Source organism: Streptopelia decaocto, assembly GCF_964273445.1.
Source record: "Streptopelia decaocto genome assembly, chromosome: 2".
NCBI lineage: Eukaryota > Metazoa > Chordata > Aves > Columbiformes > Columbidae > Streptopelia > Streptopelia decaocto.
Window position 1 is genome coordinate 41,005,626 of NC_138655.1, and position 576,716 is coordinate 41,582,341.

Here is a 576,716-nt window from a genome sequence, read left to right on the forward strand (position 1 = left end):
TGACTAGTAAGGTTTATTTGTACATATTTGGCGTGTGAAGGGTTACCTACTTTATTTCCTTGAAAAAGGAGTCAGATCTGGAGAGAGACTCTCACAAGTAAAGCTACAGACCCATCTTCCTTTCAGCTGATTTGGTTCACTTTGAGTGGGGCAGAAGTGTTTAAAGGAAACTTCAGCAAGTGTTAGACTAGACCGCTGATTGCATGGTCGGCCTTTGGATATGCTGAAGATGTTGCAGGTTCCTCCATGCAGACAGCACCAGGATATGCATTTTTGTTTATGTCATTTAGCAGTAGAAATAAACTGACAGCAGTCCTGCCAGGTATTTGCCATTATCTCTCAGCAAGACCCAAATCTCCTGCTGGCCAATTTCCTGTCCTGTTGTGTAATAGCAGAGCTCAGTTGGAACATCTATTATTAGGGAGCTTTCATATGAAATTAATCACTGTAAATGCAAGGTAGAGCAGTTAATCAGCATTGTCGACACAATTGTGTTGTTCATCCGGTATTGGGTTTGCTGTACAAATAGACCATTATGTTGCTTCATCCTATTACTCTGCAGATAAAGATACAGCTCTGGTGACAATGTGTTGTTAGCTCCCCGGTGCTTAATCCCTGTTAAGCCTGTCATAGATGCTAGACTGCTTTATTTGTGTGTGTGTTATTTTTGCACCAAAAAACTATGGTACCAAAGGTAAATGTGGAAGTGCATGGAATTGTTACATGAGTGTAGTAGCACAGAAAATACATGTGAAGTAAAATACTCCTTTCAAACATGTCTACTGAAACTTCATGAGACGGTCTGATGTCACTTTCTTAGTTCTATGAAGGTCCTTGCCAGCAACAAAGATTTCTGCAATACAGATCAATGATACTAATGTTTTTTTGTAATATTTTTAAAAATTCAGGACTAGCCAAAATGAATGGTAGTCTCAAAGCAAATTAATTTTCTCATCATGGATTATTTGAAGTATTTGTTTGTCTGCTTTTTTAAAATAATTTTGTGTAGACCTTTGCAAATTCACCAGTCACTACCTTCTATTTTGTCACAGCGTACAATGAGTGCATATTGTATGTTGCTTTCTGAAACATATTTAAGTTGTTATAATGATCTCTTCATGTCAGAAAATTGGTCAGAAAAATGTAATAAACTTTTGAACTGTAGGGATATTTTTTTTAAAAACAGAAGTGTTTGCTCACTCTTCTTGCTTGTGTGTGTCTGAAACATTACAAGAAGGTAAGATGCCATTTGGAATCAACATCAGGCTGTGTGTATAAGGCAGACCCAGTATTTTTTTCCCCACTGTGGAGCTGGGTTGGTGGCTGCAGAGCAGATCCTGTTCTACCAGGCCTCGTGCTGTGGCCATCGCATGAGGACAAGTCCCGCACTCCCTGCTGTCCATGCCGGTTAACGTAACGAGAGCACAGCATGATCCTTCAAACCATCTTTTGCTCCTGTTTTCTAGCTAAAGCCACTGCATACTCTGAAAACATGAGATGTCCAAATTGTAATAAAACACAGAGAAGAGTGTTGTATTATTCAGAGAAGAACTTGAAGTTAAAAGACAAGAAATAGAACCATTGTTACCTAATTCCTTTTGATGGGAAACAAAGTATGCCAAATATCAGGGAAGGCAGGAGTTGCAATTTTGTGTCATCTTTACAGGGAATTTGTGGCAGATGAATTGAGGTGAATTGCAGATGGTCCTGAGCTTCATGTATTCCAGACTGGGTTATGTTTTTCCTTTTGTTGCAACGCTGTTGTATTCTCCTCACTCAGAGCAGCTCCAGTCTTCCTTCAGTCACTTCTTAAGTGAGAACAGACATGTAGACCCCAATGAGCATTTGTTAGTTCTCTTTTTGATCTCTTTGAAGTCTGCCAAGGGTACCTAGAAACAATTCTGGGCTATTTCAGCTACTGTGATGAAGCTGCCAGCTCTCCAGACACTTCTTTAATGATCAGATTTCTCCTTACACTATAAAAACAACTCTCCTGATAGATCCACCAAAGCTTTTAAAGTGTCCTGTCCTTTCTGAAGTGGATTAGTTTTATTTTGCCCATCATGCAGTGGATTAATTTTCTTAACTAGCTGGTACTGCGGTTGAAGGCTTGGTTCTTTTTTTTGGTTTGGTTTGTTTTTTGTTTGTTTGTTAGTTTGCTTGTTTGCTTTTTGTTTTGTTTTGGTTTTGGCCTTAGATTTCCACATTGCATACAGACTTTTTGGTAACTTGATGTTACTCTGTGAGAATAAGTTTGAGGGATAAGGCTCAGTGCCTGAAGGTATTAATGAAAATGTAAACCAAGCCCCACAACTGAAACAAGCCCACCCAAAAGGCAAACTAGTTTTGTAATCCTAGTTCTGGACAGTCTTGGCTCACATTTATAGAAACAAAACTTTCTGGCTCCTTTTTCTCCTTGCAAAGAACTGGCACCGCTGCAGAGGAATAGAAGCTCTTCCAGGACCAAAGCTGCCATCTGAATTGAGCAGTGTCAGGGGCACTTGTTCAGGAGCAGCTGCCTCAGGAGAAGGCCTCAGCAGCCTTTGAGGCCTGTCAGAAGCAAACGATAAGCCAGTAGACCTTAACTGAGGGGACCTAGTAGTCAACTCTGTGTTAGATTTGCTCACCAGATAATAGCACCTGGAGGGTTGATGTTTCCCCTTGAAAGAAAGCTGGCAGCCATGCTTGCTACCCAATTCCTCTCTGCATCACTAGTCTAGGTCTTTATTTCCTGCAGACTGCCCTGTTGCCCATGGTGACAGCCAGGATTACTCAGGACAAGGCCTGACTCACGCTGAAGCTTGGCCTTTGCAGGGGATGAGGTGGCTGCAGAGGCAGTGCCAGGTTGTCCGTGCAGCAGGGATGGTACCCAGGGCTGCCTTTGCAGAGCAGCCAGAGGAAGGGGCAGCCTCAGGCTGGCCCAGCCATCCTGTTGTCAGCGCCTCAAGTGCCCCAAAATGTCTTGTTTGGCCTAGGACTGGCTCAGGTGTAGCCACATACAAGAAGTTACAGATGAGGAGCTAAAGTGGTTAAGTTCTGGTCTTTGTGGACATCCTACCACTGCTTTTAAGATCCCCATAGAGAGTGAATGTTGTAAGGGAGGACTGCTGTTCTAACAGGTGAGAAAGGTTTGTATAAAGACCCTCTGGTATTTTTCTGTCGTACGTGCAGTACCCCCATGTACCACTTTTGGGAGGCAATAAACTTGCTGCATAGCAGCTGTAACAAATGAACCACCAGACACTCCTATACTATGCAATTCATTCCATCCTTCTGGTGCAGCAACCAGGTCCTACACAGCATTTGAAGTTGTGCCGAACGCACCACTTTCAAATTGCTTTGGTTACTCCATGCCTGGTGCCGCATTTGTAAAGCTCTCCTCATGAGGCAGCGGATGTACAATTTGTCAAGCATTTAAAATTGGAGGATGGCTTTTGTCGCTATCTGCAACAGGGTGAGTCAGGAGAACTCAGCATGTGGGTGGCTGAGCACCCATGAGTGCCCAAAAACACCCTTCAAGGAGCAATGGGAATTGAGAGCTGACCTAAAAAGGCAGCCAGAAAATCTCAGCTGTTGGAATGCATTAATCTGTCTTTCTTTAGCTTCTTAACTCTTAACATCTTCTGAACACTAATGGCTATGGGACCAGATACTGTGTCACGTTCTTATTTACACAGCAGCATAGATATGTATACGTGTGTGTATGCATGATGCCCTGTTTTTTCAGTCTAAACAGGAGCATGGAACCTCCTTTAGCTGCTGTTGCAAGGCAAATGGCAGACCATTATTATTCAATCCACCTGTAGCTTTACAAGTATAAAGATGCTATCTTTCATGCTTGCTTTGTTATTATTGCAATAATTTTTTATTAGCTGGTGAACCAAGTAGTTTCTGTAGATGTGCTGATTTCTAACAGATAGTCCCTTCAAATGATGCAGCAAAACATGTCTAATATACAAATTATTATTTCAGGAGCTTAGGCTTCTGATTTTAATGCAGTTTTCTGTAAGTGTAGGAACAAAGACTATAGAAACATTTTCATCCACGAGGAATTTGCCCACCTCTGAGGAACTGGCCCCCATTTCCCGTGTCTAAAATAAGAGACAGTGTCCACGTTAGCAGCATCATCACATCGGGGCAAATACCAGAAACATTCAGGTTCCAGAATAGCATTGCCAGCTCGACAAATATTTGCAATACAGTCATCACTGAGCTTCCGAGTAAAACACAGGAGAGTAGCAGGTTTGGCAACGGGGAAATCAATACACTCAAATACAAAGGCGCAATTTCACCTGTAGAGAAGGACCTCCTGAAAAAGACTGAAAGTTTTATATGGGGGGCTGCACTTCAGAAGGAGCTTCATTCCTTTGCCAAGCTGTCCTGTTTCGACAGTCCCTTCACCTTTCCAGGCAATGTGCCACGCAAGAGAGGGCAGTGGAGACAGGCAGTCAAAGGAAAACACGTGAGCCTGTAGTATCAGCTCTTTTGGGACAGAATGAGGACCTACTTCCATCAAATTTAATCAGATTTAATACTCAGCTGCCGAGAACAGCTACTATTTTGCAAATGGGGAGAGGAAAATATGTTTGGCTGAACACAGGCAGGCTGCACAGGGAGAACGTGGTGGTGATTCAACCCAACATAAATGTGCCACTGCTGGGGTGGGGCAAAGGCAATTTTAAGAGGTGCAGCAAGTGTTGGCAGCTGCATGAAATAAATGAAGGAAACGTGACTGGCTCCAGGTAATTCATACGCACATGATCCATGCTTCCTGTCTTGGGATCCCATACTGTTCTGTGCATGTGCTGGGTTTACCCTATATTTCAGTAGAAAAATCAGAAAGTTTATTTCTCCCAAAAGCCCATCTGGAACGGAAACTTGTGATCCTGCTGTTTTCTTTTTCTTTTTTTTTTTTTTTTTTTTCCCCTTTCTATTGCATACATTTTTCCCCTTTGCTAAGTGAGCAGTGCTGTCCCATTACGATCATCCTAATAAAAAGTTACCGATTTCAACTGCTGCCAGCACAGAGGTAGGTTAAAATTTATCAAAGCAGGTTATCTTAAGTTAGAAACGCTGTCAAAACGCAAGATGACTCATTGTGGCTCAGGTGGTAGTTATGTCCCTTTTTAAATTGAAAGGAAAACTTTCTTTAAATGCCTCATCCCTAAAGATGTTTGTCTGGGACAGCCTAAAAGCAGCCCTGTTCGCTTACCTCGTGGAGTTAGGTCTGCTCCTTTCACACTTACAGATGCCATAACTCATAGGATGGAAAAACCCAAACATTGCATCACCTCCACAGGCACCTAAGGGCAAGTGAAGGAAGGATCTTTGCACAGGGAAGTTTACAGCATGAAAAGGGGTGGTTCACTAACATGTTGGCCCATGTTTTTTCGTGTTTTTCCACCAGCCATATTGGCTAGAAGTTTGTAGCCAGTGTTTTGGATGTCAGAAATAATAAGGGCATGGGGAATTTAAAAGCAGTGCTGCCTTGGCACAAGTGGAAATCCACGTTGCTGAAGTAGAGGCGATTCCTCTGAACGCTTCAGCTGAGCATCTCTGAGGACTCAAACCAAATCCTGCCTCCGTGTCCTGACATCTTGCAGCAGGAGCTCAGCTTGGTGCTGTGCACCGTCCGAGACAGCAGCAATGCAAGCTGGCACATAGGGAGACAGTTATTCATGCAGCCTGATGTGGTCTGAAAAAGCCAGCATGAAAAATCCTCTTTGCAGCCTCTGCTTAAAAAACCAGACGTGTGGGACCTGGAACGTGCCAGGACATGGAGCACTGCCCTGCCACGGATAACAGCTCAGCTCTGGCAAGGCAGCAGGCGACAGTGCCCAGCTCCATTCCTCACCCTCCCGACCATGTCTGACTGGCTGTATCTCCTCACTGGCTCTGCCTGCTCCTGCTACACTACATGATCTGTACACTTACACCTTGATAGCCAGGCACAGTGTCTGCATATTTGTCCCAGGCAGTTGCAAGATAAACAACAGATTGATCCTGAGCCTAGAAACCTCTCTACTTTCTTTCCCTTACTCCAGCTGCCTTCATAAGAGGCAGAGCATCTCCCTTGAGATCTGGCTTCCTGTATGAATTTGAATGGCACCTCTTTAGTATTTCTTTGGAATCGAGGCAGTAGATAATGCAGAGCAAATTACTGCTTCTGATAACTCAGGTTTCAGAGAAATGTCAGATAAAGTCTTCAAGGCAAACTGTAATGAACACAAGACTTTTATGTTCTTCCAAGATTTTTTGTTTTTCTCTAAGGCTGCTCTGTTTTTTCTTCCTCTTCCTTTAGGAAATGTGAGCGCTATGATCTCAAAAAATGTTGCACATATACACACAATAAAAAGTACTCCAGATTATAAAAATGCAGCCAAATGCTTCCCTTCCTATTTTAATTCTGCTTCAGGCAGAAATTGAAAGAGAGTATATCATTTTATGCACAGTCAGAAGCATCTTGTGGCATAGGCTGCTGGTGAAAATGAATTATCTATGCAAGAAAAGTTTAATTAAAGAAAAGGTTTTAAGAGATCTGTGTTCAAAACAATATTGAAACAAGTTAAATTTAAAATTGAGGTTTCTCATGTCCTACTTGCATGTATTGCCAGGGGAATGGCATACCTGATTGGAAGTACAGCACAGTGACTGCTCAGGGAGGGGATGTGCCATACTGGATGGGACCATCAGCCTGTATCGCCAGCTAAACCAAGGCATGCACTGCTGAGAACTGCAAATTCCCACCGGACAACTTGCCCTTGTGCAATTCCACAGGGCTGCATGCAGGAGCAGAAATGGTCTTTTTGGTTTTCTGATTCCCAGCCCACATTTTAAAGCCTTACCATGATGAGGAAAAACAAACAGTGTGCCAGAAATCCAGCTGAGCACTGAGAATGAATCCCAAGGACTGCAGTCTTTGGATCCCCAAATTTCGAAGAACATTCCTCATTCAATTGCTTATTTTCTGAAGATGTCTGATTCTAGCAATCCATACAGGGAAATGAAAACGAGGAGTTTCACTCTCTTAATTCTTTCTGCAATGAAGCCTCACAGAGGTGCTCTACAGGCAAAGTAAATTAATTTTATACGCCAGATAATACACCACTTTAATGAAATCCTATCCTGCTAGGATGTTGAAGAAGCTGTGGTTACTGAAATCTCATGTCTTGCCAGCACAGAGTAGCAGTTTGGGATAAAGTGATGTACCCAAATGCAAAAAAACCTGCTAACTGCATAAATAGAATAGAGTTGGATAATTTTAACTTTAAAAATGAGATGGATCAGATATAGAAGCAAAGGCTAAACTTGATTAATTATTAGTTACCAGTCATATGTAGGAGTTCATGTCATTTTTTAAAGAAAGATATGGCCATGAGACATTTTTATTCTAAATTGCCAGTGATGTCCTGACTGCTCCTGGTTGGGGCAGAGAGGGGAGAGCTGCAACTCCTGCCTGAGCACCAGTGCTTCTCACAGCAGGCAAACCAGACCATTTCTGGCTTTTTTACCATAGCATAGAACTTAAGCTTCAACCTCATTTTTCCTATACAAATACAGAATACAGTGAACTGTGTATGCTGCTCACATGGGTATGATATTTGGAGATGTACATTAAAGGATATCATTAAGTCATGCTGTATGCTTTATTCTATAGCAGATTTAAACACATGGCAAGTATTTGCATTCCTTGGAAGTGGTGAGTGCTCTAGGACATCATGGCCCAGCTAAGGCAGGGTGTCCTTATTTGGGGTTTGTTTTTTCTTTAGAATTTAAAATATGGACACAAAAGTCAAAGAAATTCCAAGTCAGCACAACAGATCCTGAGGTGAAACTCTGGGCAAAAGATGGCACAGGATACCTAACAAAACAGAGATCAGTCAGAGAAGTTGAGAGATGAGTTAATTTTCCTGCTTTTATCAGGATATTGTTAGGACATTCCTCAGGACATCAGACCTGTGAAGAAATGCCACACATCTGTAACATAACTACACAGCTTCCCTCCCACTGCTGCACCAACACAGTCGGCTGGAATCAAAACCAACAGGGAAAGGTGGCAGCATTTGAATTGTAGACTCAAATGTAACAGATGGCAAGCACAGCCCAAAGCAAAAACAAATTCCCAAAGGAGAAAGCAAAAACAAATATCAGAGGCAAACAGGAATTTGAAATACATGAACAAACAAACACAAAAAGAAAATACCTTCAAGGGAGAATCTCGGAAGACTTACAAAATTATCAAACAAGAGAAAAAAAAGATCAGTAGGGATAAACACGCAATAAGGAAGACCTGAGTTGCATCATGCTGCTCACTCAGCCTCAAGGAGCCTCCAGATGTTCTCTCTTACTGTCATGTAACTACCAGTTGTGAAATAGCTGGTTTGCAGAGGGTGGCTATGCTGAGGCTGGTGATGGTGCCTCTTGTCTCACACCGGCCCAGGGAAGAGAAAGTACCTTTGTTTTACTCTAATGGTGCATCCACTGGTATGGCAGAAGGGTGCCCTAGGCTAACAGATGAAATAAAGTAGGGTCAATGCTAGTAGAGATGTAGAGGAACTACTAATAGGGGCTATTGCTAGAGCCCCACTAGTCACAGATTTTAAAATTGAGTTTAGGTCAGTATCTAAATGACCTTTTGAATTTAATAAATTAATCATATTCAAAACTTGAACTGCTATAGTCTTTACAGACAGGAAATTTAAAATTAATATAAGATTAACTTGCTCAAAACTATGAGATAGTTTGGAGATGAACTGCAGGAGCCCAAAATATCAGTAATAGTCCATTAACTCGGTTCCAGTATTTATGATGGTAATGTACTTAAGCTTATCCTTCCATGTTTTGGGACATTATCAGTGACCTTGCCCTCTATAAACTATTCTATTTGGTTAATAAAGTAACAATGTAAGTCCTATGAGAGCACATAGCAGTCACACAGCAGCGGAAAATGCTTCACGTATTTATTGGGTGAGACCGTGGGAGTACAGTTTATATTCACAGCGCTTAACAAGAACACGATTAAAAATAAATGAGGGGAAGACCCTTTAAGTATGAGTATCCCTTTGTTCTCAGCTTTGTGTGTAGCCTCCAGTGAATGAGAAATCTTTCCATCTTGGGAAAACCTACAACTTCAGAACAGATGTGAAGCCTGGCCTGGTGTGATAGATGGCAGCAAAGGCAGCTGAAGCTACCCCGCCAGGCAGTTTGGTATGGCATCCTCTGGAGAGAGGTGGGCTCTTGTCAGAAAATTGAGCTGTCTCCCCCCTTCCCAGTGAAAAGAAGTGCAGATGAGCACATGAGAATAACATTAATGTAAAATGTTTAAAATATGCATCACTCAGCCCAAAACCTTGCCAGAGAGTCGGTTTCCAACCCATCTTCACATCAAATTCATCTGTGATTCTGTGCTTAACCAGGGCTCTGAAATTCTCCCGCAGCAAAAATATCATATCAGTATTTACTTTCCTACTTTCCAGCTTCATTTCTGAAGTCACTGAACAAATGCATTTTATACCTGTGCAACATTCAGGAGAAGGAGGACTTCTCATCTCTAATCTCCCTTTCCAAGTTTCCCATTGCTGTGGTAGGAAGTTTCCCGTGCACACATGTCTCTGGGTGCATTTTTAGCACTATTAAGCCAAGCCTCTTACTATCTTCCAGACAGTAATATAGGAGAAAAATCTTGCTTGGATATTTTTACCAAGACACTTGGGGCTCTTATTACCAAGAACCTATATTCAGTTTTTCAGCCTTTTTTTTTTTTTTTTTTTAATATAGGTATTTCTGTCTTGTTTTAAGGCAGAAGACAACAACTGGTCTGAACAAGGACTTTTAAAGCCCCTTGCAAAAATTTTCTCTGTTTCTTTCTTATGTTAAGAATCTAATTAAACTGTCTGATATCCTTGTTCAACCTAAAAAGAAACTTCTTTGTTTCTTTCATGCAGGTTTACATCAAAATCCCCCTGAAGAAATCTTTTGCCTTAAAACATGCAAAGTAAATCCCCTGTATGCTAAACTAGCTAGTCCCACACTGTGGCAGCTACCCAGCCAGCTAATGTGTCCCATGCAGTCTCGCATTGGGGGAGAGGAGTAGGAAGCCTTGTTAGAGTTCTCCAGCTCTTTTCAGAGATGCCTCAATGCAAGGACAAGATATTTAGATAGAGACTTCTGGCTTCCCACTTGCTCAAGGCAAATGTCCCTCTGAGGAGCAGGGGACAGTCAACCTAAGCAGAGAAGACCTGAAGTGCTCCTTGTGCTACGTTTCTGGGGGACGCTATTTCACCTCACTGATTACCTGCTTATGAGGTGCCATCAAATAACTCCCCAGTGCTCAATATTGTGGCTTTGATGTCTTCTGCCCTCTGGTTCACATGAATAGTTAAGAAAATTATTCAGAGTTGCTTGTTGGTTTCTGAGCCTTTGGTGGAGAGCCACAGGGTTACAGGGACTGAGGATTTAGGAGTGATTTGGAATAGGACAGCAGGCAGCTACCAGTAGTGTTGCTGGGCTGCTGCTCCCACCATTACACTTTGCCAAGCTACAATAACAATCTACTCCCTCCATGTGCTTAGCCAAACAACAAGATACATGTGAAAAATAAAACCTTCAAGAATGTATCAGCCACATATAATCTCTACTTGCAGTCAAGTTCACTTATGCAAGACATATACATATATATTGTTTCCCTGTTTTGAATTCATGCTAATTATTTAGTTGTTTGGTGGGTTGTTTTCTGTTCATCTCCCTTTCTTGGTCACCTGAGGGAGGTCAAGAAGCAGCATCCAAGGAGTGGGAACATGGCTTTGGGACAGAAAGGCCTGGATGCTGGCCTTCATTGCACAAACTGTGGGTGCTGCTTGGGGTGACATTGCACACAAAAATGTGGCAATGAAGTCCAAGAGGGCTATTAAGGCCATTGGAGATGCTGCCAAAGATAGCAACAACTTGTGTAATAGTTTAGTGATTAAAGCACTTGTCCATGAGGCAGAAGTAGAAGAAACTAAACCCTTCTCAACCCTAGCAGGTTTGAATACAGTAAGACTGAGGATGCAGCTGCATCATTCCCTGGTATTTTTCCTCATTACTGGGCTCAGAACAAGACTGGGGTGAGGTCGAGCTCTACCTGCCCTTCTACTTGATGGTGCTCACTACACTGCAAATAGCAATGCTTTCAGGGCCCTGGAGGGGGAATAAAAACAACAGAGTACCTTCTTCTGTCCCCTGTGAGCAAGCGCCTTCTCAAATGATGGAGGAGTACTGGGTTTCTGCACCCCCTTGACAGTACTGAGAGCAGAGCCCAGAAATACCCTTTCTGGAGGTAGGGTCAGGCTCCTCTTGCTTCTCCACTCTGACAGCTGGGGAGACTGTCCCCATGCCCCTCTGAGGGGTAAAAGAGGGGATATGTTCCCTAGGCAAGGACAGCTTTTTTGGAGATCTTCCTTCAAGACAGCACTCAGGGCCCCGACTGTGGTGGCCAGAACACCCTGTTGTACTACTCTGGACAAGATGCCTGTTGGGGTATCTGGTGGTTTTCTGGATGTTCCTGCTGGGACAACATCAGTAAGGTTGTCCAAGTTCCAGGCCAAATCTTTCCCCAGTCCCAGAGGTAACCTGGGAGCCACTCACACCACTCCTGAGCTCAGGGAAGAGAGCTCCTGTTATAATACTGACTAGAATAATAGAATAATTAATGTTGGAAAAGGGGCTTCTGGAGATCATCTGGCCCAGTGCCTTGTCCAAGCTGGGCCAACTTTTATCTTGTTTGGTAATAATTTCAGAAGCTCAAAAGTTAGCATGCTTCTACTGATCCACCAGGGTAAAAGAGTTTTAAGAAAGACTCTAGAACCATGGTAAAATGACCACAGTGTACTTTATTTAATGATTTTGGTACCTTGTGTTGCAATAAAATAAAAAAAATCTACAAAATCCAAATATATAAAATTTTCAAGTTTTCCTTTTAAGTTTTACAAGAAAAATCAAGTTGTAACCAAGGAAATTTGTTAGTATGAAGCACTACTTTCAACTTCATTTCATCACAAATTGCAACTTACTTAACAGACCAAAAGAACTATGGTACTGCAGTACATCAAATACTTCACACACTGTGTTCTTTACTATAGCACATGTAACCTCTGCCACGGGAGACAGCGGTCTCTAGCCAATAAAGACACTCTTCACAATCTGAACTCTAAAGGAATGTTTGTATACATGGATTCAGAATATATATATTTACAGGAAGATTTCTTCTTCTTCTTCTTTTTTTTTTTTCTTTTTTTAATAACTATTTTGATTCTTCATTTCAAATAAAATACCAAATACATTTTTACAATGTTTACAAGTCAAAGCACAAGTTCTGCAATGATTATCATTCACCTCAAGTCACTGTGCCTGTACTGGGGGGATATCTACACTGTTTCATAAGCACAAATGTGATCTTCCATCACTTTATTTCCACAACAGTGACTAAGGAGTATAAGCACAGTAACAATTATTTTAGCACAATCAGTGTATAATGCAACAGTTTACAACAGAGAACTGAGAAACTATTGGTCCATTCTGTTCAATTTGCTGTTTATCTGCCAACTGTTAGTCTTTGTCAAATAAATTGTGTACAAGAGAAGAGTTAAATAACACAACTTGAATAGGAAAGAGCGCACATTTTTAAGGCAAATTAATAAGCAGCTTATGGTGTTTTTTGTTAAACTATACCCCAACAGAACCTAAAAATAAAATGTATGATCTGCAATTGTCAATAATTATGTCTTGTTAAATTGATCTGCTCTATAAATTGATCAACATGGCTTTGAACCTGGTTATTCAAAATGGAAAAAACAACTCCTCCCAATCCCCAAATATAGAAAGTGCATGACTTCATATGCGCCAAAACAAAACACAAAGTAGCTGAGGTAGTTAGATGTAAAATGCATTTACGAAAAATAACTGAAAAACTAAACTCAAGACATATATAGTAAAAATCCACTCATTTTGAATTAGTTTTATATCATGCAACGACTTAAAGCGGGAAACTTTATGATTTCTGGAAAAAAAAAGAAAATATTATTTTAGTAATAGTAACATAGGAATGAACACAGAATATACTACTGGGATTTGAATTTCAAGTATTTGAGTCTATTTGCATGTGCATTTTTTTTACAGGCTATTTATAGTATTAGGAAGTAATTTACTTTTTATTAGGCATCACATGAGATCTGATCTACCTCTGGGACTGCAGCTCCTGGAAGGCAGAAATACACTGCGAGTGCCTGAAGATACACCACCACATATGCCTAGAGGCACCACCATCTCTCAGCTTGGGTGAAATTCTACACACCCATCCTCCACCAAGGCCACCTGAGTGTCATAGGGCCAGGGGTCCCCATGCTTACACGTCCCAGGGACTGATCGGATAGATGCCCTGTGAGCCTGCCTGGGATGTACCCACATGTCTGGATCCATGCAGGATGTGCCCATCTGGTGGGAATGATCCATGTGAATGTTCCTGCAACGTGTGAACACCCAGCCCAGACAGAGGCCCTGAACACTGAGTAGTCCCCAAAGAGAGGATCAGCCTCCACCTTGGACCGCAGAGTCACAGCTCTTCTTGGGACCTTCCTGCCCACACCCAGCACCACTGCATTTCAGCCCCCATGGTGACCTTTTCTCATACAGACAGAGGGATGGTGTCCCCCCTCCTGCAGACAAGACAGTCACCAAGAAAGTGTTGGCTTGAGTCCACTCAGGATGAGCAAGGATTTAGCTTGCATCATGCTCGCAGAGCCCCATCTTTCCCTTCCATTCTTGCCTAGGAGGAGGAGTGGGCAGATTTCTCTACCAAAATGCGCAATTTGAGTGTGCAGGTGCGAGAAGAGACTTCAGGCTCTGGGAATTAATTTCACAAAAAATAGGCTACTCTAGGAGACAGACAAATTTGGAGATGTGTTCCTGTCTTCGCTAACGATCACCTAATACACCGCATTACTGAACGTCCGATGTGCTGGCTCTTCTAAGTTTTACTGTTAATCCCCCTGTTGATGGTTACAACATGGGTACATGCAATTTGTTACCATGAACTCTGCACTAGACATCTGACATGAAGAAATCACAACAGGGAGCATCACAAAATGAAATGGTTTTGGGGTTGTCTTTTTTTTTTATTTGTCCGTGAAATCGTAGGGTTTGTACTGTTGAAGTGTGTGCATATAGTTTACATACAACTCACAAAAGAGAAAATATGTATTTGTGCCATCTTTTTGTTTCCTATTAAACGATGAAATCCTGAAACTCCATGGTTTTTGCTTAATTTTACCTTTCTAAACTCCCTGCATTTTGATTATGATTTTCAAAAGTGATGTGTGATTTCAGCCAGCTTCGTCTCTGGCAGCCCAAAATGAGGAGTCACTGATGTCCACAGTGTGCTGAACCTATGTAGTATGGTGGCAGAGCCACTGGGAATTGCCAATTACACTTGCATATCCTGCACGTCACAGCCTTTCATTTTTCCTCTTCTTGCCACAGGTCTAAGCAGAATACTAGAAAACTATAGTAATGACATTTCTTGGAGTGGTGTGGTATTGCATCTTCCCCCAAAATTTTTGTCAGGAGTTCCTGATCAATTGCTCAGATTTTTTTCAGGGGGAGGCAGTAGGGCTGTGAGAATCTCATGTTCTCAGAGAAGTCAAGGCTTTATAGTTTTATGTAAACCTAAGGAGAAAGAGATAATCTGATTTTGAAGGGGAGATAAGTATTTTTCAGGCCTTGTTTCACAAAATACGAAGATGCTAAAAGGCACACCTTTGAAACAGATGTAAAAATCTTTTTCTACACGTGAAACCACAGTAAAGACAATCTTCTTATTTTTTTTTCCCTTTGCATATGCAGTTTGCAAAGGACAGAAAACTACAAACTGCATTTTTGAGGACTGCATTGCACCAGCTAATAAATTTATTTGTGTTCTTGGCACTAATCCCTAAAATCTTGGCATCCAGCTTGATGTTTCAGTGTTTTGGCATTGTGGGTATTTGATGTACATAGGCATGCTCTTCACTGCATCACACTATTATTTGCCACCTTTCCTTTCCACAAGGATGTGCTACAAGTAACATCCACAAGTCTCAGTGCTCACAGGCAACACCTGCCCCAAGAAGCAGCAGTTTCCCTCTCTCCACATCACCAGTGCAGCTGTGTCATTGACAACTGCTGGAGGAACTGGAACAAAAGAGGATCTGCCTGCACCTGCCTGATCCTACCCTCATGCCACTGAGGTGCCTCTGTCCCTTCTTTGTGTGACCTGGCACTAAAGACTGTGATAAGGATTGTCAGGATTTAAACTCTAGATCCATTTTCAGAGGTTTCAGTGGTGAAAGCACGACAGGCAAGTGCCGTGGAGGGCTGGGGTGGCAGGATGGTGGGAGAAACAGGGGGACCCTTGTCTGAGCTTAGGGTAAAATTTTGCCACTGCAACTTCTCCACTTTTTGCCCTGCTGTCCTAATGCCCAGTGGCTTAGGCTTTACAGAAAGAATTTTATTGAAATTAAAATATACTGCTTAAAGGATACTTTTAAAAATAGAAAATATAAAAATATTATTAATATACTAATAAGCCATTTGAAAATTTAAACAATTATTTAAAATTATCCTGGAATCCAGATGACTATCTTGGACTTATCCAGTGACTAGCAGAATTGGAGGACCTGTAACAGAAATGCTTTAGTATTATTTCCAGTGGGCTGTTTTTTTTTTAATACAAAGCCTGATATTCCTTCCTCAGACATTTTCATTGACTTAGCCTAATCAGTATTGGGTACAAAATGACTGACAGTTTAACTTGATAGTAAAGTTCAAGTGAGCTGTAAAATAGTTATAAAAAGAGATTCCTTAAAAATAAATTTCACTTAGAGAGGCATTGTGAAATTTAAAAGCAAAATGCCCACGTGCTTACTCCTGGGTCTTATTGGACTGCATTGAAGTCAAAAGAAAGTAATCCATTTCCTACAGCAAACCTTCAGGGAAGCTCTTTATGATTTTAAACTACCTGTAATCAAAGCATATCCCAGTATAATAAATGCTCTTGTCCAGTGCTGGTGGAAGAATGACTTATTGACATGTTCACCAGGCAGAATTTCTCTGTCGGTTCTTTAAAAGCATCTTTTGGTTTGTTTTTCATTTTTGCTTAGCTGTAGATCATTCAGGAAGCTTTTATAAGCACAACTGTTACCAAATCTGTCTTTTAGGATCATTTGCCTCACATGAAATTGCTTTGGAAGGCTAACCTGTTTTACTAACAGCCTAGAAACACTTTTGCACACATTTCCCCAAAACCAAATAAAATTCACCAGTCAGTCTGAAAATAAACTTTGAGTTCTGTATCCTAAGAGATGAAAGGTGGAAACATACACAAATTAGTTAGACTTATCTGAGTATACATTTTGCTGTAAAGAATGAAGGGTACTATCTTTTTAAATACTACTGGATTTATTAAGAGGTTTTGTAGGAATCCATTTGGAATGTCCAATATGAATTAACTGACATGCTCCTCGCACATCACAAATTTTGAGAGAATGCTATATACTGCGGAAGAACAATTAAAATTAGTTTTATTTTTTTGTTTGTTTTATTTTTTTTTCCCCTAAATAAAATAGGATTGCAGAGAGCTGTACAAAGTTTTAAAGCACAGCTATACTCTGGAAAATTACTATCAAATCAGCATGGTAAGGAACTGTTTATTGTATCGCAGTGGGTACCATTTCCATAACACTGGGCTTACAGAGAGAAGATGACTTTTCTATTTGCTAATGCTACGGGTCAAATCCAGAAGTCAAACAGGGTTTTGCATGGCTCTGCAGCGTGATAAATAGCAATCATTAAGTTATGGTTTGATTAAAAATGCAGGTAAGCAAGCACGGGAAGAAGAACAGAGCCAACTTCCACTGTAGAGACAGCTTTATACAAGGAACAGCACCTGCAGGAAAATACAGTGATGCTCATTTGTTAGGATAAACATTAGCTTGTTAATAATACACAACTCACAGAATAGACAGCAAAATATCTGTCCCCTGAAGTAGAACACAGTACACAGGGGACAGTTTCTGCCCTTGTGAATCAATGGGAATTGATTTAAAGGAACTGCAGTCCTGTTAAAGAAGAACTACAGTGGTACAGCAGATCTGTGCTTGCTAATCCAACATGATCCCCAGTTAGTGGCTGTTCTATGAGTCAGAAATAATCTCTGAAACAAAAGATATTTACTTCTTGGTTGCTATAAGAATATACCAAGGCTTTTTGGAATGATGAAGTAAGATCAGTTGAGCAGCAAAATGTGACAGCCATCATTAAAAATGTTCCTGCTTTGCACTAGATAAAATTACTTCAGTATTTGCATCTTTAACTTGCTTTTTCTTCTCTAACTATAGAGGTTATCTCAACAGCCAGGTGTTAATGCAGAAGAAATTTTTGGGTTTTGTACTATTCCATGAAGAAAAAAAAAAATCTGTTAGATAACCTGAGTGTTGTCTTCTCTCATCAGTGGGGTTTGCATATGAGACTCGTAAGCATAGGAGGAAAATGAGAGCAAGGAAAAAAATCAGAACAGTTTCTAGTAAATTTTGCAGACTTGTTTGAGCAAATCTTTGAAGAAAACAGGTCAGTCATGACATACTGCACTTACAGATCATGCACAAGGCTATGGATGCCTCCATAGTGATTTCTGCTGAAATCAGGGTGATACTGATCCTGCTTCTAAACAAGCAAAAATTGATAACTGATAATATGGTTCTAAGTTGTTCAGTCGTGATTTTCATGATGAGCTGAGTGACAGAATACTTGAGCATGAATAAATACTATGAGGGCCCAACTGCTTTAAAGATTCACACCTGTTCCCTAATTATAAGGCGACTTCTACCACATCATCTACTTCTCTACTTTTGTCTTGCTCTACAGCTTTACAAATGTACCCATCTCCCCCTGCCATGTATGTGCTCCTCAGCTATGCAGGAACAAGCTGATGTGAGGACTATTAGCATTGAAGGAACACGTGCTTACAAATCCACTATTTGCTTATGGACGTACTGCATGAGAAACCAAGAGCATGAGAAAATGCACAAGCACTTGAACAACACCAAGCCTATAATATTTCAGATAAAGAAAAGCCTGTCTTCTGAGCTTATTTTAAACCTTTTGTTTTGTTTTGTTTTTCTGTGGAAGCCATCTGAGATTTATCCTCTGTAAAGAAAATAATTTAAAAAAACTTCCTTGACCTATAATCTATGTTTTCTAAATTTAACAATCACTGGCATAACTGCCATATAAAATCCTTGTCTCCTAGGCTTTAGTTTGAGACACCTTTATATCTTATTGCTAATAAACAACTCTTGTCAGTAGGAACAAAGTTATATCTAAGAAGTATCTTTCACTGTGTCCATGTATTCCAGTTGGTTTGTAATACATCTAGAAATTTTCAGTCAACGTCTTCCCCAGAGGAGAGAGTAATTGCACCATAAATAGTATTTTGGCATTAAGTAAGCTTTTTTTTTTCTTTTTTTTTTCCTTTTTTTTTTTTTTTCTTTTTCCTTTTTCTATTTAAAGACTCTGCTCCTCCTTTTATCTACAGAAACAGCAGGGGCAGCTTTTCCACGGTGTTTCACAAACATCTCTTAATCCTGACTGAAGGAATAATTTCTTTGCCTTCATGTCTTTTTGATGTCTGGCCTCCCTGCTAAGCTTACCAGTGGAGATTCTTCCACAATATGAGATATGTACAGATTAGTTATTGACGTACATACATATGCATCCTGGGCAGATGGACTGGAGGAGGCTGAGACATCCCCCTGCTTGAAAGCTTGGTACTAGGAGGAGTGGGAAGAGTGGCTGGAAAGGTGGCCGTTGGAAAAGGATCTGGGGGTGTTGGTCGACATGTGGCTGAACATGAGCCAGCAGTGTGCCTAGGTGGCCAAGAAGTCCAACAGCATCCTGGCTTGTATCAGGAATAGTGTGGCCAGCAGGACTAGAGAAGTGATTGTGCCACTGTACTCGGTGCTGGTGAGGCCCCACCTTGAATCCTGTGTTCAGTTTTGGGCCCCTCATCATAAGAAGGACATTAAGGTGCTGGAGAGAGTTCAGAGAAGGGCAACAAAGATGATGAGGGGTCTGGAGAACAGGTCTGATGAGGAGCGGCTGAGTCATCTGGGACTGTTTAGCCTGGAGAAAAGGAGGCTGAGGGTTGCTGTCTACAGCTACCTGAAAGGAGGTTGTAGTGAGGTGGGTGATGGTCTCTTCTCCTAAGTAATGAGTGATAGGACAAGAGGAAATGGCCTCAAGTTGCACCAGGAAATGTTCAAATTGGCTTTTAGGAAACAGTTTTTCACAAAAATTGTTTTCAGTCATTGGAACAGGCTGCCCAGAGAAGTGATTGAGTCACCAACCCTGGAGATGTTCAAAAGACATGTAGATGAGGTGCTTAGGGACATGGTTGCACCTGATGATCTTAAAGATCTTTTCCAACCTAAACTATTCTATGATTCTATGATCCTAGCAGTCAGGCTGTGAGCTTCTGTCAAGTTCTGTGTTGCTGCAACTATGTTCATTCCAGTACCAGAGAGGGGTAAATATTAATTTACCCACTGTTCCTAGTAATTTTTGTAAACTGCAGGTTTGCTGACCTACATTCTTCCTGCTTATGAAAGGACTTAAATGCTTTGCTGATCATTATTCAGAGATCAGGTTTGGTGTAGGCAACATTAGATTTTTTTTTGCCTTCTGTTTCACCTCAAAGTAGGTAAAATCTACCCCTGTGCTGCTACCAGTGAAATAGACTCTCCACTCATTCATTCAGTTCTTTGTGCTATTGCAAAATGGAGTATGTGTTTTGTTACTGTAATTTCTCCAGGACAAACTGTTCCACGACCAGCAAAGTTATCACAAAAATGAAATTGTACTGCTCCTGGGTAGAATGACTTTTTGGTTGATGAGGAAGTAGATGACTGGCAAGAAATTTGGCCAGTTCCCCTTGACAGTAACTAGAGCTGTCTCAATCCCAGCAATCCTCTTTTAAATACAACGCCTTGCATGTACAAAACAAATCAAAGGGATGAATGATTCATAAGATGAATGATGAAAGCTTTGCTCGGATGAATTTACTAATGTTCCATTTTTTCTGGATCTCTCTTTCCATGGTGAGCACCACAATGAATACAGTTAACAATGAATTTCTTTCCCCCCTCCTTAATGTTTGCTCACGGGAGCTTGATTACTGTATTACAAGTCACAAATTTGCACGATTTAAAATGTCTGTTGAATTAATTAGCTGCAAATCAACCTTAGCAAAGCTTGACAAGTTCCAGGCTGTTCCAATACAATAAAAAAGGAGGAATCGATAATAGCAGCAAATACACGACAATATGCTGGCACTTTGCAACTATAAATAGTGGCAGCTGCCCTCTCTGCTGACAAAGGAAGATTTTTCATTGTCTGTACAGTGCTGTCTGAAGGCTGAATCCTGCCCAGGTCGGTGTGGCAATCTCACCGATGCCTAAAGTGTTCTCAGTGAAATATCTCCTGTGGGCCAGCCCAAAAACACAGCAGGAACTGGAGCTGGAAATGAGCAGCCAACTTTGTCTTCCCTTCCAGCAAGAGCAAATGCCCATGGTGCTGGTGCTGAGATTGGTCCCAGCACATGTGGACACTGGCTGACAGGAAGGCTATGTGTGTCTCAAAATGGGAATGCAGAGAAAGATGCTGGGAGTCATTAGTAACTGCTCCTGAACTTTCCCTCTGTAGCCACTACCATTGTCTGACCAGTCACTGCAACAATTACAAATTTATCTGTCCATAAATCGGATCCTGTTGGAAAGCTAGTGTATTTTTCAAATGCTGCCCTTAATGCTGAATGGTGGTGCAGATCAGGAACTCAAGACATAAACTTGAACTTCAGTGCGGCAAGTGCATTCACTCGCTAGTAATCTTTCCTTCAGCTTCATAAAATCTAAAATGAGTTCTTATCAAATATTGTCTAAGAAAAAATCTGGGATATGCAGATAATAATGCTGAACACATACTGAAAAAAGCATAAGTAATTAAAATTACAGAAATAGGTCCTGTGTATGCACCGTTCATTTAAATTGACATGGGTGTTGTTTTCAAATACCTGCATTTGAAATTTATCTTCGGTACATAATCCATGAACTAGCAAATCTTTCCTTCTGACAGCATGTATCAGGCAACTGCATGTGTTGGATAACAAACCCTCTTTAGTGTTCTTCAGTAAAAATTCAAGTAAACCACTCTAATTATTGCAGGCAATTTCCTTCATAAACTACTGACATTGATAACTGATAGTCAGTGAAACAAATGCAACCAACATTAAATGAAACAAAGGTTTAATTGATGGCTTTGTCATTTGCCTGTTTTCCCCCTTGATTAACAAAATGTGATAAATGCTTATTTATTTTGTACAAATATTTTTTCCCCACTCTGTTCTTTTACCCAAACATTTAACATCATGAAATCTAGCATTAGACATATTTTCTCAACAAGTTTTCATTAAAGTACTGGCATAATACATTGCAAAGCTGTCTCCAATAATGACTAGAATGTGTTTTCCAATAATGTTATTTTCTTTTTTCCGTTATCTCTTGATTACCCTGATGACAATGCTCCTGATGCTTTTTTTTTTTCAGACTTAGAATTTAAATTAACTCTGAGATTGAATCCTAATGAAATCTCAGGACTCATTGTCATGTGTATACACACATACACATGTATGTATATATACATAAATGCATTTGATACTGCAAATTTGCTCACAAGTATGAGACATGATCCTACTATTTTTATTATGAGAAAACAAACAAACAAACAAATGAAAACAAACTCTCTCACAAAGAATATGTTTTCTAGCATGCTCTGAACTGTGGGCACTAAACTTAGTTTGTACATTTACCATAACCTGGGCAATTTGCACCCAGCTGTGGTTCAAATGTATGATCCTGAGAAACCATGTCTGCTCCACATGCTTCACAAGACAGCATACAGCCTGTTTGCCCTTTGCTTTGCCCAAACTGATCTTTGTTCAGCAAAAGACCTGGAATCGCAAAGGGAGTGCATCAAGGGCTCAGGAAACTATGGAGAAGCCACAAGGTGTAGCTCTGGTGCACACACAAAGTCTTCCTGAGCTCCAACAAGAAACCAGGTGAACGTGGCCAGAGTAGCACAGAGTGTATTAATAGACCTGATTCAAGGCAACATGTAGAGACTCAGGTTTTGTCACAGTGCTAACCATGTTCATACAGCTTTCGGTCAGGTTGGAAGGTGAGCAGAGTGATGTTACATCTGCCCCAAATTTTATTGTATTATTGATGTTACGCTGGCTGGACGCAAGTAATGGCACTGGACATGTGCAACAACTTCAGAGTCCTCAACACTAAGGGAATCGAATACATCAAAATACTAGAAACATGTCTATGTTGCACAGAATAACCTCTACATTCTCCACAAAGAAGAAGAATGGCCTCAAAATCAGAGGAAAGGATGATGCCCTCCTCCTCAGTAGTGTGCAGCCCTATAGCCTTCCCCTGAGAGATAGTAGTTAGAGATATGAATCATTGCTAGCTCAAGAGATAACTGATAACTGGCTTGCCCTTGGTCTTTGCTTACCACAAATCTACTGCTGGAAAAGCAGTTATGAGTATTTCTGTTCAAAGCTCCATCTGATAGCACCCCAGAGGACCTGAGTCCTTCAGGTAAGATAGGCAGAAGAATACCTGCTCAGGGGATCCTGGCAGGCTTAGGTAGAAAATAGGAGCTGAGCTACTCGGTAGTGTGAAGACCAAGGTGTTTCTGACCAAGTTCAGGAGCAAACTTTAGGTGTTTGAATGTCTAGCATAAAAAGTTCAGGAGCTCCTGGTTAGTGCAGTTTAGAGGATCACATTATTAGCCTGAGGCCCCTGATATGCCTGTGCTGACTTCTGTGCATGTGCCGCAGCATGCCAGATATCTGGTCTCCATGTGTTGTGGCTTTTGTCCAGTCCATGCACTCCGTTGTCCTCTCTGTGGGCTCTTTGGCGCATGAGGTGGGGGAGAGAGTGCTGGACTATGATCAGGCCTTGCCCTGAGCAGAGTCATAGCACCCAAACACAGCCTACAGCTTGCCTTAGCGCTACCTTACATCTCCAAAGGCTCCTCTAGACATTCAACTAGCAGCTTTTTTTTACCTTAAGGAAATCATTTATCAGTGAAATTCTGTCTTGCAGTACCTTTTACACACTAGGTGGCTGAATGGACACACCTGTTTCATACTAAAAATGCTTTTGTGAGGTTTAGTTCCGTGCAAAAAACAAAACCAAAACCAACCCCAAACCAACCCAAACTCAATGCTTTGTTAAAAGGACGTGGACTTTCCTGCAACAGAACAGATCTTGTGTAGAAAAGTTGGTAGCATGCCTAGGGCTACAGCATCCCCATAAGATGCAGAAACAATTGCTTTCAAAGACAGCTGAAATAAGAGGCTGAAATCTACAGATAACATTTGTACCTATAGCAGTCATGTCTTTCTTTCTATGGATGTAGCATCTAGTTACATTGACAAATCCCCCACATTTTGAATTTATCCAAACCAGTCCTGGAAACCAGGTTTTTGGTTACACTTTAATGTTTCTTTACTGTTTTTATTTTTACAGTGCCTTGCATGTAGAAGTTTAGGTTTGGTCCGTTACTTGGCCACTTATCTCATATTTTCTTGTAAATCTCTATCAACGGATACAGCTCTGTTGTAATTATACACAAAATTCTTTCTTACCTCTCTAGCTCATGCAAATCATCCCATATATGTGCGGAAGAGGACTTTTTCCCCTGTGTTTTACATATCTGTCCTCTTTGCTTCAGGTTTCAGAGCAGGCACATGGGTTATTAATGAGTATATAAGATCCTCTGCATAAGAATTGGATGCTAAGCATTCAGAACAAAACCTAAGCACAGGAGCCAAGCTTATGTGTTTAGAAAAAGTTCCTTTTAATGAATGCACTGGGCAGCAATTGGGTTTTGTAAGAATCACTGGAAATGACTGGTTTCATAGACATTTTTCCGCCTTCTTAGAAGGACCACAATATGGCAACTTGGTCAATATGGTTATATGTTTGAACTAAAAAGGAAAGAAGGAAAAATGTTTTGATTCATGCTGAGTTGGCACTAAGTTTAGAGTATGCACTTCTGATTGAACCAAGTGACATCCAGACTTTTTGGTATGAAACAGATCTCCAGCTCACTTCAGTTAGGAACTAGGAAGTGAAGAATTTCACTGTGGTGGTCTGAATTCATGCAAGTATTCTCTCAAAGTCCAGTGCCCGATTTTCTCATATTCATACCAGTGTAAGCGAAGAAATCCCACCAAACACCTGCACTGAGTTCACTATGATAAAACAAATGCTCCCAGGGGACCCCTCAGATGTTGAAAAACCTTTGCAAGCCATCTGCAGACCAGTGACACTTTTCCCCTAACCTACATGAGCAAAGTTTTACAAGGTCATCCATGTCTCTTCTGTATATGAAATCTGCTTGTACCAGATGTGAGAAATCATCTCAGAAGCAGATCACTCAGCAATTTGCAGCCAAGTGAAAATGACGATGGAATTTATTTCAAAAAAACACTATCTGTGAGTTCCAGTTTTGTTTGGTTTTCTTTTTTTTTTTTTTTAATTCCCAGATTTTAAAGAATCTGTTCTCATTTTGCACTTCATCTGTTTTGTCAGAATAAAGAGGAATGAATTCAATGCCGTAATGAAAAGACATAGTTCTATAAAGAATCAAGGGACGGTTTCATAATGTAATGTCTCTGGTATATAAATGGCTGTTTGCCACTTACTCCATTTGGCTTTCTGCTGAGAGCACGGGCTTCATGCAAGCTAGTTTAATTGCTACAATTAGCAAAATTAAATGGCTTATTGTGTATTTAGACAATTATTCCTACATTCTGCATTGTTATACTACAGAATTAGTAATTACAGTGTTGGGTTTGTAAATTCATGGACACGTGTTGAGATTATTTTAATCACACACCCCTTGCAGGGACACAACCTAAAGAAGCTTGTTTAGATGAATGCACAAATGCAATTTACTCTGCTTCCCACCCTGCACAGGAGCAAGAGAGGCAGCAGTAGGACCCCAGCAATCTGCTGAAGTCTTTTCCTTGGCGTTGTGCAGGCAGTGAAGGGCGTGCAGAGTAAATCACAATCTCAGTCACTTCGGACTGCACAACTTCAGGGACAGAGCAGAGAAAGGGCAGTGGCTTTGGGAGCAGAATCACTGGCAGAGACAACTAAAACTCCATACAGCGCCACTTTTAAGGCTCTCAAGGAGTTGTACGATCAAATAACAAACACTTCAAAATTGTTTAATTTCGGTTCTAAAAAAAACCACAGGCTAGTTGTGAATATTTGCTGGCCAATAAAGAGTAAATGAATTTATTGTGTGATTAGGAGTCTTTTTCCAAATAAAGCAGCACTTGTATTTTTAGCACCACTCATGAGTTGCCCTTTTGGGGAGACAATGATATATTGGCCAGACTGTCATATGTTTTAAACAAATTTGGGTTTAATAGCTATTCACCACATGTTAAAAATTGCAGATCCAATTAAAACATTAATTTACTTCCTCTGCTTAAAAGTTTACAAAATCAGGCAGCTGAGGCCTAGCATTTAGTTTTGTAAGGAAAATCTTCTCCAGTGTTACAGAAATGAATTAATAGGAAATTCCTTGATTTGCCAATGCAAATAGTGTTTATATGCCATCAAACCCATATAACCCAAGCACAGACACATTGTTCTAGCACAAGAAGCATATTTAAACAAAAGTGGAAATGAGTTTTTTCATCATTAAACCTGCAGGGAAAAAAAAAAAAGTATTGCACATATTTCCAAATAATTCAGGTTGTTTTTTTTTTTTTTTTTAAAAAAAGCTTATCCTGTTATAGAACAAATAACTTTTCTTCTAAAATAAGACAGAAGTTTATCTTACATTTTCTTATATGTTTTCTGAATGAACATGGGTATGCGTTATCTCTTCTTTATCTAATTAAAGTAGTGAATACTATTTAAATTGTCTTTTCTGTAACATACAAATCCGCAAGTCTCAAAATTTTAGGACCAAATCTTTAACCAGATAAAGTACCGCTAAATCTGCCGGCAAGTTTGTTTTGTTCATTAGAACAATGCCAACATAGTTCTTGCTCCTAACAAAGAGATGTGATTGTTTTTCTTTACCAGAATGTAATGATGAACTTTTTTATTTTCCTGTATTCTGAAAAGGAATTTAAAAGACCTGAATTTTTCATTATTTCAAAAATGGAAGTGAATTTTTTTTACAATTCTTTTTTTTTTTTTTTTTTTTTTTTTTTTTTTTTTTGCTATTGCTGCTGTCTTAATTGAACTTTATTGACTTTAAAACTGTTTGTGGTAAAAAGAACAGTGCATTTTTATTATTAACTGTTAATAAGGCCATCGTGGAATTTTGTTTAATCTTGACAATTTCTAGAAAAAATTCTTACACCTTTTAATGTGACGGTTGACAGCAAAGCAAACTAAGAAACTGTCCATGTAGTCATCTGAGTGTTAAGATTTCAATGGCCATCCAGTTCTCAATACAAGCATCACTGTATGTAATGTAACAGAGCAAGATTTTGGAGAGCAAATTTTGACTCAGTATGACTTCTCCCCCTCCCTCAAACAGCTGGATTGGATTCTGAAGACAAGCTGTGTGTATGTACTGCCACTACTGCAGTAGTTTGCTTAAGAGAAATTTAGAAACATTATTAAAAAAAATGCTGGGAGGGTAAAGAGAGTAAAGAAAGTAAATGCTGTATATTAAAAATCACAGGGATAAGTAATGCCTCTGTGTCCTTCCTTCCAAAACCAAACAAGAGCAAAAAAAGAATCTCACCCCAAACCTTGTTTGGAAACCTTTCAATGCAAGCACAGGTGCAGACTGTAGCCCTTTACATTCCATATGAAGCAAGGTTTCTTCAGTTCCGTAAGGCCTGACCAAAGGGCTTGAGAGAGCTGCCTGCTGTGCCTCCCTCATGCTCAGATTTCTGAGTTGTTAAAGCAGCAGCAAACACATCGAACGGCTTCTAAAAGAAACCCTCACATCTTGGATTACAAAGCTTACTGTTTGCCTTATTTGTAAAGAAAATCAGCAATTCCCTTGTGTAGTAAAGCGTTTGATTCTGGAGTGAAGGCTTTACTGAATTTGACAGGACAAAGGACTTGCTCCCAAAATCTTTTTTTAGCAGTTCTTGCAGTGGTATATCTTCTGATAAAATATGAGTAAAACTGAGTAAAACTCTGAGTAATCAGCTATATCTCCATGGAGGAAAGGGCAATCACTTTGTACAAAGCTTCAGGTTTGGACTATCAAAGAATTACTTTATTAAAAAAAAAAAGTAATAGAGGCAGTTGTCCACTGCTTAATTTGAAAATACCTAAGAAACCCTTGAAGCATGGGTGTTTTCTGATCTGTGTAAAGTTCCCTCTGACTTGCAGATTCCTGCACTTCCACAGATGTTTTCTTTTGAGGAACTTGCCCCAGCAAAGAACAACAGGTATCGAACATTTCACTAATAAAAAAAGTCAACATTAAAAATGGCTAATTGAATGCATACAAATAAGCATAGGCTGTGCAACCTTGGCCATTTCATAGTACAAATATTAATAACAGGAAAGACTGAAATTTATCCAGCAGCATATACAGCAGTTACTACACTGGGTATACTTGACAGTGAAAATTACAATACCAATCATCAGGTCTTCTCCATCCTGACAATGCCATTTATAACAGAAACTCTTCAGTTCTGCTTCGCTCTCCTAAAATGGATGGAAATAGTTATAGCAAATTGTTTTTTATGGAATTGCTTGGTGTCTTTACAAGCCACTTACATTCGAAGCAGCATCCACGGTTTATGGAGAATTCTAAAAGTACCCATGTAGGCTTTCATATGGCATTACACTGCAAAACAAATCCATAACGTGTGAAAACCAGGTTTATATCAACCTGCAAAAGCCAGCTGATAAAATTCATGGACCAATTCTTAAAATCTAAGCTATAAAGAGAATGAAATGTATTAAAAGATTTGAGGTTTATAAAAAGTAACCTTTTTATACCATATTTTTACTTTACAAAAATATTGAAATAATTCATGAGTTTTTCACTCTGCACCAGCTTTAAAAAAAATACTATCAAATTTTGACTTGCACCTTTAATGCATCTGAAAGCACCATCAGGGGATACTTTTAACATAAAGGAAGATACCGTTGACTAGATTTAGGGAGGTATTTAAAACCCAAAAGCTTGCAGCACAAGCACTCTATTACAAGAGATTCAACGTAATTTTTAGACATATCTGGGTATAAGTCTTGAACAGGCAGAAGGGAGTCTTCCATGAAACTTGCTTATATCATACTTCGGTGAATATACTTACTAAGAGGTGGCTGAAAGCCTTTAAAAGACATCACTTTCACCTTGAGTGGGAAAAATCAGAGCTGTCTCTGCATGTTGAGAACTTGATTGGTCTTTCCTGCTTCTTGTTCTGTTGGGCTCGTGCCACTCGTTATCTGTCCCTCAGGCAATATCAACCTTGCAGATATACAATGTTTGGCACTAGAAGGGTATGGCATGTCACAGTCTCTTGTCACCCCTGCATACATTCACACACTGAATCATGCATTCTCAGTCCCGAAACAGAGAAGTTATAGTGTGTTCATCTCCTCCTAGTTTCTTCTGAAGTATCTGAATGGGGTCCTCCAAAAAGTTTAGAATACAAAAACTATACTATACTTCCCTTTCTTTTACATTTGTATATATATATGCTATTTTTTTTTTTTTTTTGCAAATTGAACACTGAATCATGATTATCATTTAATTTACATCACTACGTGCTAGAGCTCTGTATTTCTTCTGAAAACCAGAAGTGAGCTGCATAGGATTTGTGTTGAAAGTAACATAAATAACTTAAATTGCATTTATAAAGACTTTTAAATTAAAAATCAATTTTGATAGTATTAATGTTTATGACCTAATTCAACAGAATTTAGTTTATTTTCCATTGACAGCCTTACAAACATGACAATGTATCTTTTTAATTAAGAACTATTTTGCAAACCTATTCTAACCTGGATGGTTGATTTATGGGAGTGTTGAAGACTACTATGCTCCTATATTTTCCCCAGAAAACAGTTTTCACAACAGCAACATTGAATGCTACAGTTTTGTTATTTTTGAAAAGGTTTCTTTTGTTTGTTTGTTTGTTTTTGCCCTTGGTTATGCAAATGTCAATCATTCATTTCTAAAATAAAATGTACTACTGGCTAAAGCTGAAAGCTCTGATCAGAGCCTTCCTACTAGTTTGATTTTAAGTACTGTGCAGTCAGAGTTTCATAGCAGCAAGGAGTCGTGGGTGAGTTTCCCCAGCTGAAGTAACTGATCTGTATGTGTGGTTCAGGGTTTGGGTTTTTTTGAGGCTTTCAGATGATGCTGCTGTATCAGTGTCCTGCAGACAGACTGCACACAGTGGATCAAATGATAATCATGATGATAACCAGACTAGGAACACTACAGCTTGCTGCTCTACTTGTAGTACGCTGTTCAGTTACTCCTATAGCCCCACTGTCAACCCTTAATTTGGACTGTAAAATCAGAGCTTCTTCAAGCTGTGTTTCTGTTTTGTTTACAATGTGGTTTCATATTCCAAGCGCTCCTGGATAAGAGCATCATCCTTATACTGTAGCCGTGGAGGAGCAGGGGAACATTCAAACGCTAAGATTGCCTTCCTCAGGCTCCTGTCCAACACATGTCTCTCCCATGCTGGGTACCTGTTCCTGAACAGATCGATTTTAATGACAGACTCCTCAATCCTTGGTGGCCGGGATGAAGGTGTGGATGGTGCGGTGGGTCTCACCTGAAACACAGGCACACACCCATCTCTCTCCGCAAATTTTTGATCCCGCTCACTCGTGACACTCCGGTTGTTGGAGATGGACCGTAGAGTGTTTGTGGCCCCTTCGGGGGGTAGGGTGAAGGCAGTGGCAGGGTCCTCACAAGCACAGCTTGGTGACTGCCCAAACCTTGGTCCATTGGGGTGAAAGAAGGCATAGTACATGAGCATAAAAACAATGCCTGTTAAAAAGCTGCTGAACACTACACACAGTGCTGGTATGGCAAATGCATCAGAGATCGGTGGGGCCTTGTACAGATACCAGAGAGCACTCAAGGCGGTGTTTTCTAAAAGGATCACAAAATAGTAAATGAAAAGCCTACAGCGTGTCCTTCCTTCCTTGACATTGAACCAGCTGAAGATATAGATTATGCCAACAACCATGTCGAAAACTATCTCCTCCCATTTAGTGATGCAAAACTCTGTCTCGCAGTGGACAATCCAGAAGGTCATGATGCACCAGTGCAGCACGATGAAGATCCCAAAGTACAGCTGGAAAACCGAGGCAAACAAAGCAAAAGTAATGACCCGTGCTGCAATTGTGAAGAAATGCCAGCAAAACTGGATTATAACAGCCATATAACTGATGGGTTTCTTGTCATCACGGGAGTCACGAAGGGCCTTTTGGTAGGAGGCCAAAGCCCAAGCCAGGGATACGAGAGATGCTGCAGCAGTAAGACCTGGAAGGAAACAGGAGATGCTGTTAAGGCATAATTAGTCTATCAGCCCTTGGTTGAAACTGGTGAGATCCTTGCTGCTTTAAATGAGCTCTTCACCACTCACATAATTAAACCTTCTCCTCCTCCTTTAGCTCAGCCAGCACTGAGAAATGGACTTCTACTTCTGAGATGTCATTGTCCTTACAAGGCTGGATGCACACAAACAAGAGAAGCCAGCAAACTACACTCCAAAACACTTCTATAGCAATTTAATATTTGAAAAAAAATTTATTGACTCACAACTTTGAGCAAGTCAGGAATAGGTGTCTCTGTGTGATTTAACAGTATCTACTGTGGTTATAGTTTTAAAGAAAGAATATGAGTTTTCTGATTTTAATAAGTCATTAAAGAAGCCTAATAAAAAGCAATCAAGTCTTCTGAATTAAAATGTCAGCATCAAATACATATAAACTAAATCAATAATAATTCGAGTATAAATCTACATTTAAAAAAAACTAATGTTATTCTTGTTACACCAAAGTTTAAACTCTTGCTGGGGGAAAAATGTTGCCTATTTTGATATTTCCACCACTTTTAAAAAGAATTTTAAGAAGTAGAAAATATAAAAACTGTATTTTCTTCCAGTTAGAAATCAAATTAATTTTAGAAATGTTGGAATTTTCTACTGAATTAAAATTCCGAGTACAGATGCTCCTAAAGCAGGGAGTCGTGACTTAATGTTCGTATAGCCATTCTGTCTCCCATATATCACAGAATTGCCTATTTATGAGGCCTTGAACTACAGTATTTCTGGAAAACCTGTAAAATATTTTTCACAAAAAGAGTTCAATATAAAATTACTTCCATGAGATTTTAAAAACATTAGTTTTTTAAAAATAATTAATATTCACATGAAAATACAAAATCAGTAAAAAAATCCCACAACAACAAACCCTTTCTATGCTTATTTTGAGTGTGTATTATTCTGTTTTCCCCAAGTTTGATTGTTCTTGGTAGGTAAACTTAAAAAAAGAAGTTGCTCGGCAACTGAATCTAATTTTTAAACTAATCTGTTATTTCCGTGCACTACCAGAAAAATACCTTACGTTCCCATTTAAGCTGTAATATAGTTCAGCATAGTTATTGAAATTCATAACAGTTACATAGCATTCTGCTAGAAATGAATGATAATTCTTCTTTACTAGATGATTAATTTTGATTTACTTATGACTTGTATCCAGCTGCTTTGGATGGAAATGGGAATTGAAATGAAATGCAAAACCCCATCATTTTAACTGTATTTATTATTTAAATAAAATTGCAATAAATATGTAGTATACAGAAGAAAAATGTATCAAAGATTTTATACTTAAAACTGGTTTCTTACCAGAGCAAATTTTATATACAGTTAATGAATGAATTCATAAGTCTCAGAATCCCAGACTGAGAATTCAGCTTACTCAATTTCTAAACAGCTCCTTAACTTTGAACTAGTTATTAAAGTAAATCAAACTGGAATGAAGAAAACATTTCTTTTGTCTGCTTCTATAAGCTGTTTAATCATTTCAACAAGCATTGGTTCTGGATGCATATACAGTATTTTTCTTCTCTGTTCAATATCTTTCACTAAACCTAGCCATCAAGAATGTATTATTTAAATATTACACATTTTATGCAAATTTTTAAAATTCAGAGTAGTGAGTTTAAGTCTAAATACATCTTGCTGTTCACTTCTGGGGAAAAAAAAAAAAAAAAGTTTATTTTAAAACAGAAAAATGTAGGCTATGGAAAAAATACCTGATTCTCAAGGAAAAAAAAAATCTATTTCAGCAATCCATCAGCTCAACATGGTTTTTTTTGCTCAGTACATAGTACAGAGAGATTCATTGCTCTTCAGGAGGGATTGTGTTTGCCAGTTTTTCTCCCTCAGTCACTGGCAGGGTGCTAATTACATGATGAGCTCCCATGAATCCATGATTTTAAACCCCCTTTGTTTTAAAAATAAAAATAGTAAACAACCAGCAGAAAGATACAACAAACTTAGGCTTCCAGGGAAATATTTTTTTAAAAAACTTCATCATTTTTCTTCCCCCACAGATGCTTGGATGCCAAAACATCAGCGTTACTTCTGGAATCACGGAGGGAAAAAACGATCAGCAATGAAGACAGGAAAGAGACATGGTATAAATTGTTATTTTAATTTCTGACATGTATATTTGCTTTTCACACTGGACTGTCTTTCAGGGGCCGTTATCTTTGGAGACAACTGTAACAGCTGAAAACATAAGTTCTCATTTTCCTGTAGGAATGTTTTAAGAAAAAACACAGTCATTTCCCTTATGAAATGAAAATTTTGGAAAGGTAGATGAGTAGGATAAAGGATAAGAGAATCTTTCAATACAAACGAGCCACTCTGAACAAGAGCTCAAGAACAGCATTATCAGCACAGGAAATAATAATGTGAGGGAGAAATCCATATATTTTCTTTGCAAATCAAAATTTGATGATCTCACGCACTCCCCCAGAGGTTTCTACAGATATCATCAGTTTTGCATTAGGAGGTGTAAAATCATGCAATAATGCACACAGAATGTTCCAAATTAAATGTTAAAATTCATAGAAATTTCTGATGTTATAATGATAATTAATTCAGCCATTGTCTGGGACAGAAAGAAGCAAGTACAATAGCAAGGTGATTCTGTTATTTAAATAGTCATTAGTAGGAAATTATCCTTTGCTTTTACAGAGCGAACTCAGGAATATTGGTATACAGGAGAGAAAAGTAGACAAGGGGTTGTACAAAGGGAAATAACTGCCAGTTAAAGTATTATGTATCTATTCTCATGCTATTGGCAATGGTGTTAGGGATGCAGAATTAAAATAAGCCTAAACGCTTCATAGGCATCATCCATTTTTCTTATTGATGAGATGAAGCAGTAAAGAATTATTAAAAGTATAATAAATAATGAGAACAATAATGTAAAAGTGATGCAAATGGCAGTTTTCTAATAAAGAAATGTCACTGTATAAATAATTTGCTGGGAACGGTTAGAGATAAAGTGAATTATTGTAGCCCTGCATGGATAACTCATTAATTAGAACATATCAATGCATTGGCTGAGTATGTGTTTGTATAAATCCCTTTATCCATATTCCAAAAGAAGAAGTGAAATGAATTTCTATTACTATCAAGACAAACTTTAAAGGCAATAACATACCACTGGCAAAAACGAATGTCCTATAGACCTAATGGAAACCAAGCAATTAGTAATGATGCAAGTGGTTTAACTTCTGCAGTGGGGAAGGCTTATTCGCCACCGAGAAATGAACAGAGAAGACCGGTCTGTGATCTGTGTAGCCACCATTCATGAAGAACAAGCACCTGCCTGCTCAGCTGCAGCCTCCGCACTGTCTTTGGGTGCTGCAGCAACTTTCTGGTGTATTTGACAGTCTTGTATATCATATTTGGGGTCTTGATCTTACAAATTAAGATTATCTAGCCATTCTCAGTGAATATATACTCAAGAAACTGTATATTCATTCATTACAGACTGTTAAAAGTCCAGGGAATCAGGAATTCTGTAAAATGCCCTCGGGAAACATGAAAGCATGTTCCTGTTTCTTCCTTTTCTAAGCTTCACATTTTTATTGCAGTATATGATTTGGTCTCTAACATTCTGTCCTGACGAGGAAAGAAATACGGCCTTTGCATGGGAAAAAGATCACTTCACATATTCCATCAGACAAATGATGCTTTTGCTTGTTTCTAAAATGGACACCCGAAAAACTCTGCATAGCAGATGGGGAGTGTACTTACCTACTTCCAGCCCATCGATAATAGTCTCAATAGTGAGACTGGCCAATAATGCATTGTGCCAGGACAACTTTCTGTCAGGAACTAATTAGAATCTGTTTTGAGTGAAAAAGACAATTTAACCTCTTCTGTTAACTGTTTGCATTTCTTGATTATAGTGTTTATACAAAGGAATGACAACTTCGTAATCATAGATGAATTTAAGACAATGCACTTCCTGTCTGAAAACAAAGAACAGAATTGCCTTGATTGAGTTGTAATTTTAACTTCTTTACCTGGAAATGATTAGTTTCTCCATGTATTGGAAACGTTCTTGCTTTTTATAGAGTGTGGCATAGCTGTACTGGTACTTCAAATCTGATACATAATAGACTGCTACGAGCTACAGCTCATTAAAGACAAGATAAAAACAACATGAACATGACTTTCACAAGTGAGAGTAAACATGTATGAGAGAAAAGAGAATGTATATAGAGATGGATACACTCACAAATGTAATACTGCTTCAGGAACACGAGCTCAAATAGTTACAGGAGAGCCAATGAAGTTCTCTTCAACAGTATTTGTGAGAAATCTGACTGAAATGTTTTATTTGTGAGTAATCCAAATAGAATTGCTCACAACAGCTAAAGGTTTTCCATGTTACATCTCTGCTTGGCAATTCACAACTTAATTGTATCCTGCTGACACCTCTGCCTTTGCATTATGGTTCTCCCAATTGATTTAACTCTGAGGAAAGCAATTCAATGTCTAAGTGGCATATTTGATTTACTAGTTTGTAATTTTCTCCCACTCCCATAATATAATCCTTGGCTGGGGTGTAACTGAAAAAAATATGAGTCTCATTCTCACACTAATTTTATCTTAGTCCTGTTTTGTACTCGAGAGAGTAAAAGGCACATTCAGGTCCATACACTACTTATTTTTTTTTTCTTTTTTCTAATCACATCAGTCCATAAATCCTACATAGAATGAGTACATCTCAGGTCAGCTGGAAAACCTACAAATGAAAGAACTGATCAGAAAAAGTGCTCTTTGACATTCGATCTGATTTCAGAAATCAAACTCCTGCCAAAGCTTCTGTCTCTGCTTCATCCTCCTTTCTAAACTTGTACTCATCTCATCATTTCCAGGAATAAATTAATGTAAAAGTACGAATATCAAATGTAGTTGGTCATCTGGGCATGACAACATTGCCTGGGATCTGAGACTACAAAACATTTTTAAGGAAACCTATTTTTATGAGTTTTCTACCCAGCTGGAGAAGTGACATTATATGCATCCAAGCTTCCATGAACATTATATGCATCCAAGCTTCTATGAACCAAAGCCAAGGATCTCTACCATTTATAGTCTCCCTCAAGGCCTTCATTCTATAGGAAACAGTATATCATGACTGCATCCCTCCAGCTTCAGAAAATGGCATGCTATATTTACACAGCTTTTGCCATGCTGCTCTACAAGTATAGCAAACAAGCTTGACATTCACATGGAGGCCTTGCAGCTTGGCAAGGCAGTCTAGGAGCTTCTGCACTACTTTTTTATTCACATACAGTAGTATGGCAATGTATGACATGGTATACCTACTGTACTTCTGCATGGAAAAACTAGGAAAAGGTTCTTCACCCAGAGGGTGGTGAACACTGAACAGGCTCCCCAGGGAGGTGTCACCACCCCAAGCCTGAAAGTGTTCAAGAAGCAATTGGACAACACCCTCAGACACATGGTGTGAACTGTGGAGTTGTCCTACGCAGGGACAGGAGTTGGACTCAATGATCCTTGAGGGTCCCTTCCAACTCCGGACATTCTAAGATTCATTCTGTGTGGTTTAGTACACAGGATGCTTTACAAGATTCAAGGCAGCTTTTGATCATACCAGGGACCGTGTCTAGGTTCTCACCATGTGTTTCATGCTCATGAGTCTCATTCCCTGATCAATAATGTGAGATAAAACCTAAAGATGAAGCATACTTTTTAATGCTTTCCTATTATCAAAAGAGGTAACAATATAAACTCTTGCCCTCACCCAGGTTATTTCCTTCCCTGATGACTGCAGATGTAGCACTGTACTAAAGCATCCATACTGGAATCCATCCTTACAGCCTTAAGAGTCTACCATCAGGTTTCTTAGTTAGGGACATTTATTGTATAAGGATTCCTGTTGACACAGTCTTGCTGGCATATTTTGTTTTTCAGAAGAAGAAAGCACCACTAACTTAATGTCTGCAGCCAGGTCCGACCCCCTAAAATGTGTTGCATGCTGATTTTAGCATATCTTTCTGTATTCCAGGGTTTGTGGCCTTGTTGTCCAGGGCCATTCTCTATAAGTATCTTGCCAAAATAATCCTATTGCTTCCTTACCTCAGTGAGTTTGTCTTATACTAGCTGTCTGTCGTGATTTAACCTGAGCTAGTAATATAACTGTGATAGCCACTTGATCACTCCCTACTCCCCACCCCTAAATAGGGGAAAGAATCAAAAGGGAAGGGAGAAACTTTTGATTTGAGATAAACACAGTTTAATAAAATAACAAAATAACATTAATATACCACTGTTACTAATAATATATATTTAATAGAAATAGAATATAAAATAAAAGATAGTCAATGCAATTCCTCACAAACTGTCCACACCAAGCAGCCAGTTCTGGGAAGCAGCACCTGATCCCAAACAGTCGATCCCAGAAAGAGAAAAAGGCAGAAAAGTCCAGAGGCCTCTGCAAAACGGCAAAAGGCCAAACTAAAGAAAGTCCCTAACAGAAGTCCCCTGAACAGGTCTCCGTCCTGGTTCCAACAAAGAGAAAACTGGAAGATCCCGACCCTCCTTAAATATGAAGCATGATGCTAATGGAATGGAATATTCTTACTGATAAGTCTGTGTGTCAGTCAAGGTCTGCCCCATCTATGCGCCCCTTCCCAGCTGCCTCATATCTGTGGGCAGAGCTCTCAGAAAGTCTTTGACTACAGCAATTAAAAACATTAACTCTGTCCTGGGCTTTTATCTTCTTGCTCGCAAACTAAATTCAAACTATGACTGTGCTAGCTACAAAAAAGAAAGGTGTATAATAGTGAAGGAAAATTAGCTCATTTTCAGTCAGTCCAGCACACTGTCCTAAACCCTAGTCAAAAGCTTTCTGTGTAATTGAAACAAGCTGCTTGAGGTCAGAAAAGGACTTTTTTCATCTTTCTTAGGTGTCACTAGATCTGATTGTGCTTAGATGGAAATGGCACTTTACTGAAATATTCCATTTCTGTAGTTTTAGACTTTTAGACTGTTTTAGGCTTAGACTGTTGGCTGCCCACAAACATGGGAGTGACAGTGTTTGAGGATGAGTCTCTAGTCATCCACATTTCCAGTGTTTGCCACAGCCTGCTTTCACAACTGGGGATATTCAAGGCAATATTGATGGCTTCATCAGCTTGTCTGCCAACTTTCAGCTTAACTTTCTCCCACTACATACTGGGGTGGGGTCATAGAGCATAAGGGATGACACAAACTCTTTCTTGTTGAAATGTAAGTCAGATTTATGCCTGATATTACTTCTCCTAAGTGTTACATAATGCTTAGAGAACATGCTAGCATATACAGGAATAATTTCTCCCATCATTCCTTTCAGCTGCTTTCTGTAGACACTTCTGGTGAGACAACTTACAGCTGTTTCTTGAATTTGGCTCTCCACAACAACTTACTATTGCCCTGGAAGTCTAGAAACATTACATATATAAAATGTTAGTTTCAACCTTACTCATTTTACCTCCCCCTAAATTTTTTCCAGTGGTGGTTTGGATTCTGACCAGTCAACTGACAAAATGCTGGGTATCTTTAGCAGATTCTTAGGGGCTGTACCAGACACCTGCCTAATGATTTATCTCTTGCTGCACTCAAGGTCATATCCACCTTACCAAATCTGTTCGACATACTGTTAAGTTGCTTCCGCTGAACAACTATCCTGGCCTTTGCTTTAATCAGATCTACAGCTGAATGATGGTCGTAATTTTATCTCAAGCTAACATCAAGAACAGTTGCCTCTCCCCCAAACCCAAACTAAGTATTTTACCCAAATTTTGTTGTTAGTATCCCAAGAGTCCTTTTGGAAACTAGGAATAAAATCTACTACAGATAAAGAAAGTCAACTTAGCATGCAAAGACCACAAGAAACATGAAAGCTGGACTTCTGTCTTTCAAGAGACCACAATCAGTAATTCAGACCTTCTCTTTCTTCACAGTCAGCTAATGATGAAACGGTTTTGTGGGACAACAACTAAAGGCTTTGCTTCTTTCTCATCAATCTGTAGAAGTAACTGACTGTTTAAGATGCTTGAACTGAAGTCATACTGCCAGAATATTCTGGCTAAGGCCAGTTACTAGCTGACTGAGCATCCTGGGTGATCTCCTCCCTCACATTTTCCTAATATTATAACTTACAATTCGGGAGTCTTTATTAGCCACTAATCAAGTCCAGTCCTTCACAGGCAGTGAGAACCACCAGGTACTCACGTATGTCATGCAATCTGTGCGCTGCCAGGCTTGGCAAGACAGCATGAGATCATTTTGCCTGCTAGGAAGCTAAACTTAGATTTCTGTACTTTCACAGCTAGACTCCTTGTCTGTTAGGCAATTTGGTATCTTTATATTCTGGTGAAGTAAGTGCAGCATAAACATACCCACTGACTCCGGGCTCATTTCCATGATTTGTACATTTCTTCTTAGGCTAAAAGTGCTTTGGATGTCTTGAGGCTGCTGCAAGTAGCTTATAGAAATCAAGGGATTATTTGGAGACTGCAGCAATTCCAAGCAGAACAAAAGCCCTTCCATTAGCTCTTGAGGAGAATCAACATCATGATACCATAATGTTAAGCTAAAGAAAGGGCACCATCTACAGGAGAAGGCTCCACCTGCACTGCGCCATCCAATGCACTGCACATATGGACACCTTCCATAAAGTCAACGGCAGAAGCAGTAGCACTTCTCCCTGCTACCCAACAGGAGAAAAAGATATAAGCTGCTAGAGACATTAAAAATCCTGTAAAAACTTTGTGTCAGTCCACATTTCTGTGTTTTTACCTTTATGTTTCTGTTGAGCTTTCATTTTTGAGCTGCTGAGCTTTTTATTTTTTTTACTCATGCATCTTCTGAACAAAGCTTCTCTTGGTATATTCCACTTGTTCAGAGGAAGCAGTAACACGGTTTTTCATTCCATGGCGGCTGACAAGATCAACTGGAATTCTTTTATTGGTAACACTTTGGAAAAATATTCGTCAATTGAAAAAAAAAGTACACAGTACATTCACTGAGTGAATCCTATACTTGTGATAAAACAGGCACCTGAGTATTAAAAAGTTTTAGACAAGGGAGAAAACATTCTTCCAAGGGAGATTTACCTTCACTTTAAAAATGCACTTTTTTTTTTTTTTTTCCTATCTGACTTTATCTACCTTTGCTTTTCAGGCACCATTTTGGCTCAAGTTCTATAGAATTCAAACAACTTCAGCATAACATTTAATGTACATTCAGAATCTTAAAAGCCAAGGTTTCCAATTTTACACTTAGAAGCCCTTGGTACCTTTGAAATAGCATAATGTCAGGGCATCCTTAGAGATAATGCTTTTCTTTCTTTCTTTCTTGGGGGACAATATCTCCTTCCCTTCTCAATATGCAATGGTACTACAGAGGTCAGGGTATAATCTACAAAGAAGACTTGATGGTTACATGTGTTTCCAAGTAATTGTTTTTAAATTAATAGAACCTTAATGTTTCCAGTTATGTAAAAACTAAATGCTGGAAGAGAGGGAGATGTGGACTGTGAAAGCCCCATCATATATGGTCTTCAGAATGCGGGCTTAAAGCATTATTCCCGATAGCTCTAGGGCTCTTAATCTTCTGTATGGCTAAAAGAAGATCCATAGAAATGCCAAGAGCATGGACAAAACAACTTAAAACAAATTTTAAATATTTGAAGATGGTTTTTCTAAGCCTGAGATGAGCTGGTGAAAGATATGTTATCACTATTAAACAGGATTTCTGATGTGTTTTTCACCAGCACCTCACAAGCAAAACAGCTTGAAATGACCTTACTGGCTGCAATATGGTGGAACATAGCAGAAATAGCATCTGGTGGATCCAAACTCTCTCTCCTAATTATTTTTCTCAAGAGAAACTGAATATCATAGAATACACATAGCAGTATCACACTGGCTCTTGAAATGTCTGTTGAGGATTTTGAAAAGGAAGGGCTAAATCAATATTCCAAATACACCAGGTTTTACTACTACTACTACTACTATTATTATTATTATTATTATTATTGAAATTGCACTAGCAGTGGCCAGGATCCAACACAGAGAAGACTAGAAGTCAAGGCATGTTTTGACATGAAAAATATCCCAAATACCTTACACTGAGTCTTACTACAAATCAATAGCAGGGGACCAGGTCACTGACAACAAAACACTGACTCCATGCAGAAAGATAGCATGGGGCCATCACTCCCCTTAAATCTCCTTAAGCCATAAGTTTATGATTGGCTTTCAGTGGTTCATAGGCTCATATTGGATTTCTGAAAGGGGATAAATTTCAGCCTCATTAACCAACTTATATTTCTCCCACTTGCACACTAAAGTCAGTCTAAAGTTAGTACCTTATTTGACACAGTTGTTCTAAGAAATATTTTATATATATAGCATTTTTCTGTGTTTGCCTTTTAAGATTCACTATGCTCTTCATCTCTGAAATGATGCTGAGGATAATGCCTGATACGGTGCTCTGGGACAAAAGGCAATTAGTATCACTCCAAAAAGGAAATCGATTCAGCATTTGTGCAATCCCTCTTAGCAGAAGGAAAACTGGAGATGTCACCTTTTTCTGGTACATGATGCTATTTAAGTTTCCTTTGGATCAAGCTGAAATATTGTAGTTCTCACTGTTTGTTATGTTTCTTTCACTTTGAAAAACTTCAAATACATTTTCACAATAATTCACTAAATAGACTTACTTTTCTGTTACTGGAAAAGCAATCACTAACCTCCTCTCCTCCCTCCCAAAATAAAATCCATATTTTCTCCTGTTGTGCAGATAATGTAAATTGAAGCAAAATATAACTAACTGATTGCAATAATATTCAGTGTATTCTGGGGGCTCTGGAGTTTAATTCTGGTTCTAGCTCATGCCCAGCTTTGGATTATTTTAGAGTAATATTTATAGCTTTGTCTTCAATATTAATTACAAAGGTATTAGTTATCGTTAAGAAAGTTCTACAGCTATATCTCTACCTATCTCTGATATAGCTAGAATATGTCTATGTGACATATATATATGTAGATATTATTTGTGTACATTTTGTATGTACAGAATATTTAGATCTATATACTACATACGAAGAGATAAACTGGCACAATTTGAAGACTCCAAGCAAAATAATGACTCAACATTTCCTCTGAAAAGCTTTTTCAATACTTATCTGTGGTTTGTGCCAGAAAGTTGCACCTTGTTGCAAGATTAAATTAATCTAATTTCAGTTTCTGGAGCTTGCCTAGAAGATTGGAAAAGCTTCCCTGGCTCCTGCATTGAACATTTTTTTCCTGTAAAAATACCCAGAGAGAGTGACTGAATCACTTTTTCAATCTTTTCCCAATATTCTGGGCTGATCAGTTCCTTTAAGATTTTTATCCCGATGGCTTATTGATGGCCTCTAGGATCATTTTGTTCCTCTCCTTTGATCTCTCAGTAGCTCCATCCTCCACGAGGTGTGAGTCACAGAACAGGGCATGGGCTTTTATCAATGGTATTACTGGTGGTGTTCACAGTGGCATGCTCACTTCAATGTGTCTACTTCATATCTTCCATCTCCTAGATCTATGGATCAAATAAGGCTCAAAGCCACAACTTGACACTGACATCTCACAAAAAAAGCTCTTCTCCCTGCTGACTGCTACACCATGTTCTGAATTACTGGTTTTTAAGACAGAGATTTTCCCATTTTACAGGTGTAGTCTGTGATTCTGATTGTCAAATACTCCTTTCTGTATTAAAACATAATTGGATGTGATAATTTTGTCCAAATGATTCAGATCAGCCTGTGATGGTACCTGTCCTATGTACTATTGACTACACTCACACCTCTGTGCAAAGCCTGGGAAAACAACCGGTCACTGGAAACTCAGCCAGCAAATATTACATATCATCATTCATAAAGCTATCAAACAAGATGAGAACAAGGGCAAGTATTTGGTAGGTGTTTCTGTGCATTTCCACACTCATTCTTTCCTAATTTTCACATCCATCTAGATGACAGATTTTTGTTAACTTAATGTGAGCTCTACTCAATCCTGCTTCAAGATCTCATATGAATTTAAGTCCCATGGACTTTAAAAAAAAGTGCATTATTCATTATAGTTGCTGTCATCATTCTAACTTGTAAGCTTGTCAATGAAAGATAAGAGGTCTGGGTAACAAAACCGGTGTTCAATAAAAAAGGGTTTGCAGAATTCTACTATCTATCTTCTAATTCTTTGTTACTTCAGTATGCAGTTGACCTTTCTATTACTTTATACTGAATTAATGTCAGGCTAATCTACATTTATTTTTAGCTCTGTGCACCTTTTCTTTTATAATTTTTAGATTTGTTTCTTTACGCATCTGCACATCAGTCTGTTCCATAGTAGCTTTTCAGAATGACCAACTGATTTCAACAGAATTTGACACAGAAACAGACATCTCAAAACCACTAAGTTTTGTGAAGTTCAGGGCAAACAGCAACTAGAGAAGGGCCCAAAGATGTGTTCCCACTGAAAGCAGAATTCAGGTATTTTTATGCCTGAATTTTAGGCATTTTTATTCCAAAAGCCAGGGACCAATTAGTAAGTTAATAAACATGTTCCTGGCAGCTGGCAAATCCACACAGATATAACTTTGAGCTAAGCCCAGCAGATATTGCCTCTTACACATCCAAACCCAAAGTATAAGAGAGAACTGGGAAGAAAGCAGTGAGTGAACAGTGCAGTGTCCAGGGGGATTTGAGGAAAAACTCGAGATATTTTGAGGGCTATGGTTAAGAGCAGGAGTAGGAGACACTGTGAGAAGCCTATGAGGATATTATATGTTTATTCCTACAATAGATATAGAAAGGAGTCAGTAGGAAATGTGGCTTCATTATTTTTTCTGCTTGAAGAACCCATGAAATTATATTAATAGGCACTCTGTGTATCTGGAATTCACCTACTTCTCCAATATTTTGTTAAAAGTGAATGCTTCAGTGTCTATAGACATTTGCAACAGGGTCTGCTAAGCTGGAGACAATACAGTTTAGGCTGGAAATAGAATACAAAGAGGGCACTGTAGCTGGAACTCAGAGACTCAGATTATGTTTTAGAGATTACTGAACATCTACCTCAAAAAGCAAGTCAATGGGTACTAGTTTTACTGCAGTGTGACTTTCAGTCAGGTTCTTTGCAGACACAAGGCGGGAAGTGGCAGTCAGCTGCATATCTACTATTTATTTGATGTATTGGTTTGTTGATATGGTGTGACAGCAGATTAACAAGGCATGTTTTCTGACTCTTAAGGTGATCAAGAAGTTAACAATTTCCATCACTGGCAAATTTTTACAAATAGGAAACTATAACAAAGCATTCAACCTGCACTAGTAACCTAATAACACTAAATATTTTGACACAAAAATCCAGTCTTCTGAAAAACAGCAGCAGGAACAACAACTGTTAAAAGCTCAGAAGCACTAGCTCTAAATCTACTAGTGAATACACCAGACCAACAAAATGCCCCCACTCTGGTCCACCTTAATCATTCTGATTTGGAGAGGAAACAGGGTAAACCATGTGCCCTTCATTAGGGGGTTGAGGATATGCTATTTCCCTTCAACTTTGGTAGTTGTTTCAATGTGCAACAGTGACTGACTCTTCATTCAGCCTGCAAGAAAAAGTTTATCCCTGCTACTACTACACTTAGATAACTTGTCCCTCTCAGTCAATTAAAAACATAGGTATTCCCTAGAAAACAGGGTTCATAGAAAGCCCTCTGAGCCATGCCACAAATACACTAACAAAGAATTAAAACCAGTACCATGACAAACACACATCACATGTCAAGGTTTGAAAGGTAACCTGTAAACACACATCAAAGAATTCACATTCCCACTATAGCAAAAAAAAAAGTGTCATGATTTGAGTAAGTGATCTTCCACAGAAAGATGAAGTAAATAAGCAAAAGCTTTTTTTACAATTGCAGTTCTTATTAGAGCAAATGCAAAATAACTTCCCTGAAACACTCAGGCACTGGTAGGAAAAAAATATTTCACATTAATCAGGAATCCATTCATTATGCAGGTAGATTGCATCTACCTGATTTAATGTTAGGATAGCAAAAAAAGCACTATATTTTGAGATATTAACACTGAATTTGAACTCTAAGCACTTTATGGCCTGGTTATATCCTAATGAATTTAACATTTTCCTGTTACTATTACTGACTATCTAGGAACAACATATTATGGACATTGATAATAGTTTAGGAATAAATGCAACACTTGCAATGACCTAGTATACTTAAATTATTAGTATTATTATTTACTTTCATTCTTAATCTAATTTGGAAGGCAGGGGACAGAGATTTTTTTTTTTGTTTAGAATTAGAATAATATATGAGTACAAAGATCTAGAACTTTTTCCTTATTCTGTTTCTGAAAAATGAGGTCTACTGATGTGCAAGAGTGTGAGTCAATTTATGCTTTCTCAGATACTCAATGCCTCCTTCTACTGCCACAAAATAACCATCATCAGCAATATCGCATCCATTTAGTTTCCACACCTTTTCCTTCAAGTGCTGCTGCCCCTAAAAGTCTTCAGCATCACCTGCCTTGCAAATGTTCTCCCCTCCCTCTTTGTCGCCTCACCTGCAAGGCTTTCAAACAAATATTTTCGCCAGGCTCTTGATATTTCTTGCTTTTCAACAGGTTCCCAGCCCCTATATTTGTTTTCTCTAGAGGTGCCCTGAACCCTCAGCCCTGTATCCTCCTTTCCCACATCTACTTCACCTGATGTCTCCACTGTTTCATGGCTGTCCCGGCACCGGGACAAGGCATTCAGGCTTCTGCTTGTAGGTACAGCACCTTGATAGCTGAGGCATTGAGGTCATCACTATCTGGTTCAGGAATGCATCACAGTCCACCATAAAACCTAGACAGCTACCACTTCAGGCATGCCTCTCAGCTCACTGCTCTGGTGTCCAGCCTGTACACAGTCACAGACATGTCGTTCCCATTTGTTATTCTTCAGCCTTTCCCCCACGTCAGCTCTTTTTCCCTTAAACATCCAGTTCTGTCAAAACCCTGTTAAACAACTGTGTTCTGTGGTTCCCCCCCGCATCAAGTTCTCCATACAACAATGAATTCCATAGGAAATTAATATTCTTGTTGTAAAGAAAGTGTAGTTTTATTGACTGCTTCTTGATGTCATATTGAGGACAAAGGCCTGCTTGTGGGGTTAACTACCAAGTGAGCAAGAGTATTCACTGCTTCTTACTTTTTCCTAAGCAGCCCTCATTATCTAGGGCAGGTGTGTCAAACTCATTTTCACCACGGGCCACATCAGCCTCGAGGTTGCCTTCAAAGTGCCAAATGTAATTTTAGGATTGTATAAATGTAGGAGTAGGATCTGGGGCATTTCAATTCACTTTCTTCTGTTCTGACTAACTCTCCTGCTTGCTAAATTATGTCATCTGAATGACCTCTGCACTGTGCCTCTATTCATTTTTATTACCTCTCTTTCTCATAATGAGGTGAGAAAAACCTGCATACAATAGTTAAATAATCAAGGTAAAGTGCCGTCAAATGCAGGAATACATTTGTAATTATTTGCTGCCACATTGTATTTCTGTCTGCATTAAAATAATTTATGCTATTCACAGAGTATCTGGGCCCATAAATTCATAATTTAATATTAAAATAGATAAAGTTTTAGGCACGATCTCAACACACCATCACAGTGCAATTGCAAGAGTTCATGAACTCTCTATCTCAAAGGCTTACAGGAAATGTGAGTGATGTTCATGCAAAAGATTTGCCTGTCAATATTCAGTTGATAACACACATTATTTCTATCCCTAGTAGAAAATTCCATCTCCTTTATCTGGCCTGAAAAGGGGACAAAATTTCCCCTTATGGCTCCATTGTATTCATCTAAACTATTCAAGCTAAGCAACATATTAGGTCCCAGAATGTGCGTATTCCTGTGAATGAGATATTTTAACAATGCTTTGCAGATCTAACACCTTTTTTTAAAATATTTTAGTATTCTCAATAGTCATTACATTATTCTTAAAATAGCTCACGAAGAATGTCAGTATGACATCCATTTTCCTGATGGATGAACCAGAGAAAGAGGAACTGAATAATTTGCCTGGAATATCAGCATACAAAACCTTTTCAAGAGGAGGAACACAGAGGTTTTAAAGCAGAGTCTGTTAGCCTCGCCACAAGGAACATGCCTTCAGTGGCACCTCAGTACCACTTTGCAGCAAACTCCTTGGTCAAACTTTCAGATGACAAATTAGCTGTTTGTGCTTGTCATTGGACTTGAGCATCATTACAATTGATGCCCACACTGGAAAAGCCAGCCTATCTGCATAGAGCTGCATCTTTGGAAAGTTGTTTCCTGAGTGATCAGGTTACCAAAAAGATAATCAATTTGTGTGTTTGGGAAGCCACTTGAGTTCCATTCAACCTAACAAGAACAACTGGGCTTTGAAAACAGGTCTCAGCAACAAGGAGACAATGTTTTCAAATTACCCTTTAACAGCACTGGGCAACCACAGGGATTTCATTCTTATAAGCACGTGGCTAGAACAATTGCAGTTCAGAGGAACCACGATTAACTTTTCTCAAGAGCTATATAAATTAAACCATCTTATCAACTTACCAGCTTTCTACATCCTAGATGAAGAAGTGCTTGGTTTAGCTTCTCTCAACTGCAGCTGAAGTTCTGTGCCTGTGCTCACCTGAAACAGTGTTTAACCCTGAACACTGGCACACCTTTGGGTGAGCCTGAGAGAAATTTTCTTGGAGCTTTTCCAGCCTTAGATGCCATTCACAAGATTATTGCAGCAGTGATAGATTTGTTCAAGTCTTCACATTTGTGCAAACAAACTTCTAATGGGGTTCATGCTAATTCACTGGCAATAACTGTTAAATAACCTAATTCTTCTTAGATTAGTTTTACAGAAGTGTAAAATTTCAGTAATTTTCCTCATCTGAAAGAGACTCAAGGACCTGGTATTTATGAGCATAAATGCTATGGATCATCGGCAGAATCTGATTTGCTAAATCCTTATGGGTCTTTTGAAAACATCTTCTCTGATATACTTAGTGCAGTTATTCAATCAAACACTGTGACTAGAATTTATTATTTCTGGCCAATGGCACATTCCAGCACAGTCACATCTGGTACTTCTGTAGTTGTTGCCATAGGGTATATACTCTGCTGTTCAAATAGCAATTTAATAGCAGCATTGGCTAAATAGGGATATTGGCTTAAATCCATATTTTCTGAAATATTCAAGATTAATGGAGGCAAAGATTTGCTACTTGTCTTTAAAAAAACACTTCGCATTTTTAGAACAGAAATCAAGCACCAATTTTATTGGCATATTTGTAAAGTAGAATATTAACAAATTTCCCTAACTCTAAAAAAGCTAATGTATACTAGGTATCACCAACCTGAACAGAATTATTACTGCATGGTAATAATGTCCTCAAAATAGAAGTCTATAATGTGAGCACTTAAGCTCACATAATGAATGCAAGGCTATCATACATTTATTACTCTGCACAGTGTATAATTACAGAAAATATTCTGGACTTGCAGTTTCTCTATTGTTGGACTGTTTGGTAAACTTGACTGGCAGCTTCTCTGTTAATTTTTTTTTAACCAGCAGGGAAACAAGTCGTGCAGTCACTTTGAGTGGCAGCTAAAGAAAACTGACTAATAAGTGAACATCCCACACTGCATTTTAAAAATGCAAACACCATCCAGAAAAAGGAATTGAAGTAGCCAATTTGTATAATAAATGACTTTGTAAGACATGCATGATAACAGACATGAGGAGAACTGGGATGCCAATCCTGGTGGCCTGCAGGCAACAGGCATTCACAGTGCAGCACAGGATGGCTTTGCATCCCAAAAGGCAGACTTCACATACCTTGGCTAAAATGCCGGTTAATTAAAGAAATTAAATAAATTGTTAATATAATTAGTTTGCTCATTTTTGGTTTCTTAAGATGAAATTAATTAAAGCACCCTTTGTGCTTTTGAAGACAAATGCTTAAATAATCACACATATTTGTCATACGAAATGTAAGTCCTCAGCCCTCAGAGCAGCTGGAGAGTGGAATGAGGGAGTTTGTCGATACGTTAACCTGGTGTAAATTAAAGCAGATTGGAGGTGGCTGTCATTTGACTTTGCTCCCAGTAGTTTTAAAGGACTATTGATTCAGTTGATGAGCTTTGGAGGAGTGTAGACACGTCACCTTTCCTGGGGCCATGTTCTTTGCACAAGAGGGAGCAGCTACTCACCTTCCAGAACATCAGGGGATCATTGCACACTGGAAAGCTCTCCTGTAGTCCCTAGCTGGGAATTAAGGGCTGCTCTGTGGTGGGAGTGATTGCCTGTGCTTGTGAAACAGGTCAGCGTTTCAAGCAATACAAGGATCTTCCCCCAGTTACAAAGCATCAAAGCCACAGAAAACCATCTAAGCTAAATGTTGGAGAGAGAAGAGGGTGAGGGAAGGAGGAAAGAAAGTGGAGCAAAGGTTTAACGGGTTGTAAGCAACTAGATAAGAGTTGTGATTCTTTCTGTAAAGAAAAATAGGCCTCTCCAGAACTGCTTTCAGTACAGGCACACAGACACAAGCGAGGAAAAGAGTACTGCAAAGGGACATAAAGAGCTGTTTCTTCATAAACTTCTCTTTCTTGTGCTGACTGTACTTGCCAATGTTTCACCTTACGTGTAAAACTCTTGTTTGCTGAATGGTGACCCATGGTACAACAAGGTGCAAAAGCAAAACATAACACAGTAGAGTTTGAGTTGTTAAGTGCAGCATAAGAAAGATTTTAGTTGAAATTCGTGAAAAGTTCTGGTTCCAGTTTCAAAAGTAACTCAAACTTGGCTCTTTGCCAGTATTTAGGCACTTAACCCCCCTGATGTCAGTGGGAATCAGACATCAGAGCCCTTCAGATGAAATCCTATGGGCCAAGATCTCCACATTTAAAAATAACATTGACACTGAGTTGCTATAAGACCCCTACTACAGCTCAAAATAAACCCTTATGTCGAATCCTCAGTGCCAGTTCCAGTTCAAGTTGGAAAGCTCTTTTGAACTTCGGAGTGTAACACTGACCATCACCAGTCACTCTTCCTCCTCTGGCAGCGTGGGTAGGGATTATGCAATTATGCAGATCTCAGGCTTAGGATGTCCAGAACCACCAACCTCACAGCTCTTTCTTCTTGTTGTCCAAGTCTTTATACTTTCTTTGTGGAAGAGCTCTGCACTGCAAACATGAAGCACTTGTGCAGCTCACTATATTAAGCGTGTGGAAAAGGCTATTGCGTGGTCTTATTAAGGGTGGGCTGATGTTTGCAGTTAATATCAGGGTTGATATTTTTTATAAAAGTCTAACTGGTGTATCCTAAATGCCTTATGTACCTAGGATTTAGGTGCTTCTAATTTTTTCATTGCTTTACAATGAATGTCATAACTAGGCCTTAAAATATAATTATTGTTCCAAGACTAGCGTGTAGCAACAATGTCCTAATGTAACACTAACTTCTATCCCTGCTTTATAGCACTTCACAATTCGCAATTGGCACCTTAGAAGTAGATGCTGCAGTGACTTGTGCAGAGGCAAAACCAGATTCAATGTCTCAAGTATTTCCTGCCAAAGATGCTTCTCTACAGTTTTTGAACTGTGAAGATGAAAGAGTTTTGGAAACGTAACCTGAGGGCACGCTGACCTGGTCCCTTGCTGAGGACATACTTACTGCCTGTCTGGGAAAATTACACGTACACAGGGTATAGAAAAGAACCCAACAAGTAGACATGGCCAACTTTTCTTTTTAATTAACAGAATACAGAGGAACAGAAGGGGCAGTAATATATCAAACTGTTCCACAGATGTACAGACAGCTAAAACATCAAATGGCAAACCTAGAACACATTTAAAAATCCTACCCATGATTGTGAGAGATGAAATTATTATTGCCTGCTTACTGCTTGTGATTATCCTGTGCAATCCAAAGAAACAGTGTCCCATAACTTTCTTTTTCTTTTTTTCTTTTTTTTTTTTAACTCAAAAAGATTTCATAACGTGTCCAACATACTTCAGGAATTTCCAAGTTTAACTGTCAAACTGTACATGACATCATGACTACTTCTCTGTGGTAAATATAGGCTTTTGATCAGCAGACTGTCAACTGTACTTATAAATAAGTCAATGTTCCTAGAAACACATCTAAAGGCCATACGTAGAGGTTGTGCCACAGTACTGCAGTGCTGCAAAAACTGGTCACATTTGGAGGTAAACAGTTTTGAAAGGTTAACCCTCCTCGGCTGTGATGTGTTGTGACATCCTTACTGGCTGCTGACAACACCAGAGAAGAAGAGCTGTGGGTATGTCAGGAGAGGAGACAGCTGCTTATTTGGATGAAAATTTACAACTTAAAGTGCTAGGATAGAAAATACACAGGATATTGTAGGAAGGTCAATGATGTGGATGTGAAGACTGGGAATAGGCTCACAACTGACTTAATCCTGAGTGAGTTGTATGCCTGAGATCATTAATATTTATTCAAAATAATGAATTATTTATACTAGACAGTATGTAAATATATTTATTGTAAATATATTTTTAATACAGTATTAGTTAAAAAATGTAAGACTTCAAACACAGTCACCCTAGACAAGCATGCAAAAATCCTCCAAAATACTCTCAAGGTCTAATTTAGTGCAGACTTAAAATAAACATGTCTCACACTCATCTGTCCTCTGACAATCTCCTAAGCAAATATGAGCTGCGTGTTAGTAAATCCAGTTTGTGATGCACTCCTATTCCAGCTAATAGAGCCTACACTTTCAAACAAACCTCTCAATTAGAATCTCCTCAATATTTATGGCAGAACCTCAAATACCCTTGTAAAGTATTATGATGTATCTATTCTTATTTTTATAAATTAAAAATGGAGACATATGTAGACTCTGTTAAGAAATATAGTTTATTTAAGCAGTTTCTTTGATACTTCAAGCATGGATGAACCATCAGTTCATCTCATTCCCTCCATGTAGCCAAGTTAGGTATTTTTAGAAATCAAATGCAATCTGATTCAAGTCTCTGTGCTTGGTGTAAGGTATCTAGGTAAAACTTAATGGATAGTGATATACACACAGTCAGACCTTAATTTCTATGAAACTGCAGCTGTCCAAACCAACAAATGACCTTTGGGAAAAGTTGCAAAATTAATCAATTTTCCCATGTCTCTGTTCCTTTGTTTCCTACAAGGCTTTATTTTCTCTTGCTAAGAAGAACAGATAATTCCACAGTTGCGAATATTTTATAGAAAGCATCATACTTTTTTCACTTAAGCCCATCAATACATCTTCAAGTGCATGCAGTGCCTTGATATTTCAGAAAGCATATTCCATGGACACAAAAATATAAGAACAAAATGAATGAAAAAAACCCACCCAGCAGATATAGTATAACTAATAATATCAGTCACATGTAGTCCAAGGTAAATATATAAGACTTTGTTAATCTCTAGTGAATGAAAGAGAAAAAGCTGCAGGGCAATGTTTATATAATCTTATTCATGCTAGATAGCATTGTCCTGTTCCCATAGTAGCAGCACTACTCAGGATCATTTTAAGGATACCAGAAGCTGTACTTACTGACACTTAATAAGCTTGAGAACACACAAAATCCATTTTCATGTAAATGTGTTGTGACGGTCACAAAAGCATAATTCAGAGAGGCAAATAACCTGTCCATGGCATGTTAACTCTGTGCAGAATCAGATGATTGTTCACCTTGCTTGTCATACAGGAATATAATAGCAATAGTATCTGGTCATTAAAGACATTGATAAAAAGGAAAAAGCATTCACCTATGTTCAAATTTACATATTTTATTTCCTTGTAAGGTGTTTTTGTAAACAGTCTAAAAATAAATCAGTCTTGTCAGAAAGAAGCCTTGAAAGAAAATGTTGCCCTTTAGGGTTGCTAAAAGAGAAAGTAAATTCAAAAGAAAGATGTTCTGCCTTGTGCAGGCCAAACCAGAAGAACCAGTTAATTTCATACAGGCAAATGCAGGATTACCATTGAAGCTAAGTCATCTCCAGGGTCTTCAGACCTGTCAGTATGGTGCGCGGTCCTGCGTTGCAGCATATGACTGAGACTGTGCAGCTCTGCAGCACCATGTCCCTGTGTATCCATGTCCCCATCACTTTTCACCTAATCCTTCTGGCAGGCTGTGCCAGCTCACACAGCTTTACCTGAGCGTGACTGACTCCATGGTGGCTTTAAGGCAGCATCCTCAAAGATAATGGTCCTGACAGGACCATAGTTGAGGTTAGGATAGGTTTAAGATGGCTGATGTAATTTCTGCAGGAGTCGATACCACCCTTTAGGCAGAGGAATTTGGGTGATGGAAACCTAGGTCTTGCTGCTAAGAAGTGATAAGCACTGAGGAGCCCTGCAGGAGTAAATGTTTGTTTATTTAGCTGATAGAAGTATTAGAAACCCTATAATATGTAGACTGCTGGTTCAACAGACACAGACACCATCTTGTAGATAATTTCCTACTTTGACAGAGTCTTTCTAAAGTACCCGATTACTTGTAAAGGACAGTGGTGGGTGACTCTTTTTTTTTTTTTTTTTTGTTAATAACAAAGCAAAAGAGAAACCTCTCTCGTACATAAATACCAATGAAGAAAGATTAAGAAGATAGGAGTTGCCACACTGGGTCAGGCAGAGGTCCATGAAGACTTGTATCTCTGGCAATGGCCCAGATCAGTTACCTAGGGGAAAGTACACAAACAGGACAGCCATACTCTCTTCTTTCCCAAAATGTGGATTAATGTTTTAGCTACTTTAAATTCTCTTGCTCTCCTATGACCACTCCCAGCTTCTCTTTGGACTTGTATAACATTTATTGCTCAGAACATCCTCTAGCAAGAAGCTCCACATCTTAAATACAGACTCTATGAAAATCCACATCTGTTTATTCATTCGGAACCTACCATCTGCTTAACTTCCCTTCTTAGTCATCAGACCTGGTACCCAAAGAAATCACAAACCACTGGTCACTCCTCATTGCACTCACAAGTTCACATTTGGTAGGCATAATTTTAGCTTTCAGTTTTCAGAAAAGGCTGAAAACATGGCTAGTATGTGTCCAATATCTTCCATATAAGAGCACATCTTCTTTTGTTCTCCTTAGTAGAAGAGCTGCCTCTAGGACAAAGAAGAAACTGCAGAGCTGAATCAAGCACCGTAGGATTGACTCATCCCTGGTATAGAGTGGACAAAAGCCAACGCTAGGTTTTTCCTGCTGCATAGTGGGCTGTTCCAGGCAGAAAGATGAGGGAGAAAATGACACAGCTTTTCAGTAAACTCCTTAACAATGAGACCAAACCAAAATATCTGCATGTATAATACTTTTCTTTCTATGTATTTATTAATCTTCATTTTTATTCACTGTAATCAGTGGTGAAATAGTTAACAGAATAGGCTCAGTTCAGTAACTGCCACTAAACACCTGAAAACCCATGGACACAAAGGAGGTTATTCACAGTGCTCAACATCATTTTTTCAGACTTTCTGCAAACACAGACACACATCACTTTCTTGATCTGGAGTTGTTTTAATTTACTTCATTACTATAGGGACTGGGAACTTCAGAAATAACTAAACTGAGATTCTAGTGGATAAAATGTCAGACTCAAACAAGAGCAAGTTACCTTCCAACTCATCTGAACAGAGCTTCTGGCAGGAGCAACAGAAGCTTTAATGTGAGACTTTTCTTACTTTATTCTCAGTTTCCAAGTCTGTACAATTCTCACAGCATACACTAAGACATCAGACACATCCTGTTGATGAAGGAAGATACTGGAAGAAAATCAGGTCTATTTAAGTCAATAGACACTCATGTATTCTTTATAGACACAAGAAATAAAATGGTAAAATGGAAGCCTGCAACACACCAGTTGCTCAGTGTTGCTCAGTATCTCTGTTTATGAGCCAATGAAGTCTGAGGTGTCAAGACTGCTGATGTCACCTACAGGAAGAATAAAAGAGTTAAGAAAGCAGTTGAAAAGAAACACATAATTTGAACATGTACCTTTTCAACAGGCTGGCATGGGAGGCAAAAAGAAGCTATTAAGCCTGTTTACCTGAACTTCTTTTATTACTAGGTTATCTTTTCCTGCTCCCTCCAAAAAATAAAAAGAACGGAGAACTGAACTCTGCTTGTAATAGGAGCAATTATGCTGAACTGGCTGAAGAAGATGGTGAAGTCAACAAAATGTGTACAGGACCTGCTGCCCTCAAAGTCCCTAAATGCTGCTTACTTGGACAATTGTCCTAGAAATAATTTTGGCAATTAAATAATTTTTTTAAAGTATTTTCCGTAGAGTTGTTAGGGTATTGTATCATGAACCAACAGTTCCAATTGGCTTTGGAAAGTATTGGTGACATACACTTTAGCATTAGAGCCCACGCAACCAACATCTTTTTCCCGTAGCAGTTCCATGCATGTATTTCTATCAGTTATATTGGAAATTTCCCCACTGGTTTGCAGAGGGGCTCTATGTGTTTATGTCATAGGGACTGAAACTGTCACTGTTTTCTTGGCAATGAATGTGAGCTTGGGCCTTTTTTGCATTGTTTCTCAGAACATGATCACAAGTGACGTTCTGGAGTAACAGCAATGTACACTGTGGTATATGCTACCAGCTGAAAATATGTACAGAGAATATATATCTATTCAGTGTATATATATTATATATATATATAATTTTGTAAAATATATATATTCAATACGTTGTACAGCACATACTAATGAATACTAAAAAAACTATCTTGGTAAGCCTTGTCTGTAACTTAGGACAGAAAAGAGCCCTCAACCTGGAATAATCTAAGTTATTAACTTCGGTTGAATGGAGTCTGAATGTTTTGCTATTTGAAGAGAACGCAATGCTCTCCTTAGTTATGGCAGCCACTTGCTCAACACATCAATTTTATTCTTATAAAGAAATACAGTTCTTCAGCAGAGGAAATGGTGTGTTGCTGATGTACTTGCACTGCCTAAATGATGTACTAGATGATGTAATGGAAGTTTTCTTTTATGGTGACTGAGTGTAGCAATCAAAGCCTTTGTACAAAGGCAGGTTTAGATTCTCTATCAGACAAGTACCGACACATTTCAATATAATTTCACTGAAGGTATCTTGTAGAAAGTTAGTTTTGTTCTGCTTCCTTGTTTGCCAATAGTTGCTGGCCAGACCAACTCTGATTCATGGGTCATAAACATATCTTTCAGTCAGTTGATAGGACATGTTTATATCAAAAACATATGTACAATTCATTGCTTTATTATGAAGAACTATTAATTATTACATTCTTTAGATTCATAACATAAATAAGTATCTGCCTCATGGTCTGAGTATAGTTTAATATAATATATTTAAATATATATAATATATAATATATATAATATATATAATATATATAATATATATAATATATATAATATATATAATATATAAAACATATTTTTATATATATAAATTATATATATAATAATTTTACAATACATCTAGTCTCACTCACTCAACAATAAATGCTCTGAAAAATAAGAAATTAAATAAAATCCTAGGCAGTATACCTAGCTCCCTTTATAAATACCTTATGCTAAAGTTGAGCTTTCCAGAGAGTTTGTAAGATAACTAACAAAGGTCTTAATGGATCATGTATGACACAGTTTAGAGCTCAGAAGTTCATCATGAAGAGTATTTGCCTGAATGCACCTACTCATGTCAATGGAGTTGCAGTGCTTCAGCAATACCAGCTGCAGCAGTAAGAAACAGTTTGCACCAAATTACTCAGCTTAGAAGTGATAACAGCTGTTGTTCTGGCATGTTACTTGAAGGAGAGAACATGGAAAAGTTATTCTGGTATCCATGCCAGCTGTGTGGTACATGAGAAGGTGAGAGACTGAACCCTGCAATGATAGCAAGAGATTGCACTTAAGTGGCCACCTAAAAGTGAAAGAAATTGCATTTGGTTATAGGTAACCAGAGCAGAAGGGGGCCAGTACATTCACCTATGGTACAAATCATATAATCCTTGTTAGCTAATATCAGTATGATCCCTTGCTTTCTCTGCCAGCTTCTCTCCACTTATCACCTTTCAGCCTGGATTGATTTGTACATACCTCCTACAGAACACCACAAAGCTGGGAGTACATTGCATACTCATAACCCATATTAAAGAGATCTCATGACAGGAGAGCAATTACCCACAGCTACTCATTAGGTCCTGCCAGAGGACAAAACCAGAACAACTTAAGGGCTGTACCACCCGCCCTGTTAGGGCTTGCAATGTCACTTTCATAATAACAGTTCCTATCTTCTCACAGATCTAGAAGAATCAGAGTTTGTAACTTGTTCTTTCTGCTGCCAGGAATAGGTGAACAGACCATTTGACTTCTTTTCCACATTCAGAGTCCAATCTGAGAAGCTGATGAAAACCAAAAGCCAAAATTACTCTGGCATCTCTTCCCAAAAAACCTCCACAACAAACAAACAAACAAACCAACCAACCAACCAACCAAACCAAACCAAACAAAAAAAAAAACACAACAAAAAAAACCACAAAAACCAAAACTGGAGAAAGAACAACTCAGAGAATAGTCAAGACTTTAACCATGAATTGTCAAGAGTTTTTGTGCAAAGCTGAACAGCGTAATCCATTTCTTTTCAGGAGAGCACTGCTACTCCAACAACCATGGGTACATGGCCTTCACAATCTGGTAGGTGAAAGACTTTCTAGAACATAAATTAATGTACTTAAAATTTGACTCAGTGACTGGTGTCTTTCCAGTACTGTTTTTAGGAGAGTATAAAACTGAGATATCTAATCTACAAAATAACTAAAGAAAACCCTGCTAATGACCACTTGAAGCAGTCTTCTAAGTCAGTTTGTCTGTGGAGAAAAGAAACCATTTTTGATGTTGTGAAGTGCCAATGTCCATGATTTTTCCTCTGACTATTCATCCAAAAGTCTGTGAACAAGCATAAAAGACAGTAATGAGTTGTAGAAGTGTTCAAGATAAGACCATACTACCTACTGCTGAAACAACAGTAATAGAAAAACTGTTCCCGTTTGCCATTGTAACCATTCACCAAGAATATGACTTTGGCAAACAGATAAACCTTGTAGTGTCGCTCCATGGCCAGTGAACTTGGGATTTTCTGAACTAACTACATCGCCAAAAAAAAAGCATCATCTCAGAGAAAACTCTGCCTCTGGTTGCCCAAAATACAACATTCAGGTTGGTAGAAGAAGCATTAGAGTGTATCTTGTTTGTGAACATTTTATTCATTGGGAATACTAAATGGAAATTGGAGTTGACATTCATCTCAGGGTTGTCCCATCTACAAGTGTCGAAGATATATTAGTGGAAAAAAAATACTATAGTGGCAGCTTGTATTATTGTTCTCTGTTCTAGATTAATATAGTCTTGCAGTCCTGGCAAATGGCTGTTAGATAAGAAGGGTTAAATGCAAAGAGTAATTAAACATGCAATAACTTTAAGATTCCTCATGAATGGCTGCTGAATTTCTAATTCCAATCTTTCTTTTATTCACAAACCCCCAAGTGTTCTTTGGCTACCAGGTAAGCATTTGACAGTAGTAATACAGCGTTTATTTTATGTGGATAATCTCTGGTACAGTTGCTTATTAAACAGTAAGGTTTACACAGGCACAGCCCAAGGCACAAAGCTCTGTTTGATCTAGATCCTGGCTATCAGACAACCATCAGGGTCTGCAAAAAGTATGCTTAAACTAACAGCTCCTTTTTACCAGTTGGCAGGCATATCAGTGGTAAGGTGTATTCAGTGAGAGACCCTGGAGTCTGAAAACTAATTTTTGCTTTTTTGATGAGGAGAATTAGAAGAATTCACCTAAGAGTTTGCTGCCATATTTGTGCATGGATCGTGTTTACATTTTTATATTGCGTATAGTTTCTGAAGTAAGTGTAAGTTGTGCATTTTATAATGCTGAAGTTCTACGTAATATCTACCACTGAAGCACTATGTAGCTGAAGTCTTTCGATACTGCCATAAGGATATCCACACTGGCCAAAAATTGAAAAATTAGACTGGGGACCTCTATAGCTAGAAAATATGAACATTCTACAGCCTGAGCTAAAAAATGCAGATTTTCTAGGTAGCACTGTAAGAAACTAGGCAATAGTACGAGAAGACTGGGTACATACTCTGTAATGGGATGTGCAACATATTATTGATCCAAGTCTTAACCAAAACCAGTTAATACCTTAGACTGATATATTTCTATTGCAAACACTTTCAGGACCTTTTGTTCTTATGTAAGAATACTTACATTTTTCAAGTAAATAAGAAATACAAATATTAATAATATTACTGACATAATAATTATGAAAAAAAATATTGGAAATTATTATTTCACAGCCTACTTGGAGATTATTTCTTTCTCTTACTTGCCTCTGAGGATTTTATAAGCTATGGTGGGCTAAAATAGGTCAGATCTAGAAGCATTTTAAAGGTGCTATGAAAAGTAAGATACTCTACTTGAATGCCTCAATGCTAAAGTGTTGGTTTCACTTATAATAAAATATTTCAATTAGGCTGAAATATGACTCTATAAAGAGACTTCAAAAGGTCTTATCCTGACTTATGAAAGTTTAGTAGAAAAAATATTTGAAATGTAAGTATGATATTTCTCCATATGTATTAAAAGATTCTGCTAACATTATGCAGTTATAATATTATTCAGTGTAACTTCACGTGTCTTCCTGCTCTTCTAGATAGTCCAACTACAACTATGATTGATTTATGGAAGTAGTCAGGGATACATGCTCTCTGGGAGGGAGAGACAGCGTGTGACATTATTTACTTCTCCAAGTACAGTGAAGCAGGTGACCTGCCGGGATGTAGAAGCTTATAGGGACCATGGTTTAAGTAGGGTCTATTCTCTCTCTGTTTGCTCTGTACCTGAAACTCTAAATAATATTTCGATCTGAAGATTGCCACTACCTGAGCTGGCAGACACAAAAAGACTGCAAAGCTCATGCTATTGCCTAAAACACTGGGGACTGCTGTGTAGATCTAAGAAGAAAAGCAGCTAGACTAGGGAAGACAACAACCTCTCAAAGAAGCAAATTAGGTCTGTTAGAAACTGGTTAGAAAGTATAGCTCACACTGCCAGCACTGACTCAGCCCCTCTGATGCTGCGTGTCCCAGTGCAATCCCCAGTGCTGAGCTGGGTGCCTTGCTCTTGGCTTAGGTGAGGCATGAAAAGAGGTGAGGTAGATGCTTCAGGAGTGATCCCTAACAGCTGGCACACTGGGTGAAACAGTTGCAAATGCTGAGGAAAGACATGAGTTACAAAACCTCGAAGAAACTGATATTGCAAACAGATCCTCGAGGCTGAGATGGGTCCCTGCAGTCAGGACAGCAAGCTCCAGGAGTTTGAAGAGCACCAAGGGCAACATGGCTGGTTTGGAGGTTTTTTCTTTTTGTTTTGGTGAACTGACCATTTGAAGCAAGATGCCTACACTGTGCCTTGCAACTTAATAAATCATTTTAATCTTCAAAGTGCTGTACAAAATAAGCTGAGCCTCTGTGATGTACATTCAGTTGCTCAGTCACTACTGACTTGAGTGCACTGTGCAGGTTTAGGTAAGGAAATTTACTGCCTTAATTTTATCTGAGGTGTAAACAAGGTAGGGAGGAGGTTAGGAAAGGAGCACAGGGTCTTGCAGTGACTCAGAGATTGTGACTACACTGAAAATTAGACACTTCTGTGCTATTATGCTTAATTCCCTGCATTATTCCCTAGCTGATTCAGGTCACTCAAAATGGGAGTAAAGTAAAAAGGGAACACAGTAAAATGTTTGGATTCAGATTTTAAGCATCTAAGCTCAGTGAAAATACATTATTACTCATTAAGACTAAAGACAGACTCCTGTTCAGACCAGACCTGGGGTTAGTCTTCAAACACCATAAAAATACATACTTTTAGCTCAATTGCTGATTGGCTTTACCAGTAAAAGCCTACTTTTTGTTAATGAATAGATCACACTCTGAATTACGTGTATGAATTTCCCATTGAAACAATTTTTTCTTGTGTGAAAAGAGTAGAGGAAAAAATGTAATACAAACAATGATTTGACTTGATCTCAGCATCTCCTCTTCCCAGTCTAGATATCAGAATCATTAAACAAGTTCCTGTCCTGATCTTGCAAAGAGGTGTTGCTGAAAATTGAGTGCCGCTTTTTTTTTTTTTTTCCCCCATAATGACAGTAAAGTTGGCAAAACTATATCTAAGACATAACCATTTGGTTTCATTCATTCAGACACATTCAAATATTCTCCCTGTACTTTCATGTTTGACCTTCTCTAAGTGAAGCTCCAGTTTGACTAAGAGCTTTCTGATTAAACAAAGCTTTTTGGGTGGAAAGTGGGAGTTTTTCCTCCAGCAAAACAGAAGAGAGGTCTTCCAGCCCACCTCTCCTCTTCTCCACAGGGCTCCCAGGCTCCTCCATCCTGTTCGCTCCTGCACATCCCTTGTGCCAGCAGCAGCACTTGTGCAGCTTGGCAGTTTGCAAGATGATCTGGTTGAAAACGAATACATTTTGTTTGTGCGTAGCATTAGTTTCAGCAGGAACTAAATGGCCCCCAAAGTCGTGCCACTAGACATTGGGAAGGTAGAAAAGTGTGACAAGATGGGATTAGGACTGACCATTTCACCAGTAGTGTGACTTTAAATTGGCATGAGTGTCTTGAGATACTGGCCATAGAAATGAATTTTAGGCAATGATTGTTTTGCTTTCCCACTTTAAGAAAATGCTAAATAGAACAATGCTTTGAAAAGAATTAATGTGTTGCTGTCTCTGGATCTCAGTGTGAATCATCTTCTGGGGCTTCAGCTATTTCATTTCAGCGATCAGAGGCCACCTTTAACTAAAAAATGTACACAGTCTGCTTTGGCAGGGCTAAAGCTTCTGAACAGCTATCCTGAAAAATGGAATTTGTACAAGAAAAAACAAGATCTTTTCTTCCATAAGATGTGTTCAAAGACAGTTATCGGCTATACAATCCTTAACAGGGACTTTATAACAATTAAGAGGGCCCAGATTCAGTTGAACACCAAGGTGCATGCTTAACTTCAAACAATCAAACAACTACACCCAAATTTAGGAAAATACTTAAGGTTGTGGTGAATTTTATTTATAATGAGCTTTGATAAAAAGCATTCAAATGCTTAACGCCAAGTACCTGTTTAAGGATTTTGCTGAACTAGAGTCTAAAGAAGAAATTTAGATTTGAAGGATCGATACAATCATCTACAAGGAACTGATCAATAATACATGGAGTGCCAGGGATGTTTTTTGTAATTAAAAAAAAAAAAAAATCAGTTTATATGTTTCAAACCTGTGTTTTTAATGGCTGAAGATCTGGTCCCACACACTTTTTCCTCAGAGGCACCACTGGCTTAAAAAGTTATTGTCCTCTTTCTCTCTCCACTCCCTCACATGCCTTAAACTTCACCTCATCTTTAGAAACATCTATATTATTAACGAAGCCTTTGAGGAAAACAGGAATTGAAAAACTTTGATTACTTAAGTTATCCAGTTTAGAAGGTAATGTCATGACCAGCTGCACTAACACAAGTGGTTAGCTTCAGGAGTGGGCAGGTATAAACAGGTTGCTCTGAAACTTAGCTTGTGGTTACAGGCTGAATTTGAATGATAAGACCAGTTTATGAGCCCAGAAGTTGTCAGCATCATTTAACAGACATAAAAAGTTGTGGGTGCTCTTCTACTGCTTAAGTGTGCAAATGATTAGTTTACATGAAAATTAAAGGCTGGCTGTGGGTTCCTTTAAAAATGGTGCCTTAAGTATGGTTCTTTGCTGAAAAGTTACTGGAAGAAAAATATTGCAAGAAAAGTCTGGGGTAGGGTTTGTTTCTTTCAAATCCAATCTACTCAATGTATAGCTTAAAGCTGTGCTGCTTTTGCTGCCAGTAACACAAATTCAGGATACTCTTAAAAGTGACTCTAGTGTCTATGGGAATTGTGCATCTGAAATTTAGGGCTAAATTCTGGTTCAAAGAAAGGTTTCTTGGTGCTCCTTTGACTAAGTAAGGAGCTAAAACTTCCCTGACTGGCAGAGAACTATGACCATCATACTCCAAAATGCATTGATTTTCATGGCCAAAACCAGATGTTCCTCCCAGCTGATCAGAGGGCAGAATAGGGAGAAGTAACCTTTCCTCCCCCAGCAGTGCTAGCTGTAGTTGACAAGTACTTGAATACTGAAAGGAGAATCATCAGCTGCTTAGATGATGCACAAGCTGAAACCACAGCATGCTTTGCAGGTTTGTTAGAGGCTCGAGGACCATTTGTGTAAAGGCTGGTATGGTGCTTAGGTATTGTGTTCAACTTTGCATGGCTTAAACCTGTTGGCCACAAATGACAGCTGCATGAACCTCAATAAAGGAAAACAAGACTAGTGGTTTATATTTAAACTGGACTGTGTCACCCTGGCTCCTCTGGGAGATTTTTTTTGCAGAGCAAATGGACTATGTAAGGAGTACAGTAAAGGAATAACAAGATAACTTAGAGTATCAAATTTTGTAAAAATTAGCATAAGTGGAAAATGTTAGTTGTTTATAAGCATACCCAGAAAACTTAATACAGTTAAAAATCAGAATATGTATGCTTGGTCACTTTACATTCCAAAATAACCATGTGAGCCTGAACTGACAAAAAACTGGGGGGAGAAAAGAAGCAATTTTTGCTACATGATGGCCAAAATGTATTAAGCTGGCTGTGTTTTTTTTAGGGGTTGCTATTTTCTTCCTTTAGAGGAAGGATTGAGATCAGCTGTGAGTCGTGTCATTATCTACAATTCTTTTAACAGCAGCATAGAGAAAAACTGCCAAAGCATTTAAAATTAATTCAATCAGGCTAAGAGAAGTATGTCAAACTGACTTCTTTGCCTGCAAATTACAAAATTATCTGTAGTTAAAATTAGTTTCTAACCATCTTGGAGAGGGAGGAGATGAGCTCCTAAAGCTACTGTACAGTGTGATGAGGCTGTGATGTAGGCTGAGCCCCTCCACAGTGCTTGCAAAGTCCATTGCTGCTGGTAGAGCTGCTGAGGTGTATATATGGTGCACATGTGATAACCACTGCAAGACGAAGGAGATGATAATAGTAACTGTAAACTACGAATAGCAGGCTATTATCATGAAAAAAAGAAAATAATCTAGACACTGAATTATGTTATCTTTTTTCCTCTTCAGAAATCAGCATAGCATAGCCTACTTAACTCTTGCATACAGTACAATTATTTTTTTAACTTATTACTGCTAGCTAGAAATGTCGATAAAATTTCCCTTAGTAAATTTGGTTCAGTCACATCTATCTTCTGCTTACTGTCCTTCAGCACAGGGACCATTACAGTCAATTACATTGTTATCTGACTCAAACATGTGGACAGCTCAGTCACTGACTTTAATTACTTTCTCATCAAAGCGATGTTGGACAGTCCCTGAAATTTCTTCTTTGCCTCTTAGGACATCGTAAAGGACAAATGATTTTTGCATCCTGTTCATCAAACATGACAGGAAATCTTTTAGTTTAGTCATCTCAAGTCAAGTTCTACAAAAAAACCTGTATGTATGCCTGGATTGGCAGAGGGCTTGTATCCCTTGAGAACTGACAGGCATTGTATCCACTTAACTCCATGGATTGTTTTCAGAAACAACAGACAAAAATGCACATCGTCACTCACTGAGTCTGAAATCAATATATTAACAGAATCCTTTTGTTAAATTAGTCCCTTCACAATACAAAAATGCTTTCAAGTCGTTTCCATTGGCATGGAGACTCACAAAATCCCACACTTACGTGCTAATGAGTCGTGTTCTACTTTGGCCTTGCCAGAACTACTGGGTAGGTGTCGTATGTTTTTTTCCAGATTAAGTAGTACTTTTGGTCCCAGCTATAACTGCCAAGGTACCAACCTACACAGTTAATTTCTAGTTTGTTCTAGAAATTAGAGGCATCAAACCAATATAAAAAGCTCAAACTCTTTGTAGATTATTTTGAATGTGCAATGAACTTAATAATACTTAGGTACTTCTTATTGTTACTGAAGTCCACAAGCATGTGGATAAAGAGATAAATGATGTTCTTATCATAAACAGAGGGATGTTGCATTATTATTCTGGAAAGCAGGGCAAATACCTATAGCAGATACATCATATAAAAAGCATCTCATACATGCTCAAAGTAACTGCCCCATGGGGCCATAATTAAAACTTTTTAAAATCAAGAACACTTATTTCCACAGAAGAAGGTATCCTGCAAATGTCACTGTTATCTTTTTGGTAGCTACAGCTGCCATTCCATGCATCTAAGGGGGGCATTTGAGCCAGTGTTTGAATAAAAATAATCATGGCCTCAGACAGAATAAAATTCTATGAAATAATACTCTAAATAATGTTGCCTTTAGAACAGGCAAAACGGCAGCTGCTCATTTCATGAAGAGCAGATTTAGACACATGCAATCAGGGTGAGAACTGCTCAGGGATGTGATAGCTCTCTGATTACAGAAGGGACAATTACTCCTATAGGGTTTCTAGAATCAATGAATCACTGAGGTTGGAGGGACCTGGGTCACCCAGTCAAACTAATGCTCAAAACAGGATCAACACTGAATGCAAGCCAGGCTTCTCAGGGCTTTTGAAAATCTCCAAGGAGGGAGGGTTCACAGCCTCTCAGAACAACTTGTTCCATGATTAATTCTCTTCTTGCTGAGTTTTTTTCCCCTCTTACATAAAGTCAGAACATCTCCTGTTTCAACTTATGATCACTGGTTCTCATACTCCTGTTGTGCAACACAGGAAAGAACCTGCCAAGAGGAGGGATCAATATTTCCTACACATTTTCCCCAAGTATCTCTCCTACTGAATACTGTTAGAAATCAGTTATTGGTCTAGCAGAACCTTTAGTTTCATCAAGGACAATGCCTCATTCTTATGACGGAACCACCACTACTTTTCCATATGACCACTGAATAGCAATTATTAGGTTATTTTTTAACACTTCTGCTCAGCAATGACTGATGTATAGAAGCATGTAACAAAACAGGATCTGATCTACAAAGAGAGAGACTACAAAAGTTATTTAAGGCATTAAATGCTTTATATGTTGTAATTTAGAAAACTGCATTTAATTATCTTGATAAAACATCACATGGGAAACATCATTTGACAGCAGAACCTATTGAATTACAGAGCAGGGATCAGGGATAGAAAATAGCATTGAGAATGAGCTTGCAAAAAGAGTGCAGGTGCCAAACGTGCATTTGTTAGCAAATGTGTCACTATTACTCTGAACTGGACAGCATTGTCTCCTACTGCTCTAACACTTTTGCACCTCTGCTTTTACATAAATGTGCAAGAAGAAGAAACTACAAGCAGTATGATGAGGGTGTGGGGATGCATGATTACAACCACCCCCACTCTGGGAAGTGCCCTGGCAGTGATGAAAGAAACAACAAGTTCAGACCTGTAGGAGTGCAGCTTGGAGGCGATGCCAAAGCTGTTGAAACCAGTGACTTGACTGGTTTCCTAACAGGTGAGCTGGAAGCATGTGAACCATAAAGGATTTGGGTAATGAAACAGGGTGCTATCACATAACAAGAAGACTGGTTCAATGGGACTTACTCAAACAGGATTGTTACAAGGGATTAGGGTGGGCTGGTATTGAGTTTATGTCTGAGGACACTCTCTTGATTTCTTCACACAGAGTTCACATAGTGTAGCAGAGTGAACTCAGGTGTACTATTTAAATTTATCAAATTAGTTTCGGAGTTTATGCTGCATATAGAGGTACATGGGATACTAGGGTTTCTCCACTAAAGTTTAAAGTGCCGTATTTCATCCACTATTCTTTTGTAACCTCTGCCTTCATCTCCTTTATGGTTAGGATTTTTAGCCTGTGCTGTAAAACCCTCTACTTCTTTTAAGAAAACAATTTACTTTACAATAAGTTGGTAGGGAGAAACAATAGCTTTTATTATAACAACTACACCTATGGCATCATGGTTACATTATTATTTGCAATTTACTTGGAAAAGAGCAAAGTGGATTGCATGCCATTCTTGGAACTGAGATCTTCATCGGCTCTGTCAACCCATACACTACCAGTATTCACTTAGGACTTTCAATAGAAAGAGATTTGAAGTAAATGTTGTGCAAAAAAAGTAAATACACTAAAAGCATAAAGTAAGTATGTCAGATATTTTTCTCTTTTTAAAATTTTAATTCTTTAACTTTTAAATTTTAATTTGTCTTATTTTTTTATATTTTATTTGGCTTATAAAGTAAATAGGGTTTTTTTTTGTTCACTTTGGCTTTTTTTGAAGCAGTGAATAGAACAACACACATTTTTGTAGTCATTAAAAAGTATAATCATTAAGGCACTGGAACTAAGATATGGGAAATTTGCACAGATTTGCAGCTGTGTTATGGGCTTCCTCTTTCACTCTGGACAAATATTTAAAAGGCCTAATACCTTTTCCTCCAAAATTTTTCTGTTTGCATACCATTTTCACTTGAGAATAGAGTGCATCTTACCAAACGAAGACAGAGTACAACATGGACCCAGAGAGTAAGAAAATGCAAATCCTGCTCTGTTTGCTCTAACTGCGTGCACTAAACAGGCAAGGAACAAATTATTTGTTACAAATATGTCATCTTCCCCTGGAGTATGCAACTATTTTGTCTAGGAAGCTTCAGAAAACTTTTACAAGGTCACAGACAAGCAAGATTCATATAAATTTGTGTGTGGTTTAAGGGATTTCAAGTTTTAATGTTCAGTGTATGTCACTATTGTATGCATTTAGTGGTGTCACTTAAACTGGTTTAAGCAGTCACCACCCCCCCTGCCCTGAACTGGTTCCCATCTTCTCACCTCCCCCACTGTTGTCATGGCATATGTGAAAGTGTGGCTCTGCAGGAAACTGGATAACAGCTGTCACCCAGCCAAAACCAAAACTATTTCTGTCCAGGTTATTGTTCAGCTGAATCAGTTCTGCACAAACAGAGAGTGAGTTTTTTTTCACACAAACTTGTGGAGTGGCTGCTCTTGGAGCATGTTCCTGGGCACATGAGGAAGAAAGTGACTTGGAACAGCCAGCATAGATTGGTAGGTAAATCATACCTGACCAACTTGATTGCCTCCTACTCTGAAATGACAAAGACACTGGGCAAGAGATCAATGGATGTCATTTCCTTTGACTCCACCAGGGCTTCCAGCTCTGTCTGCACCACTATTCTTGTATTCAAGTTGGGATATAGTCTGGAGGGGTGGAAAACTGGGTGGGTAAGGAAATTGGTTGGATGGTTGGGCTCAGAAGGTCATGGTTAACAGGTTGTACTCTACCAGGAGGCTAGTGAGAAGGAGAGCACCACAGGGGTGTCTTCTGAGACCTTTACATTTTTATGAATAACCTGGAGGATGTGACATTGCACACTCATCAGATGTGTAGATGATACCACCCTGGTGGGCTCAGTCAATGTGCTCAAAGGCAGTGCTGCCATCCAGAGGGATCTGGACAGACTGGAGGAAGGGATCAACAGGAAACTTATGAAATTCAGGAAGAACAGTGTAGTCCTGCCCCTGGAAAGGAGGAATGGCTGGCAGCAATGCAGGCTGCGGCAGACTGGTGGGAGAATAGCGCTAATTAAGAGGCCCTGGGGGCCATGGCAGACAGCAAGCAGCACATGAGCCCCATGTGCCTTGGTGGAATGGCATCCTGAGGGGTATCATTAGCAGCACAGCCTGGAGATTCAGGAAACTGATGACCCCATTTTATGCAGCACTTGTTAGGCCAAGTGCACATATTGCCTCCAGTTTTGGGCACCCAATACAAGAAATGCATCTATCAACTGGAGTGAGTTCAGCAGAAGGTCAATGAGATAGTCAGGGGCTGGAGCACTTGCCCTGTGATGTTGCAGGACCAGGGCTTGTTCAGCCTGGAGAATCTATAAGGAGGTCATCAATAAGACAGAGCCAGGCTCTTCACAGAGGTGCAAGGTGGGAGGATGAAGGCAATGGGTTTAAGTTGAAATAAGGGAGGTTCAACCTGAACATAATAAGTCCCTTTTTTTTCCCTTTTTCTGCCCAGAGCAGTTGTGCAGTCCCCATCTTTAGAAATTTTCAGGACCTGACAGGATAAAACCCTGCGAAGTGACCACACTGCTGCTCCTGCCTCAAGCACAGGTTTCTTCCAAACCCAGTGACTCTGTCATTTACACCAGCATCAGCAAATGCTTGAACTGCCTCTGCTATAAACCAAACATACATGAAAATGTGCTATTTATCCCTAGGATCAAGCAATTGGGACATACTATGTCAGTAAATGAGACACAATGGTTTCAGCCCTTAAAAACACATGAAAAAGGAATACTGTGGTATCACAGTCTTTACATTAAAAACTACTGGTTAAGCAACACAAAGAACTTCACTACAAGAGTTGGTGTTTATCCCTCTGTCTCTATATACTCTATATTTTTGTGTATTTGTGTCTGTGAGTATGCTATGATATGACTTCTTGAGAGGTTTACCCCAAGCAAAAAATACTCTGTACACAGTGTTTATTACTGTATTGCATACATTTCTTAGTTGTCTCAACAGTGCAGAGAGTTAAACCTTTAAGGAGCTCTTGGAGGGTCAGAACTGGTTACAAGGGTGTGGAGAGGTTCAGATTATGCAGCACTGATTATCAGAAATCCGACAGTCAATGAAGCTTATCTCTATGGGCACACTGGTGCTGAGTGATTGCTGTACAACACATACATAAAACTCTCTTGGATATATTAGGAAATGATTGGCGTCTTGTGCTTGTGTGCATTGTACTTCAAGAGATGGATAAAATGCTGGATTTAAGAGAAAAATATCAATACTTCAGAATTCTAATGGACCTCCCCATAACGCCAGAGACATGGATTGCCAGTGTTCCTTTCACAGTATTTTGTAAGGCAGGCACGTGTGATCCTCACCTTTTCAGATGAAGAAACAGAAGCACTGAGATTTAATGGTTTACCCAGGATCACATGTTAAATCTGTGATGCAATCACAAAGAAAACTTGCATGTTAAGGGCAGCATGTCCTGTGCCTTTCTAAGCTTACCTTTCATCATCTTTTACTGCTATGTTAGAAGGTTACGGGGTCAGAGAAGCTGTTTTCTTATCTGCCTATGAACCACCAACTACGATCTATCTTAGTACCAGAGTTATTCCTTAACACGGTATCTGTGTACAGATGTGGGTATCAGCATTCATCCTGCTGGGCAGTGTTTGCCACTGGAATGGACTCACAGTGAAAGATGATATCTACATGATATCTGATATCTATATTACTCCTCCCTCTCCTCTCCTCTCCTCTCCTCTCCTCTCCTCTCCTCTCCTCTCCTCTCCTCTCCTCTCCTCTCCTCTCCTCTCCTCTCCTCTCCTCTCCTCTCCTCTCCTCTCCTCTCCCTCTCCCTCTCCCTCTCCCTCTCCCTCTCCCTCTCCCTCTCCCTCTCCCTCTCCCTCTCCCTCTCCCTCTCCCTCTCCTCTTCCCATTTAGCCTCATATAAGAAGAAAATTAAAAACAGAAAAAGGGAAAGGGAGGGCAAAAGAGAAAGCAGGGAAAGAAAAGGAGCTCCATGGAGGATGCAGAAGGACAATGAAGAACAATGGAGATGGAAAGTAATATGGAAATAGAAAAAATATGAGGGCAGAAAGAGGAAGAAATACAGGAAGGGAGAGGTGGCACAGAGAAAGGAGCAGTACAAGATGGTAAAGAAAGAAGACAAGAAGGAAAGCAGAAAAAAATAAATTAAAAAATAAGCATAGCAAGAGGAGAGATGAGGGGAGAGATCACACAAGAGTGCTAGAACCTGGTATCTGGTTTTGTGTATTAGCTAAATAAATTTAACAGGACTAACTAAACTACCTTTATTTCAATGTCTAATTCAATGGATTAACATGGAATATAAAGGCAAAAGGGCTTTAAAGTTATGGTCATAATTTCTGAGTTGTATTAGAAAAATTAAAATATGAAAAGCAAAGATTAACAGTCACACCAAGCCCTACACAGTCCAGCCTGATCTATACAGTGTACTTTCTTGAGACAAACTTGTGTTTGGTGTAATAAAATGTGGAAAGTTTATTGCATGGTTCACTGCATCTCCTAAAGCAAATCCATAAAAAAGTGCACTCAAAATACTGTATTGCACAATAGAATGGAAAGTGCGTCATGGAGCAGATTTATGAAACTTTTTGTTAGGTTCTTGCAAAATGCTTTTGAACTTCCTTCCAGAATACATGCAGAAATTTTGACCTTTTCACCACCATAGGAACAGCTATTGCTATTTTTATGTACTTAATTTAAGCTGCCATAACCTCTTTTTAAGATGCGATAACTCATTGGGATTTTAAAACATGTTTAACTTGATTTTTTTCAACTTAGAAGAGCAATTGGAACATTAATAACAATAAAGAAACCTGAGATTTATTTTTTTACTTTCTCTTTAAGACTAAGTAAATGAATTTAGAGAATATATTTTCAAGTGAAACATAACATCATGTGTAGATACTTCTGTATCCAGCTGGAAGTAAAGCATTTGCATTAAAAGAAGATTCAAATCTACTTGGCAGGAATTTTTTAAATAGACATCTTGAGAGGAACTGATACCATTACACTGTGGTATTAAAAATATCAGCTCAAAATCTGGCAAATTGCAGAGATTAGTCAATCAAGAAAAAATGTGAAAGTTTAATTTAATGGAGAAAGATAATTTCATGTAATTATATCTTTCTTTGTTTTCCATTCTGCTATAGACATACTTTGCTCATTCTTTCTGTCATTTTTGAAGCGAGTTCAGCTTACCTTCCTGTGAAAGTCTCTTACATCCTTTCAATAAAGTAACAGGGATGAAATATGTCTTTATCCATGTTCAGACAGTGGGTGGGTGCGACATGCCTTTGCCTTAGGTTTAGTATTTCATAAATACATAGTCCATCTCTAACTTTTCCCATTTAGAAGTATCGACTGCTTTTATACTTCTGGGTGAAGTATTGCCTTTCTTCTTGCAAGGGCAAGGACGCTGACATTGATTCTCATCAAGCTTTAATTTAAAGAGGACAATATAATGAAAACATTATGTGCACACTTGTCTGCTCTCAGCTCCGCGATTCATCATAATCACTGAACGTTTAATATGTGTCTTCAACTGAGAATGCCCGTTCTGGGCAAATGACAAGTCGGTGGTGTTTTTGGTGGATTTTTTTTTTTTTTTTTTTTTTTTTTGAGATTTGCCCTTAGGACATAGTAGACAAGGAAACGGAGAAACTCCTAGAAACTTTTTTGTCACTACTTTTCAAAGGTGACCCACCATAAATCAGATTATGTATATTATTTTCAATTCTGGAAGTGTTTAAGCATTATTTCATAACTAGGGTGCACAGAAGTAAAGAAATGCAGTTTAAAAAGTACATATGTCCACAGCCTGAATGATTTTCACACTGTAAAGGTGTGAAAAGTGTAGATGGCATTTTGATTACAGCTGTGCATATCTGGTGAACCAAGAGATTGGATAAAAATAGATTTATTTAGTCACTAGTACAGTCAATCACGTGTCTATATATATATATATATATATAAACTATTTATAGATAGAAAATTTTAGTAGATATATATACACACAGTTTTGCATGCATGCACTCAAGCACAACTTACCTGATGTTCACAGAACAAAATGGTCAGAGTAATGAATGGCCGGAGTGTAAAACCTGCTCACTGCTGCTTGGCTGATTATACCACCAAAAACACCATTATCAAACGCTTCTGGTTTAAGGTGAGAGGCAGAAGCCGGTCACCCTGGCTGGTAGCCAAGGGTGCAAGGTCACACACAGGCAGGCTCTTTCCCTGTGCGAATGACCTCTGCTCTTCCCCCACCATCTGCCTCATCAATCCCACCACCAAGGCAGGAGGTGAGGAGGATTTTTCCCGGCTCCCTTTACTTCTCCTGGGCTCAGACTCCCTCTCCTGGCCTCAGGTACCACAGCAGCCTTGTCCCCCTCCCTCTATTTTATCCTGTCCAGGGGATTAAATGTCCCAATGTCCCTTCGGTGTCACTGTTCCTCACAGAAACTTGGGGTCGGTCAGCTTCCCGGGTCTCCATCACAGCAACTGCCTGTTCCTGTTTTCCCATATTTTTCCTCTAGCACACAGCTATCCAACACAGGTGTCAGCTGAGCAAGGGGACACCTCATGGCATGGGAGTCTGAAAGGATGTCACATCCCAGACTTCCGTCTTGTGAGAAACTTCTCTGGGTATCAGAGAGATGAGATGAGCTGCCTTCTTACCTATAGGTGCTTGCTGGCAAATGTCACTGGATTAGTAGTGTGGCCAGCTCCTCTGATTTTATCATTATAGCTATTTTAATTTTAGTGTCAAACAATTTCCCTATTTCAGTCTTGCAAAATTTCCAGTTTTCAGAATAGTCCCTGCTCAGAGAAGACAAGAAGTGGGCACTGCTGACTGTGCATGCTGCTGCCCTAGTAAAATGAGCATCAGTTCCCAGCGTTTCCAGGGAGATAAAAGGGCCTTAGAAAAGATTTATTTAGGGGTTATGCAAATAACTGTAGAGAACATGGGACTGGACATTGAAAAGGAGCAAGAAAATGGACAGCAAGAATGGTGGTGGATATAAGGCAATAAGAAGTAGAAGAAAAAAATCAACACAGTGCAGGAAAATGTCTAGACTGGTGAATAAAACAGGCCAGGAGCTGTTGTCTGGCCCTGAGGCCAACTTCACTTGCATCTTTATAGTTACAATCTTTCTTCTGCTCCACCTCCATCTCCCCAAAACCCCAAAACCAGACAAGCAGGGCCTTCTGGAAGCAGACCCTAGGTCTGTGCTAGTTTCCACAGTAGCCCAGCTGCTGCCTGGGAGAGTACTGGTGGCTTGCAGGTGCACTATGTACCAACATACACCACAACCTGGTCCTGTTTTGTGTACTTCACAGAATCACAGAAACACAGAGTGTTAGGGATTGGAAGGGACCTCAAAAGATCATCTAGTCTAATCCCCCTGCCAGAGCAGGAACACTTAGATGAGGCTACACAGGAATATGTCCAGGCAGGTTTTGAATGTCTCCAGAGTAGGAGACTCCACAACCCCCCTGGGCAGCCTGTCCCAGTGTTCTGTCACCCTCACTGAGAAGAAGTTTCTCCTCAAATTTAAGTGGAACCTCTTGTGTTCCAGTTTGAACCCATTACCCCTTGTCCTACCATTGGTTGTCACCGAGAAGAGCCTGGCTCCATCCTCGTGACACTCACCCTTTATATATTTGTAAACATTAATAAGGTCACCGCTCACTCTCCTCTTCTCCAGGCTAAAGAGCCCCAGCTCCCTCAGCCTTTCCTCATAAGGGAGATGCTCCACTACCTTAATCATCTTCATGGCTCTGCACTGGACTCTCTCCAGCGGTTCCCTGTCCTTCTGGAACTGAGGGGCCCAGAACTGGACACAATATTCCAGATGCGGTCTCACCAAGGCAGAGTAGAGGGGGAGGAGAACCTCTCTGGACCTACTAACCACCCCCCTTCTAATACACCCCAGGATGCCATTGGCCTTCCTGGCCACAAGGGCACAGTGCTGGCTCATGGTCATCCTGCTGTCCACTAGGACCCCCAGGTCCCTTTCCCCTACGCTGCTCTCTAATAAGTCATTCCCCAACCTATACTGGAACCTGGGGTTGTTCCTGCCCAGATGCAATACTCTACACTTTCCCTTGTTAAATTTCATTACATTTTTTCCCTGCTCAACTCTCCAGCCTGTCCAGGTCTCGCTGGATGGCAGCACAGCCTTCTGGCGTGTCAGCCACTCCTCCCAGCTTGGTGTCATCAGCAAACTTGCTGATAGTACACTCAATTCCCTCATCCAAATCGTTCATGAATATATTGAATAATACTGGCCCCAGTACTGACTCCTGAGGCACTCCACTGTATACAGGCCTCCAGCTAGACTCTGCCCCATTGACCATGACTCTCTGGCTTCTTTTCTTTAGCCAGTTCATAGTCCACTTCACTACCTGATTGTCCAGACCGCACTCCCTCAGTTTAGCTGTAAGGATGTTGTGGGAGACTGTGTCAAATGCTTTACTGAAGTTAAGGTAGACCTCATCCACCTCTCTGCCATCATCTATCCACCTCATTATGTCATCATAAAAGGTGATGAGATTGGTCAAGCACGACTTCCCCTTGGTAAAGCCATGTTGACTTCCCTTAATGACCCTCTTATCCTTGATATGCCTTGAGATGGCACAAAGGATAAGTTGTTCCATCACTTTCCCAGGGATGGAGGTGAGGCTGACCAGTCTATAGTTACCCAGGTCCTTCTTCTTGCCCTTTTTGAAGACTGGAGTGACATTTGCTTTCCTCCAGTCCTCAGGCACCTCTCCCGTTTCCCAAGACTTGGCAAAGATGTTGGAGAGTGGTCCAGCAATGACCTCAGCCAGCTCCCTCAGCACCCGCGGGTGCATCCCATCCAGACCCATGGATTTATGGGTGTCCAGATTGCCTAATTGCTTCCCAACCCAGTCCTCATCAACCAAGGCAGACTCCTCCATTGTCCTGACTTCCTCTGGGGCCCCAGGGGTACTGGGCTCCTCAGGACAGCCTCCAGCAGAGTAGACAAAGTAACTGTAACATTCAACTGTAAAATTCAACTGTAACAAAGTAACAAAGTAACATTCAGTAACTCTGCCTTCTCTGTATCTTCTGTCACCAGGGCACCCACCTTGTTCATCAGTGGGTCTACATTGCCTCTGGTGTTAGTTTTATCTGCAACATATTTGAAAAAGCTCTTTCTGTTGTCTTTGACCCCTCTTGTCAGGTTTAATTCTAAGAAGGCCTTAGCTTTCTAGTTGCCTCCCTACACCCTCTGACAACAGCCTTATATTCTTCCGAAGTGGCCAGCCCCTCCTTCCATGATCTGTAAACTCTCCTCTTCCACTTGAGCTTACCCAGCAGTTCCCTGTTTAACCACGCAGGTCTCCTGGCTCCCTTCCTTGACTTCCTACATGTCGGGATGCTCTGATCTTGAGCCTGGTAGAAGCAGTCCCTGAACACTAACCAACTATCTTGGGCCCCTTTACCTTCAAGCAACCTTGCCCATGGGATTTTCCCTAGCAATTGTTTGAAAAGGCCAAAGTTTGCCCTCCTGAAGTCCAGGGTTGCAATTCTGCTTGCTATTCTGTTCCTGCCACACAAGATCCTGAACTCCACCATTTCATGGGCACACATAGATAAGATATAGATGTAGACATAGACATATATATATATATACAGATATGGAGAATGTGACAACTGATAAAAGAAGGAAATATAGGCCACAAATGGATGTAGAGGACCACAGAAGCCAGGACTGGTGGAGACTCATGAAAAAGCATTATTTAGACAGCTTTGTGTACAGCCTAATTGCTGTGGGATGCAGTAAGATAGCAAGGCAGGTCCCCACCTAAGCAAAGTAAAACAGAGCAGCCATAAAGCAATGGAGAGGGAAGCTGCCTAAATGCCTAGTGGTTGACTTATTGAAGTATGAACCTGAGATGACCATTAACAAATTTGAAGTCAGCTTCACTCTAAAAGTCAAATTATGACAAGAGAAGCAAAATCAATGCCCTTGAAAAACCCTAATGATTTGTAAGCCAATTTCCTGATTTTTTTTTTTGGCACACACTCTTCCTTAACACCTCCTCTTTGGTGCAGGTGAAAGCAGCAAAAAGGATCAGATTGCTTATCTCAGTAGCCTGCTACTTACTATCAGTGAGCAGTGCGTGTGACTGTGGCATGGTCCAAAACCATCATTCATTGATGAGTGACATAGTTATCTGGTCACTAAAACAGAATTTACATACTACAAATCACTTAAAGTTCATTAAAAATCTCTTTGTGCATTCTGTGCATATGCCTGTGCTCCTGTCTACTATCACTAGTCTCCTTCTTTTAACTGAGGTTATGGACAAGATCAGAAGTGAAGGTTAACTAACTTTCCCATCCTAGATTTTAAGTCCAGAGTCCCAGTGTCAATTAGTGGCACAGGTGACAATGGAGTAGGAAGTAACAATCCTTTCCATTCTCACTAAGATGGAGAGTACTGGGTCTGGCTGGGGTGGAGTTAACTTTCTTCTTATCAGGCTGTATGGTGCTGTGTTTTGGATTTGTGGCTAAAACAGTGTGGATAACACACCAATGTTTTGGCTATTGCTGAGCAGCGCTGGCACAGCACCAAGGCTTTCTATTTTCCTGTTCTGCTCCCCCTCTCATGTCCCCCAGTGAGCGGCGTGGGGGTGAGCAAGAAGCTGAAAAGAGAAACAGCTGGGCCAGCTGAGCCATACTGGCTGATGGGATACTCCATAACATGATGCTCAGCAACAAAATTTGCAGTAGAGGAAGAAGGAAATCGGCGATTTTGTCTTTCAAGTTTTCCATTGCTCAGAGACTGGCTGGGCATTGATCTGCTTGTGGAAGCTGGTGAGTGATTGCCTTTGCATCACTTATATTTTTTTCTTTTCTCTTTCCTTCACGTATTAAGCTGTGTTTACCTCAACTGGCAGGAGTTTTCTTGCTTTTCCTCTTCCCGTTCTATCCCCTGTCCTTCTGGAAGTGGTAGGAGGCACGAGCAAACAGTTGTGTGGGTGCTTGGCTGCTAAACAGTGTTAATAAGCTACACTAGGATTTTATCCCAGCCTTGTAAAACTTTTACCAAAGTGGAAGGAATTTGTTATGCATATTTTTATGTCATGCATAGAAACATATAAAAATCTGTTTAAAATATTATTTTGTTAATGCAAAAATTATTTAGAGGTGAGTTAATGGCCAGTCTGATTGAAAATTTTAATTCTTTAAAATAACTTTAACAAAAGTGGTCTTGAATTGTATCCCAAAATTCAAAATACAGACGCACCACAGAAAAACTACATTTCCTAACCAACCTTTTACCCTTATGATAGCAACACTTATCAACATAGCCAACCTATTTCGATGACCAAGTAGAATAATCTTGCAGTGACCCATCTGAAATAATTTTTTTCAACAGAGATTAAAAACCTTGGATATCTAAATGCAGAGATAATTTTTGCTCCAGTTGCTACTTGCTAGAAAAACTCAGGCATAAAACAGAGAAAATCAATGTCCTTCCTTATCTGGAAATGTTACTTCTCAGAATGAGCATAGCTATTGGACTGAGCATAGTGTCTTTATCTTTTAATAATAGTTGTGAAATTAAGTTTGTACATACTATACTTTTTGCTCAATTTAAGTCTTTAATCTACAGCGATCCCACTAACATTATTTTCTGCTTCTAAAGTCCTGTTCTGGTAATGATTTCTGGAATCAGACTAGAGTTCTGCCCCAATCCAGGATGCTGTGTTGTCCGTGATGTGGTAGAATAAACAGGGATCGTCTGCAAACCATGTCCCAGACAGTGGATTAGGAAAGCTGAAAAACCTTTTGAAAATGAAACTAATTCTCTCTATTACTGCAATGCAAGATAGTTATGACCTGTGACTTTTTTTTCTTAAACAAGCTGTAGTGGCATAGGAATCCATCACCCATTTCTCAATTCAGGAAAAATTGTATGGAAAGAAATGAAAAGAAATGCCACATTGCACGGACTCTCATCCATTGTATGATAACCATTTTAACGATAAATGGTCTTATGAAGCTTCCTTTTTTAATGCCAAAACTATGAAATTAATTCATGATGGTCACCTGCCTAGTTTTGTGGTGTTTTTTTTTTTTTTTTTTTTTTTTTTAATGCAACACTTTTGTTTTTTATGTTCCCTTACAGGGAGAACTTTCTCTCCCTCACATGCAAGGTCCTGGTGGTGGCACCGGGCAGAGGCTCAGGGGAGATGCGCTGGCCCAGCAGTCCTGCTGCTCTCTGCCTGCAGTGTCAGTAAAACCAGCTCCTGTCTCTCAGGGGCCGCTGGGCTGGAGCATGAACATGCTGCTGTCACACAGAGCAGGAACTATCCCTGAAGCACAGTTTGCAAAGGCATGGATCCCACAGCTGGAGAAGTAAGCAGAGTTTTCTCTCTTGCAGAGGGAGACTCATGCCTCCTCCTGTCCTGCTTCATCCATTTGCTGCCCGGAGGTGTAGGAGCAAGGGCTGTCTTAGCAAAGATCTCATCTTCTCCCCTCTTCTAAACCAACACTCTTCCCTATCCCTGCTCTCTGGCTCTTTTATGAAGGGTTTATGAAGACTTATGGCAACCTCTTAGATTTTATACCTCATAAAACCTTTCTGCATAAAGGATTTTGATAAGTAGAAGGCTCACTGGGGATCTTATTAATGTATACAAATACCTGAAGGGAAGGTGTAAAGAAAATTGATCCAGACTCTCCTCAGTGTTGCCCAGCGACAGGACAAGAGTCAATGGGCACAAATGGAGAAAAAGGAGGTACCCTCTGCACACAACCCCCCCCACTTTTTCTTACTGTGAGGGTGTTGAACGTTGGAACCGGTTGCCCAGAGAGGCTGTAGAATCTCCATGCTTGGAGATATTCAAAACCTGACTGGACACGGTCCAGGGCAATAGGGTTGAGGTCATGGTTCTGCTTTGAGTAAAGGGCTTTGACTAGGTGGTCACCAGAGGTCTCTTCCACCCTCATCTAGTCCTTGCTTCTCCTAACCATTTTGGGAAGGAATTTTGGACCCCTGTTTTTTATACAGTTTTGCAGCCAGCTATCCGAGGCACACAAACCTACAAACAAAAATTTACAAAACCAGTAAGAGATTAATGCATGCTTATGTGTAGCTGGATTTGACATTCCTCTGCTCAGTTCTGGAACCTTTTCTCCACTCCTGGATGGTGCTCTGAAACCTAGTATTTCAATATATCACAGCAACAACCACCAGAAATGGCAAAATCACCCTTTTGGCCTGACTTGTGTTGCGTCATTTCTTTCCACTCCTCAGGAGGTGTTTTAACTTTATCTGCACGAGTACTAACAGTAGGGATCTTCTGCCACCTTGTAGATAGTAAATCCAGTGGTTAAGTGTAGCTGGCTTCTGCCTGGATACAAGCAATGAAATGAAACTCTTTGGACAGTCATGCTCCAGCCTCCTGTCAGTGTATTTTCTGTTGTCTCTTTAAGATGGTGTCTGGTCCCAACAGAGCTGGGCCAGATGTAGCTGAACAGCTGTACCACTTGATGCTGTACGAAACAGTTCTGTCTGTGTGCACAGCCTGTCTTCCTCTGATCAGTCTCCAGATTTTCAGACCTTTCAGCTTGGAAGGCTCACCACTATATTGTGCAAAGCCTTCAAAAGTCTCCTTAGGGTTTTCTTCCTCCTAAATCCTCTTCTGTCATTTGCTTCACTGTCACCATGACAGCTTAAAGCTAATCTTTAATGTTTCCGTCCCATTCATCTCCTACTTCCCAGGCATGAGTAAGTCTTCCTGTGGCTTTCTGTTGATAGCTACCTGCCAGGCCTTGGCTCTCAAAAACAAATCATTTGGTGATGCTTCAGACACTTCTGGATTTAGCAATGACATTTTCTGACTTTCTCCCCATGGATGAATTTCTGACCCTCCACAGGGACGATTTCAGTCCACACATGTTCCTGTTTCAGATTCATCCCTGAGTATGTCCTGCAGCTTCTCAGTGTTTTGCACATCACATTGAAATGTGGCCATCCTGCTGCTTTGGTCTTTTCTAAGCTTGCTCCAGTCATCTGGCATTTCACCCCACACACCATCAGCGATGCATCCCTGTTCTGCCCAAGTTCAGTGCACAGAAATAGCTCCCAGCTTGTCTTCTTCACACCACCAGCACTGTCCTGTACAATTTTAATAGGCAGCCCAGTGAAAGGTGACAAAGGGTACCAGGCTGTGTATTGGTTGTGGAGTGACGAGGGTGGCACATCCACACCCACTGTTTTCAGTAGATGACGTGTCATGGGCCATTTCCCAGCCCTTCTCCCCTCCTGTATTCAGGGCGATAGGGCTTCACACAAAGGAGGTGCATTGCAATGCCTCTTGTTAGGCTTACAGCTGCCTTGAACTATGATCCCTACACAAGCAACACAAAGGGAAAATGAGGAACACAAAGAGAAGGACGGATACTTGCTACAAAGCCATGCTGCCAGTTAAGTGAATGCTGCAGAAGTAGCTTCACCTTTGTGACCCAGCTGTAAGGCAACAACAAAGAGCTTGTGGTTCACAGGTGTCTGGGTGGGGATGATGTCTTAAGCTTTGCTTACAAAAGTAAAAGTGTTTGTGTTACCAAGGTATGATGAAAGGAAATCTAAAGCTGTTGAGGATGAATAAATAAATGTAAATCTGGGAAAGCTGCCCTCGTGCCAGTACTCATGGCACAGGGGGAGGCATTCCAGGGCACTTGATCTTGTGCAGAGCACTTCAGCTCTCACAGTGTTGAGTCTCTCAAGTGGCTCTTCACTTTTGTTCCTTTATCCAGATCCTGTTAAACTGTAGTCAAGATGTCTGCAGTGCTAGCCAGCTCCAGCCACCAGAAAAGAGAGCAAAGGTAATATGGCTTTGAGCCTTTCTCAGGAAAGCCAATGTAATTATTACTTACACTAACTGCAAACCCAAAATACCCTGCTCCTTACCCCAATGAACTTACCATCTCATTGAGGACAAGACTTGTAACATTTCTCCTCAGAACTGTCATCATGATTGTCTCATCTATTCTCCTCAGATCCTCTCTCTGCCTCTGCTTTCCCAAAAATACAGGTCTTCATTGTCCATCAGCCCACATCTTCTTGGCATACTTTTGTAGTCTCTCTGGTGTCTTCCACTCACAGCAAGAACATCAATAACATATCTGAATTCAGAACAAAACTATTCTCTTTTTCTTTCTTCCTCAAATCTCATCTCTCTGTGGTAGGTAAGGCAGGTGACAACCTATGAAACTGTTTATTTTATTCAGTGGTAGAAACCAGACTGTTTATCTGTCCTTTTGATTTTTTTATCTTTCTACTTTGCCTTCCATGTGTTTCAACTCACTATGTGTTACTGCTTTCTGTGTATGTAAGGATGGCACATAGCACAATTGGCAAGTTTGACAAGTACTTATAAATACTACCACAATGCACGATACTAATTACAGAGAAGTAAGGAAATTCTTACAATAATTTCTATATTTTCCTACGTGTGCCTTGACAGAACCCAGCTTGCTTAAAGGCTTTTCAGCTTTCTAGTACTTTCCTATAAAGACTCTGATTCCAGTTTCTCATCTTTGCGTTCTCAAAGTCACACTTTGAAATTCAGCTTCAAAAGACAAGTTATCATGAAAGAGACACTGTTGAAATTGTAGCTGTAGTAGACCATTTGTGAGAAGAAAACAAGAAACTTTCATGTATTAACTTATTTGACACAAATGCTCTGTTATATTCTGAAGTCATTGAGTTTGAATCAAACCAGGAAACTAGAATTTTGATTCAACAGCATAAACTACTCCAAGTGTCCCAGATAAGTCTGAACAATGGTGATCTTTTAGCTGAACAGTACTTGAGTCTGGAAAGCAATCAGGATTTGAGTTTGAGTTTGTTATGCAACCAGGAGCAAGAGCATTTCAGGCAACTTGAATTTTAAAGTGAACAATTTGCATTGTACTGTTAGCACTTTGTTGCTGAATAGTGTAGTGTCCCTGCATACCACTGCTCTCTTCAACACTGGGAGCTTGATTTCTCATTGCTTTACACCTCTTCAAGTGGTTCATGGCTGTGTGAAGTGGGTATTTAAAAGATACCATTTAATCATATTTCATGCCTACTTGGCACAGGACGTAGAGAACAGCCTTTATATGTCACTCCAGCTCCCCATTACCGTAGACATCATGATCTCTTAACTTACTAAATCTGTCATATTTGAAAACATAAAACCATCTGGTTTTCCCCACACCCGTTTCAGGAACTAGTGCCTTGATGGACTAAATGGGCATTTTTAAAGTATTTACTTGCTTGAGTCTTGCATCCCCATCCCCATCTTATTTTGCCCGTATTAACATCATAAAGAGATTTAAATAGGCCAGATGGCACCTCTGGGACTGAGGGGATACCCTGCCAGCACGCTCCTAGACCACTTACTCTCAGCTTGTTATATGGAAGCTGGAGGTTTCTGTATTCCAAAACGTGTAAACATCGCAGACACCAGCTGGTTCCTGAGGTAGTTATTAGGGAAGACAGAAAATACAGGAGATACTGAATCTCAGTCCACAAAATCATTAACTCAATGAATGCATTATCATTTTTGCAGTATCCAGACCATTAGATGACAGGGCAAGATTAAAAGAATAAAAAAAAAGACTACTTTAATCAGAGCTTTGTGAAGTGTGTTAATTATCTACAGGGGACAAGATGCTACAATGAAAAACTATGGTTTAAACTCCCTTTTCTGAGACTCTGGAGCTTGCATTTGTTCTGAGCGAGCAGTGCGTTGGGTAGGGACTCTGGGGTAAACCTAGAGTGGATGTGTTTTGTGATCAGCGGACTGTGTAATGAAATACTGATGCAATATATTTCCCTTTTTCTGCAGGGGAGACCCCCTGGGATTGGATGTAGATACATTTGATGTTATAAAGAACTTAAAACTGGTAATAAATGTCTGCATATCTTTTCCTAAAAAAACAGGTATGAATTTTGATGCACTGACTATTTAATAAGTGTGGAGTTGTTTTTTTTCCAAGCAATATGACAAATCTGCCTTGCTATGCTTTCTTCTTTGCAGTTTGGAACTGTATTATATGCACACCATGTATAAGCAGCCCATCAAGAAAGCTAAGGAAGCCAGTGGGGATGAGCAAAGCAGCCCAACCGCTGCAAACCTACATGAGTACTCCTTTGCTAGAGCCTCCTGCCCATTCTACTCTGTATCCACTTGCTTTCAGCTTCCCCTTCACACACCTGTACTATGGGTTTCTGGCAGTATATTTACATGATGTGGGTTTCTGGTAGCTTATTTATTATCAGAGATGTGAAAGACAAAGTCTGACCTGAATTCCCGTTTCTTTTTTTCAGTGTCATAAACTCTAGATTACATACCCAGTGGCATGTATTCAACCTCCAGCCATTCTGACAAAAGCCATCAGAATGCTTCAGAGTCTCTCCTGCAAGAACAGAATCACAGAATCACAGAATGTTAGGGATTGGAATGGACCTCAAAAGATCATCTAGTCTGATCCCCCCGCCAGAGCAGGAACATCTAGATGAGGCTACACAGGAATGTGTCTACGTGGGTTTTGAATGTCTCCAGAGTAGGAGACTCCACAACCTCCCTGGGCAGCCTGTTCCAGTGTTCTGTTACTCACAATGTGAAGAAGTTTCTTCTCATATTTAAGTGGAACCTCCTGTGTTCCAGTTCGTACCCATTGCCCCTTGTCCTATCATTCGTTGTCACCGAGAAGAGCCTGGCTCCATCCTTGTGACACTCACCCTTTCCATATTTATAAACATCAATGAGGTCAACCCTCAGTCTCCTCTTCTCCAAGCTAAAGAGCCCCAGCTCCCTCAGCCTTTCCTCATAAGGGAGATGCTTCACTACCTTAATCATCTTTGTTGCCTTGCGCTGGACTCTGTCCAGCAGTTCCCTGTCCTTCTGGAACTGAGGGGCCCAGAACTGGACACAATATTCCAGATGCGGTCTCACCAAGGCAGAGTAGAGGGGGAGAAGAACCTCTCTTGACCTAAGCCTAACTTTCCTTGGCACCTCTCTCAAGTAGGTGAAGTCTATGCTTTGAACTGCTAGAGCTGTCCTCTCCTCTCCTCTCCTCTCCTCTCCTCTCCTCTCCTCTCCTCTCCTCTCCTCTCCTCTCCTCTCCTCTCCTCTCCTCTCCTTCCTTCACACTCTCCAGAGCAAACAGCTACAGGTGCACTCAGCAATTGTAGTAACTGCAGCATCCAACTTCTCAGTGCCGTGGACACCAGCGAGGACCCAGGCCACCATCCCGCAGGAACTTCCGTCCAAGCACTCTTCCCTCCAAGGGGATCTCGCTAAAAAAACGCATTTACAGGATGCTCACAGCTGCCCAACCCGGAGCAGCGACTGTGCAAGTGAAGCGGGACCAGTTCGGGTGGAAAAATGATGAATTGCGATGGTTGAAGGCCCGAACTGTGACAGCATCACTAGGTGGCACTGCGACGCTGTGGCGGGGGCTGCCGCCCAGCACCCGGCACAGGGACCCTTCCCTGCCGGCTCCCTCGGCCAGTTTGTCTGGATGAAGCCAATGACGGATTTTTCTGTATGTTTTGACAGCGAGAGAAAAATGGGATCTGCCAGCTGAATAATCCTGTTCCCTCTCTGTACAGTGAATAAAGCACCGAGAAGGATTTTTTTTCTCGTCTGTTTCTTCCAGCAGGTGCATGGAGGCTGGTGGTTTCTCTCAGGTAAAAATCTGTGTGGTCTGCAGAAGTGGGAAATCAAGCTTCACCACAAGCTTACCTTAATTTTGAATTGTGCAGCAGAGTTATAACAAAGTATTTTAGGAGAACCTTGTACTCACACATGCTTTGCACCTTTCAAAATTCCTCAAAATAGAGCTGACCTGTCATGGAGACCTTGTTCTAGCCCCTGCAGAAATTTCCCACCCAGACTGGACACACGATGCAGCAGCTGACAAACAACAGCATCCCTGATGTAATGGGGGGAGGCTGGCATTTCTTGATTCTGCACATGTCTAAGCCAGAAGGACACAAACTGCTCACTGCAGATCATGTCAGAGAAGCTGCATGAAAGACAGGCTGGAAATAGATGGAATTCCATTTTAATTGCATTTGGCTAAAATAGGGCATGGGGATGCTAAGTAAATAACACTGCTAGAGGCAACAGCAGCATTTCCACATTCCACTTCTCAAAAGTGAAAAAATAAACATGCTATATTAGTGAGGCTTTGAGCCTGAATATCTGAAGGTAGCATTAAGCCTTTGGATGAATTACAAATTAAACCAGTGTTCAAGCATTAGAAAAATATATGGGATTAATTGCAAATATGACCTCGGATCCTTGGACTAGAAGCAGTCCTCAGCTTAATGAAACTCCTGGAAAAGCCTTTGTTTTGATAACTAAGAAGCACTCTCTGTGTAGGATGAGTAAACAGTTCATTACTAGAGGTGGATCATATTCCGACTGAATAAGATTTCATTTACATTGACCTATTTGGCAAAGACTATGAAAAGATATTTCTAAATCCGTAGTACACAGGAAATTTAAAGTGTTATTGTGGTAATTTCTGAGGATGTTCCACCTAATTATCGGTCTTTTGAAGGACTATAAAGCATCAGTCCCAAGAAAACCTCCAATATTATGATGATGGCAATATTTACAGACACACATGTGCAGATACATGTGTCTTTGTGAGCCTGTGTTGGTAGTATGTTTGTGATTTAAATCTGACTTTCAAAGTTTAGTCAGGGTAGAGACATATTTTGAGCTAACCTAAGAGAGAGAAAATATCTTTGGAAGGCATATGGTCATTTCTCACAAATGAGCTGGCATGGAGTTGCTGGACGAGGGAATTGAGTGTACTATCAGCAAGTTTGCTGATGACACCAAGCTGGGAGGAGTGGCTGACACGCCGGAGGGCTGTGCTGCCATCCAGTGAGACCTGGACAGGCGGGGAATAACCTAATGAAATTTAACAAGGGCAAGTGTAGAGTCCTGCACCTGGGCAGGAACAACCCCAGGTTCCAGTATAGGTTGGGAGATTACATATTAGAGAGCAGTGTAGGGGAAAGGGACCTGGGGGTCCTGGTGGACAACAGGATGACCATGAGCCAGCACTGTGCCCTTGTGGCCAGGAAGGCCAATGGCATCCTGGGGTGTATTAGAAGGGGGGTGGTTAGTAGATCGAGAGAGGTCCTCCTTCCCCTCTACTCCGCCCTGGTGAGACCACATCTGGAATATTGTGTCCAGTTCTGGGCCCCTCAGTTCAAGAAGGACAGGGAACTGCTGGAGAGGGTCCAGCGTAGGGCAACAAAGATGATTAAGGGAGTGGAGCACCTCCCTTATGAAGAAAGGCTGAGGGAGCTGGGTCTCTTTAGTTTGGAGAAGAGGAGACTAAGGGGGGACCTTATTAATGTTTATAAATATATAAAGGGTGACTGCCATGGGGATGGAGCCAGGCTCTTCTCGGTGGCAAACAATTATAGGACAAGGGGTAATGGGATCAAGCTGGAACACAAGAGGTTCCACTTAAATTTGAGAAGAAACTTCTTCTCAGTAAGGGTGACAGAGCACTGGAACAGGCTGCCCAGGGGGGTTGTGGAGTCTCCTTCTCTGGAGACATTCAAAACCCGCCTGGACATGTTCCTGTGCGACCTCACCTAGGTGTTTCTGCTCCAGCAGGGGGATTGGACTAGATGATCTTTTGAGGTCCCTTCCAATCCCAAACATACTGTGATACTGTGATACTGTGAAATAGCTGTTGCAGTTTTGATAGGGGAATAGTGTCGTGTTTCCTCACCACCAGACAGATTTTTGCAGATCCTAGAAAGGCCTTGCTGTTTACTGAACTCTGCTTATTTATCAGAGCTGTCACATCCATTAAGATGAGTTTTTAAATAAGCTCTCATTATGTAGTCACCTCAACAAACGGCTAAAGAAAGCAATCCTGGGCAACCTTTACAAATGTGTTCCTCTCTACAGCTTTTGTATAATTGTCATCCTAATCAATACCTGAGTAATTGAAATCCTCCAAGATCAAAGTTTTGACCCTCTGACTGCCCTCATTCCTGATCTGCTTTCTCTTACTCCTGTAGAGGAGGACAACAACATCCAGAGTCAGATGATTTGACTTGTCCAAAATGCTAACCAGTCTGCCTCTGCTGTGCCAAAATATATCCCCTCCTTACAAGCTCAATAGCCTCCTTTCATTTTCTGCTTCTGAAATCTAAGTATCACTTTATAAATTTAAAATAATAAATCTATCTGTGTTTCTACATGAAAGATAAATTTGCATCTTTTATCATAACTTGAACATACTTTTTAGGCTCAATAGCTATTTTTATAGTTTTGAGAAAAATAAAATCATGTTGCTACCCATCCAGTCTCATTTCTTATCTCATTTTGCTTGTCCTGGAGTGAAATCCTGGCCACAATGTAAGCAATTATAAACTTCAGGTGAACTGAATGACTCCAAGATTTTTCCCTGTAAGTTTTCTTATACTATTCCCAATGTATTTAGATGCAATTAGATTATTTTAAAATCCTGATACTAATAGTTACAGTAATTATTTTTTAATTTTTAATGTAGTACAACAGAAAGTTTCTAATTATGTAGTTCATTAACAAATCATCGAGAAACTTATAAAATCAAGGTTTTCTGTAAGTATATTTTTTTCAAATGTTCAAGACATCATAGTTTACAGACAAAAAAATATCCCAAGTCTCAGGAACTTGAGAGTTAAGTCTTCAGTATTTTAATGGGAGCCAGATTCCTGACTCTACTTGGATCCTTAATGAAATCAGCAGGTCTGCATGGTGTAGGACCCTGCACAAACCCCATTTCCAGACTCTGTATACACTCATGATGAAACAGTAAAAACGTGGTATTAGACACTGGCGGCTTGGATGGGCTGAAGGGATATAACACCAACAAACATTCTGGCATATATTTTAAGGTTCTGGGGTTTTGTTTGTTTGCTTGTTTTATAAACTTACATGGCTTTTATAATGTATTTCAGTGCATATGAAGTGGTAGCTTTGGGCATGATTTTCATACACTAGGAAGGAACTGAAAATAAAGCATATTACCACTAAAAAAATATGGTGCATCGCACCTAGTACTAGGGGATCATGTAGGACTGTGACAGGCTCTGTATATTAAACATTTTCAAGGATTTCCATTTTGCAGTAAGACAGCTCTAGAGGTATCTTAACACAGGACTGATTCATATTCAACAATCTGCTCTTTCAGATAAGAAACATCTAATTTAGATTTTTTGGAGACTTAAAATAATTAGTTTTGTACAAATTTTATCTTAGAATTTTGTGGTTTCTACTTGATCAGCTATTTCTTCTAAGCTACTCATAAGTCTCAAATGTTGAAAATTTTCCACTTGGTTTAAACAGATTGCTAGTCATCAGGACTTCTTTTTCTAAGACCAGTTTTAAGTGTGCTTTTCTCTTCCTTTGTCTTTAATTTATTCTTGGTTGTTGAAAAATCACATATATAAATTAATCATCTTGAAGTTGCTGAAGTAAGGGAAGTTAGCCCTCTCTGAAAGGAGAGAATTACTTAATGGAGGGTTTTTCCATTATTTGTGTCACTTGCATAATCTTTTGCAGTAACAACAATATCTACACAAAACAGAAAAGATTCAGTAAGTAAAACTAGCTAGACATAATCCAGGCTCCCTGGCACCATGTACCTTCAATTTACTGATTATTTCTATCCAATATACTTCAGATAGAACTTCACAGCTCAGGTCTCCTTGGCTCTAATAGCCTCCCTTTTATTTGATTTGAAATCACTCTAAAGGTAAGAAATCAGGCTAGCTGCTAGATACTATCTGCTAATTGCTCCTGCATATAATGAGCACCCTAAGGGGCAAAAAAAGGTTACAAGACCTATGGAGACACATCAGAAATGCATAATTTATGCTTCTTCCAGCAGTTAACATTGCAATGTTTCTGTGTGCACAGTCTATCTTATGCTGTTCAGCCTCCAGCTTTTCAGGCATTTCATTTTTGGATGGTTCACCATTAAACAAACTAGTGAAACCTCCAAAAATCTCCCTAGGGTTTTTTTGTCCCAAATCCTCTCTTGTCATATGCCTCAGTTATTTGATGGTGAAAGAATTTCTGTTTCCTTGCTCTTTGTTTCCCTCCTCACTTGCCCACTTGCAGTCCAAAATGAGTGCCAAGTGGTGAAAAGTGTTTAAAATAATTAACTTGGCATCTTGTGCAGCTTCATTGCAAAGCAGAAATTATTAGTACAAATGAGTAATGCCTGTAGGACCTGTGATATAACTGTTGTTTTGTTTATGCTGACAAAGTATAATGTTTGCATTTTGTTATTAAATTGTTATTAAGATCTTTTAGACAGTGAAGATACGTCTTCAGTATACAAGAGGCATTTATAATTACTAGAACTAGAACTGTAACACGTAGTGCAAGATCTGCACACTTCATGTCTGCCTGTAAGAGCCAGTTAAAGCAGGCCCTACAAAAATGCCAGATATTTCATATTCCATCCCTAGAAAACCAGTTTCCTTATGCATGTCTCTTTATCAAAGTGTTAGCAACACAGGCACTTGCAATCGACTGGTCTTAGCTGGCCTCTCTACTCTTCTCCTTTGCTCCAACAGTTCTCTGAAGCAGCTCACAGATGCTGGTGGTGCCTGTGTTGGTCTCTCCAAATGGTATCAGTGATGAAATCTCACGTATCTTCTGATTCACTGAATTCAGATTGTGTTTGCCACTATGAATTAGACAAACCCGTTGTATGGGGATACTCCCAAGGTATCATATGGGAGCATTTTCTGCACAAGGCTGCAAGGCTGATTCTGTGGCAGGTGGAACAAGCTGTTCCTTCCATGGAGAGCAGCACTCAGTCCTTTTTGAGGGCAGTCTAGATATTATAACTCACTATACAACCTGTAGCAGTATTACGACACAAACATTTGTAATGTCTCTCATTGCTGCAAGTTTGAGACACAACTGCTATGAGTTCGGCCATGAGTTCTTTAAATGCAGCATCCTATTTCCATTCTAAACTTTTAGCTTAGTCCTGGGTGATAATGCAGGAAAAGTTTTCATGGTGGAGGAATTAAAGATTTCCCAGATTCCAAAGCAATGTGAACTCCTGGCATGCACACGGAGCCACGTGAAAGTTCTCTCCACAATTTTTTCAGGAAGCTACTTCGCAGTGAAAGATGAAGAAAAAAATGAACATGTCCATCTCCCTTAATTTCAGTCATCTCAAAGTCAGCCATCAAAACTAAATTAATTACCTGGGCTCCATTTCTAGTCCATGCAGAGAACTGAACATGTCTAAAGGACAAGTCATCTCACCTATCTCAGATGCCCCTCAACAAAGAAAGAATGTCCTTCAGATGCTTCTCTCCCTTAATTGTGTATAAAAGTAGCTTAAACAGGACAGCTAACTTTTAAACAGAACTACAGTTCAGTGAGATTAATTCCACCCTTAACATACAGTTCCCTTAGTATCATCTTCACAATTCAGCAAGGTATTTTAAATACAAGCCCAGCTTTCCACAGTTGAATAACTCTAATCACATGGACCAGCTTAAGTGTCTTGTTATACCAGGACTTGATAGTTTCTTGAACTGAAAATTTAACCCTCTGCATGGCTGCCTCAGACTCCAGGCTGCTTGTTTATGACACTAATTATCTTTAGTTTTCTTGAGCAGTAGCATCAGTATTTCAGAGGGAAAATGGGAAAAAAAACCCCACCAAACTGTTCTAATTTCTTGGTACTTTTGAAAGAAGTACAGGGCATCATTTACTGCTGTGTGCTGCATGTCTGTCTAAGAGTTTGAATTATTTCTGTTTGCCTTTGCCTAAACCTTTTAAATTTATTTATTCTCTGTTGTTATTAACTGAGACTGTTTTATCTAACTCTGTTAAGTGTTCTGGGACACAGATGGTATGAAATGCTCGACACATAATAAAGACTCATTGTTCAGGCAGCTCCCATGGCAGTTGATGATAGAGATTACAGTACTGGGCCATAAATTGTATCAGTATTGTGTAAGCAGGATATAGTTGACACTTGATGTTCCCAATTAAAAAAAAAATACAAAAAACCATGTCACTTTTTTGAGCAGCTTCCAATGATTTCTTCACATGGGAACCTAGGGAGCATATAGAGACAGTTGGCATCTCTCAGTTTGGTGTGGTGCTGATATCAGGCAAGTTTTCCTCCACAACTGGCTGAGGAATATATAGCTTAGGACAAAGCTTTTCTCTTCTGTTGACCTAACTATACATGTTCTTGCATAAAACTCCCACTGATGACAAGAAGAGTTGGATATGCAGAGCAGTATCTATAAGAAGGTATGAATCAAAAGCCCACTGAAACCAATGGAATAAGACCAAGACCCCATCCAAACAGAGAACAGAAAGGAGAACATTGTTAAAGCAAGCTCACTGGAGATAGCTTGAATTCTGGCAGACAACAAAACAAGCTGGAATAAATGTCAAGGGATGATGCTGAGCAAGGGTGAAGGTGTGATGCAGGCTGAAGGCTGGTGTGATGGCTGGGTACCTGCTGCTCATGGTGCTGGTGTTGCAGTCATTACAGAAAGCTGTCTTGTCTGGAAGAAAAGATGTGGGCCATATGCTTTTCTTCAGCATAATGTTGCAGAAGGACTTAGTCCCACAATGTCTCACAAGGGCTCTGAGAGAAGCTTTCATAGGGACGAGAATTAAAATGTAAGTTAAGGTTTGGTGGGTCAGTTAAGTGCTTGTACTCTAGTGGCCAGTGCCTTTACCTGTTTGCCTCCTTCTTCCCCTCTCAGAACAGCATATTTCTGCTATTTTAGATCTGTCTTTTCAGAATTCTCAGGTTACAGCACTTCGTGCCAACCAAAAGGCATAATTTTAGCATATTTTAGTTTTTATGCCATGCTCTCTTGATCTGCCTCCTAACTTCCTTTTGTTCTTTATCTGTTAAGCAGAAAGGCAGCAGAAACCAGGCACTAAAGAAAATGTACACTGCTCCCTGACAACAAAATCTAGATCCAACTGTTGCAGTCAGTTTTAATTTGTATTCCCTGGTGAAAGCCTGAAGCTTACTGGGACATGGAAACACACTGGCTAGAGGAATTTATTATCATGCACTTAACTACTACTTTTTTAACTTTTTTTTTTTTCTTGCAATTGTTTAAAGGAAATGTTAGAAGAGATGCAGACTTCTGCCAAGCCTTTGTAGCTTTTAGGACATTCATGTGCAGGCTGAATTCACTGTCCTGATTAAGGAGAGGCGGGCACAAGAAACATGCTGGAGAACAATACAGATTTAGTGCCTGTTTTCCCAGAAATCTCTAATCTCAGTCCTGAGTCCGTCTACACACAAATGCAGGAACCACTCTGGGAAGTTTGCCTATTCTTCCCTTTCTTTAGACACAGATGACATTTTGCTAATTTTTGTTGATTTTTTTTTCTTTTTATTTTTGTTTGTTTGTTTTGTAGCTTAGTATTATTTTATTAGTTTCTTGGTGTTTTGTTGCAGGAGAGTGAGTTTGGTGACCCAACAAATTTATTCCTTCTCATATGACACCTGACATTCCTTTAACTATTGGTACAGGTCGTGATGAAAGCACACTGTGAGTTGTACCATTACAACCTTTGTAATGGCTTTAGAGGGTTGAACATATTTTAAAGATTGTACACAAAGACACTCAGCAGCTAAAGCATCTCATTTTGACAATAGAAATACTGTTCAAAAGTGTCACCTCCCTTTTCTTCAAAATTTATGACACTGTCTTTAAAACTAGCACATTCTGCAAATGACAGGGAAGGAAAGTGTGCTTGGGAGGGGGAATGGAGGGGAGGACTGGAAAGAGGAGGAAATAGTATTTATCACTGTGGATTAATAAGCCAGAGGAGGAATGTGTGGGCTGTAGTGCTTAAGTGGAACCAGCATCAAATGCAAAAAACTAATAAACATTTTAGGACTCACTGGTGAGGTGTTAATGAATTTGTATGCATGTTCTTGTGTCCATACAGGGGAAGCAATAAAAAATTAACTATTAGTTAATTAATATTATTCTTAAGGAAAGATTCTGTTCCTCTTGGCTGTCTCATCAGGCAGCAAAAACATAGACTTACTTATGTGTAAGTTTGCAGTCTGATGGACATGAAATACTTCAATAAAAAAGGAAAGATGAAAGAAAATCTAATTGTGCTTCAGACAACTCTGTATTTTAAAGAAATGTGTATATTCTAAATCAAATAATGATTTTTATGGTGCTTATTAATGGAATCAAGACAGCATTATAAGATGCAGAATACCTTGTGACTGAATTATTATCAGTCACAAGATTACAAAATCTTAGTGATTTCACAGGACATCATAAAGGCACTCATAAATATGTTTATGGCTTTTAACACTACATGATTTCACATTTTCAATGGAGCAAGCTGTCATCTGGGTCAACAGGTATATAGACAATTCCTCTGCAGCCATAACATACTTACAAATGCAGAACTGCAAACTGTTTGAAGTAACAAATGCTTATCCATTTGAAAAGCATATTACCTATTTCTGTGCTTAATTATGGATCCTTTTTCCAAACTTTAGATACCCAATTTTTATAGTGTTTGTCAAAGTAACGGGTTATTAGCGTGTTACAGGAAGAAACCAAAATAGTGTCTGAAAGACTTGACCTAAAGTCTGCTGTTCTCTTCACATTCCAGCTTTCCTCAGACTTCAGATCTTTGTCTTGTCACCTTCCAGACTTGGCTGTGGAGACATTTAGCAAAATTTTCTATACAGTTCTTGGGACCAGGAATTTGATGTCTGAGAACCATCTTTCCATAGTCTTGCCAGCAGGTCTATTTTATTTCATGGCAGATATGGCTCATATGTAGAAAAATGTGTGAAAGTCTTTCACTGGAATTCTCTCTGTGCTGGTTTTGGCTGGGACAGAGTTAATTTTCTTTACAGTAACTAGTATGGGGCTATGTTTTGGATCTGTGCTGGAAACAGTGTTGATAACACAGGGATGTTTTCACTACTGCTGAGCAGCCTTACACAGAGTCGAGGCCTTTTCTGCTTCTCATCCCACCCCACCAGTGAAGGGGCTGGGGGGGGTTCCACAAGAACCTGGGAAGACACACAGTTGGAACAGCTGACCCCAACTGACCAAAGGGATATTCCACACCATATGACACCATGTTCAGCATATAAAGCTGAGGGAAGAAGAAGGAAGGAAGGGGGTGACATTCAGAGTTAGAGTGTTTACCTTTCCAAGAAACCATTACATGTGATGGAGCCTGGCTTTCCTGGAGAGGTCTGGACACCTGCTTGCCCATGGGAAGTAGTGATTGAATCCCTTGTTTTGCTTTGCTTGTGTGTGTGGCTTTTGCTTCTACCTATTAAACTGTCTTTGTCTTAATGCCTGAGTTTTCTCACTTCTACTCTTCCGATTCTCTCTCCTGACCCACTGGGGTGCAGGATGAGTGAGTGGTTGTGTGGGGCTGAGCTGGCAGCTAGGGTTAAACCACAACACTCTTTTACTTGGGGACTTTGTTCTACAAATTAGTCGTGTTAAGATATTTGCCTAACCATCTTCTATGATACCTTGCAATCCTTTCAGCTTGTGTATATGTAGTGATCTGTCTCTTCTGTTCTAATGCTGCATAAAGAACTCTCTAGTTAGCATCAAATCTGGAAATCAGTTCACAGTATGTACAGATATAAAGACTGTCAAAACAGGAGATATTTTTGAAAGTCTGATCTGTTTGATTTGTTCTGCAGAGCCAGTTTAAATACTTCTGAATGCATAATCGGAAAAACTTGGTCTCAGTGACTGTTCCCTAATGATGAAACCTTGAGTAGAAGAAAAAGGGCCACGGTGCAGAATAGTTCCCCAAGTGTAGTCAGCTGCACTGGATTTGCAGGTCTGCTATTTTACTGGTGTTACTGATAACAACTAGTGCAAGACACTACACTGAAAGGTATAAGAAACTCTACAATCAACAGTTCAAGAATATCCTGCCATGAAGAAAAGGGCTTTTTCTACCTCAGGAAACTTAAAATTCTGAAAGATACAAGAATGTAAATACCTCCAGAATGGATGGATTGTAAGCATTCGCTGTTACAATTCTGATTATTATTATTATTTTTAAAAAGGTTCTTCAGTCCTTGGTCACTTTGACAGGTTGCTCGTCCTCAGTGATACTTTATGACAAAGGGATACCTTATACAGGCTAATGCTTTAAAGAGAGCACTTTCTCAATACACAATTTTGACTTTGCCACTGTTCAATTTACTAGTCCTTTAGCTTTCATGTTAGGTGAAGTACAGTGGTTGTGCTTTCCCAGAGATCACTTGCAGCTCTATACATTTAATCCAGCTGATTTTTTCAGAAGAGCTATTTCAAAACTCTGCTCATTCTCATTGCCTCACTTCCATCTCAGCTTCAGAAACAAACACAGGACCCTACCTGTGGGAAAGTAGATTTTGTTACCTTCTTACATTTAAGCTTTTACTTACTGGGAAGTAAGTAAAAGCACTACATACTGGGAAGCCTTGCATACAGAGATGAACTGGGATCGCTTTTTAGATTGCTCTGGGTCTTGGCCCACGTCCTTGCTCAAGCCTCAGCTAAAAGTGAATTTTTACAGCTGCTTGAAGTCATTGAGAATTGAAATTTAGAAGGGAAATGCTGACACCACCTTCCCCATTACAGCATTTAGCTACTTCTGTCATGCTGCAATCAGCCCAGTATTGTAAGCATCTGTGTTGTGAGCCTCTCTGATCTAAACATTTGTTAGCTTAAAATATCAATTCAATTTCAGCCCATTATGCTCTGCTCAGAAAACCCATCTGGCTCCAAAGGATGCTGCCACGCGATGTGCTGCCGCTGCAAAGCCAAAGGCCTGATTCCGCCCTTGCTTGCACCACTCTGCATCTCAAGGAAGGGCATTGAGGCAGCTGAAAGTAAACCACCCCAAAGCAGGTGTGGGGAATGAGTCAGTCAGGTCTATGGCTGCATCACGCACTCTTTCCAACTTGTTTTCCCAGTTCTTCTGCTACCCTCATTATCAAGGAAGTGAAATTGAAAGACTGAAAAAAAACCCATCAAAAGCAGAAAACACCTTTCATTTTTTTCTCGAGGACATGATTGTGAGCTCATTTCTTACCTGCTGAATCACTATTCAAGACACCTTCAGACTCTTCTGAGACAGCTCCTCAAACCAAAATGGACTACATCAGAGTGGAAAGTAAAATCAAGCTTCTTAAAGAAATGCCAAGAAAAAAATATTTTAAAAAGTCATCACCAGGAAGAATAATTTTTTACTGCAAATCATTTTAGTGTCTATTGTGCTTGTAGGTGAAAATATCTGATTAAAATCCTCTAGATGAGAGATGTGGTCTCACAGCGTGCCTATGAGATCTGCTGGGACTACAGTGGGTCTGAAGAAAAGACACAGGAAGGCATTTTCAGTTTGCCTTGGACTTACATTGCATGTTTGCCTCTTTCTGCTGAGCAAAACCAGCAATGAGATCATTTGCCAAGGAAAGCAGTTATGTTTTGTGATATATATATAGGTAATAGGGATGAGAAGATGCCATGAGCACCCAGAGAATAAATGCTGCCATGCCACTTAGGGTCAGGATCAAGAAGATGACCAGAGTTCATTTTTTTATGGCTTTGGGGCATTTTACTTATTAAGCTTCATTACCAAGAGTGCCTAACGTAGAAGTTCAAAATGAGCTCTGAACACCTCTCTGTGGCATGAGAGACCTGGGAAAGATCCAATTTAACTAGAGGGTGCACAAGCAGCTCTTTCCTATCTATCCACCTTTCCACTGATAATGAACCACTCAATACGTTTTTACACAGAGCAGGAAAGAGAATATATGAGAGCACCGAAGGCACTCATTAAAACCTGAAAACAGCCTGAAGTTGCATAAGCTTTCTGCGGACTTTGATGTGAGGGTGGCAGCAGATGGCTGGAGGAGGGGTACACCCCATCATTCGCTTGCCCCTGTGACGGGGACGACAGCACGGCTCACGAAGCAGCCCCTGAGCTGCTGCAGTTTTTAGCACAGTAAGCTGAGATGGGGGTTAGTTTATTTAATGTCACAGACTGAAAACTGGAGCGAATCAGGATGTTTTTTGTGAGTCATTCGGCTGTCCCCACCAGCAGGGACATGGCAGCAGCCTTGCTCAGAGCGATACAGCAGCTGGCAAAGAGGGTTTGCTGCAGCTGATCTCTACCACGTGTGAGTCCCAAAAACTGCGTGGCCCCAGTGCCCAGCACCTGGGGGCGCTCTCAGTTGGTCCCTCAGCCACTCTCTGACCCCACCACAGGGTTGCTGGGTTCTCCCGGGTGGGTGCTCCAGGAGGGTGCTGCTGCCAGAGCTCCTGCAAAACCCTGCCATAGTCCCAGGTGGCTGTTGGAGGGTGGCACAGGGGACTGTTGGTGGCTGTGCCAGGAAAGCCACACAGAGGGAGGATTCAGTTCATGTTTTTGAGTCAGTTAAGTGAGAATTGAATAATTCCTCTGCACCTTGAAAAGCCCACAGGGTGGGAAAGAGCGTGCAGACACAATGTCTATTAAATGTAATGGGCTGCCATCAATAGTGATTTGGTAGCCTCATATCATGAAGATTCTTCCTGCCCAGGCTGTTTAACTCACGAGGGCACACTGGCCACCCGTGCACAAACAATACACTAAATGTCTCACTCAAAACTAAAACTAGAAATTCTCGCTTCAACTGTAACACAAAAGCCATTAATGATTTGTTTTTCAATGATATTCATTATATAGAGAAAACAGAATATAGTTTACCGCTTTATTAACTGGCACTACAAGAAATAAAACCCACAGGACAAAGAAAAAAAGGATTTGAAATTTATTTTCATTATAATTTAGTTAAGAAAACCCAAAACTAATAAAACATACTTAATAGGTTTGTATCCCCATTAGGTTAGGTAGAATGTCAAGTCTAACATAAAACAGAGCTATTTAATACTTTTTTGTAGAACAATGTTCCTGTAAACCCCAGCCTGGTAAATAGTTTTTACTGGTGAAAGCAGTTCCAGTGACTCCAGTGAGAAGGCAACCACAGCGGTGACCCAACCTGCTCTGCCAGAATGGACTTTTCATTTGAGTCTCACTATAGCACTGGCTGTTCATTGATACTTGCAGAACTCTGTGCAGAAAATGAATTCAATGGGTTGTGTTGATATTTGCAGTTCAATATTCACCTAGTTTATGCTAATATCTATAAAATAATTTATTGATACTAATTCCGCCAGTAATTTCATCACCTGTGTTAAATCCTGTATACAACTAAACTTGAACCTCTTAGAAGACACATTTTAGAACATGCAGTCCCACTTTGACCTGCAACTTTCAGCTAAAATCACTCTCAACAGAAAGGATTACTCTTCTGGTAAACTTTGCAGATAGGCCAAAAGGTACAAGATAAATAAGGATGGGATATATCATGGACCAACACAGAAAATGCCCAAGAAAATTTCAGATCTATGTATTTGGGTTAAAGCTAGATGAGTAAATCTCTCAGACTGGAGCTTTAAAGGCCACTGCCTGATGAAGACTTCAAGTTAATTCTTATCTTTGCAGTATTGAGCAGTCTTTGGGTAAGACACATCACGACTGAAATTTCTCACTTCTATATTAGACACAAGATAGCTTTTTCTGTGCCAAGCATGCATCACTTTTATCCAACCACTGAACAAAAGTACCACTCATAGAAAACATAGTAACCCAAAATGAAACTACGAATTTGTTTGGCAAATGTACTTTGATCACAACAAAAAGAGAACAGAAGGATATGCCACTAACTTTCTGACATTCCCCAACAGAAAAAAATGCAGTGTGTAGGCAATATATCACGCTTGCAGAAACTAAATGTACTACTTTGTGTCTCAGGCTGTCCTTACCACTATGTAAATATTAGCAGGCTTGTGGAGCCACTATTAAATTTAAAAACCTGTAGATAACCTGGAAGTAATTTTGTGGTTTTTTTTTCTTTTTTTTTTCTTTCTTTTTTTTTTTTTTTTTTTTTGTATTTTTTAATTGCCCCTAACAGTAAGGAATTTCTCTTCACAATACCTCCAGGCTCATAATGATCTTAAAGCCTGGACCCATCAGAGGAGAGCAGCTGATGGGCTGGAGGGCAAGGCTGCCCTGCAGAGGGACCTCGGCAGGCTGAGAAGACCTGCAAAAAGACTTACAAAGGCAAACTGTTGCATATCTATATCATTTTAGGCCTCCACTACAGGAAAGACACTGACAAACTAGGGTGAGGCCAGTGGAGGGCCACTGAGGTGGTCAGGGGCTGGAGCACACAGCACATGAGCTGGGTTTGGGTAGCCCAGAGAGAGAGGTGTGAAGCAGAGAGATCTAATTGCCATTCTCTCCTACCTAAAGGGGAATTGTACAGAAAACTCGGATAAACTTTTCTTCAACGCGCACAGTGAAAGGGCAAGAGGCAATGGTCCCAAATCTCAGCAGGGGAAGTTTTGATTTGCTGTAAGAAAATAAATTTTCACAGGGTGGTGAGCCCTGGTACAGTTCACCCAGAAAGTCTGTGGGATCTCCATGCACAGAAGCCCACAAAACTCAAAGAGACATGCTCCGAGGAACTTGATCTGTCTTTGAACATGGACCTGCTTCAAGCAGGGTTTGGACTAGATGATCTTCTGATTACCCTCCAGTACAACTTATTGTTTGATTCTGTGACAAGTTAGGAAATGATATATCTCAATCTGTATGAGTTGGAAATGTCACTCACAGGTGAGACTATCAGCTTGGCGCCAAGCTGCATCAGAAGTTTTGTGAAACCAATCTCAAAAGAGTATTCATATGCAAACAGAAGTTTATATAAACAAAATTCTGTCCTTTCAGACTGGCATAATACTTTTAAGGTATTACAAAATCTGTTCCTAAAGTTGAGCTCACATATGTAAATATATGACAAGATTTTGCAAAATTTAGTGAAGGAGACACCCATCTAAAATGGCCAGATAAAAGAAGACAAAAAGAGTAGCAGTAAAATGTATACTAAATCTTCCTAATCCTGTTTTTAATGACCTTTTTCTATTAAAATGACATATGCAAACTTCATGCTGTCATGAAAGTAAGTCATGAAGCCTTACTGCCATTCATTCAGAATGACCTGTATAGCATATTAATTTTTCCTGTGATTTCATAAGTGGCAAAAAATGGGCAATGAGTGGCCAAGCTCCACAAATATTAATGACAGGTTAATGACACATTAATAGGAACTAAAGAAGGATAAAGATACAAACACAAACTGAGTTAAAAGGAGAGTCACCAGAACATATTATTTGTGAAAAAAATGTTGGAGGCAGTTCCACTCCTGTTCCTGATGTTGCTAGAGGAATTTGTTTTTTGTTTTTTGTTTTTTTTTTTTTTTTTTTTCTGCACGTTAACAGAGAGAAGAAAAAAGCTCACTAATACCTTTTCTGGTTGACTTTCAGAGGCTGAGGTCCTGTATACTGCGTTTGTTATAGATGTGCTAAGAAACAACATAATCGCTGTCAGCTCTTTATCTTCCTGACAATACCTGCCATGTTGCATACATTTCCTCTTTTGCATTTACAAGTTAGATTGATGTATCATTCCTATAGATGAATGAATGGACAGGGGACAGGATACCAGGAAAAGGAGGAAATAAAGCTATTGGTGCAGGACACAAAGCACTATAGGGTTATAAAGAGAACTATAGGGTTACAAAAACATCATGGACTTGTGATCACTCCCCAGAAACAGGTATTGAAGGGGAGCTGGTATTCAGAAAAGATGGAAATAACAGTAAAAGCAGTTCATGTGAATGGAATGACAGGCTGATGTTTCAGAAAGGGATCCCCAATAAAACAGATTCTGTTTGCATACAAAATTACTTTGGGGAAAGATAGTGGGTAGTTGTTGAGAGTCTGCTGTAGAATTCCAGAGTTAAATTTGGATATGGATAGAGATGTTCGAACGGTTATTACAGGGAGAAATTCTGCAGAGAATTGCCTCTTTATGGCAGACTCTGATTTCTAAGATATACACCAGAGAACACATGCTACTGAAGGCAGCCCAGATATTCTGGAGTGTGACAACTGACAGATTTTCTGACAGAAAGCAGAGAGGCTTCTTTCTAAACTTAGTTACAGAAGGTGTTGAGGTTATTATAGGACAGCTAATTGTAAAAAGCAGAATCAGATGACATGAATGTTGGTTTAATTTAGATAAAATGGAGGGATAAACAAAAATAAATCTGTTAGAATTTTATCAGAATTTTAAAGAAATGTGTGAAGGCAGTAGAAGTCAATTGTTCGAGGATTTCTCTGTGGAAGAGAATCAGATGTTCTTTAAGGCAAAACACAGAAGAACTTCTGGAGCTTCTAAACCCTACAAAGCAAAGAATTCTGGAAAAAGTCTCAAAAACTAGCTGTACACAAACCCACCTCAAAAATGGTGCCTAGGTGGAAATGGAAAATGGATGATTAGCAGTAAAGGCTGTGCCTTATAGGTCAGTTTTCAATAAGGGCTCTTGAAACAAAGGCTCAAAGACAGAGCCAGCTGATAAGAAATGAGATCAGAAAGGAAATCTGCATTACTATGTGGAAGCAAAACTCAAAGCTCCTTGTTTTCACCCAGTGCAACCAGAAAACCTCTGCTTCAGGATTCAAAAAAAGCTGATGCATGAAATCTTGCTTCTGGTGAGAAGCATCTTAAGTCTCTCCACTCAGAACTGGTGCCATGCGACTGGAAAAGAGGCAGTCTGGGGCATTTCACAATTACCTGGCTAAAACAGATCTACAGTACAGGCTTCAATACAATACAAAGATTTAGAGCAGCTTTTAAAGGAAAAAAACTAATTGCAAATTAAGGTAAACAGAGAAGAAGATGAAAAATAACAGATATCTACAAAAAAGCAGATCATCAGAGAGCCACAGAGGCTCAGCTAACTTGAAATCTTTCTTTTATAGCCCCTTTCTCAACAAATAAAATGTGGCAGATTTAATCCATCAAAACTTTGGCAGAATGGTGATTGCCATGCTAATGGGAAAGTACTGGTGAAGCTTGAGAAAATGAGGATTAGTAGAAGATAGGTAAGGCAGATAGAGGAACTAGGTAGAGAAAGACACTACGGAATCATGTTGAAATGCTATTGAGAAATTCTTGTGTTGAAATAGGATTACTATTTTTTTTTCAGTACTGATTACCCTTGGAACCGAACTTGTCTGAATATTTCTCTTAATGACCTTGGTTTTAAAAGGCAATATACAAATAAGGTTTTAGGAGACATTATCAATGTAGAAAAGGAGAGTGATATGTGGAAAAGCTAGAAGTACCTTGCAGGCTAGAAAAGTAGAAATGAGATGAAATTTAATTATGTGTATCTAGTTGCTAATATTTTTTTAATGTAATTGAAGCCTCATCAGAGTGACATGACACCAGGAGAGCCTGTGTGTTTTAAAGGATCTTGAAATAACCAGGATTCACCTCCACAATGACTGAGTCAACAGGGAATTACAATCCTAGATTGTACCTAGTGAGATATTGCTATGAGAAATATGAGAGCTCTGAAGAAATGTAATCTGGAGTACTCTTGTACAGCCTTGGTCATCCATATTCACCAAAGATGAATTCAGAATGGAACTGATGAGGGGAAAGTCTGTGAAGATAATCAAGGGAATGCAGAACCTCTCATGAGATGAGAGAATGTGCAGCAGGAGGAATGACTCTTATTTCCCCATCAAAGCGTCTCTTATTTCCTAATCCCATCCATCTGTCATAATAGTCCCACCGGGCACGGGAGAGCCGTTCAATGCCATGTCTGGAAGGATGCATATTTGGGCTGACTGGTGGCTGGTGCCTAACAAAAAGACTAACAGTTGAAGGCTGCCTTGCTTTCCCTTTAGTGGAAGCTCTCTTTTTTCTTTTTTTTTCCTTGGTTGCCTTTTTCGCAACATTTAAAGAAGCACAATTATCTTTGAGATGTTAGCTGTTCTTTTATATTGATTTAAATAGTGCAATGGATCAGAAGTTCTTAAAAGTCATGACTGAAGGACAGAAATGGACTATATAATCACATGAACCTAATTTCCTTAGGGAACGAGTGTAAAAACAGGGAAGGCACAAAAATGAATAGGGGCAGACTGCTGATGAAATTAAAAAGGCAGGACAGCAGCAGCAGGTCTCAATCAATCAGAGAATTAAACTTCCAACTGTTGTATTAGATACAAAGGGTATAACTAGTTATAAGATTCTAATCAGGTTATGAAATGGATTATACTATACGATCGCCTTCAGGAAGTCCTCTCCTGTCCTATCAGGAGCAAGGGTGTGCTAATGTGATGGCTCTGTCCTAATGAGTGAAAGATAACATTCTAAGATTTGCAAAGGAGCCTACAGACCAGTTTAAAAGTCACTTGCAGAAGACACATTTACTCCATAGTATATTGTATTTGTTCAGCTTTGTCACTGAAAATCTGTTTTTCCAAGTTGTAGGCAGAATCTATGACTATTGCTTCCTCTGCTTTTCTTTCTCTCTGGAAAGTCTGGGTGCTGGGCTGCAGTGGTGCAGAACCCTGACAGCGCACAGCAAAGCAGTGGCAGCTTGCCCAGAACTCAAGTGCCGCACCTTATTTCCATACAAATACATATTGAATTGTATAATATTTTACATCACAATTATTATTTTTTTTTTTTTAAATTTGAAGAGCACTGCAAATGTAGGCAGAACTTTACAGAGCAATCCGAAACTACTGTGAAGGTCACAAAAAAAAAGAAAAGCTATGTGAAAGCATAGTGTTGTCCTCACAAAAAAAATGTATAGATGTAAATGAATTTCAGTTTATTGCGCTTATATGAAAAAAATTTGAATTCCTGATGCGTGAGGATGAGCTTTGCCAGAGGATTTTTTTAATGAACCAGCTAACACATAATTTCCTTCTGCCAGATAAAGTTAGGACCTATCAGCCATGTCATAAACTGCCAGCAAGCCTCTGACCTTGTTCAGCTCAGGCAGGAACCGGAATTTATTTGGAGTAGAAGGACTGGAGAGCAATGTTTGGTGGCACTGTGAACTCCTGTACGCTGGCTGCGGTGTCAGCATATGAACAGTGTAGAAGTTTCCAACAGAGCTGGTAGAAAATGGGAAAATGGTTGGCCAGGGAGATTTCATGGAAACGCAGTTTCAGCAGAATCCAGGAGCTCTATGGGAGTGTGGTGACTTCAATGAAATTTAATGAATTTATAAACTGTTCTGAACTTCTCATCTTGTTTCCGCACTACTGTCAGTCTATATTAAGAACTGCAGCTTTGTATGATATAAACTTTGATTAGACTTTGATTAAAGTTTGATAGAGACTTTGATTAATAATACTGTATGGAGAAGCCAGAACAATCCCCCCCAGGGGCTGATAAAGAAAAAAAAAATGTCAAGTGCTGACTAGCTGGCATAATATGCAGTAAACAGGAATGAGAAGCTAATCTATAATTTAAGCAATCTGTTAATTAATATAGCATAAATAATGAAATCTGTGGTAAATCCAGGGAGTAATCTTGTCTATCTGCTCGTCTAGGAGCAGCTAGAACACCATGCCCTTGAGTCAGATGACAGTAACCACAAGCTAAGAGATAGGAGTCTCTTTCCAATCAGATGATCAGCAGGATTTTTTGCTTGCTGATTTTTACTAATTTTAACATGGGAAGTCTTTCTAAAATCAAACAGCATAGTGGGAAAATTGAAGGAAGCAAGAGGAGAGTGCCAAGGGATGACTGCCAGTCTGTGGGCATGATTCCAAAATGAGGTGCCAGAAGAAGGGACAGCCCTGACCTTACCTACCCACCCAGGTGTGTGACAACCTCTGCCCTGGGGAGTACAGCTGGATACCACTGAGCTTCAACCAGGTTAGTAACAGGGAAAATAATTGTGCAGCATGGGAATGCCAGTGATGTGATGGGAGCTTGGGTGAGGTGCTGGCAGGACTCCCCATGATTAAATAAAAGATTTTCAGGGGCAACCTGCAGGTTAAGTTGGCTTCAAGTGAATGGAGAGTAACCACATTGACCCATCTTGCCAGTCCAGATCTGTTGATGACTTTGTCTGTCCTAAAACCTGTTAAGTCAGCAGAGCAAATGTAGTGGGATGTGGTCATTACGCTGGATGTCTAGAGACCCAACCAAGAAAGGGTCTTGTAGCCTTTAGACTAATCTTGCTGTGTCAGCAAACCTGTCTCATCCTTGGTACAAGGCAGTTTATTGTGGAAGTATTTGTTTTTATAGCAAAGACTGTGAAACTACTGCTTATTTCCTAAATGGCTTGAAGAGCGGAGGCATTTTTGAGGGAGTCACTTACAGCCTTCTGAATTTATTTGGGTTATCCAATAAGCCAAACACTTTCAACTCCAGTATTTTGGCTCCCTGTGACTTCGAGGTAGATCCAGTGCAGGACCTGGTTGCCGAACGTCCCAGGTTCACAAGAAGTTTTAGGCAGCTGGTGTATGTAGGCTGCCACTGAAATCAGTTAGCCCACCCTGGCCTACAGGCTATTGCTGTTAGACTGTTTCTGGTAGCTGAATGAGCTCACCTGCAGATGGATGCAGGATGAGCATCAGTAGTTTCACTGGACTTTCTGCCACTGCTCCCCCCATGTGCAGAGCTGTCTCATTCCTCATACAGTTTCCACCTAGAACAGGACTGGTGAAGCTAGTGACTCCCATTATGAAGCTGCTTTGGAGATGACTTTCCTACAGAGTAACCATGAGAGAGGAGAAAGAAAAAAAGGAAAAAAAAAAAAAAAAAAGGGCATAAAACTCCCAAACAAACAACCAAACCAAACCAAATCAAAACACAAAGCAGTTTGGAGGTGCTGCTGGCTCAACATAAAAGTTGCTGTGGGACTTCTGCCCTTGTAGCACGTGAAGAGAAAGGAAGTGAAACAGACTCCCATGAGGAAAAGACTGAGAAATTACTTATTTTGAAGGCACATCTGTCTTCTGGAGAGTTGATATTTCTTCAAAATCAAAGGAACCACCAAGGTGGAAGACGTGGAGGTAATAGGGGAGTTAGCACAGCACCAGTTCAGTCCAACATCACACTGAAGTTGTTTGTCTTGAGGAATCAGCACTGAGAAATCATCAGCTTCCCCCACAAGCTGTTTCACTCCTTCCACTCTAGGAGGGACCTGGCTGCTGGTTGTAGGCAGAATAAGAAAGATCGTTGCCTCTATGCCAGTTTTGATGAAATGTTAAAGAAGAATCAGATTTTTAGATACTAATGTAGGTGTTGTTTTATCAATAGTCAGATTTCTCTAAGTGCCAAAGCAGATGAGAGATGTCACTCTAGAATGACTATCTATGGCCTCCTGCATCGGCAATGTTCTGCTGCAGCACCCACAGTACAGGGGAACACAATCCTTGCTGGAAGTTCACACTGCAGTTTTTCAGTTAATGCCTGGGGAGCCCAGGTAAGCGCTGAAGGTTCCTTGTGGTGAAGGATCCTTTTTGGCCTTGATAAGGTTGTATGTATAATACATGCCTGTATTCTTACCTTGATTAGTAGGGCTTAAGGACTGAAATAAGAAATAATATACACCTAGCCAATACCCACTACAAAACAGGGAATCTTCAGTCACACTGACAACATTCTCCTGTTGGGATTGATGCTATTTTGGTGCATTTGGAATGGAAAATATACAATTTCATAAATAATATATTTAACAGTTTTTCTTGTGGTTGTTAATGGCTTGATGTTAGAAATACCCTGCTTATAGACCAAGACATTTCCAGTATCACTCATTTCCCATGCCAAATTTGTGGTTAGTGATAGAAGTATACTTTTAAGAATGTGGAAAAGTGATGGCACTTATCAATTGTCATGATAACTTTGTCCTGTGGGACAGAAAACTAAAAGAACAATAATAAAAACTAAGCAGCATTCTCTAGACAAAGAAAATCAATCAAACACTCTGTGTATTGATCCATGTTAGAAATCTCTATAACAGGCTCAGTGAGTGGACAGCTAGCTGAAGCATATACCTTATGGCTAGACCTTTTAAAACTCCCAGTTGTAGCACGATATCACAGAGAGAAATTATGCTCTCCTTATGCAGCTGCACAGCAAATCTACCATCCTATAGCGCAATGCATTATCCTTAACATTTCTTTAGAAAGGGAGAGAGAACGCAAAAAGAATTTTCACAGCTGGCAACGTACTAAAACGTATTAGCTTTTATCAGGAGAATATAATGGTACTGCTGTTTAAGAAAATGCTACAACCTTGTTTAATTTTAGTTTTTTAAAAATGTAGCCTTTTCTCCTTGGAAGGTGGAAGAGAATGGGGGAAGAGAGGATCAGTAAATATTTTCAGCCTTCTCAGCTGAAATCCGTAATTATAGTTTTATTCATTTCTGGTTTCTGAGACATAGATTTCACAGAGCTGATTGCAGGCTTCAGGAACCAATTTTGCCTTTTAAATTGAAGCATTTCAGGTTTTCTCTAATTAACAACCACTTGCAGAGTACATCACAGGCTTAGTGCCTACTTGCCAGCCACATTTCTCATAGACAGACCTGTTATTGTACTAAAATGAGGGCGAGAGGCCTTCTGTATTAATAGTTTATGAAGACAGTTAAATTACAGCTGACCATACAGTATTCTGGCTATGTTCTTCTCCTAAACCTCTCTCTGGACTCTCTTTTTTCTGGGGGGACAAAGTTTCTTGAAGTGATTATACCTTCTCTTGAATTATAATAGTTTGGACTGGTTGGTATGGGGCAGCATAGTTTTGACAAATAGCTGTAGGAAGTGCTTAGGCAACCTTTCTTGTACAGAGCACCAACTAATTAAAATAGAAACTTTGGGTTTCTTTTCCCCTTAAGGTGACAGAGTTTTAGTTCTAAAGAAACAAAACCAGAAAACACAGGAAGCAGGACAGCTGTTATTGGATGTCAGTTCAAAGTGAAGGTAAAGGAAAAGCCTCTGATTTATCCACGGGAAACTTGCCAGGATCAAGGTCTTCACACTGTTACCCACTTTGTTCCTGGTTTCTTTTCACCCAATCAGTCTCACTGCATGTTACTCATAATAAGCTAACTAGACGCAGATCTTCTTGGAACAACGTTTTATCCTGTACAGTGGCAGGAACATGAGTAATTTTTTAAAAATAAATGGCAAAACCATTGCATTTCCTTCTTCCCTCTGTTCCTCTGCTCTTCCTCCTTTCGTCCCTTCACTCCTCACCACCTCATGATGTTTGTGTTACCTTCTGGATCCCAAGTTCTCATCTACCTCATTCCCTTGTCAATAATTGCTGCCCACATGCAGCCATAATGCAGAACTGTGGTGCAATACAAAAGGAAAGCTGTCAAGTAGCCAAAAGCAGCATTAAAAACGCAGGAGATAGTCTTATATATCACTGACTGACAATCCCTATGGCGGGACATACGAATACATGTACCATTTTAAAGAAGAAATGACACTTGCTGAAAGCATCCACCTTAGAAGGAAACCCAGAGCTTGAAGGAATTAGTATTGTTGTAATGCTCAGGAGATGACTTGTATTATTTCATATAAACGTGGCCAAGAACTGATGGACATGTATTTCATAGGAACTAGCATTTTCTCCACAGAATAGCTGTTTTCTGCTGTGCCATTTTCTGTTCAGCATAATACCATATGAACCTCATTACTGCAGTTTGGAGGGTTTTGAACATTCACAGAAAGAAGCATAGGGAGAAGAGCAACAGTTTGATTGATGCAATTTTCACATTGGCCCAGTGGATAATCAGAAGAGCTCTTCTATTACAAGGACATGCAGAAAGCAAAACATTGTAAATCCTACCCACAACCCAGGGCCAAGAAGAAAGGCTAAAAAAACTCTGGCAACACAGGCTTGCTTGACAGTCATTGTTAACAGCTTAATAGCAGCTAGCAGGCAAGATCTGCTCTTATGCCAGGAGTACAAGGCACACCGCAGTTTGAAAGAAAGATAAATATGTATGTATAGAAATTACATCTTCCTAAAATGATAAAAACCAAATAGATTAAATGAGCCCCTACCTTGGAGAGCCTGGAGTGTACGAGTCTGTACAACAATACAGAGCTGCAGGACCAGCTGTGGTGCGCTTTCCAGAAACGTGGCTAGCAAATGCAGCATACTCACATCTGCATACTCATACACCATTTTCCAATAAAACCGCCATCTGTCATTCTCTCCACTCTGTCGACTCCGGATACCCAAGTATATTGTGTGGAAATACCTGGAAATAAAAGAGAGAGGTTGTAGAGATGCAGAATGATATTTTACAGGTAGTGCTTCTGCTTGAAAATAACCAACATATTTTCAGTGTACTTCAAAATAATGAACATTTATATAAAAGGATTATTGTACTGCAATTTATAATAGTTGATGTGATAAGAGCAAACTAAACTGAAGACAAGACTTGCCTTCATAAAACCATTTTAAAAGCTTGGCATTGTCTTATTTTTAAATAACATTCTTTTCAAGTATGCAGTTTTCTGAACTGAAATATAAGGGGGGATGTGTTGATTATATGGCCTCCCTCACAGCTTTTTAAAATAATGGGGGTAAAAAAAGCTGAATCTGCAATGGTGTCTACTCAGAACCTGCAAAAAACTGATCTCCTTTCTGTGTAGCTCTACGTGACACAGAAGACCACCCGCACTGCAAACCTGGGCTGGTCTTAGCCCAGGGCCCTGCTACAGCTGAGCTCATTGTCTTGCTTTTCCACCCATCTAATGCATTGAATATCATATTTCAGATACTGCTAAATATATAGTATTTTTTGTCATAGTTTGACTATTTTAGGAGGAGAGGAGATGAAGCTGTGAGCTCCTATTTTAGGAGGAGAGGAGATCTGGCCGTGGGTTCCCTTGGTGACTGGAAGTGAGTCACCACGCTAGCTCCGGTGCAGCAGCAGCAGTAAGAAGCAGCAGGAGCCAGTAGCCCAACAGGCTGCTGCTGCTGGCAGTAGTAACCAGCAGATGAGAGAAGGAATGGTCAGAAAGCACGTGCCAGCACTGGTGGCCAGTACAAGCAGGGGAAAAATCACCTGGAGACCAGCTTCTTAAATAGATTTTGGTGGGTGCAGGAGCAATGAGTGGTTTTAGAAAACAAGGGATGTTTTCTGATGGCCAAGCCACCTGGCTGCTGTGATGCTTTTTGTGACCCTTGCAGAGCTTGCAGCAGTCTCCCATGACACACCAGTGTCACAGCACAGCGACTACTCTGCACAGTCTTCGATCTGCTCTGTTATTCTGATCTGCTCTCCGTTATCCTGCATCAGAAAGTCTAGGCTGCTAACCTGCTACTACAATTTCAGTTCAAAACTAATTAAGGCTGGCTGAAAAAAACAATCTCACTTAATGAAAAAATCTGAAGATTAAGATATTTTCTTGCATCAGGGTATTTTGCATCATACTGGAGTGTCCTGTTGAGCTACTAACTGATAGGGATCTCTGTTTCTCTTTTTCCCACCATATCTTTCACACCCTGGTCTTGAAAGCATTTCCTTATGATCTTTTTCATATGTTTTCATAGCACTTTTTTTTTTAAATAAATTTCTAATAAGAAAAATGTTAGTAAATTTTAACCACTTCCAATATGAATTGTTTAAATTGATTAAGATAGAACATTTCAGTATTTCTCCTCCTTTTCACAAGTCCATGTCTTAAAACTCATTTCATAGCTGGTGGAGCATAGTGAATTGTGGAACCTCTTTTTATATAGGCTGCATGCAACCTTTCATCCCTCTCCTGTTGAATTGTAACTCTGGCAGTATCCTTGCCAATGAGAAGATTTTTGGCCCCTGACTGGCAGAACAGCCCAAGACTCACTTGTCCCCATGAGGAATGACTGCTGTGCTTGTACCCAATGCACCCTTGTATCAAATGTACCCTTGTACCAAATGTACCCTTGTACCCAGCTCAGATACCACCACAGAGCCACAGCTTTACTCAGGAATATGTGTCAAACAAAAGCAGAGACTAGCACAGAGAAACAGCTGACAGTCCAGATCTGAGCCTGCAGCATTTCTCTTGACAATGCACATCATAGCAATACAAAAGAAAAACACATTAAATTCACATTTAAATTAAAATCACACCAGGTGGCTTTGAATGTTATCAAAGTCCCACGTGGGAGTGAAGCAGCAATGAACCACTCAGTGATTAAGACCATGGAGGTGCATTAAGCAAACACCAGCCCTACCTCTCACATAAAACACTGAGCAGGTCTAGATAGGTTAAAGTATGATGGGACAGCTGGGGGTCTCTGATGTCTTCAGGGTTAGGCAGAGCGAAATGGCCTGCTGCCCAGATCTGAAAGAAGCCACTGAGCTGGAAAGGCATCTTTGCTGTGCAGTTCTACTAATGACATTTGTTGGACCCCCAGGTTCTCAATCACAATCAGTTTAATTGTTCCTAGACCTCCCATTAGTGTCCTGCAGCGCAACAGGGACAGGTAAGACTTGCATTTCTTTCTGTAGTTTGGTTTTTGGGTGGGTTTTCTTTTGGCCTGCCTCACATGTCCTCCCAAAGGGCACACCTGGAAATATTGCACATAGTGGGCAGAGAAAATTTCAGCATCCTTCTTTTGAGTTATCACTAATCCTTGCTATAAAAAACGAAAGTAGCTTTGTCTGCCGAAGGTTGTGCCGGGAGGCTCTAGCTCTGCCAGTGGAGCCATCTGCAACTTCAGTTCTACAGCATTTGTGCAAAAAATACTTTTCCTATTATGAAAATGACATGCTGTGCCAGGCAACATTCCATAGGGTTCTTTACCTGCTCTGCAGAGTGGTTGTGCATGGCAAATATGTTGTGATTAATGAACCCTTATGGAAATATTTCCTCTCCCATTGCACTTTATTGTGGAACTCTGGCAGTGAGTTATTGGGGACTGGGGAATCATTGCTCTTTGTCTACTTAGCTCTCTGCAATTTAGACACAAGAGGCAGAGGAGGAAGATTCTTTCTCTTTTTACACACTGGGGACCAAATTTCAGCCTAGGGTGGTAATTTTTTCTGTCCTATCAATTTTGGCCAAATTAATTGCAGGCTGAAATGAGCATTTACACACATAATTACTGTCACTGATTTATAGGCACAATCAGGTGATTAGACAGCTAAACATTCTCATTTGCATCCACAATTAATTGCACTAGGATTGACATTAGGTGTGCAAATTAGCAGTTATTAAAATAAAAAGATGGTCTCATAAAATGCTCCATATATCAAAGACACTTTTTTTTCCCATAGTGAAATTAAAAAATAAAAAAGGGGACAAAGTGCTTTTCTTGTTATGGTTTCCAAATATAGATTACACTGCAGTAATGACACATCCGTTCTATATATATATATGCATTATGTAATTGCACCTTAGACACCCTCACTGGAGTCCTATTGTCAGCAAATGTTATACAGACACACTCAGGGGTAGTTCCTGCCCTGAAGAGTTTTTATATTTTGGTCTTCTGGTATTGTTTTGGTGGAAACTCACACTTTTCTGTGAGCCCATGTTGCGACTCTTATAGACAGTTATTCCAGAAAGGTACAGGAAGAAGTAATGACATCTTTGCATTGGAAAATATCTCAGGTTCATTGTTAAACTGATGCCAATGAACCTGAAAGAGCAGATGTAAATATTATTATTTTGGTTGTAGTTGCATCTAGAGGCATCAACTACAGTCTTGTGCAGGTACTGTACAAATATACACAAAAAACTCTCTATCCATTTCACCAAAGAGCCTTTAATTGACATGACAAGAAATGACAAGGACTAAAGAAATAAGAGTCAGAGCACCAGAAGAAGATGGTGAAAAAGGAGGAATAGGAAATATAGTAACAGTACTGCCATCTAATAAAGTAACTACTTCATCTAATAAATCAGGATAGTCCTTTAAAGTTTCTGATTTCATTAGAAAAGTAAAAAACCCAAACCAAACGAAAACCAGAAAAAACTCTAAGTCCTCCCCCATTAAAAAAACCAAACCAACAAAAACAAACCCAAACAACAACACACAACTTCATAGTTCTTAAGTTTATGGAGAAGTGGAGAAAAGTTTAGAAGTAACCGAATTTCCTAAAGATCTTACAGTTAAAAGACTAGAAAATGTACTATGTAGAAGTGATATAAAATCTTATTATTTTAAAAGTACTCTTTTTTTTTTTTTTTTTTTTTTTTTTATTAAGCCAGACCATGGCTAGGGTTGTCAACACTGATATAAACAAGCTTACTATTCAGAATGACGACAATGGAGTAGGAAGCAATACTTCCTATATTGTTGATAATCAGATGGCAGCATATATATTGTTATTTGAGGCTTAATGTCTTTTTTACCCTCTGGAGGAAATGAAGAATGCTTCAGCATTTAATTGTTTCAATTCATTTCAGTACATCACATAGTATGGTATACATATCATTGATATAGCATAAACCTGAAGGATATAAATCCAACACAAGATTACAAGTGACATTCTTTTTCCATTATATTAATGAGGGAAAGCAACAAAGTAAAAAAAGAAAAAGGAAAAAAAATGAAAAGCAGGTTAGTCCTTGTGCTGCCCATGAGAAGTGTTCAAGATGCAAGTCAAACAGAAGTAAAAAATTAGCTATATTTATAGTTGTGGAAAAAACTTTTGTTCTAGGGAAAGAGACATTCATTCTGATCACACAGTGTGTCTCCAGTGTTTCCAAAACCAAAAATCCTAATTTTGCTCCAGTTTTACATACCAGCCTTGAGGAGGGTTACCATCAACAGAGATACCTATGTTTTAAATACTTCTGGTGACACTTCAATTACACAATTAAAGCATGGCCAATTGTGCATTTAATTGAGATGTGGTAGTGTAATTACATGATAATACCAAATATTTATAGGAGTGCTTTCAAGTTTAAAGTGCTTTACAAACATTACTTGATTAACTGGAGTGAATATAAATAATCTCACAGGGTTCATTCCCCTGGAACTGGCAGCTGACTGACCTCATACCTTCCTGCAGGAGCAAGGTGTAGTTTTTACCCAGCATGAACCTAGGTGAGTTTTCAGGAGTCCATGATGGGGATGAGTTGCTCTTGTCTTGTGTGCAGAATAGTGTCACTCCTTCTTCTCCTTAATTCATAGGAATGTGATATCCTGTCCTGAATTTGTGAATAAAAACTCTTTTCATCTCTTGCTCCCATACACAAGGCAGGCAGCGGGGCCACCAAAATAGTTTCCAAACAGGATGCAATACCTCAGAGTCAGATATTCTGGAAGAGACAGTTGAGATGCCACTGGCATCTGGATTAGAGGTTTCCAACTTGACTACCGTTTATCTACTCTGTCATAAAACACCTTCAGTGAATATTCTGCTACCACTGAAACTGAAGAGCTTTTGGCAGTAATTTAACAGAGCTTGGGTTTTTACCCAGTTTACTTCGTAGTAGCTGGGTGTCACATATAACCATTACTTCTTTCTATGAAACAATTTTAGAAGTTGCTCCATTGTGCTTCACAGATAGTATTCTCTCTAGTACAGATGGCTGAGGCCGTCTGGAACAGAGAAACTGAATCCTGATTGCTGATGGACTTGTTGTTCCCGTGTGTGGGACCAAAATGTTCTTGCTGCACATAGTTTGGCTCAGTCAAACATCTTCCAGTCTTCTCAGCTCCTCTGGGCTTCCCATCCCAAAGTTTGACACTTTCCCTTACTTCATTTCTTTCAGTCCCACAATTTATTTGAATCATTAGCTACAAACTGAGATTCTGGAGATCAGGAAGAGTTTTGTTCAGTTGCTTTGCATTTAGACAGTGTGCACAAGTGTGTGTATACACAAGCACAGAGTCCAGTCGATAAAAGTCCAGTCTGACTATGGCTTGGAGCACTTCTTGCTACAGATTTCATCTTAATGAAACCATCCGTCTGATGGTAATATGTTCATCTCTAGAAAAATATCTTCCATTTAGAAGTGCCAAAGAATACATTGCTACTTTGTGCTTTCTCCTTTGGACGATACACATGAACGAGAGACTACTTGCACTCTTTGGAAATGAAAATGTTCTGATTTCATGCCTCATGTAGTCCATATTTATTACAATTGCCTAAGTCCGTAGAGGACATTTACTTATGTTACATAATCTACTGAAACATTTGTGAGAAGATCAAAAGTCATTAATGGCTAGTCATAGCAGTCCTAGACATTTATTCTGATGCCTAATTTTCCCCTGTATCAAAGAGTATATTAAACAATTTAGCCATTCCACAAACAGTTGTTCTTTCTGTGTTTGATGTATGGAGAATAAAAATCTCTACTGCTGAGCTAAAAACAGTAGAATAAACAGCAATTCAGATAAGTGGTATTTTCTTCTGTTGCTTAGTTACCAGAGAAAACTTAACTGTATTTGTATCTCAACAGTATTTGCAGTGTTAAATAACAACAGATTGTTCTATTTTGCTTCTTATGTGCCTTTTTATTAGGTGTGCCTGAATACTTAAAAGAAAAAAAAGTTTCTGTAGCAGAAATACTTCCTTCCTTATCAGTACATGCCAACTCTTACTCTTTCTGTTCTGAAGAAACAGACAAATCCCTTCAGTTTTAATTCCTTTTTCTAGGAAGGAACAAGCAGCCAATTTTTAATTTTCCAATCAAATTATTTTTTGATAGGAGCATTAAGGTTTAATGTTCAAAAGGAAACTGAAATGCATTCTGTAGCACAGCAGTGACCAAAGCTTGTCCAACCAAGCACGGTTCTGGCAATTTTCCAGCAGTCAAATGTCTGTGCTTAATTTACTTTAAATTATGAGTGCAGTATCCTCATCTGTGTCACTGAGATGGGATCCATGTGAGGACAGATCCCACTGGGGAATATTTAATCATAAGAGATGTTAAAAGACTTATTCCCGGAATATACCTCCATTACAAATATAAAAAAAACCCCTCAGCTTCTTGTATTTCATTTTCCCTTGCAGTATTTGAGATATTGGAAAAATATCTCCTTTAATTCCTTTAATACAAAGCAAGACACTTTATGCTCATAAACAAATTATTATATCTGTTTCATTATGACCTATAAAGCATTACCCGGCGTCTTCCATGACTGGGCGATCCTTCCCAAGTGGCCACAAGTCATATTACAGCAGCATTTTATGGTCATCTAAATTTTAATGATCATATGAATTAGCTACTATCTGAATGCTCCAAATGTTACCAGTCATGCCAGCACTTACTTTCCTTTCTTGACATGTCCATACTGCAGACCTCCAGTATGTGAACCATTGGTGTAGGGAGAAGGTGGGACCAGGCAGGACTAGGTGCAGGTTTAATGAGGAGACGGTGGGGTGGCCTAAAGAAACTGGTGGTGCCCCCTGCTCCCCAGCTAAACCCCTCACCTGTGGGGCATGGCTGCTCGGCCCCACTGCTCAGGCCACAGTTGGGTTCAACCCTGCATGAGACAAAGGCCCCTCTGGGAAACAATTCTCCCTGTACTGGAAGAGGGGTACAGCTCGCATGCTTGCATTGAATGGCATTACAGAATCACAGAATGGTTGGGCTTAGAAGGGACCTCTGGAGATCATCTAGTCCAACCCACCTGCTAAAGCAGGTTCACCTTGAGTAGATGGCACAAGAATGTGTCCAGGCAGGTCTTCAATGTCTCCAGAGAAAGAGACTCTACAACCTCTCTGGGCAGCCTGTTCCAGTGCTCTGGCACCCTCAAGGTAAAGAAGTTTCTCCTCATATTCAGATGGAACCTCCCATGCTTCAGTCTGTGCCCGCTGCCCCTCATCCTATTGTTTGGCACCACTGAAAGGAGTCTGGTCCCGTCCTCTTGACACCCACCCTTGAGATATTTATAAACATTGATGAGATTCCCTCTCAGCCTTCTCCAATGGTGCCGGGCTGTCCCCTGACAGCATCCCTCTGGCTTTACAGTGTTCTGCCACCCCTTCCTTTTCTCTGAACCCTTCAGGTTCTGGTAAGATGGGAAGCAACCCCTTTGCCTATGCATACAATGAGGTGATGCCCCCACACCATGACCATCACATGCTACCACATAGGACAGAAGTCCTCCTGCAAGTTTGCCATTCAGTTTAATAATTTCCATGTTCCTGTTTTCAAAACTGGGGTATTCCCAATATGTGCTTGCCTCCCAAGGCTCCCCATCAGCCTGGGAGCCCTGCAGCATCCCAGTCACATGTGACTCCCTATGCTGCCAGGCTGTCCCTGACATGTCTCTGGTGCTCATCCTCCTGTCAACTTTCCCCTCTGTAGCGCTGGGTCCTGGGTGTGGATGCAGCTCAGTGGCCACAGACCCATCAGGCAGGCAGATGATGGTGTCACTGTCAGTGACAGGGATGACTTAACCTTGTCATGGGGTGTGATACAGACATTGGCCACAGCTCCTCAAGGTGCTGCCCTGATACGTCTCAGGAGTAAACATTAGTGCATTTTTTGCACTATCAACTACAGGCTAGAATTAAAAAGGAGAATGAAGAAGTCAAATGAAAAAAAAAAATACATATCACGCTGCAGCCATCTATAACTTTGTATCTCAGAGTTTCCTCACCAGCATTGCCACTGGTGCTGCATAACAACTGCCTTTCCTGTTGCAACCAGGTGACAAGGCCATTTAGACATGTTCAGCAACACAACTAAAAAGTTTTACTGCACTGTCATTTCCTGTACTGCACTGCACACCTGCAGGCTCTTTAACCACAGACACTGCACCATCAAAAGCTGATGAAATTGCTTTGGGCTTCAGAGGCCCCTTGGGCTCCACCTGTGGGAAACACTGGAGTTTCTTATGTGTCGCTGAGGCTGCAGCTCTGGAAGTGATGCCGTGAGACAAGACCCCTGAGGGTGAGCAGATTCCCAAAAGAGCACCGGCCTGCTCTACTCTGTGTCCTCTGAGAAGCTGAGGTCTTTCCCATCATGTTGGAAGGGTCTGTCGGAACTTCTTGAAGCAACAATACTCAACTGAAACTGTTAGGAAAATATGGGTTTATGGATAAAGGCCAGGGCACTCCAAAGAGCTAACCTGATTCACAGCCTGCAGTGTGACTCTCTCCTTTTGGTTTTCTTCCCATAGCCTTACACCCTTTCAGAACTGCCCAGGTGAAGGCTGTCTCTGTCCTCTGAGCACACACTGAGATCCCCAACCAACAGTGGTTTACAATGAATTTCTTTCTCCTCTTCTCCTCCCTTCTTCTCCGTGTTTCATTTTCATGTGCTTCTAAGCCTGTCTGCCTGTTAGTCATCCCAAAGCACCCTGGAAACCAAATCCTAGTTTGCCTCTATCTCTCAGTCTGGAGATATCAAGAAGAATCAGGGAGCAGAAGAGTACAGAATCTCTCAGGGAGCTTCAGGCATTCCCTGGAAAGGCAATTAGTCATTGCTAAGGATGTGTACCATGCAGCTGTCACAGGAATATAATAATTATCATAGGCATCCTCACTTCACCAGCGCCTGGGGCTGCAGCAGGAGCTGAATTTTTTCCCTGTTCCTTCCCAGCTATGACAGATTTATGATGACAGCCCTTGGAAATGGACCCAAGACCTCCCTTGTGAGACTGTTGAGGAAGATGCGCCTGTCCCCGACCAATTATTTGACTACACTTGAAGAAAGGACCACTTGTAGAGTTAAGAAGTGGGCACAGCTGGAGAACTGTACCTCTGGCTTCTTCTCAGCTTGGGGTACCAGGTGTATCTCCCAGCTCTCTGGAGAAGGAGCTAGGAAGCAGCCGATCACTACATAAGGATAAGACCAGGATAAGGCATCAAGAACCCTTTGTCTTTCTTACCCCGTATTAGTTTCCACAGGAGCAAAGTGTATAACAGCATACTCTGAAAACCAGGGTCCCATGGCTGGAGACCTTGCACTCTGGAGACAGGCTCTTCTCCTGGGTACCAGTGTTTATTATTCATACTGCACACAGGAGACACTCAGGCCCCTCTGGGGGAGCTGAATCTCTCCCAGCATCCATCTCTCAGAGTGTTTCCAGAGGGACATGAGCTATTTATTGGTCTGAGCAGTCCACAAGGGAGAGTTCAACATGGAGGTGGAGCACCAGAGCATCTAGAAGGGTAAATACCCTTGGGCATTTCTGTTCCAGTTCATAGCTAGCATTGTTAAGGAACCCTTCAGTGGTGAGCTTTCCGTCTCATGGTCAAACTCACCATCTGGAAGAGGAAATAACTTCACACCATTATTCACAAGAACCCGTGTTGTTTGTTGCTTTCTCTGATATCTTTGATAAAATAAGTGGTTGAATCTGCCTTTGGAATAAGCAGCTTTCCTGTGTCAACTTCCACAGAACAAGGGCAGGCAGTTATGATTTCCTTGGTCTAGGAAAGGAAAAAATTGCATTTTTAATGCAGAGGAGATGCCTGCAGTATCTTTTGCAAAAGTCAAGAGAAGCAAGTGTAGTACAAATACTAGAGAATCGGAAGGGCTAAGGTAGAGGCTATATTTTATCCTCACAGACAAAATACAATGTGTTTCCTTCCATATACACATCTTTCATGACCACAGGTGTGTGCCAGGATGAATCTGGGTTGTGTCACTCTGGGGACCTAGCATGTAATCTCACACTGTGAAACAGCAGGAGTTGGCTGCCGTCACTAACCAGTAAAAATGAACTATTGCCAACCTCCCCCTTCCTTCCTCCAAAAAACCTTCCAAATTGCTTATAAGAGCTTTTATAGGATGTGCCTGCTCTTTCTGGCTCAGAGAAAACACACAACTGAGAATTCTGTTTGGAAATATCTACATTGTAAATAACTTTTTATTCATCCTATTTATATAACAGTCTATGCTTCAGCTTTTTCTTTTGAAGTACTCAGGAAAAGCTATTAGCTAATCCTTCAATACAAAACTCCTAATAAGTTGAATGCTCATTGTTTGGATGGGGCAATCTATAAACATTCAGGAAGCAATGTGGGATTAGTCACTCATTAAGATATGGACAGACAGAACTCCTGTGATCTTTATGTCATATTCAAATGGCTGTCAGTGTTATTTAACAGCAATTCAGGCTAACTTCTGTTAGTGCTTATAAGTGGTCCTGACTAATGGAGAATGTGCTTTAAATGTTGCCTGCCTGAAGAATTTTATATAAGATTTAATTCAAAAACAAATTTGCCAGCTAATAGTATTAGTAGTGCTGAACAGCATCTCACAAAGAAATGGTCCTGAATACCAAGATGAACACTTCGCCATGCACTGTATGTGCGTGCTTTGCAAATGTAGTATTCAGAAATCTTTGGAATAAAGTTTCTGGCTTGGGTTTTGCCAATGGGAAGACCTCTAGGGCAAATGACAGCATTTTCATTTCAGACTTTCATCAGTTCCCATAGGCCAAATCCAAAGGGCGTCAGTGAGAGAAAGACCCTGAGGAATCTAGTAAGAATTTTGCCAACTTACAGACTTCCCAGTTTGCCCCCTTATCAATATATTATGGAAGAAGATGAAGGAATGTAAGAGGTGACATCCTGGCAGCAACACACAAAACAAAGGAGAAAATGACATGAGCTGGCAAGACAGCATTTACATTCAGGACTTGGAAGCAAACTGTGGTCATCAGAAATCTACAGTTTTTAGTCTAACTGGGATTCTCAATTCCGACATTAATTCCATCTTAAAATATAGCTCAAAACCCAAGAAGCACTGACAGATAGTAAAATGCCTATGAGAACAGATGCTTCAAGGAATAGCTTCTATCAAAGGTCATGAATTTAGAACAAATGCTGAGACTGACTGTGAATTCAACAGTCATTTTGTTTGTAAAGTTATTCAAAAAAGAAGGCAGAGATAACACAGGCATGCAACAAGAATGAAGGAAGATTTTTTGCTGTGGCAGGAATTCCCTGAACAAACCAGAGAAAAGAGACCTGGCCACATCAATCTCTTTTATACTGTATTTTGAGAAGGACAACCTAAGGGGCAGATGAACACAATGGCCATTGAAAGAGGCAGCACAAAATAGTCAGGGTTGTCAGAGCCTTATACACATATTATGTGTTACCTTTTATCTCAGAAAAGATTCATTCATGTGCAGCCCGAGCAACTCCAATGAAAAGTCTATTTAAGAAAAAAAATACTTTAGAAGAATCTGTATGATCCATATGAGTTAGTCGACATAGGCAGTTGTCTCCCTTTATTGGAAAATATTAATTTAAAATGGTCGATTTAAGCAGTTAAACTCCTGACTTATAGGTGTTTTGCTTCGGTTTAGGATTGATTAAGAGTCAGTTTAAGGTAAACTGAAATAAACCAGTAGCACTGAATTAGTCTCCACCCAAAGGCTCAAAAAAGATTAGCTAAAGTTTGGCCTATGAACATTTTTAATACTATTTTTAATTGGGTGCAAGAGCATTAAAATTTTGCAACACAAACACAATCATATTTGCATACAGATGCGTATGTATAAGCTTGTCATTCCTCTGCAGTATAGGTATCTTATTGCAGTACAGAAAGATATAACAGCTGATAGAAGGCTTGTAAAACTTGGGACACCATACCGCTGGAAAGCTATAAACATAGCTAAACCACACAAAATCTGTGTGCAGGTAAGTCCCAAACTGCTGTATGTATATGAGTAAACAAAGAGGAACACTTTCAGCATCAAGTTTGAATTGTGCTCTCTGAAAACTAGTATAACCAAGAGCCTGATGTAACATAGGAGTGCCTTTGAGAGGGTAAAACTGGACAGGGGGGGTGCCAGGAGCTGTAGGGCCATCAGCTCCTCACCAGGCTGAGGGTGGAAATGCCAGAGCTGGAAGGCTCATCTGGGACTTGTGGAACGAACACTTAATCCCCACAGAGCAGCCAGCACCATCCCTTTGCATCTGGACAGGAGATATTCCCCAGCGTTGGTTCTCCTAAACACACTGTACATTAAAAGAGCTCTGAAGAGTATCTTCAAACCCCACTTTGGCCATGTTATGTCCCCTGAGACTGGCAAAGTTAGGGTGCTCTGCTTCACCCTTCCATTATGATCTTAATCACAGAATCAAATGGCTGACATTGGAAGTGGCCTCTGGAAGTCATCTGGTCCAACCCCCCTGTTCAACCAGAGCCATCACCTAGAGCCACATTTCATTCTGGAAGGTTAATACTAAAAAGAAGAGATCAATATAGCAGAACTTATGGTCAGGTTTATAGGTACAGCACTGATGAAAAAAAAAAAGCTTACAAGTAAATTAAATATATATAAAAATAATTTTAGCATCCATATAGCAAGCATATAGCTTTTTAACTATCTGTTCCTGTGACCAAAAATCCCTCAGGCATGCGGCAGATGCCAGAGCTGGAATTCCTTGTTCAGACTGACACCCCATTTCCAAAATGCCACCTGCTACAAGCCTGATCCTCAGCCTAGACTTCACAGATTATGACTTCTTCAAGGAATATACGATACATGTCTTCCTAGCTCTTTGTGCGGTGAATAAAATGTCTCTCAAAATCCTACATGCAACTGAAGTTATACATAATTCCAATAATACTAGTGTTAATAATAATAATTATAAGGCTGTTTGGTATTATTTGCTTAATTGAAAACCATTTATGTTAATCCAAACAGCAAATTGCTTGAACTTCTTTTAACCTTAGGAAACCATTAAAAAATTCAGTGTTTTTGGCTAATTATGGTTGCAATTCATGAGGCCCGCATGCCTTCCATGCTAGCTAGGTAAAATATCAGTGTCTCCATAACATTTCCTACCTCTGTGGATCTCAGTCACACAAGTGCAGAACTGGGTTTTCCACATACGTGGCAGCTCTGAATTCAAGATGTATTTGAGGTGAAGGTGGAATGCGGCATAAGTGTGCCCGATAAAAAGGGTAATAAAAACTACGAATGGCTCTGTTCAGCTTTTCGAGAGTACAATTAAGAACTTGCTCTCTCTGCTGGTATAGATGAGACCAGAAGCTAAAAGAGCTTGGGGAATCAGGCAAAAGTGGTTTGTTTTTTTGTGGTTTTGTTTTGTTTTGTTGTTGGTTTTGTTTTTGTTGTTGTTGGTTTGTTTGTGTGTGTGTGTGTGTGTTTTTTTTTTCCTGTGGAGAATGTTATAAAGAGAAGCTTTCCCTTTTTAGACTTATCAGTATCCTTTCTCACAACAACATGTCTGGTTGCTACCAGCTCCCAGGCCACACGTATGCCATCTGTTTCCAGAGAAAATTCAGAAACAGAGAAAATAACTGGGAAGACTGCTTCTGTACACAGAAATGTGCATATGTAGGAGGGGCAGAGCAAACATACAGGGATAAACTGAACAGGTCCTTCTGTCCACTCCAAAGAAAACAAGGGACTTGTGAAAAACTATGCTGAGGACTTTCCCACACCCACAGACATGGTTGGTCGCTATGTGGCCCTTGGCACTTGCACCATATTCCTGGAATTTTCAGCCTTCCGCGCTATTCTGGGAAATAAAATGTTTAGGTTTAGGAGGGATTACTAAAGCTAGCTCTACCAAAAACCTATGTATTAGTGTTCAAAGATGCATATCATTTCCTACATCTAGAGGCAGCCATTTAGATTTGGCAGATGTTATTTTATTTGTTCAGGCTGAAAGGTCACTATAATTCTGCCAGATTTATTTTCCGTATTTAAAATGTCACCCCAAACAGGTAGCTAAGGTAACGCATTTGCTTTCTACATATCTTCTACCATTTTCCATGTCAGAGAAGGTCTTTTATGTCTTAGGAATGCTAATTAAGTTAGAGAACTGGTCTTTGAAAAAAACACTCAAAGGAAGTGAAGCACCTTTTTAAGATGATTGTCTCAGTTCCAAGGGTGTTCAATTCTATTGTTTTTTCTAAGGGTTTTGACATGTTTGCTTCTGGCAGCATTTCTTTGCTCTCTCAAAGCATGTCTTCAAGCAAGAAGACAATTATAATGATCTGAAAGGTTTCCTGCTACTGTCCTCCATTTCTGTGCTCACATTTACTTGTGTCTGCAATTTGCACCTACAGAGATACATGACAAATTTGACCCTGTGTTTTGAAGGCCATTTCAAAAGCGCAATTAAAGCCATGGCTATATGGAAGCCTACTTCTCTCTATCTGTTGACACCCACCTTCCAGGAACCCTGGCTGTGCAAATCTATCCCCTCCTTCGTGCCAGGTCTAGCACATGGCTGAATCCGTGCTGAGTTGTGTTGACATGTCATGAAAGTCAAGAACTACCCCTGTTTTTCTCATTGAATTTTTGTTAATTTTTCACCATCTTAGCATGCTCATACATCTCCATGAGGATCACAGAGCACTGGAACCACCAGGAGAGGCAAGAGAATAGGAAGCCATGGGAAGAAAAAGGCAGAAAAAAGATGGGACCACATCACCCAGCACTTGGAGGGAGTCTCAGTGCCATGGCAAGGCAGCCTCATTTATTGGAAAGACTTGGGTGGCTCCAAGGATGCAGTTTTGCCTTTCTGTATTTCCCCAGGGAATACTTTGATTCTTTTCCTAATTAGAAACCCCCTACCTTTTACTGACATTTGAAATGCAGGTATCTAAATACATTTCAACTGGCATGCTGGTCAAATATGGCTAACTGTACTCCAGAGAATCCTATCTGCTTATTAACTAACTTCTACTAGGCACACAAAGGCAATAAAAATCTCACTGTGCATTTGCAATGCACTGCAAATTTTTATTTTATTTTCTTTTTTTTAAACTGAAGAGCTAAAGCTCTTGATTTGTGTTATAAATTACTTGAAAGGAAGAGAAAAACATTCTGGTGTTGAGGTATATCTCTGAATGGTTTTCTTCATACATTCTGTTTTTCCATCTTGTCCTTGTCAAGATGGACATGAAAGCAAAAAGACCAAAAAAGAATCTCTACAGAAGAATACTTATTTTCCTTGTAAAATACCTTAATGATTAACACTGTCTCTAAGGACCCGAGATTCTTCCTTTTTGTTGTGCAGGTTCTAAACCAAACTGCAGACTGGCATGATACACTTGTGAAGCACTGAAACCCCAGGTCAAGATAAAGACCATCATTCACTCTTTTAATTTGCTTTTGAAATTAAGTTTGAAAAAGTCTGCAGAAAACTTGTTCTTGTGCCAAGGCTTTCCTTTTGTACTGACTACTTAAGTATTTTCACAAATATGTTTTTATCTTTTTTTTTTTTTTTCCTTCCTGACCACATGGCTTGAACATACAGGTCAATATGACCTTACAACTTCCTAGGAGAAAATTAGTTGCAGAGAGATGGCACAGAAAGAAAGAAACACTGACAAAAAATCCGTGTTTTTTCTGTGAAATGCATTTACTGTTTCTTGTCAGTCTCTGCCCTCAACTCCCACCTTTGCTTTAGTAGCATCTGCTGTGATTTTCTTATCTTGCACTGAGTGGTCCAACCAGAATTTCATTATTTGGAAAGTGCATTCCATTCACTAATGTGTGTGTGATTAAACTTGGCTCCAGATTACCTTAAATTAGAAGCACATTATAGCTACATTTTCACAGAATGCTGAAAAGTACCACTTCCCAGAAAACATTGGCAGGGGCCCAATTCTTACTAAAATCACCAGGATCGAGACCTCTAGCTTCCTTTAAATATTGGGTCAGATCAATACTGTGGGACAGGCTGAGGATTTTATATACATGCGTATACATACATACATGCACACATGTCCCATATACATGACCTGACATGCTATACTGTATTTTTGTACATCTGCTGGATGCTCTACAGGAGTCTGAATGCCTGTGACCTACCTATTTTTCCCAGATGCAGACTGAGATTTAACAAAACCGTTCAAGGGAAATGAAGGCAAAGAACTGAGGCAACATCAATAGAAGCTCTTGCAGCTAAATCCCCTGGAAAGGTAAATCCAGTAAGCTCATCCAAAAGCTAAGAACAAGCGACAGGTTTCTTCTTGCACCAGTCCATCTTGTAGGATGCAGTTCCCCCTACAGTCCCCAGGCTCGTGAGCTACTTCCCTGGGCTGAATGGTGTTCATGGTACCTTCCCAGTGCCACAGTCCCCTGTCCAGCTGTACTTGCGTCTGCTACATATCATTCCCCCATAGGGGTGAATCTGCCAATTAGCATGAAATTGCCATAGCTAGGCTTAAACCACTTTGAAACCACTCTGAAAGAAGAGAAGATTAAATAGAAGTGAACCTGTTTTTTGCAATTCAAAATGAAAACTAAACAAATAAGCGAATAAAATTTTAAAAATCCCCTGAATAAGCCAGTACAAATCCCTTGATTAAGCTGGCTTTCAGCATTGTTTTTTTCACATTCATGAACTTCAATATATCAAGCAGGCCTGGAAGCCAACAAAACACATTTCAGTAGTCTGGGAATCTGGCCTATGGTTGCAACGGATGGATCTTAACTAAGCACAGGGAGTGCCAGAAGTTGTAAAGAAGACTGATCCTCTTGAGACCTCCAAATTAATTTTAATGAACTGAGAAATTTGACTAAGCTCCTGTTAAGCTTTTCACATTTGCAACTACTGTTTCAAAGCAAACCTGTGGGGTTTCATCCATCTCTATCTTCTTGGCTTGATTTGAACTGTACCCTGGTGATGAGGGGAAACACGTCAAGCAGGAGGGAGGAAATGCTCTAAATGAGTAGCACCAGGAGTGAGGAAAATTTGGTCTTAATTCTCATTCAGTACTTCTTACATAAGCTTGCAGAATCACGTAAGTGATAGGCTAACAACATCCACTGTACAAAATATAAGACACAGATTCACAAAACCAAGTGTTTAATGCAACTCAATTTAGGCACCCACAGCCAAGACTGTAATGAAAATCTTGACTACTCTGCTGAGGAGCAAACAACCAGTGGTATCTCCAGTTTTGTTCATGAGGAATACCAGAATTATGGCAATGCCCAGAGCTACTGTCATCTGAGCCCCACTGAATGGCTTGTAATCTCTTACTTGTTCTTGTCTATATGAGATGTACTAATATTTACATGCTTCTGCTCTGATACGGACCCAGTCATGGCTACAAGCCCAGTTGGTCCTGCACACAAAATGCCCCTTGGTTCCCTTTTGTTGATTGGGCCAATGGGGCCCAACCATCTTTTGGTGAACAAGAGTTTGTTCTTCTTGCAGATCTTCCCTGTGACCTTCTGTCTGAGTGACTCCCAAGAGATGTGAGACTGGGATTGACTACCGCAGGCAGGGGGGGATGTGCAAGGAAGCTCAGGCACTCCCTGCACAGACCTTTGCCCACCAGGCTGTAGTCTGGCCCTGTTACAACATCTATAGTTTTAAGAACTGACAGCTGATTTTCAGCATCCAGTAGGTAACCAAAAGCAGATGAGATTTCAGATACCTCCTCAGTATTTCCTCCTAAGTATTTGCTTGTGTCAAAGGCAACAGGAGACAGACCATTAATTCTAATGCAATATAGCAGCTTTATCTCCTTGCCCACCTCTCATCATCTCTAGATGGGAATGGTACTGTTCAGTAACATTTGGAGGCTAATTAAATTAAGATCTGCAAAATACTATCTCCCTGGGATGGCAGGTACTACATAAGTGAAAGAGATTACATTTAAAATGTCATGTTAAGGGATTTTTTTTTTTCTTCAGAAGATTATCTCACAGAAATCCTCAGAGTGTTTCAAAGTTGAAATTTCATTAACAAGTTGTCAACACCAGCCCCTCCTCCCCAAACCCTCTCTTTTAGCTCCCACTCCTTTCCCAAAACACCAGCCATCTTGAAGGATCTAGAATGGCAAAGGAAAACCTGGCATTTTTAGAAGAGGAAATATTTAAAGTAAACAACAGGAGAATATTATTTCTTTTTAGAGCTTAAAATACTTCTCTGTCTCACACATACAAGGTTACCTTATACACAAACACACATAAGAACACACAGAATGCATATGTACATGTTCAATAGCTAAATTTATGCACACAAATAAAATTAAATGTTATAAAGAAACTATATATTGAAGAAATGACTGGGGACTACCACCTCATTCCTCCATTTTAAACTCTTTTTAAGCCTCATTTTCTAGTCTGTTAAATTAATAAGTTAGCAAAGCACTGATTCCAGTTCTTCTAAAATAACTAGATGCAAGTAAGGACCCTACCAATTTGATTTTGACCAGAAAAATAATTGCTTCACAGTATATACTGGCTATAAATCAAAATTGCATTTCAGGAAGCAATAGCACTGTGTCCATTCCAACAAAGTCACGTCAGTCCCAGGTACTTCCTAACAATGACTGCTATCCTCCATCGGTTTCACATCAGGCACTATATTTTCCCTGGTTTTCTCTTCTGCATCACAGTTTCCAAATGGTTATTTTCCAGATGGTTATTAAATACATCCTTGGCCAGCCCTTCTTTTAAATTAGCATCCCTCATACAATGATAAGGGAGCTGGTGGAGGGCATCACAAAGCCACTTTCAGTTACTTATCAGCAGTCCTGCCTAACTGGGGAGGTCCCAAATGACTGGAAGTTGACAAATGTGATGCACATCTACAAGAAGGGCTGGAAAAAGGATCCAGAAAATTACAGGCTTGTTGTTCTGACCTCAGTGGCAGGGAAGGTCACAGATCATCCTGAGTGCCATTACTCAGCACATACAAGACAACCAAGAGATCAGGCCCAGTCAGCATGGGTTTATAAAAGGTAGGTCCTATTTGACCAACCTGATCTCCTTCTATGACAAGGTGACCCACTTAGCAGATGAGGGAAAGGCCATGGATGTTGTCTACCTAGACTTCAGTAAAGCCCTTGACACTGTTTCCCACAGCATTCTTCTGAAGAAACTGGCAGCTCATAGCTTGGACAGGCATCCTCTTTGCTGGATAAAGAACTGGCTGGATGGTTGGGCCCAAAGAGTTGTGATGAAAGGAGACAAATCCAGTTGGCAGCCAATCACGAGAAGTGTTCCTCGGGGCTCAGTATTGGGGCCAGTTCTGTTTAATCTATGTATCAATGATCTGGATGAGGGGATTGAGTGTACCCTTAGTAAGCTTGCAGATAACACCAAGTTGGGTGGGAGTGTTGATCTGCTGGAAGGTAGGAAGGCTCTACAGAGGGATCTGGACAGGCTGGATCATTGGGCTGAGGCCAACTGTATGAGATTCAACAAGGCCAAGTGCCGGGTCCTGTACTTGGGTCACAACAACCCCAGGCAGCACTACAGGCTTGGGGAAGAGTATCTGGAAAGTTGCCTGGTGGAAAAGGACCTAGGGGTGCTGGTTGACAGTCAGCTGAATATGAGCCAGCAGTGTGCCCAGGTGGCCAAGAAGGCCAACTGCACCCCGGCTTGTATCAGAAACAGTGCGGCCAGCAGGACTAGGGAAGCGATCGTCCCCCTGTACTCAGCACTGGTGAGGCCCCACCTCGAATCCTGTGTTCAGTTTTGGCTCCACACTGTAAGAAAGACATTGAGGTGCTGGAGAGAGTTCAGAGAACAGCAACAAAGCTGGTGAGGGGTCTGGAGCAAAAGTCTAGTGAGGAGCAACTGAGGGATCTGGGGCTGTTTAGCCTGGAGAAAAGGAGGCTGAGGAGAGACCTTCTCGCTCTCTACAACTATCTGCAAGGAGGTTGTAGCGTGGAGGGTGTTGGTCTCTTCTCCCAAGCAGCAAGTGATAGAACAAGAGGAAATGGCTTTAGACTGTGCCAGGGAAGGTTCAGATTGGATATTAAAAAAATTTCTTCACAGAAGAAATTTCTTCACAGAAGCAGCAATGGAACAGGTTGCCCAGGGAAGGGGCTGAGGCACCATTCCTGAAAGTGTTTAAAGGATGTATAGATGAGGTTCTTAGGACATGATTTAGTGCCAGAGTTAGGTTCTGGTTGGTCTCAATGATCCTGAGGATATCTTACAACCAAAATGATGCTATGATTCTATGCAATATCCTCCTGAATGCCCCCAAGAACCAATGCAGCTGTAATCTGCACTTATATTGAATTTGCACAGAGAAATTCATTATCTATGAATTATATAAGACTTCCTTTATGCATGCTTTCATTTCTTTCATCCAAAACCACCATAGTCCTTGGCTGCAGCAAACAAATTTGGCTTCTTTCCAATAAAACCAATTGTTAACACACATACTGAAAAAAAAAAAGTCCTGTGTATTCAAAAGGATTAGTTACAGCTTGGACCCAGAGACTGTATCCTGCTGAATATCTTTTCAGGCTTTGGCAATGGTTTACAGGTTGAAAAAACCTGTTAGTTATATACTTATGACAATATTCATTCGACTTATATTCTTAGCAAAATGTGGGAATATGACACAGAACTGATGTAATAGTTTTAGACAGGATTATAGGCTATAATTCTAAAATGAGAGTTATGTAGATATTGGACAGATTTCAACCATTTAAATATTCCTTCCTCCAACATTAATATGAATATTGAAATAGTGGTAGCAGACCACTATATATTTGGTTTATATATATGCAACACAACAAATAACACTCTTTCTACATATACATGTGCATACACATATGCATGCAAACACACAAAACTATTCTCTGTGTTTTATGAAATTTTGTGTTAATACTTGATGTTATGGCGTGGTTATCCAAAACAGGTAGTAAAACTAACATCATGCCCTTAAAAAGTCTTGTAAAATTGTAATCAATTAGACCCTTTTTGAGATCCCAGCAAATAGGAGAGTCTGAAAAATTAGTCTTGCAAAGCTTAAACTGAGAAGCAGACAAGGGTAGACTGACTTGAGCACTGCAGCATTCATGAACTAAGTCATTTGTCACTGCATGTCTTAAATGGAATGAAACCTTGAAAACTGACTTTTCCTTTTACAGCTTTTTCCCATAAGAAAGGCAGCTACAGACAGCATACTTATAGTAGCATAACTATACACAGAAATTTTCCAGCCCTCCATTTTAAAGGATACAAAAAATTGTGTAGCTCTATCCTTTTCAATGTGGATTAACAGAACTACTGATAGTAATTATCATGATAATTTAGGATTCTTGATAGTTAAAGAACAACATCTGACACAAATGCTTCAACACTTGGTACTGTGTATTTTGGCATGAACAGACGCAGAAAAGATATACTTTGTATATTGAAAAGGCTTATTAAAAATTGATTCATTAATTTGGATAACCAAATCTCCACACTTTACCCTGAATGCAGTACTTTTCTTGCTTTTTAATTGCTGTATTTTATTAAAATTTGTCTTAATATCACACACAATGAAGGTACAGAATGAAGGAGATCAAAGATTTTCTAAAATGCTATCACTCATGAAAATTAAGAGAATTGAACTGCATACATGTAATGTGGAGTAGATGTTTCAGAGGTCTGAAGGAGCTGTATCCTCCTAGTCTTTCCTTTTCCTCCTCAGCATGGGTTTCTCCAGGCCATATAAACCACACTCAAAGCGGGCTGTACCCTAAAGTACCCTAAAGTTACAATATATTAATGCAATGTATGGCTGCTGCCTTTAAGAAGTAATGTGGTCTTAAACTGAAATCATCAGGAGCAATAGAAGCTTGGTGTCTCCATTAAATCATTCTTGCTCAAGTGCTTTTATTCGAAAAATTGGGATACAGATATCTATATCCAAAGCAATAGGCCAAAAAGTTCTCAGGTACATCAGTAGCAGTTCCACCCGTATCAATGCAACTACATCAGTATTTGACCTACACTTGCATGGTAGAGAATGAAAGAATTATATCCCAGATCCAAAACTTTTCTCCTATTTTACACTCATTTTTATACTTCTGAATTATTTCTCATGAGTGCAAGCTCTCCTTCACTTCTTCTTCATACTTTCTGTATCACCAGGTCCTAAAATGACATTACTAAGTCCAAATTAAACAGAAGTTCTATTTTGGTGGTCATTAGCATACATCCAGGAACTTTATAACTCAATGGGGAATCAATCTGTGACCTCTTAATATATGTATTCTTAGTTAGTAACCACTATTAATATCCTAATTTTCATTCAAATACAATTACAATGATATGACTTCCTCATAATGCATCTGATTAGTTTCCAGTCCACATAAATGTCTGTTGCAGTCAATAGGTCAGATGGATATAAAGAATCTAAATGGATCATTCAAAAGACCAACCTCAGTTTTATATTTTTCAGTTTATAAATGAAATATTTCAGCTATAAAGGCAGTGGATTAAGGGTATTACTGGAACAGTGCTCCCTTGCACTCCTCAACCTCCTCCAAGCAATATACAATCAGACTGAAAATTCAGGTAGCAGTAATAAAAATATTGTTTGAACCAGTGTACCTCTATTTTGTTCTGTTATAACCCTGAAGCTTACACACTTCACCTGCAAGTAAAAAAACACAGTAAACGGATGTGTTTGACAGGTGCCTTCTCTATTTAAAATGTCAAGTTTATATTTTCAACTATTGCTATAACTTCTAAGGCAGTAGTTAAGCTATTCTAGCTTGTGGGGTGGATAAAAGACATCAGGGTCAATCTTCCATGTTTGATTTACAGGGAAAGCACAAGAAATCTTGCTGGTTTTTGTACTTGTTCATGTCATATAAGTTTTTTTTGTGTTCGGATCTTAGTGGCAACAGCAGTTAGCATTACAATTCAGATTCACCAATTTATTCACCAAGTTCTTCAGTTCTTTCTAGGCTATACTTTGGGTGTTTTTCCTCAGGAAAAAAAAAAAAAAAAAAGTATTTTTAAAGATCCTCAGATAATTTTATTAGCTTGTTGGTGTTCTATTTTTTTGTCAGAAGTTACATTTGCCCTGCATGTTCCAGATAGATAAAAAACTTGTTTAAGAATAATTACAGTTGAACCAAATTTTATTAAAATGTTGTTTGTTCTGGAATTATGAGCATGGGTATTTAATTTCACTGATGTACATTTTGGCTTCTTGTTTCATTTCTTTGTATGATACAAATATTTAAACTGCTAGAGTGCCCAGCTGTTGCACACAGAGCAAGGACTGTCACGTTGGTTAGACTGTCTAATCTGTCTGCCTTGACCAGAATCCAATGACAAACCCTTCCTACTTCACAGTAAAATCCACACATTCAGGCAGGTCAGTTTTCTTGACTGTGCCGAATCTTGAAGTCAAAATATTTTTCAAACAAACTTCAGAACCTTCTGTGCTGGCTAATGAGGAATCTCAGATTCACAGAATACCAGTTTGGAAAGAAGCTCAAGGATCACCTGGTCCAACCTTTCTTGGCAAAAACACAGTCAGGACAAGATGGCCCAGCACCCTACCCAGCTGAATCTTAAAAGTGTCCAAGGTTGAGGAATCCACCACTTCCCTGGGGAGATTATTCCAATGGCTGATTGTTCTCATGGTGAAAACTCTGTCCAATCAGATTCTCCCCACAAACAACTTGTCTGCATTACCTCTCCTTGTATTTTCCATGTGACTCCTTGTAAAAAAGGGATCTCCATCTTCTTTGTAGCCATCCTCTAAATACTGGAACATGGTGACAAGGTCTCCAATAAGCCTTCTTTTCTAAGGCTGAACAAGTCCAGTTCTCTCAGCCTTTCTTCCTATGGCAGCCTCCCAATCCTTTGGTCATCTTCACAGCCCTTCTCTGGACCCTCTCCAGCCTGTCCACATCTTTTTTTGGATAGTGGAGACCAAAACTGAACACAGTATTTCAGGTGTGGCCTGACAAATGCTGAATAGAGTGGGATAATAACTTCTTTGTCTCTGCTGGTGATGTCCTGATGTCCTTGTTGATGCAGCCCAGCATCTCACTGGCTTTCTTTGCCACAGCAGCACACTCTTCACTCATGTTGAGCTTGTTGTCCAGCAGGACCCTGAGGTCCCTTCCCACAGAGCTGGTTCCCAGCTGGGTAGATCGCAGCTTGTGCTGCAGTTCTGCATTATGGTTTCCAAGGTGCAAAACCTTATGCTTGCCCTTATTTAATTTCATAAGGTTCTTGTCAGACCACTCTTTCAGCCTATTCAGGTCTTCTTGCAGGGTTGGTTCTCCCTTCCAAAGTATCCACTTCCCCATTAATTTTGGTGTCGTTATCAAAGTTTGTCAGGGTACACTTGATCCCATCATCCAGATCACTTATAAAGGCATATAAGACCATCGAGCCCAATATCGATCCCTGGGGAACCCCCCTTGTGACAGGTTGCCAGTTTGAAAAGGAACCATTTATTACCACCCTCTCGGTACAGCCTGTCAGCCAGTTGCCCATCCACCACACAGACCATTTGTCTAGACTGTAACACATCAGTTTCCCTAGAGGAGGAGGCTGTGAGAAATGGTATCAAAAGCCTTGGAGAAATCCAGCTAGACAATGTCTACCACTCACCCCACATCGATGGAGCAGGTTAAATTCTCATAGAAGGTGATCAGGTTTGTCAAGCCTACATTGCCCCTGCTGAATCCATGTTGGCTATTCTCAATCATGTGCTTCATTTGACTCACGATAGCCCCCAGGAGGATTTGTTCCATTACTTTGCCAAAGACTGAAGTAAGACTGATGGGTATATAATTTCCTGGATCCTCTTTAAGCCCTTCTTGTAGATGAGGGTGACATTGGCCTTCTGCTCATCTTCTGGGACATTCCCCAATCTCCATGACTTCTCAAAGATTATGGAGAGTGGCCTGAGAATGATGTCAGCCAGCTTTCCTAACACCCTTGTGTGGATATCGTCAGGGACCATGAATTTGTAGGTGCCAAAATCTTGTAACAGTTCACATACCAACTCTTCCTTCACTGACAGTGGGTCTGTGTTTGTATCAACCTGGGTTTTTGTTCCCAAGGCCTGAGGCTCAGCAGTACCAGTAAAAATAGATGTGAAGAAAGCATTGAGAACCTCTGCCTTTTCAGTGTTCAGGATATCATTTGCTAAAAAAGTGAAGAACTCAAACTTGAGCGAGCTGGTACAATTTCCTCTTCCAAAACACATTATTTTCTACATGCCTGTGGTAAACTTCAGCTGCCACAAATCTTCTGATTTAAGTGCTGTATTTACCCAACCAAAACTCATTATTGTTCCCTGTCTCTGAGTTCACCTAGCCAGGGTTTTAGTCTTCACGTCATTGTGCCTTTACCCAACGTGAAAACACTCAGACCCAGGTAGCAGCCTTCGGTAGAGCATTTGTGATCATCTTGACATATATGTGAGTGCACTAGGCTCAAGACTTTTTTCTTCTTCTCCCTCTGGGATGGCAAGAGTAGGAGACAAAGACTGAAAATGATCCCTTCAATGAAGATATTCAGAAAACCTTTAGAAACAAGTTTTTCAGGAGAATATCAAAACCATATTGTGTGCATATATATTTTTTCACATTTCTGGAACAAAAAGGCCCAGTTCTGCCAGGCTTTCTATGCCAGTTTTTCTCCACAGACAGCTGCTCACACATGCCGACCTCTTACAGCTTTCCAGACTTCCTTTCAACTTAAAATCTCCACTGGTAAACCAAGATTTTCAGTATCTTGAAGATGAGAAGCGGCACTTTTAAGCTGACAGCTGCTTCCACTGTCTTTGCAATGTATAGCAAGATGATCTCATTTGAGAAGCCATTATGATATTTGGTATGGATTTAAGGTAGACTAATACATTCATGCTGGAAAAAATCCTAACACTACATATTAGCTTCATTTTTCTTATATTCGGTGTCGACCTTATTTAAGTTAAAAAAGAAGACAGAGTTACAATCTTTTTTGTTTGGGATTGATCTAATAATTGGTTACTCTCAGATTTTACCACATCTCATTTCACTCTTAGGTTATTAATGCACACATGGATCATCAGTCCTTGTACAATGCCCTGGAGAAAGCTGGTATTTAATCTGCTTCCATACTGACCATAAGCCATCTCTAGCTCCTCTGTGTTTTCCTCAGTTTATAGTCTATAATTTGGACCTGCCTACCTTGAATGCTTAATTTCCTTAAATGCCTCTGAGAAAGCCTTGTCAAATCACAGAGGCATAGTTGAATTTGTCCTCTTCCTTGGTACAGTAGCATTGTGACAGTAATGCTGGTTCCTAAGAAGCCTGAAAAGAGCCAGTGGGGTTTAGAAGGTCTATGAGGAAGAAGGAAATCAGGAAAGGGCTAATTCAAGTTACAGGACACATAGATGCTATGAAAGACCACCGAAGATATTATTTTGGCTCCTCCTCAGCATGCCATTTCCTAGTGCTCCATGTTGCTTATCCCCCCAGTAATATCCCCCCTATTCAGAGAAGCTGTCAACATCTTTCTGCTGACTCCAACCCGACATCAATGGAGTCCTGTAGCATTCTCTCATGCAGCAGTCCCCAGCCATTGCCTTGTGCCTCACACAGGGGCTGAGGAGAGAAGCAGAGTTGCAAAGGGAGGCACCTTTTCCAGGAACAGTTGACCTAGGCTGTCTTTTTGTCATTGGCAAAGTCATCTGCTGCTCCAAATGGCCTCCTGCCCTAGACAGCTTCCTGCTATGACAAATGCCAGACGCAGCATTCTGTTAGAGACTTTTGGCAAAATCTTTTCGAAAGTCTAGATAAGGAACTGGCTGACGAAATGCTTTCTGCTATTTTAATGACAGATTTAAATTCTGTGAGATTAGTAAGATTAGATTTTCTTCTTCATGGAAGCCTGACTGATTTGCATCTATTGCATCATGCTTAGTTTAATGTTTTATAGACTCTAGCTAGCTTTTTTCAAATAATGTTCCTGATCCTAATTTAAGGTCAATGCTTTATGTTCCTCATGTCACACCTCATAATATTTTTTAAGAGAAGTGTAGTATTTGTTGCAGTCCAGGGCTGTGGGTAAGTAACTGACTCTAGTGTAAAGCTAGATTTTTATCAGCAGCTCAGCCACCTTCTCAAACATCCCTGTATTTCCTCCATGAATGGTGGCTAGGCCCACCACCTAGTTTCAGTTTATTCTACTGCTCCATTTTTGAACATCTCATCTCTCATTATGCCTAGTTCTCATCTCTCATTATGCCTAGTTCTCGCTTGCAAAAACAAGTCTTACAGTAGGAGTATATGCATCATCTTCTATGACAAGCACTAATGCAAAGTCATTATCAAGCTGCTTTGAAATTACACTTCAGACCTGCCTTCCTCTGACTCAGGCCTTTGACTGTAGGAACTGTGGAAGAAAGAACTGCAGTCTCTTCCCCTCTTCACTGGATGCAGGCAATCATCCTGTGACGATGTGGCTTCAGCCAAGACAGGTTGCTGGGGTTTGGGGCAGAAGTGCAGGTTACCTGCAAGAGCTGAGAAAACTCTCTTCCTTTCCTGTTGGTTTTTGTTTTGTTTTGTTTTGTTTTCCTGACTCGTCTGTGTGTTTAGAGATAAAGCACTTGTGAGCATATTTGATGGAAGGAAGAAGCAAAGGTCAGCCTGTGGACCACTATCCCTTGAGAGGCAGTGAGGGTGGAAGTACCTGCCTCCCTCTGTACCATGGTCACAGCCTACTTCACAGGAATTGGCATAGCACTTTTGCTAAGTCCATAGAGTTGTGAGGATGCATGACATCTGTGTTACACTCTCTTTGCATGACATTCTGTAATTCCAGGAGATTGTTACAGGAATGATGGTAAGGAAAGCATTTTGTTGTGGCTGGTGTAGCAGACACAGGCTGGCTTTTCCTTTGGTCTCTTCTGCACTATTACATCTATTACATGGTTGGCTGTGTTTGCAGGAACCAGGCTCAATGATCCACGAACTGTCATCCCCTCCTGTGGGGAATAATTTGGGATAGCAGGTACAAAATCTCTGCTATTTTAGAAAATTTGGGATTCTTGTTCCCTGTTTCCCCCATGTGCTGTGAGCTGCTGTGAATTCTTTAGCTTATCCCAAGCTTTCCGAGGTGTTAAAAGGTTTGCTGGGCTTGCAGACCTGTCTGGAACTCAGAGATATTAAAAAATAGTAACAGAATGGCTAGATGGAAAACAAAGGGCTGCCAGCCAGAATCTGTCCTTTGCCAGATGGCCATCTTAATAATACTTTGCATAAATGTAGCATTAGGAATTTGTACTTTGGCCTCTGAAGTGGATACATATAATTAATACTGTTTTACAAATGGGGAAGCTGAAGATTTAAAAGGTACATTCAACACAACATCGTTAAACACATACATGAGTAATGCCAAGAATTTTTACACATAGGTTATGCAGAAATGGTCTTAGTGGCTACACTGCATTCGTGGAGATCCTTGGAGTAAACTGTGATGCTCAAAGAAAGCCCAGTATGTCTCCGCAGTCACACTATGTACCTGAGCTAAAGGATACTCCTGACTTTAGACCTATAGACCTCTACAGCTGCTGGTATTAGAGTTTTGTTTACAATAAAGGACACTGTAATTCAGTCTAGAGCTACAGCCAAGCAGTGTAGGAGAGTGCAGCACTGACACAGAAACCATGAGATGTATTTCACACAGCGAACCTCAACAGCTAGGCAGATTTTTGTGAACGTGTTCAGCTAGCACACGCTGCGGACACATAGAAGCTTGTTTCTGCTCAAACTGCAAGCAGACACTGCCTTATTTTGCCCATACTCCAAGGCAGAAAAAAAGAGACCATGACCATATAACCTTGGGCTTGGAATTAAGCTAACAAATTCATCTTTCCTTAAATCTCATCATGTAGGTCTAAGCAAAGGAGTGATACAGATGTATGATTTTCACCCTCTCTAGTTATGGGTTGACATCTGCGCTAAAACACAATGAGTAAGCATATCTTCAATCTCTTTCTCCTAGAGTAGACTTTGGAGCTTCATCCTTCCATTTGGAGGTTAATAGAATTTTGAAAGCACACAGGCTTATGCCTTTAAAACCTTACTCAGTAAGACATCTTGCCAAGAGCACTGCAAAATGCCTAAATCCAAACTGTTCTTCACTTTGGCTCCTTTACGTTCAATGTGATTTCTCCCTCGGTATTCAAGAGCAATTTGATACAAAGGATAGTTTAAATAAGGATTTAGGGTACTGTTTCTGAACTAAAGGGTCACAAACACAAAAATATAGTAAAAAGAAATCCAGGTGACATGAAATACTGTAAATTGTATTATATTATAAAACAGAGAGAATGCTGTTTTCCAATTTTATATACATACCCTTCCTATTTAAGATCATATAATCTGTTAACCTCTCCAAACAGGCACATGAACGTAAGCTTACATATCCTTGTTACTATGGATATATTCTTGATTCTTACATTTATAGTAAGTAGAAAGAAATCATTAAAAATTGATTAAGGCTTGGCCAATTTGAAAAGCTTAGGACCATTGTTCCAAATTATGTTTTAAGAAGAAAAAAAGACTGGAAATATTTAATCTGCAAAGAGCACCTGAAAACGGTGAGTTAATAGGAAAGACTTTTACTTTATTTGAAAAAAAAGAAAGACTTAAATAACAATAACTTTTATATTTTGGAAAAAAAGTAGCATAAAAATAGTAATGCTTTAAGTACTGTAGATGTAAAAGCCTCAGTAAGTACAGCTTAACTGTAATATACTGCTACATAACTTATATTTATGGTAATGGCTATCTCCTAAATATTTTTCTCACTACAGTGAGAAAACCTAAAATTACAATATGAAACAAAGAATGTAGCTATGACTCTCACGTCATATGTACATCCAGCTGACCCCACTTCAGCTCTGATGTGCCAATACATTTGGAAATGCTGCTTACAGAGAGACCTTCAGGGAGCCGGCTGAAGATAGGATACAAATAATGTTTGTGTACATCACCTGTACTTCCAATAAGCCAATTATAAACTAGCTAAGTGTCAGTGAAGTACTGGGACATATTTTTATAATCCAAACAAATGAGAAGCAGCGACAGGAGCTTACAGGGGAAGAGAAAGCACCTGCTGCAATATTAAAACCAGAAGTATTAAGAGCCAAGAGGTAAACTTCCCATCATATCACCCATACACGTAAATAATTTTGTTTTACTGCTGAATCACAGAGGAAATGGCCTGGGCGTGCGGCAGCAGAGTCACTTTGTTTAATTCAAACTACTTAAGGATTATACACAGAAAAATACGGTATCGTACAGAGTTTGGCATCTGTTTTTGCAGCTGTCACACTAGCCCTGCAAGGGAGCATTCAGAGCTGCAAAAGAGGCCAAAGGGGACTATACTCCACAAAATCATCACCAGTAAAACAAGGTGCCAAGTGGGTATTTGAATCAAATTTATAAACCAACTTGCTTTAGAACAGTACTTCTATTTTTAACACACAGGGATGAGCCAAGAAACACTGAAATAATGCATTACAGATTACAGAAAGATACAGTATTGCCCTAAGTTTCTCCCTAGTGCTCTTAGTATTTAAGCTTGGAGCTTATGTTCAGCTTTGGGGTAAGTAAGTGCAGCTTCATTTAGAGAAGGAATAAAATGGAAATTGCTTACAATAATTCAAAATAAGTACTTTTTAAAAAAGTGTCATTCCCTGGCAGAGACTGCTTAGTAATTTATAAATTATTTTGGCAGGCAGTAATGATTAAATGGGCTAGGTCTTCACTTAAATAAAATAAGCCACATCTTTTAGTTCAATGTTTCACATTTTGCATTATGCAAATGTCATAAGAGAATACTAAAATGGCGTTTCTCTCTGCCTAAGACAAGGCAACACCTGACTTGAGTTCTCCAGGCGTCTATTGGATAAATTGAAAAATTCTTGACTGCAGAAAACCAAGTGCTGTTTTTCTTAGAATTTCTTCATTTAGATATTTAATACTTTCTTAAATCTCAAATTTTTAGAAAAGCAGTGGAAGTCTCTAGATTTACACACAGATCACTTTTTTTTTTCCGATTTAGAAATTCTTAATAACATTCATACAGATATATACAGACCTGTTAGCATAACTGATTTGTATCAGACTTTATTTAATGAGTTTATCAATATTTTAAACCATTCACACAAATCTACACTATGGATTTGCATTGTGGTTTTCAATAAGAGCAAAATATATGTTTGTTAGAATAAATTAAAAAAAAACAACATAAAAACCTACCATATAACAGTGAATAAATATATGCTAATTTATCAAACATATGCAATTTTTTCACATGATTTGGCCCAACTTGCAAAATTCCCTTACCTCATTTATGACATTATCCAAAGTTCACTGAAATTTGTGTGTGGAAAGCTGCAGTATCAGCGGAAGACCTTCATATGAAAACCGTGCAGAAGTTAGCTAGCTTCCTGGTACCACCAGCCTATGTTACTGCTTGTTGCTTACCACAGCTTCTGGAACATCAGGTTCAGCAAATCTCTCCCATAATAGATAACATTTCAACAGTGCAACAAGACAGCTTTCAGCATGGGCACAAACACGGGTGATCTCCTCACAGTGATAATTCATGCTCAGAACAGCTATTTGGAATAGCTAAAGTCCTGCTTTTCTTACATACCATTTTGGCATCCACGCTGCACGTTACACCAGGTTAAAATCCAAGGTTTGAACCCTATTCTGGCCTCTGTTTAAGTCCCCAGTCCAGACCCTTGTCTCTTGACCCTTGTTTTTTAAGCATACTACTCTTCCAAGGTCATACTAAGGTCTCCCCAGCACATTAGCAAGGCAAAGGAGCTTGTTTTGGTCTTAATACTCTGAGAACAGGCTTGCCTGCAGCAATTCTATTTCAAGTATCCTCATTCCTAGGTCAGTACAGCCTATTTTTGTTGTGAATTTTCCCTGCCTCCCTGCCACACATATTTACCCTTGGAAAACACCTAGTTCTCAACCTCACCAGTATTCATCTTCTACTTCACAAGTTGTCAAATGACTACTCAGGCGTTAAAAAACCCAACCAAGTCTCTCTAGAGTCTTAATTTAAGTGTTAGCAGGGAGCTGAAAATTAGCAATAACGTTCCTGCCTGCAGCTACAAAAAAAAAAAAAAAAAAAAAGTGAGAACTGACACTTTAATGATTGCTAAGAAAGGCTGGATAGCAAGTTTCATAGTTGCTCTCCATTCCACCTTCACTGCCAACAATGGATGCATAACTGTGTCCAGTTCTGGGCCCCTTAGTTCAGGGACAGGGAACTGCTGGAGAGAATCCAGCATAGAGCCACAAAGATGATTAAGAGAGCGGAGCATCTCCCTTATGAGGAAAGGCTGAGGGAGCTGGGTCTCTTTAGCTTGGAGGAGACTGAGGGCTGGCCTCATTAATGTTTATAAATATGTAAAGGGTGAGTGTCATGAGGATGGAGCCAGGCTCTTCTCGGTGACAACCAATGATAAGACAAGGAACAATGGGTATAAACTGGAACACAGGAGGTTCCATTTAAATTTGAGAAGAAACTTCACAGTGAGGATGATGGAGCACTGTGGAGTCTCCTCCTCTGGAGATATTCAACACCCACCTGGATGCCTTTGTGTGTAACCTCATCTAGGTGTTCCTGCTCTGGCAGGGGGATTGGACTAGATGATCTTTCGAGGCCCCTTCCAATCCCTAACATTCTGTGATTCTGTAAGCACTGAACCTACATTCCTGCAATTTCTCTCTTGAATGTAGGAACCTGAGCTACGAATGCAACTTTGGACAGTAAATGCTCATGTGAAGGTAAGTTGGTGATGCCCAGCAAGCTGCTTGGGAAACTCTAGAATATTCCCCACATTGCTGACTGCACTGTGAAGGTTCTACATGCTGCTGTTTTCAAGTGCATTAGTCCACAAAGCTCATTCTTAGAAATTTCAACTCTGTCATCTTCTTCAGCACCTGCTGTTTGTAATTTTTACCCCCCTGATTCACCTGACACTCCTCTGCAGGTTTTTTTTTTTAAGCTGATGATCTCAGGCACTCATTTTTAGTTCCTTGTTCTCAGACTTTGAGAACTTATTGCTGCTTTGATGCAGACTTAGCAGCTATATGCCATACAACCTTAAACAGTGCTTGCTCTGCTGAATGCTTTTAAATTGGTTGTGTGTGCTTTTCATCCTCCCACTTGCATTTGGTGTGGACAACTGCTTCCCTGTCAGGCCAACAGCTGGTTCAGTCTACAGACAGTGCATCTCTGCAATCACCTTGATAAGGCTAACATTCTAGGACCAGCTGATAAAATTGGCTGCCAAAACCAAGAAATAATTGAAATGTCAAGCTTACTAATCTACTGAGCGATCTAACACTTGCACCCTTCTGATATCTGCCCTGTCTGCTATTTGCCACTGCACCAGCAGTCAAGGTCCACTCATGTTATGCTCAAGGTGCAGTTGTGTGCAACCATGCTGCTCAGAGACTGTGTGACCCAAATCCCAACTCCATGCTGTCTCCACGGAGCAACATCACTCTGCTGCACATTCACCATTAAGGTTTTTCAGCTTGAGGACCAACACCACCCCTACTTCCCATTGTTGCTTCTTTCCCTCCTCTCTCCTTCCACTTTGTCTCAAATCACAGGATCCTTGATGACCAGTGTAGCTATGTCATATCTTCTTAGTGGCACAGTAGCATCTTGCCAGCAGACAAAATGGGTCCCAATCTGTTTCTGTGTTGAAAACCTATCATTCAGATAACAGGTTTTGATAGACTGCATTACCTCTGGTCCCTTCTAAATTGGTGCTGGCCATGGCCAATGTGTAGCCAGCACCCACAGCTGGGCTTTTGCAACAATCTGTGTCGGCTACGTGGCCAAGTGCATGTTATGATTAACTGCATGGGGATGATCTGCTGGCCAGTGAGGCTCTAAACACACTGAACATTGCCAAGAATGTCATGGTTTGGTTTGGCCAGTGGTGCAGATGCTAAAAATAAATTGACAGCAGTAGACACTGGGAAAAGCACTTAACTCCAGACAGAAATCTGTAGTGACAAGTATTAAAATCTCACGTCAAAAAATTTAATCTAGGACATCATAGGTCCAGCTGAACTCTGATCCCAGGAGCACTTTCCATCTCCCGGCTCTGACTATGCACCTTGGCTGCGTGTCAGCCCAAGCCTGAGGACATGGGTGGGATGGGGAAAGTCACCCTGTGCCCTGACAGGTCTGTGTGACTAGGGGTTAAGGCTGCAGGGCACAGCACTGAACACATCCCTCCCATGGTTTAGGCACTGTGTGACATAAAACAGAGTCCAGGAAGTGATGAAATCTGGAGAATTCATGTATTTTGTATAAATAGCTTTCTCTACATGAACTTTGACATCTTTTAATTATGGTGCAGACTTTTCAATAACAAAGAAGATACTTGGGATACTAGAGGGATACTAGGTTTGGTGGAACATAAGCAACTTTAGAGGTAAAATGAGCAACAACCCTCAAAATATGAGGCATTTGAGAGGTGTTGGAGTAAGTGCCTATAGCAGTTCATGAACAGATTTGGAGATGATGGTTCACAGTTCACCTATAAAACTGTAAACAGTTTTGAGAGAAAGATTAATTTCACAGAACATCTTGGAAATGTACTGTTCAGCTGTGATATTCTCCTAAAAGTTAAATGTATTTGTACTATCTAATACAAATATATCAGGGGAAAAAATCTTTTTACTGGAATGAGTAATCACTACACAGTGTTTAGTAGTGCAGTTCTCCCTTTAATTTTCTATTCCGTATTGGTGACTGTTTCAGTGACTAAAGAATAAATATCAAAGAATAAATAAACTGGATACAAGAGAATTCTTAGTACACAATGACTAGGCTGCACTTTACAGATGAAATCTCAGACAATTCAGTCGTTACATAACCAAGAGTCTCATGGCAATTTAGGAACTGTTGTAGATGAAGGCTGATTTCTTTCTCCTCTGCCTAGCCTCACCATAGCTTAATCATGTTCTATTTCTAGCTTAAGTTACAGAACCTCACTGGCAACAAAATGGGCATTGATAGTATCTTGAAGACAAAGGAAAACTACTTCTCTGAAGCACTGCAGAACTGAGTTATGCATAGTAATGCCCATCTTTAAAATAATTGAAGTCACTCATAATTTACACATGCATTTCAAAGAACAAATCATTACAGTCTCTAAAGAAAACAAAACCTGCCATCATTCTCTTTGCACAGCTCCCAGGAAGGCAGTGGGATTCTGGGTACATGCACATCAGTCTGATGACTTCCCTCCACACATGATGTATTGTCCGACCCTACTGTGCACAAAGGGATGGCTATAGAGAGCAGGGAGCATCAGCAAGCTCACCTATTCTCACCATCCCTCTCGGCTTGCTTCTCTCCAGTTTTTCCCTCAGGAGCATTCAGAGGGTACCCTTGTTCTCCCTTCTGTCTCCAGACTTGACAGGGGCCTCTTTGCCTTTGTTGACAGTGACCAGAACCAGCCTCTCTTTTCCCTGATATACTGCACACCTGCGAACGAGTTGGAATTTGCACCTGTCTGCTAGAACTCGTACACACCAACTGGTGGTAGGAGGACTTCTACTTATGATGATATGCTTTCTACCATATCTATCTGCACCTTAATTCATCTACTTAATGTATCCTACTTCCATCACGCTTTAAACCTAGTGATATCATAATTTAAAAACAAAACGTATAATTTACCATTCCATAAAAGCCACGGATTACTCATTATCCTCGCTACAGACATATATTTTACAACCTGAAGACACAACTCTCCTCGTCTGGTTTGATCTCCTGAATATCAGAAGCTAAAAAGAATATCACCCAGCAATTAGCCCAGAGGCCTCCATTTTTTCCTCTGGGAAACTGTTTTCTCCTAGAATGCAAATACAGACACTGAACTCACTTTGAACTCATATAATTTTTTAAAACAGCAGCTGTCGCAGTGCCTCGTCATTAGCATGTGATTGACATGAGGAACAGAGCTTGTGCAATGTGAGGCAACACAACAGCAGTGCAAATGGTACAAGAACCTGATACACCTGTATCATCCTTTAAACAACATCCTGACACCACACATTGTGAAAAATGGTCTCAAGAGCCAGTTTAGCACAGCAATGCCATCAAAGGCAGCATACCCAGCACTGTGCAGATGTCACCTGAGAAGATACAGGCCATACAAAGGGAGCTTTAACAGGGCCCAGACTGTTGACATGAACAGAAGATGGACAACAAAAGCCTTACTTTGGTTTCTGAGGAACATGTACTTTGTTATCAGTGCTCTAATTACACTCTTAATTTGATTTAAGTCCAAATGAAATCCTGAGCCATGCTCTTATTAAAGACCACTTATACTCCTATACTCTTTAGGTAAGCACCTAATTTTAAAGGGCTGGAAGATAAATTAATTGCATTAATTTTAATAACATTTCATTTAGAAGACTAGGAAAAAACTAAATGAGACCAGCTAAACAGATAATGGTGTAAACATTTTCTTCATTCACCAATTTATTAGAGAGACTCATTGCAATTCTAGCAGCTCTCCTATTAGAAAGGCTGCATGGTGTGGACAGTGATTGTGTGTAGCCACAGAACAGGAGGCTTCCTCCCTGCAGGACCCAGCTGCAGAGCTCTGCCCCGGGCTCCGCAGGGCGAGGGCTCATCATTGCCAAGGCTGCTCTGAGGGGGCTGGCTCACACATACCCAACCGAGAACAATTAGACAAGAAGCTCATTGAGGCTACTTCCCTTTTTAATAATACTAATTTAAAAATTAAAATTATTGATTGGCTTTTGCTACTGCCTTTTAGAGCAGTAAATAAAACATAAGCAACTACCATTCACTCAAAACTGAATTTTTAAGGTGAAAAATACTGCTTTTGCAGAAAGGTGTTCTTAAATGTATCTTTAAAAAATTGTAAATATTTAATATGTTTAGTTCTGAAAGCTTTCAGAAGCTCAAGATTTAGTTTGCAATTTCAATCTTTTCAAAATTTGTTTTATTGAAGGTTTTATTTTCATTTTCTGAACCTTGATTCAGGATAGGAAATGGACTGACAACGTAAACAAGATCTGCTGTGATCTAAAATCAAAGGCTGAGATTTGCAGGTAGGGCAGTACATATTAATGATTTTTATGTTACACATTGAAAAAAAAAAAACAACAATGATCAGCTTGGAACAGCTTAAAAGTTTTTTCCTTGCCATATAGAAGATTCAAATAATTAGTTATATATCAAGTCAAGGATATAAATATTTCCTGGAGCAAAACCTCAAACACAGGTGTGCAGCACCCAGATGAATGCCCTACCCCTCAGTGTACTGAATCACAATCTGCATGTCCCTGGATATTTCGTTTGCCCATTATAAGAATTAATTTAGTTGTAATTTCAGTTATTATAGCATTTTCAAAGAGGGCAATCTACCAGAAAAGGGAAGATACAAGTTTTGGCCAGTCTTGCACCCTATCCCACAATGCTTCTCATGTTAAAACTAATTTCTCTGGCTCCTGCATAGCAGTATCAGTCTAAGTAGCATGCCAGATATGGTCTCAGTCGCCTCAATAAAACCTTCACATCCTAACTTGATTTTTCCTCTCATGGGTGTTGCACATTGACTACTGCAGTGATTCCCCTGCAGTTATTTAATTAGAGCCTAATCTTACCTTCCCACACAGAGCAAGACTTGTGGCCCTATTATTCATAAACTGCAACCACTTGGCAGCAGCATTGGTTTTGCTGCTAAAAGCAGTTTTTCCTCTTTAGCACCTCTCAAGGGTGGGATGTGGCACTCACTTCCCCACAGCGTCCCTGCTGCTGCTGTGGTCAGCAAAGGACATCGGGGTGCAGGTAACAAAGTCCACGGTCAAGGTCACCTCAGAGGCATCAGCTGCAGCAAGAACCAGGGGGCAGAGGCAGGCAGGGGAAAGGCAGGTGCTGGCGCTGCAGCACACTCCATGCTGGGGAAAAAGGTGCCCCTTTCTCAGGAACCAGGAAAGGAGAATATAGCCAGAAGCAATCAACTTGAGGATAGCTACCAGTTTGTGTGACACCAGGGCACTATGAGGCAGTTAAATGACAAGTCTTCACTACAGGTATTCAGCCAGTTAACTCATTATCATCAACCTGTTCAAGCTAAACACATTTCTTCTGCTTCTAAAGCGAGTAAGAAAAAAATATATCACAAGCCAAGTCCAGATACTTCCTCCAGGTGTGCTTTCATAACATTCAGTGGGACCCAAATCCATGCACAAAGCACAGAATAGACTATTGCTAGTAAATGAGGCTAGAATAACATCAATTTTGCTAAAATACTACCCTGTAAATTCTTCTACTTAGAGAGAAAAGCAAGTGTCATTAGGCAGATTCTCCTGTCTACAAGGCCCCTTCTAATGCACAGGGGAAAAATATATTTTTTTCTCACATGGCACTTGTGATTTCCAGTTTTCTTTCTTTTAATTACTCATTGTAAAAAGTAGATTTGCATTTTATTAACAGAGTCAACCTTTCGTAGCATATTTGGCAGACTTTTAGGTTTCATGTTCACATTCTGTAAACTCTACCAAGTATGCAGGTTACTTTAGTGTAACAAAAGCGTTCGTGTTTCCTTGGGACTGTGCCTACTTCTGGTTTGGATCATGAAGTGAGCAAACCAGGTGCAGCAGACAAAAGAGATCCAAACAAAAGTTCAGGATCATTCAGAAAGTTAATACAGACACAAAACATATATAACCTCCTTTCCACCATGAATGTGCTGAAGGCATTCTCCTGTAAGATGTTCATGAGAACATCTTCAAATATAAAACTGCATGCCAGGCCCATGTTAACAGGCATCTCTGGAAACAAGGTAGAGTTACTAGTCAACATTTTGTACTAACACAACATGGAAGTTATAGCAAAGTGAAACTATCTCCCATCACGCTACCACTGCCATCTGATTTCTGCAACTGTGTGGAGGTTTAAGTATCATTATGGGAAAAGAATTATTAACTGCATTGCTTATTTGAATCAAATGTGCTGTAGTCAGACTATGCACTCTCATGTCATACTGATGTGCGTTCTGTGCAGAAGGAGTTGGAGAAACCCACAGCCTGCCTGGCTTGATGTGTTGGGGATACTGTCCCATCTGCAGACGAACAAGTGGGGAAAAAATTACAAGAGTAAACTTGGGGCGTATCAGAGGAAAAAGGAGTGGCTGTCTCAATGAAAAAGAGAGTCTGTTGGGATCCATAAGCACAATACACAAATCAAGTTGAGGAACACGGGCAGGAACCAGGCCAAAACCTGCTCTTCACAGAACTTCAAATGGAAATGAAGATCCCAAAAAAGGAGTAGAGCCAGCATAAGGAAGGTTAGGCAGAAACGGGATATATCTTAAAGCCTGCAGAATGCAAGAGAAGGAGCCGAGGGGAGCAAGTAAAAGGCAATCAGCGATGTTCAGAAGAGGCAGGTCAGAGCAGGTTCCCAGGCAGTGCACAATTTTCCAGAGTGTCTCTTACTGCGACCACAGTGCTTTGGGCTCAACCTCTCTCCAGAGAGCTCAGAAGTCAATAGCCTGAAGAGTGAGTGCCCTCAGCAAACAATAGCTAATTACAGAGACCATTCAAGGCATTCATTGACATATGTACCAAATTTTTTTAAAATTTTTTTTTTGCTACATTGCACATAACAACTTTACAATATCCCCAGAGTCATCCTAAATCTATTGAAATTCCAAGAAGGAATGGACACAAAAGACCTCAAACCCCCCAAACTCCATTTCTCCGCAAAGATCAAAGGTACAATTTTGTATCAGTTCAATCTACTGTTTTGTTGTTTTTATACTATCTCATACTTTATTGCATAATCCATTTGTGAGTCAGTACAATTTCTGAATAGCCTCCACTAAGAAAGCGAGTAAATATCTGATTCATTGGTTTCTATAAAAAAATGCTATAAGCATCCTCCTGTACTATTTGTTATCCCTTACTGGGAATTGGGTTTATCACATCCTAGTATATAGTGAAAATTTTTTGTGCACGATATTTTAGTAAAATAGCCTAGACAGCAATAACGTAGTGTTGGACAAATTTCCTGGAGCTCTGAATTGGTGGCAAAGAACATTTACAAGCAATACTTAAAATTACAACATGCAAGGGAGAGACCAAAACAAAGCCCTTTGGAGAACGAAACCATTGATCTTCCCATGATTTTTCCTGACTTGGCTTTTTTTTTTTTTTTTATTTATTTTCCTGGAGCTCTTTTGTCAACTTGCATTCAAATGTTTTACCTGCATAAAGCTGGCCTCAAAGTGGTAACACCAGGCAGCCTCAGAGTTTAATGCTGGATTCCCATGCCTTTCAAACTGCTTTTTATTTTTTCCTCTTCAATTAGCTTGGAAAGAAGAAAAGAGGACATAAGTCTGTCTTAATTGGTGACACCCTTTTGTGTTCAAATATTGGCTATTTTCAAGGCATTTTTGATGCTGTGTACTTGTGCCCCAAACTGACCCAATTTTGTGTTATATCTCGACAGTTCTTGGTGTGTTGGGATTACTCAGAACACTGCACTTGCTGGAAGAAGCCAACAGGCGCTTCTGAGTGTGACTATTCACAAGCACACAAATGTACTGCACTACATAAAGCATGTGCTTTACTGACAGAAGACTTGCCTTAAACTCAGATTTTAAAAACCACATCATCTACGTGGGGACTTCCTGCCTTTCATTGTATAACTATTCTGAACTTCAATTTTCCACACTCCTATCCTGGTATTAAGTCATGGATAACACTGCTGTTTCAGCAACATTAGTTAACCCATATTTTTTTAATAGTTACAACCATCTATGGAAGGGAGGCAGGCTTGGGGTTGAGATTTGCATTTGCCATGTCACCGTGGGGAAGACAGCTCTCATGGCTCTGGCTTCTCATACAGAAAAATGTAAGGATGAATACTACACTTTTGTGAGGGCTGGAGGATAAAAAAAGGCTTCACTAATTGAAATAAATTAAGAACTGAAAAGTTGCCAAGTCCAACTGTGAATCCAAGAAATCCGTCCCATGCATGTTTCTGGAAGATACATTAAGTATTTTTGGTTGCTCACTTCTATCGGCCCTTGTGATACGTGGATGCATAAACTTAAAAATAATTTTTGAAAGTGTAGCATTAAAAGCTTCCATCTCCTTTTAAGATTTCATGACCACCTGGAGGCACCTGGAATGAAATATGCTGCGTTGCCTGAAAAGAAGAATCTGTAACTGTGCTTCCTACAGGTTCAAATCACTGAAGAGAGAAGTGTAACAAGTTCTATACTCCACAGCCAAAGTTAGACCCAAAATGTTCAAGGTCCATTGTAACACTTTGAAATAAAGTATTCCACAGCAGGAATGAGAAAAAAGAGAGATAAAAACGCTTCCTGTGTGTCCATCTTAAAGGCTATAATTTGCTTGTCACTTCATGGAGGAAACATGCCAATTCAGGACAAGAAATTCTCAAAGTTGATTGTATGTGATTTTCCAGGTACATTAGCACAACATCAATTATCCTCATTCTTTATATTTTGTTGGATATCATTTTCCTAATCTACAAACTTAGGAATTAATGAAACATAAATATTCATGTAAATATATATTCTACCTAAAATTAAACAACTCATTTCTGCTCTACAGTAAATATTTTCTGATCATGCTACTTCTACAGCTAGGAATGATTAATTTTGTTTTTTCCCTACATTCTTCTCGGAAACAGTGAGGGGGTTGGTTTTTTTGTTGTTGTTTTTAACCTGTGTTTTACAAATAAAATTTTCATTTGAACAGAAGTTAAATTCAGGAAAATCTCATCTCAAGACATTAGTTTGTCCAGACGGAGCCCTGTCTCTAGTCAGAGAACTATTGGCTTGTCTCAGACGGAAGGCAGATACACACATTTGTATAACATTGTAGGGAGATGCCTTTGGAAAAACAGTGCAACGCTAACACTAAATGAAAGAACTACTGCAGTCCTGAAACATTTTGCAGATGGGAGAATCAGCTTCCTGACAAGTCCTTTTATAAGTGATTCAATGGAAACATTTAGAGAACATTGTGCCACTTTAATAAAGGGGTTGCCATACACAATAGGTATCTATTAGTTGCAGTAATCTCTTTCAGTCTTGATCTAGTGTTGTAAGATAAATGTGACTAATAGGTGTGTTTGTTTAATTTTGTATTGTTTTAACATCCAGTGATGCTGACAGAAACTGGGATCCATTTAATCAAACCATAATGAGAAAGCCATGCTCCAAAAGAGCTTTTATATGGCAGACAAAAAGTGCAAAGAGAAAAAGATTCAAACAGCTTGGCATCAGATCAAATGGCCAGCAGAGCTGGAAATAGACCCCAGGCCTCTAACACCCCAGTCCAGGCTTGCATCATCTGATCTCTCCTACCTCATTTATTTACACCAGTTTTTATTGCCTGCTGCTTAACTGTATTACAGAATCCCCATCAGCAGCTGGGGCTCACAAACTGGATATCTATTTTTCATAAGAAATGTTTAAAATCTTTATTTCAATTGTCAGTGGTCACACATCTTGCACTGGCTTGCATCCTTTTCTGAACATGAACGTACACTTTGCTTTCATTTATTAAGTTACTGATCATTCATCTATGGCTAGGGAAGGCAATAATGGCACTCATGATAACAAAAATCAATAGAGCTGTAAATAAGCTTTGCTACAGCTCCTAACAATTTAAAGCCATTCATTAGCTAGAAACACATAATGCCAGCCAAGGAAATGTGCTGGCTTTCTACACTAGTTTCTACACTTTTCGTGCAGTTGTATCCATTGCCTTCTACTTATGGGTCAGCAAAGAGGATTCTGTGAACTCTGTAAAGGAAGTGAAAGTGCTGTCAACCCTATTACACATAATGAAGAGATTTTGCTGAATAGACAGAGGGCTAAAAATAATTGGAGTGTTTCTATACAGCCACAGAGATGTGTCTGTTTCCTTTACATTCTGACTTTCTGATCAAATCCCATTTCCAAACTCCTAGCCAGGTTTTCCAAAGGCCTCCAGGAAGAAAAGAGTAAGTAACTAATTAATTCCAATCACATTTTGGCCTATGGAAGGACAGTCAAATCATTCAGGCCATATATAGTTTGCATCTCTAATATCAGAAGGTGAAACACCAGAGTGTAAAAGGACAAGCCCCTCCACAAGGGAAAAAGCATTTGGAAACCAAAACTGCTGCTTAAAATGTGCTAAAATTGGGACCTTGAAGTTGAACCCTTTCAGAAGGGCAATGAGCAGAAGGGGAATTTGACAATCTCACTGAGGTATTCCTGGGTAGGAGGAGACTCAAGCACAGCAGAGCTAATAAGGTCAAATACATTGGCCACAGACTGCACTACTTTCCATTTTGCATTAAGAAAACACACTATGGGATAATGCAAGAGTGCATCAAGAGACAAGATAGGAGAGGAAAAGACACGACATTTTGAGGTTCTCTTCCAAATCTCTGAGCAAAGTAGCACTGTAAACCAAATCCTGTCCCATTTAATACATTCAGCTCTTTTGATCAAGAAGCATATCCTTGGAAAATTTCCACAGACATTTTAGCAGGGAATACTGCCTAATTGCCAAAATACATAAACTTTAGTTTAAATTTATTTGACTTTTTCTTACTTGTAACATGAGTTTCCAGCTCCTGTATTTTTTTCAGAACAAATTAGAATCCATGGGGTTCAATAAATACAGTGAAAAATGTGAGATAGTAGAAATCCTGATAAACTTGATATGTTTCTCAGAAGACTATGAAAGAAAGCTGGATTTGATCTCTTGCCAAAGAACAGAGGAAAAGGTCTTTAAGCTAAATCTCACTGGATCAAAGACAGCATCTGACCACTGAGAAACAAATCCTTTACAGTTTAGTAAGTAGCAAATCCTAAATAACTCCACCAGAGCACCATATATTAACACACATTTGACAACTTTGCCAACAGGAGCTCTTACTATTTAATCACAGAGGAATTTTGGGCTTAGCCTCCCAGGCAGACATATAAACATTTCCTGAGAAGAAAAAAAAACCCTAAAATTTCTATGCAGAGCGCACACACACTTTGTTTCCCCATACCTCTCTGCACATGGAGGAAAGAAATCTGAACAGTCAGGTATTTTCAGTTTGAGACTGAACACACAAACACAGCTTTCTCATGTGAGGCTCAGATCACCTACATTGATTTAATTTAAGCCTGATGTTAACAGTGGTTGAGCTTCCTCTGTTTCATCTAGAGTCAAAGAGTCCAGCACTCGTAAATTAATAAGCATCAGAGTCCCATGGCTGGTCAGTAAGATTTACTACGAGAAATCATAACAGATACTTTCCCAGTGTAGCTATCCATGGGAAGTAGCTTATCTCCTAATCTGGGACTCATTTAGGGAGTCATTAAAGGAGGAAGATTTAACTTGATGAATGCTCTTGTCCTAGTTACCTGCAAACACATTTATCTTGGAGCCCAGGTGCCCCTGTTAAATGGTGCTGACTTTATAAGAACCCATAAGAATATTCATAGAACATTTCTAAATGATTCATGTGCCAATCCTCAGTTATCCATTTGCAGCACCATTACCATATCAAATATGTGATGATATGTGCACTCTTCATTATGTTCAATGTCATCCTTTATTCTATTTATAGGCCAAAATGTGAATTTTAAACAGACTTATCGGTTCCTGGGAAGCTTTGTCATAATTTTAGTCACTGAAATCTTGACCAGAGTTTGGTTTGAAAAAAAACAAAAAACAAAACCCAAAACCAAACACTTTGTCTGACTGGAAAACCATCTGATAGGTAAGAAAATAGAAATACTGCTGTAAGTTTATAAAACAGATACAATTTTCTTTGAACTGCCAGCATGAAGCAGTATCTAGTATCCAAAACCTAGATTCAGGAGACCCTGTAGTATCAGAAATTCTCAGACAATATTTTGTCACAGGCACCACCCTAATACAACAAAATTCAATGTGTGCACCATTTCACAATTCCTCCCACACATGTTAGTGCACATGGCTTATGCAGTGTGTCTCACTTACTTCAGAATCACCAAGCTGAAACCACTGAGCAATATGTGGCTTGAAAATAGCTCCAGTGTGCTCCAGTTTGGGAGATACAGCCTGTGATAGATAAATGGTATGCGTGGCAGGATGGCTGCTGGGTAACATTTTATTGCTATGGCACAAGATTGCAGCCTAGTTGTTCCCTACAGGGAACGTTTGGAGACTGGTGTGACACTCTTGGGACGCTCTTGTGGGAAGCAGTGCAGGCTGCTGCTCAGCATCACTGCATCTGTCGTCTGGCCCAGCAGTTGGGCACGGTCGAGCACAAAAACCCCTGAAGAGCCAGGAAATCTTCTGCGGAAAATTAACCTCAGTATGAACAGTATAAACACTGTTCATGAAAAGGGGAGTGAGAATTAGAGAGGGTTGCATGGAAAGTCAAGTAACAACCAAAAGAAAATAAAGCAAATCCAGCTGAGAGACTGAAGTGATGATGGAGTATACCTATGCCTCCTGAGTTTGTGAATATTTTAGTGTATATGATACAAAAAATTCATATTGCTACGTGGTTGGGAGTTACTGTGTTGACATTTAAAGATCAACTGAGAACTAAGTGCAGCTTTTTTCTACAATCTGAAAGTTAATGTGTTCAGCTAGCCTGAATGGCTAATTCTCTGAAAACCAAGATGATGACTTCTCAGAACTTATTTTCAGTATCATGCAGCTAGATTGGTGGCATAAGTATTGTGCTTATTGAAAACCTGACAATTTTTTGGAAGGTACTCCTCAAATATAAGTCCAAAAAGCTGTGAAAAGGTCAGGCTCAAGGAGACCTTGAAAGGCCACAGAGGATCAAGATTAAGTCAAAGCTACTGTATGAGAAAAATGATAGATTTAGGCAAAAGAATAGATATTTAAACTTTGCCTTTTTGACCTGTTTCTTCCTGCTTGTCTAATGGGGAAAAATGCTTTCTTTTGAAAAAGCTGTTCTTCATGACTATATTTTCATGGAAATCATAGGTATGAGAAAAATCTATAACCAAATCCCTCTTCAATAATCCAGTTGCCAGACAGGGAAACCCATTATCTATTGAACCAGCTAAACAACAGCGACTTGTGATTCCACTCTGTTAGAAGCTTTGGTCCGCCAGACCAATAATCCAGAAAGAGGTATTCATAGGAGAAAATCAGGCTGGTCATCTTATTACAGTCAGCTCTGTATCATCGCCACTTAGTGTGACAGCATGGCCAAGTGATCAGGCTGAAGGATTGGGAGCTCAAGAAACATTTCCTTGTTTCATCTCAGAGAACCTGTAGCTACAGCTGTACTAGCAAATAATGTGGTCCCAGATGCCCTATGAGTTAACTGTTCGTTGAATATGTGCTAGTGACCAGTCACACCCGGCCTCTCTGATCTGCTATGTCTGACCCATGCCAAAGCTTTGCCAGGGATGAGGCTAGTGGTGAGGGCAATTGCACAGCAGTTCTTTGTCCTGGCTTCATTATGAGTATATACCTGGTATCTCAGTCCTGATGTCTGGCAAGGACATGCCACCGACATCTTCAGCTGTCACCTACCAGCTGTCCAGCTTCCAACACTCCTTGGCCTGGGTCCCTGGACACCTACGTTTCTATCATTGATCAGCTAAAAAGCCATTTAAACTTCAGCTCCCATAGCCCTCCCTTGTGTCCTAAGACATGCAGAACCAGGTAGACTTGGAAGGGGATCCTGGTGCAGTGAGGGAACACATATTTCAACATGTGGACATGCCCTGAGGGTACCAAATACACTGCGCATACTCCATGGGGTACGCCACACCTGGGAGGAGGGGCAGGAAGCTTCCCATCCAAAACAGAGCAGGGAGTACAGGTAAATAAGTGTAAAGAGCTAAGAGGGAACATGAAACTGAACCAGTTTTGACAACAGAGCATGGGCTACATGAATACTTGATCTGATTTAGATGCTCAGTTCCAACAGTTATTAATGCTTGAGGACAAGATGTGAAGACAAAGATGTGACATTCACCTTGTCCTCCCAGCCATCCTCACAACCTCACTTACTGAGATTCCCCTCTCTCTTGTACACATTTCTCCCATTTAACTTTTGACTAATTTACAGGGCTTCCCACTCAGCTAGTCATTTTCTGCAAACCTTTCCTTGAAATTCCTCCTGTGCATGCACAAGATTGAAAATCCTGCTGTATACAAGCCCATGAGAATAGGTTGTTGCAAGAAGGACTAGAAAAATGGTTGAGTACCACTAAATATGGACTTTGGGAACCTGCAAGGAGATATGCAATGTGTACATGTGTGTCCAAATGGATATGCTCAAGCAACTGAATGTGGCACATGCTAAGGCCTTATCTGCACTGTGAAAATATAAATGAGTGGTGCTCTGGCTGTCCCCATATCTAGTACAGATGCAAAAACCATCACAAAGTAAAACTGTAATCAGGGCAGCTTAATTTAGTAATGAACTCTGATTTACTCTGAGAGCTGCAGTCAGCAATTTCCAATTTGACAAAATATTCATGCATAGATATTCCCACCACTAACCCAGTTTTAGCATAAATGATATTTAATGAAAAAAGAGTGATGAGCAATAAATATTGATAACAGAAACTGGAAGGGAAGGAGGAATAAAAAATTGTCATAAAGGAAAACCAAACAACCTATTTTGACATTTTTTTCTCCTGTGTGGTGGCTGAAAAAAAATCAGTAAAAGATCATAAGAAATACCACAAGCCTTGCCACTTTGTATTTAGAAAGGCTTGAGGGCCACTGCCGTCCTCCCAGGCCTCTGCAGAATTTTGATAATTTGACGCAATCTGGAAGCACTTTGGTGCCAAAGAACAGTGGCTGCCTTCCATCACTCAAGTCTACTGATCTGGTTTGCAGGTTCAGAGATTTAGCCCTTCCTTAAGATTAATGTTACTGTTGCACTTCTTCTTCCTGAAGAAGGTCTTTTTCTTGACTGTGATTACAAGTGGGTGAATAATTTTAGGGAACATAATCTTATGGGGCTAAAGAGCCCCATGTTTACCTTGCACAATATCTGCAAGCAGATTGTAATTCCCTTCAATTCAGATTTCAAATGTATTTGATGCACTTTCTTCTTTTGTGGATTAATCATTACATTATTTGCTGTGTTTGATATCGGAACTGCACAGTTTCACTGCATTGGTCAAACAATTAACACAATTTTATTTCAGTCTGTATTGCAGTGGAAGGTCTTCACCTGTGCTGGTGTTAAACAAAAGCCCTTCATCTATTCAGGCATATGAACTTTGCAGCTATGCTTTTGAAGAGTTACATGGGTAAAACTTCATTCCTTGGAAGCTGAGAAAGGGACAAGGAAAGAAGGCAAGGCTGACATGCTTCCTTAAAAGCTAGAGCAAATATTCAGTCCTCACAAAGAGGACTTGAAAGAGAAGACTTAAAGGTGGCATTTAGAAACCTTAGTCCAAACTTTTGTGAAGAATCCAGTACAGCTGCCTTCTAACAAGGCAACACCAAGGCTCCCTGGGCATTTTCAGGTCAAAGACCTTCCCTGGAGGCAAGAGATCTGCACCTGGGCACACACGAGTCCCACATGGTTCTAGGTCTGGCTACGTGACTCAATACAGTCATCCACAGTATCACTCAAATTACCTCAAGCAAATCTATCCCGTGCTTTGTTGCTTTTGTTTTTTGGTTGGTTTTTTTGGGTTTTGTTGTTTTTTTTTTTGGTTGGTTGGGGGTTGGTTTTGGTTTTGTTTGTGGGGTTTTTTTGTTTGTTTGTTTTTGTTTCTTTTGTTGTTGTTGTTGTTGTTTTTTAGATTGGCAAGCTCCCAACAGGATGAATTTTCCCCCTCTGTTGCATCTCTAATATCTCCTCCTCTCTCCACTGCAGTCCTAGGGAGAAAGGCACAAGGGAGGAACAGCAACAAAAGATCTTTCCCTGCCACTGTGTCGTTTTGGTACTGCCCCAAGGATGATGAATCTGGCTGGGAGCAAGGGCTTCTTAGCTGGTGCATGTGTACTGCAACCATGCTGCCTGCAAAACCTGAGCAGGCATCTGCCTGGTGTTGTACAAGTTGATCAGAGACCTCACAGTAATGGATCTGAAGGTGGTTATGCACCATCTCGTGAAAACTTTTACATGGTGGGTGGGAACAGCAGAAAGGTCACAGCAACTCACAGCAGCGGAAGCCCAAAGCCAGGGAACAGTTACTATGTAGGGCTGAATTATCACTGTGCATTTTGCCTTCTTTTGAAGTTCAGCCCTGGACAAATCACAGATGTTTGCAACTTGGATGAAATTTTGTCAGACTAGCTGTTAGAAAGTTATGAGTACTTTAGAATAGTTGGTAATCATCTAAATAAATCAGGGATTGTGGTAAGTACATTCCCCTACATAATAATGAACTTTCCTCTGTCTGGTTGTGACAGAGCCCTTTGTATAAATGTGTATTTGGGACTTGTCTTAGAAAAGCTGAGTACTATTCAGCATTGTTCTATTTGGGCACTTCTGCCCCTGGAGCTGCAGAAAGAGAACTCACGCTGAGTAAGATAAAAGCCAGCACCAGGCACACAACTTATGCATTGATGGGCAGGGCACCATATTTGCCTAAGCACCAAAGAATTCCTAGAACACACTTCCATCATTATAGCTTTTATTTTTCATACTCTGACATATAGAAAAGGGTCATTTGCTTTGGCTGAGGAAGTGTTTTTATAGAGTTACTTAGGATCATACTATAGGATAAGCACTCAACGCTGTAGTAGACTGCTTTCTCATTTCAGGATATATACTGCCTTCCACTGTCTCTTATGCGTCCTCTCCAATTGCCGTCCTTTTGGTTATTTTCAGGAAGGAAATGTCCACACCCTATTGCCATGTCATCAAGAATTTCTTGTTTATTCCCTTCAGTTACTTTTCATTTGCACTTCCATGTGGTTCTCCACATCCTTCCTTCTCTCAGTTCTGTCATGTTTTTAAAAAGGAGTAGGAAGCCTTTACTCCTGAGGTTGTGCACTACTAGTTGTAGTCCAAATTTTTAAGCTTTCTTCTTTCTAGTGATTGTATTACTTTTTTTCCTGTGTATGTTTCCCACAAGCATAACCTACACATTTACGTAGGTGTCTCTGGTACACAAGTGCTTGTTAAAGCAGTATCAGGAAGATTCAAGGTGACAATGCAAACTGATGCACTTTCACAAGCATTATTCATGTCAAGGAGATATTATTTATTTGCTACCTGGTAGAAATGACAGGGCTTGTTGATACTCCTGCCAATATTCAGTTTCTTGATAATAATTACCCATGGACATGTTTATTTAGATTTTTAAAATCTTAATTAAATCAAACATTTGGCATATTAAACAGAAACCTTAGTCAAATACAAAACTAAACAACAAGTAACATAATTTTAGGAATAGAGGGCTTGGAAAGCTGGTTCTTAGCTGCCAGAAAGTTTTGTTATGATGAGGCAAACCAGCTTTCCTTTAAAAATGCAACTATCAAAAATTTATCTATTTTGTGGGATTATGTTGACTGACAAGGTGCTTATCAAAGGAAGAAAATCAAAAGTCAAATTTTGATAGTATTTGATTCATGTTTTTTAAGCTATTAAGCTATAATACTAATTAGGTGCCTACAGCTGATGTTATTTAAAAAATTTATATAGAATGTTACATTAATGAAAAACCAAAACCATCAGTGCTTATGTTGGAGGCAATCAATGAGAAAACAATGTCTGTTTCATAAGAAACTGAAATTTGGGTTTTCTTTCCATTTCACATTAGCACAAATCTGCCACCAACCTACACTCCAAATGTTGGAATTATGCACAGATTCGGTGCATAATCTGGTTTCTACCAACTCTGGTTGCTACTACTGTGTCAGTCAAAACCTTTCATTTGCTAGCCACTGCTCCCTGCACAAGAAAAAGCCTAAAAGAAATAAGCAAATATTTTGCAAGTAACAGGAGGGGGCACAGGTAGACCTCAAGGGCAATCCTAACACTGAGTCCAGCTTCTCTTCGGGAAATCCCTGCAGCCAAACCTCTGTACATCCAAAAAGTGTTGTCTGCAGCACATGAGATGCAGAGAGAGCTGGGTGACAAGTAGGACTCCCTGATGGCAGAAAAGTGATTTTTTTTCCTGTTGTTATTGAATCTCATTTTGGTAAAAAATGGTACTAAATGCAAATCTTTCAATATTACCAGAGAACCAGAATACCCTTGAGCCTTGCAGCTGCTTGGTGAAAGTAACTTTTCCATCAGACTCACTGCTGATGCCGTCAGGGAAATGGATGCTCCTCTTTTGAACTCCACTTTGGTTTTGTGGAAGATTTCATCAAACACAACACATTCTGAATCAGAGAATTCTGCCCCTAGGAATGAGCACTTCAGGATAAAACTTTGTTTTATCAGACATTTCCTGCACATGGTACTCAGAGACACACAACAACTGCTGTATCATGAGCAGGATGAAAGTTTATTCGGCAATCAGCACTGAAACTCAGTATTTGCACTCAAAGGGAAATTGAACTGAGGCATCTATTCTGTCTTGCCTTTATAATAATGGTATCATGCTGTTCCCTTCACTACAGATTTTTAATCTCATCTGGTCACTTTTTAATCAAGACTACTTTTCCAGCATAATTATGCACTATATTTGCCAGTTCATTTGATGCTGAAATACTACCTCTTCTGGAAAAATGCATGATGTTTCACATATAAAGCATAAGGAGATTGCAGTCATCTTGAACTGGGAGTTTGTAAAGATCAAGTAAGTATTTACTACAATTGGCTTTATCATGTGCTCTGACAAGTGAGGTATGCACGACAGTGCCTTTAAGAAGGAGGTTTTCATGAATAGCCTTTTGCTTATGGTCATTGTAAGTAGAAGTCTCTTGTACAGTAAGCTGCAATCACTTAGCAGAAGTGCCTACATTGTCATGGGATCCTTAAAAATACCACAGAAACTCTCAAACCCAGCAAGCTGTCATTGGCACCTAATCCAAACCTCAAATTTAACTCTTATACATAATCAGGGCTTCTCAATTAATGAAATACTATGTGCTCCTATGGTCTTAATGTAGCAATGTGGAAGTGCATATGATCAGGAAGAAGTGAAGTTGCACCGTATGAAGAACTTTGCCCTTCAGGGTGATTGCACTACCTGGACCTTCCCAGCAGTGGGCTGCATCTCAGCAGTGCCCTTATTTATAAGAAAGACTAGTATCATGCCAGGAAACATTTAATCACCCAAAGGCTGAGAGCTGGTACCTGGTTTATATTAAGTTTGTTAAATTAGGAGTTTTAGGAAAGTCTTATGAATGCAAGCAGAGACAAGAAGATCTGCAGAGAGGGGCAGTAAACAAACAAAGAGAAACGTTTCCCTTTGTATGGTTCCTATTTTGAAAGGCAAGATCAGGCTTGTCAAGGAGTCTGATAATTGAATTGTCCTAACACCATTCAGCACTTCTATTCAAGCCAGCAGCACATTAGCATGGGAAACATCTTCAGACGAAAATAAAACAAGAATGATACTTATCACTCATTTTATTTCTTTTTTATCTCCTTTGCTAATCTAGTACCATCAAACTTGACTTTGTGTCAAGATCAGAAAACACCTGTTCCTGGGCAGTTTATGATATAAAATATTCTCTGTGTGTGCATCTGTGAAATAAATATGCAACAGATCTTTGATTTATTTTTTTAATTTTCTATCATAAAAACAAATGAGATTAAGAGTATCTAGAGTGCAAAATGCGGATGATAGTATTGTGTGCACTCAAACTGGACCATGTGCGAAGAGCTCTTCTAATATTTGGAGGAAAAATCTTTTGACAAGTCCACTTCAGCAGTGTATTTTGCAGGGAATTGCTTACTGGGAGTTACAGTCTCCTCACTGAAAGCACTGGAGATTATTTTCATTGCAGAGATTTTGCATAAATACAGTGATTGACAGAAGCACAGCACAAGTTTTCCTCTTCCAGTGTGAAGGAGGTTTTAAAACTATTCACAAGAACATAGAAACATGGTCCCCTCTTAAGCATAATCAGCCTCTCATTATTTTATTCCTTTTATGATTTCAGGGTCTTAGGATTCTGCAGAGAGATATAGTTTTAAGGATAAGAATCCTGTCCATTCTGAGTGGTGATTTAGAATATGAAGTAAAATTAATGCTGCAAGTAATTTAGAGTATTTCTAAACCACTAAATTACACACGGGACTAGCAAGATGTTATTACCAGCTTTATCTTTAAAAAAAACCAACCCTGTAATCCTTTGTTTCTGAAAGGACAACAAAGAGAAAAAAAAAAAAAAAAAGACAAAAAAAAGAAGAAAAAAGAAGAGAGAAAGTGAACCTAGACTAATTGAAATAAGACAGCACCTAACAGGTCTGACTAAACTGAATTCACATTCTGCTCTCATTCTTTAGACATACATGATCACAACATACATGAACCACAATCTGTAACTGCAAATCACATTATTAATAACAGCAGCTATATTCTTTTTGAAGAGTCCTTTATTTTAGCAGCTATCCAACTCATTTTAATAGGGCCTTGACAGGAGTATCCTACTACTCTACATGTTTTTGCAAATATGGAGGTGAAAAGTGTAACAGTACTGTGTGCAAAAGGTGTGATTCCCTGAGAGAAGTTTATTGAGTCCTTAGGGTCACTTTTGAACTACAGATAGAAAACCGCAATTGCCACATTGCCATAATTTGCTCAGGTGTTTGTCTTTTTCATGAAAAATGCAAACACTTTTATCTCAGCCCTCAAACAGGATAAGATGAACTAAATGTGCCTTTCCTCATCTAGCTATAAAAATGAAAAACATATGCTTTCGCATCACAGAAGCAATATATTATGCTCCCTACACCATTTTGTTAACTCTGTGATAGTGTCTGGCTGATGTCTAGGTTATTTAGCATAAGCAATCACAATCTATCCATTATGCTAAATGAATAATAATATCTTCTGGTCTATGAAATGACAGAAATTCATAGTTTCATAGCCCAGAACAGGTTTTTGCTGATACAGCAATATGAAGTTCCATGGTTGAATACACATGTATCTTTAAGTGAACACTAAAACAGAAAAAATGTAGATATGTACCTCCTCCTTCTTTCCCTTCAGGAAAAAATTAAATTTAAAAAGCAGTCAAAATAATTTCCTGTCAAAATAAACATGTAAGTATGGCCATGCAAACCCTATTTCTTCATAACAATAACTAAAATGTTTTCCACCTGAGACTAGGAGAATACTGTTTGATCTAGGGCCAAACTCCTCCCCCTATAAAGGATGAGCTTGATTGCACCTTTTCATATGACTGGAGAAGCTTTTGTGAATATAAAATAACTTAAAAAATCAATTTAATTATATGATAAAAGATGTCATATTTTATTATCCCTGATTTTGCACACCTCTAATATTTTCCACAATGGCGGCAGGAGGTCTCTACTTCCCATCGACAATTAGAGATTGGACCCCTCTGTTTTATTAAAAAAATTTTCAAGTTCCAGGGACTATAAGAAGCTGAATGGGAACTCTCTGAACAGACCAGCTGTTGCTGATATGTAAAATGAAATCCAATAACCCCTACTAGGGTTCATTTATAGTAGTTGTTGATAACAGCTACTCTGTATTTAATGAGTACTGCCTTCTTTTAAAACATTAATCAAAATCTAGTGAGTCACCCTAGGTATGAAAATAACATCAAGTACCAGCTTTGTAGAGCTACAACTACCAAAAGCAGGTCTTTTGAGGTACTCACCTTATCTTACTGCCCACAAGCTACAGCATAAATAAGAATGTCTATGCATAAAACATTAACAAATGCTGGTCCTATATTTATAGATATTAAAAAAATAGTCACAGCTTGAGTTTGCAATATTACAAACTGAAGGGCATTTAAACCATTTATATGCAATGTTAATTCTGCTTACAGAAGCTGAGTAGCACAGCTGGAGCCATGTCTCTGTAATTCTACCACAGGATGACTATATTATATCAAATAAAGAAAAAAAAGCCACCCCAAATTTCTCAGAGATCACAGAACAGTAACTGCTCTTTCTTCCAAGAAGGTACTTAGTAATTTAAAACTGGTGACATGGCATCCCTACAATAAATTAATTCGATCATCATCAATAGAGATGTTCAGAGCTCACAATTATCGTACTGTTGATAAAGTCAATATTTAAGAAGCATTTCATTTCAAATTGGAAGGATAGATGTTTCTGAGTAGGGGTGCTTTCCCAGAATGCATATCAAGGAAGGAGAAAGAATTATACATGTTACTCAGATTTTTCCAAACTAAGATATAAATAGAGACCCCAGGTATGAAATGTTGTAAACAATCAATAAATCCTGCAAATATGACATTACAGCTCCTGATAATCCCAGATTTAAACCAAAATGAAGCACGTGAAGCATTCATCCTGGTCAAAAAATATATAGAAATCAACATTTTAGCAGGCTAACATCACCTGTCCTTCTGCAGTCAGCATGAAGCTGACCTAAGGCTACAAAGCTGGCCTAAATTGAATATTACATAGTTCTGGCTTATTCAACATATTTATACTGTCTCCTGATGCAGCACTGGGTGTGCAGGACCCATCCTAAGGGCTTCAACACAGCCCTAATTCCCAGACACATCAAGGTATTGGTGAGGTTGGCAAAACCCTCTCTCCCTCCAAGCAGTTCTCAGGCTCGGATTAGTCCTTGCTCACAGGCCACCTCTGAGCAGAAGCCCTGGGAAGTGGTGGAAAGGGTTTGAGCCAGGCAAAGCATGAGGAAGAAACCAGTCCTGGCTGGTCAGATGATCATCAAAACCAACTGACCCAGTGCTTCAAAACACTAGGTTTCAGCAAATTGCCTCCCCTGTCCCTCCTTCTGATCCTCGACAGCAGAAAGATTTTTTTTTTGGTTGGTAGGTTGGTTGGAAAAGCTCTTGAACAGATCTAAGGAGGCTGCGTAGAATAGTTGATGCGGCTATTCAATGAAATTTTAACATTATCCCTCCCTGACTGTCAATTTGCTTTATATCATAAATCAAAAGGTTAAGGATCAAATGAAATCATGCAGACAATTACTTCAAGGTTTATAGCAACATCATCAGTATGCTATACAAAAAGTCAAAAAAGCAGCAAAACATTCTTTTAAAATTAAGTGTCTAGACAAACTATTATTTTAACCAGTAATCAGGAGTGAATTCCACCACCATAAAAAGCTGTTCAGATCTTTGAGAGGCATAAAATTCAGTCTCGAGCTATATAACCTGCCAAATCTTACATTAATGAATGGTTGGGAGCAAACAAGGATGTCAAATAGTTTATACCAGAATCATTAAGTGCCTTGAAAATACAGTGGTAAAACCTTTGAGTTAATATCCACGATTAAAAGGAAAAAGTGTAAAAATAGGAGTGGTATGTCCTAAAATTTGAAGTTTTTATATGGTTTCTCCATAATGCCATGTCAAGGCCAAACCTCAAAGAACATGCAGGAACTCCCTGTTAAAGGTTAGAGTAATCACCCCTCAAAATGAAAGGATTACACAGATTAGTAGTAGTTCCTCAGTATAATGATTTATAAGTGTAAAAGGTTATTGTGCATTGTAAATTAAAATTAACTTGCATCTCCCTCTTAAAAATTAAAAAAAAAGAATATTTTTATATGGAGCTAAGATAAAAAGAGATTACAGAAATATGCTCACAGGCTGGAATCTCAGTGTTTGAAGAAATGAGATAAATTCAAAATTTGCGTATGTTGTTGCAGAAGAACAACTACTATTCAGATAACTGTGGACAAAAAAGGTAAATATTTTTAACAGCATGTAACAATTTATAGATAAAAGTCTATCACTTATCTCCAAGGGATCTGAGAACAGAAAGGACCAACCTTGTCCACAGCGCATGGAGGACCACCATATTTAATGATTTAAATATGATTTGAACACAAGTAAAGCAGCATCTGTGAGCTCAACTCAAGACAATGCATTCGGTGACCTTGGCAAATATCCAAGGACTCCAAAGGAATCTGAAAAGGCTCCGTTCAGTAGGTTATGACATGCTTTCAACAAACCCTCCTCTGTGAAAAAGCATTCTGTGAAGTCCACATGGGATTTTTCAAATAGGTCAAATGGAATAAGGTTTATACAATTCAATCTCATTTTCTCATCCAGTTCCTTAAAACAGGAAGCACAAATTTGATGCTTAATGGGGAAAAACAAACCACTCTCCCACCTCCCAGGCACACACAGCTATTCCTCCTTACTCAACCCCTCCTAAAAATTCAACCACCACTCCAAGTGTGAGCTGCTCATGCTTTTAAGCAAGCACTTCTCTATACCTTAGGTTAGCATTTATTTAGGAATAACACTCAAAACAAAACCATTGGCTTGTGGAGATGGTGTGGTATATCAAAATGTGTCAAATACAGATCTGTTGCTCTTTGTCCCTGAACATCATGATAAACTAGTGGCAATTAAATATAGAAAAGTATCTGGATCCATCAAAACAATTTGCTCTCAAGCTGTATCACTTAGAGAGAACAGTACATTAACAATAGGGCAGAAGGAATAAGTAGGCTGTTGCACCTTCTGGATGAAGGAGTTCATGTAGAGTCTGAGAAAAGGTTGTACGTGTGACTCCTCCCTCCAGCAATAAGGTTCATTATACAAAATTTCTCCTTGGCAAGGGTAACATGAAATTTTGCCATTCGCAATATTCATACCGCGGGAGACCCATGCCATTTTCATTCAACCATCTGGCCACAGAACATTGTTTTTCAGGGTATTATCCAGTCTGCTCAAATTTAGATATTGCATCACCTCAGTTATACGTGTTTGGCAAGGGAAGGCAGTTTAGTTTGCCCAGCTTCTCTACAAGTCAATGGAACGATTCAGGTACCTTTGAAAACTTGCAAAAGTATATCCAGTCTTCCTAGTTTACGTATGTCTCCTTTTTTCCTGACAATATATGGAATTCAGACATTTCTACACAATATCAATCCAGTCTGCTTAAATGGGGGGTTCATCTTTTTCACTGAGATCACAGGAAGCTAAAGGAACATTTTGGATGGCCCCATTTACTTAGTCCAGAGAGTGGTGGCACTTCACAGAACTGCCTGGGCAATAAAAATGTGTGAAAGAAGTGGAAGATCTGGATGCCAGGCTATCTTCAGCCTGAATGACCCCTTAGGTCATGGCTCAGGGGAGTGGCCTAGTGACTACTCTATCGAGAGCTCTTTAGACACCATGTCACTGTGTCCAGCACATTGAAGGGGAGAAAGTGCTGCAAGAGCTCAAGTCCATCTTTTTGGTCAAAACATACAGTTGTGAGCATACTTACTTATTTGCTCCTTTCCCATTAAACCATGTCCTTGTCATATTGCTTATTACAAGGGACAGAAACTTAAATCCCATCCCTTTCCACTGGTGGTAAGGTCCTCATATAAGGTTGAGCCAGGCACAGGCATCACACCGTCTAATATTTGGGGCTTTTTGGTTCAGGTACCTCTCTGCCTTATCTTAGATTGTGATATACCTTTTGGCACTCAAATCCCCAGGAAGAAAGGCTCTTTGGTGCATGCAGACTGATAAAATGTTAGTACGCATGGAACACTCAGACCACATGGGAGGCATCTAATGAATTTCAATCCCTGATGGATTTAATAGCCTAAGTAAGCAGGCTGGATCAGTTTCTAGGATTCAGCAGGTTTTAAAGCTTTCTAACCCCATTGTAGGCAGTATTTAGGCAGGCTGGATCATGGCCTCACTTTTCTGTGTCCTTAAAACAAGGAGTAGCAATGAATTCTCCAAATTGCAGTCCATAAAAGTATTGCAAGAGTTCACAGCAACTAACTTCAGCAGAAGCCAAGTTTCTGACTCTGTATGTCTATATATGTTTGCTTAAATTAACAGTAGTCAGCCAAGATCTGATGTAAACTCTAAATAAAATTAGTTGAAAAGTTTTTAAGGGTTAAGAGACTACAGACCTATGAAACACAAATAACTTGCTCCCACTCTTCCAGTAATGCTACAGAACATGTTTGCTATGGTTAGAAACTTGCATATCATAAGGATAAAAATGAATGAAAAATTCTCTCTATAAAGGCCAGGTACTGGTTATCCTACTGCCCGAGATAAAGCTCTTGAGCCGTTATGCTTTTATAGTGCAGAAAGACAAGGGAATACATCAAATCTATACATGAAGGTCTATCATCCTTGCAAAAATCTGTGATATTATGCCTCATTAAACCAAATGTTGCTTTTCTTTGCAAAGGCATATTGTATTTACTGTTGATCCCCCTTCCCAAACCAGAAGATTCACGAACACAAAATCAAGTGATCAAGTAATAAACCTGCTAATTTAAACATCTTTGCTACATAAGTCACTGAAGATCTGAGCTTGAATTCCTTTCAGTGTGTGAACTCACCCCAAGGAATTGAAAACAACAAGCTTCATACATAAGTGATACGCACTTTTGAGAGATCAGAAACACAGTTTGCCCTATAAGTCTGTCATTCTCACCTGTAATACTGTACGCAGAGCTTGTTACTCCTTTCAAAGAGAATATTGCTGAACTAATGGAGATGCTCAAGGAAAAAGAATGAGAAAGCTTTTCAGAAAAGGAAAAAACTTCATGAGTATAATTGGAAAATACTGGTGCTGTCAGCTCAGTAAAAGAAATAGGAATGATACTAGCACAGAATATGTAAGTAATTGATGTTTTGCTTTGCCTGCAGAACAAAAGGCTATATTCACAAGACTTGAGAAACAGGTAAGGACCTATAATCTCAGTTCATTCCTCAATTTCTGCTATTGATACAAACAGAAAAACTCAGATCTTTCGCCCTTCTGTCTCAGTGCATATCAGGTTGAGTTAGGCAACAATTCCCGAGAAGAGAGACTCAGATAAGTTCTTCCCAGCATGTTGTGCATGCTGGGGTTTAAGGCATTCTCTTCTAAAGGCAAAAGATTTGGGCTGAAATCCTCCCAGAAGAAGTGGGATTTAAACCCAGGCCTTGCACACTTTGGTAACTATTGCTCTCAGTTACTGTACAATAAAGAACCACTGTTTTGCAAAAGTTCATAAATTAAGCAAAATAGTTTCGGAATGACCCATTTTTCAGTTCTCTTCAAATCACATCCATAAAAGTAGAGTGGAATACAAATATACAAAATAATTCAGGTGGAATAAAAGGTAGTGAAAACAGGAGTTACCAACCATAAACATGAACTGAAAGGGTACCTAGTGAAATAGAAAAAATAATATCACTGAATATTCAAAATGATTATATGAAAATGCTTTTCTGACATGCTATTCAATGAAACTATAGAATTAATTTCTCCCACAAATTCTTGAGGCCAGGAATGTAAGAACCAAAGAGAAACATTTATATAGACAACAGAATCTGAACTATTATGGTGCAATTTTTGGCAGCAGCATTGATTCTCAAATTTCCAGATTTAAGTAAAAGTCCTATCAATCAGAAGGAAACCATAAATAGTCTTCACCTTGGTCTACACTGGATTCTCGCATCCTTTTTCTGAAAAAGAAATGCCCTAAATAGTGTCTGAGAAAAATTATACTTTCTTAACATGGGGTCTGATGTAAAATGGCCATGTCTATATGCCCTTAAAATTTTGTTGTCAGAGATACCATAAATACAACTGCTAGCTCATTTTAAAAGCCAGATTCTTTCAAGTCTAAATTTTGTGTCAATGACTTCTCTGTACAAGCAGTCAAACTACAATCACAGCCCTGCTTTATTTTGGAGCATTTTCTCTTTCATGACCATTAGGTGTTCGTGTTTTTTTGGTTTGTGGTGGGTTTGTTTTTTGTGTATGTGTTGTTTGTTTTTTTTTTTTTTAATGATTTTTTCTTGCTGTTTTTGTTTTTCAACAAAATCAACAAAATCAACAAAAAAGTGTGACCATTAGAAAGAATGCATAGCTTTCAGAAGAATCTCATGAGAAAGTGCTTTTTCAGTAGCATACTGTAACGATTACCCTGGGAAGACTGAAACATTTATTCATGATGGAAAGAGCCCTTCTCTTTATTCCAGCCATCAAATACCTGAAATAGATTTGTAGTCAGCACACCACGAAATAGACGAGACTGTAGTCGAATTTGCTTTTATCATTTAAGTATATGATCTTGTTTGGCAATGTTATACCACTAAAGTGAATTCAGATTTCAGTCACAACTTTGGCTTGCTACATACCTTAGCCTATTCTGCTTCTGTTTTCAAGCCTGATTGCCATCATGTCATTTTGCTTTTCATTGCTATCCCTAAGAGGAGACAAAATGCTTTCCTATCTTACAAAGAGTTACCATTAATAAATTTAAATGCTGAAATGCCATTTATCATAAGAATGCAAAGTATTTTTCTAAAATAGAAGATTCAGACAGCACTATTTTTAAACAGAATATTAAATGTTTCTTTCCATAAAAATATACTGAAACAAATATAAGTGTATGCAAGAGAAACCAGATTGTGGCAAGTCTAGACAAAGGCTGGATATGATGAAAAGCACAGCATGTTTGGTACTACAGAGCTACTTTCCATCCCTATCTTGAAATTTTTAAAAATTTAGCATCTTCTTCACAAGGCATTTCAAGGGTAGTCCATTAGATACACACTGTACCTCATGATCTTATAGGTCCTCAAAACGGCAAAAGACTGTATGAACATACTGTCCCTCCGTGGGATACAGAAGCAGTGATGTTTATACATGTATGTCACAAACCCCAGCTGGGTCTCTACTTTTCTGGCTGAATCTGTTCTTAACACAATCTTACAGAGGCTAGACTAAATCAAGGGAAATTATGATAAGACTACACAACAGTCAGACATTCTGGTAATTTGAGGCAAGTTTTTCTCATAATGGACAAATCTATGTTATAAATATGAGATAATGGGAAGACAGCCCTAGCACACCACTTTTTCTTCTGGTGAGAAAAAGCAAATAGTCCTCTGAACTGCAGTTGCTCTACAGTAACTCTATGACTGTGCTTGCTGGAGCTGCTCAGTGTGTATCTTGAAAAAGAAAAAAAAAAACAAAGCCTGAAATTTGAAGCTAAAAAAACCCCACTTAACCATAAGCTTGACTTTAAAACAAATACCTCAACTTGGACTTAAACAGCTTTTTAAAAACACAGCATTGATAAAATTTGAAAAATCTTTATAATTCATTCTAAATTGAGAGGGACAAAAGCTTCCTCTCCTAGAGGAATAACTCTGAAAAAGCAAAGTGGATTCACGAAATACTCTGGTGTTCTTCAGTCTTCATTTTCTTGCTAAATGTTTGGATTAAAATTCAAGTCTAGCTACAAAAGAATGGCATATTGTACCGAATTCAGAGGATCATCATAGTATGATGCAGCAAGAATACTGGGCAAGGCTGACACCGCTGCTATACAACATCCATACAGGGGTGAAAAGAAAACCAAAACCAAGCCCTACACCAATCTCTGTGTCAGGTCAGCAGGAGTTTTAAGTAACAGCTAGCACACTATGATAGTCATATAAATAAAACCCCAATTTTAGTCACCTGGATGTTCACAGTATTCAAGTGCCTTTCTTGCGGATCCTTCTGGACTGGCAGTACTCACTGAGAAAGAGCCATGGAGCATCTCAGTGCAGAGAGCCACGGACACAAGGAGGCCAGAAGAGAAATGGGCTCTGCTGTGGGAACCTCACACTCAGTCTCCCCTGATGAGATTACCCATTGCTCAACACAGTCACCTCACAGAACACCACAGCCTCAGAACAAAGAGAAATACAAACGCCTTCTCCCACCCTCAAGAAGCCTGGGTCTCTGAGCAAGCACTAGGAGTCATCTGAGAAAGGACTATGAAGAGTTATCTCATAGCATATTTGAATGTTAAACAAGCAATTTGATTCTGCCTGGCCCTGCCAAGAAAATTGTTGCATTACTCAGAGTTGTCCTACATATATTGTGTGCTAAATACCATGCAGCCATGCTCAATACGTATTTAACCTGAAGTTCAGGTTGCTGAAATAATTAATACAATCATACATTAACCAGAAATATTACAGTCTTAGTAAAACAAACAAACTCACCTAAAACTCCGGGATTGAAAATTATCAAGGATGTTATTGCATATAAAATACAATTAATGTTGCAGAGCTGTTACTGAGTGTTTTTTTTAAACACAGGACAACTACCAGAAGAACAGTCTCTCTGCTCCTGCTTACAGTCACTAATCATGCATTTCAGAGTTAGGCGATGTCGGAAGAAAGGTTGCCTATGCAAAATTAATCCAGTCCCTTTGGGTATACACATTATGATACAGTCTTGTAATTGCACATTCACACACTGTTATTCCCCTCAGGACCACTGCTGTATTCAGTTCAAAAGAAGGAAGAGTGCTCTGCTAAAAATCAGCTGGACAAGCTTCTGTTTCTCTTTTATTTCCTCTTCCGGGGTTCATATGTGGTCCTGTGCCACCGTATTTACTGCCTGCTGCACAACCTTGCTCCAGTAACAGAATTAGCATCCTCCTGGGTTTTTCAGCCGTGCTCATCACCGTGATACTCAAATGGTTCACATATATAAACTGATATATTTTCTGAACCCTTCTCTGTCTGAAATAATATTATCACTGCTTCTATTTGGCATGTAAGAGCTACATAATTTGGAAATTCAGATAAAAAGTTTCCGCTTGCTTTGAGCGGGCATAAACCAAGAGTTAATGAATTCAGCTGAGCACCCAGAAAAAGAAGAACCCATGCAATCAGTGCCCCTTTATGGAGGTCTGGTTTAAAATATTTACTTAATATTCTTAGATAAAATGTATGGCAGGTATAGAATCCAGGTTCAAAACGGAAAATTTAATTGCCTTGAACCTGAAACTCTCATTCTGAGCTGCCTTGTGCCATTCAGAAACTTTAAAATTTCACAGCAGATTAAAAGGCATTTTTCAGAAAAATTATTTCCTTTACTGCATAATCTGGATTTACTCCCTCTCAGAAATTTGGATTACATTGGTAATGTGCTCCTCCAGCATCACTGTTTGACTCCTTTTGCTCCACTGTTATCTTTCTTACTCTTGATTCTTCACTATCTCTTCAATTCACACTGCAGGCCAAGGCTTCAATCTTTCTCAGTCTCTCCTCCTCTAACAGTGGTAGGTTAATATCTGGACTTGATGATCTTAAAGGTCCTTTCCAACCTAAATGATTCTAGGATTCTAAACAGCTTATCCTGAATTTAGCTTTTTTTCCTCACGTTCTTTTCCTTCTTTTCCCTCAAATCTCTCTTTCCACCCAGGTCTCTGACTGTCACTATCAGGTCATCCTCTGTGCCTTTGTCCAGTTAGTCCTTCCCCCCGCTTGCCAGATCCATCTCTCTGAAGTTTTTCACAGCCAAGCTCTGCCCAAATCCTTTTCAACTTTCCTTACCCTCTCCTTGTCATCTCTTCCCCTACCACCAGTTTTGATGGGAGAATAATTTTATTCTAAACACACTCAAAGTCCCATTAAAATTTCAGAAAGACATGGTACCTGTTGACACTAAGTTCTACAAATATGCAACTCCTGCTGGTTGCTACAGAGTCTTGTACCTGCGCAAGTAAATAATACAATTTTAACAGAACTTTAATGTCATTTTAGTGAAAATTAATATTTTTACTAAATAGCATACATATGGGGAAGGAGTCTGCCTTTCAGCAACATCCTTTTAGTACATTGCTCCTTAGAAAGAATACTTACATCTGCAGGAGCTGGGGACAGTTTTATGCCTAAATGTCTTGTGGTATGATGAAAAATTCAGTCAAAAACATTTGGTAAATTTTCTTATATAAGTCATATCCGTTCATGATTTTCAAAGTGTGAATAGTAATGAAGTTGCATTTCTGATGCTTAATTTGATTTTTAATTTGGCAACCGCGGGTCAGTGCCTCAGAGAACTGCTGCTGCTGATAGGCATCATCATGTGAAGAAATCTGCATTCAGGCCAGCTGTGTTTATGTATCATTCACACTGGTATCACACAATGCAGAAAATCACAAATTTGACTCTAATTGTGGCAGCTGTGTTCAGTGAAGTGTCCAAATTAGAAGCGACCTATAAAAGACTGTATTACTTGTAAAAGGAATGTGCTCTGGGGAATTTTCTACACAATGGAATATTTTGGGAAAAAGCTTTCAAAACAAATAGGAGATTATATGTGAACAAAAACCATGAATGATGCATGTAACCATGAATGAACTTTCTGCATGTATTATTGTGCCCTTTGATAGAAAATATTTCTCAAAAGTCTCAAAACATTTGAGTTTCAAGTCCCAGTAAAACTGGCTGAAGCAGAATCTGACAAAGCAAAATATTAAAGTACAGTTTTAAAAGAAAAGAGTAAGAATATTCTGCAATCATTAAAGCTAAAGCTCTGCACACACTGAAAGTGAAAATGTAATTTCTGCAGTATAGTTTGTCAAATCAGAAAGCATTACCTCATCACAATATCTGAATCCAGGAATTCCAGCCAATTTCCTAGTCTACCTGGTGTTTTTGTCAGCTGAATGCTGGATTTATTTATAAATTACATCCAAACTCTTCTGTTGTGCCACACAGACCTCACTGACAGCAGGATTTACTGAAAATGCTATACTGGAATCAATGAAACTCGCCTCACATAAACCAAAACAACAAGAAAAATCATATATGATTGTAGGTATACTTAAATTTTTTCAGTTCATTTTTTATTCAAAATACTTGCTTCGAGAAATTTCACCATATTCTATATGTTCAAGAAAGTATATTTGTGGAGATTTCAGAATCCAGTATTTTTTTTATTATTATTTCAGTATAGACTGCACCACAATAATAACCTGGCACTTGCTTCAGTGAGTGCCTAAAATACTTATAGAAGAAAATATATAAATAAATTTAAAGTGACTGAAGCTTCTCTTGACCTCCAAAATCAAAAAAAAAAAAAGAAAAAAAAGAGTGAATCAGACTCTGACAAGGTTTGGAATATGAATGACGTGGGTCTGGGTTACAGGAGATTTGTCACAGAAAGATTTAAATAGAACATTCAGTTTGTGGCTTGGTGCTGTAGCACTCTGGGCATGTTTTGCTAACTCCCCAAAATACAAGTGAATTCTCTACCTCCTAAACATAAATTCCACCCTTAAGTAGGTCACTAAGGTTAGCTTTATATAAAGCAACCCATAATGTAAGAAGAGCTGTATGGTATTGCCATAGACTTAGAAAACATGGTCTAGATGAAATCCTCAAAAGAGGGCATCTTTCTACTTGAAAAAAGCTCAAAGACATGTTAAAAATGGCTTTTGGTCTAAATTAAAGGGTCATCTAGAAAGACCCATGTGTTTTCACCTAAGACCCATCTCAGTCTTTTCCAATGGATGCTGGAACAGAAAGGAAAAGAATTGTGGATATTGCAGAGGAAGGATCAGAATTCAGTGACACTGGGAATTTCAAGGAATAGCCTAAACTCAGTCCTTTGACATTCATGCATGCTTGAATTACAAGCATGCTTGGGCAAAAAAGAACAAGTATACCAATAAATGAGTAACAACACACTAGACAGCAATAGGAGCAGGAACAGCAGCAGATTATGAACACATAGGGACCAACAGCATGATGATGTTGCACATATGCATCCAGCAGTAAACCTTCTGGTGTGCTTACTCAGTAAGCTGACACAGCTGGAATACCATGTCTGTTGTTGCGCTAATCATAGTAAGACAGTGATAGGCAGATTAGAGACAATCCAAAAGACAGCAGCAGAAATGGTCAGATCAGGTACTTGGAAACAACAGCATTATGAAGATAAAGTGGAAGACTTAGAGTGGTTCAACATGAATTACGGACAAGAAAGGACATGTAAATAGTAATGCACATATGAAGATGGTTCTTATGAAGAAGACAGGAAGAGCATTTTACTAAATTATTTAAGTCTGATGCAATATTAATATATTAAACATATAAATAATAATTGAATTGTGGGTACACACCCACTATGATAGATAGGACTTCCTGTATGTTATTTTTTATCATAGACTAGTTGAAGACCCAACCACACAAATTTGGGACTTTCAAATACTATTATGTAGCACATGGGTAGAAACATAAGATAACATATCAGGTTATTAGAAGGTTTTATGAGGTTAGGACTAAACCTCAGAATTCACAGAAGGAAGATGTGTCTTCCTAAAAGATGTAGGTGCTGAGTCAGTATAGAGAAACCCATCAACATACACTATATTCAGACACAACTTGGGCTGTTGAAAGAGAAAAACACATTTCAGTTGATATCTCATACAGAGGGTTCAGCGTGTAGCGGAGCATCACCACCTCTGTTAGGAAAGGCCCTCTTTCTGGGGCAGGTCTCCATCATGTCATTATGTATATTCCTGCCAGCTCCACAACTCAAAACCTGCAGCAGAGGTGGTATGATTCAAGGAAAATTGGCTTCAGTGCATTTTCATAACCTTTCTTTTCAAGCCTGGACAGGACAGGCTTTGGTCATGTATCCTATACCATCTAGGCTAAGCTCTGCCTCATAGCAGAGGGCAAGAACATTTTGCAGCTTCTGGTAAAGATCTTGAGCTACATCCTCCAGCTGCATCTTCAGAGAACAGACCATGACTACAGTCCCTCTCATGAGGGAGGATGGCTGGGTCACGTTCCACTGTCAACTTCTAGCAATAAAGCCTCACATAAACAGGGCACCCTACAGAGAATAAAAGGATAATAGGATCTCCTGTGCTTGAATAAGACACTGAAGCTTTTATTCACATTTTAACTTGCTTCATTAAAAAATTCTGATTAATTCTGGAGTGCGGTCCTATCTCCCTCAGGACAAATACGCCATGAGAACAAAATTCATTTTCACTGTGACTCTCTCTTAGCAGCAAAGATGTCTTGCTTTTTTGTGTACCTTGTCTCAATGGGAAAACAGCTTGTGCAACAAGTGCTAAAATTCAAGCAGCTTAAATCTAAGAGAAGCTGCTTCTTTGAACTGAATAACGGTCAAAACAATGGATTTATGAGAAATATATCTTAAAGTTGACTTCTTTGGAACAGTTGCAATATATAGATATGTTCACATGCTTGAAGAAAGGTTGCATTTTGCTGAAATACTGAAGTGATTTCAGCTTCCTCATGCCTGAACAAAAGGCAGAGAATTTTTTTTCCATTTGCAGTGCTGTCATTAGAATATCAATTTTAGGAAAAATAAAAAAGAATAGGAAAAAATGCCTGGAATTTATAGAGAAACTCAGAAACTGATAGGTACACTTTTAACTTGCCACTTTCATATCTACAGTTACACATATTTTTGAACACAACTAGCTAGTCTGCTGGTTTCATTATGTATATAATTACAGAGCATTGTTGTGAATTTAGTCTACTACATTCACTGTGTTTAGTACACTGTAGTTGTTTTTCATGCTGCAAGGTTACTTCAGACCTCCCTGGACTGAAATGTAATCTTCTTGGATGCTTTTTCACTGCCATGTAATCACACACCATTCAATCATTTTAGACTGCTATGAACTTCTCACTCTCTTCAGCAACCCTAATGGACGACCCTTGTCCCAGGTTCATTAGTTCCAGCTTCACAACATATTGCACCCAATAATGCACGTTTCCATCTGCCTAGCAGTAAGTAATATGGAAGCAATACAGGCATTTGCATCGCATTCAGCTCACTCACAGCACTGCAGCTGATCCAACACAATTCTACCTGACATGGTGTTCATTTGTGTGAGTTCAATTTGCACTCTGTATTTGATGTTTCCTTACAAAATTTGTTGTGAAGCTTGCTGGCTTTTTACTAGATTGTTGGAAAATTACAGGTAAAAGACACCACAATGTAAATCTAAAATCCATATACATGTACACAAGGATAATAATTTTTTTACCGGTTTTGTTTTCTTTTAAGATGAACCAAAATTCAGAAGCAGAGGAAAAAGAATTGTCTTTGTATTCACATAAGAGTAAGTCAACATCTGCATGTTTCAATTCTAGTATGGCTACCGAGACTCCTGGAAAAACCTAAGGCCAGGATTTTCTCTCATGGTAAGTCCTGATAGACGAAATCCAGAGTTTTTCTTATATAGCTTAAATCTTTGGAACCATAAATTAACTCGAACATATGTAAAGTGCATGAGTTCCATCAAAACAGTTCAATGAATTGGAGATACAAGGATAAGAAAAATGCAGTCATCACTTAAATATTTACATTACACATGAAAAATGCATCATATGCACTTCAGTTTATGTGGTCTGTTTTAAAGCACAGGAGGCTGACATGGACCCTGGTATCAGGAAACTGAACAAAATCAGAAATAATGTCTTTTCATTCACAGTATCTAGAGCTATTAATTGGAGAATATTGGTACTTGACTACATCTACCCTAGCAAATACCTTTTTTTTTTTTTCCATTCCTCCCTTTTGGAAACAGGCAGAGAAAAAAGAAAGACTGGTGATAAAGATGAATGGGGCTATCAGCAGAAGCCTGAGAGAGCTCTGAAAATGAAAAATCACAATATCTGCAATTTCTGGTCTGTTTGTGAAAGTAGCTGAGCTGAACAGCATTTCCCAAAGCTTGGAAGAAAAGATTAAGATTTATGTAAGAGCAAAGATGTGTTTTGAAGCTTTCTTGCTTTTTACCGTATATGTTGCTAACCCTTAAGCAAGCAGCTAAATAATGTTCTCTTTTGAATGAATTACTTTTGACTCGCTTTAATTTACTCACAGGTGTGAAAAACAGGGCCAAGATGTTTGAGGTGGACCACTGAGGTGAAACAAGAATACGCCAGAAATGAAGTCCCTCAAAAGTCACATAAAAAATTATTTCATTGTTCTTTTATCCAAAGTGACTGGAGCACTTCTAAAGCACAGTTGAAATAGCCTTCTTAAAGGTGCAAGCAGCAACAGTAATAACAAAAAATAGTCTTCTCCCTGCATTTCTCATTGCCATTTAACACACACATACAGATAGATGGCTTCTATTAGCATCACAGGAGAAATCCATCTATAGTTGATAGTACCTAGTCCACTGTGCAAGGCCTCAATCACACATCATTGTTCAGTAGCCCCTATACTCAGTAGCCAATATAGAAATGTAGTATTCAGAAACGTGTATTAAGCATAAAGGTTTCACATGTGGTGCATAATACAAGGCAAAATATCAGAGCACAGTGATTCAAAGAACCAACACATTTAAACAAGTGCCTCGAGCTTTCTCTCCAGAAATGCTTAGCACAGAGATGTATCTGACATCCCATTTCTTTCCTAAGGTAAAGAAGCTGACTCTGCACTACAGACAAGCATCTCGGGCCACCAAGGACAGAGAACCTCATCCTCTGCCTAAGACAAACTGCTCAAAAAAAAACCCCATAGAAAACCACCTCTTCCTCCCAAAAAAAAAGAAAACAACCAACAAACAAACACCATCACCAATGACAAAAAAACAACCAACCAACCAAAAAACAACAAACAAAAAAATAACTCCAACTTTCTTTTTCAAATAAGGGAGTAAGATTTATCTTTGTGTTTTAAAACACAGCTGTGGTTTATCTCCAACTGAGGCCAGTCTGTGTAGTAACACCTACATTATTAGAATCATGTTCAGACATGGGAGACATCTAATTTTCTTCTTCCAGCGTGAGATTTTTCAAAGCTGAGTGTACTGCAACCTCCAAGTAAAAAGGGGTTGAAAATGACCCTTTTCTTATTGAGGCTGAAACTGCTGAATGAATCCTCAGAGGTTTCACAGAACTGACAGTAAAGACTCCAGAATAACCTCCTCCAAGCATGGTTCCTGCTCAAAACATATGGACATTACAGAAAAGACAATTACCACCGTTACTTTCTCTGATGGGTCCATTTAAAAGAGTGCCTACCCTGTCTCCTCCTGTGAAGGGTCTGAATCCATTATTAATTAATTCAACAGTTATCCTAGTGTATTAATAGCGTGTGGTAGAAATACTACAGATGCATTACCATGCTGCAACCTTCACCTACTCTTTAAAACCTTTTGAAAAATACTCTTGTCATAATCAGAGTCATTAAAATGCTCTTATTAGCAGAAGACCTGCTGATCATGTTCACCCTCTGCAACTGGAAAAGCATTAGAGGCTGGACTCTCTGAACACCACCATTTCGAATGGCGCCAGCGTTAAAACTGATCTTAAACTCTGTCAATGCTCAGTGTGAAAAGAAACAGCTTCGGAGCCAAATCTTGTAACTCCCATCAGTGCCTTGAAGTCATGTAGGCTATAATGGTTTCCTCAGTTGTCTTCTGTCTGTGGAGGGAAGGCAAGGACTGAGTGTAAAGCAGTGCAGATCTGGGCAGGGGTAAGCTCCTGGGAATTACTGCTGCAGTTCCTCCTCCCCATTCCCAATCATGCCCTCTGTGGGCTACCACTGAAGCCAAGCGCTGGAATCAAGTAAACTTGCCCAGCTGCTAAACTGAATTTGCAGGCATAGACTGAATATTCCTCCCTGTACCCATGGAAAGATGTTGAAAAAGAAAAAAAAAAGGAAAAAAAAAAAAAAAAGACAGCTTATTGTATACACTTCCAACACATAAAAAATTCAGTAATCAAATCCTATAGGAGACACTTGATTGTCTTTTACCACCCATGTAAATCACACTTCAACATTGAATAGCCAAACCCTCCCAAAAGGAAGAATATTTTCAGATTTCTCTCATTCAGATTTGTGTTTACTGACATCTACTGGCTGTTCTAACTCAACTCTTCTTTTGCCAGTGGAGTTAGAGGTGGGTCAGCTTTGCACTGCTATAAATCCATAGACTTTGACAGCATCAGTCACATTAGGTGCAACTAGTCCTTCCTGTCACTGTGTATAATATAGAAAATATAATTTACTACTTCTAAAAATTATCTTTCTAGAAGTAATAACCCGCCTATCAAAATACGTCAAGTAAAAGGACATGCAATATAATACAGCTGCTAAATTCAAAACTGACCCCCCTAAATACTTTTTTCTTTTGTGAAATCCAAGCAGAATCCAAGGAGAATCTCCCTTTAACCAGGGAACATGTGCTTTAGAAAGAAACACTGCTTGTAGAATACAGTTAGTAAAATGATCTATTGGACCACAAGAATTAGTCAGATGAGGTTATCACAGTGTAATTTGCAAACCTATGCAGAAACAGATCACTTCACTAAGTATAATGAGATGATTCACTAGTACTCATTAACTATTTAGAAAAAGAATACTTTCCTCCAGCTAGTACTTTACAAAAAATATTAGGCAAGCAGAAAATAACCAATATTGACTGAAAAAAACCAGATGATACATCTATTTGGTGTGATCAATGTCTCAGAAATTGTTCCAACTGAAATCTCAATGGTTTTGTCACCTCAACTCATAGACAGCAATTGTAGGGAAGTTGCACATCCTTCTAATCTGCCTCAGTTTTGCTTAAATATAGCCTAGGAAACACCACTGTCTCTTGACTCAAAATCATAAAACACTCTCAGAAATACTGTCTGAAGGGAGAAACCAGGGTTAGCCCTTCAGGTAAACACAGTAGATGAACATGAATGCCAAAATTCGATTAACTTTTAAAGAATTTCAGAACGAAAAGCTTTCTGTGTTACAAGAAATTCTGCTAGGACTTGCATTAATCTTCCAATAGAAACATTAATAAACTTACAATTTTCTTTAATACTAAATTAGCTAAAGCATTCACAAGAATGTTTCACAGGAATTCACAGGAAATAGTTTCTTTCTGAGATTGAGAAGAGCCAATTGATGACCCAGTCTATGACTTCGGGATGCTTTCCCATCAGAACTGACTTTTCTTCTAAAATCAGCCAATACTTTCTGACATCATCAAAAGCAGATCAAGTAGCAAGGCTCATAACAAAGTGGAATTCTCCCATTAGCAGTAAGGAATGAAATTGGGTTTTCTGAAATGTCAGTTTTTCCTTTCTGTCTTGCACATTGAACTCTTTCAATGACAGTATCATAAGTAATAAAATAATTTACCTCCCATTGCTGTTCTTACGTAGTTATCTTTCAAAATATAGACACAGAGTACTGGATAAGTGTCTGCTTTAAATGAATCATGCTGTCATTAGATTCATTCCTCAGAGGAGGGATTTTAGATACCTGGATTATTTAGGTTAAATTTCCAAAATTTTAGAGAGGAAGAGCTAGAAAGAGAGTTGGATAGTTCACTATCAAAAGCAGCTCAACTTCAGTTCATAGATCCATAGTCTAGAGATGAATCAGAAAAACTGAAATTAATATTCCAATAAACTAAGAAGTGTGTACATAGACTTATCTATATTCTGTACCACATGCTGAGAAGGGATTTCCAAAATTCTGTTATCACTCTTCTTTGATTATACACAAAAAAATAGTTTTACAGTTTCAGACAATACTGAATGCCAGAAAATTCTCATGGTGTTGCATTGCCAAATAATATTCCCTTTGTTCCATTCTGTTAGGTGCTATCCGAGACAGCAAGAGCAAATTAGGAAACTTAGTAATATCCCAGATGAATGCTCTCTTTAAATATGGAAATAAATTCTACAGTGCCCAAAATAAATTCTCAGATGAGCACACATCATCCTGTGAAGTTTAATTAACTGGTGTTTGGATTTTTTAAAACAGCAGCCTTTTTGGAACAGTATAGAGAAGCTTCTTTAGTTGGCTACTGAAATATTCAAGGTCTAATTTTCCTTCATTGACAAAGACACACCGGTTTCTGAAAACTTCACTGGTCAAATCATTTAGCATTAAACTATGAACAAACTATAATCCAATATATTGTAATTAATAAAATATCATTGGCACATAAACCTGCTAATAAAATTGAATAAGAGTTAACCCACTAATTTAACTGGAGCATCAAGTATCTTGTATTTTCCTCAGATTTTTGTTTATAAGTGATTTTAATTCTGTCATCTAATCCTTTAGCTATACTGCTAAGACTAAATTGCTGTCCAGTATATAATTAAAGTTTTATCTTTAAGGACAAAATGCTGAGATAAAAAGGCCATTGTCAGAACAACAAATATTAGCTGTTATTATTGTTAATTATTGGAAAGCAGTCATTCTTGGGGAGGATTTTAGGATTCCAGCACAAAACAGAACTGTAAAATATGGCACCTAAATTACAAGCAGCAAAGCATTCATATTTTAACATGCGAGAAACACAATTTTAGCACTATGAACAATGCATGATTATAAACATAAGAAAGGAGAGGACTACAAGGAAACCCTACTCATAATTTTCTACCAAGTAACTTGAAGCCTTCCTCAGAAACAAGATGATAAAGCAGAGAGGCTGCATACCTTGAAGATCAGCCACACCTTGAAGATCTATTAACTAAGAAGCAAAAGCATTCTAAAATCAAAGGGCATTGCTAGTATCTCAGTTGTCCAAATTCTCATCTGAAGAACATCAACACCCTCTGAAAACCCAGAGAACACAGCTCCTGAGTTTCAACCAGAAATTAGCAAATAGCTATGCAGATCAGGAGATATATAGATAATACATCATTTAAAGAAACATCAGCTAAGACCAAACTTCACAAGGTAAAATGAAAATGTAGTGCTGTAGATGGAAATATAAGCTCATTATAAATAAACTTAGTGGGATACCAGAAGTAGTGTAATGACATTAACACGGCATACTACATTGGCCAAAATGGCTGAGAGGAGAGCTACTGTGAGTGCCTAATACAGCTTTTTTTCTACAGGGTTACTGCATAAACAACTGCTTTCAAGATCCAGACTCTGTCTTTGCATGATTGTGTAAACTGCAGTTCATTTTCTGTAAACAGAGCGTATTTTTTAAGCAGGAGCATCTATTTCAGGAGCAATATTTATTTTAAGAGTTTATCAATGTAAATAAAGGTAGCAAGATTAACCAGTGGCTATTCTAGCCTTCTTCAAAGATGGAGATATGCAGAACACATCAGCTAATATTGAGAATAAAAAGGAATTATATGTTTGTCCATAATGGAAACAGGATACTCAGCTTCCCACCAGTGCCAGGATCTTTGCCCATCTGTGAATAAGACCAGCAATCCAAGCAGTAACAGGCTATCACAGATTTTTGGGTTAGGTTGCCTTTTAGAATTACCAGACCACTTACACAAAAAAATACAGTTTATTTTGCTTCTCCACCAATTACACCAACTTCCTTATTGTTCACTATTGTTATGAATAATATACATAACCTTGCTCTAGAGCTTTTTATTGGTAGATCTCAAAGCATTTTTCAGTATTGGTATCATTAACTCTTTGTTCTTGGAGAAAGTGAAGTACAGAAAAAAGTGATTTCTTTGGTTTCTCTGGCAAGATATAAAGGGGGGAATAAAGAAAGAACAGTGATTAAGAACACTCTTCAAAAATGACAGGGAGTGCAGTATTAAAGATACCATCCAAATAGCAAGGTCTTTGACTTCAATGTCCAAATCAAACTCTTTTCACTCATCCCTAGCTGAAATCTTAGACCTCCTGAATGAGCGATGAATGCCCTGTCAAATTTCTACCTAAAACCATCCAGTGTCTTTCAGAAGAGACCTGTTTTACTCAGACAATAATGAGAATGACAATATCTAAGCTTTTAGTAGTAAAAATATGAAATTAAAAATTGAACAACAATAATCTAAGAAGAATTTTTCTCCAAACTTTGTCATCAGTAAACTGTGGAGAACCAAGCTGGAAACCTACGGTATTCCATCACCTGAAGGAGTGACAGAATGAACTCATGTCTCATACTTAGAATCCTATAATATTTCAAAAGATATCTCTTGCCCGTGTTTACTCTTTCTCAGTGATCACAGATGAAGAATACCATTGTCATAGAGATAGCTTTTATTGTTAGTCCTGCAAATAAAGTCTGGAGTTTGAAAAGCAAGCTGTGTTCTTTGTGATCATTTATCAGCAAGATTTTGACATTCACAACTTCATTAAATAACTTTTCTAAGTGACACAAGACAGACCAATGTTCTCATTATCCTGCAAGTCATCATCACTATCAGCATCAGTGAAATGGTAAAAAGAGTCCAAAAGAATGACTCTTTTTATTAAAAGAAGGGATTGCAATTTAATTCTGAATGCACACACAGAACAGACTGATGAAGATAAGATCATTTGAAAAAGAAAAAAAAAAATTCACCATCACCAGTGTGAGCCCCATTTAAATAAAACAGACATTAAATCTTTTTTCCATTGTAAATAGTACCCCTAAGCTCCCCAGACCTAAATTAGAGGTTTTTTTCATCACCATCATCATAGAATGTCCTGAGTTGGAACAGACCCCCAAGGATCATTGTGTCCAGCTCCTGCCTCTGCATATGACAACCCCACAGTTCACACCACTGTCCAGTCTCTTCTTGAACACTGTCAGGCTTGGGGCCGTGACACCTCCCTGGGGAGCCTGTTCCAGTCTCCAGCACCCTCTGGGTGAAGAACCTTTTCCTAATGTCCAACCTAAACCTCCCCTGGCACATCTTCCTGACATTCCCTCGGGTTCTGTCATTGGTCAGTAAAAAGAAGAGATCAGCGCCTTCCCCTCCTCCTCCCCTTGTGAGGAAGCTGTAGCTGTCATGAGGTCTCCCCTCAGTCTCCTCCAGGCTGCACAAACCAAGTGACTTTAGCCACTCCTCATATGGCTTCCCCTCTAAACCCCTCACCACCTTTGTAGCCTTCCTCTGGACACTCTTCAGTACCTTTATATTTTCTATAGTGTGGTGCTGAGAACTGCACACAGTGCTCCAGGTGAGTCTGCATCAGTGCAGAGTAGAGACAGGATTTTTGTGACATTATTAAAGACAGTTCCCACCCCAAGGAGCTTACAATATAATAGAACACAGAATCCCATGAAAAAAAAGCTATTGTTTTAACTAAAAATAACAAAATACATGATTCTCAAATCTGTTTTAGATGTATAGTGAAATAATAGTGTGATAGCCAAATTAAAGCAAAATTTTCTTCAGAATATTTTAAGATGGCCAAAGTGTTTTGTTGGTTTTTTTTTAGTGCAAGGGTACTACAGTACATTATAGCAAAATATTTGCATTTGTTCTTTGATACTGACTGATTGGCATCAGCAGAATAGGTGACAAAAAAAAATGAGAAACCATATAATTTATAGGCAAGAAGCTAACAAAAACTTGTGCATGTTTTCAGATTATCTATACTCAGACATACAAGAGACTCCTAAAAATATAATAAAAGTATGATAATTAAAAAAACTTATTTACAGTTCTTAAAAGGTTGGTAACACAGTGCATTGCCTTCACAAAAAAGTAATTGTACATGGATTTGTAAAACTATAGCATTCTTTCTGTCAAATACATGTTAAATCCTTTTCAAAATTACTTATCTAATCTGAAGGCTATTATATTCTTTTTTCAGGTTCAGATATCACGTTGAATCATTGAACTTATTTCAAAACACAACACAGAAAATACAATGCAGTCACACAGCTAATATCTGAATTTAGTGCAAATACATTCTGAGATTAGATTGCCAGTATTTTCAACTTGGAAAAAAAAAACCAAGAGGACACTAAGAGGACACTGTTCTTGGTTGTGCAGTTGCTACTCTAAATGATCTCCAAAAGCATTAAAAAATGAATCAGTGAGAAATATGTCAGTAAAGAAATAAAGCATACCTCTGTGGAAACTCTCCATCTCCCAAGTTGCTGCTGAAATGTAAAAACATTCAGAAGTAACTTTTGAGAGAGAACTAGGTGAAGCTACAAAGAGAGGAGACTTCAGCAGGAAAGAAATCCATGATGGACACCAAACATAATATAAATTCTCCTGAAAAAAAATAGCCACTTTTGTGCCTAGGAGAAGCTGAACTTCTCTGCAAACTTTGCCTCTTCTATGTCTGCAGAGTTCTTCTAAATATCTTAACCAGGGTAACTGGAGGTACTTGCTCTGCAGCATGTCACTCTTTATTGAAAGAGACTGTGAAGCTCCTCCAGAGTGAACTCAAGGACTGAACTAAATATTTGGCATCAACTGGGAGTAACGTATTTCTGTGTGAAACACAGCCAGAGCAAATCTACCAAGTCTTACACAATCTGGATTCAGTATGAGATTCAGTTTTACTCCTCCAGTCTCATGTTACCCACTATGGTACCAGCCATCAAGGAGAGTGTCTGCCTCAGTCTGGCATGCTGAGTATGGTTCCCTTTAGCCTACCACCTAGTGCTAATACATAATTCTCTCCTGGCTCACCAAAGGACCTTATATGTCAAACACAACTCTTCAGTGAATTTTGTGCTCCATAACTCATTTTCCAAAGCTTTAGCCTATACTTACTCATGTGATTAATAACTCAAATTAGGACAAAGACACATGGCATTCAGCTTAGCATTTTTACATAAAAGCCTAAGTTGGACATTAACAGTCACAGACTTTATTTTGAAGAAAAGCAAATACCACACACACAAGGGAAAAGAAAGGCTCCAAGATTACACTGAAAGGCTGTGCAGATGAATCTTACTTTGCAGTTTTGTTCTCTCTAAATGGTCAGGGTTACAATCTGGCTTTTAGAATAGATTTTCAGACTTAACTCAGAATTTCCTAGTTTGGTCAAAGCAGTTTATTCAGAACACCCCAGTGACTAAAATGTAATCTGCAGCTTTCATTTTACAAGCTATTACAGAGATTGAACGCTATAATCATTTTTCTTTGTAGTATAGGCTGCTGGCAAGTGTATTTCTTTTTTTTAATTGTGCAGAACTTGAGAAGTGGGTGCTAAAAGACATTTTTAAATGTTCTTGATAAAAACTAAATCAGCCCCATGTCGCATTGTATATGCTCAGCACATCTGCATGGTGAGGAGGGTCTCACAGCAGCTGCATCACAATGTACATCACAACTTAATACTACCAGAGAGGGTACATAAAGAACCCTAGGTATTTAACCTTGGTATAGAATAATTATTTAATGAAAGAGATATGGTGAGCTGTACATAAGGGAGAGGGCGGCACGGGTAGGAAAGGGATAAGAGCTGCTCTTTCTGGACCTGCTCTCCAGCTCACACTCTCAGAAGTATGTGGTGTTCCTCCAAATAATGAACTATTAAATGCCAAAAGAGGGCCATCAGCACCACCACCAGCCAGGTGAATGTGCTTTGTGGGAAGAAATAAGGAAAACTATAACTCCAACAGATTCTAAATTTGCATTCTCTCTGCAATCTGAATTGCAGTTTTCTCCGCAGGCTAGAAAGAGAGGAGCAGGATATAAGACAGATTTAATATCATTTGTTTTATTCTAACAGGTAAGCTGGCATGGGTAATTTTCAGATCAACTTTATTTCCAACAAAAATCTCGGTAGAGACCTGCAGTAATTTTGTTTCAGTAACTGGCATTGCACTTGTGGAGAATTGTTGTTATTTAGCAAGAATTCAGACTTTTATCTTGTTACACACTCTGCAGTCCACTCAGCTGGGTCATGAGTGCAAGCCAGAGTGTTCGACAGAAAACCTACAGGGTGCTAAAGCTTTGCCCCAAAGAAACAGTGGAGAAAATATATTCCAGAAGGGTCAAGAGAGAAGAGAAAAGAGATAAGGAAACAATCATATATATAAACTGAATGTTTAAATCTTTTTCCTCCTGGAAATGTGAAATGACAGTTCGGTTGAATGGCTCTCACATGATGCTGTCACCCTTCATTTTGCAACTCTAGCTGAATGATGTCTAACAGAAAGCTCTTTTCACCTCACCTTCAGGGATTAGATTTTTGGAGTATACTTAGGTAACTTCTAATAGACGAATGTTAAAGGCATTCAAATCTGTAATGCAAGGAATATTCTAACTGACATATGCATGGTTTATTTCTGTATACAGCTAATGCACTACAGTGTGTAGTAGTAACTAGGGGCTTGTAAAACCTCATTTATCAATATGCAGTAAATCATTTTCCTTTCTTACTAGTGAGAAAATGTAGAAATGAAATGCATAACATCTGATATACCATCCCTAATATGTATAACCACCATTAAGCATCTTCCCTAGTGAAGCTTTCAGGACTGGGCTTCCATAGAGCAAACTCTTTGTCAGAGGGCTATATCACAGGCACAGAGTTACAGAGAATAATGTAGCTATTATTGCTTGCTTGAAGTTCTATTAATTTTAAAAGTAATTTTGCTTCCATTTTGCCTTCCACCACATTTAAAAAAAAATCATACCTCCTCAATATGTGCTAGGTCAACTTCTTGTTATGTATTATGATCACAACAGACAGATGTGCTATTCCGTGCTATTCAGATAGACATTGGAAAGGCAGAGCAAAACAATGCAGTGCCACACAGAGATACATAACTGAAGCCAAACGATCTAAACTCAGTTTGAGTCTACGCACTCTGATGGCCTTAACATGACACTATGATATCCTAGCAAACATGCAGCTTGTGTAGCTGTGCTGCTTCTAACACCTGAGGTAACCCCTACATAACACTATGTAGTATTTCTTGACCTGAAAAGTTCATGGGCTGAAAAAGTCATAATTGGAAAATGGGAAGAGGAGAAGAAGAAGAGCAAAATATTAGTATTCCTCAAGTTCATGAAGCCTGCCATCAGCATGTGCTAGACGATCAGGGTTAATAACAGGAATTAAATAACCAGGATAATAGCAGGCACAGGTTTTGCTAGACTCATGCAGCTGTGCTTTTGTCAGGATTTTGTCATTACTTTCTAAACTGCTTGCTAGGCCAAGGACACTGATGAAGACTGCAGTGGCAGTGAGAGTATTAAAAAGTAACTTAAGCTACTTACTACTGAGCAATATCATTACAGGGTTCTAAAAAGTTGTCTCTCTGTGTACCAGGTCTAACTATTCTGCAAAGAAACTGCAGATATTTATTTCCATACTACCCAGATTGTTCATTAAAACTGTTACTTTTTAAGCCCTCTTTTGCACAATGGAAAGCACAAGTTGCAGACGGGTGCACAGACAATCCTCCAAAAGGTCAGACAAGTCAGAGCCAGCGTGTTAGGGAGGAGGATAGATTGAATGGCAGGAATGTAAATGTGTTAGTTACCTGATGTAAGTTAAACAGTAGCTCAGCAAGCTCTCAAGAGTGTCTAAATGCTGCAATTAAAGTTTCTAAAGCAATAACAAACATTCAAGTCCTTTTGTTGGTCTAGCTTTGGTATTCACCATGAGTAAAGGCACCATGTGGTAGAAAATACCTGTGTAAATGCCAGGAGCCATTCTCTAATATCGGTAAGGAGTTTTGGTTTGTTTCTGCAGAAGTACATCTATGTATTTTTTAGCTATTCTGGTACTAAGATTACTCCCTTGTAATAAAATTGGTGGATTATCCTGAAATCAAGGACATTTGTGGTGGCTGGTGAAAAACCTTTGCAAAGGTCTTGCTTAGAGTTTTTCTGCCCTAAAGCATTAAGAATTATGAAAATCTTGTAAATGGAGCTTCTCTGAAAGGCTAGGTGTAGAGGAATGCATTGAGTGCACATGAAAGGTCTTTTTCCAGCTGGTAGAGTGAGACTGAAACCCTAATTTATCACTCACATAAATACGGTAGATTAGCATGCTAACACGCATTTCTCAAACCCAAAAAGTCACTGTAAATTATCTATTCAGGTAAGTCAGTTAATGCACATGGACACAACCATATGTGATAAGAGAAGGATGGCTCCTTTCTGAGCAGGATGCCAGACTGGGGAGAGAAAGTACAGTGTGGGCCAAACCATGACCTTGACAAACCAGGCAGGTCACCCTGCTAGTCTTGTTTCCTACAACATGAGGGAAGATGGAAGGTCATAGTGCAGGATTACTCTGGCTCTGCCAGCTATCATTGCTGGTGAGGGCTGTGGCAATTTCCCGGACTAGGCAAGGCTCCTTGCCAGAAAAAAAAAAAAAGAGCAGAGAAGGAGGTTTGGGTTCAGCTCTGCCTAGTTTCAGACAATAAATGGAAATGAGAAGGGAAGATGCACTCAAAAGAAAAGAGTGTGGAAAGCTCTTTGCATCTATAATCGTCTAAATTCATATCCAGTGCCCCTGAGAATTCTTTATCTTTGCTTACACAGTTAGCACCACATTAACAATACCGCAAAGAGGAGGGGCACAAAGTATACATCTAAATATTATAAACCTGTTTACATTATGTACAGCTCATGTATACAGTAATACTAGTTACCTACCAAACATGTACTATGGTTTAGTTTTTGTCTTCCAAGTAAAATTTCTATTCTTTTTCTTTCTTTCTTTTTTTTTTTTTTCCTGATCTGTTATAATAAGAATAGTGGGTCTTTCTTTTGGGTTAAGTGGCCTAAGACATTGGGTGAGTACAGAAAACCCAGTATGAATCTCAAATGCATGTTTGAGGGGAGGACAATATCACTCAAATTAAAAGTATTTACTGTGAATCGAACAACACATTTGGATTAGCAAAGAGTTTCACCTAGCCCTGGTCTGCCGTTTTTTGACAAATGGCCCACTGAAAAAATTTTGCCTCGCTCTACATTTTGTACTACTTTGTATTCTGTAATACCTAGCTATACTTATGTCCAACAAGAAGATTTGAACTTGTCTACTGGATTTACATCACAGGCACTTATTAAAGCCTTACCTTGTAATCTGATCTGAGTTAATGACATGTAGGCTCTCTCAGAATCCTCCTGCTATGTTAATGCTGCACAGGAGCAGGGAGGGCTTTTCTCTGCATTAAACTGTATGACTGAAGCATCCAACATTTTCACTTATACTTCAGGAGGAGGTCTCAGACTGGGATAGACACTCCCTGTAACCTTGGACAAATTGCCTCACCCTTGCATGGATCATTTTAATCTGTTAAACATGAATAATAACACTGGAGAGAGAGCACATTAATGTCTTTGGATGAAAGACTTAATATAGTACAAAGTATTTTTATTTAATATCAGAATAAGGCTTTCACAGTAACATCTTATATGGAGTGGAAAATTATGATCTTATATAATCTGTTGTATACGAGCACTGACAGCTTATCCTTGAGGGTGTGGCAAGAAATAACTATGAGAAGGTAATGGCTGTGAAGAATATTTTTCTCTAGCCATGACACATCCCCTAGGACACAAAGGTCTCAGCAATTAGTTTTGTTCCTCTTTTAAGCAAAGTACACTGAGCAATATCAGGGAAATTCTGTAGTCACTTGTGGTAAATGCACCTAAAGCCCAACTGCTGTTCTGTATGGGCAGATTTTTTTTCTCATTTCAGGCCCTAAATGTCCATACTAGCCCCTCACAGCATAACGCTTAATGAATGAACAAATAAATAGGCACTATTTTGTTTAAATTTCCTCACCACTACAGACAATTAATTCTGGTTGTATTTTGACCACAACCCAGGCAAGAACTCAAGCTCAAGTTTAGACAGTACATCAGTGTAAGTCTACTCCCATTTACACACCCAGGGAAAACTCTTTGATGTTAATGGGATGGAAGTTTCACTCCCTCCATCCGGATAGGAGGTGCATGCTGAGCCTGGTTGATATATCTCTGGATACCAGGCAGCCGAGCAGGAATTTGCTGGAAGGGCTTTTACATGATGTGCCACAAAAGCAGAAGGGATTTATAGCATGTGAGCTTTATATTCTCATTTAAAAATACATACGTTTTCAGAGCACCAACCCACCAGCATCTTCCTTCATTCAACACGTATTTGGGGCCAAGAAATACTCCATACCCTAGATCACCAGCTAGACTAAATGAACAGGGCCCTATGTCAGACTTCAGCAGCATGAAGTGTGTTGGAGTTCAGGCTGGAGACACTAACTGAACATACATTTATGGAAATGCTTCACCCTTCTAGTTAGACACAAACAGAACAAATCATAGGTGGGTACCAAGTAAATATTTGCAGGTTGGGGGCTTTAATGAGTTGTTTGCAGTCTTCCGAGTCTTCTGTTCAGAAAATGTCTCTAGAGAGAAGACAGTTCATAACACAAGATAACAGAATATTCTCTTGGAATTTGAGGTATGAAGACAACAAAAGCATAAAGAATGTACAAGAAGGTGCAAACCTTTCTAAACTAATCACACTGCAAACACTGTCAAGTTGAGTCTGTGCTCCTCTAGTCTATTTCTAGATATACTGAAGTATCTTGGTGAAAAAACAAAACAAAATAAAACAAACGCCCCCCCAAAAAAAAAACAAACAAAAACTAAAACCAAACAAAGAAACCCTCAGACCCAGCACTTTCTGAAAGCATTTTTCTCTAATTTCATAATCAGAAATTGGGCTAGAAGAATGGAAAGGCACTGCAGAGATGTGTTAATTTAGAAAAAAGCAAGTGTATCTTCAAAAGACCACTCCATTTTTATCTCTTCTTTAATGGTGCTTTTTGGTAATATTTTGGTTATTCACCACCAGCTGGCCAAGTCAATAAACTATGTGGGACACACAAGGGAGAGCTGATAAATGAACAACTAGAAAAATTTAAATTTAATGTCAGAGTCTCCAGTAAAGAAATATTCAAAGTATGGGAATAAAGAAATACCAAATGTTGAATAAGAAGTACAGTGACACAGCTGGTGTTCCACAAATAAATAACCTAAGGAAATTTGTATCTACTCAAATGGAGAAGAGATAGTAAATAAATATTATTACCTGTAAATAAATCTCAAATGCTTTTGTAAAATAAACAAAGCTTTCCAAACCAGTAAACACAGACGGTTATTTGCATGCTGCTGAAGCCAAAAATCTTGAATAATTTTGGCCATTAGAGTGTACTTACTCTGCATCTATTTGTCCTTTCCTTTAAATAGAAAGCTAATACACCATTCTCCCTTGAAGGTTTATTAGAAGATAAAATGCCAAAGGATAAAACAAACACAAATTAAATGGTGGTAGGAATCCCAAGAGAAGAGTAATTCAGTTTACATTTTGGGGGGGTTTAATTGCTGGTAAATTACACTTCTGAAATCATGGTCAGAGGACGGAATTGTTTCTGCTCTGCTTTGTAAACCATTTCCACATTTTTCAGGCATGAAGCCAACTGACTATAATGACATATAGAACTATAGAACTCACAAGATCTACACTAGTCATACATTCATTGGCATAAAAGAATTCAAAGCATGCAGTATATTCATTAAGAGAAAAAACTTGTTTCTTTTTTTTTTTCTGGCTTACCTGAATGCTCCTTTTTCATTACTGACTCAGTTTCAAAGTAAAAAAAAAAAAATCATGATAAACTGGTCATAAGCAAAAAAGAGCAAACAAATGAAATCAAAACCTGACCATGCTATTTCCTACTAAAAAAAAAAAAAAAAAAGAGCTTTTTTATTCAAAAATTATAATTTTTTGTGTAGATCCACCCTGCCAAGTGAAAATACTGCAAAGTATGTAGCTAGTGAAAGGCAATTTTCCAGAACATGGCCCCGTTTTCTCTCTTACCTTCATTTATAACTGATGCCTTACATTTTAGGACAGGACTTCACTGCTGTTAATGTCAACTTTCAAGTATCAAATACCAACAGTGGAGCACAGGTTCTTTTGTTGAAAAACAAACAAATCACAACATGTAACAGCTACAAGAGTTAGAAGAAAGAAAGGTGAAGCTATTTCAACGTTTGGTAGCTCACGCGATAAGCAATCAATAAGAATAATAATAGCGGTTAAAGGGAATCAAATACTTTGTTACACAAAAGAGGGGATTATTCTTGAAACAATTGTGTATCTATCTGTATATTGCAGTAGTCATAGGCTAAGGTGTATTGCATATTAACAGAGTTCAAGAAAAACAAATCATTCACCATGCTTAATATTCTTAGCTATTGAGTGCCTAGCTCTAATCCTAAGAGAGATAAATGTTATAAAGGAGGACTGTTCACAAAAGATTCGTCCCCTGCTTCTTAAAAGTAAAATCCACACCAAGGTGGATCTTATAACAAGATATTGCCTTCACTATTTTTCTGGATTACTGTTATACAGAATAAAACTATTGTTAGATAGTAGGGCTCAATCATGTGAGTACTTACAAATATCATGAGTCATCCCACTAATGACAGTGAAGTTAAACAAACGAAAGTCACAGGTGCTAAACTAAAAACAGAGATTGTGACAAGGTATAAATGCATCGCCCAGGGGATCTGTCAAAGCTCCACCCTCACAGCTTCCCAGAGATCAGGGGACAGAAGCAAGGAGCAAGTGTTTCAGGAACCAAGGTTACCACACAGGAATGTGGGGTGAGACTTGTTTTTTCCTGATATCATTGCAGATCTTGTAAGTTAACCTCTTTTCTCTCTTGGCACAGTCATTCAGCTCCTAAGACCTTGCTAATTTGGGTTGGTTTATACATAATTATTCAACCAATTTACACACCTTCTTCTACCAATTCCAACCATTAAAAACAAGCATTGCAACCCCTCCCTCCAAGAACATGGATTTCTTTTTAAACAAATTGTTTTATCTAAATTAAAGGAATCAGAAAAAAAAAAGAAATATCACAGTGGATTAAATTCCATTGCCCTTTAAACATATAAGAATTCTTTTTATGCCAAAGCAATATTTGCTGTTTTAATGGCATTATGAAGAGATGGCAATGTTTATGCTAATTTACAATGCACAGAAGAAAAGGTCTTTTGATCAGAGCTTTTTATATTCATCACTTTGATTGACTGTCAACTATACTAATTATCATAGAACCATTGATCATTCTTTGCGGCTAACTAGGAAATGTTGACAAGTTTTCTGTGGCATTATTTAGCATGCAAATTTAAGAAGAAATGGTGCTAGACATAATAGGCAAAATTTTCATGTCCACTTCATTTAAAGGACAGTCAACAGCTATTTAAGAAAAAATAAAGTTCAACCAGGCAAAGCTCCTGGCAACAACATATAGAGTAAAGAAAAAGAGCTGTGGGTAGTACAGAAATGCTTTCCATTTATTTGAACTCAAATGTTCTCTACATCTTTCTTCCTAAAATCCATTCCTTAACCAAATCCAGGTCCTGAAGTAAAAAGCTCCAGAAACTGATTTTCCACAAAAATTATTAAAGTAATTTCATAACTAAGAATAAACTACAAGTTCAGCATAACTTTTTCAAACAGCATCTGTTCATATTTTTCCAAAGTCCATTTTGCTTTCAAAACCATTAGATTTTGTGAAAAAAAAAGTAGTTTATATCCTTTATGTACCAAGTCTATAGATCAGACAAAAGGAAAGTTTTAAAAAATATGATACACCTCAGAGAAAGAACTAGAAATAATACTTACCTGCAGTTTAAATAAGTACACTCTAGGCTGTGGAGCTGAATCCACTACACTAGTGAGAAATTAGCCTTAGATCTTTTAATCAGTCCATTAAAAGTTTCTGTGATGACACAGAATCAACATAGTAAAGCCCTATGCCCTTCCTTCGCAGCTTCTTTATTAAGATCAATAAAACAAAAAATTACTTAAACTGACCAGTTAATTATTTAAAATCCATTTAAGATTCCCAAGGTTACTACTGTTTCAGCAGAAAATGCCTAAACCTGTGAAATGCAACAGACGTTGTGAGCAGAATATGAGGAGATGAGGAAACTTAATGTGTGCTGTACCATGAGGGGATTTACAAGCTCATTTCCACTTCCCGCATTAGAAGTACTTGTTCTGATCACCATCATTAGAATCCAAAAAGCCATAACTTCTGCAGTAATACCAAAGAAGATGTAAAAAAATCATGAAGTCCAGATGAAAGTTTTTAATCCTGCCTTTGTTCGGGCAAAATACAGAACCAGGCTCAAGCAGGAGAGAACAGGAGTGGTTACCCCAGTCATGATCAACACAATTCAAACTTGTAAATGTGCTATCAAAAAATGGTAATTTTCTTTTAAAATGTCCTCTAATAACCATGAAAATCCTGTCTCAGCAGTTACCTAATCACCATTAAAACACTATACAACTAAGCCCTGCATAACTAAGAGCAAGTCCTCTCAAATTCCTCTGATGCTCACGATGCTTCTGCAGTACTGTGAAACCGCAGTAGTATCGTGGAAGAACCCAAGGAGCAGCCACATGGAGGTTCATTTTCATTCATTAGAAAAGTAAACAATGATGACAAGGTAGCACTTTTTTTTTTTTTTTTTTTAATGTAAAGCCACAAAAATATGTAAGTTTTTTCTCTCCCCCTTTCTGCTCTCCCAGATATGAAAACTAGCAGAAGGTGCACTACAGAAAGTTATGTTGCAACTATGAGCAGAAGTGGAAAGGTTTTTTGTACCTTTCATACTATAAGTATTCCACATCTGGACAATGGAATATTTTGAGGGGGGACCCAGAGGCTTGCAGACAGTATCTCCCTCCCTCCCTTATAGAAGTTCAAAAGTTTTCTTTGCATTGGGTGGACCAGTAGTATAAAATAACCCAAAAGCTACCCCAGCTAGAAAGTTCCTTTGAATTATACGGATCCTGAAATAACACAAAACAATCACAAGAGCTTTTTCTCAGCCCTTTATGTTATTAAGAGTAACAGAAGGAGCTAGGCCATGGCTGAGACACCTCTGCATGGCAAAAGAAGTAGTGAGAGCAACAAACACAGTTCAGATACACCTCTGAATACAGACCTTTGATCTTATGCTTGTCAGCTTTCATGATAAGTTGGAAATACCTTATAAAATTCACCTTTATTGATATCAGTTGCACTGAGCTGACAGTTTATTGGCTGCTGCAAATCACATCGGGTAAGAGGTATTTCTGAACAAAAAAATTACAATCAAGGTATTAAAGATTAGTAACAATAAAACCCAAGAGCACTGATCAATCACATCAATGAAAATGCATTGTGGAGTACTTACAAATTATAATAAGGTCTAGGATTTAAACTGTTCGCAGCACTTTTTGTGATTGCCATCAGTGCTGAGTCTCAAAGAATTGTAATCTCAAGAATGGTTTGAAAGATGTTTGGGATGCACAATAATTATATGGGAAAGGTCTTTGTTTTTCTAAAGAATAAATTTAATTTATTCTGAGTTCACAGGAGAGCTTGAGACTTCTGTAATCATCACCTCTTCTCTGAACTTTTAGTAATTTTAAAATTTTTGTTACATGACAGATATGTCCCTTGTGACCTCTCTATACTTCCTGAGGGAGGGTTGTGCATGCTGAATAAAGAAAGAAGAAAAGGCATAGCAAGAAGTAGTAAAATAATCTGAATACAGGACCTGGGTGTTCTTTCCAGTATCTCCTGTCCAAGACAAAATTATTGGTTTGACCCCATGGTCATGAGTAGAAGAGACAAGTGATATGAGTTCACTCTGTGGACGATTCCTAAAATATACCTGGTCTTAATTAAAAAACAAACAAACAAACAAACAAACAAAACCCCACAAAAACAACACACAACACAAAACCAAAACCCAAAGCCACCAAACAAAAACAAAACAAACAAACAAAAACCAAAACAAAAAACAACCAAACAAAGCCTCTCAAAAGTCTAAAAAAGACTTTTTCTTGTTACGGAAATATACCTGCATTATTGGTCTAATGGGGGACAAATGCCTCTCTGTGGAGGATGGCTTCCCTGATGCATTCTACTCAAAGCTGCAGAAGTTTGGGAGCCACAATTGCATTCCTGTTTGGTTAGCAGCATCAGCTGTTCTTACCCCTCTCCACCAATTTAGAGACAAGATAGATGCTAATTTTCCGTTGCATATTGTAATCTGCTTTTAACAATATTTATGGAAAGAGTTCATATTACCAGCATGTTTTATCAAATTATATTCTTCCCTCACAGAAAAGCATTTTTTTCTGGTATCTTTGAAAACAACATTAAAGACGATTCTTTCTGATTACTGTCAACACTGAAATGCCTCATGTGGTTCTGTAACTATGCTAGCTTTGAAATCTAGATTTTTTTTTTAATTCCTCCTACTCCCTTCAAATCATCTTATTTAAAAACATTAGGCTTCTTTAAAGGCAAAGGGAAAAATAATGTAGAAGTGTTATCCTCTTTATATTTTAGAAATTGCCCATTTTCTTAGGCCAGAAGACCCGCAAAATCATGATACTAACCTGAGACCACTGTCATTTTTGTTCCATATTTAATGTGAAAAGGGCTCTTTCTTTCCTTTTAGTGGAATAAAGTCTTTAGGAAAAAGCTTACTGACACAAGGCAGGTATAACAAAGTTTGTTGTGCCTTAATTTCACGGTGTCTAGGTCTTTGATATCAAAGATTAAAAAAATGACTTTAAAAATAATTGCTGAGATCAACAAATGTAGCAGACTTTGAATAATAATATATATGCTATTTTCTAAAAACCATTTTCTATCATTTTGTAGTTACAAGAGTTGGCTTGATACTGTGTGCAAGTCTGAATGTAAGAATTATAGAAAAAATAGCTTATAATTTCTTGTAGCTGTGAAGCTGTATTTGCCAGTGGACTGTATTTATTAACTTAAATCTTCAGAAACCAATATGGTTCAGCCAAGGAAGCTGAGGGACAGAAGATGGGACGAGGCATAAGGGCAAAAAAAAGTCAACACTTAGATTAAACCTGTAGAAACACTATATCCCTAATCAATGTTCTACTCAACCACTTTATTCAGAATTTTAAATGATGATTTTGATAGAACTAATTGCATGAATGAAGACTCATGTCACTATAGTAGGGCAGAGGTGCCCTAAATGCTGGGGAGCACCCTATAGTGCCTCACCGTGTGTACAGACGTACCAAAAGTCAGCTCCTGTGCTGACAATTTGTTGACAATGACAATTTGTCATCTACTCTGGTAACTGAATCACAGGAAAGGGGATATTGCCCCTACTTTAGTAATAACAGCAGGGGAACACCTGGAGGTTTTATAGGAGCAGAAACGGGAATTTATCCCAATACACATTTTTTAATACCACTCAGTTCTTTAACCACAAGAGCATTTATAGTCTCATTAGCACTACAGAGCCAGCCTGGCTACAGCAGGCAAACTGGAGCCCAACTTAGTGTAACTGAGCTAGGCCTGACTGGGATGGAGTTAACCCTCCTCACAGCAGCCCGCCCAGTGCTGTGCTTTGTATTTGAAGTTAAAATGGTATTGACAACACACCAGTGTTTTGGTTACTGCTGAGCAGTGTTCGCACAGCATCAAGGCTGTCTCTCCAACCACCCTCTCTGCAAAGGCCGGTAGGCTGGGAGTGGAGGGGACACAGCCAGGACATCTGACCCAAACTGACAAAAGGGTCCATACCTTATGACATCCACACAGCAATAAGAGCTAAGAGAAAGGAAGGGGAAAGGGGACATTCAATATCAGAGTGTTTGTCTTTTGAAGCAATCACAACATGTACTGAGACCTTACTTTCCAGCAAGGGGCTGGACATCTTCTGCTTGTAGGAAGTCAAGAATAAATCTTTTTTGCTCTGCTTTGCTTCCAGGCATGGCCTTTGCTTTTCTTCATTTATCTGCCTTTATCACAACCCAGGAGTTTTCAGTCTTATTTTCTCCCCCTGTCCCACTGAGGAGGGGGAGTGAGAGAGCAGCTTGGTGGGCACCTGGCAGCCAGACAAGGTCAACCCACCACAATAAGATGTAAATACTGATAATGTGTAACGTATACATTAACAAAATTCTGAAACTTTTCTTGCTTTATCATCAGAGCTTTTTAATACTTGTATAGATTAAAAAAAAAAAATGCAAAGGTTTCCTGAAGAATCTTTATTTTAAAGAGTCAAACAGTGAGAAATTTCTTTGAAGATGGTTAGACAACACAATTGCATTTAGCAGCCTGCACATACTCCATAAGGTAAAACTTCTAATTATGACATGCCCAAAGTTGATTTGGAAGTCACTGAGCGACAACAGCTATAATGAGGTTCTATTTAATTTCAACAGTCAGTTTTTAGTATCAAGAAACATTTTAAGGGCAAAGGTATTATTTTTGAACAGTTAAAACCTATTCCTGCTGAACTGTCAATGGAAGCATATGGTGTTTATGAACTGAAGACAGTATCACATGCTTTTGTCAAGCCACAATGGTATTTGGCCAAACACCTTTGTTTTCATTCATATGCTGTATTAACTAATGTGATACTATTGATGAAACTTTTCATTTCTAAACATTGTGCAAAGTCAGATTTCAGATCCATAAACAACAGGGGTTTTTTTCAGCAGTTTGTGACAAATACTATAGTCATTATAGCTGACCTTGCTGGTTTTAGAAGGGACTTGACAAATATTTCTTTAGGTCCCTTTCACTGCTACAAACACAAGTTTTCCCCATCTTTAAGTCTGTCTAACAGCTAAAATGTGTGATTTACTTTTATATTCTTTATGCCTTTATATTTTTTTCTAACACTGAGATGCCCAAATAGGCTGCTTAATGTCTTCAGGATTCTTCAGAGACACCTTGGTGTTGCCTCTGAAGAGGTGGTATTTTACGCAATAAAGTTTACTCATACAGAAGGAAAGGCACAGTGAACTTGCAGTGTTCACTGTGGCAGCAACTAACCCCATTCCTCCTGTGGGTTACCCATTCTCTCCCTTCCTAACTCTGACTTTTCACATGCCATCACCCTTGATCTCACTCCCTATTGTCAATCTTTGTTTTTACAAAATTGCTACGAAGACAATCTAAAAACAATCAAGAGAATTATATACCATGTCTTTCAACCTACTTAAACCTCTTTTGGGATAGAAAGATATGAAGTCCTACTCCACATGCTGGGAACCTAGATGTAAAAATTGACAGCCAAGAAAGAAAAGGAGAAATCCGGAAGAACACTTTTCATCTTCTTGTTCTGTCTGGAGGGTGTAGAAAATGACTGAGCTGCAACCCTACAGCCTCAACATCTGTGTCTACCCTGCATTTGGAAGAACAGGCAGACTTATGGTGTGTGGTATAAGCCACCTGCCTTTCAACAGCACAACTGTACTGTAGATGGCTTGCAGGCAGCTTAAGATTCCCAATCATCTGCTGGCATAGATATGCTAAATCCCCTCTCTCAGTCACAAGTTTCAAGAAGATGCAAGTGCACTGATTTACTGCTGGTTTGTATTTGGATTGGTCTAAGTGGGAGCATCAGCCTGACGTGAGAATGAGTGGCATGGAAAGGTTTGGCTATAAAATATTATAACTGCCATTTATTTTTTCAACAAAATGGATACTCATCAAAAGTTAAAATGAATTATCTGTCTGAGCTGTGACCTACTCACAAATCAATTTTTCCATCAGATGCTGCATCACCTTAAACAATAATAAATAATAAACAATAATAAACCACAATAATACCTGTTAGCTGCACATTTTTCAATTCTGAATGTAGTTTATCATTTGCGAGTACTTTTCAAGGTCAACTTTTCCCACCCTTCCTCATGTCTGGTACAAAGTCACTATTTATTTGTATTAAATCATCACCAGGAAATACCAACCAAAACCAAGTGGCTCTCAAGATAGTACCTGTATGAATACATAGTGGAAGAGTCTCTGCTCAAGGATGTTCAGGCTAAACCAATAAAATGAAGCATTGAGAACAGGTACTCAGATTTGAGTAAAGTCTTTGTAGTCCAAAGTCTACACTTTCCAAAGAGAAAGCACCTCTGGAAAAACAAATTACTCTTGAATACCACACAGTCTGAGCTGGAATCCTGAAATGTAATTGCACTAGCTTTGTGAGGACTGTTCAGAATATCTAAGTGACAATGCAAAAGTTTTCCTAACAAAATCCTATGTAAATTAAATTGTCTTGAGCAGTTAGCGCAGGAGCACTGTAATTTTTAGTAATTTTTAAGTAAAAGAACCAATTTTTCATAATGTTTACTTTTGTGATACTCTAATTAGCTTCTAGAGCACTAAAAATACTGTATAAAATGCGTGGAAAAGGAATGGACCATTACGTATGTTTTAATGTTCACTACTTTGTTTATTTTATACAGTATATTATTTGCCTTTGATGTATTCACAATATACTGCAATGTTTTTAGTGTCATTGCTCAACAGAAGTTTTTTAAAGGTGTAATAAAGTAATATAATCCTTGAAAAATTTTGGCACATTGTCTTTCATATATATATATATATATAAAAAAATATATACATATATATATATATATATAAAAATATATACACATATGTAAGTAGACAGCCAGAGTCTTAGCTTCTTGTCTTGCTTCTACATATTGTTCTTATATGGAAATCAACATTCCTTTTCAACATAGGCATTTCTACATTTGTTTTCTCAGCATGAAAGCAGTTTAAGGGGTTCTCTCTACCTGCAGCTCATTTCTTGGCCTTATGCTACCATTTGTCATCTGCTGAGTTGTGCCAGCACGGCTGTTTATGGGCTGTTCCATAAACTGTGTGAGAAAACTTGACCAGAGTAAAAAAATACTTGTTTTAACATCTGCAACAAGGACAGGGTTCAGGAGAAACATTTGAAGTTGCAAATAAACTTTCTGAATAAACTCAAGTGCTAAGAGACATTTGAGCATCTACTATTATATATGCTGTCATTATCCTATATATCGATAATATTCTATCTGAATCTCTGAAGTTGATTCAAAGTAGCATTTACAGTATTTAACCTTAGTGATTTTCAGGATCATCTAGATGACATGTGTGGTATGGCTGCCTGTGTATTGCTTACAGATCCTGTCTGTGCTAATGAAACTGCTGTTTCACTGAATACTTCTAGGGAGATAGAATTGACCAAGGTTGTCTTGTGTCTCTCTTCAGTCAAGAATAAGAGAAGGTCCCTTGCTAGGGAGATCCATTTAAGTGGAAACACCTCAGAATAATGAGATATCTCAGAAAATCCCCCTTGGGGAGCTTCTCTGAAGGAAACAGGCTAGGAGGAGTGGAATTTCCTCAAAAGCAAAAAAAAGACCAGACACATTGCTGGCTTTCAGAGGCCTCAAAGCATGAACCACTTGAAAGGAACTGAGATTCTTAACATCACAGGAAAAAGAAAGGAAAACATCTCTGCTGCCTTTACACAAATGTCTACTGTAACTAACCAACCACAGATGAGGTAAATGGGCTACACAGAGGAATAAGGAAGTGCCCTATGACTCAAAAGGGAACAGCGAGGGGATAAGTCATGGATCCCAGGCATGACTCTCACTGATATTAATCACACTCAGAGGTGAAGAAAATAAGTTAAGGAAAACACGTAATGATCAGCTGCATTGTTCAAATGTATACACTCCCTTTATCAGGCTTCCCTTTCTCCCTGACCAAAGGTTTTCTTTCTGCTCAGTTCAGCTTTCAGATGTGCTTTGACCAGCTAATCTATGAACAGAAAAATGACCATGTTGCTGGAGCTCTGGAGGCTGTTTAGAGTGTCCTTCCTTAGGAGCTTGGGCTTTGATCAGAAGTGTGTTTCTAAACCAAACCTCCCAGATGTTCCCATTTACTTTAAGGAGGCACATTTATCTGATGATCATAAAGAGGTCTCAGGGCATGCAACCATATTTTTTGGGCATAAAAAACCCCAAAGCTGTGCCACAGAGTGCACCTAATCCACTTGATTTGTTGGTGAACTAGTCCAAGGAGAAACAAGGGGAGTGCTGGCAGCGTGGACATGAGAATTGCAATAACATTTCACTCTAGAGACTGGCTCCTCTTGCACTGCTGTGCTAGTTAATGCAAGCACAGCCTAACAGATTTCTGCAGCAATGGTCCTAGGACCGATTACAGATGCATCAATTTCAGCACAGGGGTGATGCTGGGGACTGTGCTTGAGGAGCTTCTTGAGACTCCAGAAAACTTAAAAGTCTCCAGTGCAGCACAGCAGCAACCTGGCATGTGGCTTTTGATAACATGTGCATGCAATTTCTTCTAATTTTTGCAGCTAATGTCCCTTAGTTTCAGATTTACCCATTTGAAAAATTCCACTGCTGTGTTTATAGCTCACTTGATTGAAATAACTCTCTACTATTTTAGATTTAATTGTAATCTCCAGAATAATGTAATTCCTATTAAAATACACAGATTCTGAAGATTATCAGAGACTGACACAGAGGATTTGGTAAAAATACCCAAGGGAACTCTTCCATGGACTAAGAAGAAAGGATGACTGAGACAATCTATCAACATAAATTTAAGCTGTATAAATATTTTTATCTTGCAAGTTAACTCACCAAGAATTAAGTGTTCTTCTGCACCAATCATAACAGTATGTTGTATTCACAGTTTTGTTAGGTTACTTTCCCTCATTTAAAAATTTTGTTTTAGAAGCCAACAGCTAACATTTTAAAGGAAATTTGATTAGTCTTAAGTAAGCTACTTGTTATTTCACTACAATGAAGTATTAATGGGAATAACATAAAGGATAATGGAATTAAGAACTCGGTAACAGCTCAAAAACCATCCCATTACATCAGACTAATTCCAGTGTGTTTCTGTAGTAATCTGTTCTGCACCACTCCAGTGTGCTTATGCAATCAGAGCAAAGAGCTGTTACCAAGGAAACCAATCAACTCAAGACCCCTTGTGTGTGAAAAATGCAGATATTTAACACCAAAAATCCCATACAAAATAACTTCAAATAGAAATCCAGACTGGACCTACCTCTGACATTTATAAGTTCATGCAAATCTGGCAATTGCTGTTTTGACCTTTCAGTTAAATCATTTTGCAACTGTAGACTGAATAAGAAAACTTGTGTTAAAAAAAAAAATATTGGTCCAACACACAGAAAAGTTTATCCAATGTCATTAATTACAACAGAAATGCAAACAACAGAATTGTATCTCACAATTATTTCTCTGTTGTTTTCATTAAGCATATAGCCAAAAAAACCCCTAGGCTTGCTCTCAGTGTTGGCTGGTGGAACAAAAATTCTATTGCACAGAATGAACTGATACAAAACCTTGCAATCAATGGACAGGGTAATAATAATAATTAAAAAAAAAAGAGCTTAACTTTAACTCATCATACTTTATGGTAAGAAGCTTCTTTCAAAGCTGCTAATCACAGGTAGTTAGAAGATAGAACTAGATATTTATTGGAAATGGCTACAGGACTGAGTCCTCAATCAGGTCTGTTCTCCAGCAATGTAGACACCTGGATTCTACACAGGGAGAAGCAGAGATGAAAAGACCCTTGTTCATCAGGATTTGAGTTCTTAAAATTACCACTTATTTTGCTAACAGACATGGCTAATCGCAGATGCTCAGCAACAGTGAAGCTAGGTCTGTATGCGCACAGACAAAATTTAAATAAATGGTTTTAATTTTGTTTTCTTCTATGCCCTTTAAAGTTTGTTTGTGGAGATATTGTCAGTAACTGCAAGGGCTAAAATTCAAACTAAAAGTCTTCTAAGCTTTACTTCTCACATAAATGGAGTTTTAAGAAAGCCTTTTTGCTATGAGAGAGAAATTGCTGCCCGTAGACACTGAGAGTTCTTAAATGACAATTAAGTCCTCCAGAAGTAATTTATGAAAGCACAGGAATATTACTTATAATATATATGTATAAATGGCACAGAGATACTTTTTGTTGAAGTAAAGGCCATTATCTTTGTGGCACATCATAATCTTGAAAATGAGTCTGTATTTTAATATGCGGAGTACAACTTACTATCTCAATCAATCACTTGTAGTATCTTGTTGTAGGACTGTACCTGTAAAGGATGCACTGTAGGTAGAAAGATTAAATTGTAAATGAATTCCTTACTGAACAACAGATGGCCTAAAATGGAAAGATTTTGAACATACGGAACAAACAAATACTAATAAATCTTAACAGAAATTTACATGCTTCGGGGGATTTAACAACAGGTCTAAATAATTTGTGTTACTAAATATACAAACACTGCTTTACAGAAATCAAACCTTTCAGTTAACTTCATTTGTACCAATAAAAGTCAAAAAGATATGGCTGGACGACTCCACTGGCAGAAAGCAACATTAAAGTTAGGAAGCAGTTACACAAAGCCCCAGATCATTATTTTTGACAGTGCAGGAGTGAAATAGCTATTGCACAGGTATCTGTCATGTTTGAGAGAGGTACGTCACATATTTGAGAAAGGTACATCACCTGTTTGGAAACAAATCCATGATTCTTGAACTGCTTAAACATCTTAAAATAATCCAATGTTGTATATTATAATGTTTCATTGGTGTTAAATTTAGTATATGTAAATACAAAGAGAGAGCCTGTCTTTAGGCTTCCTCATAGCTAAGTTGGCCCCAACAGCTTTTTATCTACTATCTTCATCAACTCAGAAAGCTTCAGAGCTTACCCAGCAGTAAAAGATAAACAAAACTTATTTAGAGAGCATAGTTACTTTTGCTTCCTCCTCTTCCATGGTGCTACTTAATTCTGTTCCAGCATGTATCATGGACCAAATCCTAAAACAGATTAACCTGAAGAATTCTACTGTTCACTCTTACAGATTTCTGTATGGTCTCAAAGCAGCAGCCCCTCTCTCCTTCTGGCCATGCTCCAATAAAACATCTGGTTTTGGTTTTCCCTCACACATGATGCAGGTCTGAAAGGAGTTTGGAACAGATCATAAGGAAGCCATCTTGACTAGTTTTGCACCAACAAACTTAATTTCTAGTATTGGGAATCCACCTACAATCTGCCATGTGAAAGAAAAGAGGAAAGTCAGGGTCTGTTCCCAAAAGAAGGGACTGCTGTGGGATTAATTTTGCTTCCTGGGAGGTCTGGGGGTTGTGTTTTGTTTTAAAAACTAAACCACAATGCCCAGTGAATAAAGTAAGATCCGGTGCAGTTCCAAATCTGTGTTGGACAAAGCAAATGATGAATATCTCTTTTAAAAAACACTAATTTTGAGCATTTCTAGAGCATTGCTAAATATCTAGCACAGAATTGATGTGAAGTGCATTTGCCAGGCTCATTTGGATGCTCCTCTTTTTCTCATGGCCAAATTGAAAGTGAGCTAACTGGTAGTTTGGGGACTCAGTAGATGACTCTGTTGGGTGTTATCAGAGCATTAAATAAAGCACCTTCTCTTCCGGTGCACACAATATTCATTTTTCTCTTCCTTTTGAACTAAATAACCAATGTATTGCCATAAAATACACTGATCATCTCAGTCCTTGCAGCAGTCACCCATTTTGTTAAAGATATACATTATCATAACTTTTAATTTTTTAATGAGGAAAGAAATCTACATTGAATTATATGGTGCCTCAAAATTACTTCTGTGGAAGCTGACATAGGAAAGGTGATGGCCCTCATAAGTTAACGTAGGTTTGGAAAGCTGAATTTGCTGTCTTCTGGTTCTCTCATCATCCCTGTTTTGTCTGAAGATCATACTGCATTCTGCAGGTAGTCTTAAGATGCCCAGACTGGCTGTGAATGAAGTGGCTTGGGTACCAAGATAACTAGGGGTAATGGCACAGAGCTCAGCATAGCCAAATTCACCCTGCCCTGAGGCAGGCTGTCCAAGAAGAAGAGTAAATTGTCTTTCATTGTGCAGGCGTGGGCATTTTTGTTGTTGAATTTTTTTTTACCCATGCTAGTTAATTTAGCTTGAGGACCTCAACACTGCAATGCAGAGTAGCTATGTGTATCTATAGTTAACAAAGCTGTCCATGCTACCTCAGCTAGAACACAATTCAATACACTCCCTCGTAGTTTAATCAGTCATTCCATGCTAGCACAAACTGTAGTAACATAAATTTATTTCAGTAATGTAGGCAGATGAGTCCTGGCAGCATCACAAGTAGCAAGTCTATTAATTCATCTTTATCACATTTTATGCTTATGCTCATTCTTACATCTTTTTTTTTTTTTTTCAAGGAAAAAACAAAGGCAGCATTACTGTAGAAGACATCCTCACACAGAAGTGGATCAGCAAAAACTATCTACCTTGTCTGTGTGCTCTAACAAGTCCATATGTTTACAGAACATACCCTGAAAGTCACTGGGCATTTTTCATCTCATCCATCTTCCCACACCTCAAATAGGAACAGATTCCTGTCAGAAGCCAGACTCTAGGAACCCGAGTCATACTGCACAATACCTTATTACATGGCAAAGAGATAACTACTTAAGTGTGAAGATATACTATCAAAAAAGTGTCTCCCCTGTTAGCAGGAATGTAATCACGGCTGACCTGTGTTCAGTGAAGGTGTTAATGGAAGACATAACTACAAGTTTTTTTTTCTGAGCTCACTATGTTAATAGCACACACATTTCGGTCTATTAGGAGAAGGGAAGAGTATTGGTTTACAACATGCTGCAAAGGAAATCCCAAAGGGTGAAAATTCAATGCTTTTCACAGAAAGAGCATTCTCCAGCCACAAATTTAATTGAAATATTTTACAGCAATACTTGCAAAATAAAAGCAAATATTGCTTTTTATATTAATGGCCATTAAACCCTAGTTTAATAAACTATGGCTTATTAAAAGTGGAAGATGAAAACTGGCTAAAGAGGAAGTTTCAAATAAAATTACTAGTAATTAATACATATGATTCATTCTTCTGTGACCAACTGGATTATTAAGTGCACTGAAATCATTAACTGACCTGAAAATTTAGGTCTGATGCTTTTTAAAACAGGCTTTGACAGATGTTCCTACTTTCAGTAAAAGCTCAAGTTGAAATACTAGATAAGACATTACACACTGAGAAAGTTTATGCAATATATACACTTGATATAATGGGAGATGATTGACTACGAATTAAAAATTTGAAAGTATTATTTATTTACTATCACTTAAAACCAAAATTTAAGCTAAGTCAACTGACTAAAGGCAGCACTGAGTAAAAGTCACTGACTACTGTTGAGCTGATAAAGGCTCATTTATTTAGAAGGTAAATGCTTGCAGAGCTCGCTGAATTACAGACCAAAAAGTGACCAAGTCATTATAAAAGTTTCATCAGAGGACCATAGGGCAAGACTTTCTTTTTTGTATGAAATAACAGTAATGGCTGTAACATGTACTATATTAGCCCTCTGTTGAAGGATCAGAATTTTTTAATAACTGTATTTGAAGTGTGATTCCTACTATTTAGCCAAAATCTTGAGCAAATAATGTTCATTGGCATTGTTTAAAATATAAAAAACTTAGAGTTAAATATTAATTATGATTTAATGCAGAAAATCAACAAAAATTAAAGACAGATAACGAAGTTCCTGTGTACTTGAAGGAGTACTTCTAAGACACACCTGTTAATTACAAGAATTAATTATGACTACAGTTACACACAGACAAAACAGGACATATTCTCAGGACAATACATATTTTGTTTGGATTTGAAAGCCATTGCATGAAATTATGTAAACAATAAAAATTATTTATGTCCACTTTTACATTAATCTATGTGCAACCAGTAAGCAGATCTGCTTGCTTTTTTAAGTATTCATTCAGGAATTTACATTTTGGTTTTATCACACTCTAAGAAAGCACTTTTCAGCATTAGCCTAGTTTTTACACTGTATAGTTTCAAAATGTTAATTCAGATTCATTTAAAAAGTAATAAGTTTAGAACATTTTGTCCATGCAGATTTTTCCACTGTCATATTAAGATATGCAATCTTGTGCAGTCTACATAAATCAAACTTCTAGTCTTAATTGTCAAAGCAAAGGAAAATCTCTAGAACCTTTAAAAATTACCACTGCATTTCTAAGAGACCAAGATCCATCTTGCCTTATGTTGGTTCTGCCTAAGCAAATCAAACATAGATGTACTTTTGGAATTCGGTCCTAGAGATTATTTTTTTGTATATAGTATGCACAGATATTTTACTGTGGACCCTAACTTATACAACAACCACTTTAGTCAACACAGACATTAAAAATATTAAACTAAATATATATAAATCCATATGTATGAATGTGTATGTATAAGCACATACACACACATATGAAAAGACCTGAGCAACCCAGTAGAAATAAAAGATGCATCCAAATTCCCTGAAGCTTGTTTTGACTTAGGAACATTAAAACTTGTTCTTAGTGAGGGCTTTTCTAAATTAAAAATGCATTCACAGTATTTAACTTGCTTCTGCCACTTCTGATTCAGTTCTTTGTTTTGACCAGGAAGCAAAATGCTGAAGCATCGCTGGAGTCAGCAAAAGACTGCAGAAACAGCAATCAAATGATTCAGCATTGAATAGCAGGTGACTGCTAAGACAGTGCTTATCTGAATCAGAAGACGAGTTATAGTTTATGTAGATGAGGAACAGGAATATTCCTCTTTCAGTGGACGAAAGTATTCCTTTTGCCACAGTATGGTGTGCAATCAGCTACTAAGTGGAGAAATTACAGTGAGAACAGTTTGAGTTTTACAATGAGAAGGGAATAAATATTTATCCACTCTCTTTGCAATATATAAATAAAAATGTGTCTGTCTCTGAATGTCCATGATTGCACCAGCAAGAGATTCTAATTTAGCCATATTATCAGGGGAGCACATGAAATGACACTAAAGCTTTTTTTACAATATCAGCATTTTGTTTTCACCATCAACCACAAACAATCATGACCTTGGGTCAGAGGTCCACCTAACCCAAATGCTTTTTTTCATCACTGGCTTCTTTGCAAAAGCACTAATAATTTCTTCACTGCTAATTGCCATGTGGACACCTGTTCACTTGGAACTCTACTAAGAATATTTGGTTTGTTTCACAAGCAATTGCAAATCCATCATATAATAACAATTCTGGCTACCATCAACCTGGGTGGCTTGAAACCAACAACCAAAATAAAGTGAAAACCTTGACCTCCTTCCATTATGTAGGCCCACTAAATTAAACTTAATCTGTTATGTATGGTGCTACATGGCAGCTGTTGGGAGAATATCCAAGTTTTAGAAATCTTGGAAGTATGACAGCATCAGATAACTGCAAGAAATAGCCTTCTACACTCATAAATCACATCCTGACTCTGGCATATTCAGTGCTGACAAGGGAGAATTTCCCAAGAATTCCCCTCCCTCAAAAAGGGCAACTTCTGGAAGTGAAAAAATAGAAAAGAAGAAAGAAGACGACAGTGGTATTTCTGCATTTCTTTTAATAAGTTCTAACTACTCCTACTACATGGCATACAACTGCCCAACAGAGGGAAAGAGATGGAAGGGTAAATTTTCATTGTGGTGCACAGGGATTTAATTATACGACTCCTATAAATGTTAATGGCAATCACATGATCCCATCCTTGTACAGTGCAATTAAAATTCACCCAAGAGTATCAATCATTTCTCAGACCAGAAAATGTAGTTTAACACATTTAAATGCTGAGATCAAATAAAGGTGTGCAGAGCAGAGAGAAGTATGGGATGTGAAGGCTGACTTGGAAACATGCCCAGGAGAATATGAAAAACATAAATTCTGTCATAAAGGGATGGGATGAGTACAAAAAAGAAAGAACAGAGACAACAGATTGTTTCCAGATAAGAAATCCTCATGCAAACAATCTCCACAGATACTAATTCAATTTGGTGAAAAAAAATTATAGCTAGGAGAATAATTAGGGTGGAAATAGCAAGAGGGACCCTGAAGCCTGTAATGCAAGACTTTCCTTGATTTACCCAATGTAAATGGGTGTCATAGGTAAAAAAATAGCTTGAACTGTGAATGTCAGCAGGCAGCTGATAATTGTGTGTGTGGAGGGAAAAACATCCAAAACTGAACTTCCAGGTCCTCAAGCAGAAAACCTGGTGCTTGTTACCTGCAACTGGTATGAACAAGAAGAAAACTTCAGTAGAACCTGGTTAAACAAAAGTGGCATGTCCTGAATTCTCCTATTAATGAGCAGACATGAGATGAAGTCATGAATTAGGAGACTGATCACACTTTGTGCTTCTGCACAGGCACTATTTAGACTGGAAAATCAGGGGCTTTGGATTCTGGAGAAAACTGCTGCTCCCAGAAAGAAGGGTTGCTGATCAGAGGAGGTGGTCTCAGAAAGAAGGGGGCATGGAAGGGAGAAGGTGAAGATCCTGGCTGGAGAAGAGATCCTGGAAGTCACGGAAGATCCTAGAGATCAGAGTGTTTCAAGGAGATGGATGCTGGGGAATGCTCAAGGACCTTGTCTGGGGACACAAGATGAGTGATCAGAAGCAGCAACACAAGGTGAACCAACCTGACTTTCTGCCCAGCCTTCCCAGCAGACATCCCTGTATGGAAAAGTCAAGACCTAAGGAGTGTTAACGCTGTGGGGAAAGCAACCAGTGAGCATGCCAGCTAAGCAGATAGTGTAAAACCTCTGCTCTTCTTGGCACTTAAAAAAGTCCCAGTATGCAGATCCACTACAGGTTGCTATTTATTCTGTCTCGTTCATGTGAACAAGCTACTGCACATTTTTATTCCCATGTTAATAAAATTTCACAGTTTGCTTCAGCTATACTGCCCTCTAGTATTCAGTCTAAAAGAAGACTTCTATTACGTTAATAGAAATTCTATTTGATTTCAAGTGATAAGTGCCTGTGGTTTGTGGTAAAAAAAGATCCTGAATTTTATTCCAGCTTATGACCCTAAAGTCCAAGACCCTGCTGTGTAGTGCCTGGAAGAAACAAATCACTGGAACCAAAACACTGTGAAATCAAAGACAGTGAAGGCTTTCAAAAGTAGTGACACTTTTTTCTCAGCCTTCCAGTGAAAAAAAAGAGGAAACTACACAAGAAAATATTTGTTATTACTTATCTCAGAGGGACTAAGGATAAATTGTTACTTTCTGTGAATTAGATAAAGACCTTAGAGACAGCAGGTGTTACAAAAGTATAAAGTTCTACATTAGAATTAATTATAAAATAAGTGGTTTAGAAGTGAGCCTTAGCAAAACCAGCTTAGATATTAAAGGGATGAACTCTGAAATAAGTTTAGTACTGTTTTATTGTGATTCCATAAGAATATGCAAGAACACATGCATATTTTCATTTAATCTTAAAATCTAAAACTAGGTGGTAAAAAAAAGTCCATAAAAAGCAAGGTTTCAGAAATTATATTTATTCTACAGCTATGCACAATCAAATAAAAAAAATAAAAGCTGGGCAAGGAGAGATAGGAAACTGGAGAAGGCACATAGGATAATTAAGTGGCTAGGGAACTCCCTGAAGTTTGACTAGCCCTCCTAGTCTCTCTTGGTGGAATCATTTGATTTCATACAACTGAATAAACATTTCGATGGGCCAAAAATAAGTAAGATCTTCCCGCCACTTCTAGAATCAGCCTTCCTTTTCCCAGCATCATGACAATTTATCTATGTGAATCAAGAGACCTCCAATGTGGAAAAAAATTGTGAGAGGCTTATTCCATGATATAATGGAGACCCAGATCCATGCCTATACACTGCTCAGTTCTTTCTTTGATTGAGGAAATGTATATAAACCCTTTCTCTGTCTAACTCAAGCCAGACTGTTGAACACAGGTCTATAAAGTGAATCTGGATTACTGTGCTCTTACTGCTACAAGCCTTTCTTGCTCTTGAACAAGAATTTCATTCTGGACATCATAAAAAATTCTAAGAATTTTTTTTTAAAAACAAATAGGTTGAGAAAATGTTTCAGCTTTTAGCAAAAAAATGTATTTCAGATCAAAATCCTTTTAAGAAATATTTCCTAACAATGTGTGTTAAAAAAATAACAGAATGGAGGATAATATGTATAGGCCAACCTAATGCAATAGACTTTTTTTTCCCTTTTGTAGCTGTTGGCTGACTTTCCATGGGGGGGGGGGGGGAGGGGGAAGGGCAAATTTGGATTATTTGATCTCCCTCTTGTTGTATTCCCTCCTTCCCCCTTTCATAGCTGTCAAGGACCTCCTGACTATTACTAGTGCTGCATTATTGACTCTGGCGCTGGCCATGGAATGCCAAAAGTATCAGAAATTTTATGGAGTTGAACCCAAATAGTCAAAGCAAAAGCAAGTCCACTATCAAAACTCAAAGCAGAACTGAAACAAACAAACAAACAAGCCAACCAAACCAAAACACACACACACACATACAAAACCCAAACCAAACCAAAAAATCCCACCACCAACAGGGATTCCCATATTATAACAAAACAAACCACAAACCCCAATTCCATCAGGAACTGAGATTTCTGCAAGGTGCTGAGTATTTTAACTTTCTATTGGATTGACCAGGAACTTATGGAATTGAGTAACACGCAGAACAAATGCCCATGAGCTAGGAAGTTCTGCACAGAGAACTCTATCATTGCATCCAACATGAAGTGTTACGCTAAGTAGAATATAAAACTTTGCACGGGGTACAGTTTGGGTGAGTCTGTGAGAAGGTGGTAGTGCAAGACTTAATGTTGCCAACATCTAACTGTGATGGTGAACTCTTATTATTTTAACTTCCTGTCTTGCACCCCATAAAGACACCAAAACCTTCAACTATGTGCCTAATCCAACCTCACAGTGTCCAGCTATGGTTTTCAGTAGAGGTGAAGGGTCTCCATGGCTCCAGAAGATGGCAACTTTGCTTTGGATTTTAGGATTTAATAGATCAATCAGAGCATTTGCATGACTAACAGAAACAAATGAGAATACAACAGAAGAATGCAAAAGCTGTCAAACCATTTATAGCTTTATTGTACTACCGTTACATCCTATACTGGGGGAAAAAATGACAGCTTACCTCTTAAACACACTGCTACTCCAACACCAAGAATAAGAGGGGCATTATACAGTATCCCACAAATTAGGAGATTATGATGATTCTGGACTTCATAAACTCATAATAACTTTTAATATATTTAGATGTTTATTTGGGATGTTCAGAAATTATGCTAACATATGATATGCAGGGCTTTTTTCCCCTTTTATTTTATCACCTCTAAACAGTTCATGAACAGGCTGGACAAGGTTTTGAGCAACCCGATCTAGTGAAAGGTGGCAGCAGCATTGGAAGTGAATGATCTTTAAAGGTCCCTTCCAACTCAAACCATCCTATGATTTTTAAAGTTACCCAAATCTAACCTTCTTGAAAATAATTGGCTGGTTTCAACCACTGACAGAGGTATGCAAATACAGGTAATGCCAAGAAATGCATTTTGACCCTATTTAGTCAAAAATATTATGTATTCCGTATTTCCTAAGCATAAAGAAGAAAATATTTTTAGAAGCGCTAAGCAAGCAGAAGAAAAAAACAGAGTATTTACTGATACAGATATTGCATATTTTTCAGGAAGGTCGTGAGATAAAATTGGAATCACTTTAAAATAGCTTGTGCTTTGATTAGCCATTTTCCAGCCCTGTCTTCCTTCACACAGATTTACTAATATACCACTAGAACTTATTATATGTCATTATCCCAATATTCAGAAGACTTCTTTTTTAATAACTAGTATTTTAATTCCGAAAGAAATATATTCAGCATCACTGTTCCTTCAGCTGAAAAGGGACTGCAGGAGTACATACATTATTTTTTCATAAATATTTTGCTGTAGTAGCTGCCTGAAATAAGATGTTTTCCTAGTCCTTCTTACCAGAATGCTGTGATTATTTCACAGTAGAACAGTGAGGATCTTCCATGATCAAACACCTGAACAAATGTTCACCTAACTTCTTCTACCTCCTGTTTCCCTTCCCTACCACAAAATGACACCACCGTGAAGGAGATGCACCACTTCTTGGACAAAACAATCTTATTCACTCAGTCACTCCCTCTTCCTTCTGCACAGGAAGTCTTTCTTAATATTCACCCGGATTTAAAGATTTCTTGGCCTCCTCAGCTCCTCAAAACAAGTGATTACTTTTTGTCTTAAAATAGTTGTTTGGAAGACATCCGTCTTCTCTTTCCTTTATCTATGGCCCCTGAATACTTCTGTGAACTAAATATTGAAATGAAATAAAAAACATGGCAATAGTAACATGTCTAATAAATGACAATATAGGCAATTTTTATGGTTTCAGGATCAATAACCTCATGATTAGAAGGTACAATTTCACACTATACCCACCTTCAGAATATCTCATGTGCCCTTACACTGGCTTGAGAATACACAGGCGTTGGAAGCTTTTCTTTCATAGAATCATAGAATGATTTGAGTTGGAAAGGACCCTCAAGATGTTCTAGTTCCAATCCTAAAGCTCTGAAAAGCTTTAATACTAACACAAACCCAACAGGGGTTTCCAAAGGCCCTGACCTCTAGTCCCACAGTAGACAATATCTATATTTTCAGATTCAACTTGGAACCCAACTTGAAGATGAGTCTTCTTGGAGATCTCATCCTGAATTAAAATCTGTTGAACTACAGACTATTAATTAAACAAAGCATAATTTGCCCTCTCATTTTAGCTTTAATCAGGAAAGCTTTCTGAATCTGGACATAATCTCAGTGTAAACCTGCAGGATTATTAACTAAAACCAGCAAAGTTACCTCGAATTTACAAGAGGGTAAATGCGATCAGAATTTCGTCTCTTGCATGATACTGTTTTACTCGGTCTTAATCTTGGACAATAAATCCATAAAGACAATATTCACAGAATATTCAGAGAATATTATAAAATAATAAAAATCCTTAATTTGCCACTTGAAATACTAAATGAACATGCAAAATGAGTTTTAACTCATTACTCATGAGTTTTAACAGAGCTGGTAAAAAAAGATACGTTGTGGTGCCTATTTTGAGAGGTGTGAATGTCATCTTTAAAAGATTGCTAGAAAGACTTCTGTGAAGAATGGTAATGTGTAAAATCTGAAATAATCCAAAAAAAGCATTAACCTGTGGGTTTTCTTTTGTCTGCTATGTATCTGTTCTTTTAATCACTTCTCGTTAGATTCACAATAGAGAACAGAAAATAGTGTCACATTATCCTCTGTGAGCATTTTAGAAAATTTAAGATACTTAAAGGGTCAGCAGTGAGATTATCATTGTTAGGGAAGGGGTTTCTCAAGCTATCCCCCACAGAATAGAGAATTAACACAGCAGATTAGTCACCTCAGTGCTGCGATATTAGCATGTGATACACTGCACCACATCATGCTACTGTTTCAGTGTTGCCAACTCATGCAAATCACACAATAATTGGTATTTTCCCTAAGGCTGGTATAATGAGATTACATAAAAACAATACATCTTTAAAAACTTAATACAATTCTGAGCCATATGCTTAGGAAAAATCTTGAAGTATTTGTTCTCCTTAATACTAAAAAGCCAACAAATAAAAGGAGACAAATTCTAAAATTCATGATAGTTTAAAATTTCACAATTTTTAAGCCAATGGAGAACACCTAAAGATCAAGCTGGCAATACTGCAGGAATGCCAGTACAGTTAACAATCCCATTTGTAAGCCGCAACTGCTTTATACATTTTCTACTTACTTCTCCATCATGTATTGTGCGGATTCATTCTGGATTAGAAATTGTTACTCTTAGGTGCAAAAGACAAGTTCAATATGTCTCTTTGTGGGGAAAAAAAAAAAATCTTATTATTTAGTTGGAGTTATTTCATTTTATTGTTAACTAGACATGTTAATGTTGCCCAAACCAGTGAAGGACTACAGGGTTGTGTGTCTCCCTGTGTGGTGGAACAGTGTGGAAAGCCAGTGAAGGGGTCATGCCAGCAAAGGGCTGACAGCGTGAGAAATGGCAGGAAGGGATTCACGGTGTGCACAGTGGTCTGGGAGAAGCATCTTTGACTCAAATCTCCAAAGGAAAATTACATGGCATGAGCTGGGGCACAGCAGTGCTGACAGCAAATAGTGACTACTGAAAGTGTTTTGTAGTTTGAATCCATCAAACATTGCCAGTGGCAGTTTTGCTACTGTGTGGTGCATTTACCACACAGGCTTCTTTATTTCTCACAAAATTGTTTAAGTTACACAATGGAATGCATAACTATATGTGTATGTCACCGAACTCATTCTCTAAACACTTACATTGTTCTTACAACCAGCAGAATAGAATTTCCTAGAACCCTTTTAACATGATCAGTCAATTCAAAAACTAAGTAGCAGCAAGTAACTTATTCTAATTATTCATCCCATGACTCTGCAGATTAAACTGTAAAGTGTTTTGCCTCAAAAATTTTTGAAACAATTGCCAGTAAAGCATGGACTTGCCTATATCATGCACATTACAAAGATACTCTCGTATATATCTGGAAACTAATTAGAGGCCAGTAAAATGTAGAATGTGAATTTTGTACTCTGGCATATACCAGTAGTAAGATACAGAAATTGATAGAAAACTGTTTTGGCCCTAAATAACCATAGAATTGACTTCTCCAAATGACTCAGTATCAGCTGGAAGCAGTTAAAAGGCATAAGCTGAAAGTGTCCACATCCATAAGCTCGAGCTCCAAGACTTTCCTCCCATGTGGCCCCGGCTTACCACTCTATCAGGTCAACAGACCCACTTCTTCCAAACCCAGGGCACGCTGCAGACTACAGCATCTCTTCTCTGAACTGACTGGGGTGAGAGTTTAGAAATTGTTGTTTATAGGCTTTGAACCTGGTTGTCTTTATATACATACATTGTGGTAGACTTTGTTGTATAATTGCCAGTGTTTAATATAAAAAGTATATGTATTTCAGTTTGTAAACAACTTAGATTAAAACCCAAGAGAAGAATAATCAGTGAATATTGCACTGTTTTTCTCTTTTTAATATGCAGATCATGAGATCTAGGAGCATAGAGAGTGTTTGTTGGACACTTACTAGTGCTAGCCAAGGTGCAGCACAGAAGTAGGTGTTTAGAACCAGAAGTACATAAACTGATAATAAATTATTTGTAGTTTTAAGAATTTTCATAGCATTCATACTGTTTCCTAAACTAAGTTCAGAGAGATGACTTGCAAAATTGATCCTACTGATTAATGGTAGACATTTACTCCATTTCCCATTTGCCTTTCATAACAGCTTTTTCTACCACATTAGATGGTAATGCTTCTGCCCCACTAAATACATAAAAGAGGACTTCATCTACCTAGGAAATTCTTTTAAGAAAATAAAAGAATTGTATACTAATAAGAATACTTAGCATTGGTAACAAAATATCTCAAAATCACTGTTTCTTGGTTTTTGTTATTATAAATTTGTACTTGGCTTTCCATCAGGAAACTTACCTGCTTAAAAGGATGAGTTATTGCATTTAGGTCCCTTTAGTCATTAATTCATTGTTTCTAAGTAAATTCAGTAATTTTTAAATTATTATAATGAGAGTTGAACTACCTTTTACTAAGAAGTAGTTAAACTTTGTGCAAACAACGATTATTCCATTCTATTGAAAATTGTCCCTCTCCTAAATCTTCCCCCAGTCACATGCAACCCTTAGACATGACCTACAATAGACAGGCTCTACATTTGACTTTACAGAGAGTATCTTTGTGCAACCCTCTCAGACAGTTTACCTTCTCATGCCTTGCAGAAGGGCCCAATATTCCTTCACCTGAGAAATTAGCTAGAACAGTGGTGTCCAAACTTTTTTGATCGTGAACACCTATCAGTAAAAACATTTTCAGCAAAATAAATTGTAATTTTTTTTACTATATCCATGTACTAGTGTACTAATATATTATGTATATTGTAAAGCATATGTAAAAGTAGAAATTGAAAAGGATGAGAAAGATGAAATAAATGCTATTTTTTAAAATATTGTTTTATTTACTAATGAAACAAGATACATTTTCTTCCCACATTCCAATGGATTGTCTTGTGCATGCACCCTACTTTGGAGACGACTGAATTTGAGCACCAAACTGCTTCTAACGCCCAGGGTAAATGCACATCCCAATGCTTGCTGATGTTTTGTCCTCTCTTATCAAGATCAAATGACCTACTGGTGTCAACCCTAGCTCTCTTTTAACTCATATACCCAGATTACTTTTCAGTGACACCAGGTTTCATCACAAAATAATATTCAGAAGAGTTCCAAGGATGTGCAACAGGGAACACAATAAACCTTCCTGGGTTCATCAGTTAGGTGTCTTCACTGTATACCAGCCTCATTTTTCAGCAGGTTCTAATGAGTCTGACATCTGAAAGGAACATCTCTCTGAAGACATGGCCAGATGATAAATACAGTAAGCCAGAAGAGCTTATTTAGAAACTATAGGAAAATGCAACTGGAGAAAACACTGACACAAAAGCCAGGTTACATCTTTCCTAACTTCAGCTTTCTCCCTGAGGCTTCTGTCTGGCCCTTCTGCGTCTGGCCAGTTTTGTTCATCTCCGTCCCTGGGGAAGGAGGAATGGAGAGTCATGATCATCTTCAAAATTAGCTAGCTCCCTACTTTTTTCTCTTAAATGCTAGCAGAAGGGTTGTCTAAGGCCATAGCTGTGTTCCTCCACATGCCATTGGTCTCAGGCAGAAATTAACTCTTTAAAATCAGCTACAGTTCAATAATTAAATCGGTTAAGACACCTGAAAGTCATAGGATCTTCACAGTTCATTAACAATTTTCACTGCCTCTTGGCTGTGACTGGGAGTGTGAACACCAGATTCTGAGAGGCTGCAATTCAGTATTCTATAGGATATATGCACAAATTCTGGCTTTCTGCTAAGTCCTTTAAGCTGATTCACATTTTACTTTAGGTATCCTCACAAAGTATCAGCTAATCTTTCAAATGAGTATATTACGGTCTTACAACTGGAAAAAGATTAGTCAGAAGTTGCTATTTTTAAGTATTAAAAAAAGATTATGAACTCATAGCAACGCAGATATGGTGCATTTGCTCAAAATTCATCTAATTAGAAATGCAATATAAAACTCCGCATTCCTGGAATGCTTCATAAAGAACACATTATAAAATATTTTATAATTAAAGATTATAATCAAACAGTTTTAATCAAAGTGAAAATTCTACAGAACTTTCTCAAATGACACAGTGTCCTGATGTCAGGATTTTATGGGTTATGTCATATACCTCAAACATTTCCTCATCACTTCTGGGACTCTCTCTCCCTCATTGCCAGATCTCAGGACCTTGTTTTGCTCCAGGGGGAGCTGTGCAACTATAAAAATTGGTCCCTGCAAAAAACTCTTCTTAATTTCACCAAGCTCCCTCAGCATTCAGCAGCTGATCATTCAACAGTTCAGACCCCATTGGGCAATGTGTAATCTTGGCAGTAATATAACTATCAAATGCTTTTCTGTGACCCAGGACAAGTTTTTTGAGAACAAGACATAATCTATTAAACCATAGTCCATTATCTATAGGAATCAGTAATGTAAAAAATTGGTGTCCAGATTTCTCTTGCATCCTCTTGCTTGCTTAAAAGTGCTCCTTCTAGACAGACAGAAGGTAAGCAGGATCAGCAGACTAACCCTACCAGCAATTCCCCTCACAGGCTCCAAGTAAAAAGCTCTTGACTGGACTGCCCCCTCTGCTCTGTAAACAGGTTTCACATACAAATCCCTGAGCGTACTGTCTTAGGTGCGCTCATGCCATTTTCACATATGAATTTGCTGTCCTCTGGACTCAGGTAAGGAAAGGGCTGAAATAAGAAATCTTCACTCAAAAAAGTCTCATTTTGGACTTTGGTACCTTTTACATGTTCAAGCTAATTCTGTTACCCATAATGACAAATTTTCAAGACTTATTCACACCTACCTACGCATGCCTCCATGTCCCCAAAATAAATTAAGCAAATTTCTTGAGATCAAGTCAGATGTGGTCTGAAAATAAAAACAAAGTTTTTGTTTTTCTCATTTATCTATTTTGAACCTAAAATCTGAAGGATGTAGAGTCTGGAAACTCACACTCTGTAGCAACATCAGTGCTATCTGATCTCTAGCCTGTTCCCACATCTGCTTCAGCAGATGATTGTTTTCTGAGAAGATACTTTTTGAGAAGGCCTTCTGTTTATTCTAAATATGTCAAGAGATACATATATTAAGACAAACATATGATTACAGGAAAGACACTGAAGTGCTTGAGTGTCTCCAAAGAAGAGCAACAAAGCTGGTGAAGGGTCTGGAGCACAAATCTGATGAGGAGCAGCTGAGGGAACTGAGGGTGTTTAGCCTTGAGAAAAGGAGGCTGAAGAGAGACCTTATTGCTGTCTACAACTACCTGAAAGGAGGTTGTAGTATGGAGGAGATTGGTCTCTTCTCTCAAGTAATAAGCAATAGGGTGAGAGGAAATGGCCTCAAGTTGTGTCAGGGGAGGTTTAGATTGGATATTAGGAAAAAAAATTTCATGGAAAGGTTGTTGGGCATTGGAACAGGCTGCCCAGGGAAGGGGTTGAGTCACCATCCCAGAAGGTATTTAAAAGGCGTGTAGATGCGGTGCTTAGGGACATGGTTTAGAGGTTGACTTAGCAGTTGGACTTGATGATCTCAAAGGTCTTTTCCAACCTAAATGATTCCATGATTCCATAATGTTAAAAAGTAAGCATGATAGAGCATGCAGATTTTAAGATCCTCCAGACACATCTGAATCAACTAGTCTTTAGGGAACAATAAACTAAGGAAATACTCTCTTTGAGTTAAGAGTTTCTTTCAAGGATTAGCACTTAAATTTCCAGTTGGAAAAATACTTGACTAACAACACAATGTCTGTGATCTAGAAGACAAAGAGCGGAGTCTTTAAGGAGGATGCTCTTTGTATATCCAGCCCTCTAAAAACAGCTTTGTAGATGACCACTTGTATGTTTTTCATTTGTGTCTGTTTCTTAAAGAAATGAGATTTAACGCAGCAGAATTTAGTTTACCCTTGAATGAGTGCTCAAGAGGAGAAGAGTGCCGTTATTTACCAGCATGCAAGTTCTTCCAAACAGCAGATATCTAAGAGATAAAAGCTCAGATTCACCCCACAATGCATGAAGAGCCATCTGTAAAGCTGCCAACATAATTGCTCACAGAGCTCCCCAAAGAGCCAGATGCCACCACTTGAACACATTCCCAACTTAGTCATCTGAGTACTGAAGACAGGAGGGAATAGCAGGAAGTTGAAGGGTCAATGGTATGCCATTTATATTCTGAAAAGATGAAATGGATTTTTGGAGAAAATTAGACCAAAAGGACGTCATGCCAAACAGAATGTGCTTTAGCAGCACAATTTCGTACTAGAAATAAATGTGTGTGTCATTCTGGAGTTTTTAGAATATGAAAGGCATGAAAATTGTGCTCTGATAATAATACAGAATGAACATGTGGCAAAATTTCATCATAATTAAAAGATGTAGTGAAGACACTCATGCAACTTGTTTTTGATGCTCTGCACTTCTCCAATCAGGGCTTTGTTTCCAGAGCTTATTCTTGCAGTAAAATTAAAGCAGGCATTTAAAATCTCATTTTCTTATGCACCTGTTTCCTCATGTTACTAGCAGTAGCTGCTGTTATTTCTGTAAGTGCCTGAAGGCTGATATTTGGTCTTAAAGGCTCTTGCAATGGACAGAGTATAACAAAAGTAGATAAATATTAGGACAAACAAGTGAAGTACAATTAAAGTGTGCATTTGATACTATCTCAGATCTGTAGTTTCTTTGTATCACTTTACCATGACAAAGCACTGAGTCCTGAAGTCTTAAAGTGTCCACAACTTACTTACCACAACAACTGTAATAAAATACCAATCAAGGAAAAAGTTGATTGAGATACATATGTTAGTGTCTGGGTCAATGAAGGAAGCACTACTTCTGCAAGACAGCAGCTCAGTTCTTACCCCTTTTTCCTGATATTTTTACCATCTCATCCCAAAGAGGCACTTGCCCTTCTGCTCTTTGGTTGGTAGTACTTTGGTCTCATATGGCACCAAAATGGCTCCTCTTTTTATGTTGTTCTTTGTAATCGACTGATGGAAGATGAAACATCTCCCTCTCTGTGCCTTTAGCTGAGACAGGGTCGCAGTAGTGCCAGGAGGCATGGGACAGATGAAGTTGGTGGCTCAGGGAAGCCCTTATGGGCATGGGTTAGGATTGTCACTCTTCATCTCTTTCACCCCAACTTCAGCCTTGCCAGGTCCAGCTAATGTTTCACAGTTCATCCAGGAGACTTGATGGCCCAGGTTAAAGTGGACCAGCACCCACAGTTTTTGTACAGGAATCCTCACCATTGAAAGAAATACCTCTGCTTCCCCACTTCCCTCTTCCTCTCCATTGTAGCACAGATAACAATCCACATTCACCTTCTCTGCTCCACTCCCAAGTGTCAGCAGTGTAACCATTCTTAACTCACATTATTCGATCATGTAAAGCTGCTGATTAACTTGCTATTCCTTTGTACCAGGGACTCTCTACATCCTCATTCCAATGATTCCCTTCCAGCCCACAATCAATAGTGGAATAGGTCCATAGTGGTCCATGATTTTTTTTCCAAATAAAAAATGTTATCTGGACTTCCCTCTCCTCCTCACCACTTGAAAAATGCTGTTGTTCTGTTCTGTTCTTCTAATACCAGAAATGCTTTGGATTTCGCTGCATCATATATAGCAACCTGCTGTGGCAATACCAAATGCACCATCATGTCCACTTCATTTTGAGACTGTACGACTATCTTCCCTTTCTTTGACAGAATGAATTTCATTCACAAGGAACAATCTGTGGCCCAAGAAATAAAGCTGCTTCTCCATTCTACAAAATTCCAAAACAAAAATCAAGTCTGAGCTACTAGTCACGATTATGGTCGTCTTTTTTTGGAGCACCAGCCTTGCAGCATTGCTCATTTCAACTCTTTTTTTTAAGTTACCAAGGGTTTGGCAGTAGAAGGGTCACTCAATAAAGTTAATCTGAATGAGTTTTTAAAGTGGATTAGTCAAAACATATTAAACCTCTGTGTAGACACTTTCATTCAAAATTAAAGCACACTTAATTAACTAATTTGCTCTGGAAATTAAGTTAAATTGAATCAAGACACTTTTAATTCTGATTCAGAGTATCCACATGAGAGTTTAATGTCATTTAATTAATCCACTGTGGATTCACACTCCTATTTAATTTGGATTACCTTTTTTGGAGGGTTCCAATACACAATAGCTCTGATGCTGGACTTGGGCCAGAATTTTCAGAAGATGAGAACTTTTCATTTAAAAAATAAAAAATGACCACTGATACAATAAAAAGCTATCCTCTGTCCTTTCTGAAGCATTTAGCTTGATGAGTTAAAAGAAGAGTAGACATTTTATAAACTTTTTCATCCAAACACTATATTTAAAAATTGGAATTAAATTCAAGTGCAATTAATTTATTTATTATTGATAGCAGTAGTAACCTATACTACTAACAGCACTAGGTAATATTTAACTGTTTTTTCCTTGTCCCCCTTCTTAATTTTATTTTATGTGACTTCCTTTTTGTCTAGTCATTTTTCACTATCTTGTTGGAGGCTCAGGCTTCCTGACTACTTCCACAAATGTCCTGCAAAGCAGAGCTCAACACTAACAGCACTGCAATGCCATTACAGCTTGAAAAATGCAATCCCATTGACTTGAAGTAAATGCTTTGAAATTTTTTTATGATAGAGGTATTCAGAGAGCCTTGTGAGCATGCAGGTCCCAGAGAGCTCTCCAGCAAGCCACCAGCAGAGGTGATCTTCCAAGGAGTTTATTTCTAATTTAAGGCGGGACGCAGTGAGGCTTCGTACTAAACAGCAGGAGAAAAAGCAAGTTATTTATGCAAGATGTTGCTCAGCTTGATGGTACCAAGAGCCATTGTGCCGACCATTCTTGGACTACAAGCACACATACCATCCCTTTTCATACACACGGGACAGGTTTCATAAGGTTCATACTGGACATTTTCAATGTCCATTTCACCAACTAAAATGATATACAGCTATTAAGCAGTTCTTGCCTTCTTAGCCATTACTGCTGGGAAGCTCCTGCTAGGCCTCAAGTTATCACTGGGTCAAAATTCCTACCAGTAATTACTTGATCCAAGTATAAAGGGACGGCATGAATAATGGTGCCTGAAATTTAGTCATTGTGAAGCACCAGAAAGGTGCCTGCAGAAATAGTGGGAAAGGATGGTTCAGGACATGGTTAATGTTATGATTTGCAGGTCTATGCACAAATCCTTATGCCAACGCCATCTCTTATGCCAATCAAATAGTATGCAAAAGGGAAGGTCTGTGTGTGTTTTCACAAAAACATATGCATATGCTTACGAATTAGATGCTAGAAAAATGTTTTCCGCAAAACTTAGTTGTGGGGATTTTTTCTGGATAGAATTATCCCTCTGAAAAAAGAAACTTGATTTACATTGTTGTCTGTAACAGAAGGGGTACTGCCTATTGGCAGAATTCAAGTGTCCCTTAAAGAGAAATTTTGTACTAACAGTTCAAGTAAGGCAATAAAGCACTTGCAGAAGTTATTTAAAGGTTGCAGAAATTAAAAATGTCTATTTTAATCAAAAGCTATTAGGAAATTCTACTCCACTTAGTAGAATGTCTTTGGAAAAAAAAAAAAATCCTGCAAATAGTACCAGTTAAGATTTTTTTTCATATTTTCTGAGTACTGTAATAAAAATTGCTTCAAAATGGAAATATAATCATTAGCACCACTTCTTAGCAGAAAAAAACTCAACAGTTCCATGACCAGTCTCAGCAAGTTTAGCAGTTAGCAATTTTAGAAGTACAAGTTGTGGTCAAATATTTTTTGTTTTACTGATATTTACTGACAACTGTCAATAAGAAAACTGGTTCTTATTTTTAGTTTGCCTATAATTATACTCTTCCTGACTTTTAGGAAAATCTGTCATATCTGCTCTTCTAACATTGGCAACGCAGATGAACAATTTATTTATTTTTCACCAGCTAACACTGTCACTTGCCTGCAGTTTTATAAAATCAACAGATTAAAAAAAAAAAGTGTTTACTTTTCCCTTATGAATGAAGTAAGTGTGCATACAAAAAGGCATAACTCTCAGCTGGATTCACTATACCTCTACTTCAGGAACTGCATGGGAAGGAGTGCTACATGGATCGTATCTTAACACATTTACCATTCACCTCTACCTACCTTCAGTACCTTCAACCCTGGGTTATGTTACAGGTCACTGTCAGTTCATTGCTATTAACTTCCTCCCAAGCACTCATCACAAATCTCTCTTAGACTGTAAATGGGTAGTGTTCTTTCAGGCATGATGGCTTCAGAATAAAAGGGAAGAAGGTTTGTAGTGAGGGGAAATATCTTTTTTTAAGTCCTGCTGACACAGCTGGGAAAAGGAGCCAGTCATTAGGATATGTTGTCCCTTCACCAAACTTCACATAATTCTCATGCAAAAAATGCTCTGACTAAAAAAGCAGACATCTCTCCGATCAGGGCTGAGATGGCCTACTTGATTGTGTTAATTCCCTGAAAATCCCCTCATTAGCTGCTGCGATTATTTTCCAATTCCAGGCATATTAGCCCTCATTGCCAAGATATGAATTTTGTAAGCACTTTAGTTATGGTCTCTGCCTGAGAAAGTTTACAGGTTAAAGGTCCAGCCCTGCTCAGCAGGCTTTCAAATGGGGGTACTTAGTGTAATTACCCACAGAAACATATTCTAAGACAAGACTCAGAAGGTAAATGAAACAAATACATAAGGGAAGAAATTTGCCAAGAAGGGCTGAATTTCAAATAAAGTGGGACACATTTTTCTGCCTTACATACACCCATATATATTTGAGTAAAAAATACCAGCATTTTCTTTAGGTATCAAGCTTCATTTTGCACTAGTAAATAACTATCCAGCTGAACAACAACATAGAAAGAAACCTCAAACTTTTTAGCATGGATTAATTTAATAACTAATTTGCAGCCACTAAGAGACAGCGATCACAACTCAACACTTGTTTATGAGAATTCAATCATCTTATATCTTGTTTACAAAATCAGTAAAAACCTTATTCTATCAAAATCTCCAACTGTTTAAGAAAGAAACATAAACAAGAGTTAAAAACATTTTTGCTTAACAAAGTACAGATAATATCTTACAATGTCTTACTGTACACTGACAGTTTTCACCTATAACCACGTAAGACTAGTACTTATCTATTTAAAACACTAAATTATATATGAAATTTAAAACAAAAAACAAAAAAAACACAAAAAACAAAAAAAAACAAAAAAAAACAACAAAAAAAACCAAAACAAAACAAAACAAAAAAACCCAAAACAAAACCAAAAAAAAACCCCTCATGAGATTCTAGAAGGAAAAGCCCTCCAAAACCACTGTATTTTATACTTAGGAAGCCTACCAATTAGTTGCTATAATCATCTGTATTCATTCTTATATATCAAGCATTTATCTTTGTACTACTTAACAGACTAATGAGATCTGTCAATTCTTTTGACTTTACAGAAAGAGAACAATGGCTTTTGCAAAAGGGCTTAAATAGCTCATTTACTGCTGGAAGTTGTGAAGTCTGGTAAAAAAAATCCTCTCCTTTGCCTACAAAAGCAAAAAGGACAGCTACTTATGGTGCAGAATAATTATCCTTTCCTCGACACAAATTGTGTGATAAATTTCATGGGCAAATAGATATGACCACCAGAGTGGGTCAATGTTATAGGGGAGGCATTTGTGAAGAGGAAAGGTAGATCTTCCACCTGAAATCTGGCAACAGCAAACAGGAATGACGGGGGCAGACAGGGGCAAGATCAGAGGATGTGAGAAAGGGGCAGCAACAACAGCCCAGGGCTAGAAAGATAAAGGAAGGTGGACAAGAGGGAAAGCCACTCAGGGAGATATTTACAGTGGCTGACTTCTTCCCAGGCTCTGGTTCCTCCTACGGGCAGCCGAGGAGACAGGCTGTTCCAGGGCAATAATTCAAAGCACCAAGCAGCTATAACCAGTCTGCTGCTGTCAACTCCCCTCCTGGGGGAGAGCCCCGCCTTTGAGCTGAATGCAAGATCAGGTTTCCTGGGATAAATTCAGTCTTTGTGAATTCTCATACCATAGATTTTTAAAAATGTCAATCTCCTAACCCTCTTTTTAAAAGCCTTGCTAAAAATTTTCATTGACTCAAGTGGCGATATACTTTGGCCAGTGCTGAGTACTAGTGAGTACCCTATTTATGCACTAGTGAGAACAGAGGGAAAAGAGGCAAACACAGGGTGATCAGTAGCAGGTTCTACACCTGCACAAAGCCAAGGACAGCATGTGGGTATGATAGCACAGGACCTGAAAACAGCACAACACCCAAGCTAACGTCTGATGCCAGAAATATCCATTGGCAACCCTGGAGGCTGTCTGCCTCAGAGCATCCTCACAATAGATGTGCAGAACACTTCTTAATTCTTAGGTCCCAGGTAGGTCTTGGATTGACACAGATAACAACTTGACCATCTGTATTAATGCTGGAATGTTTCTACATGTCAGGAGCAGTTCTTTTTTTCACCTACGTAAATGCATAGTCTAAAATAGGACACCCACAGTGTTTGAACATAACAGTTCCAGGCTCAGATAGTGGCTGAACTGAATTTCAGATTGAGTTTTGGGTGTAGATGTTCAATTTCCATCATACATGTTGGTTTTTGGTTTTTTTGTTTTTTGTTTTTTTTGGCATCTTTTTCAGTATCTCAGTTCTTCCTCTAGCAAATCAAGAATTATCTAATGATAGTTCAGGTCCTCCAGAGCAGCATTACAACTGATCAATCATTCTTTCTTGTTTGGGAGATTATTAGATAATATATTATAGAATAATGTATTAATAATTGTAACAGTACTGTACTTCCTGATAACTTTCCATTTTTTTGTATAGCTAATGAACGGAGCCATATCCAATCCATGTGGTGTGGTTCTGGTGATACCAATGGTCTTGTACTCTATAGAGTAAGTATAACATGCAACTCAGTAGTATTTATCCAAAAAGGTACAACTAGACAGTATAGGACAATTTCTGACCTTGGTCATACCATATCACATAGCTGTTTATGCCACCAAATACCATCTCAGTTTTTTCAAATCAAGTAGATCTGCTTTTGTTTTTTATAAGAATCCACTACTGTATGCTTTATTGGCAAATAATTTTCCTTTTAATTTGTGTTTTGTTTTTTTTTTCTCTTAAATTTTCTCTCATGGAACCTTTAATGTTACATCAGACTATCTGCACAAGTTTTTCTAAAAATAAAGAAGTGAAAGATCTTGGAGATCTTATTGCCCTCTAATGTCTGTAGACACTATTGTCTTTCCTGCTTTCCCAGACAATCTGTAACTAGGGAGAATATAGCTCTATTAACCTTGCCAGAATGTCAAAATCTGTGTTATAAATCTTCATCTTAATCATTTATGATTAAATATTCAGATGAGATTATGTGCAACCTAATTCTACACATCCATCTCCACTTCCCTAATTAACGACAGACAGCAACAGAGGGGAAAAACCACCACCTTTCTGAAGTAACCAGGCAAAACCAAGGTTTTGTAGGCAGCTTTTGTTTCTAAGCACATATTTATTTTTGCATTACTATTTAAGAAAGAAACGTGATTAATGAAGTTACGTATACTGAATTACAAATATGTTGCTCTATTATAAATTGCTATAAATAATGCCAGTGTAAATCTCAGTAGCCCCAAAACTCTTGTTTTTATGAAGGCTCACTGGTTTCAGTTCTTCCCCATCTGTCAGAGAATTTGACACATATACAGTGAAAGTTACACAGGAGGCAACCAGTAAAATTCACCCTTGTTCAGAAAAACAATCTAAGATTTATGAACCACTGAAGATCCTCTTAGTCTTTACTCCTATTCAGAACTGCTTCAGCTTCAAGCAACACATTTGAGCCACTTAGACCCTAATTTTGAGAGAGGCAGAGAAAGTATACCGCATACTGAAACTGAAGTCATTGATACACATCACCAGATTTTAGGAAAAATCAAACTCAAAAGCTACTAAAAGCATCACTTAAACTGATGCAGCCAACTCAACCTGTAAATCACAGATTCTAAAAGAAAGAAGCCTCACAGGAAAAGACATGAAGTCTGTCCTTCTAGCAGCCTGAAATGGACTTCTCGGTGTATTTTCTAGAACTGTGCAAATAATAGATTCTTTAGTTCAATGAGAAGAAAAAACGAACAAACAAAAAGTTTAGCTCAAAATCTGATTTGGGGATCAAAAAATGGCAGGAAAATAAAAATATAATTACATATTTTTGCATCAACCTGGCACAAGTATGAGCCAATTCATAAACGAAAGCACCAGATTTCAAAATGACAAGTCAATTTTTAAGATGAAATTTCTCCTCCCACCATGCAGGCACTTTCATAAAATTACTGGAATGAACTAGATTCAAATTTGCCCCTTTTCAGCCAAAACTACTTACTAAATGCCACCTGAATCTGTTATTATTTCTCCAAATGACATTTCTGAAACTTATTTGGTGAAGAAGCAAAGGGGGGAGGGGAAAATTGCCTGCCTCCATCCTCTGCTGCCTTTTCTAATTGCATTTAAATGATCCATGCAACTGGTCTCCTACAACTTCCCTGAGGGGTAATATTTCACAGTCTAGCTAATCTCGCTATTGAAATGTGTCCTGTTTTTCAGCAAAAATTTCACTAGCATAAAGCACAACCAGAATGATTTTTGCTGACTTCTAAAAAATTGTAAGTTAGTTTTAAGATCAAGAAGTATGCAAATAAAGAATATCAGCAGAATATACAACTCCGGATGCTTTAGCGGTGCAAGCTAATCTGCCATCCAAGATGCCTCATGTCTACTCATGACTCCAAACCTGCAGCTGAAAGTGAACAATTGTTTGGCTCAACAATATTTTGTTGTATCTGAATGAATGGTAGTTAACATTAAAAAAAAAAAAACAAAAACAAAAAACAACAAAACAACGTAAGCCCAAGATGATTTTCCCATATTACTCACACTTAATATTTGATTTATTTAATAATTTTTTTTTCTCTTGCTCACTGATGTGACTGCATTTGTTTGAGCTTAGTAAGCTCTTGCTCCGATTCTTTAGCTGCTTGTATATGTACTTAACATTGATAATGTTACTTCATGTGCTTCATATGTTTCCTCACTGTGAGGGCTGCTGAAGCACTACTCACCAAACAAGAATCCAAACTCTGGGGGTCGGGCAGGAGTGGAAAAGGCTGCTGCTCGCAGTGACTGAGTAATCCCTTTTGCAGCTATTACTAGCAAACTTACAATACAACTTTATGATCTAGTTCTTGCTTGTTTGTTTGTTTGTGGGTGTTTTTTGTATATTTTTTTTTCCCCAGGATGAGTAAGATGCTACTTACTTTGTGAGTTGCTGAACTGGAGTCAGTAGGGTGATGAAAGGAGTCAGACTCAATATTAAGCCTGTGGGGATTTCATGCGGATCCCAAGGCAGGGATGCCTCTGTCTGCAGACTGGCACACGGGGTAATGTGCCCAGTTACCTCTTGTACTTTAAACTGCTACAATGCTGAGTACTACTTAACCAGTTAGAGCTATGGTACTCTGCATGACAGAGAATGCATTCCAGACTGAGTCCAAAACATCAAACATTTTTTTTCAGGCTAACCCAATTTCTGAAACACCTCAGTTTATGTAACACCAAGGAAAAGGGACACCGCCATGCCTGAGGTTAGAAAAACTCCAGAACGAACCATCCAACAAACACTACTGAACATAGCCTAAAGAAATCTCTTCAACACTACCTGACATATACCTGTGTCAGGACAGTTTTGGACAAGGAATCTGTCTCGGTGAAGCAACACTGTTCTGTTTCTCAATTAGTCTCATTCTCTAGCTCTCACGCTCAATCTACAGTAGCACCAGGTGAAAATGTTTCGAAGTATAAAAATTACAATAAAGCCACTTCTACAGCCACATGACGTTATTTTAATTTAAACCATCTATAAATTACAGATTGTGATTTAAAGATACAACAAGCTACGACACACACAAAGCCCACCGCTAGTCCAATTTGCAGAAACCGACAAAAGTCCTTTTACTGTCACCCTAAAAGCTCAAAGTAGGAAAGATTACAAAGTACTGAGCATGCATACGATCTAGTAAAATACCCAGGATAGCTTTTGTTTGGAGTAGTTTATCTCTACTCTTCAGATCTAAATTGTATAAAGTTAGTACTAATTTTCAGCTCTAATGACTTCTTTCCCCTGTAACTTCGCGGACACCCAAGTAAACACCTGAATGCTTGTGGCTGCTGAGCAGCCAGTAAACTCTCACCGAGATTATGTATCTAAACTGAGGATTGTACCTTTTGAAAAATCTTGTTCCCACATACACATTATCATAGCAAAGTTTAAGCAAAATTTTCTGGCACTCCAACATATGGAGAGCTCTAATTTAACTGTGGACTCAGGGTATGCCACAGATATACAGGCTTGAATCCTATTTGAGAAGATATTTACTGGAAGCTCAAATCATTGACTCTGAAGTTTTTAGACCCTCTGATTTCATAGCATGTGACAATACATCTCTGTGGAGCAAAATCAAAATGTAGAAAGCCTCAATTGGTTTTGACTGTATTTCTACCAGCACTTTTTTTTATCTGCTCAAATCATGCCTGGAGAATAAACAAAATCCCAATATGCTCAGACCAGCCTGTGAAATGCAAACTTCTATCTGATAGCAGAATTTTTAAAACAAAAGGAGCTACAGGATGGAAATTCTAGTAAAATATCAATGCAGTGATTTAAACATAAGTGTCCTGGATGGGAGGAAGGGAAGGAAGAGGCTGAGAGGAATGTAAACTCTCACTGAGTGCTCCATGAGCTTTGGGTCACCCATTGAATCTATGGCTGTGGCCACAGAGCACCCTTCCTGTAATTGAACTGCATGGGTTGTACTTAGACACATCTACTAGCAAGTTAGTTCCTTTCCTACTCTATAGCCCTCTGCTAATGCCTTTCTTGCCCCTCTCTGCTGAAGACTTCCAGGGTCCATGAACATTTTTCCCCTGCCAAAGTACACACACCACAGAGCTTCATCTACAAAATTCAATATATTACTGAGAAAGTTCCCAGGTGAGTCTGGCAGTATCAATCTTCAGTAAATCTTGTTACCCTTTATTCCATTCCCCCCTTAAACTGTATGTTTTTAGAAAAGTTTAAAGGAAAGGACACTTTAAGTTTCACTTACTCATAGATTTATAATTGGTGAATAATTTTGTTTCTCAGTTTCCTAAATACGCAGCTGTTCTGCAGTCCTATGGTACTATCTATATATATGTAATCCACTAGTTATTTCAGTATTCTAGAATGGAAATTATTAATTCCCTCTGATTTTACAAAGATAAACTCATTTACTGTTGCTTTCACTGCAGCTGTGGTTATTTCTGTTTTAATACCTCTATGTACACTATGTGTTTTCCCTCCTTTGTCACCATACTAACATAATCATCTTCACTGAAAAATGAGGAAAAGCACCAAGCTATATCTAGATTACCTTTAACATGCACTCTCACAAGACAACAGCTCTCTTTCTTCCCTTTTCTGCCCCTATGACGCAGCTGAAGATTGTTTCGCTATTTGTTATTTATTTTGTGAAGCCCAGCTCAGCTTGGCTTTGGGAAAGCCCACTTTATCTGCAAATCTCTTGACCTCTGAGACTTAGTCTGAGTTGCTGATCAGACAACTGGGAAGAAAAGCATGGAGAGGAGGAAGGTGTCTCGTGCTTATTCCTAATAGTGTCACAACATCTTAAAACATACACTTTCTTTTAGAATCACACGCAATAATTTTTTTTTTTGATGTTCAGATTCCTTGCAGTGTTAGCATCATTAATTTCAAAGAAATTGAGAATTTCTTTATATATTTATAACTTAAAGCTTTTCCTACTGGCCATTTCATCAGTTATGAAATTTTGTAATTAAAAAAAAAACACACACAACACAAAAAATCCACACCAAACACTTGGCAACATTTTATTTCCTCAACAAACATAAAAGGAAGATATGTGATCACTCTGTTGAAGGTTACTTAGTGTTACTAACATTCCATAATATTCTCACTCTTACTAAAAAATTCCAAATCTTCCACAAAAAAACAAAACAGTAACACATCTTTGACACATGAGCAACTTGATGAAGACTCTCAGCTACCACATGCAAACATCCATTATGTTTACTAATAGTCTATGTTCTCTAATATCCATTTAAGTAGTTAAAATGATCCACAATGATAAAATTTCCACAGAATTCTGGAATGTCTACCCTTTCTCACAATAAAACTCCAGCATTCCATTACAGAAGCCCAGTGCTAGCCCAGGGATACCACCTTTTTAATTTTTTTTTGTATTTTTTTTACACATATAGCCTACTCTTTCAAGTTATTACATTACTAGTACTCAGTAGCATACCAGCAGTTTTCTACTTGGATTTTTCTTTCTTCAGTAGCATACAACTTTCAAGCACCTATTTCCAGTCATGAATTCACCTAATTCAAGTTCTATACAGATGCTATTACTTCTTCTCTTTTCTTGCACAGGTTTTTGGCAGGTCTGTATCCACATTTCAGTTTTTCCTTAGGGACAACAGTCAGCCACTGAGCAGATCAAGCACAATCCCAGCAGCAATGTGTCCTCTACACTTTATTTTCTCAGCAGCTTAGAATTTTCTTTGCTAACCAGATTACTATTAACATTTCTATATCCACTGTTGTAACCTTGTTTTTCCCATTTTACTCCTCTTGCACTAACTTTATACATATAGGCAATATATGACTTTCCCTCAATTTTCTCCTTCATTTCTCAGTTTAAAGTCCTTCTTCCAGATGTGTCAGCACCAACTTGAGGCCAGTTTCTCAGTTGGACAAGAAGAGTGCATCTTAAGACATCTCTTCCATCCAGCTCCCCATTAACGGCTGGTTCTTCAAAACACATGGCTTGTACCACTATGTGCTGATGACCACTGCTCCAACATGTGTCCACCCTCTTATCCCACTGGAACATAAAGGAAATTTCTGAACATCTTAAAGACATTTTAAATCAAAACAGAAACACATGACCTCACACATGTTCCTTACTTCTACATGTATGCCATATGATCAGCAGACTGTTTCCAAAATGGAAATCTCTGGCATAGTCCTGATGAAAGATCAGGTTAAACAGGAAGTTCACTAAAAAGGCCAGAATTATTTTCACAGTAATTAGCAAAATCCTGTGGCATTCTATTTCTTCAGGTAAGCATGAATTTTCATGAAAAGGGATGGCTCCCCTTGCATTCTTACTAGTTCTGCTCAGATTATGCTGGAACTTTGGAGAAAGAATTACTTAGCTAAAGCCTTCTCTGTAGGCAAACAGGTCATGAGAGAAGGCCTGACTATCTTTTCTCCTTATCAGCTAGATGAACTGGAGAATACTACAGAAGTAGAGAGAGCAATTATTTCCTTCCCAAGAACACAGAAAAACATGTTACTCCTCAATCACAATCTGCTCTTTTCCTGTAGAAACACAGACCTGGGCTGCATCTTATCACCAAGACAATTACCTTTCCCTATGTATGATTTAATTACATATATTTGGTATAAACACTGTTATGGTTAGAAGGCTTCCTGATTATAAGCTTGCTAGAAGATTAGATAGATAGATAGATAGATAGATAGATAGATAGATAGATAGATTCTAGAGGACGCAAAGGAAGAAGTTATGAATTTATGCACTGTACTTTGATTGCAGGCATCCCTTGCTTTCAGTGCAAACACCCTTCCATGGATGCAAAACAAAGATAAGTTGCTCTGGTTTAATTGATTATAGCCATAATCCTTCATGAGAGTGCTTATTCTCATTCCGTGCTTAGACTAATTTTGTTTGTGTACAGCCAAAACGGTAGAAAGTTTATGACATAGTTGTGAGGCACCAAGCACAGAACAACCCAAATACAGCTAAGCCACTCCACAAAAAGTGATGCAGTGAAAGATAAGTCCTCAGCAGAGATCAGGCATCTGTAGCACTGTCCTAGTAGAACACAATACCTATGCCACAGATGTACTCCCAGCTCTGCATTTTCCTATGACTAAGGCAAGGGCAATAGAGTGAGAAGGAATTTGTGTATTTTTAACTATAACTATTTAAGACAGAAAAAAACCCACAAACCTTCCCAGTGCGACCAGTACCTAACACTCTGTGGTGTAGGTTGTTGGTCTACCAGTGGCAAAGGATGGGAAAAACCACCACCACCACCAAAAACAACCAACCAACCAAACAAAAATAAGTCTGTTTTAAAAACCAAAGGAGGTAAAACTTCCAGAAAGCAGATTGCTGTCAGTTGATGGATCCCTTGTGTCAGACAGCCCAGGAAGGGTAGGCACAGCCTTTCACCCACAAGATACACCAAAGGTAACTAATGTACTGAAATTATGCATCAGAATAATAGTTCAACAAGTTAAAAAAAAGAGACACGTTTGTGAGATGCTAGTTAACAAAGGACAGAGAAAATATTCACATGCTCTAAAGCTGGTCCTGGGCAACAATTTGGATTCAGAACACAAGCAGGCAAACTCTGATTTAGCATGTAATTAAGAAATCCTTTCTGAATTATGCAACTTTCATTCACTTCTTCAGAAGATACAAGAACACTGCAATCACTTGCCAAGTTTGATCCCAACATGCCATGGGGCAAATGGAGACCCTAAACTGTCATATTCTATTTAAATCATATGTAGGCTAAAGTGAGTGCGATCACTCGGTATATTAAATTACTACTAGTGTGTTGATATTTCCTCATGAACAATCTATGGCTCTGAATTATTTATTGAAGAGGAAGTGGCTTTTGAAGTGAACATTATTTCTCTCTCAGAGCTAATGCTTGAATATGATAAAAATAGTTGCCAAGAGAAAAAGGAATTTAAAAAAGATATTTCCATGACTGATGGCTCCTAGATTTTACCTGACTTCTTCATGCATTTCTTCTCTTTGTGACGTCTATATGCTAAAATGACATTCACCTCAAAAAAATTAGATGTGGGACAGCCTGTGTCAGGAAAGTGCTTGCAACAAATCACAGCTACATACACATTCAGTGATGGCAATCAACAGGAATCTTAGACTATTCCCATGGCTTTGTGCTTCCTTGCCTGTAGAATCTAATATTGCTCATAGAAATGCAGTTTCAAGGGAGCTGCAGAGCAGCCAGCCTCTGGCATCAAAAGTGGTACATCACAGAAACCAAGAGCTTTGGGTTGCAGTAGAGATGATGGAACCTCAACTGAGCGTGGAGTGACAGTGGGACAGGGAGAAGGACCCAGTTCTTCCACTGGTCCTTCACATTCTCAGACTCATTTCTCAAAACCTTGCCTCCCCTCAGAAGGAGTCTTCACAGGTTTTTGAGGATGGGGAAGTCAACACGCAGATGAAACAGTGGTAGACTCCCACATAATAAGACAAATATGGTGTGACACATTCTGCATTATGACGAAACTAGAATTTATTTGGTCAAAGAGCTATTCTCACAATAAACTGCAGTCTTGAGTGGCAGCTGCAGTATTTGAACCCAAAACAATTACTTGAAATGAATGTAAATAATCCCTCTGTCTTTCTTTCTCCTTCCCCACATTTATTAAGGTTGCTATTCATGAAGTATTCTCCAGAGAATGATTTATGGCATGCCATTAGAAGATATATTTCTATCATATTTCTATTGTTTATTTATTTGCAAATAGTTTCTATACACTAGACATGGATCAAATCTTTATGTGAATAGATTTGAATGTGGAGTTTATTCTTATTTCAAGGTTATTCTTCAGTTTTCAAGGTGCTTAAGTTAATTTCTTTAATAACCAATCCTTTGTGTCTACTAATTAGAAATATCCAAAACAATTTGCTATTTAAATCATATGTCATTGCTTCTGATCCTTGATTGGATGAGTAATGAAATTAAGTAATACCCATATGAATTGTGAATATTACTACTGAATAAGTAATTAAGGTTTTGATTAATACTCTGGCACTGAAGTTTAAAATACACCTTCCGTAACTATTTGCACTAGTAAAGCTCAAGCTCAAAAAATCAGTACAAGTCATTAACACAGGCAGACTGAATTCATAAATGAACTTCAAAAGAATACCTGTAAGGTTGTTTTTTTTATGAGGACGGTTATGAACAGTGTACTTTCAAGCTGGACTCCTATATTAGTGCTAGCTGTCAAATAAAGCTACTGGCCACCTTTTCTCCTTAGGTACTGGTATAAAAGTGAAAATTAGGGATATAGGTTTTGCTGAGGTATTGAAAACATCCTGCTTTAATGCAAGTTGATCATTTGACCCCCAATTGTTTCAAAGATCAATGAGTCATTTTATGGAAATCTAAAATCCTTTAAAAGATAGCATCATGTAGATAAAAAAATTAAATACTATACTTTTTCTTGTAATACACTCCTATTTCTTACTTTAAGCATCCACTAGGAACATTTTTTATGTCATTACTGAAATATACTTAATTCAGATGGCAGCCAACTTTATTCCAAACCTTCTTCCCATCCAATACTTTCTGCACTTAAAGAAAGGCAGTCAGAGTATTTGATATTTAATAAACAGAAAGATGTGGATATATCATTTCATTTTTTCTTATAGAAATCTCTCATGTAATCACCACAAATAACATTGATAACAGCTTATTAATATGAATTCTGCAGCAGTAGGATCTACCACAAGTCTGGTATCTGTCCTATTAAAAAATGTTAGCCATGTTGAAAAGCTCTGGTTCTCATAACAGAAGGGTTTGACTCCCTTGTGAGAATCCACACACCGTGTAGTAAAGATGGGCAGTGTTGGAATAGCCAGACTCAACAAGAAGGACTGAGTCCAGGTGTGCAACTGACTTTGAGAGGGGTTAGGAAAGGCACCTCCTCAGAAACATCACTCTGTTTTGAACATGCTCTTAAAACACAAGTACTAGCAACTCCTCATTACTTGTATTACACAAGTATCCCAAAACCCCTGCATAATATCAGCCTCCTGCTGTGCTAGAAAACTTTCAAAGGAACAGAAAGAAACCCTTCTCACAAACAGCTTACCACCTTACCAACATGGATGAGTGAGGCTGGAAACTGTTAATACTTTTCACTGGAAGAAGAAAGGAGGGGAAAAGATTAAAGACCTGCTGTGGGCTACCTGAGACAAGTCCCACATGAAGAACTTCCCGTGGCCCAAATCGCAGGTTGGTCATGAGACCTGTATTCTCCCTCTAGAGGGTCTATACTTTGACACTGATGACTGTCAAAACCCCACAAACTCACAAAACAAGTCCAAATTCCCAAGTTCTTGGTCTACCTGACAGGATCCAAATAACAGGTCCAATCTGGAAACGGAACAGGTCCATTTCAACCAGAGCCTTCTCAGCTCTTGGGCTCTTATGCTCTGCTTATCCAAACACACCAGTAGGCTCTACAAGGGGCTGAGCCATCCTCTTCAGAGACAAACTTAGGGGCCGATGGTGGGGTGGCTTGTTTTGAACCCTTTGCTAGCTTTCTCAGCAACCCTCTTGATTTAATCTAGCCATGGAGACAACACACCAAATATTTCACTAATTCTCTAAGTCAATTGGATCAATAATGGAGTAGCTGTGCCACAGAAGTGACACTAACAGAATAAAGACAGCTTACAGAAAAACATATATCTACAATATTTTATTCTTTGGGTACAGGAAAAATAATGAGCCCTCAGTTCAATAAGGTAATTTTCATATTCTCCTATCATGAGTTCTTAATTAACCTGTGTGGTAAAAATTCCTAACAAATTGTTGTTGACTGTAAATGCAATCGCTCCTTCTGACACGCATTAATGCACTATTGTAAAAGTTCAAAGCCATTATTATTGAGTTGTCTCTGCCATATTAATTATCCTCTGCACTGTATTTGGCTTCACTTGGGTAAATCTTCTTTAATTGCCCAGTCTTTACTTACAGAACATCTTGGTTTAATATACTATGAACTCTGTTTACATTTATGCTTCTTCCAATAATTCTGTGTTGAATGTAGTTTCCACCACTACTACTAGAAATGTTTTACATTCAACTCATTTATCTGCTGTCATGGCATTTGAAGCTCAAATGTCCAGTATTCGAAAGCTCTGAGCTGAAGCTGATTCTAGCATCTACACTATGTGTAAAAAAATTCCTAAGCCTTTTTTTTCTATAGCATGTTGGATCTAGTTTACAAAGCAAACTAACAGATAAGGAAAGCAGCACAAGACAGAAGGTGATGAGCTAACTTGAAGCAGCAGCAGTGGGTAGGTGAAGGAAATAGGGTGAAGGATAAAACTTTTTATTATGGGCATAATAAGCATAAAGCCTTGAGAAAATAAATCCTTAAAATATTAAAAAATATAAAATTTTTCCTTTAATGTCCCAGTGATGTCCATTATGGAGAGAGGTCCATGTTTTCAACGTGTTTAACTTAAAACATGTTTTGACAAACACATTGAAATGATAATTTGTTTTGAGTTGTTTCCACCTAGATAATTTTCCATCTGAGTATCTCAAAGTATTTTACAAAAATTAAGCTTCATAATACCATCTAACATCTAGACTGCAAATACATACTAAATAACTAAAGGATAACATTTTCAGAAGCATGCATTGCTTTGGACAGTCCAAGCGAGCCATTTAATATGTCCTTCCCCTTTTAAGAAAAAAAAATAAACCAGTAATAAGCCCCACTCCAATGAAAGTAAAAGGAATATGTAATTCTTCATTTCTGAAACTCAGGTTAAAAAAAAAAAAAAGGCAACCAAAATTATGCATACTGGATACTTGGGCAGTACTTGCTGTGGAGCTTGAGGTGAGTTGAGAGTCAAGAAGTTGGGACATGAAGATAAAGAAATACTGGGCTTTTATTTCAGCTACAAAGCTGTACTGCTTACATTGATAAAAATCAACTACAAAAGTGCTATCAGGAAATCAACTCAGAGCAAGATCCAGGAACTCAGGCTTTTTAAAAATTTCTGTCTCATTTACTTTTGCATGAGGCAGCAGAGGAAAAGGTTGAAACAGCTACTGAGTGACACATCAAAACTGCCTTTCCTCTTCCTTTTTTTCTAAGGTTGACTACATATGACAGAGAAATGTTGATGAAAAAATGAATAAACGAATGCTTCAGCCACTTCAGATCATATAGAGCCACTCCAATAAGTTAAGTAGGCATTTCCACATAGATGGAAATGTATTATGGTGCTGTTTGTGGTTATGCTATACATGAAGGATGAGTGTCTATAAACAGAAATACTGGCGATGCACTTTTAGGATAAAGAGAGAGAGGTTTAAAAGGTGGACAACAAAATTTAATTAAGCAGTAAAAAAAGAAAGACAAGGAAATTGGTATTTGGTCCCATTTGAAAGCCCTAAGTATTGGGTCTTCCACTCTGGCCCCAAGAACGGGATATTTCTGTCAACATTATGAAACAGCTCCAGCAGGAAGGACACTAAATGTCCCCATCCAGTCTCACCTAAGCCTTAGCACAAAAACCACTGCAGGAGACAAGACCTGAGCCCTCACAGCTGGAAAGGGCACTGGTCTCAGATCTCCTAAAACCTGATCAAATGCTCTAATCACAAGGAACATTTCTCCAGTACTATAAAACAAGGCAGAGCCAGTAATACTTGTCAGGGATGCAAGTTCATCATTGCCCATAAAGCAGGTTTAAACAATGCTTGCCAACTGGATACATGAAGGGATTTTGGTGCCACTCCAGCCTAGCTTCTGGTTTGCAATGGGCTTAAATGAGAAATAGGAATTTGAGCTGTGTGTGCTGGGGATGTTCTGAATGAAGCCAAAATGCAGAAGTATAAGCCTCTAAGACACTTTCAGGTTGAACATTATCATCCATTATATCTAAGTTCCTCAAGAACCTTCCTAACAAAGCTGTTGAGGCCAGTTTTCTAGATCACGTTTTCAGGTCCATATGCCTGAAGAACATCTACATTCTGCTTTGTGAAGCAAAGTCCTATTTTAGATCTGGCTCACAGAAAGATTTTCATATAAAGTGAGCATACAAAGATTAGGGCTGAAAAAAAAATAAGAGACACAACTTCACCCATACCCCTCTTTAAGATGAAAAAGACCACACATTTATGATGACAAAGCTTATAGTTCCATGCTAGCCAGTATTAAACCATGAAAGTGTTAGTTCAGTGGCTTTTTGTTGTTTTCTATGCATGTATAGATCCCTCTATAGGGAACTGAAGTCTAGTGCTTGATATTGCAAGGTACTTTTCTTGGACCTGGTGGAACTAATCTACTGATCCTGTGCACCATGAATGGAAAAGCACCGCTCAGAGAAGTTGGCAGGATCCTAGAATAGATCAGATGTTTACATGAAAACATCCCATTAAAGTGAGTAATGTTGAAAACTGTGGCACCACTAACCTTCATTCATAAGGGCAGAAATCAATCTGATAGATAGCAGCTGATAGAGATAAGGAAAAATGTCCTTCTATCTGTAGGTTAATTTCCTTTTTATTCACCACAAAACATTAGTCTTGGTACATTAGTCTTGCCTAAGTCACACCTTCCAATTTTAGAAGAATGGGAAGTTACTTTTGTTGTCACATCATTGGCTGACAAAATTCCTTTGAAAACACCCTGCAAAACAGTCCTGCTCCATTTGCTCCAACTTGTGATACCAACTAATTTGTAACTGATAGCGTTAACCACCCCCACTGATTATCCCTTCCAATCAAAAAAGATTAATAGGCCTCGCCATACAAATGAACCTCGCCATACCATGAACATACTGAACAGTACAAGCATGTTGTCAAAGGAAAACTAATGGAAATAATAACATAGTATAACAATTATTGTATCTTAGGGGAAAAAATGTGCTATTACTGATTTCAGCCATTCAGGCTGGGAAACAGAGGAAGAGTGATAAAAAACCACTTCAGCAATCAGAGACCACAGGGAGATGATAATTCAGGTTATGGTTGTCAAGAAATTCAGGTAAAATCTCTTGGAAAAATATACATCCAAGACCTATTATTTTTTAATTCTAAAATTTATTAAAAGATACTTCAGAGTACTCTCTTCCCTGTAAAATGATGTCAAACTGATACCTCACATTTATATTTATCATGACTACTCATTGCAATCAGAGATCATCTAACATTTTCACTGTGAGTTTGCCCAGATATACAACTCTTCTTTTTTTCCTGCCTCTTTCTCCAGTCTCTCAAGCAGTCATTTAGAAAATTATTCAAATAATCTCTCTTTGGTCAGTGGCTGAAGGGAAATAAACTGGAGTTAGCTACATAATGTGTGAGGATTAACCGCTATTCCTATGTCTTTTCAGAACGTGCTTCCTTTTATATGCTCCCACAATTCTCCCTCATGTTCTCTTCTATATCAGCCTCCTTTCATTTTAAAAATCAAACAAATCAAAACAGTTCCTTTTATAGCCTGTTTGCCACTTCCACTCCTGTATGTCCTCTTGACACAATGTGTACAACTGACAGCTGTGCTAAAATGAACAAAAATGGCACCACTTTATGAACATACTTTAGCAACCACAAATTTCTACTGCACCTTGAAATACAAGCAAATGAGCTATTGATTATGTCTGCGTCTGATAAATTCCTCCCAAACAGCCTGTTTACTGAAACTGTAAGTCGTTGTGATTAATCTGCTGTGTATTAAAAGGTACCTAATTGGAACAGAGAGATGGCCGAATGAACTAATACTGTTATAAGTGACACAGGAATTTATTTTATTTTAATTTTACTAGAACTTTTGTATCTTTGTAGCAACGTCAGTCCTTATGGACAAATATTAAGGGCTAAGTCAGCTGACAGGGAGCACACTCTTCTGGACAAGGTAAGCTCTGACATAAATAACCTGAAGATAGGGAGCAGAATAACTAAAGCTATAGAACGTGCTGTGGTGTTACACTTTCCTGCCTTCCCACAGGAGGTGTGGACATGGAAATCGACCTTTCAGCACTAAACGTTTTCCTCAATGTAACACAGGAATTTTAGCCAGAAAACTCATATAGTTACAAGAACCTTCTGCAAGATGACAACACCTAGAAACAAATTATAATGTGAAACATTTCTTTGACTTCATGGTGTGTATGTAGTCATTCCTGCATGGCATTGATGAACTTTAGAATAATATCTATACATGGTGACACAAAATCCTTTGAAACACAAACCCTTAAACTCTTACAGATTTGCCACTTGTTTGGAAAAAGCCAAATATAAATTGTTGCCATATATAAGTTTCTAGAAAGCATTCTGTGTATAAAATATTAGTTCCCCTATCAAGCCAATTGAGCAATCAGAAATTTTCATGCTTAAGCAAGCCTTTGAAAATTTGAACACTTACGTAACTGATAAATATTCTCTACAGACACAACCCTTGTTAATTATTAAAGTACAGTATCTTTCTTCTAAAGTACATCAGCATCTTTTACATGTAGCTTAGGTTATTAGAATAAACTGAATACCAAATCTGATTTGTATGTAGGCTTGTGAGATTTTTAAGAACGAATTAAAGATTCACTTGTGTGTTTCAAAAAAATTTGAAAGGCACAACCTTCATCTGCATATCACTGTCTTCAGGGGAAAAAAAAAAAAGAAAACAACAACAACGAAAGAATATTTACTCTGCTGAATATATTAGCAAGAGTGTAAATGTAGTTAGGCCACCTACAGGGTGGGCTGCCCCTTCTAATCCTGCTTTCTGGAGGGAGGGAATGAAAATTTTAATTCCTTTTTCTGACAGCCCATCACCTTTCCTGAGTTCTAAAGACACAGCAAGCAAAATAGTTAGCCAGTAGGACTTTAACTCAAGCACTGCAGTAACTCAATAAAAGAAATATGATATTGCTGAGTGGTAGCATTTCAGTACACTAAGAGACAGATGGGGAGGATACGCAATAATCTTGTCTAGGAAACAGCTATGACTCATAAATTTGGACTCAATGTGACAAATTATCTGACAGATTTCAAAACAGCGAGAAAAACTGGTGTCAGATTGAGATATTATCACATCTCAGTGTGAAGTCCAATGGCAGCTGGAATTATTGACCACCTAACTACACCGAACTCCTGCACTACTACTGAACAAAAGTGTCAAAACTACTATGTAGAGTGAAAGTGTGAAAAAAAAAAATTAACCTATTTAAGCATGGAGTTGAGCTGATTTAAAGACCAAGGATGTTTTTCTTAATTTGAACTACCTTGCTCACAGTTCCAACTTAGAGGCTTAACAGTGAGCACCTGAGGAAGTTGTAAGGACTTCTCATATACAATGCAGACACTATTTCACCTTTTTAAAATTATTATTATTTTTTAAATTGTAAGAGCATCAACAGATTGCAAAGGAGAGGCTTATGAGTGTGGGCAATGAAATTTTTCTGGCAGATGACCCAGCCATGGGAAGAATGCTTCCACAGGGCACAACTGAGACAGCAACTCACACTGTTCCGAGAATCCAGCATCACCTATATAACCCTCCTACAACTTTTTTTTTTTTTTCTCCAAGTAAGAACAAGGTAGGAGAAGGAAGATTAGGATTTCTTAGTATTACACATAAACAGATATGGTTAATCATAGCATCACTTCTCAGGGAACCAGACCATCACTTCTCAGGGAACACAGACCTGCCCTGGAAGGGCCAGCAATTAACTTGGCATCTCCTCCTCCTTCTCTAGGTGCATTCCCACACAGTTAGCAAATCTCAGCCAAAACCCCTCACTCTGTTGAGAGGGATACACTTAATCATCTCAGTGTCATCTCAGCTACCCAGAAATAATTCTAAGGGGTAATTTCCAATCCTCTTCTTTCCAATGATTCACTCTTCCTCTGGCCTTGTCAGCTACAGAAACTTGACAGTTCCCTTTCAGGCGCTTCGACTGCAGCCACCAAAATGACAAAATGACAGCCACTGTGGGAACCTCCAAGCACTTCAAGCACCAAGCCAGCCTGCTCATGCCATTCCCCTACAAGGCACAAGAGTTGTCTCAGGGAGCTACTTCTTGCTTCCCAGACACCACAAGTTGGGCACCATCTCAGTCTCCCCCTCTCACCCACCCACTGGCTCTCAGGACTCCTTAACTATTATCTCTGGCATCCAGTCACCAAGTCCTGCCATCCCCTGTGAGATCTAAAAGCCAGGGTTAAGCCTGGGAAGCTTAGTGAATCAACGGGATGCTCCAGGGTGGTGTTCACACTCTTTGATGCCAGGCTCAAAGGGCAATAGTTTATCTGAATCCTGCTGGCCCATATACTTCTACACAGTCCTCACAGACTATAAATTAAAGCATCCACTTCCCTTTTTTTTTTTTTTTTTTCTTTCAATGACATACAAAGATCTGATGCATCACATCCTTCTTGTACTCCCCAGAGTCTGCTAAGAAAAAGCCATGTCTCTCACAGCACTCGCTTGGGTGAACTGGGCTTCATAGTGGGGCTTCCATGTCCATATATTGCTAAAAAACAGAACACACTGGAAGTATGGATGAGGAAATGCATCTGTATCTATCTCTGAAGGCAGAATCTCACCAGTGACCATATTTTAATATTAAATTAGCTGCCAACAAAGGCCTAGTATCTGCACTCAGGTGTGGCAAGCAACTCCTCAGTGACTTCACCAGAATTTTAACTGAGCAACAGTGTTATCAGGAAGTTTGTGAACATCTAACCCCCTGAATTAAAAAAAAAAAAAAGTATATGCTTATTCTTCAAAATGGAAGAATTTAGTCTTCTAAAATTTTTTGGGAAAAAAAGTTATAACAGCTTCAAGAGAAAAAAAAAGATACATTTTTATTCAGAATTGATTGGCGGTTTAGCTGCTCCTGCAGCTCCTCTTCTTTACATTCCAGGAAAAAAATTGTTTTAGCAATTTTAGATTGCCTATTTCCAGCATTGTTCCATGCCACATTAAAGACCTCATTCATTTCCCATTAGCACATTTTAGTTAAAATTAACACATAATCATTTTCAATGATCTAGCTTTCAATATATTGGTAAACAAAAATTAATCTTGAATGTAAGACAAGGAAAAGCTTTGGAATTAAAAATCGTCTTGACGGAACTAATCCCTAAACCACATTTTTACACTTTTTTTTTTTTAAATCCAGGAACATTGTGATTGCCAGTTGTACCTCCCATTCCTCAGGATGTCTTCTTTAAATGAGCGGTTGACACAGTCCCCCCCAAGACCTTTGGCAATGGGACAAATAAAGGGAAACTAAGGACCTCAAGAACCAGTTCAACATTTTAAGAGATGGCAGAGGACAACAAACACCAAATGAAAGCAGAATGATCACTAGTCCCTGTATATTGACAAACCTCTCTCCTTATTCCCCGATATCCTTGCCCTTATGAAAAACCTCAGTTCCCATACCTAGGGCTCCTTGTCAACAGATAAATGACAGAAATATTATTGTCATTTTTGTTTGTGGGGGATTCAATACAAAAAATGACAAGAAACTTAAATATAACTATAGGAGAGCTTTAACCAGGGCCCCTCCCCCCCAAAAAAAAAAAAAAAAAAAGAGAAGGAAAAACTGAAAGCTGAGAAAAAACACAGATTGCAACACAGAATCAAGGGTAACACAGGTTTTGTCAACTGTGGGGATGGTGCCCCCAGCACCTGTGCCCCTGTGGTGCTAACACAGCTGGCAGAGTCTGTTCAGCTGCCTCAAAGGAGGAATTAGTCTCAGACACATGCACCCGGAAAACACCTGAGATTATCCTTCAGTCTAAATGCTGAGGAGCTGTTTGCTCAGGCCAATGCAGATGTTATGCTGTGGAGCGGAAGTTCTGGACAGCAAACTGTGAAACCTCTGTTTTCCAGAAAGTCATAACTATTTTCCATGGATTGTTTTAGTTTTGACTCCATTCTTATGTACAGAGTTTCTCAGGGGTTGATGTGACCTCTCCTTTCTGGTGCTGATTACTAGTTTTAGATGACTTGAAAGGCTCTCCTTTTTGAGAAACATACTTAGGAATTAAAATGAAGTCACTTTAATCAATTACAAAGTGCTGATATGCAAGAGTGCATACAGTGACATACAATTTGTATATTTGTGTAAAACTGCAAAGAAATACTACTCATTAACTGACAGACAAACATTTCTGTGGCCATTTCACTAAAAAGCAAGCAAGCAAACAAACAAACAAATAAAAAACCACCATCATAACAGGCTAAAACATAAATAATGTCCTATCACTTTTCATCAATTTAATATTCTGGTAGTCTTACACTATTGCACATAAAACATGAAGAAAAGCTACACGTGGTCAAAAAAGGCTCAGCTAGCATTAAATACAGAGGACTAGGTGGTCTTGTAAGGAGCCCAACTTCTTCTAAAGATTGTGCTTCATCAAAAAGCAAGCAGCTGGAGAGCTCTAAATCCCAGCCACCTCATCTGACAGAAGTGCTGTGCAGTATCAGGTGCACCCTGCTCCACCCAAAGCCCTGCCCTTTGTGTTTTCCAATATAATAATGATGCCAGACTTTGTAAAACTCTCTTCTGTGTCACTCAGCATGATACACACTGTCTTCTGTACAGATGAGAATCAACATGAATGTCTATGTACAATTTGAGCCATAGTACCTACTTTTCTGTCTCTGCAGGACCAGTACTAAACACTACATAAAAAAACCATCTCTTTCAGAAAGTCCTAAATTTGACTTGTGTTCAGATGTGAAGCTACAGCATACAGGAGCATAGAAGTATTCAAGACCCAGAACAAAGCATCACTTTTTGTTCAGAATTCTGCTTCCCTCTCAGATTGTGTCATAGTTAATATCGAGCACACCTGTAAGTCTGAGTTAGTTTCAGAAGTTTAGAAAATTGTGTTTGTTATAATAAATGAAAGAGTCTGGAAGTGAAAGATACTTAGTGATGCCATCCCAATATCTTCAGTCTCTTATTTAGCAGCACTTGGATGCCCTGATGCACAAGCAGAAATGAGCAGTACTAGATAGTTCGCTAACACAGAGCAAAGACAATGCCTGTCCAAAATGGTGGGGCAGAGATTAAAAAGGCCAAAAGACCAGAGTTAGAAGTTTAGGGTAACAACAAATTAAACTCTCTAATGAAATTATTGTGAAAAAAAAAAAAGTGTTTCCAAAACAGAAGCATGAGACAATTCCTTTCCACCCATCAGACAAGAAACCCCAAAAGTATTTTCAGCTGTTGATTTAGTGCACTGCCGCACTGCATGACCTTCTTCAACACAGTATCTACACAATTATATGTGGCAATTTTAAGTCCTTACACACTATGCATTCTGAACTCTGCACTTTCCAGGCAGCACTAAATGTATTTACAGGCCATTCAGCCTACATAGAAATCTTTCCTGGAAAATTGCTTAAAATAAAGGAAAACATTACTTTTGCAAACTGTGATGTCATCTCTCTTTTCAATAAGCGCCTTCCACAACCTATTTCAGCACATCCTTTCTGTAACACACATTAAGTCTCTTGTGGATATTTTTGACAGCAGCTACTCAAAAGTTTGATTTAGAAGACATTCCTTTACTACATCACATATATCGAGCATGCATACGCATAGCAAGAAGCAGACTGCACGCAGCATATTTACACATAAATATCAAGACACAACAACTGGGGGAGGCGTTAATTAACAGTTTCTGAAAAGAAACTCTTCGCTGTCAAGTTCCCTGCTGGCGGCATCGCTGTCCTGGCCACATGTGAGGAGACTGGGAGACGCACATTACCGGGGCATTCCCCTTTTCCCCGCCTGTTGCCTTTTTTCCCCGTAGCCTCCGGCACAGATTTCCCAGGAAGTTTGGGGCACCTTGCATCAGCCGGGCGCCTCCGGGGCGGCGGCCGCCCGTGCGGCACCGGGCGCTCAGGGACCCGGCGGGGCACCCCTCGACGGGGCGGGACACCCCGCACCCGCAGCCACTCACGGTCCTGCGGGGGCTCGGCCACCCCCGAGTCCCCTCACGGCTCGGCGGGTCGGGGAGCGCTGTCCCGAAGAGGGACCCACGCGGCGGACAAGCGGCCGCTCGCCGCGCGCAGCCCCACCCGCGGCCGGGCTCGATCCCCCGCGGTGAGGGGAGCCCGGCCCCTGCCCCCGCGCCGTCCCCGCCCGGCTCCTCACCTCCAGACCTGCCCGAGCTGCAGGATGTGGACGAGAGACTGCAGGAGCCAGATACAGAAGGCGCAGGACGCCGACCTGCCGCCGCCGGCTCGGGGACCGGCGGCGCCGCTGCCAGCAGCGTTGCTGCTGCTGTTGCTGCTGCTGTTCGTGGCGTTGCTCTTGCTGGCGGTGGACGCCTGCCGCTGCGGCGTGCAGGGACGAGCGGCGTCGATGTCCGCGGCGGCCGAGCCGCTGCTCACCAGCAGCTTGCTCTCGGCGGCGGGGCAGTGCCCGGCGGCGGCGGCGGCGCTGTCCTCGGTGCTGAAGTCGTGCGCGAACCAGCGGAAGCTGAAGACCTGCACGGAGAGGGAGCCCAGTAGCACGAAGAAGAGCGTGAGCCCGAACCACCAGCGCTGGCCCCGCAGGTAGTAGTCGACCGCCAGCCAGATGTCGGTACCCACGTCCGCGAAGTACACGGCCAGGGCGGCCAGGATCCAGAGGCAGTCCCACAGCGAGTAGCGCCGCTGCTCCCTGCCCAGGCGCAGGCACAGGGAGGACGAACCCCCGCCCGAGCCCCGGGAGCCCCCGCCGCCGCCCCCGCCGCCGTCTCCTCCTCTGCCGCCGCCGCAGCAGCAGCAGCAGCAGGAGCGGGAGCCGCCGCCCGAGCCGTCCCCGCCGCCGCTGCAGCACCCGCCCCCGGGCGCCTCTTCGTCGTCGCTGCCGCCGCCCGGCCCGGCGCCGGCGGGCAGCCCCGGGGCCAGCGCCTGCACGGAGCCCGAGTGCTCGGAGTTCTGCAACGGCGTGAACGCCACCTCGCCGCCCTTCTTCATCTTCCGCCGCCCGTCCGACTTCGCGGCCATGATGCCTCCCTCAGCCCCGCCGGAGAGCGAGCGGGAGCAGCGAGCGCTCCTTTATCCCGCGCCTCCCCCTGCTCCTCCTCCTCCGCCTCCTGCCTCCTGCCTCCCGCCCTCCGCCGCCGCAGCCGCCGCTCCCCGCGTCCCCTGTCCCCGCTCCGCGCCGGGCTGCGCGCCCGCGGGCGGCTCCTCCGCGGCGGCCGCGCCCGCAGCGCCGCCTGCCTGCGGGGAGCCGCGCTCAGCCCGCCCGCCCCGCCGCCGCCTCCGCGGGGGCCGGCGGTGCCGGGGCCGCCGCCGCGCTCTGCCCGAGCCGGGAGCAGGCAGGGCAGCGCTGCCCGGAGCAGCGCATCCCGCCTCCGCCTCCCTGCCCGCCTCCGCCCGCAACCGCTGCCGCCACCACCCAGCTGACTGACGCCGGGAAAGAGGATGACCTCATCCCTCTTCCCTCGCTGCCACCGCCCCCCGCCCGGCACCGGCACTGGCGCAGGGGCGGGGAAGGGGGCGCTCGGCCGCCGGGAGGGAAGGGCCCGGCCCGGGCCCGGCCCAGCCCCGGAGGGTGCGGGAGCGCGTCCCTGCGGCGATGGGGGCCGGCGGTGGCTCGACTGCCCGACCTGGGAAGGTGGGCGCGGCGGCAACGGAGAGGCGGCTGCTCCACGGGGCGAGGGAGGGGGTCGGCGGGGAGAGGCGGGGTGTGGCCGGCGCCCCCCGGGGCCGCGGCGCCGCTGCCGGCTGCGCTGCCGCCTCCCGGTATTCTCGGCGCGGCTTGGGGCGAGTCTGCTCCGCCGGCGGGGGGGTTGAGTAGCGGGACGCGGGTGGACGCGGACGGGGCGGCAAGGAGGGCGTCGCCCCCCCGGACTACTCGGTGAGATGGGGGATTCTCGGATCGGAGGGATCCGCCGCCGCCCCATCGCAGTGACGGGAGACCGGGACCGGCGGTGAAGCACAGCTGTGATGCCCGGCGCGCAGAGCGGGAGCCACGGGCCAGCGGGAACCGCCGGCAAGTCCCGTGCGGGGCGGGAGGACGCTGCCCCGCCCGTCCCGCAGGAAACGCTGTCATAGTTCCCCAACTTTGTGAAATGCGACTGAGAGGTGTAATTCTCGAATTATGCCATGACTCAGGCTCTCTTAGAGGCGTTTGGGGGAAGGTGAGGAGACCCCGTTTTACTCCGCCACCTGGAGAAATCGCGTTTTATGTATAAAATTCACCAGGCGAATTCACGATGCCTTTCGCCGCCCCCGCCCCTTTCCTCGCAGCTCCGGCTGGCCCCGGAGCGCGGCAGATTCTCAAAGCTCGCACGGGTATTCCGCTTGCAGAGGCGGACCCGCCTGTAGTTTTCAACTTCGTCGGCGAGCGGCGAGGCCGGGGGGAGCTGTCCCTGGAGGGAGCCGTCCCGGGCGGAGCCGGTGGCCGCTCCTCGGCGAGCAGCCGGGATCCCCCGGCGCGTCCCGCGGCAGCCGCCGCCCTCGGAGTCCGGCGGAGGAAGAAGGTGTAGGGTGGGTCCCCGGCCCCTGAAAGCCACCAGCCTCCTGCCCCCGGGAGTCACCTGGGAGTTACCCGGGTCGCGATGCCAAACTGCCGGGCACAGGGCTCGGGGAGCGGGCGGGAAGGGCCGTTTGCCACGCACCCTTGGCCCTTCTGCCCTCTCTGTCCTGCATCTCCAAACGTGCCGTATGTGTCAGTGATTTACCTCTTCGACTGTTTTTTTTTTTTTTTTTTGCACCTCTGGAGTGTTTTGTAGGCATGCCCTCTCCCTCCCTAAAATAGAGCAGTGAGATAGCTCAGCCACATTGCTGGAATATCTTAATAGGAATGCCAGTGAGACAGTGACAGGGCACTGCTACGTTATGTGACTAAATATAGCCCCTTTAGCTTCATTAATTAAAGAGAAGAGATCACATGACAGTTGAAAAATCTGCTTTCTAACTCTTAAATGAACCTGGCAAGTATAAAGTTGCATTTTTGAATTAGCTTTTGCTGGTATGTACCCCGTATTTCAAGAAAAGAATACACAATACATTATCGTATGATTCAAAGAGTGCTAGGTGAAGAGCACACATAAAATTAACTTGGCTTGTTATTTTGCATGTTATCACGCATTACAAGAGTCTTTAATTACATCATCACATAATGGTTCTTAAATAATACACATTTGCTCTGCAGTCGCTGTTACAGTGGTGTAGCTGTACTTTTAGTTCTATTCCTTTTGTAACCCCATATTAATTTTGTTCTCATTACAATCCATATGATCTTTACTGCCTTAGACTTTTAATGCAAATTGCTTCTTTCTCAGGGTATCTTTTAATAATTCAGTCAGCACCTATATATAATACAATATACCCACTTAAGATTACCTTGTCAGCAGAGAAGGTGCTTAATAATGAAGCTAATTTAGCTGCAAGTTGGTAGTTTATACATACCAACAAGTGTTCAGAGTGATTCTATTTATGGTTACATCTTTTAAAAAATGGTTTAGTGTGCACTTTAACTTACTTTAATTGAGTCTGTTTGACATGCAAAGGTCTCAAAGATGCTACAAATTTGTAATGGAGGTTAAAGGGTGATACATTAGTGGTGGGGGAACAGCTGTGCTCTTAGAGCTGAAATCTTAACCTAAACTGCTTGGGATGGGGTAAGAGGGAATTTAAGGTTTCTGATTCAGGATGGAGGGAATAAAATGGAGGAGAAAATGTCCAACATACTAAAAGGGCAGAATGTACCTATAAGCAATGCAGCGTATGTGTGAGAACATAAATGGTGTTAGTCTAGCTCTGTGTCGTCCTCAGAGGACATGGTAGCCTGCTTAAAGCTACCCCACTGCTTGGAGGAGGTAACTACTGAGACCAAGTGTCCCCACATCCTCCCCTTGCTGCTCCAGGTATGTGACAAATTTTCTGGTATATTTACCTTCAGCTGCTTCCCTCAGGGACAGAATTTGACTACAGGAGTTGTTCCATTGCCCAGGAAGACTCCAGTCCACCACAGAGGGCTTTAGATTGGATCTGTAAATCTGAAAAGTGTTCAATTCACTAGACATTTTGTTGTGAGGGGGAGAGTTTTGCACTTTCTGCCCTATATTTTTCTGTTTTGTCTCATGTCCCTCTCCTCTCCTCTCCTCTCCTCTCCTCTCCTCTCCTCTCCTCTCCTCTCCGCTCCGCTCCGCTCCGCTCCGCTCCGCTCCGCTCCTCTCTCCTTTTTTCTCTCTCCTTTTTTGTTTCTTTTGGTTTGTTGGTTTGCTTTTCTCTTCTTGGATTCAGCTACTGTTACATTTTTGAGGGGAATTATATTCTTTCCCACTGATTTTCGGGCTAACAATGGCTGTCTGTTAAATGAAGGCAGTGCAACAGATGAACGTTTAAACTTAGTTAAATTTAAGGGTGTTTGATACTTCCAGAGGAATGTCTTCTGGTCTTTTTCACTTAAAAGATAACAAATGGAAAACATCCCAAGTAATATGTAAGTGCTGAAGAAATTGCTTCCAAGAAACAGAACCAAATTTCCTCTTTGCTAGACTGGCATAACTTCAATGGAGCTGTTTCAGGGCCAGAAGAGTTTGTATACACACGGTGTAAAAACCAGCATGCATTCACCAAGCCAGTGTTGGTACTAAACCTCAGAAATTATTAATTACAAAATATAATTGAAGGGCAAAAATGTGATCACAGACATCAATACATATTTCATAAACCGAGTACAGACACATTCATTTCTCATGTAATGCTGATTTTTCTCTGAAGGAGATTTTGTTATTGGTTTCCTTTTTCACAGCTTTTCTTTAAAGAAAACATTTTTATGGGTATCACAAGTACTGCTTTTGCTTTGGTCTGAATTGCAACTTCTTCCCCAAACCCCTCTCCTCCAAAATCACATCACCTTTGCCTACTTTAGGATTATTTTTTTTGTCTTTCTGGTTTTTCACTGTAGATTGCTATCAACTCAAACCTGGAAGTCCAGGAAATATGCTTCTTGGTTCCAGTTCTCTTATCGTTACTCTGAAGTATTTTTTATTTCTTCAGGTTCCTAACAATGATATTTTTCCCAACCTTCTGTACCTATATCGTATAGACTGCCCTATCAAAATTCACTCAAACTCTTGCTTGTAATTCTCTCTTTTCACCATTAGAATATCATCATACTCTACAGGTTTAATCAATTTTTGCATACGTTAATTCCAAATGATTCCCCAAACTATTTTCTTTTGTTTGGCAGTACTTTTGACAATTGCAGTTTGGTGCTTGATGTTTCTGCATTTTTTTTTCTAGCTCAGAGTAACTGAAGCATTAGAATGAGTTCATGGTACCTGGATTTGACACCCTATGGCAGTATTTTGGCACAAAAGCCTGCCCTTTTTACCATAGTCAGTCCTTTGGGGAGCAGCTCTGCATCATGAAGGAGCAGGGCAGAACACTGCTATCTTGGCAGGGCTTGCAATGGGACAGTCTATCCTGCCAAGTAGAGCTCCTCAGCAGCCCCTCTTAGAAACAAATGAAGGAGTTCTCTGGTGACTTCTTCCAGAAGATGTAGTGAATCTGCCAGATTTCCTTCCTTCCTTCCTTCCTTCCTTCCTTCCTTCCTTCCTTCCTTCCTTCCTTCCTTCCTTCCTTCCTTCCTTCCTTCCTTCCTTCCTTCCTTCCTTCCTTCCTCCCTCCCTCCCTCCCTCCCTCCCTCCCTTTCTCCCTCCCTCCCTCCCTTCCTCCCTTCCTCCCTTCCTCCGATCCTTCCTCCGATCCTTCCTCCCTTCCTCCCTTCCTCCCTTCCTCCCTTCCTCCCTTCCTCCCTTCCTCCCTCCCTCCCTCTCTTTCTTCCACCTTTTTTCCCTCCTCTTTCTTTTCTAACTGCCCTCTGATAGACATCTTCTTTTCTCTTCCAAAGGCACCCGGTGCCTTTTCCTGCACTGTGTTTCTTTCTGTCTTGATGTGTATGACATAAAGCTGGGGTGACCTGGTGGAGAATCTGATCAACACCTATTTTCTCATTCACTCTGACTTGGTCTGACTACAGTTTCTTCCACACATCTGACTTTACCTAGTTTTCCATGTTAAAACAGTGCCCTCAGGCACACATGCATGTGCAATCCATTTCTTTAGAAGCAGCAAGTGAGAGTTATTCTACAAACTGTTCAAAAGTTTTAGATGTTTTCAACAGATTCATGTTTAAACTATACATAGAGGTGTCAGTGAAAGTTGTAATACAGACCATATGTTTAATATTTACACACTAAAGTACTTAATTGCCTTTTTGCCCAAAGAGCTTAATTCCCAACAGGCACACGCTCTGATAACTGAGATACTTCATTGCAAAGGGAGAAGGCATTTCCTCTCAATAAAGCAAATATTTCAGCAAGTTAGCATAAGCAAAAATCAGAAATACTATGGTAAATTAGTGCACTTTAGAAAATCAATATAAAAATAATACATATATATATATGTATTTTAAAAATATCATCAGCTACTGCTTGCTTGCTTTAGCTTATTTTATTTATAGGCCTACATACAGATTCACACAGAAACTTTTTGAAAGTATAAACTTACCTTTAAAATTGAGAAAAAAAGCATGAATCGAGTATCTCCATATGTTAGCCTGATTTTACAATTACAAAGAATATTCTGGAATGTCTCCTTGTTTCAGAAACTCCTTTGCTTTCTAACATCCTGATACTAGTATGTGTATTTCTTACACATAAATCTCTTTTCTGTAGCATGTGAAGGTTTGTGTGAAAATGCCAACACACATACCCTCACCACATGACATCTGGAAAGGAGGAGATTCAACACATCAGGGCTCTTAGGTGCACACCTAAATTTAAGCAGCTTATACATCAAACTTGGTGAGATTGTTTATATACTGAAGTTTTAGGCGTATGCTTACATTTCAGGCACATATTAACATTTTGTGCTGAATTGGGGCTATAGCTTCTTGTGTTACATTTCCAGAATGTCTAAACATTAACAAATAGGTAAATTGTTTCCAGGTTGTCCCGGTTTTGTTAAAAAACAAGTTTCTCTTTTAGTGAATTTGCCTGTCAGCTAAAGCTTTCATATTAGCTGCATTTTCCTGGAGAACCAGATACATGTTTTGGTAAACATAGCAATGGAATGCAAAGCTATTAATAAGCATGGATGGACATCTTGCGAGAGGGGCGACGAGAAACTGGTGGCCAAGAAACTGACCAACTGTGTATAACATTCCATTCACGTGAATACTTCATATAAAAGTGGGAGATCACAAGGATCTCGTCCCTTTTCCCTTCTGCTTATGGCCGACATTAGGAGAGGACCTTGCTAGTCATCCCTGCGAACTGAGGCCTAGTGAAAGACTGAATCCAGCTCCGCTTGGCTGCAGAGGCTAGTCCAGGACTTTGGGTGCCGGCTCTGCAGTTGCTGGGACTTTCAAGATTGGTTTTGTATATTTTGTATTATTTTCTCTATTCTTATTAGTAGCATTAGTAAAACATTTTTAATTTTTCCAACTCTCTTCTCTCTGTCCTTCTTTTCCTCTCGATCGCCTGTCCTTAGTGGGAAGGCGGGAGAGGGAGGGGCAAAAAGGGGGAAGTGGGGGGGAAAGGAGGTTAACAATACATCTGCCAGGGTTTTATTGTCACCCTGCAATCTAAACCCTCGACACAGGTTTATCCAGGTTTATGACTGAGAAAAGCCCCACCTTGAAGACAGCACACTGACTGTAATATTATGTATGAAAAAATAAATTATTTCTTACAATTTTTGAAAGATTTAACTCACAATTTCTTAAATTTACATTTATTATTTAGAAACAGATGTTGGTTACCTTTGATGTTGCTTCATAGTATATATTTAAAAATATTATCAAAGATAGACATAAATATATAACAAATGATAGCAGAAGACAGACATACAGGAAGACATCACAGAAAGCAAGCTCGCAACCAGACTTTCTACAATGCTGACAACATTTTCACTGCCACTGTGCAGCCAGCCAACAACCAATCATTTCATGATAAATGGGTAAAGCATTTTGGGTGGGGGGGGGACAGGCCTATGACACTGAATTTTAAGATGTAATTAAGACCTTTCAAAAGTTTGAAGAAGAAAATGAAAAGTCCCATTTTCTTTCCCCTTTTTGATTCACCAAAAGAATTGTAAAACAAAGATCCAGCTGCAGCCCAGCGAGTTATGACACTGCTTTGCACTGCTCAGTATGAAGCAGTTTATGGGCTTTTCCAGACTACTTCTTTTCTTCAAGAAGAACTCTAAGGGACCACATTTAGGTGATGTATGGGCAGAGTATGTTTGTATTTGCAAACACATTTATAAATACTAACAACCCACCAGGACTAGGTGGTATTCACCAAGACTTTTAAAGGAACTCAGAGGACCACTTGGTACTTCCTTTTTTCTTATTCTCATTCTATTTCCACAACTGACAAACTACGGGATGGATAGATGCAATAGAACTGCTGTTATGTACTTAAAATGAGGCAATCTTTTCTTTTGTATGATGAGTTTTAGCAAGGCAGTACTTGGAGTTGCTGGGAGAATATTAAATTGTCCAAGGAGCCAGTCAGAACATGGTTGTATTTTTTTTTCAAATCCTTAACATAATCAGCAATAGAAAATGAGACATTTAAGGGCTTAAATGGGAAGAAATATGTCACCTAGATCTACCTAATAACATACATAAAAGCACACCAGGAGAATCATAGCATCACAGAATCACAGAATCATAGAATCATTTTGGTTGGAAGAGACCTTCAAGATCATTGAGTCCAACCATATCCTTATTCTACCACTAAACCATGTCCTTAAGAACCTCATCTAAACACCCTTTAAACACCTCCAGGGATGGTGACTCCACCATTTCCATGGGCAGCCTGTTCCAATGCCTGACAACCCTTTCCATGAAGAACTTCTTCCTCATATCCAATCTAATTCTCCCCTGGTGCAAATTGAAGCTATTTCCGCTTGTCCTATCACTTGCTACTTGTGAGAAGACAACACCCTCCATGCTACAACCTCTTTTCAGGTAGTTGTAGACAGCGATAAGGTCTCCCCTCAGCCTCCTTTTCTCCAGGCTGAACAGCCCCAGTTCCCTCAGCTGCTCCTCATCAGACTTGTGCTCCAGGCCCCTCACCAGTTTCGTCGCCCTCCTCTGCACTCTCTCTAGTACTTCAATGTACTCATGATAAGGAGCCCAAAACTGAACAAAGGATTCAAGGTGGGGCCTCACCAGCACCGAGTACAGTGGCATAATCACTTCTCTAGTCCTGCTGGCCACACTATTCCTGATACAAGCCAGGATGCTCTTGGACTTCTTGGCCACCTGGGCACACTGCTGGTTCATATTGAGCTGGCTGTTAATCAACAGCCCCAGGCCCTTTTGTGCCAGGGAGCTTTCCAGACACTCTTCCTGGAACCTGTAATGCTGCATGGGGCTAAGGGGAAGGAGAAGGGTTTAAGGAAAAAAGATAGAGTTAACTAATACTGGACCCTTAATGGATGCTTTCAGACTTATGTCTAAGAGTCTATGTTATGGTCTAAATTTTAGCATCCAGCCCCAGGCTTTCTCTGCAGCAGAAGTATTACCCTTCCCTCTACTACAGCCTTGCCTCTTCCAGCTGAGTTATCTCATTGGTCTTTCCAAGGCTCCCATGGGTGTCAAATGCCTGGGTTTATTGTTGACCAAGGCAGTCTTTGTGCCATGCTAGACCCCATGGAGCCACCAGTGGTGTCAATATCTGCCCAGGTTCTCCATAGGCAGACAGGTGATAAGAGCAAACAAGCAAGGCAGCAACCTTGCTGTGCAGAAACAGCAGAGTGCACAGGAGGTGGCACCTCTGTAATATAATTTTGTCCAAAAATTGTCCCACTTGCAAGTGACAGAGATGAAATGACTTCTGTGCCAAGCACAGCAGCATCACTGTGTACCATGTGGAAGAGGCAAGCTGGGGATTTGGTACTAGTCACAAGCTAAATATGCTACCTGGCATGTCTTCCAAACAAGACCCAAGAAGGGGGTTCTATGTTATTTTTTATTTTCTTATCAAAGTGTAATCCCCTAGTAATACGTGTTGCAAGAACCCATGATGCTCTTGTAATGAAGCCCCCTGTTTTGGTGGTCCTGTTAGTGAAAGGGTTGAAATGTTTGCATGGCTCTGGATCCAAAACCTCATTCATACACTGTATAGGTAAAGAAAATAATTTTCAAGTATGGAAAGCAGCTGCTGAAGGAGGGCATCTGCTCTTAGTAAGGAAAAACAGATTAGGAAGGCATTATTTACACTTGGTAAATCAGAAATGGCATCAAAGAGAGCTAGTATTACAAACTATTAATGAAAGACATAATAATGAAACAAATCACATAATAGATCACAACAAAGTGATTCAGTGTAATGAATACTGATACTAAGTAAGTGAACTGTGTGCTCTGGGGATACAATTTCAAATCCATTCCAGTGTGCGTGGTAGCAGTGTGAGCAAAAAGAGCACTTTTAGAAGAAATTGACTGTTCCATTGCTCTCTCTCATCACATCCACACCTTACATTGGCTCTCCCTTTGATGACGTATAAGGTAGATAAAAATTAAATTACTTTCCGAGACCCATTGTTGTGTTTAGTATTTTTGTGTGTGTCCAAGTAACAACTGAAATCACACCATCCGTACAGATATCAGTCAACATTACTCATTTCACAGAATAATATGAGTAAATAAACATTAAACATATTAAAAAGACAGCCAGACGATGTTTCATCAGCACAGATTATAAACTCATTTAATTCTTATAATTATAGAAAGCACATTGCTGCTACACAACATGATAGTGCCTTGAGGGTGAAACAGGTCTAAAATTCAGATCTTCATAGAGATTCTAAGTTCTAAAACTAAAGGTGAAGCTTTTGATTAAACAGAGGGATGGCCTGTGTAGCTTATATAAAATATTTGTATTCTGATCACACACAGGAAACTTCAGGTGGTGTACAAGTCATGATTTCATTTCAGATTCCTCTGTATCCTAAACCCTTCCTGAGTCAATTCTGGCAATGTCAAAGCCTACCAAACCAAACATTAATTTGTGCATTTCTATTTATTGTGCATTTTCAAAAATAATTTGGCTTTTTTTTTTTTTTTTTTTTTTTTTTAACTAGAGGCATTCATACATATAGCACTGGAAAGCCATTTAGATGTCTAAGAATGGGCACTGCAAAAGTCATCAAGCTGAGCAGGAGATGCCTAAGGCTGCCAGGAAGCTGTTGCAGTGTTACTGATAACAGCTTCTCTTAGGAGACCCTTTGGATTTAAAGGTTCTCAGCTGAGGTTCTGGCTCAGTGACAAGATTTTACAATCAAATGTCAGTGGGAGGCTTACTGACACAGGGTGAGCTCCTGAATAACAGATTATTTATTACTCTCTATTATGGGCTTCTAGAAAAAGGAAAAAATATATGGTAAGTCTGAAGAGCTCTGAGGTTTGTTTGGACAATTATTTTGAGAAAATCTAAGCTTTAGGAATGTTGAAATTGAAACAGATTTATCAGATTAATAAATATTGATAGATTTGACATGAGACCTAAATTTAACTTACCCCAAAATTATTACTGCAACAGAACAGTTTTATTATGTCATTAAATACATCTACCATTATGAATGCTCAGATCAAGTCCACGGAAGCATGTTACAGATTTAAATTTCTCTTTCTAAATTTCAGTCATGCAAAGTTTTCAAGCATCTCTAATATGATTGGAATGTGGTATTCACATTACACATGTTTAATTTACTGTCATGTTTTTAATGCATTGTTTTGACATTCCTTCACAGTAATTACAATACCTTCAGCATTATAAAATACAAGTAAATCAAATCAGCATGAATTTGGAGAAGTAACACACAGAAAGAATCAGAAATCAAGCAGCTATGCATAAAGTTGCACTACGGTGCGGCCATCACTTTCATCGTCAGCAAGCCACCTTAAGGAAAGAACGTAAAAACCTGTCATAGACACAGCACCTGTAAAACTTAACAAATAGAGAAATGAGAAAACCTGCTTCTGCACCTTTAGATTTCTAGGAGAATTTTTTATATTGGTTTCTACAGAAGCAGTAACCAACCTGAAGAAAATACTGATTTATTTATTCTTTAGTATCCATATATGCATAATTTAAAAGTTTAATTAGCTTTATGAATATATTTATGAAATATACATTCATTTTATTTGTTAGTCATATAGGTGGCAAGTAGACTGTTTCATTGAGCAGCATAAAATCAGGATAATTTAGAGTAAGGAAACCTGTTCTGCGATAGCAAGTTATTCTTCATGTATTCCATTCCCGGGACTGTTTATTTCTCGTATCTCCGTGTTGGTTCACAAAACACTGAGTTGCATGGTGGGCCCAAGCCCTGCTCTGTAAGACCCAGTGGAAATTTTACTATTGACTATGTGGGAAATAGGGCTGAGTCCAAAGCTTGGGTAGGTTGATGTTAACTGGAACCATTAAGGCAATGATATTAATTTCCAAAGAGCATTAAAAAGCTTCTAACACTTTTGCAAGGCGTATGACAGACTGATGTGATGTCTACTAAGGAGTGAGCATGGGAAGGATTCCCAGCCAGTACAGCATTAATGTATCTCACATCTGAAGTTGCTCCATTGAACAGCTGCAAGAGATGGCTGAAGCTAAACAGTTCCAGGCAGAAACACAACTAATCTTGGCAGATAAAATTGCTCATGGAAGTCCCAGAGCAAACAAAAAGTGTGACATGTAACCTATTAAATAGGCTAGTAAAGGATGCCCACCCCCTTTCAGGTTTCTCAGTGATGCGTACCTTTTAGAGACAGCATTTGGATCAGAGGAGTCTTTGTGAGGGAATGAACCCATTCCCTATTTACACAGTTGTCTATGAAATGAGAAGCTCCATGTCTGAGCTGGAACAGGGACATGAATTTACAGCTTCCTGTGTCTGAAGGGTGCCCCAATGCCTCTGGGTCACTGAGTACTCTGGGGTGGGCCTCCTAATCTCTCCTACTGAAATTCTTCCATTTGGAGTAAGTAGGTATATACTGAGGTAAGAACATGACTCTAACCCACCAAGGGCCCAGTTAAATGTCCTAGTCAGCAATCTGTAGAATCAATTTGTGTCAGTCATTCCCCAACATCAATGACGTGATTCAAGTTCTTGCTCCAATTGGGTCTCTTACAAGCCTTTGTGGCTTTACTGTAAAACTTTAAATAAAACTGAAAAAAAAAAAGTGTCGGGGAAAAAATGTTTGTTGAAAGCTATCTTGTTCGAGAACCTTGCTCTGACTGGTGTGGTCTAAGAATTCTTACCAGGAAAAGAGGTGGAGAGACATCAACTGAAAATCATATCATGGATTGTTTTAGGAACATGAGTGATATTGTGGTCTAAGGACTTTTGCTCATGTCCACTAACCTAAATTTAGGTATCTAGAAGATTAGATAGTACCTAAGAATGTGGTCGGAAGAAGTTCAGTGAAGGGAAGCTTAATGTTGTTAGAAGAAGTTTAGTGTTGTTGCAACTGCTAATAGCCTCATATTCTCACGACTTAGACTGTAGAGTCCAACTGATTATCCAAGAACTAAAAAAATGTTGCTTTTTTGGGTGCAGGTTGGGATTTGGCTTCTATGAATTGCCAAGTTTACAAAAACATTTAGAGGAGGGATAAAATTAAATATTCTTGGCTAACATTTCTGTTCTCAGAGCAGGTAACATCCATCTTTCTAGATATAGGGAACTTGTAAGTTTTCACACTTTTCTGATCTCCAGATGCATTAAAAATCCATTTTACACTCAGGAACATAGGAATTTTGTTTGCTTCTGCTGCTTATTATGAAATTCATTAAGCTGTAAACTGTAGTGAACAGTCACTCCAAATATAGCTTTCAATTTAATTTCCAACTTCTGAAAGTGTATTGTTTCAATTTGATGCAGACTGAAGTGGATCTTTTTGTACATTAGAAGCCCTTTACCCCAGCACCCCTTTATCCAAATAAATATCTACTTTTGGATCATTATCCTCTTACATTATAAAAAGTTTTTTTTATTTTTACCCTATTTGCTGAACATATCTCAAACCCATACTAAGTAGGTACTGAAACAGAACGATTTTAATGTTGCTTTTGCTTCATAAAATAAATACATTACTTTTTCTCCAGTTTTGTATCTGTACTGCCTTATCTGATCATCCTCCCACCATCCCATATTTCTGATTCCCTTCCATGCCTGTTTGCATACCCATGATATGCCTGTCAGAGCTACATATGCACTAATACTTGTGTAATGGTTCAGCAGACAGATTATTCCTCTTGCAAATGGCATACTAATATTTTCTCTTGGCAAAGGCACTAAATAGTGTCTCTCCCTCCTACAGTCATCCAGTTTTAATAACTTGGAAAAGTATGATGTTTTCTTCTAAATATTCATCTGACAAATTAGTTTGAAATTGGCTGAAAGGCTCAAAAGTTACTGGGATGGACTGATAGGAACACTGTATGGTTAAAAAATTCTTACTGTTTTAGGAAATGAGAAGAGGAACAACTGAGAGACTGAAAAGACTGCTACTAATTCTTGTTAAAAGGAAAACAGGACCTACAGAGTGATAAATAACTGATCTACTGACCTGTTGCAGCTGAAGCAATAAACTGAATTACTAGATGTATCTGTGATTTCTACTTTTTCCAGAAACCAACCACTTGCTGTAGAAGGAAAAAAAAAAAGACCAAATTTAATATATCCAATCCACAAATAAAGCATAAGAAAAGTTTCTGATTTCATTTTCAAACCCTGTGTGGTTCAGTACCAAATCTATTCAATATCAATAATAAAACTGAAATGTAGATGATTCAAATTACTACCAAACTTCTCAGTTTTACAGAGAAGATCTTTGATGTATTTGACAGAAAACAAAAATGAAGATTTTTATTACAACTTAACTAATTTTTCAATATAGAACAGAACAGGTAGTAAGACAAATAAAACAGAGTGCATAGTAATATTGAATACATTCTTGAAATCCCATTTTGCCCTTTTCAGTACTCTGAAGTGCACTCAAAGTACACCCCTGTTGGGCTTTGATGTTCAGTGTCCACCAAAACAATAAAAATAGATAGACTTTATCAGTAGATGTAATGTCTTCAGTGATAACTCAACAGAAAACCAGTAATTCTACTACTCTTTTATAATTAATATATTTATACTTATATAAACCAAGTGTTGTATCCGAATGCTTCTCATGTCCATATTTCTCCAGCATTAGTGATTCAGAATAGCATCTTCATTTAGGCCAACACTCATATCTGCTTTAGCTTTAAAAATGTATTTAAGATTCTGCTATAATCTCCTATTTTGCTGTGTGAAAAAAATACCTTCATTCTTGTGCTATTGAATTTTATTTCATAAATATTAAAATATGAAGATTTTAAAAATAAAACTTTATTATAGATATAGAATGTTTGTGCTGATATCTTTAGCCATGTTTGCTAATGCAAATACTTAATGAGAACATTTGAAAACTAATTAGGATCATACTGCTAATAGCTTAAAACCTTTTGGTATTTTTTGCACATCCTAGAGATAAAATACTATATTCTAACACATTCTTTAGGTTTTCAAATATTTGGACAAAGTACTAAGTAGGCTAAAACCCATAAAAATATATTTGTTTGTAAGTAGGCTAAAAGTGCAACAGAAAAATATTTGCAAATTGTACCAATTTAGATAAAACTTAAAGGCATAGCAATGTTTCTCACTTTTCATGGTTATTCGCAAAAAATTATTGAGTAGTACTAAGCCATAAAGGTGTCTACATTTTTCATCTTCCATTCACAAGTCATTTATTGATATTGTGAAGTACTTTTGGAGCTTCTTTAATGCAATCTTGCGAACAGTTTAATATATCATACATTCTACTTGGAATATATGACCTTTCATGAAATCTCTGTAATTCAGAGTCAAGATTATCAGCAATAAAATTTTACAGTCTCTCAAATTTACACGACACTTTACAAATGAATATAAAGGTATGTTTGCTCTGTTGAAAAGTTTAAGATCTAATGCTTTATCCTTTATTGACAAAACTCCAGCAGACCTCAGTGAAACCTCCAGGTGTGGAGAAATCTAGAGGCAGCTAGAAAAGATTAGCAAACAGATGAAACATTTCAAAGAGGTGTTACATTTGAGGGTGCTTGTGAGGATAACAGCTGATGTGCCAAAAAATGCTTGGAGATAATTCCAGAGAAAAATTTAAAGGAAGGTAGTCATGGATGTAAGATGGATCAACGCATACCAGCTGTGCTAGGAAAGCAGTATTAACAGCTATGTGATGTTGATCAGGACACAAAGGGGAAAGATACTCATGTTGTTGATAGTTTGGGATCCAGGAATCAAAAGTTCAACCTATTTATCCCCTGTGGACTTCTGTGCAACTCTGAGTTCCCTTCTCAGATTGGTTCTAAGTTGAATTGTGTGCATGTAAAGCAGCTAACACGAATAACATGGAAGTCAGAAGGAGGATTTTATTTATTATAGGTATTTCAAGAGGTTTGATGTTTTTCTTTTTGAGTTTTCAATGCCATAGCATGTATAACGTGAGTGGGTAGTTAGAAAAAATCCTGTTCAACTTTTGCCTAAAGAAGAACTGCTATTTGCAGCATTTTGCTTGCTTCATCCTAGATACAATAAACCTTTTCCACTTCATAGTGTCTCATGCACTCAGATCAGTCAGGTTTTCTTAAACCTAAATCTATTTCTTTTAGATAGTTTAAGCAAAATACACCCGACTAGAGTATCTCAATACAATCAGACCTTTTTGACTCAAACTGTACATTGCATGCAAATTCCGTTTATATTTATTTGTATATCTCTAGATTTTTTTAGCACCTCTAGGTGTAAGCTCAAAATATTATACACTTTAGTCTCACATATTTTTTTTTTTAAATTCATGTTTTAGAGCTTATATGTAATACAGTGTACATAGAAACAGTTTCCATCATCATGTGTGCGTATGTACTGTAGCCACATCCTAAATAAACATCAGTACACACTAGTGTTCCCCTCATAGTGTAGCTTTCCCAAGAAGGAAAGCTTTACGTGTGCCAGAGGGGGATAGAGCATGTTTTGATCAGTCTTAAGCTTGCCCAAACATTTCTTAGATAATGTTTAAAGCATGGAAAGTTTAGCCTGCTGTTTGAAAAATCAGTCCTATGTCATTTAAGACATCTAATGAGAGGTTTTGCTGCACAATGTTTGAAGGATAAAACCTTCTGAGGTTTATGCTAACTACATCTCTGTTAGAAAAAAAAAAAGTTCAATGTAAAGTCAAGGGAAATGTGATAGGGACAAAGCGGGGGTAAGCAAGAGCAGTCTAATTGACCTCGTTTGTACACAGATTTGTGTTAGCTAGCTGTAGCAGTAGCATGACCTCAAAAACCTTTCCAAATGTCAGGCAGATCTTTAAGCAGATTTTTACAAGGCTATGGAACACATGCAGTATACTCACCAAATCCTTTCCCATCATGACCAATTTCAATTGAATATAGGCTTCCTAATTTTTTTGTCTCAATCTTGAATGTATCAACCTTTAACATTAAAATACAGGTATTAAAAATAACATGCCAATGTCTGGAAACTTTTACATTTGTTTAGATAAGTTCTGATACTAATTCAAATGTAGTAATACCAGTTCAAAACAGGTGGCTGACATGTGCTGTGATTTATTTTTCTTACTGAAGATTTGTGATATAGATCCTCTCCTACTAAGTATCAGTTTAAGCACAAAGGTTTAACTTTTCAACTTATAGTATCACAATCTATACCACTTTCCTGACTTTCATCTACCAGAAAAATAATTTTGGTCTCTTATAAATTCTCAACTGATACAGACTTTAAAATTTTTCAGTACATGATACATAAATACACATTCAAAAACATAAAAGATAAAGGCTTTTATTACATGTACCATTCTGTCTCTCAAATATTATATATTTTAATTTAAAATATTACCTTCTTTCATATTACAGATTTTTGTTTTCATAAAACATTTGACATCACTGGCTACCCATTGACTTATATGGTTTGCTAACTGGATTTTTATGTACCTGCTCATCTTTTTCAGACAGCAATGACATCACCTGTGCAGTACAAAGCAAAAGGTAGTACTGCTCAAGATACTTTCTGACTTCCTCCTTGTGCCTACAGGTAACTAGATTCATTAACCTCCTCAGTATAGAAGACAATACATGTGTAAAAATCTTTCAGAGGATATTAACAGACATCCTGGTTGAAGAAACTTGGACCAACTGAAAGTGAAAAGAAGTTTAGTACTGCCGGAGATAAAGAGATACATCTCATAAGAAATGTATTTTAACTGGAATTTTAATTATTGAGTCATTACCTTTTGTGAAATCCACAGGACAAAGATATGGAAAATACATTTATTTCTTACTACCTAAGGGTAACCATCATTATACTCCATTGCACAGGTGGTGAGCAAATGGAGCAATTCCTTTGGCAGAGTATTGTGTTTATTGAAGAAGGAGAACATTCTGCTGAGGTACTAGGACATCATGCAGAGAATCAGCATTCTTATGCAAATATCTGTATCTGAACTGGTGGTCTCTGAAGAGCCTAAAGCGTGATGGATATCAGAATCAGGTTGATGTGCATAGTTCCATTTTATCTGGTTATAGGTTTATACGTTCAGTGACGCTCACAGCATCAGTTTCCATGGCAAAGTAAGATGATGGGATGTAAGAGACTGATGTATTCTCAAGCACAATATTCAAAGTTTATACAACCGCAAGGGATATTGCACAAATATGCACATGCATGGGCAATGCTTATTGTGCATTTCAGATCAAGGAAATGCATACCTGGGTAGATAAGTGGATGCAACATGGTGATGTGTTTGGGACTAAAAGAAAGAAGAACAACAGGGTCAACTAGATACAATAAAAGTAAAATGTCCCTTGGTTACTCTGGTGAAAAGGTGAGACACAGAGGTAGCTGAGACTATATCTCATCTAGTGATGTGGAAAACCAGATAAATGCCTTAAGTTCCATAAAGAAGATCCCGCATAGATTTAGAGTTTCCTTTCCCAGTCTAGCAATGGACACATCCTATAAAATCTGTGTACTCACCTTTCCTCTTTCAAAGGGGTCTTGATGCTCCAGTGACTGAGAAAGTTGAAATACCTCAGATTTGTCCTCATTCCCAAATAAAATAATATGCACATTGGCATCAGTCCCTGCTCCCCTTTGGTCACCTGTGTATACTTTAATGGTATACTCTGTCAGATTGCTTGCTTTACTTCCTTCTTTATGTAAGTTGTTATCTATGTCATTCTTTTGTTTGTCCCCTCTAATAACAAAAGATACTGGGATTTCTCTCTGTATTTCTGGCTTATCTGCATCCACAGAAAATGCTCTGAAAAACAAAACCATGTATGTTTTTGTGGTAAGTAAATCAGAAAAAAATCCTACGAATTTATGTGGGACAGTTAAAGATGCACTTATTTCAAAAATATCATTTGATTGAACTACTCTGTGACAGTAATTTTAATTCAATGCCCGCTCAGTGTTTTTAGCTATTATACTATAAAATGAGTAAAAAAGTACTAGCTTTTCATAATATACTTACTCATTCACTTCAAATACATAGATAGGATACTCCTTTAGAGCTTCTTTCACATGCAATTTTTTAATGTCTAGTTTGAAGTCTACAAAGAAGGAAATAAAATATAATGAAAATGTACTGCAGGTCAAGGAATTATGTAGAATTTGTTGTAAATATAATGGTGTAATTCCTACTATTTTAAAACATCACTTATTAATTAATTTATGAATACCAACAATTGACTTTAAAATCCTAGAATCATCATAGCATTCCTTATTTTGTTCCTATTTAAAATCTCAAATTAGAAATTTAGGTGTAAGCATTTTCTTTGTCTTAGTGAAGCAAAGGAGTGTTGTCCTCACTGTCCATGCACAGGCAAGCAGAAAAGGTTCAGCATGACTTAAGCAGGCACATTTAAGGAGGAAGAGTAAAAATACATGTCTGGTGCTTCCTTCTCAGTGACTGTTTGACAAGAGGGTTGGACCTGTGTTCCACATGTAGCACAAAGTGGATCTCACTAGGTGGCAGGTATGAAGGAAATTCAGCAACTTACTCTATACCCCTGCTGTTTGAGAAAGATTGCTCTCTGACTTAGAGTTCCTTCTGAATTTTCTGCTGGGGGCTTCAGCTTCATCTTGTCTATAAGACTGGCCTGAATCTCTTGCCACTAGTTAGTCATGAAAACTATTCATTTTCCCTTCTATTATTTGTCCCTTCAGCCCTGTTCTGCAAACTGCATCCCAATGTCTTCTATTACTGTCCAAGTCTCTTCAATTTTATCAATAGGAGCCTGAGTTAACAGGCTTAGGCTCCTGGAGAGGAATCCAGGACATCATGTTGCACTCATGACCTGCTCAGACAGTGCATGGACAAAGTCAGAAGCTTCAGGAAAGGATCTCAAACCACCCAATCTTAAAAACCCAATCAGATACTGGAAGAAACATAAATGCATTACAGCAAAGTTCTGCCTTGGCTGACCAGCCCTGCAGGCTACAACTGACTTTATACACCAAAGAGATTTTGTGTTTGGGGGTTTTTGGTTGAAAGTCTTGGTCCAAACTAGTCTCAGGCCAAACAAGTCTAGATACAATACAGACACCCTTACTAATCTAAAGTGCTTTAGCCCCTTTGGAAGAAATGCATTATACATCTGCCCAATCCTCTTTTGACAACACACAAAGAGCCAATGAGCCCCGAAGTCCCTCCTTTATGAATCATGTTTTGAAACCTGACTGGAAAAACCTTGCCTGTCACACTCTCTGTGGAGCCCTTTGGCAACGTGCAATTGCCATATTCAATGGCTGTCAGTCAGACAGATGACCACAGTTAACTTGCACAATTGAAGCTGTGGGAAACGATAAGGAGCTATATGTCCTGGTCTCCAACAACAGCATGGTGGGGCTGTCCCCTTCCCTTCCCTTCCCTTCCCTTCCCTTCCCTTCCCTTCCCTTCCCTTCCCTTCCCTTCCCTTCCCTTCCCTTCCCTTCCCTTCCCTTCCCTTCCCTTCCCTGCCCTTCCCTTCCCTTCCCTTCCCTTCCCTTCCCTTCCCTTCCCTTCCCTGCCCTGCCCTTCCCTGCCCTGCCCTGCCCTGCCCTGCCCTGCCCTGCCCTGCCCTGCCCTGCCCTGCCCTTCCCTTCTTTTCCCTTCCCTTCCCTTCCCTTCCCTTCCCTTCCCTTCCCTTCCCTTCCCTTCCCTTCCCTTCCCTTCCCTTCCCTTCCCTTCCCTTCCCTTCCCTTCCCTTCCCTTCCCTTCCCTTCCCTTCCCTTCCCTTCCCTTCCCTGCCCTGCCCTGCCCTGCCCTGCCCTGCCCTGCCCTTCCCTTCCCTGCCCTGCCCTGCCCTGCCCTGCCCTGCCCTTCCCTTCCCTGCCCTTCCCTGCCCTTCCCTGCCCTTCCCTGCCCTTCCCCTGCCCTGCCCTTCCCCACCTCTGCAGCCCCGGGGCAGACCATGCTGTGGCACAGGGTGCATTGACCAGCCAACATGTACATATACACATACTGCACAAATGTCTTTGACATTTTTATATGTTTTACCAATTTGGTTGAAATTGAGCGGTGAGTCTTAAAGGTTATTATAAGGAGCCAAGAGACCAGGGCGGGGGAAGATAAAATGCAAATGCAGAACTCTTATTTTCCTAGAAAACTCTCTGAAAATGGTCTACTGTAATACATAGTAAGTAACAATTTGCAATTATATAACAAATTTAATTAAAGGACTTAAACAAAACTTTACAATTCATTCTTTGAATATTCCTTAGTAGCATGAAGCAAGAAGAAGTTAAAATTATGATGATTTTAATGGGCAAACTGCTGTTTGCCTAATAGGGGTAAAATCTCCCTCTGAATGTCATAGGGAGGAAACAGAACAGCTGGGGAAAACAGAGGAAATAACTGAATTGCAGAAGGACATTTAAACAATACCAGTTTCTTACATGAGTTATAATTATCCTCCTAGATCACTTATTAATAAATCATGTGCTAATAGCAGATTGTAATTATTCATCATCTTAATTTTTTTATTTTTCTTTTCTTTTTTTTTTTTTTTTTTTGGTTATGGCAAGGAATAGTTTATTTTCTTGATGCACTGTGAGATAGCCTTTAGATCCAAGAATTTTAATGCGTCAAACTGTAGGGTTTTGCTTTTTAAAATATTGTGTTTCAGCAAAACCAGCCAAAGAAATTAATCAGGATTTAACTGTGGCAGTGACTCCACTGCCTTTAATAAGATGTTGTGTGATTCACATCACTGACTTTAGAGAGCAGCAAAAGTACTTTACCTGTTTTACTGCTGATCAAAAGAACAACTTTGTCCAGTTCTCCCAATTCAACAGCATCCACGACAACTAGAAATGACTAAAATAAAATTATTCAGTACTATAATCTTGAACTATATTAATTATATAGGAAGATTTGAAAATAATATATAAGTAGTGCAAGAATGGATTAAGGGATAAATTTTAAAGTACTTTAAGACAGAATACCTCATTGTTGTCTCCCTGCTGGACATTCTGCAACGACCAGAGAAGGGATCTGTCCCCTGTGTCACCATGAGTACCATAGATAGATGCAGTCATGTGCAGTAAATTTCTCTCACTCAAAATATTTCTAGAAAATACTGTAAGATGATATGTAACCACTGCAATATCAAGCAGAAATAGATCCTGTTGAGACTGTGCCAGAACCTTGCAGTTATTTGATAACATAGCAATGTGCAGTCAGATGCAATTGAAATTTGAAACACTTGACAATAAGAGTAACATTCACATTTTTTTTTCAACTTTTTCCTTAATTTTGTCCTGTAGCTATAAACATTGGTGATGCTGACAACTTTACATTAAATTAGGGAAAAGTGTGCCTATGCTTTATGCTGTTTTTAACAGTAGCACATTGTTGAAAAATTACTGTCAGTTGACTTTTTTTTTTTAATGACAAATGCCTAATAGATGAAATCCTAGTAAGTCTCAGACTCATCAGTCCCTTTTGGGATCTTTACAAAGACTAACTAGGGAGACAAATCCTTCAGACTTCATAATCAAAGAGATGGAGAGAGCAGCTGCTCGCATGTGAGTCAGAGCATCTGAGTTGCCACTTTGAACTTCACTGAAATGGAGAACATCCAGTGACTATAGAGGGAGCCCAGGAAGAAAAGTCTCTCTCAGCTGAAGTTGTCACCTGTTAATCTGTGCTGTTTGTGATTTATGCAATGGTTACAGTTATTTAATTGAAGATGACAACCTTTTAAAGTAAATGCATAAACAGAGCATCTGTTTATATTCATTTATATTTTACTCATAGAAACAAATGATGTGACAGTTCTGAATATTTACCTCTTTTAATTTACTACCCATCACCTCCTTTTTATTCCTGTAAACAGTCTGATAGAAGGGGACGAACCTTGACCTTGCAGAAAACTTCTGTTGAATGTGGCTCAGAGCCCAGACCAGTGAGACACCTATCCCATACAGGACTTTGTGTACAAACAGATTATCTGTGTTCTTTGAACGTCAAGAAGACAAAGTCCAGGTAAAGTATCAAGCTCTTATCATCAGCTTTCAAATCTAAAGATCATATAAAATACTAAGTTCAGTACAAGAACCAGCTCTCTTCTATCAAGCTTGCTTCTTTTCCCAGCATCAGCAAGAGTAGAGAACAGACCCTTGTTGCATGCCTGCTGCAGTTGAGCAGGTGCATGGAAAGAAAACCATAGTGACAAAAACGTATTTAGTTTTACCTAGAAAGGTAAAACTTAGTAAAAGCCTAAGGACTTGAGGATACAGCTGAGTTTAAAATGGGAATCAAAAATTGATGCTGCCTGAGGAACAACAAATCATGGCATGGTAAGAAATAAGAGAAAAGATTAAATACAAGGACTGCATGGAATACAGTGGGTGGTGTTACGACCAAGATGAAGAATCAGGAGAGAAAACAATATATTTGGTCAGGGATGCAATGCAGTGAGTGGGTCACTACACAGAGCAAAGAAATCTGTGCAATGCTATTTTTAGATATACCTCTGATTTCCTAAGTGACCTCTTTTTATTTTAATTGACCTCTGTTTAACTGACCACAGTCTCCCAGATCTGAAATTTGAGAAGTAAGGCTGGACCAGTCCAAAATAAAAGTGAAAAGATTACGTGTGAAGGTTTGTTTCCTGGATCACCATGTCAGAGAGCAGCAACAGTGTGACAGCAACAGTGTGACTGTCCCAGGAGGGTAGATGAGAGAGGACCTGAGCACGACTCCAGCACAGGTAGTGCCCTCACTGACCAGGGGACAGTTCTGCAGTACCTGCATGTGGCAGGCAGAGCTGCCAACAGTCTCAGATGCAGCAGACAATGAAAAAGATCTCAGATCCATCCTGGTGATCGAGACAGGAGCAGCAGGAAAAAGGGTCAAAAACAGGACTGAAAATAAGGCTACAACATAGGTCCAAGGTTCATCCAGAAGAAAGGGTCAGAGAGAGGACTAGAGACAAATGTGTGTCTGATATAGCTCAGGCATGATCTTAAGTGGACATCCTATGCCCATCATGGCTGGAGGTTCCAGGTGAGTCTTAGCCAAGGCAAGTAAGATCTGTTGATTTATCATGGCCCTGACACACTGTAGTCAACTGGAGACTGAGTTGAATGAACTTTTTATCAGATTACACAGTGGATAGAACTGGCAGAGTACAAAGAAGGGCAATTGAAGGAGACTAATGTAAACAAGAAAAGAGGACTAAAATGTTTAAATTATGGTCTTTGTTCAGGTAGTGGGATCAGACCACCACAGGGCAAATGTGGGCAAGTAAACTTTTAGCTCTAGTGTACTGAATAGATTGGAGAGAGGAAAGATGAAAGGAAATCTCTGAAGTTACATGAAATAAGGATAACACATACATGAATGTTACAATTCCATTAATTTAATAAAATTCTAATGATTTCCTAATCTCAGTGTGAATTCTGGCTCTGTGTTAACTTTGTGGAAATAATCAGCTATTTGAAAGTCACATAATAATTTTTTTATTTCACCTTTTTGCAATTTCATTATCTTGCCTTAAAAGCTACAATAGTGCAAAATTAATCTTCTGTACAACCCTGTATGTGAGAAAGCGAGAGCGTTGTTTCATCCTTGGGGATTCCTGAGGTGTATGCATCTCAAAGAAAGGTACAGTGAAGAGAAACTATTTATGTATATACTCAGCTGGAGGCCTCTCCCCATTAATACACCCAAAGGCATGTGTGTGCACAGCCAGATCTCAAGGGTCTGCAATGTATTTTATCAACTGCGTTTTGATGGTTTCAAGTAGCCATTAGCATATGCTTCACCACAGTCTGAAGTACAGAATAAAAAAAGGAAAAGATAAGTAAGAGATGAAATACTAAGGCACTCTATGAATGACAGCGCTGCATCTGAAATTTAACAGCACATGACTTCTGGTTAAGGTGATTATGATCAGCTGCTTTCCATTCCAATTAACAAAATACTGATTTTGCTTTTAGCTGAGAAAAAGGAAACCAAGGAGAAAATAAATTAGATCTAGAAAGCTGACAGAGAAACAGATCTGTTTTGCACAATAAATTTCAAGAAAGTATATGCACGAAAGATCACTTTGAACTCCATGTGTGCCACCTGCTGTGGAGCTGCTTCAAGCTCTCTTGGACATAAAATGGAAAAGATTTGAGGGAATATGCTTTTTCACTGTCCTAGCTTTTTTCTTCACTCTGGTTACAAATCCCTCCTTGAAGACTTCCAGAGCACGTGTGGAAAGAAATAAATGAAACAGAGATGAGCTATTTTGTTTGTTTGTTCTTTTACCTAAATAAATAGGTAATATAATACCTATTATATTGTGTGGGTGTGATTCTTTGTCTCTTGATCTCCAAGTATGCACAAAGAAGGAAAATATTAAAAAAGAAAAACAAGGGGGGGAAGAAAAAAAAAATTAAAAAGAAGCAAAGGGAGAGGAAGTGTTTTTTTCAACCAAGAGGTCAGTGGCAGAGCCGAACTCAGAACCAAGGTCATGAGGGTTCCAGTCTCACTGCTCATTTATCATCCATGCTGCATCTATGTGTCACCATTTCTGTGTGCTTCTATGTGTACCCTAAATACTTCTGCATGTGACAGCAATCAGTCTTTGGCACACTCATGTGCTTTATGCTAATCTGAAGGCCCTCTTTGTTTCAGTCTGGTTTCTAGAAGGTGAAAGCCATTGAGCACTGTTCTGTGCCCATCCTGTGCAAGCCTTTAAGTGAAAAAACAGTTCTAAGCAATATAAAATCTAAAGCCTAAATACAAAATTTAAATTTTCACTTGCAGCCAAAGTATGCAAAAAAGCCCTCCTGTTAATTCTACTGGGATTACTTGCATGTTTACATTTAGACACATGCAAACACCTCACTGAAAATGGGCCATAAATTCCAATCCAAAGCATATTGGGTTAGTTCGTTTAACACCTACTTCAGCTCACTTTCAAGGAACTGACCTCTGCTTTCCTCAGGTAACTCATTTGTTTCCTTCACAAAACTCAGGCACAAATCATTTTAATATTAAGTATCATTATTTGGTGTGTTTATTAAATTGATAACTGTTCTGTCATCTGATGGCATTCAATAGGCATCACATTAGAAGCATATGGAAGATACAGTGGATTTTAGGTGAAAGGGTTTATTTTATTTTGCTTAACAAAGGTGACATGTAAGACAATTGTTGAGATAATTTTAACAGGAATAAATATTTGGAGTGCATAAAGGTAACTGCTTATATGTAGTTTTAAGCTGTTATTTACTGAGAATCTTTGGAATTTGCAAGCAAAATAAATCGCTTAATAGAAAATGAGCTATAAAAATCATGTTGTTAATGTCAGTAATATGAGCATCTGAGGACTAAATGAAGGAGAATAGAAATATTACTATATTGCAAAAAAGGGATATTTCTTATAAGTTGTTCTCTGTAGCATATAATAATGGTTCTGTGCAATCAAATGAATATTGCATTTCTCACTTTATGATACAGAAATTAAGCTGGGTGGATAGTATTTTCCTCCATACAGTTTAAATTTTTATCCAGACTTTATGAATCATTAAATAAAAACAATAAAATGTTCTGTTTTGATAAAGGTTTCAGTTGTAATATTAGGACATGTTAACTTCCTGGACCACTCTACTGCTTTAAAGTAGATTTATACCTACCAGAAAGTGCTTCTTTTAATGGCCACTCTATAGGGAATTCAATCCATCTGTCTCCATTAAGAGAAAGAGGAAGTGTTTTATTTATGGTGAGACTAAAGGTATCCAGGGTTGATGTGTTCTGCATTTTAAAGTGACGAAGAAACAATTGGGAGATGCTGTTTTCCGAACTCTGGAGACCGAGTCTCACTTTATAAAGTGTTCCCAAATCAGATGGTAAATGTATCTAGGAAGCAAGAAAACAATGAGTTGGCATCCAAATGGAGATATGTAGTTAAATGCAAAGCTAATTTACAGGAAGAGAGGAAGTTTTCTCTAAAGGGGTCAGCATGGACCAAGCCCCACTTGCCTCTCTCTTAGTGCTAAAAGTCCCATTGAGTTCAAAGGCAGCAGAACCAGATTGACTGTAAGCACTTACGGAAATTTTAGCTTTATACTCCAGAGGCATTCATTGTAATTATTCTATCAAATTCAAATTACATACTGCACTGATTTCTAAATGTGAATACTTAAAGCCATTTAATTGGATATGCTTTATTAACTATGACTATTTGTTGACAAATATATATATATATATGCTTGATCATCACAAACTTGAGAAAGCCAAAAACTAAAAATGAAGTTTGATGTACGACTGAAAATTTTGGTACTGCTTTTCTTGAATATTTAAACAATAATATCTCCAATATTCACAGCACTACATGATTATTTCTCTTTAAAAGGAAACTCAAAGAAAATTTTAATGTAGACAAATCTATATATTATTTTACATCATATGTTATTTGGTTCTTAGCCTGATATTCCAGTTTGTTTTCCATGGAAACCAGATTTGACTTGCTGTTTCTTCCATAAAAAACCATAACCAAATTGGATATATTTTCTGACAACTTCTCAAAGTCTTCTTTTGTTTCTTCTTGGTGTTTTGTGAAATAAATTCTCCATCTCCCTTCTGAATGAATAAAATAAGGAAAATAAAAAGGGAAAAAAAATATTAAAGGTGTTTCTGTTTTCATATGTTAGCCAAGCACCTGAGATAAAATTCCATAGACGTGTCTTAGTCTACATGGGGACCATTAATATGCAAGCACTTCTTCTGGGTTCCAGTCAGCTCCCTAAAGTATACTGCCACTTCTTACTATTACAAAGGGGAAAATATTTTCAGTACTAGTAAGTATAAGGATGTATTATGATGAAAATATTCTCACATTATTAATGAATTAAAAAGTTGATGCAATGGAAGAAGCTATACCTGAATTCAGTTGCTCGTTTCCTAACAGCCATTCAGAAGTGTTCCTCGTCTCCTGAATTTCTAATTAAAGAAAGATTGAAGACCAAATTAATACTTTTGTAAAACAGTGTCTAAATGATAATAAATACCTGTATTCATCTCTAGTGAGGTAATTGACTCAATATTATATAATTTAGATTAAAGATTTAACTAGGAAGTGTACAATGTGATTTTCTACTTAAGCATCATCTCCTACATATCATACTATTTAATGAATTAACTCTAGAGCTATCTCTTTACTATGAAATGGTTGTAACATGAAGATTCAAGTATTTTTCATTTTAAAGCATTTCTGTTTCATTTATACAATTTATGCTCTGGATGAATCAGAAGTAATTGCATGTTTTTAATGTACATTTTAAGTGCTGATGTTTCTCCCATTGATAGCAGCTCCCATTGATATCAGCTCCCATTGATTTCAACAGGACTTGATACAGACCAAAACTCTAGTAAACATTAGATGGACTCCTGAACCAAAGATGGAAAACCTTGTTTGAGATCACAACCAAGTCTGGATTTGCCAGTTATTGTACAATAAAACCCACAGGAACAATTTCATCTTCTGCCAAATCAATACATTCTGGTAGAAATATAAACTTTTTTTTTTTTTTTTAATTTGAATAAAACCATGTTATATGGCCTTAAATACACTAAATATTGCTATATTTTATTCAGAAAATTCCCAACATACAATCTAAAACAAAGCTGAAATTATTGGCTTTTGTACAATAAAACCTTCTCCCTTTTCTTTCTGGTTTTCAAATGAAAGAGTTTAGAGATGCTAAAGCAGAGGAAATCATAGAATCCTCGAATGGTTTGGGTTGGAAGGAACCTTGAAGATCATCTAGTTCCAACCTCCCTGCCATGGGCAGGGACACCTTCTTCTAGACCAGGTTGCTCAAACCCTCTTTTAGTTTAAAGCCATTACCCCTTGCCCTATCACTCCAAACTCTGTGAAAAGTCCCTCTCCACCTTTCTTCTGGGCCCCCTTTAGGTACTGAAATGCTGCTATAAGGTCTCCCAAAAGCCATCTCTTCTCCAGGCTGAACAACCCCAGCTTGCTCAGCCTGTCAAATGGGTTGCACTGGAATTCTACTCTGTCTCAATAGGCTGTTGCTGGACAAGCATCATCATACCAATGCCACTATTGCAAGCAGAAATGCCCAAGGAGTTAGGAGGAAAAGAACTAGAATATTTTCTGTAATCTAAGGACTCACCTATGCTGTTTATTTACTTCCCTTAGGGGCAGGACAATAAGAAATACATCATTATTGAAAGTACACACTAGACTTTGGTTGTCTGAGCTGGTTGGGCTGTGCTGTGGTTCCCTCTCGGCTGGAACATGAGATGGGGTTTGTATTTAAACCACAGCACAGGGAGGGAGGCTGGACGTTCCCTTCTTGTCTGTACAAAGGTCACAGGCACAGGTGTCAAAACTGCTCCTCTGTGCACTGATTACACACACAGTATCAGCCAAAATTATGTCCAGTTTCTGGCAAAAGCTATCCAAACAGTGTGGCATAAATAAAGTAAAACAGTCTTCTTGAATACAATTGAGCCATTTTAATGGCTTTTTCAGTTTACCCTAGTATTTACCACACTTTCACTCTGCCTGGCAAGTAGCTGGCAGAAGTATTTGAAGCTTAAAAAAAGTGTTTGTAAGTGGCAAACTAGAACTCAGGCTTGTAGAGGCAGCAATTTGTGCAGAGAATAGGCCAAATTTGTTGCCATTTATGCCACTGTAAATCTGAAGTAACAAAGCAGAAATAGTGGTTATTAAAAAGTACTAAAAAACAATAGTGTTCAGACACACTAATTCCCATTATAATGAAAATGTTCTACTGGAATATTTTAAAGCACAACTTGTTTATAGCAGCAAATCACACAGCTGCATTCTGCAGTTTGGAACGAATATCTTCACAAATGACAGTTTAAAGATAAAATTGACCTGTGACATTCAGAGTTACTGAGGCAGTTCTTTTTCCATCACGTCTGTCTTTTAGCCATGTTTGAGCCATAAATAATGTTTCTGTCCCTGAAGCTGCTGAGTCTTTTACAATAATCTTCTCCAGAAACCAGGCAAAGCCTTTCCCTTTTTCAACCACCATCCTTTGCAGAGTCCCAAGATCTACTGCTTCTACTTGAAAAACATCCACCTGAAAAATTCAGAATCAAAAAGACATATATAAACAGAAACCTCAAACTAAGTTAACAGTGTATTTTGAAGTATGAAAGAGGAAAATTGGGATTTTTTTTTCTCACCAATTTAGTAAACACCAACAGAATCAGAGGTGACAAATCTAAAGATTCTAAACTACTGCATTAAGCAGAATTCCCTTTGTGGTTCTGCAATTTAGCATTAAAGCACCTGTTCCCCATACAGATTGTTCAGTTGCTTATGCTCACTTCCTGAGAGATTTTTCCTTCCCAAATTTCACATTTAATGATTTACAGGGATACCATTTTAAACATCTCTTAACAAAATAGACCCTCAGACCTCCCTTTTGAGGGATGAAATGCAGGGAATGAGAAGGGCAGCAGTGAATATCACAGAAAGGTATTTTATTATCTTAGGAAAGAATGACAAACTTGGCCTCAGATTTGAATTAATACTTGTAGGATTAGTTTTAATAAGAGTAATTGAATTTAAGGAAAAATTTTATATGAAGTTATGTTTAAGTGATTTCTACTATTTTTTGTTGGTTAAAAAAGTCCACAATATTTTTAAATGTTGAGAACACTGAAGTAATATCCCCAAAGAAAATGGTGAGATGTCAGACATTAACCATTTTCAGAACATGTGATTTCAGCTTTTTTACACCCACTTCCTCAGCTGGAAAGCAGAGATTAATTTCTTGGCATAGAGACCCTCTACCTGTTTTCCTTTATAGATTTATGAATTATCATCTCATTTCTTTTAGAGTTGATAACTGGTAAAATCTAGTGTTATTTGTGACAGAAATTCCAGCAAGATTTACAGATGTAAAGTTGTTTTTGAAGAGACTGTATTGCAATAATGATCAAAACCACCTGAGTCCTGAGAAGTCTTCTCAACCTACTTTGCTCTGAAGTTGCTCAGCCAGAGCAAGAGGGCAGCAATCCTTATTCAAAGGATTGCGCAAAGATGAAACAGAAGCAGTTCTCTTGCCACATCAGCCAAAGGCCTATGTCTTCTCTGGAAAGGTTTTCCAGGTGAAGAACTGATGAAAGATTTGTGTCACCAATTTGACCAGCCTGACCAGGTTGCAACTTGCACCATAAGTTAAAACATTGAGCTTGAAATTGCAGATAATATATGATCACCCATTAAAAAAAAAAAAAAAAAAAAGGAATACCCGGAAACAGAAACATATAGAAACATTTCAAAATTTTTCTTCAGCTCTGGACATGATGGGTTACCTTTAACTTTTCCTTCCCATTTTTTATTAATATATGTACATGCAAATTTGTATATTTGTGAACTACACCTTTAATTTCCTAAAAATAATCGCTAACCTGTAATTGAATTACTCTGTGGTTTCTTCTAGGCTGAAAGGTAATGTTGTTCAAAAATTGCTGTAGTGCATCATCTAACCATCACACCTGCATTGTCACCCATGGGTTATCATGTGAAAGGGGAAAATGAGAACAGCAAGCTGGCAACGATTTTAAGGAAAAAGTGTTAAAGAGGCACTTGAATAGCAATACTTCCTTATGATGAGTCAAGGTTATTAGATGCTCAGTGGATTTAGACCAGCAAAAGCATGAGGTGGAAATGAGAGTTCTCAGAATAATGATGTCCTTTGGCAGCAGAACAAATACATTGCTAGGGCTGAAAATCTAGATGGAGTGTAGGACTGCAGGGAAAGAGACTCCACATTTACCATAGTTAAGTCAAAAAAGTAATGCTTAGTGCCAACACTACAGTTACATTTTATTACTTTTTGGACCAATTTGATGATTGAATACCATTAGTCTGAACTCTTAATTTACCTTAATTGTGATATGAGATTGATCACTGCTTTTTTGTATCTTTAATTAGATTGGTAAAGTTACAGCACCATGCTTGCATAAAATAGAACGTCTTGTTACACTTATTAAATACACAGGGCTAGAAGATGGGTGAAAACCACAAATAAACTAAGAAACATACAGACCCCATCTCTGTTATTAAATAAATATGAAATAAATAAATAAATATTAATGCAAGATTTATTTTCTTGGAAACATACGAGGAAGTTTTTGTCAGATTAGAATACTTGTTAGAACAGATTTCTTTTTAAGAGAAAAGAGTTTTCCAGAGGATGACTAATTTGATGACATTATCATCAGCATCTCCAAAAATCTGCTGTCAGTGATCTACTTTTGGAAAAGAGTTAAGAATAAAGGAAAAATACAGACGATATTCTGCAGACTTCTAGGCTTATGCTGTCTCCAGGACAGTGGGGTTAATTTGCGCTAAGCTTGACAGTAAACTCTATAAAGCTAGAAAATCACACATTATCAGCAAAAGTATTTGTAAACAATTCCCCTGGTTGTGGTGTTTCTGAAAGCACCTAATTTCTCAGGTGCAGCATGTACTGGGAGTTATTAATAACTTGGATAATCCAGCCACAGGTAACAACAAGTTTTTATGTATAGGTAAAGCATGAAAAATCTTCCAAATTCTTTTTCCTCTGAAAATAAGTATATTTTAGCTGAACAAACGTTTGCGAAAACTTTGATTTTTCATTCGCATTAGACAAACTACTTCATCATTTGCTAACACGCAATTTTAATGAGCCCATTTTAGAACATGTAAAGTCTTTGAAGTCCATGGAGAAATTTGCAGATGATTCAGCCATCTAATAAACTGCAAGTTGAAAAAACACTAACTAGACTAGGAATTGTGACAATTGGGTAAACTCACTTCACAGACAAGATCACATTTTCTCTTCATGTGTACATTTGAAAATCTATGTGGTGTAATGAACTTTATTGTAGCCAAGGGACCAAAAAAGAATAAAGAGCAGCAACTATAATTGTGAGAGCTAGATGAACAACTTGCTAGAGACAATTTGCCATATTTAATCCACTTTTCTCCTTGCAAGCAGATTATGAGAGATATTTCATTACAATGTTAAGAAATTGAATAATTATGAATAATTTAGCTGATATTTTTGTGGATTAATTTCAGACCACATAGGAAATATTGGAGTTGTTGACAGGTCCTGTGTGTGAGACAATACTCTTATCTGATTTACAAACAGGTACCTTTTAAGTTACTGGAAGCTTAATTCTTTTTTGCAAAAAGAGAAAGAGGGAGAAAATACACAGAAGATAGGTAAACCTATGGAATATAAAACTTTTCTTTTTCATTTTCCCTTAGGGAAAAAATGCTAATTGTTTTTTAGTTACTAGTAGCAAATTAGGTTTGAATGGAGAAAGTAATGTTAAATATTGTTAATAATACACATGGTTTAATTCAGCAGAGCTTATATTGGATTTTCTCAGAATAGTCTTAAAACAATTTGTGCATGTGTACAGCCCACTAAATTTTCACAACAAACATTGTCTGGAGAAAGAAAGATTTTCTCCAAGGCTGAGTAGTTGAGACTGACAATGTGAGAGCCATATGTCCTCTGTGACCCAGAAGAGTTCCCCTAGCAAAACCAGAATTGACACTTTCAATATTTCTTGGATAAGAAAAATAAGCATTGAAAAATTCCTTAAAAACAATCATGCCAGTAACCCCTGCCTTTTTTTTTTTTTTAAATCCTAGGACCCATGTTCTGAGGATTTCCTGTAAATCTATGATGCAGTAGTTTGGTTTCATTCAGTACTCTTCACTGTCAGTGCTGGCAACATATCACTGTGTGTAGCAGTTGCAATAGCTCTTGTAACAGAAGAAGCATTTGAACAGTCACTATGCAATATTTACCTTTCTAAATGCCAATCATTTTATAGGCTCAGTATTGAGACTTAATGGTTGGTTAATGACGATATTCCCAGCAGAACTGAAAATGGCAAGTCAAGACACACCATATGCTTAACTTCATCAACCTGTATGCATAAGTGATTTCCCATTCTGCTAATGTTGCTATCATTTTAATAGGCTTTTATTGGAAAAGGAGTTAGAGTGCCTAGATAAAGGACCTTTTCTATTAAGCTTAGCAAACATATTGATTTGCTGCCTGATTATTTTGATCTCACTCATTAATCTGGAGAAACTCCACTGAAGAAAAAAGAGTTTTAGCTCCCACTAGGAGGCAAAATAAAGGCCCCTGTAACACTGAAAAATGAAAACAGAAACTATGTCCTAATATTCCTGTAGCAGGAAACAAAGGGGAAAAACAACTTTTGCTGAGACATCACACTTCAGATTGTGGTCCAATGGGCTCTTCCAGTTGCTCTGACCTGAACACCTCTGCCCTGTCCCAAATGCTTGTCATATCACAACCTTCCCTTAGATGGAGATTATCTCCTTTTCAGCTGTGCCAGCACAGCTACACAATCATCTTCTCTCCAGCCAAATTTTATAAAGATTAACCAAGTGTAAAAGCCAAAATTATCAACAATATTAATTGCTTAAATTAAATAAACATTTGGACAGAGTGGTTGTATGTCACTGTGCCAACAGACTTAAGGAGTGGAAACATCAGGTGGTAAGCAGCAGCGACAACAAGCAATGATAGGAGCACTGTCTTGGACCTGCTCAGTGGAAGGATGAACAGTGCATCTGAATGTGACCTCAGCATCTTGTAATCTGTGTTCTGTACAAACACTTCTTTAAAAATAGGTTTTTCCATGCATCTGAAAAAGCCAACCCCTAACTTCCTTCTAAATTCACGTATTTTTGCAAGCATGTTTTTGTTTTATGTTAAATTCTCATCAGAAAATAATTTAAAAACTTTATCTTTACATGCAAAAAATAATTTAAACTACACTGAATGCATAATTAGAGGTTTCTTATAACCTGGAGTTATCATGGTTCATCCATCTTCAAAAAGATTCACGAAGAATAAATGAAAGAATAGAGAAAGTAAAAAAAAAAAAAAAAAAAAGTTTGCCCTGAACTGACCTTATGTTAATTTGCTTAGTATAACTGCAACTGAATCTTATTGAAACAGGATTTGTATGCATAGAACAGCAATAGAAGAAAGAATGGTGGTACATTATAATAAACAGCAGCTATGACCACTCAAGTAACTTGTGAAGACAATCAGACTTCAAGTAAAACACATTTGATAAAATGCAGAAGGACTGCCACAGCAACCAAGATCATTAGCCACATCCAAATCTGTAAACATGCATCATAGTACACAACAGAAATATCGAGGAGAGGAGAGGAGAGGAGAGGAGAGGAGAGGAGAGGAGAGGAGAGGAGAGGAGAGGAGAGGAGAGGAGAGGAGAGGAGAGGAGAGGAGAGGAGAGGAGAGGAGAGGAGAGGAGAGGAGAGGAGAGGAGAGGAGAGGAGAGAAGGAAAGGAAAGGGAAAAAGATAAAAGAAAAATAGAAAAATAGAAAAATAGAAAAATAGAAAAATAGAAAAATAGAAAAATAGAAAAGAAAAATATAAAAGAAAGAGACAGACAGACATCACTTTGGACAAATTCAAACCAATCTGACGCAACCTGATTGTTGGACTGATTTAATAATACACCAAGTTTGAGATCTGGTTTGACAGGCAAAGAAAATAGGGTGGATGTATTTTTTTTCAACTTTAGTAATGTATATGATTGTATAATATTTTGATTAAGACACTATAACACAGTATTCAGATGATTCTTACATGGGCTCAACCTGGCTGATAATGAGATAATAATGTGTCTAACTGGTAAGTTTCCAAATGCAGCTGTAAAAGGAGAATATTTTCAAGCACATTTCATTGTAGTGAGGCCAGTTGATAAGCTTATGCTTTTTAATGTTTAACTGGAAGAAAACAAGATTTTAGAGATGATGCAAAAATAATTGCTATTTATGACACTTGAAGAAATAGGGTGCTAAATTGAAGAGTTCTCTGAAAAGATTTGTGAGAGTTAAATCACTGGAAAGCCTGCCTTCCAGTGATTCAAGCAGCTTAATCTATTTAACTTGTCAAAGGCATACTTATTGCTTAATGTCATAAATACAGTCAAAGGCAAAAGAAATTTGGTATGAGAGAGCTATCCAGGCTAACAGTCAAAAGCGTGACAAAATTTAGTTCCTAGAAGTTATTTTGACAGAAAATAGTGTGATTTTAATTTTTTTTTTTTTAAAGAGAAGAATATGTAAACTTTGAAACAATTTTCCAACTAGATGAGCACTTCATCACTGGAAGGCATTCATTCTGAGTTAGATATATTTTCTAAACTGTGTAAATTGATGTTAATTCAGCTCTTATTGCATTGAGGAAAATGGCTGAATATTTCATTTACTGAAAAATGCAGACTTGGATTGACCATAACTTCTTTTTTTTTTTTTTTTGATAAATCAAGTTAATAAAGTCAGCTGTATTTTGTTTTAAAATTACCTTGTTTATTAAAAAATGAAAAAAATGTGGCATAGAATTCACTCACACAACTTTTCCTATCTAACATAAGTCTATAGTCAGACAATTGGTTAATTAAGATAAGGTAGCCACCTCCTGGGAGCTTCTGCTTCACTCCCTTTCTGCAGAAGAAGCTCAAACTATCACATTAGAACTAATGTGTACAGTACAGGCAGCTAAAGCTAAGTGAGATGCATTTCATCTTTAGAAACGTAATTGATGTAATTTATGTTTGAGCTCTATATATAGAAAGAAAGCTGCCCCTCCTAGAAATTTTTTTTGTGTGTTAATTAATTTTATCCAATTTTATCCAATTTTTAATTTTTGGCAACTAAGTTTTACATTTTTTCTTGACCTGCAAGAATATGTCTGGAAATCAAAATGAATTATTCACACAGCTCTAATCCATTGGCCGCTATCATAGAGGCAAACTGGGTGATTGCAATGGCATATTCTAGCTCTGCCTTCTATAAATCTGTTGCTGACTGAAACTATTGACCAGGGAATACCATCCTGGAGGTATCACTGACAACTGCATATGGTTCAGAAATTTGCCACTGTCTCCTAGGTTTATATAAAGCTTTAGTTATGTTCTTTCTTTCTGATTTTCTCCTCACAGTTTCTGACAACATCCACCATTCACTGGGATGGAATTCCACATTTTCCTAGTTTCCATATGAATAATTTGGATGACCAGATTCACTTCTGTACTACAATAACCTGGCCAGAGGCCTACCACTATGATTAATACATTTGGATCAATGGCATTTTGCAATTAGTTAATCATTATGTCAGGTATCCTTTCCATAAGAGAAGGTTTATCTGGAGTTACAAAATAGTAGCATTCTAGATGTGATGGGATGTGGATGCTGCAGACAAGTATTGACTTCCCACTAGCTGCCACAGTGCACTGTCCCACATTCTGGTCCTTCTTAGTGTATTCTGGCACATATGGATTTTTTCCTGAAGTTTTTTTTTGTTTGTTTAATTGTCAATGCTTAATCTGTGAGTACTGATACCGAACACCAACAGTCATCTCTCACTGAGAATTTTTGTATGTGCCGCAGTTACCATGGTACCAACCTGAGCAGTTGGTCTAAATATAGGGCAGGATAAAGGATATATCTTTTCAACAACTAATAGAATGAAGTAAAAATTCACAGAGATTTTAATGCTCCAGTACCTTAGACTTCTTAAAATACTGGGCACTTTCAACATACTGAGATTAAAATACTTAAATATCAGTCATAACATACTCGGTGTAGTTTACTGGCTTTGGTGGAACTGATCTGAAAAAAGCCGCATTCTCAAAGAGGAAATTTGTTGATAACTCACAGCCATATGACAGAGCACACAGCAACTCTATCAAAGACCATATAAAGAAGCACAAAGAATTTCATTCGCTGAAAAATGTTAGGTGCCAGAAGCAATATTGAGATACCATAAGGATTTCACAAAACTCAGCCCTGTTTTTTACAGAATGTCTGTTCTGAGTATACTTCGTTCAAGATAGTGTTTGTAGTGGGTATCATTTATCAGACTTAAACTGACTCATGAAGTATGAATAAATACTATTAGGATTTCATGAAAGCTGAACTGCATGAAGTGTGCTGAAATTGCTTTGTCTATCCTTGCCGTTTTTAGAAGAACATTAAACAAGGCATCAATGTCATAGCAATTGGAAAGAATACAATTCTTGCAGCACTGCTCCTCACATTCATTTGTCTGAGTAGATCATCAGAAGCTGAGATCTCTCAATGATGGTGCTACTCTCTTAGACTTGAGGTGAGCTACAGGGAGCTTACTGGTGAATTAATAATACCATGGACACTACTTCATCTACCAGTTCTCTGATGGTTTCACAGGTGTAAGGACTTTGGATAGACATAAATCAACCTTTCAGATATAAGAAGCTAGTTCAGTCTTTTACTATCATGTAACTCAGCTCATGTAAATAACAGACCTCTTAAATGATAGAATAATATCTCCAATCCACTGCAAAGTCCCCTGCATATTTCAACAATTCTATGTATTTCTGCATTGCTAAACCATTCTTTGTAACAGTCCTGACATTCTGTGAGATTAACACCGTATTTTGATGTGATTTCTAACAGAAACACTGTTCCAGTTCACTAGCTGTTACTGTATAGTCAGGGGGAAAATTATCACACGGAAAAGCACGTTTTAAAATGTCAGAACAACTGTTAAGATTCTGAATGCAAATTCTGTGTCTGTTATACTACAAAATCCTTCAAACCACCAAGTCCAGATTCTCTGACTGCAGGGGTGCTTGACACAATATGTGATTGGGTTGGTATGAAAAGAGACATTCTACACTTGAGAGTCTTTTTGGAGTTACTTAAAAAGGGAGGAAAACATTGGGTAATTTCCAAAACATGTCACGAACAAAATGTTGCTGCAAAGGCAGGAGTCTTGCTTGCAGAATCAATTTACACTTTGTCAATTAACCAAATACCTCTATTTTCACTGAACAACAAGTGAACCAAGACTTTTCTGTGTTTCTTCATTACTCATCTACAAGAACTTTCTTCTTAGAGCCCTAAAATATTTTTATGCTGATATCTACTTTTAGAAATATAAGGATATTGTGTTACATTCACACACTGCTCATGTAAAATGTCAAATAAGTAATGAAGAGATGGGTACATGCCAGGTCTGCCTCTTATTCTGTAAAACAGAAAAATTCTGTGCCTTGCTGAAGTAGACACAAATACTATAAAAACACCCTTCAGGTTGTGAATCTTTGTAGTTCATTTCTGTTCTGTTAGGCAACATATCTGGATGTGCATCCCTGGTCCCTCTTCTTTAAAAACTACCAGTCTAGAAATCAGATTGCTCATTTGTGGAATTATGATTTAAGAAGAAATCTAGTAAAACTTACCTTAAACTAACTTTACTCCATGAGGACAAAAAGACTGCAGATCTAAAACCCAGTGACACAGTTTATCAATAAATAATTGGATTTCAACATTAGGGAAGACAAATATGCCCTTATCAAAACTGAATATCCTAATCTACAAGTGGTTTGCCCCTTAAAAACAAAGATTTAAACTCTCTCACTTTTCTTATGAATAAGCATTTCAAGTGCACAAAATCCAGCCCCCTTCCACTACCACTCAATTCATGAGGCTGGGGGTAGTTAGAGGATGAGCTCCTCCTAATCCCATATATCATGCCTCTGCTTTGGCCACCCATTGAAAGTGATCTGCAAGCTCGTTTGCTTAGAGAAACTCTTATTTGTTTGGCAGCCAACACCACCAGAAGGAAACAGTTTACTGCATGATATTTCTAATCCAAAAGGGAGACAGAAGGTTAGAATATCATAGTCACAGTATTCAATGAGATTTCAGAGAGGTAGAAGAGTGCACACACTATAAGAAAGACAGGTAGCACTGTCTATCGTAAAATATGCTCAGCATTTCTGGTTGTGAGAAACTGGTGTTTTGGTGTTTCTTTTTCTAAACTTGAACTATTCCAACACAAATTTTCTGTAATAGATGTTTATTTCAGAATGTTTGTTAAATTGTTTTAATCTTCAAATTTGTTTTCAAATTAAGATCTGCACAAAACATGAACATTTTGTTTATTCCATGTTTAAAAAATCTAGTGACCTTTTTAGCTGAAAATTTCATACCCGCTATCGCAAACCTCCAACAGGGACCAGGATTTATGTCAAAAACATACATTTTGCTTTAATCTTCCCACATTTCTGCAGCACATTCAGTAACCAAATTCCCTCTAACTTCTGTTTATACTGACAAGGCTACAAGCAAATGCATCTCCAGCAGCTGTGCTGGTCTTTGACTGCTCTACATTTATGAGCTTCAAGACACGCCTGTACAACGAGTGAATGGTAGACCTAAGAAAACTAGAGGGTAGTTGTTGACTGTCTGGAGAGAGATCAAGAGCCGGACTGAGGAGTAGACTGGCAAAAGCCAGAGAAACGACCTTTTAGCCTGAAGAATGGCATGGGAAGAAAAGAAGTATTAAAGGAAACTGAGTATCTTTATAGCTCTATTGTCAAGCAAGTACACAGGAAAACCACTGGCCTGCCACTGAAGACCTTCAATATTTGCAAAATTGAACCTAAAAGCACTTGATATAGTCACTTTTTCACTTGTCAGTATTGTTAGCAACAGCTATAAAAGCATCAGTATTTCCCACATAAGATAGAGGGAGATGTCAATACATGTGTACTTACAATCAGAGCATTGCAAACTGAACTTCATAGACTCTATTCTACTCCCATTAAGTCCACGTGAATTGGATTGAGTTCTAAATGTGAAAAGTATCATGCAGAAATTCTAAGTATACCTTTCCTTTAGTGAAATTATCATCTCCTTTTCTGATTAATTTTCTTCTGCCAGTATCTCCTAACAGACCTTGCAGCATGACATACACATCTGCATCTGTTCCTGACCCAGGGGATGCTCCCGTAGTGATATAGAGAACATAGCTTTTCACTGTTGGGAAAAAGAGATCAAAGGTTTATCAAAGCTTAATCAGTTAAAAAAATATTAAGTTATTTAAGAAATTACTACTATTATATTTTAATTTTTTGTCCTGCCCAGAGTGATCAAAAGGCCAAACTATACTATATTACTAAGAAAAGCACACAAAAGCATTGTACTTATAATTTAAGAACCACTGTTCTAAGAAATAAGATAAATTGTTTGTAAGTGAGCCTGAAACACAGGCAGAGGAGAAAATGAAAGAAAAATAAACACATCACAAATCATTATAAAAACATGTAAATAATTACCACACCCTTGCATGCATTCAAATATGTAACAGTCCTACGAAACAGTTCGCAGTCTATGGATGATACTAAATTACTCAGAAAACACATCTCTGCTCTGATCTTTACAGAGTTCAAACGAAGCTGAACTCTGTCAGAAAGATGGCAACTTTTGTATTTCCTCTGGATGGTCGTTCAGTCAGTGGCTGCAGTTATTGGCCTCAGCAGCAATTTTCCAGAAATGTCATGTTCTCCAACACATCATCTTACTTAAACTCTTCAGCTGAACATTTCTTGGGTGATTGTTTATGTTAAGTATCTGTTTGTACGCCCAGAGAAATGCATAACACACTGGCCCCCAAAATAAGAAAGAAGCTGCATCCCCAAAAACATTCAGTTGAAAAAGAGAAAAAAATACGGGGAGAAGGTAAAGAAAACAGTATCTGTCCTCACGTTGAATGCTCCTTGGAAAGAGGAGTGGCATTTGTAAAGATTTAAATATCTGTGCTCTTCCAGAAAACAAACAAACAAAAACCAAAATAGCAACAACAACAGCAAATAAAACAAACAAAAAAACCCCACAACACAACAAGAGCAGAAAAAAATAAATGAACACACTTCTTTAAAAGACAATGATCCTTCCCAGGGAATACCCCAGGAGTACTCTTCTTAATTCAAGGAGCTTCTGCCTAAGTGTTTTATTCGAGACAAGCTTTGAAAGCACAGCAGATGAGGCAAGAAATGCATAGATTATTTGAACTATTGATCTAAACTCTTAAATCCTGGGAAACAGTTGGGGGAGATTGGGATATTCTCATGGTAGAATATCCATTTAGGACAAGAGCTCTTCCATTCTTCATTTACTTTGGTTATAAAACCTCTTAAGAAACACAGAACAAACTAAAATAATCCAGTCTGGAGGTGATTAAAGTCCAACTTGCATGAAGGAGTTTCATGACATATATTTGCTAGGTCACAGAAAAAGAATGGCTGAAATTCTAGGAACAAAAACAGATGAGCCATGAATCTCCTTCTTATACAGTATGAGAGTTATTTCTTCTGGATTTCCTGTGTTTCCTCTGGGAGAGAACCAAATCATATTATTAAGAAAAAAACCTGAACTGTTCAAAACTTTTTAAATATTTTCAGTGCAGCATGCTTGCTCTTCTATGTGTCAACTGATATCAATCAGACTTGAATGCACAATGCTCTTTTACAGGGACTGAGATTTTTATTTTTTTTTAATCACTGGAGTGGATTGAGCCCAGCCAAACATCACTGGCTAAAATGAGTACAAAGTATCTGCCAAATCCCTTGGACTACTCTGAAAATTTTAGGCATTATCACTGACCAAACCTTTTCCAGTGTTTCTGATCTGGGACAAACCTGTTGGAAAAGGAGAGCCGACTGTGAGAACTGGAAGCTCAACCACTCTCCCTCCTTCTTCATCTGCAAAGTTGTGACAAAAGGGAAATTCCAGAACATTTTCGCTTTCTTTGTGTTGAAGCTTTACCTTAGGAAAGAGCAAAAAGAAATACCTTCAGCATCTGTTGTGCTCTAATGAAAGCTAAAGCAAAAGACATACTATTAAACAGCCATGACACATAATCTCAATATTAAAAAGGAAAAATAAAAACATTTTTAAATGCTTTTGCAAGTGGCCTCTTAAAAGAGAGGGAATAGATGTTTTTCCCAATTAAAAATAATTAAAGTGTTGTTAATATTACTGCTGTAGAAACTATAGTAAGGGAAAAAATAATAGGGATGGTTCAAAAAGTTCTTTTACATAGACTAGTCATCCAGCATATGGAAGAAAAAGAAGCGTTGATACGCCTATTTCAGCTTGTGAGAAATGTCAATATGCCACAACATTTTTCATTGCAGAATGTTTTCTCATTCTAAGTAACAGAGAAAGAAAATGAACTGCTTCTGGGAAAAACTGAAAAACAGAACTTAAGAAAATTTTATGGTGTGTATATATGCCTATACATGTGTATCATAAGAATATATGGAGTGTGTTGCTAAATATTTTTAATCTCTATGAAATTCTGTTTATAAACTAATAAAAGTGTGATCCTGAGCTAAGGATTTTAATCTTCCTATAAGGAAACATATTATAATAATGAGTTGTCTTACACTATGATACTATCTGCTACACTAAAGAGATAAAGTCCCCTTTTTGAAACAACTTAAAGCTGGATCAGACAAAACATTTGAAAATATATTGCAGGAAATAATCCTGCTTTGAAAAGGGCACAGAAAATTCACTCATTTGTTTCTTCATGACCAATCTCATTAAAATGACCAAACGCTTAACCCAGCTCAACCATCTTTGGTAAGCAATTGTCACTGGGAGATGGCAGCTTTATTTGTGTCTTCAAAAGACTCCTATTATTTTTCATTATGACAGAGATATCGAAAATATTTTTAAATTAAGTATAAAGTATGTTAATACGATTTCCCTTTCATAGTAACATCTGCATTCCTGAACAGTTTCTTGAAAATCAGATTTCATTTACTATGCTTTATTTCTTCAAAAAGTGAAAGAAGCAAAAATAAAGGTGTTAACTATTATATGCTTCAGAAATCAAACATATCTTAATTTTGTTCTGGACATTATTGTATAATTATTTCAATTTTCTTAAAAACATCAAGATAATTATTTTGCAGTTATGATTTTAAAAGTGAATTCTGAATCTAAATATGGAATTCAACCAACTGCACCTGCATTTACCTGTGACAGAAGAGGGAAATCTCAGACTCTCTGTGAAGTCCAATCTTTTAAAATCAAAATAAAATAGCATAAAAATTACCATTCTGGTTCTAACCAGCAGTGTAAATAGACTGATAACCTGTCTTTAATAACAGATATTATCCACAACCTCTTATGTCAACCTAGTTATTTCATACAAGGTGTCCTTCTTTAGGCTGGGATAGAGTTAATTTTCTTCCTAGTGCTGTGTTTTGGATTCAGTATGAGAATAATGTTGATGACGACACACTGATGTGTTGGTTGCTGCTAGGTAGTGCTTACACTAAGTCAAAGACTCTTCAGCTTCCTGTGCTCTGCCAGCTGGTGGTGCACAAGGAGCTGGAAGGAGACACATCCAGGACAGCTGGCCCAAACCGGCCAAAGGGATATTCCATACCATATGACATCATGTTCATTATATAAACTGTGACTAGTTGGCTGGGAGGAGGCAACAGCTGCTCAGGGATGGGATGGGCATCAGTTAGTGAGTGGTGAGCAATTGCATTGTGCATCACTTGTTTTGTGTATTCTACTATTATTGTTGTTGTCATTATTATTATTGTTGTTGTTACTGTTGTCAATTAGTGTTATTTCCCCTTTCTGTTCTATTAAACTGTCTTTATCTTAACCCAGGACTTTCTCTTCTTTTTTTTTTAATTCTCTCCCCCATCCCACTGGGGTGGAGTGAGCGAGCAGCTGTGTGGTGTTTGACTGTCTGCCAGGTTCAACCACAACATGAGGATTCAATCACTTCTGCTACAAAATCCATGGAATAAAAAAGGAAATGTTTTCCTAAACCCCCAATAATTTGCATGTACCCCAAAGCAGGGAAAATTATATTTTTTTTTCTTTTTTTAATCCTACCTAACATAAATATGCATCCTTTCTTTACCTTTATAAATGATAATGAGTTTTTTTTATAAGTCAGCTTTGAGTCATTGTTCTGAGCTAATTAAGTAAAGTAGGCTAACAGATATCACTGTTTTCAGCTGCCGAGTTTCCATTCTGAAATCTTTACTGTGATCCACTGTCTCCTACAATATCCAAGAAGCAGTCTAAATTTTATCAATAGATTTGTTAGATGACTGCTTCATCTGGCTACCAAGATGAAATTAACAGCCTGCCTACCGGTCAAATGTCAGGGAGCTCATGTCACTAATAGCATGTATTGGACAGGAAATTTTTTTTTTCACCAGTTTTTAATGAGAACAAAATACAAATATTAATGGGCAAAAGTGTGTCTGCAATTTGAAAGATGATTCTTTCAGTTAGGCTTCTTTTTATTTTGGCAACATAAGAAGATAAAGACATTTTTTGTATAGTGAAGTGTCACAGCAATTTCAGTGTGATGTCAGATTTTAGCTTCAGCATCTTGGACATCAGAAGAAAGATTGTCACTTTTACTATTCACTTCTTTTTTTCATATGCCAACTTTAAAGGCAGATATTTTCATCAAAGGGCATTCCTAGTGTCTGGCTTAATTATTTGCCTTGGATCACTGGATCTATAACATGTAACAGCCAATTTGAAGTTATGTAAATACTGCGATGTGTGCCAGTGGCTACAGTTCTGAAAAGAGATATATAGATGATGGCACATCTGTATAAATGCCCTCCAGATATCCATGTAAGTTTACAAGATCTTTGTTGTCCATAGCTATTGTAATAAACATTTTGAGCAGTCTCTGATGTCATCACTCTACAAGTGCTGTTACCAGATGAGCTTGCTTTTGTAAATTAAAAATTATGTAATTTCAGATGGAACTGGAAATTGCAAACAATAGCCACAGAATATGGGGAGAGGTGCAGAAAGGAGAATTTTACAATAAATACTTAATCTATAATTGCCTTAGTTTTATTTTTTACCTCACGGCAATGCCAAGTCTCTCCTTCTCCAGCTTCTTCAATTTCTAGGCGAACTTTGAATATAGTGTTGAATTTCTTATTTAGTTCAACTGAAGTCTCATAAATCTCCTTTTTCTTAAGAGATCCTTTGGGGAATATGACTGAGGTACTGGTACCTTTTTCACCACATACAGTTAAAGACATTTTAGGATTCACAGAACTAGAAGAAACATCACTAGTTGTGACAAAGACATTCCAAGTCCCTGTTGAAACAAAGCAGTAGAAGAAACATAATGGGTTTGTTGAATATCCAAAATAAGACAGCAATTTGTAACAGGCTGAGTTAGCGAGTGGCTAGCCACCCATTCCTACCTTTGGACTAGCTAAAATATTGGCACTTAATAGGTTCATTCAATGTCATTGATTTAGTGATGAAGCGGATTTGGACACCAGCCCTTCCGCAGTGACAGCCCTTCCTTGAGAGATGGGCCAGCCCAGCAGCACTGTGCAGATAAGACTGCCAGTTCTATATTAGACACTTATGATGAGCCATGCCAATCTGTTGAGTATTTCCCCTCATAGATGTCTCCTCTGATGATTTTATTTTTTTTCTCACTAATCACCACTCAAAAGCAGTATTTTCTACTAGATAGTACTAGTTATCATATTTGTCTGTGGTCTAGAGAGGGTATTTTTTTCATTTTAACTTTTTGAGAAGCTACTTAAACTAGAATGTCAAAATTTGCTGCATATATTCTATAACAAGATGCTGATGGGATAAACTGGTTCAGAGCTTGATATGTGATGTTTTTATCACAATTCACCAAAAATATCATGCCAGCAAAGTACAAAACTTTGTCAATTTCATCTGTTAAGAAGTGATGTTTGGTAAGAGATTTAAAATAGTCCTATACAATAGCACATGGATTTGCCTATTTTAGGGACACAGAAAATGCTCAAACACAGAAGTTCTACTTTTCAAAAAATAAAACATATAAAAAAAGAGAGATATATTGAAAAGGAATAGTAGCTCATGTTCAAAGTAAAGATCTGGTTTGAGGACTTAGTATTTTCTAAAAGAATTGACAGTCATGTGAAGCTCATAAGGACTGCAGATTGATATCAGGTGGCGTCTTGAGTAACTTCTGTAATGCTACACTGAACAGATATCTAGTAAAAATCCCAATCAACAAGACAGTTTTCAGGATGAGAAAGTTGTGCCCATAAAAAAAATCCCACTGATTTAGCTAGCCTTAACACATTCATTCGTCTTAAAATATACGGAAAATTCAGGGTGATCAAAACCATGTTTTTAATTTTAAAGAAGTCATTAGTCCTACAGAGTGTCTTTGGTCATATGGATTGGTGCAAAATGGAACATGACCATTTTTTAATTAAGATAACTTAGATCTGCTTATGCAAAGTGAGGCAGAGTATGGATTTAATAATTTTGATTAGCTATTTTGTAAAACAAGGTATTTTACTTGGAGTAACAGAAACTGTGATTTTCTGAGTTTATGTCCCTAGTCTTGTAAGGTGTGTCTTTCTAACCACAACAGGAAAATCTTTATCTCCTACTATAAACTAATGCAAATACAGCTTTATTACTTTAGAACAAGTGAAACTCTGTGCTATAAATTCAGGACTTGGGGAAGGTAAAAAATTAGCACTCACTATCTTTAAAATAATGTAAAATAACTTCAGATATTATGGCTTTATGGATAATCTTAAATAGCTACTATTTTCACATCTATGAATATTTAGTAGAAATGAAACCAATGATATCCATGAAAAAATTGAAATAAAATGAAAATTCTTCACTTTCCATGTGACATAATCCAAGATTTTTTTAACCTTTAAGTACTGAAACATTATACTAACCCTTTAAACTATCAATGTATAACTGCCTAGGAACACTGAATGGAAGAACTATCTCTGTTAGATCATACAGCACAATAAGCTGCTATTACACGTTAAGTATATTTTATAATCTCTGATATATTTGCCAAGATCCAGTTTAAAAGCAGCTACATTAAGCTTCTTTACTTCTCTTTAGGTAAGTCTAGAAGAGAGCTATGCTAAAAATTCTTTCTTTCTTAGAAATCTTCTAATTCTCACAGAGTGGCATTTATGGACTCTTGAAACCCATTTGTTTTTACAACTTTACTTGTTAGCTTAGAAAACTCTTTTGCTCCTTGATGTGTAAGCTACTTTTAATTTGATAGATCACAACTATGTCTCTTTTGAGTGTTTAATTTGTTAGTCTGAATATATCAACTTTTTTATTCCATATCTTTTCACAACAAAAACTTGCCATATTCCCAGTCATCATCTTTTTTACTACTATTCCAGCTTGAACCTGGCCTTCTGGACAGAGGTAACCACAATTGCACACAGCATTCCCAGTGAAATATCACTGTTTCTCTGTAGTGGTATTAATTCCTTTCTGTCTTCACTGATAATGCCTACATACACTGTGAAGTCACAGTTACTTTACCCATGGCTACATCACATTACTGTCTCAGAAATTACCCTGTGATCATCAAAACCCAGGTATCTCTCCTAGCCATATCCTGTTGATGAAATCTTGTAGCAGAAATCATGATAAAACATGGGAATATAGACCTAGTAACAGTTTTAGACTCTTAGTAATTTCCTAATACAATAAATGGAAATTAGGAACCTGTAGCAGAATTAAGAGTTCAAATATTTAGTTTGTTTTACACCTAATTGTATTCAAGCTTTGAGCCTCAGAACTCAGTTCAATTGTTTTGCTCCAGCTCCCAAAGTTTATCAGACAACCTCTTCATCCTCCTGACAGTATCCCAGCTTTGTAGCACCAACAGATTTCATCAGCATGTTCATTGTCCAATATCCAGCTGTTTACAAGTCTTCATTTTATGCTATTTTTCAGTTTCTTATTATTACCTAATAATTTTCCTATAAAGCAAATAAATTCAGCACTGAAATTTAGACAAATTAGATATCATTGTGTTTCTCTTACTGGAAAATATTTCTAAAGACTATCAAATTTCTTTTAGAGTCTAATGAAGCCATAACGTATTCTATCTCATTTCCTATTTGCTTCTATTATCTTAACTATTCTTCAAAGCATGTTATAAGGGGTTGCTTGTGATTCATGATTAGGTCTATATTCACCTAAATTATGCTTTCTGGTTTTTAGATGGAGTTATTACCTTTGCCGTTTTCAAGTTTTACCTATTCTCTTTATAAAATTATTTGAAATCTTTGCTACAAGATCTGACACTTCATTTCCTAATTCCTTCAATATTCTAAGCTAATGACTCCTTTGGTTGGCACTGTTTGACTAGATGAAACTCAAAGTTCCATTTGCATTCCAGATTTGATGATTTCCAATAATTTCATTCCTGTTAGTAATTTTAGTTTTGCTTTTCTTGCCAACATTAAGGATCCTTAATGAAAACGGAGATAAAGTATTCAATTTGTTTAGGGATATTACTTACATTACCTTCAGTCTGCACTCTACTGTTCCTGCATAGTCACACATCTTTCTAGGTTCTTTTTTATAAGTAAACGGTTGAAGAACCTTTACTGTTTTTTTAAATTCTTTATGAAGTTTGGTTCAGCTTGACATTTAGTAAGGCCCATTGTATCCATATATTTTCTGACCTGATTCCTTCTAAAGTGATTAAACACCCAGACCTTAATTGATTTTTCAATAGATTCAGAGCTAAGTATTAATAACTATAGACTGGAAAATATTAGTGAGTCTGCACCAATTTTTGAGGATTATCTGTGTGGGGAAACAGAGGAAAGAAAATGTTTTTACATAGCTATGTTCCAACTCGAATTAAGGTGCATAAATAAGGATGCAAGATTTCTCTCACTTTTCATATTATCAGTGAAGAAAGATGTGACAGACTCTGACCAACTTTGGGCTTCTGCTCTGGATTACCCTCAGGAGAAGCCTGCTTCTCTCTGTGAATTATGTAGGGCACCTATATAATCTACTTTTTCAGAGACCTGGAATACTTGAAGTGGTGCAATACAGCTAATTCTTATTCTGAAGTTGTCAGTAGTCTAGCTGCTTATCCTATGCTTAGATAATATTTCCATGGTATTCTGTCCTGTTATCTAAGCAACACTATTTTTCTCTTTCCTTAGGTGATATATTTGTTAGTGGACCAAGTATGGGCAGCTAAATGCAAATGTATGTGCAAATGCAAATGTATGTGCAAATACACATATTTGCACATACAAGTGCAAATGTATGTGCCAATATGTCTAATATAAAACTCTCTGAGCATAAAATGAAATATCCATAGAAATTAATACAGATCAGTTTACAAATTGCTGATTTAGAATGTAAATTCACACCTTCAGATTAGTTAAAATTTACATAGTTTAGTCTACCAGTTCTGACTCAGATTTCATAAATGGACCTAAACCAACATTTTACACCTCTTCAAGAAGATGTGAGAGAGCTAAGAAATCCAGTACCCTGGCAACGCATAGAAGACTTATCATGTTTTCAGTGTCTAAGTTGTTTCTGAATTTTGGTCTTTTTTCCATTAAACAATTTTAATAAGATACTGGATTCCGATCAACCAACTGCAAGAACTTGTGCCACCGATGTAAGTAAAAAAGAAAACTGCAAATAAAAGCAAATGGGTTTTTTTGCAAATATATGAACATACGGGAAAATCTCATTCTGCTAGAAGAGTTTTTGTAGCTCTTGTGATTTCATCACTGTTGCAGGAGCCTTCTGCTCTGCATTGACTGCCATATGGAACAACCTACCTCTTTCTGCTTCAGCTTTTTTTCTAGCCTCAACTGAAAACACAGTTCCTTCATTGCCTCTATCAGTTGACATCCCCCTTCTGCTCTAGTCTTTCTTCCCTGAACATTATAACTGTATTTACCAGCTCTGGAAAGTGTTTGGAGAGACAATTTGTGTGAGAGATCCAACTTACATTTAAGTTATATTATTTCTGTAGTTTGATTTTTGTTTTAAAAATAGCTAGAAAAAATAATAAGAAAAATTACAATTAAAAAAAAGCTGGAAGGAGCTTTGAGGATTTTGGACCTTACCGTAAATCTTTCCTGTCAACATTCCATTCCTGATTTTTCCAAGAAGTTTCAACATTTGTTCTGTCTGTGCATCACCAACTCCACTGTCTAACCATTGCTGGCAAGGAAATGCGTGTTGGTCATCAGTCTTGCCTGATTCATGGATGATAATTTGCTCCAGGTACCATCCAGCTCCATAACCCACATTATGGTGCTCAACAAGCACTTTGCTTAACTGTCCAAGGTCTACTGCTCTCATTTCAGAGACACAAACCTGAGAAGGTAAAGGCAAAATGAATAGCAAACTGATTAAACCATGCTTTTTGTCACCCATCTTTAGGATTATTATGTTTGGAAAGGCAGATTCCTTTCAGTACTGAAGCACCTTTTCCTTTCTGATACTAAAGAAAGATATTATTGACTGACATTCATATTTGGAGACCCTACTCAGAAAATATGTGAATCCTTGAATATGTACATTTTTACTTGTTCAATGCATCCTAGGCTTTATTATGAAAAACATCCCACTATTTGGGGCAGAAAGAAACCTCAGATCTTTAATTTACTTACAGAAGTCCCATGAAAACTGAAGTTCAACCAGTCCCTCACAACTGAAACAAAGGGTATGCTTTAAATATCAGGATAGGCCTAGTAAACTGAACTTTGGTTTCAATAAGGCATTATATTTTAAAACATTTTGAGGTCTTTTATATTCCAAGACATCCTATGTTTCAAATGGGAAGTTTCGTATTATTCAACCCTGAACAGAAATGACTATGAAAACAAAGGAAGATAGTGACATTAGAAACTATAACTAAGGCTGTGCATGCATACAGGCAAGAATTGATGTGCTCTTCGGATGTAAATAGACATCTGTTTAAATATTGCTACAGCTACCAGTAAACAAAAGCTAAATGGCAACTGCACTAGTGCATGTTGGGATGAATAAATTATATGAGAGAATGAATGTGTTCCGTGCAAGAGATAATACGAGTGGGTGGGTAGATACATGGGCATGTGTGTGGGTGACATTAAAAAAAACCCAGATGGATAGTAGAAACAGATGCTATAATTTTTATTTTTTGCCAACCCATTTGCCACAAGGCAGAAAAAAAGCATGAGGACTAGAAAGCAACAAAGGGATGATTTTTAGAAAGAATGTCATCTGGTCCATTCTCCTGTCTGTGTCAGACTACTCTCTACAATGTGCTCAGAAAAAAAAAAAAAATCAGAGTTATTATTCCTTTCACAGTCTTAGGACTTCAAGAATTCGTACCTTGTTATATCCACAAACTCCCCAGTTACCATGGCAAGTTATGCCCCTTCATGTAACGTATATGTAGCCTAAAATAAGATCTAGCTGTGAGGAACATCTTGTAAATAACTTTTTGGGATCACTCATTGCTTTTTAATTTTATTCCTTTTAGTTCTGAGCCAAATATAATTTTCTTGTCAGTCTACGTGACCCTTGACTTAGAGGAAATAGCCTGTATTGCTAATATTCATGTTCCTTCACAGCTAACTCTATCTGAAAAAAGGACCTATCATTAATCTCATTCTTTGTGATAATAATTAACAGTCATTAGACAACAGTGGTCATAATCACCCATTGTTGTCAATGAATTCTCATAATAATACATTAAATTGCCTACTTCCTCAGCATTAGCAAGAATGTACTTTTGGTTGATGTCATTACATTTGCTTTTTTTCACCCTCAGTATGAAGACGTTTGGAACTGCATTAAACACACTGCTGGAAGTGTAATAAATGAAAGCCAAACTTATTTTATTTAAATTGTCTTGCTTTAGACAAACTGTTAGCTGGACAAAATTACAATCCCCATTTATTTAACCCATTAAACTGGTGAAAAGGTTATACATACAAGTAATTAAAGAAATATAAACCAGCCTTACTTTCTACAGTAATTAAATCAACTATTTTCTTACACTTTGTTGTAATTTTCTGTATTCATAGCTTTTGCTTAAATTCCGGTCCTTTATCTATCAAGAGAGATCCTTTTTTTCATATCTCAAGTTTCTTTAACTTTGTTTTTTTGCCCATCTATTCCATATTTTCCAGGGATATTGCTTACACAATCTTGTCCCTCAAGACATCTTGCCCTTTACATCCCTTCCTTTCATCTTCTAGTATTATATACTCTCACTAAAACCTCATTCTGATTTTTATATTAATCTACTTCTATGTATAAACAACATAAGACTGGTAGTAGCATGTCAGACCGCAGATCCGTCTGGTCCAGCACCCTGTTGCCAACAGCTACCAAAAATAGATTTCTAGGGAAGAATTGAAAAACAGGACAAATATATAGAGTTCTTCTTGAATATAAAGTCTCTCAGGTAGTTTGTGGTTCAGAGATTTCCTAAGCCAGAGATCATGACTTTGCACTTAATAGCCCCCAGTGGAAAGTTGTTTTCCATGAAAATGCACGATGGCTTTTTGCACCAACATGCATTTTACCATCTGCAACATCTTGTGCCAGAAAGTAAAAGAGATTAATTATGCACTGTGTGAAAAGCCATCTCCTTTTGTTTTGAATCTGCCACTGCAGGTTTCATTTAATGCTCTTGAGTCGTTGCATTTCATGAGAAAGTAGAATTACTCGCTTTCTCTATGCCATTTAATTTTTCTTATCTCCCTCTACCTTCCTCTCATCATCCCTTTTCCAGGCCAAACAGTACTTGTTTGCTTAGTTGTTTCTTGTATGGAAGATATTTCATATCACTTGACATTCTTCTTGCACTTCTTCAGACAAGTGAATCAGAACAAAACACAGCATCTATTATGTATCCAGACCAGAGAACTTACTTGGCGGCACAACTGAATTTTCTTTTTTGGAGTGGCTGTTTTTTTCCTTTTTCTAATAATTTCTAAACATTTTATCTGTTCTGTTTTGGTTTGGTTTTGCCTCTACTGAGCAATGGGCTGACATGATTACAGAGCTATCCTAACATCAACATCACTTTCCTATGGGAAAAGTTATTTCAGAGCCTATCATTTTGCATGCAAATTTAAGGGAGTCTCCCCCTCACAGCCATTGCTTCACATTTAAGTACAATTATTTTCATCTGTCATTTTATTACCTAGTCTCTCAATACAGTGAGGTCCTTCTGCAATAATTATTACCTTAACTTAGTATCACCAGAACACTTTGCTGTCTCACTGCTCAATCCTTTCAGAAGAACCTGTTGCACAATGATGAAATAGGAACACCTAAAATATCTAAGCTGAAGAAAACTTTCATTGTCCACAGTACAAATACAGATCAACTGAAACAAGGGGTCTACTTGGGAAGACACTTAGCACTCTATTGCTCAATATAGTGGCTTTGATTTCTTGAACACCAACAGCTGTGTCACTGACTCTGTACTAATGTCCAGCTTGAAAGTGCCAAGTATTTCTTTTTAGACCTCCAGGTAATGTCACAGACTATGTACCTTTATGTCTTTTATTAATCCTTCTAATGGTCTATAAACATTTTCCCTCAAAAGTGCCAAAAATTAACCTGTATTTTTAATAATATCATCCAGATAATCAACAATACAAACCTCTACCTATACTTTACTCATTCAGTTTGGACTAAGGCAGCAGGATTCTGCAAACAAGGACATCTTAAAACAAAACAAAAAGGGGTTGCAAGAATCTACAAGAAAAGAAAAATATGCCTAAATACTTTGAATAGGAAGACTGTGGCCCAATTATTAAATATCTCTCAATGTATAGTAATTTCACTAGGTACCAGGATACTAAATACTTTTATGAATCTAACACTAGATTATTGCTCTGAAAATGGGAGATTAAGAATATTTTTAAAAGAAATATTTAATTTTCCTCAGTAGTTAGTAAAAACAGAGGTAAACTTCATTGATATCTATAAGCTTACTTCTTTTCATTCTTGCCTAAATACTTGGTTATCTTCATTTTACAGTAGGAAATGAGGGACACAAGGAAGGTAAAATGAGACCTGCAGATCATCAGGAAAATCAGTGGCTGAGCTTAGAAAAGAGTGTAGGCATTCTGTCTGTGGATGCTCTGTACACTATATCACACCATCCATTTAGAGGAACAGTTGCCTGAAGATGGTACCTAGAGCTAAGCTGACAGAACTCTGACAAAGAAGGAAAAAGAGAAGCAGAGGAGGTGATGGCAAATTTTTTAAAAGATTGCAAATATATTACCAGAGTCAGAAAATGATAAAGAAAAGTGTAAGTACAATAATTAAAAAGACATTCTTCTACACAAGGAACAGTGAACAATCCATCGACAAAACATGCGCAAAGGATAAACGTCTATAAAAGTAAGAATAGCAAAGAGAAGGTGACAAGGAAAAAAAACATTCACTGTGTCTTCCAGTAAAAGAGGGGAAATCAGAGGAAACTAGTATGTGAAATTACATAGCTTGCAGGTCAAGTACAGTCCAGACTACCACAGGAGACTGTGGTTGCTCATCATGTGTTTAAAAAAGAGATTACACAAATCCATGGAAGAAAAATGATCAATGACTATGGAACATAAGGATGACATGGGTAGTTTCTGTGTTTCTGTGCTCAAGAAAATATTTTGACATTATAAAAGAAGAAACGTCTAAAGGCAAGGCTAGCAAAGCAGTAGAACAGATTGCCTAGGAAAGTTATGATAGCCATGAGAGATCTTAAGAAATTGTATGAAATAAGTATGGAGGGTCCTGCTTTATTGTACAGGATGAACTGATCAATTGAAAGGTCTCTTTAAATCCTATCTACAACAACAGATTTTAATGCAGCAGCCACAGGAAATAGTTCTGATATTTCTGTATCAGCTTCACAAGTTAACTAAAAACTAAATAAGGCTGGATGGGGCTCTGAGAAACCTGATCTAGTTGAAGATGTCCCTGCTTATCGCAGGAGTTGTTGGACTAGATGACTTTTAAAGGTCCCTTCCAAATCAAACAATTTTATGATTCTAAGAACTATACTATGGAATTTTATATATTGTTGTGTTCAGTTCCAGTTTCTAAGAACAGTTCTTGATGGTTTGTGGGTTTTCCATTTATTGATACTTGAACTATTCTTACACTGCAATTCAAATTCAGGTAACACATCCATATTCAGTAAGCAACACATCTTGTCCACAGGTTACTATGGCACAACATCAGTGCTTGCTTTTAATAATTGAAAAAGTATGGTATTGGAAGAAAGTAATAAAATAAAACACATAAAGCAAATAGGCAAGGAAAATAACTCAGTACTAACCTGTCCTCTTTCAAAATTTGAGTGTCTTAGTCTCCTTTTGCAGGAATCTCCTTGCTCTCCAAATACTGTGATAAATACATCTGCATCAGTCCCTGATGCAGGCAATGTTCCCGTATGAACACTGATTGAGTAAAGAACTTCTGTCAAGAAAAATAAGTGACACAAGACATTATCAAATCAGCCTATTCAGCAATGAAATTACCAAACATTATAAACCAATTTATTTTAGGCAAAAGATTAATTTCAAGACCAAGAAATGAAGTTATAACAATTGACATTAATGTTCACATCACAGTATAACACAGTACAGCATTAGAGATGAAATGTCCTTTATGAATCAATGCAACAACCCTTGTTTACATTACAGAAAAAGTAAATGCTGTCATAGTTCTGGAGTCTTATCCAGTGGCTGCTAAAAGAAACTGAAAGAGTCACACTGATCCAAGGCTCTGTAAAAAGCTTTGAATTCTTGTAGAAATTAAAGATATTAAATAGACTTGGGGTTTATTAACTCCAGCAACATTTCACCAAAGAAAACACAAAGATACAACAGATGAAATCCATGTTTTGTTCTGGATCAGCTGAATTCTGGTTTAGTCTGGCAGCTTGATAATTATGGGCAATATCAATTAATGTGTTCAAGAGAAATTACTCAGATATTTATCTAGATATGCATCCTTATGATTATTCTTTACCACAAAGGACAGCTTGCCATGACTTTTGGCTGATGAATTATATAGTACATCTTCCCTGAGGCAGCATGGCAGAGGATTTTTTATGAGTTCTGTAAGCTCTGTGAAGAACTAAATGTTATTGTTAAGATATATTTCCATTTGCAGTCTATCCTTCAGTTAGATATTAAATGCAAAAAGTTTTAAATGTTTTAACTAAGACTTTTGTTCAGAGAGTATAAGAAATGAGAATTCTTTACTAAATATTTTATTAAATGGGATCAGAACAAAGGAAGATGTTATCATATTTTAAATACAATGATGAAATGAAACAGATCTACTGGGGCAGAAATGAGGCTTGAAGAACATCTAAAAGAGATTGTATTTTCTTTCTGTGATTCATGCCATTGTGACTTTGCACATGCCTTTTTAGAATCTGTGGTTTAGTTCCTCACCTAGTGTAAATCAGTAATTTTTTGAAAATTTCAACAGAAATATACTAATTGGACTTTGCACATTTTTCAGACTTCCAAATCGGTACTTGGCCTGGTGAAAAAAATACATCAGTTTTTATAAAACAATAAAATACTATTGAACAATACACCCTATTAAAAACTCCACAGTTTACACAGGTATATTAACTGGATCTTTTAAAATAACCTTGAGTGTTTTTTTAATATACATAAAGTGCTTTGCAATCTTGCCCATTGTGTTCATCCCATTAAGCAGTTCACAACTTTGTGTGCATGTGTGTGTGCATTTGCTCATGTGCTGATTTTTTAGTTCAGCAGCATACCCCTGAGAGGTGGCTTGTCTGGCCTGACTGCTGCTAGCTCTGTCACAGTCTCAGATCCATCTTCTCCAAACAGATATTGGGCTTCAGTGTGAAAGCCCAACTCTTGTTTGGTGTCCAGGTCTTTTAGCCGAAGCTGTAGGCAGAATCAGAAGAAGAAATTTATTTATCTGAATTATTTCATTTCTCATTTCCATCTCAAGAGAAACTGTTGTTTCTTCCTTTTGTTAACACCTGCACACACTTTATAAAAGATACCTGATTCTGCATAACAAGAGCTACAGTAGTTGCTACCAGCCACTGATTCTGCAGCCTGATATTTATAGGTATATTCTCCATTGCATGTTGACACAGGCAGAGGACCCATTTGTAGGGAACTAATGAAGGGTAAAGATTAAATTGACCTGTATATACTTGCAATTTCAGAATGTCAAAAAATGCAGTTACATCAATCTTAACAGCATACGCCTATTTTGCAAAAACATTGGTTTTGTTGCTTGTTATTTGTTTACATGTGACTTGCTATGTCTCGGGTAGGATTTTCAAAGCTGGCAGAAATTAGATGTCCAATGGCCTTCAGTGGTCCCTGTGGAAAAAAGTTATTTGAAAAACGAATTCCAATTGAAGGTGTGAGTTCACTCCACCTGACTTTATATATCCAGTGGAGACTGACAAATTAGGTTCCAAATTTGTGAATTTACAACCTCCAAACCAACTGAGGAAGCACAGCCTTGGGAGCCCACCTATTCTAGCTACTGATATAGTCAATATGAAGATCAGATTAACAGGAGGGCAACTCAGATCATGAACTTTATCCAAGATCAGTTTATAAAATACAGAATGACAAACCATCAAGGATATGCAGAAACTTTTCTGCTAGATATTATATGCAGGATTGAACATGATATATAGCTAATGACTACAAGTTTGCAGACATGGTGTCTTCAGCCTTTAGAATCTTTTGGAATAGAAATAGAATATCCAAGACATAAAAAACAAAACAAAATTAAACAATAAACTTATTTTCATGAAGACATTAAACAACTGAAATTCTTAGGCAGGTATTCCCAAAATTACTGTGGTGACTTACTACCACTATTCATACCAGCAGCAGCAATGAAAGTTTGTGGATCACTATATAGGATACATATACCACTGTTTGGAAACCCTGAGCAAATATTTCCTTACACAGACTTCAAGTGCAAGCTTTTAAATTCATAAGAAACTATAGAACTGAATTATTGAATTTAAATTATTAGGAACTTGGCAGTTCCACTCTTAAAAATTTTGTCAGACTATCTTGCCCTTGAGTTCCTAGAAATGTAATTACTGAACAATTTTCATTCCTGCTTACGTTATATGCCCAATGCTTCACAAGATCAAGCAAAAACCTTCCAAATGAATGCAAACAATTTCCCATGGCCATTTCCAGAACTAAACTGTTAATTACATGAATAAACAGTGTTTTTCTTACAGATAGTATTAAATTCCAATCAAATTGCAGCCAGTTGTTTACCCATTTTGGGGGCTTACAAAACTTGATTTTCTCTCACTAAATGTCTTCTTCTCATGCAAAAATATCCTCCCTAACTCCTACCAATATAAACATCCCTAACTAAATATCAATAAGTATCACAAAGGCCTATCCATATTATTAATATAATTGGACTGTTACTTGCATATGCAGGCAGAGAGCCTGCAGAAACTGGACTCAAAAAAATGAGACGTGTAAATTTATACAGACTTTGGCCTTAATATAAAATGTACCTGACAAATTCTTGTTAGTTCGAAGATTACATCTAAGTGTGAACTTAATCTCCAAATCATATAATGTTTCTATATTCTACACAAAAGTAAAAACAATTTTGTACTTCATTTTGGAAAGGACTGGAAGCTATTTTTAAGCAAGAAAAGCTACTGATGTTACAGTGCATAAATTTTCAAAAGTTACAGAAAAGACATAAATTTTAGCTAAGGTTGTATCATTTTCTACAAAACTGTGTAGAAAACTAGGAAATAAGAAGAAAACTCTGGTACTCTGAAGCTGCTGTAAACACCTGAATCAAAAAAAAAAACAAACAGAGAGGAGCAAAAGGAATGTAGGGATTTTATCTCTTTTTCAGGCTTTGCAGTTTCATCTCTAATCTGTGTTTTTGTGAAATTTCTGAAACTTTGGCATTTACTTCTTTAAATTAAGGAGAAAACAAGGTAATGAAGTCTTTTCAGTTGAGCTTGGCTTTGACCACTGATTCATAGTGAGCTTACACATACTGACTGCCTCCTGTATTTTCTATTTCTATACAGCGTCTGAAGTTTTTACTGCACTGTAAGAGTCCTATTAAAGAAAAAACAACTTGTTACCCTTTCAATTATGCTTCCATGTCTAAATAACTTATAAGATTGTAAGTACACAAGTAGAAGAGACTACATAGGTCTATAGCAACTATTGACTTCTTGTAGGTTGTAAATTTTATAGCTACTAATAAAACCATTACTAAATAACTTCTGAAGTATTTAAAAGTATAAACAAAAATCACTTAGTCATTTGCAGAGGGTTGTCTTTTAAAAGAAAGCAGAAAGCAAGCTATTACATTTATTAATTTCCTGCCATGTTTTGAGCCACCGGTTCTGAAGGCTGAAATCTTATATTACATAATCACACAATGGATATAGTGAGGGTAGTGTCAAGATATTTTTGAATGCTTTATCAATGGCCTAGAGATGCATATTTAAAATGAGAAATCTGTTTCGTTTACCTATTCTTTCCCTTGTAACCTAAACTGAGACTACAAAAATTAGCTGACTAAGAACATATTTGAGGAGAAAACATGAACAATTTAAAATCCTCCTCTATCCTCAGAGGAGCTCATAAACTCAGACTTAATGTTCCTTTGAGGAACATAAGCCCGTTCACATTTTACCCTGGAATGCATCTAACATTTCCCATCAGAGTAGTTTCTGGGCTTTTTATTCATTTAGGGAATCACCTTTTGATCTTCTAAATCCATAGTAGGGTTAAAGTACTGTGTGGCCCAGTTCAGAAAAACATTCTTTTACTAACTTCAGAATAATTCAGTGTGATGTCCACAATGATTTTTGGGCCCTGGCCTGCAGGCAGAGCTCATTGACACGATTTTTCTTTGCATTAACCTTCAAGTTTAAGTATTTCCCCAAAGCCCAAGCATTATAAAGCACAACACCTTTTTATTCTGTCTTCCCACTTACCTTGAGGAAAAGTATATGTTTAAAATCTGGTTGAATCATAACTATGTTTTAATGAATAAATACTAAAGTGTCAGTTTAATTGGTTTCAACAAGTGGATTGCTCTGTGTCAGGAGATTATTGGTATTTGCATGCAGGGATTAACATTTCCTAACATCAGCAGAAAACACTGCCTTCCATGTCATGATTGTGCTGAACAGATTTGCACATCATTGAACAGGTATATGCACTATGTGCACTTCAGCAGGCACAAACAAGGTAAATCTGCCCATAGATTTGGACGCTGCTGGCAATCATCTGTAGACACCAGGTAACTGAGCCGAAAGATAAGTGTCCTTGCTACTGTGGTGCAAAGCAAAGCTAACAATCTATCTCTCAACTAAAGATATTTACTGGTGTTATGAAGAATGTTAGAAGTTTATGTGTAGCCTATTTGGAATACCTTGTGAAGTTTAATTCCTCTTGCCAAGCATGGATCAGATAGCACAAAGGAAATTTTTGTTATATCTCCAATATCACCAAGAGTAAACTGTTACAAATAAAGAAGAAAAAAATAAGTATACATTTTAAGTAACAATTCAGATTACATATTTTAAGACCAAGTAAAAAGATGAATAAAATAGGTAAAAAATACTAGTCAAGGACATTAATGTTAGGGTGAGGAGGTTCCATTAAGATTTAAAGTTAATATGGACTCAAATTTGTACCATTATTTAAGTTTATTTTTAACCATGAGAACTGGTCGCAGAGCCTAGGCCAACATGCGAAAAACAAGGAATTGCGTGACTGATTCTGTGTTTCCAAGATGAATTCATACTACTGTTCTTTTCATCTCCTCTTCATCACAAGTTTATTCTCAAACCTGAACTGAAATTTTGAACTCAAGATGATTTTTAGCCTTGGATATTGGTTCTGTTCTCAGCTATTCTACTGCTCAAAAGAAAGGAAGGCTGATTTCCACAAGTCATTTACAGTGCTGCTTGTAGCTTTTCATCCGGCAGCAGTTAAGTGATGCCTCTTTTTTTTTTTTTTCCTTTTTGCAAAAGATAATTAATGACTATTTTTTCCATGTTATAAATAAAAACCTTTTGAAAGGGGTGACCCAGGTTCACACATCTGTCCAGAAAGCCGCCATTAACTTCATGTGCAAACTACAGAATTGACATCCCAGGCCCAAGCTCATAGTAGAGAGACACAGCTTCCAAGTAGTGAAAACAAATTATTTGAGGTTTGAGAAGTAGAATGTAAAGGAAGTATGGAATAGTTTCATTATTTATTGCCTTACTGGGAAGGCTTATTAGCCTTACTTCAAAGTCAATGAGGCTTTGTATGTTAAAGTTGGCATTTGCTCAAGAGAGTTTTCATAAATGATATGTATTAGCCCTCATGTGAGAAGTTCTCTAAGTGCTGTTTATTTAAGACATATAGGTATAAACATTAACTCTGACAAACAAAAAAATAATTCCATACATCTTCACATACATTGGCTAAAACTGAAACTACTCGCTGAGACTTGTGTGAAATAAAAAAGAAACCCACCAAAAATGGATTATCATTCAGATTCTGAACTTTCTGTGAAGATGATTTCCCTTTTTGTCCAAATACAACAACTTGAATATCTGGAACATCTTCTGGTATTTGTGTACAGTGCACCCATGTTTGCCAACATCCTCTGCTTTTAGTATCAACATTTTTTGGGGGAAGAGATGTCACTGGTGTTTCTGCATTGAAAACAAACATTTATTCAGAGCCTGTGGTAAGTTATAAAGCAGTATAAGCCAAAAGATAGAAAATTACATTGCCTGGTAGTGCTGGATCTAGCATGGGCAAGTCAATCAACAAAGCCATAAAACCCCCATTACTCATTTTATCCCTGTGGCAGTGTTAGAATCCCAGACCAGTTGCTTCATGATTCCATGTCACACTTGTGCAGGGACCATGCCTATCTTCTCTATATTGTTTCAAGGACAGGATAAGTGCTGCCAGTGGAGACTCTTTCAATGTTGCTGTTTTTGTCTTCTCCATCCCAAGCATAATTTTCTCCTCCTTGTTTACAGAAGGCATAATTCACCTTGGTCAGGGACCCTCCCCCTCACCATTGGGGTACCAATGCTCTGTTCTGCCTGTATTGTGAAGTAGCCTTGTGCTGGCTCTGTTCTGCTCTGCCCCAGAGTAATGATTCACATAAATGAAAGACATTTCTCCTGGTATTACCTTTGAGGGGGATTACCACTTCTACAAAATCTTTCTTGGAGTGTTTATTGATCCAGTCATTGTGAACAAAAACATGTGCAGAAAAAGGGTAGCAGGCTTCTTTTATAACAACTTTTTCCAAGAACCAGTCATCTGATTGAAAATAAACAGAATACTATTAATTTATACCTTCTAAGTAACAAAATGTTCTGCATATGCAGTCAGAAGTTTCTATCTTTAGAAAATCACACAATGTTTTCTTTCAATGAACTTCTCAAGGAAATAAGATTTCTGAAAATATATTGGCTGTGTAAATATGTGTTTATGTCTGTTCGCCTACACTTCAAAACATTCAACTTTCTACAGATCTTGTCAAATTAAACATAGTTGCAGATTTGATTTAATGATCTGTTAGTGTTGCTAAGGACAGAAAGGCTTCTGCATGAGATCTCTGGACACAAGAAGACCCCAATAGGAAATTATATTATCCATGTCCTAAAGGAAAAAGAATCAGGATTTCTACCATCAGAAAATCCACTCAGCACACAGCTTTCTTTCTGGTGAGGTTCTATGCTATCTAATAAGGCACAATCTTCAGCTGAAGATTTTTTCTTGATTGAGACCCTTTTGTAGATTCTCTGGAAACAAAGCATTTGAACAATCAGACTTCAGAGTCTTTGTATACTTGATTATACCCCAAGTATTGGTGAAGTCACTGAAAGTTTGATCATTCATTTAAATGTTACTATCTAGGAAATATATGGTAAATAGTCTGCAAATCAGCCTTTCTGAGTTTAACCTACAGAGTCATCTTATAGTCTTGGGTTTGTTTGTTTGTTTTTTTTTTTATAAAGACAAAAGAACAAAAGACTCAGCTCTTGAACAATCTTGTCTCTGTTATCAACATTACTGCAGAAGTAGGATATCTGTAGAATCTCTGTTCCGTTGCCTCTAAAAAACACTAGGCCAAAATTGTAGCCAAAGCATTGAAGAAAAGATAAATTCATTATGCTCCTTGCTGTTGCTATTTTCAAGAAGTAAGCAATTTTCTTTAATTCCAACAGCTGCTGTGGAATCAGAAGGAGGAAAAGAAAAAATGTTGCAGGAAGAAGTGGTCTTTTTATCTGCCACTTGACCTCACATACGCAGAATCCCTTAAAAAGTAATATATTTCTCATGGTTTAGAAGAAAAAAATCTATGAGACTAGAACAGCCTTTCTTCCATGTTCCACTTCTCAATCTGATGAACTGATTTTCTGTTCTTATCTTTACCTAGAAGCATTTAGTCCTGAAAAAACAAATCTTTTAAAATGAAAATGTCCATCATTCAAAAATTGAGAGAAAATAAAAGTCAAAAATTGCAAAAGCATGATGCCATATTGCTTCCTGAAAGCTTTGTTCTGCTTACTCATAAATACATAGTCACGCTTATAGATAAATAGTTCACATATAATTCTACCAGTTTATATTTTCACAACATCTCCTAGGAATCCTTTGCACATTTTAGTAAAACCAAGCTGCACACTTGACATTTATAGTCCAACAGAAATAATGAACATCAGAAAATGGAGAGTTATCTCAGATTTTCTGGAACTTAAGGAAAAAAAACCACTTGTGATTTTTGATATTAAATTTAAGACATTTCTTAAGTTCTAAGGTCTCCTAAATTTGATAATCTACATGGTTATTCCCATACATTAGTGGAAAAAAATGCTGACCTTTTTTTAGACTCTTAAATCCAACAAGAACTTGATTCAACCTGCCAAGGTATACTGCTTTGATTTTGAAAACATCCACCTGCAATATGAAAATAATTTAAATGATATTTTAGTTAAACTTAATATGTATCTGCTTTTGAATATTTATCAGTTTAGTCCTCTGTGTCTGGTCATTGTTTTGTATCTCAGTGGAAGCAAATTTATCTTATGTCTTTCCATTGTCTTTGTGTTCATAATTAAACATTACATGCTATAACTGCTATTTCCTGATCCAGAGAATATTGTGAATTATGAATTTCCAAATGCTGCTGTATTTAATAGGAATTCATTTTGCAAACATCAGATACACACACTAGCAATAAAGTGTTCATTTATAATACTTTCATTGACTGAAATAACCAAATCGTATCATTTACTACTTGTGTTGAAACTTAGTTTGATATAGAACCTAATCCAACTGACACTGATGAGCAATAGTTGTTTAATAATTCTGAAAATCTGGAGCAATTTCATTTTCACTAAAATTCACAGCTGATATAGTGGGAATTAGGCATGTAAATAGGAATGAAGTGAATAGCATAGGTTTCAACCACTATGTTATTGGAATAAGGATTTTTTACTCAAACCATCTCTATAATAGGTTAAATTTTCCACATACAACAGACTTGCATGATGACTAGACCTCATGGAATCTTTTCTTTTTTCCCTACTGTAAATCTTCATACTGTATTCACCTTATTGGTATATACATGTTTTTAATCTTCTTCACACAGTCATCTTTCTTCATAATCAATGGGAAAGTTCACATAAGTGTGTGCATGGAAACTGGGGACATAAATTGTTTAACGTGTGCTTGTTGGCTTTTTTGAACAGAGTCTGAAGAAAAGAGGTTTGGAAAAATACTATTCATGAGTGGATTCATCTGCTCTTTTGGGAAATAAGCTGCAGAACATAATCTCCATGAGTAAGTCTGTTTTCTTTATTCTTGTGACTCATCCTGTTGTAGACAGAAGCAGTTGTCTTGGAAAGGTTGGGTTGAAAACTCAGTTTGAAGACAAAAGTTTGGGACCAATTTGGGGGTTTGAAAACAAACAATAAAAATGTTGTATTGTTCCCATAGTTACTGCCAAGTACAATGACACACAAAAATTCATGCTACCTGTGAAAACCATATTGATCACAAGAGTCATTTAGAAAAAAAGAGCAAAGACTAAGAACAGAGAATTAGCCATTTGAGAGCAAGTTGAAGTAAACAATACTGTGAGAGGATGAATACCCAAACAGTTGCTACTTGAAATATTTTCTGTAAGAAGAAGATTAGGGTGCTACAGGCCAGGATATAGAAAAGCCTTTTAGAGTTTCAGACAAAGGATTTATCCTCTTGAGCAGGCTCATTCAAAAACTGACACAGAATCTGGATTACACAGAAAAAATCCTTGTGAATTTGCAAATGAGTTATATTTCCACTGGAGTAAGTATTCACAGAAGTAAATTGCATTGTTCACATATTTTTCTATATAAGTTTTATTCTTATGTATTATGTATATCACCAAAAAGATTAATCTATAAAATTTCCCACATTACTCCTTAAAGCCAGATGAGCCCTACTATCATGTCATTATTATTTTCAGATTTATTTTGTGAAGTCTGAGCTAGCAGTTTGATCAGGTCTTGATGAACATGACATTGGGTATGCACATTCTCTTCCACAATGGAGAAAGAAAATACAAGAATACAGAGGACATAATGACTAACAAAGGTGTAGCTCAGTTTTTATACAAAAAAATCATCATGTCTTCTAGAATCTTTAGAACTGAAAAGAAAAGCAGATAAAATAAGCAGAGGCATGTTTAAAGAATAAATGAAGCATATTGTAAACAGATTTCTCTAGATTTCTACATCAGAGAACAAACTAATCTGGGTGGGCTGGCAGCAATTAAATACTTCCTCCTGCCCTCCCCAAAAAAGGATTCCTATGTACTTTGTCATGATTTTATGATTCCTTTAAAACAAAAATAAAAAAATATTCCCAACCTAAACTCAGAGCAAACAGTAGGGACTGGTATAGTATCAGCTAGACATTTCTTTTAGAACTGAAATACATATTTCCTTTTGATCTGAAGTTTGTTTTAGTTACTTTTTTCTTATGCCAAAAAAACACTCCAGGAATTGCTCTTCTAGGAAAAGCCCTTTAAGTCTCAAAAAGCAAGAATATGTTTACCATGTTTAAAAGCAATAAGTGGGTGGAAGAATTGGAAACATGAAAAAATAAAACTTTGCTTGGAACACTGACTTTAGTGTTCAGGAAAGCTAATAAGAAAGAGTCATGGTCTAAAGTAAGTACGAAGGCAAGATACCCTACAGAAATGTTATCAATTCTATCAGTCGTATCTTAATAAAACAGTGAAACCTCCCTAGCCTTAAAAGTATGGAATATTAAAACAGAACTTTTAGAGCATATTTAGTCCAATTCCATATTAATTCATCAACTTAAGTGTTTCACTGTTGTGCAATGCTGATGATGCGTAAAAGAAGCATGTTACCTATAGAGACAATCACCTCTTAGGTACACAATAAAATTATCTATATGGAAAACAAAACTTTAGTATTTTTGATACTCTGTTCATGAAAGGTTTTATGTAAACATATGTTTTAACAAAAAGACACTCAAAGATTTAGTTACATTTTTCCTTAATGTTTTACCTGCCCTCTAGGGAAGGTGATCAGGCCATTTCTTGAGTTAAGCCATCGTTTCCCTGAGTCACTCTTTTCTCCTTGTATACAAAGATAGGCTTCACCAGTGGCATCTGCTTTTTTCAAGTCTCCCGTGTGCAAATGGATTGTGTACTCCACAACTTCAGAAAAAATAAACATAGGAAAACAAAAAGTCAGCAGGAGAAAATGCTCCCTGTCTTCTTGCCCAACACCTGCATTGTGTACCAATCCCTTGTAGAAACCATTGCAGATTTAATTTCAATCCCATACTGTGCCACAGGACAGGGAGCACAGGTCTCGTCAATCCTGGTGACATACATAAGCAAAACATTCCTACTGGATAACTCCCTGTTTGGGAATGCACAGAATACAGATTTGTTCTGCTCTGACACCAGTCCCAAGAAAATGAGCACTACTGGCTGCTGCTTAGGGCACAGGATCTCCTATGTACTGCCCCCTTCTCCTAAAGTAGGGAATCTTTTCTAAGAAATGCTTCATGTTTACATGCTTTTTGGAAAATGATGATTTCTAAGACTATTTACTCATATTCCTTCCTTCCTTCCTTCCTTCCTTCCTTCCTTCCTTCCTTCCTTCCTTCCTTCCTTCCTTCCTTCCTTCCTTCCTTCCTTCCTTCCTTCCTTCCTTCCTTCCTTCCTTCCTTCCTTCCTTCCCTTTCTGTCTATCATTTTCTCCTTCAAATAATATGGGAGCTTACACTTGTAAAGTGGCTTAGAAGAATGCTGGGACCTGATTGTCTTAAGCTTTGAATTCATGTAATTATCTCTCAATAAAAGAACATATCAGGACTAATAAGCTTTCTCACTAGTCAGATCATAATACTATTACAGTGTGCTCAAGTTAAAACATATTAATGTGAAACAGAAATAATGAATTAAAAAGTCTTTCAACATCAGCTTTTACACATAAAGGGAAAAACCTTCTCACATTTTGTATCAGTCTCCAAAAAACATTCCATGTACTGTATCATAACCCACAAATGATCAGCTAAGTGACACCTGAGTTTAACGGAAAGCATTCATTATTATCTAAACTGTGGTCATAGTACAGAGATTAGAAGAGAAATCTATGGCCACTATGTGGAGTTTCTGTTTCCTTACCTGTTTTTGATACTATACATAGAGGGGTGATGCAGATGAGACCAGATTGCAGTAATTCTGAATAACCTTCATGGAAAACTGATACATTCATTTTTTACATGACCTATTTTAGCCCCTGAGTTTATAATGGAAATAAGGAATGAAGAAACACTTGAACAGAAGCAGGTCACAATCTCAATATCCATGGTTACTTGCATCATTTTAACAAGAAGGAGCCCAGGAATAAAAGAAAGTGTTTTGAAGGCTTGGATTTTCTTCACCCTAGTGTTGTAAGTTTGCTCTTAGTCAGATTAAAATAATAAATCTGTTTTCATTTGTATAATGCTGGTGCTGTCACTTTAGGAACCTAACTTTGGTGGCTATAATAACCGTATTCTCCTTATGTGGTCAGCAGGTAAAAGCAGGTTCTGTAGAAAACATCCATGATGAGTTCCCATATATTCTAGGGATACACACAAATAGTTAAGAGTCTAAACTTAGATGGTCTGAATGTTCCTCTACTTCCAACAACAAGCACTATTACTTCGGTCTAAGAAAAAAAACCTATAATGTTGTGGCAACACAGGCTTGTAAAACACACCTTTTTAATAGTTTTCAGAAGGAGGAAAACATGTTTATCCACTGTGAAATGCCAAGTCACATTTGAGATGTGGGTCATAAGCAATGCACATGTACTAAGAATATTTTTAAGAATGAATATATGATCCTGAAACCTTTTTTGTCACAATCTTCAAGGCTGATTTTTTTTTTTTTTAAGGACTGAGCACCCTTACACCCAACATTTTACAAGTACTGAGCTATCTTGGACTAATCCAAATTATTCAGCCCCAACTCCCACAACCTTCATCACTAGCACAGCAAAGCACAGATAGGCAACATCTAGACTATGGGACAGTTATACGCTGGAAAAATTCCTCCACCCTCACTCTGCCACTTGTTCCTGCCTCCCTGCCTAGGACCTGGCTGGCTGTACAACATCTGCTTTCCCCAATCCCTAACATTCTGTGATTCTGTGATTCTGTGAAACATGAGTGTGCAAAGGAAAATGGTACTTTAGGCAAACATGAAACCAAGGAGCAAATAAGAAGCCCTTTCAGTCTCACAATCAACAATGCAAACCAGAGAGCACTGAAATACACATTATTTAAGACTGGAATACATATTTCCATCTAAAATACATCACAGGGTACACAAATATCTGAATATAGATCCTGTAAACATCTGATATTTTCAGTACAATTTGGTTCTTGAATCGAATTTATTCGAGATATCCCTATTTAGTCAAACTGTAAAACCTTTAAAAAAAACATAATTATGAGAAATTTCTGGTAGGTTTAAAGATGATTGTTAGAATCTAGAAGCTAGAGCTGTCATTTATTTTCATGCGTAGGTGACAGGAAAACAAGGAGAAAAAAAAAAGAGTCATTCTGAGGATATTTATTTTTAAGCCTTTCTTACAGCTCTTTTCACAAGCTGGTGCTATTCATATTGAGTGTTATAATCAAAAGGCCTGATTTTAAATAGTGTGACATCTTATATAGCTATTTCTTTATATGTTTAAAATAAAAAGGTCACATCACGTCACTGGAATAAGGGTTCTAAAGTGTATGTTTGCATACCAATTGAAAAATTAATATCTGAAAGGATTCATTAAATAATAAGGGCTATATCAGTCTGCTAGTAAAGGTATGCATTGCAATAAACTTCTGAAATGTCTTAGTTTCTCTTCATCTTCTACTATGTGGGGGCGCCATCTGAGAAAATTTGTTTTCTGAAAAGTAACTTTATTTCTCTACACTCTATTTACTCAGGGACTTCCCCAGGACTCTTTTTTTTTTTTTTTTTTAATAACTTAAACCATGAGCTGTGATTGACAACGTCACTTATGTTTGATGATAAGAAGTAAACCAAGAGATTTCGTTGACTGGTGCCACAATATATCTCCTCCCTTTCTTCCAGGCAGTTAAATATACCCTGCCAGGTGAAAGGTAACATAGCTGCATTAAAGGCAGTGTAGCAACACAGACTTGCTCTTCCTGAAGATCCAGGCAGTTGAAAGTACCTGATCTGTCCACGTGACTCTTTGGCATTTAGCCAATGGCATTTTCGCTTTTAGAGGTGTTAGGATATGAAGGTAATACTCTGTGTTATTCATCTAGTGTTGCTTTGCTTGTGTACCTTGGTCACATTAGCAGATTCATTGAAGTCAAAAGGTTACTTGTGTGAATAAGATTGGAAGAGTTTGGTCCACAGATCTTATTGCTCACTTACAGTGCATTGGAAATCACAGTGCTCACAATCATCTTTTCTGCTTTGGTCCAGAATCATTAATATTCTTAATCAAGAGCTTAGCTTTAATCATGCAAGTAGTTTTCAAATGAGATGTAAACTGAAATTTAGAAACATATCTAATGTTTTTGCTGAGCCAGTATTTTAACAGAATCTGCTGAATCTATTGATGCATAATTTAAATCTCACTGTTTAAACTCAAAACAAATAATTCCCATTCATTTTCAAAGGTTTTGGATCAGGGAAAGGACTTCCACTATATAAAGGAAATAAAAATACACAAAGTGACCCCTATGAAGGAGGGCATAACATAAAAGATTCTGAGAAATTGGGTAAAAGTTCTTAGGGTGAGTTTGGAACCATTCTCCCTGTCAGCTAACAAACATACCCCATCAACAAAGATCTACTAAAAAGACATTCTGTTCAACCTTGCCATTCTTTGTCTATTCCCAGCCCCACTTATAAAAGTTCTGTTTCAGATGTAAGCCAGCATAGTGCAAAACTGAAAATTATATGGAATTAAAGACAGGACAGAAGGTGTTTCTTTGAATTTTCTTTCTTGTTCTTGTTGACTTTACTATGTACCACGTATTCAAGTATCATTTGTTGTGATAATTCAGTAACATTTGCCCACAGAACTCTCAATGGCCTTTCAAGGGTGAACAGTTCAAATGATACAACCACATTCTTTCTGAATGTCATAGTTAAACCTTTTAAACCACCGTGATTTTAGCTTTGCAGTGAAATCAGGCAATGCAGGTAATTTTTCCAAGAGAGGGGAAAACAATATGGAAAGCTGTGGGGGAAGAAGTGAACTATCAAATGAACTCCAGTTCTCCTGTTGGAGCTCTTTCTCTTCCTGTTGTCCTCTGTAGCTCATCAGGTTCTCCACAGAAATATGAGATGATAGGGATGAGAATGCAGATAGGGCAGAGTAGGGTGCTATATTTCAGAGGTGTGGGATGTAGCTGATAGAGAATTTTTTTCCATATACTTCCACAAAAATTCTACTCTACAAAATAGTAAAATAAATAGAAAAAGGAAATATGGGGAATGAGTATTCCTGAGGTTATTGTTATAATTCCCCATAGAATAAGTTTTGTTTATAAATGAGAGTTAGACAACTGAGAATCAAAAGTGAGTACACAGGGATAGTTTTTAAATGTTCATTTGGTTCAATGGCAAAAATATGTGAAAACTAAATTTCATGCATAATCCTGCTAATTTATCACATAAGAAGTCTTGTAAAATTAAAATAACCCTTTCTGTGAAAATAAAGGTTAGGACAAGATCCTTAGTTTACATAGCCACATACCTCACGTGCTCAGGACAGTGGAGCAAATCAGTTTATGCCAGTTGAATATCTGATCTTATTAATCTGGTCAAAAGTAAAGGGTTTGTCTAACCTACACAACAGAGTATAGTAGAAAGATGCCTGAAGGAGCAGGAATTTGAGTCAGTAAAATGAAGCAGAATAGCACATTTCCTTCACCAGCTTCATGCCTGAGCCAGCCTGGTTCATGCTAGTTTGATGCCATGCTTGGGCTGATAAGCCTAATAAGTCAAAAGACTGCATTAGCTGAAGCATCTCTAACTGCTTTCATTTGGAAGATAATATGAGACTTATCGTTTACTCTAATGGAAAAGGAATTATTTGATAAATAGGAGGTTCTGGACTGAATTGTACCTGGAAGACTTAAGTATCTTACAGTGAGCAACTGCTTCTCCATGCTCAAACACATTGTATCCAGGGAGTTACCTATAGCCTGAACTATAGGTATATATTTCTACAGATAGAAGAAAAAGCAATTTCAGAGATTCACATTTGAATTTTGCTTATTTTTTGTTCTGTTGCTTGTTTTTAATTATTAATTGCCTTGTCTAGGGATAACAATGATATAACGCAAAATTGTTCTTTTGTCTTTATTTGAATTTATTCTATCAGGACATTCATTAAAGACATCTACATAAATGGATGTCTGTTTCAAAGCAATAATGAGAGCAAACACATAAAAATGATCTTTTTTCCTCTGGTAATCGAACTGGAATACATGGAACTGACTGACAGGAATTTTAGTCTGAATTGTCATTGGGGTTGCAAAGAACAAAACTGATACTAACACTCTGAGGTGTAGATCATGGAACTCCACAAAATGGTTTGTAAGGAACTTCCTAGATTTTGGTTCTTTGGAATAATTTTTGAGGTAGAGTATATACATATCTTTTTCTTACAAATTTTCCAAGAAAAACACCTTAACTTTCTAACATACCTCAAAACTGTATTGCTTTACAATTCAGCATAATGCTGTCTGACAGTATCTCCATTTGTTTCTTAGCATAATTGAGGAGTGTATTCTAGTTTGTTTATTGGTTTGTTTCAATTTCTGGAGTTTCTGTAAGTAGTTAAGCAGTTAGCAATTTTGAATTCTGAAAATAATTACTGATACATCTAATTTTCCCCAATCATTCATAAATAAATTGGGTAAATAGAGCATTTTAACAAGCTGCAGATTTACTATATTCAGCATTGTACATCCTGCATATATTACATGCAACATCCAACATTGTTTTGAATCTGACAGATCAAAATCTTAAAATAATTAATCTTTTTTAGTAAAAGAATACAAGGCTACTAATTGTTTAAAATTATGCAAAACTACACAATACCAAAAATGTAAAAGATCTTCAGTGTTTTATTTGTTCAGGTTTCAACTTTAAATGGGATGAAATATTTGGGAAAATCTGGGCCACTTCCATCTTTTTCTATTACTTTCTGTTTAAGCAGAACGCTCTTTGTACTATGGCCTCTACCAATAAACCTCTTTACTATCTCCATCAATTCTCTTTATTCTAATGAGCCGAATAGGTGGGAAACCCATCCTAAAATAGCTAGTAATAGCTAGTAATCAAGTTACCAGTATGCAATTCCTTATTCCTCTCCATATTCCTGGGTCTTGGGAGAAATCACTTTATTATCTCTCTGGCATCATACAATCTATATGTTTTTCTAACAGCAGAGAAACATGCAACTTAATATATCTTTTTGTGGAATATTACTTGCTATGCTATAAGATTGCCAACACCATCAATAAAACACTAGTGCAATTGAGTTCTTGTATATCTCTTTGCTGGCTAATTGTAACACATTTTAAAAATTCTATCTCCATTTTGTAAGAGGCATTTGCAATTCTTCCATTCTTAAAAAAATTTACTGTGTTTCTAGGTCACATACATTTATTTGTTAATAAGAAGATTCAGGTAACATCACACAGTAGGTGATATTTTATACATATCTTCAGCTGCCATAGCATTAATTTGAAGAGATAATAAATAATCAACAGCTAAAACTGGAACATCATCTAACATAAGCCAAATCCTGTGTTTGCTGTCAGCAATTATAGCATCTGCCATAATCCTGATACCAATGATTTGTTTTCTCAGCTTTCTTTTGTGACAAATGCATGTGCAAAACCAATGCATTCCTTAATACTGAATTCTTGTGGAAATCCTCAAACAGTATTTTAGGCCCAAAAGAGATATATTGGTATTCCAGTGACAGATCCTGACCCCAGTAACAAAAAATGACTTAACTTACCAGGCAAAGGCTCCTGATCTGCATAGAGAGCTGGCAATTCCACACATTTGTCTTCATTAGGGTTGAACCAGCAGTCAAAAGCTAAATACATCTCTTCCTTTGTGCCCGTGTGCTTCATATGCAGTAAATCTAAGTGCCATGGCTGCTTTAGCTTACTATGTGGGCCAGTTACCTGTACTTTGTATAGAGAGCCAATATCTGCCAGTTCGTCCTATGTGAGAAAAAAGAGAAGATGAATGGATCTCATTCTAATTGTGCCAGATCAAACGTAGCTGACAGGTGCATGGAACAGTTGAACAAACTTCAATAGTTAAAGAATTGGGAAAGATTTATAACTGCTAGTATTTTTTTCCTTTCTGATCAATACAAAATTGATTCACTAACATGAATGAGGAGATGGAATGCTTGATATTTTATATCAGGGAACAAGTGATGGCAGTCACTGCTGAAATTTGTACACAGAACAAGGCACTGTTTTTATATATATTACACTGATTCAGTAGATTATCTGCAGGCACAGAAGTTTTAGTCAGTTTTAAAAATTTTGAACACTATTAGAAATATTTCTTACAACTTGAAATATAAAAATGGTGCATTAACTATACATTTGAAGGAGAATTAATCCAATTTTGAGGAAAAACCCAACAGATCATCTATCTTCACCCTACATCATGCTTTCATATAGAAGCTGTCCATTAATATCTTCCTCTTCTTGCATTCGTGGTTAAGAAAAACTCTTCTAGGTCTACTGGGGATAGTACAGCATCTCTATGACGTAGCATTGCTTCACTAAGTGAAAGTAGACGAAGCTTTAGATAACTATAATGATTGTTTTTAAACTAATAATTTTCCCCTGTAACGGAAAAAGAAGGGAGAAAACAGAAGTTACCTTTTCTTCTTGCTGTTCTCTACTTCTCATATTCTTTCCCCTGCTCTTTCATTTCAAATACTGCCCAGCTAGTAGAAGTGCATGTGACCTGACTTCAGCCTTTCCTCTGACAGGGCACTTTGAGTTTCATACTATTTCTTTACATTTACCAGAGGTTCGTGGAAAATAACTCAGGAAAACCTTCTGGGTACTCTTAATTTTGGATCATGTTTGTGGCTTAGGCTACTCTTCTTCATTAAAGAAAAGAGGAATATTTTTTAAATGCCAATTATTTATTTAGCTCAATCATTACATTGAGTTTACCTGATTAGTAGGGTGAGGAAGCAGGAAACAGTTTCTTTTTTCAAGACTGTTTTCTGATAAACCCCAAAATGAAAAGTACCTGCTTTTGCTACCTGCTTCTGCACTTTCAGCAGTCAATCCTGAAGGAACATCTTTCAGGATGTGGCTTCATAGACACACTTCTTTGATGCAAATCTGGTCTGTCAAGTTCCCACTTCCCTGTCTGTCCACTTGCTACCTTTCCCTGCCTTGTGTTTGTTCCTGCAGCTGCAGAATGAACCGATCAAGGTTAAAACTAAGACTGAGGAACCAATCAAGCTTAAAACTTCCAGTTTTCTACCGGGATCAATGATTTCCTCAACACCCACAAAGGACAACCGAAGGATGGAACAAGTGGTACAAGAACAGGACAAATTGTAGTCACAGTTCCCTTGAGTATTTTTCTAGTTTCCAGCACGTTGTGGCTCAGGGATTTTCTGAGGCAGAGGAGGTGTCTGCAGTGTTTATCTTCAGGTCAGTACCAAATTCTACCAAACTGGACTTTCACAGAGAACAAAATCGGAAAAGCATAGGAGTAACAAAGCATTGGCACTGGGAAGGAATTATATCTACAGGAGGGAAGTAAGAGCATTGGGAAAAGGAACAGGCTACAATTCAGTGAAAGTTGACCTCAGATGCTTGTCAATGTTTCAGTTAATGGGTAATAGGAGGAAGGAAAGACAAATTATGGAAGAGCAGAAGAACTGAAAAAAAGGAGAAAACCTGTGGGTAAAAAGGAGCTGACCAAGAGGAAAAAAGGAAGTGATAGTGACAGGCAAAAAAGAGAGAAACCATGTAAGAAAAGGCAGTTCACCTGGAAAAACATGGTGGCAGAGGTAAATAAATTGCATTGAATAAATTACATGTAGGAGAAAAATCTTTCTGTATGTTTTGTCTCATTTATGATTCTTCCTTCTCCATCATCATCCCCGAAAGCTCTACAGTATCCCATGGCATACTGTATGTTTACAAATTACTTACTCTTGTGAGATTGACAAAACCTCTAAATCAGTACCTGCAGCATGGTATATGCTGTGATATGCACCAAGGGACTAATTCGCTCACTTAAGCATTCTCAGTGTGAGACACTGGGAGAATCTGCTCATTCAAAACCCATTGTTCAAGTGACAGTATTACTACCTACAAGCAAAAATGATGATCTGTGCCAATCTACACAGGGGACTTAAAAATCAATTTGGTAGTTTAGTTTAAAGAAAAAATTTATCAGAATTAAGAGAGTTATCAGCTACATGATTCTTAGGCTTTTCTTTCAATAGAGAAAGGTTGAAGTACTTTGATTTGAATTGCTTTTCCTGTAACTTGAAGTGGCAACTTTTTGTGATTCAGGTTGCCATAGAAGACAAAAAAAAGGCATATTGGATCCACTTCGTTGCTCATGTCAGATCCAGTGATGTCCATTATCCAGAGACCTGATGACTTCATGTTGATTTCAGGCAGTTTAGGACTAGTAATCAGTCTTATACCTTTAAAAATGATCAAAGAGAAAAAGGAAAGATAACAGCGTGAGAGAACGGCATAATATAACAGGACCGTAGCCTTTACAATACACAAAGCAAGCCCTATTTGTAGGTTATTTTGTATCTATAGCAACAGTTCACTAAGAATAACACTTCAATACCTTTATTATATTTTTTTTGCCAAGAATTTAACAGCTTAATGTTCTTTCTCTGTTTAAAATTTAGTTTCAGAGGCATTTTCTTGATGCCAAGGCATTTTCCTTGTCATGTTTCGAAGTAATTACTAAGAGAACATTCAGTCACCTTTTAGAGGTCTAATTAATTGTTCTTAAAAAAGCAATCAATGTTACTAGAGCCAATTTATCATTTGGAAGTACCAGCCATCTGCAGCTTGTAGGCACCCAGTGCAAAATGAATAATAGCAATGAACTCCACTTGTAACTAATCTTACCTAGCAATATAACATGTGCTGTAATAGTGCAAGACTGACAGGTAAACCTATAATAAACACCCAAAATATTCACCTGATTCTCTTCTAACCATTCCATGGGAAACAAAAAATATTTAATGGAAAGAAACAACTCAGTAAAATAAACTTTCCACAACTCAGAAAAAACACGCAACTGAATACCTGTCTATCATGGACACCTTGTGTTTCTAAGCTGACTTTCTTCCTCTGGACAAACATTCACTTTACATGGAATTGTTTTCACAGGATTGAAAGAAATAATCTTTTCTACTAGTTTTAAATGGCCAAAGGTCCTGCTGCAAATGTTCTTTGGCCAAGATTTGCACAACTCCTGGCATAGTAGGCTTGAAACGAACAGAAACTGTGCACACCAGACCTGTTGCTTTGTGATGTGGAATAATGCCACAGGTAAAGATTAGGCTCATTTCACTAAGGTAACTTTTCTCTAGATTTCAAATGAGATCCTAAGCTACTTGAAAAGTAGTGCATAAAGCCTGAGCTATTTATCCCAATGAGGCTTACATCGCAAACTCTAATCTGCTTTAAATCTTTCTTTGCAATGTGTTAAATTTAATTTGGATGTCAACTGTTCTATACTTAACACATTGACAGGATGGAATTTTATTAACTTTGACCTTACTAGATGTGGCTTTTCTATAATAGCAAGATCAAACAGAAAATTCACATTTTAAATAAAAGAAAGATACTGTAGAAATGTGAAAGAGTTGTAGCTAAAAAATGCAGGCCAGTTTTGCAGAAGAACTTACCAACTGTTGCAATTTCACAAACAGTCTCACATAACCCCAGATGAGTATCAAGCCAGTTCCACCATGGGAAGACCCATTCTTTGTTTGAGTTTTGTGATTCCTTGACTGTTACCATCTTGAGGTACATCCCAGCCCCGTAGCCTTCTCCATCATGTCCGATGGCCACTTTTTGCAAATCACTCAGAGAAACAGCTTCCACCAAAAATGAATCCACCTACAAAAAAAAAAAAAAAAGGAAAACTTTAATAAAACAGAATTTGGACCCAAATATTGTTGAGCTTCAGGGAAGACGTAGTTCTGGGTTCAGCACACACTGATTACACCTAATATTGAATCCCGCATTCATCATTAAAGATGCATTGTAACTTCATTTGATATTTGGGCAATATGGATCATTTCATCAATCATTTCATATTATGTTACAATGCATATACCTCAACCTTCTGCCACTCAAACAGTTATGACAAGATTTTGGTTCTAATTGAATTTCTATCTTTCAGGGTACTTTAAGTTTCTAAAATTTATCATACAAACCTAGATATATATTAATAGTCCTAAAGAAAATCTGGACATCCAAACAGAGTGTGTTTACTCCAAGATGGCTTCTAGATTCTCCAGTAGTCAAAAAACCCTGTCTTTTTGTTTTTCTTACAAAATGAAAATAATTGTGGAAACAGCAAGTGGAGAAAAAAATAAGCAATAACAGGGAGGAAGATGATGGTGAAGAATAAATTGAGCAAAAGATAAGAGATGGGAAGGGAAGCAGAATGGAGAAAGAAAGTAAAAAAAAAAAAGGAAATGTAAACATGGGGGATGAGAATAAGGACAATAAAAACAACAAGATAAGGAAAAATGTGAAATGCAAAGAAATAAACTATATGCCCCACTAAATTCTTGCTTGTTTTGTAAGAAAGCCAGGCATTCTGTATATAGCCCATCTAGGGCCAGATGTACCTGATGGTAGCTTATAAAGGTCAATAAGGTTGTGAACAACTGGAGTTTAAAAAGCAGTATCTAGGATTACGATTAACAGCATCATCCCAATTAAATATTAATTAAATAGTAGGAACTTACTAAGTCAGATGTCAGGGTAATTTAAAAAGAACATATTAGCAAACTGATCTCTAAAATATATAGAACTTGCCAAAGTACTGTGTGTTGTCCCTGCTATTTTTTAAATAAAAATAGTGGAGAAGTGGATTTTCTGCTACTAATATTAAAAGTACTTTCATGTGACAAAAACATTGATTTCTTTTCCTAACAATAGTCAGGACCCAACAGCCAGATTATAAGCAGAAATAATTAACATTTTTAATTAAGACATCTTAGGACATGTCTGTTCATGAAGGTAAATTAAAATAATCATTGTAGGATGCTATCTATAGGTATATCCCTGAGATATATGCAGAAGTGAAATTTAGAAACTCTCTCAGTGTTTTACTGATTCCACTTTTACCCTACCATGTGCTATGGTAAATAATTTCACTGAAGTCTGAGACTCTCCTTGGCAATGAACATCTTCGTAGTGAGCTTTTTCAAACACCAGTATTCAGTGAATGACCCTCTCACAGGAAAGCCTCATACACAAGAAAATAATTTTATTGTTATTGGTCATCTAGAATGACTGGTTTTATGTGCATTCTCTAAGTGGATTTTTGTCTCTTGTCTAAACTTCCTGACTAGACTTTGAGTTAGTGTTTCACGTGGGATTGTGGTTACAGAAACATCACTGATTGCAGAAGTATCACAGTAATTTCTGTAACTTTGAATCACAGAATTTAATTCCTTGCTACCTGTGCTGTCCTATATTTGGAACCAAAGAAATAAGAAGCATGATTACAGAGGTTCTCCCTGGTAATCTGCTTTCTACATGCTCATGTTGAACGTTTTTATCTTGTGGTAATGCTCTTGTACATGAAGGAAATCACAGTGGCATTGGTCTACTCTGAATATATGGAAGACAAATTATGTTTTCAAATTCTTGCCCATCTGTAGCGAGATATATTCTGATCAGGCATTAAAAGACAAAATGCAGTACCAACCCCTGCCCATGAAATGCATATTTTTTTTTTGCCATTACCTTATTCCTTTGAAATTTTCTTCCTTTTGTGAAGGATGTATGAAGTTTCCTCACACCTGTGTCCCCTCTTTTGCCATAGAGAGTAATATAAACATTTGCAAAAGTTTCTGCTCCCCAGCGGTCACCAATATGTACAGAGACAACATACTTATAGACTGTACAAAAATAAAAACAAAATTTAAATAAAGCTGATGAAGTACAAGGTGTACATAAAAGAAAACAGCAACATGGAGTATTTAGTAAGAACACTGCTTTTTTTTTAATTTCTGCAGCTACCAAAACATCTGCTACACAGTGATTAAATTAGTCAGGTTACACTTTATGAATCTTATCTTTTCATGCTAAGCTCAATTAAGATTTTCCAATATTTTACTTAGAAATTCAAATGAAATTGGACTTGGACAGCTTATGCAGCTTAGAGTTACTAATATCTAGATAAACTCTGCCCAATTCTATTTTACTGTGCAAGATCTGGAAAATAAGAACTCATCTGAGTCATTCAGGGTCTGTTATAAACTGAATTTTCTTTGCGGTAGATAATAACTATCACAGGTCAAAGAATAAGACACTATGTAACGTTTATGCAAATTAGAATAGCAGAGATATGCAGCATAGCATCTGGATGCATGACATGACATGTAAGCATAAACATTTACAAAATGCACTTCTTAATTTAAGGTGCATAACAAAAACTATAAACTTTTTGTCTCTCTAGTGCTTTTGTATAAATGCACTTCTACACAGTTACATTGGATTTTCTTCCACAGAAGATTATTAAATTGTGTATGTGTTCATACTCATGCAAAAAGAATAACCAAACTTTTTCAAATGTAATTTTTTAATGTACAGTCCTTCTGAGTTAACATTTAACTATCGTAATGCTATAGTTTCTTTTAAGGTCATGAATAGGTTTGAGGTATTCAGGGACTAGAACTCCTGGAACTTTTGTTTAGAAAGTCTCTAATTACTTTTATCTCGTGTGTGAATGCTAAATTTTCTGAACAAATGTGGTACTTCTATAGGTCTTCAAATTCCAAGCAAATCTCTGAATATACTCTGAAACTTTCAGCACGTCAAAAAAATACTAATTAGGGGAAAAAAAAAAATCAATCCAATAAAGAACTTTCTACAATGAGGCTTACTTCTGATACTTGTGTTAGTAACTAAAGCTATTATAACTGAAGTAATTCAATAGTAAGTCTACCACAAATCATTTCCATAGCTTTGAACATCTGTTTTATCTTTGAAAAATATAATTATATTATTCCATTTTGCACACTTAGAACCATACAGAAGATTAAGCAACTGTAAAACTCAATATGCAACGTAACTGGAAAATTTAAATTATTAAGTGGTCAGCATTTTTGAAGTGCATTTATGAAGACAGTTGCAATAGATCCACTGAATGCATCAAATTCTGACAAAGTGTTATAGTGCGTCTGTGGCATTGATTTGTTTTCAAGAGGTTAGTTTACATTGTTTATCTCTTCTCAGTGTTTTCACCTGGTAAAGTTTTCTGGTCCTCATTGACTGCAGGGAATTCTTTCACCAGTTTCTTGTCTTCTCTGTTAAGTGAGAGCCAGCAGTTACAGTCAAAGTTCAGCTCTTTTCTTGTATGTAGCTCTTCTAAGTGAAAAGACTTCAAATGCCAACCTTCAAAGCCTGGTACATCATCACAGCTGACCCGAATCTTGTATACATCTCCCAGATCTATAGTCTCAACCTGCAACAAATATAATGAGGAAGAGTGTACTGTCAGAGCTGGTCCACTTACAGAGATTTTCCCAAATCTCCATTAAGAATTCCTAAACTTAACATTAACCAATGGAAATGCTGAACTGGAGGCTGGGTTAAGTGGGATGAGAGAATCAATCCTTTTTTTTTCATGGTATGATAATGGGTGAGACTGTCTCCTTTCTTTTCCTCTGTTCCCTGGTAAGTATTGTAAGCATGATACTCTACTATTGGGGTAATAAAGGTTAAAATTAGCAACAACTGTGCATTTAAGCTCTTTAGAAAAAAAGGCACCATGTCGAGCTTTGACCCTACTTGATAAAGAGGGCATTGACTTAGAATTAAATGTTCTGATATCAGCAGTCAAGTGAGGTATTAAAATTAATGACAATTTCTATGAACCTATAAAGTTTTAACTGAATTCTTATTTGCAAAATTATTGGATTTAGAACATGAAATTACTTTATAACCACTTCTTTGGAAAAGAGAAGGGATATTTCTGCATAAAAGTAAATAAGGTTTGTTACATAAATAACAGTAGCACAAGACAGCCCTACTCCCATACTGCATATGGGAAATTCCATAGCTGGTTGGTGATTGCAGGCTTCTGTGAGATCTGGTTAAACCATCCAACCTAGGGGCTGTAGGAACTGGGATGATCAAACTGCATCAAGTGCTAATGATCTGTGTGACATTAAGCACTGCACAGTAAGTCTTCTGAGCACCTGCAAGAGGAGCGTTGCAGCTTTTCACTGGACAACTGCAAGAAAGACAGGGTGGGAAGTGATTTTTGACTTAAATAGAAGACAGCAGTATTCTTTCGTAGTGGTAACAGCAATTTTTAAGAAGGAACAAAATAGAAAATGTTGCCAGTGACCTTGCTCTTCTCTCATATTGCTTTTTTTTTTGGTTTGTTTCCAGACCAGTGACAACGTAAGCTTTGGTGACTGTTGCCAGGAAATAAATCCTTTGTGCATCCAGTAGCATCATAGTAAGATACTGAAGTTAGTCTTACACAATCATGCTCTGGGATCACCAGCAGACTGGCTCCTAAGACAGAATACAAGCTCCTTACAGGTTAATTTATTCTGCTTCTCAACAGAGCTCTGCACCTGACAACCCTTCACTGCTGACCTAGCTTGCCCAAAGCTAGTTCATGTCCCTTTGCACAGTGGAGACACACCTGCAGGGAAGCATCAGCTACCTTATTCTTATTCAGAAATAACCTTGTAAAAAGTGTGTTTTTATCATTTTGGGATAAAGTTGGCTATCCACATTAATAAATGTTATGCAGGTAAGAAATAGTAAGTCATCGGAGTATGAAGAGGAGCATCTAATTTAAAAAATAGCAACCTGACAAAATCATTTTGCAGGACCTTGAATTGTTGATTATGTAGAACTTATGAAAAGAGGCTTATGGTAGGAAGGATTTGCACTTGATGACTTAAAAGATCACTTCCAGTCTGAATTTCTTAAGGTAAGTGTCATAAGGGGTTGCCTTGACACTCCTACAAAATTTCAGGATTCAAGGCATTGCTCTTTAAGAACCAGGGAAGAAAACCCTCTCACTGTATCTATAACAACCCCAAGGCTGCAGGGAATCCCTCAGCTCCTGAACTGTAGCTCCACAGTACCCTGAATAGATACACAGCAGGAGCTTTACATTGAAAAGGGCACCAGACTTGTCCTCTCTCTAAGCCTAACCTGCCCTGCTTGCCTGGATGCCATTGTGCATACAGAGCCTAAGGATATCCCAGACCACAATGTACATGTGAGGGAGGTTATGCCTCTTGGTTCTACCACGTACTCACAGTTTCCTGACTTGGTCTCCACCATTGCACTATGAAAAGGGAAATACATAGGTAGAATTTCACATCGAGAGTTTTTCATTCATGTATGCATATGCTGGAAAAGGCATCATTAGCTATGGTGGACTAACTGGTCCAATTAATCCTAAAATACGCATTTGTCTCCCATTAAACTTAATGGGAATTATTTGGGTTCATTGAGAGAAGAGCATACAGATTCTTCATCGATCTAAACTATGATTCCTTCACACGCAAGAAAATCATTGCTTCTCTTTCAGAACCAGACTACTGACTTGTAAAATTATTGCCTGTAGGTTTTCTTCCTGGTAGATCAACCTCATGACTGTATTACACAGCTACTCTAAATGCCATGTATGACTTATTCCTTAAAGACCTGTGGTTTGGAGTTGCAACATTACAGAATTTGGTTGCTTCTACATGATAGGGCAAGCCATACCTCACATTTTATTTTGTCTACTGCTACCCAAATTTGCAGTTCTCTGGGCTTCTAAATTGTCATAAAGACATATTATAATCATTGTAGGAAATGCATGAATGGGATACATAGGAAAATAATTTCAGAACATTGGAAAGACTATTTAAAAGCTGTTATTTTCCCTTTTGTTTCTAGAATCACAATTTCAACTACTTCCATGACTGCCTTTGAACCAGCAAGCACTAGTAATCAAATTGTCCATTAACCATTGAATTAAACAACACCACCTATTTTCAATTCAGTGTACTAGATATTTTCACCCTTTTCATGGATTTGATTTATTTTTTCCCATAGTTCTGGCCATTATTATCCTTTCTGTTCAGTTCCATTGGTAACAAAGCATTGCCATTATATATTTCTTGTAATCCTTTTCTGAGCAATTTAACACAATCAGTTTCCCTTGGAATATTATATCCTATCTTTGATCCTGTAATTGGCTTTTCCCTCTATCAATGCCTATTAATTGATGCAACATAACCTTCAAAGCAGAGACAGATGAATAATCCATCACAAAGTATATATCTGGTAAATATCCTGGGTTTAAGTTTGCAGAATGTTTGCAATAGGACACCCTACCTTGTTTTTTATTGATTATTATAGTTTCCTAATTAGTTTTTCCATATTTGTTTCTTCTGATCAGTTTTAGGTAATACTCAGTACTTGAAATCTCAGCTAAGTAAGATGTGATTTACCATATACTAAATAACACAATATTCTTTCCATTACATAATTGAAGGAGCATAGCTTTTATGATCAAGAGGATACCCTTGCAATGCCACTGGGGTTTTGAAGCTCTCAGGGACAGGTAACTGATGAAGATGATTAGAAAATTTAATAATATTTTAAATCTTTTTCTTTTTGACTCACACAGGGCTTCTCCAAAGACATAACACCTAATGTAATTAAAGTTTTGTAAAATTTACTGTTTGGGTGCACATTTAAATTAAATTCTTTATCACTTCCCTGTTAAAGAAAAAAAAAAGTGCATAAATTATTCCAGTTATAAAGTGTGTAGTCAAAGCATCCTAAAGTTCAGCTAAACAGCTTTCTGTCACAAACTCCAAAAGTCCTGCTATGTGTTTCTGGAGCATCATCTCATTCTGTGGAAAACACATGGAGTATTGCATTATGTGATCTAAAATTTTCTCTCACCATCACAGTCCTTAATACAAAATACATTCTGTATTTGTTGTGTGTTTATGAACAGTCCTACATACAGAGCTCTGTTGCTCATTTTATACTACCTTTGCTTGTTTTGGAGAGTAGTTTTAGGGATTCAATCTCCTGATCTGTCAGTTGATGTATCTTTGCATTTTATGATTCTCTGGATAACAGAATGTGTACAATACCCTAGGACTCTCCAAAGGCATGCTCTGACAAGCTTACGCTGTAAGGAATCAAGAAACACTGACGACTGGGAGAAAATTTATATACTTTACAAATTTACTCATTCCATGTGAGACCAACAACTGATTCTTATCATCACCGGAATATCAAGGAAAAAAATTCTTCTACTGCACTACCAGTTTATTTTCATTTTCCTGATTTCTTTTCAGTGTGTTTGCTCATTGGGAATGCCATGTTTTCTTGCCATGCTAGGAATCCCAGCAGATTCAATAACATTTACATATTCACCTATTTCTCAATTTATTTATTAAAACCGAGGTGTTCTAATAAAATATATTCTTATTTAAGCAGCCCACTCACTGTGCTACAGATGCCTGAGACCACTGAAATCCAACAACTGTACCTGGTAACATCTGCTATTTTATCTCTTTTAAAGATTTATTCTTTATGCTTGTTATGTGCAATTAAACTACACCTGTTCTTTCACAGGAGTTAGTTAGAAAAATTTTGGATCAAACAATCATTCTGAATATGATAGACATCTGTGCATATATTTGTGTGAGAGCACCTGGAAAATCAGGAATTTACATGTCTTCATATCCTCAGTGCTCAGTAAATGTATCTCTGAGATCAAAATTAAGCTTACTGTTTCAAAACAATGTGCGCTACTTATAGCACATAACCTGTCATTCTTTTTACTGCATTTTATTACTAAGGACATTTGTCTAGGACAAGGATATGGCGGGGGGGGAGGGGGGTTGAAAGTTCTTTTATTCCTGCTTATTGGAAAGCTGAATTCACAGCTTGTCCTCCTTGTGATACCATGCTCATACCTTTAGCCTGCTGCTACAGTGGGAGAACATGAGCAAAGCTTCTGCATTCTTCTGAATAGAGCCTTAGTAAGAATAAAGAAAGGGAGAGTAAAAAGAAACTGGGCTTATTAGCTTAACCAACTAGAGAAGATATGAAATTATTTATGGAGATATCTGTGAGTCATCATATGCTCCTTTACATCAGACCTTTTATTCTGATTGCCTTAGAGTGCCACAAAAACTGTAAAGCACTGTAATCAATATGGCAAAGAAACAAAATTTCATGGACAGTAAACAATGTTCAAATATTATTAACTTTTTCATATAAAGCAACAAAACCAAGGACACAAATAGTTAAGGGGAAAAAGGCACTAAACCAAAGCCGGTCTAAGTATGAAGAAACATTTAGAAAGCCACTAGAGTAGAAGCCCAGTATGATGGATATGGCACTAAGGTACCTAGGGTATTAGACTATGAGGGACAACCATGACTGACTCCTAACAATACTAATTTCTCCTAGCATGATACTCAGCCATTGAAATCAGGAAATCTTAACAAGAAATACGTGCCATTTGGGAAATTACTAAGTTGGGTGTAGCAGAGATCTGCTTTATGGAACGATGCTTCCCAAAATTCAGCCAGCTGGTGTGGTTGTTCCATACATAGATTCTTCCTCTGTTGGCCTCTTCAGTTTATGTTGAATGCTTAGGAAGCTCCTTTTGTTGCTTAGTGTGTTCCCTGTCTGTTTTCTGATAAGCAGCTGCTTTCTTGTCTTTAACAAGTGCCATTTATCTTTTCCTTTGCTCCCTGTAAAGTTCCTAAATTGCTTTAGCTTGTTATTTAAATTAAAAATTCAGCCTGGATTAGGTCATTACGATGAAGGTCTGATAACATTTTCTAAATGTAGTTTTGCCATTGTTTCCAGAATGTTTATTGCAGCTATGGAAAAGTATTTCTGAGCTTTATAAAACCGCCCTGAATTGTAAGTTATTTTTCTCATCTCGCTGGCTAGAAGCTGCACTTCATGCCAATGAACAGAATTTGCAGTGACTTAGCCTAGAAAGCCAGAACAGAATTTGAACATTAAAAAGATGCCTCAGATGAATCCTCTCGAAGCAGCAGGATCCGGGTCAGGTGTACAGGTAGTCAGGACTGTGTTAGGGCTGATTTTAGTACCGGCCATGTATATGCTATTGCTTCGGGCTTCATCACACTTGGATATGTGTGAATGCATTCTCCTGTGATTTATGATTATCCAGAAAAAATCCTCTGCCTGCTGGCTTGAGAGACAGAACTATTTTGGGGGAGAGGGGAGACTGCTTCACATGGACTGAAATAAAGGAAAGAAAAACCCACTTATGTCCTCTGGGAATACTGTCCAATCCTTCATCTTCTGCATTCTTAAATAATTGTATAATGCCTTTTGTACAAATTGCAACTCAGGAATCTTTAGAGAATTGGAAAAAATGCAAAACAAGCTGATGAACGGAATAAATTACACAAAAGGGACTATTTCTATGACACATACACTTGAAGGCAGTGAAAATTCAAAGAGAATGCTGCAGCTGGCTGCAGCAGAAGATGATCCAAGATCTAAAGTTACATAATTCCATCTTTGTAAATAAATACGTTATTTGTACCAGCCAAACTAACATTCCCTATATATATATCTTTTGGCTAGAAAGGAATGTGATAGTAAGGTCTGTATAGTACTGTATATTTATGACTCACAATGAATTCATCTGTTGCTCTGGGTAGAAAGCACGCGTATCTTGGGTTTTGTGAAGAAAGCAGAAGCTCATCACTTTTGCCCTTTGAGCCGTAAATCACAAGGGTCCTTTTACACTCTTGTGGCTCCGGGGAATCTCTCTCTGTTTTAACCTGCACTCTCCACTGTTGTGCTAAAAAAATTAAAACATCACATTTTTAGTATCAATGGCAAGATGTAATGGATGTTTCTGTTATTATTGCAAAAGAGAATTTAAACACTGCTATGAACTTAGATCACATTTTATAAAAGTAAATAGATGTTCCTTCTGTTGAAGATAACTTTAACTTAAATAAGACTTTATAAACACAAGGGAACAGTTGTATCCAAAATTTAGAGAATTACAAAGAGCTATTTGCACTGACCTCAGTGGTCTGGCTGAGATGGAGTTAATTTTCCCCACAGTAGCTTGGACAGAGCTATGTTTTGTATTGGTAGCTAGAACAATGTTGATAACACAGCAGTGTTTTGGCTGCTGCTCAGCAGTGCTTGCACAGCACCAAGGCTGCCTCTCCAGCATTCCCTCCACACCAGCAGGCTGGTGGTAGGCAAGATCTTGGGAGCGGACAGCCAGGACAGCTGACCCAAACTGACCGAAGTGATATTCCATACCATATGACATCTGTCCAGCAATAAAATTACAAATGGTGGTTATCACCCTCCCAGAAGGAACTTTGCTATGGTATCCACCCAGTGCAGTTGTGTCCCCTGCACTCGCCAGGAAGACTGTAGCAACCCAGGCTGAAACATGCAGTCATCCAGGTCTCAGGCTGCAGGGAGTGCCAGATTCTTTTACCTTTTACCACCTCACCCTCCTAGGTGCCCCTGTACAACAGGTATGAGGCTCTGGATGTGGAAGGCTAGTCAATGGATGAGAAGGATGAGGGTCCCTCCACACCAGATGTGCTGACAGGGTCAAAAAGGCATACCCTCTGTATTACAACCACGAGGAAGAAAAGATGGGTTATAGTTATAGATTACTCCCTTCTGAGGGGAATAGAGGGTCCAGTACATCGGACAGACCCTCCTCTTAGGGAAGTCTGCTGCCCTCCTGGGGACTGGGTTAAGGACATCATTAGGAAACTTCTTAGTCTGGCATGGCCCTCGGACTGCTACGTATTACTAGTCTTCCATGTGGGTGGCAATGAAGCGGCAACCCATAATCCAAGAATGATCAAAAGAGACTTCAGGCTCTTGGGATGGTTGTTAAGGGTATTGATAGCACAGGTTATTTTCTCCTCTCTCCTTCCAGTTGTAGGTAGCAAACTTAGAAGAAACAGACATGTAGTCTATCAATACGTAAGTGTGGTGTGGGGCTGGTGTCACAACCACCATTTTGAGTTTTTTTATAATGGGATGGCTTACACAGCACCGGGTTTGCTGATGTCAGATCGGATTCATCTTTCTCAAAGGGGGAAGAAGGTCTTTGCTCATGAGCTAGCAAGGCTCATTGATAGAGCTTTAAAGTAGACATAATGGGGAGTTGTATGACAGCAGGCTTGCCTATGACAAGCTGTGGGATGAGATGCCAAGGTTAGAGGGGTGGGGTGCTAGTGAAGATCCTCAGCTAATGTCCCTGAGAAGTGTTGGCCACACTGGAACACACTTGAAGTCTTATGGACATGACCCAGGGGCTCCTGAGGTAATAGAAGCCAGAAGGAAAACACCAGCAAAACACTTCAAAAGAATTAAGGAGTGTTCCTCTAAGAAGTTGGCACAACTGACAACCCAACTGAAGTGCCTCTATATCAAGAAAGCAGCATGGGCAACAAACAGGAGGAGCTGGAAGCCACCATGCTTCTAGAAAGCTACAACCTAGTGGCCATCACTGAAACTTGGTGGGATGGATCCCATGACTGGAGCTCACTTATCAAAGGCTACAGGCGGTTCAGAAGGGACAGGCAAGGAAGGAAAGGGTGGAGGGGTTGCTCTCTACATCAAGAGATGGATAGAGTGTGAAGAGCTGTCACTGAAGAATAGCCACAAGCAGGTTGAAAGCTTATGGGTAAGAATCAGAGGCCAAGGCAACAAAGGAAACCTAGTGGCTAGTGTCTACTACAGCCTGCCTGATCAAGGGTAGACTATTGAGGAAGCCTTTTTATTCCAGCTACAGGAGGCATTGCACTCACAGGCTCATGGAGATTAAGTGAAAGCGTGATTTGCTTTTCTTGATTTATGATTTTTCCCCTATTTTCACATTATTTTCTTCAGCTAATTCTGCTTTCCCCCTTGTTATAGAAGCTCTTTCTGCATTACATTTGACTGTTCCCTGACTTTTCTGGGCTCAGCTACAAAACAGCAGGCAAATACGCATCTCACAGTCAGTCTGCTGAGTAACATGCTAGCTGAAGGATCCTTCCATCTGAACTCTTTCTGAGGTCATTTACAGGAATGAGTCAGATGTAGTATGTGGAAGATCCACGCTTTGACTAATGAGGAACTTGTGTTGTTTGATGTATGTGCCAGCCTTGAATTTTATCTCCTTGTGCCAGGTTGGCATCTGGTACCCTTCAGGGTGTCACACTTAGTGAAGTCAAGCATCGTTTGAGCTTCTGCCGCTCCTGAGCACTCTGAGGGCTCATGAGCAGCTTAAAATTTTTACAAAGACTTCCAATGTAGCCTTGAACCTCTTATCCTCTCCAGCCATGCCCCATTTTGATGGCTGTCCCAGGAACACAGCAGAAGGGAAATTAAGATAATTTTGCACTACTGTGTTTCCCAGGTGAGCTTTTTTTTTTTCCTCTCTATGAATCTCTGTTCAGGAGAAAGCAAGCCCCAAGGTAAGAGAAAGCATGGATGCCTAACTGGCCATTCCTTGCTCAAAGAGACAGCATGTTTAGAGACAGTATTCCGGGAAAGGGGATTTATTTAATTAATATCCACAATTGTGTTTCTACTTATTTCAAAAGAAATGCTAAGACACTGGTTGGGAGATGTCCAGGACATAAATCAGTGGTTAACAGACTTTAGGCCTCTTAGCATCTGTTGCTGTTTGTTCTCCGACATTTACTTTCAATGCTTCTACGATTTGGTAACTGAGCTAACCCTGACTGACTGCATTTTCTGTCAGTTCAGCAAATTCATTTAACCTGCTCATGCCAGAACAAGAAGAAAATGTTTTATCTAATATTATATTCACTTAGACAGCTACTTGGTAAGAATGGCTACACAAGACAGGAGACTGATGCAAAATACCAAATGCCAAACTGCCAAATGCCAAATACCATTGTGTTCAATGATTTCTGTATCTCTTTTCAGAATTTTCTGAAGTACTCAGTGAGTTCTGAAAATCAGATTACTAGGTCATTTTCTGTGTTTCACATGAGTGGCCACATCAAAAAAAAAGACCTTTCCTCTGATACTACTGAAATGCATTAACTTCTTTTCAGAGTGACTACTGTGTTAGTGTAGTATATTTAGCTTATGTATAAAAATATAGTCATTTTCTTTGAGATATCAGTATAATGACTGCTAAAATGAATACTGGGGCAAAAAGAGACTTCTGTGAAAAAAAATCTCAGAATTCTTTCTTCTCTAAAATTATATAGCCAAGGACCTGATTTCACATGACAGGGGTGTATCCAGGGATACGTTAGAAGCAGACGCCCTTTTCCTTTCAGAAAGTCTTTAGACCACTAGTTTGGAACCTGAAAGATGCTCGCAGCAAAACTGTGAAAATCAAACCTGCAATGACTTCTGCACATAGCAAACTGGGCAAGGTAAAACATAAAGTCAACATTTTGTAATATAAGCCATAAAACTGAAAAAGGAAAGCTTTTTTCCATTTTTAAAATATGAACAATTCATATGTTTTTAGAGGATTGCCACTACTATTTTTACAGTACAGTGTGTTACAAAAAGGTCGACCCAACATGTTACAGTTACACAAACATGTACAAATGGTTTAATGAGTTATAAAGTTTTAGTAATCCTTTTATAAATGTTCCATGTTCCCTTCACCTGCTGTACAGACTGTAAGAGCTTCATTCATGGGTGGTTTGTGGTTGTAGAGATATAGTGATTTCAAATTGGGTCTATCTTTTGGAAACACTCTGTACATTATTCCATTTGGTTTTTTACTCTTCTGGTTTTTGGTCTTAAGACCTAGAATGGCATTTGCATTTTGCTAGATGTAGAAGCAGATTTCTTACTTTCCAGACATTGCAGAAAGTTTTGTTGCCTTGTGGCAAGGCGACCAGTCTGCTTATTTTATTTTCTTAGGAAATGCAGACTCAACATGGCAATATATACTGTCATTGCTTTCTAGAAATAGGACCAATCCGTTTACAGTTTTGGAATTCTGAGATTATTCTTGCCTCATTAGCAAATACTGGCAAGGTAGGAAATAATTTAAAAACCAAATAAAACGTGAGAGAATTTACTGTGTGTTTTCTCTTTACTTATGAATTTTCTATATCCCTTGCACAACACAAGAGTCAAGTTAGAAACAGCCATTATCTGAACTTTTGTGCAGCACCCACAAAAATCCACAATAACATAGAGCACCCTACAGGAAACACATTATGGGAACCCAGCTCCTTTTAACTGACTGCAGCATGGACAGTGTTGGAATATTGTATGTCTTGTCTCTTTGCTTTGAGATAAAATCTTTTACTATGTGCTATTACGATACTCCATGTGTTTTGAGGGAGAAAAGAGAACATGGAAGGTGAAAGTAGTAAAATTTGCCTGCAATGTAGGAAACACTGAGAGGTATTTAAAGTCCCATTCTTCCTCAAAACAACTTAATCATTTGAGAGCTGAGAAGAGCTATCCACCTTACCAACCAAGACAATCCCTTTTGTCTTTTTCTCTTGCATCAAATATACAAGGTGAAATCAAGAGAATACAAATAAATCTGTTCCTACACTTGATTTGCCAGAGCACCTCCATAATCTAGAGATGTACAAAGGTTTCTGGGAAAACTTGATTTGTGCATTCTGCATTTTGGCAGTGTTCACAGGGATCTGGAAGTTATGCTTCATTAAATCTGACGTAATGCCAACCTGGCTGAAGAAGGACTGAGAACTCAAGTAAACTTCTTAGTAATGATGACTTTCAAACTCTCTTCCTTGGCTAGGTGGTTGAACATCTTACTATAAAAGCTTTATCCAAAGAGAATGAGATTTCTGACCTCTGGAGTGACTAACTGTTTTGTTTTGTAACCTTTGTTACAGACCTTACCTAAGCATATTGATCTTATTCAGAAAATCACCAAACACTACTGAATTAACCCAATCAACTTTTTAATTACTTTTTCTGAAGCCCACTTGCACAGTGCAGCTTGTATAGAACATGACTGCATTAATGCATAAAACATTGTCTCCCTAACATCATCACTGCTTCTTGTCTTTTATTCAGTAAATGTTTGTTGTATAGAAAGTTTTCACTTCCACTGTGAGTGGGACTGCTTATCACTGCTATCTGCTCTGCCATGTGAAATCTTCACTGCTACAGCTGCTGGAAGCATTTAAGGCAATTACTTTTTCTTCCAAGACTCTGCATCTCCTGAATTTTCCCTTATCAGCTCTTACCCTGGTACTGTGTCGTGATGGATTGACACAGAACCAAGTACAGGACAGCCTTCCAAACCTCTTGTGAGTGTTACCCTCCTATAAAGCTGAATCTTTTCACATGCAAGGTTTATGAGATAACCACTATGACAACACAAATTAAACTGTGAACAATCCTGAGGTCAGTTCTGCTCATCATCTTTTTTACATAAGGCATAAAACCATGATCTCTCACCTATCTCAGCTCCTCACTGGAATGAGCCGCTGGGTAAAGAAAAGAGCAATTCAAGCATAGATAATTGGCAACATAGTTCCTAAAAATGTTCTCCTCCTTTATACCTTCATTATTCAGAACCTCTGACCTCAGCCTAACAAATCAGCACACACTCTCTGGGAGTGTGACATTTCAAGAACTGATTAAGACTTTCTCCCCATAATCAATATAGGATGTCTAACTGCTCTTGACATGCACAGGCTGTGCATCTGTGCCTGCTTATTATAGTGCAATAAAGAATGAAATTGCACCAGAAAAAAAATTTAGATTAGTTGTAAAATATAGTCTATCTTCTGAACATAAGTTGAAATAGATGTTATGGATGTATCTCTGAACTGTGCACTTAACAGAATGTAGAATCCAATTCCAAGTCACTCTTGTGAAAATCAAATCAAGAAAGCCTTTACTTACCTGAGTTAATCATTCTCTTGTCAAACATATGTTGTCATGGAACAATAAAACTTTTGGCTAAACTGTTTGATTGAATGTGAATGATTTAATTTTCACTGAAACTGGAAATAGATCAATAGATCAGGACTCATCCTACACAAGGTAAGTCACTGTTTCCAGAGCCAAATGTGAATGTTACTTTTTTAACTTCAGTTTCTCCCATACATTTCTCAGACACAGTTGCACAGAATACCCATTTACAGTTAAATGGTCTTAAACATACTTGTGTCAGTTTGTTTCTCTTTTCTGGTTGGGGAGAAGCACAGAGATGGTATCTCAAACTTTAAACACTTGGAAGGTACTAGCATTTATCCAGTGGTGTCTTTGTAGGTATAAAAATAGACAGCTGGGTGTGTAGTTTTTTTATTAAAATCTTTTTACTAATTCAAGCAGATTCAGTCAACTGAATAGCATATACTTGTAGCTTCACTAACTGATTTGGAGTTTAAGCCTGTATTATTTCTGGCTACTTTGGGAATACCCTGATGGATTTTGACCTGAAAATGCTTCCACTGACACTTCATAATACATTTTTCAACTTGATGGTGTTTGCTGGGGAACCTGTCCCCATGTATTAAATGACAGTGACATTGAGACAAACAAAACAACGCTTGAATCTCTTACCAGAGGAATTTTTGGCTGATTTCAGGACAGAATAGCAGGAATATGAAGAAGATCAAAAATGGTTTATGAGCAGCATGTTTTTCTCAATTACCTATAAAGGCCTAGTCCTTTCTGTAGACCACTGTCAGTTAATTTGTCTTCATTTTCTCTCATAGTTGACAGTTTGCATATATGATGAGGTCACTTGCGCACATGTATGTCTCTTAACACTGATTTGCAGATTAAATTCAAACAGCAAAAACAATGTTGTAGTAAACAACTCCTACCTTTAAGGAATGCCTTCTTTGAATTGTCATCCTCTATGAACAGAAAAAAAAAAGTGAACAAGATTTATTATTGCTTGTCTTCTTAAGTTACAGTCTTATTCAAAAGGGTTCTTCAGTAATAACTAGGCATTAAGTATCTAATCTGTTGTTATAAAACAAATATTCTTTACCATAATACTTACTGTTGGCAGTTAACTCCCTTTCAGTTTTCCCATCATCTTGATTTTCATCTAACCATCTTTCATTGCAAAAACAAAAATAATAAGATTAATAAGAATTATCAGTATGGTACAAGTAATCTGACAATTACCTTCTCTCTCCAACAGTATTTTAAAATATTTTTAAATCAAATTATGCCTTGAAACTACTTCCTAGATCAAACTTTCTGTCATATATTCATCATAGTTAGCTGTATTCATATTAGGAGAATTTGGTTCACTCTCCTTCAGGCAAACAAGAATTTTCATAGTAGCTATATGAAATACTATAGTACTATATGAAGTACATTATATGAAACAGTAAGTATTTACCGGATCAGAGACTCAGCTGGAATTATATAACTGGTGGAATTATATAACATGCACTAATCAGTTACATTAATTGTGCTTAAAATTATACATAACCCCTGCAGGTCTGGAAGTTTATAAAGCTTCTGTAGATATGCAGCAATGAACTGAACTTCTCTTTCTACTTTCCTTTCCTTTTTTTTTTTTTTAATACTGATGAATTTAAGGGTTTTTCCTACAATATCCTTTTACAACAAACACACATCCATACTCCTTCAGCTGATCCTCCTTTTTGATATAATAACACTTCACAGCCTTTAACAATCTCACTTATTTAAAAAAAATAAAGAGGTGCTCACTATCAGGTTCTATTCTATTGGCTCCATGTTGATGTTGCATTTGTTTAAACCTAAGGGTACATAATATATTTTGCTTCTTCCATATAAGAAAACTCTATAACTCATATGCATGAAGTCTAAACTCCATTGTATTTCAACTATTGTTGCAATAAATAGCAAACCTACACTGCAGGCAAAACATGACAGGACACCTCTAATTCTATATATAAAATCTCTAATCTTCTTCTAAGAACCTCATGATTTTTTTTGACAAGGCAGTTTTATAAAGAGCCCAAATGTCTTCATTCAGCATCATTCCCTTTAGAGAAGTCTCATAATATCTCCTTGTAATTAAAGAAACAATTGTCTCATTTATCTGCTCTTCCAATAACCATATTAAATGAACACCAAACCAATTTAAAAGCCTAATAGCCAAAAAAAAGAAAACTAAGCCAAAAACCTGCTCATCAGAATAATAGCTCTGAGAGGAATAAGTAGTTTTTAGCTAGTCATTTCCAGGAACCTTGCAAGCCAAAACCCTTTTTTTTTTGTAAACTGGTAGGTTTCCTAGAGGAGGAGAGCTGTCTTTGCTGAACTCCTAAGATATTTAAGGCATAGTTCCCAAAATAACATGGAAAATATTTCAGCCATGTAACCCAAACTCATAAATTCTGGAAACCACATACTACAGAATATAATTAGCTGGGTCTAAATTACAATTATTCAGATTGCATTAAATTGCATTAAATATTGCATTAAATATATTAATAAAGAAATTACACACACAAATCCTTACTTTCATCTATTGCCTTATTTTATGGTTTTTTGTGTTTGCTTGTTTGTTTTGTGGTTTTTGGTTTTGTTTGGTTGGTTTGGTTTGTTTTTTTCTTTTATAGCCATATGATTCATTTCAATGACTGCTAAAAGTTCAGGTTGCAGTTGCTCAGGTAATAAAAGAAATTGGAAAAACAGTCTGTTTAGTATAATAATTGTTAGAACTGAGAGCATCAAGCATTTTCCAATTTTGACCATGGCAGCAAAATTCTAGACCTAATAAGACAGACAAGTAGAGATTTACTAAATGAAAGGAAACATCGTGGCTCTCCTCTAGGAGAAAAGTTAAAGATCTTTCTAGAGATTTCCATAGGGTATAAGATTTCAGTGACTGAGAAAGTGACCAAAATCAGAACAGCTAGATCTTTACACATAATACTTTTTAAAAGACCGAGAACTGAAAGCTTATTTATTTTCATGTGGTCTCTGTATAATTTAGATAAAGATCAATGCAGCTTTTCTCCTGTTAACCCTCAGTTTGGGGCACTAGGTTATGACTCCCTTCTATATCAATACAGCAACTTTGTTCTTTGTCCTCAATAGCAAAATTTTGCTTTCCTTGTATGTTGAAAAACTTGGATATTTCTCATATATCTAGCTTGTGTGCATGTGCTAGTTCTGCATTTTTTTCCTTAGGTTGCCAGCAGTGTAACAAATTCTTTTTCTCCATTAATGGCATACCTATTACAAGGAAATACAACCTCCTGAGCTTCCTTTCCTTCTTTATGTTTGATGACAATCTTATCCAGGAACCATCCATTGCCTGTGTTGGAATGACAAAAGTTTCTCATGTGAAATAATGCATTCTTTGGGAATATATTTAAAGAAAAAAGCCCAGTTTATCTTTTTTTTTTTTTTTTTTTTCCCAGCAGAAACACAGATCATATTAAGACAGAGCTCAGCTAAATATATAACATATGTCAACAGGGTGAAAGCTTTATTATTCTGCATCTCTTGCAAGAGGTACAATGTTAATTCTTCTCTGCCTTGCTCTGTTTTAATTTTAAGAAGGATGGGATTTTTTTCCTTGGAGATAAGTCCATGCATACATCTGTGAACTGCCAGCACCATTCACATCCCAGCCTGCATCTTTTGATCCTTTGTGATCAGGCACAAGGATATTGGGACAAATCTGCTTACACATTCAACTGAGATCTGTGTGAAAGCTGGAAATTTTGGTCTTCTGTAAGTGAAGTTGTTATTGCATATGTAAGAGTATTAATTAATAAATCATTAAAACTACTGTTCTTCATTTGCAAATAGAGTGGAGTTACACTCTTGGAAGAGCTCTGTATGTCTAGGTCTCAGGGGCACAGTGCTGGCTCATGGTCATCCTGCTGCCCACTAGGACTGCCAGGTCCCTTTCCCCTACACTGCTCTCCAACAGATCGTTCCCCAACTTATACCGGAACCTGGGGTTGTTCCTGCCCAGATGCAATACTCTACACTTTCCCTCATAATATTTCATTAAATTTTTCCCTGCCCAACTCTCCAGCCTGTCCAGGTCTCTTTGAATGGCATCACAGCCTTCTGGCGTGTCAGCCATTCCTCCCAGCTTGGTGTCATCAGCAAACTTGCTGACAGTACATTCTATTCCCTCATTCAAGTCATTGATGAATATATTGAATAATACTGGTCCTGACCCTTGAGGCACTCCACTAGATACAGGCCTCCAACTAGACTCTGCCCCATTTACCATGACTCTCTGGCTTCTTTCCTTCAGCCAGTTCACAATCCACCTCACTACTCGATCATCCAGTCCACACTTCCTCAGTTTAGCAGCGAGGATGCTGTGGGAGACTATATATGTGAGGTTTCTATGGAAAAGAAGGTTCTTTCAGCAGATAAGACACACTATCTAGTAATTCAAACCTAACCAATGCCAAAACCCTGCTGTCTAGGACAAAATTCCTTTTCTTTCCTCATTCAGAGTAGCTGTGGGAGAAGATCTATGCCCTGCAGTCTAGGAGCCTCAAAGAAAGCATATGTTCCATGATCATTTCACAACAGTCTTAAATCAAGAATAAAGACCTTCTTCCCTGCCACTCAGGCAAGTGATATGATTAGAGAAAAAGGCAGCTCCACCTCTAAAGGAACCCTCTTTCCTCCTTCTCAGCCCCCAAAAAATTTGGTCTCTAGTTGTCCTCTCTTCGGACTCATCATCTTTTTCCAGCTCTCAGCCCCTCTGTTCACCCCAGGCCAGGCTTATCTGGGGCTAGTTTTGGATACAATTCATAAAAGGTCTGTGAGATCTGTCTGTGCTGAGTACAATAAACAACCATCTTATTTACCAAGGCTTTTTTTTTTTTTTTTTTTTTATACACAGAATTCAATCCATTGTCTTGTTTAGGCAATCTACAGATTTTGAACTCCATTGCCAAAGAACAGCTTAGGACAGCTCAGTCTGGTTACAGATTTGTGATGCTGATTCTGTGATATGGCTGTGTTGCTCATTTAAGGAGAGATGAGGGAAGAGAGCATAGTCTGGTGTCCTGGGGACAGAATGAAGGTAGGCTCCACCACACTGCCTTCTGTGTTGTGTCTTGGCCTACTGGGAGGTGAAGCTCTCAGATATACAATCATCCATATTGCTGAAGGGAGCAAACTCCAGAGAACTGCAAAGATACATCCCATACCAAGGCTCCACTAATAAGCCTACTTCTGTAATGGCCAGAAGTCTGCTCAGAGCCTTGGACAGTACAGATAGTCATCAAGATGGGTGTTGCTTGAGCCCATTTCAGAACAGAGTAGGGTAAAAGAGCTTTTCTCATGTAGTATCAGTGTGGTTCTGAACTCCTTTAAAAACCCTTCTCTTCACTTGGCTTCTTCATAGACACAAATCTGCAAGCATCTTTGCAGTTTTTATATCTTCAGTGTTTTTAGATGCTAGCCGTCTCTTCTACTGACATCATTCCAGAGATGCACAGCTCAAGGGCCTGTATCTCATCACAAAATTATCTCTTTTTTTTCTGAAAAACCTACAAGCTGAATGCAATGTTGCTCTCTGGAGCAGCTTCACATTGAGTTCCACAGGTTGAAAAAATAACCAAATCTGCTATTGTCCAAAGCAGCAAGGACATTATGCTATAGCTACTCAAAATTTGTTTAGTTACAAAGCAGGTGTTGCATATCTTTTAATTCTATTCTGGTCAGTCTCCATTCTTTGTCTAATTAACGGTTGTTTTACCTGTGTAAGCAATGCATTTGTGAGCTTTCTATATGCAAATAAATAGTGCTTTCTTATAAATAAAATTGAAAACAAAGAGTGGAAAGACAGGATTTGAGAATAAATTAATGTCCTTTTTGCTGTCCATTACCACTGGTTTTGACAATCTCATCACAGTGACCAGTCTGCAGGAAGACTTTTTATCACTGTAAGACCTTCTGTCACATTTTGTGTGAAGGATGCAATATAAATAAAAGGCATTTTGTTTAAAAAGGACTCGAAAACAGATTGGTCTGTAGGAAGTTAAATCCTACCTGGACCGGCTCCATCATGGCTAATCAGAACTTTCTCCAAGTCTCCCAGTGAGACAGCCTTTATGCAGAAAATATCCATCTGTGGAACCATACAGGGAAAATGATAAAGTTCTTGAATACAGTTATTGCCTTGACTTCAACCATGCAGAATAATTTATTTTTTTATCCTCCTTTGTATTTTTTTTTTTTTTCAGAATGAATGTATGTGTCTTATATTGGTACCGGCCAGTCAGTGAGGATCTTTTAAAGCTTTCTTAAGTGAGTAATACCTTAAAATTACTCCACAGAGTAGCTGGATTCCTTTGGCATGACACATGAATCCATTGCAAAGAATTATTTGGTCATCTCTGGACTACATTTTCTAGCCCTACCTTCCTGATCAAGACTGGAAAACATACTTTGGAATAAGGATTTAGAACCTGGGTCTAAAATTCACAATGATCTGTTCAGGAGAACAAAAATGTTAATGTTACCATTTTATCTGTATCTGTAACATAAATAAACAAGTGTATTCAAATTCTATTATGCAATGCTCTCAGTAAATGACTGATCCAGCAGATAAAAATTATACCTATGATGTAATTCTGTAATTAATTTTGAATGAAGAAAATATACGAGAAAATGCCAAACTGCTGGAATAAAACTTGTAAATAAAAAGATATTTACACTTTTTAAAGAAAAAGTTTGCTAGCCATAATTTACTCTGATTAGAAGTAGAATTGTTTTTACTTCACCTGTCCATGTCGAAATTTTACATCATTATTCTTAGAGTGATGGAGCTTCCTTTTGCCAGCATCTCCTCTTGTCCCAATGAGGTTGATGTAAACATTAGCATCTGTTTCAGCACCAAGTTTAGTACCCGTATATACATGGATCTCATACAACAACACTAGAAGAAGAAAAACCTTGAGCTTATTCTCGCAGTTTGCACATGATTCAGAAGCTCTCCCATCAAAATTTTCCCAGAAGACTGGACTGACTTTCCAGTTTGGAAGTAGCAACAGCTACCCATGCATTTGTCCCTTCCAGGTCCAAATCTTTGAATTCTCTGCACAAAAAATATGGAAATACCAAGCTTGAAAATACACATGAGTATTGCTGTGCATTCCTCAGCAAAGTAGCCCACCAAGCAAGTGTTACCTAGTGCTCCATTTTCTTCTCTCAGTCCCTGTTGAGTATTCACAATTTCAGGACCTAATTTGCAAAGTCTTTCTTGGCAAGTTATCTGGGGACCACCTAACCGAGCCTAGTCATGATCTCAAACAATAGCTATATTTCACTGGTACCAAGGATTTTGCAGCCTCCAGATTTGTGCAAAACATAATTTTCTGGGTGGCTAACCTTCATTTCATCTTGAAAGGAGAAAGAATGGCAATCACGAGTCCTAGGGTTTTTAGATTTTCACCTCACATACAATGGTGGGCAAGTGGATGAATGGGCTCGCTTATCTATAAAACGTGTACACTCAACTTATTTTGAAGGTTTCAACGTTTATCACTAGTGAATGTTCACACTTTCTAAAAAGCTCTCAGTTAAAATACATTTACAACTTTTTTAATGTCTCTCCTTCTAGTCTCAACTGAAATCTTACACACAAAAAATATATATATTTATCTTAAAGAATTCTGGAATATAATTCAGAGTTACTGTGTTAACATATTTTGCATCAATCTAGTATTATTTTAATAATTATCTGGATGTCATAGAATCATAGAATACCAGAGTGGAAGGAACCACAAGGATCATCTGGTCCATCATTTCTTGGCAAAAGCAAATGCAAACTTATTTTAATAAAAGATTTTGCAGTAATCACATACTATTATATTTAATTTCAGTTTTTCTTATTATGACTTAAAAAAAAAAAGCTTTTCCTGTTTACATCTTAAAGGAAATTTTTCCATGCAGTGTGTCTATTCTAATCACAGCTGGCCATTTCTGCTGCTATGTAGTACATCACAGAGGAGATTACTGTTTCACTAATGGGTAATTTTAATAGTTCTTGGGAAGGAAGAAATGTAGCAGAAACCCTAACAAACACAACTGAACACTACTTTTAAGAAGAAACTATGATGAAAACAGAAAATTATAAAAAATGCTTGAAACTGGACAATATTCTACAAAAACTAATTAAAGTACTGTTAGTCTTATACCACCAAATACATAGCAGAACTTGACATTTCCTTAAATTTTTGATTCACTGGACCCCAAGGCATCTTAAAAAACTCAAATATCATGTCAACCACAATCACTGAAGAATAGTTCTTTCTGAATCCCAGGGGAGAAGCTAAACAAGTATTAAAATAATACTGAAAATTCTTAAGGGGAAAAAATAACCTAATGTATTTTGAAAGATAAGAAGGAAATATTGATGGATAGAATGCATGCTTAGCCAAATTAGAGTATTTATTTTAATCTGTATACAATTATCCTAAATTGATAAAGATAGTGTCATCAACTCTTTATCACTATTACAACTGTGACTCAAAATAGGACTGGTCTCCCTTGATCAGTTTCATTATTTTCTGTAACTCCAAGCATTCACTGCAGCTCTCACATCCATGCATTAGTGCACTAACATTTAGCCTGTGACATAAACTTGATCTCAGTAATACATAAAATCTTCAAAAATTTGGCAGAGCCTTATAAAAACTAGTCTCAAGGTTTCTAATATAAAAAAATCATACCTACCATAAGTGGTAGATGTGGGTGGAAAGTAACAAAGATAAATGGACCTGATAATTAGCATAAGTACATTGTATGTGCAAATGACATTTTACATCATAACTCTTAGTATAAACACAATTGTGTGCATACTAGCAACACGAGAATACAAGACAAACAAGAAACTGTTGAAGGACAGAGGATAAGGGGTGAAAAATAACATTTAAAAGGAAACATGCAACAAAGAAACACTGATCATGAAGGGGCAAATTCTTTCTGAGTGTGGAAAGAGAGAGGTCACATTTCCAAAAGAAAACCTAACAACTATGTTTATCTGTGACCAGCCATTTGAATAATGGAGCTGGACGACCCATGGAACAAGACACTGGGGACTAGTAAAAGCAGAGAAATATCAACAAGAAGTCTTCTCCACACTTTTACATACTTACATCCCCAGTTTTGAAAAAGCAAAACATCTGTGGGAGATAAGGATATAGACTGTTTATGTTATGACTTTGTACAGAAAGATTGGTATCTGTATTACTTACACCAACAAGTAATTTTCATGAACAAAACTGGAAAATTTAAGTAACTATAAACACAATTATAAAGCATATTCAAGATTGTTTTTTTGTGGGTTTTTTTTAGTGGTTTTTTTTGTTTGTTTATTTGTTTTTGTTTGTTTGGTTTTTTTTTTTTTTTAAGAAGCCCTTTAACAACAGATGATTAGAAGAAGAAAATACCAACAAGTTCTTTCATTTCTGGAGGGAGACTAAACAAATGGATTAAGTACAGGTCACACCAGAACAGAATCAGAGATAAATATAATACAACACAAAGATACTGAGAGATAAATAAATGACAATTCCTTTTGTAGCACTGTGCATCTCTGTGGTAACCACAGAGATGATAATGATCTAATCAAATAGTGCTTTCTGTTGCTATAAGGCTCTATAAATCAGTCTGAAGTAGAAACTATGCACATGATGAAATGTGAAGAACTGGAAAATATTTTCCATAGCTTCTTGTGTCTATACATCTCTCACCATCTAGAAAATGTTAGGACTAGTGTTTATTTAGGCTACATAATCTGCACTATATAGAAAGAAACCTTCTTAACAAAAAGACCAGTTTGTGCTTTAAATTTTTGGACAAATTAACAATACAGGCTGCAATATTAGGATAATATTAACAAATAGAATGTTCATTTCCCTTGAGTATATGCTGCAACGCATTTTTTAAGAAAAACACACCAAAAAAAAGCAAATTAAAATATTCTCTAAGACACACTGTACATGTCTATTTAGAACATGACATTATGGAGAAATTCTTAAACATTCATGTAAGCATTCACTAAATAGATTGTGGATTTTAAGCCTTTTCTGTACCAGTGGAAACCCAGGCGCACACCACCTTGTGTGGATGTAATTTTTTCAAATTTTGTTGGGCAGTTCCTCTATACTGCTGAACAGCTACAAAACATGCTCGTGTAAATGGCTCCTGAGCTACAAATTGCTTAAATATAAGAACAAGAAGGATGATGCCACTCTGTAACAGACAAGACAAGGTGTACCAGTAGTTTGATGAGCACAGGGGACAGATACAACCAAATCTGGAGAATGAACCTGACAGTAGAATGTACTGCTGAGGCAGCAAGACTCACTATATGTGAAATTTGCCTGTTTGTAGCTTTCTATATATTGTTCACAAAACACAGGTTTTTTGTTTGTAGAGTAAAATAAGAAAACCCTAGAAAAATGTGTTATGTTCAGTCTCTGTGACTCGGGTTTAATTTCCTTTGAGAAACTGACCTGCTCTAAGGCCCCCACTGCTGCCACATCTGAAGCAGACACCTGCTTCACCGCAATAAGAAAAAGCCAACCCAAAACTCTGAGACATAGAACTCTGTGGTCCAGTCCTCTATTCCATACTAGCAATTTCATTTTACTATTTGCTACTGATGTAGTGAAACTACACCAGCTGAAAACTGGCATGACAAAGCAGAAAAGTAGGCCCATAGTCAAAAAGGGAAAGAAAAAGTTGAAAATTATATTGTAAAACTAACCACTAAAGAGAAGGTCGGGATTATTGTTTCAGCATTATGAGGGACCTGTTAGCCTCACAGCTAGGCATCTGTCTAATGTGGGGCACATCAAAGTAATAGAAGAAATGTCTTTAAAATACAATAACTTTGATAAAGGACATAAAAGGATTAATTAATACAGAACGGCAGGAAAAAGTCTCAGCTAGTACTCACTAAAAAAGAAAATGACCTTTCAGAAAATGATTGAGATCTTCAAATTGCTAACAGATTAACTTTAGATAAGCTCTACAATCAAACAGAAAACTCTGGGACTTGAATGCATGGATGAAACAGTTGAAAAAAGGGAGGTTAAATGTTTTCAGGCAGAGATGAGAAGCTTCTAAAAGTCTGCATTAAAAGACAGACATTAAAGTAGTATAATATGCTTAAAAAATGGTATATCAAAATATATTAAATCTATCAAAAATAGTATAGGAGTCACTGAGCAGTCAAGTGTACAAGTATCAAATTTATACTTGCTCAGTCCATAAAGATGTTACTACTGCTACCTCTTGAGAAGTTATCATGAGACTTCAGGGTTTTTTTTTTTTAAGTCCCAACTCCAGCTGCTGGCATCTATTGATAACATAAGAACATGAACTACCTGGAATTAAGGTGAGAGAGAAAACAAGTTTTGTTACTCTGGTTATGAAGAAAATGTAAACTAAGGACATACTAAGGCATACTAAGGACAACAGAATACGAGTTAGAGAACCCTTCTTTTCCAAACTTCTTATTCTTGGCACCTGAACTGACATTTCCAAAATAGAAGGTTGGTATATTCCTGATGACTCATCAATGGTAAGAGTTAGTTTGACCCCAAGCTGCAAGCACAGCATATAAGTCTCATTTTCTTCTGAAGCAGTAATGTACAGAAAACAGTGACTTATGACATTTTCCTTTGGAAAATATAAACATTGAGCAAACATCACAGGTAGCTTTGGATTAAAGATCAAGTTAATATTTTTATGTGTTTTGAGAGAAGAAGAAAATAAACCCAATAAGATTAGAGACAAATGTAATGGTGTGAATAAGAAAAAGAAAGTTTTCATTGCAGAAATATTGGTCTTTTTCTGCTGACTTAGTATAAACTACTGTCCCATTGTTAGTTCTTTTCAAAGTAATTCTACTAAAAGTACAGTAATTATTTTAGAATTTCAGTTAGGAGCAGCTAAATTCAAGATAAATGTGCCTGTTACTTATTGCTCAACGTACATTGGATAAGCTTCTTCCACATTACAGCTGTTTGAGCCTAATGACACTGGTGTGCTTACAACAGCACATTAGTTTGAATGAGGAAACTGAATCCCCTGGTTGGCCCTCCTTACTTCTTTCCGTTATGCAGGTTTTAGAGAAAAAAAAAAATATATATTATTTTTGGATAAAATTAAACCAGAGTATACGTTCCAGGAAAACAATTATGATCTTGCCACAAATTGGCAGTCAGTCTGTGGGAACAGGCTAGAAAAGCCCAGAGTAACTTCCCCCCAAATGCACATCAGGAGGACATTGTACTCTCAGGTCATTGGGTTTTTAGCACCAACTGCTTCACTATGCAAATCCAATCCTATCAGGCCACTAGTGCAAACAGATAAATTGGCCAAAGAACATGAAACCTAGAAAGACGATAAATGATACACAACATTAAAATTGTCAAACTCTTTCTAGTCAGTCTTTCTTTAATGATGACAATCCAGGATACTAGTACAGTATTACATAGTATTGCTCCTGGTTCTCCTTTTTTCTGTGTGATATGCCCATTGGAATGAAATGGTCATTTTGGTTTGAGTTGTTAAACAGTGAGACTGAATCTCTGTCACATGGTTTTATCACTTGGTATTTACTTCCCAGTTTGCACAACTAGTGTTTGGCATTTTGCCATGACAGAAGAGTAAAGATACAGATTGGTGCAGCATTGAGGCTAAAAGGGAACAATTTCTTAATGGCTGATAGCTGTTGAGAGGCACTATCTTCCTCAGAAGTGGTGCATATATTGTTTGAGAAGACATAAATACAAAAAAAAAACCTATCAGGTGAAGACATATCAGTTAGAACTGCAGTTCTCAAGCTTTCTAATCTCCACTTCCATTTACTCCTGATATTTGGAGCAATATTCTAAAACATATATGGGAATATTTTTCAGAACATGTAAGAAAATTATCAGCTTTGAAAAAAAAACACTAATCAATTTTACTATAGGAAAAAGATTTTTGACTATTTATCTAAGTAGTTGGTACCTCCCGAGTGATTAAATAGAGATAGAAATTTTGTAGCAATAATGTTTGAGTCATTACTATTTGTTTCAGTCATCTTCCGTGCTATTTCAGTCAGTGGGAACATTCTAACATTTCTGTATTTGCCTGCAACTTCCTCCAAGTGGAAATAAATCTAAACCTTTTGAGCTGGATGTTTTCCTGCCTCAGCTTCAATATTTGTCTTTTATATCAAATCAGTGCAGTTATTCCTTCAATTATGTGAACAAGAACAGAGCAGAATACCCCATTTACGTTCTCATTTGAAGTTTATGTTCACTTCAACAGAACAGTAAGAAAATTCTCATTTCATGAACCTTTTTAGACAAAAACTTCAGCCATATCTGAAGACAATCCACATTAGGATGTGTGATAAAGGTCTTCTGCACACTCACAAAGGAGCACAAACAGATACTGGTGGGGCGACTCCAACTAACACCCTGCTCTCTCTTCTCCTAGGCCCATCACAGGAGCCATCAGCCCATCTCCATAAGCCCAGGGACACAAGGGCAGGTGGGAACCCACGTCGATGACCCAGAGGAAGGGGCACCCTCTCCTGCCCCCTACAAGGGCTGCCCCAGGCCGTCCCAGTGTCCAGGCATGAAACTCATCATAATGAGTCAGTTCTGGAGTATCCATTGGATTTCCAGGGTTTGCTGCCTAGGACTGTGGAACACAATATTAATACACAGGGGGAAAGCATTTCGGGATTGCACAGGATTTACTCTTGGATGTTTAGGAAGGAACAAAAGGCATGGAAAGGGATGGATCTAGGTGATGAAAAAGTGTGGAAAATAAAGGGATCAGAGGATCAAAAGGATCAGCTAACAGTTTGCTTGCTAGTATGGTTGTCTGGCTGTGTCCTGCACCTGCCAGTGCAGTGTGTCCTATCTTCTTATTAATTTGCCTTCTAACCTTTTTCCTGGGTGAACAACACTCTGTTCTCTGTGTGTGTATGTGTATGTGGGTACAAGGTCTGAGTGCCAGCAACTGGGCTGGGACCCAGTTGGGATCCCGCATGACAGTAACTGGAGAGACTAGAGAGAGTGAAATTAAGTGTCAGTGGAGTGAGACCAGGGCTCAGAGGCCCATGTCTGTAAAGCCAAGACCACATGAGCAGCTGGTACGGGGGTCTCTAGGGGCAAGACAGCTCTGTGCATGCATGCATGTGTGTGAGATGTGTATATATATATATACACATATATGTATACATCGGGTATATACACGTGCTCTCTGTGTGTGCTGACTGGGAACACACGCACAGCCTCTCCATGGGGCCATGCAGCTGTGGCAGCCTTACGTCCATCAGGCTGCCAGGTCTGGTCTGACTCCTCTAACACTCCTGTGTCATCATGATGTTATAAAGTCAACTCAATAGGATTCAGAATAAACCTTCTATCTTGTTTTCACTGAGTGACACTCTAGAATTACCCAGTTCTGGACACGATCACTAATTCACTTAGAATATAGTTGAACAATTTTTCATGTGTTTTGTGCATCATGATGTAAGTAGGGGATGAAAAAAAATCAACAACAGCAACAAATCAAAAATCCAATACTTGTAAAGTCTGGTAAACTAAAACCAATACCTGCAACAGCCAGAAAAAAAATAGACTGGGTAGAAGAATCACAGAAAAAAGCAGGTTGGAGCAGACCTCCAGGGATCATCTGGCTCAACAGCATGAGGGACAACTTCAAAGACAGATAAGGTGAAGTTTTTAAGATCTCCAGGGCTGTAAAAGGGAAAGAGAATATGTAATAGGAGAGAAAATGAAACACAGACCTAGAAGCCTTGACAATGGGGAAAATAACAAGGACAGACAAAGACAGACATACATTGGAGGCATAAGAAATCTGAATAAAATCTGGAAGTTGAAACTGGTGTGATGGAGAGATTGAGAAAGAACTGAAAGCGTCTCTTGACGCAGGAGACCTGATTAGTGTCAGATTTTGAAGTAGATGAGGGAGAGTCAGAAAAACTACGGGAGTTACCAAGTGAGAAATTTGGATACAAGATAAGCAATTTCAGAGAGGAAGGTGAAGAAAATATGACAGGAAAAAAAACTTAGGAGTGGGAGAAGAGAAGCTAGAAAAAAAGAAAGGAAATCGAAAATCATCTCCAAGTTTTTGGGTCCCTACTAGGTGCCTAGTAAGGTTTGGATGGAGAAAGGGAGAAAAAGGATAAGGAAAAAAATACTCTTTCTTCTAAGAGAAAAGTTGAGTAATAAAGCAATTGAAAAAAGCAGTGCCTTCTGAGCTAAAATTATGTTTGTTCATTTTGTTTAAAGTTTCCAGCACATCACTTTTACAGTTAAACAAATTTGATATCATTAGAAGATACAATATTGAATTGAATGTACAGGATACAAATTAGTAAATCAGATTATCATTACGTAATTAGTAGTACATCATTTGTTCTGCTGGAGATGGTGACTTGATGTAGTTTGTCCAGAACTTGTAAGCAATTAGCTTTTCAATAGGAAAGGCAACTAGATAGTGTTTCATTTACTTGTTCTTGAGAAGCTAAATAGGAAATCCTTGAGTGGTCTCGCTGAGTTTACACTGATGTTCAATTTAAATGTGCCTAAAATCAATAACTAATTTGTAAAACTTACAATTTCAGGAAATTTCCAAATCCTTTCTAATGTATCTTTTCTTACAAACTTGAAACAGGTATTTTAATAATGTTCCTGAAAAAAGCATGGAAAGATGCAGTAATATAAAGATTAAAAAGTAAATAAATGTAATGTTTAAACATATTCCCAGCCTTTGGTAGAACTGACTTGATTTTTCACATACAAGTACATAAATGGAGTGCACCTACCAGAATATTACTGTTTTTCTATGAATGGGTATTTCAGACTGCATAACATAGATTTCAGTTACTGACGTTGAATTAATTGTTCAGACAACCTAATTGGTTTCTGCACTGTTTTTCTGTTGCACAAGTATATGCTATTTCAGTCGCTGTAAGAAATGGCATAAATTACTGTGATATATGTTAATAATCATAGGGCCTGATTCATCCTGCTTAGTCCCAGTTTTTGAAATTTCTTAATGAAGTCACTAAATACTCTGCAGAAAAATGAAAGAAAAAAAAAAGGGAGCAAAGGGCAAATGTGAGCTGGCACATATGTGTTTCTCAGCATCTTCCAATCTTCTGACCTCTATAACAGAGATCAGTAGTACCCTTTGGCCTTAAAATGCACAGAAAACATTCACGTATAATGAAGTTTGTGATGGAGAATTGTCTTCATTTTTTTTTTAAGAATTATACTCTTTGCATTGAGGCTTTTCACTTGTTTGATATTTTCTTCTGAAACTATTTGATTGTCACTAAATAATTACACTAGCTCCATATTCCTCTGTAGAGGTTCAGAACTTATTAAGCAATAATTTCTTATGATGAGCTATCTCCTCCTTCACTTGAAGACAACAAATTGCGCCAAAGCTGTGGTAAACTTTGAAGTACCAAAGTGCCACCCTGCAGCTAACAATTTTTGTGTGAATGGTCATGACTTGAGTCTGATTTGGAAAACATGTGTGATGATTCAGAACATAAATTTCTGGTAAGGAATATTTTCTGCAGTGCAAGAAAGAATAATATCAAACTTGCTGAAAGGACCTGCATGTCACTTGACATTACACACCTTGATATGCCTTGATTTCCTGTCTGATGTGTTGCTCTAAAGAGCAATATTTGCCAGTGATTTAGGGACCCTGTGAGAAACCAAGAATTCTACAGGTGTAAGATGCCGTAACCACAGGTATTCTGATTTTAGGGAGTAAAGGAGTGAGGTAACATGACCACTTTCTGCTTTTGTGGAACTAGAAGCTATCTGGAAGGGATTGTTTCATGTTTACTCTGGCTTTTGGGCAGTCTGCTCTGGAAGAAATGTGAAAAGATGTCATATACTCACAGGATATGGTTAGCAAACACATGATCTAAAATACTGAGCACGTACGTGGCAAAAGCTCCTTTCTGGGGTTTCTTATTGCTACTTCTCTCCATGTATCACCTTCACCCTTGTCTTCTGCAAGCCAGCACTCTACAGGAAGACAAATCTCTTCATCAGAAAGAGGGACTACTCTTTTAAGTCTGACTTCCTCCAGGTACCAACTGGGATCATTTCCAGTGTTGTCATGGCCAATGCGGATTTTGTATAGCTGCCCAAGATCTCTGAAATTAATCTGTAATAACAAAAAAAAAAAAAAAAAAAAAAAAAAAAGATAAGAAATTACAACGTTGTCCTTCAGCAAACCTTCTTACACTGGGCATGCAACTAATGTAACCTAGATCAGTAGGGCTTTTTATAAAATGAAGCCTTAATATACAATGAATTCCAGAGCAATTGAACAAAAGCATATGGAGTAGTCTGCAAATGTAGTTTTAGTGGCTTCAGTACCGTATTATTTAAAGTGACTAAAGGGCTCAAACAATTCAGTCTGGTTTTAGATCTCTTGACAGAATCCAGTTTGTAGTGTTATAAAGTAAAACTCTATTTCCAGACAAATACTTGCACAAGTAGAAGTACCTTCAGCCATTGTTGAATGAAATGACATCTTTTCAGCCCATACAGATACCATCAACAGAGCCCTATGAACTATTCCTACCACTTAGTCTGCTATGGCTCACTTTTCTCTTTTTCTTCTATTTTTATGTACATTGATGTCAGGGTTAACTGTTTCTGTAAGTGCTGATGCCACACTGGGGCAAATTTAAACAGTAAACCATAACTATGTCACATTGAATACTGTAGCCTTGAAATAAGAGCCACTGTGTTTTGGTCTGCAGAAGCTTTTTGAGCAATGCTGACAGCAGGAACCTAAGCACAAAAACAGGGTTAACCACTTTAATTTTCAGTAATGTGTTTGAAAGCTCATGGTATTGTGAAATAAATTTAAAAAAAAAAAAAAGAGGAAAAAATAAGAAAAAATATTTTCTTCTTTTATCATGATACCAATCTTCTACTGTTTTACAACAAAACAAAAAGTAAACAAACAAAAAACTGACAAGTAATTCACACTAACATTGCCCCAAAAGTCCGAATCATCAAAAATTATTAACTAAGATTTGTGTTTGAAGGTCTGCTGGGTCTGTTTTGCAAGGCAGTATTAGTAAGTCTTCTCCAGAGTGAAATTTTCCCCTTCAATGTTTTCATTGCTGAAGAAGACTATGAGGTAATGCTCCTTTTATCTGTGGAGCTGGGAAACATTAGAGACACATATCCCTTTCATTCTTTTGAGGAAATGTTTTCCTAGGCAATGATATAGACAAGTGTAAAAATGACATTTCTTGGTCATGAGGACCATCACAGAAGGGTCTTGCAGCCCTAATTGATCATCATTTCTTTGCATCCCTGAGGCAAGCCTGACACAATTCAGCCTCATAGGATGATGTCATGACATATATGCTGGTGGTATAAAGTCTGAATAGAGTCACAGCTAAAGTGGTAGGTTTTCCTATATTAAAACGGTATGTTAAAGTAAGAGGTGCTAACTGAAGGTATAATTATAACATATAATGCAATAAAAACATGTGCATCAAAAATATGCTGCTAATACTCACAGCAGAATTACAGCAACAGATAAAAAGCTCTCTGAAACTTAACCACAAATACAGCCAGGACACAGACTAAGTTGCCATAATAACACTGTTACCCAGCCACAAAGCAGAGACCTCTGCAGTGGTCAAATGACTGCTAAGGTTGCCTAGCAAATAAATAAAACAATATATTAGAACTCTTACCCTTTATTGCAAATAAAATATAGTATAGTATTGGTGACCAACAAAGGTAATGCTCTCCTGAGGTCTAGCCACTGACTGCTATTTGTGATTCAGAAGTGTTAAAGGGCAATTTAGTAAATAAAACATTGAAACCTTCTGACCTCATAGCCACAATTAAGGGCATAAGCCCTCTTGAAAGAGTAGTGTTTGCATACAGTATTCATTATCATGACCCTCAGCCAGGACCAGGAAACCATCAAAGAGCCTCTTTTGTCTTCTGAAACATCTAATCAGCCATTTGGTTGTGAAGCACATTGAAATATTACTGATTAAAAAAATCTTGCATAACTATAGCAGGTATCATATGAACTGGCAGAAACATGAAGCTATAACTTTCTTAATTAAATTAATTTTATTTATTTACATGCATTTTTTTCAGAAGAAAGTCAAAGATGGGAACTATGATTCCAGATGAATCTACAAAGGGTTTCAATATTGTAGCTGATGTTTGGCAGACTACTGGTACAACTGCAGAGAAGAGTTCACAAAAATAAGCAGAGGTTGGATAGCTTACCAAGAAAGAAAAGGCAACAAACAAACAAAAACACCACACATGGAAAAAATAATCAATTTGAAAAAGAGAAGTAAATGATGAAACCCATTCATCACCATGTGGGGACTTCCTGTTCCTGAGTAAGCAACACAGCAATCTGTCGAATCTAATCAAATGGAGTCTAAAGAAAAATCAGTACAGAACAGAAAGCCCTGTTCAAACCATTAGGTTTCTCCAGAAGATGGTCCCAATTGCAAGTAGTTCAATTAGATTCACTAAAGTCCTGCATTTGTGTTTTTCTGTACTTCCTATTTCACCCTAACATTCACGCTCTAAAAGAGAATGCAATATGACAAAATTAAGGAAGCTATGCCCATGTGCTAAGTGGGAATTTTTCCAAAGTGTCAAGTCAAACGTATGTACTTGCTTTTGATTATGAGGAGAAAGAATATAAAATGTCCCTATCTACCAGACTCACAAATTATGAGGTTTTTTGCGGTATATAGGTAATGGCACATTTCTGAGACCAAAAGGTCTCAAAAATTATTTAAAAACACAGGACACTGCCAAACTAATAACATGTTTAATAATACTTCTGTTTCTGACTAATCATTTATGGGTGTTTTTGAGAAAACAAAATAATGTTTATTCTTGGGTGAAAGTAAGGGAAGATTACAATGGCAGAGAGCAAATCAGCTGTATATGCTGTTCGGAAGACATAATACAATTACAAATTTAGTTGTAGCTCTTGTTGTAGTTTTGTGGGTTGGAACTATTTGTCTTGCTGTCAGATCAGATATCACACCAATCTCACAGTGGTATTGACTTGCTAACATGTTACTTTTTGCCAATCGGAATTCTGTCAAATGTATGTCAAATTTAGCTCTTGCTGTGAAATGCAAATGAAAATACTCGCATAACATGGCAGAGCTAACAATATTCTTTTGCAAACATAAACACTGTATCTTGAGGTTGCTCCTTCATTTCCAATATTGACTAAATCACTTTGAACTTCTGCATGATTTGAATACAAGCTGGAATTTACAAATCTACTTTTGCAGCCAGAATATTCTGTAAAAAGTTGTAGAGCAAAGTTGACTTTGTTGCCCTCGTAAACAACATGCTTACAAAAGCCTCAGTCTAGCTGTTCTATATCCTTGCACCACAGCTACAAAAGTGACATTGCATTTTACATGGAAACAGCCTTTCTGACAGAACTGCAATAAATGGCCATGCTAAGAAGATAGGATGTTTCCCAGAACTAAAGCATCAACTCTGGAAATCAGACAACTAGATTATATTCCTGGATCTGCTTTAGACTTCCTGAGAAACATTACATAATTCACAAGCCATCTTAGCTTCTCTTTCTCAACTATACAACAAAGACAACACTTATATGCCTCTCACAGGGACACTGCAAAGCCCTCTTCACAAATTTTGAGATCCTCAGAAGAACACACAAGTCAAAAATTCTGTGTTTTTTCTAAAATTTTCTATTCATTTTGCATTAGTTTCTATTTTTCCATAACTCAATTGACAGATCAAAAACTATCAATTGTAATTTTCACAGCTAACTTTGTAAAGCTGGTGGTTTTGCTCAAGGATAATGTGATCTCACTGACAGTTACCTAGTCTCCCATGTAGCTGTGCCATTTCTGTTGCCACTAGTGGAAGCTGTGCAGACAGAATAAGAGAGGAATAACAACAAATTGCTCAGCAAATATGTTGTAAATCTACTGAAAAATGTGGTCAATATAATAAAGACATTCCTCTACTATGCTGTAATTGGATGCTGCAGGTACTCAAACTTCCTAAATGACAAGGACACACAGAGGTAGAAAACTGATGCATTTTGGGATAGGTTTACGCTGCCCTGAACAAACTTCTTAGAGTCCTGGAAACCATACACCTGAGTAAGCACAACAGTCCCTCAGACTGGCCAGTTCTGCTTCTCAAGGCTGCTGGTCTTCTGACAAATAACAACCTCACACTGTTCCCCCTCCCCCCCCCAAAAAAAGCATAACGCCTGAATCATCATTTACAGCTCACTTATTGGTTGACTGTGAAACTCCTTCTGATGCGTCAACTGGTTTGTGTTAAATTCTGTAATAAGCTCTAAACGGGATGGGTCTCATACAGGCCCTGCTTATGTGAGAGATTGACAGCGCTTATTTACATTAATAATATAATTGCAAGTAAAATGATAACATTAATTCTCTCTGTAGTATTTCTCTTCACTATTACAGGCAATTATATCAACACTTATCATATTTTATAGTATCATATTATTGAAAAAACTGCCACTTTCAAAAGGACCACATTTTCAAACACAGGCAGCTTTACCTCAGCCATGCCTATATTCTAACTATTTGCAAGCAGTTACCCAAAACTGGTCTGCTAATCAATACAAATACATGTTTTGCCCATTGCTACTATTTATTTTTTGTACAAGCATAGGACTAAATTCTCTTCTTACCAAAGGCAATGGGAACATTTTCATTAAATCATGCATTAGAAAAACTTGCCTTCAAAGAGAAACTGAAGTTTAACAAAGCTCACATTTTACAATTTGTCTCCAAACATAAATTGAAGTCCAGGTATATCAGCAAGAAGTTCATCCAAAGAGGATGAAAATACTTTGGATAAGCCAACATCTCAGAAGCAGCTACTCCAAAATCCCAATGTCTAACATAGTCACTAGAGACAAGGCTTGACAAACAGTTATTAATTTCATATAAGGCTACCTCATTTACAAAATTTCAGAGGTCATGTGCAGCAGCTTGATTCTCAAAAGAAAGAGAAATCATTGACTGCATTAGTTTGACTTCTACAACATCTGCATAAAATGGAGAAATGTTTAGAAATAGAAGATATTTTTAAATTGTGAGCACACAGTTTGCAACTGTTGCCAAAAATATCAATACTAATGTATCAGTAAAGTACCCAGGATCCAACCATGATGATTGCATTTTCCAGATGTCTGAATTCAGCCAATTTTTTAATTGTGGCCAACAAACTTGGCACAGTTACATGCTCACTCAATAATCATAATATGTCACAGGTGCTTACACAAAAACTTAACAGTCTCGTGAAAAGATGGATATAGATATCTAAGGAGTAGGATTAAAGGCCACACAAAAATCGGCATTATTTTTTTCCACTTCACACAAAAATAAGCTGAGTAAACAAGCATTGCTCACTGAACAGTGACAGTGAATACACTTTTTTCCAGTCTATTCCAGTTCTTTTTCATCCTGTAGATATCAATACTCGCTCACTTGACCTTCCTATCCAGGCTAACAAGGAGTTACTATTTGCTAAAATGGATGCCAATTATCTATTACCAGGTTAATTAGAGAAAGGCAATATCACATTGTTGTTACCTGCTAAACTAATGGTACCAACAGACAGCTTGTTTTTCCACCCTCAAGTATAACAAATGCAAAAATCTTTTAAGAAGAACATTAAATATTTGGAAGAACCTTTTTTTTTAGTGTGTGGTTAATTAAATTACATCAGCCTCAAGTATTTATGGTATCAGGGTGTCAGTTCTTGAAAGTAAGCACAAAACTCCCATGTTAGGAGTTATCTGAAGGTTTTTCTGAGTGATCTGGTGTTTTCTGTCAGATCAGTAGTATTTTACTGGATTTGAAACTTTCCACGGTGCCTAGGCGAGGAGTTAAAACACTGCCTGCCAGAGGATGTTAACCAGAATACAGCCTAGCATTGACTGTGAGAAAGCTCAACCAAGGTCAGGCTATGTAAGAAAACTTAAACTCTACTTAGCCTTCACCACATGCACAAACATCATGCTAACAGAATGATGCTGTGGTTGTGACAAGTGCACCTTGTGCATGAAGAAGTGAGGTATGATAAGAAAGATTAGCCTGGTGGACACATAATAGCGCTTCAGAAAGTCTGAAGACACATGAAGATTCATTTAAGAAATGGTAGTGACCTCAGTCCATAACCTATGAGTAAGACTGGATCTCTGATTTAGTCTCTTTTTGACTGTTGATTCTATAAGAACCTGGCAGACTATGAACCGGCCTCTGCAATATATGTCTGTCATCTTCTGGTGGATTTACAGCAACATTTATCACAGTGTCTTCTCTTAACAATGTAGGCTACTGTAAGCACTTCAGACTTTCACTTTCTGCAGTGCCTTCCTAGGGACTAAAGGGTTTTTTTATATCTTCCTGATGTAAAGAAGGTCAAGAATGATTGAGGGACTGGAGCATTTCTTACATGAGGAAAGGCTGAGAGAGCTGGGACTGTTCAGCCTGGAAAGAAGGCGGTTCAGGGGAGGTTCTTATCAATGCATATAAATACCTGATGAGAGGCGCTAGAATAGGCAGAGCCAATCTCACCTCAGAGGTACCCAATGAATAGTCAAAAGGAAATGGGCACAAGTTGAAATACCATAAATTCCACTTAAATATATGAGAGAAAAAAAAAAAAAGGGGTGAGTGGTCAAATATTGGAATAGGTTACCCAGAGCGGTTGTAGAGTTGGAGATACTAAAAACCTGACTGGACAGTGACCTGAGCAACTTGCTGTAGCTGGCCCTGCTTTGAGCAAGGGATTGGACTAGGAAATCTTTGGTGATCCTTTCCAACCTCAACTAATCTGTAATTCTGTAGTATGCAGTGCAATGACATCATCTTATTGACATAATTATTCTAGAGTCAGAAACAGATTCAACATCGCCAAGAAATCCCTATAATACACAATGAAAAATATTTTTGAAGGAGATAGAACTGCTAAAGGGCTGTCAAAGAGCTGACCATATAAAGTAAGGGTAATCAAAAACTTTATCATTTTATCATCTTCTGTTTCAATGCAAGATAAATTGATCTCATCTTGCTTAGCATAAGATTTGTTCTGTGTAAAGTGTCTCTTTATACAGTTGTAGCAAACCCAAAAAAATATTTTAAGACCAAGAGTGAGAGAATAAGCCACACATTAGTCATACCACTCACTTCTGAATAGTGCTCAGATACTGAGATGATGGGAGGCATAAGAATGTGAATAGATTAGAAAATGGCTGAGGGGAAGGCAAGGCAGGAGCATGGATTAGTAAAGGCAGAAACTGAATTTGGGCACTTGAGAGGGGAAGGTGGGGGAGTTCTTAACAGGGAGACCCTTAACAATGGAAACCAGTATCACAAAATCTCCCAAACCACCAAGTGAAGCCTACTGGAGAGTTAAACAGACAGCATAAACTGGTAGAGGGGAGTGACTCAAGAGAGGCAGTCAGGTTTAAATATGTATTCATCTTGGACTTGTTTTGTCAGTTTTATAGATATATGGCTGAAAGATTAAACCTAAAACTGGGTACATATAGTCCTCTCAAGAAGGGAGTAACATTTATACATATCTATACACACCATACTGCAGTACTCCATACTGCAGAATAGCTGAAAAAGTAGCACCATGTTCATTCACTCTAATTTTTTGAAGATGAATTGTGTTTTCCTCCAAAATTGTTTGTGAGCTTTTTACTACCTTTCTATGCTGTTTTCTCAGAACAAGCTGAATTTTGCTGCATGCACAGCCTGTATCTGATGGAGATCATTTTACATACTTGTTCCTTTTATCTCAGTAAGGAATGATGTTCATGTTGTTATTATATACATTTTGTAGAGAGATAGACAGCTTCAAGTGGAGTTAAAGCCAGCAGTATGACTGTTTTATGCTGCCATAAGCGTATCTGACTAAGGCCTGGGTTTCTGTAAGATTTATTCAACTGTTTCTGGACTTAAATGGCCATTAGAGCCAACGGGTACAGCTGAAATATAGCAGGACACAAAATATGCCCAGTTTTTAGGCATTGGCAGTCCCATGGTTAAGGAAGTGAATAGCTACCTTAGAGCTTGCAGTCACTTTTGCAATCTTCCCACTTGAGAAGAATTCTCACTGAGCTCATTACAGGCACTTTTATTTTAACAATGGGAAGAAAAGCATGAAAATGGATTTGTTTCAACCTATTTTTATAATGTTTGGTTTTCTCCACACTGCTTCTCATTTTACTTTAGAGATCTCAGTTTTGACTTATGAAAGAATGAATATGGATCTGGGGTACAGGAATGAAAGACACAGTGAAACACAACAGACTCTTACAGTCTATAGGGCTGATTATAAAGGAGTGTCAATTGTTAATGCACAGATTATTTAAAACAACTGATAATTTTATTTAAACAAGAGGAAAACAGAATGGAAAACAGCAGATAAACTTCTGAGTATAAAGCCTTTGTGTGGTGCATACAACATAAGCCACACCTGATGAACATAATTCTTTACAAACAAGGTACATGTGTCTGGAAGGAAAAAGGCTGGTTTTAACACTGTGATAACATCATCACAGGAACACTATTTATTAACTTTTATGATCAAGTATCGTTGCAAGTATTATTAGGAGCCCCACTTTTCATCTACTTATATTAGTCTCTGGCATTTTGCCCTAATAGACTCTGAGAGTGTTTAAAGGACTGTTTATACAAATGAAGAAACTTTAAATACTTTACATGTAACTGGATATGGCACCAGATTTACAAGGTAGAGAAATGGGCTCATGTGGCAAAATTCACACCAGTGATGGATTCCAGTTCTCCTCATGCATATTCCATGTCCCATGCTTGCAAGCATGGAAGAACTATCTTTGTTATAAAGACAGCCACCAACTACAAAATATAACATAAGGCTAAAGTGAAGATTTTTAAGATGTCTTCAATGTCTTGAGAAACTCAATATACTGCCAAAATCAGTATTTTTTTAAACACTGAGAAATACTCAGAGACTGTGATGACACCAGAGGAAAATGCGGGAAACACATCATAGGTCTGATGAAAGCTGTAACTTAAAGTAGATTGATATTCCTCTATTGGAAGAGGAATGACTCTCAACAGAAACATTATGCCCTGAAAACTATGTCTGAATAGTAACAGAAGCAGAAAACCATAGCCTAGAATTAGTTTCTTTGAACACACAGGAACAATTACAGAGCAGAAACAGAAATAAAATTTAAATTCCTCTTCTTTCCCATTCCCATAGTGTTCATCTCTGACTTTCACATCTGGTAGGAAAGTTCCTAAACCACAAGGGCATATATAGTGTAGTTTACATACAACTATCTTACAAGATACTAGAACCCAAGGCTTTGCTCGGAAACAATAACCCTCCCCATAACACAGCTGTAAATTACATTCAGTGAATTTTGTGTGCTACTATCAGATGGAAATCTCCAAGAGCAACAGCCCTGTTATATTGTACCTGTGTTACACTAGAGATTCATCAGTTTTTAATGTAATTTTCACAAACATTAATCAGAGATAGCCAAACTTAATGAAGTTACACTGGATGTATACAGCAATGCAAGGAACATAAAAATCATATTCTAGATGAACAACAAAATCTCAGTAGTATAGAGGAACACATTTTGATTTATTTAAGTTTTAATAACTTTCTGGTTTAATGATTTTTAGCATTACTGAATATTCATTATTGACTTTTAGGTATCCAAGTCATTTTGCAGTTACCTATACTTTCTATCAGATTACTATTCTTGATTTTTATTAAAATCCGGCATAGTTTTGTCTCGTCTTCTTTTTTGTGGGTTGTTTCTCTGTCATTTCTTATGATTATATCTGTGACCCAAGGGATTTTGATTGGTTTTGTGGGACATGATTACGTTTTCTTTTTTCCATGATGTTATGCTGAACTCTAGCAGTCCCTTGCATCAGTTAACAGTTTCTTAAGAAAAAAAAAAAAATAGAGCCTTCAAATATGCAGCACATTTATACACAGAGGCTGGAAATCTTGTCCCATTTAGTTAAGTTTTTTCCCCATATACTTAACAGATTAAACTAGTATAACAGAAAGCAATAGGAGCTATCTAATGTTTCTGCAACTCCACAGTTCTTAGCACTATTGATTTTACAAAGTGCTGAAATATTTGGAGAACACAGCTCTCTTGGATTAACAAAAAACTCAGCTACCTTGTTAAATTGAGAAATTTAGGGGAAAAATATGGGGAAAGGAAGCCAAATTACTTTATCTGTTCTTTTCTTTCCTCGTTGATCAGCACTGACTGACAGTTAAATAAGCAGCTTTGAGAAATAATGGATGGACAATAATCTGGCCAACCTTGGAGCTTTGATGGTGTGGTTAGAATTCAGAGAGAAGCCTCCTCAAGAACTTCTGAAGTTTAAAGGTGTTATCACACATGAATTCAAAAGTCTGGTTACACAATTAGATTTTGTAAAAGGTTTAAGTGGTAATCCTCAGTCCAGATTCATCCCACTCTAACTGCACCATAGTTCTGTACTTATCCTCCAAACCTCTTCCAGGCTTTCAGTCATATATAACCAAAGAAAAACATCAGGCACAGAGACCTAGGTACAGTGTAGAAGACCTTAGCCTAGGTGTTAGGGTGGATAGTAACAGATCGTCAGAGCTCCTGGACCAGGTATCAAGTCATGCTGTGATGTCAGAAGGATTAAAATGATGCTTTGAGAGAAAAATAATTCCTTCCAAAGAGAAAGAAAACAAACAAATATTCTGGGTACTTCTCTCAACTAAATAAATGAGTAAGAACTTGCTGCAAGACAGCATTAATCAGCTAAATAAATATCCAAGATGATCACGTAGCCAGAATGATTTGAAAAAGAACACTTAAATTTAGTCTTCAGATAAACACTGATTTCACCTTCCTGACACAATATTAAACCAGCATTATCCACAGACTTTAGCTAACTTACTTTTAATTTAAATAAATGCAAGGGAAAGAGTACCCCTGACTTGTCTCTGCATGAACTTACATATTTATACTTCAAACTGGAAAATAAAAAATTTAAAAAATCAGAGAAACTTCCTGTCCTATCTGTCACTGACTCCCCATCATCTGTTTGTTATGCATAAATTATTTTAACCTAAAGGACATATTGCAGATTGAATGTCTGCAGCCACTAGAATCCTGAGGAACTGGAGGAATTGGAGGAAACTGCAGAAATTATAGGAACTCGGAGAAGCCCTGGGAAATGTCATGCTTCTGAAGCACCTCTCAGAGGTCTCTCTGAAGAAGAGAGAAATATCCTCATTTGCTTGGAAAAGTAGAACATCACTACTCTAAATCACCTGAGTTAACCTAGCCAGTGTGATTTGACTCCAGTCCCTTGACATCTCCCTTTTCCTTTTTACTTTCTACAAGAAAAGGTTCACACGACAGTGTCTTTCAGTGGAAGCATGTGGAAACCCATGGAAGTATTTACAGTGAACACTTCTAAAGATGGGTACGCAACACAAACCATAGTCCGGACTATCTTATCAACACAAAGAACAGGCAAAGAAACCTTTTTGTCCCTTTGCAACTGAACAACATCTAGTTAAAACTAGCACATCAAGCAGATGCAGGTTTGAAGCAGATTATGAGAGAGGCAGGTCTGCTTGATGCAGTTCCGGGTACATTTGTTGATTCAAATCTCACTATCATAAAAGTCAGCCACTCCCTCAGAAATACTTAATGATCCTTACATATTGCTTTGAGTCCACTTTATTACCTCCATTATCCAGTTTTGAGAGAAGCTATTTTGTATACATTTTGAATTCTCCAGTGTTTATATAACAGTCATACTATACCTTAAATGTGTCTTCACTTTTGGGATTAAACAGCTGGTGTTTCCCAGATCCCAAAACAATAGGACCAGAAGCTTTGTTTTCTCCATAAGCATAAATGAATACTGTTGCTGTCGTGCCAGCTGTTTCAAAATCCCCAGTGACTACAGTAATTTTCCAGTCTCCTTCTGTAAAGCAAAAAATAAAATCAAAATGCTTTTATAAGTGTTACTGATATGTAGCAAGTCACTCGAAAGATGTAAGTAAAAGCATAATTTAGCCCAGGGACTGTAACTACTATATGCCTAAAAGGTAATGATGCCGGGAGATGAATATTGGCTAGATGCCACATGATTCAAACTCATCTTGGGCAAGTTGTGTAACTTTAAAGATTTAGGAAGTCTGCAGCATATTAAAGCTGGAAATATGAGCATAGAGCCTAGTTATCATGGGAAAAGCCCAACCTCCAGAATTTGGATTATGACAGCACGTATAACCAAGAAATTCAATGGGAAAAGTATCAAAGCATCTCAATTAAGTACAATTTCCTCCCATTTTATGTTGTTTTGACACATCAAAACCAGCTCTGTTTGCCTAAATGGAGGCATGACATTGAGATTAGCATGAAAAAAAATATTTTGGAAAAAAATCTGATGCTAGACGAGGACTCTTTAGAAAATCATTTTATATAAAGCTTCTGATACTAAAATGTCATCTCTGCTACCATACAATACACACAAGTTATTTAAATATCTGAAAGCAGCTTAATATAAATCTTATTTTTAAAAAAGAACAATTCATAATTGGAAAATGCATTTCTACATCTGAAAAGCTGGGATCTTATGCTATCCACCCCTTTTTGATTGCAGCTTTTGCCTGTATAAAACAAGTTCCACTTAGTGACTTAAATTCACCCTGTGCAAGGCAAACAACAAATGAAATACCAGCCCACAGTCATCTTATAAATAAATGCCACAGTGTACACTAGAGTTTCATTAATATAAAGCTGTCTGGTAATGCCTGGATGAATTAAAGCTGGCATAAGTATTTGTCTTTGGCCAGTCCCATTATCCCTCAGTAATTTGCCCCACAAAGACTGAACTGTGAGCAGGAAGCTTCACTTCTTGTTTTCCAAATTCTTTAGGTTTGGCTGACATCAGGTTTTGGAAGGAGACAGATTTTTAAATACACATAAATACATAGCTGGGAAATCAAGAAACAGCAACAGCTTATATGGTCTGATCAATAAAACCTGACCAGCAGGTCAAGGGAGTTGATTGTTGCCCTCTGCTCCACTCTGGTGAGATCACACCTGGAGTACTGCATCCAGCTCTTGGGACCTCAACATAAGAGGGACATGGACCTGTTGGAGCAAGTCCAGAGGAGGGCCATGAAAATGATCAGAAGGATTGGAGCACCTTTCCTGTGAAGAAAGGCTTTTGTTCAGCCTGAAGAGAAGCTTCCAAGGAGACCTCATTGCAGGCTTCCAATCTATAAAAGGGGCTTATAAGAAAGACAGACTTTTTAGCAAGATCTGTAGACAGAACAAAGGGAAATGGTTTTAAACTGAGATTTAGATAAGACATAAGGAAGAATTTTTTTTATGATAAGGGTGGTAAGACACTGCAATAAATTGCCCAGAGAAGCTGTGGGTGCTCCATCACTGGAAGTGTTCAAGGTCAGGGTTGGTGGGGTTTTGAGCAACCTGATTTAGTGGAAAAAATCCCTGTTCATGATGGAGGGGGTGGACTAGGTGATCTTTAAATATCTCTTCCAACGCAAATCATTCTATGAGTCTATAAAGGAAGTGAACCATCCATTTTCCACTAAAAATTGTCAGACTCCAGTTTGTAACAAGCTCTTTTGAGTCGTTGAAAATTTGCATCTTCACAGTTTTCGCTATAGACCCACTTTCTTGAAAAAAAGAACCACAGCACCAGACTACAAAAGAATCAACATCAATTAGAAGGGTGAAAAGCTAAATAAACTGAAGGTGGAAACAAAGACCATAAAGCAGGGGCACCCTGCCCCATAGAAGAGCTCATTCAACAAAAAATTCAGTCTCTTCTGTTTGCAAACAATATAATATTAATTCCTTAAAGATAAAGTTCCTTCAGACCATTTGGCCAGAAAATGAGGACAATTCAATTTAGAAGTGCTTAAGAAGAATGGTGCAGACAAAGGTTAAAGAATAAACCCACTATTGAAAATTCCAACTCATTCAGAAACAAATATTCATGTCAAATCAGACAAAATGTATTTTCCTTTGGAGTTATTAATTATCTGATTTATTGTACCTCAAATGTTTTGGATGCTCTTTTCTATTATCCCCTCTAAGTCTCTCTTTTTTTAAACAATGCATTTTAGAAACAATGTGATTAGTACTCTTGAGACTCTATATTCTGGCTCAACTCCTGCCTCCAAAGGATGAGTCTGGTATCTGTAAACTATTTTGCACACAAGTAGAATTCTCAACATAAAAAAGAAGAATCAAACTTCCCTAAAAACATGATTAAAAGAGTTTTTGTTTATTTCTAGAATATTAGACACAATACAACACCGTAGAAAGTTCTACTGCCCAGAAATAAAGGAATTTTGTTGTTTGGTTTTTTTTTTTTTTTTAAAAAAAGGTTAATCTAGAGTGAAAATGACGTATTTAAAAAAGCTGAGATGAAAAAAGTAAGTGAACAGAATCTCAGATCAACCACTCAATCAGTAGATTGAGCAGTCCCTATAGGTGTGGGACACTGAACTTGAAGTCTCTGTCCCACTGTTCCATATTTCAGCAAGTGCCCTAAGCAACAGGCGATTTGGTGCATACAGTTTTGGTTACCTAAGTCTGATTGAGACTTCTGGAACAAATCCACCTTGCATTTCCATGAAACAAGTCTGTTTTGACAAAGGGTAATTTATCTGTCATTGACAAAGCTGAGCGTCTCTTCTGGACAGCAAGAGACATTTCTCTCACAGGATCAGGATCAAAATGTTGTGAACAAAATGTTCACTGCAAGTCCAAGCCGATCTCCACTGAAGATAAGTCAGTTGAATACATACTTCGTTTACCTTGGCTTTTTGTCATCTTTTGTTAGGTTTATGGGGCAATTTTTATCTGCTGCAACTTTTACTATATAACCAGACAAGCACAGCTTAAACGACACAGCATAGAGATCCAGCCGTGGGTGCAGAAAGGAGTGAGCAGATTGATTTAAATGGTGTGAAGGGGGATCTGTAGGTGCAGGCTTTGTGGAAGCAAAGTGTGCAGAACAGCTAAGGCACAGAGTGATGAGCAGTAAGAAAATGAATGCCTTCTGAAAAAGGCATAGAAAGGAAAAAGGGCAAAGATACTTGTGACTCAAAATAAAGTTTAGAATAGAATGGGATTTGAATATAATTTGTAAAATAACTGGATGCAAACTTTGTCATTAACAACCTGCCATAGGGACACTATTTAAGACAAGGTATTTGGGTCGTCATGGACATCTTGATTGATATAATAAATTATTAATAAGCATTTTCAAACTCTTCCCCCACAGCTTCTAAATTATTGTTCAAACTACAGCGTGAAGCACTTCTCACAGCTGAGAAAATATTACGTGTTATTAAGAAATGTAATATAATCTGTGCTGGTTGCAAGGACAGAAAAGTCAAGCTGAACAAATATGAAATCACAGGTAAAACAGAAAATGAAAAATTAATAGTGAGAAAAAAACTATATATAGACCATGAGAAAGAATCATGGTTTAAAATATTAATTTAAAAAATGAAATTAAGATAGGTGAACAACAAATACTAGAAAAGTATTAATTTTCAAACAAACAGAGAGAAAGTAATGTGGGTGGACAGAATGACAGAATAAAAAGAAAGCATAAATAAAGTGATTTATTGTTTAAATTAAAATGTGAAGGTCAGTGCTTACTAAAATATTCAAATAGTGTGCTGCAATTAATGTTTTAAAATAAATACAAACAGCAATAAATGTGTAAAGCAATTAGTTCAGAAACAGAAACGCTCTCCATTAAAAACAGAAGACTAGAGCAGCACTTACCATTTGCTTCTTCTTGCATTATAAGCAGTTTTATTTGAAATTCGGGGTAGGGGGGAAGGTAGTTAATCAAGAGAATTAAATTAAACAGTATTTCCTGATGCACTTGAAAGAAGAGATGAAAAAAACATTCCGTGATTCTAACCAATATCAGAAAACTTCCCTTATCATTCATTCCCTCATTGATTTCTCACTATCACCTATACCCATTATACAATGCAAACACAAAACATATTATCCCAGAAATATAACAAGGGAAACTGCAAAATGGTTAACTCTGATATTTAAAGTGCAAATTCAACTCAGATTTCTTCAGAGAAAAAGATTTCAGTTTACTGATCTTACTTCCATAAAGTTACAATAAAATTTACCTTGAGGGTACAGCTCAATTTCTGAATGAATTACACCTTGTGACATAAAAGGAAGCCACCTAAGAATAACAAAGAAAATAACAAAGCAGGTAGTAATATTTTTTTTCCTCCACCATATTACCATATAACCGAATGATCCACATCTTATTTGCATACTGAATACATGTAACAACAAAGGGTCTTTATCTCTAAAATTTTAGTATTTGATTTGATACACGTTAAAGTAGAAATTATTTGACCCAACAAAGAATTTTATTTCTGCAAATGTAAGAGCTGTGTAAGTGTAAAATATTCCTGTGTCAGATTAAGAGACCTATATGGCACAACTGTACTTATTCGTATAGCTAATCAGAAGACTATGACAGAACATGGTTTTTCGGTAATATGGATTGAGTGCTAAATATAATTTGTATACATCTATTGCAGTATTTCTTAAAATCAAAGTTTAGTCTTATAAACACAAATGGAACTGAATATTGCCCTTCATTATTCCTCCTACAAAGTAAGGACAGATAGATGACTCTGAAAAAGTGCAAATGAAGGCAAACATTGGCTAGGTTTTTTGGTCATGTTATTCTAGGCTAAAGATAATTTTGAAACCTTTTCATTCAGAACATGGATATGGATTACCAACTTTTTTAGTTTTCTTCTACTTAGCAAAATATCAGCTGGTTTTCTAAAAAAAAAAAAAAATCAACAAGCTTCTGGGCTGCTGGTTTTTATTTACTTGGTCAACCCCCATGGACCCTCCATGAATGATCTAAAACATTTAGTCTTTTATGAAACTTGTTGGGAATCCAGTATAAACTCAGATTAGTCCAGAGCAGTTTTTGAAGGTTCCTTATTTTTTGTCTTGAAAACATTAACAAGCCAATTCATAGAAGAACTGACCCCTAAGAAATAAAATTTGTCTGTCCAGACAACTACTTAATTATATCCCTTCTGCTAAAACTTTACCACTCAGGTGTCTTCTGCAATCCTAAATGACTTTTTAAGTGTCAGTCTGTAATGAATACTGTATAATTGAAATCCAGTGAGACCTGCTGGATATTCAGAAACTATCCAGTTTTTAAGTCGGATGAAATGCTGTTGTTTTCTTGTCTAAGGAAAAAATACAGCATTTTGTTCATAGCCTAGATCATAAAATATCAATGTAGAATAAATCTGTGAGGCTGAAGATGAATAAATCACAGAGATTTCTGAAGGACAAAAACTTCTTCCCTCCTTGAACAGAGCACAGTGTTTCAGCTTTACATTTTGGCTAGCATGGAAGCTACCCCAACCCCCATCACTCACCTATATTAATCCTTTTTCAATGGCAGTGTTTTACTGTAGTAAACTTATGAATGAAAGAAAAACACTCCCTGTTTCTTCTTGACAGTGTCTGTCACTGAATGATTTTTGCTGATCAATATTTGGTGCTAATTATCACAGAGACAATATAGCAAAGTGCCCTGACTTGTATTGTCCCTAAGCCGTGTTACCCACTGGAGTACAGCTATAACACAGAGATGATTTTTCATGACTGAGCTTTTCACATGACCGCTTTGTTTCTCTACAATTCCTTCATTTCACTTGAAAGATGCACATACCCATGAGACAGACTTCAAAACTGGAAACTCCAAATGTAGGATTGCCATAATATTTTTTCCAAACATACAAAATGCAATGCTAAAAAATTGGCTTTTAAGATGCTAGCTTAATAATTTCCATGAAACAACCACAAAATTATTTTGACTTTTGGGCATCATGTTTGTCTCTCTAGCAATCATGTTTTTCTGAAGAGACTGAATGTTACTTCTGGATGGCAAATCTGTTGTCTTTCCCATTTAGAAATACACTTTCACTTAGAATCTTTTTGTGTGTTTTATATTTCCTTCTTGAATAAGTCAGTCACTCTTATAGCAGTAATCCTTTTATGATGAGGCTGCACTGCACAATCTAGTAAGACAGCCACAATATAAGCATTTAACCTTTGATACGGGCCATACAGCTCATTAACTCAGGCAATCTGTTCTGGAACAACCAATTTTCTGAATTTTTTGAAACGCAAAACCATTCAAATTTGTTCTTTCCTGGAAAATTCATATTTAGCACATTAATTGGCATAATACTCTTAGTGATATATATTTAAGAATATTCTTGTAAAAGCTACCGTCCACAATTGAAAACGTATTCCAAGTTGGTCTCAGCTTCTCTGACAATGACTTTATCACAGTACCAATACTGGGACTTGGCATTAGCCTCACAGCGCAACAGCACCTTCTGCAGTTCTCCCAGAGACACAGTTTCCACTTCAAAAACCTTGACCTAGAAGACAGAGACATCACTCCATAATTTGCCACCACTAAGTCTGAAAGTTTTAAGTATTTCAAAAGCCTAATTAACTCTCACAATGTACAAAGATTCCTGTTGCTTTTAACAACAGCTGGGCTGTACTAAGGCAGCTGGATCTGAAAAGTTAAATATCTCTTGATTATGGACCATAATAAATGCAAAACCACAACTACAGTAATAATCCCAAATAAATTGCTTTTTTCAGCCATCATCCAAAATGCTGCATGCAACCCTTCACTATCGTTTCAATACCTCACCATTTACAATTATTCTTCTTGTGGTAAGAGCCAGTTAAATCTATTACTGCCTTTTTTGATACAAACTTTCTCATATTTTTCTCTGTTGGTCTCATCTCTATTTACATTTTATTCTGCTGGAAGAAACTGAAATCTGGCATGCCACTTGCCCCTTGTTATGCATCTAGGTTTGTACTTACAGCTGGCTAAGATTGTTTTCATAGGAGCATGAAGCTGATCAGGTGAAATGTTCAGGTTGGCAACTTTCTGTCACAGTAAAAAGCATATAACTTTCTCTAAATGTAACGGTCCAGATCACACTTCTCAGTAAAAGGAACATGAAGGAAAGAACTACACTGGAAAATTCATATCTGTAAAGTTCTCAGTCCTTGGCAAATGGCAGAACTGAGACTGCTTGTGCAACTTTACTTCTCCCTTGTGTACACGTAATATATGATCACAAGCTATTCTCTCTGAAGGATCCCTGCCTCAAATTGTGCACAGACAGGACTGCAGCCTTTTAATGCTGCTTTTTATCTTCATTATTTTTATGACTCTATGCATTATTTACTGCAACCAAACAAAGAGTTCAGTGAAGCAGAACTGATTTCCCCAGTGACTTCACTTCTGCACTTTTTCAATCGTACCCCAGTTTTCTGCAAATGCTGAAATCTATTTTTCAAAAGGTTGTCTGTATATTTGTTTTACCTACGCAGTTAAAACACAGAGATTACCGTCAAAAGCTGTTGAAGATGCGAAGTAGTTTTGGTGCTAAACCAAGAAACAGAGGGGTTAATTTATTGGCATATTTAACATTTCAAAGAGCTTAATATGTCCAGAGAAGAATTGTCTTTGAATGAACCTCAGTTACAGCTATGGTTGCTCAGAAATGTTAAACGGGTTAGGCAGCAAAACAGACACTTACAAAAAGTGGTCACTCAAGGAAGCTTTACTTTAACTGATTTGCCTGATATCACGTAGAATATCTGTGGCAGGGATAAAATCAAGCTGTTCAAGTCAGCACTCAACAGCTTCTGTCATAAAACAATATATCCCAGGCCCTGCTCTGACACTGTCTCGCTCACCCATTTCCATAACAAAGTGCACCTCCCTTAGCCCCTGTATAAATAATACACTCAATTTACCATCAGTCTGGCTAGAATAATCCCCCCAGAAAATTCCACTTAAATCCTGAATTTCAATTGGAGTAGAACTTTATACCTAATGCATGAGTAATGGTATTATATTTTAAGATAGTATAGATATATCTGTTTACCTATAGGTTATTGTCATGCTTCATATTTCAGATACTGCTCTTTATTTTCTAATTACACATTCCACTAACAGCTTGGTACCATTTGTTAGGCATACAAGTGTTAATTCTCAATAGCTCACAAAGGGAGAAACAAGCTTAATACAAGATCATAAGAAGGCTGAGATTAGATTTAGTAGTCCCTGAAATTCAACTGCAGAAAATCAGGACAAGGTACTTATGGAGGAGATAGGAGTTATTGAAAGAAAAGTACTTTAAATCTAAATATTAATCACAATACTGTACTATTACCCATTAAAAGAAATACATAACAAACAGTCCTACTAAGATCTGAAATCACGTAACAATTTTTGTGCACATATTTTGAGCCAGCTGGAACTTCTTATACTTCAACAGAATAGGTTTTAAATTTATAGGCAGCTTTTCTCATCATCCTGGGGGTTGTTCTTCAAATCACTTTATTTGTCTGTGTTTTCACTCATTCTAGTCATTCCTGGATCAGCAGAAAATTATTTTCCTTAGTTCTTAAAAAAATATTTTGCTAAAACTCTGTGATCTTTTCTATCAGGAACCTGTTAAAACTAGTAATAGTGATTTAGTTTTATTTATATGGCTAAGCAAATTGTTTTTCATACTTACTGTTCCTTGCTGAAATGTCTCTGGTGTACCAGATTTATGCAGAAGTCTTATACCAGAATCTCCTTTTTCTCCATAGATACACAGAAAAACTGCAGAATCTGTATCAGCTTGTTCCAAGTCACCAGTGTAGACATAAACATGGTATAAAACAACTTCCAAAAATAATCAAAAGAAGAAAATACAAGTTATATATAATCACAATTCATTTTACTCACTATTCTAGATTAATGGAAGCAATGCCATCAAGTTTGATTTGCAACTAATTGGCTGGAATATATTCTCCAGAAATCAGTAAAACTAAATGTATTTAAGAATGCTAAGGCCACATTTATGAATGTACAGCAAATGGAATATAATTCAGCTGACATTACTACTGAAAAACAGTCAACCAGTATATACATAACTGTGCTACTGTGAAGCACACACATACTTGGATAGATTGGTTTTCCAGCTTCCACTACTGGAAGTTCACAGACAAAGTCTCTACCATCACGATTCCTTGACAGCCATGTGTTTGCTGGAAAACTCAGTGTTTTCTTGCTCTTTATATGTTGCAGTGTCACCTAGGGAAGAAGAAATTTCAACTATGATTCAGGACTCTCTTCACTTTCCAGTGCTTTACTTCTCAATAGCAAAACATATTTTGTATAGATTTTCTTCTCTCACAGAAGACAATAACATGATTAGTAAATATTGCATGCAAAATTGCGGTGCGAAAACATTATTATTTTGGCCACTACTTTGCAACTTGACTCCTCACTAGAGATTTTTTTCACACCAGTGGTATTGCAGCTGAAACTGCCAGCCTCTCTTCTTTGAATATGTCTTGAACTTTAAAATTATCTTATTCTTGGAAGAAACAAATCTGTAATTGACATTTCTGAAATCTGTCAGTGAACCACCTCTATGTAACACTGTCTGGAGTACTGGAGACCGAAAACTTCCTGATAAGTAAGATTAGATGAGACTGAGCTTTTGGAAGATGTGGAAAGAGAGACAAATTTTTACATTAAAATGAAAACAAGATGAAACTCATCTATATCCTTCTGAACTTTGGCAAGGAGTGGATATGTTGAAATATTACATCAGTTTGTATTATATTTGGCTCTTCGACAGCAGAACAAAAGACAATCTGAATACCAGCACCCTCTATTTCTCTGAAGAGAGTTAGAATTAAAATTCTCAAGTTATTTGCCACTGTACCATATGATATCTGTCTTACTTGCTTCCTATAACTAAAGCAGTCTTTCATCTCTTTTACGGGAGCAGTTTTTCCTAGTCTTGAATTATAGCAATGCTTACTACGATTTTTTTCCATAGGCATTCACTAGCAAAAGGAAATCAACACCAAACAACTGTCTTTCTACGGTCATGTTTTGAATGTGTATATAGCATGCATAAGCCTTGCAAATAAAATTACGAAAATAAGTATTCATATTCAAATTCTAACCCTTAGGAAATCAGGACAATATATTCCTGTATCTCACTTTTCCAATAAACTATTATTTTAAGTAAAATGAACATTTAACACCAAAACATGTATTTATTCTAACAATAAATACTTTTGCAGCAGTGATTCTGAAACGCAAATGTTTATTGGCAGAGCTCCCCCTGCTGATTCATAACAATCGCAAATATTAAAATATTAACTGCTTTGTCAGAAAAACACAGCTTTTGACCTGATTTGTTTTTCTGTGAAAGAAATATTTTAAATCACAAGGTTACACTATGAAATTTGAGCCATAATGATGTGGAAATATTTTGTAACTACCAAATGGATAGTAAGATTCGTGCAACCATTTGAGCAGCTGAAACATTTATACTTACATTCAGTTTTGGTACAGTCACTGTTAAGGCCTTTGGGTTAATGTCAAAATGTGTTATTACTGTGTAATTCTGCTTGTCTAAACAAGGCTTTTTAAGATGAATTAAAGGCCAAAGGATAAGCTTGTGTCTTTTACAGACTCAAAATAAGAAACATAACACGAATGCTTCTGTGCAATACTGAAATATACTTTACATGGGGGTTAGTGTTAGCATGAATTTAATCTGGTGAACATCCCTAAATATCTTGAAAAAAAATGAGTTAAAACAGAAGGAGAAAAGAATAATTCACCAAACTGAAAAAAAAAAAAAAAACAGCGGTTTCATTTTCCCTGAAAATTATCATAATTGTGAGCTACAGAAACAAAGAATCATGGAATTGTTTTGGTTGGAAGAGACCCTCAGGATTATCAAGTCTAACCATAACCTAACTCTAGCACTGAACCACGTCCCTAAGAACTTCATCTAAACGTGTTTTAAACACTTTCAGTTCACCACTTCCCTGGGCAGCTTATGTTTGGATCAATTAGAACGAGCCTACTCTTAAGCAAACTTTGTTCATTCTTCACATGTAGTTGTCATGGAATAATTGTTACTCCATCATTTTCATTTTTTTCACAGCTGGAATTTACAGCTAGAATCTCCCTAACACACTGAAGAGTACAGGTGAGCTTTCAGAAAGCAAAAGTTTGTAGAACCTATCGATACACTAAAAGTGTCATGTACAAACTACATGAATTAAGAATACTTGCAAAATAATGCTACATACTTCCAGTTCTCAGGACACGGACTGTGTCAGTGCTTATGTATAAAGAAACCTAAGAACATAAAGCAATAAGAATGTATCGCAATCGGCGTTTTGTGATTCATGAAACTATGGCTTCATTAAAAGATGGGCTTTTCATTCATATAAAAATTAATAAAACAGGAAAACGTCACCATAATAAATCTCACCTTTTGTAAGTTCCACTCTGATTGTTCATTAAGTAATCCATTGAGTTCAATTCTTATCTTGTAGATATTTCCAATGTGTTTTATTTTAACCTGAATAAAGCCAGACCAATACAACATATAACCAAATGCAAAGATACATATAATGTACACTTTAAACTTGTGTGGTAGTGGCTGCATGCTGATTAATTAAGGCCATGACTTGCAAACTAACACTAAATCCAAATAAAGATTAACAGCCATTTCAGTCAGTTTCCCACACATAGAGAGGAAGAAGCATCCTAATGGCAAGCACAGACTTATGAATTTCCCTTCCTGTATTTTCAATCATCACATGTGAATTAACTGAAAAATCCAGTTCTCATTTATGCGTAAACCTCATTTGCCCTGTATTTCAACATTTCGCCATTCATTCAATTTGGGCTATGTTTCTGGAAAAAATATAGCTACATCACATGATTAAAAAAAACAAAGATACATTGAACTGCATGTTTATCTTTGCAATTGGTTTCAGACTTCTCTGAACCATTGTAGTATCTGAGTGTACAGAAACAGTGCACAAAATTTTATCTGCAGATTTTGAATTATAGGATCCAGAAAAGAGACTGCTTCTCTTTTGTCTATGTGAATTTCTGCCTGAGCCCCAGCTTGACCAGATTATAGCCTAGTGAAATCACAGTGCTTGCCAGGGAAATGATTTGGCAGATATTTGAACTCTTCAAAGTTTGAGGAGAAAAAAGAAACAAAAAAGTTTGCAAGGGCCATTCATGAGAGAAATGAGAAATACAAAATTCAATCCACTAAATCACAGGTCACAAATCTTTCATAATGCAGCACAGCAACATCACATGTCAGAATTACCTCAGTGTCTCTTTGTGCTTTTGTATAATAAACGTTTATGTTTTAGTCAGTGTTACCATGCTTTAGTCAAAGATTTCTAGAAGCAAACAACTTTTATCCTTGATTTTCCTAACACTGAAATGCACTCAGTAAATCACAAGGGTTGTTTGAGAAAGAATCTGTGGAATTCACACCTGTATTTATATTGGTATCATTGCTACATCAACCTGAATTTTATTAATGAAATAAATGTTAACTCCAGGCTTGCAGCACTGATGTGACAATATGGTTCCTGTCTTCCATCAGCTTAAGAAAATAGCTTTGCTCTGTGAAGCCAGATTTCGATATTCTTGCTTATGCTGCATAGTAACTCTCTCTATAAGTTGTCTTATTAGAGGTAACCTGGAGACTTTGGAATTAAAGTAGTAGTAAATTAAGAGTGTTTATACAGCTTGACTGAAAAAAAACAACTGTTATCATTTCCTACATATCACAAACAAACTAACCCACTTGTCAAGTAATATGATATACTGTCTTCGAATTCACAGACCTGGTGTTCACTGAACATACAGTGCTGTCATGGTGCCTGTTTATTCTAATAAAGCCCTTTTTTAGCCGTTTGGTTTTAAAAAAAATTCAATTATTAATTTAATCATATTAATTATTAATTCAAAACATAAATGTACTGAATTTTTACTGAACTACGTCAGGATACAAAGAGTTCCTTCTGCCTAAAACAAGGAGAGATCTTCCAGAAAAACACTCTGGTATGCTTCTTGATTTTTCTTGTGCACAGTCTTAGAAAGGATTAAACAGGCAATGACTACTCACATAAGTAAGGCAAGAGAGGGAAGGCCACATATGAATGGTGTTCATTTCTCAAGATAGTTCTACTTGAATTTCTAATAGTTGGGCATACTGCTGATAAAACTAAAGGTTAAAGAAAACTGATTCCAAGTTATCATCTGATTATTACAGGCTTTCTGAAGCAGACTTCTTTCTAGAACTCCTGGCCAGAGCTATGATTAAGTTGATTACTTTAAAAAATAAAACCTGGTATATTCTGCTCTAGAACATATCAGTGAAAAAAAAACAAGCTGAAAGATATTAATGGTAAAAAGAAGATGTAATGTTTTCAAGTCTTACATTCCTACCCTCATTTGAAGACTTATCCCACTAAACAAGTACAGAATAAAGTTTAAAGAGGAAAAAAAAAAGAAGAAAGGGCTTTTAGTCATAGTCTTTCTTTGTGGATTTATCTACCGCGGACTAAAGAGTGAAAAGCACTTCGCTGACATTTGCTGTTTCATGCCTGAAAGCAGTAGTGTCAGCGTGATATAAAGAATCACAGTAGTAGCCCCAGGTGCTGAAAGATTCTGCTCTCTCACAAGATCAATATCCACAGTGCACAGCCATAATGGGCAATATCTATTTTAGAGAAAAAAAAAAATAAAAAATTGGTCCATCTCTTTAGAATGTATGGATTAACATTGCAAAGCTGCCATTACCCCATGTTACTTATAAATTATTCACTAATTAGGAGAACAGGATTCCCTGTGGAATATAGTCTACGTGCTTAGAAAATTGACATTAGAGTTGGTTATCTTCCTGTCTATGTCCTTTTCATAGACAGTATTATTATTAATATTGTTGACAGTAACAATCTTGGTTTGTGCCAAGATTGTATTAGAAGAGTTGATAAGTGCAGAAAATAAATGTGCACAAAATGTGGAAAACATAACTGCTTCTTCAGTTAGCTGAAGCCAGAGGTGTGTTACATGTGTCTCAGGCAGAAAAAAGTTAAGCAAAACAGAAGTTTTAGCCCCTTTGGTTATTTCCTCTCAGACTACCTAGATGTAATTGGCTTATTACAATAGAGGTGGGGTATTAAGTATTAGCAGAACTCTGTGTTTTCATGACATGATAACATGCAGGTTTTATTGGATTCTTAGTAATTTCATAGGTAAATTTTCTGGAACTTCAGCTATTTATAATACGGCAGCTGAAAAAAAGGGTTTTCTTCCGTAACTGAACCAGTTCCACAGTACACATTTTATAGGATGCTTTGAAAAATGTATGCATGAAGATTTCATTACTAAAGATCCCTAAATGATATACAAGTCTTAGATCAGGCATGGTTTATTTAGGAGTGGATATTTTCTAAAGCTAATTTCAAATCAATTACCTTAAAGAAATCAATTTACTCCTGCAGCTGTCCCATTTGGACTACTGTATGAGGGAGAGGGGGTTAAAAGAAAGAGCATTTCCTCTGTTGCTAACTATAGGCATCAAGATGATTTAATGCAGAATTCATAGAGATTAGATAGAGATTTATTGTATGCTGTAAACATGGGAGAAAAACATTTTTTTCTTTTCACAAGACAGAATAATCTTTGAAAAGGTACACATTAAATTATGTTTTAAGCCTTCATTAGCCACCTGAAATTCGTTCTCCTGCCTAGGAAGAAACAGCTGCTTTCTGTTGTCCTTGCCAAGAGTTATTGGTCCAGCTACTCCTTTGTCTCCATATATCCAGAGAATGACATTTGCTTCAGTTCCTGCATTTCCTGTCAGCATTAACACTTTCCATTCATCATCTGGAGGAAGGGGACACTTGCCACCTTGGGGATTTCTCATTTCCTCTGTGAAATACAGAACATTAGTGGGAGATGAAAATCGACATGAAACTGCCAGTCGCTGTTGTAACTTCAGCACATAAGGAGACCATAACAGAGAGGGGATTGTATTTTTCACAGCAAGTGAGAGTCAGAAAATATTGATTTATGTTTCTTGTCTAGACCAAAATGTACAGATTATTTGAGCTATAAGAGTCAACTGGAAAAGAACAAATATCTTTCACATGCGGTATCATCATGTTATTCTTTATACATATTCTGGTGCAGAGTAAGGATGCTATGATGCAGAACTATGTGCATTAAATCAACACTTCTAGTTCCTTAACGTGACATTTAGAAATGAGTATAATTACTTGTAAATATTCCTCTAATGCCTTGTGTTCAGACATCATTAGCAGAATCATGTCTGACAATAGAGATAATTTTCATTTCAAATGAAAAAAATCATTCAGGAAATTAACTTTCTTTAAGTTAAATATTAACTAAATACTCTAAAATACTCAAAAAGGAACACAATGTATCTTTGTCCAACCATACTTACACATACGGTACCAGCATTTGGGCTAAGGCAGGTTCTGCATGAAAGAGACGACTGCAGCACAGTACCACTTTATGAGTAAATTTCACAGCTTTAATGGCTGAGCAAATATAATTTTGGAAAACATACATTTCATTTCAGAATAGCACCTAGTGATCTTTTATCTACCCTAAACAGAAATATATATATGCAAAGATGTCAAATGGCACCTCTGTACATGAGATACAAAAAAATAAACTCTCTTGGGATGAAAGAATTTAGTTGTGAGTATTCCAGTCAAAGTGGAGTTTATAAACATCAGATGTCTGAAACACAACTCCTCAATAATGGGACCACTGACCATGAAATCCTCTACAAAACAGGGAGTCCTTGCCCCGAGAATTTATAATTTAATTTGTTCTGATACAAGAGGCAAATATGAACCCTAAATCTGAAAAAATGAACCAACACATTGCCTATATACCATGTCCTGCAGGGGCTCTCAAGCTGCTCTTCATGAGGCCTTTTCATGTGACTGCAAAGAGACTTTTAATTCGCTAACCATAATGAATATAATCTGTGCTGCAGATTAATTTTCATTTGTATCCTTCAGCTCATTCTTCATCCATTAAGTAGTTTTCTGTGGAGGCCAGAGACTCCAAGCACATAATGGAATTCACTTACAATTTTGCAGAATTCATAAATAGCCACTGATACAGATTTGTTGAAGAATTCCCAATGCATCACCATGTATGTTCCTGCTGCACTACATACCTTGCTATCAGAGCCCTTTTCTTTTCTATTTACTTGATTAAAATGCCGTACTGAGTTTCTCTGGGATGGAGTTTTCCCTTTACTTATTAAACTGTCTTTATTGCAAAGGAAAAAAAAATTAAAAATAAGTGACGCAAAAGCAATCACTCACCACAAGCAAAATGATGCCTGAGTAACAACTGCGTTGGAAAAACTCCTCTATAGCTTTATCGCTGAGAATGACAGTCTATGGTATGGAGTACCGCTTTGGTCAGTTGGGGTCAGCTGTCCCAGCTGTGTCCCCTCCCAGCCTCTTGCCTACTCACTGGTAGTGCAGAGTAACAGAGATAGACTCAGTGCTGTTCAAGGAACAGCTGAAACATTGGTGTGTTGTCAACACTGCTTGGGTCACCAGGCTAAAACACATCACCAGACAGATAGCTATGAATAAAATTAAGTTGGACCTAGTCAAGTCCAGTACAAGTAGTAAACAAGATAAAGCAAAACCTGTGACAGAAATCTGAAAAATTTATCTGTGCTTTGTTGCTAGCATTAACATACAAGTTTGAAGGCAAAGTGAAAAGCAGTTTTGAATCCGGGAGACTTGCATTTTAATCAACACTTGTAAGCAACCCATTCCACATCCTGCTGAAACATCACTGAAGCAAATTCGATAAGTGAAGCAGGATTGATCCAATACTGAGACATGATCCTGATCTTCCCTTTACATTTCCTTAAATGTCTCATTATTAAATAAATGTTTCTTTCTTAAAAGTCATACTCAAAAGGAATTATATAGTTGCTTGGATCATCAGGTTGTCCTATAGGTTAAATTAACAGGGTAACTAAAGCACTGAACCTGAATTATAATCCACTAGTATTGAACTCTTAAGTGAAATAATTGCACAAGGAATTGCAAAGGAATTAGGATACAGTAGAAAGTTATATCATAAATAAGGACTAATATCTGGAGTCAGGGGAAATGTTAGCCCTGACAAAGACTGTAACATTTGGTTAATCAATTTTTAAGAAATTTGGAACGGTAGTAGTATGACTTCTACACCAATGCTTCTAACAGCAGTGGTATGCCTTCTGAATGGTTATAGTAATTTAGAAATAGGCAATAGTGTCATAATAATTGCTGGTTTTATTGTATTCTTCATCATGACTGAGAGCAAGTTATTCTGAAAGAAAAAAGAAAATCCACATACTAAAAATAAAGCAAAAGGCGCACATTTTATGTTTACCTGAATAAAAAGTTAAAGACACTTGTCTTTCCATGGCTGAAAGAAGACAACTATAGTAAAGTACTTGCTTTGATATAATAAATATTTCTGAGACCTTCACTGTGTAAATTTCTGTAACTGTATTTACCCATCTTCTCACCTGTAATTCTGAAAGCTAGAGTTCCTTCCAGCAATCTAAAACCACATCTTTCTTACGGCAAAGAGATGAAAATTTTAATGAAATGCAGAGGTATTCAAGAAGCAGAAGGAATCCAGGCTGCTCTGTATGCTTAGCACAAGAATTCTGTACTCAGGTTATTGCTACCAAAGCAACCTACTGCAACCTCAAACTATTACCTCTTGAAAACAATTATAATGTACAAACAATTCACAGGCTTAGGATGCTTTTTGCCTCACAATTCACTGGCTCTTCTTACAAATGGAAATGAGTGGCATTAATTTGTTATAGGCTAAAAATATTCCAGTCTGGAAAGAGGATTTGATGGTTACTCTGCATTAGTCATGAGAGTTTGAACTTCATGACACCATCTGTAAATCTGTTGAGACAAAAATTCATTCTGATAGGCCTGCGTGAGAGTGATGAAGTCACAATCCTTCATATAGTTTCATAAATGTAACTTTATTTTTTATTTACTTATCCTAAATCTAAAGCAAAAATAAAATTATCTTGTCCCAGAAGATCATATGATTGAGTGAACCATTAGAAAAACTAATCTCTAGAGCAGAAGCTTGGACAATAAATTTGATGAATTTTTATTACATCTTTTTGTAAACCAAATGGAAATGAGATTATGTTTTATTTGTATGTTATTTTCCCTTGTAAGTAAAATATATTAAAAATTAAAAGTAACTAACATTATACCAGGCATAGAGAAAAGGAATTCGGAGGGTATAGAAATAATTTATCAGAGATACAACTTGCTAATACCAAACCACAAAGATGTTCTCAACATCAGAGACTGTGTTTGTGTCATGGAAGCTAATGACATCTCTTCCCTTGCTTTCACTGGCACACACAGGTATCTTTTCACTATTGAAGTTTAAACATGATTTGACAAACACAAGGAGCAAACAAAGACAAAAACCCCAGCAATCACTTGGGAAATACCATGAGATTCTTGCATGCTCACTAGTTAATGCATAATATGACACAAGTCTATATTTTCAGCAGGATTCTTGATTTTGGCTTGCTTTTGCAATGGGTAATGGAAGAGTAAAAAGGGCTTTATAAAAAACCCACAGTTTTTGGTTTGAGTTTTTAGTGTCTTCTGTTTCATGTCCTTTACCCCTAGACTTTGTGATCCTCTAACCACATATGTATTTTTTTTCCCTTCTGATTTGGGGAGCACATTTTCATCTTTCTTAAGTCTATGATGTGGTGGCTTTCAGCTGACTTGTCTCTAACAGTTACTCTAATTTCTCCATCCTGTGAGTTGTTCAATGGAAGCTAGAACCTGATGTCATCCTTGGTACAGTGGAAGGTCTTTCTTGAGGAACAGAGAACTCACACTGTAACAGGAGAAGCCCCAACTACTGTAGTAAAATTTTCCATTTAATTAATCCTAAATCAATTATTATTTCTGAAAACAACAACCAAAACACAGCTACTGGTTAGCAGACACAGACATAAAAAAGATGGCCCGGTCAGTCTAAGTATTAATCTACTCTGAGTTTGGATGCTAAGTGTACTGCTGGGTTGTGCACTCGATACAAACATCAGCCTTTTTCTAACATTAACTCAGAGTGAAAAAAGAAAATGAGTATTTAATGAATATCAGTTTGAAAATTGAGGCTCACTTCTATATATCAAAAGTCAGTTACCTTTACAGTATCCTAAGTGAAAACATCTTACTAAAAATGAGCATTTTCTTTGAAGGGCAGAGTAACTAACTTTGATATTTCTATTCATTTTGCATAAGTAGAGCCACATTTCTGAATGTCAGAAATACTTCTTACAAAGTGCTATAGACTCTCTGTAACCAATTTCATGGCAGATATTGCTTTTATAAAAGGATCCTTTGTATCCAACCTTAAAATCAACCATCTTCTTTGAAAACAAGTTTGATGGCTTGTGTATTGTTGCCATGGGTTTCAAATGTCTCACCAGTTGCTGACAATCCACAAGATTTTGGGAAGGCTTTGTGACACTATGATACAACATGAGCTCTGATCAAATAGAAACAGAAAGAGGGTGTTTTGAGCTAAGAATGGGAACATTGCCAGAAACAACTAACAGTAATTGATAATAATCCATACCTATCCTTTGAATTTAACCAGGATACTTTGGCTCGACTGAATTCATAGGATCATAGAATCATTTTTGTTGGAAAAGACCTCTGAGATCATCAAGTTCAACCATTACCCAGCACTGCCAAGTCTACCTCTAAACCATGTCCTCAAGAGGCACATCTACGTGTCTTTTAAATACCTCCAGGGATGGTGACTCAACCACTTTCCTGGGTAGCCTGTTCCAATGCCTGACAACCCTTTTCGTGAACTTTTTTTTCCCCTAATATCTAATCAAAACCTCCCCAGTGCAACATGAGGCCATTTCATCTTGTCCTATCACTTGTTACTTGGGAGAAGAGACCAACACCCTCTATGCTACAACCTCCTTTCAGGTAGTTGTAGACAGTGATAAGGTCTTCCCTCAGCCTCATTATCTCCAGGCTAAACAGCCCCACTTCCTTCAGTTCCCTTCTTATAACTCTTGTGCTCCACACCCTTCAACAGCTTCATTGATCTTCTCTGAACTCTCTCTAGCACGTCAATGCCTTTCTTGTAGTGAGGGGCCCAAAACTGAACACAGTACCCAAGGTGGGGCCTCCCAAGTGCCGAGTACAGGGGTATGATCACTTCCCTAATCCTGCTGGCCACACTAGCTCTGACAAAAGCCAGGATGCTGTTGGCCTTTTTGGCCATCTGGGCACACTGCTGGTTCATATTCATCCAGCTGTTGACCATCACCCCCAGGTCCTTTTCTACTGGGAACCCTTCCAGCCAGGAGATCCTTCTTGATACCTCACATCATACCCTGCGAACAAGTATCCCATATTTGATGTCTTGTTCACATTGCCAGACTTTTTATGTACACTTTAAAATAGCAGTCTGAGGATCTAATTCAAAACCAATCCACCCCAGTTACTACGTTAATGCCTTTGGGACCACCTTTAGCTGACTAAGCATGTCTCCCATAGTGGAAGTGTTAATATAATCTTGTCTTTAAGGATCGCTAAAGGTAACAGATATTTTTCCACCACGTGAATGTGCCTCAATGTCCTGTGTAGACCTCAGTAGTTTCCATTGATCTGATCTACTTTTTGTGGCGATACAACACAATTCAGGTGGTGCAGACAGACACCTTGGGTAGATTGAAATAAAAAGCAAACATAGTCATCCCCACTCCACAAGAGATGTATCATTCCCTGTTTTGTTTAGTTTCTTAGTCACACCTTCTTTGGTTACTAGGATACTGAATATTCCTGTAAAATTTTTGAATTGGGGAAATCATTATCTGAGATCATTTATGCAACTTCTGTAGTTAAAGAAAGTGCTTGTTTATTCTAGTAAAACATATCTGGTAAACTGTCACTCCAGAAGCAACATTAAAACATTGTTTATCTATTCCTACCTGCCTCAATATAGGTATAAAGCTATCATGCTCGTTACAAGCTAGTTGTTGCCTTATCAATAAACCATATTCCAATGCCCTTTTAAAAAAACAGTAAAAAGTAATACATTTTTTGTTGCATGTATGCAACATTTTTTGTTGCATTTATGTATAAGTCTATAGTCTAGAAAAGCTATTCATTGTCGTTCCTGAGGTAAGTCATTACAAATGTGCATGGAGGGTAGACATAACACAACACTGTATCACAGCTAGTTTGTAAACTGTTGCTTACTTGAGGGTGGGAAAGATGCAAAACTTTGAGATATTAGCTTCTGGGATTTTGCTAGTTGGAACTGAGATTCTTTGAAGTCTTTCTTCTTTCGATTGGGTGCTGCAGATGTTCCCATAGGCTCTTCCCAGCCAGCTAAAACAACAAAATGTACATTCTGTCACTAGCTACAAATCAATTGTTTTTCCTGTTTGGAAACTTCAAATATGTTCAGTGACAAACACTAATCACAGATCTTACAATGAATGCAGTGGACACCAAAATCTTTATGTATTGCACAGCCACTAGCTATTATTAACTTTTATTGTTAGCATACCAAGAAAAGCCTGTTTATCACTTTGAAAATCTGACTAGCAATTTAACTTTGATGTTTGAATAAAATTACTTGTTAAAATGTAGTTTTCCCCAAGATAAATTTCTCCACCCCCCTGAAGTTTTCTTTCTGAAGAGTGGGAATGCTGAAATGTAAACTTCTAGAGATCACTTCTGATAATATGAAGTGACAAACAGACAATCTTGGTTGCTGTCATAGAAAATATCAGCTCCTTTTATCTTCTCTTTAGTGACCAGAATTCAGGAGAATCCAAGCCTGTAATGAAGTAACATTTAGCTTTATTTTGATGGCGTAGGTAAGATCTGCTTGGTTGAGAACTTCCATTGAAAATCCTGATCTTCCAAAAAGTAACAAAGAAAAATACTTTCCTCATTTCTACAAGGACTCAGTAACTGAAATATTCTTGTCACCTTATAGCAAGTAGGGACTGAATGGTAGGGATATCCTTACACTGATATTCATAATGCTTCTGTATGTCTCACTCACAATATATATAGAGTGATTAATAATAAGACTGGCTGTACATTTTGATATTTTCCCTTTGCTGGTCAAAGCATTCGAGATGACCCTGCTCTGCTTCTGTCTGGCAAAAATCTGACCAAATTCTCAATTTTGAACTGATGGCCAGTTTAATATTTTCATGAGATATTTCATTTCTTGACCTCTTTGACTATTTACACTGGATAAGAATACGAGTACTGTGTTTCTGCTGTGTTCTGCATTATAATCCAAGTCAGCTATCTATGTCTGGTAGTCAATTGCTCATCAAATTAAAAACTACTTTCTCCTGAAGGGGAAGACACAAGTAGACAGTCCAGTGACAGTGATCCAGAGTGTGCTGAGAGCTAATTTCTGAGTCCTGGCTAGCTGACAGGTCAGGTCTCTAGTGAGGGAGTTCTCTGGCTGCAATAGCTCTCAAACCTGACTATGGGACACAAGAATCACATAATCAATATACTAGTGGGGGAAGTACAATGTATTTCACACCATTACAAAAGAAACTGAACACTGTTAAGCAGGCCCTCTCTAAAGTCTACTATTTTCCCTATAAAATCAGGAAAGACTGGGGTATAGCTGTCAGCAAGGAAACATCTCCCAGGCTTCCATAATCTGTGGCCAGAATGGGGAGTAGACCTAGGAAGTCATCTCCATTTCTGACTTGTCACCTTTTTTGATTCTTATACTCGGAACTTTATTTGTTCAGTAAAAAAAAAAAAAAATAGATTTCTTCTCCATCATTTATTGTTATAAAAAGAAAGACATGAAAAAAAAAAACTAACTAACTACGTAGGAGACGTTAATTGCGGGCACAATAAACTTTTCACCTTTAAAATTACTGAAGCACAACAAAGAAAATTGTGTCAATCTTGCTTTTACACTTTGGCTTTGAATTTGTCATCAGAAACACTAATCACTAAAGAAAGCTATAGATTATTAAGTAATTACATACATTTGATGATCTGTGGGTAGAAAAAAATGTTTTTCTCTCCCGTCTTAATGAGTGGCTTAGTCTGGCCATCTGGCAGGAGACCAACATATAGGCCTTTGTTTGGCACTGATTCTAGACTTACAGATCCAGTTTCCAAATTCCTCTCAATTTTGAAGTGACAGTATTCATCACCTGTACTCTAGGAAATCAAAAAAAGAAATGTGGATTCAACAATTGAACTGATGTAGCTAGGCAAGTTGGATGTTTCTTAAGACTTAAATATTATTAACTTCTAATAATATTTCAGATTAACTTTAGGTTCTTCACAAGGTCCTACATTATTACACACACATACCTTGGCCTTGCTTATTCCTTTATGAACAGAAAGATCGATCACATAATTTGAGTAAGTGAAAGATCACATATAAAAGTATTCGTATTTTTGTTAGGATATAGGCAAAGTCTAGGATATATTCAAAGGAGTTTCCCACATAATCCGCTTGCATCTTAATTATTCATTAGTCAGTTTTATTATCCATTTATTTAAACTCAGTATCACTCTAAACCCCTGAACATGTTTGTGCTCTGTCACATTCAAAACAATTATATCAGTTCATATCAGCAAACAGACAGAGGATTAGTAAATATTGAGTCTAATGAGCAAATACTAATGTCTCATTATCTTTTTTGCTCTCAAATGTAAATGTACAACAGCTAAAATCCTAGCTGGTGGAGAATATTGTAGGACTAAAAATCAGAATATTTCAATGATTCCCCAAGCCTAGTGTGGTGAGGCACTTCAGGAATAAACTTTATGTGGTTGCCTGATGAAGTAAAAAATCAGGTTCTTCATTTCAGACAAAACAGAATGATTTGTAACAGCTAGGATGTCAACGGCACTTCAACTTCTTCCAAACTCACACCAGTATAACTGTGGTTGTTTAATAAAAACCAAATTAGCCTAACAGAATCTTGACAGACAGTCATCAGCTATCTAGCAACAAATAAATTTTAACTGCATCCACATTCTCAATGGTTTAAAAATATAATCAAATCCTTACAATCTGGTGCAAAATAGACATGATAGCTTCTCTTTCTATATTTTTCTGCCTTTTCTTGGGTAAATGAAAAAAAAAAAAAATCTGAATAATTTTAAATCTCAACAATGTTCAATGTTTTATCCCATTTCTATCCAAATGAGTAAAAAAGTATTCTCTGATATCACTCACAATTTACTCAAACTACCTGCAGAGAGAAATATAAACAAGATGAGCTTACTGTTCCATTACACTGGTCATCTTTGATCTTCAGATACATTCTTGGGTTTCTCACACTTTCAAACATGCAGACTCCGGAGACAATTTTATGCACCTTCCAGTAGGATTCCTGCTGCTGCTGACCTGCTCCGCTGCAGCTCCCATCAGGTTTCATGGACAGAGCCTGGCAGAAACTGGTGTTGAGCAGAATGATGGCACCATGGTGAAACACACCCTTCAGATCAGAGATAACAAGTCCTTTGTGAATAGCACAGCTTTTGTCCATATTAAACTTTGACATTTATATTGTTCATACTGGTTTATTTTAAGCACTTATTAATGCATTTCCACATGTAAAATGTAAATTAATAATGCTCAACTAATTCAAGTATACCTCCAGCCTTTGAATACTTGCTGCTTTCTGTGCAGACACTAACCTGGATGGTGGAAATCGTTCCCTACTCCTCAGCTTCCCTGCTTTTTATTGTTCAACAGTGCAGCACAACACCCAGAGCACAGGCAGAGTGTCAAGTCAAGGAACTTGTTTGCTTTTCAAATTAAGTCATTTCCCATGCAGCTTTCCTGTATGCATCTACCCTCCTGCTTTTGGAAGGTTTTCTAAAAAGTCGAGAGATGCATCTTTTCTGTGTAACAGCCCACCCGATTTGCATGTACCGGTTGCAGAGTCGGCATCCCTCCCCGAAGGACAGCAGTAAAGAACTTCTCAAGTGCCGCCTACCTCTTAAGCTGTGGTTTAGCTCCACCTGGTGGGGGAGGATCACTCTTCTAGCTTGCAATCCTCGGACATTTGACTAGTTACAATCTGGTTTATAACAGTAAATTTTGGAAGTCTTCTTAATTTCCCTCTGCCCGCCTTACCTTGACGTGCACAACAAATTCTTTGGAAAGTCCAGCATATCCTGTTGTTTCATCAGCTACTTTGCCTTGAAGATTAAATGTAACAGTGTGACCTGGGATCCTGGCTGACTCAAGAATGGTGCAACCATTTGGTTGAAGGTGAACACAGAGCTCACAGCAAGTCTTGTCTTTGCTCTAACAAAGTAAAAGTAGGAATAATAAATTATATGAATTACTATGTATGGCAAAATCCACTACAGAGAGTGTTACAATATAGTTTCTGTATTGTTCAAGTTTCCACAATATTACCAGTCTATTACGAAAATGTCTTCATCTTTTTCAGATTTCCAGTCCTGACACCAAAGTCCTAAAATTGTGGACTCAAGAATTTCAAAGCACAGAAACAGTTCATCTTAAGATGACACAGATCTGGGGATAACAGGAAAGATACATAGGTGCATCAATCAGAGATAGTTAATGTCTCAGCCGACAAAACTTGGCAAAGGAGGTTGGAATATGAAATTGATGTAGACAGAAAATGAACCACAGCAACATTGTCACCTCCTTCATATGCCTCAGTGTTTTTCCTCATTTACTTATACTCTTCTCACAGAAAACACTTAAGGATTCAGAAGTTTTGCATGAAAGAGTACAGCAACACACTATCCAAGCTTGTCTGTTCAGGTTTGCAGACTATGTGATCCCATTGTATAAAACACACAATATTCAAAACACCTACTTAAATATTTTATCAACTCCATCATCATTCTCATGTTTAAATAAAAGTAGGATCTTAATAAATGTAAAATGCTAATAATCAGCCCGATAATTTAAAAGACTTCTGGCTTACATCGCCTAACGTTTTTTTCAGCATTTTTAAGACTTTGAAAACATCAGTATTTCTGGGGAAATGTTTCATTTCCAATACACTACATTTTGAAGAAAAAGCTTCATAGTCGAAAAAAATGTCTATCAGATTCAATATACTTCTAAAAATAAAGGAAATATTGTATGTATTTTAGAAGTGGCTGTGAAACAAGTGAACCAGCATGTCCCCAAAGTATAATTAAGTATGCATTGTAAAGCAAATTGCTATTTTTGTATTGCCATTTTGTTTTACATTTACCTATCTTCATTCCAAGGACCCCCAAAAGTTTTAAATTACAGCATTTTTCACATTCCTTGGGAAAAGTAATGCCTTGTACAACTAAAAGTAAGAAAATTGAGATCTATATTTTCTAGAGGTTGCTGAAACTCATAAAGCATGTCAGTAGCAAATCAGAAAAGAGAAAGTTCAAATTTAAGTACCCAGTTAATAACATCTCTGTATTAAGAAATACTGCAATGTGACATACTGCAAAAGGTTCTCTGTACCAGAATTACACCAATGAACATGAACACTGGAAAGTCCTGCAAGGAGGTCTGACAGTTGTCTGGCAGCCTGATGCCATCCCCATTAAGAAATCAGACTCCACTGAGAGAACTCTATTCCCACTCATGCCAGTGCACATCATGTAAAAGAGGAATGGGACCAGCTTTGACTATAAAATTATTCACTGGATAAATAACGGGAAGAACTGAAAAAAGTGAAAGGGAATCAGCTTCTTCCCTCATCAACAGAGGAATTTAATCAGAAAGAACTAATTTCTACAACTCCATTTGCCTACTTGTGTACTGCAAGTGCTGAGAAATAAAGGCAATAGTAAGACTTTGAAAATGGTATGAAACAAACCATAATGGATCAAAACAAATCTGGAATATTTCAATTTGCTTATGTCAGGCATATTACTTAGAAAAAGACACAAAGGGAAAAATGGACATTTAAAATCAATCCTTAGAACTTATATTTATCCAAAAAGATGAAATATTAGGGCATTCCAGGTACCTCGCCAGCATGTGACAAGCCAATATAAATAACAGCTTGGAATGGCCCAGTATTCCTGCATCAAATATTTAGTTCATTAAAAAATCCTACCAAAGAGTAAAAAGTAAACTGAGAAACCATCCAGTGTCTTAAGTATAGATTTGCCTATTCATTGTCAATTTCCTGGGTTCAGTTCTGTGATTCTTTCCACCTTATCTGACTGGAAGTACAATTATGTATTAGACAGATTAAAAACAGCATCATTTTGAATCAGAAATTGAAATGTAATTCTGAAGCAGAAATCAGTAACAGCATTTGCTACCTTTCCAATTACACGACCATTGACAAGAGCAAGCGCAAGCCGTGGCATCTGATGACTGCTGAATATACATATATTTCTCCTTTTGACATTTACATCAAAAAGACCTAAGAGTTAAATGAAAAAAAAGTTAGAAGTATGAAAGTAGACCAATTAACATTTACATTTAATTGCAATCTATAGTTTATCATTTTCAAGGAAAAAGAATTAATGAAGTGTTTTACTCAACAGTTTGACCTCTCTGATCAATTAATCTCCACATTCCTTTAGGAAAGTGCATCTAGAGACTACTGTCTACTTCACTGCCTTGAGGAGAAAAACCCTGAGAGGTAATGATAAGGAACAAATTCCTTTTGACCAATGTGTATGTTTAAAAAAAAAAAAAAAACAAAAAAACAACATAAAAAGCATCTGAGGACTCCAGCATAATGAACTGGACTACAGAAATGAATTTACATGATAAATAACAGGAAATAATGATAAATATAAAATATATATATAAATATAAATATATATATATATAATATAAATATATATAAATATATATATTTATATATATAATATATATTTATATATATATATTTATATATATATTTATATATATATAAATATAAATATATAAATATATATTATATATATATAAATATAAATATAAATATAAAACATGATAAATAACAGGATAAATAATAGGAAAAGAGAATTCATTTTATCTGTATCCATATTAGAATTTGTAAAGCAAATCTTGCAGCATAGCTCATGGCTTCTAAAATTTTATATGAGGCCAATTTTCCAAACAATTACCTCTTATAGCTAGAAAATACTGATGAAAGATAAAGTAATGTCATTTTTACTGTTCCCAGTGGCAGCAGCTGATTTTTTTTTAGACAACTATTCTACCAGTACATTATGTTGCCTGAAGTGTAGCTTTCTCTGGAGGACTTCTGTGATGTCCATAACTTCAGATTTTCAGGGTGTCATTGGGACCATGTGTATTATACACCCAAGAATCATAGTGCCCATTGGGACGATGTCACAAATCATAAAACACAGATGGGGCTTCTAGTCCTTCGGGCAAGATAGGGATGACACATAAGTGTCACAATGCTTTCCGAGATAAAGCTTCCCGAGAAATTAAAAAACCCTAGACCAAATTATCATTATCAATTTGAAGGCCTTTGAATTATATTACTTTGGATCTGCTGAAGACAAACAGTTATACCAGTATCTGAAATGCAGAATTTTCTATTAGGAAAGGTAGATAATTTATGTCACAAGGCTTTATTCCAACGCACACACAAAGAAGCAGGGCCCCTAAATGAAAATTTAAACAACAATTCCCAAGCAAGCACCTGTAGGCTTCTGTTGAGTAAATTGCTGCACATATAAGAAAAACAAACAAATCTGAAAGAAGGGAGAAAGATATCGTTCTAAAGGCAGAACAGTTGCATGATAAGTGTCTGCATTAATTTTGTACTTGTGTTTGGTTCGTACTCTGAACTATGGAAAAAGAACACAATTATTCCTGTGTCACTAACTGTTCCTCTGATATCAGGGCAACTTTACCATATTGTTCAGAAAAAACAAGCTCTTTTTAATTACCAGTTTAATTCCTAAGTATTCCTAAATCCTTGAAAGGTTGTGGGTCACACTATTCACTTTTCTGAATTCCAATCTAAATGAATTAACAGCTATATGAAAATTGGGAAACAGTCTGCAAAATGAACATGAATTCTGCATGTTAGAAGATTATGAACACTATGGTGTCAAAATGATCTGATTCATCTAAATCAGATCAAATACAATCCATCAGTTGAAGACACAGCATTAAAAACCAGCAAAGATGTGGTTACTGCATCAGTACAGATCAGAGACCAAGTTCCTACAAGCAGGTAGTTTGTCACCAAGTAATTTCCAGTTTGTGACCCTAAATGGATTTCCTTGGGGGAAGGACTCAATAAGGTCTTCTCCGGCCTCCTTTTCTCAAGGCTAAACAGGCTATGCTAAGAAGTATTGATTGCACTGCTCTCTATGCACTCTTCAGTGTGCCTGGAAATATTCTGTTCTGTCACTTCAAAAAAGATTTGTGTAAGGTACCTGAGAATGTGTCAGGTGTCTCATTATCTCCAGGCTAAACAGCCCCAGTTCCTTCAGTTGTTCCTCATCAGACTTGTGCTTCAGACCCCTCAACAGCTTTGTTGCCCTGCTCTGAACTCTCTCCAGTACCTCAATGTCTTTCCTGTAGTGAAGGGCCCAAAACTGAACACAGGATTCAAGGTGCAGCCTCACCAGCACCAAGTACAGGGGCATGATCACTTCACTATTCCTGCTGGCCACACCATTTCTGATACAAGCCAGGACACTGTTGACCTTCTTGGCCACCTGGAGACACTGCTGGCTCATGTTCGGCCAGCTGTCAACCAGCACCCTCAGGTCCTTTTCCACCAGGCAACTTTCCAGCCACTCTTCCCCAAGCCTGTAGTGCTGCCTGGGGTTGTTGTGACCCAAGTTCAGGACCTGGCACTTGGCCTTGCCAAACCTCATGCAATTGGCCTCAGCCCAACAATCCAGCCAGTCCAGATCCTTCTCATAGAAGACATATCATAGAATGCCCTTAGTTGGAGGGGACCCACAAGGATCAAGTCCAACTCCTGTCTCTGCATAGGACAACCCCACATTTCACACAATGTGTCTGAGGGCATTGTTCAGTCTCTTCTTGAACACTGTCAGGCTTGGGACCGTGACTGCCTCCCTGGGGAGCCTGTTCCAGTGCTCCACCCTCTGTACAGGCTTCCTACCCTCAGACAGATCAACATTCCTGCCCAACTTGGTGTCGTCTGCAATACATATATGATATGTATTAAAGTTAAATGTTAATAACACAGTAGGACAGAAGGTGATAAAAAGGAAGAACCAGAACAGTGCCATTAAAATCAGTGACATGGATTGAACAAAATGAAGTGTATATATATATATACTCCCTATGAATGAACTATACCTGGAAATTTGACCTTTTTATCTTAGATGGATCTAGTCACAAAAGACTGTAGCTGTACTTACCATGGCACTTTCATGGAAGCAGATGACAAGAATTTTCTATTTGGTAAAGGAAATCCAGTGATAAGATACTATATGAGATTTTTTTTTTATGTGTTATAGGTAAACCATGCATATAATTTCTGAGCTCTTATAGCCATTAATACACATAAATATTTTAAGAAAAATGTTTCTTATAGTTATCTACTCATATTCATTACAGGAATCACTATATGAGATCACAGTGAACTATAAAGTCCTCCTTTCTCACATCTTTTATGCATACATCCACCTGAAAAATATTTTACCATATTTGTCTTTCTTGTCACCAAGAGCATCAACCCCTCTATCTGGATGGAGACGAATGAAGCCACGGCTGAGTCTGTTGTAAAACTGAAGTGTATTCCCTTTCTGAAATTTCCACTTTTCGGCAGCCAACTGGTTTTGTAAAGAGAAGCAGAAAAGACTTATGAGAAGGTGATATATAGGAATTTCACATACATGAGAAAAAACTGACCTGATTTCATTCAAAGCATAATTTGAATGGTGTAAATAAAAATGAAAAGGTATGTTCTTACAGTTTCCTTTCTCTTGAGTTCCAGCTCTTGTCCTGTACAGATAAAAACCGTGTAATTAATTTACAGAGCATCCTCATTTCATTTGATGTGGTTACAGCAAGGCTGGCTTCTCCTCCTCACCAATTTTCACTTACTTCCTGGAAATGTGCTGGCATCTGTCCCAGTCAGTTCTCTAGCAATATTGCCATCATCCTGCCCCTGGTCCAGCCACCTAAAACACAGAATCGTTTTCAGTACTGTATATGTGGCACCTGCAAACTGATACTTCATGTTCTGTTTATCAAAGTCTCAAGGCTGACTAACATCAATATAAAAATCTAGCTTTAGTGAAAAGAGATTAACTTTGGCAAAAATGGCTTTGTTTGTTTTTGATGAAACTTACAAATAAAAGCTTTCCTGGACTGAGGTACAATAACCTAAACCAATTATTACAAATCAAAGAACTCATATTGATCCCAGATCAATAACAGAAGGTGCAATGGTCATGAAGTTTGGTCTTCCTGTTTGCAAGAAGGCTACAGCAGGATGCAAATTGTTGCATGACCTGAAAATCCCTATACAGTGAGGCAAATCCAACACAGGCAACAATTTTACCATGTCTGAACTATACTTTTACAATGCCATCGTACCTGCTTCACATCTACTCATGTAAGTTAAATCTAACTCCATTTGATTCAAAAGGATTCACACCTTGTGGGAACAAGATCAGCAAGCACAGCATCAGGCTCTAACAATAACTAGCACATACGCTGTGTTTTTCTGCCTGAAACGGATTTGAACTCTCCCTAAATTAAGTATGAAGCTAGCATTATAGATCTCTTCATAGCAGTTCATCTCATCTAGAATACAGAATCAAAATTAGGTCAGGCAAAGAGGAGGTGCTGCATCTAATAGGCAGAAAGCCCCTACTCCTGCATAAATCACTTTCAGTGTGCACATTGCTAACTCCGAGCTGTCTTGGGCAGTTATTTATTCACTAAGGGAAGTGAGAGGAGGAAATAGAATTGAGGTGCCACTGGCAAGCTGCAGGTAGATACATACATGGCTGGACTTTACCATTCCTAATACTTGCACTGATGTTTAGCAATTATAATTTTTACGTATGGTGTTGAGAATTAATCAAGCACAGATAAAATTAGAAATGAGCAACAGAACAAAAGATTCAGTGCAGTAGCATCTGCAGTGGAAAAGGCAGGGAAGTTAGGTTTGCTTCAAATATTGTTGCAGCTCAGTGACAGGCTGCAAGGCAAATGAGAAGAAGAGATGTGGTCAGGTAGCTGCATTTGTTGACAGTCATTTGACAAGATCTTAACATCTGACCCTGACCTCAATGAACCCCAAGTTAATCTCCATACTAACTTCAGTAAAGCAGGATCAGTCTGCTAAAGGGGCAGCAACCCACTCTTCTGAAAAGCCTCGCATTGCATGACATGGAAGAATGGATGGACCTATTGGTGTCAGATCCAAAGTACTGGATATGGGAAATGTGTCAAAAAAGCGTGTCTTGAACAGATTGCAAGGCACAAGAATTGCAAGTTCCCAGGCAGAACTTTTTATTGCTTTTTCATTAGCTCAAATGCACCAGAGATTTGGGAAAGGAATAACTCAGAGAGCTGTAAAAAGAATCAGACCATCTCAGCTCACCTTTTAGGAAATATGTATTTCCCTTGACAGGATATTTCAGAAGAAAAACTATGAATAATTACAAATTTATTAAAACTCTATCCCAAATGAAATACCACCAACCTGTGGCAAAGAAAAATATAATCCAAATCTGTTATAGGATCCTTGATTACAACTTTGTCCAGAAACCAGCCGTTTCCTTAGAATCAATTTAAAAAAAAAAAAAAAAAAAAAAAGTTAGTTCATGAGAGGCAGATTTAATGAATCCTGACTTCCCATGGCTTCCTTTCTTCTAGTGAAACTGCAAAATCTGCAGCTCCACTGGCAGGTTGCCAGAGTCATGGTTGCCCTGATGGCTGGAGAGATGACAGTACCTGCTGTAGGTACTGTAGACCTGGCTTACGGGCCTACAAGCTGCCATGTCCCTGCCTGGCTGTCAGGGCTCTGAGTGCTGCACCTCGCCCCCCCCAGCATTTGACATACTCATTGTATGAGACATTTGTTTTGCCAATCAAAATATCAACAAGATTGGATAGCAGCTTATCATGACCCCAAATAAGTTGCTATGGTTTACAATATTTAGGCTCAAAAGTTTGAAAAACAGGTCTTGTGACTGTAAGCAATTTGAGTTTCACCACTAATTGGACGTCTAATGAGAAGATAGTGTAGCCAAAATCTCCAACTGCATCTTTACAGGGTAACTGGTAATGCTAATAAACCTAAAATTATAATAGCCCCTTTTAACTATAACACAGACTGCACAAGACATATTTGATGTCTTATCATGCAGACACTCCTCCTCTTCATAGTTTTCCATAGGGATTAGTCAAAAGTGACAGAACAGTAACAGATGGTGTCCTTAACATAATGGTTGAGAGTATAGTGAAAGTGAACACAAAATATTTGAAATTTGTGTTGATATAATAATGCAACTGTGTCACATGAACAGTTTCCTTAGAAACCTTTGTCTTTCACTTCTAAAATGTTTTCATACATTCAGTTTTAGAAATACATATTGTATTTCAAAGAAAAGGTTAACAACTTTGCAGGCAATATTCAGTTACTATATAGAGAATTCTGACCTGATCCAAGACCATTGTGTCCTATAACAATCTTGTACAAACGTCCAAGGTGCACAGCTTCAACAGTAAAGATGTCAGTCTGTAATCAATCAACAAATTTTCAATAAAATCTGAAAGGTGAAGCATTCTTCAGCTGTGGAATCCCAAATACCCATAAACCCATAGAACTCTTCTGTCAAGATCATGCTTCAAAATATCAGCTAATGGTAACGTGAGAACAAACCAAGAAGGACAGGTTTCTGGAAATAAAAGAAGTAAGCCTAATCACATTGCTAATGGAAGTAGTTCCAAAAAAATGGGATTAGGGTCAGAAAAGACAAACCTGCTGTAAGCTTAATTGGCTACATGATTACAAATTACAGCAGATTTCAGCTTTAGAAATGCAGATTTAAAATATAAGGTTTCATTTTCTCTTCATTTATTAAATTAAATTTTTAGAAGAATTAAAAGCAAAAGTACGCAGCTTACCTATTTTATAAATGAAAATTCTGAATTCCAAAAGTACCAGTATACCTTTGGAAAGTATTTTTGGCTTAATTATGGAATTCTGGGGAAACACTGGAATGTAGCAATTACCTCTTTTCTAATTGCACTTTGCCTGGGATAACCACCCACCTGAGAGAGAAGAGCCAACCAAACATATTAGAAGATGCCCTCTCTTTCACTTACTTGTCCTTTTAAAAATTTTTTTGATTTCTGTGACCTGAGCAGCTGTCTTGATCCTGTATCACCTCTTTCTCCATAGACAGAAATATAGACATCAGCTTCAGTTCCAGCATTCCACAGTTCTCCTGTTGTCACATGCACTTCATAGAGAGTCACTGACAATAAAAGATGACAACCTTTCATATCACAAACACTATTATAGTTACAATAACATCTAGCTGTGAATGTGCCTGTAGAGTCTAAATAAATCCGTGTCAAGGACAGTTAGAGTATAAAACCTTGAAAATCCTATTCAGTATTAAATAAAATAATGTACAGACTTGCTTCGGTGTTACATTTACCCTTTTTATATCAGACTGTCTCTGTGGGGAACATAAACAGAATTGAACTTTAAATGCACAATAGTATAACTTTGTCCTGCAGGATCATTTGAAATCTTCATAAAGCAGAAAAGTAAACAACATAAATTCAAGATTAACCTCACCATGAGTGATGGGATCAAAACGATAACAAGCAACAGGAGCCATTAACATTTTGAAGGCACTGGTTAACCAACCAAGAAAAAGCCTGGCACCACAGTTTCAGTTTTCCAGGACTTCAGAACTCAGAAAGCTGCAGTGGTTTATTATTTTACTGATTCATGCAATAGGAGAGTATAGACTTCCTCTATTACATTCCATATGGAAATTCTTTACAGGCTGTAAATAAGGGAGTAAAATCTAGGACTTCAATAAATTTGTTATTTAATAGAAATGGGTAATGCAAATAAAATTAGAGACAAAATTCAATGAAACTGGAGTCAAGACTATGATACATAAAAATACGTATCAATAGAAAACTGTGGTCATTAAAATGCAGCTGTAGGAACCTGATAAAATTCAGAATTATGATAAAAACTTGCAATTATAATCTTCAGTAGAAGTATGGGAAAGGCAAAGGTCACACCAAAATATAGTAACAGTATTTTTTTAGACCAAGACAGGTACAGAGAGAACAAAAGAGGGAGAGAAAACCTCGTTTTCTGGCACACAAGCTCTCCTTCCAGATGTGGGTGTTCTTGTGCTTCTGTATCTTGCAAGTAGAAAAGGGTCTCTGGACCACTGGGTCCAGAACAACATCAATATTGTCAGCATTCAATTATCAGTTTCTACTTGAAAAATGTTATGAAGCTTGGCTGTAATCCTTTGAAGGAAGTTGCTCCCACATCTCACTATTCTGGAGGACAAACACCTTCTTTTAACGAACAGTGAAAACTTATTCATGACCAGTCCATACCTGCAATTCTGCTAAGTAGCTGGTCAGTGTTTACAACTTTTCCCTTGATACTTGTTTTTCTTATGATGATCTCACATTTATTTACTTGACATTTCTGTGCAGGTTACTATACAAGCTGTCTTTAAAGAATTTGGTTTGTATAATGGTAATGATCCAACTAAAACAGCAAGCACTCTGCACAGGTTATTTTAATGTGCACACACAGAATGCTAGTGTTAATTTGCTTCTAGAATCAGAGCTAACTCATTTTGAGATGATGACTGGGTACCTCTTTAAATCCACCGAACTATTGTACCATAGACATATGCTATTAATAAATCCAGCAAATAGGCTTAAAAAAGCTAGCTTTAACATTCAAGCAATTTTCATGGTTTTTACACTTCCCTTTACCTCTCATAAGCTTAGAGATCATCCCAGCTTTATAATAAGTATTTACGAGTATTTACAGTGCTTACAACCTTTATCAAGGGAAGTTCAGGTTGTGTATTAGGCAAAGGTTCTTCCCTGAGAGGGTGGTCGATCACTGGAACAGCCTCCCAAGGGAAATGGTCATAGCACCAAGCCTATCAGAATTCAAGGAGCATCTGGATGATGCTCTTAGTCATGTGGTTTAGTTTTAGGTAGTCCTGTGAGGAGTGGGGAGTTTGACTCAATTATCTTTATGGGTCTCTTCCAACTTGAGATATTCTATGATTCTATGATTCTTTAGATATTACATGGAAAAGTGTGCAGAACAGAGATTAACAGAAGGAATGGTATTCTTTACATCTATTTTTGTCTATAAGTGTAGAACACTACATTTGTAAACATGTCATTCTGAAATTAGGAAACGTAAAGGTTAAGATTATTTACAATTTTTAATTCTTTCCCCTATGCATATGAATTACGAGAGATAGAATAAGGAGGTGAAACACATGCTTTTTCAGATCAGCTATTATTATTTGGACCGAAGCCAGGCGCATTTGAGGCACAGAAGCATTTGACAGTCTGTAGTTAGCAGCAGAGTCATGTACTATTTTTTCCCAGAGTACACCTGTCTCAATACTCAAAATAGTTTTCATTTAGCAGCTGTTAATTAATACTGCATTTTACCACACAATTTACCATGTCACCACCTGACCTGTTTATTTCCCCAAATTTTTCTTCACAGCACTCACATGAACAGCTACCCCATGAACAGACCATGGCAGAAGCAAATTTCACCAGACCAACAATCCCATGTCTAAAACCACAACAATCCTCTCTATTCCTACAATCTCCTCCTTCATTAGCTATCTGTTTCGTAGTCTGTGCTAGAAGATCCACCAGCCACCACTGTGTGAGCCTGATTTATCCCCAGCATATAATTAAAGTTTGCATCATAAAACATGAGCAGAAGGGGAAAAAAGTGGGATGGTTGAGGATAAAAAGTCAAACAAATGGTGCTCAGTCCCACAGCATTACAGTCACAAAGTCTCTAAGTAATACAGTTTAATTCAGACATTTTTTCTCTGAATAAAAAGGCTGTTTAATCAGAAAGTGTTTCAGCCTCTTTTTATTCAAAAAATTGGTTTTAAAGTGCCTCTCATCATCTCTCTTTCAGATTGAATCCAGACCTCTTCACTGTTCTGTTATCAAACTATCTTCTCTGAAGTTAAAAGCTATGTTCTCTTTTCACTGACTCATGCAGAAATATAATATTGGCAAAAAGACACAGAGGTAGTCTTTCAATTACCAAGTTACAGATGAAACTGCCTTCTCCAAAGCTTTCAGCATGACCCCTCTTGTACTGAGTCTGGCAGAAATGCACAGAAGTTCTTTTTTCCTCTCTTGTGTGAAAGAGAAATTGTTAACTACAAAATGTAGATTGAAAGGATGGTTTAACTGTGCTATCGCACTTTATGATGCACCAAGATTACCTGATAATAAAAAACTTTCGCTACATCTTTATCTCAGAAACAATGCAACAACCTAGTCAGAAAGAAGGGCCTGAAAATCAGAAGGTAAGGTCAGTGTCCCATAATATTAAGCAAGAGAACATTTGTGGAGAACAGATACTGCAAGTAGGGGAATGGAGCATATCAATATAACATGTTAATGATAATCAATGAACTTTTATTTAAACGGAGAGGAGTGTTTGGTTTTTATACCAATGTGCTTGTATGTCCCCCTACACTAATAACATTAAAGTTTCCTGACCAAAGAGACCAAATCTATGAGGAGGCAAGCTGACTGACCCTGAGGCTTTTCATGCCCTCAAGGGTATGAAGATCAAAAATCATTGTGGTTAGGGCTAGCCAGCCTCTCTCTTTAGCATTTTATGAGCCATTTACAGTTGCTAACTACATCACTGGAGGAAATCTCTCCTGCTATTCTTTTAAAGACATATTAATCAAACAGCAACCTGTTTTTCTGCTTTTCTTTCAGGCTCCTAATCTCTGTGCTCAATCACAGAGAGGCATAATTACAGCTCCAGGCCACTCAGCTCTCTCATAGAGACTGTCACATGGTATATTTCCCCACATCGATGGGCCATTTTCTGGACTTCTGCCCCTCAGTTTCATCTATATCCTTTTCCTCTAGCCTGCTTCCACAACAGCTGTTACCATTGAAATACCTGTTAATCATTTCAATTTTGCAAGATCAAGGCAAAGCATCTTAAGCATACCACCAAGTATTGCTATAGTTTTAAACATTCTGAAAAATAGGTTCTATAGTTACTAAACTTTGAATGGAAGTTTTTCTTGTCTCATTAATCTTGTCATCTGCAGTTGATAGGATTTTTTGGGGGAAAGGAAGAGAGGAGGACTGGAATCTGTCCCACATGGATATTACTCTAGTGAAAGCTCCAGCACAAGTATTACCAGTGGTGTTATGACTTTCCCCCCCAACATCACACCTTACAGGATGAGAATCTGCCCCGGCATTCTTGCTCTCTCACCCACATCTCCCCTAGGATATACTGGTCTTTCTGTGCCTTTGTACTTTCCTTAGGCCAGAAAAGAACAATGTCTTTTGGAGAGAAGGGAAGATCAAGCACAGACTTTCCACACTGTTCTCATTGCTGAAGCAAAGAGACCATATAGCAACAGGGATTGGTGTGCTAGAGCAGAACGTTAAAACAGCAGCAGCACTCAATAATTTTTATATTATCTGACATCAATCACCTTTAGAATTACAATGCAATCTTTATGGGAGTAATGGAGGTTTTAACACTTACAGCTAGTTTTGTTTCAAATCCAGAAATTGAAAGTATTCTGGAAGCCTGCCTCAGCCACTTACAAGAAAGAAACTAAAACAGCACCTACAATAGTCACACTGAGTTATAATCCTCAATTACTGAAAACAGAGTTTGTGATCTGACTCGTGTGATGGCTTCATGGTATCTAGGCATATGTGAGGTGTCTTTACTATTGCCTCTATTGTAAATCAAACACAAATGCTGAAAATCTTAACAAAGAAGGAGTCTTTTTGAAGCACCTATGAAATTCAAAGACTCACCCATCTCTTTTCCAGTGATTCTTTTTACCTGAGTATACCCAGTAACAACAGGAAAACAACACAGGGGGAGTGTTGTAGCAGCCAAAAAGTAATAGAGGGCCTGATGAAAAACAATGAACTCACCTCTATAGGCATCAGTCTGTGGCCTGATTTAGCTGATGTGGTATTGTGCTTACCTGGAAGAATGGGCTGACCCTGCCGTAAAACAGGAAGTTCCACAGATATTTCACCATCAGCCTGGTCCCGGGCCAGCCATCGATGTGCAGGGAAAGAAAACTGCTCCCCTGAGAAAAGGTTCAGCAACTGCACCTAAACAGCACCAAGAATTGCAATTTAAGTTGCTGATCTCAATCCAGATAGAACATGAAATGTGTGGGATGCTGTTGAAATCTGTGCGGGTAGAGCTCTGTGGCACGTTCACAAAACCATAGGTTTTGGGCATGTCTGCTCCCTGGATACAACTTCTCCAAAGTTGACTTTCACTCAGCCAGATTTGAAAGTTCAGGGCAGGGTAACTCAAGTGCAGCCAAGAAACAAGGTTTATCAGCCCAGGTGCAGTCCCACAAAGCATAGTCATATTGTTCCATATTTCCACATGGGCTGGCAGTAGCTGGCATGGCTTACCAAAAGCAAAAGTTCGCACTGGGAGGCTTGGCAAAACTTGCAGTTCTACTCCATTAACTCATTTTCTTATCAGAACAGGAATTAAAGGACCAGGTTTTGATTCTTCAACATTGTTTGTGACATAAATAAACCACGAAAGTGTTAGTCCCAAAACCAGTCTGCCCCACACAATTTTCTTCCATGTTTAACTTTTAGCATATAGTAACAAAAGAACCATATGCATACCAGCTTAAGAAGGGAAGGAAATCTAGTTATTTTGAACTTCAAAATATTCCTTAGTAAACACCACATAGGCTGCTGTATATTAGAATAGCCCCTGATTATGCTAATTTATACTAGTAGCTACATGAGGTTTTGGACCAGCGGAGAAAAGCCAAGACACTTCTACCTGTAGTTTCACTCCTGTTACATGTTTTGCAGAATCTAATCTCCTTGATTTGAATATTGAACAAATTCAGAATTACTGGAAACACTTCTGTCTCTTTTACTGCTTGAATACTAAATTTTAAAGAAAGAGATTAATCTTGCTTGAAAAACCTCGCACATCTCAGCCTGTCAACGTCTATTGATGGACCTTGAAAAGGGAGCTTGGATTAGCAAAGCAGCACCTTTGTGGACATTTGCAGGCCTGATAGCATCTCGGTACAGAGACAGACACAGAAACCATGGAGTACTGGTGGAGAACTAGCAGGCCTGACTACCAGAAAAGCTCTGCAGTTGTAGAGCACTCTCTTAATTTCAGATCTTCCACAAAAATGTAGGTTTCCTAAGGAAAAATTATGTTAAGCATCTCACAAACCCACTGTAGGTTGTTTCTCTTCTGTGAAGTCTAGAAACCAGTGGCTCTACTCCTTTGGCTCTCTACCATACAAAATGTCAGGTGACTTTTAGAGTTTGGTTGAATGTGCTTCTTTTCTTTGACTTTCTGCTCGAAGTTACCAAGAGGGAATGACCTCACCCTGACTGATGAATCTCTCCATAAAAACTCTGCCTGATTGACTGAGATTTAGTAAGGAGACAATTAAAATTTGTAAGCCAATAATCAATGGAACACAGTGAAGTACTGAATCCTTCTTTTGAAAATTTACTGTTGATTTCAATTAATATATCTTAGCTGGGAAGCAAGAAGGGGAATAACTTCTCGTTTTTTCTTTCTTTTTTTAATCAGACTTCTTCAGTCTCTCTATTTAAATAGGTGTCTTTTACAAAGCCAGCAGCACAACTTCTGTTCACAGAGGATGGTGTACAACAAACTCGCAAAGGTCTGTTTGAGTCAGATTTTACAACCAAAACTTCTAGTACCAAGATTAAGCATAGAAATTAACATTTTCTATAAGAGAAAACCCACTGTTCTCTTCTAGCTTCTCAACTCAGATACCTTTTAGAAATTGCTGGTAACCTGTCTCCCTGTGTCACAGGACAATGCTATGAAGTGTTTTTCACTCTTTCACTGTTTCCGCACACACATTTATGAAAAGAAAAACAGCAAGGAACGGAAAAGTGTCTTAAATGATATTCTGACTCCAGCATTCCCCAAAACACAGCATAGCTGGAAAACAAATACGTAGGCATTATAATCAGGCAATCCTCACCTGAATTGAAAGAGATATAATCCCTATAATTGTAGCATGAAACTTCTTAGAGTGATATCACCAATGAGATTTTCATGTAGACATGCATTGGCTGGAGGTGTGAACTCACAGGATCTTGCCTAAACTTCAGTTTACACTGCCCAGACCCTACTTAGCCTCTTTCTGAGTCTCAGTCGTACATGAAAACAACTAGTGAAAGCATCAAATACCCACAGAATTTGAACATTGAACAGTGAATATTTAACTTCAGTGGACACTTTGCATTAGATTTAGACCTAGATTTACTCTGAAGTATGATTATAACAATGAGTTTACTGGTAGCTTCTAAACGCATTCATAAACTACTGCCTCTTAACTGAAGGATAAGAAACTGTAGCACAGAGACGTGTTTCAGGCACAGCACATCATTGACACACATAGTACGTCACCGCTGTTAAAAATAAAAGCCAGATCCTTTCATTCCCAGTCCAGGAGGCTATATACTATGCTTCACAACTAAAGCCTGAAACAGAACTAGCTGGTTTTCTTTGCTTTATTATCTTTGTTTTACCTGCATCAAGATCTTTTATAAATAAGGAGGGAAAATAACCTATTGCTGTCTTTTTCTTCTCAGTGACACAGAACTAGAAACACTTGCAGTGCAGCTCTGGTGCTGTGCATAAGGACCCAGCATCAGCCACAGATTTGAGGTGGATTTGGCTAGATTGAGTTTATTGACTTTCTAGGTTTCAGCAAATTCTAGACACTCTATAGTGTAAGACTCAGACTACAGTAGTCAACTGAAGCAGTCTTTCTTGATGCCTAGCTACACATTTTTAAAGAAACATAGTGTACAGCTTTCACTAAACTTCAAACAGACAGCCAAGTCATACCATCTTAAATTGCCTTTAATTCCACACAAAAAACACTCCTTCATAAATAATCTCTTAAATGAAGTTGTAAGCATTTGATGAGGCCAATATACTTATCTCAGGGATATTTTCTGACTAGTATTTTGTCTCCACTGTCAAAGTGACTGTTTTGGAAAGATCAAATTATTTCTCACTGCTTTTACCTCTTCACAGCACCAGGCAGGGGAGCTTCCTGTATTCGTGTGTTCTATGCGTATTTTGTAGAGATGTCCTATGTTTCCAGCATTAACCTGTAAAAGAAACATGATTGATGAAACACAGAACATTTGTTAATGGAAAAGGCATGCAACAGACATTCATTTAGTAACTTTCAGGTGACATTTTTGTTTTGAGGAATTAAATATTCTGATATTTAAACAAGAGTTTCCAAAATATTTTGCTCTGAGTAATCAGTAGAAGCTTGGCTCTTTTGAAGGACAACCCTCAAAAAAAAACCTGTTGGCCTGCTAACCCCATTAAATGTCTTCAGGATGCTGCTATAGCTATTTTTTTTCCCCACTGAATATTGACCTCAGTGGGAGATGAATATAGACCATATGCATGACTAAAAGCAAATGTGTCTTGACCCTAAAACCTGTCTCAGTTTAGCATCTATACCACTGACTTGATACAAAATTATTTCTGTCTCTCAAGCACCTCCCACATACCTCTGAATTTCTCCCTACAGCTCTACGAGGGTATGCCTCACAATTTTGAAAACAATTGTGTTCAATTTTGCTGTTTCTTTTTAAAAATCATTTCAATTAAATCTACTTTAAAAGCTGTATTTGAAAGATTAGCTCTTGGGCAGTCTGGATGAATGTGTCCAGTACAGATAAGAGGGTGCTGAAGGAATAACTTTGTATGAAGGTTATTCAAACAACTAGTTATGAACTTAAGTCTAGGTATAGAAAACTTATCTTCAAGGAATAGAAACACACTATGAGTGTCATCTCTCCTTGCTGTATCATTTTTTTTTCTTATTACATAGGCTGGATTTCCTGTCTTTCTGTTGTTTTCTGTAGAATTAATTTAAATGTTTTCATTTACAGTGTAGAGGTGGGTGTGAACTGAGTTCCCTGTATCATGAAATTCCCTGAACTCAGTGTTATAAACAATAAAGAGACAGAACAGAGAGGACAGACCAGAGTTAACTGAGATCTAGCATACAACACAATCAGAGAGGCTTTTCTCTTTCTACATGTTTCAGAGCAGGCACTCTTCAACTGTATTCAGTGCTATGGATATTCACTTAAGAGAGGAAATCCTAGATCCCAAACCGGGGACTGCCTCCATATTTTCCATTTACAGGTCGTTGGAGATGAAATTAATTGTGATAACGAAAGCAGAAAACAGAGCCAACAACACATATTGCGAAGAGGGTCTTTTTATCTGTCAGGCACCTGGTTACTTATTTTATCTACTCCTTTCAGTCTTATATTTGGTTTTTTTTTGATATCACAGATGGAGAATGGCATACTACCAGAGGTGTTGGGTTCTTCTAAAAAACTCCATCAGGCGGAAGAGGGTTAAGAACTGCATTTCCTACATCCCAAGCAGATACAAGGCTATTGTGAAAAAAGTGAGCTCTTAATCAATGCTGCCATTAAATACCTTTTCTCAGGAGGAGGCTTGCTATGCTAGAGACTAACAATGGAATCACCTGTTTGTTATATGGCCCTATAGCTGGCACCTGCTAGAGACACCCACTGACAATCCCATATTACTCGCTCAAGGTGTGCAGCTTTTGGTAAGAGACCTATTCTGGCTCCCTTGGATTACTGTGTCACAAGACTGACGGGAAAGAAATTTCCTTGTGTAACCAGGAGCAGAAGCAGCTTCAGGCAGACAGACTTTTTGCCTGTATAAAAATTGTCATTATAAAGCAGTGGGTATTTAATAAAGTTAAAAATTGACTCCTTACCCTAATTCTTCACTTCCTCATTTCATTTTTAATATTTTAGCCCCATTTCAAAATTAAAAACCAAACAAGTATCTCTTGTCCTGTATTTCTTGGTATTTTCTTGGGCACTATGTAATTTAATGTGTAGTTCTTCTTAAACAGACAAGAAATCTGTTGGATCAAATCAGCTTTGGATAGGTGAGTGGGAAAGGATACTAAATTTAGTTCTACATTTAAGTCCTGTTTCTTGTTTCCAGATATGTGTATCATACAAAAAAATGACTGTCTTTTCATCACATAGATTTTGAAATGTCATGCAATCTGGCAGGATACAACAGGGCAACAAAATGAATATATATTACTGTCTCAACCACGACATATTACTTACCGTGAAAATGTCTTCATTGCCTCTCTGAAATAATTTTCCCTCCTCTCCATCAAGAAAAATAGGCCCTGAACTGCCGTGATCCCCATACAGTGTGATATAAACCTTTGAGCTTGTTCCTGCAGATGGCATATCACTGGTGAGGACTGACACCTTCCATTTCCTAGCTAACAAAAGATAAAAAGACTCCATGAATTACTTAAACTCAAGATTCTTAAGCAAAATGCATTTCAGTAATCAAAATTCTAAATAATATAGTGTCAATGAATATAGAAATATGTATTTCACAAAATTACAGCAGGCAAATATTGAGTTTGCTAAGTTCAGCATGGAAAAATCAAGAAATGTCAGCTTGCATTCACATCCTCTACTATGTATGTCATATGACAAAGTCAAATTTGCATGAACATAGATCACTTTTCAAACACGGTTTTGAAATATTGTATTAAATTGTATGAAATATGGCTTTATTTTTTTCTTAGGATATATCAGCTCTGCCCAGTGCAGTGTTGCATAATGACAGTCATGCAGGTGCTCAGCAAGCTGGCTTGGGAATTACAAACTCATCACTTCAAGCATTAGGCTGTCTCAAAGCAAACAAGCTCTGCTGAAAGAGACCTCTTTATCCTTGCAAAGGCATGATGGGATATGCAGATCCCAACATATTCTTAAATTGCATAATACCCTCAGATATCATCACTCTTTCCATAGTTAAATGTCATAATTTTCAAGACCAAGTATGTGGATTTAGGCTTTGGTTTAGTGGAAAGTGAGTAGCAATGGCCTGGAATTAAGGGAATGGTGTCACTGGGGAATGGCTGATAATAAGGAGGAATATTAAAAAACACCCTCATTCTCAATGTTCCTAATTAGCTGATACCCATCTCAAATAGTATATATTTAAGCACCCGCTAAGCTTGTTAAGATCATTTTGCACCACTAGTTAATATCACTGTTTCTTAAAAGAGAGTTTTCTTTAAAGCACAGGCAGCAGTAATGCATGGTTTTACTGACTACAAGCAACCCCTGTCATCTAATGACTCATCTGTGCTACACATTTTGCCTGTATTACTGACTCTTCCCTCTATGACAGTGTCTTTGATCCTGTCTGCTCTGGCTAAAACATGAAGAAATAATATAGCAATGACGAGTGAGCTTAACACGATACGATGAATTTTGTGTTTATTGGCTATTTGAGATACTTAAAATATATCTATGTGCCTTAAACTTCAGGCGATAAGCTACTCTGCAGTTCTGTTGTGAAGTTCAGTGAAATCACTCTTGTTTTGAGTGTCACTCAGTATTTTAAGAGCCAGCCATGCACATTTTCTTAAAGGAGCCAGTGGACATTGATCATGATACACAGAGTTATGCTGTAGCAAAATATTGTCTGATGACTAGTGAAAACAATGATTTAAAGAATTTGCATATAGTTTTCTGTAGCATTTTGGAAAAAAATACAGTAGGATTGATATTTTTACTTACTCATGTTCAGCTATGTCCAAAAATAAAATATATTTAAGATATTGATAATAAGGGTGACCTAGGCATAGTGCACGTCAGTGTCTTTGTACATAGGAAATAAATGAGAATATATGTCCTCCATATCACTTAACACATGTTTGAATAATTATAACTGCTTTTAATAAAAGGTAGATTACAAGGCGTAGTAAAGGTACATTATGAAGTCTAACATTTTAATGAGACCTGATGAGAGAATCTATAAGTCTTGTTTGTGTCTTGCTATAACCACTGGGTAAAACCTATTGAGGAAACTTTTCTTCTCTGTGGCCATTCTATTTTGTGTGTAAAACACACATTTCCTGGGAAATGCAGTACTGTAGATTCATTACCTATTAAAATGGATATTTTCTCCCATATTTTGAGAGGAGAGAGAGGGACACATTCACATAATGCTTGGTTCATCTTTGAGGGCAAACCTCAAGGCCTTGAAATTCAACAGTAATGTTTTGAGATGAACTTAATTGTTTGAAAAATGTTTGTAGGGCCATGACCAGAGTAGAAAGTGTGAAAATTTTAAAAGACAGAGACAGAATCTGAGAGAAGTTCTATTGTTCAAGAGCAGGCATTTAAAATATATTATTATTGTGAGAAATTTGGAGTACCCGCCGCTACTCGATTTTAAAGAGATATTTTTAAAGCAACACTTTTCTGAAGCTACTGTGAATGTGCAGCTATAGTACCAACAGTTCCTAAGTAATTATATTGTCATTATTAAATAATAAATTGCAAAACAGCAACTCTTACCAACAGGTTAAACTTCATCATTACAAGAATTGTCATAGCCTGAATACATTATACTACAAGAACAGAGGAAAAATAAAAACTGTGAGACCTGAGGAGGAGAAGTAACCAGCAGAATCACATTTTCCGACAACAGTGTGACCCTTCTCAAAAGTTGCTGTAATCTGCTTTTCCCACAGCTGAAGTTAGCTTGCTGTTTCTGTTACAAAGGGGATTCTTTACACTATCCAAAGCAGTGTCTGCTCCAACTTCCTGTGAGCCATGACTGATGATAGGTGACCATCTAATTCTCCATGTTAATTTCATTTATAACTGAGAAACTAGCATATGTAAACAACATCTAAGTCATTCTATGCAGGTGTACCTAAGTTCTTGTCTTAATATAGTTTATTAAGGTAAGAAAATTGCATTAAATAGTCTCCCCCTCATTCTTAAAGTGGATTTAATGATATTTGATTACATCAGTGCTATAACAGTCAAGCAACTTGTTTAATAGTGATAAATTAAAAAATTAAGTGGCCATGATTTCTTGTGACATCCTTGGAAGTAAGGAGAATTATGCCTTATGCATTTCAGAAATGAAAGCCAATGAATGATCCCAAAGTATTGCTTCTATACACTCAAATTGAGGAGCTTAACACTTCTGAGAAATCGGTCATTTCTTATTAGTTTTTGTTATGTACACTTTTAGGTATGCAAACCCATGTCATCCAGCTTTCTATATGTCACACTGAAAATAGTAGTGATTACTATAGATCACTGTGTGCAATGACTTTTTCTCCAATACGCTGTTTTCAGTCTCTTGGAGCCTTTCCAGTTAATACTGGAAATGAGCTCTAGTTGAAAATATAATTATGAGATAGTACTGGAAAAACAAAACAAAACAAAAACAAACAAACAAACAAACAAACAAACAGAAAATACTGTATTTAGAAGAAATGCTAGTCTGGACTGTTATTGAATAAGATATTTGTATTATTAGTATTTTTTAAATGCCTTAATATTTCTATTGGTGCACAGTAAAATTAGTCTAGAATGCCTTTGATTTAAAAATAGGGAATTTTCAAAACTAAGGGAAGAGGTTAACGAAGTAAATTGAACTGAAAAATCAGGTATAGCAAAGGAAAACAAAATGAACTAGTAAAATGGTTATTTAACCACACACACTAAAAGAGAATAATCAATGAAGGGCAGCAGAAAGTGCAAGGAAATGCACTTAAAAAATACTACCAAAACTTAATGCTATGAACAGGGAATTTATCACTTACAAAAAATAAAGGAATCATTGATGTGACTGTAAGATACACCAGGACAGAGGTTTCCAAGTAAAGAAATTTTACTCTCAGTGTCCCAGAGTTCAGAGAGACAATCTTTTAAATATTGCACAAAGTTTCGGTAGCCATATTAAAATATTAAAAATAAAAATAAAAATTAAAAAATGGTTTATTGAAAGGTAAAAAGATCCTGAGAAAGAGAACTAGGATGATTAGAGGAAATATTTATGTAGGAGAAGGAGGAAAAAGACATGTCTAAGTAAATTACAACAATGGCTTGGGGACACATGTATATAAACTAGCCGTGACTAAGTTTAGGATAGAAATTAGAAAATAGTTAAGACAGACATCAGAAGGACTCAAGCTCTAAAATAATCTTCCAGCAGAAACTATAATGACTATAGGTAACAAGTTTTAAAATGAGATTTAGTGATTAAATGGAATTACTTACCTGACTGTGTGGGGTGTTTTTCTAGCAGGGGGGTTAAACTAGATAAGCTGAAACTGTCTGTGACTGTGATTTATATGGTTTTTTGGCTGTTTCTTTTTTAATAATGGCAAGGCAAAAACTGAATTCCTTCTATAACAATAGCATAAACTATATAAAGCTCTTGAACGCCTGCTGAAATGTTTTCTATCCTGTTCTTCACACATTAATATGCTTGTCATTTCCGAGTGTTTTTTTATCCTGACTTATTCAGAAAGTCTCCATGCTTCTTGCAGTCAATGTGCAGACTTAAGCTACCTACATAAAGCAGCTCATATCCTTTCTTATGGTGTTTTTCCCTCGTCAGTCAGTACATTGCACTAGTCACCAGCATGGTGAGGTTCTCTCTTCAGCCTTCTCCAGCCTTACTTAATGAAAGCAACTTTATTTTATCTGCATATCTCAGACACTTAATATTCCATCTCTTTAATGAACCATTAACAATTATGTAAACCCTTTGACAGTATGGTGCATCTAACTGTCAACCTTTTGTCCTGCTCTGAGGTGAACATTTTATTCCTTCGCAATTAATGTATTGAAATCAGAATCAAGTCTTTCAGTTAATATAACAACAATTTCACCACTTGCTGTGGTCTCTGCTAATTGTAACATCGTACAGTACATCACATCAGAGATTCTGAGTGCTTAATAAGCATCTGATTAAAGGTTCTTGATTTTGATCTGAAAAAGTTAAGGTGCTGTGAACCCAGCAGAAAAACTGCAAGTGATGAAGACAAACATATGGCTGTTAATTAGCCTACCAAACATTAGACATTATTTACAGCATAGAAGTCTGGTACCCAGAATGCCATATGACATTTAGTTGGATGCTAGTAATTTCAATCTCCTTTTTCCAAACATAAGTTTTAATTCTGTATTGACATATGAAAGGATGAAAAAATACCATCAAGACTATTCTCTTGAAGCAGTTCTAGAACATGCCAAGAAGGATGCCAAAAATGTAGAGATGGAGGGAAGAACATCAGAAAGAAGGCCGGCATAAGAAATAACACACAGCTATTTGGTGTGAAATAAATTAGATGATACACATTGCTTTAGAGTTGTAATGTCAGTTTATTACACGGAGTACAATGCTTCAAACAACAGAAATGTATCAGTTTTTTATGGGGAAATGTGTCTGACACTGAACTCCTAAAAAGAATTGAAGACTACTTCTAGGTTTCTTACCAGTACTGAAAACTCCTTTTGCTCCAGATCCAACTTCTCCTTCCCCTCCATGTGCCTTCTGTCCCACAGGGAGACAATCAAATCCTCCAGGCCAAGAGAGATTTGTGTCAGCCTTTCATTAGTTCCCCAGTCTGGATAACCGAAGGATCATGATCCAGGGCTTATCACAGCCATGTACATGCCAGTTAGTCTAGACAAAGCCTCCAAGAGTACAGAATGACCAAATTCTCATTATCTAGCTTAAAAATACCACTTTCTTTCTTCAGGTAAATCTCTGACTCCATTGACATTGAAGTAAGGTACTATGCATTGTTAAGGATCAATATTTAACAAAAAAAAAATTAAACACTCTGCCTAATCACAATATACATTAAATATTTTCCAATTTTCTATTTAAAACCATTCACTAAAAAATGTAAACCATATATAAGTGTTTACTATACATACATAATATTTAAAAATGCTGTAAACAGGTCTCCAGAATAATTCTAATAACAGATTGAAAGATCCTGAAACATATTACATATGCCTTGGATTCTCATAGTACAACATATTTACACACACACACACAAAAAAAAAAAAAAAAAAAAAGAAAGGACATGGACCACCATGAAAGTACAGAGGTTAAAGAAAAACACACAACTAAAACTTGTAGGGTATGTAGAACAATTTTAAGAGTAAATGGTTCTTCCTCAGAAGGGAATATGGCAAGAGCAGTCAGGAAGTCCATTGACACACAGTATCCTTTCTCAGTTCCTGTGAAATCTCAGTGGCAATAAATACACTGCTTTTCTAGTTATCCTCTGGGTAAAAGAGGTAAACTTCATTTGGGGTCTGGATGATGCTATACAGAGACTGAAAGATCTCTCTACTCACTGAAGTTGGCCTTTAAAAACTGAATTAGCAATCCTATAATGTTAATCTATAAAAAATTAATATGACTTCTGTTTCCTACTTCTCATATATTTCAGTATTTCAATAGTATTTCCTACTTTTCTTTAAAAATTAAACATATCCCTTGGTTTTGCTCTGGAAAAAGTGTTTCTACTGAGAGGTTATTCTCAAACTGTCTCAAATGTCATTAAATACAAGAAACTTATCTTGGAATTTGGGTGGGTATTTCAAATTTCTGTTTTCTGTTCTAACAAGCAATAGTTGTTTCTCTGTAAATGAGATGGTTGGTATGTAACTGAATATCTCTGAACAGATAACATTTCAGGGAAAAATGATTTTTAACCAAGAAATCACTGTCTTAGAAGAACAGCTTTTCTTCCTATATTGGTTCCCATAAAATCTAATTAATTATCTGTGTTTCAGCAATGTGATTTACATTTATCCAGATCTGGGCTGTGTTCACATTGAGAGTTTTATTTGGTGTGGCATTCAGCAGTTTATTTTGCAATTTTATTTTTCTGAATATGTTTTCACTAATCTAATGTTATAAAATTCCAAGATCTCTATTACAAGTCTTTCTCTTCTTTACAGTTTCCATTATCTATTGTACAAATGTAAACTTCTTCTTCTTTTTCTTCCTCTTCTTCTTCCATAGGAAAGGCATTTTCATTTTTCAGATTTTCAGAGGCATTATGTTCCAGGTTATTTAAAGAAATGTCACACTTCACAAATGTTTCAGAATGACAGGCTTCTGTTGGATCTTCCAACATGGGAGAAAATTTTTCTCCAACAATATGAATTATGGTTTGGCATACTTTTGGCTTTTTATTGGTTAGCTCACTATTTGTGCCTATCACAAGATCACTGGGTATGTGATTGGCTATATTATTTTGACAGTTGCTGAATTCCACTAGTTTTACATTCATATCCTCTATAACATGTAACTTCCCTAAACTGTTTGTGTCTTTCAGAGTTGAAGATGCAAGTATTCCAAAGTTGCTAATAAAATCTAAGGTGTTATTAGCATAAAACCTATTAAAAATATTATTGGCAATCTTATTGATACAGTTATTCTTCAAAGTCACATTATTATTTTTGTCTGTTATTAAATCTTCCCCCAACCATTGTTCACTCTTTTTGGCCAACCAACATGGACCCAGTTGGTTCTCAATATCAGATGCCTTTTGGTAGGCACATCCTCTCTGTTCCTCATTAATTGGTGTTACCATCACCATCAGTATTGGACAATGTTGTCCACATATAGCATGAAGTTTATCCAGAGAATCTTCTTCCTGAAGATCATTTCTGCTAGCAGTACTAACACCAGTTGGCTGAGACTGTATGGGTTCCTCATTTAAAGGCTGTTCCAATGGATGCACCTTGTTATCAGGCAACCTAAGTTCTACAGATGTAAAGGCTGGAAAATTATTATCAGCCTGTGTGAAAGTATGTGTGGAAGTAGAACCTACCATGACTGATGGTTTGATCTTTTCTTTGTTTGCTGCAGCAAGGGAAGCAATCTTACCATTGCGGCTAGGTTTGCTTTTTGTACTTAAGTCATCCTGAAAGGGGTCTGAATCACTATTATGAGGTATGTTGAAGTAGTTGCAAAAATTTTCAGATGGTTTAGCCATGTCTTCAAGTTCTGAAGAAGAGATTTCATTGAGGATTGGGTACTGATTCAGATTGCCAAAGTGTGAGTATGGAATGTCATCACTGTTAGTATCAAGGACTGTGTCTGTTGATGTTGTATCCAAATTACCATACATTCCTGTCCGTTCAGGTGGTGATCTTCTTATCAAATGATTTTCTTTGAGAAGCCATTTGCCTTTATCTATTAATATTCCTTCATCGTCATTAGCTTGTACTCTAAGCTGACAATGTTGCTTTGTAGATTCCCTTGAACAGTCATTAGTATAAATTGCCTCTTCTCTGTTAAGAGTAGATTGTGGTGTTGGTAAAGTATTTTCTCTTCTCAATATAGTGTCTTCTTTGTTTGTGTTTACTGGAAATTCTTGTGAAGAATGTGACAATTTCTCTGAAGAACAAGACCTAGGTTCTTTTGAAAAATAAATGTGTTTTTCCACCACTGTAGAGTGTAATTCTTCAGTATCCTTTTGAAATACTTTTGACATATAAGGAAATCCTCTGTGAAAGTCAGGCTTAAATGAAGCTTCTGTCTTGCCATAAAGTCGTTCAATAGTTCTTTTTACATAGCCAGTATTATAATGTTTTTCAAGTACTGCTTCATCTCCACTTTCATTGGTCAAATCACTGGATGCTCTGAAGTTATAATCACTTTCTTCAGTATCTGGTCTATAATCTGACCAGTCTGAAGTAGCAGGACTTTTAAAACACTTTTTTAACTGAGACGTGTCTGAACACATTTTATTCTCTAGTTCTTCTACTTGCAATTTCTGTTCTCCTTCACTCATATCACATTCTGTAACTTGTTTTGATTCATAACAAAATGATAATGGAGAGATTGTAGATAACCTCTCAGAGGTTTCTTCACAAGATTCTTTATCTTTCTGGTCTTCATGTACAGAATATTCCTCATTACATTCTGCAGAGGTTTCAGCAGCTAGTTTAAGTTGGTTATTTGTTTTTTTGTCATTACCTGCTGACTTTGGATCAACTTTCTCATCTTCATTTTTATCAGTACTAACACATATAATATCTTTTTCACCTTCTAACTCAGAAGTATCCTGATCTAAAATATTATTTTTATCATTAGAAGTTACACTATGAACTGTCGAGTTAGGTTCTACTGACGTTTCTGACTCCTCATCAGTGAATGATAAATCAGTGGTTTTATCTTGGGATTTTTTACAGAGGCTATCAGGCATTTCTTCATTTCTTTCAGGTGGTTCTATAGTTAATGCAAGGATACAGCTATGTGAATTAGTATCGGCACATTGACCATCTAGCTGTGTTTTGGAAGCACCCAAGTCTAAAGTCTCTGTTTCTCTATGAAGATCTTTCTGTATATTGAAACAGCTTTCCAATTCACCAGGCAATTTTACATCTTCTTCAGAATTTACACTGTTCTTTGGAATACAAGACTCAACTGGTTTTACATTTTCATGCAAAGGAATATCATTATGAATGTCAGATATGGGTATATTCTCATGAAAATGTCTGGAGTCCTGCATTTTGAGTTCTTCCCCCAAGTGTAATAAGTTACTTTCTGTTGATTGTTGAAAATGCGAGAAGGCAGCCTTCAGTTCGTCAACTTTTTCTATGACTGTAGTTTGTTTCAGAAATTGGAATTGTGTAAAAATTTCAGAACAGCTACAGGTAGTTTTTTCCACATCATCTTTGAATGTCCCAATCAAACTGTCTTTCAGATTCAGCACAAGTAGCCAAGCTAGGAGGACATTGGAGGAAGAACCGAAAGCTGAAGAAGAAAGATCTGAAAGGCGGCAAGCTTTTCCTATACAGCCACTATGTTCTTTCTGGAGACCAAGCAAAGCTGATTGCAGTTCATGCAGCAACATGCTAGACATGCAATTATTCTGAACATCAATTCCCATTGTCTCATTGACAATTGTGCAATCAACTTGAACAGCAACTTCAGATTTTTTTCTTTGACATAGGTTGGTATCTTGAATGTCATCTTCTGATGTCCTTTTATCATTGCCCTGTGTTTCATGAAAAAAGTGTAGTTTACCATCATGATGAAATTCTGACTTCAGTGAATACTTAGCTTCTTCTACTATAGTTGTACTAGCATGAATCAGAGAGTCAGTTTGTTTTTCACCTGAATCCTTGGCTGATTCTTCTAAATTTCCCAATTCACAAATAGACTTTAATGGTTTTTTGGTTAGATTGTGTTCAACCAGATGGTTTTTTCCAGTCACATGCAGTTTATTTGTGATAAATCTTGTTTCTTTATCTATAGAAGCATCAGTATTTTCTTTTGGAAAATTACAGACATTGCTATTCTCTACATTCGCTTCTTTTTTATTTATGGGAGGCAAGACAGGATTTGGTAACAAGTTTTTCAACCAAGTTTGTACATAGTTTTCAAGTGAATGCTCAACAACCTCCTCTGGAAAGTCCTCCTGTTTTAGAGCCTCTACTGTAATAGCACTCTCTGACATATTTAACTTCTTTGCAAATTTATTTGTATTTTTCTTCATCCCCTTTTGCTTTTTCTCTTTCTTTGATGACAAATTTTCCAAAATATTGTATTCCTTGCCTTTTTCAAAGTTGAGATTCTTTGGCACTTCTGACAATGGCTTTGAAATCACTGGTGAGTTAGATGTCTGTTCAAAAGAACTGTTTGTGAGCTGTGTGCCTTCTTTCTCAGTACTCAGTGTCTCCTGACTGTGTTCACATTCATTATTTGAGTTAACTGTCATTAGACCATCTTCAGTCTTTGTAGATGAAACGATACTATTTCTTTTGCCTGACTTCAATTTTACCTTGTCCAACTTGTTGGGTTTACTTCTTGTTTTTTTATTAGATGATAGTCCATTTTGTCCCCCTGAATCCTGGTGATAGAATTCATGTTCAGGATGTGTGGTTTTGTCTGAATTGACAGACCCATCATTGTTTTTTACAAAAAAATCCATTCCTTTTTTCTGAGGCATTTCAGAATAACTATCCATAGCTTTTGTTGTGTAATCCTGTGTGGGTTTGCTTGTGATATGCGTTCCCTCACTTTTAATTATCCCTGAAATTTCTTTATCTCCTTGATGTTCACATGTACCTTGCTCTAGATAGCTAGAGGATTTTCTTTTCTTCTTCTTTTTGGTGAGGGAAAGTGCAGATTGGCTGTCATCAGTGAGATCTGTTGACATCGCACATTCAGTCCTGACACTGGTTTGATTCTCACTTCCAGTAACAGTTGGAAAGAATCCAGTTGTTGGATTTATTTTCTCAAGAGGAGCTTTACTACATGGAGGTTCCATCGTCTTCATCTGGCTGTATCTGGCACTGGCTGAATGCACTGAATCTTGAGAAATAGGTAATAAGACAGCAGCTTTGCCTTTCCTTTCTTCCTTTGATGGACATAATTCTGAATAACTAATGAAAGAACTCAGTGATCTTTTTATTTGTTTAATATTACATGACTCATGGATGTGGTCTGCTGAACCTGGCCTAGCTGCCTGGTAAATTTTTGATGATGGTGTGAAACCACTGAAGGTGGCTTTGCAGGTTGATACTAAACTATTATATGTACCTTGTTCCACAACTGATTTCTCTAACATATTCTGTGCCAATTCATCCTTGTCAGGCACTTCTAATGTCTTACTGTTTGTGGTTTCTATTACATCATTACTTTTGTGGCTTACTTTAAAAAGCATTTCTTCTTTTATATTCTCTGAAGAAAGCTTGAATAAATCATTGTCACTCATCTCACTAAACTTAAGATTACTGACACTTGATTTTTTTCTGCTTGAATGGGCTACCATGCAATACTCAGATGTATTTTCTCCATTCTGTATTTCCTCACTGTAGGAAAATTGCCCTACTGTCTTCTCCTGAACCTCTTTCTCAGATACCAAGGTGACACTTTCAACTACTGCTTTCTTTTGCCTAACACGCCTTGGCCCAGGAGTGGGAGGCCTATAAAAGCGAGGTCTGATGTTATCCTCCGGTACATCACTTATGTCTGGATCTGTAGAATTGTTCTTACAGCTATTACAACCAGCAGTTTTTAAATCAGACTCTGATTCTTTATCTAACAGTTCTGCATTGAATTGCCGTAATGAGTCTTCCTCTTCTTTTTTGTAGCTTTTCAAAAATGGAGTATCTTTTGGTTTTGTATATTCTGATACATTTACATTAGATAAGCATTTTTCTGCACGAATTGCAGAATTGCAAATAGAGGCATTTTTGTCATCAGAAAGCCCAGCACGACTTACAGTCGTTGTCCATTTAATGGTTTCCTCCTCTTTAATTCTGAGTCGAACTTTCATTTCCACTGTGATACTGCCATCTTGATTAAGGTGAACTGATTTCTCAATGTCATCTTCATACTGTGCCACAGATAATTCTTCACCAGTAACTATCTGTTTTCCTCCTACACCGTGACTGTCAGGAACATAGGAAGAATCTGAGTTGTTATCATTTTGGTTGCTACCATTGCTGGACCCTTTGTCAGAAGAAACTGAGAATATCTGAGATCTTGAGCTAGAGCCCATTTCAGCTCTCGCTATCAATAATTACATTGAAAGAAGCCAAATTCAGGTGGAAAGCAGAGCAAATAAATATCATGCATAAGGATCCAGATGGAGACACAGCAGACAGGCAGCAAAGGAAGAGAAAAGAAGAAAGGAGAAAAATTAATACAAAAGAAGCTAATGAAGTATGCTTATTTTACCAGAGTATTAAAAAGTAAAGAGGAAAACATTGTTGCTCTTGTTGTTCATTTCAGGAAGTTGTTAGAGAAAAATAACCAATTTTTAATATAGAATCAAGCATTTAACTACTTTTCCACTTAATTTTATTTTGCAATGGGTTCTCTCTAACACCAGAGCTATAGTCTTATTTGAAGTCCCAAAGCCTAAAAAAGTACTAAATGCTTTTATTTTATACTTAGTTGGGAGGTGGGGTTGCCTTGAACCTGTCAAGGGATTCACAGGCCCTCACTTGTTTGCACTTCAAGCTACCAACCTTACCTCTTCTTCATGCCTTAGTGATCACTAATATATAATTGTTTGACCAACCTGATCTCCTTCTATGACAAGGTGACCCACCTAGTAGATAAGGGAAAAGCTGTGCATGTTGCGTACTTAGACTTCAGTAAGGCCTTTGATAACATATTCCACAGCATTGTCCTGGAGAAGATGGCAGCTCATAGCCTAGATAAGTGTACTCTGCCATGGATAAAGAACTGGCTGGAGGGCCGGGCCCAAAGAATTGGGGTGCAAGGAGGCAAATCCAGTTGGTGGCTGGTCAGGAGTGGTGTTCCTCAGGGCTCGGTATTGGGGCCAGTTCTGTTTAATCTCTTTATCAATGATCTGGATGAGGGGATTGAGTGCACCCTTAGTAAGTTTGCAGATGACACCAAATTGGTAGGGATTGTTGACCTACTGGAGGGTAGGATGGCCAGATAAAGGGATCTGGACTGGCTGGATCAATGGGCTGAAGTCAATTGTATGAGGTTTAACAAGGCCCAGTGCCAGGTCCTGCACTTGGGTCACAACAGTCCCAGGCAGTGCTACAGGCTTGGGGAAAAGTGGCAGAAAGCTGCCTGGTGAAAAAGGACTAGAGGTGTTGGTCAACACGTGGCTGAACATGAGCCAGCAGTGTGCCCAGGTGGCCAAGAAGTCCAACAGCATCCTGGCCTGTATCAGAAATTGTGTGGCCAGCAGGACTAAGGAAGTGATTGTGCCACTGTACTTGGTGCTGGTGAGGCTGCACCTTGAATACTGTGTTCAGTTTTGGGTCACTCATCATAAGAAAGACATTGAGGTGCTAGAGATAGTGCTGGTGAGGGGCCTGGAGCACAAGTCTTATGAGGAGCAGTTCAGGGAACTGGGACTGCTTAGCCTGGAGAAAAGGAAGCTGAGGGGAGATGTTATCGCTGTTTACAGCTACGTGAAAGGAGGTTGTAGCATGCAGGGGCTTGGTCTCTTCTCACACGTAGCAAGTGATAGGAAAAGAGGAAATGGCCTGAAGTTGCACCAGGGGAGGTTTAGATTGCATATTAGGAAAAAAAATTTTATGGAAAGTGTTGTCAGGCATTGGAACAGGCTGCTGAGGGCAGTAGTAGAGTCATCATCCCTGGAGGTGTTTAAAAAGCGTTTAGACGAGGTTCTTAGGGACATGGTTTAGTGCTAGAGTTAGGTTATGGTTGGACTCGATGATCCTGAGGATCTCTTCCAACTGAATTGATTCTATGATTCTATTATTTCCTATTAGTTCTTGCAGCTAGTGCTAAAATGTGCCAGTCTAGTTGAACATATATGTCCCTGGGTTTAATCTAACATGTGAATAAAGGGTTCAGATTCAACTCCCTGGACTGATCTTCTGTAGATAAGTAAATGCTGAAGCAATTGGACTTCTTATAAAATCTGAATTTAAATCGTGACATTCTGAGATACATTTTATGCTACAGTACTGTAGACCACGGCACAAAACTCAGTAAAGCCAATGAGAATACTTTCAGACTTCAATGAATTGTGAGTTTGGCCCAATGTGTTTGCATAAACATTAAATACTTCCAAAATATGTTCTGATTACTCTGTAAAAACTTGACTTTAAAAAAAATCCACATATCTCATCTCTCTCTGGCAGTTGTCACTGAAAAGGTGAGAGATAAAAGAACATGAGATAAAAATAAAGTTTTGCTGTCTTCCAAGAAGTTCTGCATGTGTGAAGGAAACAGTGCATGTACACCCACACAAAGACATCCACAACTGCTACTGATACCTAAATATATAGGAGCCACCACTTAACAGAAAGGTTTCACTTGCAGAAAGGTATTTTAACATATGCAATATTATCTACCTTGCTTGAACTTAAGCATATATTTTTTTTGCTCAAGTGAGTCACAAATGGTCTCATATCAAGACTTTCACAGTGAACATATTACTATTACAGATATGTCTCTATAATTTCAGACCAAGTGCCTTGCAAGCTTCCCAGGCATATGCTTTGCTATGAACTGAATCAGAAATAAAAGTTCGTACTAACTCCTCTAACACAGACCAGACCTTATGCTTCCCAAAGTAAAAATGTCACCTTCTCTGTCTCGGGAATTGGAATGAAGTGCCTGAAATTTGATTTTTCAGGCTCTCACATTGTCAGTGATGTCTCCTACACAGGATACTTTTGAATTTCTCAGGTTAAAGACAAAAAGAGGGTTGGGTTTTTTCTCCTTCTGTAATTGCTTTTAACTAAAGATTAGAAGAGGGAGTTTATCAGATTAGCAACTACTCACATTTTCTACCATTGCAAGGCTCAATTTCTGGATCAAAGCAAAATTTGGGCAGGATTTTTTGTTTCTGTATAACTTTTATTCTCAATATGTTTCTATTCATTCTCTCTCGACTCATTAGTTATCCTCTACAAACAGCTCTCAAGCTGTGCAAGTCAAAAAACATGAAGACTGAGAAAAACTGAAGTGAAAGTTTTGATGGAGACCTGATAAATTCTGAGGGATGTGGAAGAAACCCTTTCAAGTAAATGGAAGCCAAGTGTCTTATGTATAAATGTGCTCTGTGACTCAGTCAAGATTACCATGGAAAGTCTCAGCACAGCAACAATTACAGTGTTCCCTGGACTCTTCAATGCAGCATGAGGCTGTATCAAGAGTACAAGGTATCTCTGGATTAAACAAGTTTCCACCTAGACAGTATCTTTGCCCTACAAGATGCTCTAATGTCAAGGATTCCCACATGACCTAAAGCTCTGGAACTGCAGCATTTTTGTTACCCTCAGCCTCAGGCTATTCAGCTGACCTTACTCCTCTGCAACAGCTCCTTATGCTCTTGATCATCCACTGGCTACTTCACAGTCTTACTGATGTTGTCAGTGGCACAACTCCATGAGTAATCAAAGGAAAATAACATGTTTATCTTCTCCCAAACATGTAAAAAAAAACCCCATATATCACAGCCATGAGGATGTAGGAAAAGGTGACACTGTTTAGACAAAAGCAGCTCCAAAAATATGATGAATTTGTGAGTGGATGTGTGCTGTAGAGTTTTTCCTGTTGATGAGGAGCATGGGACATGGGAAAAAGTGTAAGGCATGACAATGACAAGTCACACCTTCAGTTGCAAGGGTAAGTTCTGAAAACTGCACAAAACTTGCTAAGAAATCCAGTCAGTTAAGAGCCTGGAGTAGACTATAGCTTCTCTTTTACCAATGCCATTATTAACTGTGACACCAAATAATTAATAACAAAGGCAATAAAGTGCATTAAAATAAAATATGCTTTTAGATTTGCATCCATGTTCTAAATAAGTCTGTTTGAAAGCAAATATGCATAGTAGCTGAGTACTTAGCAGAAACTTACATTTTAAAAAGAACATTGACACTTTGATCTTTCTCATGCCTATAGAAGAATCAGAGCAGATATAAACAGTTTCAACTATCCTTGATCCTAGTAAGATTGTCATGGTTTATGTCTTATGCTGAGAGAGATAAACTAATTAATAAAATACAAATTAATTCAAAGAACTTACTATTTTCACTTTCTGACTTGGTATTTGCTTTTGGGTACACACGATTTGCAATTCCAAGCAATTTAGCAGGCCGTGAATACCCAAGAGAATCATAATTGCTTGGTTTAAAAGGCTCTCTCCCTGCTGCAACTACAGCTCCAGAGCACAATATCAGGTCCTGAAGATTAGGAACCTAGAAAAAAAAAACAAGTAACATAAGTAACATTAAATTATCTGCCTTAGTAACTAGAAAAAAATAATGCAAGAGATTTATCCCTTTCATGCTTAATTATCTTCACTTCTTAGTTTCTACATTAGTTTGCAACAGGCTATTAAATATGTATCACAGCATGGAATTGATTTTTCAGTTCCTATAAGGCAATTCCTATCTCTGTGAGGGTATGTCTTGTTATATAAATAGATTAGAAAAAAGACTTCAAGAAGCAACTCGAATCCAGATCAAAATTTTCTTATAATTTAAATGTTTGCGCATGTAATTTTGTTTCATCATTGCACAGTGACTGTTCATAGCCATGAAATAAGAATATGCATTTAGACATAGGTATACATATTAACACATATGTGGAGGAAGAAAGGGGAAAATTAGAATATACCATAAGTACTTGGCCTGTCTGCCACAGAGGAATAGGACAGAATCACAGAAAAATATACATTATAAAAATCCTCTGGGGGCCATGTAGTTTAAGCCTCTGCTCCAAACAGGTCTGGCTGGATCAAGCTGCTCAGGGCCTCATGTAGCAGTTTTGAATTTATGTTCCAAAATATATTGCAAGATAAGGCTCACAAACTGCACTTCACTGACATATAAGTGATAGGGACCGTTTTCCAACCTAATACAGAGTTTCACCAAATGGAGAGTAAACACAAGATTTCCCTTGAACTTGTGCAGCTCTGCATAAAGTTCTCTTTCTAGATACCTGTTAGGTATAATCACAAGTGCTTTTCTGTGGTTAAACAACACACAGATAAAACAGTAAGTGAGCTAAAATTCTATAAAACAGCATGTGAAATGAAAATCAGGATTATTAGTGCTACGCTATCTAGGTTTAGAGGTACATAAATTCGTCTGTGGTTTGAAAACTACGATAGGCAATCAGGTGTCATAGATCCAAGTTGTTAACAGCAAACCAATCTGAATTTGTGTAATGATAAAAAGTATGGCTATTAGATGCTACTTATCATATTTTTAAAAAATTAAAAATCACAGATAAGCAGCATTAAGCCTAAAGGAAGTTTCTGGGTAAATGGGTAAAAATATAGACTTGAAAGCATGCCTGAAAGAGGCCTGAGTAAGAAAAAGGAAAGCATTTTTCCATGATGACTTCAAATAAAATGTCCTCACTTGCTTTTCTCTGATTGTAAGATTCCAGTATATTTTCTCCAAGCCTTGGGAAAAAGGCACAGAAAAGAAACAGCTGAAATTCAGGATGAGATCTCACACCAGCCCAGTGTCCCAAGCTTATAATTGATAAAATCACATTATTAATGAGAAATAATCTAGAAGCAGTCATAGGAAAATTGTCAGTGCTTATCTTTATTCTCACCTTTCTGCCATCAGTGGTATAAAGTTTCGCGACTGGATATTGCATTAACTCGCTCATATAATCCAAAAAGGCCTCAAAGGTTTGTGTATTTTTCTTTCCCAGAACTATGGTGCGCCTGAGTCTTACATCCCCATTTTTGAAAACAAGCATCTTTTTGGGTGTTGTTATTTTGTTTTTTCGATGGCCAAATCCATCTTCACCATCTCTTGCTAATTGCACAGCTCGACGACGAGCGCTGACAGGCCGACTGATCTGCCAAGGCAGCGGCTTTTTGCTTGCCTGTTCCAGGTTGATGGGCTTCATTTTCCTCTGATGGGAGCAAATATAAGATTTTCCATCTTCAAGATCCTCCAGATTGGTGATGCTATGTCTCCCTTTTGGTGTACTAATATTTCTTACTCCAAAAGGTAATGGGACCCTTTTGGATAAACTATCCAGCAGGGCATCAAATGTTTTGTAAGACCGGTTATTAATGACCATTTTGATCCCATTAAACTGAGGATCTCCACTTTTATAGAAACAGATCCGTTTGGCCACAACAGGTTCGGTAACATTGAAAGGGCGCGTGGATAAACTCTGTTCACTCTCAGAGGAGTTTGGCTGATTCACTGAGTAACTGGTTGAAGGTGTTTCACTCATTTTGACAGGAATCTGGAAGAAAGAGGAGAGGGATGTAAAACTTCTCTTATGACTAGTAAGAAAGGTTCAGAAAGAGAATGTATAAGAAACCAATCAACAAGTTGTGCCAAAAATCATTGGATTTAAATGGATCCAAGCTGTTACTTCTAAATTCCACAAAGACTCCTGTACTGTCAGATTAAGTTAGCATAGCTCTACTTGCTAATATTGCCAAAACTCCGCAGTGAAATTCCAAATCTCTTATCATTTTTTTTACAAGAGCTGTTTCCTTAGAAGAAGGTACTTTGTCAGTTCAGAATGATAATTAGATGATTTCTTTCTTGAGGATGGAGCTAACGATGTTTCATATTTAAGATATAAGCAAAATCTTTATTAGGAGAGAGCAATTTGTGCCTAGGCATGAGCTGTATTCAACCCACAATAAGAAAGCTGAAAGACAATACAATTCATTCTGATCTCACATAGTTTTATACCAGGGCAATTCTGTTGGAGTCAGAGAAAAGGCTCCTGATTTACTACACTGTAAACTATACCAGAATAAGACCCAAAACATGTTTTAGAGTTAAGTTGCATCATAAATTGACAGATTACTTGCTTTTCTATTGTAAGTTTTATATTTTGTGGTACATAAACTATTAGAATATTTGCATTTATACCAAGAGAAAAACTACTGATCAAATCGGATTTTTTTTTTTTATTTTATTTTATAAAAGTCTTTAAATCCTTTATACAGACACAAAAATTTCAGGTATTCTTCAGCAGAAGTAGCCTTTACATTAAAACATTTTAGCAGTGGTCTTTTAAACAGCAGATTATTTCTGACAACTATATTGATAGTCTTGATGCTTGGAAATAGAGCATTCTCCCTACAACCTTTCCATTTGAATCCAATCTACATATAAATAGTGTAATGACAACCCTTTAAATGAATAAAATCACTTCATCTTAGTGATTGGCTTGCTTTGGAACACAGGACAAAAATGCTAGTCGATTAATCAGCCTCTAGGAAGCAGCTTTAGTAGAGTTTTACTGAAAAGCTGTATAGCAGTCTCAGGGAATACATTTGTCATCAAAATAATATAAATTAAATTCTTTGACAATGTCACCTTGGTGTAGCTGCCATATTGACTAATGGAACAGTCTGTTCTGGCTACTACGTATTTTTCTTAATGAATCTACACAAAACAATATATTGTCTCTTTTACCTCTACATACATCAGTTCTGAAGTCGATAAGAAAATGTTGCTATTTTTCAAAACAGTCAAGGTTCTAATAAAGTCAGATTTGACAAGATTTTATCTTACAGTGTTCTTATAACTTTTCCAATATTTAATTGTTTTCAGCTTGGGTATTTTCCCTTCACTAAGAGTCACTTTTAAAATGTTCATTATTTTGAACAATTACAAGAGTGCAGGAATTGTCTCCTTTTAATACATTATTTTTGTTGTAAATTGTACTCATTGTAAGTACTAAACCTTAAAAACAACTAAACAGGTCTGCATGAGAATGATGTACACAATGTTTGATTTAGGTAATCACAATTCCATTTAAAATATTAATTTTAATAAAATAAAATTTAAAACCCTGTAAGAATTTAAGTAAGGAATAAACAGGAATGCATTTTCAAGCTTGGCTGCAGCAACTTACACAACCCAGTTCATGATGAATAGTGAAATGTCCTACTTTCTGTGGTAGGGAGGAGCTCCACTTCAACTGAACTCACTGAGAGCTACAGTTGCTCATCTTTTTTGACACATCTATTCATTAGCTGTCTAAATTTTCATTACACTTCTAGACTGAGAGATTGACAGGTGAATTAAGACTAGGGACACAATTTGAACCGGCTGTTTTATGCCTCGTGTGTCATTGTGTTTACACTGGTATTCCTAGAGGAAATTTATGAGGGCATTTTTATTGCTAGCTGCAACACAAACTTTCCTACTCTGCAGAGCAAATGCTCTACTCCAATGAAAGCAGCAATGACAGTAGTAAAGCTCGTGAGTGAACTGAATGTCGTGTTACCCCATTTAACTGGCCAAGAAGACTTGAACTCACAGAATCCAGTCCAGGTTCTCCAGGGAAGGGAACAAAGCTGTTAAGTGATCATCAATAATGTCCAGAGATATAAATGAACAGACAAAGCTCCTCAGCTGCTATGTACTACGACTTATCACCCTTTATGAAAATTGAGTGAAATTTCATCTAACTGTATGATTCTTCGCTTTTACAAGAGATAAAATAGTTGGATTTTCTCATGAGACTTCTGAAAATAATCGCTTTTGAATTAGCCTCTCTGAAGTTGTTCCAGTTACTCATACCTGTACAAAACATTCAGTTATGTAAGCATCAACTTATACTGAAATACAACATATTTTACATAAATATAATTATTACATGGAATCCTGACACTGTGGAAGTAACAAAATCCAAAACAAGCAAAGAGATAAGACACATTAAAGGAAAAAAGGTAATTTTTGTTGTAAAGATAAAGTAATTTGAACTCACAAAAGCAACCAAGAAAAGGAAGATTTCCTTAGCAAAGCATAAAATGAATGATAAAGCAGATATTTTTGGCAAAGAACTGATGGTCACATAGCACACAATGTATAAATATTTCCTAGTAATAATTTTAATAGTGGAAATTACTTATGCAACTTTCAGATACCTTGTAATTGCATCTTACAAATAGCAAACCTTTCAGCAAATGAATAATCAACATATTGTAGAAGTTACACTACAGGTGATCACATTGTAATAGCTTCATTTCATCTTAAACATAGAATTGATTTTCATACTTAAGTAATTTTATTCTAAAATTAAGAAATAGCTGATCCTACATGATACAAAATGCCTAATAAGATATTTTGGCAATTACAATGTTAAGAATTTTATTCTGCAAGAAAATCAAACAGAATTCAGAAATTAATCCCTTTGCCTGCAATCACATAAACAAAACCACTCATTCAAATTTTATGTACAAAGGTGCTAAATTTTATGAAGTCAGTAAGTGGAACAGTTTGTTCTAAATATACGAGAATATGTCTAATGCCATATAGCTGGTAAGCATTGCATAAGATTTCATCATACTCACCCACAGTCACATCCTATGTGAATAAAACAGTAGTTAGTTTGTTTTCAGAGATTTAGAAATTGTATATGTGATTGTCTATGTCATATGAAATTCACATCCTCAGTCTTATTCCAAGTGCGTGCAGCTAGAAAAAAAAACATCATAATCCATTTGCTTAATCTCAGCTAATGTTAATCACCAGACCAGGTTCACTTCGGGTAGCCATTGTTCAGAGCAGAATGTCTAACATCTCATTCAGCAAGTCATCTTATATTATTTTTTAAATCTATTTACCTTTTAAATATTTAATTTATATAATTTTCTGCTTACTTAAGATTGCTCAGAGACTCACAGAACCACAAAAATTGAAAATGCAGGTCATCTAATTCATTTTATCAATGTATGGCTATCCTCTGAATTAAATTCTTTAGCAATATAAATTTTAAATATGTTAAAATGGATCTTCTATCACGCACCTTCTGAGACTATTTATTTACCACCTCCTGCCATTAATTCTTGTTTTTTTTCATCATTTGGTCAAGAGGACCCTATTTGTGCTAAAGATTCTCCCATATTTTCTCTATAGAGATATAACAATGAAAATAGTTACACAGTTTTTTTCACAAAACTCCATGAAACATGACAGCCTGAAGGATTTTGTCATTCATGAGGCATTCTTCATTTCAACATGTTGGAAAAACTGCAATGCAATTATTTTAATTATGTATTAATATCATTTACAAATAAGCAGAAGGATTATGTCTAACTGTATCTTAATTATGCCACTTTAAGCATTTTTTAAATTTTTCCGTTGGAAATCTATGACCCTGGAAGGTAACTGTTCCATCTAATTGCTACCAGATGCATAATCTGATTTGGAGCTTCTTTATTTAATCAGGATTATAGTAAACTCTCAAAACTAGCTGTGTAGAACAGTAACAAAAACACTGTTCAGTAACCACTACCACTGCATGTCGTAATATATAGAAGTTTTAAAATATCGCTTCAGTTCCACTTTCATAAGTTGTATAGGCACAAACATTAGATTATAATCTTGCACAGATATTTTGTTATAAACATCACTTTCTTAAATGTTATATTAAGATAATTATTTAGGTCCTTAATCTATTTTAGCTGTTATACTACTTATATTCTAGTCAGTATTCTGGTGTTTACACTTGTTCAGAAGATGAACAACTGCAAATTCTATGTGTTATTTCTGATATCTTATAACTTAACCATTCCTACAGGATTTTTTTTTTTTATTGGTTTTCTTTTAAGTACAGGTTTTAAAATATCATTGCTACCCTCAATAGCTTTCCTGTGCATGCAAAGTCACTTTTGATACCCAGCTAATCCATCAGTAGCTTCCATTTACCACTAGAATTTGAGACCCAAGAAGTAATAGTGCTGGGACCTGGTAAAGATGATAAATAAGTGTCACCATTTGATGGTGTGAATGCCCCTTAATTCTCTAAGACTTCAAAAGGCTTACAAAGGTTCTGTCCAGACACATGTGACTTAAAAGCTCCACTGTGTTCCTACTTGTACTACAAACACTCCATATATTCTGAAAAGATAGAAGAAGTAATCAACTTTAGAGTAAAAACAGTATGAATAAGAATCATGTTTAATTCAGATTTAAAGCTAACAAGCCACAAAAAAATATCACAGTCCTATAGCAATCATTAGAGACACAAAAACACCTTTCATCCATTTGTGTGGGCAGCTTGACTGATATCCATGGAACTACTAAAATACTGTGATAAGAATTTAGCCCTGATATTTGGAGAACGGTTGTTCTTTTTACGTAAACCATTTGCAAAGAAAAAATGGGGAACATAAAATTAGTCCAGAAAATTTAAGAAAAACTAAAGTTAGGAAAATTTAAGAAGACAAAATAAGGCCACATGAGAAAACATATCAGTGATTAAAATTATAATTGCAAGCAGGATTACAATTTTCTGGGTTCTTGTAATTCTCACTTTTAAATTACATGCCTGCTTGTCTCCAGAATATCTTCAGTTCTAAGTTCTAATACTAAATGCTTTGTAAGCATTACTGACTGGTCATTAACTAAAATTATGACCATATCCCTGTGAGGCAGTCACTAACTTTGGTTCTTATCTGTCAATGAAAAGAGGAAAGCTCATGTTTTGCTCTTTTTGAACACAGTGGTAGATCAGTACAAAGGATCTACTCCAATGACAGACATCAGTGGCAGTTTTTCTTTCAAAGGGTGTTCTCTAGGAGAATAGCAGCATAGAGATGGCCATTTGAAGGTCCAGTGACCACAGTTAGCCTGCAACACCATTCCATACAGCAAAAGGCACCCTGAGCAAATACCTGGCCTGCAGTCCCTGGGCTGAACCAAAGGTCAAATGGAAGTTTTCAAAGTCAAGCAAAAGTTTCTAACTGACGCCAAAATTCTTCGTATCAGCCCAGAAAAGTACAGCATCAAAATAATTGTAAAAAATATTTTTATTGTTACTCTTTCTGATTTTGATTAATTACTCCTAATTTTCTATAGATTTTACTTTATTAACTGAACTGATTAAATGCTACGAGTACCTAAATATAACTCAACACTTTCCACCTCATTCTCTGAGGCTTCAGTGTTTCTCAAAACCAGCATCATATCCAGGAAACTGATGTCCAAAAAAGAAAAAAAAATGTTACCAATTAACTATCACATTTGCTGATATATTCTTTTTTTTTTCCTTAGCAGATAACCAGCATCCCAGGTCGAGAAACATAAGCAGACTTTTCTGCAACATTATCCTGAGTCAGAGCAGGGTCAGAAGCATGTGTGATGTGGCCCCCTCCCTGGCAATCCTGTGCCCCTTGAATGACACTATTTGTTCAAGTCCAAGCCATATGGAACAGCAGTTAGCACTTGAGTATTTTTATCATTCAAGCGTGAGTCACTTCTTTAAAATGGGCAGTTGCTACACCAGTTAAACTATTACTGTTGACCTCACGCCCCAAGAAAATGCTGATAATGTGCCTTATATTTCCAAGTCCCTTCAACCTCTTGTACCTCTGCTTTTTTTTTAATTGGACTGCTCAGCAAGCTATGGAACTAGGAAACTGTTATCAAGCTAAAAAGGAAATTATCACATTAGAAGCAGGGGCCTGGGTCAAGTTCCCTTCAGTGTACCCAGCCTGCTTACATCCTTTCCAGTAAAGCCTTCCAAAAAATGTGCCACTATTAATATGTTACTACTGATAAGATTTTGAGCCATTGCATTACAACAACATTTTAGTGTTTGATATACATGAACTTCTTATCAAGTTAATCCCCAGAGACTTTTATTCATTAAATTCTGCTACATAGATTTGATAACCAACAGCTGGGGATGCAGAATGAGAAAAAAATGTGCCTTTGGGAGGTAAAAAAAACCCAAATCTGAGGCCTGCTTTTAAGAGACCTCTGCCTGGATGGTTAGATGGACTGCAAAACTCCTGTTTAACCTGTCCTGGCTTTTGTCCACCACTAAATTTAACTCAAATCCAAAGGCCTGTGTGTGTTCAGCAGGTAGCTTCCTATGGGAAATTTCTGGTCTGGTAGAAGTAAAAGTTGACCCGTCATCTTTAAATGGGTTAGGATTTCACTCTGGAGCATATCACTTGTCTCAGCGTTAAATGCATAATCATTCTCAGCTTAGTTTTCCTTATTTTCTTGGCTCCAGTGTACATAACTACTTAGACTTACCCTCTGTTCTGTAAGATATACTAGAAGGCAAGGCTCAGACATATTCGCATTTTTTCTCAAATTCTTTAAACATGAAAAACAGTGAGTAGAAATGTATCTCTATCCCTAGTTTTCTTTGCCTACAACATTCCAAAAATTTCTTCTATCTCTCAAATATTTACCTTAATGACCCTGCCTGCGCTTTCATCAAATTAACAATGCAGCCACCTACACTTACTTTAAAACACAAATGCTAACCACAGATCTAATTGGTGCTGCCAGCTTATTAAAGATTGACTTCTTCCTGTATTGGCTAGAAAACTCTTCTGTGGACCCTAATGTTTTACTGAAAATTTCACCCATGGAAACAGCTAGGGTTGTCATAAATTCTTTTTTTTTTTTTTTATACTCTTTTAACTTCCTTATACTACCTACCAATCTGTTAAATTGTAATTATAAATCTTTGCATCTCCCAGAGAGCATGGCCAAAGAAAAGGATTAAGCAGGCAGCACATGAGTTCACTGCCCAAGCTGTTATCATCTTTCCTTTAATTTTAACCCCATATGCCTCAATTTGTCTTGCTGAAATTCTGTGCAATGACCTTGCTAACCTATCTATTGCAGAGAGACATTATGAAACATAAGCTAAAGAAACCTCATGAAGCTCCATCAGCGTTAGTGACTATGAAGGACAGATCTTGTGGTTCCTCCTGAAAGACACAATAAAATCCTCTGGTGAAGTCTAATATTATTTCCTTGATGGAGTTCAGAGGCTGGTTTTAGAGAGAGTGATTTCATAAATTGAGACCAAGAAGGGCAAAAGACAAAGCTTAGACATATTATACAGCTTTTCCTCCTACAAACACTTTAAAGTCTTTGATCAAAATTTACATCTTCAAACACTTTCTCTGATCTGCTGCCTACTCCTGTAGGTGCCCAGGCTCCTGAGGCCCCTGAATTGCTAACAGTACAGCTTTGCTGCTTGGCACGTGTACAACCATCCCAGCTCTGAGCTGCTTAATGTCTTAGCTTTGGTGCAATGCACAGCTCATCACTGCTTTGTCCATCTTGCCTGAAGAAACCTGACTGTCCCCTCTCAGAGCCCAGGCAACAAGCTGTGGCTGTCCTCCATTCCTCCAGCTAGTAGTTAAAGATCTGTCTCACTGCTCTGGAAGTCCAATTCATTGACTGATTTAGAGTGAGGATTTAAGTCCGTATTTCTCAGCTTTCAAGACAGTAAACCAGCAAAATGCTCCTCCTCCTATCTAGGTTTTGTGTAAGAGAAGACTGATCTGTGTACAGTATTTAATTCAAAAACGGACTTCACATCTACAAATGCCCAGTGGTGAGACACACCTAACTTTAAACCTAAGTTTAGATACCCATTTATTTGACGTAAGTGTGAACAGTATCAGATATAGAACCCGATCTAAAGGCCCTGCATCTACCCAGGAGGCAGGAGCCAAGATATCTAACTCAAACCAGAGGATGCCCAGAGGAAACAAGCTGACCGCCTCCCATGTTGATTCACTGCGCCTGAATCCCCAGGACAAGTCCAGCTTACTCAGTTGTGTTAAATATAGGGGCAAGCAATAAGCTTTGAGAAATTAGAAGCACTGCTGAATTATATTTGACTGTCATACTTGCAGTACTAGATGTAAAAAACTGAGCTGAATGCACGTTCCTAAAATTAACCCAGGATTCCCACAATGAATTTTAAACCTGAAGACAGTTACTGCTTCTGTTACTATAGCTCTCCAGGATACTTGGTTTTCCCCCTTCTGCATTTATTCTCCCTTACACTTAAATAAAAATTTGATAAGTAGACATTTCTGCATATGCATATTTATATCTAAGTATATACAGCTACACATAGACACATACACACACTCACATGCACACACAGCACCCACAGACACAAACTCTATTCACGTATCTTCAGTTGCTTTTATATCCTTTGGATTAAATTGTCATTTTTTGATGTATTTTTTATATATTCCCATACCTGTTGCTTTCAATTCACTTTATTTTAATTTGGAAAGATATGTCTTTAATCTCCCTCATGTGCAGGGCCAGTATGTTACAAAAGGACTGCCTTTATACTTGTATTGAATTTTGAGCCAATTAGATAAAAGATTTTTTTTTTAATCTACGAAGGCATCTAGCCTGTATTTCTGCACTGTATTTCTGGCACAGTGCCAGTTTCTAATCTCAAAGAGTACTGAAAGGTGACATCAGATGAATAAAGATTTTTGAACATATGTTCAAGAAAATAGAAAGACAATGTTCACCTCTTTCAAAAATAATCAAACCATATTAGGTTATTATCAGCATCAATTTTCCATCTATCAATCTTTTCCTCTACCTAAATGAAGCCTCAGATGTTGTCAACATAATTTTTTTCTACACACAGTAATATTTATTAAAAATTATGCATAAACAAAGCAGTACTGTATTTTAATTAAATTTTCAATAGTAAGATGATGTATTTATTTTTATTTAATAAAAATAATTTGGTATTGATCTTATTCATGTTTAATCAAGCTATAATTAAATTGCCAAAAGCAATAAAAATCTTTATAACTTGGAAGTCTGTGAAGTAAATGTGACCACAGACAGAACCATAAAAAGTATTGCTGCTATCTTCAAGCAGTTCTCTCAGTTAAAAAATGAGAAGAGTAAAGTTTCATAATGCTAGGCACTGAAATTAAACTAGATAAAGTAGTCAAATTTTATATTTTGAAAAAGGAAATGTATGTTGGCAAAGATATAGAATAAATGAGCCACTAATATTTTTTGTCTTTTAGGTTACTTTAGTCAAATCCTTTACTTTCTGCAGGACACATCATTTGGAATAGAAAGGATCTCTTCACTTCCCCACTTGATCGGACTGATCCACGGAGTGATCCCTGTGGTCATTCTCCAGCAAAACATCACCAAGCCAAGAAAGAGCAGATGAGTTAACTTAGAAGACAATATATAACCTACCATTAAATACGAAGGAGAGGTCAGTGATGAGAAGGCCATGCTGTCAGTAGTTTTATAATTTTTCTTCTGCTGCTGCTCCATTACGGCAGAAAGTTAATGCATTTTCAAGCTTCCTCCGCTCTTCCTACCATTATCCTTCACCTGAGACAAAAAGCTCCTTTTCTGGCCCATCAACTGTTAGTTCTTGACATTTTCCCTTTATAAATTTTGTCCGGGAGTCAAAATCTCAGAGAAGTCATAAATGAAAATTTTAAAAATCTACAATTAATTTTGAACCAATTGAAAAGTTGTTGTCAGCCATAATATTGAAGCACTGAAGTTTGTGCTTTTACTTCTTTTAGGTTTTTAATATAAGCACTCTCTTTCTGTCTTTGCACATCTCACTTCAGCTCCGCAACCAACCACCCATGCTCCTCTTTCATCTTGCCTAATACAGCACGAGGAGTCACAGGAATTTTACCCAAATGAATTTCTACTCTTTCTGCTTTACCTCCCAGATGAGAACTGCCACGCTGCATCAGCAGCGCCCCCACCAAGCATCCAGCTCATACTTGCTGTAAAGCACCTGAGGAACCTGACAGCATCTGTAAAGGAGCCATGGCCAGATGTTGCACTCCCCTTCAGGATACAGCTGCATTATATTATGCTATTCTATGAAATGCATTCATGCTCTTTTCTCCACTATACTGAATATTGAACAACAGCTATTTTCAACTGATTTTCTAATTTTAAAATGAATTTTTTAATGAGTTAGTTTTTCATGTTATTATCCCCAAACTCCTCCCTGACAACTTCAAACAGTAATTAAGAGAAAATGCTCAGATTTTCAGACCGTAATGATGGAAAGCAGTATGCTTAAGATCTAAGATTTTTTTAGATCTAAGATTGTCTAAAGGGATACTAAATTGGAGAGATATATGCAGTTCTAGACCTTGCAACCTTGTGACAATGATGACATACAGGTTTGTATTATACTGAAAAAGAAGGTACGCTTTGTAACCAATATTGGCCATACCTCCATAGCACTCTAAAGGCACATTTATGTGGCTACATTTTTCTTCTGAAGAGAAGTAGTTGACACCTTTTTGCAGGCACAGCCATCTCTCTCTTCAGAGATGCAGAAGACAGCACAAGGCCTTAGAGAATGAAAAAATAATGCAGAAATACAAAATCCCCTCTGGAGCAACCTCTACTTGGAATAATAATCCTTGTGGCTTTTGCTTTGAATGTGTCAAGAAAAAAGCAACTTGCAAAAAGTTATTTGAATGCTACTGAAATATACCAGTATTTGCAAAATCACCTCTGATAAGGTCACCAGCCAAGGTGAATCCACAACAATCTCTCAGGAGCTCTGACAGAACAACAGACCTACTGCTCGGAGCAAGCTCTGCAGTTCTATCTCGGCAGATCAACAATGCTTTGGACTTCAAATAAATCACAGGGAACCGTGAGCCGGACAAGTGATGTTGGATAGATCTCCTCTCATGTTTTTCCTCACAGACCGCCACAGGGAAACACTCAGATGCTGAAGGATGTCTGTTTACTTAGAAGAGACTGATCTGAAAAGAAGTGACATACTATAATCTGGTCACGCAAAGTGTCTCTGAGCAATTAGACTGTCTTAGTGGTTTAATGCTATTTTAGGTTTATTTTTGCTTTGGTGAATTAGACTTGCTCCTTGAAAAACACAGATTGTGTTACACCACGTCACACATCCACTTCTGATGATATCAGACTATATTGTAGCTACCGCACTATTTTTGTAAAATATATAACCTCAAATTGAACTGAGTTACTCTTTTGCATTTTTTAACTATGGAGAAAAAGAAAATGCAATAGGCTTTGTTCAGAATGTTTTCTAGATACTAATCCTTAACTTTTATCTCCCTTCAGAAACATTGTAGGGAATGGGGATGAAAAGTAATTTTAGTGTGGTCCCATTTCAGGACTAAAAAACAAATTTTCATTTAGATATTTCTTTCTTTTTACTGCCACTGATATTCCTTAAATTACAAGTTTTCATAGACTTTTCTCAAAATAAAAATTTAAACTGATAGATAGTTTATAACGTACCTGGATTTTTTGTACTGCTATAAATAACAACAAACTTGTTCACAACAAAAAAATATAAAAGCTCTCTATCAAGATGTAACTTAAAATAACTGCAGAAGCAAGAAGGTACGATGAGGGAGTACTAATTAATAGCAACACGTTTGTACTCTACAAAAGGAGCCAATTCAAAATAGGCTGGTTTTTACTTCTGAGGACCATTTCTACTAGCTTGTCAAAATAAAGTGCTAAACAAGAACCGCACCCAAGCCCCCTCCACACACGTGCACACACACACGCACATTCTGGCTAAAAATGTACAATAGGAAGAGCATTGGTCATCAAATTTCTGGAAGTTAAAAGTGAAAAGCGTGATTCCTGAGACTGATGCACCTTTTAGTCACATCACAATTGTTCCTCACAGCAAAATCCAGATAATTTTGTTCAGACTGTTCTCAGGTGAAGCTCGTGATGGATTCCTCACTCTCCCTGGGAGACCAAGCTGTTGTGAATGCAGCTCAGCTACAAAGCCCTATGAGAATAGTCATCTGAAGTTTCTCTTTGTTGCCTTTCCAACTATTACCTGTACAGTGGTTTTAAAATAACTCAGTCATTCTCCCAAATTCTCACAATCTGCTATATCATAAAGCAATCAAGTTTATTTTACTTCATATATTTGAAACATATGTATCAAGAGAGATATCAAGGGAAACTGTATATCCATTGAAAGAGGGAAGTATATTCACTGAAAGATTGACGTATATTTGTTTATGCTGAATATCCTAGCAATAATTAAACTTAGATCATACTGCAACACTGCAAAACTTACATTAAGGAAATGAAGATGCCATTAAGTGTACTATCAATTTAGCAAATTAATTAAATACACGCAGAAGTCCTTCCTTACTCAGAAGAACAATTACACAGAGGTTTAGCATAAAGGTATGCACAAATATAGATCTGCATGCTACTTGCAGTAATCAGAAATACCTATAGCAATGGTATATTTGTATGTTAGCCAGATCCCAGGCTTTATTCCTCTTAGTGTATGCTTTCTGAAAATTTAGGGTTCTGCAAGATCAGCCTTTATTTGGATCAATATTTATAAACTTCGAAGATCAAGTGAGAAATTTTGGATAACTCTTTGGAAGAAAAGGGGGAGATCTTTTTTTCCACCCATTTTTCAAATAGATTCAAGTTTCATTTTAAAACTTTCCTACTCTTCTCTTGTAGCAGTGCCTTCTGGCCCTTAATTCCTATCATTCTGCTCAAAATTTTACCACTACTATTTACCATTTCACAGTACAGCTGTGCGTTTTCTCAATTTTAAATACATAAGAACTTTATTGAACTGATTCACTTTATCTTTCATCTATCTTAAAAAATCCAGTTTCATTCTGTATTGCATGTGATATATTATGATACAAATGTTTTAGTGATTACTTTAAGTGACAACAGAAGTGTAAAACTCAGAGCTGAAAAATGGGATTATGAAAGGGATAATGATGATTCATAATTGGTCTTCTGCTCTCAAAAAACACAATTAAGAGTTAATAAGAAAAGCTATTATTTTAAAGGGACCAAATTGTTTATACCTACATATATATATCCAAAACAAACAAACAAACAAACAAATACATAAATAAATAAACAGACTTATTAGATAATGGAAGGGCTTTTATATGCTGTCAAGCTCAAAGATCTCTTAGTTCCACAACAGTCTTAGACTACACTATCTTTTATGACATATAACAGAGGTATATGCCATTATTTATTTTTTAAAGCACTATTGTTAGGGTTGCAGACAGACAGGCTCATGCGTTGGATGTCAGTGTCAAGGTTTTGGTAGCAGGTGGGATACAGGGAGGAGCGGCAAGAGGCTGGGGCTGCCCTGTGCTGATTCCAGCTGGCTCCCACAGACCCACCACAGGACACAACTGAGCCCATCAGCCATATGTGGCATATTCATCATAACATATTTAAGAAAGGGCAAAGATGCTGGGCAGGCAGGAGAGGAAGAGAAAAGGAGAGTGAGTAACAGCAGTGTGAGCACCAAGGTGAGGGAGGAAGAGAAGGAAAAGGAGGAGAAGGAGGAGAAGGAGGAGAAGGAGAAGGAGAAGGAGAAGGAGAAGGAGAAGGAGAAAAGGAGAAGGAGAAGGAGAAGGAGAAGGAGAAGGAGAAGGAGGAGAAGGAGAAGGAGAAGGAGAAGGAGAAGGAGAAGGAGAAGGAGAAGGAGAAGGAGAAGGAGAAGGAGAAGGAGAAGGAGAAGGAGAAGGAGAAGGAGAAGGAGAAGGAGAAGGAGAAGGAGAAGGAGAAGGAGAAGGAGAAGGAGAAGGAGAAGGAGAAGGAGAAGGAGAAGGAGAAGGAGAAGGAAGTGCTGAAGGCACTGGAGCAGAGAACCCCCACCACAGCTCCTGGAAGAGCGCACACTGGAGCAGGGATCTGAACCATAGCCCAGAGAGACCTCATCCTGGAGCAGTTTTTTTCCCTGTAGGAGTGTGGCTCATGGAAGTACCCACACTGGAGCAGGGGAAAGGTATCACATAGAAGCAGAAGTTGAGAGGATCTGTTGTGGACTTGCTGTGCCCCCTATCCCTTGCAGAACTGCCCTGGGGGGTGAGTAGATGTGTGTGGAGGGAAGGAGTGGTTTAGCCTGGGAGAGGGAGATGAAAGATGCTGGTTTACTGTTTGTCTTTGTTTCTCACTACCTGAATCTGTTTTCACTGGCAATAAATTACATACATATTTCCCCAAATCAGAACTGGCCTACCCACAACAGTAACTGGTATGCAATTTCTCTGACTTCATGTCAATCCACAGGCTTTCTCAACCTATTTTCTCCCCCAGCCCCCCCAAGGAGGGATGTGGGTGAGCAGCTGGGTGGGTGTTTGGCCCTTAGCTGAGGTTAACCCACTGCAGCTTCCTGGGAGAAACACAGATTTCCAGGTTCAGAAACTGCAGCTTGTGCAATTCATCCATCTGAAAATCAAGTGCTTCATGAGAATTACTACCTCATAAATATTCCTTTTTTAAACTCAATGCCTGGTAGCAGTAGATGTAGATAAGAGACAAATGAGACTGAGAATACTTTTTACCTTGGTAATCTGCAGAGGATCCAGAGCTAAAATCCTCACTCTTGTAATAATAAGTCTTTAGTCATAGTGATATTTCCCTTGGTACTGGTGGATTTCAGACAGGCGGTCTGCAAACTGACACAAACTGTGTCCTTTGGCTGAGTAATCCCATTCAAGTAAATGGAGTTAATAGTGTGACCAAGAGTTTATAACCTTAGGCCAGAAAATCGAAGCTCAAAATTGTCTAAAGTGAAACCATTCAGAGGAAATGCACTGTTCAGTACATTTCAGGACTTGAAATGCTCAAAAAGAAAAAAAAAAGAGCTGCAAAATGTCTTATTCTGATATTTTCTAAATGCAATTTCAGTTCTTAGGCTTGAGGACAGTTTTCTTTTAGAAACTTACCTTATTTTTAAAATGGTAAAATAAGAAAAGATGACAATCAAAATAACATATCAAATCACTTAAATTAAATATTTCAAACTGATCAGAACATTTTCGTCTTGGTTGGCTCCCATTTCCCTTTTTTCCATCTTTTGAGATTTTAACTCTGGCTTCACTGAAAAGGAGAAAAAAACCCTGGAATCTCAAAAATGCTTACATGATGGGAAAAGACCACATTTATAATTTATTAGGACAATCAGCATTATCATCACACCTTAAAAAGTAAATGCTTTTTTCATAATATCTAAACCTAGAATATAAAAATCCGGCAACTGGAAGACTGCCACATGCCAGCTGACATAGGCTGGCATTACTATCCTAATGCCTGAGGACTTGTAGCAAATTGCACCAGCAGAAGATCAAGTGATTCTTTCTATGACATTATAACCATGCCATACAATTAATGTCTACAAGTAGTTCAATATTACTGATGCATGAAAAACTAAAACATTATTTTTAAAGTGTATACTTAGAGTAATAGAGATGCTCAAAAGAAAGCGAACAAACATTGTGCAGTATTAAAATTACTTTTATAAAATGCTTATTGCACATTGCTGCAAGACAGATTAATATTTTTATGCTGGCAAATAGTGATATCTCTTTTATGTAAACAAACTACCCATCAAATCACTGCTTCAATTGTTTCCTCTTCAGAACAATGTCAGTAATTAGCCAATGCATTTCAGTTAAAAAAGGTAAATTTTTCTGTTTAAAGAAAATTGAATTTAAGTTCACATGAAGTCACTACATAACAAGTATGTACCCATTTAACAATCAAATTTAGCCACTATATTTGCTTTGAGAACATGTGCAATAAGAATAAATTCTACTAGGGTCAAAATCCTATTGTGAGGTCAATGGACAAATACAGACAAAAATCTTTGTACCAAAGTTTATGATGAAGTAGTAGCATTTTATTTCTTGGCCTTTTATCTCATTATTAGCATCCTAAAGTAGAAACTCATACAGCATAACTAACTTCACAAAAGAAAGGGCTATCTCAGAACAAGCTGCCTCACAGGGACAGAAAAAACACCTATGAGTTCTGTGTCATAAGGCAGCAACCCTGTCCATTCTAAGGAGGCAAAGCTGAAGTGAATTCATTTCAGGAAAAAGAGATGCTGATGCAAAATCTGTATAAAGCAAAGAGACTCATTTGATTTCTCCCTCAGTGTTCTGCTGTTTCTTTATAAAAAGGAGAGATTTCAGTAAACTGAATTATACCAATGGTGAATTTGGCCTGGTGCTTCCAAGAGCTCTAGGTTGTGTGATACTCAGGCATATTTTCTATCTCAGCCCCCACCTCTGGCAAAGACACACCTCAAAGCACATAATCTAATATGTGTTTCTACACAGTCATTTGCGATTCTATATTTGTTCATATTTTTAATATCAGACTGGCAGAACAGCTGTAAAGGGTTACATTTGAAATGTCATATGAATTTTTTTATATCAAGTAAGATATTTATAACTGATGACCAAATTTGTTCCTGTGCTAGTACTGACTAATATTGTCTCCACCCATAAGCCTTTTGCAGTACCTCATTTCAGTTTGTCTTTGGTGGAAGAACCTTATCTACGAAAAAAATCCATCAATTTCCAGACAAAAACTAGAAAAATATTAGCTCCCTCCCTGCTGAGAGAAATGACTTCCCAGTGTATTCACTTACAGACTTCAACATTTTTCGTACAGTTTTCACTCTGACTCAATCTGTAGAGGCATGTTAGCTTCAAGAGAATTAACACTTCTGTGATACAAACATAGAATTGCAGCTCAATTTTCAGAAGTGACTGCCATTTTTTACATATAAATGCAAGCAACTATTTACTTATTTCCCATGACTGAGCATAGTGGTTTTTGAGGCAGGTAAAAAAAGGAAGAAAAAACATGCTTTTTGCATGTGTTCAGATTACGTTGACAGTTAAACTTTAGATTATGACTTTAGAAACTCATATTGTAAACCTGCAAATATACTTATGATTCTACGTGTGAGTATCATAGCACAAATGCAGATCTCTCTTTCCAATGATGGGACACCACAGCCTCTGAGCAACATGTGCCAGCATTTCACCACCCTCACAGTAAAAAGGTTTTGTTTTGGTTTTTTTTTAATGTTCCAGTGGAATTTCCTGTATTTCAATTTGTGCTCATTGTCTCTTGTTTCACTACACATGGCTGAGAAGGGTCTGGCTCTGTCTTCTTCATCCTCCTTCCATCAACTATTTATACGCACTGACAACATCTCCCTGACTTTTCTCTCAGCCTCTCTGTGCATGTCAGATGCTCCAATCCCTTAATCATCTTAGTGACCCTTTGCTGGACTCCCTCCACGACATCCATGTCTCTCCTGTACTAGTAATTTTTTTTCTTTTACTTTTTTTCATTCTCCCTTTAGATTTGGAAATGTGTATTTCACATACATACAAAATATCTACTACAGTAAACTTTTTTCCCAGGGATTTTACCCCCTTAGGCTACAGAAAATTTAAGTTCTTGGCAAGCCAACTGGTACAATTGTATTGAAAAAAGTACCTGGGAGGGGGAAAAGAATGAAGTAATCACACCAACACAGCAGAGAGCTTTGCTTTAAGACATTCACTTGTTTACCCATGAGCAGGTAACAGTCTAGAGGTGCAATCACATTTTCACATGTCCTTTTCTGGTGCAAATGTATTGGATGAGGCTCAGTGTGTCAGGGCCACAGAAACAGCCAAAGAGTGAGAGCAGCCTTAGGAATGGAAGGGGGAGAGATTCTTTCTCTCCATTGCTGCTGGAGTTACTTATTGACAACACCTTTCCACAGGCTGACACTGGACAGAGTATTTGAATTCAAAGATTTTCAACATGGACCTTGGTATATAAGAGGAAAAAAAGTTCTTTAATGACTAGTCCATTTCCATAAATCCAAATAATCCTTTCTAAAGTTCTTTGTAATCTGTAATCACACAGCACGTAAACTAAGGTATAAATGGTGGCAGCATTTTGTTTTGAGTTTTATTGCCTGGGGTTTTAGCACATGAAATTATCAATTAAGAACATTAGATATCTAACACGCACTCACAATCTGTAACACTGCAAAAGAAAGACAAGAAGAAGCTTTGTCATGAGATATGGGTTTGTATAACAGCTGTTGGAACTTAAGGATGACAGAACTCAGTTTCAGACCAGCAGCAAACCCGTGACCACAAAAGCTGTGTCTGAATCTGAATTAGTTAATTATTTTTCCCGTATCCTGGTAGTTATTTTGATGCCATTATTAAACAGCGAGCAGGCAACTCTCACAACAATTTGGTACTCATTTCACACTGAAATAACTGCAACCCCAGCCTTTAAAAAACTATGCCTGAGCAGCTCATGCAAGGCTGATGAACATTCAAATCCTGGTTCTGTTGGTTTTGGAAAGGCTAATTGGAAAGCAAAGAATATGCGTCACCTTAACTGCTATGTGCCACGCTGCTTCAAAAAAAACTGATGACTGATTTGTCTGAACACGAGTAAGCCATCTGGCTCAGCGTGCACCCTCCCTTGCTATGAAATGGTCACAGTCTTATTTCCTTAAATTTTATCATGGTAAAGAGGCCAACAGTTTAATGTCATGATGTAAACCGCAAGATATATTTTAGCTTGCCTAAAGTTTGCCTAAAATTTTCCTATTAGTAGATAAGACTTACTTCAAGCAAAACCTTATGTCTACCTAAAAGTGAACATGGAAATATATTTTGCATTTCTTGTTTGTCAAGAGAAGGATGTAACAAAGTAAATCTAATGTTCTGGGATTTCTACAGAAATGCAGCATTAACAGCCATTCTAGGTACAAAAAAAAAAAAAAAAAAATGTGCACAGAAGAAATTTTCCATTAAGTTTTAACCCTGTTATTACAAAAACTGAAGTTTCTCTGCATCTGAGTAATGTAGTCAAGACTGATCAAAATCCCTTAAATTTTCTTCACTCCAAAATGTAATTGTTGTGTCAATATTCATCCATCATATCAAAGTTATGAAACTGCACCTGTCACAATATTGTATATACATTCCCCAGCATTGCAATGAATACTTTGATTTTCCTGTGTCACATGTTGTTTTCCTCTTCTCAAAGGCTTATGTATGCAGGCTCTTGCTTTATGGCAAGCTTTCAAACAGGCTTTTGTTTTATGTACAAAACTGCAAGTTGTTAGTAAATTCTGGGTTGGAAAAACAAACTTTCTTCTGTGGCTTTTCTGCTTAAAACTTGTCCTCAGAAGACAGAAAGTGAGAAAGGTAGAAGTTGTTCTATTCACATATTTAAGCTAAATCTAAAAAAAAAATGTTATTTCCAGAACAATTCCAGGGTGTTTTTTAGGGATTTCCTCTTTCCAGATGAAAGATGCAATTGCTTTAATTTGTACTTAAGATAGCCTAAGTCCAGGCCACCAAGTGTCTCTTAGACAACCTGGTTCAAAATTCTATGGGAAGCCAGTAGAAAGCAAGCTGGCATGTTTGCAACACATGGTGCTGCTGAGGAGGTCTCCAAGGGTCTCCATGCCACTTTCCTAAGCAATGATGACCAGGTTTATCACATGCCTACAGACAGACCAACGTTTAGGCCACAGTCCACCAAGACAGAAGAAATCTAGAATGAGCAAGCAATACAAGAGAAGTCCTCAACTACAAAGTTAAAGGATAGGTTATGAAAGTGTATCTTTCACCCAGAGAAGACTGCATCATGGGCAAGAACTTGTCAGCATTCCTTGTTCACCTGTATCACCTCCACCTTCCTCTGTTTCAGCTTCAGTAAACTGGGGATTTATTCACAAACTAATCCTATTTAATTTTCTGGGCCACTGTGGTGATAAATGTAGAGCTGTAAATTACCCAAAACAGGTAGAACTATGCCCAGTGTTGATATAAGAGTTCCTACCTTCTGAATAGCTCCACTTCTATTATCATACATGATAAATGTAGATGACAGAAAGACCCGCTGGAATAAAGCACTTAGATATCTGGTAGCTTTTTGTTTGTAGTCTGGCTTGCCTGAAGTCAAAATAAAAGAGAGGCAAATGCTTCAGTGATTAACAAGATCAAAGCCTAAAGTTTAGACAGGCAGATCCTATGCAATGTTGAACACCTTCAGCTACTATCAAACTTAGCATGGGTTGTCTAATGTAGCAGCTCTCAACTGTGGCCTTACAACATTTTCTCCCCTGCCCAAATTTTTCTAGCTGTTACTCTGTTCAGGCTTCCAGTACAACATGCACTCCATCTGTTTATCCATAGTAATATTTCCATGATTTGTAATTGCAGAAAAATTTCAAAAGGTTGTTTTGTTTTGTTTTGTTTTTTAAATAACAGCTTTAAGAAATTAATGAAGTTCTACACCACTTCTGTCTTAAATATTTTCATAAAAATGCCCAAATGCAAACTCATAAACATTTTCACAATTCGAAATCAAAATTACATCAGATGCAATATCATTCAGAAACACAAAACTAAGAACTATCCAGATTTGTTATCTGGCTAACTATATATCACAAACTGATTAAGCAAGTTGCTTTAACCACACAAGTGAAGTTGTTAAGTGGGGGAAAATAACAGAGTAAATAGTATATTCTGTTTACTAAAGTAGTACATGGAGTCATGCTCTAAAATTGCAGTAACTTAAACAATGCAAAAATTAAAAAGTGCTTTCCTCTAAAAGTTTACAATACATGAGACAATCCCTTGTTTAGGAGATTCTGAGAGGCTGATAAAACTATTCTTTAGAAAATAATTGCAAGTTAAGCTAATCAGAATGAGAAAATTTATTTAATTTCCAAAGTTTTACATTATCTTTTTTTAGCTCGTAGTCCTTGCTTCAACCTTTCCTTCTTCTAAATTTTGAGATTTAAAATAAATTTAGGTACCTGATTTGAACAGTGAAGTATACTGTTTGAATAAAGCCCTCAGCACATTCCTGTAGAGACCTGAGGTCAAAATACATTTTAGAATAAAGTGCAAATATAATGTTGAATATATTACGCTGGCTCTTCCACTAGAACAAAGCACAAGTTTTATTCTGAATTTGTCAAAATGTACTCTATGAATTTGGGGACCTAGATCACTATGTAACAATAGAACACTGGCTGACTGGAGAGACTAACAAAAGATGCACAGTAGATACTCATTTAGAATGGGACCAAAGCATCCTCACATTGAGAAGAATACTGCTTTGTAAGGGAGAGCTGTCACAGGAACAAAAGACAAACTCGAAGCTGAACTATTTTTAAGATGAGTGGGCCTGCATATTCAAACAGCTAGGAAAAGTACATTTTTACTGCTTGGCAAATGTAAATCACTGGGAAAAAAATTGTATCACAGACTTGCTGTTTTCAGCTGCAGGTGGTAGGTAAAGAAATTGTGGGAGGAAAATATTTTCTGATGTTGTTGCATTGTCTTTGGTCTTTTCAGCTACATTGTTTCCTATTTATTTTTATACTCTCTATAATTATATTGTTATTGAAGCACAGAAGATATTTGTGACATTTTTGTGGCACTTAAGAAGGTAAGGCCCAACACTGAATTACCTACAATCTACTAAAGAAATGTATTGCTATGAGCATGGATGACATGAAACACAGTAGATTGCATTTTGGCAAAGGAGCAGAGGAGACATGTACAGAAGAGAAATTAGGCAGAAATTGCTGCTTTCATGGAGTGTTACTCTGAAGCCTGCTGCTAATGTGTTATGTTTCAAAGAGTTCACCCTAACAGTTTGTGGTAGAAAGTTATCTCTTGGATGGCTCTACCTTTACGTATAGTCTTCAGAAATTCTTCAGCAGCAGATGTTGGATATGTGCACAGAATAAAACAATCATGTTGGGTCATCTGTCAGCAACAAAACTGGGAGATGAAGGAGAAAGAGGTTGCTTTAAGTCAACGTGGTGAAATACCATGACTCAGTTGGATCTTCAGAGCTACAATACCCATTTTATGTGCTACTGTCTTCTTATACCAGGATAGCGAAAGCAAAGGTTTCATCTTTGTGAAGAAAATATCTTCAGATTTAAGAACTCCAGGGCTAAGCCAGATCAAACATCAGCTTAGCCAGAATCTCTAACCATGACCAGCAGTAGAATTTTAGGGAGAAAGGCCATAAACACTCATCTGCAGATACTTAAACTGGCTCATCAAACTTGCCCAATTTCATGACTGAGTGTAATACTGAGTCTGAGGGTGATTACAGACCATAAAGTTCAACAGTAGCTGATGAATATATTCTCCATTAGCTTTTCCTTATTTCTTCCTTAGTTTGCTTAATTTTTGAGCATCTCAGACAGTTTATGGCAAAGGTTTCCTCAATTTCAGGGTTTTGGGAAAAAGCTACCTTTTCCTTTCAAATTTTCTGCCTGAAAACTACATTGGCCTAGTTATGACCAATGGTGATTAGTTCTCAACATCACTGCTGATTGACTTCATTTTATCTGATTTGACTTTTCTCTCTCATTCCTTTTGATCATCCCTTTCCCTCTGCTAAACCAGCACAACACGACTGAAGTTAGACACAAGTATTCCACTGACCACCTATTACTCTCCAATAGAGTAAAGAATGTGCATGTTAAATGGACAAGAAAAGAAGTCCTGAAATACGCCACTAAATTTAATCACTTTCATGAAATCTGGAGGCTTATGGCTAGCACAGTTCAGCAGAGCAGGACAGATACAGACTTATGAGCATAAAATTTCTTAAAACGTTGTATTCTAATCCAAGTGTCTGCAATAAAGCTGCAGTAAACATCTTCAGTTTCTTGGGAAATAATTCTATTTTACCAAGTGCTTCTAAACCATCAGAGGGTACTTCTTCCATGTGTCTTCAAGTTTTGCCTGGGTTGGTTTGAGTTACTTGTTTGAACTGTCCACACAAAAGGTACGTGTTAGACAGAAAAATAATGAAATTCTACAACTATTTACCCATTGAAGTATTTCATTATGAAAACAATAAAACAGACCCCAGTCTTACAGATCTTATATGATCTATTTTTAGTCATTCTATTATTACAATATAATCGTTTCCTTGCACAACAACAAATACTTTTTCTGTGTTATTTCATCAGTCAAGTAAAACCTCATAGATGGTAATTTGTGTCACTGAATATTGTACAACTATGACTTGACAAGTCATTCCCAGGTGATCTTTATCACATTTCAGAATACCAAATGCAATCACAAGCTATATGGCACCAATTGTGTTCTCATGTTTAGTTTACAGTTTCTAAGGATACTATTTATTTTGTATGTAGGTTCTGCTGAGACAAGTGGTACCAAGGTAGTAGAATATATACAAAGAAACAGAAACCATGTATTGCCATGGCACAAATGGTAAACTCATTGAACATTCACTTCAATAAGGAGGGTTCATTAAAACATTTTTAAAGGGTTATAACTGTACAAATAAACCACTTGCTTTTTGATGTGTGAATACAATTGTTTACATCATAGGAAATAAGATAACAAATATTGAGAGTTTGTGTTTTGCTACCATTGAGTTAGTTAACTTCAGCACTATAAACATGGATATAGCTATGTCATTCCCTTTAGCAATAGCAGTCATCCCTAGGCACATTCAACAGAAGTAGAACACATTTTTCTCCTAAACATATCAGTAAGAGTAAAATCCACCTAGCCACTGTGTCTGCAGTACCAAGTTAGGTATCTAGGAACCCCATGAGAGAATTCAGCATCTCCAGAATTGTTAGTTGAGTTTGTCTTTGAAAGTAAATGCAAACTTGTGTTTACACACTCAGCTTTGAGACATATGTCAGCTCCTAAAATATGTTTCTAAATAGCATAGCTGGAGCAAAATAAAAAAGAATGTACTGCTGAGTTCACTTTTGCAATAAAGCAGGTCCATACCCTCCTACATCTCAGTAAATACATTCACTTTGCCTATTCTAGAGTGATTCATGGCTTTTCTTGCTGGATTTTGTCCTACTTCATGCAAAAAAACCCCTTATTTAAAAAAAAAATATTTGAGTTTGACTCCCAAACAAACTTCAGGTCAGGTCTTTATCACTCAAAAGCAAAACAAAAAGATCGTACTTGTGTACTGGTTTCCATTTTAATTTAATGGCTCCAAAAGGTACTTCAGTGATTGTGTCATCCAAACATGCTCTTTCATCTTTATCAATGGGGATAACAAAACACAAGTCCAAATGTAAGAAAAGGCACAGTTTTCCTAGCCCAGCACTTTGTAGGCTTGTGTACAAGAACTTACTGCAACAACTTAGCCATATTAAGATGAGCAATATTGATTTATTTATACAAGAGCAACTCCTGCAGTCAAACATGCATTTCATCTTACAAAACCACTGTATGTATTAGCCATAATTTGGTATCTTATTGATTTAAGGTAAACTGACCTCATGCACTGTAAAACAAAAATCAAGAAGCTGCCTGAAGAGGTTCCACCTACCCTATTAGATGATCTGCTAGTATTCTTTGCAACTTTAATCCTTATGGTTCGGTATGTTTTAATGTTTCTAAACCATGACACATAAACTGAAAAATAGGATCTAGAGCTTCTGTCACTGCATCACACTTTGCCACTCCATATTTAGACTGTGGTTGCTGAGACAGAGACCGTGTTAAACAAGTTGTTCATATAGTGCTCAGCACGGCAAGACCCTGACTTCATTGGTAGTATGTAGGCTTTACTGTACACAAATACATACAACTGTGGTTATATGTTACTTTTTATAACATTATGGTTTTCGTGTATGTACGGACAAGGATAGTGTATCAGCATGTGCTGTGGGAAAGCTGCGAACAGTTGGTAAAGCAAGGATTGTGTAATTTAAAAAACATTGTCAATAAATTTCCATGGAAAGAATATAACTGCTGCTACCAAGTACGGAACACCTCGAGCAGAACACTGGAAATCAGTAGTAAAGGCCAGCTAATACAGTATTTTAATCATAATGTCTAAATTAAGACGTTTCTAAAGCAAATAGCTGGCATTTTAAGAGCTGCAAGGTTTTTCCTCCACTAATCACACAGAGCCACAGCTTGTGTGTTTTGTCACTCCTGTTCCTAGAGGAGGTACATAGTCACAGGGCCAGTCTCCCAGAATTAGAGCTGAGGACACACAGAGATGGAGCATTTTGCTGCAAATCTTCCAATTTTTTTTTTTTTCTAGAAAGTAAGAAGCAGTTTTGATGTCTGTTTTCTCTGATGCTGCAAGCAAAATTTTGAAGATGTATCTGGCCATTTGAAAATACCCTAGTGTCATTCTCATGCATTTTGGACAGAAGACTCTTAATATATTTTACTGGGCTGGAAAAATCCATGAACCTGAATTTATAATACTATAAATATGTAACAGAACAGACAGACAACTACCACTGTTTGGTAATGCACATCCCACATTCAGCCAAGAGTAAATAGCACTATGTGGCAGGAAAAAAGAGAGCAAACTAGACAATTACTGCACTCAGGCTCATTGCTGGCACCGTAAGTGTAAGGAATTATTCTTATCATTAAATCAGTAAAACATGAGAGAAAATTTACAAGATAGGCCATATAGGCCAGTCAATTATTTTGTTGTCTCGATCCAAATGTGGTTCACAGAATTTTTCAAGAATTTTAAATTGGATTTTCTGCAAAGTAAAATATTTTCATTTCATTTGAGCTGTACAAGTGGTGAAATTGGTAACAACCCTTAAAAGTAGTTTTCAGAAGGGCAAAGTATTTTGTCTCAATTAAAAATGCAAGGGAAGAGTAGGTAGGACTGCTGTTCACAGTGACAAAGGAAACTGTTCTTTGTCATTTACATATTTACCTCAATTTTATGCTCTACCAGAATGTGCTGCTCCCAAGCATGCCCTATAACTTTAAGTGACATCTCTTAATCGTCTCTTCTGAAGTTAATAACTAACACTATTTTTTTCAAATACCAACACTTAAGGTTAAGTATCTAAATAAAAATGTCTTTTTTTAAAAAAAGAGGCTGACACCGAGGTTGAAGATAGTTGCAAGGCCTCTGATCCTGGGGAGAAGGAATTAACCAGTAAGAGAAACAGATATGAGGTAATGCGATTGACTTGCCTAGCCAAATTTTGAAATATTGGTACACATCTTTCCTAAGGCTGACAATGTCAAGTGGAACAATGAATACATTAACAAATTTAACATTAGTCAAAATGTTGCAAGCAAACATTTTTTGCCCCAAACTCTTTTAAAAAACCTCCCACAAATATGCTGTAGTGTAATCAGAATATAAATTCATCCTGATATATTATTACTCTATAGAAAGAATCATCAGGAAAAAATGAAAAAGGTATTACCTGACCCTCTGGAAAGCAAATTAAGAGCCAACAAGGACTTCAAAGTGCTATAATATGTGAGAGAAAAGTCAAAGTTACATGGATGGTATCCAAGTGAAGGATACTGCTTCTTTCTGCTCACATGTAATCCAGCTAGAGTCTGTTCCAGAAGCTATTACCCTACCTGAAAGCAAATGTTGATGTTAGTTTAGTATCACTTTCTATAGTACCTATAGCAACAGCAAACATATTATCAAACACTTAAGCAACAGACTGATTGCTCTGTTATCATAGTTTCAGTTGTCAGTCTTTGAGTGGTGTATAAATGACTGATATTCTGTAACTTGTGTCTTATATACTGTAAACTTCCCCTCACAAAAACATTTTCTTTCACAATACAGTTCAACACTTTAGAGAAATATTTAATTTAAGATTTTAAAAGCATAGTTTATTTAAGATCTTATTCTACATCTCCAATACTCAACAGCTTACAGGTATCATGAATCTGACATTATTTATTAATGAGACAGATCAATTACGAAGCAAAAGAGAGCATGCAAAACATTGCACAAACATTAGGTGATGAACCTTTCTAGCATTTTCATGGGAAATTGTATTATATGTTTTAAATGTGGGAAAAGGCAGCCATGGTAAACTATTTGAGGATACAGTGACTGGGAGAAATGTCATATTCCCTTCTCTGTAATGGTACCAAGTTATTTGCTTAAGTTACATATTAGAATATATTACTTGCTTAGGAACAGTCCCAAATTCTACACCCAGGTCAAACAATCTGTGCAAATGATCAAATTATGTAATAAAAAGCTATGTTATATTACTCATTCTGAATTACATGACAGATGCAATAAGGTATTACTGATAACCTTACAGACAAGCACTGTAGTTTAGAATATTGTTGCACTTAATTGCTGCAGTTACATGAAAACAGAGGAAGACTTTGGTGAATCAGGGTATAATATAATGCCTAAAATAAACCACATAACATACTCATATTTCAGTGTGTAGATGAACAACTTCTTGTCTGAAATAGAAACTGGTTTTTAAGAGCAAAATACCAAAGTATATATCTTGGCCAAATCCTGAGGCATTTTTTCCTCTCTTTTTCAATATTTTTTGCGGGTATTCTTCCCAGCACCAGAAGACAAGGAAAAATTCAGAGAAGCAGAAAGTAAATTAAAACTATATGAAAATTATTTTGAGAGTTCCAAAATTAACAGTGATCTGCCATTAAAATAAATCAGTAGAATGATAGCTAGGAGGCCCCACTCATAAGATTTTATTTTTAAATAGAGCAAGGATTCTTCCTTCCCCCATTGTATATTTGATTCTATTCGGATCTCTTGCCGCATCCTCTCTCTGTACCCTGTCAATGGGTCACTAACAGACTATTTCAAGTACAGGAATAAAGCAGCCTCTACCCAGCCTAAGTGACTGCAAAATCTAGGCAAAGCCATAACTTTGCATCTGCCTCAAACTTTTCTTCTGTTTAAAGAGAGGTCTTGCTGTTGAGAGGGAATTATGAAAGGCAAGGTGTAATAGGAGACAGTGTGTGTACAGCCTGTGTCTAGGCAACATCACCAGTTGTCTCAGTTTTCTTGTGACTTTCATAGCCTGTGGTGTCTTCAATAAAATCTGACAATAAGTGAGAATCTCAGCTTCAGTAAGAATAACTGCATCTCCAGTCATCTTAGTCACAAAGGTAGTTCTGAAGAGAATAACCTGGAAGTGCCCTTACAGCTCACAACCCAGATGCAAATAAAATCAAAGCCAGAAATCTTTCTTTTTACTATAATGATTTTCAGATGCTTGTGACTTTAAAGAAGCTTGGAGATGGCAGTTCTGGACTTCTGCTAGTGGAATGGAATAATATTTGATACATGTAAGAACACATATCATAGTATCCTCTAGGATAAGTAAATGATCCAAGTGGTATTTCCTATTCTGATTTCCCCTCTACCATTTATCACCAGGTAAGCATAACTTCATGTAAATAGTGGGTGTAAAAACAGTAGGAAAATCTTTATCAAGCAGCACACAGAAAAACAAGCAGAGTACTAATAATAGGTGTTCAGAAAAACAGCAAGCCGAAATTGTAGGATGTGGAAAAAGGACACAATGTGACAAGATCCTGGATCTCTGTATCTGTGGTTTGTGATCAGAAGCATTCACAAGAAGGGTCTACTTCTCTTACCAGTTTGTCTGTTGTGCATGATGATGCAAACTACTGTAGTTGTGAAACACATGATGGACAGTTTCTACAAAGAGCCTTAAAGCAAACAGAAGCGTTTTTAAGCAGTGCCACCCAGAGGTTAAAAAAAGCTTTTCTTCTCCCGTGGCATAAAGGGACATCTGCCTAACTTCTACCTTTTATATATACCAGCTATAACAATACCTTAAATATAAAAAATACCTTAATGGTCTTAGAGCCCTGCAATGGAGATGGTCCTTCAGAGAACTCATCAGTGGGTGGGCGCAGGAGTGTAATCTTTACTCAGCTAAGTCCTATCCTCAATTTAAAGTGCAGTTTCACGGACCTGAGTCCCAGAACTATAGCAAGGGCAGAATCTCACAGTTCACGTAGTTGGCACAGGAAATAAATCTCTTTGATCTGTCGGAGGGCTGTGTGTTTATGCTGTACTATAGAAAACTCAGCATTCAGATCTTTCCTCCTTAAACATGCTGCCCCAATGAAATCACATGAAAATGGCCCCCTGGCCACCTTGGTGGCTGTCTTCTGAATGTGCATCAGTTTAGTATTGTCTTTCTTGTATAGGGATCCCCAAAATGGACACAGTATTCTAGCTGCACGTCAGATAAACTCTGCCTGGTTTTGCCTTTAATAATTTCAAGCAAAGAGAAGATTTTCAAACACAGTTGCACCAGTCTAACAGTTAAAAACTCAAGGATGTACATAAATGGAAATTCTCATCCCCCTGCTATGCTTTAGCCCTCAAACACTTCTCATTAAGCAACAAATGTAGCAAGTCACGCCATCGATACCCTGCACTCTAGTAAATACCATATGAAGTCATACCTGTTTGCAGGAGTGTATTATAAAATGACAGAAGATAGAAAAGTCAGTGGCACTTTTAACACCCTTCAAATTATCTCTTGCAATCAGGGCATAAGTCTCATACAGCAGCTGTTTTCCTTCAGAAGAAACCTGTTTTTTTTAACAAAAATGTAGTGAGCTGCTCTGTATTTTTCTGTATTCCAAAATTGCCAGTTGGGTTTGAAGCTGATTTCTGAATCTAATTCTTCTCATGTCTTTTTAAAAAGGTCTGTCTTGACAACTACAATAGCATGACACTTAAAAAATATGAAGTATTGCCAAGCCATTCAGTATTGGGGCTTTGATGGCACTAACAAGGCTCACTGGCCCTGGCCAGCTTCATCCAGGACACCCACCCTGCCCAGGTCCCAGGACCCCATTTCAATCTCCCAGACCATCACCCCTCGGTGGAGCAGGGCCGGGGAGGTGCCTGGTACCCAGGGCTGGGGCCACCCACCTCTTGGTCATGGTGGTGGGACAGGAACAGACTGGGGACTCCTCGTGGTTCCACACAGTCCAGCCCCAGAGAGCCACCAACCCACCCATGCAACAGCCTGATATTCATAAGCAATTGAACAACCTCACCAGTCTACTATGAGCCAGGACACTATCTACTTAACATCAGCGAATGGCATAATAGTCCCAGTAGTGCAATTGCCATAAAAGCCAATACTGCGTTATGCAAGCACAGGGACATTATTGCCTGTCAGACACTGAATCTCAAATCTCTGTCACTCTGAGTATTTCAAACCTGAAAAAGATGAAGGCAGAGTAACATGAGAAGGAAGGTTATTTGATTACAATGATAGTTAATCTTTACATATATTCTGTTGAACTGTGCAGTTGTTTTTCTTTATTTAAAAAGTTTTCTGGCTCACTCTGCAGTGTAGGCAGCTATAGAAGACAGACTGTTTCTACAGTCCTGTAAAAGTACACTACCAAAAATAAATGTGTTAATTATGCTCTGAAGGTTCTGCTACACCACAATGAAAGTATAAAGAAGGGGGAAAATAAGACAGGCCCATACGGTGCAGACTTCCAGACTGTGAGCGAAATCTGTTTCTAAAAGAGGACTACACCTAAATCAAAAATATTTAGATTCATGATTTCAAGTTGCATAAAATCAGACATTTTATATGGTTTTAAAATGTCTCTCCTTTATGACTACAGTTATGTGCAGATTTACAAAATATTTTAAATTAATATTACCATCACCCCTATAGTATGCTGAAGTTATATGCTCTAAGCAGTGAAGATCCTATGTATTGCTTTTTTTTTTAATAAGTATTGCGATCAATAAGATGTCATAAGAAACTTGCAGTTGAAGGTGCATGTACAGTGGCAAAACTAGCATAAGCAACATGTGTTGAAACAATGAAACCTGAACGCTCCTTTCTCTCATTTTATTAATGATATTTTGATGATATAAGCAGCAGAGCATGCTGGAGTAGTTGAAGAGCACTAAAGAGAGAAGGCAGGACACAGAATTCAGAAAAAAATGCTTCCAAACACTCTCTTGCTACCTGCCCTAACTTAGAGGAGGTTTATCATCCCATCTCAATTTTCAAAACAGGTTAAATAGTTGGGAAGACACTAAGCTCCATCAGGATACTTGGCTTGTGCCACAGTGGAACCCAGTGCTTAAACAACACAAAATTCCTTACAACTCTGTCGATGCCACCCTTCAGTCCAACCAATGGCCAGAGCATTCCCTTCCCAGGAGGCACAGGGAAGCATTTGTCTTCATTATTAGAAGAACACACTGTTACCACCATTTTAAGGGGAGACCTCCAAGAATAAATCCTTCTTCATAAATCACTTTTTGCTTCAGAGAAAACATGTAGTTGGACAAAAACGCTGAACTGAATGCTGTCTTCTTCCTCTTTAGCTGAAATCTATATCACAGATAGCAGTCATGCATCCTGAGAGCTTTATACCAAGACAAGTAAAGGAAGTTCTCACTCCAGAATCCCACAAACGATTCTCATGAGTCTGGCACAAGACTAGGCTCATTCATCTAAGGGCAGAGCTGGGATCCTAGCTCGCTACCACTGAAAAGAAACCTTTTCTCTGAAACAAAGAGCATCTTCCATAGCTGTAGACTAGTTCACAAAACTTCCACAAGCAAGTACCCCAAAGGCTTTGAGTTTCGCCTATACAGTGTTTTCCACCTCACAGAACAGTTCTGCTGCAATGAAGTTAAATGAAATAGCCAAGAGTTTCCCATTATTTTGTTACTAAAAGACTAAAAGCACACATATCACTTCAGTATAGTTATCTGCAATGCTTGCACACTCCTGTCTGTACACAAACATGTTGTAAATCACCTAAATCATATTTCAATAGCTTCCATCAGATGCAGCATGCACAAAGTTTCTTCCATTAATGCCTTCTGTTAGGCCTTTGGAATTCTCCCTCTGGCACAAACCTAGCAGAGGAACCACTCCATCCTGTGGGAGCCACTCAACCTTCTCCTGGACTCAGTCTCACAGCTACAAGACCCTGAGAGCAGCAGGGCTGCCCAAGCACAACAGCTTGCTCAGATGTAGTACATCACCACATCCCAAATAGCTACTAAGAAAGAACAAACTTTTCAAGTCAAAACAGAGACTAAGTTTAAAAAGAGGCAGTGATTCACCTGAATGAAGAACATTATGTATTTACCACAGACCCAACATTTCCATAATGAATTGTAATAAGTGCCAAGAGCATCTTTTTACATGCTGCTTTTCCTTTACACATGCAGTTTCACCATTTTTGCTACCCCAGGACAGCAAAATCTGAAGGATCAGAATCCGATTATTTTATTGAGCAAGCAGTAGCACAATAGTGATAACAGTTTCACACACACAACCACTAGTTAGACCAGACTTCTACATAAAAACATTAAGCTGAAAGACCATCTAGCTTGCAGCCACAACACTCAGTAGGGAAACTCATTAATCTTACTTCTGAATTTCCTCAGGAGTAATGTCTGCAGACATTTGATAAAAACAGTCATGCTTGGCAAACAAGTGTATTTGCTTGAGTCATGACAGAATTTCACACCTTCCCCTTTGCCAGACCTACTCCTACGATTTCAGTCAAGCTCATCAGCCTAACAGACATACATCGTCTTTGTCTCCCCTTTCTCAGAAAGGGCCTTTCAAAAGACTCACCATGTTTTTGTTACCCCTAGTCCTGTTCTTCTGTAGCATTTGTTAGTCCACTTGAAATCAGCCCAACCATCCTCATCTCCCAAATAACCATACCTCAACTGTCACATAAAAAAGGTGTTGCTGTCTGTAATTATTAGTTCTAAGTCACTGAGTCACTGAAATACTGAAAGGCATTGAGCTCTGAAAACAAAGATCACAACTTGTAGCATATTCCTAGTACCCCAAGGTATACATGCATTATGAAGTTTGTTAACTTCATTGTTTCTTGGTTCTCATTCCAGTACTCTGTACAACACCAAGGGCTTCTCTGAGAAGACAAGCCTAATGCTGGACCACTCCAATGGCAAGTCGAAGATAGCAAGGAAGATCTGCTTTTCAACAGGCGTGAAGTGACCTGGTATTTAGGGTTGTGGGACTAAAAAAAATATATCAACTCTGTTTAGGAATAGCAGACTGATGAAGGCAGGACAAAGAACTCTTAAGTCCTGCAGTGGCAGTGTGAAGATTGAAACGAAGACTGTGTCTGACCCAGGATTACATTTATCGACCCATTCATGCTTTTCAAAGACATGGGATAATAACACTGATAAGTATTTCTTTCCCTCAATACAGAAATGTACTAAATTTCATTTTTTACCAGCTATATATGGTGAAGACTAACCTGTTTGTACAACTGCTAGGGCTTAATTTGTCAAAATAGCTGCATTCCTGAAATACAGAGTTTTAACATCACTATATCCATTAAACATCCCTTTACAATCTTTTCCTTTAGTTCCTACCAATCACATAAAGACGTTTAACAGGTGCATAGCCAACAAAATCACTTCAGATGTTATTTCCCCCTTCATACATTCCTTCACTTTAATATGTACAATATGTATTACAAATTATTTAAAGTAACTCTTAGCCACTTCATACAAATAAATTTCTTTACACAGACTAATGATTTATTAAAAGTAATGAGTAATATCTCTTTCTGCCTGTATCAGACGTCTCTAGACACATTCTAGAGCATTTCTAAGATGAGCAACACGTCACAACAGGTTGGGTAACAGTGACAGGCTCAAAAGCAGTGTCTTGTCTGTTCAGTTGCACATAAGCCACAGTAAGTCCTACAGCCTTCTCTACTTGACCTGGACTGAGATATCTCTAATGTTTTCAAATACATTTTCCCTGATGAAGAAAGTTAAACACTAATACTAATACTACTGTCCCACTGAACTTTAAGAAAGTCTTTCTAAACCTCCCAAATGCGGCACTTTGGAAAAGTGTATTCCTTGAACTCAAGGGGAGTTACTTTATACAGCTGTGATGACAGTACAAATATAGAATAAAAAACAGCAGGCCTTGTACAGCTATTTATAGTGCTGGGATTTACTCTAATGGCTTCTCCCAGGTTCAGTTACTGAATTAAAGTTTTAAATTTTTTAGTGCATAGATTGACTTTCTTTTTACTGGACCATTGTATTTCCTTGACTGACAAAGTCATCGCAAACAACATATTAATTTAAAACTGCCTGTTTAATAACATCTGCTTACCATGATGGCTTAAAAACCCTAAGTTCTTTTACATTTGTTTATATATAAAGGCTGGCTGCAGAGCCCTATGTACTGCAGCAAGTCTTCCACCTGCTGGACAAAGGCAGCACTCAGCTTCCTCAGCAGGAAACAGATGCAACAGATCTGTGAGCCACACAATGACCAAAAAAAAAATCCAGCATCAAGGTTCCCTTGTTCTTGTCTAAATGCATGAAGTAAATAAATAAAGGTGAAAATGCAGCCATCTGATAGAAGGGATACAAAGAGGTCAAGCATTTATTGCCAGGAGAACCTGTTCTGCTTTCCCAATATTCCTCTTTTAATAAACTGTTCCTACAAGGTCTCTTTATTTGTACTTTTACAATGGACTTGCATTACTTGAAATGGAAACACTACAGATCTTCTGCTTTTGGGGCTGTTCTGGATTGATAACTGCCTTAATAATGCAAGTAGAGAGATTTCCCTCTTTGTCTTCTTTGTCTAGCTCAGGTGGTTGGCTATATCGGAATACCACATATTCTGTGATCCTAAAGCAGCTGAGCAATTGTCAGATCCCCACGTCCTCAAGCAGATTCAGCTCTTTCAAAGCCCAACTGGGTTTTTTATCCTGTAGCTTCCTATGAGGCTCCCAGCAGCTTTCTTCCCTCAGGTATTGCCTACGCCTTGAGCAAATCAAGGATGCAGACAGAGAGGCTGCAGGTATCCTTTAGTGTTATCCACTCCACTCTAAAAGCTGCACATCATCAAGAGGGGGAAGGCTGTGAAATTGCAACTAAAGTTAAGAAAAGATAGGTTACAAAATCTTATGGGAGTGTTCAAAATCTTAAGTGGGATTAGCAAGTATTACCAAAAATGGCCTGAGGCTTAATATGGGCTATATAGTTTCTAGGTCTTGATAACAAATGATTGAGAATTTTTAGCACAGAAAAATTATACTCATAGTTAACAAACAGGGCTCGGTGCTATGAAATTTATGTTCAGAAATTAAAGACCGATCAAAAGGTGCAGATGAAGCTGGTTGGAAGCCTCGTATTTTATGTTGCCAAAGGCACCACAAAATAGTCATCTGCATAAATATGTATACATGCACATGCACACACATGCATATAGAGATGCATATATGTATCAGCTACTTTAAAGGGTCAGTTTCATAAAACTAAACATAGCTTAGTGAAACTAGTTGCAAGAAAATAGGGTTTTTTAAAGTTTAATGATTTGTAAATGAGCCAGTTGCTCAAGAAGCTACTGTCTGAGAGACAAATATTTTTTAAAGTAAGTAAAATTACATAGAAGAAAACTAATGACAGTCATAAAACACAGCAATAAAAGAACTGTGATAAGAAAAGACTGATAATTCATTTTAAGTAAATCTAAGAATAAAGGCTATTACTATAAATTCTCAGTGATAATGTCATCACAGCAGAAATGGGCCACGAACAGTTTGCTAACTTGTTTTATGCACAGATAACCAGATGCAGTCATACCATAAGGTTGATGAAATTCTATTTTATTTCAGTGGTAACAAAGGAGGCTTCTATAAAAAGGTTGCTGAAGTCAGATATTTTTTGATCAACAGGTTGGGACCATGATTTAGAAAAACAAGTGGCAGAGGAACTCTGAAGAATGTTTCACAATTTTCAGGTCAAAGAATGCTGTGAAAGATTCAGGACACTGAATGAAAGTCAGTCTGTGTTACTATTAACAAATGTAATTGGGACAACTTCAATACTATAGGTCCTGTCAACGTCTTAAAAATCCTGGATAAAATTAAGCAGTGCCTGCAATGGGATTCAGTCAATAAAAATGCCAAGAATGGTAATTACGTGCTAATTTATCTGTGTTTACATTAGAACATAGCAACTGGTTTGGTAGATTTTTTTAAGGGTATTACAAGTCCAGCTGATAATAACAAATAGTGTCAGTGCAACAGATTCAGATCATCAAACAAAGGCACTTTCATACCTGCTCCACTCATGCCAAAGGCATGTAATTCCCATCTGAAAGTAATTCCCATCTTATAAGCGCATTCTTATAAGCAGGATACTGCTCAGTGCTGGACTAACACAGCCACAAAGTATCTGGACATAAGCTGTGTTTTTAATGGGATTCCATAGGATCAGTTCTTATCTCCTCCAACTTGACACTTCTGAAAGAAAACAAAGTCATTACAGAAGACGTGAAGGCTCGGGAAAAGGCAAATACCAGAAAGCGTAGAGTTCACTGATACAGAGCAATCAGGATCACATGGTAACGTGGACACAAGCAATCCCAATACATTTTAAGATAAGCAAATGTAAAGTTACGCATAGGAACAAAGACACTGACTTCTGCTCTGGTAATCAGAAACACTGAAAAGCATTATCAAATAAACATGGATTTTTAGAGAATTCTGTGTTCAGAGGGGCTACTGTGATTCTGGGACATTTAAAAAGAAGAATATGAAGCCGGAGCAGAAAACAGGAGCACAGGAGTTCTATTATCTCTGTATTTGGCAGTGCTGCATCTTTTTTAGAAAAGCATAACCCATTTTCAAGCTAATATGTTAAAAAGAACATTGACTTACTACAATGACATCAAAGACGAGTAGAAGAATTATTCAGAGGTCTGATCATGCAGAATTCCAGGTCTTTTCAGCTTAACAGAGAAAAGCTAAAGCAATGATTTGATCACATTCTTTAAGTACCCAGATGGAAAACACTGGCACTACAACATTTTTTTCAGACTAGTAGCTAGATACAGCAAGGCCCAATGGCTGGAAGTTTAAGCAAATATTCAGTTGAAGCCAAACATTCAGAATAAATAGGACATAAATGTTAAGAATGACATTACTTACCCGTTAGTTGAAACTATTTTTTCCAGTATTGAAGAGTAAATATTTAAAACTTATTCTGAATATTGAAGTAATATATACAAAAAATTGATGCACTTATATAAAACATTAATACATTGTATCATCAATTATTCAATTCTATGTTAGTATAATTTTCACTACAGGACAGTTTTAAAACTACTATTAGATTAATGGCATCACAAGGTATTATACTTAATTATCAAATACAGAAAGTTGGCCTATTTTATTAAAATAGACAAACAGTAATAGTATTTGTAAAAAAAATAAATGGATTGAAGATGCAAATGCCTAGATAAGATCTCTGTCAAGGTACAGTTCAATTTTTGACCAAAGACTAATAACAATGTCAGACAGTTGATTGTTTTTGCTTAGACTTGCAGAATAAACCATCCTCAACCATAGACAAGATCTAGAAAACAATACTTCCAAAATCCTTAGAATAAAATTATTGAGAAAGCTTACATAAAACTTTTGCTGTACTACTCATAGAAAAAAAAAAACATATTGGGAAGATAACAAGTAATGTAATTAGATAAACATCCTGATTTACACAGATAAAACTCTCAGTACTTATTTGCAGAAAGAAAATTAAATATCTAAAATATTTTCATATCTCTTAATATATCAACATACGTGCATTGGATGCATTGAAATGCTATTTACTGGCAATGATTTGCATCAATTTGTAAATTCCAAATTAAAGCCCAAACAAAAAGGTTAAAATTAAAATATCGTTCCTGTCCTCAAAGATCAATTGTTTGGCCTTTTTTAAACTTCCTGTTTTGCTATATAGGAACTCTTCTTTATCACACTCGATTCACAGAACATGCTATTATTGTTTTGCTTTGCTTTACTCCTCATCAGCAAAAAAACTACTGCACCTGAACAAGACACTAAACCCTTTTTCCATGCGTGTTTTCTCACAGAATAAACTGACATCAGTAGATTGTTTTCTTTTAACCCTGACACCCCCCCGACCTATTTTTGAAACAAATTTTATTTTAGGATGTCCTGACTCTGATACTAAATTGGAAACCCTGGTGTGAATTTTATAGAACACTGTTTCCTTTTATAGAGGATGTTCACAGCTAATCTGTCATCTACAGGGCAGGCAGAGGCCAGAAGGCTAGGAAACCAAGACAGGTGGCCTAGCAGGAGCCTGCAACCTAAACTCTTTCAGCATTTTGTGCTAAATGAAATTTCAAGGAATCTAAGCATTTTCTCACCATATTTTGTTTTATTAACACAATCCAAAAAAAAAAAAAAAAAGAAAAAAAGAAAAAAAAAGTCAGTAACAGAATAGGCAAACATTGATGAGAAAAACTTTCTTGCAGAACAGTTCTTCCCCCCCAGATAAAGATGGGCAGCAAATTCCCCATTTCCTACAGATCTTTTCACAAGAAGTTATGCCAGGAAATGAAGAATCCGGGTTTGTTCAGGCTACCTCCAACCTGGCTCTGCAAACACCTACTTGTGCTTCTATGTTTTCAACATGTTTTTAAAAAATGTATTTACATAAAGTCAGCCAGTGATGCCAAACCCCCCTCATACTATTGTTTTTAATAACGTAATTGAATGCAAGTATTAATCTATTATGTGTCATTTTTCCATTATTAAGAACTTGTTAACTATTAGTTTTGTACATCGCCATCTGACTCAATATAACCTGGCAGCATCATCATCACCAAAGCAGCCATAAACTGAAGGTCTTTGATTCCTTCCTTTCCATAGCACATCTCCATTAGACACACCCTATGTAGTAACACTTCCTTACATCATGACAGACAGAAAACAAAACATAGTTTGTCCTTGTGCAGACAAGATAGCTTGGAGATATGGGACCTAAGTCTGCAGGAGTGATCTTGAGCCGAGAGCAGCAGCAGAGAGAAATGGGTTATATCAGTCCACATGGAGTGACTGTGCTGAGATTGTACCTAGCTCCCCGAAATAGTTCACTTAGGCAGCAGTCAGGAACAGGATTTCTGCTGAGCCCCACAATGTCCAATGTACATATCACACAAATTATGCAGTGGAAACCTTCTCTTGCTCCCAACTTGAACAAAAAGATGTAAAGCAGCAGCAAGTCCTACTTCAGATTTAAAATAACACATGAGCCAGTCAGTTCAACACTTGCAAATCTACTGCATCCATAGCCTCAAACACCAGTTCAATGAAGCATTTGAGGGTTTCCCCACAACCAATTAGAATAGCATAGAACACCCAAATATGCTCCAGCAGCACATTTGCTCCTTCTCTTTCACATCAGCCTTCCATTATATTAAAAGGTCTTTACTTAGGTGCCAAATTTGACTTTGAAGGCACCAGTTAGCAAGTCTTCACAGAAAAATTCCTCCTGAAGGCAGTGCTTTACAGACAAGCAGCACCTTCTAACTTGCTTAACAGCTGTGCTGACCTCCAACCTGAAGGAAGAGATGCTGCTAAAGATACAACCCAAAATAGTTAACTTCCTGAAAAATTTCCCATTTTGAACACAGTTCTACTGTTTTCTACTGTTATCATACTAAAAGCAAACACCAATCTAGTATTTGGGGAAAGGGCTTGTAAAGCACAGAAAGAAAGTACAAATGTCTGTCTACGTGTATGTCTGCAAATGTGATGGATATATCCAAGATGTAAGGAAAACAATTGCTACTACACAAAATAACTGTTCATCTGAATCACAGTGTTTCCATTTATTACCTTCAATATATAGACTACTTTACTAAAAAGCATACACACTGCAGACAAATAACAGAGAAATAAGACAGTATGTATCTTTTTAGAAAATTCCTGGGGTTTTGTTCCTGGCAATTCCTCTGTCTTCCTAGACATGTAAGATAAACCACAGTCCCAAAATTGCATGCATGGAGAACAGATACCAAGAACAGACAAACAACAGACAAACAGCATTTTTACTTACCGTATTTTTTTACACTATGTTACCTCTGAGCAGTTTCTCACAGGAGTGTCTTTTATTCATGGAAGGATTACATTATTTTATTTTTCATTTTAGACTTCCCCTAATAACACCAAATACAACATCTGGCAGAGATGGAAGACAAACTTTATCAACTTAAGAACCATGATGCTTGATCCATAAATGCTGAACTAATAGCCTTTTCCACTGTCCCTCCTCCAAGTGGCCCCATAATAATTTTCTGCACAAACTTCCTCATCTCTTCTTTAAGGTAAAAGTAATAGTTATACTAATTAAAAGATTCTGCAGGGATTCCAGATTTTCTGTTTGCTGTATTGGGGGTGTCCTATTTTATGTGTTATATATGTTATCTAGAAACATGTTTTTAAACTAATTAAATATAATTTGTCAGCAATTACACCCTTATTTTGGATTAGCATGTCCTTTGTTAATTAAATAGTCCTCTAATACAATCTTGCCAAGATTTCAGCTCTGGAGCTTGTGAGCCCCTAAGCTATCATCAGCTCCACAAGTTTCTTAATTTACACCTACTGAGATAGGATCAGCAGACTTGGGCCTGTTTAAACGAAAATTTCTGTTTGGCCTGTAGACTGAAGCTGCCTACCTACGGGCATACAGGTCAGGATAAACAGCCACCATAGGTGGCCACTCTCCAAATGAAAAAGGTTACAGAAAGTTTGCTGTACAGATAAAAGAAAATAAATGAAGGCACGCTACAAGTATTTGCATTTACTGTATTTCAAACAATACAAAACTAATTTTGTTAAATTCAGTGTTAAGCTCCCATAAGCATTATAAAGCTCTTTAAAGCATTGTAGTGACATGTGTGTCTATGTGAGAACAGTTGTACATAGACCAAAGCTTTCAAAACTGACTAGCAGTTGTTAGCCTATTTGTATCAATTTAATGCCTTACTTTCAGGAAACCAAGTATTCATTTGTGAGGAAAACAAATCAGACAAAATAATTTCCACATATATATGGCATCAATGCTCTTAAAATTAATAGGAAGTTTATTTTCAGGTTTCTTATTAATAAGTTTTAACTTGAAGGTTAGTTTTCAGTGAATCTTTCTAGCAGGAAGAATCAAAAAGTACGTTGTTCATGAATTATGGAAAAACAAAATAAAACCTTAATGCTGTCTTTAAAACAATAAAACAATCAAGGAAAAAAAATCAGAAAATAGCTTTGTTTTGGAAGTGAAAGAAGGAGTCAAATATCATAAAGTCAGATTTCCAACTAAAGAAATCTGCATTAAGTAAAACCTTTCATCATATCATCACCTGTCATGCAAAGCATTTCTCATGGAAACAACTACATTAATCCAACCTAAGATGTTTTAATTACTCTAAAGAAAATGTAATCCTGACGTACATTTCCTGCAAACTTAAATATTCCATTGTGACTGACTATGTCAGATACTTGATTATATTGTTGTTTTTCCTAATATGAAACAACTACCATGTTTGATTTAGAGATTTGCTCCCTACTGTAATGTATTTTAGTAAAGTGGGCAAATAGGAACATAACATGATAACCCAGCTACGTGAAAGGTTAAAATCAACAATTACAAAGCTTTTAGTTGTGAAAAGAACCAGTAAATCTGAGGCAAGCCAATAACATTTTCTTCTATTTTCTCACCAATTAAGTAAGATCCTCTTTCCTACTCTGAGGTGTATGTAGGTTATCAGATGTGTGTGCTTTTAGGATTAGCGGTGTTCATGGCAATACAATCACCTTGGGGAACTGGGAAGAGTTTTGCACAGTTCGAGTCCAGCTTTTCCATGTTCCATTTCTCCTGTCACAAGATACTACAGAGCCATTTGATTTCCACTGACTGCTGGCTGAACATTCAACTACAGCAATAATTATGTTTCATGGCTAGAGTGTATCAGACAAGGTCAGTGTCTCTGGCTCTAATATATACTAAATTGAATGACTTACCAGAAGTCATGTCCGTTTCTCAGTCTATTCACTAGGCATGACTATGGAAAAATTCACAGACACAGCGGGGTAGAGTCAAGACAAACATCCACAATGTGCAAGCTGTATCAGCAGTGGAAAACAGTTCCAGGACCATCGTATTTTTTTCCTGTAATTCAATAATTACTTTTCTTTATAAAGATCTGTTACTGCAGTGATCCTATAACCACAAGAAATAGTGTGGCCAGCAGGACGAGGGAAGTGATCGTCCCCGTGTCCTCAGTGCTGGTGAAGCCACACCTTGAATCCTGTGTTCTGTTTTGGGCCTCTCACTACAGGCAAGACATTGAGGTGCTGCAGAGAGTTCGGAGAAGGGCAACAAAGCTGGTGAGGGGTCTGGAGCACAAGTCTGATGAGGAGCGGCTGAGGGAACTGGGGCTGTTTAGCCTGGAGAAAAGGAGCCTGAGGGGAGACCTTATTGCTGTCTACAACTGTCTGAAAGCTGTAGCAAGGTTGTAGCACTTGAGAGCTCTTCTCTCAAGTAACAAGTGACAGGACAAGAGGAAATGGCCTCAACTTGTGCCAGAGGAGGTTTAGATTGGATATTAGGAAAAATTTCTTCACAGGTAGTGTTGTCAGGCACTGGAACAGGCTGCCCAGGGAAGTGGTTGAGTCACCATCCCTGGAGGTTTTTAAAAGACAAAAGACGTGTAGATGAGGTTGTTAAGGACATGGTTTAGTGGTGGGCTTGGAAGTGTTAGGTTTACAATTGGACTCAATGATCTTAAAGGCCTTTTCCAACCTAAATAATTCTATGATTCTATGACTCTAAGGACATGCCCTTCTCTGTTCAACAGCTAGCACTTTGCTATTAAGGAACTCTCCTCAAGAGTTTGACAGTGGAAGTATCATGTACTTCATTTAACAGGAACTAAATCCTAAAAAATAATTATTAAAAAAATTCCAGGTAGGCTGCAGTGGAAAAAAACATGAAAGGTGATTTTTTTTTAATTTTTTATACACACATATATATACACTCCTTCCACTGTAATGCTGGCAGAAAACTGCAGTCTTCTGATACTTCATTTTGCTCCCTGAAGTTTCCAAATACCATAACTCATCCTAATTAGGTAAGAACTGAATATTATTCTCCCTTCACTTAAACCTCTGACTTCTCTACATGCTTATTGCAGTCACCTGTTATGTCTGGTCTCTTAACTGCAATCTTTCTGAAGTGGGAGGACCTTTATATCATGTTTGATTACACAGTATCTAGTGTGAGGCTGTCATTCTGTTGCCCTTTACCACAATTAGCCACATTATATGAGTAAAGTATAAAATCCAAGCCAATTTTCTTCAGACAATTTTCCACTTTCTGTACAAGATCAAATATAAATTCAGAGTTTGATCTTTGCTTTAGAAAAATTTTCACTTCAAATTTGCAGAAACAGCCATGCAGTAGATGACCCTAGGTTTCTGACCACACTTTACAGAGATTGGTGAGTTTAGGCACACTCTAAGGACAAGGTGTGGCCCCGAATGCATGATTCCTCAAACTGATTAAATATTGATATAAAAATAATAATAAAAATGAAAATACTACTATAAAATGGAGTCACATGGAGTGTATGTTGCAGGAACAGATGATAGTGATTCAGCAGCATGTGGCTCTCCCTGTGAAATACTTTGTGAATTATTTAATAAACTAATTTCCATAAAATTACACATCACCTCATGAACAACACAATAGATTCTCTACCACTGGCAAATGTAGGTGCCTGCTCCTGAACAGATATTCTCAGTATGGAGAAGAGTGTGTGAGGTTAGTGATGGATGAAATATAGAAGATGTCTGAGGGGGCTGAGTAGCTCCGATTAATTTAGAGGAAGAATTGAAAAGGGAGGCGGTGGAGTCACCTGCTGTAGAGCTGAGTGAGGGGAATGCCTGTGAAAAGCCAATGGAGAGGAACTCACTGTGGTGCTCAGGTGCTGCACCAAGTTCCATACCTGTCCTGCACAGTCTGTTGCAAACTGTCCCCTCACTGCTGGGATCCAACTCAAGAAACGAGAGAGAGCAGCTCTACTGTCATACCCTGTTAACATATTTTGAGGACTATATACTGTTTTGTTGAAAAAGGAAAATATCAAAATGCATGTAATGATAGTCTCTGAACAGTTTGTTCACATTTTTCATATTTTATATAATGAAAGCAAATGCTTATATTTAGTACAATTCCATTTGCATTGAAAACACTACTAAAATGCTTTTTATGTACTTCATTTATGTTGGGGGGAAATACATTGAGATAAACAATTTTGCCTTGTGGCCAAGGAGAATAGCTGATCATCATCCTTTCATTTGTGAGTAGAGACTGAGTCTTCAGTCTCTACTCACAAACCATGTTTTGAAATCCCTGTCCCCACCCCTACCTTATCTCTACCTTTCTTCAGCTGTGGTGTGCAGACATGGATGCAGTATTCACCTGAGCTCTCATAGCTACTTCATATAGTGAAATAATTAATTCTCGGGTGTCACACATGTTCTTCTTCATGCTTGTCAAAATGATCTCTGTTTTTTTCACAGCATCTTTGTCGACCCAGATCATTAGGATTGTGTTCAGAAAAGAAAGAGATTAAGGTAATGTATTTTATTTTACACTGCAGGGGACTAGGAATGTAACCGTAGCCTGTTATCGTCTTAGCTGAGGTGCAGTAACTCCCCGCTAAGGAACAGCAACTGCTTAAACTATTCTGACTGAATACTTTATAACCCACAATATTGTTAGCTAAGTGGCTTGGTTCATGTGACACTCCTGCCTTAAGATTCTCCCCCTTCTCTTTTTTAACAGTATTAATATGGTCAGTGATACTTTTCTATATATTTGCACATTTATTAATTGTGCTTTTCTTAATTTAATTTCTCCTTGTTGATCTTGAGCTACTTCTCCAAATTACCACAGGAATTTTAACATCTACTTTTATCCTTTATAATGCTTGCAGCCCTTCCCAGGATGATAAAATCCAGAAATTTTAAGTATAGTCTAGATTCACCAGATTCATTATTAAAATAAAGAAATGGGCCTGTCTAAAGATTCCACCTAAAATAACTTTTCAATTTATAAGTGAAGGCACTGATAACTATTCTTAACTGTGATTTAACCTGGACCACATCTCCTCAATTTAAGAGAAAGTAACATATAACAACATCGAAAGTTCTACTATTGTCAAGCTATATCTATTACTTTTCCCTGATACACTCAAACACTTATTCTGCTAATGCAGGAAATCATGTTGAATTGACAAAATTTCTTCCTGAACAATCTGCTTGCTTTCTTTAATTTCTTTATCCTCTCACTATTTGTAATGTAATATTGTTTGTTTAAGTATCTTTCTGGTTATCAAAGTTAGGCCAAATTATTTGCAATCCTCCAGGTTAGGCTTTCTTTAAGAAAAATACTATGTTTGTCCTTTTGCATTCCAGGGAATCTTCCTCATGATTGTGAAACAAAATGTCATGATTGCTTTCACTAAGTTACCTTCGATTTTTAGGTTTTCCACCATCAGCCTCCACCAGTTCCAACATCATTTTTAGAAAACTGGAGATTGCATAACCGTCACTTTTGGAAAATTTACTATACCTATCAGTATAAAAATATTGGTTTAAAGGTCTAATACAGACAAAAGCTAATTGCCTTCCCACTTGAATAATTTTTCCCCTCAGTTCTTAACTACTGTTATTTTTTCCATTAGTTGTCCTTCCTCAGTGCTTTGTATTTAAGATGCTATAAATACAGTGCCATGCTGAGGATAGTCTCCTTTCTTTTGCTGCAAGAGTAGGGAAAATATGTTTGACAAATGAGCTTTCCAAGCTGTGACACTCAGTTAAAACTGACACTGTTTGCCTTCCTGTCATCAAGGATAACGGAGGTCAATTTTGGAAATCAGTTTCTCTTGCTTTAAAGTAAATCATGAGAACTCACGGAAGTTACAGGTATTGGAAAATATCTGTAATTCCTGGATATTACTGTAGTTCTCATTTAGGAAGTATGAAGAGTCAAGTTAAGGTGGTTTGTTTATATGGGACGTCACAACATTCTTATTGTTATTCATCACTTGGCACAAAGGGAAGCTTGGAGTATTTCCAGACGATCTACAAACTGGAGTAATTTCACATAATACTTGAGACAGGTGAAGAGGTAACATCAGAAATGGGATTTTATGTAGCTTAGACACTGAGATACGCTCCCAGGTGTTAACTTAAGAACCCTTCAGATCTGTAATAAATTAATAATAATAATAATCATAATAGTACTTATGCTGCATGAACAATTGCATTCTTCAGCCAAGACCCAGCTCTCAACCAAAGTGCTGCTCCACAAGGATGCAGGTCTTTAAACGATCCTACATCATATCTGCCAGTCTTGTGTTACTGTCTTGAACACCCCTAGGTCTTTTCTAATGGTATCAGACCCTTAAGTTTAGACAAGCATAACATTATTTGGAAGGTCATAAAATCCATTGATGAAGAATATGTTGAAAACCTTGAGACAATATTTCTCCGGCTGCAGATAGCAACATAGAGGTGAAGATTCTCTAAACCATTAAGTAAAAGGCATAGAATATTTTCATATTCTTGAAAAAGCATGTGAAAAGTTTAGTACATATCACAATATATATTTGCCTATAAAGTCAGTTTGTTAAGCTTCTATCTGTGAAACAGGAATACAATTTCACATGTGATACAAGATCATAACGACAAGGCTGTTGGGTTTTCATTGAGATCTCTAACCTCAGTAAAATACAAAAATGTTCATATTTACAAGAAAAAAAAAATTGGTAAATTAGAAAGATTCTCTAATAACTTCATAACTTGTTATGGTTACAGATCATCAACACCACGTTTCAGACTCCAAACCAAAAAAGGAGTGTCATTAATGGCAGCATCCCTGTTACAGAGATGAGCAATAATCTTGTGGTGCAAGTTGAAAACTAAAATGAAAGGCAAGTTGCTTGTCACTACCAATATTTTCTGAAGGTATTGAATGGCAAAGCAAATGATGCAGGAAGCAGAGAGCAGTGAAGGAACCAGCAGCCTTTCCCTGAGGAAGAGGAGATTGCTCAGTTGCCAGGCTGCAGAGGTGTGGAACAGTGTAGGTTACACTGCAGGAAGAATCCTGGGAATTTCTAATACTTCACTTAAGGGAAATTTCTGATCTCAGATACACTGTCAGCCACACTTGCCATCAGCAGATCACAACCAAAGAAGACTAAAAGCAGCCAATGCTTTTCCTATGTAAAATAAATTCTTAGCAGTAGTATTATAGTGTTGTGTAAAGTGAAAAGCTATAGTATTACACAAATCCAAGCTAAAGCACAATAAACAAATTGATTCCAGATTATGAAGGGCAGCTAGCTGTCCTGTTGAGGTTTAGGATTTGTGTAGTTATTTCTGCAATATTCAGGTCGTGCACAAACAACAAATTATACGAAGGCCATTTGGAAACTGTAAAATGAAAATTCTTGCATGAGGATGTGTGTTGTATCCAGGGAATGTTACACAAATAGAGGAAATAGCACAATTATGCCAAGGTTGTCAGGCAACAGAACAAGCCTGAACATGCTCTATTGTGTTATTACAGTAGGCAGCTTCTCTGCAGCAGTAAACCTCTACTGACTAAGCCATTAACAGAAAGCATATTTTGATAGCAATAAGTAGTCATTCTGAGTTACTTCACATATACATACAAATAGCCCATCCTGACTGGCAGAAGCATTAAGGTTGTTAGGAATGCAAGAATATTCACATGCAAGTTACCCCTAAAGAGTTTTGGTTTTCTGCCACATCGGATTTCTGAGATTCTGCTAAAACTAGAGAATTATCTATAAATACAAGCAAGTGATTGTTTCTAAACACAGATTACATACAAGACATTGCAACTTTTTTTCATGAAGTATAGAGATGAAGATTATGCTACTACAAATTGTTACCAAATGTTTATTTATCTTTTCTCAGCCACCTAGTGGTCACGTTCCCTGGAGAGACCCCCCCCGAAGGCAGGCAGCATGGCCACTCACATCAACAGGAAAATGATACAATAGGTGCGTCGTGAACTCTGTTCTGCCTTTTTAAGAGGATCAAACTTTGAAGCCAGATTAGTAACAGTAATTGTCACTCTAGAGAAAGCTATAAAGTGCTGCAGTTTTGTAATTCCTGTGGTGGGCTAAAAAGATGAGTGGGGGCCTAGAGAACCTTTTCTATGAATAGAGACTGAGAGCGCTGGGTCTATTCAGCCCAGAGAAGAGAAGGTTGAGAGGAGATCTCATCAATGCTTATAAATATTTCAAGCATGGATGTCAAGAAGATGGGACCAGACTCCTTTCAGTGGTGCCCAACGATAGGATGAGGGGCAACAGGCACAGAGTGAAGCATGGGAGATTCCATCTGAATATGAGGAGGAACTTATTTGACAGAGTGCCAGAGCACTGGAACAGGCTGCCCAGAGAGGTTTGGAGTCTTCTTCTCTGGAGACTTTCAAGACCCACCTGGACACATTCCTGTGTGATCTGCTCTAGGTGAACCTGCTTTAGCAGATGAGTTAGACTAGGTGATCTCCAGGGGTCCCTTCCAATCCCAATCATTCTGTGATTCTGTGATTCTGTAATTCTGGGATTAGAAGCAGAAGGAAGTGCTGTATAGACCCAGACCCTCAACAGCATTTAACTGCTTTTCTGGCTGTTCAGTCAACAATGATGTGCTGAAAGCTACCACGCAGATGCCAGCTGAAGACTTGCATTTCTACCATAAGCCAGAAAGCTCCCAGTATTGATATGCACTCAACACAGACGGGTTGCTCCAGCTACGGTTCCACAAACACTACTCTCAGAGCAAAACTAGACTAAACCCAAAAACTAAGAATTTAACTTGGATCAGCATTATTGGTTTCATTGCCATGAAAAATGTTTGTAAAACTACAACCTCGGATTTGTCACTCAAGACAAAGTTCTGACACAGGATTCTCAACCTGAGTGTTTTCCTCTATTAGCAGTGGTGCTCTGAGCTTGATCTCCTTGATGCAAATTTTTGTTTAGCTCTTTTACTTTCTACCTTGTCAAGGGTCTCACATTTTGAAAGAAAATATTTGGCTGAGTGACAGGGTGTTTGGGAAATTGTCTGTCCTGAGATCAAATCCATCTGGATGAAATTTTCAGGAGTTTTGAAATACAAAGCCCATTTCTTTAACTCTTCCAACCAGAATAGACTGTAAATTACTCAAGAACAGACTATACTGAGCAGACTCTCAGTGACTACATAAATAAGCCAGCCCACTCGGCACAATGAACCCCTCTGGGTTGAGGCAGCTACCCTCCAACACTAATGACACAGAGTACAGGTGATGCTACACTTGCTGGCAAGTTCGTAAGGAATGTTTTAGGTGCTGTAATTGGAAATCAGCCTCTTCTCACATGTATGAAACACAACTATTCTCTTTGAGATTCCTTGCAGGATGCTAAGAAAAGGCTGAAGGAGTAGTAGATCTTTTCTCAGGCACTTTGATTTATGGCAACAAAATAAAAGCCTTGTTATTTTTCACATCTCCTGTGGCAATTTCCAGACTATATATGGGTAGGTATAAAACACCAGGTTATTCCCTGAGACATTACCCTGACCTCTTCAGGAACAGTAGATCTTCTCTTTTTTTGCATCAGCTTTGCAGGTGGGTTTCTCATTCTGCTTTCTAAGAATACTTGTAGTTAAATAACATAGGAAATATAACAGAAGCAATAGCACTTGTATATTGACAAATTCTAGCAAGTTTTCCATGCATTAAATAGCTCCTTACAGGCTCAACCTGTAGTTCCAAATCAATGGTGAATTAAGTCCATTATTTTTAAAGTAAGACCAGGACATTGTCAATTGAGCTTCTTACATCACTACTAGTGAATACTTTTGTAATATTCCACTTTCAGACATCATACCCAATTCAAAGGTATGAAAAAATTAAATACATTGGATTCCTCTGGTTCCAAATATGCTTCACCTTGCTCAGGGAAACCACTCATTGTTTTCACTGTTGATCTTACACAAGCAAAATTATCATGCATTGACATATTGAAAGACTATGCATGAAATCAAGGAAATATATGTAGTCCAGCTCACAGTAACTTACAGAAGTGATACTTTTCATTAAAATAATCAAAGTGTAAACTAAAATGAAGACTACATAATCTGACTATACCTCAGCTGTTCTCCAGTAAGTAATACTAATCTGTGCATTTGAAACCAGAATTTATATTGTATCAACTAATCCAAGTCCATGAATTGACAAATATTGGTTTACCTTTCCAGTTAACTTGAACATGACCTTTAGCCACAAAAACATATTCTAATATTCTTTATCTTTGTTCAACAGGGGACAAATTTTTGTCTCAAACAGGATGTGTGCAGGATAAATTTTGTTTCTAAATGGTAATAACAAGAAGCTTTAAAGTAAATCAGACACCATAAAGTAATTCCACAATGCCTTGGAAAGAACCCAAGACTTGCTGGTACCTAAATATATTCTCTATGGGTAAATGGAGCAGCCACCCTCAATGTGAACAATAACTATATTCCCCTGATAACTCCATGGAATACTCCATGAAATGAGTATTCTCCCTGATAAGGAAAAGGATGGAAGTTGATTTTATCTGAAGTGCTGCTTCCTAAAAATGCAGAAGATGCTAGAATTCTACTTTAAACAACTACATGGTAAGATTTTATTTTAATTATGAACTTTGTTTCTAAAACCTTGCTTTAGCATTTTTCAATGTCAAGTACATGGAATTATTTTGTATCACAGTACAGCTATGATATATAAATGAATTATGTAATAATGAGAGGAAATATCCATAACAAAAGGGCCTCCGCAGCTCAAACATTTTTACTTTGTTCATTATTATTTCACTATAGGTGAAATACATCCCTATAACAAATGTTCTGAAACTGTCTGAAAACAGCTCCAAACAGACACTTAAAATTTATTTCATTATGAATTTCCTGGAGACTGCATCAAGTTTCAGAACAATTGGCATTTTAAATTTATTAGTATCTCAGATAGCACTTCTTAATGTGCATTAAAATGTTCTGTATTTTTCCTGGTGCTCTTTATTTTGGGATTATCTTTACTAAAGGACTTATGAGATCATTGTTAGTGTATCATTTTTATCTGTGTAAGGTGACATTTACCATAACCTTTGGGTGTTTCAGGTTCTTTTTCTCAAAAGTTTGAAACTTATGTCATTAATATTCCAAGATCTGTGGCACTTTCAAATTGTAGAGATACATATAAGTTGTATTCATGGTTTAATTAAATCTAAGAGAGACACCTTAAAATTAATCTTAAAAAAAAATTAATGAGAGCATGCTACAGTGTACTCCCTGCTTTTCAGTTGCAAGGTCTTCCATGGGCAGTTAGACACTCAGTGAGAAATCCCCTTTCTCTACACAAACATGTACCCATGTAATGAAATACATTTTTAAATCATTGGGGTAAGCCAAGGTGCTTGTTCATAATTTACATGACAAGAAGTATAAATTAGCCATTATTTAAGACTCTGTTGCTATAGCTAAATTGTTTTTGCTCTGCTGACTATCCTAGGCTTCTCCAGTTTATACTGCAGTCTGTAACCCAGAATTTAAAAATCTATATTCGAGTTTACATTAATGTAGTAATCATTCCACGTATAGCTATCAGCGCATTGGTTGCTAAAACACACAATGTATTTCCCTTGTCTGAAAATCTATATGCATTTAAGAAAGACTAAGATTTCCAGTAAGTAAATCAATAGTTTTAAGAATATCTGAAAAAAAGGAACAATATCATTGTCACTATATTAATATGGAAACTAATCAAGCAATGTGGCCTCTGTAGAACAGCACTACAGAATAAAATAGAAAAAATAGAAAAAATAGAAAAAATAGAAAAAAATAAAATAATAAAATAAAATAAAATAAAATAAAATAAAATAAAATAAAATAAAATAAAATAAAATAAAATAAAATAATAAAATAAAATAAAATTGTTATTAAAATATTTAAGAACATCCGCACCCTGATTTCCAGCTTACCACACTGTTTACCTTGGATGCATAATGATCCTTGATTTATCATGACAGAAGAAAAAACATTCCCTTTAAGAGCTGAAGAAACGTGCTCCGATAACCTGAGTTGTTTGGGATGGCCAGAACCACCAGAGACTGACATGTGCAACACTTACCAGCTCATAAACTCCTCATGCAGCAGCTCCAGGAAACCAACAATGAATCAGGGTGAGGAATCATGTCTCAGTCCACACCGCCCACATTTCACCATCAGTGTCAAAGCAGGAGCTGCACCAACAAGCCCCAGCCACCCAACAAGGAGCACAAAACAGCTGGGAACCCAGAGCACTCTCATAACTGAGAAAGTACTCAGTAGGGGCGTGAGAATAGGACAAATTGGATCATCCCTGTGCAGGATTTTTTGAAAAATAGTTGTCTTAGGCTTGAACCAATACAGCAGTTAAATTATGTTCCAGTTCCTAAATTAGTGCCCACATCTCAGGCCCAAAGGCCTGAGTATTTTATTCAGATGTTTTTGAACATGGTACAGATGCCTGCAACTAAAGTCATCGCAGACTTTCCATTTCAAGAACATGAAGTCAGTTTTCTAGTGTTTTAGTGACACATTTGCATGACAAATTTTACATCCCAAACAGCTGGCTCTAGCAGAGTACAGAAACTTCAGCTGAAACTGGTCAGATATTCCTGAAAATAAGGCTAAAGAAAATATGTTATTTCAACCATATTAAATCAATCTTAGGACCCTTAGCAGCACAGTTTTAATATTTAGCCTAGGACAGGCATTGCCTCAGTGTCAGTGGTATGACTACCATTGTCCTCTCTGAAAAGCTGCCCAAGTTCTACATTTGAAGATCTAAAATAGAAACTATAAGCTCAAAACAGCATGATGAGGAGCACTGGACCACGAAACGTGAAGCAGGAAGGCAGGGGAAACAGCTCCTAAAGATGGAGCTACTTCATGGACTAACAGCAGGCACCAACAGTGGGAGAAAAGGGAAAAGAAGATAAAAGATGAGGAGTTTCAATGAGGTAGGAAAGAGCACAGCTGGAACAGGAACAGAATCAGGAGATACTCGGGAGCAGGGGTGAGGATAAAGGGAGTGGGGAACTATGAACAGGAAAGGAAAAGGGTTTAAGAAAAAAAGCCAAGCAATTAAGGGACAGAATACGGATAGACTTCAGACAAAAAGAAAAAGCTTGGTATCTTGAAAATGAAATGAGACAATATAAACCTGGCAGAAGTGTTTAGGCTGTTATGGAAAGGAATAGTGTTCATGTGAGCAACAAAAAGGAGCACTAGGCAAAGAGCACTTACTGTAGGAGGAGACTGTAGCAAAAGAAAAGGTACAGAAAAGAGAGAAGCAAAGTAACAGTTTGTCATTCCAGAAATGGTAATGGACCCAATTATTCCACAGCCCCAGCACTGTTTTGATGTCCTGCACTATTATCTTAAAAACCCACTGACAATGTTCCTCAGTCTTCACTTTGTGGCAGATGAAAACACAAGCTCATACAGGAGGAGAAGATAAGCACTGTTATTTGATGAGGCATTCCTCAGTTGCTGCTTCATTTTATGCAGATGACGGACAAAGTTGCAGGAAGAAATCAGTATTAGAAGGCAGACAGCAAACGAAGAAGGGACCAGCACGAGGAAAAGTCAAATGAAACTGAAAAACAGTCACCTCAAGGTTAAGGCAATTTACCATACTTGGGAGAGCTGCGCCCTGTAAATACTACGGTCACAAAGTTGTATGTAATAAGATTGCTTTTGAGATTGATTGCATTGCACCAGTATCTCTCATTTCACCAAGCAATCAGTTTGGGATGATGTGCAGAAGCACTGACCTCTCATAACTGCAACTGAAGGCAAGGGCAATTCAACTCGGGGAGGAAAAGGTGCTGTAAGTGTTATAATCACGTAGCATTTTAGTTTCAATATTCATGTATCATTTCTGTGTAAAATATGGATTAAATGGGTTGGAGTTCCATAGAAAATGTGTGTATCATTTACAGTTAATGCCTACATCATAACATTACTCACTAAAAGTTAATTAGAGCTGCACTAGTCACCTTAATTCTGGAAGTTGTTTGTTTAACTTATTTGGAATTTCCTAAATTAAGCTTACTTTCCTTACTTACTCTTATTTTACTGGATGATTTTTTTAAATTTTATAACGTAATTCAGCTAGGTACTGTGACTACACTACTACTGTGTTATAGAATAAATGAGTCTTAGGACATATCTAATGAAACAATGTAAGGGGGAAAAAAAAGCAATACAAACAAAATTAATATTATTTCAATATACCTAAACAGCTATTCAGAGTGTAAATATCTAGTGTGTATCTTTGCTGTTATTTTGTTTTGTTTTGTGTTTTATAATAGAACAACGACATTTGTGCAATGGCATGGGCAAGAAGAGCACGTCCCATGGTTTTACCAGTCTGTAACCAAAAGAGTAGGACTATCATGAGGGCCATCACGAGAGCTGGTAATCTAGAAACCACAAATGGACTAATCCAGCATGAGGAACTACAGTTTTCACTGTTGTTACAGTAGCCTATAATTGTAATATGTTCAGTGGTTCTTTCCAGACAAATGTATTATAATATAATAAGAATGTTTCTGTTGTTCTTAAAACAATGACCTCTTTGCAGTTTTATTTCCCACTTTGCACCCAGTCCCCTAATATTAGAAACCTGACACTGTTTTTCACACTTTGCTCATTGTAAAGTTGAGGGGGGAAAAATGTTACAGCAATCAGAGGCAACCACAATTTCAAGCAAACTTTTTCAATATTGCACTTACATGTAGTTTAAAAATGTCACTGAAGACAGTGGACATAATTAGGGCTTCTTCTGACCCAAATAAAATTACACTTCCTGAGTTAAGAAATAAAACATTATCTGCTCAAGTATGTTTCTACTAATTTGTTTGAAAGTAACGCAGCTGTCTCTGTGTACATAACAGGTGTTCAGAAAATGGTCATTATCACACAATTTCTATAAAACCAAGCATGGATTGCACAAATGGAATTTTGGCAGGACTTCTTCATCCACAACTCAGCAGTCTAAGACTTCAGTGCAAGATGAAGTACACTCACCTGAAAATATTTATATTATGAATGTCACTGATATCACTTTTGAACTGTCATTTCCAAATTAAAATAAAAGTTCTCTAGAATTATTGCAGGTTGACCCAGTCAGCGTCTTCCAAATGGAAAAGAGACATCACAAGTGCAGTTAGCTTTATGCTTACCTGCCAGTGCTATGAGGAAAAGGAGATGCAGTTGTACTCTTGCACTGGCAGAAATGTCAGAGAGCAGTACAGCTGAACATGCTAAAAAAAAAAATCTGTGTAATGGTTAATTGATACTGGCAGTTGATTGACAGCAACTGAGAAGAGCATTTGGGCTGCATTGGTTTTTCTCCTTACTAACACAAACCTGAACCCATAAGACAAAATACCGTACAATTACTTGAAGGTAGGTGGCAGAAAGTAAAACAATTTGTAAATACCAATGCTATTTTTGAGTCACTTGGTTCAAACAGAAATCACTATGTAAAGCAAACTCACCTTCACATCTGCAAGTATCAAAATCCAATGGGCTTCCAGTCACATCGATACACCAGCAATATCCCAAACTCGCCTAGCTTCTTTTGTTACAGGGACTATACTTTTGAGGAGGAGGTATTTCCCGATGTATTAGTGACAACTGCAAATTCCAGTGGGCACTTACAAACCCAAAAACCACCCTACAAGAAACGCAGTTGAGTACAGTCACATGTTCTGCACTCCAAAAGACAGACAGCAGCACAGGTCTAACCATTCAGCTACGCAACAAAAATACAGCCACACCTGGGAACAAAATTCTTTGGCCCTGGAGACCATTTTAGAGCCATTGTCATGGTGAACGAAAGTGCCACACAGTATTTGCATTCACTTTACTCCACCTTAGGGCATGCCTGATTTAACTTCAGATTAGACTCAATAAAGGCCCATATGGCCAAGAAGAATGACAGACTCATCTGTACATAAATTTATTTTCCTACAGTACAAAAAAAAAAAAAAAAAAAAAAGCTTAAAACAGCTAATTAAAAAACGTGTTCTGGGCAAACAAGCAATGGTGCTTATGTTGCAAGAATACCGATACTTTTTTAATGTCCATGCCCGAAAGATGTAAACATGCTGGCACACCAGTTGAAAAACAGTTTGACCCATGCTTTTAATCTGCACGATAGTAGCATATTTCCGCCCAGCGAGGATTTGAGAAACTCTCCTGAAAATACTGAAATAAATTACATAAATAGGAGCGGGGCCGGGCGTCTCCCTGTCAGTCCGTGCCGTGCCCCCAGTCAGTCCCTCACAGGTCGGAGTAGCCGCAGTAGTAGACGGCGCTGCTGGCGTCTGACACGGCCGAGGAGATGGGCCCCGCGCCCTCCGGTGCCGGCAGCCCGACGGCGTCGTGACCCGCGAAGGGGAGCCCCAGCTCGGGCTTGCAGGCGAAGCGCAGGTACTGCTCGAACTCCGTGCGGTCCACCTCGCTCAGCAGCTCCTCCTGCGGCAAGTGCTCCAGCTGCTCCCGGCACGGCGTCGCCTCGGGCGGCGGCGACGGCTGCCCGACCGGCCCCGGCGGCAGCGGCGGCGGCGGCGGCAGCGGCGGGACGCGCCCCGGCCCCGGCGGCTGGCAGCCCTGCCCGTAGTAGGCGTGCAGCGGCGCCGGGCAGCCCAGCAAGCCCTGCAGCGACCCGCCCGGCCCCAGCGCCTCGCCGGGCGGCAGGTGCCGGCGTAGCGCCGCGCCCGCCGGGCTCTCGGCCGCCGCCGCCGGGTACTCGGCCGCCGGGTGCGGCACGTAGCCGTAGGGCCCCAGCGCGCACTCCTCCTGCAGCCCTGCCGCGAAGAACGGCGCCTCGCTCTCCGCCGCGTCCAGCGGCGACGGGTCCGGTGTCGGCAGGCTGTAGCCGTCGAAGGCGGCGCCCGGCATCGGACAGTCTCGGTAGTGGCCCGCGCCCGCCGCCACCGCGTAGCCCTGCTCGCCGTAGGCCAGGCCCAGACCCTCCACGCACATCCTGCCGCCGCCGCCGGCCTCGCTGCCCAGCCCGGGCCCCGCCGCCTCCGCCAGGCCGTGCTGCAGGAAGCCGCTCTCCACCCGCTTCGGGCGCTTCACCTGCTTCCGCCGCCGCGGCCGGTACTTGTAGTTGGGGTGGTCCTGCATGTGCTGCACCCGCAGCCGCTCCGCCTCTTCCACGAACGGACGCTTCTCCACCAGCGACAGCGCCTTCCACGATTTACCTGCGCCCACAAACACCGTCAGACCGACGCCCGGCCCCGGCTGCACCCGCCCCGCCGCCCCCGATCGCAGCCCGGCCCCCGTGGCTCGCCCGGGCGCGGGCTCTTCGCCCTCGCACCCTCCCGCCCGAACCTCCGGCACACCGGGACCCCCAATCCACCAGCCCACGGGTGTCCCCGATCTTCGTCCGCAGCCCAGACCCCGCGATTCGCCCCGGGATCTTCACCCTCGCGGACTCCCCCGCCGGGACACCGCGGCACACCGGGACAGCCCCCGCGCTCACCCAGCATCTTGCTGAGCTCGGCATTGTGCAGGTCCGGGTTCTGCTGCGCCAGCCGCTTGCGCTCGTCCTTCGCCCACACCATGAAGGCGTTCATGGGCCGCCGGATCCGCGCCTCGCTCTTGCTCCGACCGCTCGCCGCCCTCGACGGCGTCGCCTCGCCTTTCGCCTTTGCCTCGCCCAGCGGGCTCAGCGACTCTGCCCACGGGCAGGGGCCCATGGCCGGCATCATGATGGGCAGCGAGCACCGCCCCTGCGCAACCTGGTCGTCGCTGCTGGCGTAGCCCGCATCGGGGCTGCTCATTTCGGGACGCGCCGCCGCCTCCAAGGCCGAGAGCGCCGGCGTGGCCGTGGCACGGACTCGGCGCTCGGGCCCCGCTCGCTGCTGGCGGCCGCCGGCGCCTGGTCCTATTTGAGCTGCGGCGCGGCCAATGGGGCCGCGGGGGCGGGCGCGGCGTGGACGGTGGTGGCGGCCCCCGCTGCGACGCGAGGCGGCCCCCGGGGCTCCTCCCGACCCGGCCGGGCACCTGAGCAGGTCGCAGCCGCCCTCGCGGCCCCCGCTGCCACCTCACAGCCGTCTTCCCCGTCGTGACGGCGCGGAGATGTTTCCGTGCATCCGCGCTCCCAACCGCGGCGGCATAAGCACCGCGCACAGGGAGATATTTCTTCCCATCCGGCTGTCGCCGTCGCTGCTCCGAGGGATCCTGTCTTCCCTTTCACCCTCCTCTGCGCGCTGCCTCACTGGCAAATTAGTTTTATTAAATCACGGTGTGTTCAAAATTAGGCCGACTCTCAGTTCATTGGAATGTTTGGAAAGGCTGTGAATACACTTCTGTTTCTTTTCCTATTAAAATATTTCTCTTTTGTTTGCGAATTATTTTTATTACCGGCTGCCGTGATTGTGAGCCTGATCCTCCGAATGGAACAGTCTCATCAGCTGTAATAATTCTCCTATTTAAAGCTTTCTAGTATGTGAAGGTATTTTCAATCATACCAATACCCTATTTTTCATTGAGTATCTCTGAAAGTGACGGTTTTGGTGCAGGAAAAATGCATAGGAAGATTTCCCCTAAACGAGCAGCCAAGCGATCTGCAACCTTGGCATGAACTGCAATGCATTTGTTGGACCATTTGGTTATGCAGCATAACTGTGCAAGTTGAAAACACCCGTTCCGTTCCACATGAAATTACAGCTTCTTATTTAAATAAAAAGCGTCCGCGCTTACGGGGCGGACAGAGAGACGGGGGGGCGATCACTGAATAAATGATGTCCTCTTTAATTATTTTTGCTGGCCGTTAAAGACAACGTCTTTTATTCCTCCAATAAGGCGCTCTGTTCTGTGTCCGCGTCTCCGCCCCGTGTGCGGCGGGGCCGGCCGGGCGGTGCTCCCGCCGAGGCGATGTGGTGATTCCGGGCGGGAGCGGGGGCAAGAGACCCCCCCGCGACGGCTCCCTGCCCTCAGGGAAACCCGCGTCTTCTCTCCAGCGACCGACAGAGAAATTATTTAAGGCATCTTACAATTTCTTGCCCGATACCTCTGTGTTCGTGTTTCGATCGAAGCCGAGATTAAATTATTTTGTGTTAGTTCTTAGCAGAGATCAGCGCTGACGTGAGTTACTTAGTCCTTCGTCTTTCACGTGAGGTGTGGAATGGGGAACCCGGCAAAGCGAATACAGATGCCTGCAGGCTGGGAAGGGTATAAGTGGTCGGGGGGTGGAATACATACTCGATGAACGTTCAATCGGCCATTTAAAGATAATAATTATAATGATGTCAACCTAAATTAGACAGAAATCTGTCTAGGCATAAATTAGCTGCATATAAACATACTTAAAGCCATTAAACTCTAGGAAAGAGTACCTTCTCCGCTCTAGTTTTCGACACTCACAGACACGTACATACAAATTATCAGTTGTATTGTTTAGATATGTATTTTAAATTTCACCAGTATAAAAACAGGCGGGCCGCCGCGTTCCCTTCTGTAACTGGGAGTCAATTTTTAGAGAAAAACTTGGCGTCCTCAAGGACAAGGTGGTGACGGCAGGGGACAGGACCTGTTTTACGACTCCGCCTTGCGTTTAGGGGGCAGTCTTCAAGCCTGGAGCCGCACCGCTGTTCTCGGACGCCTGCGGGGCGGCTCCGTCCTCTTATTTCGCCCCTTTGTGCCCTCTAGGACACCCTCCGTTCACGCTGTTTGGCAGCGGGGCGAAGTGGCTACCGCGGGGCTTTGACGCCGGGCGAGCAGTGGCGGCGGCAGATCAGCCGGTGGATCCTCCACCCCCAGGCTTCCCCTTCCGTACCAGCCCAGTAGGCCTGGGAACTGGCTCCCGCTGTCTGGAGCATGCTGGAGGGATAGGTGCCGAATATGTGGGCAGGAATCATAGGATGTCCTGAGTTGTAAGGAACACACAAGGATCATCGAGTCCAACTCCTGTCCCTGCATATGGCAATCCCGCAGTTCACACCATTTGTTTGAGGGCATTGTCCAGTCTCTTCTTGAACACTGTGAGGCTTGAGGCCATGACTGCCTCCCTGGGGAGCCTCTTCCAGTGCTCCACCATCCTCTGGGTGAAGAACCTTTTCCTACTGTCCAACCTAAACCTCCACTAGCACATCTTCCTGCCATTCCCTCGGATTCTGTCTATGGTCACTAAAGAGAAGAGTTCGGCTCCTACCCTTCCTCCTCCCCTTGTAAGAAAGCTGTAGACCCCCATGAGGTCTCCTCTTAGTGTCCTCTTCTCCAGGCTGAACAAACCAAGTGACTAGCCATTTCTCATACGGCTTCCACTCCAAACCCTTCCCCAACTTCGTGTCTCTCTCTGGACACTTTCTAGTAGCTTAATATATTTTTTTGTACTGTGGCGCCCAGAACTGCACACAGTGTTCCAGGTGAGGCCGCACCAGTGCAGAGCAGAGCGGGACAATCACCTCTTTCGAGCAAGGAGACCTGCAATCTCCCAAGCATGCTGCAGTTTTTCTTCGGCAGACACGATGTGGGTCAACCGAGTCAAATCACAGTTGATCGGGTCAAAGCAACGTCCGGCGTCCTGGCGTCACATCACGCGATTCATTCACAGCACGTAAAAACTTGACAGCATGGGTTTATAGGGCTTATCGCATAAAGCGGCTCTGCAGATCACCATCAGCAGTTCCCCTGAGTACTGATGGTCTCCGAGCACCAAAAGTAGAGATTCAGCAGCATAAAGAAAGGACTCTAAGAGGGGCAGCAAATAAATCGAATATTGCTCAAGATAAGTATGACTTTGAAACGAGTTTCAGAAGTAATACGTTGTAAGTGTAATTCCACCCGGTCTACAGTCTCAGGACGCCATGAGCGCCTGTGGGACACCACGATCCGGAGTGAGAACAGATCATCAGGTAATGTCGACAGCAGCGGGGGCCGGGCAGCTCCGCACCGCTCTTTGAGCAGGCAGGGGAAGCAAATAACTTACTCTTTTCCTACACGAGTGCCAACACCTTCATAACCTGTAGATTTACGGGATAGAAACTGTTTACTTCCACTGACAACCTTTTTTTAATTTTTCTTTTTTTTTTTTTCCTTCAGAAGGTGTGGACTTTGTAGTTTGTTTGTTTGTTTTTTTCTCAGCCCAATGAATAAAACCGGGGGTAGATTTAGCAGCATCCAAACTAGACAGAAGTCAGCTGTCACAACAGGAGCAAGGAAAATTACATAGCTGGTGTTGCTTGGGGCTAGGGTTCACCTCCTAGTTGAAATTTCTTGATGCCACGGATCTCCTGTGAGCTCCTGAATGAATCATTCCGAGTGAAATTCATAAAGTATCAAAAAGTAACAGTCTGCGAGAAGCTTGCCTGACATCTAGGCAAGGAACCCGAGGAGATGTTTGCAAAGCTTTTCTGTCCCACTTGAATCGCTTGGCAACCCCAACCGAATTTTGCAGTGGGTCTCAAGGGAGAGCGAAGCCCTAAAAGGGCTGCGGGAGGCTCAGAGCGGTCAGGCCCCAGCCACGTAGCCGACTCTCACCGTGGGCTGCAGGCAGAGCCACAAGGGACACGGGCGGGGAGTCCCGGGAGGGGCAGGACGGTAATCCTTCTGTTGTTGTAACACGGGGACCCTACTCAGCCCTCTCGTCTCCCCTCCGCCCCAGTCGTTTCGGCACCGTGTTGCTTTTATTTGGGTTTGTCACGAGGTTGCAAAGGATCTGTCGCTGTCGCCCGCGCCTAGTGTCCCCGCACTGCTTGCACCGGTGTTATCACTCACTCCGGCGTGGCCGGCTGTAGTTTTCAGTATACCTTCTCCCGTGGGGATGCTAAAAGCAGGAGTTTTTAATGTGTTTCTCAGTAAATGTAAACAGCGAGGGAGACGGAATAGGTATTTATTCCAAAACACGGTTAGGGCAGCCACGTAAATAAATCAAACTTGTCTACAAATAGAAGTTCTGCAGCAGTATTGTCGGTAATATCTTCTATGGATTACTCTCTTTCTAGTTTGAAAAGCATACAGCTACCAGATAAGGACACAATTTCGCTAAGTTAATCTTGTGGGGTTTTTTTTCAGAGCACAGGACCACTGCTTCCTGACATTTCCAGTCCCAGCTACTCTCCATCAGCATGTTTTTATTGTCGCCTCCTGAATTTACCTGCCACAAGCCCTATGTAGACGAACCTTGAACTGGTTTTAATTCAGCACTTTTGTCTGAAATCTCTTTCTCTCGGATTAGGCCTACTTAATTTTCTACTGCTGTACCTAAGGAAGAGAGAGCACAAACACATACAGATAGGAAAAAAACAACCTCCTCTGATTTCTGTGCGGTGTCCACATATAGAGCTTAGTTATGTTAGAAAAAATCGAGATCCGACTACAGACTTCTTGAAACAAGCCAAATTGGTAAGAGTGGGACACAAGTGGCCTGCATGAGCTGCAGAGAGCACTCGACATCCCTGTGGGAAGGGGCCTGAAGGCTCTGCCCTGCTAATGCCGCCGTGTAACTGGAGAGCGGCTGTTTTGGCAAGGATGGAGAGACTTCTGAAATTGTCACCCTGCCTTTTTATTTCCTTTTTGGAGTAAACCAGAACCGCTAAGAGAAGAGCAGATGCTGTTTCAAGGAAGAGAATTGCCCTGAATGCAGTGCCGAGAACGGGGTGGCGGTGGCAGACCCCGATTCTGCGTGAAGGGGACGGCAGAGGGAAGGGGCCGGCAGAGGGAAGGGGCCGAGAGGCTCCTCGATCTGTGGCATATACTTGCAGCTTCTCATAGCCTCCCGAGGCAGGTAGCAAAACCTTCCAGCGTCTGACGGCCAAAACCCAGCCATGGAAAATGCTTGTGAAAGCTAATTAGTCAGGTTGGGATCCTTCTTTTAGTACCCGATTGCCACAGGCACTCATGGGACAAGAGGAAGATTTAACCTTTTCAAAAGAGCTACAGGACAGATTTGGGTGCGTGTCATTTAAAATCAGAAAGTCAAGACACGCTCTACGGAAAACAGGGCTTGAATAGGGCTTCAGAAAATCTTGCTCCAAGAATATCGGTAGTGTCTAAAGGGGGTTCAGTCAGTTCCTCTCACGGTGAAAAAAAAAAAAACCAAAAAACTACACATCTGTATACATACAGGAAAATAATGCTCCTTACGTTTGAGACTGCAAAAGCTCTGTACGAAGGGTTGTTCTGAGATCTGCCTGTACACACTGTATGGTACCCAGGACCGCTATGCTGGTGAACTTTTTTCCAAATCCTGTCTGTTTATTTAACACAATTTGTTGTCAATTACTTCCGGTATTATTATAAAAAATAAGTAGAAGGTTTTCAACCTTCGTCATGAACCTGCTTACAGCTGCGAGTTCGCTTCAGCTTTCAGCTGTGCAACAAGTTCGGGGGAAGGAGAAAGGAGGGGAGCAAAACCTTTACCTAAATAAAAAATGACAAGAAATTGTGACCGAACCTGTCAGAAGCCTAACAATGATTTATTTCTAAAGCCAACCGAAGTGCTTTTCCTCCAGAAAGCCATGAACGTGTGCGAAAAGGGCAAAAAGAATTTAATCGAATCCTGCGGGTTCAAACTGTATAATAAAAGGAGAAGTCAACCAAAACAAAACTATATTTTCCCAGGCTTATTTCTTTACTGGGTTTATGTATATATGCTTGGGAACACGTAATATTTTTTTCCGAATTAAAGTATCAAGAAGACATTTAATGTCCTTGCCTGAGATACCACCTCATCCAGGAATACATCATTTTTCTCGTGTATACGTGGGAGAGGAGTGAAGAGAGAGGCCAAGTGCGTATTTTAGATATATCTCTGAGAATTGAAGACTGCTTGAAAAGTAAAATGGGAAGATTAAGAAACTAGAGGCTAGACTGTTTTACAGAATATTAAGGTTCGAAAGCCTCACTAATATTATGCAATTACATAGCATATTTTTGCCAACAAGGCTATGCTCCGAACTCACTGACCGAGGCAATTTGCATCTAGATTTGTGCACGCTATTTTGTCTTTACCCAGTACAAACATAAGCCTCTTTAAAAGTAGTTTGAAAATGCACCCAGTTTAATTTCCCGTCCTCAAGGAAGACAGGTTAATCAGTGGGCAAGTCTGCCACTTCGGCCCCGGTTCCTCCTCCCCAGGGCTTAGTTCCACAGCTTTATCTTAGGACGAAAACGACCCAGATGACTATTACTCCCTCCCCCCAAGTTAAGTAATAAACATAATGAATTTATCAGTCCCACCCCACAGCTGGACTTAGCCCTAACATCTAAATGAAAACACTTTTTTTTTTTTTTCCCCATGGAACTTCAACTTCAGGCTGCGCATTTGCGAATCACAAAGATATTTCTATCTATAGTCGCTATGACGTAGCATAAGGATTTTTTTTTTTTAGGAAAGAAGAGGTAAGATTAGGTGACGTACGGTTGAAGGTGCCGACGTGGTCTGGTGCTGCTTCTGGTCGGCCTCCCCCTCTAGAGGCTTGTGTCAAAATTTGTCACCTACTATCAACCCCGAATTGCTGCTCTCGTTGTCCCCAGCGGACATCTGGTGTCCCCCACTGCTACCACCCTCCTCGGCGCAGCAACGGCAGCTCCCGGGACACTAAAGACGTTCTCTCTGGGGAGGTCCTAAAACTAACACTTATCCGGTCATTTAAGCAAAGTGCTACTCTTAATGGTATCCAATGTGTCCACGATTACATTGAAAGCAGAAGCTAAGGTGCTTCGGTAAGAGCTTTCTTACAGTCTGTTAACACTTTAAACAGAAAAAAAGGTCACCTTTTATTTTTTTTTAATTATTATTAGTCACTCATATTAATCGTCCGTCTAAGAAAGCACTAATGAAATAAAACAAACAAAATAAAAACAAAAACAGCATGGAGCAAATACTTTCTGAACACTTAACGTTTTGTTTATAATTTAAGCAAGAGAACCAGAAGACTAAAGAAAGTGTGATGAAACCTAATGCTTAGTGCCAAGGACATTAGTAGAGGTAGTTTAAAAAGCAATAATAACGATTAAAAAGGACAACAACATCTCTTTGAGGAGATATCAACGACCAGTTTATTATTTTCCCTTTATTTGTAAAAGTGCAAAATCATTCTGTACATATTCCAACATATAAAAAACCAGCACTCTGTACAACATTACAAAAACATGTGGATCTCTAACAAGATCTTAGAAATTGTATTCCATGTGTGTAATTAGCATCACGATTCCACAGAAGGAACAGTTTTCCATATCACTGTCAGACAGCGATGGTGAGAGCTGCAACACCTGGGCAGCAAGACAGCACTTCGCCTTTCAAACCACGAGTAGGTCACGGATACCGTGTCAGTTCTCAAGACTGAAATAAATTACATAAATAGGAGCGGGGCCGGGCGTCTCCCTGTCAGTCCGTGCCGTGCCCCCAGTCAGTCCCTCACAGGTCGGAGTAGCCGCAGTAGTAGACGGCGCTGCTGGCGTCTGACACGGCCGAGGAGATGGGCCCCGCGCCCTCCGGTGCCGGCAGCCCGACGGCGTCGTGACCCGCGAAGGGGAGCCCCAGCTCGGGCTTGCAGGCGAAGCGCAGGTACTGCTCGAACTCCGTGCGGTCCACCTCGCTCAGCAGCTCCTCCTGCGGCAAGTGCTCCAGCTGCTCCCGGCACGGCGTCGCCTCGGGCGGCGGCGACGGCTGCCCGACCGGCCCCGGCGGCAGCGGCGGCGGCGGCGGCAGCGGCGGGACGCGCCCCGGCCCCGGCGGCTGGCAGCCCTGCCCGTAGTAGGCGTGCAGCGGCGCCGGGCAGCCCAGCAAGCCCTGCAGCGACCCGCCCGGCCCCAGCGCCTCGCCGGGCGGCAGGTGCCGGCGCAGCGCCGCGCCCGCCGGGCTCTCGGCCGCCGCCGCCGGGTACTCGGCCGCCGGGTGCGGCACGTAGCCGTAGGGCCCCAGCGCGCACTCCTCCTGCAGCCCCGCCGCGAAGAACGGCGCCTCGCTCTCCGCCGCGTCCAGCGGCGACGGGTCCGGTGTCGGCAGGCTGTAGCCGTCGAAGGCGGCGCCCGGCATCGGACAGTCTCGGTAGTGGCCCGCGCCCGCCGCCACCGCGTAGCCCTGCTCGCCGTAGGCCAGGCCCAGACCCTCCACGCACATCCTGCCGCCGCCGCCGGCCTCGCTGCCCAGCCCGGGCCCCGCCGCCTCCGCCAGGCCGTGCTGCAGGAAGCCGCTCTCCACCCGCTTCGGGCGCTTCACCTGCTTCCGCCGCCGCGGCCGGTACTTGTAGTTGGGGTGGTCCTGCATGTGCTGCACCCGCAGCCGCTCCGCCTCTTCCACGAACGGACGCTTCTCCACCAGCGACAGCGCCTTCCACGATTTACCTGCGCCCACAAACACCGTCAGACCGGCCGCACACCGGCGCGCACCGACGCTCGGCCCCGACTGCACCCGCCCAGCCGCCCCCGATCGCAGCCCGGCCGCCGTGGCTCGCCCGGGCGCGGGCTCTTCGCCCTCGCACCCTCCCGCCCGAACCCCCGGCACACCGGAACCCTCAATCCACCAGCCCACGGGTGTCCCCGATCTTCGTCCGCAGCCCAGACCCCGCGATTCGCCCCGGGATCTTCACCCTCGCGGACTCCCCCGCCGGGACACCGCGGCACACCGGGACACCCCGCGCTCACCCAGCATCTTGCTGAGTTCGGCGTTGTGCAGGTCCGGGTTCTGCTGCGCCAGCCGCTTGCGCTCGTCCTTCGCCCACACCATGAAGGCGTTCATGGGCCGCCGGATCCGCGCCTCGCTCTTGCTCCGACCGCTCGCCGCCCTCGACGGCGTCGCCTCGCCTTTCGCCTTTGCCTCGCCCAGCGGGCTCAGCGACTCTGCCCACGGGCAGGGGCCCATGGCCGGCATCATGATGGGCAGCGAGCACCGCCCCTGCGCAACCTGGTCGTCGCTGCTGGCGTAGCCCGCATCGGGGCTGCTCATTTCGGGACGCGCCGCCGCCTCCAAGGCCGAGAGCGCCGGCGTGGCCGTGGCACGGACTCGGCGCTCGGGCCCCGCTCGCTGCTGGCGGCCGCCGGCGCCCGGTCCTATTTGAGCTGCGGCGCGGCCAATGGGGCCGCGGGGGCGGGCGCGGCGTGGACGGTGGTGGCGGCCCCCGCTGCGGCGCGGGGCGGCCCCCGGGGCTCCTCCCGGCACGGCCGGGCACCTGAGCAGGTCGCGGGGCCCGTTGCGGGCAGCGCTGCCACCTCCCCCTTGGGACCTGTGGGGTGGTCCTTCGGTGGAACTGAGAGCGGAACAGTGAGCGGCCGAGGGACTTCAGCCCCGCTCCGCGCAGTGACAGCAGGGACCATCTCACCGAGGTCGTGCGTTGTAGTCCTGTCATCCGGCAAATACCCACCCGTCATCGCCTGGCCAAAAAGGAACAACCCTGGGCAGAGGAGAGACGAAAGAGTTGGAATGGATAGACTATATCTCACCGTACTTAGGTACCACGTAACACCTGGAGAGACACTGGGGGCATCTGTATGTCACAGTTCAGCTTCCTGACTTCCAGTACTACCTTAGCGTATTTTACCTCGTAACCCCATGCAAGGTGTCAATCGCGTGGAGCAGTAAGATACTGAATCCACAGTAAAGCCTAAATATTCCATCCCACTTTTTCATACGTCGTAATAAAGTTATTCAGTATTTACCAAAGGCACGGATATTTATTGTATGTAGCGTAATTTGCCTTAGTATTATTTAAATTGATCTTTTCAGTACGTATTGCTTGTTGCTTTGCCTTGGTCAGTATTTCTGCGGTTTGCCTGAATAAATAAACTAAATACAAACAGATGTATGTAAAAAGTCTGTCACTTCAGAATAAACACAAATTCTTTCCTGCTACCATTTATGTTCGGTGTTGGCATAATAAATAATGTAAAGTACGGCGTTTTCACGGGAGTTCTGATTAATATTTGCACTGTTATATGGTGCTATTAAATGCACCAATGCTTATTTGAGAAACAGCTGAGCTTTAAGCTGAAGATCAGAGAAGTTTATTTGGTTAACCACACTTTTGTTTGGGTAGCCACTTGGATCAAATAAACCAATATTATAAAAATTCTGGTTGAAACTACATGAGTGAAGGCAGCATCACCATTAACTTATTCTAACATTGAATTTCCTGTTTCATGCAACGTAAAATCTGCACCTTTACACTTGACAACCCGTAGATATTCTAAAAAGAAGAAAAATACAATGGTGAACGGTTGCTGCCCAGACTAACAGCAGGGTATGTAATTCTCCAGGTACTTCTGCATTCGTGCTTTCTGCTTCCCTCTATTTGTTCGATATTATAAACAAGCGATATATTTCCAGACTAATGGTATTCTGTATTTATCCCTGTTGAGAGGAGTCAAAACTATGGCCAAAAGACCAGTGTCTGCCTCAAACCAAGCAACGGGAAGGTTTGTTGGGTTTTTTTTCCCGTTCAAACACACGCGCTTGTGCAACTCAACGAGAGGCAGCGATTCCAACAGCTCTGCTTTCCTGTCTTTTATCAGCGGAGGTGAAAACAGTATTGCTACACATATGTATGTGTAAATTGCTTGCATATTAGTATATAATAACACCATTCCTGGAAAAGCATAATGCATTTAAAATTGATTGTAAAAGAAGTTCGTCGGAACATATTCCACTTGCAAAGCCGACTGCCACCACAGGACTGGCAATAATAACAGGAACTTTCGTTAGGAATTAAGTGCTTTTTCAGTCGTTTTTTCGTCCAACGCCTTTGGGACACTACCTTAGGGCACACCTTTTAAAGGCTGGTGGGCCAGTGACTGAATTTTTATGGCGGAGGTTGTGACATTTCCCGACCCGACGTGCTAGGACTCAGACCCCTCAGTCCCAGGCCAGCTGCCCGACGACAGGTCACGTACCGAATCATGACCGATACCCAGATAAAATTCTGAATTAAACAAAATTCGAATCGTGTCTGAAGCAAAGTCACGCAGGATGAAATTGTACATAGTTTTCCTGGCAGAGAACAGAATATTCAGCAGAGGCGGAAAGCAAGATGATTTCCAAGCGAAACAAAACCCAAGAAGGCAACAATGCGCTGCCCTAACGAAGTCGGTCGATTTCCATTGACTCACAGATAGGTTCCCAGCTCACTCCGTATTACTGTCTCAGACAAAACTGACCTCCTCGGAGTTTAATGCGCAGAAGAAAGTATTACCTTTTCCTACGAGCTGATCTTGTTAAAACGCCAAATCGCCCCTTTTACTCTATTTGGCAGAAACATTTTCCTGAGCCAAGGGAACAGCTCCTGCAAGAGCTTGCACTGAAAAAGTTCAGCGAGTAGAGGGTCTGCTTACAAATAAACTTTACAACAATTTTGGAGCTGTCACTTCTAGCAGAAACGTTTTTCTATATAATGAACATGAGGTAATAAACTAAGCAAACTGCCACTGACTTTGTTCGGGAGGTTTGTGCAAACTGTTTCTACAGCTCATTGATCTGGGATCAAAGAAAGAAAGGTGTGTTTTGAATCTAAGCCGAGAAAGTAAAAGCTCCCTGGATCGTACAAAAAATGTTGGCAGTTTGTGACCCTTTCAGTGCCGCCGGCGTCATAAATAGATTATCTCACCTCTTTTCTCGCTTTCTGTATTGACTGTTTATGTATTTTTGAATTGTAACTTTAAAACACACTGCACAGCGTTGACTCTGACTCAAGTTGCGCTCTCTGCTTATGCCTCACTTCCATGAAGCGTTCAGTAAAGAGCTTCTTCTGACGCTCCTGAAACCTTCGTGGTCGCACGACTCCTGGGGTCATTCGTTAACTTTCCCAACCTAACAATGCCGCCGAGAGTTCATCCTTCTGATTTATTGACCTTTTAAACCCGCCAGTACACAGCGCGGGGGCGCGGAGCGGGGATCCTCCGGCGAGAGATGTGTTTCTATTTCAGGTCCATTACAGAATGCGGTGTTGGAAGTGGTGCTCCCAGCGTTATCAGAGCCGACCACAAATGCCACATGAAAAGCAGCAAACATCCGGAGGGTTTCCTGCAAATCGAGCAGTTTCTCAAGACAAGAGTTTTTTGTTGTTTTGTTTTGTTTTTTTTTTTTCCCAACGTGTATTTAAAGGCAACACGCTTTGCCCCTTCAAAGCAGTTAAAAAGCACTAAATGAAAGCAGCCCAGCCCGACGACGCTGCGTAGTGCAAGAAATCTCCCCGAATGAAGACATTTGGGACTTCGAGTTAGGAAAGTGTGCAGACCGCAGAGGCCTTGGTCAGGGGTGACCCACTATGGAATGGAAAAACAATCAAAAATAAAATAAAATAAAATAAAAAAAGAAAGAAATATTCCTTTCAGAAAATCGAAGTATAACTATTGAAACAGCCCGAACTACTTTACAGGGAAGTAATAGTCTCCAACATTTAAAAAGTTACTGTTTCGCCTGCCTCACTTTAATCTGCAAATTGCCTTCTGGCAAACGCACACAAACTAACCCGCAAGCTGCTGTCCGTAACTGCCCGCAGCAACAACAGCGGAGCTGCTTCAGTGGAAACCGCCTTGGGTTTGGCAGCTGCGGGGGTTGGGGGAGCAGCGCGGTCCCGCACAGCGAGCTGCCCACATCTGTGCGCGGCTGTTTTGGGTGTGTTAAGCAATGGTATCCCCGCATTTTAGGACTGAAGGGCATCGGGGACATGCGCGACTCGCACGGTAAGAGGTAAGAGCGCTTTGGCCTCCCCGCGGTCAGGAGTGGGGTCCCCCTGCCGAGCCACCCGCCCCGGCCAGCAGGCTGGGGACGAGGTGACTCCCTGCAGGGCGGCCGGCGGACTGGACGCAGGGCACAGCCGGGCAGAAGGGAGCTCGGCTCCCGCCGTCTCTCCGCGCCTGCCCCTCAACCTGCCCCGCTCGGCCCCTGGCCTCAGCACTCCAGCCCGCTTCCCCAGGGGGCGGCCCGCTTTCCCGCAGCCCTCCCTATGCGAGTCGAAGCCGAAGCCGGTGACGGGCCGGGCGACCCCTGGCACTGATCAGACTCGAAGTGCGGAAGAAGCCCCCGAAGGTGCTGTTCATTCGGCTGCGGAGAGGCTCCGGGTTCAGCTTCAATCAAACAGCCCGTGGCCAATGCAGGGACTGAGGTGCTGTCCCTTTCCCCAGGCTCAACTCTGGATCTGACGAGTGTATGGGAGGAGGGAAAGTCCTGGATAACCTTTGCTCATCCTTTCTTCTCGATGCTAAGAAACACGTATTTTATACATATACAAATATATACATCTTGCCATCTGTTGTTCTTCTGCCCACACAGTGACATGTACGATGCACGTGTTACTGCACTGAAGGACAGGCAGAAAAAATTATTTTCTCAAGGAAATGGCTTTTCTACGAATTTATTGAATGCTTTCCCTACTGCTGAATTCCGGCGGTGTACATTCTGGAGGAGTTGAGGTGCGGGGGAGAGCACCCACTGTGCCTTCTCCTAGGAAGGAGTTAACTCTGCCGCCGACAGGACTGCTTGGGCTTGGCTTTAACGTGGCTTTCCCTACCCCCTTCTGAAGACATAAATCAAAGTTACAGGAGTCAACGGGACATGACGTTTAACTGACACGAGTGCTGGGTACTTCTGTAATATCTATTCCAGATATATAGTAGGTGGACTCAAACGAATTCATATGAAGTCAATGGCAAATGTTTCTTAGTTTAAATGACACCGAAAGGAAGCCTAGAAATGGCACTTTCCTTAAATTGCTGATGGCGTAGCATAAGTTATCATAATCTAGATCCAAAGCTTATCACCCATTATATTAATAAATTTATCTACTCTTTTATAATAAAATATTAAAGATTAATTCATGAGACTAAGATCACATTGCATTTTTTTCTGTAAAATAAAATTTCTACAGTTTGAATACATCAGGAGTTTCATTACAGGTTTGATGCCCTTCAGTTTGAGAATGAGTTGCACAGGACCACAAAACAGTGCAATAACTGGGGCCAGGTAGAATCCCCCTTACACTTGAATTTCCAAGAACAGAAATCCTGTTAGTTTTCATACTTAAGAACATACAAGTCATAAAAAAAAAAAAAAAAAAAAAAAAAAAAGGTGCTTTATACAATGCTGGAGCCATTCCAAAACATCAGGGATCTGAACTGAACTGAACTAAACAATTTGGCTTAGCCTCTGTCTGTATTTATGCTGGTTTTATGTCAGTGGAGCTATTGCAAATTTGTACTAATGTAAGATTTATTCTGACATTCTAGATTCTAAAGTAATGGCTTAGTGAAGGACAAGTCATATAGCTGTGCAATTAAAAAGCTGATTGCAGTTCCACTGGAATGAAATAAATTTCTTCATTGGCATGACTCAGCTCCCACAGTATCATTAACAAGGTCAGAAGGATGAATGTCATAAGATATTCTCTAGAAGGTAGGCTATGATACTATATATAATGCTACTGCAGTCTTGTAGTGTATATCTATATATTGGTCTTTTTTTTTTTTTTTTTTTTTAAAGTAAGTAGCAATATTTCACAGTAATTGTGAAGTGTAAAGTTCTTTGCCTTTAGCCAGAATGAAATTCTTATATTACACAAATGCAAAAGTAGCTGCCTGGAGCTGGGCAGTTACAGTTCCATCATGTCAATTACTTATGGTGACAGAAGAGATGATCTGAAGTTTTAGCATATGGAAATAATCCTATGATAGAAGTTTAGCAGAAGTACTAATATGTTAGTGACACTAAGAAAGTTATTAAATGATGACTAAATCCAAATGTCAATGGCTTGCCATCTGTAGTTCTGATGAATCAGCAGTGATGAACAAGTAAGATCAGAGAGAAATTAAGAATGGATTTAAACCCTCAACATCACTGAAGATGAATAAAACCTTTTTCCAAGATGGACAATATGATAACATTTATTTTAAAATAAATTCCTAATCCCTGAAATTAGAAGCAACAGTAATGTTGTTTAAAAATACCTGTTTGATTACATGACCAAAAAGAGCATTCTTTATAATCAAGATATATGAATACGAAATTTGATGCTGTTTTTTGCATATTGAAATATCAAAATATTTAAAGTTTTAGTTTTAAACTTTACCCGGGGGAAATTCTCTGGATTTTCATTGTATCTTTGCAATTATATTCAGTCGTTAAGTGCACTACAACTTTTGACATCTGACATTTATCTAGATAAATAAACTACAAAAAGAAAATAATCAGGCAGTTGGAAGGTTCAAAGAATGAATTTGGTTTCATTTCTTGATAGTTACAGATGTTCAGTTTTCTGATATTTATTTTCCTTGAGTACTCTTAATGCATAAAAGGAATTTTAATCTTCATGTTAATTACTTTAATATACATTTAATACTAATTTAGTATTTTAATATTAATTAACATTCCAATGATATTTCATTGAAACACCATATAAAGTTGTGGCTTATAAGACACCTGCACAGCTTCCAAATCCAAAGCAGTCAATCTCATCATGTTTCTAACACTATTTACCCAACTTGCAGCAGTTTCAGTGGCAGACATCTGCTTGCTTTACAGGGCACAATGAAGTCTGCAATGTCTCTGCCTAGAATCCATTAATATTCAATGTTCTGAATACCTCTGACTACCACTGAGCTGTGAGAGAGAAGGGAACGGCCCCTCATGGGATCATGCCTGACAAAGCTAACAAATAAATATAAAAAGACAACTAAGCTGCAGAAATATCCAAGCAAAGTAGAACAATACAGTCATAGTTGTTTTGGGGTTTTGTCGTTTTTTTTGGTGTGCGTGTTTTTGGTTTGTTTGTTTGTTTGTTTGTTAATCCAGTCATTATTGCTAGGGCTGTTTAGTTATGTTTAGAATTATCTAGCTGCAGTTCAGCAGTCACACGTATTTTACTTGCGTGGCCTATTTCTGTTTGAAAAATAATTGAGACTGAAAGTCCCCTTTCCTTCTGCTTTGTCCCCTTAACATTGCCTTTTTATCTTCACAACACCCTTTGAAGGGTATTTGCTGAAAGGATGAGAGAGCAGTTATCACAAAGAACTGAAAACTTAAAAAAAAAAAAAAAGTCCCAGGAACTTCAATAAACTTACTCTGTAGATAGATCAAGAACTAGAGATCCTCACTCCTACTGCAAACAACCTGCAAGATCTAAGACGATCTAGCCAGATAACTAGCCAGTTATCTCCAGATTACCAGTTTCATTAAGATAGGATGCGTGTTTAATGGGGCTCTAGATGTAAATGTCGAAAGAACATTCAATTTAGAAACCTTGCTTCAATGATCAATTTAATGACCTTTCAAGCTTTTAAAAATTCAGCTAAATCTTCCTTAGGAAACAGTTTATGTAGGACCTAGATGTACCGTATTGACAGCCCTCTACCATTAAAGCCTGGAGAGGTCTGAATTAACGAAGCAGGGTGAATGATTATAGAGCTTCAGTTTCTGAGTTTACATGTGTATAAATATACTTGCTACAGCAGCAATGCATATTTGTGCTTTTTTGGTTCAGACCAGCATCTTGCAAAAAGTAAAGGTAATAAGTCACTCAGCACAGGATAAACTGAAAAATGCCTAAGAAATATTAACCAACTACATTGGTGATTTACTAAGGCCAGGGTTGAAACTGAAGCACAGCAAAATTATCTTACTCACCTGTGATACCTTATTTCCTGTAGACATCTGTTTCCAGCAATCAGTCTCCTAGCCTTCCCTGCCAGATAGAGAAAAATTGCAAGATTTACTATTGCAAGCTCTATGCCTTTTCAGGAAAGAAGGACAAGTGTTGACAGCTGCTAGCAACATTTTATATGCCAGTGCACGTGGGTCCTCAAGTGCCATGGCAGTCCATTTTAAAAATAAAATCTGAACTAAGACAACCTCAAACAGCTAGGTAGTTCAGTTAACAACCACTCAACTACTCACCAGAGGGAGCCCATTTTCCCCAAAAGCCAACATCTGTAGTGCAGTCAACCTGCTACCTGATGGGGCCTCTAAAAACCTCTACAGCTGGCAGGAGGATTAGCTGTCAGCTCAGGGAGCCACACAGACCTAATGTGAACAGGAAAGTACAGAGCTGAAAAGGATTTTGTACCTGCTTCATTAATACTTTCTGCAGCACAAAAGGTACTTTAACAAAGATGATACATTTATCTGTCAAATGGAACTTTTCTAAGGGAAACCAGTCATAGATCTGCAGCATGGAAAACTGACAGATGTAAATATTTTATATTGTCCTAGGTAGCCTTCTCGTTATGGTTTATCAGACTATATCTGTGATATATTGCCATTGAATTCTTTAAGCTAGGTTCTTGCAAGAGAGATGTTACTTTTTCAATGGAAAAATTAAAACTTGTCAAAGTGAGATACTTCTTCAGCTTTCCTCAGGGGGAAGAACCAGCCTTCTAATTTATTTGTAATTCTGATATATTCTTTGAAGTCCAACTGAAAAACTTTAGTAAGTGAATTAGTGTTGCAGCTAAGCACAGAAGAAAGCCTGAGCTCATAGCTCACACTAGAATATGTCCTGTTCAAGAAGGACCTGCAGCTCCTTCCAGGGCTAGATTGTGTGTGCACATTCAGTGTTTGGAACAGGGCATAATATAGAGGTTTCTTGACAGCTTTCAGAAACCTACAGAGCTGCAAAAGTGATGTGGTTTGTTCTTTTGTTTGTTTGTTTGTTTGTTTTAATCTTAGGACAGCTGAACACAAGATTTGTTTAGCAGTGAAACTACTCTGCTGCCTATCTAAACAGGAAAACCTTGCTAGTGAAGATATAGTTCTACCACCCAGCATGTGTTTCTGGCACTGAAAGATTACCTACAGCTGCATACCTCCTGGTATCTGTCCTTTTTTTCCTTCAATATCATGAAACATTATTAAGTTACTACTTTTGCTTTTAGTGTCTTTGTTCTTCACATATTTGTTTCTTAAATACTGATTAATACATTTCCTCAGCATTTTTCTTTTTGCAGATACTCCTAGCCAGCAGTCAGTAGATGCCACAGCATAGACCTGAACTACTGATAAGTAAAAATGAAGCCACATTCATTATCTTGTTTCCATAAAAAGCCAATCTACTGGTGCAATCAGGTTTTTTTTGAGCAGGGAGGAGTGGATCTTTAATTCTTCCTTTCAGGTTTGCAGCAGTGCAGCCACACATTTTTTGCCACTTGTCAAGCTAATTCATCAGCAAAATCCAAGAAAAAAAAATTGATCTGTGTAACTAATAGTTGTACATAAGTTGTTAATTAACGGTTGTACAAATTATTTCAAAGTAGTTCTTAGGATTTTCATTTCAGCCTGTAGCTTCAGGAACATTCTGAAACACAGTCAACTATTTTTTATATAAATATGTGATTACAGAACTAAGACTGGATATATCACCTGTCTTTGGGAGGGTTCCATATTAATGGGGACTCACTGGTCCATCAACTTTCCCTAACTAGAGAGTGAACCTTACCGCAGAACTGGCTAGACACAAGCGTAATAGAATTTCACTTTACAGGAGCACCAAATTCACCGGAAATTGAAACAAGAAGATAAGATAAAGTTATTCAGTTACTCAATTACATACAGGCATGAGTATGGAATCTGGGGAATCCCTTTGACAGAAGCATATAGGGTTTATATTTATGTCTCAAGAGAGTTCTTACTGCTTAACATACAAAATGCTAACATATTAAATAGTTGGGTTTTTTTCCATATCAAATAGGTATTTTTTCCACCTAACAGTTAAGCTATAGAACATTTTATAGTATGCTTATTCATTTTATGTATGTGTTTATAAACCACAGCCTTTTATGTCATTGGCTCAGCCTGAAATTTCAAACTTTATGTCTCAAAATTTCCTTAAACATAAGCAACCACTGCTGCTCATAGTTACCTGCAAGTCATTAGTAAACATGCATTATCATTTTCTTATTCAAAGAAAAAAAATACTCAAAGCTACTTTTTCCTTTGCTAGAGATTTTCAATAAAATAGAGATTTAAGAAATCTCTATTTGAAAGCTAGTTGATTGGAATATTCTTTCAGACGCTGCCCCAAACAGAAGCAGAAGACTACTTGCACAGCCCTTGCAGAAATACTTTCCCAATTTACTACATGTACCCGCACGCATTGAGTTTATTGGATTAAAACTGTAGTGATGAGAAGTATACAACACATTTCTTACAGTATTACGGCAAAAAACCAACAGTGTTGCAGCAGTGAGTGATTAGACAGCTGCAATGGCACTGCTTATGAAAACTTTAAATAATACGTAATACTGAAGTATATAGTTTCCTAAGATGTATACTTAATTAGGATTGAGAAACTATTATTATAAAGGTTAGGGACACAGACTGGTGATTATTGGCTGCTTTTACAAAGCACAGATTATTATTAATTTTCACTCACATAAGAAGAGTTCATATGTTCACATATACTTAATGTGATTTTGTCCACAGAACATCTATATGTTAAGGTCATTGTATATATAGGTGTAGGTCAAAATCTATCCTGCAATAATGAAACAAGAGGTGAGTAGAAAGCCATATTCATATGAATGTGATTAAATTACTTTTTCAGCTCTGTAAATTTCAGTGATATATCTTAGCAAATAACTTAATTAAACATATTTTTACACATAGAATTTAAATAATTATGTGAAGGAATTAAATACCATGCATGGCACCAGATATAATTCTGACACTGTGAAGAACACAAAGCATTCAAGGTTATGTTTTAAATTTCTAGCCAGAATCAATAAATCTATCCTAGTTACTTTACAAGCATGATACGTTCACTAGGGAAAGCTTTGTTTCAAGAACTAATTATCACCTACTGCGCTGTTAAAAAAAAAATTAAAGATGGCTAACCAGCTTGAATCTCAGAAGAAGGATTGGATACCAGGTTGTTAGTATTGAGACTATTTTCCAGAAAGTAAATAATTCAAAATCAGTTGTATAAATACCACAGAAACAAATTATAAAAACCAAAAAGTTTTCAATCCCAGGTTTTAACTACCTTTTTCAGTACATCTAAGAGGAGGAGCTCTGACCAGACCCCAGTTCCACGGAATAACTGCATGTCTAAGCAGAAGTGTGGCCAAGGAAGGAAAAAACTGAGAGCTGCCATTTCAGAAGATTCTTAAGGGTTTTACAGCTGAGCACACTGAGGCCACAGAAGCAGCTGCAGCTTCAGCCCTTTGTCACAAGCTAAACTGGACGTTATTTTGAACAGCCATTGTATCAAGAACTAAAGCAAGACCTTAAGGGGATACAGCACTCCTTGAGAGTTCCTATGTGACTGCAACGCTAGATGATCTACTAAAAGTTGTGTTTATCAGGCCTCTGTCTACTGCTCTTACCTTGTAATTGGGGATGTTCTGAAAAAAAATAATTTATACTTTTCCCAAACCCAGCTATTTTATGCCAACTCACTACAAAGGACGTTTATATGCTATTTTTCACCCAACAAATGCTTTGAAAAGGTATGTTAATGTTACTAACACTGTTCTGGACGTTTGGGAACTCAGGGCAAACAGATATTCTAACTAACTGGTCCAAAGTTGCAGCAGAGCAGAAAAGGGCAATGGATCATGTGTCTCTTTCTTTCGCCTATCCGATTTTAGGTGCAGTTTCATGCTGAACAGAACGATACCGGTCTCAGACTCCATTTCTCCCATGTTCCTGCTAAAATTCTGGGGGAATCAGTGCATCATTAGGACTACAGCAGATTCGCCTTTGGTAGGATGACTGGTCAGAATCAGCAATAACAGGCCAATTACAGTAAACTGGGAAAAGGGTAAATCAATGGTACAAAAGAAAATTAGTAGCGAGAAACCCAAGCCAAATTTAAACCCTCACTACTACGCATTCTGTGAGCTGTTCTGGGACTGCAACTTAGTTCTCCTCTCTTCTAAGCTTGATTACTTTTTCCATCTTGATCCTAGAAAACTGTAAAGTGATAAATCATGCAGATATAAAAAAAATGGCTATGTTTGTATAGTAATCGGCACTTATTGTATAGTACACATGACTACATAACCAATACTAGTGTACATGATTTTTTTCCTTATTTTCACTACAAAGAGTGCAATGGCAATATGTAGTTTGTTTTTAAATAAGTACCAACACCTCTGGCTACAAGAAAAGCAAGATAGAAAATAATGAATAGTCAGATGACTTTTTATAGTTACTAGACTAATAAATAAGTTTATAACTCAGACATAATTATTCCTTTTGTAAATTGTATTTGATGCCAAAATACACAAAATAAAAAATTCTTAGGAAAAACAAATTAAGAAATATTGAAAAAATAATTTATACATCTAAACACTCACATTCAGCTAGTACCAAAAAATCTTAGCCATTTGACAAGAAAACATTTTTACCTTTTTATAAAAATAAAGGCATTGATACTGATGACTAAGTACAGGTAAAATTTCAATTAGGATAATTCCTTTAACATTTATGTTTACACAGATATCTTTTTTCTTGTAGTAAAACTTGGAGAATAATTTGCACAGTAATTTTTTCAGAAGTATTTTCTTTGTAAAACAAAAATCAGAGATTGTTTATTAATGGTTCACTATGAAATGGAAGGACAAATAAACTGGACTTTTATATGGATCAACTAGTAGTAAAAATAAATCTTTTACCAAGCTGACTGATAGAAGAGGGCATATATTTATTAAACTTGCAAACTTCCAGCAAGCAAGGAGAGGTATCAAGAAGTTTCAAGAACAGGACTGCAATTAAATTTGTCTTGAAAATTATGCAAATGGCCTAAATATAGTATGATAAAATCCAACATGGTCAAATGTTGACAAGGTATTTTAGTCAGAAAGGATTAATCTGTGTTAAAGATGAAGAACTTAAAACCAAGAAGTAGTCCTGAAGAAAAATATTTGGGAAGTAATGGCAGATGATAAGACAGGAGGAAATGGCCTCAAGTTGCACCAGGGGAGGTTTAGATTAGATATTAGGAAAAATTTATTCACAGAAAGGGTTTTGAAGCATTGGAACAGGCTGCCCAGGGAAGTGGTTGAGTCACCATCCCTGAGGTGTTTACAAAATGTATAGATGAGGTTCTTTGTGACATGGTTTAGTGCTAGAGCTAGATTATGGTTGGACACAATGATCTTGAGGGTCTCTTCAACCAAAATAATTCCATGATTCTATGATTTTATGACTCTGTGATTCTATGACAGTTTAAACACCAGTCAACAATGTCATGCTGCTGAGAGAAAGATAAAAAAACCCATCCCACTGGGCTATGTAGATATGGTAGATATGTATGTATTCTGCAGTCTGTGAAGCAACCTTTTATTTCTCCTCAGGGAAGAGGAGACAAAATATGTTCACGTTCCTGGATGGTCGTGCAGTACAGATTAATATCCACAAAGGATAGGACAGAAAATCATGACATATGTGAACTGCATTAAGGAAAATTTATCTTTAATGGTAAGAAAAATAGTCTAAAGAAGGTGAAGACAACGAAGTGTTGGAATATGTTGCCTATGGAGAATACAAAAGCCTCCAGTTTTCATAAGAGAACAAATAGGTTTTAAAACCAGGCTGACAAACACCTGTTAAGAATGGCACACCTACAGTTGATTTTGCATGAGGTCACAGAATCACAAAAGGTTTGAGGCTGGACAAGACCTCTGGAGAGCACCTGGACCAACCCCTCTAATCAAGCAGCAACAACTAGAGCCAGTTGCTCAGGACCATGTCCAGATGACTGCTGAATATCACTATGCATTGAGATTCCACAGCCTCTCCAGGCAGCCTGTGAGGGGGCAGTTCCTTCTGTGTTTAGTTTTCTAAGCTTTAATGAAAAATTATTCTAATATGTAGCTTTGACTTTAAAACTAACTTGCTAATTTTTCTTCATGCCATACTTATACAATTTCATTTTCACAGTACAAGTTTGTTCATTTAGGAATTGCTATTCAGAACCTGCAGAGAAGAAAAATCATGTCCTGTATTACACTCAACCCTCAACAATATTTAATAATCCCGTGCTGTAGATGCCTAAAATCAAATGGTGAATTCACTAGGCTGACCTTAATTTTTCTTGCACAGAACTAAAAAAAATTGTTTCTAAAATAAAATTCAATAAATAAATCTTACACCCGGGAAGTATGGAAACAACTAATCTCTCAGCTTTTTTCCCCACAAGAAAAACTTATAACTATGCAATTCTGATGTCATACTGAACACTCACATTGTGATATTTCTTCACACATTAATTGTCAAGCTCATGTATAAAGTACCTTAGTCTCATTGGTCAACCTTGCAATGAAGAGAAGGCAGGTGTTCTAGTCATTTCAGATATCAAATGCCTCACAAGCTATTTAATATTTCCAGTGAACAGGGCAAAACAAATCTCCTGCATATACATATTACTAATTACTCACACAAAACTGTGAAAAACAGATACTGAAAATTATAAGGGATACAAAAAGTAACTATATGTTGAAATGCTTATTTTTCAAGCAAGTTTCAAGGATTTTTTTTTTCTAACAGAAATGTTGGAGATAAAAAAATTAAAATCAATACTCAAGTCTGAAAACCATCACAAAAAGACAATGACAGAGATATCTTTCAAGGCAGCATACAGATTCTTCCACACCTTTTAATAATCCAGAATCATATACATTTAATATTGACCTTTCAATTTATATCTAAGTACATGACAGATGTCAGGTGATTAATATCTGTGAAAGCATCTCTACCCTACCACGGTTCTGTTTTAAGATATTCTGCTATGTCCTAGAATGCCTTTCCTAAATAAACTCCAGAAGGTAAATACTTAAGACAATAGCAAATGATGGGTGAATGAATGTAAGAACATCAAAGGTTCTCTGAGGGAGCTGCACTACAAGAGAAGCTTTGAACCCAGGTTAAAATGTCACAGGGTGCTACCTGAGCACTGCATTTATCAATTTAATTAATTCAGAATCAACAAATAAACTTTGTGGCAAAGATAAAGAAAATTTAAACCTGTATCTCTTTCTTAAAGCTATCTTTGAAGTTACTTTATACCTTAATGTATAACTACCATTTTAAACACACATTCTGAAACATTTTTAAAAAATTCCCAGCAAAGTAATGAAAAGATGCAATCATATTGAGTCATAGACACACCTTCCCCCCAAAAATATCCCAATAGTCATAAAATGGCAGAATAACAGTAAAACTATTTTTCATTTTATTAACAATTTTGGGAAATATATACCAGTTTTCTACTCAAGTACTGCATCTGTCCTTCCAAGATGAACAGCAACAGACATTAAATACAGAACTTTACCTAACAAAGTAAATTACATTGCAGAAACTCAGTTCATGAGAAAATCTATTGGCCAGTCTTTTAAAGTAAGCACCTAAAACTGTGCTTGTGAATCTAAGTATTAGTAGCTAAAGCCTGGTTTGCATTCATATCTATACTTTTCTTAAAAGTAGAGTCCTTCAATTGGTACCAGTTCTGTGTACAGTAATCTATAACTGAGATGTATTTCTAAAAGCCTCATCACAAAGTCATTCCCTTTACTGAGGTTTCTCACCACTATTTTTCAGTTTGTTAAATCTTTCTACAATCCTATCCTATGAAAAATGCTAAGTCTCAAACCCTCCCTGTTCACACACTGGAAGGATGGGCAGACAGCCCCAGTTAATGTTTTTATTTTTTTTCCTCCACTTTGACATTGTCTGAACTCCAGCAGACAAGAATACTGGCTTCTGATGTACAATGAAGAGGGTGAGGAAAGGGAAGGTCGGCTTTCTCATGCTTCCCATAATTAGAAAAGGAAAAGAAAAAAAGTGGACTATGAAGATGTAACTGTAAATTAGCAAAAGTTATACATTTTTCAGAAGATGGATGCATAAGAATAAATACAAAGGAAAAACATATTGGTGTTCAGGATGTTGTTGACTATTTAGAAATGGTACCAATGTGATTTGCTGTATTGAAATTTCTAGAGAATTTTTTGTTCTCCTAAAAAAATAAACAACAACTTGTGGGTTTTTTTCTCTCCTAGGAAACACCAAGAATGATCTTAAGAACTAGTGAATAGAGTAAGTTTTTAAAAAAAGTTCTGGTAACGGTCAAAGTTTTAATAACTCATTGTTTGCTTAGGCATGCACATCCACAGCATCAACCACTGCTTTTTCCACTTGTTAAAGAGACATGCCAAATCTCACATATAAATGTGGCTTCATCAGAATCCTATGACTTTATGTTTGTAATTGTATTTCATCCCATTGCCCTCATGTGTTTGGAATCAAGTCAGCAATGAGTTTACCTGGGAAGAATATGTAAAGTGCACAACAGTTATTTTTGAAACATAGACAAGGAATTGACATTGAAACAGTACATTTCTGGAATTTTGTATATTTTCTACCATTATTGGAATAAGGAAACACATACTGCATCTTTGAAGGAGTGAGGGAGGATCAGTATCCCACATTATGAAATGTAGGAGATAAATAGACAGTAGCAGTTCTTAAAACTGATTTCTCTCAAGCTGTAGGACTTGGAGTAACATGGTGGCCTGGAGTAGGTACAGATAGAGAGTTTTATTCTGTAATCTGTCAAACTCAGACACCCTTTCCCTGGAGAAGCTGTATTTATGACCAAGGACAATCTTTGGTGACAATATTTGGTGACAGACTTAGTGTGAAAATGAAACAGGGTTTATTTTCTCATGGGTGTTAATAGAGGAGAAGTTCCTTGAAAATTCCTTTTAAGTAGTGGAATTTGTATAGTTGTGCAAACAGCATATATTTTCTGAAGGAAGATGAAACTTGACAAGACTCTTCACAGAAGTCTTTCAGCCCAGCTTCAATAAATACTATACTCTAACTCATATATTGTTATGAAAAACAGCCTTTAAATTGGACCCCCATGCTCGAAAGCTGCCTTGAAGTCTAACAAGCTTTATTGTTTGGTATGATTTTCTGATAAAAAACTCGTTCCAAGGCTCTTTCAGAGAGAGATCACTGAATTTTAATCCAAAGACTTTATGAACAATATATGTAGACTCTTGTTTGAGAAATACTTGGCAACAATGTTGTACAGCAATTCCAACCAGAGTATCTGTGTAAAAGATAAGCAGATTTATCCAAACATGCCTTTATCCGGGATTGCAATGCATACAAAGAATCCTGAAAAACTTCCAACTTCAGAAATTGGCTGTTTATTTTGGAGCACCTATATCAATAACAGCAGAACATGCTATGAAGGTACTAACTGCTCACCTGCCTTACAAAATTGAAAAGGAATGTTTTGCTTGTAAATCTGAGAAGGAATAAAAGGAAATTAAAATGAACTGTCATATATAGATCCTCATGATAAGTTAGGAAAAATAATCTAACAACTAGCTCTCAGAACCTTTAATTTTTAAGATCACAACAATTCTAGGATGTTTTCATATTTGAAAAATTAAACTGCCTCTGCGCTTTTGGAAGAAAAATTATGTCAATACCATTCCATGTCTTCTCATACATCCTAACTCTATCATCTCAACTTCTTAATTTGACTTCAATGTGAGGCTAACATCTTTGTGCACTAAATAAAGCAAGTTACTTTTGAAAATTAAGACACATCTACTAAGCAGGAAAAGAAACCCAAAAACTGCCCCAGCACAGAGCTGAAAATTGCACTCTAGAGAGCAGAAATGGGACCCGAATGCCAAAATCAGAATAAGCATCTTCTTTCCAGGTAAGGGAGAGCCTTTCACTAGGTACATCTCTTTGGGTGTCTGTTTCATTATCTATTAATTGCTCTTTGGCTGACGCTTTCCTATGGCATCCTGATCAGGTCTATGTGGACTATTTAGCATTTTTCCACAATTTTGTTCTTCTTGTATATTAGAAATAGGGTGATGCATTTCTGGTTTTGTTTAAATATATGCCCATTCTAGCCAATGGGCATATATTTAAACATATGTCCATTCTAGTCACTAACATGAATATTCTGATTTTGCTTTTGTTTTATTCACTTTTATTCCAACACCACAGTTTTTCCTCTATGGTGTAAAATATGTTTGTTTACTAACCACATCTTTCCTATCAATCTGGTGTGGGGTTTTTTGTTTGTGCTTGTTTGTTTGTTTGTTTGGTTTGTTTGTTTGCTTTTCATTATTCTTCAGCTTGCATTGTCCAGGTTTGCAGAAGCTGACTGACTCATGATGACATGGAAGGTACCAAAGCTTGAAAAGAGAAATCCAAAGCTGTGCGATATTTAGACTCAATTCCCTCTTCTACAAGCAATATTTTTTTTTATAAAGCAAGATCCTGGAAACTGAGCTTTCCAAATTCCATACATAAAAGTAGCACAGTCTCTGTGAAACTATTCATTGTAATACTGCTTTTTACTACTGGTTAGTCAAAAGGGGATGTAGTAGGGATGCTGAAATGGAAACAGCTTGGTTGCTATACCTCATATAATGTAAACTGAGGTATGCAATGTAAATTGAGAAATGCAACACTAATGAGTAGTTCATAGCTTATGAAAAGTAGGAAAAAAAGGATACTTGCCGCTGGAATCAGCTAAATGCCACCAATATATTAAATTAAACTTGGAAAACTTTTATTGACTAGCAAGCTCAGCATGTTGGAATAATAAGGAAGTTTGGAATTTCCTCTCTCATCTGGAGTGTCTTTGCAGAAATATCAGCTGGTAACTACATCAGACTGTGCTATGTATAGCTTTGTTGATTTACAGAGGTCTTTAGAAAGCACACACCCAATGTTTTGCTTCACACTAATAACCCGTATAGACAGACAGATGGACTGCCCGGCATACCCAAAATTTGGAGAATGAGAGAGAACATTACTTTTAAAAGTTTAAGTCATTAAAATGGTTACTTGTTTAATTACAGCATTATCAATTCAGGTAATCTAACAATTTCTGGTTATGAAAGCTATTTTCCTGGCTTCCAATGGACAACTTCTTGCAACACAAAGAGAGAACAGTTATGAAGAAAAGGAGGAATGCATCATTTCATTCCAGTCTCTACAATTAATGTAATTTATCTGCCTTATTTTTTTTCCAAATATTCTTCTTTTGAGTTTTCAACAACGTGTTTTTTTTTTTTTAATTATTTTTTCAATTGTTATTTTTGATAATGTTAAGTGAAAAACAACTTGAAATATGAAAGCAAATTAAATAAAAAATTGAATGTTGCTCTTTAATTATTTGCATTACAGCAATACTTTCAGAGAGAGGGCATAATGTCTTTCTTTAGCAAAACACATCCAGTCAAAATACAACACAACACAACACAACACAACGCAACACAACCCCACTGTTATTATTCCTTTTAAAATCATGCAGAATAGAGCTAAAGATTAGATGATTCTCTTCATGTCACGTTGGAAAATCTGTGGCAGAGGTCCAGTTAAAGCTTGGTCAGATTAAGAAAAAAATACAGTCAAGTGATATTCACATAAACAACCTCATGGACATAAGTGTGTGGTGATTGCTCTGCATCACAGTAAGTCACATCACCCACCCAGTTTGCTTTCCTCCTTCCTTCTTCACATGCACAAATTTTGCCCAGCTGCAAATGGGAGAAAAGAATCAACACTGATTTCTGGATAAATTAATGCACAGTTCTGATAAATTAACATTGCTAATGAAACAGAATTCATACAGTAATTCAAGTATGTTTTCTTCAGAAAATTCCTAAATATATTGAATGCAAAACTGCATTTTGGACTGGATCCCACATGATGCCTACCAGCCAGGGAGAAGTGTTTAGCATTCCTATTCCTGCTCAGCATTTCTGCAAATCTGCAGATTTTTTTTGAATTTACAACAATCTTTGAAGAAAGAAGTCACCAATCTACAGATAACAGAATGATTTCTGAAAGTCGTTAGCATGACTTCTCCTTTAGCAATAAATACTGTGTGTATGATGAAGGGTTTACTTTCCCAGAAGTGCTTATGGGACTTCAGATTGCACAAAAGGGCTGTGAAATGTGTTTCCCTCAGTTCTGGCTCTTTGGTTCCTGGAGCCTCAGGTCACATTCAACTCATAGTTCCTATTAAGCTTTTCCCAAAGGACCTTTGGGCTCCTGCAGTAGCCAAACTTCCCTGGAACAGGAAACTCTATTTACACTGATGTCTTAAAGCCTGGTGCTCATCCATAAAAGGGAAAAATAATACTTTTAGGAACTGTATTTTTCTTAACCTTTAACAGACCACACATCTAGTCTAAAATGCCCATGCTTTAATGTGAGTTTTCACAAAACCAAGACAAACTCTTTCTGATTAAGTAAAAACACATCATTTCTCTGCAGTGCCTGCAGCATTCTGACAGTATTCAATATCTTGACAGGAATGTGGAACAAAAAAATACAAATTAATTTGTCAGTTTTCACTGTCTCATATGAAAGAAAGGCCATCTGTAAACATTAAAAAAATAAAACGTTAATATCTTTTATCTGCATCACTTTTTATGCAGGTAAGATTGTTTGTCTGTTTGTTTTGAATAGCGAGTGGGCAAACTTCTGTTTTACCTATTTCTTCACAGGAGGAAACTGAAGTCTTCCTTAGGGAAGAGCCCTTACAAGAAATTCCACCAGGAATTAAAAACTACCCTCACAATGGCAAGGTGACTCCTGAGCAGAAAGCTCTTGTAACATCTGCTTCATATGTGATAAGTTACAGCAGGCTACTGGAGTGGTGAAATAGAAGTAGCTCCTTTTACCTGCTTGTATGACATGTTTTTGTTCATCATTCCCCTTAACAGACTGTTCTTTCACAAAGAACATATGTAACTTCCATTTGTCAAGCAGCTTTTTGATATTTTTTTTAGCTGCCATTTTGCATATAGGAGAGTAATCAATTAAAAAAGTCAAAATGAGGATTTTTATCTAAAAAAACCTGAACACCCACTATGACTTGAAATAAACCTTAAGATGTTTTTAATTTAAAAATAAGTTTATCTTCATGAAGATATGAGTTTTGATTTGCATTTTGATTACTCCAGTGCCAAGATCAGGCTTTCCGGCATTACTGCAGCTTATAATCATATCCTCTGTCTTTCCTTCCCTGAACATCTTTTGTTTATCGCTTTCTTTTTTTGTTTCATGTCAAGTGAGTGAGACTGCCAGCTCTGTACGGTTCTGTAAAATGCCTAGCACTTTACAAAGCACATAAAATAACAGCATCTGTCCTATGCAGGACAGCTGTGCTGAAGGCTGCCTTTGGACATAGAGAAAAATCCTTCTGAAAAGCTGATGGAGTTCCTTGTATGAATGCTACTGAAAATAAGCCAGACAGTTCCATGCTGCAGGCATCTGAGTTTCCATATGAAAAGTCTAAGCTGCAAACTTTATATTCAGACTGAGATTTTGCTTCAAGAACATACTGAAGTTTTCAGTAGACATTCCTTAATTAGCACTATTGTCCTTCCAAAATCATTGTATCAAACTGAATATCTGTTCAATAAGATAAAATACTTCACTTTTGGATTCTTATTCATATTTTTACAGAAATCTGCTTTCCAATTACAAAGAGATTTCAACTCCTTCGTTAAACTTCACTTAACTGCAGTGAAGAAATTGAGGTGCAGATGATGTAATCTGACTACAAAGTGAAACTCCACCCTTTAATCTAAGCTGCAAACAACAACATGAAAGATAAAAGTGCAGTTACAGTAGCATGTTCTTAGTGATGATATTATTTTGCTTGTGATTGACTGTTGCAATTTCTGGTTTAAAGCTTCACCTTGCTTACTGAGAATGGGAAACAGTATCTGCACAATCTTTTCCAAATTATATCTTACTGCAGGATCTTTAATGCTTTAGTGATGACTGCTCTGATGGACAAACATATTTAATCCAATTCCAAATGCTGGACAATTCTTGGCCTCAGACTAGAAGTCTGGAAACATTACAGTTATATTTTAGGAAATAAAAGAAAGCAGAAGGACACAGGGGTTTTCCATAACTTTCTTTCACTAATCAGAAGGATTTGACAATGTAACATCTCTAATCTGTCATCTAGGAAATGAGTAAGGTCCCTAAAAATAATTGGGAGTATCCCAAGGTGAATAAGTGTAGGTCTATGAAAAAAAAAATGATATATTATCTCTGTATAATGTTACTGTTTTATTTATGTTGGCATTTGTCCACCTCTGTCTTGCTCTTGTGCTAAATTCTCTTATCTGTCTGAGCCTCATCATCACCTCAATTCTACAAACTCTTCAAAGAGGCTGGTTAGATTTTTCATTACTTCCTATTACTACATTCTTATTTAAAGCTGAAATGTAAGAAGAGATAACTTACTATTAATAGCAAAACCTTTATTAAAATCTTGTTTTCCCTCCGGATTTTAAGTGTGAATAATATAGTACATGAAATAAGAGACATTGCCCATTACTGTTCAAATGTTACTTTCCCATCTACGTCTTTAAAAAAGATTAATACATTTAATTCTACCAGGTTGTTCTGTTTTACATTCATTCTTTTGAAGTTCTGATTATTTTATAGATTTTAAAAAATAAAGTCTATGATACCAATTACATAATAGATATTATCCAAACATGGGCTTTTGGGTTTCTGCTACAACCTACACAACAAACCTGAAAATGTATCTGGTTAAACATACAAATGCTGTTATTAATTTAAAGTTGCATTTGAACATGTTAATAAAGCTTTATTATTTTAAAAATCTTAAGGTACCCAACAGACTGTATTTTAATGTAAACATTTGTAGTTTACTTCCATTAAAATTACTACAGAAGCGAAACACTTACTGATACTGATTCAAAAATACTCTTATACATCATAGTCCCAAATACATATTTTTCTATCCAAATATGTAGTAATGTTTTGAGTTATCTTTTGACTTTCTGTGATTTATGTTACATGTTTTCAGTCACAAAACAAAGAGTATCTAAAGCAATCACTTTAAAAATAGCAGTCACTATAATATGTAGACAACTGTATCAACCGGTAATCACAACAGCTAGTAGCTTGAGCTTCTACATGTTTACAGACCTAGACAGACAAAATCTAAATTTAATAACTCAAAATCTGTGCTTAACAATTACAATGTAAGGTTATTTTTAAAATGATAGAATGCATTCAGAGTAAAATATATTAATTTTCATTTAGTAGCTACTAAATAACATGTTTGTCAACCATCTAGACCATGGATCTAACAGCTTGGAGTCATATTTAGGAAATACTAGGAAGTTCATGTACATCATGTATGTCATATCTGTCATAGAATCATAGAGTGATCTTCTAGTCCAATTCCCCTGCTATGGGCAGACTAGACCAGGTTGCTCAAAGCCTCGTCCAACCTGGCCTTGAACACTTCCAGGGATGTGACATCCACAGCTTCTCCCAGACCTTCAGATATCCAAAATTACATACCTACCTTGAACACGAATAATTCCCGGCATGCTGAATTTCAGCAATATAACCCAGCTAGCCTTGCTTTAATGTTATCTGATCAGCATTAGACAGGTAAGACAGTTCTCTGTTCCTTCACTAAAGGACCTCAATTCTGTCTTCCGCATGGGCGTAGGACAGTTGATACACATATTGTATCACATTTAGCTGAATCTCTTGAGATGCCTGGGATTTCAAGCTGCTCCTTCACTCCCATTTGGGATGTTATGAAGAAAACTCTGAGGCTTCAACAAGCAAATAAAAATTCCAGAACCTGTGAGGAAAAAAAAAAAAATCTGTAGTTAAAGTTTTTGGGCAATTTTTTAAACAACTTTTTACCATTCCTTCAAATAATTTCAATTAATTTCAATTCAGTGCTTCATAATGCTGTACTGTATGAAAGCAAGATTGCTGGCCCCAAAAACTTACTATCTAAATATCCATGAGTATTCATCTATGAATAATTTTGCAATACACTTTGTATTTACATGCACAGGCAAAGAAGAAAGGCATAAAATCAACATGTGTTTACTGGGAAGTTAATAGTGAATGACTAAATATTATAGTAGATGTCCAAGTGCTATGTTAGTTTATTTTTAAACTTATGTGCTACATTTAGGTGATCAACTATTAAGTTGGCAAGCAAATCTATTCATGGCAAGCAGACATTATGAGCCTTTTGCAAGAAGGGTATTTTAAGAAGGGGCATTTAAGTAGAAAGGGTGGAGCTATAGAATTTGTTTCTTCAAAGATAGTGGTCAAATTAACATACAGTGAAGCACTACTGACTTCAAATTTTCATTAGAGATAAATTTGGAGTAGGGATTTTCAAGTGGTTTCAAGTATTCCATCATCGCACATACAAAATTGTTTAATTGGAACCTTTTTAGAAAGATGAGGTTTCAGTCATTTCCTCTCCCTTTTATTCCCTCATTCTTTCTTATCATAATTTATAGTGATGTTTTTATAGTAACTTAGTGATACAGGCACTAGTTAAGCAGCAGGAACCATCTGAAGACTGTCTTTTGCACTTGACCTTAGCCTGGGTATGGAAGGTAATACCAGAGCAGGAGGTCTCACTAATTAATATCAAACTATCCGTGAAATCGACAGCCTAAATTGTCTGTAATTACAAAATCTCTCAAGAAATGTATAACCATACTTTTGCTTTACTATTATACTTAAAAAGAAAAAAAGAATTTAACTCAAATTTTTTTTAAAAAAATCCTGGAATTTTCTCTTAAAATATTTCAGATCTTACCTGACTGAAAATAGTAATATAATGAGTCTGACCACTTCCCTTCCTGACTTGACTTTAGAGGTGAGTAATATTCAGGTCTGTAAAGATTTTGACAATCACACAAAGTTGGTAGGAATTACTATTCCCACCCTGGAAAAATATTCTATTCCAGGAGAAGATGTCTAACTCGAGCAGCATAACACAAGCTTTTCCTTTAAAACCAGAACTTATGATCCTAATTAGCAACAATTTCAACACAGCCTTGAAGTCCTTGTGGAAGTCCTTGTGAAAATGTACAACATAATGCTGTATACAGTTTTAGCAAGGACAATGTGATGGTGGGATACAAAGTCTGATCACTTTTAGAATAGTTATTAAAGTGTGTGCTATGCAGATAAAAGTAATTAAAATATTTGTACAGCAGCTTGGAACCACAATGAACTTGGACTTGTATAAGTAAAAGAAATCCTCATTTCTGAATGATGTGACCTCAATCTATTGAAGGTAGAGATGGGGAACTTGTAAATACCGCTACAACAGAAGCCACTGTCTGAAACACGGACAACTTTGTGCTGCCTATGCAGCAGGGTTGCAATATGTCACCTGTTCCAAAAGAGATGGTTTCCAGAATCAAACACCTACTGTTTCTTTTGCTGTCTGCTGTTGTGAGCAAGACAGAAAATGAACTTTATAGGTGGCTGCAGTCCATGCTTCCACCTCTTCCATTCTTCTGTCTCTGGTGTTACCCAAACTCCTTTTTCCTCACAGTATTAATTAATTAATTTTTCTTCCTTCCCAGCAGCCAGGGAAGGAAAAGTCAGGAAGTGCTGGAAAAGGTAATGATGCTGTATCTCAGCAGAATGAGACCAGGAGAGTTCTATACCTGTCTGTTCCCTCCCCACACCTTCCATGGCCCTCTGAATCCCACTTTCCCACACACTGCTTTGTCCTCCTTCTCTGAAATACCAGCTGATCCCTTACCCTTCCCACCTGAAACTCTAATTTTCCCAGTCCAGAGCTTCAAAGTCTTCACTGATTGCCTTCTTATCTTTTTCTCTCCCTTCCTTTCTCCCCCAAGTCTGCTTATCCAGCACACCAAAAACTGAGTTTGTGTACACCACTGAAAGGGCTCAGATCAGCTCTAGCATATTGTGTGGAGCTGTCAGTTCTAATGGATCTGGTTCCCCTTTTTTTCTTGCTAAATATTTAAACCAAAAGCTAATAATGCACTGATACTTAGAAAATATTGTATGTGAGGGATAAAGACAGTCACAACACGCATCTGCACTACAATCCAAATGTAACTCTAGCTTGTGTTGACAGACAAGAGTCAGTTTAAAACAGCCTAAGACAGGTATCAGTACAACCAGATAACACAAAGTTCAACAACAGCTGCTAAGTCTAACAAAGCTTCCAGGTAAGCAGGTCCCAAACTGGCAACACAGAAATAAGCTTCAGTACATTTAAAAGAACAAATATGCCGTCTTCAGAAATAACAAAAGGCATATATAGGCAGAAGAAAGTGAGGTAGCTACAAATACAATTCATATATTAAAATGGACTCTGCAGCAGGAATAAAAGGAAACTTGTCATCCTTACTGAAATTAAGTAATATTTCTGTAATCTAATCAAAATTGATCAAATATCCAGATGATAAGTACCACTTCCCTTTTATGCTACACAAGTATTCCTCCATAGACCTTGTAAATATGGTTTTGATTTTGACATACCTCCTAATAGGGATGTCAGTCATATATGTATTTATCCTTACAGAATGTCATGTGTATAATCAGTCAGTAAGACAAGAAATATCTAGAGAACTACAATTTGGGGTTATGCGTTTATCACACTGCTAAGTACACTCACATACAAATCATACAAATGTTGTGTGTCATCAGGTGAGATGGAAGCAGCCATGGATGTGACTTTATGAATGGTTTCCCAGTCAGATTTCAAATTTTATTTCAGACACTTTCAAGAAAACAAGTAGAAATACATGGAACTTTTGTATTAACAAATGCTTTGTGAAAAGTATTTGCTTATATCCAATATCCAGGTAGTTATAAACACTTCCCATTTTGTAATGAAACTTACAGAGAAATTACCATTTAAATTGGCACTTCAGAATGGAGGCCTAAGTAGTCTGATGGAGAAATAATAGTGCAGAAACTACACTTCCACCAGTAATAACATGTGAAACAACTTCCTGATAAAATTTTTGTGTGAAAATGGTTGGCTTTTTTTCTCCCTTTTATTAGTAAAATTAACTTAAAGCAAGCAGAATTATCTGATCCTACTGGCATACACATGATTCTGAAAGTACAGTTAGGTTTGTACAGATGGGAGGGTTACATGTACAGATCCAGCTGCAGGAATGAGTTTTAAGTAAATCAGTAATGCATGTGAAGACACTTGTTATTAAACTTGGGTCTTCATTTCTAAATCAAGGCAATTGCAAACCTAGGATGTATCCAGCTAAGAAATGACTTTTCTATACTTTATTATTTCTAGGCAATTCAGCCAACGGGATTGTAGAAAACTAAAGGCAACTTATCTTTTTAAAATCTCAGAAATTTAATTGACATCTAATAAACTACTGTGGGACCAGTAGAGAAATTAGTAGAAAACCCATTCATAAAAGGGATGAGCAAGGAATGTAGGGCAGTTCACACTGAACTGATACCATAGGATCTTCACTGTCAATTTAGAATGAGCAGGACCTCAGTTTTCTAGGTGTTGCTTTAACTCTGTGTGCACTGGTTTTACTCTACATTTACGTAGCTGATTTCATCATCTGCAGCCTATATTTTTATTTACAAGTGTCAGCACTGGAAGGGGTTGTCATACCTATGGATCATAGAAAAAGCACTGCAACCTTCCTTTCTGTAGAGGGATCTATGGATTTAGACAGTGATCAAATAACTACATCATAAATACTTGATGTTTTCCTGATAATCAGAAAACCTACACTTGAAATTCTATTAAAATATATTGAGATATAAACAAATCAGAAATTTATTAATTTAATATAAAAAATGTAAAGAAAAGTACAGAAGAATATTTTATAAAAATCTAGTGGACTTTAAGCAGGGTATAGAGAAACATCTGCATGAAAAATTTCTTTGGTATGTCAAATTGAGGTGGCTGCTCTCATCTGACAAACATTTCTGTGCTAACACAAAACTGCCCTCCTCAAAATAATGTCATCTGAGTCAAACTATGTAGACAAAACTTTGTCACATCATGATGATTGCACCAGCTTGACTGATATGAATTATGATTATAATGGACTTTTTTTTCTGAAAAAAAAAAGCAAACATTTCAAAACTTGTGGCTTATATCTTCTTAACATCTCACTGTTGCACAGGCCCCAGCATTGGCATTACAGACCTTAACAAAACTACAGCTACTATCTTAATAAAAATTTTGCACTTCATAAGGCCCGAATTATCCTCTCCCTCTACACTTCACTAAACATAATGGACATTCCCATATTTAGGTAAGGGAATATTTAAGACTAAGAACTAGTAAGCACAAAAGATATATCCTTCTTCCTGCAATGAGATTTGGCTACTGCACAGAAATTAGAGTAAAAATTTAAGCTTTTTAATTATGATTGATAGATCTTATTCCCCTACTCCACCAGGAAGATACTCTACCAGATACATATGTAGTTCAAATGAAGCTGAGAATCTGGCCAATCATACCACAACACCATAAATTAGATATTCTAAATCAACTGTGTCTTTAAAGTACATCTATACTAAACAACTAATCATTTTCTACATTAAAATTAATGGGAATTCTTATTAAATGTTCATAAGTCTGTTGTTAATATTTCATTAACATCTTACAGATATTGAGACCATATTATTCTGCACTACCGATGGGCACACAACATACCTCAAGAGCAAGAGACAAAACAGGGTCAGAAACATGCATTGCAGACAATATCAGGGTTTTTCCTATTTTTTTTTAAAGTTGCTGTGTAAAATAAACATTTTTTTTCTAGTAGGTTTCCTACCTTTCCTACCTATGAGATAGTTCACATTGAATCATTCTTCAAAACTTCTCCAGTCTTACTGTAATTAAAATGGGGCTAAAGAACAGAATAATTTATTTCAAATATCCTGTTCCCTGTAGGTGTAATTAAAATTGCCATTTATTGCAAAGAAATGTTAGATTATTAAATAATTTGTATTCTTTTTACTATAAGACTCTGCTGGTGTCATAGAACCTGAAATAGAAACTTATTCTTTTTCCCCATGTGACTCATGATATTGTCGATCATGACAGAAGACGCTAAAAATACAATACATTCCTGCAGGCAGCGTCTGTAAATCCCAGGAAAGAAGTCGCTTTAGACATTTACACAGCGAGCCTGGTGACCAAGCGCTCGTGAGTGTGTCAGCGAGCGGCTGGAAAGCGGACAGTTTGTGCTGCCGCTGCTCTGAGGACAGGAAGCATCGAGAGTTTCTGCAGCAGTGGTTGGTCTGAGATAATCCCATTGTATGAGCAGCCTGAGCGGCCTCTCCCAGCGCTGGGAGCCCAGGGCCTGGCGTCTGGCTGCCTGGCCCCCGGCCAGCCCGGGCCTGGGCTCTGCAGGGAGGGCGGCTGGTCCTCCGGGCCACACCTCACCTTGCAGAGGAAATCTGGCGAGAGCTCCAGACTTTATGACTTCTTCTTTACAAGTCCTCTCTTTTTTTTTTTTTTTTTTTTTCCACTTCACTCTGGTAGTGGTATTCACACTGGGCTCTCAGGGAACTATTTAAAGTCACAAGCAATAAATGACCCGATGACAGGATTGTTGGGAAAAGTCATACTTTGCTACCCCAAAATGCACATTATATTCCTCTCACTTTTTAAACAGTGGCAAATCATGGTCACCACCACCCATCAAACAGGATAAAAGATTCATTTCTCCAATCTTTTTTGATTTTTATCGCCTTTAATTCAACCAGATTTATTTAAGATATATGTTCTGTTTAAAGGGACATTGTTCTTAACACACAAAGGAGTTCAAGGATGTGGCATCAGTGTGTTCCCACCCACCATTTGCTCTGATGGTGTTGGATTCTCTGAAAAAAACTTGCAAGTCCCAGTGCAAGTATTGTGCTGAGTATATTTTTAAATTATATGTTTCAGTAATGCTAAATCAAAGATGTTCAAAGTTGAATAAAAGCTTTTGCTTTACAAAATCTACGTGAAAAAAACACCAATCAGTAGATAGAATACATACACATAGATACCATACACACAGAATACAGCAGCGCAGCCAGCATCTGCCACTTTTCTTCCAGAGAAGCAATATTTCACAGTCCAGGCAGCTTCCCAAGGGCACCCTTCACATGCCTGCCTAACATACCTTTACACATATACATAAATGCTCATCATGCTGGGCTTAAGGATCTCCTTAAGCATTCTGTTGAAAAGACAGCAAATGGAACAACAGTAGGTACAGCTAATTAGTGAGAATATCGATATTTGCCTTTTCAAAAACATCAGATACGTATTAAAATTGATGGGAATTTGTGTAAGACTAGGAATAGATTTCTATATCAGCATTAAATACATTTACTCCCATTCTTATATCAGCATTAAATAATCAAATAGTATGCAGTACTTTTAAATAGCTTAAATTTATCATAAGACAACAAATGTTTCAACAACTGAATTACCTTCCTGTATTTATTTTATAAAAGGTGGTCTAATGTTTATGGCATTACCTTTAACCTGGATTTACAGAAGGGCTGTGTAGAGTAAGACCACGTCTATGAGAAGCATAATTCGTATATTGTGAAATATCAAAAGTCATAAAATTAAAACTGTTATGGCTGAGTTTAATGACAGTTCACATTCTGAGACAGATCTCAAAAATAAATGTCACTAGCTTTAATTTCAATGTTTTAAAAACTGGGTTTTTACTTGTCTTTTGTATTTTGAACCACTAAGATTCTCATTTTCAAACTGCTCTGTAATCAATAAAGTGAGAAGAATACTTCTGTATCGCATCAATTTTTAAGTCACACAACATTCAAAAGGAAAGGTTTCAAAGGAAAACAAAATAACTTATTTAAAGCTTGATTTGACTTAAATAGTTTAGATATATACTAGAAGAATATAATAGCAATTAAATTATCTCATGTTCCTCCATCAAACCAACACCAGCATCAAAATGTGACTCATTATAAAAGACGTAAAATTTAAAATAATTTTTTTTGCATGTACCAACTACCACAAAAAAGCCAAAGCTTATTTTTGAGCAATTGAGAAAAAGAAGCTAGTAGAGAGGATCCTCTTGATTCCTCTAAAAGTTGTCATAGAAATGAAGTCCCAAAGCATTAACCTCTTCCTTGTCACACCTATTGTTTCTACTCAGTGACAAGATAGAAAACCTGGTAACAGCCTAGACATGACCCTGCAGTTACCCTGCTGATGTTACACTTCTCTGATTTTCTCCTTCAGACTGATCCAACTGGTTGTCCAAAGACCCAGTAAATATTTGCACGCACAGAGTAAGGTAGTGGCACTTTCTGTGTAAAGCTGGTAACAAGACACAACATCTCAGCTCTGTGTCAACAGCGAAAAACAAACAGTGGCTGCTAGCAGAGAACATCAACTTTCCTGCAACAGCCAGCTCATGACCATGACCTACACACCTTATCACACTTCAATCTGCATTGTGAAAGCAGAGACCGCAGTGGTGGCTGCCCATAGTGTAGCCTTGCAGGCGCTCTGGCCCTAAGCAATCTCATTCGTCCTCCTCTCTGTGCTTCTTCCTGGTCCCTTTTGTGACTATATGCAGACACAGTAGAAACTACATGATGGAAGATGAGATATAGCCATGTAATTGTTGATCTCAAAAACATGCCAACTCTAAAATTCAACCTGCAATCCAAGGGCAAACATGAGGATTGCACATATACTACTATTAGTGGTAGGAGCTTGAGAAATTAGGCAGCAAGGGGCACTATAAGCTTAGGTACTGAGCAGATAAAAACACAGTCAAATTTAATGAAATGTCTGAATATAGCATTTTACCATGTGTACCTATTTTTCTGTCCAGGAAGAATCCTATTTAAACAATAGTGGCCATGCTTTATCAAACTGAGCTCAGGCTCCTGGTCTGCCTTACAGTTCAACCACTCATTCTGAACAAATGCAGAATAACTTGTGTTTCAGTAAATTATACCTGACTTAAACAGTAAGAAATACTTTGCTGGAGAGAAGTAGCCCAGTACAAGAACTTAAAGTAACATATGGGTTCTGTAGAGTCAAGAAGCGGTCTAACTAATCTGAGATAAAAAAGTTTAAACCCAGGTCTTGTGAATTCCTTAACTAAGACTTAATGCATTACCACTATTAAATGCCTCTTTTTTCTGCAGTGTCCTGCAGAAAGCACTTGGGGCTGCAGTTTTATATTGATCTGCTCATATACTACTTTTCACCAAGGATCCACGCTGTAAATAACTTAACATCAATCTTTTAAAAACATTAGTCTTGATTTGAAAAAAAGTTAAAGGAAACTGAACTATCAAAGGAAGGTCTGAAAGTATTGTCCTTTTTCTTGCCCACTCCGCTTATGTAAAATGAAGATTTTCATAGTTTGATAAAAAAGACAACCTTTCCCAGACTAAATGCAAAGACAGCCCGAGTTTGTGAAACTTTGGTGAAACCCTCACAGTTTTTGGTAAATTTTTTATCTCTACTGGAACAACTCCAAAAAGCCATTTTATTACAAGGAATTGCACAGCCCTGATGACGATGCGAATGATATTTGTATAGAATTCAAAAGAATGTGAGATCCAGATTCTGTTCTATTGTCTCCTACAGAATTTATTAAGAGCAGCTTGCCAAAACATGCAGAAAGGAAACAAAAATCCTCAACAAAACTGGTAGTTTTCCAACAGATGAGAGCTGAAATGGTGAAAGTAACAAGATTCTTTAATAAAAAGAAGCCATAATCAGGTAAGAGAGCAGGCGTAAAAATAAATGTTTATCATGAGCTCAAGAAGCATCAGAACAATACATAGTTGGAATTCTTTCATCTCTGCCCTTTTACCCATATGAACCTCAGTTAAAGCATTACAGGGTTCAGATGTGATAGCTTGAGTGATAATTTTAGACCAAAGCGGTTGGCAAGGAATTTTTTGATCAATGTCTTGCAGTGGTTGGTGACTACAAGACTGTCAGGAAGTAACATGCTACAGAGCAGAAATCAATATTCAGATCTGCAAGTAATAAAGATCACATGACACTTCATCAGGAACAAAAAAACCCAGCAGAGCACATGGCAGAATGGAATTAAAGCTAGAGAGCCAGACCTTCAATATATTTTGTGATTACAAACAAAAGACAGTTTATAAAATTATTATTTTTTTAAATATTTCTCAAACTACTTGTATCAGGACATGAGTGTCACAACTGTATCTTCATTTACATGTTCCCAAGGTGTCCCTGGGTTGCCTCCTCCTGTCAGCACTCCTCTCTGCACCTTAATCCCCTTGGTGTTTCTACTGCCTCCTCACCCATCACCACACACTTCAGTTGTGGTCTCTTTCCCATATTGTTCCTAATACTACTGCTTCTTCCATATCTGCCCACTAGCAGGTTCAGCAACACCAGCATAAAGCCCAAGCTATTAAGCCCTCTTGTGCACTGTTATGATGGGAGCAAGGAAATCAGGATGAAGAGAAAAATGATTGACTTTCCATATGTGGGGAGACTGCAGAACCTGGACAGCACTGGATTTCTTTCCAGGCTCTGGGAAGTGGTGTATTATAGCAACTAAAGACTTTTCTGATCTCTCTGTGGACTATTCACCTACACAGCATACAATTTCTACTAACTCCTTTCAACTCCTGAATTATTTCATACGTTTCTTATTGTCTTCCTCTTTTTATAACTCTCCTTTTTCCCTCCCCAACATTATGGTCTTCCTCTTCCTAAGCCATTGCATTTTTTTCCAGCTCTTTGAATTTTAAGTTGCCTTCCTCTCTCCAGGATGCCAGGAAAAGAAAAGTATGAGAACTCTCTGTGTCCAGCTTATGTAGCTCAAGACTAATTGCAGAGAAGGCCTTCCTTAACCTCTGCTACTGTGTTTTGTGGCATACTCAGTAGCAGCAGACATTCTGGCTACGTGTTAACTTAAAGTTTAGTGAAAACTATAAGCACCTAAGATTTCTTATGAAAAATTTCTTATGATTTTCTTCTTTCTCATGAAAAGTATAAGAGGTATATAGCCATGGTAATTCTCTGCCTCTCTAGACAACTGAAACTTCCAGTCCCTGTGTTAAACAATAGATCTGCTAGATTATTACAATTTAGTATCAATTAAACATCAAAACACTACAACATGACTTTAAAATGTGTTTTTCCGAATCTCATTTCCAGAAGATTTATTATATTATGATTAAATTAAAAAACAAACCATCAAACAAAAAGACTCAAACAAAACTAAACACAAACAAAATAAACCAAACCAAACAACAAACAAACAAACAAAACACCATGAGCCAGAAACTCAGAGGAAAATTTCCATCCAAACTATCTAAGTATGGTAACATTAAGAAGATCTTAAAGTGGGCTGGGGCCCGAGAAATTGCAAAGTGTGATCAATTGCAGTGTGCTCACTGCGATGTGATCAAAGAAGAAAACTCCAGAAGAAAATTCCCGCAGGAAAATAAAATTACAGTTTCTTTGCCCATTCAAATATGTGACCTACAGGGTATTTTTTTTTTCTCTTAATAGTGCAGCGCATATTGAAAATGCAGTTGTTTTTGAAAATCGTTGTTTGAAACTCAGCATCTTGTTCATCAGAAATAGAACCAAAGTATTAGCAATCTTACGCTGCACAAGATCAAAGATACTGAAGAAAAGGCATAGCCATGAGGTGACTAAACAGTGGCAAAACCCACCCTGGAGTCTCAGACCAAGACAGTGCCTTTTCCACGCTTTTTGACCTCACATAAGAGAGGAGATGAGGGTAAGAAACTGAAGAAGAGGTGGTTTGTAGTACGATGGCAGAGGGGCAAACATACAGTTCTGCATGGTACTTGATCATCTTTGAGTTCCCATGACAAATACCTGGAACTGAGCAGGCCCAGAGAAGATGCTGCTGCTCTAGGAACAGGTGAATTCTGAATGCCAAAGCGTGGAGTGGGGCTTGCAGGGTGATCGTGCTACCCAGGAAGTCTGTACCTGAAAAAAAGGAATCCACAGTACAATGAAAGAAGCAATTGTGATGATCCACTAATACAGAGGACAAGCTAAATTTGTTAAAGTATATATGTAAAAGAAAATCACCCCTGTCACCTTTGAAGAGGATGATATTTTTAGCGGAAAATTTTCCTATTTAATAAAAAACAAAAGAATAGCATGAAAGCATAACAAGTTAAGTGAAACAAGGGAAATAAACTTTCTTTTTAAGTGAACAGACTGGCAAGAGTACAAATTTGAATGATGGTTTAGGTGAGGAAAAAAGATATTTGCATGTCTCAAGGCAAAGATAGTCACTTAGAGGATATGTATTTTTGGCTTTTCAGCATTATTGCTATGATTCAAGACAACCCTGTATACAGACCATGTCCTTGCTTAGTGTAAACTGAAATAAACAATATCAAATTTTAAGATATGATAATTTCATTCTATGTGCACTATATATTTTTATATCCTTTATGTATCTAGCTATAGGAGCCATACTACATGCACTTGCCTCCTACTGAATAGTAATTGGCTTTCAAATACCTTATCTGTATAATGAAATCAGGCGAGGGGGAGGCTGACTCACATACTTGCTGATAGACATTGCAGCACTACAATGTAAGGAAATAAAGTAATACAGGATTAACTGAAATCTTTTTAGAGGCACTATTCCAAGTTTTCTAATGGTCTAAACAGCATCTACAATGTGGTAGTGCCAATTTACTCTTGTCACAGACTAAATGTACAAGATTCCAGGAGTAACTATGTATTTTTTTTTTTCACAATATTCACATTTAGAATTATATGCATTAGTTAACTTGCGAGGTATAAACTGCATGCTATCCTTTAAGTCTGTTTTCAGTTGCACTGAAGGTAACCACTTAGGCAACAAAAACCAAATAGATTGCAGATGCATATCAGTTAAGACTCATTTCACACAGTATACGAGCATGTCACAGCTTACTGCAGTTCATGCCTAGAAATGAACTTTCCAGATACAGAAGCCTCATGGAGACCATGTTCAGCATATTTAATGTTTTGGCTATGGCAAATGTTTTGTTTGATTTTATGAAACAAGTTATAACAATCAGTCTTTCTTCTTAAGATTTTTTTTAGAGTTCAAGGGATAGGCTTGTGCAGAATGGACCTGATCGTTGACACGCTCATCTTCTGGAAGCTTTGAAATTCAGCTAATAATAAGCATTTGATTAGGAGTAACAGCTGTATATTTGAATAAATATGGCCATCTCAGGATTCCCAGAAAACTGTACAAACCAAATTTTCTCTCTTTGCCGCTTCATTGTTTCCAAATGAGCTACATAGTAGCACTAAACCGCCTGATTAAATATAATCTGTTACTTAATAACAGTACTATTAATTTCATTTACTTTTTTTAAACTATGGAAGCAGTGACAATAGGTCAGCAGGAAGAAGTCTGCTTTAGGAATGTCTTGTTAATATTTTATGATACCAAGCTTAGAAAACAGTAGTTCCTAAATTGGCACTTGCCTGTACTACTGCTTCCCTTGTTGCAACCGTCTGTGCTACTGCAGCAAGGAAGGTGCAAGGCTGCTGTGTTTCAGCTGAACTGCTAATGGATACATAGCTGGAGAGGTGAAGCTGGAGGAGAACAGTCACTGTAATGAGACATTAAACCACTGTTTTGTTTTGTTTTTTTCCTGTTCATGAAGTTAAAAGAGAAATTTAAAGTATTTTCAGAAAGACCCAAGTATAACTTCTATAGTTTTGCCCAAATTTTCCTCTAGAACACAGTCCTCCAAGCTCAGTCACTGTCAGGTTCACTTTGTTGCCTATTAGGCAGTATCTCCTTCTTCCATGCTGCTAATCAGGGAGCTTTAGAGATAGTTTCCATTCAGAAAAAAGAGTACTGGGACAGGCAATTTCAACTGAGGCTTCAAAATCACTAACAGCATGGAAGCCAGGACTCTGGGATTTATAACAGCTTTTACTATCATAACAAAGAGTGCTTTTTTGGTGATTTCCCCCTTGGATTTTCATTTATGGCTGATGTATCTTTATGGTGTATCTGTTAACTCTTAAAAAGTATTTCTGAAAAGCAAATATCTTACTGGTGGAATATGCTAGATTGTATCAAATTCCAAAAGTCTTGCCAGTAAAGAGATGGAAGAAATGACTGAATTCATCCAACTTAATTAGCAAGAAAGACTTGTTTTATACTGGAGGTAAAACATTGAACAATGTTGTGATTTTCAAGTTTCCCCAAATTTGCAATCCTATCATACACTCATAATTATTTTCATGTCTGAGAGTAACTGAGCATTAGCACAACCAGCTCCATGACATATCTGTAACGGGTAACCGTCCTTCTTTCTGTGTTTAAGCTATGACATTGGAAATGTTTTATTCTTACAAGTATTGTTATTATAGAAATTTTATTTTTAAATCTTCTCACAAAAAAAAAGTTTTATTAACTTCATTGACCTGCTGGAGTTAATTTCAAACTTTCGTGCATCTGCCTACTTATTTTCAGGACATGCCCATTACCGTTTTGTCTCTAAGGTCTGAGGAAATTTGAAAATATTTTACTATGCAGTAGCATCTCTAGTACAAATGCAATCTTCTCTGGAGATATTCAAAATCCACTCTGACATGATCCTGTGCTACCTGCTCTAGGTGTACTTGCTTCAGCAGAGGGGTTAGTCCACATGATCTCCAAAGGTCCCTTCCAACCCCAACCATTCTGTGGTTTTGTGATTCTACAAGAACATTTATGACTTTTTTTTTTTTTTTTTTGTATCTGTTATTTCCAGGTAATTTCTAGTTAAGAGGAACAAACCCTAATTTCTTAATTTCAGCCTAGAGAACACACACTCCCCTCTCTGTTTACACTAAGCAAAGTCATAAATTTATTTAGAAAAAATGTTCATTGTGAAGAAGCAGACACATGCTCCTATATCCTACTTTCATATTCGCAGGTATTCTTTGCAGGAGGTGCTGCTCTGTATAAGTAAGGACACTTACAGTAGCATTACTCCTACTTGTTCGTAAAATCCTCCAACAGTAGCAACCCGTGCTATTTTTGCACAGGTATATACAGAAAATTTGGCACATATTTAATATAAGCAGGCCTGGTTTTGTATTCTCAGTACAGGCAAGTCTCCAACAGATCAGTGAACCGGCAACTTGCCTGGCTAAAAAATGCATGATTTCATTACATTCTTACCTTAATACTTACAGAAAGAAGAACTGAAAATCTGCACTCAAAGTTTAATTCTTATATTGTCAGCTTTTTAACCCAGCTGAATAGATAGCTTGATGTGTCATATAGTTCTATCAGCTACTCTCTCAACAATTTGGTGAAAAAAATGATGCCACAGGTCCAAAGTCACAAGGCTACAGGAACCTATTTTCAATTTCACTAACAGAGCTGTGAGTGGGACAGTGAAAGCACCATTCTCTGGCCTTTATAAACTGCTATCAAACACAACGGCAGGAAGAAGACAACAGAGCAGTAGCCACCTCCCCCCTCCCAAAAAGAAAATCTTCAGCCTGCTCATACCAAAGTGAGCATGCTGACATTTTCATGTGGTTGACTAACTTTTCTTTATGGCTACCATAAATTCAACTTGTTATAATTACTGTCAATAAAATTAATGAAATTACAGGCTGCTCAACAAAAGGAATATCAATCTGTAGCATTTTATTAGGTCAGTAAGACCTCCATTTATCACTGGTACATTTTGTGTAAGGCAGGGATTTGGCTCACGATTTGTAGATGGTTTAATTTCTTAAAGTAACATTCCAGGATCTTAGAAACATCTCACATATTGATCAAGAAAAAGCTTCTCAAATTAAGCAGAACTTCTAAAAGACTTTCTAAAGACTTAGAATACCTTTGGTCCTGAGGCAAACGCTAAAAGAATAGCAATTTAAAAAAACAAAATGCAGCAAATTTTTAGTTACTGCCAATTTGGTAAAACATCTTAACTACAACCCTTCCTAAAAGGAATTGTAAGGTTTTCCACTTTGGAGCAGCAGGCATGAAGACATTCATATCACTTTAGTTTCTTGTTTACCATAAAGCAGTAAGGAGAACACTGCACTTTTAAAATTTGTGATACAATATTTTCTTTTTTATAGTTAACCTGAAGTCATCCAAAGCTCTTTCCAGTATTAAAACAAACAAACAAACAAACAAACATGAGCAACACACACTCAAAAAACAGAGCAACACAGCCATGTTTTACCTTCCTGTGTTACATGAAGAAAAAGGTTCTTGGTGATTCCATGATCAACTAATAATTGCATTGCTTTACAGATGCTATGACAGTGGCTGGTACTCTGATGTCAGAATCTAATTATTGAGTCCCAGACAACACTGACAATAGGAAACATATTGGAATTTCACTCTTGAAACTTGGATGATCTTATTTTCAAAACTATCTGGGTTACTTCATAACCTGCCTTTGATTTTCAGCCATGTCCTAGGCATTGAAGAATCCAAATCTCACTGAAAGCCAATGGGACTTAGAGTTTATATTATGTGAAACCACAAGCATTACTCTAAAAAAACCCAAACAAAACAAAAAACAAAACAACAACAAAAATCAGTTAAACAAATAGCTCCACAGTTTGTAATGTTTAGTCAGACTTAACAAAAATAATTTCTTTACTTTCTAGGCTTTGCTTTAGTAAAGTTTTGGCAGTTTTGTCTAATGACTGCAAGTTTCTGTCAGCCATCTGGGCTCTCAATGAATCAATCAGCTGATGTTCACTAGAATGATAAAGGCCTAATCCAATTTGGATTTTTTTTTTTTTTTTTTAATGCTGCAGCTTTCAGCTATCAGCAGAAATGCATTAGGTTTTTTGTTGTTGTTTTGACAGGAAAATAAATATGTTTCTTTCATTTGTTCTTCTTTTCGTCACTGCAGCTTATTCCCATTTCAATCAGGCTAAACTGAATAGTACAGACTGCCTACCCTAAAGTTCTATACTGATGCAGGTCAAATGGTGGAAGTAAATGGGATAGTACTTGGTGAATATATACCCCCATGAGGAGTTTCTTGCTTCAACGTAAGAATCTCAGAATCAATGGTTGCTGAAACTAGTTCCTTGTCATACAGCTCCACTGTAAAGAAACATTTTTTTTTGGTTGTCAATGGAGTTATACAAGACCTGTGGAAGTCCTTTTATTTAATTAGACAACAGAAGAACAGTCACTTAAACCAGTAAAAACTGATATCGGTCAAAAGGTTTAATAATGCTACAACAAGCTGAAGTGTAATAATATGTGCCATCAAGAATCTATGCTAAAAATCTAGATATGTAAGTTACTAAGTTGTTTAGGTACTGAAAAAGTGAGACATATATTCCTCTTCTTCAGATGGGTTTGAAGAGAAGTGATTGAGCTAGAACTCTGTCACCCATTTGGAGGGTATCTTATATGTGCAAATACAACAGTTCCACTAAATATACCGGTTGCTGCAGAGTGGCAATATAAATCTATTCTTTATAGCTAGAAAATACAAGAAAATTTACTCATTTTTGTGATGTCAACACACCTCAGGAAATTAATTATGTCTGCTTTCTGTTGCACATATCATTAGCTGAGCCCATTCTTTTCCAGACCCACACCTTTAGGATTAGAAAAGTCTCTTTTCTCACTTAGCAACACTGGACACTGTCTTCAAGTCGTAATTCAGCTATTAACACTCCTTTTTCAGACCAGTCACAAACATAATGAATGCTAAGAAAGCAAAGTAGATAAGGTAGAGACTTAACAAATTCGCCCTGAATTTTGTGGGGGTTGACGCTGAAATCATCCCTTTTAGTAATCAGCTGGAACTGTTTCTGTGTTTCCCAGTTAACTTAAAGAAGTCAGGCAATTAAAAATATTAAAGAATCTCCTAACCTAGGTGTATGTAAAATTACCTGCTGTAGGACAGGATACATTGCCCTACCCAGTGCAACTGAGGAAACTTTACAGTACACCAAGGTTCTTTGAATGCAATTAAATCTGTTCCCATTTAGGAAGAAAAAAACTCCCAGAATGACATTTGTTTCTTTTTGTGTGGCTTTTTTTTTTCCTGCTAAGCACTCTCAGGTCAAATTGTAATAAAAAACAACTTGAATTGATATCCTAGGAATTAACTTCAAGCAAAATTGTGAGAGCACTTTAACAGAGAGCAAATCTGCTCTGCAAAGGAAATCCCTCTTAGTTTTACAAAACTGATTAAGGAGCATCAGTGTCCTGCCTAACCACAACAGCAGCCCTGACTGAAGTTGTCACAGGAATCAGTGTTCTGTAAAAGAAATATAGGAAAACAGATTTAGAAATACAGGAACAACACTTACTTTTTCAAGCAGTACAAAATAGGAAGATTAATGTATTAGACTAAAATATCTAATTTGGTACTGTGGAAACCACTTATCTAAGGAAATAACCTCAGAGGCTCCTCATATGAGGAGTTAACCAAAGATGAGGACCAGAGGACTCATGAAAAGCCAGTGCTACTCTCATGACACTCAACTACAGAAAAGCAAACCCCCCTTCCCTTCTGGTTTTGGAATGCTACTGGCACAGACTCCCCGAGGAAATGTTTGATAGAATTAGTCTTCTTTTCTTTTTCAATGTGTTCCTCAATAACTATTCCAGGTGAAACACATTTTAAGGTGCTAAGAAAAGGACTTTTCTTAGGTGTTGACTTTAGAGCTTGAGAGAGTTTATCAAGCAAGATCACATTAAGGAGTGCTAGGTTATGTCCTCGGATAATTATTTAATTCAGAACAATGAGGCTGTGTTTAGAAATTATACCTGTCACTTTAAAATATGCCTCCTTCTGATTTAACACTAATTCATGGCACAATACCCAGTTTCAAAATTACGTCAAAATGAAAGCAGTGCTTTTTAAATGCCAGGTCAACAGAACCTGAGTGATTTTAGTGAAATACAGTTATTTGTAATCATCATCAATACTTGTTGTTTTTATATACGTATTTTTACAGAGAAAAAAAAGCTCTTATAAAGTGTTTTATTTTCCTTCTGCTGAAGAAAAACAAACACCTTAATATGAAAATCACTTTCCAGTAAGGTAGAAAAAATGTGAAATACAGTGAAATCATATGTGGATTTTATTAAATAGTTATCTCTAGTGATAAGGTAGCAGCACTTAGTAGACCTGGGGACTCTTGTGTGAATGCTATGATATAGTTCATCACTACTAAAGATATGAAGATTCACAAATATTTTGACTTGTACTGCAAAACACAATTTTGCAGCTGTCCTGCAAATTCTACTGAAGAATACTTGAGGTAGGTGAAATATATCTTTAACTTTAAATCCTTCTCTATATTTCTCACTGTTGACAGAAAATATGCAGTTGTTTCAAAGTTCATATTCATATGTGCCATGAAGAACATGTCATATCTAATTCAGAATTTGAATCAGTGCAATTACCATGCTGGTAGGATGCCACTTTCTAAGAGCTCTTCTTCTGAAAAATGCCCACATGAGGCCTGAGCTGAGTGGAGGAAGATTCTTAACCTTCATTTTCACCTTAATTATGCTATGAATGTCAGGCCTATAGAAGAGGGCAAATTAAACACAACTTTTACACCTGAAACAGCTGTCAATTATTGTGTTACTTTAGCAATGTCCTTTCAGAGGTAAGGTCTGTGTTATCACAGCATTTCATTAAGAGACCCAAAATAATAAGCAGCCTCAAGTAGGAAGGAGATAGGGATCATATTCTTGCAGGACTAAAATGCTGCCTTTCTATAAGTCACTCAATAAGTAAATGATGTTCCCATCAAAACGAAACAAAGTACTTCCAAGCTACTATCACGTTGCAGTAACTAGTAAGATGTTATGAGTTTTCAATATACCATCTATTACAGAATTTGGATCAAATGAACTTTATAAGCAGAAATTTCAATTGGATAATAACTTTATTCTTGAAAGACATAATGCCAAATGAGGTTGTCTGTTTTATGGAGAAAAGCCAGAACTGAAACCAGAGAGTTTATTGCAGTGGTCCAGAGTAGCAGCATAAAGACATGTTATTTTTTAATTTTTTATTTTTTTTTTTACTAGCAGAAACCTGCTGTGGGAAAAAATTATTTCTTAACCCAACTGTTTAAAACAGGGCACAGGCAGAAAAAATATGCTGTGCTGAGATGACACATCTACTGTACATCCTCTGGCAAGCAGGCCCCAATATTCTAGACAACACATAAACAAGTGTCTTTTTACAGAGGGACAGAATGGCTCCAGGTCCAAATCATAGCTTTCAATAACAAAGCAGGGAAGTGAAAACTCCAGTTTATTTACAAAGCGTACGTGCTACAAATGACAGAGATAAAAGCCTTTCCGAGAAGTTCAAGGAACGTATTAGCTTGTAGCCTCACAGTATTCCCTTTGATATGCATTGAAAGTGGAGATATATGTGTGTCACAAACCAGTTGTGAAACTATGGCAAATGGTGATTTGAAATCTTATTAATAATTACTTTTATATTTGAGAGAAATTAAAGAGTATCTGTATCTATCTTGAGAAAGTGAAAGCAGTTCCAGGGACAACAATTCCAGCTTTTGAAAGAAAGAAATCCAAAGGTTTTTCTTGGTTCAATATTTTTATGGGTCAATTGCAAAACTGACATAAAAGTCAACAGGCATTTCAGGAGAAGGAAGGAGTTTGCAACAGGAAAGAGAATGTGACAGAGGAGAGTAGAAGGAAAAAAATCAGATGGTCCTGCATAGTTTTCACCTTCTGAAACATCTTTTGTGCAATTTTGTCATCCTGTTGGTTTATTTTTATGCCTTGTTAGCCCCCAAATTACACAGATTTAATTTTTCATGAGTATTTTTTCCTGGAGGTCCATTGTAATTAAAAAAAAAAATTGCAAAATCCCACAATGCAGTTTATAGGTGTTCAAACTAGATTATCTCACTTTCTAGCTTTACAATCCATGAAAAAAATCAGGCTATGAAACTGTCCTGGTTTTGTTAAAAACAAGACCAGTTCTCTTTTAGTGATTTTTCTTTCAGCTGAGTTCTTCTAGGTGGCTGTACTTTTCTGAGTTTTATCCTGCGTATTTTTTCTTAGGATGCTGTACTTGGTGCTGATAAGAGACCAACGGAATGCTGAAGAAGCTCGTGTTTAGATTTATTACTATGGTAGCCGAGAAAGACTGATAAGTTTTCCCACGTTCCGTTGTGAGAGGGGCGTGTTTGAGGAGGGGTGGATGGAACAGGTGACTTAAATTGACCAATTAAGTATTCCATCCCATAATCATCTGTATAAGAAGGATGATCACAAGGGTCAAGCTCTCTTCAACCATGGCCGGCATCTGGAGAGGACCCTGCCTGTCTGCTTGTGATCTACAGGCCTCAGGCCCTGCATCCCTGCAACCAGGTTCCAGTTTGCTGTGAAGTCCTACCCACGACTTTGGGGGCCTGAGCTGCACCTGCTGGAGCTGCCAGCTCCGCACACCCAGCTCTGCTGCTGGAGTGACGCCAACTCCACATCGAGCACTCGAGATTGGTTTTGTATATTTTGTATGTATATTCTCTATTTATTAGTAGCATTAGTAAAACCCTTTAAAACTCTCCAACTTGAAGTCTAAGTCTCTCTTCCTTTCCTCTTATCTTTCCAATCATCTTTCCCATCTAAAGGAAGGGGTGGCGGGAAGCGAGGGGGTAACAGGGAGTGTCTGACATGGTTTATTGCTGCCTTGCCTTAAACCTTGACAGAAACTATCTTTGTTATTAAATCCATTTTTTCTGACAGCTAAAGTAGAACATGTATGAAGCTACCAAAAGTTTTGATGCCTTAGATCATTTATCTGCACCACAAAGAGGCCAGTCTGACACTAATAGACACCAACAGGTGTATGCCAAACATCGGCAGCAGACTTCTCTTAACAAAGTGTATTCAATAACCACTTTCTTTACCAAATGCCCAGGTCAGATTCACCCTCCTGGGTCACCTCCTCCTGGAAGCTTCCACAGAGTTCTGTCCTTGCTCTTCTTCACAGGCACCAGCTGCACGACCTGCCTCACTGGCTTACTCACGCTTATAGTCTGACTGGTGCTGAGTGAAATCCGTTCAAATCCAGAAAAACAACATAAATGAGCACAAAGCTTCCATCTTGGGCAGAGCAACTGAACCTTTTCTGTCAGCACACAGGCACCAAGAACCACTCTCTTGTCTCACTTCCTGACCACGGTCGGGGCTCTCACCTCCCCAGTGTCCCACCATTGCTTCCCTTGGGCATTGATCTTCATCCTCCATTTTCTTTGCCTCTTTTTCCCCCAGCACAGACCTTTTCAGAGAGACATTCCTCAGAAGAGCCTCTCGGTGGCCCAGCAACAAGTGAATGCAGAGGGGGAAAGAGGGCACATGGCAGCTGGGACACTTCCAGGTGTCGACTGGGTCCTGTCGCCTGCTGCCAGCTCCAAAATACAACCCAACCCAAAAGCAGGCAGGACTGACTGACTGCACTTCTCATCTTGTGTGTCTTTGCCATTAAAAACAAGACCATATCACCTCTTTGTTAGAAAATAAAATCTATGCTGCCATTTGTCCCCAGAGGCCCAGCTACTGCTAGCAATCAGTGGCTGCTAGATCACTAAACAGAGCAGGAGAGGTTCCCTTCTTTATCCAGTGCATTAAAATATGCATTCTGATTAAAAGTGATGCTGTTATATGAAGTAAAATGAACGCTAATACACAGGAAGGGTCAAAGGTGCCTGAGATATCTGGGATTTGATATATTTTTTTCACTCGCCATCTTCCAAAGTTATTATTCAAATACAGAATTATCTTATGGGAAGTTTCTAATTCAATTTTGTTACAAGAAATCAAGTGAAGATAGATGCTTAAAAATTTGGCACATGGCACCCTTTTTTGGTCATAAATACTTCAATGGAGGAAAAAACAGCAACAGAAATTCCTGAGATTTTCCCTACAGTTAAAAAAATGATAGGATATAAAGTTTACTTTATTTCACACTTGGCTTTCAGTTAACAAAGGCACAACATAGCATAAATCCTTTTGGATATGGATACGATGTGTAATGTATTACCTTATTTTTGGACAATCACACATCGACTGCAGCTGTTTTATAGGAAACTATGTTTAACAAAGCTAATTATATTTCAAGTATTCCAAGTGAAGTGGCCAGAAGAGAGCATAAATGACAAGGATATTCATCAGACACTGGCAGGAGCAAAAGCATGTTGTGATTGGAATTCTAACACATTTCAGAAGCCTGCTGCCTGAGATAGTTTTGTGATTACGTACCCACTCATCTATTTCCCCTCAGTGTTTATGTTGGAAGGATGGCACGTTATTTTGAAAGAAACGAAGAAAAAAAGGAGTTTGCAGAGGAAACTGTAGCAACTGGTCCTGATATGGAGTAATTTAACACCATAGCATGTAAGCAAAACACACATGTTATATGCTAAATAAATGAATGTGCAAAAATAGTGGTTTAATTCTTTCAAAGTAGATTGTGTATTATTATTGTTCTGAAAATAATGTGAGTCTTCCCCTTGACTCTAATCAACCCTGAATTATGCCATATATGTAGATCTTCCTGGTTGTTTGGGGATAATTAAATTTGCTTTACTTCGTAAGGAGAACAAAATATTCCCTTCAGACCAGAGGTCAGGTCTGCCTGCCACCGTAGATAGACATAGGTATAGACTTAGCCGCAGGCATTGCCTCTACTGGCATTTCCCCCCTTCTTTCCAGTTGTGTTATGGAAATAACATTTCTATTGTGCTCCCTGTATTTCTTCTGGTTTGGGCAATTTCTTTGGTCATCACTCAGGAGTAGTGAAAAAAGTATCAGAGCTTTTGTGATACTGCACGACACTCAGGACAGGGCAGGGTCTATCTCCAAACAGTGAAATAAAACCCACTGTCAAACAAGAATCTGTTGGCAGTCTTGCCATCTCAATGAAGTGTAATTAAAAAAAAAAGAAAAAAAAAAGTCTGAAAAATATTTGGTGGCAGTAAGTTATTTAAATAAACAGAATCTTGTTAAAGCCTCTACCCAGGTTTCATACATACTTCACAGAATTCAGAAACCAAATAAATCACAATTCTTTTTTTCCTATAGTTATAGGAAAATCTTACTAAAAGGAAGATGAAAAAAACTTCTATATGGGATAACTGCTGTAATTTTAAAAGAAAAGTAAAGAACTCTGTCTTATAAATTGTCCTCTTTCCAGATGAACTTACTTTCTATAGCATGACAGGATTTGCCCATTGACTATCAAAAACATTTGTCAACACCTTATTTCAAACAGTCAAGTAGCAAAGTTGCTAATAAACAGTCTGACTTCTAATTTGACTTCTGAGATTTAAAAAAAGAAAAAAAAAAAAAGAAAAAAAAAAAAAAAAAAGAAAACCCCCCCCAGTAAGGTCTTCATTTAATGAAAAGGAATTGAGACAGGTGATGTATTGAGTCAACATCCTTTTCCTCAGTCCTCATAGGCAATGCACAGGCACAGTGACAGGGGAGATGAGGATTTTACCTAACTCAGGGTGAGCATAAAGTCTCTGAAATATTGTTCATATTTCTCCAGTTCACGTTGGAAACTATTTCTACTCCTATCTAGGACAACAGTCATGATATCATGCTAACAAAAGATTAACCAAAGCCAAGGATGTAACCCCAAATACTACAAGCCTGAGGCACACACTACCTGCTGTTAAGATCACCACCTTACAAATAAATATACATTTTAGATAAAAGACACACTTAAGAAAAACATTTGCCTTTTGTACAAAGTTGCAATGCCTAGGAAACATGACAACATATGACTTGGTGAGCTAGATTCAAAATATTTATCACTGGTATGTGTAACACAGTTCAAAAGAAAACAGAGGAAAAAGGCTATTAAATTCTCATAGGATCCCAAAGATCATAGGTTGACTTGGTTTACAGCTGCAGCAATTTTCACAGAAAATGCTGTAGTTCAGCTGAAAGCAAAAAAGGGAAATTACACAGATGCGTGAACTCCTGCAGTATAAGATGGGGAAAAGTCCCTGTGTTGAAAGGTACGCTATGTATAACAAATAGTTCCAGGAAGAAACCAAGGTCAGCATTCTGCAAGATAACCACTTTTCAGCTCCTCACAACCCTATGCTATAAATTCAAATTTCAGAGGCCCAAATAAAATCTCACTGCCATTACTGTTACTCCACTGACTCAGAGTTAACAGCTTTCTTAAATTGGTATATGTGAGCCAAAACCATGTTTGAAAGCAATTGTTCTTGCCCAAAGCTGAAAATAAGTTCTACTGTAAAACAAATGTAATTATGTCTCTGCAGGAAGGAACACATCCAGAACGATCATGAAGTTGGTTGTAATCAATGACCTTTTCCGAAATACCTTGAACTCTTTCTTTTGTTGATGGGACTTTCTGAAAGTATACTGGGAGCCATAGGTTTCTGGCTTGTACCCATTTTAAACATTGCTTATCGCTCAGTGCTACAATTTGTTATCTGATGACCCTGTGCTCATATACAAACACAACCACTATCAGGCACAGACAGGCTATAATCTGGCAATAACTTTAAAAAACAGAAACAAACACAATGTGTAGGGAATATTAATAAACTCAAGGAATTCTGGCACAGAATAAGTCTACCAATAAGTATTTGGAGGGAAGTACAGTAAGACATGATAAAAGTCAACATTAATTCCAGTCCTGTTCTCTATGACATAAACTATCCTAAATAGCTACCGTCATCTTTAGAGTCATTCAAAATCCTTTGGCTTTATCTAGCTTTTGCAAAAGTGATAATTACTTTGTTTTATATGATTCTATTGTGTCTAATGAGTTAATATACAGACATTCTTAAAAAACCCCAGTCATTTAATTGTAACCATTATTATTTCTTTGGAAGCAAGGTCTTCCAAGAAAGACTCTTCCTTTTGCAGACACTGTACTATCTTATATTGCAGTATAAATTTATCAAATTTCAGAATTCTTCAGTACCTGTAACAGCAGCCAGACTTTCTGAAAGCACTCCCATATAGCAAGGTGCATAAAGTAATCTACTTTTAGCAGGTATAACATGGTTCATAGTGTGTTTTAAGTTTACAGTCTCTCGTAATACTGCCTTTTCAAAAATGACCGTTCATTGTACTAACCTTCAATAGAAAGTCAGTGAATTGCTGCTGTTTGCTTCAAAACAGGGATCATTTCCCTGCCTTGTGAGAATATAATGAAAATAAAATCCAGGAAGGACTATGCAGCTAGCAGATACTTTAGTGGTGGGTACTATATAGCCAGCTGGATGCACAAGAACGGAGAATCTAACCGAATGGTTCTTTTGTCAGCGTAACCTCTGAAGAGTGTGGTGACTATTCATTAATTAAACAAATCACTTATATCAAAAAGACTCATTTATACTATTCATTGAAAGCTGTGTGTGACTTTTGCAGGGGCATAATGTGCAAAACACAAAGGCTATAAAATTCTAATCTAAGTCATGTTGAAATGTTTTAACGTGAAGAGCAATGTATTTTCCCAGATGCAAGTTCATCTTCCTTGACCAGTGCATGGGAAGACTTAAATTCCTCATTTTTCAACTCGTTCTATCCATTCCTCTGGCACAAACTGGGAGAAGGACCAAACACACAGTCTCTCTTCCCATACTGTATCCAGCCCTGGGATCCAGAGGTCACAACACAACTATACACTAAAAGTCACAGCTGGAAACTAGAACAGTTCCCAGTGATGGGACAGATATGTTCAATATCTAGCCCGAGCAGACAATATGTATGTTTTCTCTTTCTATGACTCTTTAGATTATTTAAAAGATCATATTATCCCCTTCTTTTTTTTTTTTTTTAATCAAATCTCACAACACATTCATTTTATATTACCGAAATAAAAATCCTGAAACTTTGATCAGCCTGTGTGTGTGGCAGTAAAAGGTATCACTTAGGAATTATGCTTACCGAGTATGGAAATAAATGGGATTCCATTTAAATGGTGCTTGTTCTTTCTAACCTTATCCTTCAAGCTGATGCAAGAGTTCCTGGAAAACTTCAAGCTTTGACGTTTTAGAGATAGGTTTATTTAAGAGAGCATGGAAGATTTTAAGCCATTCAGTATAATTTCTCTTTGATATGTGAGACACATCCCTTTTTTTTTTTTTTTTTAAGGATCTCAGTACTTTATTTTCAAAACTGGTTGAAAAGAATCAACTTTGTTCAGAGAAGAGTTTGATTTTAGAGAATCCAGTCTCTGGACTGACCATTCATGTAGGTATTTTAATACAGATGCTCTTCTCTCATCATTACCATGATGTCACTGATTACAATATTCCAACTGACTAATCAGGAAGGAGGCTATGTCTGAACTGAATGAGGTTATGACTCCAAAGTATTGTTATCTTTTTCTGCTAAGGAAAGATTGGTTGGGGAACTCCCACTCCAGAATTCTTTCTTTTGCCAGCTGAAGGGAGGCAGAGGTGACAGTTTAATCTGCTCTGCCACATACACTGGCAGATTGCAGCCATGCTTGGGCTCTGAAATAAATCCACTATTATTACCATACAATATTTGTATTTCAATAACATCACAAGTCTCACAGCACATTTACAAACATGGGAAAATGCAATTCTTCCCTGGAGATATTTGTTGTCTAATAGTATCAAAAGATCACATGGAAAAGAAGGCAGAGAAGGATATAGTCACATTTGCATACGTGTATGCATGTGAGTGTGTGCAGACATACATTTTTTATTAAAAACAACGTGATCAAACTTAAGTATTCAAAAGGACCAAGACCAACCATTACCATTATCAAACAGATGATAAGACTTATTTTTCAAATAATCAAATTGATTCAATGAAAATTTAATTTTAATAATTCAGCTAATTTTAAATCAATTATTTAATTAACCATGCTACCATCCTTTGAGTATTTTGTGATTATTTTGCCCAAGCGATGTCAAGACAATCAACTTTCTAAAACCAATTAAATCTATCTATTTTTAAAATTCAAAATAGTGTTGACATATTCTAGGACAACCCTAAAATTAACACTCATTTCATTTTATGATCTTTGAGGAGCTGATGTGGAGTTTTAATTGAATAAATTCTTCTTTTATTTATACCTAACCAATATATTTATAGACTAACACATTTGACTTTAGTGGAGTCAATCCAAATTTTTCCTAATGCAGCTAAATGTAGAAATCTGTCCTTTGACATTGCAAGTCCTATATTAAATTAACAAAATAATACTGCAGATGTAAATTTGAATTAATATTTGTTCCACATTTAGGATCTTAAAATTCAGCCCACTTTATCTGAAATATAACCTTCTGAGACAGCACAGAAATCCACAGATGAAAAGAGAGCATTAACTAAGGATAAAGTGGTAATATCACCTCTGTAATTGGTACTAAGGAAATAATTGTTCAACTATTATGTCCAGTTCTGATAATTACACTTCTGAAAAATACATTAAAGATTTGAACACTGTCTTTAAAAGTACAGGAATAATTTGAGATCAGAAACTAGGCTTTGGAGAAAGGCACTAAAAAAGAATCTATTTAATTTTTCTGAAAGATATAGTAAAGTATCTTGTCTACAAATATGTATAAAAGGGATAGACTTTCGAGAGTAGACAGTGCTTTAATGTACCAGGAAAACCATGAGTTGTTCCAATGATTGGAAATTGATGGAACTCAACATAATTGGAATGCTTTCCTAATTCACCCATTGAAGTATGTGACATGGTGATGTTCTGAATTCTTTCTAATTGTGATAAAATAGAAAGCTGATAATGTTTAAGGTTTGTGAATGCCAGAGTTTGGGCTAGTGATCATTAATAGTCTTCTCTAACCCTAAAATGTAATAAAATGGTCTCTATATTCATGAGAAGCTCTGTAAAAAACATTTTTTTCTCCTTAAAGGTATGTGAACAACATAGTATTCTTACACTTAGATGTTGCTAACTTGTTCCACATGGTTTTAGTCTAATTGGGTAGAATATGAGGGGGACTACACTATTCTCTTTAGTAAATTCAGTGTTTTAATTTAAAATAATTATTCAAGTCCACACAGCTGCTCTGGTCAACTCAAGTCAGTAGAATCACAGAATCATAGAACAGCAGGTTGCAAGGGACCTCAAGGATTACCTGGTCCAACCTTTCTTGGCAAAAGCACGAATCATTCTTTTGACATCCCCACCATCATTTGAAGTATAAAGGCTCATAGTATTGCAATTTTGAATTTGTATGAAAACATCAGTGAAAAAGAGTATTGTAAGTGGAAAATTCTGTTGCTACACTGGGGGTGCAACAACATTGGATTTTGATGCATCACCTTAATTTCTTTTACCTACTGAACTTCCGCAATATTCTCCTTTTAAAGTGTTTAGGTCAAGAAGACATATTTCTCAAAAGGGCTGTTAAAGTTATTGCAATGTTGATTTTAGCATCATGGGAGATGGATTCTCAGATTTCAGAAAAAGAGAACCTAAAAAAGAAAGCAGGAGTTTGTTTGGTTTTGCATTTTTTTTTCTTTTTATCTATTCCAAATAAAAGAAAAGAACACGTATGAGTAGGAAATTACTGAGTGATCTGCAGATGATAGTTGTTTGTAAATGTAAAGGTAAGGATATTTCCATTTACAGCATTTAAATGCATTCCAAGTGGCACAGCCAGCACAGTGTGGAGTTTTTTGCCGCGATAAGGCTGGAGGCAGGAAGCCATGAGAGGTCAGGAAGGAAACACTATCAGGCCTGAGAGAGGACTGAACAGCAAAGGGAGCACCAGAGCCTCTTGTATTTAGGCTATGTAACAACTGCGCTATTTTCCAAAGATAAATAGCTACAAGTGCAAAATCCCAGCTACTGCCTCTTTCACCTTACTGGGGAATAAAATAACCAAATCCTTGTTTACTATGTTTGCCTTTTGATTCTCACAGTTTTGTAAGGGGAAGAGGGAAGGAGGGGAAGGCAACAGGGAAAGTACTATTTGACATAAACATTTCTTCTGGGATGCAGACTGGTTTGTTTATAGCAATTCAGTTTGACCCCGGGCACACCAAAGGAAATGGCTTTAATACTGGTTTTGATCCATCACGCCAGAGCTGAACCCGAGTGGTTTAGTTTGCACTGGTGTGTTTCCAAACATCACCTGCTTCCCAATATATTGCCTGAGGGGAAAAAGGTCAGAGAGCAAGTTAAGGAGAAAGGGAAATCTTGGCCTGTAAAAGAGGCACATCCAGTGAAAAGTCCAGGGCTGTTGTTCTGTATTACACCACCAAGGCTTTCAAAGTAGGTTGGGGAGTCCAGCTAAAATTGAGCTGACAAGCAGTTTTCCCATCCCATGAAATGAGTGGATTTACATTTTCTTTCTGTTCCATCCTGCAATGAAATAAAGATGTTTTACATTTTTCCTCTGAAAATGTGAGTGATGCAAACAGCAGGACAGCCACTTGCCTAGCAGGGTCTTCTTTCACTCGCTATTTTACTTGCTGAGGTTGAAGTTCTTGCTTTGCTATTCACCTGTATTGGGAAGGGGAAGGGGTTAGAGGGAACCTGGCAATCTGACTTTAGGTAGTTTTGTAACATTGTCTTTCAAAATGAAAGAGACCATTCTGTGATTCTGTGATCTGAAAACAGCTGATACCTGGCAGGACAGCCATGAAGGAGAGGACATCCAGAACAGAGCCAGTAATCATGACGATGAATCAGATGCTGCTAAGATTTGTCCTAGATCTTATTTATTTTTTGTACCATCTTATTCAGGGAATACCAAGTAGTCTAGAGTGGGCTAGTGTGCTTCTTGGTCCCACTGTGAGTTTTATAAGATCTTGCATTTTCCTATGATTTTAAAAATCAACATATAAAAAAAAAAAAAAAAAGAAAGAAAAAAGGTGTTTTGTCCAAACACTCCCCACTATCTCTAGGTTTAACTATGCATCCTTAAAGTCAGTTAATGTAAAAATATATGGCCACAGCCCAGTGGTGTTATGACTTTCAGGAACAGAGAGACTTCAATTTTATTGCTAGCATTTTATATATATAGTTAAATGGAAGCCAGACAATTTATTCTTGTATGAGGCTGTCTAAAACATAAAAGGTGTAATCAAGTGCCCACTGAATTTAATAAAACCAAGACAGTAAAAATAGTACCAGCTCCAAAAAACTGTCAGAAAATACAATTACTCACAATAGTAAACTTGTGCACATTTTTCAGCATCTGGGCCCAACTAGGCGTGGAGGAATTCATTCCAATTATCTGGTGGGATTGCTCAACTACAATTCTGTAAGTTATAGAATAACAACCAAGAAGCTTGTCCAATTTACAGCAGAAGTGAGAGCTGTAGGCTGGTTATTACAATTATTTTTCTACAGGAAAAGCATTGTCAGTGGTGAAGAGAAAAACAAATAACATAAATCCAGCCTGACTCCTTAATTTTTTTTCTTTTATATTTTTATTCCAGCCATAGGACTATAATTAGTTTTCTGAAGCCTCTTTTAGAGCAACTCAAATGAAGGCTTCCATGAGTAAGAGATTCATTAAAAGGAGAAATGGGAACATTTGAACTTTTCAATAAGACCATGCAGAGTCCCAGGTTTCTCGAGGAGACTGCACACTTTGAGCAATTTGCTTCTTCCATTAAATAAAGCAATATTATCATAGATTGCTGGATTGTTTGTTCACTGTCAATCTTGTGATAAGACTAAATCTCTGGCAAAAATTGAACTTTCCTGTGGGGGAAGCAGCCTGGGTATGTCTTAGTGTGCATGAGAGTGTTTATCCACATGCCTGGTCAAAACACAGAAGATTCATTTCTGAGTCCTTTCTCAGGTTGGAACACTTTGGCTTTAAATGCTTTCTCTGTCTGGTTAGAATGCAAAAATGTTGTTAATCGGAAAAAAGTCTTGACCAGTTCAATAGGAATGTAAAGAAAAAATTCTATATCAAGAAGACTGAAAATGCATCTCGTACACTGTATAATTTCATCACTTTTAAGAATCAAAGCTAATTCCTGCTGGAGAGGGTGAAAAGAAGTTCACTTTTGTAAAAGTATATTACCTACTTGAGCTGCCAAGGTCAGAGAGACCTCTTTTGGGTTGAATAAGTACCGCTGGGGCAAAAGAACCAGACCGGGAGGTAGCTTTGACTTGTGAACTACTTTTTACATTGCTAAACACACCAGGAAGGAGAACACACAGAGCTAAATTATACATATTTTATAACAATAAAGTGATTCCATTACTTTAACCATGTTTGTACAGAAGTAACAGATACAAGAATTTGGTTCATGGCAACACTTGTCTAAAAGTAATTCTTTGTCACTGCCATTAACAACAAACTTGTGCAACATTATTGTTTGGCACTTCCGTAATGGGAGAGTCAGCGGAGCCTGACAAAATCTGGCCCAATTTTACATCAGGTTTTCAGGAAAACTAGGACAATTTCTGGCATGATCTAGAGACTTTTATTAAATCAGAACAGATGCAAAATTGGGTTGGCCCACCTAAAGCTCAAAATGAATTTTTTCACTTACTTGAACATCAAAGTGCAGTTTAAGAGCAGGACAAAATAAATAAACAGAAAGTGTACCCACAAGTCCTACAAGTCAGAGCTAACAAGTCTTCTAAAAAGCTCTGCCAGCTATCATTTGTGATGCATACAACTCTCTTCATGTATGTAGCAGCTATATAAAGTTAATGCTATATATAATGAAAAGAATGACATTTTGTTTACAGTAAGTGCTATGTTCAAAGGCAGTAAGTTCAGTCTATTTTTTCTTTCCTTAAATGAAATCTGACTGCTTTATTTGCCCTCTACAGGCACTTTTTTCTGCGTACACATAGCAGAGTCCTAGACTAGAGACAGAGACATATTCCATACAAATCTAGTCTGTGTCTAATTCAACAAGCAGACAGTTATTCTCACTATTGTGGTCCACAAACACATCCTTTTTCCTTTCCCAGTAGAAAGCTGAAAGGCATTTTTCATAAGATTACATCCAGTAACAGGTACTCTAGAACATGCACTATAATACCTGATTAAAAATGGTAGCGTGAAATGAAATTCAGGTGGCCAAACTGGAGGACAAATGGGGTGAGCTTCTTGTAAAAAAAAAAAAAAAAAAAAAAAAAAGAATGATGCTATGCTGTTTGGAGAATACTTTAGAAATACCTTAATAAAGAAGTTATGTAAATGGAAATAGGTTTCATTGCATAAATTCTTTAGTTCGATGACTAAGTACTATGGGTTCTTCCCAGAAGTTCTCATTCTTGTCTGTTGTCTTCCTAAAAGTCAAACAAAAGCTGATTTTCATGTTTTGAATCATAGCTATTGGATATTTTTGGTAAAAATCTTTTTCAGACCAGATACAATTATTTAGCTGCTCCCTCTTGTGTGCTGTTACAAAGATGTTTGGAAAAATATGCATTACTTCACTTAAAGAACCAGAAGAAATCTCAAAATGTCATTTTAAAAAATCTGAACAGTTAGATTAAGCATTATTATTCTTCTGCTAAAGACTCTGTCAGAGGTACTCTAGTGGATACAGTGGCATCAATGTAAGATAAGACAACAGTTTGCCTCTCCTGTCTCTCCCCAGACAGATTACTTTCTCCAGAGCATGTATCCACTCTAGCAATTACATCTTATCTGTAAGAGCTGAGAAGCTAGTGCACCCTGCTGTATTGCACCATGAATTAGAAAGGCTGAGGTGCAAGCGCACATCCCTTCTGCTACCACGTGGCAGGTGCTCACCTCTGTAAGTGCAAATCCACCAAAGCTAAATCTACCACAGCCCATAAATCAGAGCCTTTCCAGAATGTGTAAAATACTGAATGATCTTCCACTCCCAGAGTGGCTTCTACTTACCTCTGGTTTACTGTAGAAGATTAAACCCCCTCTCCTTCTGCTTGAAGACTGGAGTTGTCTGCATGAGGTGTATAAAGCTGTATGGCGAAAGATTCAGTGGGTATGTTGTTTGCCATTAGCATTTGGTTTGGCATTTTAAGGAGCTTTCAGGAGACTTAGCAGATAATGATCTGAAGCCACAAAATTCCTCCAGGCATTTCTTCATCCCACTATGCACTACCTGAGGCAGTAACACCACCTTCTGCGCCTGCTGGCAGGCTACTTAATCTGTTCTTAAATGCTTTTGTCACCAAATTACTTTGTGTTTTTAGGCAAAGTGAAATTCAGTGCTTGAAAAAAGTGCAAGGACGTTGATATACTGGAAACTAGTAACAAAATAACTAACAGCTTTCACAAACTTTCCATGAGGAGGTGAAAATGAAATTGTTACATATCACTCCAGCATCAGGTACGTAATTCACCTTCTCCACTCAAATGAGGACCAGGGTTACACTGCAGAGTGTGAGGTGTCCAATGAAAAAATCACTCTTTCTGCAAGAATGCTTGGGCTACCTTGCTCTTTGAAAAGAAGAGACTACACACCTGCAGAGTCACCAAATCCTCCCAGCCTCTCACACACCTCATGAACTGCTCCTCCTGTCTGCACCCTGAACTTACTTCTGACACCTTTTCACAACATACCACAGATCATCATGTTTGAATATTGCAAACCATGGGAGGTAATAAAATAATGCATTTTGCTGTGAGGTTCTTACAGAAAAGGCCATGGTAACTGCTCCCTTTCTGATAATACAGGGTTCTCCACTGAACTGACCTGTGGTAACACTTTTGAGGACCTTTAGGCAGGTAAGCCATGTGGGGCTGTTCAACTTAAGACCTTAAAATTTCTGTTAGAAGTCAGTAAACAGCAGGTGCAGATCACAGACAGTCACAAACACCTGGAAAAACAGGCCAGAACATTCTGCATGAGATTAATGTTCTAAGCAGACTTAATTTTAGCCAAATATTAAAAATGCACTATGTTTGATGGTCTCACATCCATTCGTGGCTATGATACACACCATCACTATCCATCTGAAACAGGCCAACGTTTGGGTGAAGAGGTAACAGAAAATGAATTATTTTTCCTTTTTCTTTTTTTTTTTTTAAAGCTGAAAAGAACTGATAAGTTCAGATACTGTGATAAACAGTAACAAATGCTAAATAAGCAGGGGACAGTTTAATTTGGAAAACGTCTTCTGATCCTTTTGAAGTCACAGATACCTTTTTGTCATTCATCCCCTAGTTTCCCCCCAACAAAGACAAAGGTAGTTTGCTGTCTTTCCTATGCTTGATAAGGCAAAAATAGAGATTTGGATACCATAAGGTAGTATGGAGTATACAAGAGAATGCAGCTGAAATCTCTTGGTAAAAGAGCAACTGTCAGTCACACCCACCTGGCATATCTAAGGAAGTACGTAAGGATCAAGTAACCAGGCCAGTCATGGAAGTATCATTCCTCATTCCAACCAGCAATGTCAGGCATGTGGACCACATCTCTTGATCCTGAGTATGAAAAAACAACTAATCTACCTAATGATACCAGTGTGACCATCTTGGAAGAAATCCTTCTCCATGGAAGTCACCTTCTTTTTTGTTATTTTCTTAGAACATAATTATGAAAGAAGCTTAAATATTCCCCATTCATACCAAGATTTTCACATGGGAACCCAAGACACCATCCCTTTTTTTTGTTGTTTGGTAGTGAATTATTTACTGTGATATGTTCCTGAGAACTTTAACAGGAAAGAACAGTAGCTGACATCTGGCAGAAATATAGACAGTTATGTAGATTATAAACAGAATGATCTATCACTTTTAGCAAATATATACCAGAATACCAGAACAAAAGACATTAAGTAGAAGCCTAAATGGCAAAACATAGATGGCAGGAAGAGATCAAAGAAATCCTGCTCTTTGCTATTTGAATAGAATAGGTGAAATTACTATACAAGGAAGAGTCTTATATAAAATTAGCATTGATATGTTTATCCTTGTTTTGAATACAGCTTTGTTTGAACTGAGAAAAAAATCATAAAGCAGCCAACAGTGCTCAAGAGTGGGTATCCTTTATTGCTGTATTATGTTTTCAGGAAAGATTGATTTCCACCCTCTCCTTTTCTTACCCCCTGCCATTAAACATAAAGGTTTCTTCTACTAAGACATTTTTATTCATTTGAAAGCATTGAATAGAAACATTATATAGAAGCTTGAGCTAAAATAGATGGAGAAAAACATTTCCTTTTTAAAAAGCACGTTAAAAAGTACATTTAATCGAGCACTATATTTTCTATTAAAAAACAAAAAACAAACAAAAAAACCAAACCAAACCAAAACAAAAAGATAACAGAAAACTAATGCTTTCCCATCATTAAGAGCAGATAAAATATATCTAGGTAGCTGTGAGGTTCTCCGGGGTGGTAGAGGTGCAGTGGTGTTGAGGTTGCACAGCCCTGCAGCCGTTCCCAGCTCAGACAAGCAGCAACATATGCTGCAGAAAACAGTGCTAATGGGGAAGAGGGTTCCAGCACACAAGGCTCTTCTGGGAAACCTTCTCTGAGACTTCCTCCACTTTTTTTTCTGCTAAAATGTGTATGATTTTTAAGGCCCTACTTATGAGTTGAAGAGTCTGAAATCAAGAATTTTGTGAATATACTACTGAAATACACAGATATCATAGGACTATCACATTTCCTCTCTCCTAACAATGTTCTGAGATTACATTCCTTCACCTACCTTTTTTCAGGATATTGTCAATGTAAACCCAGCTGTTAGAGCAACAAGAAAGACTCGGTCCAGAAACTGCAACCAGGGTGACTAAACTGTATGACTTTCGTTAGAGAAACTTTGTCATAGGAGTAATCAGATGGATCCTACTACTTCATACCTGATGGTTGTATTTCAAACACCAGCAACCATTTCTGCTGCTCTCATAGCAATAACTCATTGGCACTTAATAAAAATTACTGTTGATACAAGGTATTATTGCTGTTTGACTGTGCCTTTGTGCCAAAGTGGTGCTATATGATCACTGAAACAGAATACATGTGGATGCCTCAGATATTTCAATAGAGCATCCAGCCTAAACTGCTGGCAAATACGGTTTCAAAGAAAACTGGTTGGTTCTGTGCTGAAGTAGGTACAATACATGTATTAATATATATTCCATTTAATGCTGGGGAAGTGGTAATCTACTGCAAAGAGTCAGAAGGGATAATATAGGGCCATGAATTCTTCAGCTTGATTCACTGGAATATCTATGTCAATGTCTTCGCCAAGCTTTAGTTCTGAATTAGCTTTTCTGCATGAAATTGTTTCAACACAGGAATCATGAAATTGTTAAGAGTAATGCAATGAAAGAGTCTAGTCGCACTATTCCCTGTCGGGCAAAACTAAGAAGCACACTAAAAACTTTGCTTAAAAAAATATGATCAAATATTAAGATCATGAGAACGTGGTAAAATCAATTCAGTATGTTTGATTGCAAGTCATGAAGACAAAAAATACTTGGCTTCCTACAACTTATTTTAGATTACTCCCAGTAAAAATGACAAGGATTTTATTTCTTTACTCTGAAAAATCTTATTTTACAGTGTCTTAAGACTCATATATTTGAGGTTTTGCTGTATAAAGAAAGGTCACCTCCCTAAAAATATGATGATGTGAGACTGATGATACCATTTCAAAATGCTACATAAACACTTGATAAGATGAGCAGGTTTTGTTTCAGTGGTTCTAATGTCTGGTGTAAGAGGATTTTCTTAATGAAAGTGAAACAATTAGGACCTCCATATTTTCCTAATATGCAAGGTATGAAAAAAGCAAGTTGGTTACTGCATTGCATAAAGCATTTTTAAAATTGCAGTAGGGACAAACTGTAGCAAATCAATAGTCTACCTAACCCAGGGTGATAGTACTCATAAAAGGTATGTATTGCAGTTCGAACAGAGAGTTTGAGAAAGCCTGAAAGATCCATTTACAGAGTAACTAGTATACCTAAGGGAAAGTCCCTACCGAATTGCTTTCAGCATAAAGTTGTCTTCTGTTTGGAGGCAGCAGAATTCCGATATTTTTCAAGCCCCTGGGATTTGCTGTTAATTTAATGATCACCCTATCTGCATTATTTAATTTATCTATAAAGAATGACCCTTTTTAATGAATTATGCTCTGTTCTGTGGTTCAGTAAAAATGATATATGACAGTAACTTTTATCAACAGCTGTTTAGAAATTTTCTTTCACTTGGTACAGAATATACAGATTTATAGATACTAAAACACTTCATAAGAATGTCAATACTGTGTTTTTAAAAAAGCAAAATCTTATGAGAACTTGTATGCCTTTCTGTTCAGATACTTCATCAAGTACTTTTATATTTTATTTTAACAATACTATAAAACACAAATTAAAATAAGGACTTGACTAACACTTGTTATGTTATTCAAAATGTAATAAGAAATATCAAAATTTTCTCTCTTGCAGAAAATCAGAATTTTTCCTCCAGGTCAGATATTTTTCTTGCTGTTATATGTTTTTTAGTAAGGCCTACAGACCAGCCACAGTTTACAGGGACCTATATATGTATATGTAACCTACTTCAGATCTTTAATTAAGTTGTTGACTACAACCTCCCTAAGCTCTCTATATGTTAGATTCCTTCCAAGAGCTATTCAGAGAAGATACATGAAAGCAGATTTTGTAAACATCTCCTACAGAATCTGGTTCTGGCTTTCACCCCACAAAAAGCCTTACAGTCCCTGAAAGGAAATTGCGCAAAGTATATTCTGTAGAAGTAGTCAAATCTTAGCATATTATAAGGTCTTTGGAAATTGCTTCTCTTGTATCTATAGCTATGTAAGTTTGCCTTTTTTTTTTTTTTTTTTTTTGTTCTGCAGAGATCTTTTAGTCCTTGGCTCCCAGCCATAGTAAACCAGCTGAACATCTTGATTATCAACAACTTCAGCTGTATTTCCATCCTAGTAATGATTTCTTTCCTGACTCAGGTGGCAATTCAGCCACAGAATAACAGGAAAATGAACTTGTACTTCCAAAAGAGTATAAAACTTGTGACTTTCATGCTTCAGCAAGAAGAGTGGAGTTCTGCACTTTGGTTTTAAAAACAAAAGGTTCCGAAGGTGCTCAATCAAGTCCACTGACTTTATACAAAATTATATCTTAACCTCCTGAGGCCTTCTTCCTGTGTTAACAGTGATAGCAGTAGTGATCCGTATATAGCTTCCCGTTAGTAAAAATTAATGTGATTATCAGAATATATAAGAAGTTAGTAATGAAGCTTTTGAGGAAAAATGTCCCATTGTCCAAGCTGAGAGCAACTCATTAGTTTGAATGCAAGTATGACTGGATATTCAGTATTAAATTCACTGTTTACCCTTCACCAGCAGCAGTTCCTGGCTATTGAAATTTGGAATTAATAATACATGTCCCAGACCAGCAGGTCTGTCCTATGAAAGTATTATCCTTCAACATCCCTGAACCCAAATCATTAATGCATTTAGAGAGAGAGGATGAGCAACTAAGGAAGAAGTGGCTCCAAAAACTCTCTCCCAAGATGAACTGAAAATGGAATATATTTTTTAGTAATATATTAACAGCTTTAGCTGCTTTTTCAAACCCTAAAGTTTCAAATTCTGCTTAAAATACTTATACAGATACTACTTCTGTTTAAAAATATATACAAATTTCAACCCTGAAGAATAGACATCAGCTTCTAAAAGATTATCTAATTGCTAAACTTTCAGGTTTTTAACTTCAAAATTATGGTCTTTGTAAATTAAGAAGAAAGGCTGGTCCCCACATTGTACATGTTTAATTTCATTAGTTAATCAGAGATTAATTAAGGAGACAATCTAAATAACAATTAAAAATGTCTGAACAGTTTTGAATAAGATTCATTGGCATTTATTCCATGCAGCTGTTTTGCAAAATGCCTTGCTAGCATATGCAGATATTTCTTATTATTTCCGTTAAAAAATATATTGGTATATGATTGCCCCTAAAGGACACAGTTTAATGGTACTGAATTAATTTACCTTTTGATATAACCACTAATTTTAAAACAGTATTCAAATATGCTCTAAAAGGACAGGACAGTTTTGTCAAGTACCCCTAATGTTTTGTGTCCTTTTTCAGGGTCCTGACCGTGACAAAGGCATGGTAATTAAAAAGCAGATAGGTGAGAGAGAAAAGGAGTGGAGAAATGGAACAGCAGCATAAAACTCTGTAGAGATAGTGTCCTTACTAAAAACAGGTTGATAAACAGATCAACTAATATAATAAAAACAACAACAACAACCAAACAAGAAACAAACAAACAAACAAGCCCCACCAAACAACCAAAACTGGGTATATATGGGATTTTTCTTGGGAGTTTTTTGTGTTTGAAAGATTGCCTGTTTTTTCAACTTCTGTAGTTGTGCTAATAAAAAATATTCACTTTATAAACTTTTCCTCTTACCTCCTTAATCCGTAAAAGCTGTGGAGAAGATAGTGAAAATATATGATTTTTATAAATATTTTTCTGTACTTTTCCCTATGTTATTTTATGTAATAGCTCTAAATATAACAGTTATCAAGACGAGTTCTGATCTCTTGAGTTCTGCAGAAATTTAATGTTATGTTTTATAAGCACAATAATATTGATCTTGGTATACTCCTGTTTAGACACTTTTCCTTATTTAATTTTATCTCTCTATTTATGTTTGGAAAACGTATAGTTCATTTTTAGTCAAACAATTGTATTTTGTTGTCATGTGTGGAAGTGTTCACACCAAGCTACCTAAAGTCCTTCAGCAAGTCTCCCTAAATCGCCTTTGCAGAAGTGAAGTAGCTGCTTCAGAGGAGAATTCAGACCACTGTGTTACATAATTCTGTATCAGAACCTCTCTCTCTGAATATAAAGCAAGACTAAGTGGATTAGCTTGTGAGTAAGAAACCCTAATTAGGTGCCTAAAACTGGATACCGTGAATGTTCTTCCAGAAATTAGATAGTATGGACAGCTTTAAATACCATTAAGGAAAGACATTTCAGTATATAGTCTAATTCGTGGTGACACAGCAGTAAAGCCATGAGACAGACAAGGTTTGCACAGAGATTTAATAGCCTTGTATTATTAAACCACCTGGTATAACTAAGGAAAAAACAGAGAAATTTTTGATCCAATGATCTCTTCAAATATGTTGAAATTACGAAGTTTTTCTGGATGGAAGCCACTTACACAAGTTCAAGGGGAGCCTGAGAAAGCTAGAGGAAGAGAAATTCATAAAGGGTTACTACACAGAAACCATGTCTAGCTCAGGAAATCCCAGAGCATCAAATGGTTGAAGGCTGGGAGAGCATTCAGGAAAATAAGATGTACGCTTACCCTGTTCTTATAGTTAGGCATCTGCTCTTGGCCACTGCCAGAAATACGATACTGTGCTAAGAAGACCTTGGCCTGACCTAGAACAGCCACTGTTATGGACATATTTATGTTTTCTAGAAATAAACCACATAAATTAATGATAGTCTCATTAAAAAAAAATAAAAAAAATAAAGGCATTTGATACATTTCACAGTTGAAAAACATTTTCCAGGTGACATTTCAGAGAACTCATTTGACTCTGCATGCATATAACATTGATAATTCTTTTTTCTTTGAATTAAATTACTTTTTGTCATGTCTCAAGCAATATCTAGTTAATAAAAAGCAATAGTTTTAGTTCAGGAGATACATTAATGGAAGGCATATCATTTTCTGGTGAGGACTGAAACATCAAAATATTCTTTACTAACAAGTACTTCAAAGGCTTTAGTATGCATCCTCATCCTAATTTAGCTTACTGGTCCTCTGAAAAGTTTAGAAGATGAAAGCAAAGCTAATCCCCAATCCACTCACCTTCCTGGTTATACAGGCTGTACCAATACAATGCCTTCTTGATTAGAAGTGAATCAGGTACAGAGTACAAGGAGAAGCCATCAATAGAAAATATGTAGATTACTGTTGTTTTAGTTAGGGATGGACATCCTCTCAAGCCTAATCTATGCAGTGCTATCAGGTGCTAAAATATTCTCTCTGACAGTACAGCAGCAGCAAACAAACAGGGTCTTTATTGTATTGCTCCGAAGTATCTCAGATTCACTTGTGATCACATGCTGTTACAAGAGGAATGTGAAACAATAACATCACAGCCCTGGTGAATGGGTTCACAAGATTTACCTGTCAAGATGACAGTGGATGTGCTGCATTCAAAGGCAGGGATTATAACTCATTTCCTTGTTTTGTCTTGTTTGCAGAAATCAAGACCCTCAAAGGGCTTGCAGGTGAAGAAAGGGAGAGGGTAGAGAAGTCTGTTTCTTGAGGCCTGATAGTGCTAGTAGAATTTTAATTAATGATCAAAACACAAGACACCACTAGTCTTAACGCTGGTAAATTATTCTCTGATCTGTAGTTAGCCTAGGTGAGAGCATAAGCTATGTAATGATTGCCTTACATCTCCATGTAAGCACAACGCTATGTGACAAATATATTGAAGGCATTCAAGTATTATAAACTGAAGAAACTAGGACAAGAGCAGCATTCAGTGATAGATACCAGCTATGGATTTGTCATGAAATATTTATCACATTCTCCTTTTGAACAGTCTACTTTCTTAACTAGAATTTCAAGGTGATCTTTTTTTTAATGTGAAGCCATGCTTAAAGCACAGAAAAGCACTGTCTTTGCACTGACTGTGCTCTACCTGCAAAAGTCAGTAGAGAACAACTATAAGAATAATACCTCCTTAGGAACTGGCAGCTACTGTGAACTCTAACAGACAGTCCTCTTACCTCCAGATATTATCTCCAGGGAAAAGAGACTGCAGGCTTGGGTTGCAGACACTTAATGTCTTCATTTCCATTATAATTATTAATATCCAGTAACTATACTGAGCCTTGAGACTAGGCCTAGTAGCTTCTGCTGTAGTGTAGATTCTATCAAATCTGGATTGTCTTACAAGGAGAGACTGAAAAAAAGCACATGTGATTAAGGTAAAATTGTTAATCACCAGTTCTGCAGCATTAGAATGAGAGGAAAATTATTAAAACTAATGGGTTTAAAAGAGGTAAAATACTTTTTTTGCACAGCAGGTAGTAAACTTTGGGAATTTGCCATCAAGGAGGCAGTGGAGGGAGGCAGTGGAGGCAGGCAGTGGCAGAAGGTCTGAAAAGGAGTTAGGCAAATTTGTAGGAAACAGCTTCATAAACAGGTTCTGATGGGACCAATTAAGCAATCTGGACATAGGGACCAATTAAGCAATCTGGACATCCATAAATCTATGGGTCCAGACAGAATGTACCTGCGGGTGCTGAGGGAGCTGGCTGAGGTCATTGCTGGACCACTTTCCATCATCTTTGTTAAATCCTGGGAAATGGGAGAAGTGCCTGAGGACTGGAGGAAAACAAATATTACTCCAGTCTTCAAAAAGGGCAAGGAGGACCCAGGTAACTGTAGATCAGTCAGCCTCACCTCCATCCCTGGGAAGGCGATGGAACAACTTATCCTTGGTGCCATCTCAAGGCATATCAAGGATAAGAGGGTCATTAAGGGCAGTCAACATGACTTCACCAAGGGGAACTCGTGCTTGACCAACCTCATAGACTTTTATGATGGCATAACCAGGTGGCTAGATGATGCCAAAGCAGTGGACGTGGCCTATCATGACTTCAGTAAAGCATTTGACACAGTCTCACACAGCATCCTCACTGCTAAACTGAAGAAGTGCAGACTGGGTGGACTGCAAACTGGCTGAAGGAAAGAAGCCAGAGAGTCGTGGTCAATGGGGCAGTCTGGTTGGAGGGGTATATCTAGTGGAGTCCTTCAAGGGTCTGTATTGGGACCAGTACTATTCAATATATTCATCAATGACTTGGATGAGGGACTAGAGTGCACTGTCAGCAAGTTTGCTGATGACACCAAACTGGGAAGAGTTGCTGACATGCCAGAAGGCTGTGCTGCCATCCAGTGAGACCTGGACAGGCTGGAGAGTTGGGTGGGGAAATATTTAATGAAATACAACAAGGGCAAGTGTAGAGTCATACATCCAGGCAGGAACAACTCCAGGTTCCAGTGTAAGTTGGGGAACGACCTATTAGAGAGCAGTGTAGAGGAAAGGGACCTGGGGATCCTGGTGGACAGCAGGATGACCATGAGCCAGCACTGTGCCCTTGTGGCCAGGAAGGCCAATGGCATCCTGGGGTGTATTAGAAGGGGGGTGGTTAGTAGGTCGAGAGAGGTCCTCCTTCCCCTCTACTCTGCCCTGTTGACACTGCATCTGGAATATTGTGTCCAGTTCTGGGCCCCTCAATTCAAGAAGGACAGGGAACTGCTGGAGAGAGTCCAGTGCAGAGCCACAAACTTGATTAAGGGAGTGGAGCATCTCCCTTATGAAGAAAGGCTGAGGGAACTGGGTCTCTTTAGCTTGGAGAAAAGACTGAGAGGTGACCTTATTAATGTTTATAAATATGTAAAAGGTGAGTGTCATGAGCATGGAGCCAGGATCTTCTTGGTGACAACCAATGTTAAGACAAGGGGTAATGGGTACAAACTGAAACACATCAGATTACATTTAAATATGAGAAGAAACTTCTTCATGGTGAGGGTGACAGAACACTGGAACAGGCCATCCAAGGAGGTTGTGGAGTCTTCTTCTCTGGAGACATTCAAAATCTGCCTGGACACATTCCCATGTAACCTCATCTGGGTGTTCCTGCTCTGGCAGGGTGATTGGACTAGATGATCTTTTGAGGTCCCCTCCAATCCCTTACATTCTGTGATTCTGTGTGACTCTGTGAACATGCAGAGATATGCCCCCAGACAGTCGTCATGCAACAACTATGTTTGTTGGGAAGTGTACGGGGGAAGCACCACAGAATGTTGCTGGGCTTGCAGGCTCTTCTCCAGACAGCATCTCTTGTTTTCCATTGGAGACAGACTGTACACACAGACCATGCTGTGACCCTGTAGGTCATTTCTCAAGAAGTTTAGCACATGTATACTTGAAGTACCTGGCATTCAGTTCTTCTGTGAAACAGGGAGAACCTAAGAAATCGCATTAGAAAGATAACAGATAAAAACACAATGAAGGAACAAACCAAGACATCATTAATTGCTTCCTATTACACCTAGTCCATCACTTCCCTTAATTGATGTCTCTCTCCTTTTCTTCCATCTTTTATCTTCACTTGTAGGTGCAGTAAGTGAAAACTTGCCCTTATGTTCCTGTCCTTTCCCTCTTTCTGACCTTCCATTTATTCTTTTCCTACTCATACCAGCATAGTTACATGGCTAAGGGAATTAAAGCCCTAGCTGGAACATGTATTGCTTTGGAGAACTTCCATAGTATCTCTGGATCTCCACCAGCGAAGAAAGCACACAGAAATTTTTTACTTTTCTAAAGGTGCTCATTGTGGTACTTGCAATTTGCTTTTGAAGAGCTCACATGGAAATGCTATGTATGCTCCACATACTACACTGTTTCTTCAAAAATAAGACCTACTCCAAAAAGAAACCCTAACATGATTTTTCAGGATTTTTGAGGATGCTAGAAATATGAGCCCTACTCCAAAAATAAGCCCTAGTTACAGTTCATTAAAAAAGACAATTTAAATAGTGTCCAGGGAGAGATACATATATATATACAAAGGCTTCTTTTGGACCAAAAATTAATATAAGACTCTGTCTTAGTTTTGGGGAAACAGAGTATTACTAAAGTCCAGAACACACAGAGGATAAATACGAATTACTAACTTCAGCAGCAACATGGTGGTTATTTGCTGTCATTTTTATTGCCCTTTCTAGGCTTTAAACTTACTGGTACTTAATCTAGTCTACTAGGGGCTGAAATGTCTTTCAAACATGCCACATAGGATGTGGGCACGGATCCACCCAGCATCCTGCCTCGGAAAGGGAGTGAGCACCAAATGCTTGAAATAATAGTGAAAGAAACCCCAATTGCTCACAGTGTATATATCAGAAAGACTTTCCACTTAAACTCCTAGATTAGAGGTCATATATGGCAAGGCTTTCATCCCTTTTAAAGAAACACAAAAATATTTTTTGTATAAATGTCCAATCAATCCTTTTTTTGACGTATAGAAACTACAAGATGAAGAGAAAGTACTGATTTCTCACATTGTCTAGCTAAGATCTGCTGACTGATAGAACAAGCAGGAAGGTGGAAGGAGAAGACATGCATGCTTGCTGTTAAAGAAAAGCCTATTTGCACATAATGCTCTAGAGAAATTATTGAACACTTCATCCACACAAAATACAAGCCCTGTCACTCTGCCAGGGTCAGTGAGACCTGGGCTAATCTACTGAATCAGTTCTAGTTATGCAAGTTAAACGGTTTAGTGGTTGCTTTAATTAGGAACCTCATTTTGTTTACAAACTCTTAAAAAAATTGTAGCAAAGAATGTTCCATGCTTGTGCTTACCAGTCACAGTCCTTGTCCCAACCCTCACCCATCCAAAAAGAGTTTCTTTGCCTCTTTCCATCCATGCCTGGCAAGCTGCCAGAAACATATTCCAGCTTGTAACAAACATAGGTTTCATAGTATAAAAGTGAGATGTAGTACAAAGCATCTCTTCTGCGAGAAT

The 576,716-nt window shown here is 38.2% G+C and overlaps 4 protein-coding genes across 4 annotated transcripts; all 4 read right to left on the reverse strand.

Annotated features, from left to right (window-relative positions):
* Positions 1-29,701: 29,701 nt before the first annotated feature.
* On the reverse strand, positions 29,702-253,823 carry XKR4 (XK related 4; the record flags this gene model as incomplete). The annotated part of the gene is made up of 3 exons (XM_082043845.1): positions 29,702-30,648; positions 109,610-109,809; positions 252,985-253,823. 3 exons carry the CDS (start codon positions 253,821-253,823, stop codon positions 29,702-29,704), a joined length of 1,986 nt encoding a protein of 661 aa, XP_081899971.1.
* Positions 253,824-264,699: 10,876 nt separating this feature from the next.
* RP1 (RP1 axonemal microtubule associated) lies at positions 264,700-440,163 on the reverse strand (the record flags this gene model as incomplete). Its single annotated transcript, XM_082044556.1, has 55 exons — positions 264,700-264,754; positions 267,424-267,499; positions 270,301-270,379; positions 271,941-272,226; positions 272,440-272,518; positions 275,190-275,255; positions 280,083-280,305; positions 280,850-281,028; positions 281,329-281,388; positions 283,316-283,523; positions 294,190-294,338; positions 296,000-296,126; positions 299,231-299,472; positions 304,283-304,535; positions 309,511-309,650; positions 310,978-311,110; positions 314,640-314,726; positions 315,737-315,918; positions 316,412-316,543; positions 318,109-318,187; positions 320,812-320,963; positions 327,826-328,036; positions 330,329-330,519; positions 331,750-331,963; positions 333,830-333,984; positions 335,333-335,552; positions 341,758-341,927; positions 349,104-349,159; positions 351,281-351,362; positions 354,080-354,158; positions 354,814-354,968; positions 365,041-365,266; positions 376,993-377,156; positions 381,382-381,440; positions 383,537-383,691; positions 385,867-386,018; positions 386,297-386,429; positions 388,645-388,734; positions 391,921-392,123; positions 398,537-398,668; positions 400,318-400,495; positions 401,575-401,787; positions 402,432-402,605; positions 404,597-404,700; positions 407,935-408,064; positions 408,205-408,236; positions 408,339-408,415; positions 409,951-410,026; positions 410,910-410,988; positions 411,579-411,730; positions 416,507-416,639; positions 419,601-419,687; positions 421,728-421,891; positions 437,981-438,152; positions 439,525-440,163. The coding sequence occupies 55 exons, from the start codon at positions 440,161-440,163 to the stop codon at positions 264,700-264,702; spliced, it is 8,244 nt and encodes a 2,747-aa protein (XP_081900682.1).
* A 56,281-nt stretch (positions 440,164-496,444) lies between these two features.
* Positions 496,445-498,281, reverse strand: SOX17 (SRY-box transcription factor 17). Its single transcript, XM_082044548.1, has 2 exons — positions 497,910-498,281; positions 496,445-497,628 (listed from the first exon to the last, which is right to left on the reverse strand). The coding sequence occupies exons 1-2, from the start codon at positions 498,208-498,210 to the stop codon at positions 496,700-496,702; spliced, it is 1,230 nt and encodes a 409-aa protein (XP_081900674.1). The 5' UTR covers positions 498,211-498,281; the 3' UTR covers positions 496,445-496,699.
* A 7,145-nt stretch (positions 498,282-505,426) lies between these two features.
* LOC309436424 (transcription factor SOX-17-like) lies at positions 505,427-507,391 on the reverse strand. Its single transcript, XM_082045588.1, has 2 exons — positions 507,020-507,391; positions 505,427-506,719 (listed from the first exon to the last, which is right to left on the reverse strand). The coding sequence occupies exons 1-2, from the start codon at positions 507,318-507,320 to the stop codon at positions 505,791-505,793; spliced, it is 1,230 nt and encodes a 409-aa protein (XP_081901714.1). The 5' UTR covers positions 507,321-507,391; the 3' UTR covers positions 505,427-505,790.
* Positions 507,392-576,716: the final 69,325 nt, after the last annotated feature.

Bases quoted from the DNA above. Each gene is read 5' to 3' on its own strand.
- SOX17 (XM_082044548.1), bottom strand. From the start codon at position 498,210: ATGAGCAGCCCCGATGCGGGCTACGCCAGCAGCGACGACCAGGTTGCG. The intron at 497,629-497,909 runs GTGAGCGCGGGG...TTGTGGGCGCAG, and splicing joins CGAGCTCAGCAAGATGCTGG to GTAAATCGTGGAAGGCGCTG.
- LOC309436424 (XM_082045588.1), bottom strand. From the start codon at position 507,320: ATGAGCAGCCCCGATGCGGGCTACGCCAGCAGCGACGACCAGGTTGCG. The intron at 506,720-507,019 runs GTGAGCGCGGGG...TTGTGGGCGCAG, and splicing joins CGAACTCAGCAAGATGCTGG to GTAAATCGTGGAAGGCGCTG.